The sequence below is a fragment of the Hemicordylus capensis genome, chromosome 4 (assembly GCF_027244095.1).
Source record: "Hemicordylus capensis ecotype Gifberg chromosome 4, rHemCap1.1.pri, whole genome shotgun sequence".
Classification (NCBI taxonomy): domain Eukaryota; kingdom Metazoa; phylum Chordata; class Lepidosauria; order Squamata; family Cordylidae; genus Hemicordylus; species Hemicordylus capensis.
This window is the reverse complement of record NC_069660.1, coordinates 69408001-69984716: the sequence shown is the minus strand read 5'-3', so window position 1 is coordinate 69984716 and position 576716 is coordinate 69408001. Positions and strand designations below refer to the sequence as shown.

The following is a 576716-nucleotide window of genomic DNA, read 5'->3' as shown; positions in this document are numbered from 1 at the left end:
TGGGTACAAAATGAAGTTGCCAGAATGTTGTTGGGAACCTAGCCCAGTGTCTAGATGGGATTTGAACGGGTATTTAGTATGTAATGCTGCTCTTGTTTTTGTTGTGTTAAGCTGCCTTAGTTTTCATACTGCTGCTTTTAGTTATGATTGGATAATGGTGTGTTTTTTTAAATTTTACAGATTAAAATTATCTGTATTTTTGTAAATAGTTTTTTAAATTTATATTTGCTTATTTTGATGGTTTGATTGAGTGCAATTGTAGAAAAACAGGATATAAATCAAGTAATAATACACATCACACAATTCCATTGAGGTCTGTAATTCTCCAAATATCTAAGCAGGATATGTTTTCTGCTTGGAAATGTATAATGTTTTTCCCTTTTCTCTCCCCTACCCCCCGCCCATCTTTTTTTATGAAGTTCTGAGCTGCGTATGGATAGCCAAGTAGCCACCACAATGCAGGCAGAGATAACAAACCCAACCTCTTCCAATGCAGCAGTGAAGTCACGGAGACTGAGCTCAACGGGAGCTGGGAAAACACCCTCATCAGTTGAAGATGATTTTGAGAAGCTGATCTGGGAGATCTCAGGAGGCAAACTGGAAGCTGAGATTGATCTAGATCCAGGCAAAGATGAGGATGATCTCCTGCTTGAACTTTCTGAAATGATTGACAGCTGATTCTTGCATATAGTTATTCTTTTGAAAATAAAATTAAAGTTGTAAATTTGATTAGATAACCAAGATTACCCCTTCCTCACTAAGGAGTTATGACAAGTCTTAAAGCACACGTGAATTGGTTGAAAAAATTGGCTGCATTAGATCATCCTGAACTACCCTGCTGGTCAGAGATACATCCCCATGTGACCATCCTGTTATCATGCCCACCTTACTTTGAGAACAAAACTGCAAATTTCAACATGGGAAGGCCATTTATAATCTCTCCTAAAGTCTACTTGCTCTGCCAACTTGGTGATCTTCATGAAGATATTTACTGAACTGTCAGTGAAATCATGAACCTCTTAATATGGCTTGTTTTCCAGCCATGCATGGAAAGATTCATGTTCATGAGTTTCAGAGCTTCCTCTTGCTTTGTGACTTTGAGGATAATTTCTATATTAATTCTGGAGTTACTATGTCAACTCTTAATTATGCAATTATTTTTTATTTGATTCTAGGTCAACAGTACCTTTTAAAATATAAGGAAGTAAATAATCCTGGACCAAACATGCTGCCACAGTGTAGGTCGGGCTTTAATCCCTCTTTATTGAAGATGCAGCATATTCAAAGAAGATACTGAACGGCATGTTTTTGTCCTCCCTCCACCCCTATCATTCTGTACCAACCTGAGTGGTTTCACTAGCATAAATAAATTTATGAGGCAAATGATAAACATTCTTCATTTAGCAAACTTTTTTTTAAACTTCCCATAAAGGGTATGCAAAGTTATTCTCAGGTTCTCTTCCCTTTTGCCTACTTTAAAAACATGGTGACCCACTCTGCTGGCATTGCATGGGTCAACTTAAGCAAAGCTTTGGAATGCTGTCCTCTTGCAGGTAAGGCTGCTGGAGGGCTTGTTTCTGCGTATGCAACCACTTCTGCCAAATCTGTACAGTTCTCAGTTGCCCATCTGTGAACATTTCTTGGCATCCATCTTCAGCACTCAAGAACTGCACTTCTAATTTGCATTTGAGGGTTGTTTTTATTGTCTGCAGTGCACCTTGGGCAATGTGGGTGTATTGTGTACCCTACCATTCTTGTTAATTGTTACCTCCATATTTTGTATAATCACATTTTTCATTATTGCTACTGCTACTTTTTAAATTCAATCCTGCTTAAACCTATGTATAGGAATGGTGCAGGATATGTTTCTGATTGTGTTCCTAGCCAGGAAAAATTGATTCTATTGTAAATATGTTCCATTGGAGGGGGGGGCAGAGTATACCTCTGCAAATTCACCGTTAAGCTTTGGCTGTAGAGGGAAAGTTGAAAAGAGACTTGGTTTTAAAATGTATTTAAGATGTCTGCCCTGAAGGAATTACTTCGTCTAGATATTACTCCAAAGAAGTTAGAAACAATGATCCTTGACTAAGGACTTCTCACAATAGAACTTCTGGATGATTGTGTATGAAAGTAAATGACAAACATTTGAGACTGTGAAAGACTTTTTCTATGTCATTTGCAGTAGTTCCTGTTTGCTTAAGAAGAATGTTCTGTTTCTGTTGGTTTTTTCACTTCTCTCTAAATGAGATTCCTCTTACTTTATGTATTCTCATTATTTCTGTACATTTTAATATTTTTGTTTTCTATTTAAAGCACTGTATCTGAATCAGACATGTTTACCATTACTTTAAACAGTTCTTCAAGACAGAAGTATTTGTGTGTTAAATAAAAATACTGTAAGAAATGTGCTTTTTATTTTATCCTATTCCTCTCACACCCACCCACTCATGTGGTGAAGGGAAATATAGAACTTCACAATATGTCAGGGTTCCTCAGCCTCTTCTGAACCCAAAATTGTATATCAGTGTGTAGGATAGAGGCCAAAGAACGAGTGAGTGTGTGTGTGTGTGTCACTGATAAAGAGTATACCTATTACTGTGCTCCCTAGTTCCTCCATATTGTATGTGCTAATGTTGGCAATTGTGTGTTATAAGACTTCTCATTACTGTGCTGCTGAGAAATGTGTGCACCCAGTTGTATCATACTTGTGTTACACAATTAAGAATGCATCATCGTGTTACACAAGGATGATACATTTTTGGTCTCTGAGCAATAAAGATTACTCAGGAGGAGAATAGTGGTTTCATTATGACAGGAATCCTAAAGTAAATAAATGTTCCTTACTGCTTTTAGTGGCACTTCTGTTGGACTTGCCTGCATACGAGGGAATGTTTTCACACATATCCATGCAGAAGTAGAATGTATTCTTTGTGTATGGAGGTGTTTGCAACATCAATATATGGCTCCTGAGTATCCTGAACAAAGATAACCTCTTGTTGTGAGCCACCTTTAGCAGTAGTGTACTCGGGGTGGTGGTGGTGGTGGTTATAAATGTTTTAAATAAATCAGGATCTGACATGCAAAATGATATACAGCAGGTTCCTATGAACTAAGTCAGACCATTGGTCCGTCTAGCTCAGTATTGTCTACCCAGACTGGCAGCAGCCTCTCCAAGGTTACAAGCAGGAATCTCTCTCAGCCCTATCTTAGAGATGCCAGGGAGGCAAGTGCTCTTCCTAGAGTGGCCCCAACCCCTAAGGCAGGGATCCTCAACGTTGGGACCCCAGATGTTATTGGACTTCAACTCCCATAATCCCCAGGCCCAGTGGCTTTTGGCTGGGGATTATGGGAGCTGAAGTCCAAGAATGTCTGGGGGCCCAATGTTGAGGATCCCTGCCCTAAGGGGAATATCTTGTGCTCACACGTGTAGTCTCCCATCCAAATATAAAACCAACCAGGTCCATGAAAGCTTTGTGCAATACCTCAACAGTGGTATAAAATTAAGGCAGAGTGCATGCCCTCACTCACATTCTGCATAAAGTAAGCTGAAACTATTTACAGGTATTATCTTCTAGTACATTCATTAATTTCTAGGTGTCCTGGCAACAATTCCTGAGTTTCTAAAAGGAAAAAAACCTATTACCACATTATTGATATGGACTATATTAAGATATGCAGGCATAAACCTTGTGCAAAATGGACCAAAGCTGGTATACTCAGAAGTAAGTCCTACCGAGTTCAGTGGGGTTTATTCCCTGGTAAATGTGTGTAGGATTGCTTCTGGGCACTGCAGCTCTCTGTGTGTTTATGCAAAATAAGTTCCAGTGTGTTCAATAAGATTTATTCCCAAATGTGTATAGGATTGCATTCCTAATATAATACTGATTCAGATCACCTCTGTTCTATGTGCTTTTTACATTCTTGTTGATCACTATCTACCAGAGGCATAGCAAGGTTGGAGTGGGCCCTGGGACCAAGAGTGAAGATGGCCTCTGCCATCCCACACCTCCCCACCTTCAGAGGGACAAGGAAAGTAAAGAGCAAGTTGCTGTTCAGATGGCAGGTCCCCCCACCCCTGCTGTGAGGGCCCAGGGGCATCTGCCCCCCACTCCCTGTTCAATTATAGCTGTGCCCTTGACCTGGGTCAACAGCCTTTTGGAAGTGCTGTGCCAGGTCTTTGTTTAGTCACACTAATTTAAGGTTTTGCGTGCCAGTAATACGTTTTATTTAACACAGAGATCTCTGCATATAATGAAACTATTGTTGTATGTCAAGTAAATAATTCTCTATAATAAAGAGCCACGGTGTAATCCCGTGTCTCCCTGCCCGTGTCTTTATCGGCCGTCCTGGGCATGCGCAGAGCGCATGCCCAGAACGTCCGAGAAAGATATGGCCGCAGAGACACGGCGGCCATGTTGGGAGCGTTGGAAGCGGCAATGAAGCAGCAGACTCAACCCACCTCCCCCCGCCCTCCGCTCCCTTTCCCGAGTCCAAAAAGGGCGCCAGAGAGTCAATGGCCGGATGAGTCGCGGCGGGCACTCCATCCCTTGGCGTTGCTTTGTCCCCGCCACACCACACACAGCCCGCTTGCAGGGGGTGGGGGACGCGCCACTGCCGCCGCTTCTCCCTCCTCCCTCCCCGCCCTGACCAAAGCAGTGCCTGAGGAGAGCCGCTCTCCTTCCTTGGGGCTAGGCAGGCATTACGCTGCTGCTGCTGCGCAAAGCGGGAGTGGGGGTGGGTGGGGTGCGAAGCCGTCGCCCCGGACACAGAGCACCTTCTCCTCCTTACCCGCGGCTCTCTGTGGCTACAGGCGGCGGCGCGGCTTCCTTCCTTCCTTCCCTCCCTCAGGAAGGATCCTGCGGCTGGCGGCCCCTCTCAGGCTGGCCCTTGAAGCCCGCCGCCGCCTCTTGCGCCGCTGCTCCTTCGGGGTGTGAAGGGTTGTCTCCTCCTCCCTCCTGCCACCCTCGCTGGAGGTGGTGTGCAGGCAGCTGCCGTGGTGGAGGGTAATGAAGAGGGAGCCTCGCGCGCCAGCAAAGGAGCATGTGAAACCAGTCTACTAGCACCCGTTAATCTAATGGGCTTAAAATCACTAGTGTTTTTTAAAATGCTTAATAAGCTTAATTCTAAAATAAATTAAAATGCAGATCTTACTGGTTTTGTTGTTTCTGGACTATCAGAGTTTCTGAGAAATTCCCCACTAGTAATGCCCGCCTCTGGATATAGGTGTGGATAGATTTTTAGTTTCTCTTTCTGGATATGGGGGAAAGGATGATCTAGCACAGAAGAACTGGCTCCTCCTCAATTCAGTGGCGGGGCAGAGCTACAAGAAGATGGATGGGCCCCAAGAACCCGTGCCGCCCTGCCTCCAGAAGCCACCTTGCCCTGCCAGGGGCTGCCTTGCTCCCTTCCCCACCACGGGTCAGCTTGTGGCGGTGTGCAGCAGCGGAGGAGGCGCTGCCCATCTGCAGCGGTGAGTGGTGCTCCTGTTGCTTCCCAGCCACTGGCATGGCTGGAGTGTGGGAGCTGGAGCTGGCTACAGCACTGGCATGCCTCTGCCACTGCTGTGGGGTAGGAGGCCAGCCTGTCACACCTTTGCCATCACCACCACCAGGGTAGTGAGCCCACTGGTGCCACCAGCAGCAGCACGGGAGGGCTGCCCGTGAGAACACACCACCCATGCCCTCCCTACGCGTCCTCCTCGTTCAGTGGTGCAGTCTCTTCTCAGGAGTCAGTGTGAGTGCCACTCAAAATAATTTTGTGTGCCACTTTGGGCACACATGCCAGGGGTTGCTGACCCCTGGATTAAGGGAGTGGGAGCTGTGCTAACTCCATGATTTGTGAACTCTAAACTATTGTACTATCTGCTGGTATTCACACACAAAAGAGGGTTCAGAGAATATTCTGCTCCTCCTGCTGGCCATGCTATCAGGAGTCTTGTAAGGTATGCTGTTCTGTTATGCAAAGGGGAAAGGGCTCTTTCCGTAGCCCTGGTCCTTGATGGAGGCTCAGGACAATGGTCAGCTGGGCGTATGTCCAAATATCTGGCATGCAAGTAACACCCATCTGCCAGGGTGGGAACTGAAACCTTGTACCCTGGTCATGCGCACATGAAACACCATTCTAAAAAGAAGGCGAGTATTTGTAATAGCAGACTGCTGATGCTGCTTTGGACCTAGCCCTGCCTGCCTGCCTGATTTTGTGCTCCTCTAATTCCTACTCAACCTGCATAAAAGGACTATTACAGGGATACACGGGCCGGGTTAACACATAGCAGAGAATGTGAGGTTCCCCCAGCCCAGGAATTGGAGGGAAGCTACCCATTCTTTATGAAATATGGGAGGACATTGAGTGAAGCAGGGATTAAACACCTTTGAGTCCACTCTTGAGGATCACAGTACTACCGCAGCAGCAGCGGCAGATATTTATATACTGCCCTTCAACCAAAGTTCTCAAAGCAGTTTACACAGAAAAATAAATAATACATAAATAAGATGCTCCCCTGACCCCAAAAGGCATACAATCTAAAAAGAAACATAAGGTTGACACCAGCAACAGCCACTGGAGGGATGCTGTGCTGGGGTTGGATAGGGCCATATGTAAATTTCTATTTTATTTATTATTTTATTTTACATATTTTATACCACCCAATACTTACGTCTCTGGGTGGTTAAATATAATAAACAAAGAATAAATCTATATATATTCCATCCATATGGATATATCATACAGTCTGCGTGACTCAAGCAAGAATTTGATCCATCGTAATTATATTACAGGCAGATTCTGTGCTTGAATCTCACTGTCTGAAATGATGGTGTAAAAGCCAGAACAGAAGGCCATCAAGAAACTGGCTTTCAAAAGAGGTGAGGAATAGATATTTTAATTGGGCAGTTGGAGGAACAGCTAACTGGAGAGGAGAGCTGGTCTTGTGGTAGCAAGCATGACTCGTCCCCCTAAGCAGGGTCTGTCCTGGTTGTATTTGAATGGGAGAGTACATGTGAGCACTGTAAGATATTCCCCTCAGGGGATGGAGCCACTCTGGAAAGAGCAGGTTTTAAGTTCCCTCTGGCTTCTCCAAGACAGGGCTGAGAGAGATTCCTGCCTGCAACCTTGGAGAAGTGGCTGCCAGTCTGTGTAGACAACACTGATCTGGAGGGACCAATGGGCTGACTCCATATATGGCAGCTTCCTATGTTCCTAAAAAGAGAGAAGTGCATACTTGGTCAGAATTTGAAAGGAGAGTGTTAAGAGCACAATTCTGATTTTACCTTCTATCCTGTTTTACTTAATGTTTTGATCAGTGTTGCTCTATTTATATTGATATATTGTTACACTTCACTGTGATTGATTGATTAAGTGCCATCAAATCATTGTCAACTCTTAGCAACCACATAGATTCTCTCCAGGATGATCTGTCTTCACTTTGGCCTTTAAGGTCTCTCAGTGGTGCATTCATTGCTGTCGTAAATCCACCTTGCTGCTGGTCGTCCTCCTCTTCTCTTTCCTTCAACTTTTCCCAGCATTATGGACTTCTCAAGGGAGCTCGGTTTTCACATAATGTGTCTGAAGTATGATAGTTTGAGCCTGTTCATTTGTGCTTCCGGTGAAAATTCTGGATTGATTTGTTCTATGATCCATTTGTTTGTTTTCCTGGCTGTCAAAAGTCTTCTCCAGAACCAAAGTCCAAATGTGCCAATCCTTTTTCTATCTTGCTTCTTCAAGGTCCAGTTTTCTCATCGAGAGAGTGTCACAGGGAAAACCATTGTCCGAATGATTCTAATCTTTGTAGGTATAGACACATCACAGCATCTAAATATCCTTTCCAAGGCCTTCATTGCAACCTTACCAAGTGCTAGTCTGCAGCGTATTTCTTGACTGCTGGATCCTTTACTGTTGATGGTCGATCCTAAAAGGCAGAAGCTATCCACCACTTCAATGTCTTCATTATCGATTCTGAGGCTGGTTGCTGTACCCATTGTCATTAGTTTAGTCTTCTTTACAATCTGTAACCAGTCTGTTTCACCATTTTCCATCTGGACTGTGGCTTCCTGTCCTGTGTGTACGTTTCTCATGAGAACAAGTTGAGATTAACACTGCATACTCCACTTATTTATAATGGAAAGCAGGATACAAATATATCCATACATAAACCCTACAAACGTTTACTGAGAAATGAATTCCGCTGAGTTCAAAGGGATTTATTCTCAATAAGTGTGCACAGGATTTGAGCCTAAGCTCTATGTTTAATATCCAGTTGGTCGGAATTTAAGTAGAAATAGTGGGGTGAAAGAGAGTCCAGTCCACAGAGTTTATTAGAGTATACATTTGGTATAACAAATTGTACACTCTTAGGCTTTGACTGGGGAAGCCGCCTGTGCCTTCAAAGGGCTGCAAAACAGGCAGAAACTCAAAAGGTGATTCATTCCCCACCAGGGCATCTCACTGTGTTGCATTTATTACTATTTATTGAATTTTTATACCGCCCCTCCCAATTTGGCCCAGGGCGGGTTACATTTCTGCCTGTCCCGAGGCTATGATATAGGAGCCCTGCCGGCGTGAGAGAAGGGGATGAGCCCTGTCCGGGGGCGCGGGATCCATTCTAGTTTATTGGGAAGCGGAGTTGATGAATTCAAAAGAAGGGGACCCTCTGAGCCAGTCAGAGGTGGACGGTTTGAGGAGGAACTGCTCACTAAATCTTTGCGGGAGGTGGAGGAGGAGAGGAAAGATACGGAGGAGAGAGAAAAACATGTTTTGGAGACTACAGGTTATTCGGCGTGGTGGAGGACTTAAATGAAATAGGGTGGTGGTGGTCTGCACTGCAGCCCTGAAACCGGTTATTTGACTTTTGCTTCCGGTCCCATCACGTGCGAGCACCGCTTTTGCCCTGCCCATGGAGGATTCTGCTAGCTTACTCCAACCAAGAACCCGAAGTTGCAATAAGGAGTTATTAAGTCTGCAGCCCATTGGTAGCCGACCGTCGCTATCACAAAAGACAACCCTTTTTTCTCACTCTATGATCCTGCGTCCGACATCTCTATGATCATAACGGACCTTTGTTTCCTGTCTGTGCCGGAAGAACTTGAGGTACGACGAGGGATCGTAGGTTTGCGCGTGCGAGTTGGTGGCGAGAGGAGATCCGTGCCAGCCTTGCGGTGTGGTGTCCCAGCTCAATCTTCGGCCATGGCGTACCGCGGGCAGGGTCAGAAAGTGCAGAAGGTGATGGTGCAGCCCATCGTATCCTTCCATTGGCGCGTGAAAAGCAGAAGCGGGATGGACCTGGGGCGTGAAAACGGGCGCAAGAGAGGGGTGGGGGCGGGGCGGGGCGGGGGCTGATTGTGGAGGAGGGAAAGCCGCGGGGATCTTAGTGATAATAAGCGGGAAACTTGAGGGGCAGTGAAGGGGGGGGTTCCCGGCGGGGGCGAGTCACTGCCAACTTCCGCCTTCCTCATTCAGCGCTGCTTTTAGATCCAGCAAGCTCCCCAAGGCAGCTTAGATAGAATAAGCAAAAGGGTACCTTTTAAAATTATCATGCTACCCTTCCATTTGTGGGGTGGGGAGCAACTGTCTCTATTCAGCACAGTATAGCGTCCCTCCACTGACTGTTGCTGACGTCTCCCTTGTGGCGTCATACTAAGAGGACAGGGGACCACTCTTCCCCATAACGGGGATTTCCAGATGTTGTTAACCACAACTCCCATCATCCCCAGTCTAAGGTCTTTGCAGCTGGGGATGATGGGAGTTCTAATTGGCATCACCTGGGAATCGCTGTTACAGGAAACACTGCTGTGTCCACATTGCTGTGCTCACTCTTTTTGTTGAAAAGCAGTATATAAATATTCTGAATAGTGATGATTGGCATATTATAGTATTGCTCTGAAGTACGATATTCTTGTCTTCTTCCTACTCTCCAAACCCTGGTTCTTCCTTGAGCCATTGCAGCTAATTTTAGTGTACAAGTGATGGAAATAAGCTGATCTGTTTGGAGTGTGGGCGAGGGTAGGTGAGCTGAGCATAGCTGAAACTGAACTGGGGAAGCAACTGCAAGTGGCCCCATTACCTAAAGTTGAAAGGCATCTTCTGAAGTAGGAATGGATGCTCCAGCTGCGATTGCTATCCTGTGTGGGAACTCTGGGTCCTTATGTGTAGAGGTATAAATCTTCCAGAAATTTTGCAACCATAGAGTGTGTGTGTCTGTGTGCACACACACATACTCCCAACCCCTTAGCCCCCTGGAAAATAGGGAAAACCTGGGGGAAATTCTGTAGCATATTTAAACTTCATTGTTTCAGAGACCCAAAATGAACTATGTAAAGTGTATTATATAAGGCAGGCGTCCCCAAACTGCAGCCCTCCAGATGTTGCTGAACTACAACCCCCAGCATACCCAGCCACAATAAATTGTGGCTCAGGATGCTGAGAGTTGTAGTTCAGCAACATCTGGAGGGCCGCAGTTTGGGGAAGCCTGATATAAGGCTTTCCCTTTTAAAAATAAAACAGGGTTTTCAATGTCAATCAAGTATATTAAATTTTCAGTGTCCTAATATGCTAAACAATAGTTACAAACACACATGTAGTGCTAGAGACTAACCTGCAAGCTGAGGGATCTGACCTGTTGAAAATAAGTAAAATAAGAACACTGAACAAGCTACTTGAAGCTTCTGCCCCCTTTGACTTTCACCACACAAGCAGTCAGGACAATAGGTTGCTTGTATCCTATAGGAGGGTGAAATATGGTGTTGCAGTTCTTTGAGGTAAGAGAATATCTCCAAGATGGCCAAATCAGGAATATATTATATCTACCGTTCTCCAGATCAGATGTAAGCAGACTATTGGAAAGCAGGTAACAACTCACAAATAAAGGGCTGAGGTCCCAGTGTTCCTCTAGTAAAGATAATACAGCATCCTGAGGGACAAAGGCCAAAATGCATCTGTGATCTGAGTTATATATAACTTGATGTCCTAGGATAGGATTTGGTTGTGGACATGGTACAAATGTTTAGCAGTTGTTCAAGTTGTGCTAAAGTTGCTTCTAAAATACTGCCTAGGTATAGTGTTGGGAGATGGAGTTTATGCCAATGTTTCTGTCAAAATCTGGTTGCTAGGTGTGTGCCTTTCCTCAAATTGCATATTATAGAACCTCATCTTCAGATATCTACAAAATGTAAGTAAACACAACTTTTATTAATTATTGATATTCTAGATATTATATATATAATGTTATATAAAATGTGAAGATAGTCTTTATATGCTTTATACTTTGTATTACTAGTACTTGAGGTTGGATTTAAAGTGGAAAGTGGCAATAGGAACATGATCAGGTTGGAGAGTTTTGGTTTTTTATAATTACATTTATTATTATTATTATTTATTAAATTTATACCCCGGCCAAACTTATGTCTCTGGGCAGCTAACAACAATTAAAACACATATAAAAATTAAAACAGTTCAACATATAAAAGTTAAAATAATACAATAATTTTAAAACCATACAATTAAACAAACAGTATTTTTAAATTAAAAACCTGAGAAAGCTTGGGTTAAAAAAAAGGGGTTCAAATGTGTTTTTTTTTTAAAAAATAGCCAAAGATGGGGAGGATAATAGCTCAGCAAGGAGCCCATTCCACCATCTTGGGGCAGCAGCTGAGAAGGCCCATCTCTGTGTGACCACCAAACGAGTTGGCGGTAACTGGAGACGGACCTCCTTAGATGACCTCAATGGGCTGTGGGGTTTGTAGCAAAGAAGATGCTCTCTTAAATACCCAGGACCTAAGCCGTTTATATCCTGCCTTGATTATGACCCAGCTCCAAAATTGATTCTTGTGGCCACAAGTGCTGATCTGATCTGACAGGATTTCTAGGCACTGTTGCTTACAATGGTGTTTTAATATTAAAACATATTGTAAACTTCTAATACATTTTTATTAGTCCTGTTACTTTTTGTCATTATCTCTCATTTTTACAGAAAACACTTCACACCTGTCCTATTTAAATGTAGGTCTCCTGAGTCCAAATCCAATTCTTGAGTAATTTCACCACAGAGTATGACTGATTTAGATTTTTTTTTTTTAAGCAGTACCACCTTGCTTCTAAAATGGGTATGCAGAAAGTTTAGCTGGAGCTTTAGTATGTTTATGCCACTGTATAAAATGTCTGGGAAATGGATTTCTAACCTGAACTAAGCATGAGTATTTTGAAATACAGTAGTTGTGACTTCAGTACTTAACTAAAATGGTTTGAAGTTGAGGGTCATAAAACTTTGGCTTGGTTTGGTACTAAGCCATTATTTCTGCTTGCTACCAATCCTAATTTCTTTGTGTATGTTGGGGGTCGCACTGCACTGGGTTTTGGAGCAATGACAAGTCTCTCTTGCTACTTCTACCCACTCCAGACCTCAGCATGACAGAGAACCACACTCTCCTAAGTACTGAAGAGAGGAGGGCCATGTATCTCTAAGCTTTTGTCTTCTTGCTCAGCATGATAGAGAGAACTGCCCCCATTCTGTCCTTTTTGCAGGAGAGGAAAGCATGCTTAGCTTTGGAGCAGGCAGAAACTCCGTCTGCTCCAAAGCTTAATGTGACAAAGAAGACCTCCCAAAGTTCTCTGCAATTTACAGAAAACAAGTGGGAGGAGACTTGCATGCTTTTGGGTGTCCCACCTTGCCAGAATATTTAGTAAATAGATTTGTGGACATTTGTCTAGAACAGTGATGTAACTTCTTTTATTTCTTCTGTTCTGTAAACTGCTTTGAAAAGCAATATTCTTAATATTTCCTTCATGATTCACTTTGCAGAGGTCCAGGATCCAGGTGTGGTTGTATGAACAGGTGAACATGCGGATAGAAGGCTGTATTATTGTGAGTATTACAGATGTTCTGCCCATCCCCCAAATGACAATAATATCGCTAAAAGCGTACTTGAAAATTGGTCCCATTTATTTTGTAAATTTAGTTTTCTGTCCTAGATTAATGGCCAGTTCAGAATGTGGTGCACTCCCTCCTCTGATCACATTCTCAGCTGCAAGGAAGGAATTGTGATTGGTAAATAATCCACAGCTGAGAGTTGTGGTTTAAAAATCAGGATCTGATCCTGGTTTCATCTTGTTTGTAAACCTTATCTTAACAACTCCTGAGCAATGAATGACATGCAAAACTCTAGTTTAGCTAACCAGAACCCTTGTACCACAGTTCTGTACTGAGGAAATGGGAGTGTGGGGGCTCAGCACTCATTCTAACCACACTTAAGATTTAACAAACTACCACTTTATTGGATCAGACTTTAAATGTGTATTTCTGCTCAAAAGTTTGAAGCATGTGCGGCAATAAATAAGCATGTATGTCTTGATTCATATCCATATTGGACAGATTCAGCCATATTATGTGATCAGTTAGTTTCAAGTGTCAACTCAGTACAGGAGAATCTCATTATCCACAGGGTTCCCTTCCCGCTGATTACCGCAGGTAACAAAACCGTGTATTATGAATCATGGAGTCTGTGAGAACTCAGGGGTTAGGTTCCCAGACTAAAAAATCCCGAAAACACCCCCAAAATGTAAAAATGGGCCAAATAAAGTGCCCTACCATGCTGTATGGGCCATAGGTGTCCAAGGCCTTTTTTCACTTGAGAAAGACTTAAAGCCAAACAGAGGTCACCATCATGGATATATGGACTCATTTATATTATATCACATCACTCTCCATACTATGGACTCTACCAGCCCTCCAATGTTGTATTTATTTATTTATTTATTTTTATTCAGTTTTTATAGCACCTTTTGCAGTTGCCTTGAGATGCATTATAAAAGTTAAAATACAATAAAATTCCATAAAAGTTATATTTAAAACCTTAAAATCAATTAAACATTAAAAACAAAACCCACACAAAATTATTTTTAAAAATAAACAGAAGCAAGAAAGCTGAGAAACCTGGCAGCCTCTAAGGGGTAAAAACCTGAAAAAATCTTTAGTAGTTCTTTCAGAATGTCAAGGAGCAGACAGTAACAGAGAGCATTCCAGAGCCTGGGGGCAACAACAGAGAAGGCCGTGTCCCATGTGCATGACAATTTAGCCTCTGTGAACACCAGCACATGGAGCAAAAGCCCCTCCAACAATCCTGTTGGGTCAGCAGAAACCCTTGGGAAAAGGTGGTCCTTCAGCTATCCAGGGCCCAAACCATTAAGAGCTTTAAAGGTAATAACCAGCACCTTGAATTGGATCTGGAAACAAGTTGGCAACCAGTGCAGCTCTTTCAAAATAGGTGTAATATACTCCAAGTGAGCAGTTCCAGAGCGAACCGTGGCATTCGGCACCAACTGAAGTTTCCAAATATTCTTCAAGGGCAGCCCTATGTAGAGTGCATTGCAGTAAACCAGCCGCAACGTAACTAAGGCATGAGTATCCGTGGCCAGATCTGCCTTCTTGAGATAATATTAACATATTTAATTACATATTAGACTGCAGATATATTTTATTATAGAACTACACTGGATCAAGTTGTGGCTAACTTATCATTACATGGATATTGTATCGTTTGCTGGGGATCTTATTGTTTCTTGTTGAAATTAGCAGATTACCAGAGTCCACCATTGGTGCAGCTGTCACTTTTCCTGTCACCTTGCTTCCCTTTGAACCATGGGAATTCACTGAACTGTATTTGGCTTACTACAGGGCTTTGATGAATATATGAACCTGGTACTGGATGATGCTGAAGAGATTCACTCCAAGACAAAATCAAGGAAACAGCTGGGTGAGTGTTGCTGTTGTATAGGGGGCATTTAGCTGCCTCTTTCTTTCTGGTCATTAACAAGAAGTCAGCGGTTATCTTCCTTTTTTCAGTGCAAAACCACTGGAAGTTTCAACCCAGTTCCATGAGCTTAAATTGTAGCTTGAAAGATTACTGGCACAAGAAGGCTGTGTGGGAGTTCTTGTGTTCTGGCATAGCTATCTTAACTTAAAAACAGTTAAGCTGTTCTGTTAGGACAGGGGTAGGCAACCAACGGTTGTTGAATTGTGGCTGCGAATGATAGGAGTTGTACATACAAAAGGGTTAAAACCCACATATCCTAGAGGGCCAGAAATTATTTATTTATTTAACTTTTATACCGCCCAAACTTTCGTCTCTGGGCGGTTAAAAGTGATATGAAACAATTAAAACAAAGATAAAAGGTTAAAACAGTTTAACAATTTCAAAACAGCATAAAATTAAAACCTACAAATTTAAAAGCTGAAAAAGCTTGGGTGAAGAGATGGGTCCTCAAATGCTTTTAAAAAATAGAGATGGGGAGGATCGTATCTCAGCAGGGAGCGCATTCCACAATCTCGGGGCAGCAGTCGAGAAGGCCTGTCTCTGTGTGGCCACCAGACGAGCTGGCAGTAACTGGAGACAGACCGACCGAAGTGGGCGGTGGGGCAAATAACGAAGAAGACGTTCTCTTAAATACCCAGGGCCTAAGCCATTTAGGGCTTTATAAGTTATAACTGTATTTTGCCCGGAAACCTGCTGGCAGCCAGTGTAACTCCATCAACAAGGGAGTAATGTGGTCTCTCCGAGATGACCCAGAGACCAACCTGGCTGCCACATTCTGAACCAACTGAAGCTTCTGGACTACGTACAAAGGCAGCCCCACGTAGAGCTCATTACAGAAGTCCCGTCTGGAAGTTACCAACAAATGTACCACAGTTTTGAGGTCATTGTTCTCGAGAAACGGACGCAGCTGACGTATAAGCTGAAGCTGATAGAAAGCACCCCGGCCACCACCTCAACCTGAGAAACCAGGGAGAGGTGTGGATTCAGAAGTACTCCCAGACTGCGAACCTGTTCATTTTGGGGAAGTGTGACCCCTTCCAGAACTGACTGCATAGGTAATTTCCTATCACCATTTTGTGTTCAGGAGTCATTTTGTGGCTCATTTGTTTTTTAAAAAATGGGAAATGTCATGATTCCCAACTACCCCATATGGGACTTTAAGGGGGCATTTGGGGAGCATGGCTGGACACCTACAGATCCACAGAGCATGGTAAGGCACTTCATTTGGTTCCTTTTTACTTCCCCCCCACCCTTGATTTTTACCATGATTTTATAAGTTTAGGAACCTAACTTCCACAAACTCATTGACTCCATTACTCGGTATCCATGGTTTGGCTCTCCCCATGAATAACAGGGTTCTCCTATAATTCAACAACAACTCTGGCTATTTTTGAAAAACATTTGAAAACCCTCTTTTTTTTATCCAAGCTTTCTCAGGTTTTTAATTTTAAAAAATACTGTTTGTTTAATTTTATGGTTTTTAAATTATTGTGTTTTAACTTTTATAAGTGTTGTTATATGTTGAATTGTTTTAACTTTTATATGTGTTTTAATTGTTGGCCGCCCAGAGATGTAAGTTTGGGCGGGGTATAAATTTGATAAATAAATAAAATAAGCAGCTGTAGAGCCACGGTTGCCTACCCCTGTATTAGGAGGTGGGGGAGAGACTGTCCGCTCACTTAGCTTCCTTTGAACTTTTGTGGCTCAGTGCTATGCTTACAGTGTTCATATTAAGCCTGGGAGTCTTCTAGCAAGTGAAGCAAAGCTAGCAAACTCTATCTTGTTTGCCAGAAAGTAGAATTGGTATCTGCGCTGTTTCAGCTAAAGCCAGTCCAAAGATGTGAAATGTTGGTCCTGCCATCTGATGCAGGATGCAACTCATAAATAGGTAGGTTGAAAAATCTCTATCTCCTAAGGATCTAAGAATCTGGTAAATCAGATACTGATTAGTGGCATCTTCTTAAGCTCGTGGGTGGGTGGGTAGGTGTGTGTCTGTGTGTTTTCTTGGTATTGGAGTAAAAGCTGTATACCAGTTATTGGACTAAGATGCTAGTATAAAGGGGAAATTAGTGTGGCACATAAAAATATGTGCATATTGACTGACTTAAGACTTAATTATATTTACATATATAATCTGTAGGGTTGTGCACAGAACAGGATTTGCATTCCGTTTCGAGCTCGGAATGCGATTCCCTGGGTGAGCCAGTTGTTCTGATGGTTTGGAACATTTTGAGTGTTTTATCCTCCCAAGTATCACTGGCATATAGTTTAATTAGGCAAGCAAGCTAATTGCAGATGTTGGAGAGAAAGATGGTAAGGAAAAAGGAAGGAGGCTTAATGAAAGTTCTGTATACTTCATTACAGTTGATGAATATTACAGTTGTCAGTTAGTATGTCTGAAATGAGTCAGCTGCAACAGGAAACCATGGTTTCCATCTATGAGAATCAGCCTCGGAGAGTAAGGGGCTCTAGTGCTCCCAAACTCCTCCCCTCTGCATACAGGAGAAGAAGAGTGAAGATTTCCACTTTCTAATCCTAACCCGTTTGAACAGTATCAAGTCACAGTTTGATCCTAGTTCAATATCCCACTCTAGCTAACATAAAGTTCCCTGTATTCATATGCAACATGGAACTACAGTTTGTTCTTAAAGTGGAAGCAAGTGCTTTCATACAAAGTTTCATACAAAGTCTGCCACTCTTTAAGGTTTGCCATTGTAGTGGGAAACAATGATTTCCTGTAAAATATGAAGTCAGCTATGGTCTGTTCACTGTACAGCTGCAAACGGATTTATTAGGAAGTTCTGTGCTGCATTTCACTATTGCTATGGATCATTCATGTTACTGAAATCTGATTAAAAATGTTAATAGAAAAAGGATGCAATGGTCTTGTTCATGTAGGTCTAACAGCGCTCCTTTCTGTTGCAGGTCGAATCATGTTAAAGGGGGACAATATTACTCTTCTACAAAGTGTTTCTAACTAGAAATCGCCATCCATTGTGCTCTGATGATTATTTTAATCCTTAAACCAGTGGAAGAAAGTGTGTAGTTAACATTGTCAATTCCCACTTCTGACTTGATGTTTGAGAAGAATGACCCAGTTATTTCATTTGTGCTTACATAGTTTTGAATAACTTTTATACATTGGAGTGGTATTGTAGTTCTTGATAAATAAACTTTTTTATGTTAACAGATAAAGCTGTGTTTATTATCCAAATCATCTTGTGCCGAAATCTTTACAAGTTGTGCAATGTCATAGAAAAAAAGAAATTGTTCAGCACAAATTACAAAGGAGTGCTAGCAATAAGATGTTAATTTTTTTAAATTCCAAATCATTCAAGATAAAGAATACAGAGGTCCAAAATGCCTATATTTTCTAATGTAAAAAGTGCTAACTAAGAGAATTACTTGTATCTAAAAGGAGTAAATCCCAGTTGGTGCAATGTACTGAATAAAATGCAAGAAGCCTTATTTAGAAGACTTAATCAGAGTTTCATCCTATCTGCAATAGGGTTAACATATCGAAAATATTTAATGGTCTATATATACTTCTATTGATGTCCATCTTCCTCAGTGATATTATTTACTGATGAATTAATCTTTTTCCTGATCATGATTATTTGATTTCTCAATAACAATGTATTATTAGCACCTATGAGTTCTAGTATGATACCAGGCACTTAAAACAGGGTTTCTGAAGCAGTCTGAAATAGCCAAAATATTTGTTGTTTCACTATTTTATGACCATTCTGTAACCTTTTGGTAGTTGTGGTTTTCGTTTGGCACATGTAACATTAATTATATTGTGTCCACTTTATGTTGGCTTAGTGGTTATTGTCTGTGTGCTAAAATTGTGAGTAATGAAAATTTGCAAATGTTGCCTCTTTGTTCCTGCTAGTTACTGGAAGACTTAATGAGCAGTGCAGGGCACAAGCCCAGTGACGGGAAATTTTGATCAGCATTCATTCACGGGTGGGTCAAACAGCAGGGATCAGGAAGGTGGTGATTTAGATAAGGAAAACAGCATGGGGAAAAGGGTTAAAAACCCTCTCTGTCATTGGTACTGCTCTGATCCATGCTTCTCCACTGCATGCGCCCTTCTGCCCTGTGAGTTATTTTAAAGTGAAAATATTGGAGATCCAGTCTTTGACCTGCACAATGTGTGGTTTGGTCCTCTGTCTATTAAATTGTGCTGTCCATAATTTAGCATGTTTTTTCACATGCAGATAATTTCTAGCTGATTACTACAGTGTCCAATACTGAGAAATCACTGGATATTGTACTGTATCCAAAATAGTCCTGTTCACTGGCTTCATGAGACCCAGTAGCTGAAAGGCAAAAGTACACAACTAAAAGTTGTTGTCTTACTGGTAGGAGGGCAAAAATCCACAAACCAGTTTCTCGATGTTGTTCCTTGGCATAATATGTGCAATCAATCTCAGAAAATGTATTGAATGCTGAGCAATAAAAGGAACAGCATGCTTGTCTCCACATTCATCTCTCATGGCTTCTTGCCTGTTGGTTCCTCCGTTGGTCTGACGTGGTATCTGAATAAATCCTTTATCTTCATGTATAAGCAAGGAAGTATAAGCTAATCAACTGTGAAGCCCCTTTTGTGTTGACACTTAGCTGTATATTTTACAATCTTCTAGAAAGCTGGTGCTGACTGACTGGCAGTAAAGTTTTGGAAAGTTGGAGGAGGAGGAGGGGCGGAATCTTGCTTAGTCTTCTCTCCAGACATTAGTCTGTCCACATAAGAATTTCTGCACCGACCTCTTACTGTATATGGAGGAAGACTTTTTCTTATTGCAAATAGTTGATCTCTTCATCTTGCAAGTGATCAGGTTCTTCAGATAGATTGGGGAGGGCCACGTGCCATTCTTTATAAAGGAGACCTGCAGCAGCAAACTTGCACTGAATTAGTACTGCATGACCGTGCGTTTTCTTTATGCAAGAACAAATGGTACAACACTTTTAAAATCGATTTTTGTTCACTTCTCTGATGTAAAGAAAGTATTGTATCAAAGGTGGTGAAGGTAAAGCACAGAGGTGGTTAACTTTTGGTGGTTTCTTATTGTGTCAGGAAAGGACTTAAAATCATCCATAGTACATTCATAAATGTGCACTCATTTGTTTCATAAATGGGATCCAGATATCTTCCCTTCAGAGGACACTTCTGTTTGTGGGAATGTTCTGTTTTCTCAGCACTCTCATATTGTTGCTGCAAAAATGATTCACCACACATATAAACCAGGTACCATGTAAGTTGTGACTGTTATTTCTGTATGCAATACAGTTGTGCAGGTGTTGAATAGTGCCTGTAATCTCTCTAGTGATGATTGACACAACTCTTATGCTCCTTTTCCACCCCCACCATTTTGTAAAATGTGCTAAAATTTGTTCTACCTCCCACCCCACTATTAAACTGAAATGCAAGAGTACTGATATAGCCCTTAAAAACTTTTTTAAAATAGACAAACACGAGTAAGACTACCTCCTCCACTTTCTTGGTGCCTCTTCTCATTGCCTGGAGTTTTCATTGTATCTGCTCTGTATTACCTTCATCTTCTGCACATTGCCTCTAGTATCATGGCATTCACTCAGTCTTTATCCTTCAACATTGTCCACTTTCTCAGTGACCTACTGAAGCAGTGGTCTTTTTGGAAAAGTCTCTGGACTCCATGGTTTTGACTTGCAACTTACTCTTTTTGAATACCTGACTTGCCCTTCTCATTCAAGAAAACATTCACCTCTCTCTAATCCCCCGCCTTGGCTCATTCCCTCCATGGGATACATTTGTTCTGTTGTTGTTCCATGCTCTCATGCAGTTGGGAGTCCAACTCCAAAATAATTCATTTTTTCCTTCTCTCCTACCACCTTGGCTAAGCAAAACTACTGTACCACACTGATCAACCAGTACTGTAGTGTCGGCATATATATTCTGCCTTTGATACTTTACAAAAAGTGTCACCTCTTTATTTTCCTGCTTTCCTCACTCCCTCTCCTAAATCTCTCTCAATCCTTTTCTCGCTTCCAGTAAATCTCCGTGGATGTCATCTTTCTCCTCCCCCTTCTAATCCTTCTTCCAAGCTCACCTGTTCCATGGAGCCTTTGATTTAACCCTTTAGTCCTCAATCCCTAGTGAAACTAAGTCCATGTCACTGTACATTTTCCTTGCCTGTTTCATCTTATGATAAGGCACCTAAAAAAAAAAAAGGCATTGTACACACATAAAATTAAGAATAATGGAATCTTTGTCCCTTCACTCTGTTGTCCCCCAATGTGTTAAGCAGAATTTAGGTTTCTGGAATTATGTGCATTGTCCTTCAGGGCATGAATACTACTTTTTTTTTTTTTTAAGTAACAAGCAAGTGGGGTTATCTCTTCCTGCACTGCTAAAGATAAGTGCCTTGGTGTGTCTAACTTCCCTGAATCTCTTGCATAGTAGTAGCTCTGAGTGAGATGCATTTTCTTCTGTCCTTTTGTTTATTTAAAGATGGATCAGGTACTGACCATCCTTGAAAGAATGGAAGTTGGTTTGTGTGCTCTGAAGAAATGCACTGTAGATGCAAAGCTAATGGGGAAAGTGTCGACTGCTGTGAACAGCAGAGGGCATAGCAGCACCTGGCAAGAACGGCCAGCCGTTGTTGCAAAGTGCCAGAAGTCTCTGCCTGGAACATAGTTCCTCTAGTATTCATTCTTGTGTTGTTAGTTCCACAGCAACCTGGAAGGAAGATGAATGTGAGGTGCAGAGTGCAGAGCTGTTTTCAACCACTGCAATAGCAAAAGAACCTGCCTGTCTCTCTTTCTGATAACTGCTCTGAAGTTTCTGTGTCCTAAGGGATTTTGTTCCTGAATGGGAGAAGGAAAAGGTTCTCTAAAGTGACAGCAAGAGCAAATAAGGTAGAGTGAATTCCAGCATGTTTTTGAAGCTCGTATTTGCTTAACTTTCTGGTTCACTGAAGCCTGCTGTGTCTGCTTTGAAAGTTGTACTTTTCCATGATATGCCGATCTATTTTTCTGTTCTGTTGAACAGAAGCTAAAGATGCCCGCGGATGCTTGAGGTCAGCAGCCTTCTCCAGATTTGCAAGGCTACTGGAGTGCAGTGCCCACATATAGGGACCTCCTATACAATATGTAACTACCTTAAATGGCGCAGTGGGGAAATGCTTGACTAATAAGCAGAAGGTTGCTGGTTTGAATCCCTGCTGCTACTATATCTGGCAGCAGCCATATAGGAAGATGCTGAAAGGCATCATCTCACTGTGCGGGAGGAGGCAATGGTAAACCCCTCCTGTATTCTACCAAAAAAAAACCACAGGGCTCTGTGGGCGCCAGGAGTCGAAATCAACTTGATGGCACACTTCACCTTTATACAATGTGTAAGAAATCCTTTCATAAGAAACCATGTTAAAAAGCTTTCAGGAATTGTCCAGTCACAATTCTGATGTTGATAATCTAACTCATAGTACTATCGGTGCTATCCAATGCCTTGACACTTCTGAAATACACTTGTAACTTTGTATGGTGTCTAACAGTAGAAGTCTTAGTCTAAGCATGCCATGGTGGTGAACATCCCAGGAACATGTGAAACCCACCCTTGTGAGTCAGTCCATTGGTCCATTTATCTTTGAAATGAGATACAATCATCAAGTAAGATATGGAATGGGTGCGTGAGATGCAAATATGAGATGGGAGTTTGTGGCAGGAACTGTTTTTATCAAAGAGGATGCTTTGCACCCAAGTGGGAGGAACAGTGGCATATTTGCATGTATTTCCTTGACCTGAGAGGGGTTGTTTCTGAAGTGTTCTGAGTCTAGATTCTTTGGTAGCATATAAGATTTTCAATGACAAACCATGAATCCACTCTCATTGCTAAACTTAAAGACACACAAACTTCAAAAATCACTTAAAAATCAGCCTTTTGCCCAGTTCCTTTCAAATAATTCTGATAGCTTCCTGGCCCCCCTTGGGCACTACCACCCACCACATTCTGCTCTAGGACACCCCTTTCCCCCCCGACGTGAAGCTATACATTTGCTGCAATCCTCATTATTCCCTTTGAGGAATTCAAAAATACTTTTATAATCAGAGGAGTGTCTGATTGCCTTGGGGGTTTGTGGGTGGTAGGCACCCCTGGGTGCCTACCACCCATCTCACTTTTGTGCCCCTAGGTGCTCCACAATAGGGGATAATGGGCTGGTTCGGGTCCCATTATACCCTATGAGAAAAGTAATTAAAATATTTCAAATATTCATAAAAAATCATAGGAATGTCCAATTGCTTCGGGGTTTGGGTGGTTGTTGGCAGCCATGGGTGCTCCACAATCGAGAATAATGGGCTGGTTTGAGTCCCATTATACCCTATGAGAGAAAAATAAAAATAAATTTCAAAAATTCATAAAAAATTGTGCGAGTGTCCGATTGCTTTGTGGTTTGGGTGGTAGGTACCCATGGGTGCCAGCTACCACCCCACCCATGTTTGGAGGTTCAAATCAAACCACCCCCAGTTTGGTTTGAATTCAAACCTGCAGCTCAAACCTGATGGCTGGTTTGGTTTGAATTTGAACCATCGAACCACCCTGGTTCGAATTCGAACCAGTTCGCACATCCCTACGCACAGATCAGTCCTCTATCATCCCCAATTAGCATTGCTAAGTTAACTTCTTATGTACAGGCTAACTTATCCATTCCATGTCCCATGGAAACTGGCATCCAAATATCTGATCTGTCACACACCTCCTGTTTAGTTTTGTATTGATGTAAGGACTGAAGAGAACTTTAGCATCCAATGTACTGTATCAGGTGCACACAATATGCAGCCTCCTAGTAGGCCGTACATTGTGGCCCACCATACATTTGACAATATGCCCATTTTTGTGGCCCAGCAGCTAGACTGCTGCTGGGAACAGTGCAGAGCTGCACTGCTACAAATAGTGTCCGCATAAGGTAAATATTGGAATGCCCAGTGATGAGGATGGCTAGTCAACCACCATTGCAATGTGCAGTGACTCCCCAAAGTTGTATGTGGTGGAATTTTGTGTAACTCAGGCACGTGTCTTGAGTGGACATTTTTATTTTATAGCTTGCACTGTAAAGTTCTAATCAAAGTAGCTAACAAAATATAGCAAAACTTCAAATGTAACCAATAAAACTGTTCCATTTGATATTGAATTTGAATGGTTCTGTGCGTAACTGTTTTGGAAGAAAAATTGAGTCTCCTAAATAAGGTGATGGCTCCTGAATATCTGAGTGACTCCCTATCACCCTCGTGCAGAAGGATATTAGTTTGTAAATTTAGCTTTTGAAAGTCCCCAAAATGCCCCAACAAGAGTCTGTGGCTCAGTGACTGCCGTGGAATGTTGAGGGCAGCTGAGTCGCAGAATGTTGAAGCTGTTGGTTGAAGAAAGGGGGTGGGATTAAGATGGGGAATTTGACTGTGCCCCTACCCACTTACAAAAAGTGATGGGTAAGAGCGTCCTACTCAGCTTCAGGAGCTGTGCATGCTCCCTGGTTTTTGATGGTGTGAGCAAACAACTAGGTAGGAGGAGTGGAGAGTGACTGTGTGTGAGAAAGGCACTGGGTAAGACAGCTTTTCCTCCTACCTTGTTAAAATGCTGGGTATGAATGCTGGGGAGGAGGGTGCCATCCTACCCAGCTCCTCTCTCACACAATCCCTCCCCACTCCACCTACCTAGTTATTTGTTCACACATTATCAAAAATCGGGAGCACACACAACTCCCGAAACCAGGTAGGACACTTATCCTACCCTTTTTTTTTTTTTTGTATGAACTGCTTTGTAGTATCTTAGAGAAGGTTTTAGTGTGAGGGAGATGCATGGTATGAGGCTGAACTTCTCATACAAAAGGGGAGGTTTCAGGAGGGGAAAATTACACCACTTCCCACTCACTAGAAGCCTTCCACTCTCTTGGTATATAATAGTAAAGTGCTTTGGCCCTGAATTTGAGCCTTTTCGCCTATATCGCAAAGCAGTGGAAAGTCTCAGGAAGCTGTGGAAACGACATCTTTTCACTCCCTTGCCCCTGCTTTGCAAATTCTGATCAGTGCTACAAGGTTCCTGTTCCAGACAGACTGGAGCCCTGAACAGAAGAGCTGCTCTTAGAGGCTGGAGGTACACCACAACTTTTTGTTGTAGATCCCCATTTGTAATTACTAACCATCAATATCTATTGAGTTTAGGGTGACTCACAGCAGGGAAGCAGCTTGCCTAGGGAGCAAGAGACTGTTAGTTCGCATCCCCACCGGTGTGCTTTCCAGACTGTGCCTAGTAAATATATATTTGTAGTCACCTATTTCAGGCAGCAGCAATATAGGAAGGTGCTGGAGGCGGATGCTCATCTCATACTGTGCTGGAGGAAGACAATGGTAAACCACTCCTGTATTCTACCAAGAAAACCACATGGTTCTGGTCTCCAGGAGTCGACACTGACTTGATGGCACAATCTTTCCTTTCCTTTCCTTTCCAGAAGGAAAGGGGAGGGTAAGATTCTTGTTGCATTTAGCAGATCTTTTGAAGAGGAAAATTCATATCAGGGTGAGAAGTTGTATGTACTGAAATTCTCTTTTTTTACACAACTGTTAAGCTGCAGTATCCTGTCTGCTAGTGTAGAGCATGACCTTAATCACAATGCAGCAAACCTGATCTGTCTATCTGGAGTGAAAGGGCCTGTGTCTCTGTCTACATAATCCACATTACCACCCCCACTTCCTAATCCCTGAAGTTGAATTATCTGGATCCTATTGAGAGTTACATTGTAAAGTGCATATAAAAAGGGAGCTCATGGGAGAAGATGAATTGCTTCAGGCTGTGTGTTTTCCATAATTTACATAGGACCTAGGTTTTTACATAGGAAAGAGCAATTCAAATAGTTTTGGCTGAGGAGTGTTGTACAGATAGGATGAAAGTAAATTGGAGTTGGTTGGCTCCTGATGGGCTTTGCAGCAGAATAAAGGAGCTTGTAGGTGTGTTGGCTAGCTCCAGAAAAAGAACTTCTGATTTCCCATTGGATTAGGCATTGCACTGGCTAGAGATGTGGGGAGCTGCAAGTGCTCATAGTGGCTAGGAGAAAATGGAAATATGCTCAGGGAAAGAGCCTTAGCTGGCATAAAGACAAAGCTATTCGCCACCAAAGGTTATGGTCTATACTAAGATGGCTAAGGACCATTCACTCATGTGTTCATCACCCTGACTATCATGTGAATAAGCCCTCAGACTCATTGCCACTGATGAAACATTCATCTCTTGCTGTCAGCTCAAACATGGTACTTCTTCATGCATATGCTTCACACATTTGACTGAGTCCATCAGTGATCATCTCAGTTGGCCCCATAATAATCTCAATAAATACCTTCTCCATTGGGCACTCGGATATGTACGTATAGGATTAGGTAAAAAAATATACACAGTATATTTTACTGTATTTGATGTAGCACGTTTGGGCAGAATGCATGATGAATCTGGCACTCATGAGGCTTTGGGGACGAAACAGACCTGCAGTGCTAAACAATATAATAGCATGCTTCCCTTTCCATCTGAACATGTGCAGAGCAGTGATGAATGGTGCCAGTTTCAGACAGGCCTGTGAATGAACATGTTCCTGTTTAAAGCCATGAGCTGAAGTGTCACAGCTGGTTCAGTGGCTAACTGTGCCACAATTATCTGTGCAACTTAGTCTCCTGGTGCCTTAACTGTGCACCTGATAAGTGGAAATAACGGCGTCTTCTCCCAGCCAGTCGTGTCCATGTTCATGCTTTAGACTTGTCTTGGGGCTGGGAAGATGTGTTCTCGGACAAAATTTGTTGAGGTGGCACAAATGCAGGAGTAGGAGTGCAAGGGTGTGACCTGTAGCGGGAAAGCAGCAGGTAGGAGAGGGAGTGTATAACCCTTCCTCTGACCATTGGCTCTCCTGCAAATATTTCCCTGGCCACTTCTTCCCATAGTTGGTCTATTTCTGGTCTTGTATGTTGGTGAAAGGTGGATTCAAAAGGCCTGGGGGTCAGAACTGGGAGACAGTAAAGGGTTAAGCATATCCTATCAATACTTCCCTCCCTCCCCTTTTTGGTGTTATAAGGCAAGCACAAGGTTGGGAATTACATACTTGTTTGGTAATGTGTAGCTCTTGCCTCATACCCTGTGACTAGAGGTGCACCTAGGTAGTTTTGGAGCCTGGACCTAAAGGCCTTTTGCACACACACCACCACAAGATAAGCTGCAATGCTCTTTTACTCCAGAACATTCTGCCATGAAACTCACTGGGCGACTCTGGGACAGTAACTTATCTTACAGGCTTGTTTTATTATTTATTTATTACATTTATATCCCGCTTTTCCTCTGAGGAGCTCAGAGCAGTGTACATGGTTATTTTCATCCTCACAACAACCCTGTGAGGTAGGTTAGGCTGAGACATACATGACTGGCCCAGAGTCACCCAGTGAGTTTCATGGTTTGAATGGGCAGTCAAACTTGGGTCTTAGTCCCGGTCCTAGTCCAACACTCTAACCACTACGCTATGCTGGCTCTTCCTCTGTCTACGCTATGCTGGCTCTATCCTCCTCTTGTTGTGAGGATAAACATAACCATGTACAGTGCTCTGGGCTCCTTGGAGGAAGAGCAGGACAGAAATGTAGCAGTTATGAATAAAGCCACAAAAAGGCATCTCTTCCCCCAGTGCAACAATCCATGAATGAGTCCCAAATCTCACTGATTTTGGTGGAGCCATTTCCCAAGTAAATCCATTTAGTCCACAGTTTCTCAACCACCGGTCCCTGGACCGCTGCCGGTCCCCGAAGGGTTGCGTGCCGGTCCCTGACTGGGAGTCAACCCCCCAAAAACAACTGCAATCAAGGCACTCACTTCCTCAATTTTGCACATGGCACGGAAGAGGAGGCGCAGGACCCTGCTTCTGCCTTGCCTCCACATGCTGCTGAGATCTTCCTACAGCTATCTTATTCCCTATCTTTACAACTTCAAACTGTATGCAGCGCAGGGCATTGAGGAAAAGGTATGGCAATGGGCGCCACTTGAAGGGCTGCTGGTTCTTGCATGCTCATTATTTGCAGCCAAAGGTTGATTGATTGAAAGCCAGCAGCCTGTTGCGGCTGAGGCACCTTGAGAGGGAACGCTGTTCCCCTCATGCATCGGTGGGGCGTTGTGGTCCCTCGGCGCCCTGTAACCACTTGGTCTGCACTGCCGGTGGAAGATGGCGGTCCCCTTTGTGACCTTGCCAGGAGGTGGAACCTCTGGCCGGGATCATGTCGTGGTGAGGGCTAAGTGGCGGAGGGAAGGAGGAGGGTGCCTTGGCTTGGACTTTGCAGAAAGGGAGTGCAGGTGGACCTTCCTCGGGGGAGGGGGAGCAAGCACGCGTACCAAGGAGGGCTAAGTGGCAGAGGGAGGCAGCATGCTGCAGGGGAGAGGCAAGATACCATTTTGTGCATTCATGCAAAAGGGTCATTGGATGAATGGCACTGGAATGAAGTGATCCTGGGGATTTGATGCCCAGCGCGGTTCGTGTCCGATCCCAACTGATTTAAAACCAGCTGCCTGTTGCGGCCAAGGCACCTTGAGAGGAAACGCCGTTTCCCTCTTGCATTGGTAGGGCGTTGTAGTCCCTCGGCCCCCTATAATCTCCTGGTCTGCACTGCCGGTGGAAAATGGCGGTCCCCTTTATGACCTCGCTGGGCGGGGGAGGACAACCTCTGGCCGAGATCATGCCGCGGTGAGGGCTAAGCGGTGGAAGAAGGGAGGAGGGCTGCCTTGGCTCGCCTCGCAGTGACGCACGGGCAGCATGTGGGACCACATGAGCTGCGTGGCCCCAGGAGCAGGCTGGTGTGATTGGTTCACGCAGGGGAGTTGGGAGGGGGGGTACAGAAGCGCACGCTGCGAGAGAGGATGGGGGAACACCTGCTACACTCTGGTGCGCAAGCACAGCAGCGGCAGCTCTTGGACCCAGGCGACTTTCCGAGCCTGGTCCGGTGCACCATTGCCTCGCCCACCCTGAACAGTGCTTCATCTCCCCAGTGAGGAAGATGAGGCATCCACCACTACAACGTCCCCGCCCCGCGCCATCTCAGAATTGCCCCCTTCCCTTTAACACCAGGTCCCCACCACTCTTCTTCATGTTTTCTTTCACCATTTTGAAAACCATTTCCAGCACCTGCCATGTAACTGTTTTTAAGGAGTTTTGGAAGAGCTGTATGGGTTTCATTAGGTCCGCCTCACAAAGTGTACATCTAAGAGCAGGACCCAGATCAAGCCAGGTGATCATGACCAAGCAGCATTGACAGAAATGAGAGATGACTAAATTAATTTCAGTGGGTGATCCTGACTAACATGGTCTGGATCCGGCCCTGCGACTATACAACTCCTGCTAAAACTCCACCTCCATCAAGAGAGGGTTAAACTGTAGACTTTGGGCTCTACTGACAACCTGCCCAGCTCTCCTCTCCTCACCTCCTTTTTGCTTTGCTTGACATCCAGCCTGATGAAGAGTTTGGGGGAATTCAAAAGCTTGCTTGTGTGTTGTTTTCATTGGCCCCATGTAGCTTTTGAATTTTTCTAATGGCCCAACATCCCCTCTCCATTGAATAATCACAAGCACCCCCACCCCACACATACTGAAGACATACTGGAGACATATTTGTTCACCCAAGCTTTTAGATTCAGGGGTTCTCAACCTTGGGTCCCCAGATGTTGGTGGACTTTAACTCCCATAATCCCCAGCCATAATGGCCAAATGCCATTGTGGTTGGGGGTTATGGGAGTTTAAGTCCACCAACATCTGAGGACCCAAGGTTGAGAACCTTTAATATTCCATGTTTGCTAAAGAGTCCAAATTTAATTATTTTAATGCTTATATTATTTTAATTGTAAACTGCCCAGAGATGCAAGTTTGGGGCAGTATAAGAGTCTGGTAAGTAAGTAAATAGAAAAACTTAAACTTGAAACCCCTTTACTAACTGCTGGTCTGGGAAACTGCGCATGAAGAATGTAGCGGTCCTTGAAACTCTGCACGAAGAATTTAGTGGTCCTTGACTCCAAAAAGGTTGAGAAACACTGATTTAGTCCCACTGCTTTCATGTGTGCATACTCCCTAGCAGCAGCTTTCTTAAATAAATAATAAAATAAAGGCCCTGCCCTGAGTGACAAGATGTTGTGCAATTGCGTTGAAAACTAAAAAGTTCACTGCAACAGTTAAAGCCATGCAATTGCCCAATATTGATAGAAGATAACAATTTTGGTTTTATAGATGTGCTGGGGATATGATGCATGTTTTCCAGGCCAGTCTTTCATTCTTAGCCACTCCTGCCAAACCAAGGGGGCTTTCTACAGAAGAGGAAATGGGGCTTGACTGTTGAGTTGAACCCGTTGCCCATCCCATGTGCACTCCAATGCGCCCAAGAACAGCAGTGGACACTTTTTGCCCTCCCTGCTGGTTTCCACCTCTGCGTCCTGTTCTCATTCCAGGTGAAGCCAGTGGTGAGACAACTTGCCTCTTGTCAGTCCCAGCCTTTGCTCAGAATAACAGCCAGCAAGGCCTGTCCCTTCCTAGTTTATAACCTCTTGCTTCCTGAGAACAGAGCCAGCCAAGGACTTCCTTCCGCAGCTGTCCCCTGTAGTCTGCGGGCAGAGGGCACGGCAAAAAGGAGAGCTGCGCTGAACTGGTCCTCAAACATTTTCTCCCAAATGCTTCTTTATAAATGTTGATGGCACGTATTCTGACTGTTCTCTCAATGTATGCACATTTAACAAATATCAGAAGATTTTCCAACAGCCGTCAGCATTTGCTAACATCTGATAGGTAGCAATAAAACCATAAGATATCGAGGAGGGGAGTTTTCACCCCTCTTCTCTTCTCTACATGTTTGAGCAGTCCCTTTCTCCCTGCCTTGACATGTTGTCCTTTTCTTGTCAAGGTATTTGCTAGAGATGAGCAGCTTTCAAGGTATGTTGAACTAGTTGTTAAGCGCTTCAGAGGCACTGGCTAGCACTTGACCTCATGGGCTGGTTGGTTTGACAGTTCATGATGTCTGCTTCTCTGCCATCTTATTCTTTGATGTTCCCAAATACACACTGCATGCCATGTCCTGAAAAAGATACCTTGCTAATATGGTACCCCCTGCACAGAAGCTTGTCTGGTTCTCCAATAAGTTGTAAGAACATAAGAACAGCCCTGCTGGATCTTATCCAGCATCCTGTTTCACACAGTGGCCCTCCAGATGCCTCTGGGAAGCTCACAGGCAAGAATTGAGGGCATGTCCAATCTCCTGCTGTGCTCCCCTCAACTGATATTTAGAGGCATCTTGCCTCTGAGGCTGGAGGTGGCCCATAGCCCTCAGACTAGGAGCCACTGATAGCTGTCCTCCATGAATTTTTCTTAAAACCATCGAGGCTGGTGGCTGTTACCATATCCTGTGGCAGATAATTTCATAGGTTAATTATGTGTTGTGTGAAAAAGTCGGTCGTAAATTTCTTGGCAATCAGTTTCATGGGATGACCCTTGATTCTAGTGTTATGTGCGGGAGAAAAAATTCTCTCTCTCTCCACACCATACATAATTTTATAGACCTCTGTCTTGTCGCCCCTCAGTCACCTTGTTTCTAAACTAAAAAGCCCCAAGTGTTATAACCTTACCTCGAAAGGAAGGTGCTCTAAGCCCCTGATCATATTGGTTGCCCTCTTCTGGGGTATGGTGGCCAGGGCATTATTTTATTATTATTTAATTATAATAATAAATAAAATAATTAGTTTATATACCACCCTTCCTAAAGTGGCTCAGGACAGTTCACATAAAAGCACATAATAAAATAATTTTAAAAAACAAACATTTTAAAACCAGATTTAAAAGGCTAAAAAGATAGGTCTTTAAGGCTCTCTTGAAGGCTTCCAAGGAAGATAATCCTCTTATATCCTCGGGGAGCACGTTCCACAACCCAGGGGCAACAACTGAGAAGGCCCAATCCCAGTTCGCCACCAGATGAACTGGTGGCACCCAAAGACAGACCCCTCCTGATGATCTTAGTGAACAGTGGGGATCTTGTAGGGAAAGGCACTCTCTCAGGCAGCCCGGACCTAAGCCAATCTGGGCTTTAAAGGTAGTATCCAGCACTTTGTACTTTGCCCAAAAACATATTGGCAGCCAGTGCAGCTGTTTAAGAACAGGCATAGTATGGTCTCTCCAGGATACCCTAGAGACCAATCTGGCTGCCACACTTAGAACTAACTGAAGTTTCTGAACTACGTACAAAGGCAGCCCTACATAGAGCACATTGCAGTAGTCCAACCTGGAGGTTACCAGCTGGTGCCCCACTGTTTTCAGGTCATTCTCATGGAACAAGTGGAGTCAATTGCAGCTGGTAAAAAAAGATCCTGGTCGCAGCCTCAACCTGAGGCACCGCGTGAGACCTGGATCCAAGAGCACTGCCAAGCTATAAACCTGTTATTTCCTGGGGGAGTGTAACCTTGTCCAAAACACAAAGTTCTATCCCAACTTGCAGATTACAACCCCCATCAATGAGCACCTCCATCTAGCTTGACTTCAGTTTCAGTTTATTATCCCTCATCAAGTCCTTTACTGCCTGTAGGCAGGCATTTAAGTGGCTAAGCCTAAACAGCTTAGGCCCTGGGTATCTAAGAAAATATCTTCTTCACCATGTGCCCCACCGCCTGTTAAGGTCATCTGGAGAGGTTCGTCTGCGGTTGCCACCAACCTGTTTGGTGGCTACTCAGGGACAGGCCTCCTCCGTTGCTGCCCTTGGACTTTGGAATGCGCTCCCTGTTGAAATAAGAGCTTCCCCATCTCTGGCAACTTTTAAAAAGGCACTGAAGACACATTTATTCACCTCGGTTTTTAATTAGATTTATGGTTTTAATTTTAATGTTGGTTTAAAATTATTTTAATGTTTAATTAATTATAATTAAACTGGTTTAATGTTTTAAATGATTTAGATTATAAACCGCCCAGAGATGCAAGTTTGGGGTGGTATAAAAATAAGTTAAATAAATAAAACAATGCCAGTGTAATGTATTATCTTAGCAGTTTTAATTTCAGCCCCCTTCCTAATGCTTCCAAGCATGGGATGGGCCTTTTTCACAGTTGCCACACATTGTGTCAGTATTTCCAACAATTTGTCTCCCATGACCCCAAGATCTCTCTCCTGGTTAGTCACCAATAGCTCAGACCTCATCAGCATATATGTAAAGGTGGGGTTTTTTTTACCCCCGTATGCATCACTTTACACTTGCTAACACTGAACTGCATCTGCCATTTTGTTGCCTGCTCCCCTTGTGCTGCTTTCTGCCACAAATGCAAAGAGGATCTCCAGAGACGACAATGCCTTCTTGTTCTCTGAAGCCATAACAATGCAAACTCTGGCTGCAGCCCACTTCATCCATTTCGAAGCACAGCTATTGCATCCCAAGGGCTTTCCCCTCAATTCGCTGAATTTCCAAATCCCATTATGAGACCAAGATGCCTTTGCAGGTCTGCCCTCTCAGCCAAGAAGGATGTGCCCTGCAGCAGAAGCAGGAGGAGGAGGAAGTGGCTTCTAGCTGCTGCTTTGTTAATTGTGGCTTCTTGGGCATTAGAATGGAAAAGGCCGTGCAAGACAATGGAGCATTGTTGTCTCTGGGGATGGTCATTGTTTGGTTTTGTTCGGGTTACAGTCTATGGAGTTTTCCTGTTGCCTCCTGCTTTCCGAGGGTGGGAATGCCAATAAATTAGTCTTTTCTCCATAGGAATGGGTGGTATGAAAAGGGCAAAATGTGGACAGGGGGAAGAGTGCATAGCCTATAGATTCTATAGCATTCCAAGTACACCTAAAGCAAAGAATCCCTGTGCAGCAAACTTTGCAGCAAGCATGCACATCTGTGCTCATACACACACAGACAGGCTTTGCTCAAGCCCAGTACTACACCAGCTACTTGCCTGCATTGTCCTAAGCAGCATGCTATTACAAGTAGTGACTGCCCTCTCATGCAGAACCTTTCTATGCAAGCAATCTCAATAGAAGCGCAACACGTAAATTGGTGGATTAATCCAGGGGTTTGCATGGTTTATCTGCCCAATTTCAGGCATGCAGGTGGGCACAAATGGGCTGAAATTGCCGGTGTCCCTAGGTGTACTAGCTTGTTTTCTTCAGTGACAGAGTTCATCCTGGAACTTGTTAGGTACCAACAGAGAAGAGGCTGTTTCTCAGCAATGTGCAGAGTGTCTTTTCTTCACCACTGAGTAACAACCTCCCTGTGGGTGAGATACAGAGAAAGGACACAGACTTGCAAGTGGGTTTGTGCCCCAGAACATCTCCCTTAAGAAATCAAAGGTTCCTTTTTCTTTCCTCACGTGTACATATATGATGCCTGCGTGCTGGAATAAGCCCTTCTCTCTGCCCCTGGCCAGGCCCCACACAGCATTGCTTTGTTCACCACATCAGGCCTGCCAAGCACACCAGGTTGACTAGGTAACATGGCAGGAGGAATTTGCATGTGCAAATACCCAGATGAAGCTGGTATTGTGTTGGTCCCTATGGAAATGCCAAGCAAGCCAAAGGGGAGTGTGTGGATAAACAAAATTGAATAACACAGATTTCTCTGGTGACCTTATATAGCTAGCCGTGTGTGAGAGCAAATGTGCTTGCTAAGTGTATCACATCTCTGCAACCCCACAGTAGCTCTGGGCCACCACCGCATTGGTTTCCCAACCTTCTGCTTGGTAGAAGGGATCTGCACTGCAGCAGAGCCAGCTTGGAATGAACTCCTTTGGGCTGAAGGTACAGTATCAGCATGGGGTTCTCCCAGAGGTGGTTTATCAATAAGGGCAGGAAGGGCTGTCCCATTCCACCCAAGCAAGCTACTAGAGAAACTCAAACTTACTACTACAGACAGCCAACCAGCAAATCCTCCAAAGCATGGAACTTTCTCCAGTCCCTCCTACTTGCCTGTTATTTCCTTCTTTGGTTTTATTGGCTGGAACAACCAGCTAATCAAGCTGTTCCAGCCAGTCTGATTCCTAGGGGGTGCCAACCTGGCATTGACCACTCCAGGAACTAAAAAAAAGGGGGGGTAAAAATACACTTCCTGGTGGCTTCAAGGTCTGTATTTTCTGCCTATTTTTGTCCTGCTGCAGTAGGCATATGCGATTACCCAACGTTTTGTGTGTCTGTGTCCTCCTCTATCACTTTGCTACACCTGGACCAATATGAACCAAATCAGGTACAGTTTTATGGACACATAGTGACACCTAAACAGTGATGTTTGTGATCATGTAATCCACCCCAATTCAAGATGGTAGATGCGTGAATGTTTGAGGTGCAAGTGGACTAACTTGTGGAATGTCTAACTGATTTGAACCAAATTAGGTACAGTTGTAGTGAGTGACACACAGGGACACCTCAGTGGCATAGTTTGTGATGATGTCATCCACCCCAGTTCAAGATGGTGGATGCGTAAACATTTTATTTATTATTTATTATTACTATTATTTATTTAACATATTTGTATCCCGCCCAAAACACAAGTGTCTGGGAGGTTTACAGCAATATAATAAAAACAAAGAAAAAGGTTAAAACATTACAACAATTTAAAATTTAAAACAACATCAAAACTATTAAAAACCATCAAACTATTAAAACAGTATCTAATTAAAAGCCTGGGTAAACAAATGTGTCTTAACTGCCTTTTAAAAAGTTGTAAGAGATGGGGAGGCTCTTATTTCAGCAAGGAGCGTGCTCCAAAGCCTTGGGGCAGCATTGGAGAAGGCCCATCCCTGATTAGCCACCAGATGAGCCAGTGGCAACTGCAGATGAACTTCTCCTGATGTGGAGGAGAGGAACCACACACAATGGGCGGTGTGGTTCATAGTGAAGAAGATGTTCTCTTAAATACCCAGGGCCCAAGCTGTTTAGGGCTTTATAGGTTATAACCAAGACCTTGTATTTTGCCCAGACCCTTATCAGCAAACAGTGTCGATCTTTTAAGATAGGAGTAATATGATCTCTCCGAGATGACCCAGAGACCAACCTGGCTGCCGCATTCTGGACCAACTGCAGTTTCTGGACTACGTACAAAGGCAGCCCCACATAGAGCGCATTGCAATAGTCGGGTCTGGAGGTGACCAGCAGATGTACTACTTTTGTGAGATCATTTATCTCAAGAAATGGACACAGCTGGCATATCAGCAAATATTAGACCAAGGAAGTAAGCAACAGGCAAGGAGGAGGGGCTGGAGGAAGCTCCATGCTTTGGAGGATTTGCTGGCTGCTTGTACTAGTCAGTTTGAGTTTCTCTGGTAGCTTGTTTGTTTAGTGGGATGCAAGTCCTGTCTTTCTCCCTCTTGAGTTCTCTTTTCTGCCCTTGTATCTCTTGTTCTGCTCCCCCTTTCTGCCTTTTGGGCCCTGCCTTCTGCTTCTGCTTTCCCTCCCTTTTTGCCCTCTGCCTTTTGGCTTCTGCTCAACCCACCCCGCTCAACTTTCTGGTTTCTGCTGCCTCCCCTCTTTCTGGTTTCTTTCTTTTGCCCTGCTTTCTGCTTCCCCCTGTTTCTGATTTATTGTTTTTGCCCCTGTTTCCCCACCTCCCTCCCTGCTTTCGTCCGTGTTGGTGGGCTTCCCCCTCCCACACCACCGTGGAGGAAATCATGGTGGGGGGAGGGGAAGCTCCTGCCTGGTGAGTGGGCTCCCCTCTAAGAGGAGAGCTGGTCTTGTGGTAGCAAGCATGACTTGTCCCCTTAGCTAAGCTGGGTCCACCATGGTCATGGTTAGAGAGATCAGGAAATGCAGCATGGTGGTAGTCTATTGTGTGTGTTGCAACAGAGACTTAATAATTTGTTATCAACAAGCCTTTGTTTTTGTCCATGTAAAAATATAACATAAGACTGTAGCCAGAAAAGAAACAGTTCTAAGTAGAACTAATGGAATCTGCTTTCGGCATCATTTATTATCGTAACTCTTATCTAGGACCCCCTTCCATGTGCTGTGAATTTGGTTTGTGCCCAATTGACAGCACCTAGGCTACAAAGGGGCAGAGTTGCCAGAACCTAAGGGGTATACTTGTGGGTCAAATAGGCCGTAAGCCAGAATTTGGCTTTTTAAAAGCCAAATCTGGCCAACTAGCAAAGGGGTACTGTCTATACTTTGAACTGCCGCCATCTTCAGGGCTGGCCCACCTGATAAGTGAACTAGGCAGCCATCTAGGGTGCCAAGCAGGGAAGGGCACCAGTGGCCTGGGTCACATGCACACACTGTCTCAGCCAGCCAGCTAGATGACAGGGATCATCCCCATCACCACAGCCAGCCAGCTGGGTGACAGGTGACTACAGATGGATGTGTGCAGCATCAGAGACAGCCAGGGTAGGCAACGGGGGTTGCCTGCTTGACAGGAGGTGTCTGCCATGCAGGCAAAGGGAGTAGGGGAGCACCTAAGCCAGGCTTTACCTGTGGTGCCCCCAATACTTGGGCTGCCCCTGCCCATCTTGTATCAACATGGAAGATTTGCCAAAACCAAAAACCATTAAGATCTCCTAACACCCCCTCCCATGTGCTGTGAATTCTGTTTGTACTGGACTGTAAGCACAAACCTTGGTGGAGGCAGGCAAACCACATGGGCATGCTGATCTCATAAGCCTTTCTCCCTTCAGAAAGCAGGCTAAAAATTGAAGTGTAGACAAGATGGACAGAGATGGAGTGGGGGAAAGAGTAATGTTGTATTGCAGTTTTTATAGAAATACTGAAACTAGCTGACCTGGTGCAGAACATCTGTGCCCCCAGTTCTCCCTGTCTCCCTGCCCCAAAGCAACTGAGCCAGCTCCCTGTCCCGTCTTCATTTCGTCTCCATTCCTTCAGCCACTTTGTTCTCCCCCCACCGCCATTCCTTCAGCCATTTCGTTCTCTCCCCTCCACATCCCTTCAGCTAGTTCTGCTGCTGCATTAAGGTCAACTGCTTTGGTCTCACAGGACAGCTGTGGCAGAACGAGGCACATATATCAGATATGTGGAATCCCAGTTCATGACTACAGCTCTGTTCTCAACTTTGCCACTGAAATTGCCGTTTCACCCTGCAGCAACTATGCCTTAGTTTCCCCATTTGTAAAACAGGAACTGGGATACTTATCCAGTTGTAGCTGCTGCAGAATGGAGTACTGTATGAACACTAAACTCAATGAGGTGGATTTGCCAGTGAATTCAGTTTCTATCAAAAGGTAAAGTCTGACTCTTGGTGACCACAGAGCCCTGTCTTTTGAGGCATTAAAATAAAAATCAGTTTTTAAAAAGGATCAAACTTCCCACGGGCACTGTCTGGAGACACAAGTTATTCGGAAATCCCACTTCTAATTTTTCACTGACCAAGAGGGGAAAGGATGTTAGGCTGGAAAGGTTTGGAACTCATTTTTCAGTCACGATGAGCTGGTTCTTAAATAGTGTTTAAGAACCTTTTCTCCCAGTTTTGTAAGTCTTCCAGTCCCTGAGCCCCAGAACTTCCGCTCCCTCCTCCCGAGCCACCCTACCTGAATAGGTAAGGGATGGAGAATGAGAGAAAGGAGCCCCTGGGTGCATTGTTTTTCCACTGGGCCTGGAACAATTGCAAAATACAAATCCCTCAGAGAAAGGAAAGAGAGAGAGAGAGCGGGAGACAAAAGAGAGAACCTGAGCACAAAGGAGAGGAATGAAATGGTAAGTAAAGTCAAACAAAAAGGAGCTGGGCTGAGACAAAAGACACGAACAATATCCCTGAGGCAATAGGCTCCTGAACAATAGGGATAGTGACAGCAACACAAAGGCCCCAGTGTTTGCAAGTAGACGTTATCTCACACAGCCACTGGCAGGCCCCGGTGCTTCTATTTTCAGGGATGCTTTTTGTGCAATGTTGAACAATATTCCTTGCATGGTTGCAGACAGTAAAGATGGAAGGTGGTGGGGAGGGGAGGGACCCTGGCTTCTCTCCCCTTTCTCTAGGTCCAGCTCTTAGTGTAAACACACACAGCCCTTTTGACAATGGATGGGCAGGCGAGGTAGGCTTGGTTTCTTTTCAGAGGCTTTGTTTTTCTAACAGACAGGACCTTTGGAACATAGGGAGCTGCCTTCTACTGAGTCAGGCCATTGTTCCATCTATCTCTGTATTGTCTACTCTGACTGGCAGTGGCTCCAAGGTTTCAGGCAAGAGTGTCTCAGCCCTACCTGGAAATGCCGGGGAGTGAACTTGGGACCCTTCTGCATGCAAAGCAGATGCTCTACCACTGAACTATGAACCCATCCCCTAAGGGGAATGTCTTACAGCCAAGCATGCTCACATGTAGTTGCCCATCTAAGTGCAAGCCAAGGTGAACCCTGCTTAGCAAAGGGGACAAATCATGTGCTACTGCAAGACTAGATCTCCATCTCATTCAAAGTGTAACAGGAAGGCCCTATAGCAGGTTTCACCTCTCAAGTCTTTGGGGGTTTGTGGGCTTTACTTGTCCATGGAAAGCTAGGGATATGGACAAACTCTGCATGTGGCTATCAGTTTTCTTTGATACTTGGCTTCATTCCTTAGCGATGTAGCTATGCTATTACTGGTGCCGCTACCAGGGGTTGAGAACCCGGGCCGTCCAGCTCCTGAGGGCCCCCCAGCTCCACTCTTTCCTATTTTCTCCATTCTCTCCCTCACTCCGAGGGACTGCTGGGGAGAGGGGTGAACACAGGACTCCTCTCCCCTAGCTACGCGCCTGGCCTCAACACAATGCTGGGGAAGACTCAAGTGTTGGGAGTGATCATCATAGTAATGAACTTATGAATCAGTTCTTATCAAACCATTAAGGGCCTTGTCTGGGTTCTGCAGACAGTGCAGTCATGCCTTGAGCCTGCTGAGTTGCTTCCCACATCAGCATACAAGGTTTAAATGTGATGATCAGGCAGGAACTCCAATTGCACCTAAGGAGCCATTTCCATGCTGTTCATTTTGGAAGATCACAGCCCTCCCGCCTCGACCAGGAGTTAATCCAAAAGTTCCCATTTCACACCTGATGGTGGTGTATCAGATCCAGCAGAACTTAGTTGGGACTGAATGTGATGAAGGCACACCTTAGTCATAACAAACCTCTTCTGATGGTTTCAGTAGAATTTAGTCAAAACTAAATGTAGCTGGAGTGGTGGCACCAAAAGTAATGTGTAAAGCCGGAACGTATGGATTTCCCTTAAAATTATCCTTTGTATCATGTCTTTCATCCAGGGACATCAAAGCAGCATACATGGAGTTATCCCATTTTAACCTCACAACAATCCTGTAAAATAGGTTGAGGGACAGTCACAGGTTGAGGTCCACTCCATGCACTTCACAGCAGTTCAGGAAAGAATTTGATTCCAAGTCTCCCTGGTCCAGCACTTTGGCTATGTTGTGCCTGAAGCAGGAGCAACTCCCACACTGCTTTGGCTTCCTTCTCCCTCCCATGGAACAAAGGAGCCCAGCACCAGTCAAAATGCAGTTGCACATGACTGAATATGCGTGATCTCATCCTGACATAGACTAGAGCAGTAAAAGCTTTCCCCAGTGACAGCTGCACCAGCATTGTTGGAGGAATGCGGGCAGTGTGTGCACCATGAAGCCTGGGAATAAAAATAAAGATCAGCGACTCAGATGTACTCCAACCAGCAGGAAGAATATACACAATAGTTTTGTGGGTGTGGATGGTTTGGCTTGTTCACATCAAATTGTTTCATAACTGATTGCACCTGGGCATGGCCTCCACACTTAGAATCTACTTCTCTCTCCAGCCCATCCTAGTCAGCCAGTGCCAGCTCATCTGGGTGTGGTGGGAAATGACCCGCAGGTGCGGCTTGTTCACACTCTTCTTTCTCTACCCTGCCTCGCTCTTCCTTGCTGGGCTGGGGAACCAATTGGATGGCCAGGCCACACACCTTGAGTTCACACTGCAGCTGGGTAAGGTGAAGGACAGCAAGGCAGGTGGGGTCAGGTGACAAGAGTGGGAACAAGCCAGACTTGTGACTTGTTTTCTGCCCCACCCAGATGGACAACCACTTTAATAAGAAAACTTAAAAGAGAACCCCAAGTTTAAATGGTTTGAAAAACATTGCTGTAAACCACCCAGATATGGAAGTTTGGGATGGTGTACAAACTAATATGAAATCATTAAAAGGCAGCCATCAAATAAAAATGGGGGGGGGGGCATGGAGACATGAATTCTTGGTGGCTGCTCTTCAGTCCTGGAAGAATCTCTTCCTAGAGATCCACCAAAGTTTGACACTAAATATTTTCTAGAATAATTGTGAGATCTTTTCACATAAGGAGCTTTGGGGGTAAACCTACAGCAGACATTCTATGCAATGGACTGGCAGCATTAGGGACCACCAGGGCTCTGTATAATGTGAAAGGCAGCCCCAACAGTATTGTGTGACAGGGCAATAGTGCAATGACTTAAAACAATGTCCAGGCAATTGTGCAGTGCAGTTTTCACTGGACACTGCCCTGTCGTTGCACAGCACTGGGGTTGCCTTTCACATTGCACAGCAGCCCCAGAGTGAGTCCCTCTTACCGATGTTCTGCTACGTGGAATGTTGGCCACTATGGGGACCATTTAATTGGGTTTGCTTAATCTGCCACTCATTTGGTATGGCTCTATATTATCTCATCACCTCCAGTGCCCCCTCGCGCTGGCCAGTCTCCTGTTCTGGGGTGAGCTGATTGATAGTCTTTTGCATAGACTACTTCTAGTTTTCTTTAGAACCCCTGCAACCCTCTGATGTGCATTACATACACAAAGCAGAAGGGAATAAACAGGCTATCTTAAAAGTTAAAGCATACGTAATCTTATAAACTGGTCCAGAATATGCTGTGTTGCTGAAGAATGTATAGAAAGTGCCTTGGAAAGGCACTTAGAAAGTTGCAGGAATTCCCACACTCACTAGTTGATCCACCAGTGGGCCATAATAGCAAACCAAACGGTATATAGGAAGCTGCCATATACTGAGTCAGACCATAGGTCCATCTAGCTCAGTATTGTCTACACAGACTGGGAGCAGCTTTTCCAAGGTTGCAGGCAGGAGTCTCTCTCAGCCCTATCTTGGAGCTGCCAGGGAGGGAACCTGGAACCTTCTGCTCTTCTCAGAGCAGCTCCATCCCCTAAGAGGAATATCTTACAGTGCTCAGTGCTCAGATGTGGTTTCCCAGTCATATGCAACCAGGGTGGACCCTGCTTGGCTGACAGGGAACAAGTCATGCTTGCTACCACAAGACCAGATCTCCTCTCCTCTCCTTGTATACTTGGGAATCCACAAGCAGTGAACTGCTGCCCATTCAGTGTAGACATTTCTGAGCTAGATGGACCAATGGCCTGACTCTGTGTGAGGCAGCTTCATGATAAGGCAGATTCATATGATTTTTTTGATATTTATTGTCCCTGTATGACGTGATTTAATTAAGTGCATCCAATTCACAGTATTATCAGCTTTCTGCCTCTTCCACATCCCTAATAATAACTGGGCTCTTCCCCCCACCCCTACCACCATTTTGTTTTCAGAAATATTTAGCAAAATTTTTCTATGCAGCCCAATCCCATTTACATATACTTAGATTTAAGGCACTGTGATTTCAGGTAAGAGCACACAGAACATCAGCCTTTGTGTTTTATATGTCATACAGGTAAATATGCACCACTTTGATTAGGGTCAATATATTGCCAGTTTTATTAATGCCCAGACCTTTGGAACTGTTAACATCCCGCTGCTTAGATCTGTCACTTAAAAAAGGAAAGAAAGCCAAAAGATGGTAACTTTATTTCTTTATACACTGCAATATTTGCAGGGATGTGCACACACACACAAAATTTTTTAAAGGAGGGAGGGTCATTGAAGAGGCATGTCTAAAATAAACTGAAAAAAGGTGTGTGCCAAATCAAAGAAAAAGAAAGCAATGCTGAAAAGAGGTGTCAGTTAAGGAAGACTGCTGAATAGGCAGATGGGGAGCTCCATCAGATTAGAAACTGTCTCAAGAAAGATAAATAAAACACTCTGATAAAAATGGGGGGATAGAAGTTGTGAAACTCTTTATCCAAACAGCAATTGCTAGCTTTAACGGAAATTGTGGTCAAGTTTTTGCCCATTTGGTAAGGTTTTCATTATCATGTTAAACATCCTGGAAATAAAATTGCAACAGGATACAGTACTAGGCATAAGATAATAGAAGCAGATATTAGAGCCCATTACAAGGTAATTAGCTACTACCTGTGTGTGTGTGTGTGTATACGTATTTGCGTGTGCACACACGTATGCACGCGCATGTACATGTGTGTGTAACAAAAAAAAATTCAAAAAAATACAAATAAAACCCAACACACACAACTACAAACCCACCTAAAAGGTAGTCAAGGGATAACTACTCAGTGGCCAAAGGCCTGAATGAAAAGGACAGTCACCTCCAGAAGACTGGGAGTCAGGGAGCCATACACCTTATCTTTGCTATTTATAGACAGTGATTTCTCAAAAATGTGCAGCCGTCCACAGTAAAATTCATATATGGTGCATGTAGAATCAATGGTATTTGATTGAATTCATCTTGGTTTATTGAGCATGGGTCTGCAGTTCCCAATTAATCCCCCCTTCTTTAAGCAGTGAGATGACAGACCTCCACCTCAGTTCTTCTTTTCAGTCAATTCAGCAAACTAAGCCTGGAAGAATGACCTTTCATAAGCTGCATAATATATACCAAAGCAATCTCTCAACTGAAGAACCCCTTGTTGTCAAATGCATGGAGCATTTTCACTCTTCTTTCTGGACTTGAAGGGTCTGTCAAGTAATTTGTACCTTGTACTCAAAGAAAATGTAGGGAAGGAGAATTGAGGCTGCTAAACGAGAAAGCTGTAGATGTTCCTATCAATGTCGATTTCCTCAGACAACCCAGCTTGTGCAGATGAGTTTCAGCTTTCAAGTTGAAATGCCTCTTTTCTGATCTTGATTGTCTTATCAAGAAGATATATCCTGTTGCTAGAACTAGTTGTTTCTTCAGCTTAATAGCAATAGTTGAAATAACTTGATGGGGGAACCAATGTGTTGGTTTTGCCTGCAAGCAAAACTATTATTTAGTATTATTTTTAAATATGCTTAACATTTAATGGGGCTAATTGCACACCAGGCACTGTACAAGAAATAAAAAGGTATGAAAGATGTCTGCTGAATTTACAAGCAGGTTAAATTTTTATAAGCAAATGTTTCATGCTACAATTCAAGAAAGCACACAGTAGCAGCAAACACAGAATTCCTCAAAAAATTGGTTGCATTGGTAAGAAAGTTGTGGGAGGTTACAATCACAAAGTACATTGTGTGCTATCTGAGTTGTTTCTGATGTGAAGTACTGGCAGGTTTACAGAGGCAGTTAGCTAGCTAAGTGTCCAAAGTTCAGAGTGCAGATTGAAACTGGTCTCATCTTATTGCATTGGAGAACATGGGGACACACACACACAAGTTGCCAATCAATATTTGTGTGTGACTGCATATTTAGCTGGTGGCACTTTAGAATATCTAATGCTGATGTGATTTGGTTAATAAAAGCCATGAAAACTAGTTTCCTCAGAAATTGAGAACATTACAAGAATTTTACATAGGTGGCACAAGAACCCTCAAAATCTGCAAGGGTATAAGGCCATTATACTGGTGGAGTTATTGAGTCTAAGGTCTCTGCTTAGTGGACTCCACTCTGTGGTGGAGTCGTGTGAGAGTGGCAAACTTTCAGTGTGTGAGTTCAATGTGGAAACTTCCAGAATTGTAGGACAAGGGATCCAGCTTTATCCAAAGCTCCCTCTTCTCAGGATGTTTGAGGGCCCTTCCTGGTATTTTGTACATAGGAACATAGGAAGCTGTCATATACTGAGTCAGACCTTAGGTCCATCTAGCTTAGTACTGTCTACACAGAATGGCAGCGGCTTCTCCAAGGTTGCAGGTAGGCATTTCACACAGATGAGACAGTAAATCTCTTCTGGAAAAGTTTGTATGGTTATGTGCAAAAAGACAAGAGTATCTCTTCTAAACAGCAATGGGACAAATTGTGGAAATAGACGTCGGACGTAACCCCCCCAGATTACCTGATGTGCCTTGTAATCCCCCACCCCCAAGTTACAGTACTACCTGCATATACTTCATAACTTGTGTGTTTCCAAATCCTTGTGTGTAAATCTTTGTAGATATATCATGTACAAACAACCACTTTGTATATAATTGTGCTTTGGCAACGTACTGTATGCTTTGGTAGTTTGTTGGTTCAATAAAAAAATCTTGTCCTATAAAAAAAATAAAATCTTGTCCTATCTTGGAGATGCTGCCAGGGAGGGAACTTGAAACCTTTTGCTCTTCCCAGAGCAGCTCTGTCCCCTGAGGGGAATATCTTACACTGCTCACACTTCTAGTCTCCAATTCATATGCAACCAGGGCAGACCCTGCTTAGCTAAGGGGACAAGTTATGCTTGCTACCACAAGACCAGCTCTCCTCTCTTAAAGACATTTATTACCTTGTTGCTTGTGACTGCTAGAGGGTAGAGTTAGCCCTCCCCTGGAAGTCTTCTACAAGCTGTTTCTTCAGCACAGCTCATGACAGATATGACTGTGGTGCACTGCTTTGTCTGAAAAGCTTATGTACAATAATCGGCTCTTCAAAAGACTAGTCAAACCAGTTTGTTTCTATTCAACATAGTACCCATTTATTATACTTGCTAATGCACATCTGGGGATACCCCACCTAGTGAAAACCCATCAGTTATTTTAGAAGGATTTGTTGGACTTATTTCAGACATGGGATTGACTCTGGATATGCACAGCTAGCTTCCCACGCTTAGTTTTCCATGGGACTGAACCTCTGAGTAGAGCCACCTAATGGTGCAGTGGAGAAGTAACTTGCCTAGGGAGCAAGAGGTTGCCAGTTCAAATTCTCGCTGGTGTGTTTCCCACCTATATCAGGCAGCACACCCCTCCGTATTCTACCAAAGAAAACCACATGGTTCTGTGGTTGCCAGGAGTCGACACCGACTTGATGGCACAACTTTATCTTTAACCTTTGAGCATTACAAAACAGCATCCAACTGTGACACCAGGAAGCTTCCATCTGTACTTTAAGAACATAAGAACAGCCCTGCTGGATCAGGCCCAAGGCCCATCTAGTCCAGCATCCTGTTTCACACAGTTGCCCACCAGATGCCCCTGGAAGCCACAGGCAGGAGTTGAGGGCATGCCCTCTCTCCTGCTGTTACTCTCCTGCAACTGGTACTCAGAGGCCTTCTGCCTTTGAGGCAGGAGGTGGCCAACAGCCTTCCAACTAGTAGCTGATGATAGACCTCTCCTCTATGAAGTTATCCACACCCTCTTAAAGCCATCCAGGTTGTTGGCTGTCACCACATCTTGTGGCAGAGAATTCCACAAATGAATTATGCATTATAGGAATATAGGAAACTGCCATATACTGAGTCAGACCATTGGTCTATCTAGCTCAGTATTGTCTTCACAGACTGGCATTGGCTTCTCCAAGGTTGCAGGCAGGAATCTCTCTCAGCCGCTATCTTGGAGAAGATGGAGAGAACTTGAAACCTTCTGCTCTTCCCAGTGTGAAAAAGTACTTTCGTTTGTTGGTCCTAGATTTCCTGGCAATCAATTTCATGGGATGACCCCTGTTTCTAGTGTTATGTGAGAGGGAGAAGAATTTCTCTCTCTCCACTTTTTCCACACCATGCATGATTTTATAGACCTCTATCATGTCTCCCCACAGACGTCTTTTTTCTAAACTAAATAGCCCCAGGTGTTGTAGTCTTGTCTCATAAAAAAGGTGCTCTAGGCCCCTGATCATCTTGGTTGTCCTCTTCTGCACCTTTTCCAGTTCTACAATGTCCCTTTTTAGATGTGGTGACCAGAATTGTATGCAGTACTCCAGGTGTGGCCGCACCATAGTTTTGTATAAGGGTGTTATAATATTAGCCGTCTTATTTTCAGTCCACTTCCTAATGATCCCTAGCATGGAATTGGCCTTTTTTCATGGCTGCCACACATTGAGTTGACACTTTCAACGAACTGTCCACCATGACCTCAAGATCCCTCTCCTGGTCAGTCACCAACAGCTCAGATCCCATCAACGTATACTTGAAGTTGGGGTTCTTCGTCCCAATGTGCATCACTTTACACTAGCCAACACTGAACCGCATTTGCCAATTTGTCGCCCACTCGCCCAGTTTGGAGAGATCCCTTTGGAGCTCCTCACAATCTGTTTTGGATTTCACTACCCAAAAGAATTTGGTATCATCTGCAAATTTGGCCACCTCGCTGCTTACCACTACTTCTAGATCATTTATGAATAAAATAAAAAGCACCAGTCCCAGTACAGATCCCGAGGGGAGCCCACTTCTTACTTCCCTCTATTGTGAAAACTCTCCATTTATATCTACCCTCTGTTTCCTGTCTTTCAACCAGTTAGCAATCCACACATGTACTTGTCCCCTTATCCCATGACTGTTAAGTTTCCTCAGGAGTCTTTGATGAGGAACTTTGTCAAAAGTTTTTTGGAAGTCCAGGTATACTGTACTATGTCAACTGGATCACCTTGATCCACACTTGTTGACATTCTCAAAGAACTCCAAAAGGTTTGTGAGACAAGATTTCCCTTTGCAGAAGCCATGTTGGTTCTCTCCCAGCAGGGCTTGTTCTTCTATGTGCATTCCCCATGTTGTAAGTCAGGGCTGCACAACTTTGACCCTACAAAGTTTGGACTACAACTCCCATCATCCCCAGGCACAGTGGCCAGTAGTCAGATATGATGGGAATTGTAGTCCAGCATCTGCAGGAGGGCCAAAGTGGTGCAGCCCTGTTATAAAGATTGTTGCTGCTGTACACTGAACTGTGAGCTAAACATTGCCTGTGTCAAGTGTCAAGTATCCTGTCTTTGGCTGGTAAACCAGACCTTATAATTTAGGCAGCATGTACAAAGTGAGATGTTGTGTAACAAAATGCCTCACACTTACAGTTTGACAAGGTGATTTCTGGACTGCAGAGGAGGAGATGTTTTGTCATGAATATTGGCGGGGGTGGGGGGAATCCATAACACAGCCAAACCACATTTAAGTTGCTGCCAAATGTCTGCCAAATCTGCAGCTTTTAATCTGATCCAGATGCCTCCATCTTGCAGAAGCTAATAAGGGCCTGGACGTTGCCTAGATAGGAAAGAGGGCCAGCTCCAGGTTTGAGTGGGCCCTCACCAAAGTGACCTCTAGTGGCCCCTCTTCTCCCTTGATGGGCCACCCTCCCCTTACCATGGCAGTGGACATGAGTTTCTATTATTCTCAGTGTGCCAGCACCACCACCAGCTTGCAGTCTTTGTGCTTGCTATGTCTTTTTTTTGTTTTTTTTTGTTTTTGCCATCAGTGCCCTGCATAGTGTGACACTACACGGGGCATTGTGGGAGGAAAAAACCATGGTATGCAGCAACTACCACCTAGAATGCTGCTGTTGGCTACCTGCTGGACCACTGATAATGAAATAAAATTGTATCCACAGCCATGGTAAGGGGAGGGGGGCTACCCAGTTGATGGTTGGCTGGGCTGAATCCTCCCCAAGGTGCTAGGAGAGGCATCAGGCCCTCAGCAGTTGCCCCACAGTGTCTATGCACTTCCTTGAGTTCCTGAGAGGAAAGGTGAGATATAAATGTAATAAAATGCATACATCTGTTAAACACTGTAGGGCATGTGGGGCTAGACTAGTTCAAGAGAATGAGAGGTCATGATCTAAAACCCACACAGGGAGATGTATCCTGCTGTGCTCTACTTGATACATAGAGCCCTTTTTTCACGATCATGTGAGAGGGCTACCAGGCAGGCAGCAGGGAAGGTTGCTCAAACTTATCTTCTCTGCAGATGATCAGTTAGTCTTTGCTGGGCATGTGGATCGCATACCCAAGTGGTCACCGGCTTTCCACAGCAGCGTGGTGGGTTGTGGGCCAGGACGCATTGTCCCAGCTGCTAGAAATCCCATAATGCACTGCAAGAGTGCATTATGCCCCCGGCACTGGCCTGGAGCCTGCTCCTGTGTTGGTGTTGCATGGCGCCAATACATGATCATTTAGCCCGGGTTAAGGGCAAGCTTGCGCCCTTATCTTCGGTTAACGGGTGGGCCTCTTCGGTGGGTTTGCTGCCGAGGTTCTTACAAGCAGCCCAAACCAGGCTTGGCTTCCTTAGCCCGGTCTTGGCTGCGCATGAGAACAGCCTCATATTCTGCTTAGTACAGGGAAAGAATGTAAGCCTAACCCTAACTAGCTGTTGAAAAGTGGTATATAAATATTTGCATTTGTATAAGTGGTGGTAGTAGAGTGAAGCGGAAGCACAGTTCTGCCATGATACCAGCTTCAAAGCCTCTGAAGGGCCAAGAGATTGGTTACTGCTGTTATTCCCACCTTCTCCTGCCAAAGTTTTTGGTATGGCTTCAAGACAATTGTGCTCAGATGCTGGTACAAAAGCATGGACAGAGGGTGCTGCATCAATCATGAAGGTAGATCTCTACCTTGGCACTATTCATGTGCTAGGATGGAGATTCCAGTGTTTGATCTTCTGAGCTGTTTATGCTCACTGGGCTAGAAGACTGAGAGAGCTGCACAGTTGTGGTTTTAAATCTAGATTCTCCCCTCCCCAGCTGCCCACAAACTTATCTCTCCATAGATCCTCATGCGTGAATGGAGACAAAGTCCAATGACTGCTACAGCAAGCACCCACACGTCCTGCCAGTACCTCCAAATCTCTCTTGCTTCCTGCCCACCCAGGGTACCACAAACTCTTACAACACAACAAGAAGAACAGAATCAACCGATTTATCCTACCCTTGTCACCTACACATCCTTGGACCTCTTATTTAAAAACCTACTCAGCCCCCTGGAGGCGGTTAGTAGGTGGAGCTTGTCCTATCTCAATGTTTTCCAAGTAGAACTTTTGTTCTACATTCTCTGTTTGCGCTCTCTCTCTCTTTTGTTCCACTTCAATCTTTGTTGAGCCTTTTTAGCTATTTCTCTCTTTGATGCTTTGTTGGGCTCTTCATCACTATGCTTTTCTTTCCTGAGTTTTTCAAGCTTGCAATTGTTTGATTGCTTCTCCTGGGTTTTATCTTTCCTTTTGTATTGTCCACTCATTGGTGCCAAATGACATGTTCTTCTTGGGCCTGCTTGTCTTTCATTCGTCGTTTGTCCTGGTTTGGAGGCTGGGTTTGCTCTCCCTCTGTGTCCTTTCTTTAGGCTCTTCTTTGCAATTATTTCCTTTCCTCCTAAAGTTCTTAGCAATGATTGTTTGCAAGGGGAGGGGAGAATTGAAGGGTTCTTGCTAAGAATAATAATTGGTACAAAGGCTAGCAATGCCAGCTTTTATGTTCCTAAGGAGACACTATGATATCAGAAAGACCCAGGTGTTAATTCGTTCTTTCACCATGCTAAGAAGACAAACCCAACTTTCTGAATTCAGAGACTTGGCCTACTACTATGAATAAGCCTAGCTTAGCTATTAAGCATTCATAAGCAGATTCCAAGATTAAGGCAGTTCCCCTAAACTGTGTGTGTGAAAAACATTTTTATTTATTAACATTTCCAAGTTCTACCTATGTGACAAGTAAAGATAGGATTTCTATGATACGAATTATGAATACTTACAAGGAAACAGAGTTAAAATTATGTTGCCTTATGGTAAAAGTATGTAACCCAATAATATATCAGTACTGTGGTTCAGGTTTTGACTTTCTGAGAATGTATTCTGTTTACTTTTTTAAAAAGTTGTAACTTTCATGGTTGCAGAGAAAATGTGTGTGTGTGTGTGTGTGTGTGTGTGATGTGTTTCGAAAGTTAAGGCAGGCTCCATAGGGATCTTTGGGTGTGATTTTGAATGATGAGGAAAGTGTAGTTGGGTTAGTGTGGAGCTCTGTTAAGACACAAAGATCAGCCAATGACAAGGCTGGGGCCTCGTAGACATACCTCCTCATCTCCCGTTGTCCTCTGGCACATGCAGACTCTATCTCCCTTTGTGGCAGGCTTTGGGGAAGGGGGAAACAGAAGCCTCATGCAAAATGAGAGAAAAGATCCCTCCCACTAATTCCTGTGAATTCCAGCAGACATGGAGGAGAGATATCACTGCATGCTCTTCTTCCCTCCTCCTCTCTTGGGCTTTCCATCTCTCTTTCCATTTCAGAGTTAAGTATGTTTAGTGTTACGCCTGCACTGATGTTTTTGCTAATCATAGTTTAGTGCCAAATCACAGTTCACAACCTTGACTAGAAGCAGGTTTCTCCAGCTATAGGGAGGTCATCCTCACGATGGGTTAATAGCCATCACATGCTCAGAGACAGGGCCAGTGAAACTTTGTCAGGCTAGTCACACGTCATACAGCTATCCCTTAAGCCCCAGTTCTGGTCCTGTCTGCTCCGCAGACAGATCGCTTCACAGAGTTCTCAGTTTTGTAGAACCTCCGGCTATTTTTTTCCGGGAACACTTTCTTCCTCTTCCTTTCCTTTCCTCCTGTGTGCCAGGGTGGGAAGGGAGTCTGTTTATATTTATTTAAAGAAAAATACCTTTTTGAGTTTATTCAGCTATTTAAAACGTTTATTTTCCTTTAACTGCCTTTGTGTTAGTTTCTGTTTGAGTTGATCTCTCCCCGCTTTTGGCTCCGATATGGAAGCTTCTCAGTTGGGGGATATTTTGGTTGGTTCCCTCTCTGAAGGACCACCATCTGAAGCCGGGGCCCAGACCCTGTTAAAAGACCGCCCCCCCTGCCCCGGGGTCCGTATTATCCCGCGTGAATCTGCCATGGTGCCAGGATCCCGCTGCTCCGCTCTCTCTGCAGCTGGGACTCCCAATCTCTCCTTCTCTCTTGGGGTCCATCCCTGCAACTTCCGACAAGCCACATAAAAAGCTGGCAAAGAAATCAAAGCACCTTAAGGGAGAAGAACCTTCAAAAAAGAAAAGGCGGGCAAAACTGGTCCCTTCAGGGGGGCACCTTAGTGAGCACCTTCTTATTCAAGCTGTCTGCAGATAGCATGAACCATGCCGCTTCCTGTCTGAAGATCCCCCCATTTCCCTGGTCCCTCAGAGGACAGCAGCCATTTTAAATGCCTTTACAAGCCCAATTATACAGGGCTCTATATTGAGGGCTATTATACCGGATCTAACTTGCTAGCTCCTGACGTGGTAATAATGGCAGCAATGACCTCTTCTATGGGCCCAATCCTCCCACCTACAGTGGGCCCAATTCTGCAAGAAATACAGCCTGAGGGCCCAATTCTGCCACCATCTCAGGACCCGATCCTGCCATTTATTCCTGAATATAATTCTGGTGCAGTTCCAGCAGTACTAGCAATGCCACCATGTGCGCCAACCCTGCTGGGTGGGCCACCTAAAATTACACAGAGAGTCAGAGAGGAAGAGGCATTCACAGAGGCCAACAGGGACAACAGTTTTCTATGGATTCCCAACCAAACTGTAAGCAATGATGCCTCCCCGACCCTGTACTCCCGAGTCTGGTACAGCACCACCTCAGACAGGTGGGTGAGGGAGATTGTACAGGGAGGGTACGTGATAGACTTCATTTCCACTCCTCAAGATTTTTCCCTAAATACACCCATTTTCAGAGATCCCTCAAAGAGCACACTGATGGAACAAGCCATCTCACAACTAGTGGATATCCACGCAATAGAACCAGTGCCGTTGACATGCTTATGTCAAGGCATCTATTCCTTTATATTTTTAGTTCCCAAAAAGGACAGGTCTTGAAGAGCCATTCTGGACTTGAAGTGGCTCAGTCATCATGTAAGCAAAAAGTCATTCAGGATGGAATCCTTGAAATCTACCAAGGAGGCAGTCAGGCCCAGGGAGTTCCTGGCTTCCATCGACTTAGCAGAGGCTAATTCCATATGCCCATACATCCAAATTCATGGAAGTTCCTCAGATTCAGTTACAATCAGTGCCACTAACAATACAGAGCACTGCCCTTTGGTTTCTCATCAGCAATAAGAATATTCACAAAGTTGATAGTGGCCCTGAGAGATCGCCCACATTCGGCTTTAGGGCATTCATGCCCATTCTTATTTAGACGATCTCCTTCTCTGTTCATCTTCACGAGAGCAGGCTGTCAGAGATGTCAACAAGGCAATGAGAATTATTCAGGAACACGGCTTCGTAATCAACCAACAGCAAAGCCACCTGTGCCCTTCACAAGAGCTCCAACACCTGGGTGCCCTTTTCAGTACTCGGGAGGCTTCTGTATCTCTCCCCCTGGAGCGCAACCAGAAGATACACCTACTATTTACGCCCCTTCTTTGCAGATGGATGGCAGACCTGATGCTGCTTGCTCAAGTTCTAGGCTCAATGATAGCCAGCATGTCAGTCGTTCCTTGGGCTTGCTGGCACTTGAGAGTTCTTCAGTGGCATATTCTTCCCTTCCAGGAGAACATCACGGAAAAGAGACATGTTCAGGTGCCCCTACCACTCAAGGTTCTTCGCTCATTCCTTTGGTGGCTGTCCCCAGCCCTGACAGAGGGCATTCTACTCGAGATTCCAGACAAGGTGGTAGTGACCACAGATGCGAGTCTGACAGGTTGGGGAGCCCACTGCCAAAGACAATATGCACAGGGCAGATGGGAGGAGGAAGACCTCCAACACAACATCAATTGGCTCGAGATGAAGGCAGTCAGGCTCACCCTTTTGCAGTTCTAGACTCTCTTGCAAGGATCTCACATCCTGATCCACACTGACAATGTCACCACCAAGGCGCATATCAACAACTAGGGGGGCACGAAGTTGCGTGTGCTAATGAAGGAATCAGACCTATTTATTTTGGGTGGAGAATCGTCTTCTGTCAATTCAGGTGGAGCATCTCAGCAGATTGGCAAATTTGCTATCACACCATCGATCCGGCGGACTGGTTACTACATCCAGATGTGTTTGAGGAAATATCTTGGGTCTGGGAGACTCCTATTCTGGATTTGTTCTCATCGACTGTCAACAAGAAGCTACCATGCTATTGTGCCAGGTTCCTGTGTTCCCAAGCAGAGCAGATAGATGCTCTTGTGTCTCTGTGGCTGCGTGGTCTTCTATTCAACTTGGGGTTGTTTTTAATGAAAGGTGGTATATAAATGTTACAATAAAATAAAATATATGCCTTCCCTCCAGTCCCGATCATCCACAAGGTGATAAGGAAGTTCATCTTAGAAAGGGCGGAACCCATTCTAGTCACGCCATTCTGGCCACATCAGCCTTGGTTCTTGGACCTGATGATGTTCTCCGTTCAACCTCCTTGGCAGCGTCTGCTTTGCAAATACCTCTTGTCAGGGCCCACTCTTACATCTGGACCCAGCATGGCTTCAGTTACATGCCTTGTGACTGAGCTCAAACGGCTAGCGAGGAGCAGCTATTCGTGCACGGTCCAAAACACTATCTTGGCATCTAGAAGACCATCAACTATAAGGATCTACCAGACGACATGGGTTGTTGCCTTCTCACATTGGGGTCACAAAAAACACATCAGGCCTTCATCGGCAGGAGTTCCAGAGGTCTTGGCATTCCTTCAGTTGGGTCTGGAGTTAGACCTGTGGCCTAGCACACTGAGACGTCAGACTTCAGCCCTTGCTTCGGTGCTAGACATTTCTGTTCCTGGTACTTCCAACTTGCATCCTCATATTCGGCGATTCCTGAGAGGAGCATCTAATCTGGCTCCACTTTTGGCTCATAGATTTCCTTCCTGGAACCGTAATAAAGTTTTGAATGCCCTTACACATTTCGCCTTTGAACCACTCAAAGAGGTGCCCCTAAAATTACTTTCCTTTAAAGTTCTGTTTTTGGTGGCCATAACTTCAGCTAGACGAGCGTCAGAGCTGGCCGCTCTGTTGGTCTGTAAAGAATTATGCTTGGTTCAGCTGGACTCAGTTATTTTAAAGTTAGACCCTACCTTTGTCCCTAAAGTGAATTCCATTATTCAAAGAGTTCAGGAAGTGGTTCTTCCCTCTTTTTGTCCATCCCCTGTTCACCCAAGGGAAAAGCTTTGGCATACCTTGGATGTTCACGGGCCGTATTCATTTACCTTAAACATATCAAGTCATTTAGAAAGTCTGATTCCTTTTTCGTTTCCTTTCAGCCCTCATCCTTAGGAGCCAAGACTAATAAGACAACCCTGGCCAGGTGGATCCAAGTGTCCACTGCCCTGGCATATGACTCTTTGCACCTTATTCCTCCTGGGGGAGTTACTGCACACTCTACATGTAGTGCTTCTACAACAGCAGCCTTTTTAGCTCAAGCCCCTCTTGCTGAAATCTGTAAGGTGGCTACCTGGCGTTCTGTCTCTCCCTTCATAAAGCACTACAAGATTCCTTCTTTCCATTCAGACAAGGCGGCCGTGGCCTGAACTATCCTACAGCAGGTGATCTAGAGCATCCGCTCCCACCCCTTTTTTCATTAATTCTGCTTGAGCGGGAACAGAAATATCTAGCACCGAAGCAAGGGCTGAAGTCTGACACCTCAGGATGACCTCCCTATAGCTGGAAAAAGAAAGGTTGGAGTTACCATGAATGGTTCTTTTCCAGCTATAGGGAAGTCATCTGGCCCACCCGTGGATGGTAAAGGGTTTTGCCAGTTTGAGTGGAAGTTTTTGGTCAGACTCCCAGGGTACCTAGTTGGGTTTTGACCATTGTCTGTTATCTATTACCTTTGTTTCTTCTTGTTCATGACTGTTTACTTCTCTAGTCTTATCTTCTCGACAGTCCCAGAACGGGGGCTTAAGGGATAGCTGTATGACGTGTGACTAGCCTGACAAAGTTTTTTGTTTTTTTTTTACACTGATATCCCGCTCTTCCTCCAAGGAGCCCAGAGTGGTGTACTACATACTTAGGTTTCTCCTCACAACAACCCTGTGAAGTAGATTAGGCTGAGAGAGATGACTGGCCCAGAGTCACCCAGCTAGTATCATGGCTGAATGGGGATTTGAACTCAGGTCTCCCCAGTCCTAGTATTAATCTATCATGAGGATGACCTCCCTTTGGCTGAAAAAGAACTGTTCACGGTAAGTCCAGCCTTTCTTTTCCAACTCTGGTCTGGGTTGTCTACAGTTAGTATTTACATTGCTACCGATGTAACCTTAATTCCAGTTAGCTCCCATATGGAAAGGCAGCGGGAAACCCCTGCCTATGTGGAGGGAGGAGCTTGTGAGCCTGTGGAATCCTCCTGATTGCTGAACCAAGGTTATGTGATTGTGCACTTTCACCAGCACAGCCCTGCTGGACTAAACCCAGAGTCTAGAGTACTATTTCCAAAAATGGAAACCATTCTAGTCTCCTATACAGTACCCTTTCCAACAATGGCCAGTGGCCACATGCCTCTAGAAAGTCCACAAGCAGGACACAAAAGTAAGTGACCCTCATGTTTGTCGCCATCATTTGGTATCCAGAACAATGCTGTCTCTTGGATATGGAGTCTCTCTTATTGCTCCTGCTTCTTTATAGCCCAGCACAAAATGAGAAATGGAGCCCTTCCCTCCCTTGAGTGTTCAGGCAGACGGGAAAAGGTCTCGTCCCTCATGCCTGGCATAATCTTGCCTCTCATGCCTGGCATAATGAAAGCTCCCTTTCTGTCCCTTGTTCTGTGCAAATTTCAAAATTTAAAAAGTCATGGGGGGGACCTTTGTAGTAGATGTCCAAGAGAGGCTATTGGCAGAGATGTCTGTAACTATGGATGTCTGCTGGGATGGAGAGGGGAACCTGAGAGTGGACACCTTATATCCCTATATCCACCCTATACAATGTGGATCTGTTTTGTTTTTTTTAAAGTCCCCTTCTCAAACAGTTTGGTCCTAAACTTTGGGGGAAGGGCTGTAGCTCGGTGAAAGAGTAAATGCTTTACATCAAAAAATTTTGGGTTCAGTCCCTGGTCTTTCCAGGTAGGGCTGGAAATAGAAAATATCCTTCCCCTTAAACAGTCTCTCGAAAAACAGTCAAGATAAAAATTGTTTGTGGGCCTCCCCCCCCCCCCGATATTTAATTACAAAACCATGCTGGGCATAGCAGCTAGGCCTGGGGAACATCTGTCCCTGCAGCCAGGCTGAGGTAAGGCTGGTGTTGGCAGATGCCTACTGGGCAAGATGAGCCCAGGAAAGCCGGTGTTTCCCTGGTCTTTCCAGGTAGGGCTGGGGAAATAACTGTTTGAAATCTTCTAGAGCTGCTGCTAGTCAGGGTAGACAGTTCTGAGCTAAACAAACCCATGGTCTTACTCAGGACAAGGCAACTGATTGGCACTGATTCAAAATTGCTTACTTCTCGTCTATACTTGCTTCTCCAGCCAGGTCTAAGCATGCAGTGGAAGAGACAGAACCAAGTCAAAGTGTAGGTGGAGGATCACATTTCTGAAAGGCTCCCCGCAAAAAGAAAACCAGCACAGAAAGCAAAGGACTGCGCTAGAGCCTTGCTCTCTGTTTTTCTCATTTTCTATTAACAAGGATTATTTTACATGGGAAAATGGTCAAAATGTTGTTCCCTAGTGGAATGGTCCATTTGATCACTTCCTTGTGCTCTGTGTGCAGATCTCCAGCCTTGGTGTTCCTTCAGAAGTGACTATGAAACTAAACCCACCCACTTCAAGAAAATGTTTTCTGGGCCTTTCACAGCACATCCAACTCTGTTATCATATGCCATCTTCAGCCAAGGCAACTGAGGATGTGGATGGGTCCATAGCTCAGTGGAAGAGAATCTGATGCAAGGAAGTCCCAGGTTCAATGCGTGGCATCTCCAGGTAGAACTGGGAAAGATTCCTGCCTGTAAACATTGGAGAGTCGCTGCCTGCCAGTAGAATACATGGAGCTAGATAGACCAGTGGTGCCTGACTCACTATAAGGCAGCTTCCTAAGGCCAGCAAAAGCAACTGAAGCCATACCCTCTTTTACTCCCTCTTACTCTTCATCTTACTGGTTTTTCAGAATTAAAACATATATGCATGTACTGCCCTTCACAGCAGTTATTTAGGCAACAGACAGGTTCCAACATTGGCTGGCAAGGAACAAGGCCCATGCCCACTTCTAAACAATGGTTTGTTTCCTGACAGGAAGTAAAAGCTGGCTTGTTCCCCGTCGATTGTTCCCGCCAATCACCCATAAAAGGAACAAGTCATTGTCTGGTTCATTCTCAGAACACAGCTGTATGTAACCTGTGATTGGGTTGCTGGAGTATTGCAGGCAGCCTAGCATAAAAGGAGAGAGCTGGTATTGTGATGCTTCCAGCTCTTACAAGGATGAAAGGCATAGACAAAACAGACACGCCCAGCTCTTTGGAAGAGAAAAGGAGTAGCTAGCATTCTCTGTCTTTTATCTTCCATGATGGAAACAGCATTGTCTTTCTGCATACCTTGGTCTTCTGCCTCTACAGTCCTTCAAAACTGGATTTATTTTGATGCTCTGGATTGCCCCCAGCTGATATTTGCCCCATGGGAGAAAACTTAATCTCTATATAAATAACAGAACCTTGTGGCACAACTAATTTTGCCCTGCAAGTCTAATGCAGGCCTGCACATCTTTGGCTCTCCAGCTACTGTTGGACTACAACTCTTATCATCCCCAGCCACAATTTAGTTGTTGTCCAACGGCTGGAGAGTCAATGTTGCCTAGCCCCCAGCACAACATAAGGTTGCCAACTCTGACTGAAGCTATTTCTAGCAAGCCCACCCCACCACCCTCAATGTTTTCCATGATATCCAGCCACTGAAGAGTCTTCAGGATTGCTTTCTACAGCCACCTGGAGACTGATGTCAATTCTAGATATTTACAGCCAGTCCTAGAAGGCTGGTGAGCCTAACCTAAAGTAGGAAACAATAGGCTGTCCTGGTTCAGAAAATTCAGATTCAAATTTGGATTTGACCTGATCTGGATTTGATCATATTGGATTCAGATTCTATGGGCTCTGGCAATATCAAATGTAAGATCAGATTTGGAATCCGAATTCGTACTTAAAGTCAGATTTCCCCCCATAGTGGTCAATGGGGGAAAATTTAAAAAATACCAAAAGTCACTGGTTGGTCCTAGAATCTTGAAACATGTTACATATGTGGTGAAGGAGGTCAGGGCCCACTGTTGTGAATTTGAAGGTAATTGTTCAATCCCCTGATTTTTGGTGAATTTTTGAATATTTTTCTTTTAAAATGGCTAAAAATTGTGAAATATGGCTTGTTTCAAGCCAGAACTGTACAAAATGTTCTAGATCTGAAACCCATCCTTGGGAAATAATTCCACCCCCTATATGGAGGGAAAAGGACATTCTTTGATTTTATATTAATTCCCCTCTCCTTCCCCATTGCAAGAACAGGCACACCTTTTAAAAGGGATGAAAACAACTTCACACCTTTTAATCCCTTCATGGCTAGAAGGGAAAGTGATAAATTCTTTCTAACCACAAACCAGAAACATTCAAAGTACTTTCACTTTTACTGACTGTTTGCTTCTGTAATGCGGAAGGCAAAAATTAATATAAAATCATAAGAACAGCCCTGCTAGATCAGGCCCAAGGCCCATCTAGTCCAGCATCCTGTTTCATACAGTGGTCCACCAGATACCAATGGAAGCCTACAGGCAGGAGTTGAGGGCAGTCCTTATTCCTCATATGAGGGTGGAATGATGGTCCTAGGGAGGAGTTTCAGCCCTTTTTTCTATTTTCAATTTTCTCAAAATAATAATAATAAAAAAAATTCCCCCCAAAATCAGAGGACGTACCCATAGCCTTTTGGGGGGGGGGCACACACACAGAGTCCTGCCAATGTGGACTTCGTGTGTGCCAGATTTCATAACTGTATGCCCATCCATCCCAGAAATATAGAAGGGGGAAGCTTGCTGTTGCCCCTTTTCATGAAGAAAAAGGGCAGATTCCTCCACATGCTGCTGGAATTATGGTCCAAGGGTTTCAGAGTTTTTTGTAAAGCTGTGTCTTGAAACAAGCCATCTTTCACCATTTTTAGCTAATTTAAAACAAAAATTTAAAAAATCAAAAATCAGGAGATTGACCAGATTCACTACAGGGAGCCCTGGCCTCCTTCTCCACGTGTGGCAAGTTTCAAGGCTCTAGGACCAACCGGTGATTTATAGGGGTTTTTTGTTTTTAATTTCCCATTTATCTGTATGGTGAAAATCCTTTACCATTTTTCTAATTCTGAAATTCCGAAGTATTTCCAATGTTAATTTTGATGTTTTGGAATTAATTCTGACTTTAGCAATCTGATTTTCAGGGGGGGAAATCTGATTTGGATCAGGGGGGGAAATCTGATTTGGATTTTACCAATTTTTACTGATTTGGGGCAATTTTTGATAAAATCTGAATTTTCAGATCTGAATTTGCACAAGCCTAGAAAACAAAGCTTGGTACCTTTTAAAAAAATTAATTGTTAACCTCTGGATGTTTTCTCCCTTTCTTTTCTTGCTGGGCATCTGTTCTTTTAGAACAGGCATCCCCAAACTGCGGCCCTCCAGATGTTGCTGAACTACAACTCCCAGCATCCCTAGACACAATTTTTTGTGGCTGGGTATGCTGGAAGTTGTAGTTCAGCAACATCTGGAGGGCCGCAGTTTGGGGATGCTTGTTTTAGAAGCTACAGAAATGGAACCCGTTTATAGGGTTGTAAAGCTGCTGAAAGCTCCTTGGCTGGTGAGAGGCCTGCAGCAGAATGATGCTGTACTAACCTGCTGCGATCTGGCTTGGCTCCCTACTCAGTGCAACAGCTATGCACAGCCCTGAAATGAGAAGAAAAGGCAACTGTTTACCTTCTTACCAAATATTGTTCGTTGGCTTTTGCTTCCAATAAAGAACATTCATAATCAATGCCCAGCCTTCTGCTAGGAACCATCTTTAATTACATGAAAGGCTTTTTCCCAACTGCCTTTTAAATCTCCTGCAGAGCAGGAAAGTAACCCTTTCAAGCAATCAGCTCTAATAGTGTTTGATCCAATTAATAAAGTCAATGTTTGGGCTAGCTTCCTTCTCCTCTCCTCTCTTATGTGGGCATTCCCCTCTCCTTTTCAGTTGTGGAACTAAATATGGTTAGCTTTACATTCATCCAATGTATGGTTTGACAACACACTTCTTCTAAGCATGGTTGCAAACTGTGATTTGATGCCAAGTATTGCAAGCAAAAATGCCTTCTGGAGCATTACATCTGCACCAAGCTATAGCCAGGGCCTTTTTAAGATCAAACTCAGGATTTGCAAGGTGTGATATGTGCAAGAGCAAGTTGTGGTGAAGTAATCAGGTACTAGGACTGAGGAGACCCAGGTCCCAATGCATCTGCAGCTGCGAAGCTCACTGGCAGAGGTGCACCTAGGTAATTTTGGAGCCTGGACTTAAAGGCCTTTGGAGGCGCACCCCCCCCCCCCGCAAATTCAGCATCATCATGCTCAGCCAAGGGACCACACCACCTGGGACAGACTAAAGAAAATTTGAGGGTCCCCTGGGGCTGTGGAGGCCCTGGACTTTGGCCCCAAATTCCAGGGGTAAGAGTGCCTCTGCTCACTGGACAACATTGGTTCAATCATGGACACACGCTCTTACTAACCTACCTCACAAAGTTAGAGCCATTTTGGAAGGGCGATATCGAAATTGAATAAAACAAACAAATAGATAGATAGATAGATAGATAGAGTTGTTAAGATGGAGAGGGGAAAGAACCATGTATCCTGGTGATATATACATATACATGTTATTTTTATTCCATTTATATACTGCCCTTCCTAAAGTAGCTCAGGGTGGTTTTCATTAAAAATCAAAAGCACATAATAAAACAATTAAAACAAAACATTTAAAGCAGATTAAAATTAAAACTAGCTATCATTAAAAGCCAGGCTAAAAAGGTCTTTAAGGTTCTCCTGAAGGCCTCCAAGAAAGGTAATCCTCTTACAGGAGTGGCCGGTGAGGGCAGCACCAGAGGGGTGGGGAGGGGCAGCAAGAGGCACCTTTAAGGAATAATAAGCAGGTGCTTACCAGTGTGTAAGCAGCAACTACAAGCTGCTGCGCTCCACCTGCAATCCTGTGCAGAACAGCGGCACTTGGCCTTAGCATTCCCCTGGTCTCTGCGCATGTGTGGAGGCTCCACGTATGTACATGGGCTGGGGCCACGCCAGGATGTTGGGTGGAGCGCTACCTCCCCGCACAGGATTGTGGGCGGAGCGTGGCAGCTTGCAGGTGCTGCTTACATGCTGGCCAGCACCTGCTTATTCCGTAAAGGTGCCTCTTGCTGCCCTCACCTCGTGCTGCCCTCACTGGCCACTCCTCTCCTCTTATATCCGCAACCCGGGGGGTGATAACCGAGAAAGCCCCATCCCAGGGTGCCACCAGATGAATGCAAATAGAACAAGTAAGCAGTGTCCTCTTCTTCATGAGGACCATAGCCACAGAAGGCCTGGTCTCTTCATGTATATTCAAGTTTTCCTTGAATGTTCAATTTCCTTTTTTCCTAACTTTTTTTTTTTAAAAAATAAAAATTTAAAGGTATATTGGTGATGAGGCCATAGCTCAGCAGTAGAGCATCTGCTCAGTCTGGGGCCTCTCCAGGTAGGCCTGGGAAGGATTCCTACCTGCAAGCTGGATGAGCTGCTGCAAATCAGTTTAGACAATACAGAGCTAAGATGGACCAATGGCTTGGCTTAGTGTAAGGCAGGTCCCTATGCTCTGAGCCCTTTTTTTAGTGCTGGAGGTAGGAAAACCATGCAGGCAGTAGCCTACCCAATTTGTTCACTAAAAAGCAATATGAAGTAACCTGAAACGTGTTTGGTTACTTATATTGATGTTCTGGCTGTTCCGCAATGATTAAGAGGCGCCTCTTACCATAAATTCCTGGCTGCGGTCTTGATGTATGTTAATCATATTTGTCAATATGCTAGCCATAGCTAAGGCTATAATGTACACTAGCATATTTGCCAAGATTCAGCAGCACCTGAAGTATATGAATGCAGCTAGGAGATTGGATGGCCCAGATAGCACATCTCTGCTTTTACTCTCTATCCCTACGGAAATGCAAGCTGCCGCCACCTCTGTCAATACTAAGGCAAAGAATGGGATGGCTGAAAGGAAAGTGAAAGTGCTCAATGGGGATGTTAACTCCTCCCTTCTCTTCTGGCCCCAGCGGTTGCTATAGCGACCAGAACAAAGCCTTTTCTCTTCCCTCCTTTGGGATTGTTAATTGTTTTTGTTCTCCCCTCAGGCTCCCCTTTTTTAATTGTCCAGTTGTTTCTGGATGGGTGTGCTCTTCTGCCCACCCCCAGCGCTTGCTTTTTATTACATGCAACCAGGATAAAAATCAATTGAGTAGTTTTTAAAGGTCTGCAACATGGTGGAGTAATTAACAGTGTTCTCAAGGGTTAAAAATAAAAAGCCTCAAAAGAATGCTTAGGAAAGGAAGACCCTCCAGATAAATGACTTTGATGGGCGATCTCACAACAAAGCAATCAGCCGCCTTTGACCTCCTGGGGCTTGTCTCCCACGGCTAAGCCTGGCCAGTTGTACTGGCATCTCTCAGGAAATCTCCCACACTTGCGCTCTCACTGGGGCTGCTCTGCAGAAAGTAAGAATAGCATTGATCAAAGCCATCTTTGGCACTGCATCTAAGGCCTATTGCCTCAAAATGCCAGGCTATGTTCAGTCCAGGAGACATGCATTAAAAACACCAGTGTGCCGTTTCCTCTCAGAAGCAGATGGAAACTTTTCCAGTGGCTAAAGCAGATTAATTTATTCACTACCTCTTAGGTTTTGGAGTTAAAAAAAAATTTTTTTTAAACACAATTAAAAGTAAGCAGTTGGAAACAGAAAACACTGTATCATGTTACGTTTTTATATGACAAAATAATTATGCAATGCACAGAATAAACTGATGTTTTATATATGTATATTATTATACACACACATTTATACATACCCACACATATGCACAAACATATGGCGTATGTGTCTCCATGTATAATACTGTCTCTGTTTTATTAGGAACAGTTTAAGACAAAAGTCAAACAGCTATGCATTATCCTATACTTTGTCATTCTAGTAACTTATAAAAAGAACAATTATGAATACATTTATTCTCTAGTTGTCTTCCTTTCCTTGTTCTAATACAGTTAGTTATTTTAACTAGGCAAACTGTTTCTCACAGCTTGACTAATTTATTCATTACTTGTTTATCTCCCATTTTCCCAAGCAGCACACATCATCCCTCCCTCGTTTTATTCTTGCAATCCTGTGAAATAGATTAGGCTGAAAGAGAAGCCCTATTCACACATTGAGGTTGTTCACATGTCCAACACGGGGTGGGGGCAAGGAGGGTGGTCAGTGGGGAAGGCAGAGTTCAGCCTACCTTCCCCCAGACAATCAATCATCGTGTCTTCAGTGCATGAGTCGCGTGCCCACACAATCTGCGCTGCCAGGAGCAGCGTGGATCAACAGAGGTTGGGACTCGTTTTCCCGGCCTCCGGATTTCCCACAATCAGATGGGTGTGGGATTCCCCAATCAGATGGGTGCTCTAGACACCCATCTCTGTGTCTCCTTGGGCTGTGTGTAGTCCAAAAAGACACACAACGCCAGCAGCCTGGTTAAGCGAATACTCACTCCCTTCACCTCATCTAAGACCCAGGCTAGGAAGTGGGGTTAGGCTGGGTGGGAGTTCCGGGATCTGCACGGACCCTGGTGGTCCACATGTTGCTCGTAAGAACAGCCTCAATATGTTCAACACATGTACAGTAGGACATTTCCTATTTGTACCTGCATCTGAAGCCACCTAATGGCGCAGTGGGGAACTGACTTGACTAACAAGCCAGTGGTTGCCGGTTTGAATCCCCGCTGGTACCTGAATTGGGCAGCAGCGATATAGGAAGGTGCTGAAAGGCATCATCTCATACTGTGCAGGAGATGGCAATGGTAAACCCCTCCTGTACTCTACCAAAGACAACCACAGGGCTCTGTGGGTGCCAGCACCCAGGGCTCTGTGGACTCGACTGGGGGAAGGGGAGGGGGGAGTTCAGTGGCTCCTCCTGGAGGCTTAGTGGCCTGGGGGAAGGGGAGGGGGAAGTTCAGTGGCTCCTCCTGGAGGCTTAGTGGCTCCTAGATGCAGGGCACTCTTTGAATCCATCAGCTCTATTACAGCCCTTAATCTGGTCCGGTTGCTAAAATGCCCCCAGGAGTAGAGGTTGATACACTATGCCAGAGCTGAACTCCAGCACAAGAGGCAAAAGGCTTTCCTAACTACTGAGGACCTCCCTCCCAGTGGAGGGAGGCTCAGGCACCTGCTTTGGATCAGGGCCAGCCTGAGCTTCAGGAAGGAGCAGGGCTCCTGGCTTCTACCTTACCCCTATGCTTGCAAACAGCCTTTGCTTGTGCAACTGCTCTTTCCTTGAGCTCTTGTCTCCAGCTGCTGCCTTGCTAGACCTAGGTAGGGACAGATTGCCTGAGCTATGGGGATGCATTATCTCTCTCTAAGGGCAATGGGGGGGCCTTTTTTATCCTCAATGGCACCACGACTATGTTGCACCACAATGTATTCAGGCTCACATGTATTCATCCCTGAATGATTGTAATCATACAGTAAAGATGTGCTTTCAAAACTTCAGTCTATGATTTCAATCAGAAATGGTACCAAACCAGCAACAGTTCAAGGAATCAATAGTTACAGTGTGCAAAAGAGTAGAAGTTAGGGTGCTTTAGGGTTTTTTGGGATTCTGTTTTTGTTGTTTTTGCAAACTCTCCATGCATGATAACTTTCACATTTACTTGAATTTCATTAAAATTCAGAACAGGGTTAGAATTCTGGGACATCCAGATGGCTCTGGTTTAATGGATCATGACCATTGCTTTGGTGCTTTTGATCCCTGCATTTCAGATGCTTGCTCTGGGATGGTGCAAGCTGTCCTGCAAATGGCTGACCAAGACCTGCATACTCCATATGACTTGCCATCTACTGTAAATATGGAAACAAGTTGTTCTAGTAAGAACTAATTTGCCTACTTTCTTTTCACTATCATCTTAATTGATAATTACCATCCTCACAAGTTAGCTCACTTCAGCCTCAAATATTCACATGTCCGCCATCTTGAATTGGGGTGGATGACATCATGACACATTAAGTCATTGAGGTGTCCCTATATGTCACACACAACAACTGTACCAAATTTGGTTCAAATCAGTTAGGCACTGGCAGTCCACAAGTTAGCCCACTAGTGCCTCAACTGTTCATGTGTCTGCCATCTTGAATCAGGATGGAGGACATCATGACAAACTATGCCCTTGAGCTGTCCCTATTTGGTTCTCCCTACAGCAATAACAAATTGGGCTCAAATTGGTTAGACAGTTCACAAGTTAGCCCACTTGTGCCTCAAACACTCACTTGTCTGCCATCTTGAATCAGGGTGGATGACATCATCACAGTGATCTTCCCATCTACTGTAAATATGGAAACAAGTTGTTCTAGTAAGAACTAATCTGCCTACTTTCCTTTCACTATCATCTTAACTGATAATTACGTCCTCAGAAGTTAACCCACTTCAGCCTCAAATGCTCACAAGTCTGCCATCTTGAATTGGGATGGATGACATCATGACAAATTATGTCATTGAGATGTCCCTATGTGTCCCTACAACTGTACCCAACTTCGTTTCATATTGGTCCAGGCATTGTGAAGCTGATAAGTGCACGCACACACACACACACACACAAACACACAGAGCCAGATGATCTCATAAGTTTGCTTTCCTTAAGGAAAGTAGGATAAAAAGGATTACTGTGTTTCTAGGATGCTTGTGGTTGAGTTCTCCATAAGAAACAGACTCCGTTCCCCAAATGTAACTTTAGCAAAGGGAAGTGGGACTCCTCCTGTCCTCTCCTTTTGTCAGTCTAAAGATATGGCAGTTCTCATTTCTACACTTCCAAGAAGAACATTTTGATCTTGTACTTTAAAAGTACAAGCAAAAGGACAAGAGAAAGGCAGTGCACTACTTGAAAGCCAAGTAAGGAAGGAGCATCTTTCCTCTTTGACTTGCACAGAAGAAGAAGAACTGTATAGCTCAGAGCCATTTTCTCAGGATTCAAACAGCAACAAGGTCTAACTCATAGCACCGAGGGGGGAAAGCCCAAGAGTTTTATATAGCTCTGAACTTCTAGTACCAAACAGAAAGCTGCCATATGGATGGCTTGACCACGACACAAATGGAGGAATCAACCTATCCCTGCATCTCTATGGTGCAAGGTGTATTTGCCTGGCACTAGTTGCCCTTTGTCCTATTTCCCTGCCATGGCCCAGGGGCAAGGACCACTCACGGCTGGTTCAGCTTCTGGATAACTGCCTGGCATAGGGAACCTGGAGGGTTGCCACAAGGCAGAGTCCGAGGAATTGCCAAGAGTGGAACAAGGAGTTATACCAGGACCACAAAGAGAGGCCAGTCTGTAAGCAATAGGGCTGCTAGCTGGAAACAGTCCTACTGACTCCCTTCACATTTTACAAAAGGCAAAAGGACCCAGCAAACTTTTAGCGTAAGCCATCTTCCCACCCCAATGATTTGTGCCTACTTTTTCAGTGTGTCCATAAAGTAAAAAGTAAAGTGTGCTGTCAAGTCAATTTCGACTCCTGGTGCCCACAGAGCCCTGTGGTTTTCTTTGGTAGAATACAGGAGGGGTTTACCATTGTGAGTAACAGAATACAGGAGGCATTTATCAGTATGAGATGATGCCTTTCAGCATCTTCCTATATTGCTGCTGCCCAATATAGTACCAGCAGGGATTCAAACTGGCAACCCTCTGCCTGTTAGTCAAGCATTTCCCTGCTGTGCCACTTAAGGTGACAGCCTCTGCTTCATTCCACCAAGGATTAAATTGAAAAAATGTCAGCGAGCAAGTATAGCATTGTGGCTGGGAATCAAGAAGTCCCTGCTTTCACATCTGCTGCAAACTCTCTTGGTGCGCTCAGGTCAGCCACACCCTCGCAGCTCCCCATTTGCGGTATAGGGATAATAATGCGTCCCTTACATGGCTGGTTTGGTTATTTATTTATTTATTACATTTATATGATGCTCTTCCTCCAAGGAGCCCAGAGCAGAGTGCATGGTTATTTTTATCCACACAACAACTCTGTGAGGTAGGCTAAATGGCTGGCCCCAGGGTTGTTGTAGTAAGGATTATTTGTACTCTACTACACTGTACGACACTTTCAAGAAGCCACCTAATGGCACAGTGGGGAAGTGACTCAACTAGCAAGCCAGAGGTTCCCAGTTCGAATCCCCACTGGTATGTTTCCCAGTCTATGGGAAACACCTATATCGGGCAGCAGCGATATAGGAAGATGCTGAAAGGCATCATCTCATACTGCATGGGAGGAGGCAATGGCAGACCCCTCCTGTATTCTACCAAAGACAACCACAGGGCTCTGTGGTTGCCAGGAGTCGACACCGACTCGCTGGCACACTTTATCTTTACCTTACACTTCATGTGAATACCTTTGTTGTGAGGAACATAATAGAGGAATTCATACAAACCACTTTGAAGATGTGAAAGTGCTATACAAATAATATAGAAGCATTTTTATTATTAACATTCATTATCTTGGGAGCTTTTTTGCCCATGTCACAGCATGTGTTCCTGGGGGAGCTCCTAAGAACTATTGGCCTAGCAATATGGATTCTGGAAGGCACATAATTCAAGCATTGTATCTGCATACCTGTTAGAAATGTGCACATTTCACACCTTTAGTTTAAAGCCTTACCTCTTCCAAGAAAGTGTGCAAAGCCTTACCAGGGTGTGTAAGTTTGGAAGTGCATTTGAAATAGGTGACCCACAGCCCAATCCTATGCATGTTAGTTTACTCAGAAATAAGTCCCATTGTGTTCAGTGGAGCTTACTCCCAGGTGTATTATGCATAGGCTTGGAGTCCATCCATGCCCAATTTAACTGTACTGGGAGTTGGTTGCCTTTCTCACATCTTGAGACACTTAAAACAGCATATATTCATGGGAGCTTATGGGATCTATTTTTCCTGTGCAAATTCTATCTATCTATCTATCTATCTATCTATCTATCTATCTATCTAATCCCAAAGCAGTTTACAATATAATTAAAACAATGCACAATTAAAATACAAATTATAAGTATGAATATTAAATATAAAAATACTATGTCTCTATTTAAAAGTTTAAAAACCTATATAAAACAGAGACATACAAAAAGCAGCAGCAGCAGCAGCAGCTGTACTCTCATATAAAAGCCTGAGTGAAGAAAGACCACATTCTTACTTGTTTTCTAAAAACTGTGATGAAGTCTGAGGAGCAGATGCCAGCCAGGAGAGCATTCCAAAGTCTGGAGGCAATGACTGAGAAGGCCCTGTCCTGAGTGCTCAACAGCCGAGTCTCTCTCACCATCGGCATGTAGAGCAGAGCCCCCTCCGATGATCTCGTTAAAGAAGCAGAAACCCTTGGGAGCAGGCAGTCCTTCAGATATCCAGGGCCTAAACTGTTAAGGGCACTAAAGGTCAAAACTAGCACCTTATTCATTCATTCATTCATTCATTCTTGAATTGGATCCAGATGCAATTGAACTGCATCTTGAATTGGATCCGGAAACAAATTGGTAGCCAGTGCAGTTCTTTCAGAATAGGTGCGATATGATCCCACCAGACAGCTCCAGATAAAATCCTAGCTGTCACATTTTGCACTGACTGCAATTTCTGAATATTCTTCAATGGCAGCCCCACATAGAGCACGTTACAGTAATCCAGCTGTGACGTGACTAAGATGTGGGTAACTGTGGCCAGATCTAGCTTCTCAAGAAAGGGACACAGTTGGTGCACTAGCTGAGATAGATAGACAGATAGATAGATAGATAGATAGGAAGGAAGGATTGGGACTGCAAGGGAGTGGGGTTAAACAGAAAAGGAAACTGGAAAATGCAATTCCACCACTTTCTTTTCCTAAGGACACATCCTGGAGGAAGATTAAGTTTCCTTCTCCTATGGAACACTTTCGCCGTCACAGTCCCAATCCAGACCACGCCTCTCCATGCTATTTATACCAGAAGAAGCAAGCCCACTAGGGCTAATGACATGACTAATGCCGTGTAGATTGGCCATCATTATGTTTAAACAAAATGTGTGCTACGGAGAGATACTCGATCACAAAAAGGTGCTGTGGCTAATGAGCAGGAAGCAGTTCCTCTTGAACAGCTTGATCTTTGGCACCTCTGCCACAGCAAAAGCCCTATTGACTAGTTACAGTTTCCTTAGAAAAACCTAGGAGCCCCATATTATTTATTATTTATTTATTTAAAAGATTTATACCCTGCCCCTCCAGTACATTACTGTTCGGGGTGTTTCATAACATGTATAAAACAGTTACAATGTAAAACCAGACTAATAAAATTAACCAAATTAAACAAGTTAAAAATCCAAGCTAAAACCACAATCAAATTAGCTTTTAAAATTTCAAAGTAAAATCTTAAAGCTATAAATTCAGAATTATAAAAACTAAAAACTAAAGAACCTACCAGATATACACAAAAGGTGAAACATTAAAAAGCCTCTTTAAAAAGTGTTTTTAGTTGTTTTTTAAAAACACTGAGAGAGGGAGCATGGTGAAGCTCTTCAGGGAAGGCATTCCAAAGCTGAGGGGCCACAACCCAAAAGGCCCTGTCTCTAGTCCTCGCCAATCAGATCTCTGTTAGTGGTGGGGCCATATTAGGGCCTGAGATGAAGAGCGGAGGACCCTGGCAGGTTCATATGGGTGAATGCGGTCCAACAGGTACCCTGGCCCCAAGCCATGTAGGGCTTTAAAGGTCAATACCAGCACCTTGAATCTAGCCCAGAAGCGGACTGGTAGCCAATGAAGCTGATGCAGGATGGGTGTAATACTCGTGAAGCGACTTGCACCCACGAGCATCCTTGTGGCAGCATTCTGAACCAGCTGAAGCTTCTGAACAGTCTTCAAGGGCAGTCCCACATAGAGTGCATTGCAGTAGTCCAATCTGGACATTACCAAAGCATGAGTGACTGAGGTCAGGTCCGACTTCTCCAAGTAGGGTCGCAGCTGGCACACCAGCCATAGCTGGTAACAGGCACTTCTGCACACTGCTGCCACCTGTTCCTCATATTAGTTTAGTGTGCTAGTGTAGGGCATTGATACCCTAGGAGAAAAGTAAGCATAGCTGAAACCATTTCCTATCCTGCCTCCTGCCTCCATTCCCCTTCCTGTCCACTGCTGTCTCTCTTGTGTCAATATCTAGATTGAAACCCCCCTGGGGCAGGAGTCTATTCTCTTGTTCCTCAAAAAGCACCATGTATGTGGATATAACAACAACAACAACAACAACAACAACACTTGGACAGGTTAGCATTAGAAGAGGTATTTTCCAAGGGGACTCACTATCCCCTCTGTTGTTTGTAATCGCCATGACTCCACTTTCACAAATGCTAAACAAAACAGGCCTCGGATACCAAACATCTAAAACATCAAGTCAAATCAACCATCTGCTGTACATGGACGATCTGAAGTTGTATGGAAAGTCCCAGTCAGAAATCGAATCACTGCTAAACACTGTCCATATATTCAGTAGCGATATAGCAATGGAGTTTGGACTAGACAAGTGTGCTGCATTAATAATGAACAGAGGAAAAATAACAAAAACAGAAGGAATAGAACTGCCCAATGGAAGCAAGATCAAGAACCTGGAAGAGAAAGAACATTACAAATACTTGGGCATTCTCCAGGCTGATAACATTGCACACGCTGAAGTTAAAATAAAAATTGGAAGTGAATACATCAGGAGAGTTAGAAAAATCCTAAAGTCCAAACTCAATGGTGGGAACACTATGCACGCCATAAACACCTGGGTTATACCTGTTATCAGATACACTGCAGGAATAATAGACTGGACCCAGGCAGAGCTTGAGATGCTAGATCGTAAGACCAGGAAAATCATGACCATCAATCATGCTCTGCACCCCCGCAGTGATGTAGATAGGCTACATCTCCCTCGCAGCTCAGGTGGAAGAGGAATGCTGCAAGTCCATTAAACAGCAAAGGAGGAGAAAAGAAGCTTTGCAGAATATATAAAGGACAGTAAAGAAGATGCACTTCAAATGGTCAATAATGAGAAACTATTCAACACCAATGAAACAAAGCAGGCCTACAAGAAAGAACAAGTCAAGAACCGAGCAGAAAGATGGAAAAATAAGCCACTGCATGGTCAATATTTTCACAATATAAGTAGAAAATCAGACATCACCAAGACCTGGCAATGGCTTAAGAATGGCAACTTGAAGAAAGAAACAGAGGGTTTAATACTGGCTGCACAAGAACAGGCACTAAGAACAAATGCAATAAGAGCAAAAGTCGAAAAATCCACAACAAACAGCAAGTGCCACCTTTGTAAAGAAGCAGATGAAACAGTGGACCACCTAATCAGCTGTTGTAAAAAGATCTCACAGAGTGACTACAAACAAAGGCATGACAAGGTAGCAGGAATGATACACTGGAACATCTGCAAAAAATACAAGCTACCTGTAGCCAAAAATTGGTGGGACCATCAAATTGAAAAAGTGGTAGAAAATGAAGATGCAAAAATATTATGGGACTTCTGACTACAAACAGACAAACATCTGCCACACAATACACCAGATATAACTGTAGTTGAGAAGAAAGAAAAACAAGTTAAAATAATTGACATAGCAATACCAGGGGATAGCAGAATAGAAGAAAAAGAAATAGAAAAAATAACCAAATATAAAGATCTACCAACTGAAATTGAAAGGCTGTGGCAGAAAAAGACCAAAATAATCCCAGTGGTAATTGGCACCCTAGGTGCAATTCCAAAACAACTTGAAGAGCACCTCAACACCATAGGGGATACAGAAATCACCATCAGCCAATTACAAAAAGCAACTTTACTAGGAACAGCCTATATTTTGCGATGATATCTATAATAACCAACAGTATTGATGATGAAATTCAGCCATTCCAGGTCCTTGGGAAGGACTCGATGTCTGGATAAAACAAACCAGTCAATAACACCTGTCTGACTGTGTAAACAAGAACTAATAATAATAATAAATGCAAGCCCTACAGCAGTGTTGCTGTAGAGAACTGCAGTTGCACTATCAGCATTACCACATTTCCCCCATTTGCAGCCATGGGAAGAAATGCAGTCATGCTTGTAGTGCAACCACGGTTCGCTATGGGGCGCCACCATTTCCAGGTGCACCACAGCACTGCCTCAAGTCCCTCCCATCTCCGTAAGACTTGTGCATCATGCCAGACAACAACCACAGGAATAACAGTTCTGGCTTACATGCCCCACAGTATAATATGGGCATTTGTTGGACCCTCTGCAGGGCTCAAAAACATGCAGCCACACTGCTGCATAAGAAGGCAATACTTATGCCCAAGAGGGCACTGCTGCTTCTTGTGTGATTGCAGATCATGGGACTTCTACTTTCCCATGCGTTCGTGCAAGAGGCAGCAATCTTGGTTGCTCTCTTGCGCAGCAGCACAGCTGCGTGTTTTATAGTTCCAGAGTGGTATGGGCAGGTCTGGCATTGCCCATGTTATGCTGTGGGGCATCTAAGCCAAAACCAAAAATAGAGCTGCCCCCAAAGAGCATCAGTATGGGATTCAAGGTCCCGACAGACAGTTTCCAGCATTTGTGTTGGCCCACAGCAGCACAAAGACAACAGGCTCTGTGGCACTTCAACTGGTTCACGATTTTGCATGAGCTTTCATAAGCAGTAGCCTATTGCATCAGGTGCATGAAGTGGACTGAGAAAGTGGTGATCTGGACACAAGGATTTGAGGTACGCTGGAGAGTAAATCAACGTGACAACAAGGTATAGACCAGGCCTGCTCAACTTAGGCCCCCCAGCTGTTTTTGGATTACAATTCCCAAAGTCCCCAGCCACAGTGGCCAATAGCCAGGGATTATGGGAGTTGTAGGCCAACATCTGCAGGAGGGCCGAAGTTGAGCAGGCCTGGTATAGAATAAAGGCAGTAGGAGCACGATATTATGCTGATTGCTGGGGTGCTCATGCTGAATACAATGGAAAGACCTGCTCCTGCACTCGAGCAGGGATTCCAAACAATTGCTCCAGCCACAGCACCAAAGGGGAGGCCATTGCCAGACCTGCACCAAGATAATCTTATGTTTCTTTTTAGACTGTGAGGACAGGGATCCATCTTATTTATTTATTATTTCTCTGTGTAAACCTCCTTGAGCCATTTTTGGAAGGGCTGTATAGAAATTGAATGAATGAATGAATGAATAAATAAATAAATAATGTTGGAGCCTGGACCTAAAGGCCTTTGGAGCCCCCCCCCATCTCTGCAAATGGAGCTTTGCTGATGGAGCTTCACTGGCTGCCAATTGGTTTCTGGGCAAAATACAAACTGCTAGTAGTTATTATAACTTATAAAGCCCTAAACGGCTTAGGCCCTGGGTATCTAAGAGAGTGTCTTCTTCACTATGAGCCACACCACCCACTGAGGTCATCTGAGGAGGACCTGTCTCCAGTTACCGCCAGCTTGTCTGGTGGCTACACAGAGACAGGACTTCTCAGTTACTGCCCCGAGATTGTGGAATGCGCGCTCCTGTTGAAAGACGATCCTCCCCATCTCTGGCAGTTTTTTTAAAACATCTGAAAACCCATCTCTTCACCCAAGCTTTCCCAGCTTTTTAAAATTGTCTGTTTTAATTTTATGGTTGATTTTAAATTGCTGAATTGTTTTAACTTTTTATATGTGTTTTAATTGCTTTATGTTAACCACCCAGAGATGAAGGTTTGGGTGGTATAGAAGTTTGATAAATAAAGAAAAAGATAGATAAACAAACAAACAAATAATAAAATTAAGCATCATCATGCTCTGCCAGGTGACCACACACCCCGGGAAAGACTAAAGAGGATTTGTGGGTAAGAGCACCTCTGACCTTTGCCTCCGTAAGGAGAGGCGAGTTCCATAATTACTCATAATATCTGTAACTTCTCCTTTTATTCTAATTCCAAGCAAGCAGGGCTGATTTGCCAATGAATTTCGGTTTCCAAGTCTCTCATTCCAACTGCACCATGAGTTAGGAACATAAGAGGCTGCCTTATACCAAGTCAGACCATTGCTCCATCTAGCTCAGTATTGACACAGACTGGCAACAGCTGCTCCAGGGTTGCAGGCAGGAGCCCTATCTTGGAGATGCCATGGAGCAAACCTGGAACCTTCTTAGCAAAAGGGACAATTCATGCTTGCGACCACAAGACCAGTTTTATATTTAAAATATAGTAGCCCTAAAGTCAAAGAGGCAGAATGCTCAGAAAGACTGCAATGCTACCAACTGTTTACTGTAGTTTCTCATTTTTAATGTGTAGTTTGCATCCAAGCCACCTAATGGCACAGCAGGAAATGACTTGCCTAGCAAGGATGAGGTTGCTGGTTCGAATCCCTGCTAGTATGTTTCCCAGACTATGAGAATATAGTTCGAATCCTGCTAGTATGTTTCCCAGACTATGGGAAACACCTATATTGGGCAGCAGCAATATAGGAAGATGCTGAAAGGCATCATCTCAACTGTGTGGGAGGAGATGGCAATGGTAAACCCCTCCTGTATGCTACCAAAGAAAAACCACAGGACTCTGTGGTCACCAGGAGTCAACACCGACTCAATGGCACACTTTACCTTTAGTTTACATCCATTAGTTTATTTTCTTACCTAAGGATTGTCCTGTTTGACTGAAGGGCATTTGCATTGTCACCATGATAGACAGTAGTTTGAGCATTCAATGTGCCCAAAGTTTAACGGATTTGTTGAAAGCATTCAGGACAGGTGGAGAGGTTTTTAAGAATGATAAGAGAGAGAACAATACAGTGACTAGCAGAGGGTTCATTACTTATTTAGATTTCAGATCCATCCCATCTTTAGGGCTTGATGGCAGACACAAATGCTTTAAAGGGTTACAATCTTTTTTTCATTACAAACTTCTGGATTTGAAAAGGAAAATTCTTTCCTGATTTGAAAAAATATTCTCAAGTTCTTTGGAGGCATTCTCCTCCTCCTCTCTATGGTTAAAAATGGAGGGCTGCTATCAACCCAAACCATGAGCAGGAGCATAAAGTGGCTTAATTTGTTTGTGCATTGTTGCTCAATCTAGTTATTGGAGGGAGTGGAGAGACGCTAGAGGAGTTCGTTCATTCGTTTGCAATAGGCAAGCATAACAAAGACTTCTGTGTAACTCGAAAGCTTGCACCCTCTTTCCCCATTGCTTGGTCCTGCTAAAACGAAAGATGTTGCTTTATCCGTTATGCCTTTTCTGGACCAACAAGGCAGAAAGAACGCTCTAATCCACCGTTCGAAAAACAGAAACATTTTTGCACACGGTGACGCTGTCGGAAACTTTGGGAGAGGGGGTGGTTGTTGTGGGAGGGAAACACCATCACCTCTGACAGAAGGGAGGCTCAGCAACAACCAGATTGGCACCCCTGCCCTGTCTCTCTTTGCAAAGGAGGAGGACAGGGTGAGGGGCGGGGGCCAAGGGGATGCTCCTTGCACGGATGGATGGCCAGAGAAGCGTCCCTCCCACTTCCCCTCCCCTCCCCTCCCCTCGGAGCCTGCAACGCCAGCCGCGTGCGATCGGACAGCCCAGCCGCCTCTTGTATACAGAGAGAAAAAGGGAGGGAGCGACGGGTCCGGCCTGCCCCTGGGGCGGGGCGGCTTGGAAGACAACAGCTTAGCCCGACAGAGGAGCAGCTCGCAGCCGGAGGGAGCAGCGCGGAGTGCAGCGCAGCAGCGTAGTAAGTGCCTCCTGCCGCCGGGTCTCCCGAAACCTCCGGCACGCTTTAATCCTCCCTCCCAGCTAGCCACCCTCGCCCGGCCCGTGCCTCTTTCCCGCTTCTTCTCCCTTTTGGACCCCCCCCCCCAGCGGAATGACACTTCTTCCCGTCCCGATCGAGGCCACTGGGTGATGTCAGCCTCTTGATCGCCCTACGGATTTGAAGGTCTTGGGGTGCCTCTAATAACTTGTAGCTCGTGGGGTGTTTTTGTTTTCGGATCGAAAGAGCGCATTACCCCTTTCCCGGTTCGGTACTTTCTTTCAGAGATATGATATAATATACAATACAATAGATATTCCTTCCTTCTAAGCAATGTGCACTTCATTCATCTCTCTCCCTCTTCATTTGGAGTGAAGCGTCTCAGCTGGGGATTTATTTTAGGACACTATTTTATTTTTAAAGCGCCTTTAACGCTTCGTTGCAAACTCCACAAAGGGGGCTCTGTTCACTGGCTATTTGCACTGTGGCTCTCCTGAAATTAGCAGGACAACACAAGTGTAAGGAATCAGTGAATTACTTCTGGGAGCAGTCTGTAAATCCCCCTACACAAGGGATGCCCCGTTAAAATCCACAGAGGCTGTAAAAGGGGCCGTCGAATCTCTCCTCACAGTAATCCACAAGACCGGTCACTTAATCCAAAGAGATCTCAAAGGGACGTCAGCGAGGGCTACTCTGGAGTAAGTGGTGTGTGGGTGCAGTACCCCGAAGTGGTGCTCCAAGACATGAAGGAAGTAGGAAGATTGGGTCCTGTCATTTCTTAATATGTCCCAGAAGGGAAAGGGTTAAAGTCTTTCTTCTCTCCCCTGCCAACCCCCCCCCACGAAATAAAACCAGACCATCAGGTTTTCTGCACCATCTCCCATGTTTTCTATTGAGCACGACAGGAACCGTATCAGATCTTGCTATTTGCCAGACATTCATTTAGGTAGAGACTTGTGGCTAAACTTAATCATATAGGTCAGGGTTGGGAGGCAATGATGGGGGATCCTTTCAAGGAGAATCAGAGCTACTTTCTCCTCTTCCCATTTCCTGCCCCCGCCTCCCCCCCCCCATCTCCTGGCCAAAACAAAACAGCATATTTATAACTGACTAGAGGCACTGTCTCGCCAGTCAGTCTGTGGGGTTCTGTAATACAATGATTTCATAGTCAATGGGTGATAGGCAGGGTGACGCTCTTACAGTTGTAGGCACCAGCAGAGGTCACCAAGGATGTTGTAAAATATACAGCCAGACACCAACCAGCTAAGAGGTTAATTCTCATTTACAAAAGGCAAACTGTCAGGACTATAACCTTAACCTGGGTTTTCCTCCCTATATCTATATCTATATCTATATCTATATCTATATCTATATCTATATCTATATCTATATCTATATCTATATCTATTTATTTACAGGCAAATTCTATTTGCTTTCTTTCAAAAAAATATTTTATGCAGATATCTGTTAGCATTGATCTCTTTTTGCGGTCCTTTGTAGCATGTGAATAATTGCTGACCCCCTATAAATAACATGTGAGAAAGATTTCCCCCGCCTACATTTTGGAGATAATGCAGTCCCTTTCTGGATCTTGTCTTTTACTGCCCTTTGTGCAGGACTTTTATTCTCCAGAAAAGTGTAATTCCTTTGTGGGGAGGGTTTTTTTGTGGGGGGCGGGGAATATGTATTATTATTTTATTATAATAACTGTGTTTTGTTTCTGATTTGAATGGGGCTGCAGGGCGGGACATGAAACCCATCTGACAAAGTTGATAACTGTATGATGTGCATTTAAAAAGAGGCGGGCAGAGGACTGGCTGTCTCTATAGTATGGAGCATAAATGCTTCCATACATAATCCAGTTATTTTCAGCCTTTGCCTCCTGCAGAGGGAGGAGTAGGGCAGAATTGTCTGTCAGTCAGTGTTTAGAACCAGCTTCAGAATCATCTCAGCAGTTGAGCATGTGCCTCTTATGCAGGAGGTCCCAGATTCATTCAATCCCTGACATTGCCAGGTAGGGCTAGAAAGACCCCTGTCTGAAACCCTGGAGACCCACTGCCAGCCAGTGCAGACAATACAGAGTGAGATGGACCAAGAGTCTGACTCTTTTCTGAATGAGTAAAATGTGTCCCAAAACACACATCTCAGTATCCACTGAAGTCATAGAAACTGATGTGATTGATTTCAGCATGGCTCAATGTTTCCTTCCCCTGGCCCTTGCCTAGATATCCGCTCCATCATTCTTAGGGCTGGTTCTATGAAGATGACTAGGGGGCTGATAGTCTGATTCTATAGAATGAGTTGAAACGACCACTTGCACAACTGCAGCTAAATCCAGGTCCAAGGCAGGCAGAGCCCCCCTAGTTTATTATTAGGTGTGTCTGGCACGGTGGTGTTGTGGCTCAGATGAATTGGAAAGGCCAATAAGATAAGAATAGAAGGCAGATAGAGAGAATCCATCCGGCTCTGCCTCTCCCTGTGAGTGCAAGAGGCAAAGTTGTGCGACAGCATCCCTGAAGGCAAGTGTTCTCAGGTCAGATCCAGTCTAGTCCAGAGACCACCCATGTGTCGGAGTGCGGTTTAATCAAAGCATAAATCTATCACTTGAAGTAGCATATTGTAAAGGCTATTTTGCAAAGTTGTTTGTAGGCGTGCGTCTCTGAGATCCAAAGGATCCATACATGGGTTAGGGCTTATCAGTCTTCACTTCCCAGTGGCAGCCTGCCCCCTGCAAAGCTGCTCCAAAGATCAGGAGTGGAGGGAGGGGAAACCCAACAGAGTTGTATTCCATCAGGCATGAAGGGCTGCCACTGGAATCAGGTAAACCTGCCATCTGTGTGCTTACACAGGCTTCTTTGAATCCTGACCGTGATCTTTTACATGTGCACATAAATATGTAAAGTGTGAATGCAACCAACATGTGTTTTCAAGCATGTACTTTTGAGCAGCACTTATCAGGGAGCCGTGACTGGCAGCTGCCTGCTGGGCTATATACTTGATGGAAAACTCAGTGTTGCCTTTGCATAAAGTGTAAATTGGCCCTTTGTCCTAGTCTGCTAGTTTCGAGTGTCTCAGGCCAGGGTTGTTTGCTGATTCGGTATGCCTTTTGAAAAACTTGGCACTCCAATTTTTTGCTTGCTACCTCAATTTTTGGTGATATACTTGCTACCCCATTTCCCCCCCAAAGTCCCTCCCTGTTACATGAATACAGGAAAAAAAAATTAGCTCAAGGTTCCATTTGTCTATATATTCCTACATTTATTTGAACATTTCCATCTGTACAGAATTCACGGTTTTGACTGCTACCAGATTTTAAAAGTTGGATTCAAAACATCAACAAGGTCTGGAGATGTACGTGCAAGAAAAAGATGGAAATGTTGCAATATCCTCTTGGCGTTTTAAAACACACAGATTTCTATAAAAACACAGTTTGCCAGTAGATAGTTGGGGAAGCAAGGAGGCATGCAAGGAGCTGTAATATGTGTTTGTTGCTGAGATGCAGTTAGTGCCCATTGAGAGGGGAGGCCAACCTGTTGCTCTCCAACCATTGTACTACAGCTCCCATAATCCCCAGCTGCAATAAATGGCAGCTGGAAATGTTATAGTCCAACAATTGGAGAACCTCAGGTAACAGCCCCTGAGGTATATTATAAAGTACTGCAAACTGTACTACTTGGTGCAGTGAGAGTATAAATATGTTTGCTGAGAATTCAGTCTGCCTTATTTAGGATTTAGCCATTGCAAGTAACTTGCCCCTTAGCACTGCAGCTATGTTTGTGACTAGTGCTCCATCCAAATTAGTGCGGTTATCTAAGATTGCAGAGCAATCTTTCGAGGACAGGCTTTGCTTTCTGAAACAAATAATATAACCTAGTTTACCCCTCCCCATGGAACAATATCACCTTTGGGGATGCTAGCTCCTTTGTATGTTTGCCAGGTCTGAGCATCCAAAGTCAAATAATACACTTCTGACAGCAAAGGTTGCTCCAATCAGGATGGAGAAAAATCGCTTTACTCGTCAGTCGGTCAGACTCAGGGCTGATGCATGTTTTTAGCAGTAGTTATTCAGTGGTAATAAACAGTGATACGTGCAGGGCTCAGGAATCGGATTAGGAACATTTAAATACTGTGGACAAAATCTTGTTTTCTGTGTTCTTGCATCTTGCTTTGACTACACCTAATGGAGCTTTTTTTTGCTTTTTGCTTTTTTTTTGGCACTATGGAATTTCACAGTGATTATCAAAGTCCCATAATGTTCACAAGTGCATACTGGAAGTATGAATTTCCAGGGAATGCATCTTTCTCATAGAAGCAGATTTTACAGCCAGTGAAAACAGCAACTCTGAATTTTCCTTTTTTCTTCTCCGTTATATTTAGGGATATTCAGTGTGTGACATGACATCTTCAAGTTTTGGACTTACCCTTGTATCATCCGTAACATCTAGTTCTAACTTGAATGAGTAGAATGGAGCCTTTTCGGTTGTGATGCCACAGCTATGGAACGCCCTCCCAAGGGAGGTCTGCCCAGCTCAGTCACTGCTTGATGTGCAGTGGGCATTGACTATATGTTTTTTTGTGAATGCCCATGAGGGAAGTTAATAGTATGCCATTGCTAGATTTAGATTAATACAGTGTTTTAGTGTTTTGCACATTCTTATAACTGTTTTAAATGGTTTCATATTGTTCTAAAATCTACTTTTATGTTGCCTTTTGATACCAAAAAGTGAAGTATGAAATATTCTGCACTGGAATATTGTCAGTTCAGGTATTCTTTGGCCTTTTACCTCTGTCACTTTTGCAGTGCATCCTTCCCTGTAATCCCATTTTTTTCACCTCTTCAGCCCACCAGAAGCGTTTTTTTGTAGTTGCTTTTTAGAAGATATTGTTCTAAAGTTCAAGTCAGAAGTTTTCACGACCCCTGCTTACCAGATTGGAATGTTGTGATTCTTGTAGGCTGTTTGCCATCAGAACAGAATGTTGGTTCTGGAGGGAACACACTTAAGGGATGGAGTCCCTATTAATTGCCTCAGGAAAGCAAGTAGAAATGTTTGCATGGCTGCTATTGAAAACCGTGAGGAAAATGTCTATGGGAGCTCCCTGTCATAGCCATAACATGGTTATGGAGAACTGGTTTAGGGGAGGAGAGTTGGTCTTCTGGTAGCAAGCATGATTTGTCCCCTTTGCTAAACAGGGTCTGCCCTGATTTGAATGAGAGACTACATGTGTGAGCTGAGCCAAAGATAAGATATTCCCCTCAGGGGATGGGGCCACTCTGGGAAGAGCATCTGCATGCTTGCAGAAGGTTCCAAGTTCCATCCCTGGCATCTCCAAGATAGGACAAGATTTTTTTTATTGAACCAACAAACCAACAAAGCATACAGTACGTTGCCAAAGCAAAATTAAATACAAAGTGGTTGTTTGTACATGATATATCTACAAAGATTTACACACAAGGATTTGGAAACCCACTTGGTTATGAAGTATATGTAGGTAGTACTGTAACTCGGGGGTGGGGGATTTCAAGGCACATCAAGTAATCGGGGGGGTTACGTCTGACGTCCATTTCCACAATTTGTCCCATTGCTGTTTAGAAGAGATACTCTTGTCTTTTTGCACATCACCATACAAACTTTTCCAGAAGAGATTTACTGTCTCATCTGCGTGAACCTCTTGGTCGCGTCTTCCCTCCCTATTCCTATGCAGGAGCATTGCATAAATGACATACAGGTTTACTAACCTGATTAGGAGGAGGGGAACATTCCAATTCCCTAGTATGAGGGCACCCGTTCCGTCCCGTTTCCTTGAAGGTTTCTTTCTGGGACCTCGAAAGGAGGTTCTATTGCTCAAACCCGAGGTTAGTTCTTCCCAAGTCTGTTTTTCCAAATCAGGCCGCTCTAACAGCTTGCTTACTCCCTGCCACACTCTTTTGGCTACCACACACTCTTTAAAGAAATGTGAGTGGGTTTCCCTGAATGTTTTACCTAGCTCACTAGCTTTCTGTTTGCAGGTGATTTTAGGGCACTCTTGCTGGTCCTTTGGGAGCCATGGCTTAGCCGCATTAAGTGGTAGTACTTGATGGTATAAGCACCACCTTGTTTCCCATAAATGGAAAGGGACTTTTTTCTCCTTAAAGAGAGCGATAGGGTGATCGGGTTGCAACAAGTACTGTGAAGTGCGGTGTTTGTAGCGTTTACGTTCTAAATCAGGTTTTAAGAAACCCACTTCTAGAATCTCTCCATAAATTGTTTTCCTTAGCTGCTTAAATGAGGAGGATCCTTTAAATAGATCCGGTTCAACCTACCATTTTTAAAGTGTGAATAACAAATCTCTCAAGTAGTCCAGGTGTTCTCTTTTTAATACTTGTGTGATATTACCATTGAAAGATCCTTTCCCCCACCATGCTATGCCCCATGCTGTCTTGCGCCAATGCAGAGTGAAAAGCGAGACCCAGGTTTTTTGCAGGAGGTTGGACATATTATGGACATTCACGAAAATCCAGTTTCCAAAATTGTAGGACATGAATTCAGTTACAAAATAGGGTTGCAGGGCAGGTAGAGCTAGGTCTCCCCGCTCAACCTCCTTAAATGCTACCACATGGGCCAAAGGGAAGGACGCTGTGTGACATACTAGATGGAAGATCTGGCTTTCAACTCTCCGAAGGAGATTGAGCGGGGGAGGATAGACTTCTGCCAGGTTATGCACCGGGGCTCCATTTTTTCCACATGGTGATTTTAAGCATTACTTTTTCTTCCCAATCTGTCCCCCCCTCCCCGATTTTTTCCTTAATCCCATATTCAATCCCCAAAATGTTTACTGTATCTACCCACTTCAGTTTGGACTCTGAGGCCCCTTCGCTTTTACATTCAGAGATGGGTAGGCACGAGAGTTGCTGGCGTCCGGGGTCCATTTTAACAAATACACTTTTGTCAGCATTTAATTCTGAGCCCGAGATCTTGATATATTCCCAGAAGAGGTCTAGTATTACAGAGATTTCATTTTCATTCGATAATAGTAATGTAACATCATCGGCATGAGCTACGAATTTTACCCTAAACTCAGAGTGCGGTTCTGAGTGGACAGGTGGTTCGGCTATCCCCACACTCTCCGTCCTCCTCCCTCCTGGGAAGATCTCGCAGGGTAGAGGGATAGAGACCGAGAGTCCTTGCAGATGGGGTTCTCTCTGAATAGGAACATAGGAACATAGGAAACTGCCATATACTGAGTCAGACCATTGGTCTATCTAGCTCAGTATTGTCTTCACAGACTGGCAGTGGCTTCTCCAAGGTTGCAGACAGGAATCTCTCTTAGCCCTATCTTGGAGAAGCCAGGGAGGGAACTTGGAGCCTTCTGCTCTTCCCGGAGCGGCTTCATCCCCTGAGGGGAATATCTTGCAGTGCTCACATATCAAGTCTCCCATTCAGATGCAACCAGGACAGACCCTGCTTAGCTATGGGGACAAGTCATGCTTGCTACCAAAAGACCAGCTCTCCTCTCCCTGATCTCTGATCAGGATCGGATCCAGGGCAAAAACATAAAGTAATGGGCTCAGTGGGCATCCTTGGCGGACACCCGAATGCAAAATGAGCGGGTCGCCCCGCCATCCATTAATCTGTGGTGTCACCTTTGCATTCGTATAGAGCAGCTGTATCCAAGTAACAAATAGGGGTGGTATACCTTTAGCTTTCAACAATGTCCACAGATAATTGTGGTTCACTTTGTCAAAGGCCTTAACTTGATCTAATAAGAGGAGGTGACCTTTCCAACTTTTATTCTGTATAGAGTAAAAAAGTTCTCTCAGCAGACACAATGTGTCTGTCATCTTTCTTCCCGAGATAGCACTTGTCTGCAAGCTGTGGACCAATTTAGGAGCCACTTTCGCCAATCTATTGTAGGATTTTGGCAAAGATTCTGTAATCGATATTTGTGAGGGTTATCGGCCTCCAGTTTTGTGGTAAAGTGGTGTCACCTTTCTTAGGGAAAAAAATTAAGAGGCCGTCCCCAAAGGACCTATTTAAACGCCCATTGTCTAGGACAAAATTAAATAATTTTACTAAAACTGGTAGTAGCTGGTCTGCATAAATCTTATAGAAAGGCCATGTCAGACCATCAGGCCCCGGGGCTGATGTGTTCTTTCCCGCTGAGATAACTGCTCTGACCTCTTCTATCGTTATAGGATGGGTCAAAGAGCTTTCCCCCCCTCAGTGAGGGAATAGCCGAGACCATATTCATTCAGACTGCAGAACCTATCTAGATAGGATTGAATGTCCTTTACAGAAATATCCTTCAATGCATACAAGTTTGTATAAAACTGGGCCATGATCTTTAACATATCGTGGGGGTCGGCCATTAGTGGGCTACTTCCATCCGATCGCAGGCCTTGGAATGTCAAACTAGATGCATTCATCTTGTCCTTTGCCCACTCCCCTTTTTCAACTACAGACCCCTTGAAGCGATACAGCTTATTTTCTAAACGCCTGTGCCGCAGCTCATTTTGAAATGTCCTGATTGTCTCTTTGTAGTGGCGGCATGATTCCACGTCGAAGGCTTCTCTCCTGTTCATCTTATCAGCAATCCTCAGATGTTAGGTGATCGCTTTCTGATAATTTTTGACCCCTCTCCTATATGTCTGGCTGGTCACTGCCCTAGTACGGCAGCCCACCCTCTTTTTAAGTGTCTCCCAGGCTCCCAAAAGATCATCTTCTGCCTCTAATAGCTGAGGGATCTGTTGCCTCAGTTCTGATAAAAGGACACCTTTGAGATATTCATCACTTAACATTTTTGGGTATAATTGCCACAAGGGCTTACCATGTGGAATTACCTCAGAGAGATTACAAATAAATCCCACAGCCGCATGGTCTGACCATGGGGTAAGTACTAGTTTACACCTGTAGATTTCAAAAGAAGGGGGAGTCCAGAGTCTATCTAGCCGGCTAGCTGATCTCGGGTGGTAATATGTAAATTTGACTCCGGTTTTAAATTTATGTCTATACTGCGATTTAAAGTTCTCTTCGTGACGGATTGGGAAAAAATCCAAATCATTATATACCCCCAAGGCCTTATCATCTAAACCCAGAGTCTCACTCAGAAAACGTTGGAGAGCTTTTTCCTCATTCGTTAGAGAGGGACTCGAGGAGGAGACTGAGAGGCCTCCCGAAAAGGCTTTCCTGTCGCTCAGTTGGGCTCTGTTATTAAAATCCCCCGCGATCAGGAGGTGGTGCTTGGTGTCACATATATCTTTTAGTTTAGCCCAAAGAGCCTTCCTAAGGTGTGATTGTACCAGGGCATATATGGCGCAGAGTCTAAAGGCTTGGTCGAGCCTTAGAGTGGCTCTGAGAGACTCCTGCCCGCAACTTTGGAGAGCCACTGCCAATTTGTGTAGACAGTACTGAGCTAGATGGACCAATGATCTGACTCTGTATAAGGCAGCTTCCTATGTTCCCATGTCCCAGCTGATGAATATTTATATGCCGCTTTTCAAAAAAAGTTCCCAAAGCGGTTTATATAGATATAAAAATATAATATATAGATATAAATAAATGAATTAAATAAAATGGCTCCCTGTCCCCAAAGGGCTCACACTCTAAAAGAAACATAAGATAGACACCAGCAACAGTCACTGGAGGGACGCTGTGCTGGGGATGGATAGGGCCAGTTTCTCTCCACCTGCTAAATAAAGAGTATCACCACTTTAAATAGGTGCCTCTTTGCTCAGTTAGCAGGGCCGAACTGCCCTAACTTTCCATATTCCTGAAGGTGCCTGGTATTGGTTTGGAGGCTTACCATAGGTGGATGGCTCTTGCATGTTACAGTTACTGCCTGGAGCCACTGCAATCTGGAAGTGCTTCCAACAGCTACCATATTGGGCTACAATTTATTGTGACTGGGGATGATGGGAGTTGTAGTTCATCAATATCTGGAGGACCACAGGTTGAGAACCCTTGACATAGGGTATATAATGCAAGAACTGGCCCTTTGAAATAAGTTGTCAGGGTATATGCTGGAAAGCATAATGAAATATAAACGGCTTCCACTTAAATTTGGAATCATGAAAGAAAATCTAGCAAAAGTGGCAATTACATTTCTGTCTCCTGTTGTATCTTGTTTAGACTATTGGCTGATCATTCAAATACACACCCACCCACAGCAATCGGTACAAACAACTGACCATAACTGTTGTTCACCTGTTGAACATGTATGATAAATATGACTCTTGCACAATAGTTTGTTTATAGTTTGTTTATAATTGGCCCAATCAACCCCCAGCACAGTACCTCCAGTGACTGTTGTTGGTGTCTAGCTTATGTTTCTTTTTAGATTGTGAGCCCTTTGGGGATAGGGATCCATCTTATTTATTTATTATTTCTCTGAGTAAACCGCCCTGAGTCATTTTTGGAAGAGTGGTATAGAAATTGAATAGATAGATAAATAAATAAATATAATATAATATATGAAATGGCTATCACAGACAAAGCTTTGTTATTTAGAGGAAGCAGTTCTTGTCATTGGAAGCCAGCTTATTAAGTGGTTATAAGGTTAACATTTGTTTTAGTATTTATTAATTTAGCATCATATTGCCAAAGCAGCAGAATCACCTATAGTATGCAAGTTTGCATGTACAGCTTTGGGTAACCTGGAATTAGGGTAAGCTAATTGAGATGAGACCGATACTAGAAGTTGTATCATTCAGTTGTGGGAATGCTGAAAAGGGCTTTGCTGCGTATTTGTGGTTGGCCATAGTAAATCTGTTGTTGCATTTAGTTTAATGTTATGTTGTTGCCGAAGTTCAGCAGTCTCCCGTCTGAAGTTTGGCTTCTGCACGTCTTTGGGCTCTGCAATAGACTTGTTAGTATGAGTGAGTGACTTTCGTACAGCAACAGGTTATGCGGGAAAGAAAGATTGTGCGGCTTAGGAATTGGTAATTAGATATGTGGATTTTCACCTCCTAGGTAACTGGTTTGAATCCAATGGAGAGACTCAGGGCTGCTGCAATCCTGTGACTGCTGGGTCAGTATAGAGAAAGTGGTAAGGCCAACTGCCAGTTTATTAAAGAGGCAAACAGTCCAGGGGTTCAGTGTGTGCGCCACTCTTCCCACCAAGACATAGTTATCTCCTTTTTCATTTCTGCATATGGGGCTTTAGTGTTATTCATTCTGTGGCCAGGATCCAAAGAACTGTGCAGATAGTTCTGCAGTTGCCCAAGGGGGATTTTGGGTTTGTGCTTCTCAAATAGCAGGCCTCTCTCCCCACCATCGTGCCACATGGTAAATCATGTTTGGAATCTGAAGGGTGTTTTAAAAGCAGCTTATGATATGGCATGGGTGTGTGTGGGGTGTGTGTCTGCTTTTGTGGTGGTGGGTCAAAAATCCCCCAGGTGGGGTGGACAAGCCTGAAGTAGCTCTTTGGATCCCCATCCAACTGGCTGGCGGAGGTGACTTGTATAGCACAATGACCTGTGTATTTATGAGCTTCCCCCTTGCTAAGACTGTTTTCACCTAAGGGACTCTCAGTGAGGCAGAAAGGAAGATGTGTGTGCTCTGCTTTGCAGACATAAAGCAAATACTAGAAATCTTGCTTGGTTGCTTGCTTAGCTGCCACCTGACTTACTGGTTTTGAGCCTTGGCAGATCAGAAATTCAGGACTTTGTCTTGAGTTAAGGCCTTATGAGGGCCAAATTATGCATTACATTAAATCAGGGCTGCATAACCTTAGCCGAATGTTACTCAGCCGCATGTTACTGGGAGCATGGACCAGACCCCCAGACAATCCGTGCTGCACCACGTGCGCAGTGCATTGAGGGATCCCCCCAGGAGATGGTTGCTATCTCTGTGTCCGCTTGGACTGAATGCAGCCCAAGCAAACACCTGATCCCAGAGGTGTTCAGTTTTTAAAAACCCCATTCACCTATACTGCAGTCATGGTTCTGCATCAGCCTCTCACCCCTGTGGCTGCTATCAAAAGTTTTTGTTTTTTGTTTTAAATGCAAGGCCAAATCATTCAATTAATGCAGGGTGGCACAACTTCAGCCCTCCAGCTGCTGTTGGACTACAACTCCCACTATCCCCAGCCACAGCGGCCAGTAGTCGGGGACGATGGGAGTTGTAGTCAACAATAGCTGGAGGGCTGAAGTTGTGCCACCCTGCATTAAATGAATGATTTGGCCTTGCATTTTTTTTTTAAACTTTTGATAGCAGCCACAGGGGTGAGAAGCTGATGCAGAACCATGACTGAAGTATAGGTGAATGGGGTTTAAAAAAAATTGAGCACCTCTGAGATCGGGTGTTTGCTTGGGCTGCATTCAGTCCAAGCGGACACAGAGATGGCAACCATCTCCTGGGGGGATTCCCCAATGTACTGTGCATGTGGCTCAGCACAGATTGTCTGGGGTTCTGGTCCATGCTCCCAGTAACATTCGGTTGCTTGTCCGAGCAACCCTCACTCAACCCTGAGTGAGTTGGCCCAGCTTTCCACCTGCGCGGTCATGTGAATAGCCCCACTGTGTTCTACCCAGGTTTGGGCGCTGTGTGCTCTCCCAATTTTCGGTTGTGTGGAAGCAAGGTAGGAGGAAAACCTGGATAGAAGTGATTGTGTGGAAGCAAGGTAGGAGGAAAAGCTACCCAGATTTCCCTCCTACCTTGTGTCCACACAATCTAAAATTGGGAGCACACATGGTTCCCAAACCTGGGTAGAACACAGTTTTAGTTAGTTAGTTAGTTAATTAATTAATTAAAAGATTTAATATACTGCTCAATCCACAGACTCAGGGCGGTGTACAAAACAAGAATAGCATCTGAGATTTTTAAAGGGGAGGGGTAAATGCCTGGTGGAAAAGAAATGTCTTCAGTAAGGTTTTAAAAGCTGAAAGGGAGGAGACAGACTGAATCTGGGGCGGGGGGGGGGGGGAGAGTTCCAAAGTAGTGGGGCAGCAACAGAGAAAGCCCTTCCACAGGCCCTAGTACTATGGACCTCTCTAAGGCCAGGGCTCGAAAGAAGGGCAACCTGAGAAGATCTCACAGGACGGAACAGGACTGGCTGGGATTTGATTGTGTGAATGACCTCAAAGTATCTAATATGGTACCAATTCTGATATGCAGTGCTTGCCAGTTAACCTTTCTGTTTATCACATCTGCCTCTTATCGTTAGACTCTGATGTGAAACTTATTTGCATGGAAAAAAGGCATATTAATTTCAGTAGAAAATTAGTGTACAGTGTACAGGATAGATTTGCTCTGAAGGATCTTTCACTAAGTACAGCGGGATTTGCTGGAAGCATGTTTAGTACTGAAGCCTTATGTGTGTCTTTGTAGGAACTGAAAACCACTTTTTCCTTAGAAGTTTGTAACACTGATAAGGAAAGGCAGAACAAAATAGGTATGCGGAATCCAGAGGATTAAAGGGGGACTTGCTAATGGCTATTGTAAAGATGTTAGAGAACTCATGTCCTCCATTGGCCAGTTTGTGTAGGACAACAATCGCTGACAGAGGGTGTTTACGGTATTCAGCTTTGGATGATACAAAATGCTTGTTGTTGTGTGAGATGTATGGAGAGAGGGCCTGTACTTTGCAAAGACATGTTAGTGAGGCAGGGCACTTCTGTGCACTTTGTCAGTGGGGGCTTCTGGAGGGCAGGTATGACCCATAATGCAACAGTGTCCTGAAGTGTAATGCTTTATTTTTTTCCCCATGGGAGGAAATGCAACCACGTAATTTTATCTTTAATAATTTAAAAGTGTATTTATTTTTTAAATCACACTCTTTCTTGAAAGAGCTCAGAGCAGTGTACATGGATACTTTTATATTTACAATGACGCTGTGAGGTACATTAGGCTAAGAGATAAGTGGCTGGCCCAAAGTCACCCAGTAAGCTTCATGGCTGAATGGGGACTCAAACCCAGCTCTCCTTAGTCTTAGAGTGTTGGACTAAGACTAGGGAAACCTGGGTTAAAGTCCCTAACTACAACATGAGGTTCACTCAGTGACACCAATAGTGGGGGAGGTCAACTACTTCCTGCCTCTGGTGATCCCAATGTCTGAATTACAGATTTAGTCTCCTACCCCAACTGTGTCTACTACTGAATTTCTTGGTTACATTAGATAGAATGATAGAAAGTGCCTTGCATATATTATATTCCCACCGTGCCATAGAGGTTTATAGAGGTTACTCATATTCACAATACAGGAGAATCTTGCTATCTGTGGATTCACCATCTGTGGATTCGAGTATCTGCAGTTGGGTAATTGACACCCAATCTCTGCATATGGCGGTGGGGGGGGATGGTAAAAAAAAGGGGGCTTGATTTTGCATATCCGCAGGTCAGGGGTAGCTAGAAATTACCTCAGAGGTCATTTCCGGTCACCATTTTATGACAAGGAGCTATTTTGTGGCTCATTTTGATTAAAAATAGCATTTCCCCCTCTATTTTTTGCTGGAAAATGGGGCTTTGGGCCCATCATTGGACTGCTGAAGGCCTGCAGAGCACCGTAAAGCACTTTATTTCACTGTTTTTTGTGGCAGGAAGGAATTGCCGGTTTATGCTGCCTCTGGGAACCTAACCTCCCCCAATCCCATTGACTTTACTGCCTCATTATCCATGGTTTCATCATCCGCGGATAACACAGAGAACAGAACCCCTGCAGATACGGATTCCCTGTATTTGGATTTAAGGAAGCAAAAACAATCCTTGTAGCACTCTCAGCCTAAATTATCTTTGTGATTGAAGTAGGTAAGTATAGTGTTGGAAATGAATCTGTAGCAATAAGGTTTAAAACTGGTCCCCTAATCTCACACCAGCTCTATCTCTTCCTGCCTACCTGTATCCAGAGTAGCTTGCTTTCTGACATAAAATCCACCTCTTTGTATGTGCACTGAGAGGCCTATGGCCTGGGTCAACCCTACCCTAACCATTTTTATTGCTATATATGGTCACCCTTTTGTTCAGATTCATCTACAATGAACAGCATTTGGCAAATGTAACATACTATCTCTCAGCCCACACACATTCTTAAATGCTTAGAGATGGGACTTTGATTCTTAACCTCTTGATCTTTGCAGGTATTTATAGAGGCAAAAGGTGGAGGTGTTTTGTTTACCTTGCTCCCTGCGTGACAGATTGTTTGAGAGGTCTGTGCTGCTCTAACCACCTCACAACCGGAATTGAGGTTCTTTCCTTTAGCAGGAAATCAATAGTCTCTCTTGACCAACCTCTTCCCCCTGAAGGGTATCCCACTATCCCCATTGGGCGAAAGATGCTTCCTGCTATGCCTAGAGAAACTGCACTACTTTGGGCTTTGCTACAAGCTGTGTCCACCTCCAACCAGCTTGTTTCCTTTGCGCGAATGAGTGTTAAATCATTGGATTCTTGCCTGAGAAGCTGTTGGGTTCAAAGAGCTCCTTTTGTTTCATACAGGAGGAAAGCTGGCTTTGCTGGAGGCTGCTGCTTTTGGAAACCTGGTTTGAAAACATCTCCTCTCCCTATCCCCACCAATGCACAAGCTCTCCACACTTTATCCACCTGCTTCAGCCCCATTTGTTCAAACCTGGAACAGCTCTAGTCCTGAAAAATGGCCTTTGGTCTGAATCAGGTCCACTCATAACAGTGATCAGTTTGGAATAAAGAGAAGAATGAAATGACTGGATTGAATTTTCTCACACATTGCCTGGACTTTGGCCCAACTGGTGCTAAAGTACCAAGGGAAATTCTAGGGGAGATTTTGAAGGATGGGTCATGTTTAGGGGGCAAGAAATGTTGGCTGAGTTCACCAGCTAGACAAAACATTTTACCCACCAGATGGCTCTTCAAGCTATGTTGGTACATTACTTGTCAGGATTTCCGCCCCCCCCCCTGCTCATCTGGCGTCATTTTTCACTTGTCATGGACTAGTAGACTAGTGGATTTCCTGAACCCTGGGCACATTTGTCCTGATCCACATGTGTGGATGAGGATGTTTGTTTTTCTTTAATGTTTGACTTGTCTTGCTTGCTTGAGTGATCGGCTTAAGATCACTCAAGGTAGGTGTGAGATAGGACTGCCATAGGGAAAAGAGGTCAGGTCTTCTGTACCTTTAAGAGATGCCTAGAAGAGGGAATTTCAGCAAGTGCAGCTTTTCTTTCCCCTGCATGACAAGCTGCACCTGCTGACATTCCCTCTTCTGTGCATCTCTTAAAGGTACAGAAGCCCTGTCCTCTTTCCCATACAGCAGCCCTGGCAAGAGATCCATGATTGATGCTGCTGCTTTTACAACAAGCCACAATGAAATACTTTTTTAAGCTGGAGACTAGTCCGGTTCTTAATTGTTTTTTAATCAAGAAGTGGGATCCATCTTTCCATCTCTCTGCTTTCCCCCGCCACTACCATATGATCAGTTTGGACCCTGACTTTGCAGCCCCATCTAAAAAATACAGATTTGGATGTGGGTCTCTGAAATCCTGCCTTTCCACAACTAAATGCTTCCCTACCACCCATGCTCACTTTTGACATATGCTACAGTTTAGTACCTTTTCAAACTCCCCTCTGTCTGCCTTTATATTCCAGGGTCTCACTTTGAAATGAAATAGCGTTTTGAATTGCCGTGGGTGGGGGAAATGTATAGAATGTTTACTAGTCCCTTTGTGTAATCTACTGGCCTATAACCTTTTATAATGATCAGCAGTGCTTCACTTGCACAGTTGGAGGGGGATAAAAGCAATTGACTGGAATTTTGCATGCATGGCTGAATGAGGATGATAGCAGTACTTTAGAATCTGAAATTAGTGTCTGTTTTCATTGAAGAAGATTCTCACCAGGCTGTATTTGGGAGGAAAATATCAAAATAAAAAGCCAGTCCACACCTTTCTTCCACCCAGACACAAAGGATTCTGCTATCTCTATGATGTTTTCCCCCAACTGCCTCCCCTTCCCAAATCGTCCTAATATTCCAACACCAATGGCCAAACAAGGATGCTTCAAATATGTATCCATTGTAGTCCGTGGTGTTAGTGTCTTTTCACTCTCAGTGAATTCATGGCAATAAAAACACTTTTCCAGTATGAAAAATCCTATGTTTGAGAGGACCGTAGATTTCTGTGTGTATGTGTGTTTGTCCATGTTCTAACAATGATCTTGTGCAATATAGGTCGGAACTATTACTGCTTTCTTGCAACTAGGAACTAAGATCAATTTCTATTCTTTATTTTTTTAAAAAACGTTTAAACCCACAGTATTGTTGACTAACTATATCAACATTCAGGAGCCTGTTCTGCTGAAAGAGACCCAGCACCTTCCTTTTTATATTTTAAAATGCATTACACAAATAAACACATCGAAACATTATAAAACATTATTTTATTTGGAAATTCATCCCTGTTGGTAAATGTTGATAAAGATAGACTTATTCCTCTCTTCTCCTCTCCTACTAGCCAAAAAGGCAACAAGATCTTGTTCCCTAAATGTCATATGCGAACATGGCTTGCTTACAGTGCCTTATGAAGCCTATGAACAGCGGCTCCTGTTCTCTGGGAGAAATGCCATACATCCCATTCTGGAGATTTGTCCCTTATTTCTGAATATCCTATGGATCCGTAGAATAATCCCATTGATAAACAATTCCATAGCCCTTTTTGGTTTTCCTGTGCTCCAGGCGAGTTCCCAGAAATCAGGACTGTATCTTCTTTTTTTCTATCCTTAAAAATAATCACTGTCCTTCATGATTAACCTATTTGCAAGGCTTTAGAAATGCAAGGAAGATGCTATACCTTGAATTAGATCTTTAAATGTGTATTGATAAATTCATATAAGGTTCCACAGAAAAGCATGAAAAAAAAAGAGAGGCGCTATCCATACATCACATAATACATGTGTACAGATATCTATATACATGTACATTTTTTTGTGTAAATGACTCTACTGTTAATGGAACTGGCAACAGTGCACGCATTCACTTCAAAAGTGAAAGTGGGTAAAGGCACTTTCAAATGCAGAGATAGGAAGTATATTACTGTATGTGGGTTGACTGCAATGTGTGAGTAACTGCTCTTACAGATCTGTATGTGTGTACACAGCACACAGATTGTACAGGTAGCCCTTGTCACCTGCGGTACGAGCAACTGTGGACGGGTTGTGAGACCCGATTTCTTTATCTGTGGCTCAAAAATAGGCTAAAATTAACCTATTCGTGGTTGCGGAGTGGCCTGAAATAACTTCCAGTCTAACTTTTGGCCACCTTAGTGCACAAAGCCATTTTGAGACTCTTTTAGAATGAACAAACTTTTTAAAACTGAAAATTTGGCTGATTTGGAGGGTTTCGGGGGCCTTTCTGGAGCCCTGGAGCCCTGGAGAGCAAGGTACTGTCCATTTCTATTCTTATTTCTCCTCCATTTCCCACCTTTTAGGCATTTTTTTCTATTCGGAACCTAACCCCCCAATTTCCATAGAGTTAAGATTTTGTTATTCGCTGTTTCCGTTTTCGTGCCTATAGATGAGAATGGAACCCCCGCAAATAATAAGGGACACCTGTACATATACTGAACATAATGTTTAATTGCAAACAGGCTTAAGAAACCAAAGAAGTAAACAGTTCTCAAATTAGTACATTTCTATGCCTTCTTCTTCATCTTTAGACTGGTATCATCACTTTAGCGCATGGATACTGTATAAACTTTAATGGCTAGAGGCCCAATTGCTGTAATCTGGCTTTATATTGATTTAAGAGCACCCACAAACAAGATTTCCCTTGAATAACAGCAGGTGTGAAGTACAGGCAAATTGCTCATCACAGTGCAGGTTGTGGAAGCCAAGGGTGAAACTGATTTCAAACCTACTCAGACTCGTTTGCATTAATTAAAAAAAAAATTCTGAAGGAGAACAATATTAAGTCTAGTGTTGCTTACAGTAAAAATCCTAATGCAGAGGACATTCGTGCTGATATTTACTACTTCACCATTGCGTGGTTCTCACTTTCTTATATGCCACTTGCTTAATTCATTCTGCTACAATTTAAACTTGTTAGACTTCCATCTTTGTACTTCAGCTGAGTTAGTAATTCAGTGTTAAATCACATATTACATTTTCCACTAGAAAATGCAGCAAAAGCTCTAATCATGCCAAGGAGACCAGTGCTAAATGATCTCTGTACAGACAGTTTCTGAATAGGAATAGTGGCTAACATAACTACTCAACATTCCGTCTGTCTTCTAATGGGATGTGCATGCCGTTGCGCAAGAGTGCTCTTGTGCAAGATGCAAGAATTGCACAAGTGCAATTTCACAGTGAATGGCCATTGGGGTGGGGAGGAAAGCTGGCTATCACACAACGGTGCTTGCAGTATGTCAGTTTCATATTTCTTTATTCCTTGAAGGGCAATGTGGGATAGGTAGAATAGTTATCATGGAAGTTATGGCAGGAGTAGAAGTCTATGATGTTTTTCTGGACAGGGGGAAGAAATATGTGAATATACTTACAGATTAGCTGGGGCTGTAGCTCAATAGCTACATGAAAGGTATTATAAGAGTTCAGCTAGAGTCCTATACAGGCATGTTGTGTGTGTGCACAGGTGTCTCTGTACACATGTACATATTTTTTGTGTGTGAATGATTGTAGATGCTTTCATTTTAAAAGTGAATCTGAGTACAAGCCCCCTCAAATGCAATTGTGTACTGTGGTACACATTGGCCATAATGTGGAATAACTGTATGTGTGTACAAATCTGTACAGGCATACATTGTACATAGACTGTACTTGTGTTGAACAAAATATCTGAATAGGGCCTAGGACTCAGGATATTCCAGAATCTGAGAGATTCTAAGAGAGGCTTCAGATCCTGTGGCAATCGGTGTGAGACAGCACTTCCTCTTAGTTGAATATCATCAGTGATGTTAATTCTTGTCAGCTTTGTATATGTATCAAGTGAAGCAGTAGGAGCTACTGTGGTACATGAGGAAGAACATCATACCACCTGTGGTATGGGAAGAGCACTATCTACACTACCCATTAGCATCTGTGGAACTTACTCCTGTGCAAGACACTGTTCACAACTCGTGCCTCTGATTGCAACCTGAGGAATCTTACTGTCATTTCAGTTGCATCTCCTCAGAAACACTTCTGTTTGTAGCTAATGATTAAAAAAAGTACAACTTGGTGAAACAAAGGCCTGGATAAACAAATCCAACATACCAGTGACTGGGAACACATGCCTAAATTGCTCCAAGCCCACAGGCTCCCCTCCCCCCCCCCCCCGCCGCTTCATGCACCTGGCTGTGAGGGAAGAATCCTTGCTAGTTAAATCATAGAGCTCCGCGTTTCATCCGAACCTGGGAGGAGTGGTTTAACTGCGATTTACAAACTGATAGCACTTTTGAGTGTTCAAAGCGCTTCCCATTCATTATCTTCTTGTAATCCTTACAGCAGCCCTGTAAAGCTGAGTGGCTGACATCCAGACTAACAAAGCATGAGTGCTAGCTGAGATACGCCAGTGCTGCTGATGGGTTTGACTAGCACAGACAGCACCAGCAGTCGTACAGGAGGGGGTGAATTTCAATGAGCTCCCTTTTCCTTGGAAGCTCTTTGCCACACAAAAATGTGTCCCTGAGGGTTGCATGGCCCTCAGGACATTCAGCCATTGCTCGCCAACTGTGAGGGTTCCATTCCAGGAAAACCTCATGATTGGTGAATTCATGGTTGAAATCTATGGCAACCAGGGTTAGAGGAAACGTGGTCACAAAAGGACTGCAAAATACAGTTAAAAATACAAAAAATCTGCCCAAATCACCAGAGTAAGAGGAGTGAAGGGGACCCCCCCAAATGACCCCCTGACCCCCCAAAATTATGAAACCCCATTTGAAAAAAAATCGTGCCAAACTGGATACTCAGGTCTCAGTTGGCAAGACCAGTCACAATTTTCCGGTCGCGGATACTCAGATCTGCTATTGGGAAACCTGCAGTTGGCAAGGGATGACTGTATTTTCAGATGGCATAGAGTGCTTCCAGGGGAAGGGGAGATAGTTGAAATTCACCCCTTCACGTGAGTGCCAGTGCAGCTTTCATTATACGACAGCAATGTTACACAGGTGTAACAACAACAGCTACTGCTTCAGCTCCTAATTCCACCACTGGTGCAACTGAGCTGTCACAGACTAAAAATGGACAGAGATGGGGGCGTGTCATAAGCGAGATAGGAAACAGCAGGCTTATGCCAAATCCTACAACCTCTCCAGATCCTGATCACGCCCTCGACCTAAAATTGCACTGACTTCAGAGGTGGAGTAAATCAAGAAGCACCTATTGTGCCCCCCCACACACACTTCTGCCTCATCCATCTCACCCACTCTGCAGTGAAGAAGTGTGGGATTCAGAGTAACTGCACCCAGTCACAGCACACCTATGTAGGCCAATATGTAGACCTCTGACAAGAGACCATAACAGATGACAGGGCATGCAGCTGTATCTTTCATGTTGTGCCCACTTAGTTGGTGATGGGAACTATGGAGAAATGGCACTTTGCGCAAACAGCCTGCTGCCCTCAGAACATAACCATATTTATCCAAATTGAAGATGACTCTGAATTTAAGATGACCTGCTTGAAAAGTGGAGCAGAGTTAAAAAAATGGGACTATGACTAAACGTAAAGAAGACTAAACTTATGACAGCGGGTACAGCAACCAGCCTAAGAACTGACAATGAAGACATTGAAGTGGTGGATAGCTTCTGCCTTTTAGGATCGACCATCAACAGTAAAGGATCCAGCAGTCAGGAAATATGCTGCAGACTAGCACTTGGTAGGGTTGCAATGAAGGTCTTGGAAGGATATTTAGATGCTGTGACATGTCTGTGCCCACAAAGATTAGAATCGTTCGGACAGTGGTTTTTCCCATGACACTTATGGATGGAAAAGCTGGACTTTGAAGAAGCAAGATAGAAAAAGGATTGACGCTTTTGAACTTTGGTGCTGGAGAAAACTTTTAAGGATACCATGGACAGCCAGGAAAACAAACAAATGAATCATAGAATAAATTAATCCAGAATTTTCGCTCGAGGCACAAATGACCAGGCTCAAACTATCATACTTCGGACACATTATGCGAAAACCCAGCTCCCTTGAGAAGTCCATAATGCTGGGAAAAGTTGAAGGAAAGAAAAGAAGAGGAAGATTAGCAGCAAGGTGGATGGACTCAATTATGACAGCAATGAGTGCACCACTGAGAGACCTTAAAGGCCAAACTGAAGACAGATCATCCTGGAGAGAATCTACGTGGTTGCCAAGAGTCAACACCGACTTGACAGCACTTAATCAATCAATCAAGACCTGTATCGCTGTGTGTTGTTCTTTGTGTCCCTTCATGATCAGAAGGTGTCCAATTCTACCTTAGCCATGTGGATCTGTCATTGCATTAATTTAGCTTACTCTTCCCAAGCTCTTATTCTCCCTAAGCGTGTGATGGCGCATTCCACCAGAAATGCCACCACCTCTGCAGCCCTATCTACTTTGGCCCCTCTGGTCAACATCTGTAGGGTCTCTACTGGGTTTTCATTGTCCACTTTCATTAGGCACTATAAAATCTAGAAGCTGGCATCTGCTGATGCCTCCTTTGGGTGACGGGTGCTCCAACAGGTAGTCCCAAGCTGCAGACCAGCCTCCTCATCCCACCTAATAAAGGTCAGGGGCTTTGGCATGTCCCAAGATGGGATACTCTTCCCCACTGAGGGAGAATGATATGTTGGCACTTACCTGAAAGGTCATTCTGCTCAGTGGTAGGGAGTGTATCCTCCTCATCCCTGCATCATCTGATCCTTCCTAATACTGAATTCTTTCCTGTAGGGCAGTTGCTTTTCCAGGGTGTCTGTTCTTCCTCCAGTATTGCGATAGTAGTAAGTCATGTTCTTTGGGGCTTTTTTATTGTTAGTCTGTTGGAATTCATTCTAGTTTTTGCGCCGGAGTGTATTGTTTGAGGAGCTCTAAGCTGGAGACCAAGGAGGGTAGCTCTGAAAGCACATGCATTCAGAATGGGGTCTTCCTGATTCAACCTGAGCGGGATCTAAAATTAACTGAGCAGACAGCAAAAAGCTTGTGAGCACACGCACGTGCGCACGCCCTAGAGGGAACACTGCCTACCATTGAGGAGAATGACCTTTCAGGTAAGTGCCAACGTCTCATTTCTTTTTCTTTCTTTCTTGTAACTTTTAGTCGGTATTTTTTTCTTACAGTTCTGAAAATAAAATGTCCAAGTCTCGACCCAGGTCACACAAATGGCCAGTGTGGATGTGTGGTGGCCCCCAAAATGGCCTCTGCACCTGCACAGAGGGCAAAAATGTAGGGATGTGCATGGAACCGGTTCTGCCGGTGGCAGGGTCTATCTTTAAGAGTGGGGGAGGGTGCACTTACCCCTCCCGCTGCTTCCCTCCTGCTGGCATCCGTGTTTATCAGAGCCCATTGGGGTGGCAGCATACCTCCCTGCCGCCCCGTTGCCCTCATCTTCCAGATATAACTGGAAGTTGCTGATGCGCCTGAACCGGACCTGATTCGACTTGAGATTTGAGCCGAACTGGGTTTCCCAGTTTTGTGCACATCTCTACAGGAGACACATGCTCTCTCTTGGTGAATGCTGGGTAAGTGCAGGCCAAACACTTACGAGTTCTCCTGTTTTTTCAGGATTATGGGCAGACCACATGGAGCAGAACAATCAGTTACTGCACACAGAGTTCCACTCAACTTCCTCTAGAAGAGGGATTGCCTTGGTCACTGCACTCCCTACCTGTGAGGGCAGGGTAACCAGGACTGGAACAAGGGCGCTGCATGAGCACTCAAGTGGCATTGTTGTCACTCAGTCCCTTGCTTACAAATGCTGACTGAAGATCCAGAGACTGTGTGTTGCAGCTGCTGACCATTGCTTGTTACTCTTTCTGTTCTCCACAGGCAGCCCTCCAACAGGTACAGAGGACAGGACCTTCCACATGCCCCATGCTCTGCAGGCTACTAGCATAACTCACAGTGACCAATGTGATTCTTGTTTCTCCACGGGGCTGCCAACCTATTTGTTACAGCTGGGCTGCTGTAGTTTTGCTAGCTCCATGGCAGATGATTGCATAACAGATGATGACAAACCCAACCAACACCTGCTGCTCTGTGGTTCGTTGCACAATCTGCAAAGGCATAGAAGCCCTACTAGCATGAGATGGTTGGCAACTCCTATGTCCTCCTTTTAGATGCTGTCTAATAAAAATGTTCACTTTTTCAGTTTCCCCCCCGCTTTATTACTAGGGATTAAACATATAGGTTCCATTCCCTCTGCCCTAGTCATTTTATACTGCAGCTCGCCTCAGGATGGAACTCAGGAAGGGAGGGAGGAAGGACCTCTCCTGCTAGGGCTTAAGGCCTGCAGCTTCTTTATTTCTTGACTCTATGGGCTCCAAGAAGCTAAGGCTCCTCTGGGCTCGCAACCAACCGGATCGCTGCTGCCATGATGAATGGGGCAGTCAGCTGGGGAGTGGGATGGAAAGATAATAAGGGTTGCTCCATGCCCAGGCAGTCAAGAAGACCAGTTGCAGGGAAGCAACATCAGGGGAGAAGGCATGCCTTCATCTCTGGTGTGTTGGCTGCCCAGAGGCATCTGATGGGCCACTGTGGGAGAAAGGATGCTGGATTAGATAGGCCTTGGGGGCCTGATCCAGCAATACTCTTCTTACATTCTAAGTAAACAAGCATGTGGCTAGTTGGGATACCTGATATAAAAAGCAGCACCTGTCATATGAACCAGGGAATTGGCCCATGCAGTGCTGCTTTCTGATCCTCAGATAGGATGCCTTTTTGTGTAGATTCCTCCTAGCCCTTTCCAATGGGAGAGCACATCTGGGGTCTGAACCTGTGTTGCTTGGGGGTGAGTGGCTGGGGGATGACAAACACCCTGTGATGTCTGTGTGACTGTGTGGCTAGAGAACTAGGGGGCAGTATGGGTTTGAGATCTACCTGCTCTCTCTCTCTCTTGCTTCTGATGTGGATATTTCTGGATAGGATTGCTGAGTTTGGCTTTAAGACTAGCATTCTCCTGGCAGGATCTGAACCCAGCTTGCCTCGCTTCCCATTTGGAGCGCTGTGCAGTGAGCCACCAGCATTTTCTCTTGCCTACGTGTGTCCAAGGCATCTCTTGTTGCTTGTCCCAGTTCCTCCCCAGAAAAGGGATTCTTTCCTGTAGATTAGTCTTGCCCCCTCAGGGATACTATAACCCTTGCCCTAGGGAGTAATTTCCACTCAAGGGGAGCTATCTTGCCTTCCAAGGGAGCTATCTCCCTTACCTCTGTGCTGTGCATTCGAACAGTGCATGGTGTGTGTGTGTGTGTGTGTGTGTGTGTGTGTGTGTGTGTGTGTGTGAGATAGAAAGAGAGAGAAAGAGTTGCCTCTTGCTGCCTGTACCACAATAGTTCATACAGTAGAAGTTGCTGTTGTAGCATCCTTATGTCAGGCAGGTTGTTTGTTTGGTGTGTCTATGATATGAGTGCTATTCAGACATAAGGTTGTATTTGTGTACAGGTGTCTGCACACGTAACCTGTTTTTGTATGAATGACTGTACATGCATTCATTTTGGAAGTGAACATCAAAATGCAAGGTACAGAAAGGAAGTGTACTACTGAGCATATGTTGAACATAATGTGTGGGGAAACTACGTGAGGACAGATCTGTACATAAATGCACAGATTGTGCATATCTTGAATGTAACATGTGAATAAGGTGGTGGTGTGGTAGTGTCATGGGGTGTCTCCTCTTTGTCATGAGTGGATTGCCTCCTCCTATGCCTGGTCCATGTGGGGTTATTATTGGCATGCCATCCCATAATCAGTACATACTGACAGTGTTGCCATAGACACTAGGTGTGTGGCTTGCAGAGCTGTACCTTTCTAGTTATTTTTAAAACTGCCCTGTGTGGTTAGAGAACTAGTGGTCAGTACAGGTGTTTCCATTTTGCTTTGGGGTGCATAGGATCCTAACTTACACTGAAACTATATCCATGTAAGTGCTGGTCACCGCTGCAACTGGGACTTAGGATTGCTCAGTTAGTTTAAGAGGGAGGGGTCATGGCTCAGTGGTAGAGCACAGAAGGTTTCGGGTTCAGGTTGGCAGGTTTGGCCTTTTTAAAGCCAAACTTTGGGTTACGGCCCATTTGACCCACGTGTATACCCCTTAGGTTCTGGCAACCTTTTTTTTTTTTTAAAAGGTCCATTGAGTTGGACTCAGTAGAAGGCATAAGATCATAAGAACAGCCCTGCTGGATCAGGCCCAAGGCCCATCTAGTCCAGCATCCTGTTTTATACAGTGGCCCACCAGATGCCACTGGAAGCCACAGGCAGGAGTTGAGGGCATGCCCTCTCTCACCCCTGCAACTGGTACTTGGAGGCCTCCTGCCTTTGAGGTTGGAGGTGGCCTTTAGCTCTCCAACTAGTAGCTGATGATAGACCTCTCTTCCATGAAGTTATGATAGACCTCTCCTCCATGAAGATAGTAGCAGGTTCATGTGCTCATAATGTGGACATAATGAGCACATGACTCTTTGGAGATATTTGGCCTACCACTTGTCCTTTGGATCCTTGCCCAACAATGGCTTATAATATCTAGCAGGGAGGTTGTTGGAGATGGCCTAGTTGACATCATAAATGCTTCACTGAGGGAGGGCAGGATGCCTCCAGGTTTGAAGGAGGCGATTGTGAGACCTTTGCTTAAGAAGTCTGTCCTAGAGCCCTTGGTGATTGATCATAGGCCAGTCTCCAACCTCCCTTGGGTGGGCAAAGTAATTGAGAGGGTGGTGGCTGAACAACTCCAGGCAGTTTTGGATGATACTGATTATCTAGATCCATTTCAAACTGGCTTTAGAGCAGGCTATCAGGTGGAGACATCCTTGGTCGGCCTGATGGATGATCTCTACCAAGGAATGGAGTGCGACTCTGTTGGTTCTTTTGGACCTTTCTACAGCTTTCGATACTATCGACCATGGTGTCCTTCTGGATTGCTTGGGGGATTTGGGAATAGGTGGCCCTGCTTTGCAGTGATTCTGTTCCTATCTCTCCAGTAGATTCCAGATGGTGGCACTGGGAGATAGTTGCTCTCTGTAACGAGAGCTATTGAAAGGTGTCCCTCAGGGCTCCATCCTACCTCCGATGCTTTTTAACATCTACATGGAACTGCTGGGTGAGATCATCAGAAGATTTGGAGTGGGGTGTTATCAATATGCCGATGACATCCAAATTTATTTCTCTATGACATCATCATCAGGAAGTGGCATAGCCTCCCTAAATGCTTGCCTACAGGCAATAATGGACTGTATAATACATGGATAATACATTGAAGTTGAATCCAAGCAAGATGGAGGTACTCATGGTAAGGGGACATACTTCGTGGGACGTGATAGATCTTCCTGTTCTGGATGGGGTTACACTCCCCCTGAAGGAACAGGTACGTAGCTTGGGAGTGCTTCTGGACCCAGGCCTCACTCTGGTTTCTCAGGTTGAGGCCATGGCCAGGAGTGCTTTCTATCAACTTGGGTTGATATGACAGTTATGTCAATTCCTTGAAGATAATGAACTCAGAACTGTGGTGCACTTTGTGGTAGCCTCTAGACTTGACTACTGCAACGTGCTCTATGTGGAGCTGTCTTTGTATATAGTTCGGAAACTTCAGTTGGTTCGAAATGCAGTGGCTAGATTGGTCTCCAGGGTTTCTCAGAGAGACCATATTATACCTGTTTTGGTTTCCAATAGGTTTCTGGGCAAAATACGAAGTGCTGGCAATTACCTCGAAAGCCCTAAATGGCTTAGGACCTGGGAGAGTACCTTCACCACAAATTAAAATCATCAAGAGAGGTCCATCTCTGTAGACCACCAGCTTGTCTGGTGGTGACTTGGGAGTGGGCCTTCTCTATAGTTGCTCCTGGGCTGTGGAATGTGCTTCCTACAGACATTTGTGGCTTAACATCTTTAAAGGTAAAGTGTGCCACCAAGTCGATTTCAACTCCTGGTGCCCACAGAGCCCTGTGGTTTTCTTTTGGTAGTATACAGGAGGGGTTTACCATTGCCTCCTCCCGCACAGTATGAGATGATATCTTTCAGCATCTTCCTATATTGCTGCTGCCTGATATAGGTGTTTCATGGGAAATATACCAGTGGGGATTCGAACCGGCAACCTTCTGCTTGTTAGTCAAGCATTTCCCTGCTGCGCCACTTAAGGCCTTTACCATCTTTACCAGCCTTTAAGAGCCCCTAGGACACTTTTTCAGCCAGGCTTTTAATAATCTCTGAATGATTTAAATTTTTAATTGCTGTTTAATTTTTTAAATTGTGGTAATCTTTGAATGTGTTAAATTTTAAGTGTTTAATAATTGGTTTTATTCTGTTTTCTTTCTTTCTTTCTCTTTTTGTAAATCGCCTAGGGCCTTTGGAGTCAGACAGTAAATAAATAAAATAAAATAAAAATAAATTAAATTAAATTATGGGGTGAGGAATAAGGGATTGTGCCAAAGTGTTCATTGAAAAGAGGAGAGAATATGAAGGTATTCTGGGAAGCAGTTGTAAGCATAAAGGCAAGAAAGGGAGGAGAGGTTTGAACAGAAGGCCTTTGGATGGTCTTCTGCTTCTGAACTGTCTTCTGACTCTTGTGCATGAGATTCCAGTTGACACACATGTGTGGCTTTTAGCCTTGAAGAATCCTGGCATTTGCTCTTGGAAAACAATTGCCTGCAAGTCTTTTTGGAGTCAGAGAGGAGAACTGTCTTAGAAGATGATATTGAAAAATCTTTGGCAGGGGCTGGGAGAACACAGCACGGCAGGGTGCAAGTCCTATAGCTACTTTTAACCACTGTTCACACTTGTGAATATAAGGCAGTGGAGGAGACACTGAAATTGCCATGTGTTTTAAAAAGACACAGCATGACCCTGAGCTCAGCAGGGCTTCAGGCAGTAAAAGAGACACTGGTCCACAGAAGAGAGCAATCCCAGCTGAGCACACTTAAAGTAAGTGTCACCTTTAAGGAATACCACTGTTTTTCATGCTGTGCCAGAAAGGGCCGTGTTTTCTCCGAATTGGTGGGGAGAGGAGGAGAGATTGATTAGTGGGGACATGGACAATATGGTGCCTGGTCGTGTAAAGTCATTAAAGCTTTACGACTCTGTTTGCTAGCTGTCCTTGCTTATAACTGAGAAATCCTTCCAGCTAACAGATGGGAGGGGGGAGAGCAGGAATTCTGTTCTGCTTTTGATCTCCAGCACCATGGGTGCCTGAACCTTGCCCCTAAAATGCAGGAATATTCAGTGGCTACCTATGCCTGGCAACTCACAGCAGTGAAGCAAAGAGGCTCTACCTTTCCATAGGCAGAGCCATACATTTTTAGCACTGGGTTCTATGGCCAAACCTGCCTTCTTGAGGACTCCTGCTTTTAAAAAAAAAGTTAATATCACTCATGGTAGCAAGAAAAGTTTTGAACAATTGTGTTTATATCTTCTTCACTCCTTGATCTTAAAGGTACATGTTGGTGCAGCAGAGTAGAATGCTGACATAATTGGATGGAAAGCAAGTGAGCTAGGGAGACTATAATCAGAATGGAATTTTTAAAAGTGAAACATTTGTGTAGTAGCGTTGGACATAAAGCACTGCCTGGAGATCTCGATATCAGGCTAGATAGATAGACAGAACTAAGTAAGTAAGTAAATGTTTTATGGAAGCAAGATAAAATCTTCAGTGGGACTCTGGTGTTCTGAAATAAGCAGTGCCATCTGCCAACTGTGCAGCCCAATCAAATGCATATTCAGTCAGAAGGGAGTCCCACTGGGTTCAATGGAGTTTGCTACTGGGTGAGTGTGATAGGATTGCAGTGTTAGACAAGTCTGTTGTTCTGTGCCAGGGCTGGACTGGGGGCATTGAGAGGGCGGTGGAATGTATGTATGTGGGGAGGGTGCCAGGTTTTGAGCAGAATGGGTAATTAAGGGTGGGAGTTGGGGCATAGGGGCGCCCTGCGGGTCGGGCACACCAGGAATATCCCCTGTGGGCCAGTCTGAGCCTGTTCTGTGCTTAGTACCAGTTGCAATTCTATATCATACCCAGCCAGGGCTCAAGAAACCCACTAGTCTACTTGTCCGTGATGAGTGAGAAATGATGCCTGATGAGTGAAAAAATTCCTGATGACTAATGTACCAATACAGCTTGATGAGCGAAATCTTTGGCTGATGAACAGAGCCAGGATTTCTTGACCCTAATCAATATAGGATTATATAGCATTAGGTATGTCTGATAGCAAAATGTCTATGGAGTGGTATATAGATGGGTTGTCCTCAGTATCTGTTCATTTTCTGTGTTTTAAGGGGTAAAAGTGACTTTTCCTGGCAATGTGGTGATGTGGCACTCTGATGCATAGTTGACATATCTTGGGTTGACTCACGGTGCCATCAGACACCTGAAAGATTAAATATGAACCACCCTTGCTGCTTTGGGCATTTAATACAATGTCCACAGTGTTACACAAGAGTGCTCTTGTTTTTAAAACTGTGCCATCGCACTTTCATGGCCTTACATACATTATTTCCAATGATGTAGCTTCACAGAAGTGCAAATGCACAATTTTAAGTATTGGCACAGGAGTGCTGTTGCGTAATGTTGCAGGCATTTTTTTTTAGATGCTTACTGGATCGTGAGCAGTTCAGGAACACCTGCATTACTCTGCACAGAATGCCAGATCGACTGTTATCTCGTCCTATCCTGTATATATTATTTATAATTTTGGTGCATTAGATTATGGGATTGAGACTAAGACACTAAAACTAAATGGGGTTTTAGATGGTACCTTGCAAAATCATTTATTCTGGGGATTGAAGACACTGACTCAACCTGAGAGTTAGCAAACCCTGGCAAGATGAGGAGTTCCTAATTCTTCTAGTCCTGGGATAAGTGGTCGTGTAATAATGTCTGGTAGGGATGTGTACAAAACAGATTTTGTGTTTTGTTTGCAGATGGCCTAGATGTTTCATCAAAACGGTAGTCAAACCGGTTGTTTTGATGGAACAAATCTCAAAACATTTTGAGTATTTCAGCCATAGGGAACAATGGGGAAATTTGAAACACCCCATTGTTCCCCATATGGTAGCTCTAGGGACACCAAAATGGATTGGGTGGTAGGGCATGATGGTTGCTACCCACCACTCAACCTACAAAAGAAATGGGTAAGTGGGCAATTTTAAACAAAATTTTAACCTTTCCCCCAAACCTTGAGAGGATTCTATGGAGGTTTTGGGGAAAGTTTAAAAATTTAACTGGAACAAGCTGACAGGTTTTGCATTGCAATTTGCAATGCATTTTGCAGCCCTGGCTTGAAAAACACTGCAGAAGCACACAGTGAAAGGGAATCTGTTGCTCCCAATACAGAACACACATTTCAAGCACAGCCCAAAAATGGCCAAAAAAGATTCACTGACCCAGAATCCACTGCCAGCCGCAGTGCCTCTGCGGCAGTAACATCACTGGCACAAGTTGCTCTCTCACACAATTATAACTCCTTATTTCCTAGCATTGCAACAGCTGCCACAGCAGCATCCTTAGCAGCAAGCATAACCATAACTAGAGCAACTTCTCCTTTTGAGTTCCCCCCTCTCTCCCCCGCAGCCAGTGGAGGCACAGTTGTCCATGACAACACTTGATTTGTATGATCGCAAGCCAATCGGGAGCCAGTGCCAAAAAACCAATCAGCAAGGGAAAAACAGGCCTTCAGAATGGTGCTTGAAACTTTAAAATGTTTTGACTCAAAAGTGGTTTGTTTTGTTCTGAGCTTGAAACAGGCCCTTTATTTAAAGGGCATTTTGTTTCGAGCTTGAGACTCTCAAAACGGTTTGTTCTGAGTCGAAATGTTTTGACCTCAAAACATTTTGCACATCCCTAATGCCTGGGCTCTTAATCCTTCGTAGTTAAACAGAGTTCATGGATAGATATATAAAGGTCTGATTGATTCAAGGTGGCCAGCGAGCAAAGGGCTGTGCCTGGAAGTCCTTGCCGATCTATTAGTGTAGAGCATCCAGTGCACTTTTCACATGCATTGTCATGGTAATCCTTATAACAATTATGGGAGGTAGGTCAGAATTATTTGGCAGATGAAGGGCTAAGACTGAGAGGGAATGGCTTGCTTAAGGCCACCTAGTGAATTAACGGCAGTGGCAGGATTATACCTGTCATACCAAGTCAGACCATTGGTCTATCTTGCTTGACATTAGTTGCTAGCAGCATCCCAAGGTTTCAGACAGGAGTCTTCCCCAGCCCTATCTGGAGGTAGCAGTGGCGGTACACTGAGCTGCAGCCCCATCCCTGGGCAACCTCCTGCTTAATGGCTCCATCTCTTAACCCCTACGTTGATGTAGTGCAGTGCCTCTTATCTCAGGATAACAGCCTCTGGATCTCAAGTGTGTTGTCAAGCTATATGGCTTCGGCATGTGTCCTCTCAGTCCCCATGCTGTTCTTGACTGTGGCAGCTGCGTATCTGTAGAGGTTTGTCCGCACCTTCACTGGCTTTCACACCTCCCTCTCTCTTCCGTGCCCTGGTGCCATGCACTCCCCACAGCAAATTCCTGACATAAGCAGAGCTCTGTGCATGTGGAGCAACTGTGCCTTGCCCACAGCCTCTGCTTGGAACAGGGTGCCAGATTGAGGCAGGTGTAGGCAGGGGCTGCCAAAGCAGCTTGCTGGAGAGAACAGACAGCAGAGCATGCAGGGATAAATAAGGGTGCACTGTGTGGAATGGAGTGGTGCAGGAACAGGTGCCTCCCGAGTCCGAGAGACACAAAGAGTCTCTTGTCTGTTGTCCAGAGCTGGAGAAAGAAACAAATGCCATTCTTCCTAAACTTTAGGGTGGGTCGTGTGCAATTGAAGTATCGCAACAAACAATGCAGAGAGAATGTTTCCTCCCTTGAAACGCTCCTTTTTTATTGCTCTGCAGTAAAAGAAACTTCTATTCCACCAGAATCTTAGTTCAGGCCCTTGTTTTTAGCAGTCTGCAAGGCACAAAAATAAAGGAAGGGTCCTCAGCATGAACAAGTAGGAAAGATGAGCTACACAAGCAGGGGGAAAGGATATCCCACTCTGTGTATTGATTGCCCAACTCTGTGGGACGTATACCCCAATGAAGAGCAACAGTTTAAAAGACACTGGGTTTTATTATTGTTTTGAATAATAAATGCATGCTCCAGTGAATTGCAAGGGTTGACTTTGGGTTTTTTTTTTTTGTTTTTTGTTTTGCTTTTGGTTTTATTTTATTTATTTATATCAATGTTTTTTGGGAACATTTGTTGAAAAGCGGTATATAAATATTCGCCGTCATCACTGAACATGTGAAAATGCTCTTAGATTAGCACTTGACTAATCTGAGTGACACTAGTGTGCTAGCAAAGATAGTCCTGTTTTCCCCCACCCTCTCCATACATACCTGTCCTGTGTGGATGCAGTGTGAAACGGCATAAACCTTGCCAGGTCCAAAGCTTGACCGTGCTGGACCCGAAGGGATAGAAGTTGCTTTCTGACAAAATGAATCTATTTCTGTGCAAAATGCATCTATTTCTGTGCAAATGAAGGGAGGATGTTTAATTAGAGAACTCAAGAAACTGCCATGTATGTTTCTTTTCTTTCTCATATATTCAAGCTTGATGGCTAGTCAATTGGTTGCTTTGAGAACAAAGGAGGACTTTACTTAGCTCTGTTAAATGGGTAGAGCTTTATATCTTCACACATTACATTTTTAGGTGCACATCTAAGACCTATTTTTAAGTGCAAACCAAAAAGGTAAAGAATGAATGCAATTAACAGGTAGATGAAAATTTTCATTTTTGAAAATGAAAAAACATACAAATACAGTCCTCAACAAAACCAGGATTGGTAGCAGGTCCCTGTCAAGTGTATATTCAGTGATAATCCCCAAGTTTGCTGCTGCTTAATGTGTGAAATGGCTCTCACTTTAGCCAAAAGACAGCCTAGATGCCCAGGACTGTCTTTTGCCTGAAGGAAGGATTGCAAGTATTTTTGGAACAGTGTGGCAAAGAGAATAGATTTACATTAGGCATTTTTCTGTTTTCATTCCAAGAATATCAAATAAATGGAACTCCAACATTGCAGAATATCTTTTAGCAAGTCAGCTTATTTGAATAATGACCAGTTTTCATTTTGATTTGTATATTGAGGCTGTTCTCATGTGCAGCCTAACCCATGTGTAGGCTAGGGAAGGCCAGCCTGGGTTAGGCTGCACATGAGAACCACTGGATTGGGCCCGATCCCGGTGGAGCAGCGCCGCTAGCCCAGCTTTTAGCCAGGGTTAAAGGTGCCAGCGTGTCAGTAAACCTGGCTCGCTGATCGTGTGCAAGCTTGCGCTGCTTCCAGCTGGGCCGCACACAGAGACAGGCACCTCGAGTTCCTGTCTCCGGGGAGAATCGCCCAATGCACTACACTCGGCACGTGGTGCATTGTGGGATACCCTGAGGCCGGGACACGACGTCCCAGCCTCCGGAGCTGCGCACTGTGCAGCACAGTGCTGCTTGTCTGGAGTGTGGTCTGCGCTCCCAGCAATATGTGTGTGAGTGTCTGGTGTGAAGGTAAGATTTGTGCAGCCTTCCCTCTCCCCCTCCCGTCTGGTTGTGTGAATAGCCCTATTGTGTTTATGGGTTTTTGTTTTTTTAAAAAAATTATGTTTATGTTTGGCTTGATAATATTTCAGTGGGAAAAATGCAATAACAGTATTGTTTGAAAAATAGCTCATCTTAAGGGTTCTTGTGTCATGGAACTAACAACTTCAACTTGCAACCAGACCCTGCCATCTACATCTCAGTCAACTACGCCCCAGCAACTGCTGGTACACCTCAGCCTAGTTGAAGAGCAGCCTATACAACTTGTCACCCACCAAGCCAATTGTAGCTCAGCAGTCTTGCATGATGGCCTTTTGGTACTTGACAGCCCCTCGTTTTGCAGTTGAAGGCAGGCAGCAAAATTAAGATGTACTGAGCTCCTAGTGGGTTACTGTATATCAGGGATTCTCAACGTTGGGTCTCCAAATGTTATTGGACTTCAACTCCCATAATCCCCAGCCCTGGTGGCCTTTGGTTGGGGATTATGGGAGTTGAAGTCCAGTGACATCTGGGGACCCAATGTTGAGAATCCCTGCTGTATATGACAAGTGGGCTGCATTTGACTTGGTGGGTCGGATGTTGCAGTGGCCTGTCAAGTATCCTTGATCATTTTATCTCAATATTTCATTTATCAAGAATGCCTTGTACTAATTACATTAGGAGATATTGAGGCTCTTCACACGATCAGTGTGAAGAGCCATAAGGGGGGTTGCGGGGGGAGATGGCTTAGCCCACTCTCCCCCGCAGATGATCAGCTGCCCACACAACTGCCGGCTCCGTCACGGAGCCGGCGGGGGCTGTTGGGATCGGGGACTGCGCAGCCTCTAGAAGTTGCAGGGTGCCCTGCATGAGTGCACAGGGCATCCTGGAGAGAACCCTGAGCCCAGGAGGCTGCTTGCAGCCTCCCGATCAGGGGTCTACTTGTGTGTCACCGCGTGCCGCAGCAACACACATGCCAAAAGATTAGGTTAATGGAGTGCTCGCTGCATTAACTTTGTCTAAGGGGAGGGGTATTTTGAGAGGTTTGCTGCCTGGAGCTGCGTGGCTCCTGTTGCATCACACAATCGCTCAAAAGCGGGCTAGGCTCCCTTAGCCCGCTTTTGGCCGATCATGAGAATAGCCTCATTGTATGGAACTGAGATTTAACCTTGGTCCTACATGACTTCAGAATCCACCCATTGAAAAGCCTCATTCCCGTTCTAAATTGATGCTGGTCCATGGACTGGTCCATTACATTAGCACAGTCCTTTTATCTCAGTTGTACTGAAATGGTTCACTGGGCAGAGAAGTGAACTTGGATTCAAGTCTCAGTTTTATCATTGCATAGCCCTCTCTGTCTGTTAACCTCATATCTGTACTATGTGGACAATGATGAACTCTTATGTATTTAATTCAGGTAGTTATATAATGCTTTTGAACAGGTGTCTCAAAGTGGTTTACAGGTAAAGGTACAAAACCTTCACAACAATGTTAAAACAACTGATAAAAACAGGAGCACAGTTGAAAGCTGTAACAAGTCTAAAAGAATTAAAGGGTCTTTGCTTGGCCCCCAAAAGATAGCAGTGTAGGCACCAGGCAGGCCTCTCTGGGAAGGGAGTTCCACAAACCCAGAATTATCTCTGATTGTCACCCATCTCACCTCAGATAATAATTGCCTCTGAAGACAATTCAGTGGTAAAAACCCTGCTGGTTTAAGAACAGAGTTAAGTCTATTCCAATCTGTCTCAAGCTCCACAAAGCTGGGAAATTGGAACCTAATGCTGATGCCTTCTTAACAGACATGCCACATGATAGGTAATGAGGTTCTACATACGGATTGTAATCGGGCTCTGTGGGGAGTTTGCTCTGGATGGCTGGATTGGCTGCCCGCATAACTACCGACTCCGTCATAGAGCCGGTAGGGGCGGCGGGGGAAGTCCCAGGATAATTGCGTGGGGCATTCTGGGGAGAGTAAAACTGGAACTGGTCAAGAATACTGATAACTTAGAATTATTTAGGGGAATTAATATATCAAGCACATTGCTGTGATGCTTGAGCATTGATTTAGTACAGATATGAAGGAGGCAAGATTGTCATGTCCTCGGCACAAGGAACTACAATGCATTTTAATGAAGAGCAGATTAAAAAGTTAACTGGGAAATGGGAGGGGAAAGTACGATTCAGTGAGATTCTCCCTTGATACTTTCCCATCTATATATAGTAAGGTGGTGTGGTGTAGTAGATAGAGTGTTGGACTTCGGCCAGGGAGACCTATGCTTAAACAATTCTCTGGATAGCCTCGGCTAAGTCACTAGAACTCTATTCAGACTTTAAATTGTATGGTGTCTGTGCACATGTGCATGTTTTTGTGTGAATAAACTGTATGTGTGATCATTTTAGAAGTGAACCTGGGTATAGGTCCCTCAAATGAGTTGTGCAGACAGGACATATACTGCTGTATGCACATTCAACATAACTTGTGAATAACTGTACCTGTGTACAAATCTGTGCATGGGTTGTACGTGCATTATAATAGGGCTTTGTTTCCTGCCTAATCTATATCACAGGGACACTGGGAGGATAAAGTGGGATTGCTTTCCTTGGGGATGAATGAACAAATGAATATGAATAAATAATACTTGAGATACATGTTCTACATAAGAACAGCCCTGCTGGATCAGGCCCAAGGCCTATCTAGTCCAGCATCCTGTTTCACACAGTGGCCCACCAGATGCCTCTGAGAAGCCCACTGGCAAAAGGTGAGGGAACTCCCTCTCTCCTACTGTTGCCCCCCTGCAACTGGTATCCAGGGGCATCTTGACTCTGAGGCTGGATGTGGCCGATAGCCACCAAACTACTAGTGTTGACTACTTCTTCTAGAGGAGACTCAGTTTAAAGCTTGTCTTTCATTTTGGCTGAAGAGATGACAGGAACCATATTTCTCTTTGAGTCCGTCCTTGCTTGTCTTAGAATGTGTGTATGCATGTATGTGCATACGTTTGTTGCCATCTTTGACTTATTAAATAACAATGTGGAGCTGCTCCTGTCATTGCCGCTAAAATCTGTTGTGAGATTGTCAAACAGGCACAGCAGCTGGGAACAGCATTTGTATCAATGGCAAATTTATATCAAGTCAATTGAGGGTGGTGGCATGTCCTAATGATTGCAGCTGTTGAGGATGAGCTTGGCTTTAGGTTGTGTTTATACTTCTGTGCACCCAGCTGAGCAAACTATTATGGAAATATCCCTATAGATTATTGCAAAGTTTAAAGCTCATAGAATAAGCACAAAGAGGGATATTGCAGAGAGCTGCAAAAATTGAGATAAGCATGTGCTTAAACATTTACAGAAATCCTTCTTAGACCACAGGGAAGCATTCTGGTAACCTCTAGCTTGTGGGGTGCACTACTGAGGCAGTGTATCTTTGTCTTTATGCCATGTGTTCAAAAATGATGCATGAAAGCCCACATTAAGATCGGTTGTTGAGTGGCTTTTGGAAAATCAAAAGCATAGTACATTAAAAAGGTGAAATGCACATCAATCTTGCAATTTTTGGACGTGAACATAAGAACAGCCCTGCTGGATCAGGCCCAAGGCCCATTTCATCCAGCATCCTGTTTCTCATATTGGCCCACCAGATGCCTCTTGGCTAGTGGAGGAGAAGTGATGTGTTGATTTAAAGCAAAATATTTTGTATCTGGGGGAAATAAATGTTGGGCCGCTTTTGATTGCTTTTGTAATGTCTAAACCCCTGTCTGTCTTTATAGCTGTATTTTCCCATTTGGAACCTCTCAACTTCTAAGCTTTTTAAATACCTGCCAAGGTTTCTGACATAAAAGGACAGATCTGATTTGCACATGCAGCCAGTGAAAGACTGGTTTACACATGCATATTCCTCTCTTGATGACAGCAGCAACAGGCAGTGATTTGCATGTGTGAATGAGCCATCATAGATCAAACACCAAAGACAGACCTTTCATATTACCTTATGTGTCAGTTCACACATTCAGCTGTGAATCATCAAGTTTTGCAGAAGAGAAGCTGCTCATAAATTGCCTGAATCAGTGTAGCTCATCTGACCCCTCTGTGTCTGTACACATTTTATTTATTTGTTTGTAGTATGTAATATAATATAGACAACTAGGGAGCAAACCCAGTCACAGCAAGTGGCAACTACCAGCTGAACAGAAGAGAGGACAGTGGGTGGTTGTGACTGAAATGATCTGTTTAATTTCATTCAGCCATGAAACTAGCTGGGTGACTCTGGGCCAGTCACTTCTCTCTCAGCCTAACCTACTTCACAGGGTTGTTGTGAAAGAGAAACTCAAGTATGTAGTACACCGCTCTGGGCTCCTTGGAGGAAGAGCGGGATATAAATGTAAATAATAATAATAATAATAATAATAATAAATAAAATTGGGGCAAGCACTGGAGCTTTCAAGACTCAGGGTTCATCTCCTTTGAACTTATGTTTTAGAATCCCCAGTTCTCCAAATAATATCCCGCTGTAATTGGACATTGGTACTAAGAACGAATGTGTGTGTACTGTGTGATTCCATGATCTCACAAGTAGCGAGTTTGGAATTGGCTATAACAGGTGTTTTCAACCTTGGGTCTCCAGATGTGAGTCTCCAGATGTTGTTCCCATCATCTGCAGCCCCAATGGCCTGCCACTGAGGGCTATAGAATATGCCACCCTGAAAAAGCAGCCCATCTTTCTTCCTTAAAAACACATTTCTAGCCCTTCATTCATTACATAGACTTAAAAGTATGTGGTAATGCCTTTATAAAATGGACTAAACGGAAATGGGGCTCAGTGTGCTCTATAGCCCTTTGCCATGACTAGCAACAGCAGAAGAAATTATACAAAATGGGTGAACATGAGCAAAGCTGTTTATATTCAACTAACAGAATTTCAGCTTTCAGTGTACCAAATTTATCTTCTTCAGCACATTTTTTGGGGTTTTTTTTTTAAACTAAAATTTGTACACAGACCTGTTCTTCTAAGAATTCACCCTGCACAGGCCTCTGGGAATGAACCAAATAAACTAGTATTGTCAGTCTTCACTGTTATCCTCTTTGCTATCTCCAGGTCGCCTTGGAGTTGGACCAGAAGAGTAGCAGTGCTTTGTTAGTAGATGCGTAGTAAGAATTTCACCTGATGTGTAGCTTCGGGCAGCCAAATTTCTTAGAGTCTTGATGAAAAACATGCTTGCCTGCCTTGGCACCTGTGTATTAAGGGAATGGCAATCAAGCTTAACTTAATTACTTTCTTGTGCTGTGAGAAAGCCGTAAGGGTCAAATATTCTCAGCCCCTATATAAGCAATAGATGCTCCTACGTTTTTAAAAAAGTACTTGAATCAGAGGCAGCTTTGCAAAAGCATAAATAAAAATCTGTTACTGAGTTATCAGGAATACTGACTTGTAGTGCAAGGATGCTGGAAGCATTTTTTTTTTTTAAACTACCACATCAATAAGATGGATTATCTCCCCAGTGGTATTTTTCCTGTGGCACTAGTTGACAGTCTGCACCGGGGAATTGCAAATATGTCCATTTATACCAGTTGATTATTTGGTCTGTTCATGCATTGAGTGTATGCAGATCCCACCTCCTGCTCCCCCACAAAATCCACCCTTCTGGTTTGGTCTGCTTTCTCTTCTGTATAGCAAAATGCTCTTATAGTGTATATATTCTTGTCAAGGCAAACCTTTATAAACTATTATACTATGTAGATATTATAAGCAGTCTGCTTTTATTCTACATTTGGTATATTACATTTTGGTGTATCTAGTGTATTAAAAACCTCACTTTAGTTCAGGATAACTTACATGCACAATGTATATATAAATGAGCATCTACTTTGCATTAGAGGCTGATATTTTGTTCATTATAGTGTTCCATGGGTGGGGACTCCTGTGACTTCCCCATTGTCATGTACAGACTACCATCTGGTTAAAGTTAGACTCACGTTCACATCCCACCTCCGCAGGGATGAAGGGCCTATTAGGATGGTCCGCCCAAGAAGATTCTTGGATCCAATAAGATTCCAAGAAGCTTTGGAAGGATTTAGTGTTGGCTCTGCTGATGATCCTGTTGATGCCCTGGTGGAGGATTGGAACAGTCAGCTCACCAGAACGATCGCTCCTAAGCGTCCTCTGACCCACTTCAAAACTGGGCGCTTGGTATATGGAAGATCTGTGGGAGCTGAACCAGGAAGGTAGACAACTGGAACACATGGAGGAAGACTCTAATAGAATCTGACAGTTTACAAGATAGTGCTTTTGAAGACCTATGCTCAGGCAATACCTGCAGCAAAGTGATTCTTTTCTCCCTGTATTGCATCCACAAGCTCATTTCCAGCGGAGTTGTTCAGGATTGTGAGGGGGTTAGTATATGCCCCTCCTTCTCTGAATCAGAATTTGGAATCATCAGTTACCCACTGTGATGTTTTTAATGAGTTCTTTGTGGATAAAATCTCTGGTATTCGGGCCGACTTAGACTCGGATCCCACAATAACTGCATGTCTGATGTAGAGGTGTCCTGCAACTCATCTTATGTGGTTAGGCTGGACCAGATTCAGTTTGTGACTCTTGAGGAGGTGGACAAGCTGCTTTGAGCTCTACGGCCTACCACCTGTTCTCTTGACCCTTGTCCAACATGGCTTATATGATATGGCAGTGGGGTTATTGTAGAAGGCCTGGTAGATATTATAAATGCTTCTCTGAGGGAGGGCAGAACGCCTCCTTGTTTTAAGGAGGCAATCATTAGAACTCTTCTGAAGCAGCCTGCATTGGATCCCTCAGAGTTAAGCAACTATAGGCTTGTCTCCAACCTTCTGTGGCTGGGCAAGGTAATAGAGTGTGGTGGCCTCACAGCTCCAGACAGTCTTGGAAGAAACTGATTATCTTGCCCCATTTCAATCTGGCTTTAGGGTGGGCTGTGGGGTGGAGACTGCTTTGGTCAGCCTGATGAATGATGTCCAATGGGGAATTTACAGAGGGAGTGTGACTTTGTTGGTCCTTTTGGATCTCTCGGTGGCTTTCGATAGTATCGAACATAGTACCCTTCTGGAGTGTCTGAGAGGGTTGGGGTTGGAGGCAGTTCTTTGCAGTGGTTCCACTCCTATCTTTCAGTCAGATTCTAGATGGTGTCTTTTGGACACTGTCGCTCTTCAAAATGTGAACTTTTGTATGGCGTCCCCCAGGGCTCCATACTCTCTCCGGTGCTTTTTAATGTCTACATGAAACCGCTGGGAGAGATCATTAGGAGATTCAGCATGGGGTGTTATCAGTATGCTGACGACACCCAAATCTATTTCCCCATCATTGGGTGAAGCCATAACCTCCTGAAATGTCTGCCTGGAGGTGGTAATGGGTTGAACAAACTGAGACTATATCCAGCTAAGATGGAAGTACTTATTGTTCGGGGTCAGAATTTGGGGGGCTATTTTGATCTGTCCATTCTGGATGGGGGTCACACTTCCCCAGAAGGAACAGGTACACAGTCTGGGAGTGCTTCTGAATCCGCACCTCTCCCTGGTATCCCAGGTTGGGGTGGTGGCCTGAGGTGCTTTCCATTGGCTTTGGCTGATACAACAGCTGCGTCTGTTTCTGGAGATGAATGACCTCAGAACAGTGGTACATATGCTTATAACCTCCAGACTTACCTTCTGCAATGCACTCTATGTGGGGCTGCTTTCGTATGTAGTCTGGAAACTGTAGTTGGTACAGAATGTGGCAGCCAGGTTGGTCTCCAGGTCATTTCAAAGAGACCATATTACTTGCATACTAAAAGAGCTGCAATGGCTACCGACATGTTTCTGGACAAAATACAAGGTGCAGGTTATAACCTATAAAGCCCTAGACAGCTTAGGCCCTGGGTATTCAAGAGAACATCTTCTTCTCATGAGCCCCACCTCCCATTGAGATCACCTATAGATCTTGGTCTGCAGCTGCCCCCTGCCTGTCTGGTGGGCACACAGGGATGGGCCTTCTCTTTTGCTGCCCCGAGACTTTGGAATGCACTCCCTGTGCAGGTAAGAGCCTCCCGATCTCTGACAACTTTAAAAAAGTCCTTAAAGACCTGCCTTTTCACACAAGCTTTTTAATTTAACTGTGGTTTTAAATTGTTTCAAGGTTTTTACTTTTGTGTTTTGACTTGTTTTATGTTGTTGTAAACCACCCAAAGATGGAAGTTTGGGGCGGTATACAAATTTGAAAAATAAATATCCTGACTGTTTCACTTTCTCCTTCCTTTTGTAACCAGATTGGCTGGTATTGGTACTATAATAAGATTGTGCTGTCGAATCAGTGTTGACTCCTGGCGACCACAGAGCAATCTGGTTTTCTTAGTAGAATATAGGAGTGGTTTACCATTGCCTTTTCCCATGCAGTATGAGATGATGCCAGCATCTTTTTATATTGCTGCTGCCCAGTATAGGAGTTTCCCATATTCTGGAAAACACACCAGCAGGGATTGGAACCAACAACCTCCTGCTCTCTAGGCAGGTTGCTTCCCCACTGTGCCATTAGGTGGCTTCATTGGTACCATAGTAGGATTGGCTATTTGCTCTCAGTTTGCTGAGTCATGATCCTTAGCTATTGTATTTAATTTAAGAGCATGCTTCAACCACTAGTGTATAGCAATGACGCTGATTTGATACATTGAAACGTTTGCTAACTCTGGGCATAAGTTTTATGTTATATGTTTTTACACATTAAAAGAGGTCTTTGGGGGAACTTGTGGATTTTGGAATATGTGTATTGTGGTATTGTCATACCATCTTAAATGAATAAATTTATCTTCAAACCACTTAATCCAAAGTAGCCCAATTAAAATTAATGTGGCTGGACTGGAGTAATTAAGACTGGAGGATTGCCCCACATCTTGTTTTCCTGTGCTCTTTATTGAGGCTGTTCACATAAGCATGCAAAACTGGGCTAAGGGAGCCCAGTCTGGTTTTGTACGCTTGTGTGAAGCACCAGGATTGCGCCTGATTCCGGTGGCTACACGGCAGCAAATCTGCCTATGCAGCCTCCTAGTTAAATGAGGTTAAAGGAGCGAGTGTTCCCTTAACCAGATTCTATTGAATATGTGTCTGCTATGGCTGCTTGCAGCCATGGCGGGCACACTCGGTGCGGTGGGGAATGGGGGTATTCCTGTAATGCACTGTGTACTTGCATGGTGCATTATTTGCACTCGGGGGGGGGGCACCATGCGGCGGTGCTTCCCTGCTGCTCGTCTGGGTGGGCGATCTGCCCGCCCAGCAAAAGGTGAGTGATCGTCTGTGGGAAGGGTCAGGTAAACCTGCTCTCCCCACAGACCTCAGAGGAGCTCTTCTCACTGATCATGAGAAGAGCTCCTATATATATATATATATATATATATATATATATATATATATATATATATCTGACTAAATAGGTATGTTTTTCGTTCCTTCTTAAAAACATTCAAAGAAGGGGAAACTCTAATTTCATTAGGAGGTGGATTCCAGAGTCCTGGGGCAACTCTTGAAAAAGCCAGGTTTCGAGCCACCACCAACCGAGCTACTGATACTGATAACATCTTGCAACAAATCCCCTGATGATCTCTCCCAGCAGTTTCATATAGATGTTAAAAAGCATTGTAGACAGTATGTAGCTTGTGGGACTCCATACCTGAGCTCTTGAAGAGCAACAGTCTCCAAGCGATACCATTTGGAACCTACCTGAGAGGTAGGAGCAGAACCACTGCAGAACTGTGCCTCCCCCTCCCAACCCCTTCAGATGTCCCAGAAGGATACCATGGTTGATCGTATCGAAGGTTGCCAAGAGATCCACAAGGATCAATGGAGTCACATTCCCCCTGTCAATTTCTAATTGAAGATCATCCAACAGGCTGATCAATGCCATCTCAACTCCATAGCCTGCCCAAAAGTCAGTTTGAAATGGGTCCAGATAATCTGCTTCCTCAAAGACAGCCTGGATCTGAGACACCACCTTCCTCTCAATCACCTTGCCCAACCATGGGAGGCTGGAGACAGGCCTCTAATTGCCTGCAATGCAGGCCTCTTCAAGAGTAGTCTAATAACTGCATCCTTAAGACAAGGAGTCATCCTGCCCTCAGAGAAGCATTAATGATCTTAACAAGACCCTCTCCAATAATCTCATTGCTAGATCTTATAAGCCATGTTGGGCAAGGGACAAGAGGACAGGTGGTAAGGCGCAGTGCCCCATGTATCTTGTCCACATCCTTGGGGGTCACAAACTGAAATTGATCCAATTTAACCACACAAGAGGAACTGCTGGACGCCTCCACAGTAGATTCTGCAGGAACTGTAGAGTCTACTTCAGCTATGAGAATCTATGAGAGATTTTATCTGTGAAAAACTCATTTAAAATGTCAGGACGGGTAACTGATGGATCCAAATACTCATGTAGGGGAGGAGGGGCATGTACTAGCCCTCTCACAACCCTAGAAAACTCAGCTGGATGTGAGCTTGCAGGAGCAATGAGAGCAGAAAAGAACTGCTTCTTTGCTGCACGCATTGCCAGAGTATAGATAGATCTCCAGATATGCTCTGTGTTGTAATCTATTGGATTTGAGCTGAGTCTTTCTCCACTTGCACTCGAGCCGTCTACCTTGCTGCTTCAGCCCCTGTAGTTCTTCTGTATACCCAGGGGCTAATTTAGAAGCAGGTTGGCGAGGGCACTTAGGAGCAATCACGTCTACTGCCCTAGTAAGTTCATTATTCATTAGTCTGAACCAGAGCATCAGTAGGATCACTGACAGAACCAACCTTAAACCTTCCAAAGCTGAGTTGGAAGATTCCTCCGTTTGGAATCTTATGGGATCCAATAGCCTTTTTGGTTGGACCATCATAATTAAAAACAACAACAACAACACCTCACAGATCTTGAAAAACAGAAAAATATTTTAATTTAAACACATTGATGGCTAAATTTTCAGCATTTCTGAGAGGTCATTTTTGTTTTTAGTTCATGTTTAGTCTTCAGATCAAGTATTTGAACACTTTCCATTTTGCATGCTTAAAAATTATCTGGATGTTTTTGTTTTACCTTTAAAGGCTGTGCTAGATATTTTGTCTTCTTTAGATATTTATTTTCAAATTTGCTTCCTCCTCTTTCTTTAATTGTTTTAAGGAGGAATGAGATGCACCTTCAGTTAGAAATTCTGTAGGTGTCCAATGAATAAGAAACAACAACAATAAATGGTCAAGGAAGATTTCAGATGCATTTTGGGAGATGTTTTGACCTGTATTTGTGTCTTTCCATTTTAGGAGTGTATTTTGCTGAATATTGAGCAGTGCACATTTGTTGTATTTTTTAGAAATGGTATCTATATAATAAATTCCTTTGGAGGGGAATTCCTGTAGAGGGGATGCGTGGGGAAGTGGCAAGCTACACCCCCGCTGCAGCTGCAACTAATGGTGGGCCCAGAGGGGGCCACACATGCAAAGGCGAGAGGGAGGAGTACACACCAGGAGCCGGTTGGGGCGGTGCGCACCAGGAGGCAGTTGGGGCGGTGGGCAAGAGGAGGACAGGTGGCGGGAGGAGGATGGGAGGCGGGCAAAGCCTCACCGCCATGAGGAGGAGGACGGCGAGGCAGAGGGAGGCGGTGGTACCCTGAGGAGAAGGGCGAGGGGCGGTGGGAGGAGGACAGGCGGTGGGCGAAAACCCTACCGCCCCGAGGAGGAGGAGGACAGCGAGGCGGAGGGAGGCGGCGGTGGGACAGCCTGGCCCTGGTCCCCCAGGGTGAGAAGGCGGCGGCATAGTGGGGGGGAACGGCTGGGCCCAACTAGAGGCGCAGATGCTCTGTGCCTGGGCCCACTAGTCTTTTATATATGGAATGATTGCTGTCTTTGCCTCTTGATTAGAGGGGGAGGAAACTGGTCTTGCAGTAGCAAGCATGAATTGGCCCCTTTACTAAGCAAGGTTTGCCCTGGATTGTAACTGGATGAGTGACTACACGTGAGCACTATCTGCTGTAAGATATTCCCCTTAGGGGACAGGGCCATAGCTCAGTGTTAGAGCATGTGCTTGCATACAGAAGGTCCCAGTTCCTCTCTCAGGGCTGGGAGAGACTCCTGCCTGAAATCTTGGAGAACCACTGCCGGCCAGTCTAGACAATGCTGAGTAGATGGGACAATGGTCAGACTGGTATAAGGCAGCTTCCTAGATTCCTGAAGTGTCTTTTTCATTGACCCAGGGCCACTGTCAGGGGTTGGCATTGTTGGACCGGTTTTGAGGGCTCACTACTCATCCCTGAGGCCACCTTTGTGCGGTGGTGGCGGCGGCAAAGTGACTCTCTCAGGGCCCACTGAGGGGGCCCATGGAAGGCAATTTGAAGGCCCCCTAAAACCTGGACTGGTCCTGCATAGGTCATTGATAACATACCAAGTACCAGTGTTACTGTCACCACTTGGAAAAGTAGCAAATGATACATCCATTTAGCCAGACAGCAAATGTAATTCCATGGTAGTTTTGATGACACAATAGTATTTGAACTCTTGTTGAGTTTGTCACATTCTGTTGTATTATAATTTCAGTGGGGTCAAACTGAAAACAGATATTTTAAATTGTGAGCAGCGCTCATGCTTACAGTGAGGAAAAGGGAGAGGAAGTCCCGCCCCCTGTCATTTACCCCCTTACCTTGACGAACATGCCTTATGACCCTGTTTGAAGGGGGTGGCCTTGTAAGTGTATTTATGGGAGAATCCGCGAGCTGCAACCTTGATTGATCGAGACTGCAGCTCATGGAATTGCCAACAAAAACTTAGGTTGGATCGGTTCCAGTTTGTGACTCCTGAGGATGTGGACACGCTGATTGGAATGGTGCGGCCTACCACCTGTTCTCTTGACCCTTGTCCGACATGGCTTATATTATCTGGTGGGGGGGGGGGTTGTTGTAGAAGGCCTGGTAGAGATTATAAATGCGTCTCTGAGGGAAGTTAGGATGCCTCCTTGTCTTAAGGAGGCAATTATTAGACCACTTCTGAAGAAGCCTACCTTGGATCTCTCAGAGTTGAGCAACTACAGGCCTGTCTCCAACCTTCCGTGGCTAGGCAAGGTAATTGAGAGGGTGGTGGCCTCCCAGCTCCAGACAGTCTTGGATGAAACTGATTATCTTGTCCCATTTCAAACTGGCTTTCGGGCTGGCTATGGGGTGGAGACTGCCTTGGTCGGCCTGATGGATGATCTCCAATTGGCAATGGACAGAGGAAGTGTGACTCTGTTGGTCCTTCTGGACCTCTCGGCGGCTTTCGATACTATCGACCATAGTATCCTTCTGGAGCGTCCAAGGGGGTTGGGAGTTGGAGGCACTGCTTTGCGGTGGTTCCGCTCCTACCTCTCGTGCAGGTTCCAGATGGTGTCCCTTGGAGACTGCTGTTCTTCAAAATCTGAACATTTGTATGGTGTTCCCCAGGGCTCCATATTGGTGTCCTGGTGTCCCAGGCCAGAAGTGTCTTCTATCAGCTTTGGCTGATACGCCGGCTGCGTCCGTTTCTTGAGGTGAATGACCTCAAAACAGTGGTACATCTGCTGGTAACCTCCAGACTGGATTACTGTAATGCGCTCTACGTGGGGCTGCCCTTGTACGTAGTCCGGAAACTACAGTTGGTCCAGAATGCGGCAGCCAGGCTGGCCTCTGGGTCATCTCGGAGAGACAATGTAACTCCTGTATTGAAGGAGCTACACTGGCTGCCGATATGTTTCCGGGCAAAATACAAGGTGCTGATTATAACCTATAAAGCCCTAAACAGTTTGGGCCCTGGGTATTTAAGGGAACGCCTTCTTCGGCATGAACCCCACCGCCCACTGAGATCTGCTGGACAGGTCCATCTGCAGCTACCACTGGCTCGTCTGGTGGCTACTCAGGGACGTGCCTTCTCTGCTGCTTCCCCGGGCTTTGGAATGCGCTCCCTAGTGAAATAAGAGCCTCCCCATCTCTGACAGCTTTTAAAAAGTCTTTAAAAACACATTTCTTCACCCAGGCTTTTAATTAATGTTGTTTTAATTGTTTTAAAGCTGTTTTAATATATTATTTAAAAATTTCTAAATTATTGTAATGTGTCTGTCCCCCCCCCCCTTTTGTCTTAACGAATGTTTTACTTTGTTTGTATTCTGTTGTAAACCGCCCAGAGACGTAAGTTTTGGGTGGTAAAAAAATGTTTTAATAAATAAATTAAATAAAAATAAATAAAAAACGCTTATGCCGCTTCACCCTTCAGACAAACAGTTCTGTAAGAGGGAGTGAGTGACAGGGAGAGGCGGGATACCCACCACCTCTGTGGTGCCAATCTCAAAAATGCCATAATTTATGCATAATAATATCTGTCGTGCTAGGCAGCCCTGTTTTGTTTTGTTTTTAAAGTGTATTTACACTTATTTGCCATACTGCTCTTCAAGGAGACACCCTTGGTTCAGGAGAATGTCACAAATCTTATACCTTGCTCAGAATCACATCAGTGCGTTTACTACAATTCATTCTTTTTGTTACATTTGCTGTGGACTAAATTTTCACTCAATATTTGTTAATGACCAACATTCCCAAGGAGAAAAGGGTGGGGGGATGAAATGTAGTCAGGGGTATTGGAGACCTGACATTTGCCACCACCATTTGAAGCACAGCATATGGCAACATGAGACAGTTTCATTTGCAGTGCTACCAAAGTGTGAAACTCCCTCTTTAGGGAAGTTAATCTTGCTCTTCTTTGTTGCCAATCTTTAGATGCCGGTCAAGTGGCCCTTTTCTAGAGGATTTTTGGGTTGCCATCACTACCTTATTGCTTCCCCCTTCCAATTTCTGTTTTGTTTTTGGTTGGTTGGCTAGCTAGCTAGCTTGTTCGTTTGTTTACTTGATTTATATACCGCCCTTGCAAAAATGGTTGTTGTGATTAATGTGGCTGCTCATTAGTTTCTGTTGGGTATTTTAAAAACATGGTATGTTTTAGTATGTTTTTCTATTGTGATAATGTGTTTTGTTAGCTGCCTTAAGGTACTGTAAATGAAAATGGGGTTATAAATATTTTAATAGAGAAATGTAACAGGATGCATCAGAGTGTAAGAAAAATGTCAATTGCTCCCACCTGTAAATGGTTCTTATGAGGTTACTGAAGAAATGACCTCTGGAGATGGTAGGAATGTACCTTCTTTAGTATGTCATGTGACTCATAATATCAAGGATTTCTGTTTTAGTTGGGGCTGGTTGTAGGTCGGCAGGGAATCGGAGTAGGACAGGTTTTAAAGAGATTTTTTTAATTGTGTTGAGGTGATCCTATTGCCTTTTGGGACTGAAGCCAGAGGAGCAGTTCAGGGCCAAAATATGTAGACACTCTGGAACCACAGGTTTTGATTCTAGCAAGGGCAACATAATCAGCTTGGCTCTGTGCTCATGGAGGCCAAAATTAATATGCATGATTTGGCTCAAACTAATACTCTGATCATGATCAAATGCTAGAATACCTCAAAGGCTGAAGGGAGAAAGTTGTCCTGGCTCAGCTAAGAACTGGACATGGAGTTGACACTCCCCAGTACCTACTTATACAAGAGGACCCCCCAGTGTGGATTCCTTGCTATGTTCCCCTCGCTAGCATTACACAGTCATAGGAACATAGGCAGCTGCCATATAACGAATCAGACCATTGGTCCATCTAGCTCAGTATTGTCTACACAGACTGGCAGCGGCTTCTCCAAAGTTGCAGGCAGGAGTCTCAGCCCTATCTTGGAGACGCCAGGAACCTTCTGCATGCAAAACTTGGAACCTTCTGCATGCAAGAAGGTTCTCTTCCTCTCCCATGTGTATGTGTATGGCCAGACATCTACAAATCCTATTGCCCGTTCACCAGTAGCAAGTGCCTCCAGCCCTCTGGGGAGCAGGACACCAAGTACCACACAGATCTCCTCCCCAGAGGTCACATTTCCACTGCCGTTGTTGAGAAGGTAAGAAACAGCAGGAATCCTTTCTGAACTGAAGGAGAGGGCTCCCATTGTTTCTTACCATCTCCATATTCCAGTTCAAATGACAGAAGACCTGCTTCTCTCCTAAATCCTCTGTCTGCATGCTATTAAAAAAGATTTGAGGAAAGAGAGGGGACTGGTGATGAACCGCAAATAATGGCTGGCTAGCGAGCTAAGCCTAAATTTGTGGGTTTCTCTGTGTGCCAAATGCATGGAGGGGGAAGCAGGACCATGCTCCCTGGCTCTGCCCTGTCCCTTTACTGCTTGTGCATTTGGCATAGCATCTGAAAGAAAAGGGATGCACACACAACTATATGGATGTAGTTTCTCCATGGCGTGCAATTAGGCTTCTGGATGGTGTGGATCACCTGCTGTTTTAAGTGCATAGGTACATACAGTTGTTTGTATACAGGCATCCTGTCTGAAGTCCCACCCACGCATGGAGGTTGGCAGCAGGGCCACTGGCAGACCAGTGCTTAGGGCAGAACTTGAAGGGCAGTTCCACTTCCCATTCATTGGGTATACATGTGGGGAGGGGGACTTGTCAATAGTTCTATGCATTAAACACCTATTGCTTGTCCAATTTTTTTCAATGCTTGCTGAGCTTTTCTGCAAACCCATCTATCTGATTACCATGTGGGCCTAGCTTAGTTTCTGGGTGGACATTAATCTACACGTTTATTTCACATTTTGAAAAACCATTGGTTGGCAGTCCTCTTCCTAAGACCTTGGAAACTAATGGGACTTGATTGCTTGGGTGGGAAATATTTTATGCATGAACTGAATGGAAATACAGAGACACCTGTTTGAAGTGTCATCTAGAATATAGCACAGTGTTCCTAAATGCTACTATTCCATCAGCTCTCTATTCTGCCTAAATACCTATTCACCTATGGACAATTGAGTCATGTGGTAGAATAGAAACTTTCCTTATCATTGTTCCGTCTACCTTTAGACAGTACAGAAGATTGTGAATAAGCTAGTCTCTCCAGTTATTCCTGGGGCCATAAACTGTCACTAGTATTAAACTGTACATAAGATTGTATTTGTAATTTTGTCTTGCTCAGCAGTCTTCTAGGTTTTTTAAAAACAATACTTAAAAATCCACATTGAACATTGCCTCATTTCTACACAAGACTAGTATGATATTTGGTTAAGCTAATATGATTTCATAGTGAAAATACACATTTGGGAGGAGGAAATGTACATTTTTCTAAAATATATTTCTATAGGTATAATGTTAAGTCCCCTCTGATGTTTACTTCAGTTTTTAATATCTCCATGAAGCAAGTCCTCCGTGGACTAATTAGGTTAGAACTATGCCTGCTGCAGAAAATCTCAAGTTACATGATGGCAGGCTGGGGCACAGAACCCATGGAGGCTCTCCATTTGGAAATACAAAAAACTGCAGTTAGCCAACCCCATTTAGTCCCAGGCACTATCAGAATTACTGCTGCTATGAATATTTAATTCATGAGCAGAGAACATAAAATCATGGCAGTCCTCGTATTATCAAAATGGGAGATTCAATTCACACGCTAGATGTCGAATCACTAGAGGTCAAATTGGGTAGTTGACTTATTGGTAGTGATGAGGGTGCCATCATTCAGTGGTAGAGCATGTGCATTGCATGCAAGCTCAACCCCCAGCATCTCCAAGCAAAAGAAGGGGTAGCAGGTGATAGGAACAACCTCTGCCTGAGTCCTTAGCGAACCACTTCCAGTCAGAATAGACAAGAGTAGGCAAAATGGACCAATGGGCTGACTCAGTATAAGGGTGTTTCATGGGCTGGAGGCCATGTTACTCTGTCATAGATAAAGCCCCATCTGTAGAACTAACAGAAGGTCTGGATCACACATTCTTTCAGTTCTAGAACCCTCTGTTTGGATAGCCAAATTCCTAAAGTAGACACAAAACAGATAGCCATGTCTGTTCAATACAACTCTTTCTAATGGGTGTGTGTGAGAGAGAGGGAGAGGGAGGGAATGAATGAATTTAGGTAACTGGAAACAAAATTCTCAGATAAATCACTTAATGACATTACTTAAAAATATTTTACAGTCAATGGATTTAAAGTTCACTGCATGTTATACTTTAAAAGAAAATTATTATAAGATGATGTTTAGGTGGTACTTGACACCCAAAAAATTAGTATTAATGTATAAAAATGTTCCAAACAAATGTTGGAAATGTGGACATTGTGAAGGAACTTTTTTTTCATATGTGGTGGTCTTGCGGGAAGGCAAAGGCCTTTTGGGATATGATATATAATGAGTTGAAGAAAATTTTTTAAATGACATTTCCTAAGAGGCCAGAATACTTCCTGCTGGGAATAACGCAAGGAGAGTTTTCCAGAAGAAACTTAACATTTTTTATGTATGCAACCACAGCGGCCAGAATAGTATATGCGCAGAAATGGAAGGACAATGAAATGCCCTCAAAAGAAGATTGGTTGATAAAAATTTTGGAATATGCTGAGATGGCAAAACTTACAGTACTGATAAGGGATGAAAACTTGGAATCTTTTAAAGAAGATTGGAAACCATTCTTACTATACTTAAAGAACTATTTTTCTAATATGGACCTTTCAGCAGGGTTTGAAATTTAGTAATAATAGCAGGTTGGGTAGAGCAAAATCGAGTTTGCAATGTGTAAGATATATGTTTTGAACTACTATAGCAATGGTTGACTTGTATAGTTAATGAATTGCGCAGATTGATGAGCGGGAAGTCTATATTTACTTAATTAGATGTAACGGGATTGTTAAGATATTGTAAAAACCAATAAAAATTTTAAAAATCAATAAAAATATTTTACAGTCAGTGGCTGACATCATGAGTTATTAAGCACTTCAAGTACTGCAGGAACATGTGCAGGGGTACTGGGAGAGTAGTGTGAGGATTCCCAGCGCCAGCATGTCCCTGCAATCCTTCAAAGCAAGCATCCTTGGTTACTCAGAATGTCAGCCAGTCTCTTTATTTATACAAAGTGAAGAATATATCAGTATAAAGAATATGCAAAGAATATACTTTTCTAAAGGTAATCACAGGGCACCCTAACGTCAAGAATACATTTTCTTCAGGGGATCAAGGAGGATAGTCATCACATTCTCCTTACTGGGCAAATGTTTTCTGACTCTTGGATCTTGTTCCATCCAAATTTGTATCAGGCCCCATCCACTACTTTGAAGCCATTGGAATTGGAGAGCTTGCTTTAATTGATATCATTGGTCATGACTGCAACTGTGTTTTGTTGGTTTGTTTAGAAACTATATATGGTTAAGATGTTGACTGGTTGAAGCAAATTTTTTCCTACTCAAGAAGGTGCCATTCCCTGCTCTCAGATCTGTAAATGTTCATATAATGCCAGTCCCTGGGCAGCTATTTTTAAAGTGTCTGTTGCTGGCACTGGAGTCACTCCCCTGTAGAACAAACAAGAGAGACAGAGCCAGGTTTTAGCCAGGAAGGGTGGCAGTGCAGAGAGGGAGAATAGCAGGATGTGTGCCACAAAGGAATAACAATGGAATGGGGGGAAAGTTGTATGGTCACTGTTGAGAGAGTCTGGCGCCATTATAAGATTTTACATTTTGGGCTTTCGGATAAATTGACCCAGCTTTGATTATTCACTTGTATATCCACCTGTAAGGATGAGATTCTCTGAGATAAAGACCTTACTAACAGTGGACCAGTTTGGAGAATACCTTCCCCAGCCCAAGCAAAGGGGACATGCTGAGAGCACCCCTGTTATAATGTTTTCTGTGGTCGTCACAGCACCCTCTCAGCATGTTCATCAATGGAGAGGGCTGATCATCTGAATGGCAGCTCTGCACAGTACAGGGACTTGCCAGGAGGACACTGGGATGTCCACAGAAGACGTTGTGACAGGCAGTGTTCTCTCTAATTTTTTTCATCTATGTGTGGAATGAGTTTTGTTCTGGGTGGCAGTATCAAAGCAGTGTATGTGCACATGCATCCAGAATGGGGCCTTCCTGATGCACCTTGAGCGGGATCTAAAATTAACTGAGCACACATTAAAAAATGTGTGACCGTGCGCACACATGCACACCTTAGAGGGAACACTGGTGACAGGGACACTCTCAGTGTGTCACCTTTCTAATTGTGAAAGCAGTAAGGTATTGTCTGAACCAGCCCAGAGATGTATTAATAAAACATAATGTTGGGTATAGGGATGTACACGAACCAGTTTGGAGGTCCTTTTCCAGACCTCTGAACTTGGTCCAGCATTCAGCTGGTCCATTGGCAGTGTGTGGTGGGTGGTGGTTACCTTTTAAGGAGCAGGGAGGGTGTCCTTACCGCCACCGCGTTTCCCTCACGCACGCATGTTGGGCACTTCCAGTTTGACACTAACCAAGGTGGCAAGGAGGTACGCTGCCATGCCGCACCATCCATTTTGGTGAGAGCGCCGGCGGGAGACAGCCCTCCCTGCTCCTTAAAAGTACCCCCCCACACACTGCCGAACGCCAATGCTTGCACATCCCTAGTTGGGTATAGGGGTAGTGGTGGCATTCTACTTTCAGTGAGGCATACTGGGAAGTCTACTTTGTGACCCGACTTTTGCCAAGCAGAAGTGATTCATCTCTCATCCTGGTTCAGCTCAGCATCCTGACTAAAGAAGTGGCTAGCACTGTACTTTCAGAGTAGGTGCCTGGTCAGGACTGCTTCTGCTGGGTCAATTTATCAAACTGCATCCCATCAATATTACTTCAGAATGGTTAGATCTCTGACAGTTTCACATACAACCACAAACTGGAAGTTAAATTGATACAGACTAATAATGGAAAGTGGTTTTTAAAAAATCAATATTGATAAGAGGCAAGTTCAGAATACAGGTCTGAGGGAACTGGTGTAATATAATCTTATCATTCTGAAGGTATCATCTGAATTGCTCATAGTTAGGAAATGTATCTTTCTTTCCCAAACCAGTGTCATTCAGTGAAAAGAAAAGTTGGACATGGGATACAGTAGTACTTGGATTTAAATCTGTGCTTAGCTGTGGAAGAGATTATGTCTTAGTGACAGAGCACACATACTTTACATGCTGAAGGTCCCAAATTCAAATTGGGCTTCTCGGGTTGCAGAACTGGGAGAGACCTCTGTCAGAGAGAGTAGTTACCAGTTGGACTGGACATCACAGTATTGGGCCAGGTGTGATTTAGCATAGAATAGTTTCATGTGTTCAATTGGGCAAGTCACTGATTCTTGTCTCTTGTGGAAATAATAATGGGCTGATTCAGATGTCACACAGAACCAGTTAAAGCTGGGTCCTGTGTGACGTCCCTGAAACTTGGGAGTGCACACATACACCCGGCCCCCCCTACCCTGTTCACATGAGCCCCAGGAATTCTGCTGCCAATTTAGATTAGAAAAAACCCAAGATCCGTTGTAATGTCCAAACTGACCCATTTTGGTTTATTCTAACCAACTTGTTTCAAATAAGCCTAGATATGAATCCAATGGTGTAAGTGGGTTACAATGACTGACATGTTACCCAAACTTATGCTGGTTTTTCTGATTGGCTCAAGCTGCTGCAGGCATCTAAGGAAATGTTGGTGGTCTTGGGCAAAAGTAAAAGTAAAGTGTGCCGTTGAGTCGGTTTCAACTCCTGGTGACCACAGAGCCCTGTAGTTGTCTTTTGTAGAATACAGGAGGGGTTTACCATTGCCTCCTCCCACACAGTATGAGATGATGCCTTTCAGCATCTTCTTATATCGCTGCTGCCTGATATAGGTGCTTCCCATAGTCTGGGATACATACCAGCAGGGATTTGAACCGTCAACCTCTGGCTTGATAATCAAGTTATTTCCCTGCTGCTCCATTAGGTGGCTTAGGCAAAAGTACTCTTGTGGAAATACTTAAATCAGTAAGCACATGGTTTGGAAATGTGTGTCGAAGTGTGTCTGCACTGGTTTAATTTTGCATAACTGTTCTATATAAATGCTAAATAATTATTTAGTAATTTATGAACAGCAGTGCTTTGTAGTATTTTTCCATTGGGGTTGTTTCAGTAGGCAAATAAATACCAACCCCTTTTTTGAATTGTGCCAAAATTCTTGGCCACTGCCACATCACCTCTCTTTGTCTTGTATATTAGAAGATTTCAAGCTTTGCTCAGCCCTCCCACCCAGTGTAAGAAAAGGAAACATTAAAAGAAAAGCCCTATTACAGGAAGACATTTTCCATCTATCAGGCCAATTGTACCTGTTTTCCATTGTTTGCTTTTGAGCAAACACCTTAAGGTGCACCCCCTGAGACTATTAAAATGGGGAACCAGCCCTTCACTGAAACGAGCCTCATAACGAGATAACCGGCTGTATTTTTGTTCAGCAAACCATGTAATAAAAATACAATGAGTCCCCTTTCAAACAGACACCTATTAAAGTAAGGGACCCATTTGGAGAGTAAACTTCCAGTGGTACCAAAAGGTTAAGTACAATAGGAATCTGACCCACCGGAGGATTGGAACTTTCCCTTTGTGCGCTCTTTGAAAATGAATACATTTTCAGCTTGCCACCAACTGATTGTTCTTGATTCCTCCATTGTCTGGATGACAATGCAGCCCTCTTACGTGGCTACATAGCAGCGAGCAAGCAAACGAGTGAGAGAGACCTGCAACAAGAATATGGCTTTCTTTCCCCTTCGGCATAATGGGGTTATGCATTCAGCAGGCTTTCTGAAGTAATAAGGACTGGAACGAAAGCATGGGTTTCCTTTTTGCTCAGCTCATTTTCATTTCTGCCCATTGTATCTGCAGGACAGGGTGCCCTGAAGATGCTTTTTACATTTCTCTAACTCTGACCTTCGGCAGATCCTTTGAGCTCTTCTGTAAAATGAATCTTATGATACCTTGTGAGAGATGGCCTCAGGTCCTCTGCACAGGATTTGCTGCAGTCTGAGCTAGTTCCCTAACCAACGTCCCTTAATATCTAAAGTGGGGGTGAGACGCTGACCCCTAAAGATGATCTTTGTTTTGAGGTCTTTGTTTTGCAATAAGCATTGACAAGCATGGTTCATTTGCAAATATAGCCAAATGACAATTTCAGGAACTCTTAATTTTCTTCATGACAAAAAATGAAAGAAATAACAGGTAGAGATAGAGAAAAGAACAATTATCGGTGGTGGTGCTGGAATATGGATATCAGCAGGAATTTTTCTGCGGGAGAAGGAAGTTTGCAGCATCGCCAGATAGAGCTGAGAGAGACTCCTTACTGAAACCTTGGAGAGCTACTGCCAGTCAGTATAGACAATATTGAGCAAGGTGGACCTCACTATATGCGTTTCTGCTGTTTGAGGTTTCGTGGTCCACCAATTGTTACCCGACCTCATAGGAACATAGGAAGCTGCCGTATACTGAGTCAGACTATTGGTCTGTCTAGCTCAGTATTGTCTACAGACTGGCAGCGGCTTATCCAAGGCTGCAGCAAGCAGGAATCTCTCTCAGCCCTATCTTGGAGATGCCAGGGAGAGAACTTGTAACCTTCTGCTCTTCACAGGCTCCATCACCTGAGGGGAATATCTTACAGTGCTCACATGTGGTCTCCCATTCAAATGCAACCAGGGCAGACTCTGCTTAGCTAGGGGGGCAAGTCATGCTTGCTACCACAAGACCAGCTCTCCTCTCCATTATCCGTGGATATGAAAGGGTCAAAACCCACATATCTATGGCTTCGGGACTGCAAAAAAAATGACCTCAGAGGTCATTTCCGGTTGCCATACTAAAAACAGCATTTCCACCCCCCCACGGATTTTTAATAGAAAAACTGGGACTTTGGGATGAGTGGGGGCATCATTAGACTGCTGAAGGCCTGAGGAGCATGGTAGGGCACCTTATTTTGCCCTTAAAAAAAACATTTTTTTTTGCAGTTTTTAATGTGGTTTTTTAGCCTCCGGGAACCTACCCCCCCCCCCATCCTACTGACTGAATGCCTCAGTATCTGTAGTTTCAGTATCTGCAGTAATAGAGGAGAAAGGAACCCCCGCAGATACCAAGGTTCACCTATATTCCTATATTCCAATGTAAACTGTGCTGGTTGACATGTATGATTGTTATGTTTCTGAAGCAGTAATGTGTGCCTAAGAGGCAGCCAATCTGTAATGTTCACATTTATCACTCTTTTGAGTGCGGGGTGGGGAAGAATTCATGAGATGTTAGCAGGGAAATGGCCTACATTGCAATAAACCATGTGTGGAGGATCTGAGTCCATTTTAGTTCTCATGCAATGGGTCAATTAGGCTCATAAGGGATTAACACACTTCAGCAGAAAGAATGTGATGGTAGCCAGCAACATATTCAGAGCTTTTACATGCTCACCGAGAACACAAAATACGTTGCCCCAGGATTTCCTTCTAAGGCCAATTGTGCTGCTTTTTGTAAGGAATGCTCAATCTTTCACCCCGTGCAGTCTGTCAGGGGACATGCCTAGATGGCAGTTTCTCGCACTGCTGGTCATTTTGCAGTTTAGCACTACGTTGGAAGCATGGCATGCATTGTCTCTAATCAAGAGGTACAGAGTTGTGCAGTACGTTGCATAACAGTACCTCAGGAATTCCTGCACCCAACAGAGAACTACTTGTCATGTCATGGCTAAGTGACTGAGGTGTGAACCAGGAAATCCTGGTTCGGTCTTGTCTCTGCTGTGAACTTGCCATATGTCCTTAGGTAAACCACTATACTTTGCTCTCATTTCCCCCCTCCCCGCCATATAGGGAGAATAATACTGGCCTACCTTACAGGGCTGTGGTAAGTCTTACTGATATAAAGTATGTCATGTGCTTTGAACACTTGGTATAAAAGCGGAGTTTCGTTATTCAGTTGTGCCACATATACCGAACCGGCTTAATTCCTTAGTCTGCTGTTTGGGCTGGGAGAGATCAGTACAGTTCTTGCTGGTGCTGAGTGCTCTGAATCAGCCTCCTTGACACATGAAAAATACCCTGTCAGGAAGTGCCCTTACCATAATGTATTATCAGCCTCTTGCTTGATGTAAGTAGATAAAGATCTAACAATATAGGGCTCTGCAACTACAGGAATTTTAAAATTGCCCCACAATGGACATCTTAGTCAAGCTTTTAAGCAGCCAGGGCAAATAAAGACCAAAGAAATCTTTCCTTTGACAGTGTCATGCCAGTGGCAGAGAGAACTGCTTTGTTGCCATCAGATGGGTGAGCCAAAGACTACATAATGCAGTTGGCATCGGGGTGGGGTGAGATGGGTTGCTGTCACTTATCAGCGTTCCTCCCCAACACATGGATGGCTTTTGTCTCTGGAAGATGAATCTATTTGGTCTCTGGTGAGCCTCATGGACAGGACTGTACCAGGGATGAAAATGGAAGGACACGAGTTTCTGACTGGAATGGCTGTAGGAGCCAAAAAGCAAGCGGCAAAGGAAACCCAATAGCCTGAAAAGCACAATGATTTGTTCAGAGAAGGGCAGGGAACCGAGATAAAAAAGCCCTGCTAAGATCAGAAACTCTGGCGTGCACAGTGCCCCATTGTTCAGCTGTCACACTTCCCTTTACTTTATTGCTTTTGTCCAACACCCTATTGTTCCACTTCCTTTTGTCCCCTATTCAGTGTGCTGGCTTTTCATTACCCAGCCAGCCTTGTTGTTTTCATTTCTTTTGTCTGAAGTTCCTGAGAGGAAGGTTTTATTTTCAGCAGTTTGATTAATTCACAGCTTGAGACAGGCTTTGTTTGTTATGTAATTACTGCCCTGCGCTTTTCCAGAGCTCCGAGTGGCAGTGATGGTGGCACTTGGCCAGTCGCAATGACTGCTCCTGCCCCAACCCCTTTGTGCTTCTGCTCCTCTTTGGTCTCACTATGACCAGAAAATGGCTGTGTGGCTACAGCGCTCTTGTTTCGGTCCTGAGAGTTCTTAGAGGTCCCAGGCAAGTCGCCTCTGAGGACCAGCTCACCTATACATTTCCCCTATGTGGTTGTTGCTTCTGCACATGAAAAAGCATGAACAGCACGTCTATGCTGAAATGCACAAAGAACACAGAGATCTTTCACTTTGTAACTCTGTCCTGCACCTGCTTGAAGGATTTGCTCTTACCCCATTGCTCTTAGCCATGCCTATGCATACTTTCATTGCTGCTGTTGTTCGGCAGGTCCATCAGTATCACATTCTTCTGGGGTGGCCTATTGAAGATGACTTGGATATTTGTCTGAATCCAGATTAGGCGAGGTGGCAAAGCACAGCAGCCAGGCAAGGTTGCAAGGCAGGGCTATAAGACAAGCAGCTGGAGCCACAAGCTCACAGAGGAGCTGCTGGACCAGGAAAGGTACAGATAATAACTGAAGGCTTATTTGGCTGGCAGGTGCCCCACCGCTTCCTGGACTTCTACAGCAGCCCTCCTCCCAAAGAGACATTCTGGCTGGGTTTTCCCCTCCCCAGGTAGCCTAGGTTGTTTGCAGCAGAAGCTTCATCCAGACCCAGCATCACCTCTTCTTCTGGGGAGGCGCAGGGCGATGGAGGGGACTCGAGGAAGCGGACAGGGCCCAACAGATCTCCAGGACTCCCCTGTGGTTGTGGCCAGTTCTGGCTGCCCTGGCACTGTAGTTCCAGAGGCAGGGATCTGGGCTGGGGCAGACTCCTCTTCTTCCCCAGGCTTACTCTCCTCAGAGTCTCTGTGAGGATCAACCTTGACAACACTGTGGCTGGTGCAGAATGCTGTCACTTGCCTCCTAACAAATAGTGGGAGGAGGGAGCATATTCAGCCACTTATCTGGAAATTGCCCTGACAGTTGGTTAATCTCCTGGCCCAATTCAAGGTGCTGATGCTTACATTTAAAACCGTGCATGGCCTGGAATTTGAATATTTTGGAGAGCAACTCTCCTCATATGAGCATTGCCCACACACACTTAAGCAGAGCTAGAGAAAGGACCCTGCTACTTCTTTGTTAAAAGAGTAAGGGAATTATTTGTGGCAGCTCTTAAATTTCAAAATCAGAACACCTCCCTTTCAAGTTTTAGCAAGATAATATAAAGCACATCTTCTTAATTTAGCTTTTGAGGACTATTATGCTGCTTTTTAACTTTGGGGTGCGGTTTGTTGAGGTCTTTGATGACCAACAGCAAGGTGGATGGCCTTGATTACAACAACAGCGAATGCACCACTGAGAGACCTTAAAGGCCAAGTTGAAGACAGATCATCCTGGAGAGAACCGATCTATGTGGTCGTTAAGAGTCGGCACAGACTTGATGGCACTTAATCAATATATTTTGTAAAATGTTGTTGTTTTAGTGGTTAGTTACTTGGGCATAGGATAAGGTGTGTTATTAGTTTTTAAATAAATACATTCTCTTTCGGAGGCAAGCCTTCATATTGAATTTAAATCATGTGGGAATGTGGCCCTAAAAGTTTCAGTGAGAAGAATGCCATCTAATTATCTATGCAACCTATCCACTGGTGGTCCCCATGTTATGCTTTGTTCAGCATCTGGAAGAAGTCTAGAGTGAGCAACTGGCCCACCCATTTTTATCATCGTAACCATTTTCCGTTCTCTCCCCCCCACCCTTTCCTCACAGGATGTCCATGAGGAGCCCTGCCTCTCCTCAGCTGGAGCTCAATGGAGCTGGGAACATGGTGAACTGCACCATTAAAACAGAAGAGAAGAGTGAGACCTGCTACAAGTCTATACAGCAGGAGGCAACCAGCACTATCTCTGGTTCTGACAAACCATACAAATCACCATTGCCACTGAGTGAAGTCATAGATCCGCAGACCCTCCCAGAGGTGAGGCAAATTCTCTTGGGTTCGTTTCTGTATTTGTTCACACAAAAAACATAAACCAATGCCTTGTGTATAAAAATATAACTGACTTGTTCAATTCTAAATCTGTGAGGTGGATGTTCTTAATAAACATCTAGATGTTTTTCTTTTTCTTTTCTTTTCATCCAAAAGGTCAGAGTCGCATCACAAAGAAGCACAAAGCTACTGAGTTTCCAGCGTTGCAAACTACCTGTTCTTCTCCCTTTGCTTTGGTTTTCATGTAAAAGAAGCCTGGCAGCTCCAAGTCTGCATTTGAACAGCAGCACTGGGGAGAGAGTTTTTAAGATCTTGCTGTTTTCAACCATGCTAGTTTCCCAATCTAAATCTCCCCACCAAAGCTGCTACTTGCCCCATTGGGGCAATATGTGCTCCCTAGTGGCACTTTAGATCAGGAAAATGGCATGGGGGAAAGCCCCCCTTTTCTATGGTATAGGGAGGTCATCCTAACATGACAGGTTTGTCAGCCTCTGCATGCTCCAGACAGGACCAATCAAAATTCAGGCGCTGTTTATATAGTCAGGCATCTGTCACTCAATCCCCAGTTCCAGTCCTGTCTTGCTCTTAGACTGTGCTTGGTTTGAGTTTTGTTAACTCTTCTGAAATTCTGATATTTTCAGGCTTTTCAGGCTAGTTTCTCCCTTTCTTTTTCTTCTGTGTGCAAGGAGGGGAAGGGAGTTCGCTTTTCTGGTTATATAAATTGTTTGTTGTTTTCTTTAATTTTTCAATTTGACTCCTTTTACAGTTTGTGTCATGGAAGCATCCCAAGTTGGGGACCACTTGAAAGGTTTTCTCTCGGAGGGACCTCTTTCACAGTCTCGAGGCAAGGAACCCGGACGGGTGCTGCTTCCCGCCTCAAAGGCACTTGAGTTGACTGCTCCTCAGTCAGGCGGCTTGTCTTTGCCGACCGGGGCTCCGTTGTTGGCTGGGGATCTCGCTGCGTCTGTGACTCCGCTTTAAAAAGCGGTTAAAAAGACAAAGCACCTGAAAGACTCAGAGGGTGCAAAAGAGAGAGAGAAGCACAAGCGCGCTCCGGGAGTTCTCCTCACTGAGCGGCTGCAGTTGCAAGCAGTACAAGGGCAGCAGCCCGATCTTTTCCCTCCCGTTTCTTTGCCGTTGGCCATTTTGGGCACAGCTTCGGCTGCCGGGGAAACCGTGCCTGGGGTCCTGAAGGTTTCTACTGGTCAGGGGTCTGGTTTGCTAGTCCAGGCCGATGTTGGCTTTTTGCAAGGTGGGCAGAGCACTATTAATGATGAGACTGAGTGTTCCATTGACCCCCCACCCTCGGAGTCCGTTTCTACTGCATGATTCCCCACTGGGTCCGTTGTTGCCTGCAGTGCCAACTCTTACCACCTCCGGGTTCGAGTGTTCCTGGAGACCTTCCATGCCTCCCTCAAGACCCTCCTCAGGGTCCGTTGCCTGTGGATCCTGTCACCCCTATATGCCCGGTTCTACCTGTTGGGAGTAGTTCTCAAGGGCTGAATGTTTCTCTTGATATTGCACAATGGCTGGGTGATTTTATTGCAAGGCAGTGCCTGTCTCTTGTCGCTCCCTTGTTGGGCACTACTTCTGCCCCAGGAGGGCCTGGTCCTTCTATTCCGCATACAAGACAAGGACATATGAGACTCCCTTCATTTTCATCTTCTCCTGACTCCAGCCCTGCAAGGCGGGCCATTCCTCATGGTGAGAAAGAGAGATTCTTGGGAAAGTGGAACAGATATTTTCGTAAGAGGAGACAGCCCAGGTCTGTCTTCTCTTCAGAGGGGGCTCCCACAAAGGTCCTTAGGCGTACTGTGCCAACACCAACTCCGATACTTGAAGGAGCAGGTGTACTGCCTCCTTCTTCGACACTAGCTATACCTGCGGTTTCTCAGCTGCCTATACCCCAACAGCTTCCCCCTAAGGGTGTACAGCCGTCTTCTGTACCTGTTTATTCAGACACACATTCATCTGAGTCTGAGAAGGAAGAGGGAGAATTGTCTGACGAACAGATGCCTGCAGAAAAGCCTAGTACTACATGTCTTTTTTCTTTAACGGAGTATGAGGTTCTCTTGGCCAAGGCCAAAAGGGTCATTAAGGATGTAGCTCCAGAGACAGGGTCTGTTGCTGCTTCCGGCCTAGATCAGGAAGTTTTTCCCTCAGCCACAGCTTCAGCTGCTACGGTAGCTTTTCCTACATAATTTAAAGATATCATGATGGCTGAATGGGGCATTCCCGTATCTTCCAAGCCTACCTTGTCTATTCCTAAAAAATTGTATAACCTGCCTAATGACATTATGTCTGTTTTAGTGGTTCCTGTGGTGGATGCACTGGTGGCACAACTCGTTTCAGGGGCCTTGATGAATAAGGAAGGTGAGGAACACTTGAAATTCCCTGAGGACAAGAAAGTGGACCACTTGCTGTGCAAAGGTCACGAGGCTTCTGCCACCATTATCAGGGCAGCAGCAACAAATTCAATTTTTGCCAGGGCATCTGTCCTTTGGAGTTGATTAAGCTCATTCCTCCAGAAAATGTGGTACTTCATCAGAGTGTGAACAAGCTTGCTAAAGCTGCCACGCTTATGGCGGATTCATCCCTGGACTGCATTCAGCATGCCTCCTAGGCTATGGCTGCGGATATAGCAGTTCGGAGGAGCTTATGGCTCAAAAATTGGCATGTTGATTCAAAGTCTAAGGTTACCTTGGTGGCTACTTCCTTCTTGGGTGCTAAATTGTTTGGGGAGTCCCTGGAGCCCCTTTTGGTCAAAACCAGGGATAAGAAAAAGGCTATGCCCGGGGGGCATAGGGAGTTTCGCAGGCCTTTTCGAGGGAACTCCTTCTATCAATTTTCCTTTCATCCCAACAGGGCTTTTGTTCGACCACTGGGAGGTCAATTCAGAGACAATACCAGACACAACCGAAGTCAGTCTTTTAGACCTGCCTGGCGTCAGCCCTGGAACAATCGTGGCAGAGGAACCACCAGATTCCAGTCCAGAACCTTTCCCAACACCACTAGTCAACAAAATCGTAAGCAATGACACAATTCAGGTAGGGGGCAGGCTTCTCAAATTCTCCGAGGCCTGGGCGGCAACCTCTTCCTATCAGTGGGCTCTCCAGACTGTTCATCGGGGGTACGCCATAGATTTTTTGACACATCCACCCGATTTTCACTTGGTAACACCAACGTCCAAGGTTATTGGTTATATCAAAGTTTATATCAAAACGGTTATTGATGTATCAAGCCATCCAACATCTGTTGGATATTGGGGCTATAGAGCCCATACCGTTGACAGAGTCATGTGTAGGCGTCTTTTTCTTGATCTTTTTAGTTCCCCAAAAGGACAGGTCATGGTGGGTGATCCTGGATCAAAAATGGCTGAACTGTTATGTCAGAAAAAGGTCTTTTCTCATGGAGTCCCTGAAGTCGATCGATGCCACGGTTTGATCAGGGGATTTTTTGGCGTCCATTGACCTCTTCGAGGCATACTTACATGTGCCAACATCAGGACTATCGACGCTTCCTGAGGTTCTCATACAATCAGAGACAGGATCAATACAGGGCCCTTCCATTCGGGCTCTCCTCAGCACCTCGGGTGTTTACCAAACTGATGGTGGCAGTAATTGCACACATCTGTCTCCAGGGGATCCATATCCATCCGTATCCGAACAATCTGCTGCTTCATTCCTCGTCTTGGGAGCTAGCTACCCAGGATGTGCAGCAGACGGTCTAGATATTGGAGGGGAACAGTTTTGTCATCAACCGTCAGAAAAGTCATTTACAACAGTCTCAGTATCTTCAACACCTGGGGGCCTATTCAATACTCAGCCGGCCATGGTGTCTCTAACACCAGAACGTCAGGAAAAGATCACTTCTGTCATCACGCTGTTACTACACAAGCGCAGCTGTTCTCTCATGATTCTTACTCAGATCATGGGGATGATGATAGCATCTCTAGAATGCACGCCTTGGGCGAGGTGGCATTCCAGGACTCTTCAGTGGGCCATCCTTCCTTTCCAAATGGTTATTATAGAAAAGAAACATTTGAAGGTCCCTTTGCATCACAGGGTCAAGGCCTCCTTCGAATGGTGGTTATCTGGTGGGCTTCCCTTGGAGACACCAGACAAACTGATTGTCATGATAGACGCAGGTCTCTCCAGATGGGGAGCTCATTGTCACATGCACCACGCACAAGGATTGTGGTCCCAAGCGGATCTGCAGAACAACATAAACTGGCTTGAGTTGAAAGCAGTCCGTCTGGCACTTCTCCACTTTCAGAATCTGGTGGAGGGAAAGCACGTCCTCATAAGAACCGACAATGTGACCACAAAGGCCCACATCAGTCATCGGGGGCACCAGGTCCAGGGCCCTCATGAGGGAATCGAATCAGCTGTTTGCTTGGGTAGAGCATCATCTGAGGCCTGTCGCAGTGGAACACCTGAGCGGAGTTGCAAACTTGCATGTGGACTGGCTGAGTCGCCAGTGTTTGGATCCTGCAGAGTGGGCTCTGCATCCAGCTGTCTTCAATCAGATAGTGGACATGTTGGGGCTTCCAGAGTTGGATCTGTTCACGTCTTGCAACAATGCCAAACTGGCCAGGTTTTACACACACTACATGTGTCATCAGGCGGAAGGAGCGGATGCCCTCACTTCACCATGGCCTTGGGGTCTGCTGTATGCTTTTTTGCCAGTTCCGATCATCTCCTTGGTTGTAGCCAAGTTCCTTGCGGAGAGAGCCGAACTTATTCTGATAGCTCCTTACTGGCCTCACAGGCCGTGGTTTTTGGACCTACTAACCCTGTCAATACTTCCACCATGGTCCATTCCTCTGAGATCGGACCTCCTTTCTCAGGGGCCCCTGTTTCATCCAGACCCAGCATGGCTACAGCTCCATGCATGGAGATTGAGCAAAGGCACTAGCAGCCAAGGGATACTCTAAACAGGTGCAGGACACTATTCTGGCCACCAGAAGACCATCTACTTCTCGTGTTTATCAATTCACGTGGTCAGCTTTTTGTGCCTGGGGAGTTAAGCACTGGCTTCACCCTCCTTCAGCAGGGGTGTCAGAGGTCCTGGGTTTCCTACAAGCTGGTCTTGATATGGGTCTTCGCCCAAACACCTTACATCGTCAGTCCTCAGCCTTGTCCTCGGTGTTGAATTTGTCTGTTCCTGGGTCTTCGGTTCTGCATCCTCATATTAGCAGATTTTTGCATGGGGCTAACAACTCTTCTGGAGCTCTTCCTCCAGTGCATAGGTTTCCCTCCTGTGACCTTAACAATGTCTTGAATGCCCGGACGAGACCTCCCTTCGAGCCTCTCAGGGAAGTATCTCTAAAATTGTTATCTTTTAAGGTCATTTTTCTCGTGGCTATTACATCGGCCAGGAGAGTTTCTTAGCTAGCTGCCTTGTCTAGATGGAAGGAGTTATGTGTTTTTCAGAAAAACTCTGTGGTTTTAAAATTGGACCCGACCTTTTTACCTAAGGTGAATTCACCATATCATAGGAGTCAGGAGGTGGTCCTGCCTTCCTTCTGTCCTAAGCCATCTCATCCTCAAGAAAAATCCTGTCACACTTTGGATGTGCGTAGGGCCCTTAGGTTATACATTGGCCGTACCAGTCCCTTTAGGAAGACTGATTCCTTATTTGTGTCTTTTCACCCTTCTTCCATGGGATCTAGGGTCACTAAAGCTACCTTGAGCTGGTGGATTAGGGCCGTGATCATTCTAGCCTATGAATCTCTGCACTTGTCAGTGCCTCTGGGAATCACTGCTCATTCTACAAGGAGTGCCAGTACCTCGGCTGTGTTCTCAGCTTGGGCGCCCTTGGAAGAGATTTGCAAGGTGTTGACATGGTCTTCTGTGTCACCTTTCATTAAGCATTATAAAATTCCGTCTTTCCATGCAGCGCAGGCTGCAGTGGGGAGAACAGTGTTGCAGCAGGTGGTTTAACCATCTGCTTCCCTCCCTGTTCTTTTGCTTGGGTACATCCCGTCATGTTAGGATGACCCCTATACCATAGAAAAAGAAACATTGGTAGACTTACCATGAAGGGTTCTTTTTCAGGGTATAGGGAGGTCATCTGGCCCTCCCGCGGATGGGGTGTGTGTCTGTTTTTTCATTATTCTCAGGGAGGTGGGGCAACTCCCAGGATTGAGTTTACCTATTCTATTTCCTTTGTGGTTGTTATGGTTGCCTTCTTGGCATCAGTTGCTTTTTCCCTCCTCAGACTCTTCTCTATACTACAGTCCTGGAACTGGGGACTGAGTGATAGATGCCTGACTATATAAACAGCGCCTGAATTTTGATTGGTCCTGACTGGAGTATGCAGAGGCTGACAAACCCATCATGTTAGGATGACCTCCTTATACCCTGAAAAAGAACCCTTCACGGTAAGTCTACCAATGCTTCTTTCAGTGTTCTTCTAACAGGGAATCCCAGATGTTTTTGACTATAACTCCCATAATTCCTAGCCAAAGGCCATGGTAGTGGGGGATGCTGGGAGTTGTAGTCAACAACATCTGGGATTCCCTGTTAGAGAGAAGGCTGTCCGCCTTCCTTTGTGCTACTGCTTCAATAAAAACTGAAACCGCTCATGGCTACTTTTAAGAAAAAATAGAAATTTCAGGAGAACCAGTCACAGCTTTCCTGCATCTCAAATAGGCCCTTAGCCTTGTGTCTGTAAAAAGTAACTTCTAGATGAGATGGTTAGGTGTTCACTTGTCTCAATGCTGTGTTGAGACACTAAGTTCCTATATTAAAGGTAAAGTTGTGCCATCGAGTCGGTGTTGACTCTTAGCGCCCACAGAGCACGGTGGTTTTCTTTGATAGAATACAGGAGGGGTTTACCGTTGCCGCCTCCTGTGCAGTATGAAATAATGCCTTTCAGCATCTTCCTATATCACTGCTGCCCGATATAGCTGGGATTTGAACCAGCAGCCTCTTGCTCCCTAGGCAAGTTACTTCCCTGCTGTGCCATTAGGTGTCTTTTTGTTATGTTATGCTGTTGATAAACAGAAATAGGTTGGCTGGATCCTAACTTTGCAATGTACTCTATAGACAGAAGATGCCTCCATTCACAGGAAGAGAGTCATGTTCAAGGAAGGGGTCCTCTCGTTTACACACTTTTCATTTAAGGAGCTTATATATGCTCCCTATATTATTAATAAGGAGCACAACATTATGATCCCACCCATTGTAAGTAAAAAGAAATGACTTGGAAAAAGCAGTGATTTCGAGATTTTAGTTAAACCATAGATGAAGCACCACAGATCATGGACAGAACACATGCTTCGCAAGCATATTGTCTGAGGTCCAAGCGCTATTCAGACATTATGTTGTATGAGTGTACAGATGTCTGTACAACTGAATATATTTTTGTGTGGATGACTGTACATTCACATTGTGTGAATTACTTGTTTTAAAAGTGAACCTGCGTACAGGCCCCTCAAAGGTGCAAATAGGAAGTGTACTGCGGCTGTACCTGCATTCAACATAACATGTGAATAACTGCACCTGTATACAGATCTATACCTGTGTACACTGTACACTCATATGAGTGTTGATTATAACTTGTGAATAGAGCTCCAGTCTTTCTTCTTTCCAATTAAAGAATCTCAGGTACCAGGGTGGGAAATGCCTCTGCCTGAGCTTTTGAAGAGCCAATAGAATGACAAATCCTGGCTTGTTCTAAATTATGTGGAAGTTAAAAACCTCCTCTCTTTATGGGCAAAAGGAAGAGGAAGCATACAAGCCTAAAGCTTGCAGTTGTCACACAAAACAATATTTAGCAATATTAAACAATATATACCTTTCCTTAAAAAAATCAATGATTTTGAAATAATTGGATCTGACTCATAAAGATTCCCTTTACACCCACCCTGTGTTGTTTAGGAGCTGACTTGCAATCCCTTGCAGTAATTTAATTATTTCTATATTTTCTGAGTTCAAAAGTGTTACTTTTGAGAGGAAAATTGGAATCCTCCCATTGCTTTCCTCATTTGTTAAATGAGCACATGGACTCATCAAGCAGGTTTAAAGTATGCTCACTAGAGGATGCTTGGAAAAGTCCTGCACAGAAGGCTGACTTTGTGAAGACCAGCTGTCTTTTGTCATTCCCATTTTAATTTCCTGAAAGCTGCTGATGATTGACAATAGCTCTCTATCTTTCAGGAATCTGGATCTCCAGGGGGAAAAGCATTAGATTCCAAGAACCCTGTGTTTGAGCCTGCAGTTAGCAACCGGGAAAAATTGGATTTTAATAAAAACTTAAAAGAAGGTAGGAAGGATATTTTGCAGCCATTGTCTTTAGCATAGTCCTCTGGCCTCAGTCATTTTCTTTCCATTCTTTCTGGGAAGAGATTAATAATTCTGTATTTATTCTCCATGAGTTGATATAATCTTTGTATTATACCCTACTGTTGGTGTGCTGTTTGAAATGATTTCTCAAACCTTCTCTTTCCAAACCATAAACTCACCTGATGGATCTATAAACTAACATCCTTATTGCAACAGTGATGCCGACTATTGAGAAGTTATTGTCCAGTGACTGGAAAGAGAGACTTCTGGGGAAAAATTCTGTGGAATCCAAAGAGGTCAAAGGTGAGCAATTTGTCCAGTTTGACTGTAGTTTGGCCATGGTTGCTTTAGGGCACAGACCAGACCAGACCTAAATAGATCTGATGTGGTAGAAAGAAAGGGCAAGTCTTGAAGCTACTGCCTCTTTCTTCTCAGTTAAATTAAGTGAGAAACCCTACTGTCTTCATGCCAGTACATTCATGTCATTAGAGCTTGAATTGTCGTATAGTGAGGGTTGGCCAACCTGAGACTCTCGAGCTGTTGACAAACTACAATTCCCAATAAATTGTGGCTAGGGATGATGGGAGTTATAGTCCAACAGCAGCTGGAAAGCCACAGGTCGGTTATCCCTGGTGTAGCATTATCACAAGAATATAAAAGCAATGGAATAGAGAACATGGCTTCCCACCATCAACTAAGGTACCTTGTGAATGTGTGGCCTTTGGTGAGAACTAATCCTTCCACTATTGCTGGGCTAGAATTTATGGAATTGGTCATTTGGGATTTCATTAGGGATGTGATTAAAATTGCAGTTGGCTAATACTTTAGAGTCTTTCACACAGTCATATGGGTGTGGTTGGTGTTTGGGTGGGGGTGGTAAAGAGCTCCTTTCCTGTTTCTCACAGATGAGTTAGACCCTCTGTCTTGGTCTGCAAACTCATCACCCAGACAGTCATGGCAGCCATGATCTCCACTGTTGCAAACAAGAGTGGGGGGTGGGGAAGGTCCTCTGAGGATCAGAAAAACTTTCCCATCATACTTTGCACTGCTAGGGGATTGGCAACCCTCACTGCATCATCAGCTGTCCTCTGGCCACGAAGGGAACTGAAGCCAAGTGAGCGCAGCCCTATTTAAGCATTGCTAGCAAAGGACCATCGTGTGTGCTGTGTAAAGTGGCACATTCACAGGTCACAGGCCCTGTAGCCATAGCTTTCTATTACAAACATGGCTGCTTGCTCCCAGAGACTCCTAAAAATGGAAAATGCGCCCACACGATCAATGCATGGAGATAGGACGGCTCCTATTTTTGTCCTACCTTAGTATAGAACACGGTTACCCACATTTGAGTGAGCTGGGTTGGAGGGATTTGTGTGGGTTCTCATAAGCCTGTTAACCTTGGCAGCATGCCTCCTACCTTCATTTTGATAATTGTGTGAATAGCCCTTTTGTGCTTTAATGAGCTACTTGATTAAGCAGTTAAATTTAAATCTGCATCTACAGTAAAACAGTGGTTTTATAAAATGATATAGCAATAGGTCTGAATTAAGAAGCATTCCTTGTTTTTCCATGAGGCATGTCTCAGCAGACTCCATCTTAAAAGAGGCATTCCATCCTGTGTGTAAGAGCTGGATGTGGAATACCTCTTCTAAGATGTCACCTGCCATTGGTGGCTTTGTAAGTGCCTGCATTACAAACAATTCATCATTTATTTTAAAAGAACGACTGCCTGATTCATCAAGAGAACGTTTTTGATTAATCAAAACATTTTAAATAATAAGCTATTATTTCACCAACTCTCTCTTTCCCTCTCCTTGCTCCTTGGGCTCTTGCCTTTCCCCAGGAACCCAAGAAAGCCTGGCAGAGAAGGAGCTGCAGCTCCTGGTCATGATTAACCAGCTGTCCACCTTGCGGGACCAGCTGCTGACAGCCCATTCGGAGCAGAAGAACATGGCCGCTATGCTGTTTGAGAAACAGCAACAACAGATGGAACTGGCCAGGCAGCAGCAAGAGCAGGTAGGGAACAGAACATGACCCTGAGATTGCATTTTCTCTTCTCACCCTTTGGAATGTGTCTTCGGAAGGTGGCTGGAATAGCAGGTCGGAACTTTGGAGATACCACGTGCCCTTGAAAAAGGGGTCTTGTCAGTTCTGTCTTTGATCTCATACAGGGCTTCCCAACATTTATTTTTTTTTAACAAGTGCACCAATTTCTATTACAAACCTTCAGCTCAAGTACCCCCATAGAGATTGAGCCCTTTCTCACAATCGTGTGAGAGAGCTTGAGGGCGGGTGGTAGGGAAGGCGGCAGAAGCTTGCCTTCCCCACAGACGATCTGGATGCTGAGTCTGGGCCGACCAGGGTGTGTGGATTGTGCACCCAGATGGTCTGCTGCTGCCCCAGGCAGTGCGGAGGTGCTGGGGTCAGGATGGGTGCTCGCTGCCCCCGGAAATCCCACAGTACACCACACGAGTGGAAATCCCACAATGCACCACACTCACACAAACACAAGTGTGTGGTGCATTGTAGGAATCCCCTGGGCGATGGCCGAGAGCCTGCTCCTGTGCCAGCACCAGCTGGGAACAACTGGCGCTCTTACACAAACACTTGTGCCCTTAACCTCGGCTAACTGGCAGGCTCTGTAGGTGGGGTTGCCTCTGTGGCACTGGCAGGAGCCACTCAGCTCCCGCCAGTTCTCATGGGCAGCCAAGTCCAGGCTTAGCTGCCCTAGCCCCGTCTTGTTCTCATGAACAGCCTCACTTTGTGTGTGTGCGCATGCGGTTTTCACAAGTTCACTTGTCCTATTTATTTCAGTGGCCATACTCATGAGTAACTTATTCCTTATTTTTATTATTTTTCAATATGTTTCTGTGAGCCTTCTCAAAGGCTTAGGTAGTAGGATGAGATTAAGCAGGCGCGGCTCGTGAACGTGCCTCCAGGGGGGCGGCGGGCGGCTTCTTTAAGGTAAACGGAGCTGGTGCTCCATGCCACCCAGCAGCCCCCACGGCGGGGAATCCCCTCCGCCACTCACCTGGCTCCCACGGAGGTGAGCCCCCGCCAGCGGCCAGGTGAGTGGTGGAGGCGATTCCCCGCCGCGGGGGCTGCTGCGCGGCACAGAGCACCGGCTCTGTTTACCTTAAAGAAGCCGCCTGCTGCTCCCCCCCCCCGGAGGAAAGTTCACGAGCCGCGCCTGAGATTAAGTATTACCAGTCTGGCCTGAGATCTCACACCTTCTCAGACATCATCAAGTGCTTGCATGTCTCAGTCCCAGTTCTGATGCCGCATCGTACACATGATATTCCTCTTTTCACCCTTGAATGCTTATCTGAGCTGATCACACCAGGTTAATTGAAGTATGTGCTCATTCATAGCGGTAAGGTGGCACTCCAGTGAAGTGAGAGCGTAGTTAGTAAGTAGCCTGTCTCTTCATCACGTTTCCCTCTTGCAGATTGCCAAGCAACAGCAACAGCTTATCCAGCAGCAACACAAGATCAACCTGTTGCAGCAGCAGATCCAGGTAAGAGGAAGTCCTTTTTCTCTCTGGGTATAATATGAAACATAGCAAAGAAGACTGGCTCTCTTAGGAGTGAAAACCTAAAAACTGGGAGACAGGGCACTGGTGCTTTCTTCTGCTGTACCATTCCCTGGGCTAGCTGTATTGCATTAAGGCCTTTTCTGGGCATGGAGACATTAGCATAGCACCAGTTCAGGCTTTTAAAAATGATTAATTGTGTGTATGTGTACATATACATATAGTTGGAAGCCTGAGCCCCTTATTTGGAAAAGTCCAAATGGGTCTTATTTCCATTTGAGATATATTTTGAGATATATATCATATACTCTGAGCCTTAACATGCCATGAAAGCAAAGCCTTATTGAAAAGAGGAGGTTTAGATCAACAAAGCAGATCAAGATTGCATGTTTAGGAAACATCCAACTATATTTAAATTCGTTTGGAGTGCAATATCAATTATATTGCATAGGTTATATTGAGATTTGGGTTGGCCACCTGAACAGTATTGCACTGGAGGGGTGTGCTATAAGTAGTTTAAACTATGATGGCTTTTCTTCTAAGAATTTGAGGGGACCACAGTCTTGTGTATATGCTCAGAATTTTTGTTAGAGCTCTCCAGTCCTTTCGCAGAAGACTTCTGAGCTGCCCTTGGTTGAGAGCTATGACCGTTGTATACATTTGTAGATGTACCATTTTGTGTACATGCAGAGCTGTACACATACAAGGCCAATTCCATGCTAGGGATCATTAGGAAGGGGATTGAAAATAAAATGCCTATTATTATAATGCCATACAAATCTAAGGTGCGACCACACTTGGAGTACTGCGTTCAATTCTGGTCACCACATCTAAAAAAGGACATTGTTGAACTGGAAAAGGTGCAGAAGAGGGCAACCAAGATGATCAGGGGCCTAGAGCACCTTTCTTATGAGGCAAGACTACAACACCTGGGGCTTTTTAGTTTAGAAAAAAGACAACTGCGGGGAGACATGATAGAGGTCTATAAAATCACACGTGGTGTCGAGAAAGTGGATAAAGAGAAATTCTTCTCCTTCTCCCATAACACTAAAGGAAGTACTTTTTCACACAATGCATAATCCACTTGTAGAATTCTCTGCCACAAGATGTGGTGACAGCCAACAACCTGGATGGCTTTAAGAAGGGTTTGGATAACTTCATGGAGGAGAGGTCTATCAATGGCTACTAGCTGGAGGGCTGTGGGCCACCTCCAGCCTCAAAGGCAGGATGCCTCTGAGTACCAGTTGCAGGGGAGTAACAGCAGGATAGAGGGCATGCACTCAACTCCTGCCTGTGGCTTCCAGCGGCATCTGGTGGGCCACTGTGCGAAACAGGATGCTGGACTAGATGGGCCTTGGGCCTGATCCAGCAGGCCTGTTCTTACGTTCTTAGCTACATCCAGAGGAAGCAAATGTGATCAGTTCTGTATCTCTAGCTAAAGTTAAATATACTTCACCTTCATGCATACGCATTTGGATGTTCTAAGCTTCAGGTTTCCCTCCTATTGGATTGTGGATAGCAATGCTTCTGAACCTCCATATCAGAAGGATATCGGAATGAACTGCCTATCCTTTGATTCTGTGCTAATGTGGTAGAAAGTGGGAAGACCACAAACATGTATCCCTACAGTTCTCTCCAGATGTGCTCTGATAGGTCTGTCTGGATAGGTTGTATTGTTCCCTTAAGGTGACTTTGTATTTGGCTGTCTCTTTCTCCTACTTCTGTCTCCCCTTCTCTTTTCTTTTCAGCAGGTCAACATGCCCTATGTAATGATTCCAGCCTTTCCTCCCAGCCACCAGCCTCTTCCTGTCACCTCAGATCCTCAAATGGCACTTCCCATTCAGCCAATTCCCTGTAAACCAGGTATGAAGAGGCCAAGAAAAGTGTGGAATTGTGAGTAATGAGATATAGTCTTCCTGTGCAGTTGTCTTTTGAGGGCTCATTCAGTCGCAACTGCAACCATTAAAGACCGTGGGGCTGCACCAGTCCCTGTGGTCAGTGAGCAGATTCCTTAGATTCCCAATTGGGCGGTGGGGGGAGGGGAGGGGAAACAAATAAATTGAAGCACTTCCATTTAATGGGCTTAAGAGGCACTTCACAGCCAAGTGAGTGGGAAAATATGTAAAGGGGAAAACACGGGCATAGATGTCCCCCAACACTCAGGGATACCCTTGGGGAACTGTGACTGGCTGCTGAACACATTAATTTTGTGCAAAACTGTTTGAGCTGCATAATTCTGAGAGCATGATTTGAGTTTACTAGTTTTTGCCGCGGAAATCTTGACTCCTTGAAAATTGTTGTTGAGAGAAAGATCTGGGCTCATGTTTGACTCTGCACATCATCACCAATCCTTTTGTTTCTATAATGTCTGTAGTGGAGTACCCCATGCAGCTGCTGCACAGCCCACCTCCTTCGTCACTGAAGAGACCTGCAAGCTCAGGCCACCTACAGATCCAGGTGCAACCCCTCAACTGTTTACCTTGCTGGCTCCCAAAGCCCCAGAGAGATGTGCTTCTACCCTCCTTTTCCTTTCTTCCTTTTTTCAGGAATCTTCGCAACCGCTGAACTTAACAGCCAAGCCCAAAGGCTCTGAGCTCCCCAATGCCTCCAGCTCTCCTAGTCTAAAGATCAGTAGCTGTCAGTCCCTCACTCCCAACCATGGAGTTTCTCGAGAGCTCCAGACCAGCCCTCCCAGCCTTCCTTTGGGTAAGTACATGGAGATTTCCCCCTGCTCTGAGCTGGCACAGAAATGATTCCTCCTCTGGATCACCTGTAGCTGCAAGCTCATTGCAAATTATGATTAGTTATCTTGGTGCAGATTATTGGGGAAATAATTTTACTTATTCCTGTATTTGAGAAGGACCTGGGTGTAGTATTCCTCAGGGTTCTGTCTGTAGCCCAGTACTGGTATTTTTGCACTGGACATAGAAGTCGGCAAGTTTAGTTTTAATGTGTTAATATGCCTTCCAGGATCCATTATAGTTGTACATAGATGATTGTTCCCAATCCTACCTGCTTATAGCAGTTTGGGTTCTGATACTGGAATGGAAGATGCTATGGGGAAGCTATTCTTGCGCTATAGGCATATATTCCAGATCACTAAATGTGAATTTGTTACATGCTTAACCACCTGGCTAGACTAAAAATTAGAATGGCAAAAAGTAGGTTTTTCATTTCAAATGGATTCTTGCATATAGTATGGATTCTAATCTGCATTCATTTATTGTAAATGCAGAACCAGGGGGTGTTAGTATTTGCAAATAAATTGATGCAGAGTACAAGGACTTGATCTAAATATTTTGCATTGGAGGGGCACTATTTACTGTTTCATGATAACTGCAGGCACAAAAATAACTGAATCTTCCATTCTATGATGAGCTGAAAACTTTATATTTCTAAAGGGAAGATTTAGAAAGCCATAGATATAGGATTGCGGGAGCTGGGAGGCATTCCTGTGCAGAGATTAACTCCCTGAGAGCTGGAGATCTTTGCATTGGCTGACATACCATGCAGCATTATGTCTATGTTGCAATGTAATGTTTGTGCAGTTGTGCAGGAGTTGTGCCGCACAAAATGCAAAGATGGCACATATGCCATTGGAAATAATGGCTGTCAATTGCACAATTGCATTTGTGCAATTCTTGCGTTTAGCACAACAGTGCTCTTGTGCAACTGCACAGATGTTACATTGCAATGCGAACATAACATTGTGGTGTATGTCAGCCTGTGGCAGTAGATCAGACCTGCTCAATTTAGCACTCCCGCCGCCAGCTATTTTTGGACTACAATTCCTATAATCCCTAGTCACAGTGGCCAATAGCCAGGGATTATGGGAATTGTAGGCCAACATCTGCAGGAGGCCGAAATTGAGCAGCCTTGCACTAGATGTTACCATGTGTACACATGACACCATTTTATTTTAAAATTGTCAGGGTTCCTTGGAGAGGGAGATGCTATAACCAAAGCAATCCAGGATGCACGGCAGCTTCTGCACAACCAAAGCAGGGCAATAGATGGTTCTCCAAATCACCCCTACAGGAAGGTAAGTGTTATTGCTAGGACAGAGAGCACTTCAGACCTAGTCTTAAAGGGGGAGGCATCTTAGAGATGTCGCCTTTTTTTTTTTTGGCAAAAGAGCATGAATGAAAATTAAGATTTTGAGGAGGTAGATGTAATGAGGAATGTGGTAGAATTGCCCTGACATCTGAAAAGAAATCAAGTGGCATACTGGTTTTTCGAAGTCAACTTCTAGTACACAATTAGTAATTGTAATACACAATTAGTGAGCTTTCCCAGCCTCCTTTCAGAATGGGCTTGCCTAAAACAAGTAAATTGGGCTTGATTTGGATTGGGCCCAAATTAGTTCATTTTATGCTTGGGCCCATTCTGTGCTATCCCAATGAGGTCATCAGGCACACAGTGAACTGTCTTGGAGCTCTCCCAGTGAAGTCACCCAGCATACAATGAAGCCCGGGGGCCTCTCAAACAGTGTTCCCTGTAACGAGGATTCTCAGATGTTGTTGACTACAACTCCCATAATCCTCATCCAAAGGCCATCACAGCTGAGGATGATGGGAGTTGCAGTCAACAACATCTGAGAATCCCTATTACAGGGAATACTGCTCCCAACCCTTTCTCTCTGTTCTGGGGAACACCACAAGGCCTGAAGCAGGTTTATTTAAGTCCTTTCCTGATGCCCCTTCCCTTTTTATCAAAACCTACCTGGTAGTGGTGACACAAAGGACTACTGCTACAGCCTTGCTACCATAACAGTATCCCAGACACTAGTATTGTTGGGAACTGACATTTCCCAAGGCTTCTGAGTCCTTATTAAGGATTCATAAGCCCTGGAACTGCATTTCCCAGTGGTCTTGGTGCCCTCAACAGGACCTTAGCAGCCCTCTCATTGCCATCACTGCTCTCAGGTAAATTGTGATCTTCTTGGACATACTTATCCTGAATTGAATGCTGGTCTCTGAATCATCATTGGTTTTGGCTGCATAGCTTGGGACTTGTTAAGTATTATTTGAAGTTGGGGCTATTTTCTTTTGACCGCTTTGCTAATGTAAGGTTAAAGAATCCAGTCTTCATCAAGCACAAAGTTAATCCCATTAAATGCTTCTGTGGCAGTTTCCACTGCTGGTCACTTTTGTCACTTACTTCCCCTGGCCACGTGCAGTAACCCACCTTCCCATGTGCTTTCAGGACCATGTCAGCTTGGATTCTTCACCAGCAAAAGAACAGATGGAGGAAACATCTTTGCAGAGGCTGGATGAATCCATGTTAACCTGTGATGGGGATGGTAATTACAGTTGTCCTCTTTAAGAATTTCTCCAAGGTGAAGGAGGAACAGGAAAATATATGTGGCTAGGAAAAGGTGGGGACAGAGATGAAAAAGAAGTGAGGAGGGCAATGAGTGCAAGGATGTATGAGAGGATGAGGCCTATCACAGAAATCTGCTGGGGCTGCTTGTCTGGTGGTATAAGAAAGTTTGTGGAGAACTAGTCGTCCGTGTTTTGCTGTGCTTTGCAGTGTCTCTTCACTGGCTATTCTTTGGTGCTTTCCTTACAGGCTCACAGCATTTCCCTGAATCCAGGAACAACAACCACATAAAACGCCCCATGAATGCCTTCATGGTATGGGCCAAGGATGAGAGACGCAAGATCTTGCAGGCCTTCCCAGACATGCACAACTCAAGCATCAGCAAGATTCTAGGTAAGCAGGTGTGCACAGACAGCTCTCGTTTGCCTTCTGTTCTCCAGTGGCTTTTGGGATTTGTGTGAAGTCTCGTTTATCTTAGAATGTGGAATTATTTTGTGAATAATTCCATACAGGTTACCAGCAGGGAGAAAAACTATCTCTAGGAGCCAGTTTTGGTGCTAGCGCAACTGTCCTTCTTAATTCCAGCACAGCATCTTTCTCAGTGGTTATTTCTTGCATCTGTGGGGATGGGGCTGTAGCTCAGTGGTAGAGCATCTTCTGAGCATGCAGAAGGCTCCCGGTTCAATCCCTGGCATCTTCAGGTAGGACTTGCAAAGACACTTACCTGAAACCTTGAGAGCCACTGCCAGACAATGTAGACAGTACTGAGCTAGATGGACCAGTGGTCTGACTCTGTATATGGCAGCTTTCTTATGTCTTTAAAAGATAAATTGTGAGTCCTTTCTGAAACAGGGAAATATCCCCTCCCCACTTCGCGTGCATTTCTATGCTATGTAAACTGCTTTGTGAACTTTCTGTTGAAAAGTGGAATATAAATATTATAAATATAATAAACTAGAAGCATTAAAGAAAATCCTCACCTCTTTCTGGTGATGCAAGTCTGCCCCAAGTGAATCAGACAGTTGTGACATCAACGGTCATCACCAGGGAGAGGTGAGGATTTGCTTTTGCAGTTTTATTTTATTTAAAATATTTATATGACACTTCTCAACAAAACATTTTATGAAGTGGTTGATACCTCCAGAGATCTTAATACCTCATTACAGTTGTGAAAGTAGTCTTTTTGAAAATAATAATAAAAACCACACGAGCAGAGGAAACCAAGTGTAACCCTTTTTCAAGGAGCTGTATATATAGCTGTGGTTGCAACATCTTCTCAAGTTTGTGACCTGAAACTTAGCCTTAGTACTGACTAGGGATGTGCACAGAATGATATTTGTGTTCCGTTCTGAGCTTGGAACCCCGGAACTTTCCGTCAGAACAGTGTTCCGACAGAACGAGTTTGGAATACTCGCAACATTCCAAGCGCCATTTAAAACTCCAAAATGGCACTTTTCTGGCCTCTGCACATGCTCAGCAGCCATTTGCATGGTGGTGCTGATCCCACAAATAGGTGCCGTGCATGCGCAGAGGCCGTGCGCGCACAGTGCATTCTAAAATGGTGCTCGGAACACTCAAAACATTCCAACTCAGAACAGGATCATCCCGTTCCGAGATCAGAATAAGACATCCTGCCTAGATGCTGCAGGCTGTTGAGCTTAGATCCTTCTTGTGAGCTGGTAGGAAGCAGTCTGTGGACTGGGATCAGTCCAAGGAACCAGTGCTTGAAAATCTTGAACCTGGAAGAGCGTCCTCTCATAGGGGGAGCTCTCCCTGCTAATGACTATGCAGGTCTAAACATGCCTAGTATGTGAGCTCTGAAATTCACAATTTGGTCATAATGGCTGTTCCTAGGAATCAAGAAGAGATCTCATTCATAAAGTGCTAATAGGTGGTGCTCTGCAGAAGGCTTATCAAACTTCAGAATTATCTGTGGAACCTACAGTGACTTGGCAAAAGGGATTGCTGATTATCAAACCAACCAATTGGATAAGATAGCAAAGACATTTAGGGCCATGAGCAGATGGAAGCGATGGGGGTTTTAATGAACCAGTGTAGGAGCTTTTGAAGTAGAGAGAATTGTCTCGTTGGAGAGATGCAGCTTGTAGAAATGATGGTAGGCAAACTACTTTGCATTCTCTAGAGTTTGTGTTGGAATCGGAGTGGTAGGCATTTGAGTATCTAAATGTGTCTCCCTTCAACCCCATCCCTGGCAGGCGATATCTCACTTACCAGCTGTGCTGTATAAAACTCATTCCAAGGAACACAGGGACATAGGAAGCTGCCTCATACTGAGTCGGACCATTGGTCCATCTTGCTCAGTATTGTCTGCTCCAGTGGTCCCCAACCTGGGGACCTCCTGATGTTGCTGAACTACAACTCCTCTCATCCCCAGCCACAATATATTGTAGTTGGGGCTGATGGGAGTTGTAGTTCAGCAACATCGGGAGGCCTCTAGGTTGGGGACCACTGGAGTAGACAATACTGAGCGAGATGGACCAATGGTCTGACTCAGTATGAGGCAGCTTCCACTGGCTACTACCCAAGCAGTAGCTTCTCCTAAGTTTTAGGCAGGAGTCATTCCCAGCCCTACCTGGAGATACCAGGAATGGAACCTGCGGTCTTCTGCCTGTAAAGCAGATGCTCTATCATGGAACTAGGGCTCCACTCTACTCCTACTCCTGCATAAACTCTAACCTCAGCAACACACGTGAAAAGCTTGCTTAAAACTAAGCTTGCTTTAAAAACTAACTTAAAACAACTTGGGTGTCAGATGAAAACAGCGCAAAGGTTTGTTGGGAGAACAGCAGGGGAGCTGTCACCTTGATGGGACAGGGTGAGTTCTAAAATTTGAAGCCGGGTTCACTTGGGACTAAGTCCAGTGAACTTAGCAGTTGTTTCCAAGTATGTGTATTGAGGGTTGAAGCATGAATCAATGCAGGGGTTCTCAAACTTGAGTCCCCAGCCAGGGATGATGGAACTATAATTCCCATCATCCCCAGCCATAAAGTCATTCTGACTGGGGATGATGGGAGTAGTAGTCCAACAACAGCTGGGGACCCAAGTTTGAGAACACTTGCATTAATGGATTATAATCTCTGGAGCATCCTGTACTAATGTCAGTTTGGAAGGGTTTAATCAGGCCCTTCAGCTATGCCTTGATACCTCTTAGTTTCACCAATTTTACAAGACAAGCAAATTAGATAGTCCTGCATTTCAGATACAGGACAAATTGCTTCCCCCTGCTGCATAGCTGAAAGTGCTGTGGTCTTATTTTTCCTGATTTTACTTCTATGCTTTTGTCTTATCTCTATATACCCCATAGGTAGATAATGATAAACAGTTTAAAGGCAATAACAACCAGTCAATCAGTCCATCCATTTTATTGTTTCAGCCAAAGGCCATAACAACCATCTTTGTGTGAAAAGCAAATGCAATAATCCACAAAGTGTGTCCAGCGCTGAGACACATGACATGCCTATATACAATAAAATGGATTATCCAGCCTAAAAATGATCTTCCAAAAGAAAAGGCAATGTCCAATGTTCTTGCAAAGCATCACCATGACAACACACAACATTTGGATTGACAAAATAGCATTGGATTTTTGCAGTGGTCATAGCAAGCTGCGCCACTTTATGAGTTATTGCTTTGTACTTAGCGTTCAACAGAAAATTTAGTTTAGGACAATTATCTCTGTTAGCAAGCTTCTCAATCACAGGGGCTAGAAAGCCCTTTCTGGGGCTTGCCTATAAAGAACCATATAAAATAAAATAAGAATTCCACCATGTTTGTTCCACGATTATTAAATCATTTTTGCAAGCAATTCAGATATACCATTCTCGAGTAACCATTGTTTACATGGTCTGAAAGCAGAAGGCAGTATAATCATTCTGCTACTGCTATTGCGAACTACCCCTGCTAACTGAGCAAAGAAGCACCTTTCATACTGTTGATTTTCTTTCTATTAAGCGGTGGCAGAAAGTCCCTGATCAGTCCCGGCACAGCATCCCTCCAGTGTCGGTTGCTAGTGTCTATCTTGTTTTCTTTGTAGACTGCCCTTTGGGGACAGGGAACCATCTTCTCCTTATTATTCTTTCTTTATGTAAACTGCTTTGAGAACTTTTTCTTGTTGAAAAACAGTATATTAATCATAGTTGTTATTGTAGCACTGCTGCTGCTACTACATCAATGTGCATGGTGCTTTACAGAGTATTTAAGCAAACAAGTCAGATTCCTGCCTGAGAAGCTTACTGTGTAAATGTTGGCAGTGGGAAAACTGAGAGAGGCTGAGAGTTGGAGAGAGGAATGCCCTCCTTAATTTCATGAAGGGAGCTTTGCTAAATAATCTTCCCATCAGAGGGACTTTCACAAGTCTGAACATGGAGTAATATTTGGCAAATGTCCTGTAGCTAAATCAGACGCAGTAGTAGTAGTTTGTACACTGTCCTTGATCAGAGATACAGCAAACAAAGAAGCCAGTTGTAACAAACACTGGCCTGCAAGCCCAGATTTTGAGAGCAATCTAGAATCACAAGCCCCCTGTGTCAGGTATACTTTGAAGACTGTTCCAGTAAGTGTATTTTGAGAGGTCAAATGTTCTTCCATCACCTGAAACATAGCCCTAAATTAAGTAGAAGGTTGTGACTTCTGGGAAAAGGATGCACCTTCTCTCAACTCAGAGCTGTGAGGAGGAAAGCACAATATGTGCTTTCAAAAATGTATTTTGCTCTTTAAAAAACCCATATTTTATGTGATCTCCAGTGCTTTTTGTCTCATTACAGCCTGGCTGGTTATTTAAAGAGACTGGTGTGGTTTTCTGAAGATCTCATCCATTCTGCTGCAAACAAACATGCAATGCTTCAACATCAGGCGTTTGTGGGTTATACTCTCAGCATATTTAATTTGGGCTCATGCATTGTTGCTAAAATAGCTCAGGGCTCCCTCTTTCAGGGACTGCAGCCTTTGTATCTGATCTTCTGCTCACTGTAGCCCACATTGACCAAGAGCATTGGGAGGCCATTTGGTACCTATTTCTCGCTGCTCGTTTCTATAACCAACAAACAGGACAGATTTATTTGTATTTTGGGGCTCATAATTTTGTTCTTTCATGAGACTGGATCTAAAAGTATTGCGGAACATAGCAGATAGCTTTGTCCCGTGTGATTTTTCCAGTGGAATCAGAAGGTGCATGGATTTGTGTTATACTTGCCTGACCTACAGTAGCCAAATACCTCAGAGACACACTGATGCAAGTAACTAGCTTGATCAAAATTTTATTTATTTATTTATTTATTTATTTATACATACATACATACATACATACATACATACACACACGCACACACACACACACACACACACACAGTCAGACAGGTGTTATTGACTGGTTTGTTTTATCCAGACAGCGAGTCCTTCCCAAGGACCTGGGATGGCTGAATTTTATTGTCAATGTTGTTGCTGTTATTATAGATATCGTCACAAAATATAGGCTGTTCCCAGTAAAGCTGCTTTTTGTAATTGGCTGATGGTGATTTCTGTGGCCCCCATGGTGTTGAGGTGCTCTTCAAGGTCTTTTGGAACTGCACCCAGGGCGCCAATTACCACTGGGATTATTTTGGTCTTTTTCTGCCACAGCCTTTCAATTTCAATTTGTAGATCTTTGTATTTTTTTTCTATTTCTTTTTCTTCTATTCTGCTATCCCCTGGTATCGCTGTGTCAATTATTTTCACTTGTTTTTCTTTCTTCTCGACTACAGTTATATCTGGTGTATTGTGTGGCAGATGTCTGTTTGTAGTCGGAAGTCCCATAATATTTTTGCATCTTCATTTTCTAAAAAAATTTCAACTTTATGGTCCCACCAATTTTTGGCTACAGGTAGTTTGTATTTTTTTTGCAGATGTTCCTGTGTATCATCCCTGCTATCTTGTGATGCCTTTGTTTGTAGTCAGTCTGTGCGATCTTTTTACAACAGCTGATGAGGTGGCCCACAGTTTCATCTGCTTCTTTACAAAGGCGGCACTTGCTGTTTGTTGTTGATTTGTCTACTTTTGCTCTTGTTGCATTTTTCTTAGTGCTTGTTCTTGTACAGCCAGTATTAAACCTTCTGTTTCTTTCTTCAAATTGCCATTCTTAAGCCACTGCCAGGTCTTGCTGATGTCTGATTTTCCATTTATATTGTGCAAATATTGACCATGCAGTGGCTTATTTTTCCATTTTTCTGCTCAGTTCTTGACTTGTACTTTCTTGTAGGCCTGCTTTGTTTCATTGGTGTTGAATAGTTTCTCATTATTGACCATTTGAAGTGCATCTTCTTCACTGTCCTTGATATATTCTTCAAGGCCTCTTTTCTCCTCCTCTACTGTTTGATGGACTTGCAGCATTCCTCTTCCACCTGAGCTGCGAGGGAGGTATAGCCTATCGACATCACTGCGGGGGTGCAGAGCATGATTGATGGTCATTATTTTCCTGGTCTTACGATCCAGCGTCTCTAGCTCTGCCTGAGTCCAGTCTATTATTCCTGCAGTGTATCTGATAACAGGTATAGCCCAGGTGTTTATGGTGTGTATGGTGTTCCCGCCATTGAGTCTGGACTTTATTATAATAATATTTAATAATAATATTAATAATAATATTTAATATTTATAATAATATTATTATAATATTATAATATTATTTAATATTATAATATTAAATTAATATAATAATAATATTTTTATACCACCCTTCCAAAAGGCTCAAGGCGGTTTACATTAAAACACCATTAAAATCAATTAATTAAAACAGAAATTAATTAATTAAAACAGAAATATGCAGCAGAATGAGGTGGCGGAGGCGTAAAGTGGCACAGTAGACTGTACCACTTCTGACTGCAGATGAGGATTGCCATTTTTTACTGCTCCTTTAAGTTAAAACAAACAAGCAACTCTCCGCAAATAGAAATGTAGCATAGCAGGGAGCAGACTAAGCTAAAGCCTTTCTCCCTGACATGATGGTTTTCTATCTGCAGGGACCTTTTTATGTGGAAGAGCTTTCAAAACTGGCATTCTGTCACCCCTTGGCAGTGGTACTGTCCATTCTACCACCTCAGAATTCATGTCAACTTATGTGCTGCACAGCAGATACAGCCTGTATGAGGGGGGAAACCGAGAACCCGGGATTGTTTTGCTTTTGAGTGTAGGGTTTAATGGTTGGAGTGGTATATGTGCTCTGCCACAGTTGCTTTTTCTGGGAGCTCTTGTTTACTGTCCTGGTTTTGTTTTTCCTTGATTCTTGCTATGTTTTTGAGCTCAATCAGCCAACATAATCTTAGACTGCTTCTCTCCCCATGAACTTCACTGCTGCTTTCTCTGATCCACTGCCTGGGTGAAACCTTCCACATCTCTTCAGCCTGCATTCCTTGCACTCTCTCTGGTGGGAATGACGGTAAAGGTCACACGGCCCAGAGAATTCAAGTCACACAGCAGGGCAGCCTATTTTAGCTGTTGCACCTGCTCACGATACCTTGTGCTTGGAAGAATTCAAAGAGTAGCATAGGAAGGTGACGGAGAAGGTCAGCAGGAGGGAGAGGTTCTAATTAGCAATAGGTGGGGCTGCCAGTGAACCGCAGTGAAGGATCCTCCCCTTTACATGGAAAGAGGAGCCAAGGAAAAGTTCTATATTCCTCTGACCTCTCATTTTCTCATGTCTTTGCTTTGTGTTTTATACACCTCATGACTGAGAATCTAGTGCATTGTCATTTAAAATGGACATTGAATTCTTGGAAGTTTAGCACTCGTTGGCAGCAATGGGGAGACCTGAAATGTTGGGATTTCAGGTTTTCCATCCAGGAAGCAAAACTGACCCCAGTGTGCTGTTTACCCTGTAGTATGAATGCTGTGGAAGAGAGATCCTGCCTGACTTTTGGCCTTCTCTCCAGCTCAGTTTATAAACCTATACCCAATTTGTCACCTGCAGTTTGTTATATTAATGGTCAGCTCATGATTGATTTGATTTTTTGTCTTCCTTTAAAAAAATCATGTTCCCCTTCCTTCGTAGGTTAGTCCTCTCACTTCCAAAATAAGGACCAACATTTTCAGCTGGCATAGGGTAGAGGAGTCCTATGTGGCTGGAGGCTGCTTATAGGCTTTTGCAAGAGCCAATGCAGGCCGGCTATATTTTACTGCCTGAAATGGGAGCACCAAGTGATTCCCCCCCCCTTCCCCTTTCTCTTTGCTTCTGTTAAAATCGTGCCTCCAGTTCCTTCCCTTCAGCTCTATCTGTCTTCTTTTTTGGCTGGGAGGTGAAGCGGAAATGCCACGTGGTGCTATTTTGCCTTCCCTCCTGGGCAGGCGATGCATGGGGTGGAAAGAGCTGGGCTTCTGTGATGCCCCTGAGAACTAACCCACAATCTGCCACCTGAAATGGTCCTTTTCACCCTTTGGCTGGCCTTGGCAAGAGCAAAGGAAGCCACGGTTAAGCATCTCCCTCACCTCTTGTGTCCTCTTGACAGGCTCCCGGTGGAAGTCCATGTCGAACCAGGAGAAGCAGCCCTACTATGAGGAGCAGGCGCGACTCAGCCGGCAGCACCTGGAGAAGTATCCCAATTACAAGTACAAGCCCCGCCCCAAGCGCACCTGCATCGTGGAAGGGAAGCGGCTCCGTGTAGGCGAATACAAGGCATTGATGAGGAACCGGCGCCAGGACGCCAGGCAGGGCTACCTGATTGCGTGAGGCTCCCTGTCCCTTTCCCCCATTAGCTCCCAAGTTGCGGTAATGCAGCTCATTTGGGGATCAGAATACATTGTATGGAACCGCTTTGGAAGGGCTTCTTTAGCTTAGTCAGATGTGGGTGCCTTATTCATCTAGTGAATCATAGCCATAAGTGTGATCTGCAAAAGTAGCCCAGTAGTCATCACTGAGGCATGCATAGCACACCAGAATTCTGACAAAGAATTCATCCTGGTGGCAAGGCCACAACTGGCTTTTGCGCACCTAGACAAATAACTAAATCAGGGTCTTTACTTTGAGCCTAGCCATAAGCCTCATTCAGACATTATAAAACTGCCCTGCTGTAACTGTGTTCAGCAGGGTGAAGGGAGAGGGAGTTCCGCCCCCGCTGTGTCAATCACCTTACATTCCTCCACTCATGCTTACAACAGGGCTTGTCTAAGGAGGGCAGAGTCCTACTCGTAATGGTGAGTGCTCCCATGATTACGAGACTAGCTCATTCCAGTCTCACAAGCACAGGAGCACCTACCATTATGACTAGGGCTCTGCCCTCCTTAAACAAGCCCTGTTGTGAGCATGAGTGGTGGAGCGCAAGGGTGATTGACATGGCGGGGGCAGAACTTCCTCCCCCTTCACCCTGCTGCACACGGCGATTATAGCAGGGTGATTTTATAACTTCTGAATCAGGCTATAGTCTCATGAATTTTGAAGGGATCACACATGGGATTAAATGCTTTGCTGGATCGTATCAGTATAGTTGGCACTTCTCAGGGAACGTGGAGCCTTGAAAGCCTTTCTGAAGCTGGAAGTGGGTTTCCAGTAATGTCTGGCTGTCAAGTTGTGTCAGATTGTCCTCCACTAGAGGACAGCATTGCACAAACTCTCTGGCCAGTGCGATGGTGTATCTCTTTCCATGTGGTGATGTAGTGTATGTTTTGGTGGGGCCAGGGGGCAACTTTGTGAACGGTCTTGAAAGAGCAGAAGGGAAGAGGCAGTGCTTCTGATGGAATAAGAAGCTTGTTGTACACCACCCAGAGCCTCTGGATGGGGCAGTTAATAAATGTATTAATTAATTAATTAATTAATTAATTAATTAATTAATGTGGTTTTTCTAGGCCTCAGGGCAGCCAGATGCCACCTTCCTCTACGGATCTCGTGTATCAGCGATCGGTCGGGATGCAACTGCCTCCACCCCTGATGGATCACTACTTGCCCCGCAGCATGGAATCAAACATGCCGGTCATAGTCAACACACGTAGCCTGAAGCCGGAAGAAGGGGACGGGGCTGAGGACAGTCACTCAGTACCTGATGGGGAGATGTACCACTACAGTGAAGATGAGGATTCGGAGGGCGAGGATAAGAGTGATGGAGAGCTGGTGGTTCTGACAGATTAATCACCCCCGCAAGATTAAGACAGATTAAGGGAGAGGGGAGCATGTGTGGAGAGGTGGCTCCATCAGCCTCCATCTTTCCGACATCATCAAAGCTCCATCAGCCTTTGCCTTCTTTCCAACATCAAATAATTGGTTGGAATGGAAGGTGGTAAGGGGAAGGTATCATTCAAGCTGTCTAATGAGGGTGGGGGGGGAGGTGAGGGGCACTCTAGGGTCATTTGCAAGGTGGATGCAGGTTATTGGGAAGGGCAGCCACCAGGCCTGGGGGGCTCTACCAAGCTTATTTAGAAATGGGCATGGAACAGAGGGAGAGAGGAACTAGCATGTGTGTGAATACCTAGAGTGTTGCTAGAGCTTCATGCTCATTTGTATGCTTGCTTGAAAGGAAGAGATTTTGGCTTTGCCCCTTCTGAACATTCATCAGGGTCTGGCTAGAAGAGGCACACAACTGAATGAGAGTCTTGTTATGCAGTTGTTGTTGGAACAGTTTTGGGGTCCGTCCTCCCACTAAAGGGCAGGGGTTCTGCCTTCAAGATGAAAGTGCAGAGTAGTCCCCCAAAAGCCTGGAAGTTAAAAAAGAAGGAGCCGATCTGGGGGCTTACAAAAGTGTATGAACGGGAGTGTAGAGCAGTAGACGCAGAAATAACCGTCTCGGAATCTACCTTCCTGTCTTCTGTGCAGTTTAATGCTGGCCTTGGTGCTTTCAGGAGCGGAAGTGTGACTGGGAAAAAGTTCACCACTTCCCACCCCAACTGCATTTGTCTTCCATGCAGCAGTCTGTTGTGCTGGAATGAAGCAGCTAGTGTTCCACGGCTGGGCAAACGTTGTGCCCATTGCTCGCTCTCTCTCTCTCTCTTTCCTGAAAACTGATGTGCAGCCAGCTGAACAGAGGCCTCACCTGTTTGTGGCCTGGCCAGCTGCCCCCTTCTATAGTAGCCACACAGTTGCCACCATTCAGCTGACCTCTCTGGGGCCTTTTCAGTTTGCGAACACCAAACGTCTGGGTGGAACACTTGTTCCCTATTCGTTCCGGATGTCAGGCAGTTCTGCCTTCTCCCGCGCCCCCCCCCCCCCCGCCCTCTGCTTCACTTTGTCCTGTGTTTGTTTCTTTCTACTCCCACTGGCCCTGCCAGTAAATTCCCATGGAGCCATTTTTAGCTCTGGACTTGAATGAATAACAACGGAGGTCTCTCGGGGGCCCTCTCTGTACCCTTGGCAGCCCTGGCCCAGTTTGTAAATCAGGACGCTGCCCGTTTCCCTCCTGCTCTTGTTCACTTGCCAGTTCTCAGTAGACAGCACAGGAGGGGACGCCCTGCAGCAGCAGCAGCAGCAGCAGCAGCAAGAAAGCTGACTGAATTCTTGTGGGGTGGGAAATGCCACTCCTGAGGCAGCAGTATGAGAAGATGAGGATTCCCTCGGATGGAGACGCTTGCTGTGTTCTTCTAATTACGCTGCACGAGCTATGTGAGCAATGAACTGGGACGGCTTCTGCTGTGCCACTCTGCTATCTCACCCGTTTCTGCCGCTGCCTTCACTCCCCATTCGCCCTGTTTGGCATTTGTCAAAAGCCCTCTTCACATGTTATGAGCACCTTATAAGTGTTCATGGTTACAATGGGGAGGAAGTCCCTCTGCCCTGCTGTCAGTCACCCGCTCACGCTGATGATCATGGTTACGGGGCCATTGGTCTGAAGGGGCAGTGCCATCAGTGTGATCGCGACGATTCTGTGAGCTGCAACCTGGATCCAACCAGCTTATTGTGATGATGAATGGTACTGTAACTGTGATCGTCTGCATGAGGGGTGATTGTCCCGGTGGGGGTGGCGGGACTTTTGTACTGCTTTGACCACTGCAACTGTGAGTGTCTGGGGCTGTCATAACGTCTGAAGAGGGCTAAAGTACCAGCTGATTCAAATCAGCTGAACTGCCCTTGATGGGTGAGTGGAGAATGCTTAAGATCAGTGGCTGGCATGATGCACAGAGCTATGGAGATGTAACATTGTGTCGTGGGGCTGCTGCAGGGTCATAAGGCAGCCCCCCAACGCTGTTCAGGAGCAGTGATTGTGCAACCAGCGGCACCGCAGTTTCGCCCACTCACCGTCATGGAGAAAACTGCAGTAGGCGCTGCTTGTGCAACCACCCCTTCTTAACAGCGTCAAGACTGCCTTCTGAGTTCAAAGGAGCCCCATGATGCAGCATTGAGCTAGGGATATGCCCCAACTGGCGCAGGCAGCCGCAGGCAGGGCAGGGATCGGTTCCTTTAAAAACCAGGTAAGCAGGTCCTTTCCTGCTCCTCCTCCCACCTTTTTCCGAGCATGGCACTCACTTTCCAAAGGGCCACGCGTGACTGCAGTGCTGCTCCGAGCAGCCTGCGTGTGGTGTCGGCACGCACATGGCCATCACGGGTGGCCTTTTGGATAGCGAGTGCCACGCCCGGAAAAGTGGTGGGGTGGTGGAGCATCAGGTAAGAACCTGTGTAAAGGTAAAGTTGTGCTGTCAAGTTGGTGTCGATTCCTGGCGACCACATTGCCATGTGGTTGTCTTTGGTAGAATACAGGAGGGGTTTACCATTGCCTCCTCCTGCACAAGATGAGATTGTGCATTTCAGCATCTTCCTATATCGCTGCTGCCTGATATAGGTGTTTCCCATAGTCTGGGAAACATACCAGTGGGGATTCAAACTGACAACCTCTTGCTCCCTAGGCAGGTTACTTCCCTGGTGTGCCTGGTTTTTAAAGGAACCGATCCACGCCCCACCAAACTGGTTCAAGTGTGGGCGCTCGAGTCAGTTCAGCGCTCTCCTGATGAGCCTCCGTAACAGCCCATGTGTAACAATTCCTTCCTTCCTCACATCTATATCTTACCTTTCCTGCAAGTCAGTCAGGGTGGTGCACATAGATGGGATTACCCTCTCTTTATCCTTGCAGCAACCTTGCAAGTTAGGTTAGGGTGAGAGAGCGTGATTGGCCCAAGGTCTGCCAGTGAACTTCATGGTTCATTAGAGATTTGAACCCAGGTCTTCTCAATTCAAGGCCAATACTCTAACCACTATACCACAGCGGTGTGAGTGGGCTTGTATACAACCCTTTCCCCATATTTTGACTCCAACAGTACAATTCATTACACTTTGTGACCCTCTTAAACGTCTCCTGCATTTCAGTTGGTCTTTGACAATGTCCTAAATACCAATGCAGTATATAATAGCAAACTAGAAATCTCAGTGTGGAAAGGTTGCACTCTGCTGGCAGAAGTTGGAATGGCACCAAAAAGGCTAAATTGGTACTCTCCCCTAGCACCTTTCTGAACATTTTATTTATTTTCTAATGATTGAATCCAGGGGACCAAGAATTTGTAGTTTTTCCTGTTTAAGGGCGAAATGCTATTTGCAAGAAGAAAAGTGTGGTGATGTGCTCCTCTCCTTTTTTTGGAAAAATGTATAAGGAAGGCAAAACATCTCCCTTTGTGTCTGACAAAAGGGGCTGATGTCTCAACAGCTTATTCCACGATCGATGTTGGTCTAAGATACCACGTTGGACTCTTTACTGTGTTTACCACAACAGACTACCCTTCTCGGATTTGACTATCCTATTAGACCAATTCACAAATTACGTTCCAACACTTGTAGGGCAAATGTACACAAGTACAGTTACACACACACGATGTTGGACACAGCTACATTTCCTGTCTGTGCCATGCATTTGAGGGCCTGTACCCAGGTTCACTCTTAAAATGAATGCAGGTACAGTGAGTTACACAAAAACATGTACAAGTGTACAGATACCTGTACACGCATGCAGCCTAACGTCTGAAGAGGGTGACTGTCTTGTCATCCATGTGACCTGAGCTGGCTGCTTCAGTTCCCATAATTGCCTTAGATAAGCTACAGTCCCCTGCACCCCTCCAATTATTTATTACTCCCCAACTCTGTTTAATGCTACAGTAGCCCCACAAGCAGAAAGTGGGGCAGATAGCATCAAGGAGGTTGTGGCAGGCTCATGGAGGGGAAGTGAGTTATTGGATTGCTTGGACAGAAGCATCTTGGGAATGGATTAGGCTTTTGACCCTTCCAGTTTTTACAGACTCGTTCATTCCCCCACCCCTAGTGTGCTTTGGCAACTGGCTGCTCTGTGTGTGTGTGTGTGTGTGTGTGTGTGTGTGTGTTTAAAAAACAAATGTCTGTACATATAGATAGAGCTTTATTTTGTTAACAAGACTAGTAACTTAACCTGTATATTTCAACATACTTGTCTATAATGGGTTTTCTTTTTCTTGGTACAATAAAGAGGATGTTTTGGATCAGAGATCTGGAAGGTTCTTAGTTTTTTTGAAATTCATCCACCCACCATCCCCGTGTCCCTATGCCTTTTATCTTCCTCCTGTACTTGGAGACTGGGAATGTCTCCAGACTATACTTGAAATATAGGAGGTATTCTGGGGAAGGCACAGCTGCCCTGAGGACATTGGCGCGGATTACAAAACTCATGGTAAGCCCCTCAGAGCACTTCTACAGGAGATGCAAATAAGTCCCCCCTGCCAATTTCCTTCATCTGTGTGGCATCACACTGGCCTTGTCCATATACCACTGGCTCAAGCATACATTCAGTATGTGGAGGGGAAAAGAGACTGCACACACTAGCCACAAGCCTAAGGCCTCCTACTGTCTGTCTGAAAAGCTCTGTGCATGGAACTGTATGCACATCAGCATCACTTTCAGATGTTACAGAATGCATTGATCTTGGGTGTGTGTGTGTGTATACACACATGTAGAGCTTTACTGACTCTAGTTATTTGTTTTATTGTTAAATTTATATACCGCCTTTCATTAAAGCAATCCCAAGGCGGTTTACAGTAAAAATTTAAACACAAGATGGTTAAAAAAGTTATATGTTATAGTTCTATGTTCTCAGAGTGTTTGAAATATCAAGCTACCCCTGTTTTACTTTGCATATATATGTGCCTATATGCCAACTTTTTAATTATTATTATTATTTAGTTCTAGGGATATTTTTTTAAAAAAATCAAGACTGCTTTTCAGATGATACGTACTCCATTCACAGGCTAAAGAAAAAAGGCATTGGCTGATATTCTCTGTAGCCTTCCACTGCTGGAAGGAGGGCTATGATTGCACAAGGAGCCTTCACTGTCCCTGCACTGAAAGCTTTCTTGCACAACAGACCAGGTGCAGAGAGGGAGAGGGGGGTGATTTTGCTCTAAAAGCCCTTTCCACTAGTATAAATATGTCCCTGAGGAGTGCATGCCCCTGGAGGAACAGATTTATTTATTGATGTAGCATATGTTTACACTGCCCACAACCTGTGTCTCTGGGCAGTTTACAGTGGAAAGGGCTTTTGGAGGGAAGAGATTCACTCCCCCCTCCCGCTCTGTGCCTGGTCTGTTGGGCAAGAAAGCTTTCAGTGCAGAGACAGTGAAGGCTCCTTGCGCAATCGCAGCCCTCTTATTGGTGGCAGCACAACCACTAGAAGAGCACCTTAGGCTAGAGCCAGACAATCGTTTTCAAGGGAGTTGAAAGTGGTTTGAGAGAGACATCCTCGCCCATGGGATATATACAAATCTCTTGTGTCCCAGTGTTGTCTCTGGACAAACAAGTTTTACAGGTTTTTTGAAACCATACAATCCCCTGCAAAAACTTTAATAGAGGCAAATGGGGATTGTGCATGTGTGTGTACACATAAGCAGAAATCTCTTTCAAACTCTTTCCAATGCTCTGAAAGGAATCTGTTACCTGTAGTCAACCCATGTGAGGGTGGATGGCTTTGACTTCTGGTTCTGATGTAACTGACATGCGCATTTCCAACCCAATCCTTTAAACACACACCCTAAAATACACAATCTTGCAGTGGATTGTTAAATGAGAGTTTAAAACAATGGGTCAGTTCTTTCAGTTTGGGTTTCAGGATTCCAAAAAGAAAACCTACCTGGATGCTAGGAAGGTTGTGCCCATCTCATATCATACTGCTTTCTATCCGGTGTTATTTTGGGGAAGCAGGGAGGCACATCCAGCAATATTTACAATGGCCGATGTGCTGCACAGTTCCAACAGAGCTAGCATGACTTGTGATGCTGCTGCAGATACAGAAGCAGCAGCTGCACTGCTGTAGAGAACCAGCGGTTGCACTACCAGCATTGCCACATCTATTTCCATTGCAGCAAATGGGGAAAACTGTGATAACACCTCTTGAGCTACCACTCTACAGTGGCACTGCTGCTTCCAGGTCTGCAGCAGCAGTGCCACAGGACGTACCATCTCTGCTGGAACTGCATGTCATGTCAGCCAATGGATTTTGGGAGGGGCTGCAACATCCAAAGCCAGGAGCAGATTTCCTTTTGCGCCCAGTAAAGTAACAGTTGCTGTTAACTTTAAGCTTCTGTGGTCCAAAGGTAGATTAATACGTTGGCTATTCAAAATACAAATGTACCAGAAAGTTTGCTTTGCTCTCCTGAATCATTTGTGTGTTGGTTTGTATACTGTAGAGTGAAGACACACTACAGTGTGTTGTTAGGAGCATCCATGTACTGCTGAGTGCTGTGAAGCCATTACATCTGCATGCCTTGTGGGTGCATGGCTGGCTGCATAGAATGTAAGCCACTTACGTTAGCAATATTACTACTAATATGAAGGAAAATTACTCAGAGTAGTCCCATTAAAATTAAGAGGACTTGTTACTCAACTACTCTGGTCATTTTCCTCACCATTGGAAAATTTCCTGTACCTTGAAACCATGATTTGGTACAGGACTCCAGTTTTCACTTGGTTTGTGTTCCAATGTCTGTTCAGGCAGTGGTATCTGTTTTTCCATTATTCTTTATAACTGACTTGCAAAACAAAAGCCAAAATATCAAGAAGCTATCAATCCTTCATTCTGGGATTCTGCTAACCCCTGCTAACTTGGCAAAGAGGCACCTTTTAATGTGGTGATTCTCTTTATTTAGCAGAGGGAGAGTAACTGGCCCTATCCACCCCCAGCATAGTACTTCCAGAGACTGTTGCCGGTGTCTGTCTTATGTTTCTTTTTAGATTGAGCCCTTTGGGGACAGGGAGCCATCTTATTTATTTATTATTTCTCTAGGTAAACTGCCCTGAGCCATTTTTGGAAGGGTGGTATATTTTATTTATTTATTCAATTTTTTATGCCGCCCATCCGAAATGGCTCAGGGTGGTTTACAATAGAACTCCTATAGAAATCGAATTAATAACAACTAGCTGAGCCGGTATGCCTCGGTTGCCCGGCTGGCCCACTTCTCCCTCCACCACCCGGCCTGCTTCTCCCCCACCGCCTGCAGCTTCTGGTTGGTGGGCCGGCCAGCCCACTTCTTCTCGCCTGCACCCCCAGCACTTTCTGGCTGGCAGTCTGGCTGGAAAGCTGGCTCACCACCTCCTTCCACCCACTCAAGTCCCGTGTTCTTTCCTCTGCCTTCCATTTTCAAATGACACATACACCTGTCTCAAAAGGCTTCCTCATGGGTTTGCTTTCCTTCCTGCTTTCCCTCTCCCCCTTGCTTGAGGTAGGCTGTTCATCTTTTTGGTTTTGATTTAAAGTATTGTTTGCACTACTATATTTTTAAACAATCATAAGACATCTGATTTTAAAAAAAAATCTAAAATACCCAAACTGTGTTTACACTGCGGGAGGTGGAGGGATGTTCTGGGGAAAGAGTGATTTGTAATGTTACAAGCAACCCATGCACACCCTATTCCACTGCAAATGGGCAGGACTTGATCTCATTTAGCTCAGTTCTCAGTGGTACATATGACAAGAGGGCAAGTGCACTCCACAGGGCGCAGCCGCTGTTTTGATGCAGTCCAGGCTCTCCCTAAAGAGATGTCATTTCACACTGCCCCTGCACACTCTGACCTAGTGAGGCAAACACTGAGAAGGTCACACAAATACAGCATGATCGCTATGGCCCTTTAACACACCTGGGTTGTAGCCTACTATTTCCTTCCACCAGAGGAAGAAGTTGTCCTCCCAAGCAAGGACCCTTTACTCTAGAGTCCTCCCTTCCAGAGTAGGGCTGCACAACTTCAGCCACCACTACCACCACCACCCCTGCCTATTTTGGGCAATAACACCTATCATCCCTAACTATTGGCCACTGTGGCCAAGAATGATGGGAATTCTAGTCCAAAAACAGCTGGAGGCCCAAAGCTGTGCAGCCCTGTTCAAGAGGAAGAAAACCTTAGGCTACAAGTTGAAATATTTTGAATAAGAGTCCAGTCTTATAAAAAAAATTAAAAAATGCTAATGCTGCTTGAAACCTCCAGGCACCTCAAGGTCTTGCCTCTGTATCACACTTTCAACAAATCAGAGAGCCATTATCTTCATAAATCTTTCCATGTTTGTGCTTTTGCTTGCTTTGTAGGACGTGGAGCTTGTTCTTGTGAAGCAATCCTGTCTAAAATGCATTGAGCGGGCTAAGTTTTTAAGAGACCACTGACATTTAGGTTTTTACTGGATAGGTGTGCTATGGGTGCAGCAGCCTGGGGAAGTTTTGCCCCCACTCCTGAAATTACTGCATTTCGCTTGTGCATGGAAGGCAGAGCTTGCCTCTTCAGAATCTGCATAGCCACTTCATTGCCAGAAGAATTATTTTTTTCTAGGGCCATGATTGCAAAAAAAAAAGCTTCCAAACAAACATTGAAATCATTCCTGCATGGAGATAGTAGTGTATATGAAGTGGAAACTTACAATTCTCACAAGATTTGTGACAACTATCATTGATGACTGTGGATATGGTCATAGCCAAGATCTTGGAGTTTCCTTTTCACCCACTGTATTGCATTCACAGATAAGCAATTGCCACTTCTGTGTAAACCTTCCACAATGTGAGGTGTGAGCTGACCCTTATTAGTGTGTTTTCTGGTGAGCAAAAAACATTGTTGATCTGCTTTGCAAGATCAGGTTCCCCATATGGGGGCAGGGAGAACACCCACCCTCCAAACACCACAAGACCCAAATCATATGAATTAGCCCAAGGACTGTATTTCTAAAAAAGAAACTCTGAAGGGAGCATATGAAGGTTCCGAGGAGGCTAAATTCCTTCCACCAGTCAAAGTACAATGGCCGACTTTCTCTTCAGCACTATGAAAACAGAAGTAGCCCTGCGGAGATGCAAGAAGACACAAGCTTAACTTGGTTAGTCTTTCCCAGCAGGTCCACTGCTCCCTTCTCCCTCTGGATGGAGTTTTTAAAATTCTAAGAATCTGAATTTTTTTTAGACTGTGAGCCCTTTGGGGACTTAGAGCCATTTTATTTATTTGTATATAAAAACTGCTTTAAGAACTTTTGTTGAAAAGCGGTATATAAACATCCATCATTTGTATTGCCTGAGCTCATGCAGGCCTCAGAGACAGATTCTTGGAATTAAGAACTCCTTCTGGAAGGACAGAGCAGCAGATACCACACCTTCTCTGCTCTGTGTCCATTGGGGTTGTGGGGAAAGACTATAGTGCAGTCAAGCTCAAGTCTCTGTGTGTCTCCTCAGGCCTAGTTCTGTTTTTGTAGCCCTGCAGATAAAGTCAGTCAATTACGTTTTTCTTTGCACTAAGAACAGACTTTAAAATCCCTGTATGGATTGGAGCACATCTGTTCACATCACCTATGGACAGTGCTAGAACACGAACACCTAGACCTCAAGTCACTGCCCTGTTTCCCATCTTTCTGCTTTTGCGACTAATGGATGCTGCACCCTACCTGGGCGAAGCAATGCCTAGGAGGGATTTAATGGCCTCTCTCGACAGCTGCTCGACACCAGTTATACCCAGTGCTGAGAAGCCACAGGGAATCAGATCCTGAGAGCTGTAGCCTGTAGGTAAGGAAATTAATTATAGCACCACAGTAATTAGAAGACTGCAGGAGGCTTACTGTTGCTATCCTTGCTCCAAAATACATATTCAGTGAACATCTTATCATTTCGTATATTAAAATCCCTAACAAAGCAGTACGAGACAGCATGGGGGTGCAAGGGATCGTGTGCTCTTCAGTCTATTCATAAGCAAAATAAAAGCTCATGGGGGAAAAATATATATACACAGGTAGTAAAATGGTATTTAGTAAATTCTTGCTGCATGATCTCAGCCATATATGGACTCAAAGGCTGGGCACTCCAGTTCCCTCTCCCATCCCATTTTCCTCCATCTGTAAGGAAAGTAAGAGCTGAAGGCTGGCTCAGATTTGTGAGAAGTCAAGTGCTTTCCTTATTCTGACTAAGGAACCTGTAGGTAGTATGCATAGGCTGGTCCTCTTTCCAGAGAAACCCAATGGTCTCCTTATGAGGCAAAGCACTGCACGAGCTGTTCATGGTTCCTAAGGAATGATTCAAGTTGGTTCCAGCTTTTTCATAGTCTAAGGACAGAAAGGTACATGTGCGTACAAGGTAAGGGTAGATGCTGAGGGGTTTAGAGGAGGGACAGGAGAAGGGTGTGCGTGTGTGTGTGTGTGGTTCTCTCTGAACATGTCTACGCTGCCGTTTACCGCTCTGCTGGGCTTGCTCTGCCATTGTGGCCATCTCCCCTTCTAGTCACTGCTAGATGTGAAATGTTGATTGGCCCCTAAGCTTTACTGGCTATCCTTATAAATTGCCTTTTCGAAATGTGCTCTAGTTTCAGGGACGAATGTATTATTTTTCATGCTCAAAATACTGAAGCAGCACAAGAGCACAGACTTGTGCAGCAGATTTGGGGCAATCTGAGCAATTGTACTTCAGGAAAATATAGGCTAACTGGTAATATAACCCAGCGGTGTGCCAAGTGAAACAGGCACCTGCACAAGGCAAGGGACATGTGAACTTGTCCCACAAGTGGTAACCAGTACTGGGTAAACGTGAAACACCCATTTTGCTAATGAACACCTCTCTTTGTATGGGTTTATTCCCTCATTAGGCTTTGGCCAGCAACACCTGCTCTTCTCAAAATGATGCAGCTTGAACTGTATGCACACATATGGTCCCTGCATGGATTCTCAGGCATTTACTGTATACATGCGGAAGTACCACTACGCTATAGTAAATATGCAGTACAGACAACCCTTCACCATTTAATGGGGCAGGAAACTGTTTCAGTGGTTCGCAACTTGACCAAATTCCAAATATCTCTTTAAGATTTGGGGCTTTCCTGCTGCCTATCTCTCTGCACCTTTAAAAGAACCATTGATGGGCCTTGCAGGATTTGTTCCAAAATCTCTTGTCTGGCTATATCATAAGAAAGAAGAAAAATCCTTCGTGTGTGTGTGTGGGCAATGGAGTAAGTCAGAAAGGGATGCAAGGTTCCTATCAGTTCTGTTTAGCCCAGGTCCAAAAGAGCAGAATGCTATGGCTACTAAAACCTATATTGATCCATTTTCCCCACAACCAGGGAACAGAGAAGATTCCATTCAGCTCGACCCTTAAGGCCACACAAAACTTTAAGCCAGCCTCCCCTTGTCACCCACCCTTTAAGCCTACAAGCACTTGAAGCATTCCTTAATACCCCACAGTCTGTGAATGAAATCTCTGGGCAGCAGCCGTGTCCTAACATCACCTTCTGAAAGCAACAACATTTGGCAGGTAATCCATGGGTGGCATAGCCAGGTTCCAGGGACTCGGTTTAATTTTTGGCTTCATAGAAGGTATGCTTTCCTTTTCCATTCTTGTTTCACGGTGTCTGACCTCTCACCTTTCAAGCAACTGCAAGAGAGATTGATCTCAGAGGTCAGGGAAGCAGGTGCTTTAGACCAGAGAAAATAAGTATGGAATATTGTGAACCAGAAGACTCTTTGGACTTGAACTTCACTTTGACGTTTTGAGGGCTGTCACCACAGGTTTTGCTTTAAAGTACTGTTTAAATCTTATGTCTGCGTACCTGCAGAGAAACAGAAAGAAAGAGAGGAAGGGAGATAGACCTCCGTTATATCTAGTTACACTGAACATCTCCACATTTGTAGTTTTGTGTCTTCTGATCATTAGTGTACACAACTGGGGACCTGCAAAAATTCACAGGCATTTTTTATTTGCAGTATCTTTCTTATAGACTCTGCCGCCCCCGCCCCCCCCCCCCCGTTCTCATGTGCAGCCTAACCCAGGCTAGGGAACTGCTGGGATCCATGTGGATCCTATTCCTGACAGCATCAAAGAAGCCCACCGATCAGCTGAGGTTAAGGGTGTGCTTGTGCCCTTAATTGCATCTAACTGGCTCTGAGAAGTGTGGAGCTCCTGGCCAGTGCTGGAGAGATCCCCACAATGCACCATGCACTCGTGTGGTGAATTGTGGGATTTCTGGGGGATGGGACAATGCATCCTTACCCCCACACTGCCAGAGGCAGCAGCAGAACATCTGGGCATGCGATTCGTGTGCCCAGAGGCAGCAGCAGGATCATCTGTGGGGAAGGTAAGCTCCTGAAGCCTTCCCCGTTGCTCACCCTCAAGCCCTATTATGGGATTGTCAGAAAGGGCTCAATATCAGATTCCCATCCACACACACTTCACATCCACCATTCACACACTCATACATTAATCATTCACAGCACAATGGCCAACATAGGAAGCTGCCTTATACTGAGTCAGATCGATTGGTCTCTCTAGCTCAGTATTGTCTGCACAGACTGGCAGCGGCTTCTCCAAGGTCACAGGCTGGAGTCTCTCAGCCCTATCTGGAGATGCCAGGGCGGGAACTTGGAACCATCTGCATGCAAGCAAGCAGATGCTCTTCCCACATTCTCACTACGTGTGTGAGACACTAGGCAAAGCACCTTTGCTGCGTTTAGTAATTGAAAGTTCCACTGCATGAATGAGAGGGCAATTTTTGCAACACAGACAGACTCACCTGGCAAAATTAAAGTCTATCGTAGAGAACTGGGCTTGGATCAGGCCCCAGCAAGCCCACAGGAAATGGGAGGCCTGGAATAGAAGATAAATATCAAGGACATACATTTGGGAAGTGTGAGAGTGAAAAAATTAGTTAACACTGACACAACATTTTAAAAGCAGGGTTAACACAATCTTCTGGCTCTTGATACAAACATGCTTTTTTTTTGTCCTGGGCCAAGTCTGAGAAACCACTTCTGCACATAGTTCATAGTGAACCAGGAAATTGATGTTTCTTTGTTTTTATAAAGTTTTTCATTGTGTCTGAAAAATTTAAAAATTGTAAGAAAAATACTTTTCAGTGGTTAACACATGTTCAGTGAACATAAAATCTGAGTAGTGTATGCACATACGGACATTATGTCCTCTCTCTCTCTCTCTCTCTCTCTCTCTAGATATGTGTGTATAGATAGATAGATAGATAGATAGATAGATAGATAGATAGATAGTACACTTTCTATCTGTACCTTGCATTTGAGGGAGTCTGTACCCAGGTTCATTTTTAAAATGAACAGCCATTCACACAAAACATGTACATGTGTACAGACATCAGCATGCATGTACAACATAATATCTGAATAGGTATACAGTGATAAGCACTTAAATAGGCCCCCCACAGGGATGCAAGTGGTGCACCCTTCTATGATCTACAGTGACCTGGTTCACATCATCATCAAAATTTGCATGATCGTGAGAACTCTAAAAAATCCTCCAGCCTAGCTCGCTCAAAGAAGGGTAACCTTGCTTTCCAACCCTGCTCTTAACCAAGGGAGGAGAGAGTTTTCCTATCTTGATTCTCTGGTTGTGTGAACCCACTCGCCTCTTCTATCTAGCCACCAGGACCCAGCAGGCATGGAAACACAGAACTGTGGCACATCTATGGATGCACCACTCTGCAAAGCACACTCTATGATCATGTAGCTGGAGTAGCTTCAGCAGGGCTGGGTCTACCTCCTGCTCCTTTGTGGCTAGAAAGCAGCTGTTGACATAATAAAACTTTCTAGTCTGCTGGCAGCACAAAGTATGCTAGGAAGGCTTTGTGAAAGTTCAGAGGACTTTCAGCTCCCAGTTTCAACAATGGACACTGTGCCTGGCTTAATCATGTGTTTCCTGGGTTTGCTGACCCAAACAGAGGTTCTGGTAGTGTTCTGCTAATGCGGTAGAAGCTCTCCAACCAACCCCCAGATGGTCATGGGGCCTGTGTTCAAATGACCATTCTTTTCCTTTACACCTGCCCTTTAAGGATGTACACACTCACTAAAGCAAACTGGTTCACTTGCACATAGAGGGTCTCCAGTTCTTCTTCAGAGACATGTCCACTTTCTCCTCTGCTTTTGCTTCCACCACACTGGTCCTGCTGACTTAGTTTCTTGTAGGCCTGCAGGTAGTAACTCAGCCACTGCAACTGGGTCTCTCTGCAGGGATACAGGTTGTAATCCACCTCATTCAGTCCTAGGACCAGAAACAGGTAATTGATAGAGCATGAGATGAGATAGGCAATGAGGACAGCTGGTGGCTACAGTGTTACTCCCGTGAACTGGGCAAAGAGGCACCTTTTAAGGTGGCAGCTCTCATATTTAGCAGTGGTCACCAGAGCAAATGTCTCTATTAGCTCCAGCATAGCATCTCTCCAGTGGCTGTTGCTGATGTCTCCCTTTTTAGACTGGGAGGCCCTCCGGAACAGGCAAATATCTTCTCCTTCCTTTTGCTATGTAAACTGCTTTGTGAATGTTTTGTTGTTGAAAGTGGTATAGAAAATTCCCTAGCATAACAATGTTTGGGGGAAGGAATTCCACATATCTAGCCATTATGGCTGTTGTGCATTAATCCCTTTTTCATGTCTGCTTGACACAAACAGGTGTCAAAAATAAGCTAGTTTTCCACCTGACACACTGCTTTAGTTTTGGAGAAAGACCACAGACTGAACCCTCTGCATCCATTCTTGCAGATCCCTTCTGAAAGCCTTCCAATTTGACCCTGCTTGGCTTTTTTATGATACAAATGGAACAGAGCACAAGCTAGAATGATAGCAGGGATAATTAGTCATACAATGATTTCCTGTATTATAAAAGCTCTGTTAGTAGAGACTTAATATAGAGATCTAGGTAATTACAAGCAGGCCCTTTCTAAAGGAGCTTGCATCTGGTCTGACCTTTGAGCCAGAAATAGAGAGAGGGGAAGGAAATAAATAATCTTGCAACAACCGAAAATTACTGCTTGCTCTAAAAGGACCCACTTGGCTGTATAGTAGTATGAATATTTTTGTTTCAGAGATTTGTGATTTTAAAAACAATTATATGTCCAGATTATGTGAGAGCTCTATTTAGGATCTACCTTCTATTTTCCCCAGAACGTGTTGTCAAGAAAGAAAACAGCAGTGGGTTCAGTGAGGTGGAGTGGTGGGTTGTAAACAGCCACTGAAGAGCGACCATAGGAGAGGGGGTCTCTATGCAGCCATCATATGGCAGAATGGGAGCAAGGGGTCAGCAAAGTCCATGCTGGGCAGGTTCATGGCTACTGACTGGCCAACAGTGTCCTATGTGGGCATGGGCCAACAAATCATAATTTTATCTGGGATCAAAATAAGATCATAGGAACCTGTAAGTTTGCCTGAATGATACATCTACTTTGGGAACATTGGGGACCTAAGTTGATGTCTCTTCAGACAGATTAGAAGGGTTTGGAGGGGTATTTCCTGCTTCCAGTGAGAAAAGGGGGGGAGTTTAACTCACCTGCAAATTCATTAAAATGATTCCCAATGTCAAACGCTTGATAGTTGTAACCAGTGTATTCATAATCTATGAACCGGACATGACCTAAGGAAAAGCAAATGTGGAAATAGTTGGAGTGGATTCTTGGATGGAGTGGTGGCTTCTTAAAAAGGGGACAAGAGGGTTCCTCATGTGTATTTTGAATGCTCTTATCAGGATACAAATCCATACATTTTGGAAAACTCCATGTATTTTAGAAAGCTCTGTATAAAGTAACAAACCTTCTGCCTCATTGTAGATGATGTTCTTGCTCAAAAGGTCATTGTGGCAGAAGACTGTTGGAGATCCAAGATGGGAGAGGTGTTCCTTCATCCAGCAAATCTCTTCTTCTAGTACCTCTAGGCTGGGAATGTGCACTTCGGGACAGAGGCTTGGAAAGAAACAGGAAGTGATGTCATTTCCACTTGCTGACAGTAAACCTTTTTATTTTTTGAAACTGGTAAGATTTCTAAAACAGGGACCACTTATTCTGGAGAAAGACTGTTCATCCCAATTATCAAATGAGACTAATACTTCACCCAGTTTCAGTGAAGCAGTTCCATAAAAATACATGGCTGGGAGATCTGCTTGGAGTCATAATTCTGTATCTAGCCCATGCTCACTAGCAGTAAACATTAACCCACCCATCTGACCACAAACGGAAGCCACATAAGAGAGTGATCCAGTGGGTCTCATCCTCATGTAGATGGTCAGAATTGAAAGATTAAGAAGTACATCCCTTAATTTCTAAGCTGACTTCACTAGCACACCAAGATCCATCTTAAGGATAAGACCATGTCCTAAAGAATGCTTTAATGCCTCAACAGCCTTTGCATGAAACCTAAAGGCTCAATATACAAGTGGTCAGGGGGCCATACTTTGGGTCCTGCACCCAAAGTATGGCCCCCTGACCACTATGCATAAGATTTCTACACCATACTCAACCAAGCTGCTGAGTGCCATCACTGAGATTAGCCTTTGCTTTCTTTACCTGGACTGTGATGCCTTTCTGACAAACTCCGTTTTCACAACGTTAAAGTACTTGCGCAGTCTATGCCACAGGCACGGCTTAGGAAGACTCCCATTGGTGTGAATTATGTGCATTTTTGCCATTTCCTGGGCTACTAACCTAAAATCAATCACAAAGATACAGTTGTTCAGTGGCCCCATTTAAACAAAATCCTCTGCTCCCAACAGGAGCCACAACAGCCTCTAGAAAACAGCAAATACTGGTTCAAAGATTATAGTCAGATACCCACTCCAAAACTCCAGCCTGATAGGAGAGAATTCAATCCCACATATTTAGGTGACTTTAAAGTGCTACGTGGTTTTACTATTTTTTAAAAATCTAAATGTCAGTTATTTTCTCTGTATGAAGGAGCAGCTTCAGAGATTTCAGTGATGCTAGCTTTACTCCCTCTATCCTTCCCCCATACATTTCACAGAAAACACCATGTTACACTGCCATCCTAAGCATATCTACTCAGAGAGAAGTTGCACTATTTAATGGGAATTACTTCCAGGTAAGTATTATAGGTCTGAAGCCACAGTGATTATTTTGGAAAGCAGAACACCATACAGAGGGCTGGACAATAGAAATAGGGAGTTCACATTTTCCAAAAGAAAACCCTGCTAACTGGGCAAAGAGGCACCTTTTACTGTGGTGATTCTCTTTATTTAGCAGGGGGAGAGTAACTGGCCTTATCCACCTCCAGCACAGTACCTCCAGTGACTGTTGCTGGTGTCTATCGTGTTTTTGTTTGTTTGTTTGTTTTTTAGAATGTGAGCCCTTTGGGGACAGGGAGCCATCTTATTTATTTATTACCTCTCTGTTTAAACCACCCTGATTCATTTTTGGAAGGGCGGTATAGAAATCGAATTAACAATAACAATAATAAATAAATAAATAAATAAATAAATAAATAAAAGCAGCTCCTAAGTTTAGCATGAGTGATTGAACTATACATTCTTGATGATCTGTAGTTCCATTCTGAAAGGACAAGTAAATGAAAGTTGCCTTTCAAATATAACAATCCTGCTTTGGTCAAGGTTATCACAGAAATTCCACTGACTACTTATGCTTTATATAAAGGATGCTGCCACTTCTGGGCTTGGACTGTAGTCTACCAAGGCACTTGGATATTGGTTCATTAGCAACCTAGAGGAGAAATCATTATAGAGTGAATTGCTAAACCAGTAACTCTTTCACTTGCCTACCTATAAGCAATATGTACAGCAAAACTCAAGAGTCACACCAATTGTGGTGTGGTTTCTCCTGTAAATAATGCAGAATTGCCGTTAACATTGCCCAGATCCTTCACTCTTTTTTTCCTGATTCTGGAATTGTATTTCATATTGAATGGGAGGTGAGGTGAGAGAATCATCACTGCCCCCCAAAGTCTATTTCTATCCATTCTAAATCTAAAGAATTTTGATTATCTGCTAAATACAAGTCTGTGGACTATGAAGAGTGGTGAAAGTTCAGTGCTCTACTGGCTCTGGTTTTTTTATCACTACAATATGTCAGCTCAGCAGAATATGAAAGTTCTCTGTTGCTACATGATGTTGAGAATCCACACTGTATCTGCTAAGTGAAATCAATCAGAATGCTTGTACAGCCAAGGGTTAAGTTTTCTCTTTCCTCTTTCATTGAGGTCAGTCACAGAGCCATTGATTCCTTTCTGGTCAAGGTCAGTCAGTGCCAGACCGTGTGTTGACCAACAAGAGCACTGTTGATCAGAGATAGACAGGTCAGTGTCCCTAAAATGCCCATTGGAGAGTTCATTTAGAAGAATACAAGCATGTCTTGAACATTGATCAGGCAGAAGGAAGTGATGCTATTCTCTCTGAAGCAGTAATTTCCTGTCACCTGATTTCCTTCCACCTATTCTGATGATAACTCTTTGCTGTACAAGACATGCAGGAAGAACCAAGAAGCTCAGTGCTTAGGACCACAGTCTCCAAAATGCTCAGCTTCCATTTAAACCAACCCTCCTCAAGGCCAGGGCTGACATGAGAAGTTGAAATTTGAGTAATCATGAACTAGGTTACAATACAAGTAAAGAGGACACCACCCCCCCCCCGCTGCCAAAGCATCATTCATTGGCCTAAAAAGTGTCTTAAATACAAAATTAATCTGAAACAGAGATATACAAAAGCATGCATAGATTCAAACACTATTTGTGGTCAAGTATTTATGAGCAAAGAACAGAAGCAAACAACACATGTCTGACATACACACTGAATGGTATCAACATCTACAGGGCCCTTAGTGTATTACTCGGAAGCTTGTCTGTTCAAAAATAAGAGGTCAGACACCCTTGAGAATCTGATTCTTAGAATTCAGGAAGCAGAGGTTTAATCCTCACCGGCTGATATGATGTGCAATGTTACAGCTTTGGAAAGCTGAGCCCCAGGGCTGCTGCAGCCCCCTAAGGCACCCCCAACGCTGTCAAGAACAGGCGGCAACACAAGCAGCGCTTCCACAGTTTCCCCCATTCACAACAGGGAGACTGAAAAAGCACTGCTTGTGCTACTGCCCATTCTTGACAGTGTTGGGGCTGACTTAGGGGTCTGCAGCAGCCCAGGGGTGCAGCATTACAGAGGCACAAGGCTATGCATGTCAGCCATGGTGCATAACATTACTCTAGGTCAGGGTTTCTTAACCTTGGGCCCCCAGATGTTGTTGGACTACAACTCCCAGAATCCCCAGCCACAAAGCCCATGTCTGGGGATTCTGGGAGTTGTAGTCCAACAACATCTGGGGGCCCAATGTTAAGAAACCCTGCTCTAGGTTATTCATTTAAGGGTAGTCCTTAATTCATTTAAGGGTATTATGGAATGCTGATTTGGGTGAAAACATTCAATTTTCAATTCAAAAAGGTATTTATTATTTTATTTATATACCACCTGACTCCAAAGGCCCTAGGCAGTTCACAAACAAAAAACCCAACACAAGACAAACTGTTAAAACAGTTTAACACAATTTAAAAACATTCAAAGATTACTAAAGACCTGGCTAAAAAAAGAAAAAAAAAAGAGGTCTTAAGATCTCTTTTAAAGGCTGGTAAAGATGTGAAATCATTTGGAAACAAGATGGATTTATATTTTAAAAGGCAGTGTCCCAAGCTGTGTGTCACTGGCTGATATTCTGATGACGGCAGCATGGGCGCTCCTAACATCAGTGTTGGGACTGCATTAGCCCCCGCACTTCCAAAGCATGTGTGCCCTTGTCCAAGAGTGCAAATATTGTATTTTCTCAAATATAACCCATGAGTTATACCTTTTCTTCTTCTTCTTTTTGCATCCTGCAAGGTGGGGTGGAGGGAACTAAATGGGTGTGGGGTATCTAAAATTTATTCTTCCAGTGCTACTCCCGGCCTTGCCATTCCCTGCTGCCATTCCCCAGCTAGCTTGCACAGCGCAAGCTGGCTGGCTGGCTTCTTTCCTCTCTCGGAGTGAACAAGCATGGGAAGAGCCTATCCAGCTGCTAAGCCCCATAAGAGTTGGTTGGGAAATGGCAATAGGTGGTGGCAAGGCCACTAGCCAACTGAGATCTGGCTGGGGCAACAGGGAGCACTGAGCAGCAAGGTAGAGCAGACTGGTCTCGAATGGTGAGTGGCCAGTGCGGGAAATGCAGGGCAATTAAAAAAAACACCACCACAGTAGGGTCAGTCTTCTATGGATGTGCTTGAATCGATTCACATTTGAATCAAATCTGAATTGATTCGATTTGGAACTATTGAACAGAGTGAAGATTCATTTCAATCAATTTGAATTTGCTCGAATTGGAATAAAAATCCAGCGAATTCACCCAAATTTGATTCAAATTCAGGCAAATTCAAACCAATCTACACTGTTCAATGGTTCCAAATCAATTCGAATTCAAATCAATTCGTGCAAATTTCATGCACATCCCTACAATCTTCCACAGGATATACTCAGGTGCAGATTATGCTTGTTTGCAGGATATATCTGCAAAAAGACAACACATAGTTTTGGAGTTTACCTACACTTGGGAATCACTCTGTTAGAACAGAAACACATCATTGACCTTGGGCAAGCTTCAAATTTATTTTTGCTCTTGTAGAAGGACACTCGCACTTCGGAAGCATGGAGACTAACACGGGGCCTAGCACAGCATTGATGCTACTGTTAGGAGCGCCAATACTGCATTAATCAGAATGTCAGTCAATGGTACTCAATTCTTGGAAGGTTTTTTATTTATTTATTTTAAGTATTTTTAAATCAGAAGAGGGCCTACTTTTAAGAAGGACCTAAAACATACCTGTTTAGTCAGGCTTTTATTTTATAGTTTTAAAGCTTTGGTCTTAGGGTTTTTATTGTATTTTAAATTATTTTAATTGGTTTTATATAGTGAACCGCCCAGGGACTTTTTTGTATATAAATGTACTAAATAAATAAATACTTGGAAGAGGTATGGCCAAAAAGGGACTTATTCACAAGTCTGGTGGAGCTACCCAAACTTTTAAACCTTTTGAAAGAGTGTATGTGACATCTTTGAACACAGACCAAATTAGTCAGGTCTCCAACAGTCCAACATTCTTACTGATAAAATTTATCTTTGACCATACTATATTCTCAAAGATAGAAGGATTTATCATTATTCCTTCTAATGGCAGCAGAAACTGAGAAAGAAACCTAATGAAATTCCATCAGTGAACCAATGGTGTTGCAAAGTGTGGGAGACCCTTCTTATGGAGAAGCTCTCACATAAGATCAAAGGAGTCTTGTTAATGTGGAAGCATTTCCTTCCAAGGGGGCAGCATTTTCCAGCTTTCAGAGAAGGCACTTGGTATTATGCCTCAAAATTTTATTCCTATTTACTTATTGGGCTTTTATTTATAATCTCATGTAAAGACATTTCATGGTTTATCCTAAATTAGCTGCCTAGTGATAATCGTGCAGGAAGAATTAGGATTAAGAATGTTATTTATCTATCATATTTATTCACCATCTGATGTGTGTATCTCTAGGGTACCCACACAATTTAAAACAAATATAAAACAGAATAAAAACAATTTCACAGAATAAAAAAGTTAATTTCATAGGATAAAAATAATTAAACAGTTTAAAATCATTTTCACTTAAAAGCCTGAGAGAACAGATGTGTCTTGAGGGTCTTGCTAAAAGCAAACAGAGATAGAGATGCTCATATTTTGACAGGGAACATATTCCAAAATCCCAGGGCAGCCATGGAGAAGGCCTGGTCCCGATTCTCCTAACAAGCTGGTGGCAACCATAACCAGACCTCTCCAGATGATCTCAACAGGTGACAAAACTGATGACAAAGAAGGCTCTCTTAAGTACCCTGGACCCAAGCTGTTAAGGGCTTTATAGGTAATAACTAGAATGTTATTACCTATACATTAAGTTACACATTAAATTGATGTTTCAGATCAATTTAAAATATCACTTTAATTTTTGTTCCGTTACGTTTCATTATTAATTTAAATAACCCTAAAATAGTTTTAAAGCAGAAACTAATAGTTCTAAAATAGTTTTAAAGCAGATACAGTTATATTTATAAAAGGTCTGTTTATAAGATTGAAGATTTCTGATTTATCTTAACATACCTCATCCTCTAGTCTACTATGCTGTCTGCATCTTAGTATTACAGTATAAACATGGTGATTAGCTGCTTTGCTGGGCAGGTAGGATATAACTACTTTAGCTGAATAAATCCTGCTATTCCTACACCCTTTTTGCTAGAACTGGAATTAGTTCCCACAAGGATACATCTCTGTGGGGATAAATATCTAAGACTGGATGCACTCACAAAAAGCATCCAGGTGCTTGCAATATATGGACGCAATATATGCCTTGAACTCATGCCACAGAGCCAGAGAAGGATAGACACAAACTTGAGAGAGGGGAAAATTGTACACAGATCGATCTTAACCAAATACATTTTCACAATCTGATTGAGGGAGAAAATACACAAGCCCCTCCCATTGCACACACACCTGAATATCTGTGGCTGTCGCACATGTTCTGGTCCCAGAGCCTTCCCCTGCATGAACTCATAGCAATAGCCATTCTCGAAGGTAAAGTAGAGATTAGGGGCACAACCGTGGTCTTGGAGCACTTGGAAATTCCTCAGCTCATTTGCTCGGTCCACAATCAGTTCCGTTTTCCTGCCATAGACCCGCACCAGGACTGCATCCCTCATGTTCTCATCCGTGAAGCAAGCCATGAGTTTGTTGGTGATGCCATCAGTGAAGAGCTTAGGGAGGAATGAAGACACTCTTAGTCTTAGGTGCTGATTCAATCATGGTTGCAATAATTGAAAAATGTATTGCCAGGGACTAGATGTGTATGCTGCTTTTCTAAGTACTGAGGGAGAGGGTGGGCGAAGAAGCAATTATGTATTTTCATCTCTGAAAATAAGAGCCTCTTCCTCCTAGGTCCAACTTGGCTGCTTGCGTGAGAAGTACTATATTCTCATTCACTTTTGGCTCTTTTTACCATTCACTTTTGTGTCCAAAGTCTGGGGGGTGGGGCAACACAAGCTCTCAGTCTGCAAGGCCCAACTAGGGAGGTGCATGAAATGGATTTTATGTTTTGTTTTGAGCTTGAAACAAAACGTGGACAGCTGAAACATTTCGGCGAAACAGTGGTTGACCCGATCCTTTCAACGAAACAGACCTCGAAACATTTCAAGAGTTTCAGTCATAGGGAACAATGGGGAAACTTGGAACACTCAATTGTTCCCCATGGGTTGCTCCAAGGGACACCAAAGTGGGTTGGGGTAGGGCATGATGGGTGCTACCTGCCACCCAATGCACAAAAGAAATGGGCAAACAGGAGATTTTGAACAGGTTTTTAACCTTTTCCCCAAACCCCCATAGGAGCCTACATTTTTAACAGCCTATCATAGGATAGGATCCCTACATTTTGAAACTCCCTCCTTTCAGCTCCCCCCTCCCCCCAGCCAATGAGAGCACAGTTGCACATGACAACACTTGATTTGTATGCAGGTGTGGAACCAGACGAACGGTGGCTTGTGTCTGGCCCCGCCTGGCAGGCCCTCTAGTGATGTCATGCACATGCGGGCGTGGCTTGGGCTCCAGAGAGCCCGAGCGAGCTTCCCCCCCGCTCCCCCACATCCATTTCAGGCAGCATTTGCTGCCTGACAGCCTTTATTTCCCTTTCTCTCCTTCCAGCAATGGAGGAGCTCTCTGGAGCCTGGGCGTGGGAGAGTTCGCTCTGGGCTCTTCCGGAGCCCGAGCCATGTCCCCCTGTGGGCTTCAGCAGCCTTTTTCATTGGTGGCCCAGGTTCTTTGAAACCATTCACACAATGATGGCTCTGCCCCCATTTGTATGATAACAAGCTAACCAAGAAGCATGGAGATTGCAAGCCAGTCAGAAGTCAGTGCCAGAAAACCAATTAGTAAGGAAAAACAGGCCTCCAAAATGGTGCCCAAAACATTTTGAATCAAAACCGGGTTGTTCCGAGCTTGAAACAGGCCCTTTATTTAAAGGGCTTTTTGTTTCAAGTTTGAGACACTCAAAATGACCTGTTTTGAGTCGAAACGTTTCGATGTCAAAACATTTTGCACACCCCTAGGAAGAACACACTAAGCTCAGAATCTTCTGTGGCTCTGACGGGAGAATGAAACTGTATTCCAAGGAACCAAGCTGTGTCTACAAGAGAGCGGGGCTTCTCTGGCTTCTTGCTGGCCGAACCTGCCTGCATGTAAGTCACAATGCATGTGTGCTATTGTGACCTGCACCTTTAACACTAGGGCCACTGCTAGAGCCTTAAGAAACCAAAGTAAACCCCATGGGCACCAGACCAAGAGGATATGCTTTGGATGTTGAATCAACAATGGAAGTGCTGCCTCTCAGGACTGTTTCAAGCAAAATGCTTTTGCTCCACAGATAATCTGTTCTCCCCAGTTCATGGATACTACTACCATACAGGGTTGTTGTGATTACAGAGAAAATGGCTGACATCCTGGCTAACAAACCATGAGTGCTATGCGAGAAGCACCGCTGCTGCCGCCAAGGTTGACTAATAGCAGCACTGGTCGGCGGGCAGGCACTGTTGCAGAATTATGTTTCTTTGGAAGCATCAAAAGCCATGTGAATCAACCTTGGAGGATCTCTTGAAAGCAATACATACACCTTCCCTAATTCAGAGAAGCATCACCCCAGCTTGCTGGACAAGACACACCTTTCTAAAGGGGTGGCTAAAGCCAGGAAAGAGCAACTTTCCCTATCCAATGTCAGCATCAAGTCTCTCTGTGTTGACATTGTGCCTACACCGCTCATTTACTCAGTTAAGTAAATGTCATCTTAAGTGTCATCTTCCTACTACAGACCCACACCAGCAGGGATGTAGCTATAATTGAGCGGATGGGTTCAAAGAATCCAGGCCCCCAGCTCCTGAGGGACCTCCACCCCTCCCCATTTTCTTCATTATCTCCCTCATCCCAAGGGGCCGCCGGGAGAGGGGTGAACATGGGGCCCCTCTCCCCTAGCTATGCCCCTGCACACCAGGACTGCTTCTTTTTACACTGCAAGTCCTTTCTGGACAGGGAACCATTTTCTCATACCTTTTGCTAAGCAAACCACTTCAGGAACTATTTTTTGTTCTTGTTGTTGAAAAGTGGCATCCAAGTATTTTAAAAATAATTAATCCCTTAATTGGGGGGGGGGGGGAGTTCGGTGTTGAGCAAAAAACAGCCAACTCATCCCAACCTAGGTTCCAGAGACATAAACAAGCAACAGGATGAGCAGCACTGGATGGAGATGTCTCTGCTGAGGACGCCTGTGCTGCTGCTTTGACAGATCTTCACAGAGGGTTTTGTTCTGTCCTCTCCCAAACTTGGCTGGCTGCCTCCACATGTGGAATTCTTCTTTTTCCCCATTCTGGAGAAACAAACTATTGAATGCCATGATCGCTCTCTTTCTCTGTGTGTGTCATGTTCTATTAGATCCTCAGGCACTTTTCTAGGCAGACTGCACTATAAAAAACTGTCCAACTGGCAAGACCTGGAGAAAGGATTTCGCATTGCTAACTCTCAAAGCACATTATAGTAATATTACACCGAAATATCTGTAGGATGAGGAGTGTGGGACAGATAGTACCTTCCTTTGGCACACCTACTTCTGGGCTGAAAATCAGGACCCAACACCACCCAGATACTTTAGGGTTGGGGAAAGTTCATCTGGATGGGGTAATCAAGACTATGGACTCCAAGGGCCCTTACAAAGATATTTTAGACTTTATGGTCTGATCTGCTTTGGCCCCAGTGAAGGCTGCCAAGTTTTGGAAACAACCTGGAAGTAAAAAAGAATTCTCAAATCAGGCTTTAAATCTGAGCAAGGTTGCCAAGGTTTAACCCCTGTCGTGGGGTTAAACCTGCTTGGACTCAGTGCTGAACCCTATGTTACTTTAAAAACATGTGTTAAACAGAGGCTGGTCAGACCCGATGGATCTGGATCAAGGTGTGGAGGAGAGGGACTTCAACCCTAGCCCCAACCGGCGCCAATTAGAGGTCTTTTTCATGGCAAACAACAATCATGGGTGTTGGAGGAAACTGAATCAGGGCTTCAGGAGGGACCAGAGTGGTAGCCCCACCTTAATCCATGGGGAGGGGACAGTCCTGCTGCTTTCCAACACTAAAAAAAAGAGAGCATGCTCTTGCAAAGCACTTGCTTAAAGGAACTGAGGGGTTTAACCCTCAGTCCTGGGACATACAATACATACAAGCATTGTGTGTGTCTTTGCAACATGATAATACAGCAGGAATGTGGCAGTTTAGAGACACATCCTTAGAAGGGACATAGGAGGATGGTGTTTACAGAGGAACCCTGCTGGTTAAGAGGGGGCAGAGCCAGGGAGCAGACAAAAAGGAGCTTCAACAGAAGCTGGGGAATATTGTCTGTCTTTGGCAAAATCATTACTCCTTCTTTGGTGCGATCTTTGTGTGACAGAACCCCTAACACAGGGCTGCTCAACTTCGGCCCTCCTACAGATGATGGCCTACAGATCCCATAATTCCTGGCTATTGGCCACTGTGGCTAGGGATTATGGGAGCTGTAGTTAAAAAACAGTTGGGGGACCTAAGTTGAGCAGACCTGCCCTAACATATCACACCAGCTTTCTCAATTGAGGTTCCCTGTTTGCGGAAAGCTCTCTCCAGAGAGGCTCACTTGGTGCCCATTCCTATGTCTTTTCTGTGCCAAAGACATATTTGCTCAGCTTTTCCAGTATGTTTAACAAGTCCATGGAAGCAAAAGTTCCATTGGCACTGCTGGATGTTTATCCCTCTTATGCCCTGTAACTTCTGTAATACTGTATTTCTATTGCTGTATTGTATGTTGTCATTTTTCAGTTTTGTTAACCACACTGAGTTTTTAGTTTAGTGAAGAGCAGTTTTAAAATTTTTTAATAAATAAGAGATAGACAAGGCCACAGGCAGGACGAAATAAAGAGAATAATGAAGGCCAAGTTGGGAAAAACTCAGCTGTAGAAGCACCTAGGTAATTATTATTATTATTTTTTAACATTTATATCCCCCTCTTCCTCCAAGGAGCCCAGAACGGTGTACTATATACTTGAGTTTCTCTTTCACAACAACCCTGTGAAGTAGGTTAGGCTGAGAGAGAAGTGACTGGCCCAGAGGTACCCAGCCAGTTTCATGGCTGAATGGGGATTTGAACTCGGGTCTTCCCGGTCCTAGTCCAGCACTCTAACCACTACACCACGCTGGCTCTCCTGGACAAAAATTGGAAATTTTGAGCCTGGACCTCAAGGCCTTTTGCCCCCGCTCCCCCTCCTCTGCTGCTACTGCAGGATAAGCTGCAATGCACTAATCTTTGCACCAGAACATGCTCAGGGAAAGCTGGAAACTTTCCCCCCACTAAGAATAAATTCTGAATCAGATACTTCCCACTGACACATTTTGTCACATTATGCATGGACAGTTCTGCTATGCACTACCTTTTCACATCACACTAGGAAAGGTCGAAGCATTTGGGGGGGGGGATATTTTTAGAAGAAAATCTGAATCAGACACTTCCCACTAACCTGAAGATGATTGTGAATGGACAGTCTATTTGCTCTCCCCTCTGTTTGGAGCCCAAAAGGAAGTGGGCCAGTCCTCTTTGCCTAGCCCAAGCCATCTGGCTGCCTCCCCGGAGAGGGTGTTGAGGACAGGGACTAGCTGCTAGCCATGATCTGGGCCTGTCTCATACCCTGCCACCTCCCACCGCAGAGCAGCAACTGTGCTCCTCATGGCTGACCCCCGTGTACGGGCACTGATTCCCCAGCACATGAGCATTCAAAGGTCACTCTCGCGAGAGCTCTTTCTGCCTCCTGGTCCCAGAAGGAATTAAGCTCTAGCATGTGTGACTGGGGCTGGCTGCGTGGCACATGGCTTACCAGCAGCCACCACGCTGGCGCCACTACCGAAAGCCAGGCAGAAGGCCCCGAAGCAGCAGCAGCAGCCCTGGGCTCACACTCTGAGCCTCCTACTCCTCTGCATCCCCAGCAAGTTCCTTCAGTTGCTCTGTCTCTTGGCACAGTCGTGCTTGGCCATCCTGTGCTGTGTGGCCACCCATGACATTTAAGGGAGGATTGGGGGGCCCCAGGAGGTGTGGGGGACCGGACTTCCACCTAGAGGTCCGGTCCAAAGGGTGCCTCTTATTACTCCTAATAAACATATTGGAAAGCAATGCCCATTTAGCCTCAAGAGTGGAGGTGAGGAAAGGAAGCTATTCTTCTGCTACAGAATTGCCTCAGATTGCTCCCTTGGCATGCCTTCCTGCCATGTCCCACTTTGATAACTTGAACTCTGGCTTAGTTTTAAACTCTAGTTTGCAATGAAGCTTACCAAGGGTTTACCCCCACCTTGGTTCTTAATAGGATTATTGACATTTATCCTCCTTGCATTCCATGACATGAATTTAGCAGCTTAGCTATCAATCCTCAGCTGCCCTATGCAAATAGTATTGTCTTTATTGTGTAACTCACACCCTTTCCATCCTGGGGGGGTGGGGGAAGTTCAGGCTCTCAGCAGCTCCCCTGGTGACATCAGTCTTTCAGTTAATATTTCATTTCTACCTCCTGCCCCTTCATGTTGCAATATTCTACCAGCAAACATGCTGCTGCTTATTCAACAACCCTATGGTAGAACAGATCAAAGTAGCTGAATGGCTACCCATTAGGAGTTCAAAACTAGTGATTTCGGTTAGTTAAAATCTCGGTTTGCCATTTAAAAAAACAAAAACATTTGCTTAGCACTTGTGAGTATAGAGAAAGTACATACTTTCTAAAAACATTGCAGAAACTAACAAGGCACTTCGAAATTCCAGGAGTTAAGAGAGTGTACTTCATTATTAACCAATGCCCTTAACCTCAGTCCCTCTCTTGCAGTTTCAATATGCCGATCTTTGCTTGCTGTAACTGTTTACATCTTGCCTGCCCTCTGCCTGGTAGTATCTCCGCAACAGGCTCAAGCCTACTATAGGGACGATATCAGAGCCTTAAAGCCATATCCATACATTATGTTCAATGCAGTACAATCTGTGTACAATGTGTGCCATAGAGTCAATGTTGACTCCTGGCAACCACAGAGCCCTGTGGTTTTCTCTGGTAAAACACAGGAGGGTTTTACCATTGCCATCTCCTGCGCAGTATGAGATGATGCCTTTCAGCATCTTCCTATATTACTGCTGCCCAATATTGGTGTTTCCCGTAGTCTGGGAAACATACCAGAAGGGCTTCGAACCGGCAACTTCTGGCTTGCTAATTAAGCCATTTCCCTGCTGTGCCATTAGGTAGCTCATGTACAATGTACCCACATACAAGTCCATATGCATGTTCAGTCAATTCACACATTATGTTCAACACACGTCCAGCAGTACAACCTGCATTTGAAGAGCCCTGTACCCAGGCTCATTTTTTAAATGAATGAATGTACAGTTATTCATACAACACATGTACAAATACATGTACAACAATGCCTGAACAGGGCTATAGTTATGATGGTATCTGGCAAGTAGGACTGCTAATCCTCAGTGGGATTCTGTTTCTCTAGTACACCCATGGGACTGAAAATCTGGATTCCCAGTCTAATGCTTGTAAATTCAAGTGTCTAATTTTGTCTAATCCCAATGAAGCCCTAACTGCAATTCACCAAGCAAAGTGTGGAAGGCTGAGAACACATTGCTTCCCCACAGTTTCTGGATGGTGGGGGCATCACATCAGAAAAGCATAACTTCCTCCATTCCAAAAGCTAAGTCCCAGGCTGGTAGTGGAGGGTGGGAATTGAAGCAAGCAAGGTGACACATCTTTGGTTTCTTTGACATACTCCAAGACGGACAAAGAGACATCATGCTGGGAACTTTTTACCTGCACAAAATTATGCATGCATACAATATACAGAGGGCCAAACTACATATTATATCAAGCACCATATTAGCCCTTCAATGCTTGCTCCCCCCCCCCCGCTCAATAGCAGCTACAAACAGCATGGAGGGAGTCCATGGATCAAAACTGAGGCAGGGGAGAATAGAGGAGTTGATCCTTGGTACCACCATAATTTTTGCTGTTTTAGAGACCAAGTTGCTGAAGCAAGGTAATCTGCTAACTGAGCAAAGAGACACCTTTTAAAATTGGTGATTCTCTTATTTAGCAGAGGGAGAGAAACTGTCCCTATCCATCCCCAGCACAGCATCCCTCCAGTGGCTGTTCCTGGTGTCTATCCTACATTTCCTTTTTAGATTGTGAGCCATTTGGGGACAGGGAGCCACTTTATTTCGAGGTAAACTGCTTTGGGAACTTTGTGTTGGAAAGGGGTATATAAATATGCGTCGTCGTAATGTGTAGTTTGGCCTAAAATCTCTTCCCCCAAAAGATTACATTAAGTGTTGATTTTAGCATCTTCTTTCCTGGCTCTCTGATGATGACCTTTCCCATTCATTTTCACTTTGCTCTCAGTGTTTAATTATACTTGACAATTTATAAATTTGTAATGATCCTTCTGCCACTGATTCCCCACACTTGCTGGGAATCTGCTTGTTGAGGGCACCCAGCCAAATTGGGCATGCACACAAATTCAACCAAGCCAGCAATCAGCCTTCCAAACCACACTATTTCTGACATGCAGGTTTTGTGGTCCCTCTACGCAGGGGCTGAGGCTTCCATCTCCTTTTTAAAAGGGCAAACATAGGGAAGGAGAGCGTCTCCACAGATGCTTTCCTTACTGGTGGTTAACAGCTGGAACTAGGGTTCAGGTTGCCCCAGTATCACAATGGATTCGTAGCATAACCATGTTTAGTTTGAGCAAGAATGTTCACTCCCTTGGATGTTGCCAGCTTGTAATTACCTGGATCAGAATCAGGGCCAGATTATGACATGCTGAGGCCAGTGGCAGCTGCTGCCATCTAGGACTTGGTGGGGCGGGAGCGCGGGCAAGGATCCTAGTTGGAAAATCCATGCAGTGGGTGTTACACAGGAGTAAGGCCATTATTTCCAATGGACCTACACACAGAGTGATTTGAGCCACTCAAATCTAGCAGTATCCAGCACCCCTTCCACACACACCCACCCAAAGAAAAGAAGACAGCCCATGGCTGGTAAAAGATAACTTTTTAAAAAGAAAAGAGGCAGCCAATCTGTGTGAAGGCAGGGAACTTCCTGCTCCGGCTTCCTCCACACACGTCTCTTTTGCCCTTTTATGTCTGACCTGGGGAGGCAGTGATGCAGGGCACCCAAAGCAACGAGGTGAGGGAACAGCCTTGATTAGCAGGCTATTCCCTCCAGTAGCAGAGCGGGGTGGGGGGAGTTGCTGCAGCTGGAGTTTCCATCCTTTGTTTTGGTGGTGGTCACGGGGCACATACACACACATCCTTAATGACCGGTCATCACAAAATGGGTCAGAAGTTCCACCCCAGTGTGTCACTCACCACCACCTCTTCACCACACTGGTCATTGTTACAGCAACAGGAGAGGAGAGCTGGTGTTTGGTATTTATTTATTTATTATTTATTAATACATTTTTATACCACCCAAGACTTACATCTCTGGGCGGTTTACAACAGAACAAAAACAAAGTAAAACATTCATTAAGACAAAAATTGGGTGGGGGTGAGTGGGGACGGGACACAAACATTACAACAATTTAAAAAGTTTAAAATAATATATATTAAAACAGCATTAAAACCATTAAAACAACATTAATTAAAAACCTGCGTGAAGAAATGTGTTTTAAAAGACTTTTTAAAAGCTGTCAGAGATGGGGAGGCTCTTATTTCACTAGGGAGCGCATTCCAAAGCCTCGGGGCAGCAGCGGAGAAGGCCCGTCCCTGAGTGGCCACCAGACGAGCTGGTGGCAGCTGCAGACGGACCTCTCCAGCAGATCTCAGTGGGCGGTGGGGTTCATGCTGAAGAAGGCGTTCCCTTAAATACTCAGGGCCCAAACTGTTTAGGGCTTTATAGGTTATAATCAGCACCTTGTATTTTGCCTGGAAACATATCGGCAGCCAGTGTAGCTCCTTCAGTGCAGGAGTTACATGGTCTCTCCGAGATGACCCAGAAACCAGCCTGGCTGCCGCATTCTGGACCAGCTGTAGTTTCTGGACTACGTACAAGGGCAGCCCCACATAGAGCGCATTACAATAATCCAGTCTGGAGGTTACCAGCAGATGTACCACTGTTTTGAGGTCCTTCACCTCAAGAAACAGACGCAGCCGAAGCTGATAGAAGGCACTTCTGGCCAGTGCCTCAACCTGGGACACCAGGGAAAGGCTCGAATCCAGAAGCACCCCCAGACTGCATACCTCTTCCTTCTGGGGAAGTGTGACCCCATCCAGAACAGGCAGATCAAAATCATCTCTCAAGTTCCGACCCCGCACAATGAGTACCTCCGTCTTAGCCAGATTCAGTCTCAGTTTGTTATCCCTCATCCAGCCGATCACCGACTCCAGGCAGGCATTTAGGGAGGTTATGCCCTCTCCCGATGATGCTGACATGGAGAAATAGATTTGGGTGTCATCAGCATACTGATAGCACCCTGCACCAACTCTCCTGATGATCTCTCCCAGCGGTTTCATGCAGATATTAAACAACATTGGAGACAATATGGAGCCCTGGGGAACACCATACAAAAGTTCAGATTTTGAAGAACAGCAGTCTCCAAGGGACACCATCTGGAACCTGCCCAAGAGGTAGGAGCGGAACCACTGCAGTGCAGTGCCTGCCACTCCCAACCCCCTCAGACACTCCAGAAGGCTACTATGGTCGATAATATCGAAAGCCGCCGAGAGGTCCAGAAGGACCAACAGAGTCACACTTCCTCTGTCAGTTGCCAGTTGGAGATCATCCATCCGACCAACCAAGGCAGTCTCCACCCCATAGCCAGCCCAGAAGCCAGTTTGAAATGGGTCTAGATAATCCGTTTCCTCCAAGACTGTCTGGAGCTGGGAGGCCACCAACTTCTCAATTACCTTGCCCAGCCACGGAAGGTTGGAGACAGGCCTGTAGTTGTTCAAGTCCGAGGGATCCAAGGTAGGCTTCTTCAGAAGCAGTCTAATAATTGCCTCCTTAAGACAAGTTTTGTAGTAGCAAGCATGACTTGTCCCCTTAGCTAAGCAGGGTCTGTCCTGGTTGCATTTGAATGGGAGACTACATGTGAGCACTGTAAGATACTCCCCTTAGGGGATGGAGCCGCTCTGGAAAGAGCAAAATGTTCCAAGTACCCTCCCTGGCATCTTCAAGATAGGGCTGAGAGAGATTCCTGCCTGCAACCTTGGAGAAGCTGCTGCTAGTTTGTGTAGACAATACTGAGCTAGATGGACCTATGGTCTGACTCAGTATGACAGCTTCCTATGTTCCTATTATTCATTTGAAGAGGTGAATGCTGCCTGTAACTGTTATGGCAGGTGTTAGTCTAAACCAGACACAGGACTAATAAAATTTCAATGTAACTTACAATTATTTCTGCATAGCTTTATAAACTCAATATGATAAATAATTATACAGGTGGCCCTCATTATTCATGGGGCCCCTTAATATGTATGGTTATGTTTATGTATGTATTTTAAAAACTTTTAATTAGATCCGTTTTTATATTTTAGCATAATATTTTAATTGTGTAATTTTTATAGTCCTGTTTTAATTTTTTCTATGTGAACCGCCTTGTGATTGTTTTTAATGAAAGGCGGTATATACATTTAGTAAAAATAAAAATGAGGGCTGCGTTCTCGCCTATAGGTGCGAATACGAAAACCACAAATAATGAAACCCTGGGAATCTAAGGGTTAGGTTACTACACACACACAAACACACACCCAAAGGTTAAAAATCAGGGGGGAGCATATTTTACCTTGCTCTCCAGGTCTCCAACAGTGCACCCCCACAAACTCCCCAATCCTCCAATTTTAGCAACAAATTGCCAGAGTTTTACTTTTCTGAAAGCCACAAAATGGCTCCATGCTGCCTCCAGACTGGAAATGACTCCAGAAGTAATTTCCAGTGGCTCTGAAATGGCAGATAGGTGGGAATTGACTATTTTTGCAGCCATAGATTTGGAAACCAGGTCTCTAAAACCTCACTGCGGATATGTGAAACCACAGTTGCTGGAATATAAATATATATTTGTCTTGTCTTATCGGAACAATAATGTGTAAAACAGAGTCTTTTTTCCCTTTCCCCCACAACCAACTATGTAAAACTTGGAATGTAGTTATTCTTTGGTATTCAGAGGCCCCTTAATTTGACGCCCTAAGATATAGTTTATTTAGATTGCATCTAAATCCAGCACTGATCAGAATATGAATTTATCCAACTCAGCACACCTCCATTATAAAGAAGGGTCAATTTCCTACCAAAGTTTTTCTTCAGCTCAGATTACAATCCCTTCCGGGAGCCTTCAGCATGCTTCATAGCAAAGACAATATCCCAGGTGTTAGAAACGCGGGGAAATAGAGGCCTCCACTAGATGCCTGCATTGACACCTCTCTGTCATCACTGCTGCTAGGCCAAGTATAAGGGAAGAGGGCACAATGGCAGGATATGAGGCACTTGGGGGTGTTAAGGGGAGGCATTCTTGTTTACCCCTTCATGTTCCCAATGACAGTATTGGGTGTTGAATGGGATTCAAGTTTGGAATTGGGCTCCACACAGACAGAGTTATTTTTCAATCTGGGGGTGGGAGGGGGAGGAAATAGCTCAGTTTCCCCAAGGCCAGTTTCAGATCCAGTTGAGAAGAGTTCACCTATCATTGCTTGAAGGACAATGAAGGCAGCTGAGGAGTACTATGCAAGAGCTTTTGCCCAGGAGTAAAAGCAGCACTTTCACTGTACTCCAGAGCTGCCTTCATTGCCTATCAAGCAGCAATAGGTGAACAACACTCAGTTTGGCAGAGAGGATGTCTTTCAAGGGCAGCATCTTCCATACACCTTTTCTCCAAGCAAAGGAATACAGAATAGGGGCTAATTTTTCAGGGCATGGGAGCAAAGCAAAGAGGAAGAACAATTTTTCATCCTTGAAATCAGTGATCTTCACCATTTTCAAATGGGGGCCATGTTGGCAAAACAGCAACAACACACCCTTCACTGCCATTGCCCACTGTGCTAACCTCCGCACAGTACTGTGCTTTTCTCAGTACTGGGAGGGCCCTTTAAGAGATGGAGCCCTCTCTTAAGAGCTCTAAGAGGAAAGCACTGGGAAGGGCTACACTTCCTAGTACTCTGTGCACGCCTTCCAAGATGACACAGGGGCTCAAGAGAGTTCTATTTTCCTTAAAGGAGCCCCCTTTGATACCATAAGGGGGTGGTTGACTGGTGCTGGGCAAAGTGAAGCATTGCTTGGTGCAAATGGTTGCCTCCGCCGGGTGCCAGGGGCACTGTGCAGCAGATTCAGCTTTAGCCAAAGCTTCACACAGGACCAACAAACAGTTAGGGAGCCGCACTTAGGGTTGATGGGGGTTGCCACTGGCCCCCGGGCATTACGGTGATGAACACGGCCTTCACTGGTGGCATGGACATTAACCAATAGCAAATTGCTTGACTTATATGGAAACAGATGACTGCTGTGCGAATGTAGGTGTGAATACACCTTGAAGTCCATAGGAAAAGGAAAGATTGTGCTGTAGAGTCAGTGTCAATTCCTAGTGATCACACTCTATATTATTTTCTTGGTAGAATACAGGAGTGGTTTACCAGTGCCTCCTCCTGCGCAGTATGAGATGGTGCCTTTCAGCACCTCCCTATATCACGGCTGCCCAATATAGGTGACTACAGATGTTTTTACTAGACGCAGTCTGGGGATTCGAACTAACAGCCTCTTGCACTCTAGGCAATCTGCTTCCCCGCTGTGCCACCACAGCTGATGAAGTCCATAGGGGCCAAGCATTTTAGGGATTTAGAAGTTTAAAGTCAACATCATAAAAGCCACCAAAAGTCTACCTGATGTTCCAGAGCAGGATCCAAGTGAGACATGCCCCCTCCTGGTCTCTTTAGCACATGTTTCAAGCAAACTGAGCACAGTTCTTCCATCTTAGAGCAGATTGTTTAGTATCCCAGTTTTATTAAGGAATCCAGCATCTACAGTGATTGAAGTTTTGTATGCTCATGTGAACAAAGTTGTACTCTTTTGACTCGGTGCAAGAATGTGCCATTAAATCCTTTGAGCCAGGGACTGTGTGTTCTGCATCTAACAACAAGGGGCTTTTATTTCAAGAAGCTGCCGTAGAATGAGCAACAACAGTAAAGAAATACAACTTTCCAGATCTGCACTGACTGTACAATGGAAAAGGTAACTTTATGGAACCATGGCTTCATAAGCAACATTCATAGCAAGCGCTCTCCTTTTTTGTTGCAAGGCCAATGTGGACTAAAATGGGATTCTTCCAAGAATACACCCCTACAGAATTCCTCTTTCTAAGCTTTTGAAGAGTATGGTTGGATGGCAGCATCCTGCACACTTGGTTTGACATGTTAGTGCTTTGGGAAGTACAGGAAACAGTGCCTGAGAAAAGATGGTTAGATAAGGAGTTTCCTGTACCAGCACTGCTCCTGGTTCGGGGGGGGGGAGGGTATGTGGACTGCTCTGGCCAAAGGCAGCTTGTTATTTCCCATTACTGTCATGCAGACAGGTAGGCAGGTCTGCATAGATGCATGTGTGCCTTGCAGGGATCATAAATCCCATAGTGGAAAACAGTGTATACTTCATTCTTGGAAAACCTATACAGGCATGCCCTAAGATCGATACAAAGAAGAGCCATGCTAATGCAATTTCTGGTTTACAGATGTGAAAACTGAGGCAAAGAGAACAGAAATGTCTTGAACTGCCTACAGACAGACAGCAATTGCCAGATCTGCCTGCTTTAAAGACTGGATCATGCTGCCTTCTGCACAACTCCCCTACTAATCAGTCTCCATACTTAAACTGGAGTAAAATGACCAGGATACGGTCTATTCACTTCTGGATCAACTATTTATCACCACTCAAGAGCCATGCAGAGGGAAAACACAGTGGAGTGGATTTACACGTGCGTGGAAACCATGCAGGGTAGAATGCATGTGGCATACACGCGACATGCAGGATTGTACCCTTACTCAACTCATTCTGTATTCCCAGCCACTGACAAAGGTACAAATCCTTGAGGGGCTGGATAAGAACAACCCTTTGACTATCCTAATTTTGAATATTACAAAGGGATTAAAGGGGTGTTGAGCAATCACCATTAAAAGAATATAGAGCCTAAATACATCTGTTGCCAGAGCATCAGGCTTTTAATCTGAAGGTCTAAGGTTCAAGTCCCTGTTCAGGGAGGTTCCCTTGTTACAATAGGCCATAGCTCAGGAGTACATTGGAGTTACCCAGCTCCAATCTCTGGTAACTCCAATTAGAGCTGAGAAAGACCCTTTATAGGAGATCCTGGAGAGCCACTGCCAGTCAGTGCACTGTAGACAATACTGGCCCTCAGTATAAGGCAGTTTCATATGTTCTTGTGTGCATGATTCACCCATACAGAGAAAGAGAAGGCATGAATAGCGTCAGGTCCATTTTGAACGGAAATATGCTCGTTCTAGCATCACATCCAGCCTAGACTTGTTGCATGTTCTAAAGAGACTAAGCGACTGACCGCACATCCTACCAGACCTCCCACGCCCCCCACCCACCCCCACACGCCCTTTCCTGATGCATTTCCTTTGATGCCATACAAACCCAGGCTTCTTCTCGCCCAGCTAGGGACAGAAGAGTGTTTGCAAGCGCCTGCAAGAAAAACTGTGCTTTGTATCGGTTCGTACCTTGGTTTTAACTCGCTCGGTCTCCCATTGTGGTCTCAGCTTTCGGATGAGCTGCAGAGCCCCCGGCAGGACGTTAGTCTCATCCACCGCAATGCTGACACGCTGGATGGCAGGGTAGCTCGTGGAGATGCGCTGCTGTTGCTGCTGCTTCTCCTCCTCTTCTTCCTCCATACCCCATATGCAGTCTGGACACAATTCTGCTCTAACCAGGTGCAGTACAGAGCCAGGGGGAAGGAAGGCAGGGAGGAACAGCCCTGGCCAGCAACTCCACCCCCTCAGCAACGGGAGCCTGGAGAGGTAGCCCATGTGGAGGGGCTGGGCAGGGGCTGGAGGGGGAGGAGCCAGCCCCGGGAGGAATCCATGAGTCACTCTTCCATTCCCTCCTTCTCCAGAGCAGGCAGATCTTATTGGAACGTCCCCCGCTGCCCAGATTGTGACGTCACGGGGAGGAATCAATCGCAAGGCCAGAACTGCCCAGGGCCCTCCTAGCTTTGGAAGGGAGGTTTGCTAAAGCCAGCGAGGGATGGATGCTATTGTCGTCGTCCGGCCAGGTAAAGTGTCAGGTATCGCCCCGGCTCTACTGATAGTAGAAGCTAGCCGGCAGCAACAGCCCATGTGGGAGTTTGGGATGCCAGCCCTGCTTCATACAGAGGAGCCTCAAAATCTAATAATCCAAAGTGGCTACCCAGACAGGTAAGAACAAAGTACCAAGTCCACAGGAGCTCTGTGCCTTTTATGCTACAGTCTTCTAAGCGAGCTTACTTGGATGCAAACCTCGCTGAACAAAATGGGACCCACTTTCAAGTCTTTATTTCGACTTTCCAGGGTTACATGTATGTTTTATTCCACCCTTCCTCCAAGGAGCTCGGAGTGGTATGCAATCTTTCCCCCTCCTTATTGTTCTCACAACAACCCTTTGAGGTGGGCTAGACTGAGTGTGACTGGCCCAAGGTTGCTCTGTGAACCTCATGGCTGAGCGGAGATTTACAATTAGTCCTCCTAGTTCAACACACTAAATATTGTGCCACATTGGCTGTCAGGTAAACTGTCTGGGATCAGGCAGCTGAGCAACTGCATGACAGACAAGAATGCAACAGATACAGCACGTCACCCCATCATGGAGATGAAGTAATAGGAAAAACTGTACCTGTTTAATTTCTAGCAGTCGTGCAGCTTTTAAAGGCAAGGAGTCTCTGTCAAGGGGAAAAAAGAGTGCCAGCCCTATGAATAACTGTCCCCGATTAAAGTCGATTTGAATATAACCACCAAGATTTCCTGCCAAATGTTCTGTTTGTTGAGCTAAAACATCAAAATTATTCTCTCAGCCATTTCTTTCTTTGAACAATTCCTAAGCTTACTAGTTTGTTCCTGAGAGGCTTTTTTCCTTTCCAAAAGTAGTCACCATGGGCCCTTACAGGAAGTCCTTGATTTAAAACACTCTTGAATTCAGACAAATGGAACTTGAAGTCTGTAAATTGCCACTTTTTTTCAACTTTACAATACTTACTGCGGGAGGGGAGGCTCCAATAGACGTCTGTTGGTGCATGGGACTAGTGGAGGAGGAGACAACAATGGCAGCTCAAGCACACATTGTCATCGAGACTGGTAGTCCCAGTGGCAGCATCTTAGACTGTGGAGGAAGTAGCTAACTTGCCCATCCAAGCTGCTCCCCCTGCTACAGGGGTGGGAAAACGTGGCCCTCCAACTGTTGTTGAACTACAACTCCCATCATCCCCAGACACAATTAGGCTGTGGGTGATGGGAGTTATAGTTCAACAGCAGCTGGAGCAAGTTTATCCACCCATGCCCTTCTGCCACCATTGCTGCTGTTTCAGGCCCTCCTCCAGACTCAGCTACTGTGCTGTGATGGTGAGAGGGAAAGAGTCTGGCCTGTTCCCAGCCCACATGCTGCTTCCTACCCAGCCTCCTTCCTTCCCTATCTAACTGTTGCAGGAGGAGGAGGAGATAAAGGTAAGTTATCCAACTGCTTCCACAGAAAAGTGAGAGAGCCAGGAAGGGAGTGGGGAGTGAGTGGCAAGGGTAAGCAACTTCTGATTTTCCACCATGCGCTTTTCTGTCATGTCTGCATGTCTGTGACTGACACACCATCAGCTTTGACAGCAGCAGAAAAGAATAGGGTATCTAGCCTTAGTTCAGGAACCAAACCCCCATTTATGACACTATTTTCTATGGAAAATATGCAGTGAGTTAAGATGTTTCAACTTCAGACACAGTTTTCAGAAAACAATTGTGTTGTAAGTCTGAGGAATTCCTGTGTTCAGACTGGGACCACGGTGGGGGTGGGGGGTGGGTAAGATTCAAGACCCCGTCGTGGCACAGTCCCAAGTCCATGAGGGGACAAGATCAGACAATCCAGCTGCTACTTTTAAAGGAAACGTTAAGCCTGCTACAGCTAATATCAGGCTGCCACTTAACATGGCAGTTAAGTTGGGCTTTGTGGCTCCATGTCTTTAGCGGCTTCATGACAGGCAAAGATAATGAGAGATGAAGATTTTTCTGGCATGGAGATGCTGTGATGGAAAAACTGCACACTTGAGGTCCTGCCTGATGTGTAGCCATTAGAGTCACAGAAGCCCCATTCAGACATTATATTATACATGTGTACAGGTGTCTGTGCCACCTAATGGCACAGTGGAGAAATGACTTGACTAGCAAGCCAGAGGTTGCCAGTTCAAAACCCCGCTGGTATGTTTCCCAGACTATGGGAAACTCCTATATCAGGCAGCAGCGATATAGGAAGATGCTGAAAGGCCATCATCTCATACTGCGTGGGAAATGGCAATGGTAAACCCCTCCTGTATTCTGCCAAAGACAACCACAGGGCTCTGTGGTCTCCAGGAGTCGACATCAACTCGACAGCACACTTACCTTTACCGGTGTCTGTACACATATACTTTTTGGGTGTGTGAATGACTATACATGTGTTCATTTTAAAAGCAAAATTGGGTACAAGCCCCCACAAATGCAGAGGAAAGATAAGAAGTGTATTACTGTATTATTCACGGAACATAATCTGTGAATAACTGTGCATGCATACAGATCAATATGTGCATATGCTATACACAGATTGTACATGCATTGAGCATAATGTGTGAACAGGTCCAGAGTAGCAATGAAAAAGTACCTGTTAGCACAGTGAATTTGTGTAATATGGTTGGTCTTCCTCACACTGCCAATTGTTGCTCACCTACACTGATAACTGTAATTTGCTGCAATCAATATATGCATCACTACTTTCCTAGAAGGTACATGCTGATTCAGTGCACTTGACATCCACAAATTCTATACCTGGCAACACCCCCAGTGAAATTTTCCATCTTATGTCATTCTTAAGATGTTTGGAACCATCTCCTTTTATTTAACAGGTACAGATGTAAAACGTTATATAAATATAACAGAACAGAAAAGAAAAGAAAGTCAATTTCACTGCCAAGTTAGGTCAGTGATCATTCAATCTGCCAAACTACGATCTACAAACAAACAAACAAACAAACAGGGCATACTTTAAATTATGAAGCACAAACCTGCATGTATTTTAAAGGCCTTCTCATTTTCATCGAACTCAGGTCTTGTTCTTGCAGTCTATGATGCGTTAACAGTGGTGTAAGGAGGACATCGGTGGGCAGTGACCCTCTTTGGCAGCCATAGCTGCAGTGGGGTGTTCCCTACCCTGTTGCTTTTGCTGGCAGCAGCAACAACCCCCCTCCCAGCAACAGTATGCCCCATGCAGTGCACCGCTGGAGTTGGGCAGTACACAGGGAGAGAAGGGGAATTGTGTGGCACTGCTGGAGCCTTCCATGGTCCCGTGGCTTCCCTTAGGCACCCCCGCCCCCCCTTCCCTGTGCCACACACACGCATGATTGGGATGTGCACAAACCAGATCGGCAGTCCTTTTGCAGATCGCCAAACTGGTTCGAAGGTCCGTCAGTTTGGCCGGTTCAGCGCGGAGGTTTACCTTTAAGGATCGGGGAGGGTGCTTTTACCCCCCCCCCCCATCCTCAAATATCTAGCTAACTAAATGGGTAACTGAATAACCAACATAGAGCTACAGGGAGTGATTTCCCCCTTTCTGAAGTAAGATAATTCTCATTATTTTAATCCGAATAGCTATAATTATCCTGGCTTCATTGCAGGACTCGATTTCGCCTAATTGCCTTGTTGGTTACCGCCTGAAGTGTTAATATCAGTGGCTTTCATCCAGAACCCTCTTCTTGTCCTACTCATTGGCAGGCAGGAAATTGTCCTGCCATTTACTGACAGAGGTGTTAATGGACTTAGGGATAGTCAGATGCTTTAACTGAAGAGACCAAGTGGCCGAAATATGTGGTTGCAATTTAATTTTGGAGAAGAAATAAATCCTGTGTTGCTTGAGGTAGTGAAAAGCACCATTTGTACTTTGAGCCATGTGTGGTTTCTGCCAGGATGAATTTGATCAGTAGTTAGCTGGGATTATCAGTGCTTCATGGCAAGTATGTGTAGACTGCCACCTTGTCTTAAGAGGTGTATGTGTGATGACACCCCTGCTTACAACCACCTGTAAAACAGGCATGATTCTATAAACTATAGACCAATATCTAACTTCCTCTTTTTGGGGAATATTATTGAGCATGTTCTGGAAGAGCAACTCCATTTCCCTCCTGGGTACAATACCCAGTTTCAGTGTGGCAGGGATGGATTTTATCTATGGGCAAAGTGGGCGGTGCTCACCTTAAATTTCTCAGTCAGCCATGTTGTCTCTGCCTCCATTTTGTGTGCCTATTGCCTCCCTTTCTTGTTCTCTACTGCTGTTGCCTGCAGCTGTTTTAAGAATTGTGAGGTGGACAACAGTAGCACCAACATAGGAACATAGGAAACTGCCATATACTGAGTCAGACCATTGGTCTATCTAGCTCAGTATTGTCTTCACAGACTGGCAGCGGCTTCTCCAAGGTTGCAGGCAGGAATATCTCTCAGCCCTGGGTCTCACTTTTTGCTCTGCGTTGGCGCAAGTCAGCATGGGGCATAGCATGGTGGGGGAAAGGATCTTTCAATGGTAATATCACACAAGTATTAAAAAGAGAACACCCGGATTACTTGAGAGATTTGTTATTCACACTTAAAAAATGGAAGGTTGAACCGGATCTATTTAAAGGATCCTCCTCAGTTAAGCAGCTAAGGAAAACAATTTATGGAGAGATTCTAGAAGTGGGTTTCTTAAAACCTGATTTAGAACGTAAACGCTACAAACACCACACTTCACAGTACTTGTTGCAACCCGATCACCCTATCGCTCTCTTTAAGGAGAAAAAAGTCCCTTTCCATTCATGGGAAACAAGGTGGTGCTTATACCATCATGTACTACCACTTAATGCGGCAAAGCCATGGCTCCCAGAGGACCAGCAAGAGTGCCCTAAAATCACCTGCAAACAGAAAGCTAGTGAGCTAGGTAAAACATTCAGGGAAACCCACCCACATTTCTTAAAAGAGTGTGTGGTAGCCAAAAGAGTGTGGCAGGGAGTAAGCAAGCTGTTAGAGTGGCCTGATTTGGAAAAACAGACTTGGGAAGAACTAACCTCGGGTTTGAGCGATAGAATCTCCTTTCGAGGTCCCAGAAAGAAATCTTCAAGGAAACGGGACGGAACGGGTGCCCTCATACTAGGGAATTGGAACGTTCCCCTTCTCGTAATCAGGTTAGTAAACCTGTATGTCATTTATGCAATGCTCCTGCATAGGAATAGGGCGGGAAGACGCGACCAAGATGTTCATGCAGATGAGACAGTAAATCTCTTCTGGAAAAGTTTGTATGGTTATGTGCAAAAAGACAAGAGTATCTCTTCTAAACAGCAATGGGACAAATTGTGGAAATGGACGTCGGACGTAACCCCCCCGATTACCTGATGTGCCTTGAAATCCCCCACCCCCGAGTTAGAGTACTACCTGCATATACTTCATAACCTTGTGGGTTTCCAAATCCTTGTGTGTAAATCTTTGCAGATATATCATGTACAAACAACCACTTTGTATATAATTGTGCTTTGGCAACGTACTGTATGCTTTGGTAATTTGTTGGTTCAATAAAAATTTTTTGTCCTATTTAAAAAAAAATAAAAATCTTTTCCTATCTTGGAGAAGCCAGGGAGGGAACTTGAAACCTTCTGCTCTTCCCAGAGCACCTTCATCCCCTGAGGGAAATTTCTTGCAGTGCTCACACATCAAGTCTCCCATTCTTATGCAACCAGGGCAGACCCTGCTTAGCTATGGGGACAAGTCATGCTTGCTACCACAAGACCAGCTCTCCTCCTCAACAGTAGCACCAACCGACAGTAGCACCAAAAGAACAAATGAAAAGCCCCGAAACTTTTAAAATATTGATATGAATAAGGCAGGGGCCAATAAGCATGCTCACTTTCATTTTTGCAAAGTGGGCATCCTAGGACTGCCCTATAACCCAATCAGAGAGAGACTAGGCTGACTGACTCCTCAGATAGCCAATCAGAGTGCCCAGAGAGTGGGGAAGTCTTTATTTTAGATGCTCAGAAGAATCCAATCACTGTTTCGGTTAGAGAGCAGGTAGGCAGGCTGGCTATTGGTAAGTCTGATCTTTTGCTGGTTTCTTTTTGTGTGTGTTTGGAGGGGAAGAATGCAACCTCTGCTTTCTCTTCCTTGCTCTCTGATCTGCATACAAAATATTATGGCTCTTTCCCAAAATGACATGCCATAAAACATTGGAAGGAACAGCAAACTGCATGACTGGACTAATTGGATTAGAAACTGGCATATGAAGCCAGAAAGTTCTTTTAGGGCATAGGCATGAATTTCTGAGTCCAAACTGCTTTTCAAATAATCGTAGAAGTGGCTTTCCATGTGGGTGTGGTGTAAAGAAGGAATAGATTCTGTTGGAAGGGAAATAATTTTTAAAACCCATTTACTATGCAGAGAGCTAACCAGGTTTTTCTTTGGACCCTTGGTCCGTCTTCACAGACTGGCAGAGGCTTCTCCAAGGTTGCAGGCAGGAATCTCTCTCAGCCCTATCTTGAAGAAGCCAGGGTGGGAACTTGGAACCTTCTGCTCTTCCCAGAGCGGCTCCATCCCATAAGGGAAATATCTTACAGTGCTCACACTTCTAGACTTCCTTTCATATGCAACCAGGTCAGACCCTGCTTAGCTAAGGGGACAAGTCATGCTTGCTACCACAAGACCAGCTCTCCTCTGGTGGGTATGTGTGCTTGTGATTTGATCCTGCTGTGTTAGATACAAATCTATACACTACTGTAGACCTGTTAAGTACTATAAAGCAACTGATGTTTTCCACATTTCTCTGTATCTGTGCTGATGAGCAATTGAGATTTGCATGCCTTGTGTGTTTGTATTTTGATCCCACTTGTTAGCTACAAATCTACATTTTGCCAGTTATTACTAAGGCACCCACCTAAGCTAGATTCCACTTCCGCAACTTCCCACAATTGGCTCCATCTTTCATTACTTGTGGTTCCAGCCATCACCTTACCTGCCTAGCACAACCACCCCATCCAAGGAACAACTAGCCGCCACTGCAATGTGGGGAATAGTACAGAGACAGTTTTAGTTGTCCTGGTGGATAATCTCCATCTGGAGATTAACAACGGGAATTCCTCTCAGTGATCCTTCTGTACCTGTAGGCTAGGCTGTGAGATTTTATGGTACCTGGAAGCTTTTCACACAGGGCTTTTGAAGCCCTTTAGCTCGTATCTCCTCCGGAATTTTATTATTTATTATTTATTTAAAACATTTATATACCACCCAAAACGCAAGTCTCTTGGCGGTTTACAACAAAACAATAAAAACAGATAAAAAGATTAAAACATTACAACAATTAAAATTTAAAATATTAAAACTATTAAAAACACAATTAAAACAATATCTAATTAAAAGCCTGGGTGAACAAATGCTTCTTGACTGCCTTTTTAAAAGTTGTATGCCTCTGCTAACTGGGCAAAGAGGCACCTTTTTAGCATGGTGGTTCTCTTTATTTAGCAGGGGGAGAATAACTGGCCCTATCCACCCACAGCACAGTACCTCCAGTGACTGTTGCTGGTGTCTTATGTTTCTTTTTAGATTGTGAGTCCTTTGGGGACAGGGAGCCTTCTTATTTGTTTATTATTTCTCTAGGTAAACCGCTTTGGAACTTTTGTTGAAAAGCGGTATAAATTGTTGTTGTTGTAAGAGATGGAGAGAGTCTTATTTATTTATTATTATTATTTATTTATTTAAAATATTTATACCACGCCCCTCCAGTGCACTACTGCTCGGGGCTGCTCACAACAATAAGATAAATACAAGATATAATAAAAGTAAAATTAACTAAATTAAACAAAAAAGTTGTCAGATTAAAAACCACAATCACTATTATTTCAGTAGGAAGTGGGTTCCAAAGCCTTGGGGCAGCAACAGAGAAGGCCCTTCCCTGAGTAGCCACCAGATTAGCGAAGAAGGCATTCTCTTAAATACCCAGGGCCCAAGCTGTTTAGGGCTTTATAGGTTATAACCAAAACCTTGTATTTTGCCTGGAAACTTATTGGCAGCCAGTGTAGATCTTTTAAGACAGGAGTGATATGGTGTCTCCGAGATGGAGCGGGTGCATTCACATTTTGGCTAGATTTAACCCAAAGTCCCTGTGAGTTATCGAGGAGCAGTTCACACACAGTTCGGGTTTTTCACTGTGCATTAGAGTGTAACCCAATTTATATCCGGAGTAAAAAAAATCCACTATTTGTGTCGGATTTTTGGGACAACTTCGAGTTCGTAGTAAAGCCTCCTCGTAAACTCGCAGTAAAACCTGCTGTGCGTAAAAGCCCCAGCTGGAACATTGTGTAGATGTGACAAAGCTGACTTGAGCAGTTTTTCATGTTTCTTTTTGGCTGAGCTCAGAAGGTCACTCGATAATAATTTTTTAAGGCTGATTGAGGGTTCTACAGGGATTTTGGTTTTCCCCCCTTTTCTTTTCTTCCCCTGGTTCTGAGCTGCAAGGTGACACTTTTCATTAATATTTCCAGCAGAATTGAAAACTGTCCCTCACCCTTTGGAAATGTTGTGGTCTTTGCATTAAAAGGGAACAAAAGTGTCTACCTATTCAGACTAAGGGCAATGTTTCCTGAATTGGCTTCATTTTACCTCAGTGACCTTAGAACATAGCCAAATCTAACTGGTTATCTAATGTTTTGATGGTATTCAATTCATTATATGATCCCAGATTGACTAACCAAGGAAGAAGATGCAGTAATAAGAGAACATCCACAAGAGAGGGGATGCTGTGACAGTGAACTAGTTTGGTGGGGGGGAGTAGGAGGGAAGGTACATATTTTCATAATTTAGGATTTGCACAGGAAATACATTGACCCCCAGCCTGAGAGTGCTACTTTTGCCCTGAAAATTGAAATGGGAAAAGTTGCATCACAGCTTTATCACCAGTGATGTTTAATTCTATGTAAGCCTGCTGGGTGAGATCATCATCTATAGCTTAGGAGTGCAATGTCACCAATATGCTGATGACAGCTGTCTATTCTGAAACAATGTCTGGAGGTGATGGTCAAGTGGATGAGGATCAATAAACTGAAGATGGAGGTGATGTTAGTGGGGCATCTAAGTGCTGCTCTCAAGATGCAAGGTTGCCTGTGATCAGGGGAGTAATAGCTGGACTCGTAGTATCAAGCATGAATTGTCTTGTTTGATAAGCAGGGTCCACTCTGGTTGCATTTGAATTGGAGTCTACATGTGAGCATTTAGTGCAAGATATTCCCCTTAGGGGTTGGGGCCACTCTGGGAAGAGCACCTGCATACAGAAGGTTCCAAGTTCCATCTCCAAGATAGGGCTGAGAGTCCTGCCTGCAACCTTGGAGGAGCTGCTGTCAGTCTGTCTAGACAATACTGAGCTAGATGCACCAATGGTCTGACTCAGTATATGGCAGCTGCCTATAACCTATAACCTCTATGTTCCTGTGTACTCTGTTAGAGCAGGTTTGCAGCCTAAAGTGTTCATGTCCCTTGACTCCGCTTTGCTATTTGAGAAACCGGTGGGAGCAGTAGTGGCAGGCATGTTTTATCAGTTACATTTGATACATCAGCTGCATTCCCTCTTAAGACATCCATGTCCTTGTAACTTCCACGATTGCCTACTATAATGTGTGTTGTATGGGACTGCCCTTGAAGACCATTCAAAAGCTTCAGCTGATGCAGAGTACCACTTTTCACCACCTGAAAGTGTGGAGTGAGCGGGGCACAGCTGTTTATTTAGATTAGCAGGAAGGGTCCTGCACTAAGGCCAATCTATAAAAGAAGCTAGATGAGCCTGAAGGTGAAGTTAAGCCTTTTACATTGATTGTAACCCTAAAATTGTGGAGAAAGCTTCTCAAAGTGGTATGTCCGTGCATTTCCCTTTTAGGGTTTAGCGGGGGGAATGTGAAGTCCAATGCTGTAGACTGGTTTTGGAGGAATAATACTGCTTTACTTGTTTTTAATGCAGCTGTTATTAATTGATTTTAATATGTTATAGTGATTTTATCAGTAAGTCACCTTGAGCTTCAGATGACTAACTTTAAAAGAGAATAATTTATAGGGTTGCCAGTGCCCCTTTCTTCCTGTTTAAAAGGTTCTGTGAATTAAAATAGTAGTCAAGTTGCCCTTCTCTTCTACATGGTGCCCCTACCTTTATCATCACCTCTGGTGTCATTCCCATCACGGTGTACAGCTGCGAACTCAGTTCTCTACAACAGGGATTCTCAATGTTGGGTCCCCAGATGTTATTGGACTTCAACTCCCATAATCCCCAGCCAAAGACCACTGGGGCTGGGGATTATGGGAGTTGAAGTCCAATAACATATGGGGACCCAACATTGAGAATCCCTGCTCTACAACACTGGCTGATGTGATGGGGGGGAAATCACTCAAAGTAGTCCCATTAGGCACTTTTAACTTCAATGGGAATACTTTTGAGTAATTTTCCTTATGTCCACCCCTACTTCTATTGAACGTGGGTGGTAAGATGTCATTTTGCTGCAGTTCTTATTTATGTCATCTATGTTTTTTGAAAACACGAGTTGGAAGACCTGGAATAATGTTTTTAAAGCCAGTTTATATGCATATTTGGTATTTTGTGATGTTCAGTTTGTGGTCAGTTTTGTGTCTTATGTTGTTGTTCTTCTGCTTTGTTGCTAAAGCAATAAAAAACCGAAGCATTGAGTCCTCATTTTGAAATGCCAACCACAGAGTTGTGTATCCTAATTGAGTCTGCCCTACTTCCTCCTAGAATAATGACAGGTGCAAATTCAACTATTTTTTTGGATTATAGATTCTTTGTTTTTTAATTCACAGCTAAGACAAACTAGGAAGAACACTTAAATATTTATGATTTTTTCCTACTACACAAAAAATGGAGATTGATCATCTAACAAAGAAAGTGGGTACAACTTGATAGTATTGTCAGAACTGCACCAACTTTTGACTCGGCAAGCCACATGGTCAAGCTAATTCTACCAGGAATAATTGCTTGTGAATAACATCTTCATTTTCATTGCAGCAAGTAGAAGAAGCTATTGGAGTAAATGGAGTGGACATTTCTCTAAGGTGAGTTTTGCATACCAGGCCACTTTAAGCTAGTCAGTCCCATGGAAATTATGGAATCCATGGTAAAAATGCACTAATGTGCCTATTTCCCACCACTTGGGGGCATTTCTCACTTTAAAAGGGTCAGACTCACATGATGCTCACACAGTTTCCCCCAGATCATTTTTGTTTACAAAAAATATGGAAAACCGCATATTTCCCTCCCTCAAGGGAGGGAAAGCAGTAGTATGTCTGCGTGCAAAGGAGCGAGGGTGATTTTCAGCAGAAAACCTGCCAGGAGAAAAGGGTTGAAAAGTCCCTCAGCATGAGTTTCTTCTTCAGAGTGCTGCATCTATGGCTATATGATTAAAACATTTAAAAACATTTTCCTGGGGTGAAACCACACATTACTTATTTTTACAGTTTTCTCAGCTTCTGAGTCAAATATCAGTTTCTGAAAAGGTAGCTATGTTTTCCTACTGCAGAAAAAAGCAACAAAGTGTTTTGTGGCACTTTAAAGATGAACTATGAAATACGTTTTGCGGCTTAAACTTTTGGGCACAGGAGCCCATTTGTTGGCTCTGTATAGAGCTATTTCACACATTATACTGTTTCCTTACACCAAAATAATCACATTTTGGTTGTGAAAATAATAAACACATTTTCATGCCCAGGTCATGTTATGACAGCATGAAAAGCAATTATGTCATACTTCACATGTTCTAGTAAACTATTTTCCCATCCCGATATTATCTCCATGTAGGAAAAGAACAGTATGCAAAAAGAGCAAGTGCCAGTTTGCACCTAATTAAGTTTAGACTGGGTGTTTCAGTCCTTTGAATAGAAACAGATGCATACCGATTTGCCCTTTGCATTGTCCATCACCTTCTTCTGAGTTGTACAGGTGGAATAACTGAAGGAGGAAGTTATAAAGATGGATATGCTCCATGACTATTAAAATCAGTGGGAGGTACAGCCACAGGTACAGCTCATCCATGCTCATCTTGCCTTGTTCCGGCTGTGTCTCATCTCACCGGCTGTGTTAATCCCAGATGCATGGGTTGGTAGTTGCTGCGTTGGGGATAACCCGGCAAATACCAGCCTGTACATCTGGGGTTAACAGCATGGTGGCGTGAAAGACAGAGAGGTGGCCAGGATGGGATGAGAGCAGTGCAAGGAGCTGAATGTGGGACTCATTTTTCACTGCCCCCCAGCCTCTCCCATACCAGCCACCACTGATCCTGGGAACTGTATTGCTGTAAAGGGGCACAGCAACCTCACCACTGTCAGCACCCTCATAAGATTCTAATTCCCAAGCAACTCTGATAGATTAGGTTAAACAAGTTTTAGTACTGTTTGTAGTGTGGATGTGACCCTGTCTTTATCCTTGAATACTTTCCCCCTCACTTTCATGTGGTTTTTTTATTTCAATATCTAGCCCGATCATACTTAGCTGAAAATCATGGGACTTAGCCAAAGGTGGAGTGCTCTTTGGAGTAAGCGTTTTGCACCGATGTCAATACACACAGATTGCAAGGAAACACGTAATCCTGACCACAAACGATGGTCACTTTCTTGTCACTCTCCCTGTTGAGTAGAAAGTGGAAGTCTCCAGTGGGAATGCTACTTTCTAAACATAATTTAAGATGGAAATATTACAGTTAACCAGGTAGGAAGCACACACGTCCAACTATCTGACTTATGGGAAGAGTTTTCTGTGCTCCAAGATGCTACCACTGGCATATTGCCTTTGGTTGTGCAGCAGAAGATTTTGCATACATATTGACACAAGCTCTGTGTGACTTTGAAAATAATATATTAGTAAGCTGTTCTCTTCCACAGTTTGAAGTGTCTCTTCAAAAGTTAGTATCCTCCAAAACAGGACGCTCTCGGTGTCAGAGGGATGTGGCAAAGCCAATTCGGTTGTTTCTCCGGTCAAATTCCGTATAGTACTGCCCAATGAAACTGGCACCCAGAATCCAAAGGGGACCCAGTGGAGGAGGAATGTCGAAAGCAGAGAATGCCACAGCACAGAAATCCTTCCCGTAGTCGGAATGCTGCAAAGAGAATGGCCCAGCCAAGCAGGGTGTTAAGTCAATGAGACAGCTTGATGCCCTGGGTAATAGTAATAACTTTATTTGTTGGCTGTTGAGCTTTGCTCTAAGAACCAGCTCTCTGTGTCTCAAAAGCCCAGTTCAGACATTATGTTAACATTCAGGGGTCTAATGCCAGTTCACAGACACATATGTGTGTATGCATTCCTTGTAAAACTGAACCTGTGTACAGGCTCCCTCAAATGCAGGGTACAAATCAGAAGTGTACTACTCGATGTGCATTGACCATAATGAATACTACACTATATAAATAACTATATGTGCTTACAGATTGGTATTTACATAAGTACACTGTGCACATATTGTACATTTATTGAACATAACGAGGGATTTAGTCTCTGACAGAATGTGTTCCCTTGGGGACCACACCTCTTGGTTTTCTTGAGACATCTTTTCAGTTCCTGCTCATTTTCCAAAGATTATCCAAATATGGCTTTCTGGTGACCCATTTCCTCTCAATAGCCTGCACACTCAGCTTTTGTTTTGGGGAGTACATATTTAAAAAATAAAAAGGTGGAATTATACATTTTTAAGATTTAAGTCTAGAAATCATTAACATAAAATTAATTGCCTACTAGCTTAGGTTGCTTTAAAAAAGAGATTCTATTTAGTGAAAAGACTAAATGGAACCTCCATATTCAGACAGCCTCTATTTTTTAGGTTCCACATAATCTGTCCCATCTAATGCAAATTGTTGTCAAGCATCTCACCTGTAGGACATAAGCAGAGCCGCTGAGTGGGTAGGTTTTCTCTCCGAGGTGAAAGGAAATATCTGGCAGCAAGTGGATTTTGTTGCATTCAATGACATACTGTGAAAGAAAAAGAAAAGGAAGGCTTTTAGGTCCTACTCTACATTGCCCTATGGCAAGTCCTCAAGTACAGTAGCTACAGTTTTGCACCACTGACCAAAGGACTGGAAAACCCCATAGAAACCCTGTCACAAGTACTAAATTGGAGACAAGAGAATGAAGTAATACAGGGAAATTTCCATGGAAAACGAAACCAGCTGAAGCTAATTCTTTAAACATCATATATTGGTATGATATAGCTTTAAAATAACTATATAGAGATATAAAGGTCATTCTCATGACCAATACTGCGGGGCGGAGAGGAGGCAGGGTTCAACCTACCTTACCCCCGATGGCCGCTCAGTTTGCCTTCAGAGTGTGAGCCACATGCTCACACGTTCCATGCTGATGTAAGCAGCGTGGATCTACGGAGGCCAGGATGATGCGCCCCGACCTCTGGATATCCCACAATGCACCACATGACAAGCACGGTGTATTAGGGGATACCCCTGTGAGACGGTTGCTCTAGGCACCCATTTCTGTGTGTGCTCAGACTGTAGGCAGCCTGAGCACACACATGATCTCAGCGCCAGGGTTAAGGGCGAGCTTGCGCCCTTAACATCAGCTAAAGGCCAGGCTCCAAAGTGGGGTTGGGTGGGGACACAGAGCTGGGATCTGCGCAGATCCCAAAACTGCATACAAGCAGCCTTACCCAGGCTGGGCTGCCCTAGCCTGAGTTAGTCTGTTTTTGAGAACAGTCTTATAGTATTTGCTTTTAAGTATATTATAGTATATTGTATGTAGAAGCAAGCTGGTGACACAGTTTAAATGGAGAAACTGTTTTTAAGGCCATATGTACGATCCCCACCGCACATTAAGGTAATCTGAGGAGGTCCATCTTCAGTTACCACCAGCACGTCTGGTGGCGACTCAGAGGCGGGCCTTCTCTGTAGCTGCTCTTGGGCTGTGGAATGCACTCCCAGCAGAAATCCGTAACCTGAGTTCCTTATTGGCCTTCAGGAGAGCCCTTCAAACCTATGTGTTTGGCCTGGCCTTCCAGGGCTTTAAAATTGTTTTTAAACTGTAAATGTTCGGCCTGGTTTTCCAGGGTTTTTAAAACGCTGTTTTAAATGTTTTAATTGTTAATGGTTTTATGTTGTCTTTTATTTCCTGATTTTAACTGTTAATTGATTTTAGTTGTTTTTATTTTAATGTAAACTGCCCTGAACCACTTTTGGAAGGGCGGTATAGAAAATAAATAAATAAATAAAATATGTATGTTGAGGATAAATAAGGAACATGAGAATTTGGGTGGACTGGATGTTTAGAAAAACATCCAACAGACAGGAGGACTGAATTGATTAAGCTAGGAAACCATGTCTTGGCATGGCCTGAACCCTTTAACTGAAATAGGGGAAAAGAAGAAAAGAGAGAAGTAACTTTGGGCCAGATATGCATCCAACAGATAAGAAACCAGGGTGGGAATGTCATGTAAACATGTTCTTTTCATGAAAACAACTTTTGGACTTGAAAACATTTTTTTGGACACTTGTTCTAGGAGGAGATGAAATGATACAATTCTGGATACAATCAGAAGAGCACACCTATATGTTATTTGGACAGTTTTGGCTATCAAAAGGAGACTTATCTATGTTCAAGGTTAAGTTAGTGGAGAACATACCCAGGTTTTTAATGAAATATTGTTTTAATAGTTTTAATACTGTTTTAAAATATTATTTTTTAAAATTTAAATTGTTGTAATGTTTTAACTTTTTGTTTTTTGTTTTAAACTAATGTTTTACTTTTTCTGTTTTTACTTTGTTGTAAACCACCCAGAGACGTAAGTTTTGGGTAGTATAAAAATAGTTAGTTAGTTAGTTAGTTAGTTAGATAAATAAATAAATAAATAAAACATCTTCCCTCCTCAAGATGTTCATGCTGCTCAGGAAAACACAACTTTTTGTGCTTAACCAACTTTTTGATGAGTAACGACCCTGACTTTCACTCAGTGCTTGGCCAGCACTGTTGTGGGAAGCAGAGACGTGAGGCAGAGACGTAGTCAGGCAAACCCCGTTCTCCATGGGGGTTCTGTTCTTCGCTATGACCACGGATAATGGAACCGCGGATTAATCATTAAGACAGTGGAAATGAGGGGGGAGGTAGATTCCTGAGGGCTGCAAAAAACAAAGTAGCGGGAAAGGGCAGAAATAAAATGCCCTACTGTGTGCTTCACAGGTCTGCATCTGGCCCACAGTGGCCCCCCAAAGTCAAAAATCTGCCATTTCCCCACAATTGTTGCGGGGGGGGGGAAATTAAGAAACAAATGAACCACAAAATGGTTCCTTACCTTAAAATGGTGGCTGGAAATTACCTCGGAGGTGATTCTCCCCCCTGCCCCCAAATTATTATTATTTCTTGTTTATACAGTCAGACAGGTGTTATTGACTGGTTTGTTTTATCCAAACATCGAGTCCTTCCCAAGGACTTGGGATGGCTCAATTTTATTATCAATGTTGCTCAATTTCTATATGGATATATTGCGGATATATTGAAATTAACCCTTTTCAACCCCTTTCCCCCCGCATATGCTGAGGTCGGGTGTCAGTTACCCTACCATGGATACATGGTACCATGGGTGTTGGGTCCGCAAATAGCAAGGTTTGCTTGTAATGGGTAAGATTAGCTTGGTAACTTAAGGGAAAAGGTAGGGGTGTGTGTGTGTGTGTGTGTGTGTGTGAGCGCTAGATGTTGAAACTCTAGATTACAGTTTTTGAATTTATGTAAATCAAAGGGGGAAAGGAAAACCCTGTGATGTACTTTTGTTCACATAAGTAACCTTCCACTAAAAGCTGACCAGCTCCTTCCACTTTTGAGTAAGCCAACAAATTACGTAACAGAGTGAAAAGGTAGTGCTAGTGTTGTCAGCAACTGCACCTGCACCTTTAAAACTTTCAGGGCAGAAAGGAGGTGCTTGAATCACAGGAAGCAGCCCATTTCAAACCTCCCCATTAATTTTCTTTTGCATGACTTCTTGGACTGTCACTTCTTTGCCTATCACTAGAGGAGAGGACAAGCAATTAGAGGCAAGTGATTAATTTGCTTACATCTTTTTCTTCCATCAAAGTAGCTCCAATGGCTTTCATCAGAATAGACACAGAACTAGCTGGGCCTGTAATAAATGAAGTCCCAGTATCTATCGACACCGTGCAACCTTCTTGACAGAACAACATTTCGGTCCCTACAGATACCCTGTGAAGAAAGCAAAACAGCTGATCATTCTCTTTTCAGGTTTCAGACATGCCTTCCTTTCGTCTGTGCAGCCACACTTCTAAATCCTGGAGAGAATAAATAACAATTATTCCGTGGTTAAAACAGAATCTAGTGGCAAGAAATGACCTTGAAGGTCATTTCCGGCAACCCCAAAATCACGGATACGTGGAAATCAATTTTAACCCCTTTTTTCTGTGTATGCTAAGGTCAGGTGTCAATTACCCAACTGCAGATCTACAGAAAAGTCAAACACCTCATGTCCAAACATGAATTCTCTAAGTTTGCGAGCTATGCAAATGTTTGTAAGCACTTCCTGCACAAGATAGAATCTATTAAACAGATGCCGATCAGTATTAAATATTGAATCTCAGGAAAACAATGAGACTATTCACACGCACAGAGGAAACCGGGCTAAGGGAGCCCAGCCTGGTTTTCCCTGTGCATGTGAACCATCAGGAGCCATGCGGCTCCCAGTGGCTAGCCCGCCTAATTGCCCCCCGTTAAACGAGGTTAGCGGAACAAGCTAACACAGCTGTTTTTCAGATCATGAGTCATCACGGTGCAGCTCTGCGCGAGGAGCCCCCGACCAGGAAGCTATAGCAAGCCTCCCAGTGTCAGGGGGGCTCTCCAGAATGCCCTGTGCACTCACACGGGGCATTTTGGGACTTCCGGGGGCCAGGTGGGCCCCAATCCCCACAGCCCCAACCAGCTCCGTGATGGAGCAGGTTATCTTGTGGGCAGCCGATCCAGTTGCCCAGAGAGGGCTGTAAGATCAACTGCAGGGAGAGTGGGCCAAGCCCATTCTCCCCACCAAACCCCATCCGGCTCTCCACACTGCTTGTGTGGAGAGCCTCAATGAAACAAGATCATCCCCCTCCCCCAAATGTGGAGATTATAAACTTGATGAGGCTATTTACGTGAGTGAGCAAAACCAGGCTAAGGGAGCACAACCTGTTTTGCTTACTCGTGTTAACCACTGGGATCGCGCCCAATCCCAGCGGCTACACAGTGGCAAACCCACCTGTGTAGCCTCCTTGTTAAATGAGGTTAAGGGAGCGAGCACTCCCATACCCTCATTTTTAAATTGTGTGTCTGCCGTGGCTGCTCACAGCCACAGTGGGCACACTTGGGAGGAGGGCTCCATGTAATTCACCGTGCACTTGCACAGTGCCTTATTGTGCATGGTGGTGCTTCCCTGCACCCAACCCCCGGAGCACCCGAGCGAGGTGCGGGAGGGGCCCAAGAGACCAATGGACCCACCCAGAGACTAATGGATGATCCTCTGCGGGGAAGGTGAGGTTAACCGTCCTTCCCCACAGTTAGCCCCAAAGGTCTTCTCACTGATTGTGAGAAGAGCTTCAGTGTATGTTAATTAGTATATTTAGCATATCTTATACATGTTCTTGAAGTAGGTATGTGTCTTTGAAGTTACGAGGTTAATACAAATACACTGACCACACATCTTTGATCAAAGAGAATGAAACAATAAATAAAATACGGATTGTGATGTAGTTGTACTATTGCATAATTCCTTCCACATTAGCCTTTTTCTTTGGAGTTGCCATCCTTTGTTTCTTCTTTTTTTAACAGAGAATCAAGATGACACCATAGCCAAATAATTGCCTTCCAGGGTTGTCCCCCCATTTTTTCCTTCTTCAGAGGATTGTGTGTGTGATGTTGTTGTTGTTTTTGGCTGTAATAAAATACAATTGGAGCACTAGCCTGTACTGGCAAAGTGCTATTGAAGTGATTCAGGGCTACTGTGCCTTTAATTAAAATCCTACTGTCTTATTTGTGGGAATGTGGAAGTTAGTGATAAACTGAGCTTTTAATTAGTCTCACTTCTCTTATGGGCTTTTATTATTACTGACTTATTCTTATAATTTCTTTCTTTTGCAGCAGAATAGAGCTATTTTGCTAGAAAACAAAGCAAAGCAAGAAAACTAATTGGAGCCCCCTTCTGGGGGGAACACAAGCCAACCAAATTAAGGGGCAAATAAGGAGCAATTTGCCAGTAATTCCTCCCGCTGCCGAACAGGAAACATTAACAAGCAGAATTTTCAAGGAAGAAACTTTTAATTAGAATTGCAGGGGACCTTTACTGAACAGTACTTACTCTGAAATAAACATGACAGAAGGATATTGGCCAAAGGGAAGGGCATTGTTGGATAATATAGCACTATATTAAATACTGTGTGGAAAAACATTACCTCAGGAGCATTATTGTGGGAGGCTCTATTGTGGAGGCAGCCAGATAAGGACCAATGATATTGCACTGCAATTCATAATTTAATTTATTACATTTTCTATCCCGCTCTTCCTCTAAGGAGCCCAAAGCGGTATACTACATACTTAAGTTTCTCCTCACAACAATCCTGTGAAGTAGGTTAGGCTGAGAGAGAAGTGACTGGCCCAGAGTCACCCAGCAAGTCTCATGGCTGAATGGGGATTTGAACTTGGGTCTCCCTGGTCCTAGTCCAGCATTCTAACCACTACACCATGCTGGCTTTCCATAGGCAAAATAAGTACTGAAATTAACCAAGAATGCTAAATGAAAGTTCAAAGAGCTACTGGCTTGAAATTTCTAAAATATCCAATATGTGAAAAAAGGTTTTTCAACGTGTGGTTCTACTAGTAGAGTTCAATCAAATGTTTGTAGTCAAAATAGGTTTTACTTTGGCTTTGTGTTCAGATTAAAGGAATTGTTGGGTTAAGCTTCATGTGTGAAAACACCCTTTGCCTCAGCCTCCCCCACCCATCTTTAATGCTGTAATTATAATAATGATGTCTTGCTTTTGGCTGTTTTAAAGGCTACACTTTCTGATATGGTTAATATTTAAAGTGCAATAAAAGTTGGGTAGGGGGTTGTTTTATAAAACGAAAGCTCAAATTGTTCAACGGATAGGGTTTCACAGAACCGTAACAATCCAGTTGTTGGACTTTCCAGACTGATGGAACAGGAAGGTTTTGCATGTGTGTGGAGAATGAGGAATGAAAAGACAAAAGGGTTAGTGTTACTGACCCTTTAAGATCAATGTGCCAGTAGCCGTTCCTGGTGATGCTCACATAGTGGAAGTCCCCAGTGTAGTAAGATGGATCACTGCCTCCCAAGATGATTTCTCCCCCAGTGTTCAGCTCAGAGTTTCTAGGGGGGGAATCACAAACAGAGTAACGTCAATTTCCTTGTTTCTGTAGTCTCTTCTGTTTCTAAAACAAAGGGAAATCCTGTACAGAAGGCATGATACACCCTGGGTTCTGTCAGATTCTTGGTGGCAGGGAGCACAACATACAGCATACCCGGTAACTCAAGACCTAAGTAATTACTCATAGTTGAGGGAGCTTTCTCTCTCACATGTGCATGTACACAGACACACGTACGTATCCTGCCCTTCATAGCATATACAGTATTTTATCCTTACAGCAACCTTGTGAGGTGTATCAGGCTGAGAAAGAGTGACTGGCTGAGGCTCACCCAGTGAGCTTAGTGGCTGAGCAGAAATTTGAACCCTTGCTCCAAATTCAACACTATCTCACTATACCAGCTATGAAATGGGGTTGGAGGGTGAAGGGAGTCTTTTCGTAATTCAACAAAATGGCTCTTGCAGGGGCATATCACACTGACTGCTTTGTCGCCTGCTTCTAACATTCCTCATTCCCTCTGGCAACAGCTCCAGTGTTTATTTTATTGTTCATATGCTTTTCGTGTATGAGAGTTTACCACAAAACCATACAATGATTTAACTTTCAGTTTGGTTAAACACAAGAAATCTTGCTTACAAATACACTCTGCACATGGTCAGAGATTGTTATGTATATACACATGCATTCTGGAAATGAATATTGGCATTCAAGACAGGGGCTGAGCTGTAATGAGCCCTGGTTCAAATTAACTGATCCTTTTATTCCAAATCCTATGTTTTTTAAAAAAGAAAATTAGACTGAACTAGGAGATGTGAATAAATCAGCCTCTTTCACACTGCATTTGAAGCATACATATGAACAACATTCAAGCTTGGGGAAGTTATACACTGTTCCCCATTATATTTGGTATGGGCTTTATGCGCCGTCCGAACACCACCCACCTGCTGTAGTAGACAGAGAACACTTTATCCTTCAGAACATCCTCGGAGATTATTTGATCAAACACAGGAGTGATACCATAGATAGCTTGGCTGGGATATCCCATGCCAAGCACTCCGTCAAACCTGGCATAGATGAAAGGGTTGCTAGTTAATGCTGTGGCCTCTGCAAACACCTGAATGATGGGGATATCAGCCACCTGGAGAGAATAACAGAAGAAGAAAAGGTTTTGGCAGGGGAACAAATAAGTCATGTGCATTTGTCACATTGAATTACTAGATGCAGACTATTATCAAGTGAACAGGAATAAAAGATCTCCTTTGTGCTCTTCCTCTCTCTCCCCGCACAAACACACATGCTAATCAGGTTAGAAAAGGGTCTGCCCCAGGGCCTCTCTGCACATAGCATGGGCTTGTACCAAATAATACTTTTCAGCAGTAAGTGATTTCCCCCACCTTTAGGATTGCTACTCTAGCCCCAATCTTGCATTAGCCTGACAAACATACTAATACAATGGATATTTGTAAAAGTTTGCTTCAGTAGTTACAGTACAGGTGAAACTCGGAAAATTAGAATATCGTGCAAAAGTCCATTAATTTCAGTAATGCAAATTAAAAGGTGAAACTGATATATGAGACAGACGCATGACATGCAAAGTGAGATAAGTCAAGCCTTAATTTGTTATAATTGTGATGATCATGGCGTACAGCTCATGAAAACCCCAAATCCACAATCCCAGAAAATTAGAATATTACATGGAACCAAGAAGACAAGGATTGTAGAATAGAACAATATCGGACCTCTGAAAAGTATACAGTGTACTGTGCTTGATTGGCCAGCAAACTCGCCTGACCTGACCCCATAGAGAATCTATGGGGCATTGCCAAGAGAAGGATGAGAGACATGAGACCAAACAATGCAGAAGAGCTGAAGGCCGCTAATGAAGCATCCTGGTCTTCCATAACACCTCATCAGTGCCACAGGCTGATAGCATCCATGCCACGCCGCATTGAGGCAGTAATTGCTGCAAAAGGGGCCCACACCAAGTACTGAATACATATGCATGCTTATACTTTTCAGAGGTCCGATATTGTTCTATTCTACAATCCTTGTCTTCTTGGTTCCATGTAATATTCTAATTTTCTGGGATTGTGGATTTGGGGTTTTCATGAGCTGTACGCCATGGTCATCACAATTATAACAAATTAAGGCTTGACTTATCTCACTTTGCATGTAATGCGTCTGTCTCATATATCAGTTTCACCTTTTAATTTGCATTACTGAAATTAATGGACTTTTGCACGATATTCTAATTTTCCGAGTTTCACCTGTAATTCCTTACTTAGAGAAGGGTGTGTGTGTCAGTCTCAGACTTTGTGTTGTACCTTGGAGGTTCCAGGTCTCTCTGAAACAGACCTATAGTTGTGGGGGCTGGAGCAGGACTGCCTCCCCCACATTTTTCTTTGCCTCCCCTAAATATGTCCCCAAACAAATAATTTATAAATAACTGAATGTTGCTTCTAACTTAGGACTGATGGGGGCCAATAAACAACCCCTCACTTTTTTTGACAACCACCTGCTGGCTACTGGCCAGCTCTGAAATGACACTTGAAGTTAGAGCTGAAGAGAGGGGGTACTTGCTAGAGGGGAAAAGGATGGTTGCTACAAAGATAATTAGTGCATTTGTGATCTCTTGGGAGGGTGGCTAGGATGTGTTGCTTATCATCAGCGATATTAGTGGCACTGTCCAAGAGGGACATAGCAAGGCACACACTTCAGTTCAGCGAGACTTTAAGCAGGCTAACATCTGGCGCAATACCAAAAAAACCTGGGGAAAGGTTGTGAACAATGGACAAAAGAAGGTGGGTTACTATATGCCACAAAAAGAAAAAGAAAGGAGTACTTCCATATACCCCCCCCCCAAAAAAAATATGGTATGTACAAGTCCGAAGGCTCTGAATTATTGTCATGGTGAGCCTTTTATTTGATCCCTTGGCAAAATAGGATGCATTTCAAGCTTGAAATGACACAAGACAGTCCAGACTATTTGAATTCTTGTTTGGGCTAAAAAAACAACCACCCATGGTGGTTCTGTGTGACATAATGCAAGTCCATGAACAGGCTTGTGCCTGAGGAAAGCATCACACCTGTTCTCTTCCTTCATATACAAGAAAGTGCATGAGTTGAAGGAATGGAGAATGTCTTGTCCCCTTGTAGCACTTACTATGACAACATCCTTGCTAAGGAAACCCTTCATGTTGCCTTGCCCATATTGGATTGCAATTTTGGTTCCATTTGGCATGTATGTACTTGATCTGGAGGAGTCATAGCGGTTGTGGGAAACTAAAAGAAGAAGCAGGGTATTACCTCTTAATCAGAATTATAGAAACAGCTCACAATCCATGATGAATTATGCTTTATTTTATTTATTTTATTTTATTTAACATATTTATATACCACCCAAAACCTGCGTCCCTGGACAGTGAACAGAAAAAACAATAAAAAAATTAAACAAAATTAAAATAATTAACACATTAAAATAATTTAAAACCCAATATTTAAAACATTAAAACTATAAATCTAATTAAAAGCCTGGGTAAACACGCATGTCTTCAGTGCCTTTTAAAAAGTTGCCAGAGATGGGGAGCAGTGTTCCCTCTAACAGGGATTCCCAGATTTCTTCACTACAACTCCCGGAATCCCCAGCTGCAACGGCCTTTGCCTGGGGATTATGGGAGCCATAGTCAACAACATCTGGGAATCCCTGTTAGAGGGAATGCTGATGGGGAGGCTCTTATTTTAACAGGGAGTGCATTCCAAAGCCCAGGGGCAACAACGGAGAAGGCTTGTCTCCAAGTAGCCCCCAGACGAGCTGGTGATAACCGTAGACAAACCTCTCCAGATGATCTCAACAGGCGATGGTGCCCATGACAAAGAAGTCGTTTTCTTAAATACCCAGGGCCTAAGCTGTTTAGGGCTTTATAGGTTATAACCAGCACCTTGTATTTTGCCCGGAAACGTATTGGCAGCCAGTGTTGCTCCTTCAACAGTAATATGGTCTCAGTGATATGGTCTCTTCGAGATGACCCATAGACCAACCTGGCTGCTGCATTCTGTTCCAACTGCAGTTTCCGGACTACATACAAAGTCAGCCTCATATAGAGCGCATTGCAGAAGTCCAGTCTGGAGGTTACCAGCATAAGTACCACCGTTCTGAGGTTGTTCATCTCGAGAAATGGACACAGCTGGTGTATCAGCCAAAGCTGATAGAAAGCACCTCTGGCCACCACCTCTACCTGCGATACCAGGGAGAGGTCCAGAAGCACCCGCAGACTGCATACTTGTTCCTTCCGGAGGAGTGTGACCTCATTCAGAACTAGCAGATCAAAATAGTCTCCCGAGTTCCAACCCCACACAATAAGTACCTCCATCTTATCTGGATTCAGCCTGTTATCCCTCATCTAGCCCATCACTGCCTCTAGGCAGGCATTTAGGGAGGTTATGCCTTCTCCGGATGATGTTGACATGGAGAAATAGATTTGGGTGTCATCAGCATATTGAAAACACCCTGCACCCAATCTCCTGATGATCTCTCCAGCGGCGTCATGTAAACGTTAAACAACATCAGAGACAATATGGAGACTACTCCATCGGAGACTACTTTAATGAGTGTGGAAGCAAATATCGAACACAAAAGATATTAGTACCCAATATATTAGTACCCAAATTCCCTTTAAATCTGAAAAGAGCAAACAGAAAATATTCAGACATTAATATATTCAATTTCAAAGCCAGTGTGGAAGGCAGTTAAATATTTTTTAAATTTTGATTGTCTTAAAAACTTTAATTATTTTCATAAGTAGACAAACATGTTGGCATTCATTTTAGGGCACTTTTTATTTTTTAGAGTATCTTAGTCTTCTCTGTTACTACAATAGAGAATTAAAACAACAACAACTATTGATGATGACCTATCTAACAATGAGTGGTAACTTTTGTGGATTAAACTGTAAATTCTCTTTAGTTCATCGAAAAGGCATGCTTTATATTTGTATGTTAGTAATATGAACATTTTTAAAAATCTGATCAATAAATCAGTAAGTAGATGATTAATCCACTAATTTATTTTACTAATTGATAATTGTTCTAATTTTGATTAATCATTAATGGTTGTTTGGGAAATTTTTTAATTGATTAGGTAGTCTAAGTGAGTGATACGATAAAAAATGAAGCACAAAGTGCTAGATGACTTGCATTGCATTGCATTCCCAGGAATTTATATATTTCCTAGATAATATTAATACAAATATCACACAGAAAAGGCAAAAGCAGCCAATGTGTTTGTCCAATGGACATGTTTGTTTACTCGTATATCAGGCATTCTGGTGCATCCTACCACTAAAGTTACAGCTTGCTGGATAATTGTCCACATTCTACAGGCACAAATAACATGAAGAAATAGGCTGGCATTCTAGCACTGTACTTTGCAGAAAGACATTGAGCCAGTGCAAGGCTGCTGCATCACCGAGTGGTGGTGTGTCCAGCCTGTGGCATGCCTCTTACGTTTTGCACCAAACTTCTCCACCACAGTGCACGAGTGTAAGAGCACCATTATGAAAATCCTTGTGGTTTGGTGCAGCGACATGGTCTTGCATTAGCACAACTTCATATGTTGCTCAAGAGCAGCATTAGTCGGGTTATTGGTCACCGATTTCTGCATGTGTCAATCTTTTCTGTTATCATTTTTGCTTTAATTAATGTTTTAACATTAATAGGGGATGGAGCCGCTCTGGGAAGAGCAGAAGGTTTCAAGTTCCCTCCCTGGCTTCTCCAAGATAGGGCTGAGAGAGATTCCTGCCTGCAACCTTGGAGAAGCTGCTGTCAGTCTGTGAAGACAATACTGAGCTAGATAGACCAATGGTTTGACTCAGTATATTCCTATGTTTCCTATGTTCCTAACTTTTCTGTCATTTATTCCATTTGAACTAATGTTTTAACCTTTCTGTTGTAAACCGCCCAGAGACGTGAGTTTGGACAGTATAGAAATATGTTAAATAAATAAAATAAAATAAAATAAAATAAAATTTAATTTAATTTAATTTAATTTAATTTAATTTAATTTACATCTGCAGTTCCAGGAGCAAAAGGAGCAACAGAAATGCACCCAGTAATGCAGGTAGAATTATATTTACTTATTTATTGCATTTCTATCCTGCCCTTCTAAGGAGCCCAGAACAGTGGTCATGGTTCTTCCCTCCCACCCCACCTTCTGGTTATCCTTCCAACAACCTGTGTGGTAGGTTAGGGTGAGAGACAATGAGGCTATTCTCATGATCAGACGAAATCGGGCTATGGGAGCCTAGCCCAATTTCACCTGACCGTGAGAATATTTATTTATTTGTTGTATTGTTTTATGCCTGTTTTTATATGTTTTTATACTTTTAGCATGATGTTTTTATTGTGTTTTTATTGTATGTTTTTAACTTTTGTAAACCGCCTTGGGGCTATCTTTTAACGAAAGGCGGTATAAAAATGCAAAAATAAATAAATAAATAAATAAATAAAACCACCGGGCTCGCCTGCAGTTAACCCGGCCTCCAAGCAGTTAATCCGCTTAAATAACCCTCCCCTACGCCTAGATTAGCAGAGCGAGTGCTCCACTAACCCAGGCTCTATGATCGTGAGATGCCACAGTGTGGCTCTGCACTGCAGCAACTCAGCAACTCACAAGTAGACCCCCGACCAGGAGGCTTAAAAGCAGCCTCCCTGCTCAGGAGTCTCTCCAGCATGCCCTGCGCACTCGCACAGGGCATGTTGGAGCTTCCGGGGGCCATGCGCCTCCCGATCCCCCCAGCCCCGCCGGCTCCGTAACGGAGCTGGCAGTTGTGTGGGTGGCTGGTTCAGCCACCCGAAGCAGACTGCTTGGTCGTCTGCAGGGAGAGCGGGCTAATCCCGCTCTCCCCACTAACCCTCTCCAGGCAGCTCCCACTGATTGTGGGAACTGCCTCAATGACTGGCCTAAGGTTACCCACTGAACTTCATGTCTGAGTGGGGATTGGAACCTGGTTCTTTCTGGTCCTAGTTTGATGTGCTAACCATGACACCAAACATATCCCCCCCCCATACATATCTCTATGCAGGGGAGTAGCTACAACTGAAAACCCCTAGGCCCCTGAGAGAGGGGGCCCACTGTGGTTGTGGCAGCTTGTTCTTTGCTCTTCCCCTTGCACATCTCTGAAAAGAGCAGCAAGGGGCAGCAGGGCCCAACTTCACGTTTTGACCCAGGGCTCACTTCAGCCTTGCTTCATCCCTGTCCCTATGCATGGGCAGCTTGAGCACAAGCCCATGCACTATGCACCACATCTATCTATCTATCTGTTTGTTTTGTTTGTTTGAAATATTTTGATGCTGCCCCAAATTTGTGTCTCTGGGTGGCTTACAATTAAAGTCATTTGAAACAGTAAATCAATTAACAATTAAAATCATTTAAAAGAGTAAAAACATTTCTTAAAAGAGTAAAAACATTTTCTGTAATCACACAGCCTTCTGCTGCTTTTGCAGTTCTCTAGAAGAAGACTCCTATTTACTCCTTATGTGTTAATATTTGTATTTGGAAACAACTAATGAGCAGTGCTGGGTAATGAATGAACCTGGAGCTTTCCCCGACAGCAGGCTTTACTGATTTTCTGCGAGGCTTTCCTGCAGGTTCGAAGTTGCCCCCCTAAACCAATGCAAAAAGTATATTTTTGTACCCCAGATATAAATCAGGCTACACCTTAATGCATGATGAAAAACCTGAACTGTGTGTGAAGGGCTCTCTGATAGCTTGCAGGGACTGTGGGACTTCAGGGTAAATTTGGCCAATATGTGAACACCCCCCCCTCCATTCCGGAGGAGAGGAAAACTAAAAGCCGGGTGTGAAAAAATTCCTGGGATCATCTAACGGTGGCATCCACTGATGTATCAAGGCCTCTGATAAACGGTATGATTAAAAGTTGTAAAAATGTATGATGAATCCAAGAATATCCATGCAGCTAGTTTGGTACCTCTTTCCAGGAGTATGTGTATATTATTTCCCATGACTTACCACAGGCACTGAACAGCGGGGAGCATTGATGAGAAGGCACCCAAAGATTGGCTGACCCTGTGTCGAAGATGACTTTGAAGATCTGGGCTGGTGTGCCAATGCTTATTTCACCATAATACTGCACCTGAAAGAGAGATTTGGTGGGACTTATAGCCCTATCCAGACATTAGGTTGTCCCTGCATTCAGATGTCTATACACATGTACATGTTTTTGTGTTGATGACTGTACGTGCATTCATTTAAAAAGTGAACCTGGGTACAGACCCCTTGAAATGCAAGATACAGATAGGAAGTGGACTATTGTATCTGTGTTCAACATAACATGGATAACTGTGCCTGCATAAGGATCTGTACCTGTGCACATAGAATAGATTGTACAAGTGTTCAACATAATGAGGCTGTTCTCATGCGCAGCCAAACCCAGGCTAGGTAAACCTGGTTTGCGCATGAGAACTGCTGGGATCAGGCCCAATCCTGGCAGGACAGTGCCACCTAGCCTGGCTTTTTAGCCTGGCTCCTAGTTGAGGTTAAGGGAGCAAGCATTCCCTTAACCCAGGCTTCCGGCTTGTGTGTCTCCTTGGGCTGTGTTCAGCTCGTGGAGACACAGAGATGAGTGCTTAGAGGTCCTGGCCCCCGGGTGAATCCCCCAATGCACCATGCTCGGCTTGCAGTGCATTGTGGGATACCCAAAGGCTGGGATGCGTCATCCCAGCTCTCAGAAAAGGGATTGTGTGGTGAGCATGGATGGTGCTCCCAGAACATTTTGCCAATCATCTGGCGGGGGGGAGATGAGTGAAGTGAAGCCCTCCCCCTGCCCAGTCATGTTAACACCCTCAGTGTGTGAAAGTGTTCACACATGCTTTAATTAGTGTGAAGGGTGGGACTCCTAACACTTCATCAGAGCACATTCCGTAAACATCTTTATAGAGCTGCTAGGTCCTCCCTGATTTGCTGACTACTTCACTCAAGAACGTATCAAACACTCACATCCAGGTAATTTGTAAGGGTAGTCGGTGCTGTCCCATTATGAGGCCCTGCTCCAAGAAAGTATTTACTGTACTTCAATGACGGGAAGACATCTGACACTTTTATGCCCATCTCTCGCAGGGTCTCTCGGATTGAGTGCATTTTCTTGAGTGGAATCCTGAAAGGCATAAAGGAGAGAATGATGATAGGTGGCTGTTTATCAGATGCTGCACGCATGCAGCCAAAGGATGTCTACATGCAACCACTACATTCCCACTTCAGCAGCATAGGCAGTCAAGCATGGGGGAGTGTGCTTTTTGCTGAGCTTCCCTTCCCCCAGAAGCCCTCTGTACAAACCATAGATTTAGCTCTGAGGACTGTGCAACGCTTGGGGACATATCTGTGGGTTGCACAGAGTATTTCTGGGGAAAGGGAAGATCAGTGAAAATTGCCCCTCTGCATGCGACTGCCCATGCTGTTAACCACTATCTGGGTGGTTCACCCAAATTTGTAAATTGTTGCTCCATCCCTAGAGCCATCAGTCACCAATTAGCTTTATATTAGATATCCCCCATACCCTTTTTCCCCAAATACTCTTTCACCCACTCATCAGTGTCCAGTAATTGACAGGGGTTTAGTATGCTAAATTGTTTTAAAATATTCTAAGTGCTGCTGCTATATAGATACTCGGGAGTGCTTTTATGGGGAAGCAAGGAATTAAGCTCAAAAAAATAAAAGGCTGCAAGTAAGCCACGATGGACCACAACCAGATACCTTGTGAGTACCACTTTCTAGTGGGGGGAAATGGAAGCTCTTTGAGAACACTTCCTGACTGTGTTGATGACCTTTTCATTGATCCTGCCATCCTCAGATAGGCTTTGTTGACACCTTTGTTGTTACAGTGTCTGATAAACCAGTACTCTGATTCAAATGGGGAATAAAATGGAAAATGGCAATTTCCTAGGAACCTGCCTTGATTTCTCGGTGGAACTGAGCTATCTTTCCATATGCAGCACTGACTAAATACCATCTCCTCACAGAAAGGAAATGCTTATTATAGGCTTGTCTTCAAAATTCCACTGCTCACATTTCTGGCTGGATGACATTTGCCCCTCTATACCCTCTTCCTCGTCTTTCTTGCTCTCCTTTTTTGGTTAAATCTTTTTTTGTGCCATCCAATCTGTCTCCTAGTCTTGATTTTATGCTGGATCCTTCTCATTCTTTCCTTCACACAGAGTCAAACTGTTAACAGTTCTTTTTGTTTCTGTGTTCACTACCATAGTCTTGCCAAGACCTCCATTTCCCTCTTGATTCTTGCTGCCAAAATTTTGTTCCATGCTAATATCTCATGACTCCAACCTTCTTCTCTCTGGCTTTCCTCTCTTACCTCTATCCTTGATTGAGTTATGTAAAAATCTCTATCCCTGTGTTTTTACCTTTCTGTAAAATTGTGCTAGATTCACTATTATTTATTTATACAGTGCCATCTGTGTGCATGACACCTTACAAAGAATTAGAAGACAGGTCTCTGCCCTAAGGAAATCACAATCTAAAAAGAGATAGAAGGGAGGCATTAGAGGAAGGGGAGGTAAGTGATAAACTGGAGAAGAATATGTGATTATTTCATGTTCACATACTTAGACTTGGTAACAGTATGCTGTGAGGACTAAGGGGAGTTCATCTGACTTGCCTGCCACACTAGCCAAATTACACACTCCCTTGATTCTTGCCACTAGTTTCCCTTCTCGTTTTGCACCTAAGATATTTGGAGTGGGGAGGATGTGGGGGGACGATGACGAATGAATTGCAATTCCATTTTTTTTAAAGGACAAAAATTTGGTTGGATAAAATATAAAACCTCAAATAAAACAGGTTAAAATAGTTATCAACCGAAACTTTGCGGTCTGTCACTTTCTTTTTAACAAAATAATGAATTCAAAGTTATCTGCTTCTTATACATGCAATATAATGGTGATGATATATTGAATGAGGAACAATGACCTTCTCTACCTCAAACAAACAAAAGGTGCTTCCAGTTCCAGACAATCATCTCCAAGATGATTCTGCTAAGCTGAAGCTCTCATATCTTGCTTGGAAACATACCCTGTCTTCAGCCCTTGAAACAGACCCTATATGCTCATTTGAATGACAAGAGAAACAGCAGGTAGGCTTACTTCGGAAGCCAAGAATCATACTGCAGACAATCCAGCGGCTGCAACCCCCCTCCCTCTTCCACTGAGCATGTCACTTGCCCAGCAACCATTGGCTCTGATATGAGAGGGGACATGCTTGCGGGAGGAGCTTCTGTCAAACCCCAGGTTACTGCATTTGGACAACACAATGGGGTCAACAGAGCTTTGATTCCAGCAATGTACCAAACTTCAAAGTGAGGGTTCAATCTACAGCTTGAAAGTGGCAATGGAACCATGGTTGCAGCATTTTTCTGCGTTCGGACAATGATAAACGCCAACCTCAGGTAAGTGTAACTAAGGGCTGGCGTGTCATTCAAACTGGGCCTTTCTGAAACATACCCTATCCGGACTGTTTTTTGTTGTTGTTGTTGTTATATCCCCACTTGCAACCCCTGCATCTCCAGTTCTGCCATCCTCAGCCAACCAAAGGTCGACTGTTCCCTTAAATGATTCTTCCTGTTCTCTCTTGCCTCTGTGTATAGGCATGTTGTTGCATGTACTTAAAGGTTGATTACAGTTGGGAATGGGAACTGTCTGAACCATCCGCACCTCTTTCGGGGGGCCAGGCTGGTTCGAATCGAGCCAAGTTTGATTTGAACTGGTTCCTCGCACCCCTACATTTTGTACCCCATGAAAAGTGATCCTAAATAAATGCTTGCTACTTTTAATAGCATCACACTGGTGCTAGAATTGTTACTCCTAACCAGTCATGACATGACTAGCTATGTATTTTAAAAAATTAAACCCAAGCATGCCCAAGCTGTAAGGAATGTGCTAAAGAAGAAGCCAGGCCACGTTAACAGACGAGGCCCCAGTTCTGAACAATTGTCTGGTCTTCACAATATCTTATACATAAGGTCTCACCTGCTCAGAAAAGAGTACACACAGACAATCTCCTTCACTCCTGTTTGCCATTGCAGGAGCTCTGATTTGCTTGGAGCCCTACTCTGTAGAATCTTTAATATACACATGAAGCCTGTCCCAGAAAAGAGGGAAGTCCATCTCCAGCACACCACCCACTGGCTCTTGACTATTGTGTAAAAAAACCAATGGCCTTACCTTTGGGAAGCATCACTGGAAAAGCACAAGAAGCTGATAATCACTGCAAAGGCCCAACGCTGCTGCATTGTGCAACTCCTTTGGATGTGGGAACTTTTGCTCTGGAGCTGTTTCCCCCTTGTTTGGAAAAAAGAAGCAAACTTATCTAGCTTTTATAGAGAAACTTTCGGTGCCTGAGTTTGACTTATGCTAGATTTTGATTGGTGGGAAGGAAGAAATCAATCTGACTCATGGCAGTGCAGGGCGGGGGAGGGGGGGGACACCTTTGAGGTACTAACATTGACCTAGCTTCCTGGCAAAGGGCAGCTTGGCTGAAGCACACAAATGTGTGTGTATGCCCACACTCACTCCCTATGTGTATGCTATTAGCTCAATTTACGTAACTCGATGAGGCAAATTGAAGTTTTGTGGACTATGTTGAAAAATACCCATAAAGAGGTCAGTCTTGCTCTTTCCATTTAATAGCATTTCCTAGTAAATAACTCTATGCCTGAATTTGGACCCAGCTGGCCTCATCTCCAGCAAAGGCATTTAATGATAATGGTACTGTGCTGCTTCTCAGTATTGAAGCAAGAAAATTGTTGTCTTCATAATCAGAAGGCATGGGTGTCAAGGGAGGGGTAAAGTCACTCCCCTGGATTTACAGCTTTGTATGCATTTAGATTTCTGTTTTATGTAAATGTATGTACTGTATACTTTACACACACACACCCATCCCTGGAAAAATTCCTGTGGATGCCTAGGGAACAAGGTAAAACAATATGGTTGTATGTTTCTTTTCTCACCTGCCAGGACCTGAGGCAACTGTGGGCAGTAGATGTGCATCACAGGAATGTATATCTCCATGCTTAAGCCTCCAGCAGACTTCTGAAAATGTTTCTACATCCAGTCTTTGATAATTTGCTTTCCTGACAGATAGACAGAATACAATTGTAGAATAATTGTCTGCACCTGTGGAACTACAGGATATGCATTGGAAATCAAACCTGCTGGGTTGCTGTGACATCCTTACTTTTTTAGCCTACTTTCCAGTAGGCTTTTGAGATCACCCAGCATTCCGAGTGTCCGTGTGTGTGTGTACCAAATTTGCTACAGATGTAGGAACACATAGGGATGGCTCCATGGTGTAGTTTGTAATGATGTAATCCACCGCGATTCAAGATGCTGGATGCATGAAAGTTCAAGGCGCAAGAGGGCTAACTTGTGGACCATCTAACTGCTTTGAACCAAATTTGGCATAGTTGAAGTGCCTGACACATAGGGACACCTTAGTGGTATGATTTGTAATGATGTCATCCACCCTGATCCAAGATGGCAGATGTGTGAACATTTGAGGCGCAATTGGGCTAACTTGTGAACCGCCTAACAAATTTGAACCAAATTTGCTACAGCTATAGGGACACATAGGGAAACTTCAATGGCATAGTTTGTGATGATGTCATCCACCCCTGTTCAACATGGTAGACATGTAAACTTCTGAGACGTAAGTGAGAATCAGTTTGGACCAAATTTTGTACAGTTATACAGACACATCAAATGCATAGTGTGTGATGATGTCATCCACCCCAATTCAAGATGGTGGACACATGAATGTTTGAGGTGCAGGTGAGCTAACTTGTGAACAACCTAACCAATTTGAACCAAATTTAGTCCAGATGTAGGGATAGTGAAAGGAAATTAGGCAGATTAGTTCTTACTAGAATATCTACCATAAAATGGCATGTATTTATTTTATTTATATACCACCTCTCCAAAGGCTTTAGGTGGTTTACAAAAATAAACACAATAAAAACATAATAAAGCCATCTATTAAACAATTAAAATTTAAAACATTCAAAGATTACCATAATTAAAAACATTTAAACAGCAATTAAAATTTTAAAACATTCAGAGATTATTAAAAGCCTGTCTTAAAAAGTGTGTCTTAAGGGCTTTTTTAAAGGTTGGTAAAGATGATAAGCCACAAATGTCTATAGGGAGCACATTCCACAGTCCAGGAGTGATTACAAAGAAGGCCCGCTCCTGAGTCACTGCCAGATGAGCTGGCAGTCTAAGGAGACGGAGCTCTCTTGATTATCTTAATGTGTGGTGGGAGTCATGCAGAAGAAGGCGCTCTCCCAGGTAACCCAGTCCTAAGCCATTTAGGGCTTTAACAGTAGTCACCAGCACTTTGCATTTTGCCTGGAAACCTATTGGTAGCCAATGCAGTTGCTTTAAAACAGGCATAATATGATATCTCTGAGAAACCCCGGAGAACAATCTAGCTGCTGCATTTTGAACCAACTGAAGTTTCTGAACTACATACAAAGGCAGCCCACATATAACGCATTGCGGGAGTCAAGCCTAGAGGTTACCAAAGAGCGCACCACAGTTCTGAGATCATTATCTTCAAGGAACGGACATAACTGTCATATCAACCAAAGTTGATAGAAAGCACTCCTGGCCATGGCCTCAACCTGAGAAGCCAGAGTGAGGCCTGGGTCCAGAAGCACTCCCAAGCTACGTACCTGTTCCTTCAGGGGTGGAGGGAGTGCAACTCCATCCAGAAAAGGAAGATCTATCATGTTCCTCAAAGTATGGCCCCCCTTACCATGAGTACGTCCATCTTGCTTGAATTCATCTTCAATCCCTCATCCAGTCCATTACCGCCTGTAGACAGGCATTTAGAGGGGCTATGCCATTTCCGGATGATTATGTCATGGAGAAATCGATTTGGGTGTCATCGGCATATTGATAACACCCCGCTCCAAATCTCCTGATGATCTCACCTAGTGGTTTCATGTAGATGTTTAAAACACATCAGAAATAGGATGGAGCCCTGAGAGACACCATGTCACACCCTCGCTCTCAGATAGCGAGGAGGAAGGGGAAGCTGATGCTGAAGGGGAAGCTGATGCTGAAGCTGACCTTTCAGCCGATGCAGGGGTGACTGAGGGGCAGAGCCTAGCTGTCAGTTCCCAAGCGATGGCTGAGGCAGGTCTGGCTGATGTTTCAGAGCAAGCACAGCAGTCTGAGGCAACAGAGACAGCAACGGACAAATCAGAAGATGAGCTGTGCAGGCAACCCCCACTGACTCCACAACAGAGGCATGTCACAAGACGAAGAACACAGCTGGAAACTATCAGGAGAAGTAAACGCCTCTTGCAGAGGGCAGATAAGCCTTGAATCCTTGCCAGCTGAGAGTTATCTGCTTGGACTATAAAGCACGTCAACAGCTTTTGGTTAGCCACTGGAAGACAACGTTTGTCAACCCTCGTGTTGACAGCTTTCAGCCCAAGCCAGATAGAGAGAACTATTCCCGAGCCGTGTTTCGCTTCTGCAGCCCAGTTGTATTGTGGACTATCTTCCTGGACTTCCCTTCCAGGTGGCCAGATTGCTGACACACCATACAATAGCTCTCATTTCAGAGAGCAACTATCTTTGAGCGACACCATCTGGAATCTACCAGAGAGATAGGAATGGATCCACTGCAAAGCAGTGCCACCTATTCCCAGATCCCCCAAGCAATCCAGAAGGATACCATGGTCAATAGTATGGAAAGCTGCAAAAAGATCCAAAAGAACCAACAGTGTCACACTCCCTCTGTCCATTCCTGATCATCCATCAGGCCGACCAAGGCTGTCTGCACCACATAGCCTGCTCGAAAGCCAGTTTGAAATGGATGGATCTATTCCCCCCCCCCATCCCCTACACACATCCCTCATCTAGTGATTCATTTCTACAAAGATGGGGGGGGGCAGGGCTTAAATTGGCATGGAAACCACATCTTTTGATCTTAAAGCTCTTCCCCGGTTCTAGGTAAATGGAGGCATAATATGCTTACTTTGTGACCACTGAAAGGCCGTTTGCACATGATCAGAAGCACTCTTCTCTAGTACTATTTCATACCCTTGTATGAAACTTGAGTACTTTTAAAAGAGGCTGTTTGCCAATGAGTGGCCCCCAGTTCTCTTTTTAACATAGCTAGATTTTTGTTTTATTTTAGTAGTTTGTTTTTATTGAAGTTTTATTACTGTTTTTATCTTGTAGTTAACTGATCTGGGGTCTTCAGACAAAGGGCAGTATAAAAATATAAATAAATAAATAAATAAATAAACAAACAGACAAACAAACAAATAAATAAACAAATAAAATTTTAATTTGACAGACAGACAGACAGACAAATAGTACTCTAGTACTACTTCAGAGCCAAGCTCCAGATGAGATTCAGACGATGCCCTAATCCCATCATGTGCATATTAATCTCATGAATGGTTCAGTAGGTCACTTTGCGACAGAAAAAGAAAAGCATACAAATCCACTATGAGTTTGGGTGCCAGTAATGCCTGAGAAGCCCTAGGCTATTCTGTTCCAGTTTCCATTCAGGGCCAAATGACAGATTATATTAAGTGCATCAATAGAGCGTATGTGCTTTGGTTATTTCCCCCCATTAGGAGCTGTGGGGGAAGTGGATTGAGACCACACCACGGGAAGAGATGTTTTAACCCTTTGTCTTGCGAGGTTCCAACCTGGACTGGTCTCTTCCATGCTGCTTTTTGTCCTGGAGGAAAAGCTCCAATTGGTGCCAGTGGGATTGTTTCTTCTGGAATAGCCATTGGGAAGGGGTACTGTAGCAGATTAAAACCTTTGTCTCAGAGCAAGATCACATGAGGGAAAGAAATGCTGAATCATTCCTGATGAGCTGCCTGGCTAGACTTCTCCTAAAACTATTCTGTTTGATTGGTAGGTTCAAAATGCTGCCATCACCACCACTCTTATCGACAGAGCTTGAACCTCCCTGGGCTTGGGGTGGAATCCCAGGGGAAACTCTCTTTATTTTGCTATTGGATAAGTACAAAAGTCTTCCACATGCAAGCCTACAAGTGGTGAGAAAACTAATAGCTACGGAACATTTGAGGTCATGTTTGCACCACAGAAATCCCCCTTTGCCCACCCCCCTTTTCCTGAGTTAAAAACCAACTCAGAGAAGCTTGTAGAAAGAAAAGAACTAAAAACACCAGTTTTATTCAATTACTACAGTCTGCTTTTGTCTGAGGCTCTCTCAGCTTTTAGATACAGTTAAGAATACTTACTAGGATTATAAAAATAGTTTGTCTTAATGCATGCTTAAATGTTTAGAGAGTCTTTTGCAATGCCCTAGGTAGGATGGGCGTAGGCTAGTGTTTCTTATTTTAATTATATTACAGATAAACTATAATAGCAGAGTATGAGGAATATGCAAAACACCTCCTCCCAAGAAATATAACATTCCTAACACAAAGTCTGACTAAACAAACTTTCTCCTCGACTAAACCTCCCTTTCCCTTGAACTCACCAAATTCCTGATAAGACTTCAAGCCTCCTGTAATCCTGTCTTCCCAGGCTTTACAGTTATCCTCCTGCAGGCAACCTCCATGGCCACATGACTTCCTGTGCACCGCCAGTCAGCTTCTCTTAACAAAAAACTCCCTTCTTCCTGGCAACAGCTCTCTAGGTCCCACCCACCTTGTGTGCTGATTGGCACCTCCCTGTCAGTCAAGACAAGAGTTCACTTCCAGTTAACTCTTTAGAGCAGGGCTGCTCAACTTCAGTCCTCCTGCAGATGTTGTCCTACAATTCCCATAATCCCTGGCTATTGGCCACTGTGGCTGGGGATTATGGGAGTTGTAGTTCAAAAACAGCAGGGGGGTCTAAGTTGAGCAGGCCTGCTTTAGGGGGAGGGGATGCTGATCATTACAGCCCCACAATCTGGATTGGGGCTATAACAGGACAAAGGGCAAAATCCTGCCCAAACCTATCACAGTCCTGATCCAGATCACTGTGCATCATGTGTACATATTTTAGTTTGTTTATTTATTTATTTATTTATTTATTTATTTTTAAAACTTTTATACCGCCCTTCCAAAAAGGCTCAGGGCGGTTTACATTAAATCAGGGCGGTTTACATTAAAAGGTTGGCTGCAGGAGAATTATCAGGAATTATTGGTAAGCATCTGATCATCCAAGGCATACATTCTGTGGCTTCTACAGAGAAACTGGGACCTAATGGAAAAATCAAAATATATCGCTCGAGGCGTTGCATTCCAATTTGTATTATAGAAACTAAACACTGGCCAGGTAGCCTGCCTTATAGACCGCCTGCCATATAGACTGTGCATGAAATCATAGTAAATCCTTTTATGGCTGTATTGAAAGGAAACAACAAATTGTCCCTCCCTCCTTTTAGTCAAAGCAACCTTCCACCTCTGTAGGCAATTACCAGAGTTTAATAGTAGCTCATTTGAACTCACCCTTATTTATTTTCCCACAGGCTGTCTTGGGCATAATGCTTGGAAACAGAGATTTTCCCAAACCTGTTTTTAGGGGGTCAGGTTAAAGGCCAAAAGGCTGGCACAAAGGTCCTTCAACGTAAGAGTATTGCGCGGGGGGAGGGGCAGGCCATGATGGGAGGGGGAAACTATGTACGCAACAACATGCAGAATTCCTCCAAACATCAGCCAAGTAACTTGTTTCATGACGGCCTCAGTAACCTTTGGGTGAGAATTTTCTAATAGGACACAAACAAGCTTGGGAAGCATTTAACCTGTTTTCACACGCAAGACTTAGGCTGGCTTCTCCTTTTATCAGGCTGTAATGTGAAAACCCACACTGGCGACAATATACATTTGCATGAACATTCATTGGAATGTAGGAAGGAACACGGGAAGCTGCCTTATACTGAGTCAGACCATTGGTCCATCTAGCTCATTTATGTCTATCTACAATGACGCAGGGGCTTTCCTGGGTTTCAGACAAGAGTCTTTCTTAGCCCTACCTGGAGATGGCAGGGATTGAATCTGGGACCTTCTTCATGTAATGCAGCAGATGCTCTACACTGGATTATGATCCTTCCCATGTGGCAAACTAGCATACCAGAGGCTCCAAGGTGGTTTTAGGGCCAAACTATAGAGGATGGGGGCAGATTCACCTCCTTAGCCTGTATTTTTTGCAGTCACATAGAAGGTGAGAGGGTGGGAGATCCTGTTCAGGAAGTATTTCCTTACCCATGAGTTGCTTCCCTGCAGTCCCTCCCCCAAGAATTTCTCTCACCTGCCCCAGACCATTTTCAGACCTCAGGCTTTACCATGGGTTTTCTGTGAGGCTTTACTGTAAGTTCACATTTGCCCCCAAAAACCAACGCAAAAAGTGGATTTTTTAAAACCCCGGACATAAATCAGGCTACATTCCAAGGCCTAATGAAAAACCCGAATTGTGTGTATTCATATATTGGAATAACTCCCCAGTATGTGAACTCATACCCTCTCATACCCTGGATCAAAAGTGAGCTAAAAGCCCCGCCTGGCAGTTATTCACACATAGCTTTATGCTTCGGGGTAAATGTTGAGTGAAGCCACTTCAAACTACACTCGCAGCATTGAGGGAAGCAGCCCCTCCCCTCTGCTCTCAGATTTTGTTTTGAAACAAGTTCACAGGGCATACTCCGTGTTTTCCTTCTAGCTAATGGGGGTGGGGGAGAGTGAGAGGTTGCATAAGAGTGATATCTGCATTTCTAAAGAGAACATCCCTCTTATCATGCTAATGCTTTTACGCCATTGCCTCTCCCTATTTGCTCTGGCATTTTCAGAAAAAGTAGCTCAAAATCAGCATTTTAAAAATCCGGATATATCAAGAGAAGATAGAATTTGCATCACAAAGCCCGGTTTGTGTGTGGAGTGGGCCCAAGAATCTTGAAGGGACTTCGGGGTAAATTTGTCTGGTGTGTGAATGCACACACTCTCTTCTGAAGTAGATTCGGGGTAGAAGCCCTGTGTGTAAAGCCTCCTGGAAATGCTCCTGGGCTCACCCCTAGTATCAAAATCCCAAATGGGAGAGAAGTGCCAGGGGAACTGGCTGCACACACAGCTTTTGACTTTGAAACTGACTTTTACACACAGCAGGCTTTACTGTGAGTTTACTGGGAGGCTTTACTACAAACTCAAAGTTGTCCCAAAAAACCAAGGCAAAAAGTAGATTTGGGGGGGCTACACTCTAATTGGGCTACACTCTAACGCACAGTGATAAACCTGAATTGTGTGTGAACTTCTCGATAAATTGCTGGGACTTTGCGGTAAGTCTGGCAGATATGTGAACACACACACCCCATTTGGGAGGAGATGCAAGTTCAAGGGCTTTAAAAGTCCAGTGTGAAAAACTTCCAGGTGTGCGTGTGTGTGTAGAAATTCTGCACTCCTCATCCCTTTTGCTCCTTAAATCAGATCCTCCTCTTGCTTTCTACATAATTGTGGCATATCTGGGTTTGAACACAATAATCTGACACTGGTCTAGCTTGGTACTTTGGATCACGAGAAAGCAGTTCCAGTGCTTGCAGGGCTTCAATTCATGCCAGTGCTGCAGCTGTATATCTGACTGAGAAGGATAGGTGCAGCAGGACCAGATCAGGCATTGCAGTGTGCATTACTGGTTTCCTGCTTTCGGAACAAGGATATTACAGGGGAATAAAGAGCTGCCATTTCCAGAGACACCTCAAGTGCAAAGCTTTAAACAAGACTTGCAGCAGCATTTTCTCCCACAATGTGACTTCCTTCTGCCTTCACAACACATTGGGCTGTATGAACACACTGCTTCATGAACGTTAATTCATTTAACCCCCCCCCCCCCCCCGCAAGTAAAATCAATTTTAAAAGAGTTGCAAACTGCTTTAGGGAATGTGTGGAGAGCAGGGTGTGTGTATGTGTGGGCGGGGAAGGTGGGTTTGAGACAGCAGAGGCATCAGCCAATCAGTACTGTTCACAGTTGAGTTCTACTACACGCTGGGAGGATTGGTTTTCCCTGAGTTTGATGCTGGAGAAGAAATGGTCTGTTCACAACAGAATGAACATGCTTCCACAGTGGCTTGACAGCTCAGATGAAGTACATTTGCATGCACTTTTCCTGAACAGCTCAATATGTACTCACTGAACCAAGAGAGAAGAGGCTGTGGAGCAGATATGGCTACACATTTTTAGGATCCCCAGGAAAGAGGCATGAAGTGCTCCCTCTAGCAAAGGACATGCAGTGCCCCCCCCCCGATTATAAGAGAACTATTCCTCCTTCCCCAACAAGAGAGCACTGCTTGCTCACTTCTGCCTTAATACGTGTTTCCCATTGGTGTCATGAACATACTTAACATGATACAGCAAAGTTATCAAATGGGGATTTCTGGTAGCATAGCAAATGAAGACTGGATTGTTAGTTGGGTGCATGATGAAGCAATATCGAGTTTCTCCACGCTGAACTCTTCACAGATCCACATAACATCATTCAAACATACATATTTGGCTATATGACTTGTATGAGTTAGGAAACTGTGCAGATTTCTGGGTGAGAATTTTTCTCTGCATAGTCTTTGAAGGTTTCACTATATGTCTATACCAGTGCAGACCTTTCCATTGAAACCTATTGTCTCACATCAATTCCATTCTGTTTCCTTTCCTGGCTTCCCAGTCTGTGGCCCAGATCTGTTGCAGAACCAGGGCTGCCTACTGGCTTTTCCCACACAGGGAGAGGAGACTCCCACCCTCTACAGCTCTGGGCTGCGTCACACTGGCCAGCCTGTTGCCCATCAGGCAAACTGTTCCAGCCAGAGGGTCACAGATCACCAACTCTTGCTTGCATTTCCTAGCTGTAGTGGGGACATGAGAAAGCCAGGAGAGGAAATGGCAGATATAAATCCACTTCCAGGCCTTGTTTACACTACAGAGCTTAATCTCACCAAGAGAAGGGTAATCTTTCACAGAACTTCAGGATACAGGGACCACTTTAAATTAAGACCCTTGGAAGAGAAGAACATTTCATCGTTTGAGGCAGAGGTGACAAATGTATTATAGGCCACAATTCAGTCACATCAATTAAAAGTGTGATTCATATTTGTGGAAGCATCATAGACACAGGTTCTGCTTCTCCTTAGTGTTTTGTGTCTTTGAAATAGCTTTAAAGCATTTCTCAGAGCATATGCCCTCATGGCAGATAAGTAAATGGATACATTCCATCTTCATAAGTCTACAAAAGGCCAGTGGGACAGCATACCAGGTGGGTGGAAAGGGCAAGTTTATTACTCTCTTTCTCCCAATGGGCTGGATGAAAGTGTTGTTGATTTTGGTCCCATATGTAAAACAGTGGGCAGGATCCAGTCTAAGTTAGTCATGATGAAGCACCATTGAAATAAATGAGACAAGTGAGTCATGGCTAACTAATTTAAATAGGATTTAGTCATGACTAACTCAGTGTGAATCCTGCTCAGTGCTTTTTAAAAAATGCAGTGTTTCCCTCCAAAGGCAGGCCAGTGAAAGTACTTTCCCCCAGTGGTCTTTTTGAGACTTCCCCTCCCCAAACAAATGTCCAGTTGCTAGAGTCATTTGCACTCAGGTTTATTTAAAGCATGGCAGGAGCGATCAGCTGTACAACGAGGTGTAAAAATACCCCACATCTCCAGATGACATTCTGTTTTATTTACTGCTGTGAAACTCATCCCGGGCTATTTTGACAATTATTTGATGAGTCTCTTGAGTTGTCATTGTGAATCACACCTGTCTGCCTCACCTAGTCCTGGGGCATTACGTGACTTACACCTTAGAGCTTGTCCTCCATACACATGGGGTGTGGGGAAGACAACTGGTCTCTCAGCTGCCCAAAACCCTGGGAAGAATTTTTCGATTACATCTTCCAATGGCCAAACCTACTTTGTGGAAATTAACATCTGTGGCTCAAAGGAAGACTTTGGGGTTGGTATTGTGCTTGCAGCTATGCAAACATAGTAGCTTTCATTCGCTAATTAATGAGCAAGGAAATGGTATTGAAGGGGCACAGTGTTGAGATAGAAGGAAGAGAAAACCTTGAAAGGTAAGAGAGTCTGTATTGAGCCTCTCAGAGATACAACCAAAATACACTTGGATACAATCAGGGGTCTAGTGGAGGGGGGTTGCGCAGGGACAGAACACCTGTACTTCTCGGCTTCTCTGGCTGTTGGGGTGTGCATGGCGATGTGTGCTGTTGTGGAGAGGGCCTGCTGAATTTGCAACTACATCACTGGATACAATGATTAATGAATTTGCAAAGCTCTCTTTGTGCTTCATGATTCTGGGAGCAACTTACCACTTGACCAGGTAATTTTAGTTTTATGAAAGTTCAGAACAGTCTAACAATAATAGCAAAGGTCTAATCCAGACTAAGGTTGCAAGGAATTGAATGTCCTGACCAGGGTGTAGGAAAAGTACATAGCTCTGAAGACAACTGGATCATAACTATTTATTGTGCCTAGTCAAGAAGCTCCTGCTGCAGTTAAGGGACAGAACACAACTACATGTCCTAAAGGGAGGTTACTATAATTTCAGTATGTCTCATCATTTCCTCTTTGTGGGGCTGCACTGGACAATTATTTTGTGCTCTCCAAGGGAAGTAGCTAAAATTCAAAAGTCAAAAAAATCTATCGTTGTTGAAAAAAGTTCACACTGTGACATGTACAGTTTGTTTCTGGTTTACTTGAATGGATACAATACTCAAATTAGTGGAAACAAAGTGTTAGGAGTCAGATGATGATGATGATGATGGTCATTTGGGAAAAGAAGAAACAATGCCAGCTATCTACAAATCTGTACTTTAAAATCAAATGTTTGTTTCTTCCATATACTGAAATTCTAGCATGAGGTATGGTATTTTGACCGTCAAAGAATTAAGTTTCCTAAGCTGTGTGGTATAGTCTTCTATTCCCATGGAGGAGTTAAGGAAGTACCCAACACGTTACGGTGCCACTTGGCACTTTCCTCTCCCTTGCTTCCTCTTCCCGCCCCCTGCAGCGCCCCACCCTCAGCCCCATTGTGGCTGTTCTATGCTTTCATCATTGCAGCTTGGCTTTCGTTGCTTGCCTCTTGCCATATCTTAAGCCGAATGAGTTCCAGTTGTAAGTGGAGAGGTTCTTCTCCCTTTTTTCCAGCAGTGCCCCCTGTGGGACAGAGATCACTTTGCTTCTCACTGGATGCATTCCTTGCCATAACTGCAGTTGGTGCTCCTGCCGCTTACGCAGAACGGGTGGCATGGATTTCAGACCTGCTTTTCCAGAGCTGGATCTCCTTTCTGGACATAGGATGGCATTAGGCCAATAGGTCTGCTTGAGAAAGTTTTTTGAAGACTCACCTGGGGTGGGGGGGTGGAGAGAGAGAGAAAGAGAGAGAGAGAGACTTTTAAGGCCATTTGGAGGCTCATTATGTGGGGAAAGGAAAGGAGCTGGTTATGAAATCAGTTCCTAAGGATTTGCACTATCTTTCCATCAGGAGCTCTTGAAAATAGTGAAGAGCCTGGGAAATACCTTGTTAAAGAGACAAGTACCCCTGCAACACCCCTAAGAAATAGCTATGTGAATGGCAGAATCCACAATGATCTCTGTCACCCAATATATCAGGACAGCATCATCTTCTACTGCACTGGAGAAGGCAATGGTAAATCCCTTCTGTATACTACCAAAAGAAAATCACAGGGCTCTGGGGGTGCCAGGAGTCGAAATGGACTTGATGGCACACTGTACCCTTATCAAAATACTGAAATGACACTCCTGATCCTGGAGAAACTCAGCAGAAGAGTATAAGGAAAGACCCAGTCTAAAGCCCTGGAGAGCTGTAGCCAGTCAATTCTCATTGTTGAGCTGGGTGGACCAATGGCTGGACTCATTAGAAGGCTACTTGCTAGTTTCACCTATATCCAACTTAGAACAATTTCTGGATGTGTGCACTGGGTGTCTGTGAAGCATTTATCATGATTGCCCTTCTCTTGTACGGCCAATTCATGTGGTTACTGATGAATAAAAGTAACCACATGATGAATACAAATTATTAAATTTTTAATAATTGTAAAAACTTGTTTAAATAGTTATTTTATTCTATTGTTTTTATTGTCCTATATTTTAATTTGTGACTTTTAAATATTTTAAAGTTTGTACCCTGCCTAGAGATTTCTATATCAGGCGGTATAAAAACATAATTGATAAATAAATAATTAGATAAATAAATGATAGCTTTCACCTTAAGACAAGCACTATCAGAATTGACCCTACTTAGTACCTTCATGCCAGGGGCCTGTCAGAGGGAAATAGCTGTCTGCAGGTTCTCCAAACTGAGCTCTGAAGAAGAACAGGAGCAGCACCATGGCATCGAACAGATTCATCCTGGGCTGGAATGGACCTGAAATAACAGATAAAAGAGAGGAAATAATGCTGGAGGAAAAGCCATTCACTTGGACCCTTTTTACACATGACACTGAAACGTGCCTTAGACTCCTACTGCTGCTCCTGATGCCCCCTGTGATGCCCCCTGTGATGAAGGTTGTGGCATCAGGGGCAGCAAAGGGAAAGGGGGTTGATGAAAATCATTCCCCTGGAGGCTTTACAGACAGGGCTTCTGCCCCAAATCTCCTTCATAAGAGAGTGTGTGCATTCACTAACCAGCCAAACTTACTCCAAAGTCCCTTCAAGACCCTTAGACCCACTCCACACACAAGTTGGGCTTTGTCTTGCAAATTCTAGCTTATCTCGAGGTATTTCTGGGTCTTTAAAATGCTGGTTTTAAGCTAATTTTTCTGAAAATGCCAGAGCAAATAGGGAGAGGCACTGATGTAGAATCATTAGCATGATGAGAGGGATACTCTCTTTAGAAATGTAGATATAGCTCTTTAGTAATCCCCCCCCCTTGGCTAGAAGGAAAACACAGAGGCATGCCATGTGAACGTGTAAAAACCAAAACCAAGGGGAGGGGCCGGGATGTCGATGTGTCTTCGCTCAACATGCATGAAGCCATGTGCAAATAACTCTCTGCTAACTGAGCAAAAGAGGCACCTTTTAGAAGTGGTGGTTCTCTTTATTTAGCAGGGGGAGAGCAACTGGCCCTATCCATCCCCAGCACAGCACATTCGTATTGTACTCATATTCCTTTGGGTGTGGAAACATTCTTATTCAAACACAATATTAGCATGTGAGGAGTCGTTATCATCATCTATTAATCACAGAACTATAGGTTTCTGTACAGCTGGGGACAATTGCCCTAAACTTCCGCAGAGGAAATTCTGAGGGTCAGAGATCGGTTGTTGAGCATCTAAATTAACAAAGCCAGGATGAGTAATTAGACTGATGATGATTACATTGTTGGAAGAATCCTCTCCACCACTGGGTTGCATCAATCTCAAGGAGCAATGTAAATCCATCTTCAGGATAATTACATCAGGCTTTCAAAGTTCTTTGCCATTGCAAATGATCCCCCCCCCCTTTTGGTATCCATAACTACTTTTTAGGTTTGTGTTAATTGGGGTATTATTGTATTTATTCCATTATTTTAATAGAAAAGAGATTGTGGGCTGCTTGCTGATATCAACTGTGGCCTTTTCATTTTGTTTCCTGCCCATTCGAGCCATCAAATGCGTTTTCTAAGAATAAGCCCCAGGAAAATGATTCAAGTCACTAAAGAAGTTGATGCATTAGACTGTTCTCCCTAATAACATTGGTCTGATCAGAACCAATTCATGTCTGACTGCAAAAGAAACAGGCATATGGGCAGCAGGGCCGTCCATAGGGTGGGCGGCCAGGGCAATTGCCCCGATCCCTGCGCTGGCACAGGCCCCACTCTTGGCACACTGCAGTGCAGCCTGCCCACCTCTCTCCCCCAGTCCCAGCCACTTATCTTTCCCTGCAGCCACTCTTTTGTATCTCTGTGCAGCTTGAAAGATTCCCAGGCAAGCTCTCTCCCCACCTCTCAGCTGTTCAGCTGGTGGGCAGGGCTTCCAGAGAGGCCTTCATGAAGGCCTCACAGAAGCCTGAAGCTGAGGAAGGAAGCAGGCAGGAGGTAGGAAGGCAGGCAGGGAGTGTCCAGCACCAGAGCTCTCTGCAGACCCTCTGCCCTGCCCAGCAGGGGCGTAACTATAATAGGGCAAGGGAAGACAATTGTCTGGGGGCCCACTGCCTTGGGCCCCCCCAGAGGCAAGTCACATGACTGACTTCCCCAGCTGCGCACCCGCTCAGGCTTCCTTCAGTTGTATTCATCCTCCAAATTGATGTGAGTGTTAAGACCCGGAGCTACCAGAACAGCTTGTCTTTCTCTAGTACCATTAAATGACTTGTATCATCCACAATTTACAAAACTTTAAAAAAAATAATCTAGGATGATGTTCTATTGTGGCACATAGGAGATATATAGATAGATAGAGATAGAGATAGATATTTTACTATGCTTTTTGTTACCACTATTAGCCTCATTTAAGATTTCTTTACTTCATGAGCTGAGCTTTAGTGAAGGGGGGGCCTTTTATAATCTTGTCTCTGGGCCCACTTCAACCACTGGCGGAGCGGGACCGTCAGCAGCCTGTGTGCAGCCGCTGCCGCAGCCCCACTGACCCCGCCCCCACTTCTGATGTCAGATGCTGGGGCTAGCCACACCCCCAAGTCTGACATCAGATGCGGGGGCGTGGTCTGGCTGAATGGAACTTTGAGGCTCCGTTCGGCTGACTCAGTTGCACTTTAACTGCCACGCAGCCCCTTTGGCAGTTAAACAAAGGCTGGCGCTGTGTTCACAGCGCAGCCCAGGAGCGGCTCTTCCAGGGAAGAGCCACTCCTGGGCTGCATTGCGAAGGCAGCACCAGTCTTTTAGCTCATGAAGGGGCCTTTGCAGGGAAGAGCTGCTCCTGGCTGGCAGCCTTAATTGAGCTCCAGAAGGGGCTGCGCGGCCCCCGCTCGGGAGCTAAACTACCGCCCCCGCGTCTGACATCAGATGTCGAGGGCGTGGAGGGACCACTCTCGCAGCCCCTGATTGGTCAGTGGCCCGGGTTCTTTGAACTCGTTGGCCCAATAGTGGCTCTGCCCCTGATTCCAACCTTGCTATCCCTCTGCTGCCCAGCCTTAGTAATGGAGGTATGATGTGGTTTCCTTTTTGTGGTTATCCCCCCACCGCTTGAATATTTAGGGATTGGCTTACCATAGGGTTTTCGTATTGAGCAGAGATGTAGTGCAGGGTGGGAGGAATATGCATATTTAAATTGAAGTGGATTGGACAAATTGTTGGTGTGTTTTTTTTTAATTTAAAAAACCCCATCCCAAATATCCTATACATGGCTTGTTTCGTGGCAGAAAATTACAGAAATGTCTGGAACTGAAGCCCGCCCCTTAGACCATTATTCCACCCCCATATGGAAGAATCTGCCCTTTGCCTTCATAAAAAAGGGTAAAACACCCCCTTTCCATCTCGGTGCTCCTCACCAGGGTAGACTGGGTTTTGTACCCAGGCTTATAGTGAGGTAGAAGGACATGAGTGCGCCCTTCTACCCCACAACCTAGTCGTATGAAAGCATTCATAGAGCTGGGAGCAAAGCGCACCCAGCAGCATGGAAATCTCCCCAATGCACTGCACTCCCCATGTGGTGCATTGTGGGATGTGGGAGGCTGCAGCCTGCTTTCCCCCCACCCCCTCACTACTTGTGAATCGCTCGCATATCGATTGTGTGGACATGTGGCAGGAACAATCTCAGAATAGCAAGTTTCATGTGCGGGAAGGTAGGTTGTGTATTGCCTTCCACCCCACTTCCCCCTCCTTACCAGGAACAGTCATGTGAACAACATTATGGTCTGCTTAGGACTTTCCCCCACAATTAGCTTGTGATTGCCTTGAGCACTTGATTGGAGAATGCTTAGGGGTGTGCATGAACCAGAACTTGTGGTTCAGTTCGAATTTGAATTGAATTACAATAGCAATGCAAATGGCCTCTGGGCATTTGTGGAGGCTGCAACCATGCCACTGCTGCATGGGCAGATTGGTAAATTCAGATTACCACATGCTTGGGCAGTGCCCATGTCGGGGGCTGGCACCAACAGCCTCGCCAGCCAGTGAGGACTTTACATAACTTTTCTCACCACCAACCTGGCTCCCTTCAATGTCGAACTGGTCTGCTTGAACCAGGCTTGTTTCAGTTTGATCACGGACCCAACCAGCCCTAGTTCAGTCTGCAATCAAGCCACTGAACCAGCCCAGTTTGATGTGAACTGATTCGACATTGAATGGTTCATGCACACCCCTAATAGTGCTTGTGGCATAAGGGATCATAACAAAGGGACATATCCTTGACTTCCAAAGTGATTATCTGCTTTTGACATTTTAAATAATTCATACCAGGGTGGACATTTTAATAGGGTGCTACTAACCCCCCAAGTATTTCTCCCTTTTCCTGTAGCAATGCCCTGCCATAAGGAACCTTTCATTTGTTTTAATTGCAGATTGTGTGCCTGAGCAAAGAACACCACCACCACCATGTTATTTGCATTTATACAGTACTTTACAATATTCTAAAAACACATCAGATACACTATTTCATTAATCCTTACAACAGCCCTGTAAGAAAGATTGCTATCATTATCCCTCACATAGCAGATGGGGATCTGAGAGATAGAGATGTGCCTAATGTCCTATCAAGTTCAAGGTTGGAGTTAGATTTGAACCTGGAATGTTCTGTTTTGCACTTTGAGCCACTACATGCACCAGCTCCCATGGCATCTAGCCACTTTTAATGAGAATGAACAGACTTCTTCCCCCAGCTCCACCCCATAGCACACTTCTCACCCATCCAGTAAGGCGCCTAGCCATTCAATTCACTTGCGGCACCAGTGAAAGGTTTCAACTTGAGCGCCTGGCATGCCAAGGAGAGAAGTGCTTCTACTTCTCCAGCAAAATTAGCGATCCAGGCTAACTCCTCTCCACCTCTGTCCTGTTACTTTGCTGCAATGTTGCAACCACAGAACATTAATATTAGCCAAAAAAAGTGTGAATCTACATTAAACCCCATAGGTCCTTGTAGACTTTGAGACACAAAAGCAACAACAACAACAACAACAACAACAACAATACCTGTCTGACTGTATAAACAAGAAATAATAATAAATAAAAACAAGTCAAAATAATCAACATAGCAATACCAGGGGATAGCAGAATAGAAGAAAAAGAAATAGAAAAAAATCACAAAATACAAAGCTCTACAAATTGAAATTGAAAGGCTGTGGCAGAAAAAGACCAAAATAATCCCAGTGGTAATTGGCGCCCTGGGTGCAGTTCCAAAAGACCTTGAAGAGCACCTCAACAGGGGCCACAGAAATCACCATCAGCCAATTACAAAAAGCAACTTTACTGGGAACAGCCTATATCTTGCGACGATATCTATAATAACCAACAGTATTGATGATAAAATTCAGCCATCCCAGGTCCTTGGGAAGGACTCGATGTCTGGATAAAAACAAACCAGTCAATAACACCTGTCTGACTGTGTAAACAAGAAATAATAATAATGTATACTGGCCACCATACAATGCATTGAAAAGTCAGGCATTGCCACAGCTCCTACTGCAGTAATCTTTGAATGTCTATGGATCACAAAGGGAGAGAGCAGAAGGAGAATAAATTGTGGGAGTTCCCAGTCTCTGCCCATTTGGCATTAACTGGTGGGAAGAGAGGGTTTGGTTCAGAGGGCATGACTTCCAAAACAGATGTCTGGTTTGGCACTTTGCTGTGATCAGTCATCCTCCATGCCTGCAGAGTTTGATGAACTGATTATGCTTGCTGTCAGCCCCTACTACACTGAACAAGCTTGAGAGTAGAGAGGATAGATCCTGTTCAGTTACATTTACTTTCAGGTGATTAGGTTGGAAACAGGCAGTAGATTTATTTTATTTTATTTTATTTTATTTTATTTATTTATTTTGCGAGGGGCAGGGGCAGAGAATTGAAGGTGGTTTGAAAGCAGGATTGCTGGCTGCTCATGGTGTAGAGCCTCACCCCATTTTCACCTGGGCACTTTCCAGATTAGACCCTGCAATGGGGTCATGTCATATCTCAGAAGTGTACTTCAACATTTCCTGCGTTGTGACACCGCAGTCCCCACGTGGACTGCAGGGTACCGTTCATATTTTCAATGCCTTGTTTAGAATTTAATCACTGCGATATAGAGCTAGGACATCATATATCTGGCATAAGAAAGTTGTTGGTTTTTCGAGTTGTTAGTTTCTGCGAGACTGCTCCCCCAGCTATTTACATTTTGAATGCAACTTGCCTGAATGGAGGCATTTTGCTGTTGTTGAGCAGCTAGTCTGGAAAGTGCCCTGGAGCTTTCCCAGACAGCATGGCTTTACTGTGGGTTTACTGTAAGGCTTTTATGCGAGTTTGAAGCTGCCAAAAAAAATGGGGGGAAACCTGACACAAAAAGTGGACTTTTCTTTACCCCAGATATAAATCGGGCTACATTCTAACCCCCTTTGGTATGTTTCCCAGACTATGGGAAACACCTATATTGGGCAGCAGCAATATAGGAAGATGCTGAAAGGCATCATCTCAAACTGTGCAGGAGGAGATGGCAGTGGTATTCTACCAAAGACAACTGCAGGGCTCTGTGGGCACCAGGAGTTGAAATCAACTTGATGGCACACTTTACCTTTACATTCTAACACACAGTGAAAAACCCGAATTGTGTGTGAAGTGCTCCCTGGTAGCTCACAGGGACTTTGGGGGTAAATCTGGACAAAATGTGGACGCACCCTCTCCATTCCGGAGATGTGGGCTAAAAGCCGGGTGTGGAAAACTCCCTGGTAAATAGGTTTTGCAGGTTTTTATATTGTTTCAAAGTCCTGCAAAACCTCTTTGACCAGAGGCAAGAATGGGACCAAAAAAAATTGAGTATATAACTGTGTATAACATGTATATAACATTGTATATAACATGGGAAGTGATGTGTCTCTCAAACTAGTTCAACTCTCAGAACAACTGGCTCATATATTGTGCAGAGAAATGTGAGTGGTTGGAGCACCTCTCGTGCTGCTACATGTGTGTAAATACTCAGGGCTGTCCTTAGGGCATGGCAAGCAGGGCGACTGCCCCGGGCCCCACTCTTTTAACCCCCATTAGAATTAACTTCAAGGGAGCCCCGCACTGGCTGATTTGCCCCGGGCCCCGCACCACGCTAGGGCTCTCTAAGGACAGTCCTGTAAATACTATTGGGACTGGTGAAGAGCAGACCCATTCTGACTAAAGTTGTGCAAATGCAGTTGTGTAATGCAGCAGCCTTTATTTCCAATGGGTGTCATGCAACTGCATTTGCACAACTTTAAGCTGGAATTGAACTGCTGTGTTCCACAACAGCTCTGATGATGGTTACACCCATGCAGCAGTTTAGGAGGTGTTCCAACCACCTATGCTTCACTGCACAGTATGTCAGTGACTATAATTGTTTTCAGCTTTAAGCTGACCATTTGGTAGTCCTGTCTGTACACTAGTTACTTCTAGGCGGAGTTTTCTATCAGGAATACTCATTGGTACAGGCAGTTTTGGAGAGCGCTCACCTGATGTTCTCTACTCCTGTGAAACACCAGCTTCTTTTGAGAGATTTTTTTCTCTGACCTGAAATCTTTTGGAGGGAAACCTGAGCAACAAGGAATGCCGTAGATGGGGCACTATGTAGAATATTATCATACAGTTTAAATGCAGATAGGCAAAACGATGTCATTTAAAAAGCAACACACTTCTTTCAGAATGAAAACAATAGAGAGCGATGCAGCACAAGCCTTTGCATGTTTCGTCAAAAGAGCTGCAGTCTTAGGCTGCAGTCCTATCCACACTTACCTGGAACTCAGTGGGGCTTGTCTCTGAGTAGACACGCGTAGGACTGCAATCAGTCTTGCCCTCTACAGACCTTGATCCTTTCCCAGATGTGGTTGTCAAGTTACTGCAGGCACCTCACCTTTTCTGCTGCTTCCGTTTGGTCTTTTGCAAAGCAATGGCACAGCTCCTCTTCAGAGTTCAGGTCTCTCTCAAGTACAGAATTCCCCTCTGTTTTATTGTATGCTCTGCTGGTGACATCAGCAAAGCTGGACCCACCTCCATCTTTCATCTTTTAATCCCTGTCCCTAGATGTGTCTACTTCAGGAAGAGCAGCAGAACTCTTTCTCTTGATCACTGAATGGGGCAAATGTGCTTTATTGCTCTCTTAACCGGGCAAAAAAAAAAAAAAAATCTCTTTCCTTTCCAGCTTGAACCAAATTGGTGTAAATTGGCAAGCTTTCTATCAGCTCCAGTAGATTACCAAAAGCAGGAGTGTAGCAAGGTTGGAGAGGGCCTTGAGACAGGGAACCAAGATGAGCCCCTAGCCCTGTCCCACCTTCTTTCCCTCCCTGAAAAGATATGAAAAAAACCAACACTCTTGGAATGCTCTTTCTCTCGCTCCTATGCAAATAATATCACACATTCCCCACATATGCAGTTTCACACACATGCTTGCACACACACATTATCCTGGCTCAGAAGCATTTCAAACACCTCTCTCTCTCTCTATTTCTCTTAGACGTATCTGTTGCTAACCCCATGTGTGGCAGCTCTCATGAGAGTTTGCGCGCAGCTGCCTGGATAGCAACAGGGATGGGGAGAGGAAACAGCTATGGCAGCCGGCAGCGGGCCAGTGGGTGGGTGGCGGCGGCGGCGGGGAGCTAGTGGGCCAGCCAGAGGGTGGGAGTGAGGAGGTGGCCTGGAAGTGGAGGTGGGAGGAGGCAGTCAGCTGGTGGGGCAGCTGGTGGGAGGGCAAGTGGCCAGGTGGCTGGCTGGCCGGTGGGGAAAGTAAGCACCGGTAGGTGAGCGGGCAGGAAACGGCCGTGGTGGCCAGCGGGTGTCAGGGGGGAGAAAATGGCTGCAGCAAACTAGAGGCGCAGATGCTCTGTGCCTGGCCCAGCTAGTATATACTTCTTACAGTTACCTCATATATTCATACAATATCAGCAGTGAAGAACAAAGAGCGAGCTGTCAACCTGCCGGTGGTGGACCCCCTCTCTCCGGAGCCCAGGGACATTTGTCCCCCCACCGCCACTTGTTCCATTTTAGCGACACCCCTGAAGCAGAAACTGTGCCACCTCCTTCTTGTGCTGATGTTCAAACTTTTTTCCCTTCATACTTTCCTTGTGTATAAGCATTCCTTCTGCACTGTTCTCTCTCCCTTCTCTTGTTTAGGTAGATTTTGCCTAGCTTTCCTTAAGGAAGGTTGATGTTGGCATCTCCTGATCTGAATTAACCTGACCGAAAATGGACTTATATTGGGGTGAGACTTGTGCTCGCTTTGGTAGCACATATAGTAACATTGGCATGATACAGAGAAGAGTAGCACGGCCCCTGCACACACACAAAAGGGGAAAAATATTGGGGCAAGACTTCAGTCTCCTCACAGCAAATCTCTTGCATTGGAATGAAAGAAGCCATAGATTCACAGGGCCAAAAGAGGCATTGCCCATTTCGTTTATTTATTTATTGTTCAATTTGTATGATGCCTTTCATAAGGCAACCCAAGGCAGTTTACAAAAGTTAAAATACAATCAAATTCCATAAAAAAATCGCATTTAAAACCTTAAAATCAGTTAAACAGTAAAAACCATAAAGAACACACACACACACACACACACACACACACACACCGCTATTGACCTTATGACACCCTTTCCCCAGAAGCCTCCAGGGTGATTGCTAGGTACTTAAAAGATTTAGGACCCAGACCCATAGCCCTCCTTTCAATAATTAAATTCACCCAAGAATAATTACATTTTTGTTAAAGTCTCTAATATTACAATACAGCACCTATGAAGATGGAAGCAGCAGAGAGCTTGGCAGTGTAGGGGAAGAATGGCAGTTCAGTCTCCAAACAGCAGAGCAAAACCAGTTTGGTGAGAAAGCAGCAAAGTAAGAGGTCTTAGATAGTTCTTTAGTATTGAAGAACTACAACAATTTATTTAAAGAAAAGGTTACAAATGGATGTGAAAAAGCCTGCAGCTTAATTTCAGTTGTAGCTCATGGCTGAAGAGAGAGACAAAAACAAACAGTCATTATAGGGCAGGAAAGTCCCTCTTGCAGATGGGAAGCCTGAGGCACTGGGGTTTGCCTGATAAAGGCAGGATCCAAATAGGGACAGTCAGCCTCTTGGCCTCTGCACTACTCCATTCTCCAAGTTATAAAATAAGAAGTTGAGTTCTTTAGCCTGCCTACTTTCCTTTTACTATAATCTTAATTGATCATTATCATCTTCACAAAAATTGAGGAACCTCAAACGTTTGCACGCCTGCCATCTTGAACTGGGATGGGTGACATCATCACAAACTACACCATTAAGGTGTCTCTACGACTGTACCAAATTTGGTTCAAATCAGGCGGTTCACAAATTAGCCCATTGCTGCCTCCAATATGTCCACCATATTGAATTGAGCTGGATGACATTATCACAAACCACACCACTGAGATGTCCCCCTGTGCCCCTGCAACTGTACTAAGTTTGATTCAAATACATTCAGGCATTACTAAGTTGATAGGAGATGATGGACTCTCTCTCTTTCTCTCCTTACTTTCCAAGCTTTTGAGGTGATGTGAGAGATTCTTCCTGTTACATAAGAACAGCCCTGCTGGATCAGGCCCAAGGCCTATCCAGTCCAGCATCATGTTTCAAACAGTGGCCCACCAGATGCCCCTGAGGAGACCATAGGCAAGAGGTATGTGCTTGCCCTCTCTCCTGCTGCTGCTCCCCTGCAACTGGCACAGAGAGGCATCATGCCTCTGAGGCTGGAGGTGGCCCACAGCCACCAGACTAGTAGCCATTGATAGACCTGTCCTCCATGAATTTTTCTAATTCCCCTTTAAAGCCATCCAGGCTGGTGGCCATTACCACATCCCATGGCAAAGAATTCTCCACTTATTAATTATGTGCTGTGTGAAAAAGTACTTCCTCTTGTTGGATCTAAATTTTCCAACCTTCAGTTTCACTGGGTGACCCCTGGTTCTAGTGTTGTGACAGAGGGAGAAAAATTTCTCTCTGTCCACCCTCTCCACTCCATGCATAATTATATACACCACGATCATGTCTCCCCTTAGCCTAGCCACATAAGGAAGGTGCTTCAGGCCCCTGATCATCTTGGCCCTCTTCTGTACCTTTTCCAGTTCTACAATATTCTTCCTAAGATATGGTGACCAAAGCTGTACTCAGTACTCCAGATGTGGCCACACCATAGATTTATGCATTATAATATTAGCATTTTTATTTTCAATCACCTTCCTAATGATTCCTAGCATGGAATTAGCCTTTTTCACCGCTGCTGCTTACTGAGTCGACACTTTCAATGAGCTGTCCACCATGTCCTCAAGATCTCTCTCCTGGTCAGTCACTGACAGCTCAAATCCCATCATCATATGGCATGGAAGTTAAGATGGGCACCTTATCAAAGCTCTAAGTTGCAGAACTGTGAACTAAAATGTTAATATGATCAAGGAGCCCTGCTGTTGTTTCTTCATTCATGGCATCCTTTAACCTGGCCAGATACGCCCTTTGGACCAGATTTCCGGGCAGAAGTAGGGATGTGCAGAACCGGTCCGCGGTCCGATGGTTTGGTCCGGGGGTTCGTGGGTTTGTGATTGAACCGAAAACACACACACACACGGTTCTGTCCGGACTGGATCCAGACCGCCGCGGTCCAGTCTGGCAGGTCCGCAAAACTTTTTTTAAAAAAATTTTAAAATAGAAAAAGTAACTACCTGTAGCCCCTTCAGGAGGCTTGCTGTAGCCATGGTGGTGGTGGTGGAGGGTCCGCGTGGGTTCCCTCTCCCCCCACCGGCCTCATCACTGCTGCGGCCAGGTAAACATAGTCTTTTTGGCCCTTTCGGGCCTCCGTAAAAGTGAGCGGCCACCATTTTGGCCATCGTGCACATGCACAAATGCCCTCTGCCTAAGGCCTCACAGAGGGCATTTGCACATGTGCACAGCGGCCAAAATGGTGGCCGCTCACTTTTATGGAGGCCCAAAGGGCCCAAAAGACTATGTTTACCTGGCTGCGGCAGTGATGAGGGAGGCTGGCGGGGGGTGGGTGGAGGGAGAGAGAAACTGTGCGGATCCCCCTGCAGCTACAGCAAGCCCCCTGAAGGGGCTACAGATAGTTACTTTTTTACTTTAATTTTTTTTAAAAAGTTCACAGACCGGTCCGGAACCAGACAGGACCGGGGGGGGGGGGGAGGTTCGATGGCGGCCGTACCGAATTCGCCTGGTTCCATTTGCGGCCGGTCCGGCCACAAACCGAACCAGGCCAGATGATTCCATGCACACCACTAGGCAGAAGTCCAGCCCTCCACACCACCTGGGGCCCTCAAAATTCTCATTAAATGTCAAGGGGGTCATTTGCATGCAAGTCCTAGGGCATGGATGCAGAAGGTTCCAAGTTCCCTCCCTGGCTTCTCCAAGAGAGGGCTGAGAGAGATTCCTGCCTGCAACCTTGGAAAAGCCACTGCCAGTCTGTGAAGACAATACTGAGCTAGATGAAGCAATGGTCTGATTCAGTATATGGCAGCTTCCTATGTTCCTCGAACATCAAGATAGTGGCAAGACCTTTTAATAAAAATCATTTATTTTATATAATTAAACATCTCTATGTTGGGTTAAATACAAAATAGAAAAATAGTTTCATGGTGGATCAACTGGTATTCTTCTCTTAAAAATACACTATTTCAAATGACAAACTAAAAAAATGGTATTTTGAAAAATTCACACACCCTCAACAATCTTGTTAGGCAGAAATTTTAGAAATAGATATCCAAATTAACAGCTCTCATTTATATTATTTTCTCTTCCAGCCAAATTGCAAGCAATTCTGTGGTTGAATTTGCCTGAAAAGGCAAGACAAGTTGCACAAGAATCCCAACAAAGTATTTCTTTGAACTGGAGCTTTAAAAAATCATTTCAGTGACAGTTAAACTCTGTTCAGGTGTGATTCAACTCATGGACACTGTAGCCCAGCACAGCATCCATAACAGCATGCCTCTAAGTCCGACAAACTGTACCTGTATGCGGTGTCTGCCTGTATTCAGACAAACTGGTGTTCCTGATCTGGTTGGAATCTTTTTCCGAGTACATTTGTTTCCTCAGACAAACACTGCACTTGGGTACAATGTGGGGGTGGGGTTTCAATACCGGGGAGGGGCTTACAAGCACGCTTTCATGTCCATGAAGCATGGCTAAACAGGGCTTTAGTCTCTGCAGTTTCAAATTTTCAAGATGTGATTGCTTCATAGGTAGGGTCTAGACATTCCAGAGTTGGAATGAGGTGATGGAATGATGAGATGGTAACACTTCTTACTACAGATGGGGGGATACCACTTTCAGTGCTCCCTGATTAAAAAAAAATAAAAATCCCTGCCAATAGAAAACAGTACATAAGGGATAAAAGCAGAGCCTGCTGTTCCAGGTTTTCTATTAACACGGAGTCTTTTTGCAGATTGTGTAGCGCTTCAAAGACCCACAGAACATGTTTGACCAGAGGTGTCAAGAGGCAACAGAAATAAGTGTGTGCACCATGTCAGTATGTTGGGGGAAAAAAGACTGGGGTACTTTGCTTACCGAAGTTTGGAAGGTAAAGATCCCATCTGATGTTTCTTGTTGGGAACAATCTAACAATTAAGTCCCTAAATGTGTGTTTGTCTCCAGGAAGCTCTGGTGATATGTGAAGCCAAGTTCATTTACTGATGTTTCCTATTCATACCTTGATGTAAAAGCTCCGGTGTGGTCACCTGTGGAAGTGCATGATAGGGATGTGCTCGGCGTCCGAATCGTAGCACAATCCCTTTAAAACTGAGGGCTTCCACAGCCCCTTTAACATGGAGGAGAGCAGGTCCATCCCTGCTCTTCCTCCACTTGCCACCATTAGTCCCCCCAGCTGTCAGTGTGCGCCAGCAGCGCTCTCCCAAAACTGCCCCCATGTGGTGCTGGCACACACATGGCCTCCGTGCATGCGTAGTGGTCATTTGCATGGCCAGCATGGTTGCTGTGGAATCCCTCAGTTTTAAAGGGATTGTGCTGCGATTCGGATGCTGAATCGCATTTCGAGCACATCTCTAATGTACGAGGCTACTGGTGTAAGGACTGGCAACATGTGAAACCTGTAGGTGGGCCCTCAGCCTTTGTGTAATTGTAACTGTTCATGCAGTCAATATCCCTCTGCAAGTCCTCCTGGGCCACGAGCCTGATACGCCCTCTGCATGCTCTGACCGGCAATCACACGTGGGTTTTTTAACAAATGACTCAAGGCTCAGTGAAGACTATGGGCTGTTCATTTCAAAGGTCTGTTTGCTTGTAGGAAGTGAAGCTGTCTCTGGCTGCAGGGCACTCATCCAAGCTACACTATGGAGGTGGTTTCTCCAAGTTTCTGGAACAGCTGAAACAAGAAGTCATTCTTACGACTAACTCTTTAAGGAACGACGCTGTGGTTCAAAACAATGACCCGGGCAAGAACAATGTAAACCAAATCAGGTAAATAGTAAAATTTGTAAGATGCCGTCAATAACAGCTATACTTTTACAGCTAAAGTTGCAGCAGAAGCCCTGTTCACACATTATGTTCAATACTTGTCCTATAAGTGTACAGTGTACACAGTTATAGATCTGTAAGCAGGTACAGTTATTCACACAATATGTTGAACACAGGTAGAGCTGTCCACTTCCTGTCTGTAGCCTACACAGAAGGGCCTGTACCCAGTTTCACTTTTAAAATGAACTCAGGTACAGCCATGAACACAAAAAACATGTATGAATGTGCACACATCTGTACACTCGTACAACATACTGTCTGATTAGGGCTAGAGTGTTCAAACCAATATGAAAACTTCCATCCATTTGAATTGACCTGGGCAACATGCTTTGTTTAATGAAGAGGATTATTTGGTGAGCCTGGCTCTGTATCCATTAGAAAAGGCTTTCAACTGTAATTAGACAGTATCTTTGTCTCCACTAGCATGATCACCATCTGGGTGCTTTCCAGATTAGACCCTGCAGTGAGGTCACGGCGAATCTCTGAAGTGTGCTTCCACACTTCCTGTGTTGTGACACCACAGTCCCTATGCTGACAGCAGGGTGCTGTTCACATTTCTGATGCCTTATTTCAGATTTAATCACTGCAATTTATTGATAAAACATTGTCTGTTCAGAATAAAAAGGTTGCTGTTTGGGGGGGTTGTTAGTTTTCACAAGACTGCTCCCCCTGCTGGGCACTTTGCTATTTATGTTTTGAATGCGATTTGCCTGAATGGAAGCATTTTGCCATTGTTGAGCAGCTAATCTGGAAAGCACCCAGGAAAGGAAACTAGGTTTAAGCTGAGAGGAAACAGCTCAAGGGACAGGCATATTAAGGGCTGTGGAAGTGTGTCAACAGGGCTAGTTGGTGCCTTTCCAGAACAGGAGTTTCTTGTGCTGGGAGTACTGTACTCATGCAATGGATGTGCAGGATTCAGATGACATGCACTGAACGTTAGACGACTTTCCCTTGTGAAGAAATCTCATTATCTTGATACTCCTACTACAAGTTGCTGAGCAAATTGCACATGTACACAACTAGTGCATACGGCGTAAATATGCATGCTGAACTGAGGATGATGAGTGAGTGAGATGATAGGCACCTATTGGTTATGATCACTGGTGACCAACAACACACTCCACCAATGTCCAAACTATTCTGAAACTAGTTTTTCTAGTTGAAGATTACTTCTAATCTCCAACTGAATGGTTGGAGATTAGAAGTAGGGCCAGCCCTCACAGTCCTATTCCACGGAAATATGCCACACAAATAGGGCTCTGATCTAACTTTTTACAAAAGCTCTTCCATATGCTACCAGAACCAAACATGCCCCCCTCCTCTCCCAAGGCATTGCCTTACATCTTTCATAAACATTTTTCATCCATTCATTAAAAAAACACACAACCTTTTATCTGCTGTACACTCATGGGCTTCGGTTCTGGAATGCACGTAATGTTCTGCATTGTATGTGTATTGTACAATTTGGTTTTCATTGGATTTTTAAATTATTTCTTTGCTATGGTCTATGACTAATGCAAATAAAATTCCACCCATCATTCTAAAATCTACATAGCATTATATTTAAGCCAGAAAAGAATTATATTAATTAATTACATTATTATATTATATTTATGCTAGAACGGAAGCTGGAAAGGATTCTACGGTCAAACTACATGTTGTGATAAATGCCCTGTATGGGTGTTTTGTTTTTGATTTTTAAAACTAAATACCAAGTGGTGGCTGATCAGGATCTGGACTATGGCATGGGGGGGGGGGTGTTTCACTCTTTTTTTACTCTGCTCTGCAGCCCAAACAGATATATTCCCCAAAACCTCTATTAGCCCTGAGAAGGAGGTGTCCTTTGGCACCAATGGAAACTTCCTTCCTGGGCTAATAGTAGTTTTAGGGGTGTGATTCTCATTGAGAGCAGATTGGGAGAGGGTGAAATTAAATATACCATCTCCATGTGCTGCAGTACTGGATTGTTCTCTAGTCCCCTATTCCTGTGGCTAGTTGTTTTTTAAAAGCCACATGCACAGGACCAAACTAGGCATTTAACATAACATGTAATTTGACCTTTAGTTTACAAAAACTGAATATCTAAAACTTTATACCTTTACTGGAAGGCTATTTCACTGATACCTTCCTAAGTTCAAACCACCTAGCTAGGGTCTTCCTTTTTCCCTTGGAAAATATGAGATACCAAAGCGTGCTTTACCTTGCTCAAAAATGGGATATTCACCAAAGATCCCAGGAACCCAAAGGCAATTGGGAAAAAATTCCTGCAGATAAAGAAAGGCTTTGTTAGTCACTGCTGAAAATTATCATCTGGAAAGGAAGTGGCCCACCAGATGCTGCTGGAAGCCTACAGGCAGGAGTTGAGGGCATGCCCTCTCCTGCTTTTACTCACCTGCTACTGGTACTCAGAGGCATCCTGCCTTTGAGGCTGGAGGTGACCCACAGCCCTCCGACTAGTAGCTGATGATAGACCTCTCCTCCACGAAGTTATCCAAACCCCTCTTAAAGCCATCCAGGTTGTTGGCTGTCACCACATCTTGTGGCAGAGAATTCCACAAGTTGATTATGTGTTGGGTGAAAAAGTACTTCCGTTTGTTGGTCCTAGATTTCCCAGCAATCAATTTCATGGGATGACCCCTGGTTCTAGTGTTATGTGAGAGGGAGAAGAATTTATCTCTATCTACTTTCTCCACACCATGCATGATTTTATAGACCTCTATCATGTCTTCCTGTAGTCGTCTTCTTTCTAAACTAAATAGCTCCAGGTGTTGTAGCCTTGCCTCATAAGAAAGGTGCTCTAGGCCCCTGATAATCTTGGTTGCCCTCTTCTGCACCATTTCCAATTATCTAGTTATCATCTGGAACTAGATGTGATGACATTTATTCTATGTGTTTAAACATAGAACCTCCCCAGTCCAGGGATGCAGCTCTCTCCCAATAAGCGTTTAATTTTGAGGAGTTCCCCCCTCAGTTACTGAACTCCATCTGCCAAACCTAATGACCCATATTGTCATTCCTTCCCACCAAAAGTGTCTTTCCTCACCCCACAATTTAAGTGAGGAGCTGCTCCTCAAGCTTAGCCTCTGTCTGCACCCCTTCCCCAGTCACATAGATGATATGGTGACTCAATCTTAAAGCAAATGGGTGGGTGAGGAGAGTTGGACCCTCTCCGTTCACCCCTGATTGCCTGAACAGGTTTTTTTCTCCAGCTGCTTTCCCAGAGAGCAGGCTTTACCCACAGGTTTACTGTGAGTTCAAAGTTGCTCCCCAAAAACTGATATAAAGATGATATTCCCATGATCAGTAGAAAGCGGGCTAAGAGAACCTAGCTCGCTTTCTACTGATGGTCGAAATCACCAGGCTTGCGGGCGGTGTTAGATCCAGGCCAGCGGGAGTTAGATCCAGGCCAGTGCTGCATTAAAGGCAGGGAGAGCCACTTCTGGCCACACTGCGAATGCAGCGCTGGCCATCCAACTCCCAAACAGGGCCACACAGCCCCATTTGGGAGCTAGATCGGGGCCAGCGTTGAGTTTGCAATGCAGCCAGAAGCGGCTCTCCCTGCCTTTAAGGCAGGGAAGAGCTGCTCCTGGCCGCTCTGCAAATGCAGCACCGGCCATTTAACTCCTAGAATCTACTTGAGCTACATGGCCCTGCTCGGGAGCGAAACCAGCACCCCCTGCATCTGATGTCAGACACGGGGGATGTGTCAGGGCCACGAGGCGCGGCGGCCTGGGTTCTTTTAACCTGTTTGCCCAATGGTGGCTATGCCCCTGGTTCACTATCCAAGTCTGGATTCAGGAGTGGGTAGCCCCAGCGTTGGCCTGGCCCTGATGTTTCTGTTTAAACCATTTCTCATAGAAGCCGTGAAGCTTTAGTTAATTCATCACCTGAAGAGGTTAATGAAACCGTAGGTCTCCAGAAGCATGCCCAGGATGGGCCACTTAAGCAGGACAATGAGTATCCCTCCCAGAAAGAAACTGGTTCCCATAAGCTTCTGCTTCTGGAAAAAGAAACCAACAGTTCTTCGCAGTCCAATGATAATGGCCAGGCCAGACAAGAACAGGATCTGAAGAGGATAAGAAGAACCCTTAAGGTGATATCACAGGCAGTCTATACAATATATTCTCTCAGGGGTGTTTGGTATAAAGGCCAATCGTCTATGCAGAGAGTTGGATTAGATTAACTTTATATCCTCCTCAATAATACTGCAACTTTTTCATTGCAGCGGGGGGAAATAATAAAGGTTCTCCTGTTTCTTTGCCTAGCAAGAATTCGTCCTCCTCTCTGTTGACATAGGAAGCTCCTGAGCATGTGTTATCCTTGCACATCACCTTTAGCTAATTTAATATTCCATATTCCTCCTCTTGCTTCATGCACTGTTTATTGGATAGTCTCCACAGTGTATACACTTGAATTCTGCAATGATCTATGACTACTACTAAAGAATATTTATATGCCTCTTTCCAACAAAAGTTCCCAAGTGGTTTACATAGAGATTACATAGAGTCCTCAAAAGGGCTCAGAATTTTCTCATGTGATCACTTTAGGGGGGATATGGCAGTTCAGTCCCCAAATAGCAGAGCAAAACCAGTTTGGTGAGAAAGCAGCCAAGCAAGAGGTCTTGAGACAGTTCTTTAGTATTGAAGAATTACAAGAGCCCCTGGTGGCGCAGTGGTAAAAAACTGCCACCCTGTAACCAGAAGGTTACAAGTTCGATCCTGACCAGGGGCTCAAGGTTGACTCAGCCTTCCATCCTTCCGAGGTCGGTAAAATGAGTACCCAGAATGTTGGGGGCAATATGCTAAATCATTGTAAACCGCTTAGAGAGCTCAGGCTACAGAGCGTATATAAATGTAAGTGCTATTGCTATTGCTATTGCTAAGGGTTTATTTAAAGAAAAGGTTACAAACAAATGTGAAACAGCCTGTAGCTTAATTTCAGCTGTAGCTGATTGCTGAAGAAAGAGACCAAAACAAACAGCCATCTCTGGAGACACAAAATGGAGACTAACACTGGAAGAACAAAGGGGGGGGAGGCGTCCAGCACTTTTATCCATGACCCTAACCCGCCCCCCAGTGTTCACTATGGGACATTGCAGCTGGGAGCTGATGCTTCCAGGCGCTTAGCTCCAACTATCACAACATACAAGCTCATAACCTGTCCTGGGAAGAAACATCTGGTGCTTTAGAGGAACTTACATTTCCAAAGGCCAGAAGCACTGCGTCCATGTACAAGAGCACTCCAAAAAGGAGGAAAAACATCCCAAAGCCCACGAGACCCACACCAATCTCTGTAACAGATGAAATGGATATAATTAGAATCACAATAATCTGAAGGGTTACCCTAGTCAGGGAAACAAGGACCACTTGGGACGAGTTCAACTGCTAAACACGGCGGCGGCAGAGAAAGAGAAGGCTTCTGCTTTGTATGTCATAAGCTGCATTCCCCATAAAGTCTTTAGAGCAGTCGTTCTTAGCATGGGGTTCATCAGATGTTTCTGAACTACAACTTCCCAGCATCCCCAGCCACAATTGTGCTGCTAAGAACTACTGCTTTAGACTGTAGGCTGGCTTGTCTACTCATTTGTTAGCCAGATCAATGGCTAATTGTTCTGGGGAGCTAGTTGTTGTTTCTAAAACAGATCTAATGGCTGATAGATCACCCTGGAAGGGGAAATCATAGGAGTCTCATAACTAGGCATGCATCTTTCACTTTCTGGGAGGAATTGATATGAGAGTGTGAGATGGCCCTTCCTTCCCCTACCAGCCAGGTGCAGTGCATGAATGCTCAGTTAAAAGAAACAGCACTTTTAGGCTAGATGTGTAAGAGAGAGAGAGACTTAAGTTTTGGAGAGTCTGGAACAGAGAAGATGATCAGGAACTGAATCACTTTAGGGAGCAGGATTTGCTCTCTGGAGAACTGTTGTAACCTGTTCCTGCTTGGAGGAGTGCTGCACAGGATAACATGAATGATTGCAGCACCCTCTGTGTACCATCTATGCCCCTGTAAGCACTGCCAACAGCATTGCAAACCAGGGCAGTTCCACTCATTGTAAAGTTGTGCAAATGCAGTTGTGTGACATGGTGCCCATTGGAAACGGGTGTTGCACAACTTTACGATTGAACAGAACTACAATGACTATGTCAATGAATTTTCCAGACAAAATCCTCAAAATGGTTCAGATAGATAGATAGATAGTTTCCTGTTCTCCAAAAGGCTCACAGTCTAAAAGAGGCAAAGACACCAGCAACAGTCACTGGAGAAATGCTGGGCTGGATAGGGCCAGGTGCTTCCCCCACTGCTAAATATAAGAGAATAACAACTTTAAAAGGTGCCTCTTTTAAACTGCCCTGTTCCACAACACTGTCAGCCATGTTTACATATACACAGGGATAAGGGGTGGTGCTGTAATCACACGTATCAACCTGCATGGTATATGAACTGCTATTTTTATCCCCCCCCCTTTACAAAGTGGGATCTGTCCATCCATTTCTCAAGTTCAGGTATGACTCCATTATTCAGAACCAGCTGAATGTTTTTCTCAGTGGGCATTAGGTGACTTCCAAAATTGCTAACCTAATTTATAGCCAGGGATGAGACCAGTAAGTAACTGAGAGGACTAAGTGTGCTTAACAGAAAGGCTAGGAAGCTGCCTCAAGTGTCTAAAAGGTGCCTCTGATGATCAGTACAGGATGGCTGTTTTGATGGCACTTGTCTCTCCCTCCTCAGCCTGTGGCACGTACTTTTGCATTAGAATTGTTGCATTCCTGTACGAGAATTAATGGACAAATGTGAGTGGATCTAAAATAAGAAGTGAAAGCTAGTTAGGCTTTGGGGGCTCTTCTACGTTGCCTGGCTATAATACAAAATAATAGAAGTTGTGTCACAAAATGAAGATTTTTTTTTTTTAATCCTGGTGTTGTCACCCTTGAGTAGGAACAACAGAGACATTACAGTAATTATTGGCACTCATGGGAGGATTCCTCTGGGTAAGGCAGGGCTAGATAGTGAGCAGGTGTCCAACACAAAGCTATGCCGGTGTTATACAAGCCCTGCTCCCATTACAGCTCTAGCTTCAGCCCCTGTTGTTTGAAGTGTAGAGGCTGCTGATGCCTCACAGGTGTGACCATGCAGCACCCCCTGATGGCCTTTCCTAGGGACACACTACCTGTTGGGTTGATGCACACTACCAGGTGCTGGTGGTGTATGACTGTCAGAAATTATACTGGAAACATCTGGCTCTTGTCCTCTGGGCACAGAAGCAAAGATGTTAGTTTAGTTCTCTGCCCAAGGGCACATTCTGTAATCTGCAGGGTTTTTTTTTTTTTTTTTAATGACAGCAATGGTGCCAGAACCTAAAAAAGTAGATGAGTTGGCAAAGAGAAATCCTGTTTAGACCTAATTACTCTTTCTTAGTTAACCTGACACTGCTGCTATATAAATAAGTAACCCCTGCCTCTAGGCTAGGGGACATGTTCATACTCACTCTGGAGTTCTGTGATCTCCATCATCTTCGTTGCTGTATGGGGGGGTTCTAGATATTCACGTGTATGTCAGGATAGGGAGGGGTGAGAAGGATGCTGACGCTTCCACATAATCCCCAGCCAGTGAACCTTGGAAAGGCCTTTAGCCCTTTCTACGTCACCCTGCAAATCATTAACCTCTCACAGGAGTGAAGATTTCCCTTCAAGTTACCAGCCTGTCATGATGGAGTCTCTCCAGATGAGGGTGTTCCACTGTAGTGGCTGGCGTACTGTGTTCTCCTGGATCTGAAACATGAAGCTCACACATTTGGTAAGCAGTGCATCATATGTGTCTATCAGGAGGAAAAGGGTCACATTGGGCCATACTGCAAGGGATGTCTTCACAGAAGAGACTTTACTGATGGTAGTTCATGCACTTCCCAAAAGTGCTGATATACAACTTCTGATGCTGGCTAATATTCTGTCTTTCTTTAGTCTGAGGACTGTTTCCAATCATGCTTTCCTGCTTGTAAAGGGACCCATGTGAAGGGAAGTATCTGGCAAATGGCTACGCATGCACATTTTATAGAAAACTAGGAATGTGCTTAGAGGACAGGGTGGAAACCTGTGCATGCTGGAATCTGGGAGTTTGTACCAGATGCGTGACTCAGGTATGCACATCTGCTCATTGTCATATTACATAGCACCTTACCGACCACCACTCTAGTTTCATACAAGCATTCTCTGTTTGCCTCAGAAAAACGTTTCCCTCTGGTGCAATTTTTTCAGAATGTGCTTCTGTAGTGCACAAGACTATTCCTGTCCACAGAATGCATGGGCCAGTTCTCATGTAAACTGGCAGCAGAGAAATCCCATCATAATAGGAGGCTAATTAAGTGGCTGGGGCATGATGCATGTCTGAGTCACAGGATTTATTTCCGTAAGGCACAAGGAGATACCTATGTTGCCTATTGGTGCCTGGCTGATAGCTAAGGACACTCAGGCAGGGGGACCATTGGCAGCAAGTGAATCATCCCGTACACTTGAAATATGAAGAAGTGTTATTTCATACTCCATTTCTGATGTAAACATCTATTTCTTTTCAAGTGTTTGTGGGCATGTTATATATTCATCTTTCGTATGTTCTTGTGGATATTGAACAATAAAATACAGAAGTATCATGAGGAACCAGAATTGCACATTAATTTAACATCTGAGCCTCACTTCCCTGGGCATAGAAAAAAAGTGTGGTCGCACTCACAAATACTTATGAAAGAGAGACATGTTTGTTTCATTTGGGGAAGTAGATGAAACAGGAATCTCAGTTCAGGTGGTTTCATTCTACCTCAGTTTGGAATGAGTTTGTGCTCAGTTTGGCCTCAGCTGAGTACTGGCTTCATTAGGTTGGGAGGCTCAAAGTTGCTTGTGGTTCTGGAGTTGCTTGTGGTTCTGGAGCTATCACTCCTTGTACTTTACAGTTTTAGTTTGTACAACTACAACAGTACTTTGCAGTTGTAGGATGGACAAGGACTTGGCGGGCTCAAACCTTTACTAAGAATTTATTCACATAGTATATCAGGGCTACATTATTTTGAGGAAATAAATGACACAAATGTTGAATGCATGCACCATTTTTACCTGCTCTGCATACAGTAGGTCACCTCATGGATGGTCCTCTCTACATGCATGCTGCTTTTACACATTTGACCAGCCTGAATTAGCCTGAATACTAAGAATGCAGGTCCCCTAGTGCTCTGACATATGAGAGATTATTATGGTGGCACCAGATGCCTGATGCTGTTGTACAACAATGTGGCAGGTATGTTGCCTGGGTCAGCAACTAAATTATCAACAGACCAGTTGATTATCCCCTCACTGAGTGACCTGCTGGAAAGACTTGCCCATTGCACCATATGTGTCCCTGCATGTAATGGGAGGGAGGAGGAGAGGAGAGGAGAGAGAGAGGAGTACTCTAGGAAGAATGCTATGTGCACTGCTCTGCCACTCCTAGGGACAGCTTGTCCATGGTGAGATGACACCTTCAGATGATGCCTCCACAATGGGGTGGGCATCCTAACTTGCTCCCACCTCCTGGGTGCTGCCTCACCTGTCTGCTGCTTCCCTGGCTCCTGGCCGCCTCCCTTCCTTCTTGTCTCTCTCTTCGGTTATATTTGGACCAATATGGCAGCATCAGTGGGCAGGGCCAGCATTGCCTCCCTCACATGCCTGCTCCACCCTTCCCTGCTGCAATGATGGATTTTGAACTGCAAGTTCAGCAGTGAGGGAGCAGAGGGAGGAGCTCCCAGCAGCAATGGGGAAAAGCAGAGTGGGTGTGAAAGGAAGGCAATTCTGGCCCCACCCTCTGAGGCTGCCCCCAGCATCAGGGGGTGTGACCTGTGGCATATAGGCCTCACCTTGGACAGTGCCAGCACTCAAACTAGCACTGCCCACTCCTCTTTCTGCTTTCCCCACATTTTATGTATACATACCAAGAAGAATGAGAGGAGCAGCAATCTATTTACAAACCATCAATTTTTATTTATTTGCTTTATACAAACTTGCAAGGTACAAATGCATTTTTTTCCTTGTGTGAGATTTTGACCTCTTAAAGTAGCTACATCTAGAACAAATGCTTCAGGGAGGGAATATTAAGCAAGCCACTGCGGATTTAATTACTGGAAAGATTAACCACTGGTTTGGTGTGAAGAACCCCAAACCACTGACATATGGTTTTGAAGCACAGATTCTGCTAATTTTTAAATTGTTGTCATCTAAGGTCACTTTTATACAAAAGAAAGACATCAACATCACATTGCTTCTTTGATAATTTTAAAATCTGTCTAACACTAGCAAAATTTTGCTCCAAATAATGTGCATAAATAATGCAGTTTTCCTTGGTTACAGGTGCTGCTGGCATATGAAAGTGTACTTCTTAGAAGGAAAAAAAACCCCTCTTAAAATAAAAGTTTAAAAACATGTTCCACAATACTGCAAAATTGTGATCCTAAATGCATTCTGTTGAGCGCCCACAACTTGTAACCTCAAAATGCTTAAAGTGACATTAGCAATAATTGGTCACAGATTCTACCTAGCTTTAATTGACAGAGGGCTAGTGAGAGGTGGAGAAAATTCCTTCACATTCTTCATGCCATTTATTTTACCCTTCCTCAATGGCAGAGAGAAGTACTCAAGTTGCTGGGGAGAGTGTAGCAGGGACTAGGCTCCAGCACTTTCTTGACAGAAAAAAAAGAGGCCCCGAAAGTGGTACAGTCCTTGCTGCACCCCCTGTAACTTCAATGCTGGTAGAATGGCTCCACTAATCCTTTCAAAGTGACTTCCACATCTTGCCCACAAGTAGGAGCTCGACTTCAGGGTCCCCCCAAAGAGAGAGAATGAGGAGCCCTCTCAATGATGTGTGGGCAGGGAGGGTGAAGTCTAAACAGACAATCCTTTAGGTGGCAAAATTAGGCCTTTCCTCAGTTCCTACTTTCCCTTGCTACTGAGCTACCGCCATTTAGAATCTTCCAAGGATACCTTCACAACAAGGAAAAATGCAAGTACCATCAGAAGGGTTCACTTATCCCCAACACCACAGAATGTGTGAAGGGAAGGTTAGCAGCTGGGAGAGTGATCATGACTGAGAGAGAGAGAGAGAGAGAGAGAGAGAGAGAGAGAGAGAGAGAGAGAGAGAGACCAGCTGCTTTGCAGGGGAACCTCTCTGCTAGCCATATTAAAACACATTCACGTGAACACAAGGGAGGTAAACACAAAAAGAAAAAGTGGCATTGACATTAAAAAGCCACCTCTATTGCAAGGATCCCAGTGGGATTGCTGTGTACCAGCAAGACAATCTTTATGGTCCCTGATATGCTAAAGTCCTACATTGTACCTTCCAGGCCAGAGACCCAACAGGCTGCAGTTAACTTAGCTTCACATGTTTCAACTGAGCTATGCCAGTGGTATCCATTGAGGACTGGGCCCCTGACATACAAAGCACCATCGTGCCGAACACCAGGGAAATAAATGCATCATTCCTTTACATGGACACTTTTTATTTATTTTAAATAAATGTGCTTTTAATAAAAGCAGAAAATATATTTATTTATTTAAATATTCTTCTTCTTTTAATTATTCTGATAAACTGCCCAAAGTGACTCAATTTCAGTAACTCAAAGACAGGGCTGACTTCAGTGGCCCTGTACACAGAGAAAGAAAAAGTTAGCACAAAACGAAACAGTATGATGAGAAAAGAAAAACAAATATATAGATATATATGTAAGCACATATCACTGTATAATTTCCATAAAACATATATTAAGGCATGTAGAGGATTATGAAGGGACAGCTTTTATGAGCTAATAGGTGCTGCTACAGGAGTAGAGCCAATAATAACAATTATTAATATTATTATTGTGGAATGTCACGTGTATTGCTAAAGGAGAAACTAAACTACGAACTAAAACACTGATTCCTGGAGTGTTCTATCTATTGCACAAAGGGTTATTTTTTTGTTTTAAGAATTCAGAGTTTCTATTAAACAGGAAGGTGGAAAAATTACTGATTAAAAAGCCGCCTGCCAACAATTCTCCACTGTGTTATGTGACAGATGAGGAGAACCTAAAATTCTGGTCGATATCTATTGATGTGGGTTCTTGGAAGAGACCAGGTGAAAACTTCACCAGTTGCTACTTTGGTGTTAAAATGAATGTGCAGGAAACAGAACCTGACAAAAGAGACCGTATTGTACAATAATTTGTACAAGAGGCTTTCCAATAGACTGTGCCATTGTTGCTCTTTCCCCAGTTCCCCAGTCTCCCCTATGAGGACCAGCAGGGATAAACACTGGGATTGGAAAAGAATCTGCTCATCTTGCAGATTACTGTGCTGAGTCAGCCCCATCCCATTGACACATCCTTAAATTACAAGAGCTATATAAAGGGAAAACCAAGTCTTGGTGAAGACTGGTTTTGCATGCTTATCTTTGGAAGATATCACACGGAGATTCTGTAGTTGTTCCTTTTCATTTTGTAGACAGAGCTCCTGCAATTACTCATACACTGTAGCCCTAGTCACACATCATGCTCAATGCATGTACAATCTAGCTACAGCGGTCAACATATAGTGCAGTGACATGTGGATGGTTCAGCTGCCCACACAGCTGTGTGATCTAAATCACTGCCCAGTTCCACTCCTATTTAAAATTGTGCAACAGTGTGGGCAGTGGCTTAGACACATACAGTACTGTGGACAGTGCTGAATTGTTTACATTTTGCAGAGCTGTATGTGGCCCACCGTACCTAGATTGTACATGCATTGACACATGGACAGCTATCCCACACATTATGTTCAGTGCATGTACAGTAGTACATTTCCTAATTCTACCATGCATTTGAGGGGGCTTGTACCCAGGTTCACTTTTTAAATGAAGACATCTACAGTCATTCACACAACAAAAACATGCACATGTGTCTAGAGAATGTATGTACTTATGCTATAATGTTGGAATAGAGCTAATGTGTGTGCATGTGCATCTGATTTAAAGAGATAAAGGGTGCATGAGGTGATGACTGTCCTTCCCACACAGTTTACTGCTCTACTCTACAAACTGACTGATAACATAACTGTTTTCTCAGCTGGGCCCTGAGAAGTGAGCCTCCCTGGGACAAAAGCACCTGTAGGGTGCTGGGGGCAATAAGCATTGAGCATGGAGAAGGTTCATCTCTTGCACACCACTTTTGCTCTTAAATCAGACTCTTCAGTCTTCACCCATCTCCGCTACATATGAGACTAGAATGAACCTGCACTTAAAGCAATGGGTCTGCCATCATCATCTCCTGTTTAGCCCTTACTTTCATTGGCTTGTCATCTGCTGATATATAACCATGTACCCTGGATAACTTTGCCCAACTTTAGCCAAATCACACTCCCACTGTAGCTTTCTAAAAACATTACCCAAGGGGACATCACAAACAATAGGGGCCAGCCCCCTTTGCCCTGATAATTTGAGCACTGATTTGGAAGTAGGGAAACAAAACTTATACTCAGTCTAAATTAGACTTGAATATTTCATTTTCAAACTGCAGATTTTAGACATTGAAGCAGTGCTATTTCATATATTTCTGTATGGAAACAGAATTTCCAGAATTGATATATCTTTGAATAAAACCAGCAAACACATTTATGGGAATGAATGTGTCAAAATCAAGCCCTGAATGAAGTTACTAACCTCTTTTGTGACTGTATCAACATTTCAAAAGAACTAAATTGCCACTTAGAAGTCAAATTACAATCTGAAGTGTCAATTCCGTAGAAGCCCAGAATGTTGGCTGGGTGAGAATCCAGTTCTGAAAATCTAGCTTTATGGAATTTAAGAGGTAAGCTCTTTGGAAAAGCCAGCTGCATCTCTGTTTTCTGATCTATAGTCAACACAGTTTGGTTATTTCCACCAAAATATAATTTGAGGCAGAATGAAGCAACTACTTTGGGAAGACTTTGTCCAGCTGAACCCAACATTGGGTATGTCCAGTTGGTGGCCTGCAGGTTGCATGTGGTCTGTGAAGCAATAGTATCTGCCCTGCAGTGACCTTACTAAACTTTAATAGGAAAACACCTGGTCTACAGGTCTACTTATAAGGAAAAGAAAATTTCTGTGTATGAGAGAGAGATTCTACATTATACAGTTATATCTCTTTCTGGGTCTGTGTAATGCCCTGTCCATGCCTGAGTGCTGTGTTACAGACCTGCAAAGCCCTTACTGTGAGGTTGTGCCAACTTTAGTACAGAACCAAACCACTTGCAAAGGGGTCAGAATGTGTGACAAGATATATTTCCAGCTCTTGGAACACTGTCTGGACAACAGAGTAGCTCCCAAGAATCCAGAAGCTGATTATCTCTGTCCCAGTCGAGTCAGAAAGGCCTTACTATGTATGTTTCCTTACAGATGGAAAAGAAGGTCTGAATTAGACCCGTGATCTAAATAAGACTCCTGGGTCCAAATAGTGTTGGACAACTGGATTAGAACTATTGGAATAAACTACAGAGGCGGGGGGGGGGGATCTTGGTACCTTAACTGAAGATAAGTAAATCTCCTGAGTCCTTTATCTGTGCCTGAATTAATCTATCTCCCTTTTGCATTCATTCTTGTGCTGACATTGAGAGAGTTTAAACTGTTGTACATGCAGGACAGGGCCTTCTCTGTTGTTGTCCCCAGGCTCTGGAATGCTCTCCCAGTGAATCTCTACTCTTTGACATCTGTAGCTGCTTCTAAAAAACAACTACAGGCCTTTTTATTTCTTCAGGCTTTTACCCCTTAGGGGATGTCAGGTCTCTCAGCTCTCCTATTTCTGTGGTCTTTTTTGTGGTGGGTGCTTTTTGGTGTGTTATGGTTTTTATTGAGCCCTTTCTCACGATCCAAGGGCTTCAAGGGGTGAGGGGAGGAAGGCTTTAAAAGCTTACCTCCCCCACAAATGATCCATTCCTCTTTGCTGGGTGTGCAGATCACACAACCAGATGATCCTTCGCCACTTCTGGCAGCAGGGAGATTTGGGGGCTGGGAGGCCCTCAGAACTCCCATAATGCACGGCATGAGTATTATGGGGATCCCCTGACACTAGCAGGGAGCCCTGCAAGCTCCCAGCCCTGGCTGCAAGCAGCTGGGGCTGGCAGACAATAGAAAAAAACAAGGTTAAGGGAGCGCTTACATAGGAACATAGGAAGCTGCCATCTAGCTCAGTACTGTCTACCCAGACTGGCAGGCAGGAATATCTCTCAGCCCTGTCTTGGAGAAGCCAGAGAGGGAACCTGAAACCTTCTGCTCTTCCCAGAGTGGCTCCATCCCCTAAGGGGAATATCTTACAGTGCTCACACTTCTAGTCTCCCATTCATATGCAACCAGGGCAGACCCTGCTTAGCTAAGGTGACAAGTCATGCTTGCTACCACAAGATCAGCTCTCCTCTCCTACCAGCTTGCTCCCTTAACCTCATTTTGAAGGCGGGCTCCAGAGGCGGGTTTGATGCCACACCACTGCTGAGAGCTGCAGGGTTCCTGGTGGTTCTCATGTGCCTGCAAAGCTGGGCTAGGCTTCCTTAGTCCAGTTTTGTCTGTGCATGAGAACAGCCCCGTTGTTTAACTGATTTTAAGGTTTTCTATGTGATTTTAAGGGAATTTTATTGTTTTTTAACTTCTGTAAACCGCCTCGAGATGCTTTAGGAAAGGTGGCATAAAAACTGAATGAATGAATGAATGAATAAATAAATTGTTCTTTCCAACTATTGAGGAAACAATGGAACCTCATTTGGGAGAGCAGGTTCATTTGAGATGGGATGAGACTGGAGCAGGTGGAGCAATGCTCTGTCCTCTCGGTACAGAAGACCAGTTCCTCTGAAAGGTCCCAGCAATGATTACCATGCAGCTGTAGTCTTCACAGAGAAGGTGGTTAAAGATGTGTGTGAGAACTACTTCCAAATCACCTACAGCCTGCTCCGCTGGAGAACAGAGACATTATGAATGGCAGAGATCCATCATGACCGTTGCCATTCAGAATAGAGAGGACTCACTGAGGAGAGCAGCCAGGAGAAGATTATTTCATCTATCCCATGGGGACCGACTCGTGACCCATCTCATTTTGTCTTCAGCAGCAGAATCCATTGATTCAAGGGATGGTACATAAGATGCTGAAGCTGTAGCAATCTGTCCAGCACATAGTTCCCTACTTGGCCCTTTGTCTTCGAAATTTATTTATGACCTGGAGCACTTAGGAGGCAGCTACATAGTACACAGGAAATTGCCATATACAGAAACAGTCTATTGGTCCATCTAGCTCAGTGCTGTCTATCCAGGGTTTCAGACAGGTATTTCCCAGCCCTCCCTGGAGATGCCAGGGATTGAAACTGGAACCTTCTGCATGCAAAGCATGTGACCTTCTACTGAGCTACAACCCCATCTTCAGTGGGTATGCATTGATAGCTTGATTCTGAACTGGCTCTGATGCAAGAAGAAAGAAACATCACCCACCCAATCCCAGTTTTGCTTTGTGTCTACAGGCAAATAGGTCTCACTGAGTCACAGAAGGCATTAAAGCTCACCTAGAGGCTAATTCCGGCCATCTAAGTTTTCAATTCTCAGTCCCCCACCATCTCTTTCATCCACACCCTCACTACATGTCCACATACATTGCACACACCTTCTGTTCCACCCCACTCTCAGCTTTGGAAAGAAGAGAACCTCAGCATATCTCCGCTGTAGCAATATTCCTGCAAGCTAGCAGACTCCAAAGCTTCTTCTGCTTTCCCCCCTCAGACACTGGCAGCCTTCTGTTTCAGTAGTGTTTTTCCACCTTCCACATACATTAAGTTCTGTTTGTCGATTCATGCCTCTCCCTTTTTCCTTTCCTGTGAATGGTTGTGAGCATAAGCAGAGAAGCGTGGCCGTGCAAGATTTCACAGGTTGCTTAGCTCCAGAGACTAAGGACGCTAAAGCCATTCTGGTTGGCTGAGGAGACACCAAAGGTGTGAGAGGAAGAAAATCTGGTGCTTACTTGAGTGGAGAGTTACAAACTCCCTGGAAAGACAAGTAATTCTTCACACAGTTCTGCCTTCCCTGCCCTAGTAGAAGAGGATGTATCCCACAAGACAGCCACACTAGTGTGGGAAGCTTTGCTTCCCCCTGCTTTCACCAGCACCCTGTTCCAGTCCAGGGCTGTCTCTTTACCAAGATAACTCCAGGCACCAGGTGACCTTAAGCTGCTAGTCCTTTGGCATGGAGTCTGTCCCACTGATGGAGAGGACCTGTCTTGTGGAATGGAAACCACTCCTTGGTGCTGCATCCACTACTGGTTTCAAAGGGCTTGTCTGGGCAGCTGGTATGGGCCATGGTGGTGGCAGGGGTGGGGGAAACTTGGGCCAAGGTGAGACACCCCTGTTTTCCTCAGAGGCAGCTTTTCCTTTCTGAATGTTCTCACAGCTCAACGAAGGAGGGGCTCCGAGAGAACTGTAACAATGACCGAGTGCATTGTTTAGGGGTTGTGTCGGGGTGCAGACTCGTGTATTAAAATGTGGCTCCGTGGAATTTCACAGCGTTCACAGCAGCCAGGGCCTGTGCTGGAAGGAAGAGAGGAGGAGAGAAGAGAAGAATTAGTAATAGTAATTGGAGCCTAAGGCTACGGCCTGCTGAGAGGACCTCTTGGATTTTTCTTATGGCAGGCCTGCAAAACTTGCAGAGGCTGTGAATTTGACTGGCCTGCCTTATAGGAATACTACAGAGGAAGGTTACTCAGACATTAAAAAGCTTTTCTTAGAGCCTTAAATATCTTCACCAGAAGAGGCTGTGCCAACTGCATGTTAAGGTGCTATCAATTCCAGGCTTTGGCATGTAGGCTGCTCTGAGTTTTAGTAAAGAGCAGGATATAGATTTATTACATGAGTAAATGAATAAACCTAGCAGTACGACGAATCTATATCGTAATTTGCTACTTTTACTAGCAAATACATGAAGGGAATTATAACTGGCTCTTTGAAGGTAACTGGAAAGCATTAGCACTCACCGATCATCGGTGGAATAGGAGCAGGGGTGTAACTATCATAGGGCAAGGGGAGACCGTTGTCTGGGGGCCCACTGCCTGGGGGGCCCCCCAGAGGCAAGTCACAAGACTGACTTTCCCAGCCACGCACCCGCCAGGGCTTCTTTCAGTTGTATTCATCCTCCAAAATTGATGTGAATGTTAAGACCTGGAGCTACCAGAACAGCATGTCTTTCTCTAGTACCATTAAATGACTTGCATCATCCACAATTTACAAAACCTTCAAAAAAATAATTTAGGATGATGTTCTATAGTGGTGTGTGTGTGTGTGTGTGTGTGTGTGTGTGTGTGCTTTTTTGTTACCACTATTCAGCCTCATTTAAGATTTCTTTACTTCATGAGCTGAGCTTCAGTGAGGGGAGCCCATTTTAAAATCTTGTCTTTGGGCCCACGCCAACCTTGCTACACCCCTGAATAGGAGCCGCAAGGGGCAGCAGCACCCTGTCCACGGTATAGCCATATCAGCACAAACACCTGTCCTCACCCCATCTTGCTTCATTCCCCAATGTTTTAATTTATGAGCAAGAAAACCCAGTGGCTCACATTCTCAGCAGTGTAATGGGAATTGTTACAGAGCTGCCAGGATTGCTGTGGAGGTTGGCTGTTCTGCTCCTGCTAACCACTGCACGACTGTATACTGCGACACTATTTCCGTCATTCCCAATGGAAACAATGTCACAAGGTACAATGGTGCAACAGTTAGTAGTAGTGGAACAATCCACCTCCACACCAGTGCAGGCATATTTTTTAGAGCCTTGCAGCCGCATGGGCAGCTCTGCAAGCGTCCCCATTATGCTGCACAGCATGTGAACCACCATTATATCAATTCTTGGCCTTTCTTCTGTGCTATCCAACCATGGAAGATAGAGAGAGCAAAACATGTACACATCTCCACCCTCTAATTCAGTTAACAAAGGCATCCCAATGGTCCATAGAGAGTAATACCTATCAGGTCCAGAGTGGATTTAAACAACCCAAACCCTAAATGTGCACAGAAACAGGTAGCCTTTTTTGTTGCTGAGGTTACCATGTCCCAATGGTGGGTTTTCATTCATATCAATTTGTGTATATTTTATAGAGTTGGTATACATAAAATAAAATGTTTCGGTGTACACGCCATCATCAGTTAAACAAACAAACAAACAAACAAACAAACAAACACACAAACAAACACAGATAAGAGGCCTCTTCAGTTTCCCAGCTGTTACCTTCTTTAGATAATTAGGTGACTCCTCTCCTCTCCACCCCCCACCCATTATCCCATTATCTCTCCACGATTCACAGAACAGAGTGTTATCTGCTCTAAATGTAACAGCTGGGGAACAGAAGAGGCCTCTTACCTGTGTTTGTTTAACTGATGATGGTGTGCATGCCAAAACGTTTTTATTTTATGCATACTAACTTTATTTTTGCACAATAAAGGGTCTTTTTGAAGACCGTTGAGGTGTTAATGTATGCACATTGCATATTGGGGATAGTCACAGAGTTACATATCAACTTATATTTTATTGAATCCGGTCTTTAGCAATAAGTTATTTGGAAACATATTAATGGAGTAAACAAAATTCTGGAAAGATCTATCTTGTATTGTGTTCAAACAAGGCATTGCTTAATCTCTCTCTCCCTCCCCACCTCCCCCCACCCCTTGACAGCCTAATCTTTTCATAAATATGAAACTCAAGGGAAATTATAGCACAAGTTTTTGGTGATCCATAGGAATAATACTTCACACTATAAAGCAGCTTCACATTAACGTGGCAAGTACGAACAGGAGAGCTGCTGGGCATTCTCCCACTACCAGATGTCAGTTCAGTGACATCTGAAGCTGCTATTGTTGGGCAAATATCAGCAGAGAATGTTAACTACTGAACTCAGCCCATCTGAAACCAGCATTTGAAGTTGGCTTGGTGAAGTCAGGCTGAGGTGGGTCAGCAGCCAACATTCTCCGCCTGACACTGGCAGCTTCAGACATCGTGAAAATGGCGGTGGCAGTGAGAATGCATGCCTACCAGCAACCGGTGGTTTTCCCATACTTACTTGCTGCCGTTATATGTGAAACTTTGAATCTTCAAAGATCTTTGCATACATTATTTCAGTAAATCCTACAATGATCCTATGTGATAAGCCAATATTATCGTTGTCATCATTCCCGGATTGCAGATGCAAAACATAGGCTGAGAGCTTAGCTGCTTTCCTGAGGCCCAAACTAGACATGCCACATATATCTTTTCCTTCATGAACCCTGCTGCCTACTAAGATAATCTGCGGAGGTCCACCTACAGCAGGGTTAAGGGTTAAGTAGCTCCCTCCATCACCATTCTGCCATTTAAACTCATAGCCTCCCTCAGTTGCCTTTGGTTTAAAACAACACCACCACTGAGAGAAAGAAATGCATGACTGCATTTGGGCCCAGGCCATTGAGTAAGTTCGTGGCAGAGGTGAAATATGAACCAGAGACTTCTCAGCACACGACTAAGAAACAAGACACACTCTATACAAGGCCTGTTCCTCTGTTGGTATAAATGTACCTAACCATTGCTGGTGATTGGACTAAGTCATTCTGGCCAGAAGAGAATTTTCTTAAGGGACTCCAGGAAAATCTGTGGCAACTCCTCAATTCACTGCTGAAGCATATTGCACTGACTCCATGGAAGGAGACTGGGCTTTGTGGCAAAGAAGAAAGTGTTAGCTTAATGGATATCCGTGAATGGATGGGTTGATGAGAAGAGAAGACACTCTTGAAAAAGAAGCTTACTACTTCTTTGCTCCAAGAGACAGAGGTTCACAGAGAATGAGATGAAGTATAATAGAAAATGTGCTTACTTTATGGCTCAGACACGCATAAAATGGCTGTCGGCACCCTGGGATGAGTCAGACGAGAGGGACTTGGTCGGTGGAGTCGGGGAGGCTGGGGAGGTGGGAGGGCTCGGGGTGGCACATTGAGCTGGAAACAAGAAATGGAGATAGGGCCTGAGGAATACAATGCTTCAGCCAGAAAGGAAAGCAAGGAAAAAGGAAACAAAGGCAAGGAAACACATTTCATAGAGCAACAGGGGTTAGAAGAATAGGAAAAGAATGATCAGAAAATCACAGGGCAGTACAAAATGGCTCCTCCATGATATATGTACATGACACCACAAGCCATATCATGTCATATTACTAAAGAAAGTCAATTATCTTTTGCTCAACGTCTCTCCAACAAATAATGGAAGCATTAATATTCATGAGAACTGGAGCATCCTCCATGTAAGCCAAATATGTGAGGCTATTATTCATTGATTCAAAGGTCCAATATGGTGATTAACAAGAACAAAGACAAGAATAAATCATCATCATCTCCACTGGGCTCATGCACAGTACTAGCTACAAGGCAAAGACGATCATCACATAAGCTTCTCACCAAACTTTAGCATGAGCAAAAGATCTTTCAAAAACAAAGATTTCTCTTTTCTAAGAAAGGAGAGCTGGTCTTGTGGTAGCAAGCATGACTTGTCTCCTTAGCTAAGCAGGGTCTGCTCTGGTCGCATTTGAATGGGAGACCACATGTGAGCATTGTAAGATATTCTCCTCAGGGGATGGAGCCGCTCTGGGAAGAGCAGAAGGTTCCAAGTTCCCTCTCTGGCTTCTCCAAGATAGGGCTGAGAGAGATTCCTGTCTGCAACCCTGGAGAAGCCACTGACAGTCTGTGTAGACAATACTGAGCTAGACAGACCAATGGTCTGACTCAGTATACGGCAGCTTCCTATGTTTCTATGTTGTTCCTAAATGTTATTCAGTCAATTATAGATGATGAGGAAGCCACCATAACCTCTAGAGCAGGTGGTGTAGGTAACCTTGGCTCTCCAGTTGTTGCTGAAGTACAACTCCCATCATCTCCAGCCTTAATAAATTGTGACTGGGGATGATGGGAGTTGTACTTCAGCAACAACTGGAGAGCTAAGGTTGCCTACCCTTGCTCTAGGGCAATACTCAAATGCAATGTCCCCAAGTGTACAGCTAGCAGGTTCCTGAGACATTTTTGGCATCCCAAAAATGGCAGTTCTCGTTTTGGTAGTTCCTGTTTGCCACACAGTGTGGCTTGCTTGCCCAATGGCTTTTACGTAAAGTTGCATATAGCTTATCATATTTTTGGCATGGGAATGCATTCAAAACATGCATGCACATGGCAGATCAAAAAAGGGTTTGGAAGTGCATTTAGTCCAGAGACCAGATGTGTGGAGGCTTTATCTGGCGCTCAGCTTTGTCCATCCACACAGCAGACAAACCATTACTGGCTTTCAAGGTCAACACAACAGCATCCTGGTAAAAGGAACCTGTTTCCTCAATACTGAACTAAGAGGAGGAATCTGCCATGTAAAGGCCTATAAAGAGAACAGCTGTTTGTAACCAGATGGTATTTTCACAATCCACTAACATTATCCCTCCTATAGAAAATAATGGCAATAGCTGGTAATAACTTCATCTGCAGCAGAAACCCTTCATACCCATATCCTTAAGATACCACCACTAGTGTAGGAAAAGCCCAAGGTCTTTCCCCTTGCTTAAGCAGCCCAGGGAGAAAAATGTGTGAGCAAAGTCTCTTTGCTCTTGATTATGATGCTGCCCAAGCCAATCGCACCTGCAGCCAGCATAAGGACCTCTGCCATTTTATAAGAAAGATTTGAAGTTGAACCCATCATGAACAGCAGAGGCAGCTAAGGGTAGCAACAGCAGCTACCAGGCATAAGAACTCAAGGACAATGTTGGAGAATTAGATCTCCCTGCACTAGGCTCAATGGGCATGGACACTCCCAGGCTATAAGCACAGGCAACCAATTCTGGCATTTTCTGGGAGTCCAGTGCCAGACAGAAGGGTCATGAACAACCCCAGAGGCCCTGCCCAGGTCACTGCCCACCTTCATGTGGTGGCAGCAGCAACATGACTCTCTTGATTGAGGGAGTCTTGATGTTACTGCCTTCTTCTGGCACCCTCCCATCTGCACATGGGAGTGTCTCACAGAAGCCCCTGTGTTATTGCACGGGCCCCTGGGGAATGTTCTCATTTGCAGATTAGAGGTGTTGAGAGGAGACAGTGATTCTTTCAGCAGAGAAAGTCATTGTTTTGCTACCTTCTCTGACCCTCCCCATCAGTCTGTAGGATTCCTGCAGTTCTGTAATGATGTAAGGGTCTCTGGGGGAGGTCCTTTTGTGGATGGGTGGGTGTGGAAGGAGACTATGACACAGCAACTCACTCAGCCATCATTTCCTCCTATCCTCCCCATCCAAGAATGGGCTTCCTCCAGAGGCCCCTTACATCATCACAGTGCCATCACCATAAATCTCTCCCATGCTAAGCTAACTCTCTGAGATTAAGCTGGCCCTGCAGTAGTGTGCAGGAAGTGTGCCCTTTGTCAATCAGGGTTTGCCTTGGTTTGCATTTGGATGGGTAACTACATGTGAGTGCTGTCTACTGTAATTATTCCCCATGAGGGATGGGGCCGTAGCTCAGTGGTAGAGCATCTGCTTTGCATGCAGAAGGTCTCAGGTTCACTCCCTGGCATCTCCAGGTAGAAAGACTCCTGCCTGAAACCTTGGGGGGTTCTGCTGCCAGACAGTAGAAAATGCTGAGCTAGATGAACCAGTGATGTCTGGCTTGATACAAGGCAGCTCCTGATGTTCCCTCCTAGAGGAGGAGGCTCACACTGCTTACATGCTGAGGACCCCCTCAGCCCTGGAATCAGCCCTGCGAATAGGCTTTCTCCCTTCAAGGTGCTAAATAACAAGTCAGTCTTTGCAGGGTGGGGTGGGAGTGGGGGAATAGGGCCACAGCTCAGTTGCAGAACCTGGGACCTTTGCATGCAGATGGTCCCTGGTCCAATCCTTGGCATCTCCAGGTAGGGCCGGGAAAGACCCTTGTCTGAGACCCTGGAGAGCTAATACTAATCAGTGTAGACTGAGCTAGATGGACCAATGGTCTGACTCAGTAGAAGGCAACTTCATTTGCTGCATATATTATGCACTATATATTTAATTCACTAGAAAGGATGTTGCCCATACATCACTGACATAGCTCCATATGGGCTACATGTTAAGGAAGAGGACAACATTATATATAATGCCTGTGACTGCAAAGCAAATTGATGGCCTGGACCAATTATTAACCTCTTGGGCACTTGGCAGCAGCAATGCAAAGATGACCTTTTTGATGCATTGGCAACTAGAGTAGTGCAACAGCACATTTAGCTTTGTAGGACAACCTTCTGGCCATTATAAATCACTGTGACTAATTTAAAGCAGTGACACTAATTTGCACTAGCTGGCATGCCAGCAATCAAGTCTATCTTGTTTCTAAGTACTATTCTTGCCTGTACAAGGGAATGAGTATTTCTAACTCATTTATTTTACCTAAGGGTTATACAGCCACACTAAGACATTGAACAAATGATGGCTAGGATAACTTACAGATCAGAATAGAAGCCTTTGTCTCTTTAAGGAGATCATGCCTTGTCTAACCTTTCTTGCAAGACTGCAGGGGGTTATATCTTACCAGAGAGCATGCGGCCCCGTCGGGAGGCTTCTGCAGCCAAGGCACAGGAGATCTCTATCCGCTTCTCCTGCTCCTGTAGCTGGGTCTCTGAGTCTTGGGGCATGTCCACTTCTCCCTCATTGAGAGGGACCACATTCTGCATGCTGCGAGAGAGAAAGCTTGGGGTTAGCTCCAGCAGCTGACTACCCAGAGCATGTCTGAACCACAAGGCAGGCACAACATTCTGGGCTTTTCCAGATGGAGAAACACTCCACTTGCAAACAAAGTTCTTACCACTTCTTCAGGAGGTGATCAGATGATGTCTAGCCACCATGAAACTTCCAGCACCTCTTGTTGGCCATTTGCTACCCATTCGTGATAAGACGCGAGTATTTTGAGACTGCCTTAAAAGTAGTGTCAAAAAACTTCATTTTCATCACAGACAGGAAGCAAATGGCCATCAGATGGTACTGTAAAGTTACACAGTGGCCAGCCACATCATCTGACTGACCAGTGGAGAGGCAATAAGAACTTCTCTTTTCAAACAGAGTATTTCGCTGTCTGGAAACACCTGAGTGGCAGATCAATGAGACTGAAGAAACATAGATAGGAGGGACAATGAAGTAGCACACTTTCTATTGAACAATTACTTAGCACTCAGAAAGGATGAGGCCCAGTGTAAAGCTAGGCAAAAAAGGAAATTGTTTTAAAAGTCCTCCACATTTCTCTACTCTTTACACTAGGTATACTTAAGTTTTCTATTCTCTGCTTCTCAGTGTTTAAGTGTAGTACAGTATATAGTTAAGCCAAATATTTAGGCACAGAAATGCAGCTGAATTATTTTGATTATTGTTCTTTAGAGCAGGAAAAGTAACTTTCAAATAAACTTCAAAATTCAAACTCAACAAATTTAAATCAAAACCAATGCAAAGGAAGCCCATTTTAAAATAAGAAAACTCATTATTTTAATGGGCAAATGAAACATTTTTCAGAGAACTATTTTTATCCAGATTTAAAATACAGTTTGATTTCTCTCTCTCTGCTATAAACTGCTTTACAAGTGATCCTTCCCATCTAGGATGGGATTGATGTATGATAGCTCAGGCTAATCAGGTCAGTGCTACAGGTATCAGAACAAATCTGATTTCATGTTTCAAAGGGTAAATATCCCTTTAAAAATGGAGAAAAATAGTATGAAGACAGTGCTGAAAATCAGCAGCAGAAGTAGACACATAGCCTGGCAGTCAAGTGTATGAAGTCCCAAAGGCTAAAGCTGAAGATGGATTGATGACCATTTGGTCCTTGGTGACCATATGGTAGAATGGGAAAGCAAACATGTGTGGAGTAAGAAGGTTCCAGAGACTGCATTGCACCTGGATTTGGCAATGAGCGTCTTTATCCTTTCCACCTTCTTTTGCTTCTCCTTCATCTCCTCAGGGCTCAGTGGCGTATCAGGCTCCAGTTCGATGTATCTTTCCGGGATGAGGACTTTATCTGGGGTGGAAAGCTGAAGAGCAGAAAGAGGTAAGGTGCAAGTTAAAATGGTGACAATGAAAGTGGATGTCTCATAAATAACATTCACTCAGGTAATCATTTCTAACCTTTCCATAGCGTCTAACCCTTGGCCTTCATTTTAACCATTCCTAATCAATGTTCTGGATCAGATCCAACACAAAACACCCAACAAATACAGCTTGTCATGTAAATCTCTCCAGGTTGTCCAATGCGTTGGCACCTTGTCATGAAGACAGAGTTCATGGACTGGACCATGGTTCAGCACTACATCTAAACCAAACCAAAGTGGCTGGCCATCTTGCATGTGTTTCTGCTACTTTCAGAACCAGAACAGGCAACTAAACCCCACTGTAAATTCCAGGGAAGGAAGACCCTGTTCTAAATAGGCTGTAGTACAGATAACTGGACCTCACCTCCTTACTGATGTCTACATCATAATGCTCAGGTTCCAGCTCCATTTTGCGCAGGCGAGCAATTTCCTCCCGGGGGGTCTCATACATCTTGCCAGAGTCTTCGGAGCGTAATGCTGCCTCCAGGTCAGATATGTCCACCTCATGGATGCTACGATGTCTACGCACCTGGAACATATCGTAATCATACCACTTTGAAGTAAGGATATAACTCTAAATCTGGATCAGTGCCCAGATTATCTTGCTAGTACTTCTATCTTGCATCCAACACATTGCCTCCATCCCTTCCTCATCTGCCACACTATATGGTCCGTTTCTCACAAACAGCAGATAAGGCAACAAACCTGTTCTGGACTGCAGGTTCACACCAGAGTTTGGGTGGGCATTCATGTGATGGAATACTCCTCCATATTAAAATAAAAATCACTACATATAGAAAACTGAGTGTCAGGGAGAAAGGTTCTAGCCTGACATGTCAATTTTCTCTGTGGAGCAAGCTCTTTTCATGGGGAACTATTCCACCATGTGAGTCTTCACCTTCAGTCTGAAGTGGTACTACTGAGGCACAGGTTACCACCTCAATTGCTGCTTGTGAAAACTAGAACTAAATTAACTTCTCCCCTCCATGTTCCTAGATAAAGAAAACTGCTGAGTTGTACCCAATCCAAATCTTGCCCATCAAGACAAGACAACCTTAGCCTTCATGTTGGCATATTCAGCAGCCTTGAGACCTGCAAAACCCCTTTCTGAAAAGACATTTGGTCACTCTATGCACAGGTCAACCCTAAGAAGCATCTAGAATGACAGTAGGCATCTGAGTAGGCCTGGGAAATAAATGCCAAGTCCTAAAAAAACCCATTGACTGATACAGGAACACAGTACCACTTTGTAAGAGGCTGGTGCTTTAGAGAGAGGGCTATCTGCCTGTTGCTGATTGGCTGGAAGCTGCAAGCTCCGCCTCTTCTCCTTCATAGAACCGCTTTGGTGGCGCTTCATGCGATCAATCTGCTCCTCTACACTCATCTTCGCCTTCATCTCATTGGAAAACACTGCACTCTTTGGCCTGTCCTGTGAGGGGAAACACATTATGTTCATGGGTACAAACAGCATTGGGATCTCCACTGCATCTGGACTGGAAACCTGGCTTACCCTGAGGGCCAAGGACAGTTCCAGAGGGTGGACATGCATATCCTCAGTCGAGTAGTTTGCCCCACACCAGCCCACCGTGTCTGTATCAGAAATTTAACATGTGGGATACAGTTCACCCACCCCAAAATGAACTTTGCCTCTTATGTACCCCCCTCCCCCAGTTTTTTTCCTGGTGTCACCATTGCTGGCAGCAGATTCAGGAAGAAAAAATGTCCTCCTAACTGCAAGAAGTTTGGTTTTCTCAATGTAATTCTTAGGAAAAACTGCTTAATGGAAAAGAGTTGGTTTCTGTTAGGAGAAGGGCCCTAAAGTGGAATAGCAAGAGAGCCAAGAGATGGATGGCCCATTAGCAAAACCGTATGTGGGGACATTGGACTGGCAATGCATGTGGTTATGCACGGGTGATACAGAATGGAAGGAGGGGGTTTGGAAACAGTAGAAGAAGCTGGAGCAGCAGGGGGCACTGCTCTCTGATGAAAACGCATTGTCAGCACTGTACAGCTTTGGGTTTATGACCGCCTGTGGGCTCTTAGGAGCAAAACTGCATTTGGGCGAATGAAACTAGAAAGCATACATGAGGAGAAGAGGCAGATGATTCTCTGAGCTCAGTTTTTCAGTATCCCAGAGGAGCTTTTCAAAGCATTACAAGAGAAAGTTAAATGCTAATCCAATCAAGTCCCAGCACTCTATTCTGGCAGCACCTCATTCAGTGAGAAAAAGCGGCGAGTAATTTAGTATCTAAAGTGGGAACCAGACATTATGGGAAGCAGTGGATGGCCAGTTGCCCCCAAAAGCAGGCCTCTTTCTCCACCAGCTCCCTCGCTAGTAGCACCCATCTTTTTTGTTTTTCAAGTGTAATGTGATGTCAGTTGTCAGACCTGGCATCATTGACAGGCCTTTGGCAAAGTGTCCTCCAGTGAGCCACCTCCCACATAGGTACACGCCTCTAAGGTCTGTGCGGTGGCAGTGGCAGCTGTCTGCTACTCCCCGTTCCCACTTTTAACTTTCCGATGCAAAGGGATGGCAAAAGCAAAGGTTTCCCCACAATGTGCCCAATGCAGTGTAATTCCAGGGTATTGTGAGAAACAATGACTATACTGAATGTTGGTCAGCTTTACCACCACCACCCCACAATGCTTCATAAGGACACTGCCTCAAGAGCATTGTGGTAAACCAAGATGGTGGCCCCAGTTGTCCAGCACTGAGAGGAGCACTAGAAAAAAGAGGACTCATCAGCAATGGGTCCTGCTGAAGTCGTAGTCCCTGGTAGCTGCCTGAAGAGGCTGCATGCTGACACCTGGTCTGGATAATGTTTCTGCATTTTGAACCCTTCCCTCCACACACACAGAAACAGCAGGCCATAAAGTGGAGCAAGAAGTGTGATAATTTCATATCATATATTTTATTTTACTGGATGTTTTGCCAGGGAGAGGATAAGAGGAGAGGAGGAGATAGTATGGGTTTTCAGCAGTAGCCATGCGTTTCCCATAACATCTAATTTTGCCCTAAGAGTATGAGATGGAATATAAGTAACTATTATGAATTAGTTCAGAACCACTTTAGGGTATCTCCTTCCCCTCTGTTCACAGAGCTTAACAATATGTGAAGTAGTGCCGTCGGGTCAGTGCCAACTCCTGGCGACCACAGAGCCATGTGGTTTTCTTTGGTAGAATACAGGAGGGGTTTACCATTGCCTCCTCCCGTGCAGTGTGAGATGATGCCTTTCAGCATCTTCCTATATCGCTGCTGCCCGATATAGGTGTTTCCCATAGTCTGGGAAACATACCAGCAGGGATTCGAACCTGCAACCTCTTGCTCCCTAGGCAAGTTACTTCCCCGATGCACCACTAAGTGGCTGAACCTAACAGACTGCAACACAAAACCCAGGTCCTGATCTTTCCCCCCTACCTTATTGCTGTCTATTCCAGTTGTTTGCAATATTCCCTAAGGGCCAAGTCAGACATGAGGCCAGATGTTGAAGATGGGGATGTGGTGCTCTGGGAGAGGGCATTTAAACCCTTTCCTTCGGTGTCCTTTCTTCAGTGCAAACCCCACCTCTCCAAAGCTGCTATTAGTTCTATAGGAGAAAAGTCAGGCAGAGCATCCGCACCTGACTTTACCCACCCAGCAGAACGAAATGCAACTTTGGAAATTCACCTGGAGAGACAGGGATAAATACACTTTCTCCGAGTGTCACATCCCCATCTTCAAAGCAGCCCCACATGGCTGCTAGTTGGCAAAACAGAAATGGTGGGAGACCAAAGCACAGTTCTTATTTGTCATGACTGCCGTGGCTCCATGTCCCCCTCCCATCCTCCTAACTATTGTTTCTCCCCCATCTTAGGCCATGTGCAAAAGACCATCTATGGCCTCCAGGTACTGCCCATGCTGACAAATTGTTATTAAAATGATGAGGATCTGGCCTTACCCGGGAGTTAAGCCCATTGGCTAGGTTGCTGGCACTCCTCCTCACCACGCCCGATATGGGTGTTGTGTCCTCATCCATGGGTGACTTGGTTCTTGGGGGAACAATGCCAACTGGGAGAACACACAAGGCAATTAAGTAAGACTCATCAGAAAGAGGCCAGTTTTTTGGGTGGAGGGAAGTGTGTGCTCCCAGGGCGGCAGCAACCACAGATGCTGCCATTATGTCTGAACCCACCCATTAAAAAGGTTACAGAGTTTTAAAACTAAAATAAATAACATTAGGTGCCCTCCTTGCATTCTCATTGCCAACAGTTACCTTTGTTGAGAGCCACTTGCTTATCAGCATCTTGCTCTTGTCTCATTTGCAAGAGCCCGGCCTCCACTGTAGGGTTTGAAGCGGATATCCGGTGATGGTCCTTCTTGCTCTGCTCAAAACTGGACTTGGACTGTGGGAGTAAATGCATTGCCTGTGAGGAGCTGAAGGGGTGGCTGAGGAGAGATCCTGCCTCAAGACAGCTGTCACTTTCCTTACCCACACAGATTTCAGACACGGACAGACATGCCAAAAACAAACAGAAATGGCCAAGCAACATGGGGAAAGGAAAGAGTGACTCAAAGAAGCACCTGTGCAGGTTTTTTCTTCATTCAAGAATCATGGGACAAATTTGTGCTTGATTCAAATTTGTAGAACAAGAAGTCTTGCAAACTGAGGTGTGGTGGAGCAGAACAATTATATCCAAAGCACTGGGGTTAGGACTAGTGGAGCTTTCTTATTCCTTTCTTAAAGCAACATCAGATTGTAAAGGAACTGTTGCTTAACACCGTCTTAGCCCCCAGAGTCCTCCTTACTAGTTGAAGATCAAGCCTCATTAAACTGTGTGGAAAGCTTTCAATTTGTTTTTGTTCAAACGAGAGCACTGGGGATGACAGAGCGCATGCTTTGCATGCAGAAAGTCCCAGCTGCAGTTCCTGGTAGGTCAAGATAGGGCTGGAGCAGACCACTGCCTGAAACCCTAGAGAGGTGGTGTCAGATAGTACTGAGCTAGATGAACCAATGGTGTGATTCAGTATAAGGCAACTTCATATGTTCGTTAAGATTAAATCTCCACCACTCCACTCCGGCAAATGGAGACTAGAAGCTGTACAAAAAGCTTTGGGAAATCATTGTACCCTTGATCCAACATATACAGAAGCAACAGCTTGGAGAAGAGATGTTTTCCACAGAGAAGGTTCTTCTCTGGGAAGGATGAGCATGCCCACATCTGCAACAAAACCTGCCCAAGTCCCTCTCCTTCTGCTTCATCTCACATAGCATCTTCAAGGGCAATCTCTGCTAGGAACATAGATGACGATTGCAGGGGGTGAATGAAGGAATGGAAAAGCACAATAGAACTAAAGTCACAAGGCAGGATGGCATAGAATTGGCAAAGGCAACTGAGCTGCAACCATTACATTGGCCACTTGCATCAAACAACCACTCAAATGTTTTACTTATTGTTAACCATGTCTGCCTGCCTAGGTTCATGCACCAGTAAGAACATTAACTTCATCATAAAGACATGAGAGTCTGTACAGCTTAAGCCTATCTGGGTTATAAATGACTGGGAGCCTCTCTGTGGATCAGGTCCTGAGCAAGTATTTCACTCACATGTCCCTTATCTTGTAATAGCATCTTATTCTTGTTCACTTGATAGAAATGGCTTAATCCTCACAGCCTTCTTATAGGGATGTACATGAACTGAGGTCCGGGCACAGGTTCAGCACCACAGGGAGGGAAGTGAGGAGCGGGATCTTTTTTAAAATGGAGAGCAGGTCCTTTCCTGCTCTCTGCTGCCGCAAACACCTTCCTGCTGCGGAGGTGCATGTCCCAAGTACCTACATGTGGCACTAGCACACACATGGTGTCTGCACATGCACTGGTGCCATTTGCATGGTCAGCAAATGGTGTCCGCGCACGTGCAGACATCATGCATGTGCTTGCGCCATGCATGGGTACTTGGGACAAGTGCCACCACGGCAGGAAGCTACTTGTGGTGGTGGAGAGCAGGTAAAGACCTGCTCTCCTTTTAAAAAAAGATCCCACTCCCCTCCCTGCGGCGCTGAACCTTTGCACAAACCCCGGTTCATGCACATCCCTGCCTTCTTATGGAAGGTCAGAATCATCAGCATTATTCAAAAACATTTTCTTAACTTGATTGAAAAAAATTACTTTGGGTTTGAAAAATCAATTTCAGATATTTTCCCTGCCACCATAGCTAAAGTTAACTGCCTTAATTCCTCATGTATCATCCCCATGATGACTTTCCTTACTTTATGTTTTGCTGGGCTTGCCTAAATTTCCTAAGGTTGGTTGCTGTCTTGTGTTTCTGATATGCATAGCCTGTGAAATTCCACTGGGGTAAGCAAGGGCATATTTAAAGTGAGAGCTGCAGAAGGGTCCAGAGCTTTCCTCTCCCACCCACCCCACAAGTGGCCAATAATGGTTACATCCCTCAAACCAGCTCTAATGAGATCCCAAAGATGCAATATCCCCTCTCAACATTGACATGAAAAGCCAGCTCAGCAGTTTTAAAATATTTCATCTACCTTCATGGGATTAATAAATTCACCCTGGTAAAGCTGAATGCCCATAAATATTAATCCAAGGTGATTGAATTACCGTCCATTATATTCTTGTTAAAGACACTTGCACACCATGGACATGTTTTGTATATTCCACTGAGCAGAGGGGCCAATGGATGCACAGATAATTGGACCACCAATATAAATAGTAGCCTAAATCTGGATGAGGCAGATAATAATTTTTAGGAGAGTTTAAACTGACTTGAGAAAAGCACTGCTTCTCATGTACACACATCCCGTGTCCACCTGTTTAAAAAAAGGGGGGGGGCGGTTCAGGAGGTTTTTGTACTGTTTCAAAAACCTGCAAAGTCTTTTAACTTGAGGCAAAAGTTGAATACATATTCACATCATGAGCAGCAGTCCCTCTTTTATACTGACTTCAACTGAACAAAAACTATTGTGTGCCTCCAGCCCAGGTCTCTGGTTAGAAATCTGAGCTCCATTCTTGCCTTCTGTTCCCACCCATGACTATGTGATCTGCAGCCAGCCATTAAGAGAATATAGCTCATTGAATTCTCCAAATGGCAAATTGTCCTAGAAGCCTCAGGGCTGTTTTGAAGATGAAAATTTTCATACTTGTATATAATCTACATATTGGGAAAATATGTACGCGCATGCTTGCCATTTTTGACAATGGGCTTAGGAGAGCACAGATTGGCTGGGAGAGATAATTGTTAGCCAACTGGCTCTTCCCAATTCCTGCTGAGTGTGATGGAGGATATAGCAGGCCTCCAGTTTTCAAGCTCCATGTTGATACCTGTCCCCTCTTCGCCTCGCTGCTTTGCTGCCAGGAAGGGGAGCTAGGATACGGCCAGAGGCGGCTTTCAGTAGGGAGCGGAGGGACAGTCGGAGGAGATTCCAAGGGCACATATGATTTAGGGAGGGGAGGTCGAGGTGGACCAGGCTCCTGAAGTGGAGAGGAAGCCAAGAAGTGTTAGGAGTAAGAGCAGAGAAACTGTGAGAATGGGAAGGAAAAGAGAATTAGTGAGACACAGACTCAAACAGAGACAGGTGTTAAACCCAGGATAGGACAGCTGCAACTGAGCACCCCAATAGACCAGGCATCACACAGCCAGCCTTTGCCTTGCTGGACAAACCTATTCCAAAAGAAGGCCATTCAAGCCTTCTTTTAGGCTGATGTTACTCAACCATGTACACAATATAAAAAGGGATTTGACTTTCAACCGCTCCAAAAAATATGTTATTTCAAAATAAAAATGCATCTGTTTCAAGGCACATTATCCAAAATACAGATATTTTATGATGTTAGCAGCCTGCTGCCAGCCACACAATATAAACTGATATCTATGACACAACTGTTCAGAAAGCCCAATGGTAATTCCATAATGCCGGGGTTCTCAAACTTTCTGATACTGTGACCTTCTAAAATAATATTTAAAGTTATGCCCCCCTCCCCGCCCACATGATTAAAGCTAGGTTCAAAAATCAGGATTAGTGTTCAAAAATCAGGATTAGATTCCAATCCTATTTTTGAACGCTAGCCCTAATTTTTGAATATTTAGCATTTTTAAAAATGATATGTTAAAATTATTCATCTGAATTTTGAAATTTGATCAGAAATAGAAAAGCTTTTCGACCGTATTTTCTGATTTTGTATCACCAAAATCTACACAAAGCTTTTGGTTTTCTGTCACCAAAATCCACACAAAGCTGAGAGTGGGCACAGCAACTTCTTTTGGCCCATTGGCTTCTTTGGCCAAGACAGTTCCTTCTCAGGAGATGAGGAATTGTGAGTAATCTCCTGAGAGAGAACTCTCTTCCGGCCCATTGGTCAAAGAAGCACAGCTTCTGTGCCTGCCCTGGGATATGTTCATAGTGTAGGAGTTGAATGGTTGTTGACTCCTGTCTTCCTCTCTCCCTTCAGTCACCCTGACCACTGCCATGCCTTGGGGGCACTGGATATGGCCCCTGCTTCCCAACAGCTCCCTCCTGACTCCCAATCCCCTTTTAAATTCTTTGCAAGCTGCCAGAGGGCTGTGACCTGCACTTTGAGAACCCCTGCCATCATGCACTGATATCACAAGATTTTAGCCACATAGGAAGTTATGCATAGGATGAAAAGTGAATGGGGCGGAGGTTAGTGTTTGTTTGGGGACAGGAGTCTGGACTGCATGAGAGATACAGCACAGAGCAACTTAAAAGGTCTAGAAACGTCTGTCCAACTAGTATGGACAAGAGACATCAATCTCTTCAACTTAAAAAAAAAGGGGGGGGGGTGGCGTAGAGGAAAAATAACATGGACAGCAGCACCGTATGGACCACCTTTGTCTTTTAGTTCAGTCCAGTGGCTCAGGCTTCCATTTGTGATGGGTGAACAAGAGGCTACTGTGGGGTGTAACAAGAAGCAGAGCAGGCCTCAAAAACCCACATGACAGAACTACATCTGAATCATCCTGAGGTTTTAGGGTGCTTGGAGTATTCCTGCCTACAGTCCTTAGAGCCACATGCCTATTGCTGCAATAGATGAGCATCCCATCCCTCTTTATGTCCATCATGTGGAGGCCATTTTAAATCACACCATGGAGCAGCTGTCATGATGTGGTGAACTGCTTGTGCAGCAGCTTTTCTTAGTGCCACAGCTGAAGGAAAACCACCTGGCTCGTGGCTCCCTAAGGCTCTGTCCTGATCATTTCTGAAAAGCCACAGAAGCAATTTCCCTGTTAACGCTACCAAGGCACAAGCTCTGATCCGACACTGGTTGCTTGGCAACAGCACAAACACAATGGAGGAAAGGCGGGAGACCTGCCATAGGGTAAGAAGCCCATTCATTCATTACCTAATTTCTAAAGGCACAGCCTTTCCCTAGCAGAATAAAAGTCAATAATGAAACTGACTATTACTATATAGTGATCATTTTCTCAGTGAGCACTTCAAAGCCAAAAGTGGAAATACAAATTTTGTTATATTCTAAAGTGGTTTGAGAGAGGTATTACTTATCATGCACAGACATATTTTCCCCACTGCCACCTCTGGTCAAATTTAGCATTTGTATTGTACCAAAAATGTGCAAAACCTGTTAACTACAGTCCAATGTGGGAGAAGTATCTACATCATGAGAAGCTCTCTGAAAAACAAGTGAACAATTGTGTGTCTCCAGTCAAGATGTTCCCAGGTGCAGTATTTTCAGGTGACTGGTGCTATGAATGATTGTGCTGGCTACCTGTAATCTGTACTTTAAACTGTCAATCCCTGTGCTGATTATTGGTAGTCTTGCTGCCCTGATAGAACAGCATGGTGGAACTGCTCCTGCAACACCAAATGAGCAGATCCCAGAATAGAAAGTATCTCTTCTTTAAGGTTCTTTCTATTGTACTTTTTGGTTCAGCATACTGTTGCCACTGGGAACAATATCTTGAAGCACCCAACGTCACAAGAGTATAAACCAGAGGTTCTTAAACCTGGGTCCCCAGATGACATTGGACTACAACTCCCACCATCCCCAGCCACAGTGGCCTTTGGCTGGAGATGATGGGAATTGTAGTCAGTCCAACATCATCTGGGGATACAAGTTTGAGAGTAAAGTAAAGTGTGCCATCAAGTCGATTTCGACTCCTGGTGACCACAGAGCCCTTTGGTTTTCTTTGAATACAGGAGGGGTTTACCATTGCCTCCTCCTGTACAGTATGAGATGATACCTTTCAGCATCTTCCTATTTCGCTGCTGCCCGATATAATACCAGTGGGGATTCGAACCGGCAACCTTCTACTCGTTAGTCAAGCATTTCCCCACTGAGTCACTTAAGTTTGAGAACCTCTGGTTTAAACGTGAGTCTTTGCAGTTCAGTTGAAAAACCTACTGCAGGCTCTGCCACCCTTGTCAGAACAAGGTCTGGGCCGCCATCTACTGGTGGAATGATAATCATGAAAAGAGAAGTGCAACAGAGAGCATCTTGTGCAATGACTGCAAACCCTCCTTTTTGTTCATTTTGCTGCATCTCCTCCTCCTCCTCCTCCTCAGCAATGAAAGATTCACTCACCTCATTGCTGCCTTGCTTGGTAGGGGAGCTCTGGGATCCTGACACAAGAGAGAAAGGGCTCAGGGGGCTTGTGAGGCTGGCTGAGCTCAAAGGGCTGGCTGGGCTGTTGGAGCTGTAGGTTCCTGATGGGCCAAGGGTCACTGCAGAAAAGTAACAGGAGAAGGAAGGGACAAATGAGCCAAGCATTTGCATTGGTGGATGGATTAGCAGGGGAACGAGCCACTGAGCTGTACGCTAGAGAGACAGAAAGTTATCTGCGGCGGGAGGGGAAAAAGAAAACCTACTCTCCCTTGAAAGGGCTGGAAGCTACAGCCTTGGCTGAATGCCACTGAATGCCATTGACACTGAATGCCACTTCATGCACAACATTTTTCCGATACATGTGTGGCGGTGGGGGGGAGGGCATACCCCCATGTATACTGCCATGTGACAAAATAAAATGAGTTTCATCTTTTAGTGGAGTGTCATATGTTTTATGAGAAAGGAGTCACCAGAGGGCGTTAAAGCCGCATATGCTGATACAGAAGGGCACACACATATGGGGAAATGTAGGCTGCTTTAGTATCACGCTGAATAGCTCTAGTAGCTCCTTCTTAGAAGGGCAGTGCTGGCAAAGGCACAGGGGGGAAAGCAAGCAAAATGATCAGGGCCTTTTCGATAAGGCAAGAGTATGATTTGGGGCTTTTTCATTTAGAAAAAAGGTTATTACCATGTGTGGGGACAGGGGATGATACAGGTTTATAAAGTGAAGCATGCCGGGGAGGATATGGATAGAGAGAATTTTTCTTCCTTTCATAATTCTAGGACTCAGATTTGCCCAGTGAAATTGGTTGTCAGGAAATTCAGGACAGACAAGGATAATTAATTCATTGCCGCAAGAGAAGTCTATCAAGGTCTATGAGCCACAATAGCTAAATGAGCCTTATGTAGACATTTACATTTCTTTCCTCTCTAAAATAACCAAAGCCTTTGCAAAGTACAGCAATATATTTTATTGGGCAGGGGGAGGATCACAGAGGCTATTTTCATGACTCGTGTTGTCTGGAGCACCAGGAACCCTGTAGCTTCCAGGCTGCTCCATACCTGTCGAGCTCGACTTCTCTACCTGGCTATTTACCAAGGTAGAACGAACTGATAGTTCATTTACTGATGGTTCATTCTAACTCGGTAGGCAGTCGTGTGTGCGATCGCTGCCAGGTAGCTGGGCTTCCCACTGGCCTGCCGCCATTTTAAGCAGCGAGCCAGGGGGACAGAATGGATGCACAGAGTGGTGTAGCTGCTCTACTGAGATCAACCACTCCACTGCTTGTGCAGTGCACTCTGGGATGCAGGAGGACTTCCTCCTCTTGATCCCACCTTGGAACCCTGCCACAGTGCCGCTCAGATGGGCACGTGGTACAGCAGAGTCTGAGGGGGCCACTGCTCGTGTGGGGGGTAGGCAGGTAAGCTTCTGCCTCCCCCCCCCATTCTTGCAGCTAAGGTCATGTGCATGGCCTTATAATCTTAAGACATGCATAAAATAAAAAGCAGCAAGTAGCAACCTTGGAAGGAGTATCAGCAGATCAAACTCCATGCAGAGCAGTCAGCCAAAAAACCAGCTGCCCGCTGAAATAAATAGGTCTTGACTGCCTTGTGAAAGACAGCAAATATGCCTCTGAATAATACAAGTTGCTGTGGGGCAAACAAGATGCTCACTGATTTCAGTAGCCAAGTCCATAGTTAAAACATTCCATCATGTACTAAGATGAGAGAATCTGCAGCATCATTACAATGGAAGTTACAATTCTCTGTGCCAGTTTTCATTCATATATATATATATATATATATTCAGAAAACATCATGTCCATTGGACTCAAGGGGAATTTTTCTTGACTTGCATGGTTATTCTGCTGTGCAGCATGGAAAGGAATCATTCACAGACAGAAATATATGAGGCTGAGTCGCTTTTCTGAAAAGGCACTTTCTGAAATTACATTTGAGAACTGAAATGAACCACAAAAACACTCACTATTCCTTCTCTCAGGGCTTGAAAGGTTTTATGCACTTACAACCTCTTTCTCCCACCTCCCCTCCTCCTTCTTCAAAATCCAGACCAGTTTCTCCACAGTCCAGAAGCCACAGCCCTAAGCAGAAGTTATACAAAAGGCCCTCTACACGAGTATAGGTGCCGTCGAGTTGGTATCGACTCCTGGCGCCCACAGAGTCCTGTGGTTGTCTTTGGTAGAATACAGGAGGAGTTTACCATTGCCTCCTCCCATGCAGTATGAGATGATGATGATGCCTTTCATCATCTTCCTATATCGCTGCTGCCCAATATAGGTGTTTCCCATAGTCTGAGAAACATACCAGCGGGGATTTGAACCTACAACCTCTGGCTTGCTAGTCAAGTCATTTCCCCACTGCACCATTAGGTGATAGAGTGTCTGAAATGGAGCTGGAAGTCCTGCCTTTGCCGTGTCAGTCATCCTTGTCAGCGCCCCACTCACAGTTAAAGCGGCGTTTGTCTGAAGAGACAAATGCCACATCCGTGATGGCGGGTGCCGCTCTTACCGTGAGCAGGGCACTGACAGGGATGACTGATGGGACAGGGGCAGAACTTCTGGACCCATTTTAGACAATCTGCTCATGTACAGTGCCTTTTACATAATGTCTAAAATAACCTCAAGTTTGGGTAATTTCTGGATAATGTGGCAACTCTGACACTGACGTTTCAGCGCCAAATTGTAATAACGTAACTCCTACACCAGCAAAAGAAAGAAAACATCTCCAGATGGCAGATAATGAAGTATGGGCGTGCATGCTGTGGAAGGAGTGGCAGATATTCAGATAAGTCGAGCCTTCTGTCTGCTTCTCCAAGTATCTAACCCAGAGGCTAGAACTAAGAGGAGTGGTGCTTACCTCTGTGCTTTGCAGTGTCTGTGCCCCGAGAGGGGTTGTTCTTCCTTAGTCCCTCCATCACGTCCTGGATCCGCCAGATCTCCTTCTGGATTTGCCGATTGAGCATTTCATTCTGAAAGGGCCAAGGCACTGGGAATTATGGCAACTCCACACTGAAGTAAATCAGCTGCCCCCTGCTCTTGATCCTCTCTCTCTTCAGGACAAACCACATTTCCTTTACACACAAGAACTCTGCAATGGGAAAAGTAGCTGGCAGGGGTGTTGCAATAATGGTGGGCAAAGAAGAGGTTAAGCGCCCTCTGCCCCTCCACTTTTTCATGCTAAAAATGTCTCACAACAAAGAGGCTTCTGCTCACTAACGCTGGCCATTGGGGCTAGATTCTGTGCATCTGTGTAATGTGAAATTTGCCTGTCAGGGAGCAGAAAGAGAAACGGAGTTTGTGAGGGGACAGAAACAGAGCAAGAAGGGAGCCCTGACAGAAGAAAGGAGGGTGAAAGAGAGATGGGGTGCCAAGAAAGTTGTGGCTCAGAAAGCAGAAAAAGAAAGTATGTAGACCTGTTGTGGTGGTGGGGGGGGGAGAGAGACACAGAGAGGGTGCAGAATGGAGTGGGCAGAGAAAAGGAAGAAGTGTTTTACAAGAGAAAGAGGTTCAGAGGGATCAGAGGTGGTGCAGAGAAAGAAGAGGTGGGGCAAAGCAAAAAGGAGGGTTTGTAGAGAATGGGTTAAAATGAAAACAACAAGTTAATTGTGACCAAAATATTATTTTCTGCAATAAATGTAATAATGTGGCCTACCCAGATGACTAAAAAATATAAAAGCAGCCATCTTCAAAGTGACTGGAGTTGTGCACCCCTGACTTGCAAGCTCCAGATTTAACCCAGATCTGCAGAGAATTATTTGCCATGCTAACTCTGGGCAATTACTCCTCTCTTCGGGGAAGGTGACAAACAGCCTTCTATGAAGTCATTTGTGAAGTTTGAAACAGAAGTACAGAAACAGAAGTAAACGCCAAGTGAACCTTTCAGGAAATGAGTCATTACTAGATCACAACCATCCACTGCATTGTGGAAGCTTGTGTTGAAGTTGGGAGGCCTGTCTGAAGGGGGAAGTGGGAGCTGCTCAGGATGTCCTGGAGCTGCTTAAGGGACCCCTGCACTGCAGCACAGCCACAGAGATTCTTCTGGCTCTGGTGGGGCTGGAACAGACTGATTCATCATAAGACACACACCCCCCACCAATGTTCTTGTTTCTGGGCCCCATCAAAGCTAAAGACAGCCCTGGAAGTTGGTGGTGCTCAGGGGCGTAACAAGGCTGGAGTGGGCCCAGAGACAAAATATTAAAATGGGCCCCTCGCTGATACACACACACTCACTTCACATGTGACTTGCCTCTGGGGGGCCCCCTTGAGGCGTGGGGGCCCCCAGGCAGCCACCTCCCCTTGCCTAATGGTAGCTATGCCCCTGGTGGTGCTCCAAGAACTGCCCCTCACCCCTGACTATTCCTGGGTATAGGACTGCACAGAGAAAGGTAATGCATGAATCAGCATTAAGACATGTACATGTTCGACTGTGGTTTCTACAACTGCAGCAACACTCTTCAGAGCAGCTGCAATCCCAGCACGTAGCTTCGGTTCACTGCCTGCTCACACATTACATTTCTCCAGGCAAAATCTTGTACCCAGGAACAGTTGGGATGGAGAAAAAAGCAGCCAGCTGTCACACTTGAATAAGCCCAGAGAGCTTTAGAAATCAGAGTGGTTCCATGAAAACAATGCAGTTAGGCATCTTTTTCCCCCTTAAAAATGAGGATGGTGCCTAGCATCCAAGGAATAGAAATTACATCATCAAAGGCTGTTATCTCTGTGATTCCTTCAACACAAAAACTAGTATGAGGCCCACAAGATGGATTCTTGATCATCCATGAATTTCTTCTTTGGAAAACAAAACATGTTTCTAGTTTAGGATGTGGAGATGCCTTGAACTTGTGCAGGCACCAAGTACAAGAGGCACCAGTACTCAGAAGAAAGTGCTTTTATGCCCCACAAGGCTACCTTATCCTTTCCCCATGATTTCCAGTCATATCCCTCTACCCTCTACTATTCTCTTTTACTGCCCTCATTTGCCTAGCTCTGCCTTTGTGTCACATCATCATGTCTGCCTCAGAATGCCAAATTCCACAAAAAGTCACATCGAGAAGAGCATGCAAAATGGCAACTTTATGCAAAATTTGATTTGCATACATTGCTACTCATTTGCATTGCTACATTTTAGCACAGAACTTGATTTTCCCTCTTTTTAGTACAAAATAGAAACAATACCGTATATAACCCATACCATACAGAAATATATGCAGGCAATTTTATATATATACTTTATATATATAAATAAATATTGCATGCCACATTTCATGAGCATCTCTGCAGATGTAGCTTTTCACTTCTGTTGTGTCTCAGTACACCTGGGAGATGTTTTCCACATCAAACTCTCAGGCATAAACATTTTGTTCTTCGTGTTCCATTCAGGCGTGGAGACACCAGTGCATATCAAGATGAACTGAATCAGATTGGAAACGTGCATGCAAGCAAACCAGAAGTGAAATAGTTACCAGGGGAGTTAAAATCTACTGTAATTACTCGGTGAACAAGGGTGCATACAAGCACAGCCTTATCATCAGTTAAAAACATGAGAACAGGCTGGGCACATCATCCTTCCAGCTAAAGCATAGACACAGCCTGCTCTTTCTACCGTTACAATCAATTTGTTCCATCAGGAGCTAGAAAAGCTCCTGTCCTCTGTTTGAAAGAGACACTCAGACAGCCTGGACTGGATGTTTATACCACTTTGGAACAGACACTGGATGCGTTCCAGCTGGGGAAGATTTCAGACTTCCGAAGCAGCAGGTGTGTAAGCAGAGCATACCATACCTTGAGATCCACCCCCATGCTTGCCTCTATGGCAAGATCCCTCTCTGGAGCTGTGCCAGAATTACTTAACCTTAAGCAGAACACAAACAGCCATGAGATTGCCAGCCAAACAATGGACCATCCTCAATGAAGGGGAATCTCTTCTGCCTGGAGTACAAACTTCTGGTACTAATGAACTGAACCAAGTTCTGTGTCCAATCAGGCTGTTAGTGCAGCACATATGTGGTTTCATGGTTTTATACTATGATTGCGTGTTATTGCTTTATGGTGATTGAAAATGACTTGTTACAACCTGCCTTGTGGGGTGTGTGTGTAGGGGTGGAATACATGATATACATTTGGAGATATATAGATATAGATATATAGATAGATATAGATATAGATATATAAATGCAGGAGATCCAATCATGGATTTCCAAATACAGATCTGCACTGAGCAGGGGACTGTACTAGGAAACCTCTAAGGTTCCTTCTAACTCCAAAGTTCTGTGGCTGACATCCACAGTCACAAAGTGCTGGTGCAATTTCAGTCAATCTCCCATTCCTTTTGAAGCCGACCATGAATCCTGTAAATATGTTCCTGAGGGTAGCACAGTCCTTGGGGACATATTTTCAGGAGTTACGATCAGCTTCAGAGGGACTGGAAGAAAGATGAAGATTGCCCCCCTCCTACAGCTCCAGCGCAGCATTAGGAGCACCAGAGCTTCATTAGAATCATAGGCCAATATCCAAACTATCTATCACCTTCTAGTCTAGTTTGGCTTTAAAGCTGCAATCTTAGCATACTAAGAATAGGTCTCAGTGGACAACACACTGTGCAGCAGAATACCAGCATTAGGAATCTGCCAGGGCTGCTGTGCAATGTAAAAGGCAGTATGGTGTTGTGGAGGCAGAAAGTTGCACAATGATCTAAAACAGTGCACAGGGACTTTAGCAGTGCTACTTCCTCAGAAGCAATAGAAGTAGTATGATGCAGGTGCCCACATGCTGTTTTTATATTAATATATTGTTCTTATTTTATTGTCTTTGTGAGCCGCCCTGAGCAGTATTGTGCTGGAAGGGTAGAATACAATTATTTTAAATACAGTAAATAAATAACTGCACGAAATGCCAGCCACTGAAATTTTGTTTACTTACTTACTACATTTATTTCCCATTTTTCCTCCAAGGAGCCCAGAGTGGTGGACATGGTTATGCTAATCATCACAACAACCCTGTGAGGTAGGCTAGCCTGAGAGATAAACAACTAGCCCAGAGTCATCCAGTGAGTTCTGTGGCTGAGTAGGGGTTTGAACTTGGGTCTCCCCAGCCCTAGTCCAAAACTAGGACTTCACCACAATGGATCTCTGTGTAAGTTCTGAAATAGCACTTACTTCAGGGTAAGCAGTAAGCTTAAGTTTGGGTCATAAGACAATTCAAACAGTGAACAGGGCATGTGCTACAGTGCTTATGTGACTGTCAGTGTTCCATCTTGGATATGTACCTAATTGATTGAAGCCATGTTTTTTCATAGTTTTCCAGGGCCTAAAGCATGGTCTCTGGGCACATAATGCAGCCACCTTGCTGAAACTAAGCAGGCTTAGGGATGACCAGTGCTTGGATGACCACCAGGGAACCCCCATATAATTTGCCTTGAGTTCTGTGATGGAAGAAAGATGGGACATAACTCTCTGCATGCATGGGGGATTTTTATGTAAGAACACTTTCAGACAAGCAGTTTCCTTTGCATACCTGCAATGACAGACTGTATCATGTTCCCTGCTCTATGTTCGACAGCTATAAGAGTTCATCCGGGCGCTTTCCAGATTAGACCCTGCAATGGGGTCACAGTGGATCTCTGAAGTGTGCTTCCACACTTCCTGTGTTGTGACACCGCAGTCCCTATGCAGACAGCAGGGTGCCGTTCACATTTCCAATGCCTTGTCTCGAATTTAATCGCTGCGATATAGTGCTATGACGTTGTATATCTGGTGTAAAAAAGTTGCTGGTTTTTTGGGGTTGTTAGTTTCCACGAGACTGCTCCCCCTGCTGTTTACGTTTCAAATGTGATTTGCCTGAACGGAAGCATTTTGCTGCCGTTGAGCAGCTAATCTGGAAAGCATCCCGGAGCAACTCGCTGCACTCCTGATTCAACACTCAGCTGGCAACATGGAAAGTGTTGCAGACCAAAGCCGGAACTTTTCCCCTGGGCACAAAAAGCCAGCTGTGCGGGCTGCCCACTCCAGAAGAGGCCAGGGCCATAACCAGTCAGCTGGCTGGACTGGCAGGGAAACATGCATACTGAAGCAGTTTGAATCTTAGACTCCGCAGCTCAGGAGCACTGAAAAACCAGGGAGCTGACTGGACAAGCCCTGAGGACCCAAGAGGCCCTGGGAGTTCTCCACACAGCAGGTTTTACAACAGGTTTTCTGGGAGGTTTTACTGCGAACTCAGTTTTCCCCAAAACCCAACACAAAAAGCAGATTTTTTTAAACCTCAGATAGAAATCAGGCAGCACTCTTAATGTGCAGTGAAAACCCCAAATTGTGTGTGAAGTGCTCCCTGATAGCTTGCAGGGACTTTGGGGTAAATCTCTCCGATATGTGAACACACCACCTCCATTTTGGAGGAGATGGTCTGAAACGGCACTCATTCCATTTGAGAGGTGGTGGCAGGGAACAACATGAGAGAAGGAGACGGGTGGTTCTGCCTAATTTATGCTTGCAAATCAATACTAAGAACAGAAGTTCTCTTTTCACACTAAATGCACACAGACAGGCAGGCAGAAAGGCAGACACACACACACAGAGGTCATTCACACAATCACACAATCAAAAACTGTGTTCTAACCGGGCTTGGGAGCTGTGCATGCTCCCAACTTTTGGCTGTGTGGAAGCAAGGTGGGAGGAAACCTTGCTTCCACACAAACACAATCATTTCCATCCAGATTTTCCTTTTACTTTGCATCCACACAACCAGAAATTGGGAGCACAGCTCCCAAACCCAGAACACAGTTTTTGATTGTGTGAATGACCTCACAGAGTTTCAAAGAAACTCAGGAGTGGCTTAAATGTGCAGCATTTGGAGCTGAAGCTGACCTCAGAGCAGCTAAAGAAGACAATGGCTTCATTCACAGAGACAGTGAGAAGGTCAAGTGTCATTTACATAGGAAGGAAAGCAAGGATTAGACCGTGTTACTCTATCTGGTGTCAATGACACATGCCAACGCCTGGATTTTTTGTCTCAGAATTCAGGTCACCTATCCATAATAAGGTGCCTTTAAAAAAAAATGTTTAAACTTCCACTCTGTCTTTGCAACAGAGCCACTCGCTTGGCAAGAGAGGTGGGGAATTTATTACATTTTCATCTTGCCTGTCCTCCAAGGAGTTCAAGGTGGTGTACTTGATTCCACTCCCCATTTTATCCTTACAAAAACCCAGTACAGTAAGGTAGGTTGAGTGTTTGGTCCAAGTGAGCGGGGCCATTCACATGACCTACCGGGCAAGGAGGTGCAAGGAAGGCTTCTCAAATCTTGCCTTCCCCCACAGATGATGATTGTTTTGTTGGTGGGAGCGCACTCCCACAAGATCAGCCCTGCTCCATGCAGCACAGAGCAGCGCAGATTGGTCTGAGGCCAGGACCCGTCCATGAATCCCACAATGCACCGCACGATGTGTGCAGTGCATTGGAGGATTCCCCCAAGAGATGGGCACTCGAGGTGCCCGTCTCTATGTGCGGCTGGGCTGGAGGAAGCCCATGCTCACACATGAGCAAGTAGCCGGGGTAAGGCTACTTATTACTACTTCAGGAAGACCCTCAAGACTCTCCTGTTCTCACAAGCTTTTAATTAGAATTAATTTTAATAATTTGTTTTAAGAACTATTTTATACTGTTGTTTTTATTGTGTCTTGTGTATTTTAATCTGTGTTGACTTTTAAATATTTTTAATCTTGTACACCACCTAGTGATGTACATATTAGGTGGTATAAAAATGTGATAAATAAAATAAATAATAAAATAATAAAATAAGGGCATGCTTGCTCCCTTAACCTTGGCTAACAGCCAGGCAAAGGGTGGGGTTAATCTGTGCGTAAGAACAGCCTCAGTGAGTGGGGATATGAATCAAGGTCTTCCTGGTCCTAGTCCAACACTTTAACCATTATACCAGAGCTGCTCAACTTTGGCCAACTTTTGCAGATGTTGGACTACAACTCCCATCATACCTAACTTAACTGAGGCTGGTATACTCCAATAAAAGCTGGAGGGCCAAAGTTATGCAGCCCAGTATTACACCATGCTGGCCTTCTAAACTGGATCGGTTGATTGTAAGCAACTGCTTGACTGTACAGAGGGGTGACTTAATTTATTACAGATGGGTTTCTCTTTGTTTACAAAATTACAAGAGTAGAAATCAGGATAAAATCTCTCCACTTACTTGCCCAACAAATGACCTAGCACCCCAAAATATTTGGACCCCACCGCCATAATTGTGTGCTCAGATCTGCTCTGAATCATCTCATATTTCTCTTAAACTCTGCTGGTCTGGAGGTTCCATTCTCTCACCTGGATGTCCAAGTTCAGCTGTTCCCACAGGTCATCATGCAAGGCTGACACCTCACCCTCCAGGTTCTCATATTCTATGGTGCTGTTGGCCAATGCCTGTGGGGATTTGCAAACAGTCCCATCAAGATACCAGCGCACTCACAATCTCCTCTCTGTGTCCCGAGGTTGCAGATAAACTCACTGGTGTAAAAATGCTATGGAACCATCTGTTTGGCTATTAGCCCAACCAGTGTGCACCATGGCACTGGGTAAAACCTTGAATCAGAGGTAAGGCCTGCATGGGTAAAAAGCTGTTGTCTCCTATTGCCCCCCAATAATGGCTGAAATAAGGATAGTCCTTGTATGCTCTCCTTGCAAAAATGTACTTGCAGCATACTGGAAAAACCAGACTTAGTTCAAATTGGCCTGAAATTTGTGTGTCAGGGAGGCTAATGGACAAACAATGGGAATAGAAAGGGGATTTCATTAAAGTGAAAGAAGATATTTTTTGCCAGTCCCCTGGATGTGTTTTGCACACAGCAAATTCATGGCATGCACTCATGTGCCAGAGGAGTTCTTTTTGGGTGCTGCTTCTGCAATTTTCCTTTGAGTTGAAAGGCATTTTTTTCTCATTCACTTTCTTTTCCTTTCTTTTTTATAGGAGAAAAGAAAAGAGAGAAGAAAAGAAAAGAAAAGAAAAGAAAAAGAAAAGAAACACAGGGACAAAGAAAAGAGGAGATTTGTTTTACAATGCCAATGGAGCACACATTCAGCACCAGGTCTCCCCTGGCACACACAGTGCCAGCACTGGAAAAGCATCAAGAGCAGGCAGCCCATGCAGGCTTGGCTGGAGGCACAACGCTCCATCCATGCAGCTCATGCTGCTGCAGAGCACTGAAGACTGCTGAGCAAGGCCAATGCACAGTCAGGAGGGAGACCCATGCTTGTCGTATTTTGCCGTGCAGGAAGCACACAGATCTCAAAGATTAAGCTGTGCTCTCTGCTCTATTGATAAACAAGCTTATGGGGCATAGCTGAATGGGGCAGTGCATGGTTGATTGGGTCAAAAGGACGTGATCAATAAGGGCCAATTAGACCTTTGTGTTCCCCCCTCCTCCTTCTCACAATTGTCCTTGATTCCTGAATGCCTGGGTCTCTGTAAGAGAAAGCAGGAGGAAAGTCCTCCAGGACAAGGGGCTTCAATAGTTCCTTGAGGGGAAGGGCTGTAGGTTAGTGGTAGAACAGATGCTTAACATGCAAAAAGTCCTAAATTCAATCCCTGGCATCTCCAGGTAGGGTGAGGAAACCCAGAGATCTGAAACCCAGAGATCTGAAACCCAGAGATCTGCTTTCAGTCACTGTAGCAGGAAGGACCCAGGGAAGGTCTGACTCAGTAGAAGGCAACTTCCTATGGTCCCATGATTACCGTGCTGGCTTGGGATAGCTCCACCCGGATATTGATTAGCTGGTTCTGGAGGGATTCCTTCTTGTGCAGCAGCTTTTCAGGGTAGGCTGGCTGACTCCCAAACATCTCTAGTTCCTGGTGTGTCCCCATAAGTGCACTCTCTAGGCTCTCCTAGTGGTGAGAATAAGAAGAGATTAAAAAACAACATGGTGGTTAGGAAGCAAATCCAGGGGTTGTCCCAGACAGCAGGCTTTACCACGGGATTACTGCGAGGCTTTACTGTGAGTTCATGTTTGCCCCAACAAAATGATGCAAAAAGTGGATTTTTAAAAAAAAGATTGTGCCATCAAGTCAGTGTCAACTCCTGGTGACCACAGAGCCATGTGGTTTTCTCTAGTAGAGGTACAGGAGAGGTTTACCATTGCCTTCTCCCACGCAGTATAAAATGGTGCCTTTCAGCACCTTCCTATATCACTGCTCCCCAATATAGGAATTTCCTATATTCTGGGAAACACACCAGCAGGGATTTGAACCAACAGCCTCCTGCTCTCTAGCCAGGTTGCTTCCCCGCTGCGCCAATGGTGGTTTGGATTTTTTTTACCCACGGATATAAATTGGGCTACACTCTAACGTGCAATGAAAAACCTGAATTGTGTGCAAAGTGCTTTCTGATAGGGACTTTCCGCAGGGACTTCAGGGTAAATTTGGCCGCTATGTGAATGCACATCTTCCATTCCGGAGCAGATGAGAACTGAAAGCTGGGTGTGAAAAGCTCCCAGGACTTAAAAGACTTGGATTCCAATCCCTGCTCTAATTCATAATCCCCTTCTTTCCTTGAACATTTAGGCTCTCGGGGCCTCATTTCCTCATCTCTAAAATGTGAGGAATTGTTGTTGTTGTGCTTATTAGCTGATGTCCTAAGGAAGCATGAGCACATCTAGGGGCTGTGGGGGTGTGCAACAGGAGGGGCCCTTGCATAATTCCCCCATTCCCTTGTGGGAAGGCAGTTGCACAAGAGCCTTTGGACCCTGGAGGCCTCCCTGTGCTCTGGAAGAGCTCTGCAAGAATGGAATGGATACGTGTCACATTGAGGGCCAGTGACATGTTTCTGCACTTGCAGAGCCCTGCCGGAGTGCAGAGGATACTCTGGGGTCTAAAGGCTCTTGCACAACTGGGCTTGTGTGCGCGCAGGCGGAGTTGTATAAGGGCTCCCGTCACAATCCCCACAGCCCCTAGAAGTGTGAGTGCTTCGTTAATCAGGATGTCAGTGATTATTATTGTTTATATACGGTTGAGTTTTAAAAAAAATGGTTCTCAGAGCAGTTTACATAGAAAAAGGATAATAAGATGAAGATGGTTCCCTGTCCCCGAAGAGCTCACAGTCTAAAAACAAACACAAACAAACAAACACAATGTTATGCTGGGGCTAAATAGGGACAGCTGCTCACTCCCGCTAAATGGAAGAGAATAATCACTTTGAAAAGTGCTTCTTTGCCCAGTTAGCAAGGTTTTTTGTGTGCCCCCACCCCCAGAGCGCGCTTTGCTAGTCCTACTTAGGGTAAAGTTATTAGTGCAACTGAACATTTATTGCCATGCTACAGAGCTGAAGGCCAATAAGGCCATTCAGGAGATTAGAGCTGGCCTTGCTCATCCATTTTCTGTATAATAGTATGTTTATGTGTACACACATGTGTATACACACTGTATATACACATGTACACACACACACACACACACACAGAAAGCAGGAGAGAGAGAGAGAGAGTGTGTGTCAGACTCTCCCAAGGGCTCTGGCCCAATACCTCTGCTACAAAGTTCATTTTAGCACATCTACCTCCTCCAAGATGACAACCTCATTATGAAGGCCTAGCACTGCCGAGTACAATCATTTTTCAGTCATGCAATGAACTTCTAGCCTCAGGGAAGCTGGGACCACTCAGAGCAGCAACATGGCTGCAGCTTATCTAAACCATTAGCCTGTTCAGTGATTCCAGGCCCTTACCTTTTCTGCACGAAGTTGCTGCACCAGCCTCTCCTGTTCCCTCATTACTTTGTTTTGCTCACAGAGCTTGCCCAGGAGCTTCTGAAATAAAATGTGAAGTATTGAATCCATAGCAGATAGGTTCAGAACAACATGGCACAAAGCATTAATCGGGTTTGATGTTTATCAAGCAGGCCCTGGGGCGAGGAGGCCAGCCTCAGCTGCTGGCATTCTACTGTCTGAGTAGGGGAGACTCACACACAATTACACCAGCACGAAACACACACATGGAGCACGAGGGAAGGATGCAGCGGGGAAAGACAGCACAGGACTGGTGATGGATGGTGACCACGAGTGCTCGGGACCGTGCAGCTCCACTAGCAGAAAAGATGCTCATCTAATGATATTAAGAGAAATGGAAAAAAGAAGTAACCTCCAAGAGGTGGAGGATGGAGAGGTGGAAGCAGGAGGGGAGATGAAGTGGGCAGACAGGTGACAGCGAGGGAGAGGTGCTCTTACATCGGTGTCTTGCTCGCTTAGCTTGTAGGTGTGCAGTGTCTCTCGGTAAGCTTCAGGGAAGTGAGACACCTGCAAAAAACAGGGACAAGTCATTGCTGCTCTCTCCGCTTTGATATTAACATTTCACGAAGAGTCCCTGGGAGAATCTGAGGTGACTTCTGCATGATTAAAAAAACAAAACCCACCAATGTCTGCAGGACCTACACTGTAAGCCCCTAAGTTCTTCCAGCAAGTATTTCTCTCAAGCAACATTAATAGGACATAATAACTGAAGGGGAAAGAGGACACATTTTCTTGTATTTGTATCACAATGATAAGGGTTCCTCCTCCAGACTTCCCAAGGATCTATTCAGCAGAGGCAGACTTCTGGCTGCCTGTTAACATCAGCTATCTCTGATCTCATCAAAAGAGGCAGTTCTTCCATACACGCAGGGGGGGAAATTGCCCGTTTACTCTCTGCATAAAAGGGAGTCGTCACGTGTATAACCAATCAGGATTGCTAAAAAGATGGCCACCCAGATTTATGAGCAAATCGGCTGCTCTGTTTTTTTGTACATGCATGCGTGTTCGACGTGCAACTGCCATTACAGCTCATCAGGCAATTACACACATCCAGTCATACCATAAATAGCAGCTTACATTCACAATCACTGCAGCAGTAATTGTGAGTAGGTTTGAAGACATGACCTCATCCCCCCCCCATCACCACCAAATTAAGGTTCATGGGGGGAGGGGGGCTCCTTAAAATGCAATTGTCGCTACAGTGCAAAAGGGCTGCTCCGTGTATAATCTACTAACACACACTTAGTTAATAGATATACAAAGCTAGTATGTGTAGCACGCAAGGCCAAAAGGTAGTTTTGCTAAGGTCTGTAGGTTTAAGAATAGTGGCTGTTATGCATGTGCAGTGCATTGAGCTTCCCGTGTGCAGCTCTTTACATGCAAAACAGGAGCTAATGCCTAGGATGTTGCTATAAGAGGGTGGCTGATGATCAGGTAGCCAGGGTCTTGTCCCCAAGAAAGGGAGAGGCCAGGACAGGTTAACCTTCAGTGGAAGGCTGGGCCAACGAGAAACCTCCACAAGAGAAGAGTAGGATCAGATATTGTTTTTAGCAGGGGACCTTGCACTGAACCATACTGGTAATAAAGACAGGATGTATACAGACCCTCTGGGTTCTATCCATTGATCTGGATTCCAGAGTTTCACAAACACAAGCCAATACTTCACAAGATTCAGCCATGTAGTGGCTTAGTTTCAGTTTATTTACAGTGTCCAGCTCCCCAGCTTATCAGCAAAGACTATTTTACACACAGAAAAAATAATGCAGAGAGAAAGCCTGGCCCAAAGTGACTCATGTCCAGTGGCTTTTGGTGTGAACTTTTCGCATCAAAACTGAATGCTGTACCATTTGCCTCTGGAACAATTATGCAGCAGTACTTACCCAAAAGGGGCGCATGAGTATCACAGGAGAGCACTGTGATGCAATATAGCACAGAAGAAAGGCACCACATCAGAACTAGCATACATTGTCACAAAGAAAACCACTACCTTGTGATATCACAGTAAGAGCAAATAAGTTCTTAACAACTACTGTACTTGTCAGGAACTAATCAATGGCTATTTCTCCAAAGCAAAGAGTGCTGATATGGGAGAAGCCTCATCCATGAACTTGCGGTGCTACAGATACCACTCTCCATTTGTTTTATCATCTTGTGGACATTACAAGAAACAACAGTTGGTTCTGAATACTTATGTTGATGTTCATAACTCTCGACCAAATAGTCCAAAGCCAAGGGTTAGGCTTTCAGACCAAGTCAATTTTTGTTCTGCGTTACATTTTGGAGCCGTACCCAATAATTTGGTAATGATTTTATTCAGTTTTGTATTTCTTGGCAGAAAGAATCCTTTGAGAATCCTGTTGATTTCCCACCCACCTCCTCGCCTAGCTTCTAGCTGATTCGAATCTAAAACATCAAATGAAATCTTTGTCCAATGAGAAATGTAATGGTAAGTCTTTTGGATGAAATCATGAAATCTATTATGATCCGCCCAGGGACTTTTTTAATGGGGTGGTATATAAATGTAATACAATACAATACAATACAATAATAATCAATCATCATAATCTCTAGTTGTATCTGAATATTTTCTTCCTAGTTAAAGGAGGATGTGTGTTTTCTTTGCGGCAAACAGCAATGGGGAGTTGCCTATTCAGAATCCAGTTTGCCCACGGATTCTCAAGCTTAGGTCCCCTGATATTGGACTATAACTCCCATCATCCCCAGCAACAGTAGGCAAAAGCCATTTATTTATTTAAAATATTTTTACCCTGCCCCTTCAGTACACTACTGCCTGGGCAGCTCACATAACTAGTAAAACAGATACAATATATAATACAATAAATAGAAATTGTAGCTCTTCTTATGATCACTGAGAAGCGCTCTGGGGTGGTCTGTGGGGAGAGTGGGTTACACTTACCCTTCCCACAGACAATCATCCATGTTTCCCTGGGTGGGTGGATCAACCCCCCCCCCCCGCAGATAACCAGCAGCTGATCCTACAGCTCCGGGGGTCGGGGTGCAGGAAAGCACTGTCATGCGTCGCCCCACCCCCTGGAGTGCCAGTAATGGACCGTGCGAGTGCGCAGTGCATTATTTGGATCCCTGCCCCCCACCGAGTGTGCCAGCCACGGCTGCAAGCAGCCACGGCTGACACACAATCAAATAAATGAGGTTAAGGGAGCACTCACTCCCTTAACCTCATTTAGAAGGGAAGCTACTTAGGCAGGTTTGCCACAGTGTAGCCGCTGGGATTAGGCCCGATCCCAGAGCTTCACACTTGTGTGCAAAACCAGGCTGGGCTCCTGTAGCCTGGTTTCGCATGCGTGTGTGAATAGCCTCATTAACTGAGAAGATGACTCATTAAAAACCAAATTTAAAATTACAAGTTAAAAAGTTAAAACCCACCAGATAGAAAATGCAATGCAGATAGGAACATAGGAAGCTGCCATATACTGAGAGGGACCATAGGTCCATCTGGGCATTTTCCAGATTACAGATTACAACAGTTTCGTAAAATGTCCAATAAGCGCCCCTCCGCATTGTTCATATTTTGACATCCCGTTCGTTGCGCTGTCACTAGGGTACCGTCCATATTTCCCATGCCTTGTTTGGGGTTTCTTTGATGCATTATTCCCCTATAACTTGGTAAAAGCACTACAGGAAAGTAGCTGTATTTTTCCATTGTAGGGAGCCTTGCCCTGCATTTTATGCGTTGTAGCATGTGGTGGTGTGGATGGTTTCCCCCCACCCCATGCATGAAATAATGCTTATTTGACTTCTTCTCCCCCTGTGTGGTGAGGTAGGAAGGCAGGGGGACATGGGCACTGAATCATTTACTTCCATGCAATCCCTATTTGCTTACTATGGTTCAATAGCATGGTGACGATTGGTTGATTTTACAGCCCCTCTCTAACCTGTCCATGAAATACCCCACTTCACTAGCCAAGGTGGCGTGGTGGAGAGAGCCAGCGTGGTGTAGTGGTTAGAGTGCTGGACTAGGACTGGGGAGACCCGAGTTCAACTCCCTAGTCAGCCATGATACTAGCTGGGTGACTCTGGGCCAGTCACTTCTCTCTCAGCCAAACTTACTTCACAGGGTTGTTGTGAGGAGAAACTCAAGTATGTAGCACACCGCTCTGGGCTCCTTGGAGGAAGAGCGGAATAGAAAATGTAAAATAAATAAATAAATAAATAAATAAAAGAAATGGCTCATTCCTGCAAGATAGCTGGGCGGGGAGAGCAAATGGGAGTGACTCAGATGCTGGCTGGGCTTCTCCAATAAACAAGCTCCCCATCGGAGATGCCTCCTAGTTTGCTCTGGCATTTTCAGCAAACCAGGCTCCCCTGGTTACAGGCAGGAGTCTCTCCCAGCCCTATCTGGGAGATGCCAGGGAGAGAACTTGGAACCTAGATGCTCTTCCCAGAGTGGTTCCATCTCCTAAGGGAGATATCTTACAGTGCTCAGATATCTAGCCTCCCATTCATATGCAATCCGGGTGGACCCTGCTGAGCTAAGAGAACAAGTAATGCTTGCTACCACAAGACCAGCTCTCCTCCAGATAAAAATATTAAAACACCATTGTGGCAGGGGATGCTGGGAGTTGTAGTCCAACAGTATCTGGAGAGTGAGACTCACATTTGTGAATCCCTGAGATTGCCAGATTGGGAATGTGTGTCTATATGTGTGTTGGTGAGTGAAAGAGAGCCCGAGGACACACAGCTGGCCTGCAAATGGACCAGTGGTTTTCTAAAGAACAGTTCCAAATCTGAGTTTCATTTCTTATTTGCTGACTTTTACAGTCTGTTCTTTAATAATGAAGTTTTAACAATAAAGACTAACTGTTTGCTGAGGGAATGCTAAAGCTCTGGTGAGTAAATGACTGTTTTGCTCTCCTTCGTACTATGCTACACATGGACATCATTTTCCCAAGGAGAGGAATGGTGTGACTGGAAAGACCTTGCCAAATAGATGTCGAGGAAAGCATAGATGTCGTGTCCCAGGTGCTCTTTGTCATGGGATGGGGAGTCCCAGCCTCAGAGCGATCCACCCTGCTCCACACTGCATGGAGCAGGGCTGATCGTTTGGGAGCGCAGAACATAGTCCCTCCAGGAAAATAGCAATCATCTAAGGGGAAGGCAAGGCTTGCAAAACCTCCCCCCCCCGCCCCCAGTAGGTCGTGTGAATGGCCCCACGGTGTGTTTTTTATATGTGAAAGCTTTAGGTGCTAGACTAGGCCTTTATTTTATTCATGAAGAGAACAAGGAGAGCGAGAAAAGGTGGCACAGAGTTCCTGATGCAGATGAGACTACATTTGGCTCATTTTCTGAGTTGTCCCTTTCTCCAGCCTGTTGGACGAGGTCTGGACTTTCAGCTACTTAGAACGTTTCCAGGAATCCTGCAGTGGAATACACTGGGGCATGGACTTGTTATGAGCCCTCTGTATAAGCACTACTATAGGATGAAATGTTTGATGGGCATCTCACGGATGAATGCAGATGTGAGGTAGTGGGTGCATGGGAATTGACACTGGGAATGGTTCTGCCATGCAAAAGCAGCTGGAATGGCATGGTTGATGGCAAAGCTGCTGTGATGTCTTACTTGCATGTACAGCTGAGCCCTAGGGGAAGAGCTCTCCACCATTCTGTTCACCATACTGATCAAAGTCTCACTCTCGCTCATCTGCGGCAGACAAGGAAGGAAAAGTCAAGATGCTAGTGGAGGCACAGCCCCCTCGGTCCAGTTCTGAATATGTGGGACCACTGACACAAACTGGGTAACATCAGCATCAGTGCCTTGGCTCAGATGCTACAAGATGAAGACACACCAAAGGGAAACCCCCAGGACTGACAAGCACATAGATTGCTTAGTACAGGGGAGGATGATGGGAGTTGCAGTCCAACAACAGCTGGGGAGACTCGGTTTGCCCATATGTGGCTTAGTGCCTCCTCAAGTTGCTCCATTTCCATACAAATGGGCATTCCATTGACACTCTAAAGAGAATGGATTGGGGCAGTTCACCATCCCAGAGCTCACAAAGAGGCAAATCCCATTGGAGAATGTTAGGAAGGATTTTTCTTCTATCTCTAGAGCTAATTTGTACCACCTCTCTCTTGGACATAATGGACGATTAGGGCTGATCCATGTGCAGATAACCTAACTTTATTTTTCATTTTAGAATAGCCATTGAGGGGCTACTAATTTGATCACAGCAATGGGGGGGAGGGAGTGTTTAGCCTTTCCACCCATGCTGTGTCACCAATCTAAATCACGCCCCACCCCCACCCCTCAAGCTGCTCTTAGGCCTATAGCAGAATAAAGGCAGACATGATTTCCAACTTTTTTGTGTGTTTGGGGGTTCTAGTAAGGTGTAAGGGTGGTGGGAGGTTAAACACCAAGCACCACATCTCTGATTAAAAAACCAGAGTCCCCGCCCCCACCGCACAGTTGCATTAAATTATTATTATTATTATTATTTCTTGTTTACACAGTCAGACAGGTGTTATTGACTGGTTTGTTTTATCCAGACATCGAGTCCTTCCCTAGGACCTGGGATGGCTGAATTTTATTGTCAGTTGTTATAGATATTGTCGCAGAATATAGGCTGTTCCCAGTAAAGCTGCTTTTTGTAATTGGCTGATGGTGATTTCTGTGGCCCCTATGGTGTTGAGGTGCTCTTCAAGGTCTTTTGGAACTGCACCCAGGGCGCCAATTACCACTGGGATTATTTGGGTCTTTTTCTGCCACAGCCTTTCAATTTCAATTTGTAGATCTTTGTATTTGGTGATTTTTTCTATTTCTTTTTCTTCTATTCTGCTATCCCCTGGTATTGCTGTGTCTATTATTTTAACTTGTTTTTCTTTCTTCTCGACTAGAGTTATATCTGGTGTATTGTGTGGCAGATGTTTGTCTGTTTGTAGTCGGAAGTCCCATTAATAATAATAATAATAATAATAATAATAATAATAATAATAATAATTATTATTATTATTATTATTATTATTAATAATAATTCAATTTCATTTAAAATGAAAAGACGTTTGATATATCTGGCAATGGATCTCCCACATCATGTCTATTTTGACATTTAGAGACAGGGTGGTGCACTCAGGTTCTAACCTGAAGAAATAAAAAGTTCATTTTATAGAAGTCACACCTCTGTCTTGCTTTGGAATCCTAGTGTGTGTGAGCAGGGGAGAGAGAGAGACTCCTTTCCACCAGTGGCCAGAAGAGAGGAGAAGCTAGAAGCTTTTTCCAGAAAAGGGCTTACCTTCCATTAGCTTGCTAGGAGGACGAAAGGCCCCAGCCAGCAAACATCAACCCAGCTTCAGCACAGGCAGCGGCCTTTATTTTATTTTTTAAGCTGTGGCAACTCAGTTACTCAGGCAGCAGCCCTCTTTGTTTAATAACAAGGACCAGCTGTTTCCATAGTGAGCAAGGTAGTATAGAGTTGCCATGCCCCCTGAAATGCTGGGTTCACCTGGATTTTAAGCATCTCACCCAGATTGCTTAGCCCACCCAGATTCACCCAGATTTCAGCTTTCATTTAATTAAATAAATAAATAATAATTTTAAAAGCTAAGCTCTAGCCCTTGTAGAAGTGGAGTTATGGAGCAAAACATGCAGTCACTATTCTACTCAAAAATGATTTTCAAGCCAATTTACAAAATATGCAAATTAGGCACCCGGATTTGGAGCGCCAGAATAGGGCAACGCTAGGGTAGTACTTCTGCTTTGAAAAAGCAAGGAGCAGCTGCTGCGGCAGACTGGTCAGAGTGGGGTGATTCCTCCTCCTCCTTCCTCCCACAAAGCACATGGCAAAGCAAAGCTAACCAGCCTCCACAGGCCTAGCTGCTCTGTTCTCTTCAAGACTCTAAAACGGGCAGAGGTGGGCTCAGAACACAGGTGTTTTCTAATTAAGATGTGCAAATCAGCTCAGAGGAGGCAGATGGGTTTTGTTTATGGACAGGTTTGACTGATCACTATATCTGGGCACAGGAATGAATCTTCCTCCAGGTCGGATGAGCTGGTGATCCAGAGGTTTTATTTATGTCTTGGTTGGTTGGTTGGCTGGCTTGCATTATCTGGATCCGTTCACTTTAAAGAGACCTTTCTACTGTGCACCTGCTCCGTGCTTATTGCATGCTGTAGCCTTGGTTACATTTATTGATTCTGGAAGAAGTGGGCTGGGGCAGGGGGAGAAGTGAAGTGGGCATTGTCTTGACTTGCTGGGGACAGGGTGTGCTGTGCCATCTTTTGTTTCTATGGGTTTTATGCAACAGAGCAGTTAAAAATGTGTAATAAATCAACAACTATTTAAATAAAACTCTGCAAAGTAAGATGATCTTCTGCTGGTATAAATCTCCATTACTCAGCTGAAGTGAGTGAAGCTACAATATGCAAATCAGCAGGGCACAGCAAACAAGTAGGACTGGGAAGGCTGTATTTTATTGCATTGCTTTAAATATGTTCCTCTCCATGGGTCTGAATGGGGAAGAGAAGGAAACCGAAAGCCTTAAATAAATTTGGTTTAAAAGAAGGAGAGAAGAAGAAAATCCTGCCGCCAATGACAGCACTGCAGTCTGGAGAGCCTCCTTTTCTTCCTCCTCCTCCTCCTCCTCTTTGGCTTTGCTCCAAGGACACACGCATCTCTGTTACTATTCTACTGATGGGGATTTACTGATTCGGAAGCTCTAATGAGATTGTTGCCGGAGCAAGCTTACTTATTGAAATGCAGACTTCTGCAGGCCAGCCTCAGCCATCAGCACTTGCAATGGGATTTTGTTTTTCTTTCTAGCTTAATCTTGTCTGCTGATGTTTCCCCGCAAGGCGTTTCCTTCTATGTTTCTCTGAGGGCCAGCAGCTGACCACTGACACATTCTAATGTGTAAGGAAGATTCCGCTCAAGTTAGTGATTGTGGGAAGGTTGGGGGTGGGGATGGCATATTACTTTTCAGAGGCCTTTGAACCTAATTGTTGTGGCAAGTCTGGGCTTTATACTACTGAATATCTAGGCATTCATCTGAAACCCCTCCCCCATCTGGAATCCCAAGAGGTAAAACATGCTTTATATTTAGCACACACACATTTGTGTGTGCGCGCACACACACACACACACACACACACACACACACACACACACACACACTCATTTCCATTCTGGGTATCTGATGCCTAATTATGCAAGGTCTCAGTTTAGCCATCTATTTTGCCCCTATTTTTAAACGCACATCATCTGAATGATAAATATTGTCTACACTTAGCAATTCTTTCCTCACAGCCCAGATTCAAAAGCCAGGCCAACAACCTGGTTGTCTGAACAGGTTGGATCATATATGATCCAGAACTACTCAGATAAATGGGCTTGTACACAATGGCATGTACAAACATTTATCACATTCCCACATGCATACAAATGACTTCACATTCAAACATGTGAAATGTCAATAACGATGTTTTCTCTCTCTTTAATGCACTCATTCATGGACAGACTGCTTTCTCAGTCTCTCACATGGTTTCATACAAGAACATTTTCTTATGGATAATCACTCTGTGAGGAATGTATTTCATCAGCATTGACCTCAATGTGTCAGGGTCTTGTTCCTGCCATCTGTATATTTGCAGCTGATTAATCAGGTTCTTTTGGGGAACAGACCCCACGAGATCAAACAATACGGCCACTTCCCCTTCCCTGCTTATCTAATCAGATGGTCATTGGCCTGGCTAGTGAGATTTCCTCACAGAGAAGGTGAGTATTGACAGCTCTTCTGCTCCTGAGGTCAAGCTGAGAACGGCATCCAAGGACACAAATAAACTTTGTGCCCTATCGACACAAGATACATGAACCTGTTGCAGCTTAGTCACATGCCTGGTTCTTTAGCTTGAGCAGAAGAAAGTTAGTATTGCTCACTCAGCTGTGTTGGACAAAGGTAACAGATGTAACTCTAGCTTTGGGGCATTCTTTGCACGTAGCACTGTGGTAGTGTAACAAGCTGTTTTGTGAACTGCTTTGTTGATAAACACAATAATAAAAACAAACAAACAAATAAATAATTTCTCACTGAATTTCATCTGGAATGGCTGGAATCTCTAGACCTGTTCTAGTCTTCTGAATGGCGGTACCTCAGTACAGTGCCCATGACAGTCCCATCCTCATACTGAGGTGCTCTTTAATCCTAAACCACCTCCCCGCTCTATAATTACAGCATTTGTTTGAAGAGAGATGCACTCCTGTGATTTAAATACACTCCCAGCATGGTAATCAGGAAGAATCTCCATGAGTACAGTGCATGTCTCTTCAAGCAACTGCTATAATCAGAGCCGCTCAGCCCTGAAGTCCAGGGCCTTCACACCCCCGGGGGCCCCCAAATCCTCTCTAGTCCTGGGTGGTGTGGTCACCATGCTGTGCCGCTGGCCAGCACTGTGCCAGGCAGCCAAGTGTAGTGACCTGCACCAGGTGTTTTAGAGACAGAGGGGGAAGTGGGGAAAGAAATATGTGGGATGGGAATATGTTAAGTTGCATGGTGAAATTATTTGTGCCCGATCGACACAAGATACATGAACCTGTTGCAGCTTAGTCACATGCCTGGTTCTTTAGCTTGAGCAGAAGAAAGTCAGTACTGCTCACTCAGCTGTGTTGGACAAAGGTAACAGATGTAACTCTGTTTCTGCTAATGCATATTTGCATAAATATACCTGTTTTATATTCTTACATTCTTTTGAGTTCAGTTGCTGTTTGTGCCCTCAAAAACCCACATGTTAAAAATACTGTGTGTGTCTGTCTGTGTGTGTGCGTGCGGGGGGGGGGATGATGCTTAACTTGCATTAAGGCGGTGGGAGAGGGCCTCCAAAGGCCTTTAGGTCCAGGACCCAAAATTACCAGAGTGGGGGGTAGGCTTAAATAATGCCTCCATACGGGAAGGAACAAGGTCTGCTATTGCACTCTTGAGGACACTGTACTCAGGTCCTGTATCCAGGGGTAGAAGAAAACCTGAACAGCAAAATTTAACTCCTGTCAAAAATAAGTTGCCACCTTAAGTTCCAGGGTCACTGTTATTCTCTTATCCAAGTAAGTACTGCCTGATGAGTCCTACCCTAAATGCTACTAATGTCCTGCAGGTCAAGGCTGAATTTTGTGCAAGAATTCTGCAACAGTCACTAAAATTGAAAAGCTCTGCAATCACATAGATTTCCACACAAGCAATGCATTCCTTCCCACCCCACCAAACATACAAGTGTCATTGTCAACAAGAAGGATGAAACAAACCAAAAACCATTGGTGCTGCTGCAATGCCAAGAAATATAGCAGAACAGATATTGGGGAGAGGGAGGGAGGGAGGGGAAAGGGGATGACGACACTAGCCTGACAGCAAAGGCTAGGATAGGGAGTTGCAGGACAAGAGACAGGATGTGGTGGTGGCAGTAGTTGGAGCAGTGAAAGGAACACAGCCAGCTCAGCCTACCTGCTGGTCCAAATACTCTAGGTTTCTTTGCAACTGAAGGTCTAAAAGTTCATCCTACCAGGAGCCAATAGGCATGCGGCAAAATGGAAACACAAAAAAACACAAACACAAAGAAGAAGCAAAAGCAGTTAGGTGCAACTTAGCTAGAGACAGGTAAAGAGCTCCCCAAACAGGAAAGGGAACATTCAGTCTCACAAGCATTTTGTAAAGAAAGGGGGAGGTGAATGGTATTTGCTCAGCAGTCCTTTCCAACCAAGAGAGATCTTTTACATTCCACACAGGGACTCTGAGTGGGAGATCCTGGTAGCTCCCCGTACAGCCAGTGCTCTGTCCCCAAACCACACATCCCTTCCAGCTGGCCAGCTGTAGACCAACAAGATGGTCATCTTGTCCTCCTCCAGATCACTCCTTATTGAATGGTGCTGGGGGAGGGTGGACTACCTAATTGCTTTAATGGGCTAGTAAAAAAATGTTAATGCTCCCCCCCCCAATGTAGTGAACATAAGTCTTATGAGTCACCTGTGAATATTTTTCACACAGCACTATCAGAGTACTTGAAATATTGCCTGTGAAGCCATTATGATCATTAAATGGTGTGTGGGATAGGGCCTCAAGAATGGCTAATGTATTCTTGCTACTGAGGATAAGCAATGCATCCCCATAGCTAGCACTGCTATATTCTTTATGCCAGATTATACATGGTGTGGAGCGAGTGGAGAGAGAGAGGTTTCTCTCTCTCATGCACAACACTAGAACCAGGGGTCATCCCATGAAACTGATTGCCATGAAATTCAGGACCAACAAAGGGAAGTATTTTTTCACCTAATGCACCTAGAATTCCATATCCTATGGAATTCCTGCCACAGGAGGTGATGATGGCCACCAGCTTGGATGGCTCTAAAAAAGAGTTTAGACAAATTCATGGAGAACAGATCCATCAATGGTGAATAATCTTGATGACTACAGGCAACCTTCAAGTCCAGAGGCTGAAGGCCTCTAAATACCACTTGCAGGGAAACAACAACAGGAGCAGGGGGTATGCCTTCATCTCCTGGTTGTGGTCTTCCTAGAGGCATCTGGTGAGCCTCTTTGAGAAACAGGGAGCTGGGCTAGATAGGCCATGGGCCTGATCCAGCAGGGGTGTTCTTATGTTCTTATTCTTTTGGGCAAGACATCTTTTTTTAAAAAAGAGAGAGATTAGGTAGCAGTGCTTCCTTTGCTAACTACTGCTGTCCTCCAGTGAGCCAATCCTGAGCACTAGACTGGCATGTCCAGAACTCTGCCTCAGTGGACCTGGGCAGAGTTCAGCAAGCAGAGAAGTGATTGTGCAGCTGATTTGGCCCACATTTTCCATAGTATTCCTCTGTCCACTTTCAACAGCTTCACTGATGTGAAGTAAAAACAGACTGAATTTAAAGCTGGCAGTTTGCTGAAGCAGTCACACAGTTGCTTCAGTCCACAATGAACTCTGCTCAGTCCCACACTCAATCCACATTCTCAGTACACCACACTGGTCACTGAATTGGCCCTTACCTATTCTCCACACAGCCTGTAAAACTGGATGCCCACTGGGAAAGCTGGGAACTCCCCAGAGGCACTATGTCATGCAAGCCTGACATAGTAAGGCAGTCCACAGAATCATTAATTGGGTAGGACAAGCATCCTATCCAGCTTTGGGAGCTGCACACAGATTCAGTTTTCAATGGTGTGCTAGAATAAGCAGATAAGCACCCACCCCTCCTCCTATCAAGGTTTTTGCTAGCAAACAATCAAAAACTGGGACTGTGCGCAGTTCCCAAAGCTGGACAGGACACTTCTCCTACCCAATAAACTATCGTGGGAATGACTTTAGTTTCTTGCCTACAGCATTACTTATGAGAAAGGAGTGGAGTAGGATGGAAGAACTGAAAGATCAAGGAGGTCTTATAAACCTAGAGCTCCTGCATTATTTCCCTACCTCTTGGTAGGTTGGCTAGAACAGGCCTGCTCAACATTGCCCCCCCCAGCTCTTTTTGGACTACAGCTCCCATAATTCCCAGCCACAGTAGCCAATAGTCAGGGATTATAGGAGTTGTGGGCCAACAACTGCAGGAGGACCGAAGTTGAGCAGCCCTAGGCTAGAAGCACTATATAATCTCCAATAGGATATTTTTGACCTAGGTAAGCTGTTTCTCAAGTAAGTACAAAACTGACTTTGATCAGCTTGGGCAAAAAAATAATTTTTTTAATTAAAAAATGCCCAGTTTCTAAAAACTCAGCAGCTTTAAAACAGATTTAAAACCCAGTCTAGGTTCTGTGTTTATGTGATGGTAGGCAACATGAACTGCCAGTGACTACTCTTTAAGGGATGTTTCCTGCTCCTTCTCTCCATATGTGTTGCCATCATCTATAGCTGGGGGGAATGGGGACAGAGCATCTGTTAAGGGAGACTGCTCCTGATCAGCTCAGTGATACCAGGATCTTATCATTGCATTTCTAGTTCAGCCACATGCATCTGCTTTTGTGCATAGCTGGTGAGAAGGCAGGGGAGTGAGGGAAGAAGCTGCATGCAACAGGTGTGCAACTAGAGTCTGTTCCACAGGGCACCTTCATCCAGTCCAGGATTTAATGGCTGCTCTCACAGGTGAAAGGTGTCAGGCAGGGTCAAGAGCCTTGGCATGGAGCAAATGAAGTTGGCAGTTTCACTTGGCAGAATCCCACTCACAGTGGTTTCTGCCCCCACCACATGGATCCTCCCCCGCAGTGAAATAACCAAACAAAGAGAGAAGTAAAAGTAGTGAGGAAAAGCAGCAAGGAAAGAAACTACAGCCAACAACAGGAAACAGGGGCTTCTACAGGTGAAACTCGGAAAATTAGAATATCGTGCAAAAGTCCATTAATTTCAGTAATGCAAATTAAAAGGTGAAACTGATATATGAGACAGACACATTACATGCAAAGTGAGATAAGTCAAGCCTTAATTTGTTATAATTGTGATTAGAATATTACATGGAACCAAGAAGACAAGGATTGAAGAATAGAACAATATCGGACCTCTGAAAAGTATAAGCATGCATATGTATTCAGTACTTGGTTTGGGCCCCTTTTGCAGCAATTACTGCCTCAATGCAGCGTGTCATGGATGCTATCAGCCTGTGGCACTGATGAGGTGTTATGGAAGACCAGGATGCTTCATTAGCGGCCTCCAGCTCTTCTGCATTGTTTGGTCTCATGTCTCTCATCCTTCTCTTGGCAATGCCCCATAGATTCTCTATGGGGTCTGGTCAGGCGAGTTTGCTGGCCAATCAAGAACAGTACACTGTATACTTTTCAGAGGTCCGATATTGTTCTATTCTACAATCCTTGTTTTCTTGGTTCCACGTAATATTCTAATTTTCTGGGATTGTGGATTTGGGGTTTTCATGAGCTGTACGCCATGATCATCACAATTATAACAAATTAAGGCTTGACTTATCTCGCTTTGCATGTAATGCATCTGTCTCATATATCAGTTTCACCTTTTAATTTGCATTACTGAAATTAATGGACTTTTGCACGATATTCTAATTTTCCGAGTTTCACCTGTACATGTCCTTTGCAACTTCCCCCCTCCTTCTCCCCCATTCTTTGTCTAATCTGCTGTCCCAGCACTATTACAAGGAGGCAGCAGTGGAAGCTGTCCCTCCAACTTTGGCTTAATTTGTTTATTTTGTATTGACTGCCAAATGATGCATCTTTAAGTTAGGAAAGGTAGGCAATCCCAGAGGCGAAATATGTTCTCTTCCTAGCAAGCCAGTTCCTTGAATAAGATCACCATAATCTCAATGGGTAAGGTGCTGTTCATTTAGGGCCACAAAATGGTACCACCAATCTATCTATCTAGGGTTCAGACCACATGCCAGGTCAACATCTGAACAGCAACCCCAGCCACTGAAGGAGGATCTCTGGGTTGAATCTGCAACAGCAAGGCACAGTGTGCTTTGCATGAATGCCTGATTGTGCAGAGGCTTGATTCACTTGCTCGTCCCCCGTTTTTCTGAGGAACAAAGATCACATGAAGTATGCCCTCATACTTAGGCTGGTGCTATCTATGTGGGGAAGGAGTTCACACAGCTCCTACACCATGCCCACCCACAGTTGAATATACTGTATAAAAGGGGGCTGGCCATGTTAGCCAGAGCGGCGTGGCTTTCACATTCATAAACCAGCTGCTTAAATCCCAACTTGCCCTTTCAGAAATGGACACTTACTTAATCTCCTCATCTTTAACAGATCAGGAAAATCATTAACGTTTCTGCCAGGTGGCATAATCCATGCCTTGTGTATCCAGGACAGAAGGTTCCCAGCTGGCCTCACACAGCCAGTGTCTACCTCTTTGCTGAACGCACTAGAACACTGTGTTGTTCCAGGACAGTGGTAAACAATCAACTGTCCTATAATCACCTTCATCCCATCTCTTAATTCATCCCAACCTTGGGAAGGAAACATCATAAAAGGAATGCTGGGATGCCAATGGCACCTACCATTTTGTCGTGGACTGTGGGGGATGCTGGATAGTTGAAGGGGAACATTCCTGCTGGGACAGGCCTCCTGTCACCCAAATAATCATACTGAGGAAAGAGAAGAAACCAGAGATATGTCATATGTTCCAATAAAACTGGGATCTGTAGGGTTACTGTATTCCCCATACATTTCCCCCACAGAACAGTTTTCATGAATCACAATACAGAAATGAAGAAAACAGACAGGGAGAAGGAACAGCCATTCAGTAGCCTGGTTCACACAGTCATTCGAATCCAGGTTTAATGTGGGTTATTGTCATTAGCATGGTTGTGTGAAGCCATTCCGAGGCAGAAATCTATCTTGGGCCATAAACCACCATGGCATGGGTTCACACAATCATGCCAATGTTGGTTACCCACATTAAACTTAGATTTGAAAGAGTGTGCGAACCAAGCCACTGAGTGGTGATGGGGAGGCCAATTAGGAACGTCAAAGATTTGTGCCTTGCACACAAGACAAAGATCTTGGGAAAGGGGGATTGATTCTACAGGCTGGAACTAAATGTAGTTCTGTTGGGAGAGAAGGAAAAGGAAGGGGATGTTTGCTCTGGGCTCCTGCCCTTAAAACCTCTATTGCCACTGAATTCCTGTGTTGCCCCCATCTTCCATTCTGCCAGTATTCTTTAATATTGCTGTGCAAGCAGGAGGACATGCTCAGCAAGGCCACAGGGCTGCCTAGTGATGATGTTTTCAGGTCTCACTAGCAACCCTTTTTATGTTCCACACTCTGCTCTCCACATAGCTAACATGTCGGTTCCCTTCAGCCTTAACATGCTGTTATTCCCCACCAATTCAGCTGCTGGGAATTCTGAATCCCTTACACTTCATGTTGAATTTGAATGAAGGTTTACTACAGCTCAGCCCAAATCCTTTGTTTTCAATTCTGAGGACATGTGAAGCAAACAATAAACTGTATTTAAGCATGTGCAGACTGCCACTCTCTTACTACTGAGTGACCAGAACAAGCCCCAATTTGTCTGGGATTTTTAAAAAAGGACTGCTTGATCAGAGTGTAATTTTCAGGCAGCCTTACATCCCAGCAACTCTTATTCACTATAGGAAATCAGCACTGCTTATGCTTAGTGCCCCCCTGAACCTAAGCTGCGCCTCTCCCTGTAGTTCTAGCTCACAATTAGTCAACCCATCTCAGTCATGGCCTCGTGTATCTTCCTCAGTAAATGCCAAAGGCCCAATGTCACAGAAGGGCCCACTTGTGATGCCTGGAACCCCTTTCCCTCCTCCCCTTCAAATCCCCCCATTGGCACTGAGCACTAGAGGGCTGGAACGCACATGCCTTTTTCGTTCTCCCACAATGCTCTCCTCCTCAACTTATGTCACTCTGGAGCAACAGTGTGTTGGGGCTGGGCATTGGGAGGAATTAAAACGAAGCTCCGGCTTCCCTACACATTCAGTGCTGTTGCTTCTGCTGCCTCTTTCACAACCACTGTTTTCACCACTGTGACACGTGGAGGAGGCAGGGCAGTAGGTGGCAAAAGTGACAGTGAAAGTGCTGAGGAAAGAGATTGGAGGATGTGCACCATTTTGATGCCCCCAATGCCCAGCCTTGACACAAGTTTGTTCCAGGGCATTGCTGCAGACTGTCAGGGCAGGGAGCCCCATGAGAGAACCAAAGCTCCAGCACTCTGCACTGTTGCTGATGCTTTCACCCTCCTCCTCCTCTTTACTGCTGTTCCCACTAGCATGCAGTAGGCCTGTGGGGCCCACTCACATTGGGGGGCACCAATTTAGAAGTGGGCTTACTCGGGCACTTTGCCCAAAGCCTCTCAAGCCTGGAACAAGTTTGTTCTTCCCTCATCTGCAATGGCACTGTTACTTATCCATTTCAATATCCTTCAGTCTCAGTTTACGGCACACGCAAACCCAAAGACACAGGCAACGATTAGGTCACCAGGACTGTGCTCACGATCTTTCGGTTTGCATCTACAGTACCCTCATATTGTTGGATGACTGGCTTTCTCCTGGAGAGTGGCAGTCTGGCAGGAAGTACCAAAGGAAGGAGATGAGTCATGAGGAGGGGGAGTTACCTTGGGGGAACTGACCGATCGCCTCATCATGTAGGTAGTTGGCTCAGCATAAATCTCCTCACTCCGGGGAGGCATTCTTTCAAAGCGGGCACTGGGTGATCTGACCGGGGAGTATACCCTGGCTCTGTTGTAGGAACCTTGGCTTGGTGAGCGGGGGACTGACCGGGAGCGAGGTTGGAGTGACATTCTGCGTAGGGAGCCTGAGGCGGCATCCATTTCATCGTAGTACACTGGCTGCCGTGCAGGGCCTGGGAGCCAGACAGGAACATCCTGTCTGCCGTAACCAGGCTGTTCCTTCCACTCATGCAGCTGATACGAGCCACTGTTGCGGAAAGAGTGCCGCTTGTCTTCCACAGTCCACTGAGGGCTCACGCGCTCATAGGCAGGCATAGAGCAGATGCTGTCAGGGCGGACACCAGGAGGGTAGTACTGATAATCCTCAGAGTACTGGGGTGAGTATGGGGGATAGTAGTCAGGAACTCTTTGGGACATCGGGTAGAACCTAGTGGGGCTAGGAACCCCAAAAGAAGGAATGAGAAGAAAATAAATACAAGATCTACTCTGCAAAGAACCCAGAATGCTCTGTCCAGCACTTTGACCTCACCCTATCCTACCACTTGGGCATTGCTGGAATGTGTTACACATGTATCCACCTTTGTACCAAAATCCAAAGAAAGCATCAGTCAAATACAGAATTTAGCTTCAACTCAAGCTCTAGAGGCTCTCACCAACTTTATTTTATTTTTAACGTATTTTTATACCACCCAAAACTTGCATCTTTCAAATGTACTTATGAAAAGTACTGATAAAACTAGAGATACACCATTTTCTTACCCTATATACTGTTTCCTGGTGTGTCCTGAATTGTTATCCTTATAAATAATTAGGGTTGCAAGCCTTTTCATGTTCTTGCTCTTACATATCAGCTGCTTGCTTAATTAACATAATGTGAAAGCTTGATTTATCTATGGAAGACTGAGGATTATGTGGTTCAGTTTTGCTGAAGACCATGATGATAGCAGTGCTAAAACTCTGGCATATTGCTTTAGAATCTGCCTCTAGTCTGTGAGCCCTAACTCTAACACTAAACTGCACCGGCTCACCGATGCTCAGGACTTTGGCTCGTCTTTCAGGAGCTCTATTAGCATATTATTCTACTACTACTACTACTACTACTACTACTACTACTACTACTACATCATCTACATGGTTGGCATCCAAACTAATGTGTGCAATGAATAATGTTGCATGTATGCAATGGAGAAGAGTGATCCTCGCTAATTATCCTGTAGCCATCTGTGCCTTTCAAAAATATGGCCCCGAGGGTCCTGCAGCCCTCAGGGATATATTTTTGGAAGGCACAAGGGCTGCAGAAGGATTGGCCCTTCTACACTGTGTGGACAAAACATTATTTGGCATGTGCAACATTAGTCTGAATGTCAGCTAACAACAACAACAACAATGGCATTATTACTTTTAAAGGCATATATTTATTTACCACTTTTTCTAATTAATTTCCAAAGTGGGTCACAAATATGTTTTCGAAAAACCAATAAAACACCCAATATGCAGAGAGATCAAAATGATCTCCCCTTGTGATTAGTAGTGCTTCTTTGCTGGTAGCCTTTCAGAAGGGATGCAAAGGCACCTCTTCCGGTTAGCATTTGGATCTGCTGGGCAGATACATTATATTTACTGCACTCTTTTTGTGTTTGTATTTTGCTTTGCTTTTATTTTCTGTTGACATTTTGAGTCTATGTTTCTTTTATTGTGTTATTACATGACGTAAGCCACCCTGAATGCAGGGAGAGTTAGGTGATAACTGAAGTAAATGTGTACATGAAGTCCTGCTTCACCTCTGCAACGTGCATATGCACGGGGCTTCCCCCCTCCATGACCTTGAAAAAGCAGGGTTATTGATTGCATGCAAGAGGTGGGAAAAACACTTCTTTCCCATGGTTCCCAACCCTGGGGGAGAGAGCCCTGCATGTGTACAGTTGCATGCATGCATGTATGCATGTTGGAACAGGTTTGTTACACAACCCTCTTCCCCCCTACTTTTAAAAAGGCTTAGGGTGCATCCCATAGTGCTTGTATGTATGATTCTCCCCCGCCCCCCGCAATCTCCTTACATTCATTGTAACCTGTGAAAAAGGGCTTTAGTGCTCATCCTCACATAGTGGGAAGAGGCCTTAAACCCCCCCCCCCATTCAGGTGGGTGGGCATTAATAATAGGGTAACATAGATTCATTGGGTCACTCTCAGCTTAGCAATGGGAGACTTGGGAATTGCTACACATACCAAATACTGAGGCAATTTGTTTAGGCTGAGGAGCAGGGCTACCCAGACCAAGAAGGAGAAGGAGTTTTGTGGAACCCAGCCAAATATTTAAAGGAGAAAAGAGTTTTCCTCAGCTAAGTTTACTTTGTTGAAGTTAGGGAAGGAAAGTAGTTGATGGTGCTGGGGTCTCTCAAGATGGAAGAAAAAAACCCTAACATCTATTATTCATTTACATATATAATTCATACAATGTATATAATTTGTAAACTATGCATTAAGCTGAATATGGACCTGAAACCAGCCAGCCTAGTGATAAATTAGACAGCAATTCAAAATGGGGCTGTTGTTTTTACCTCAGTCAGTGAACTGCTCATCAAGGAAGTCCCCCCCCCAACTCTGGCCCCACATACTTTAGGGCAGATTCATTCATTCAATCAATCAATTTCTATACCGTCCTTCCAAAATTGGCTCAGGGCAGTTAGATGTGATGTGATGGTCTCATGTGGAAGTTGTTAAAAAAAACCTTCTTCATGAAAGCAGTTGAACGCAGGGGCTGTAGCTTTATGAGCCTCTAACCACATGGGTCAGACCTGATCCTGTGGACAATCTTAACGCTAGCACAGCAGATTCACACCACCGGGGCAATTCATTTAGTAAGTGGTTTGCAAATGCCACAGCCCTTTTATGCAACCCCTATCCTATGGGAGCAATTTTCAGCAGCCACTATATGGGAGCCATAAAGATCTGGACTGGTCCTCAGAAATTATATTTTCCAGAAATGACTGGTTCTTTGGTGTGGGTGAGGAGCCATAACCAGCTATCCTGGCACTTCTTTCTGTGTTCTGTGGGTGGGTCCCTTCTGTTCTCCCTTATTCTCCCAGAGAAGCCATACCCAATGTGTTGAACCTTCTCACCTGTGGAGATCCTCAGGAGCTGGAGCTCCACGGCGCAGGTTCACCCACTGCTGCAGCTGTGTCATGGAGCTCTTCCTCTGGGCAATCTTCTCAGGATTGGTGCGAGGCGCAAAGCTCCGGCGAGGCACAGCAGTCTCACCATCGTGCTGTGGGTAGGCCATGCTGCCAGGCCTGCTAGGAGAGGAGTACTGCCAGCCATTTGGCTGCGAGGGCCTTTCCACCCCAGCAGGCACACGGGAGGCTTCAGGGTAAGGGCTTCCAGGCTCAGAGGGCATTTCTTGACTCACAATGCCATTGGCTTTCACCAGTGGCTCCTTCTTGCTCTCAGCTCGCTCCCGTTCTGGTTTCCTTTCAATCCTCTCAGAGCCACGCCCATCACCTTCCCCTCTGGTCTTGGCTTCTGGTTCAGCCTTGACAGGCTCCCTGGTTGGAATGCTGCGATGGTGGAGATGCTGGTGGTTTTTGCTGGGGGGGATGTTCTCAGAATCGGTCTTCTCGTGCCTGATAAGCATGGGTAAGTTAAAAAGGTCACAAATGGCCAAGGTTCCACTTCAGGCCATCTCAGGGAATAGGCTGCAGCTTATGGGCTCTCCCAAAACCACATCTGATGACCTTGAACTCTGGTATGACCCCTTACATTTGAGTCTCTGTACCCTCTCAAGAAGCCTTCATATTCAAGTTGATAAAAGGCCTCCAGTCTATGATGCTTCATATGCTGTCCCTCAAAGCTTCTGGAATGTTATCTAAAAACTTTAGGCAATTTCAAACCTTTCCTGCAGACTCTATGAACCTTCTTTACAATGGGCAAGATAAGACAATATGTCTCCCCTGATCCAGCCCATCACGTGGAGAGAAGCAAATCTGCACAGCTCCTCTCTCTGCCCACTTGTCTCAACACATGTGCTTTCAGGAATGGAATGTCAAAATGCCACCTAATCATGTGGTTGATTTACCACTTTGTCTGGGGGTAGGGGTGGTACACTGTGGGAGGAGAGGAGCTGTATGCACTCACTGTTCTCCATGCAATGGGCCATTTTGGAGGAGATTCATCATCTGATCCAGCCCAATAATGGCTTGGTCTCACAACTTTTAAGGAGTTCAGGGGGGGAAACAACAACATTATCTTAATGGAGAAGTCATGTGACTTGGTCTGAGCATCATTAATAGAGGATGAAAGCCAATTACCTGGAATTTCCAAAATTCCAGGTAAGTGCCCTAATGGCTGTTTATTTCTGTCAGTGCTCACTGATTTTACAATAAGACAAAAGTTCCACTTTGTTCCCATTAATGGCCAGAGTAGCCACATGTTCCAAAGAGACAGCTAATGTGCTGGCATCTCCTAGGAGAGAACATACTACAGTAGTGGGCTACATCCTATCATGTAAAATTTGCCCTGGACAGCTGACCTCTGAGCAGGTGGGATTTGCACCCGGGCAGCCTCGCCCATGGCTTGGATCCAGGACTCTTGCTCCTCGTTGTTCTCAGCACTGAAGAAGTAAGTCCGGATGCCAGCGTGCTCGGCCTGGGGAGAGAGGGACTTCTTATTATTCCCTGCTGTCTCTTCTATCCAGCACACAGTCACCTATAGGGAAGGCAGAAATGCAGAGAGAAGAGGGGAGATCAATGATTAGTCTCTAGAGCATCAGCTTGTGGTTACCAGGAGAAATTGTATCCTTTATCATCATTTCTATCACAAACAACCAGAGGCTGCCTTCTACAGTTTCATCCCATTTTTATTTTTAGTTTTTCAGCCAAAAAAAATATTGAAATGAAAACATTTCTTTTCAGGTCATACATCAAAATGACTAGTGATCTCTTATGTTCAAAACATTTCTGAAAAAATGGAAGTTGTTTTTTAAACTTTTTCAGATTACAAAAATTGGGGGATTTTGTCCCCCCCTTATATTTTAAGCTTCTGTTCCAACATAAATCCTTTGAAATCCCACAGTTTAAGGAGATGAACACAGGTCTTTGAGCAGCTTCATTACCTGAGAGACACTGCAGACCAAAGACCTGATCCAGAGAGACCCCTGCCCCACTGGCACATACACACCAGCAGCATGCAAGAACCCCTGGTGCAGCGCTAGATGAGGATTTTCCCTCCCTCTGCAGCAAACTTCTACATGCATGGGTTCACACACAGAAGGGAAATAACATGCAAAAATCTGTCTCAGAACATGGATGGCCCTTACTGCAGTGGGTTTCAGGGGTGCATTGCAGATATATTCTGCAAAAATGCATTGTTGAAGAATATATCTGTGTTGCAGAATATTATCTGGAGTAGTGGTTAAATAAATGTTAGTAGTCTTGATTATGATCAGAAACCAGGGATGGAGTATCTCCTCCCCTTTAGTCTCAGAAATGCTTTATAATGTGAGAAAGGAAGATGCATTTAAATAAACTTTAATGTAGATTTCAGGGACTTGTGGCAGCTCCCTGCACTTAAGTTATTTTTTTTTTAAAAGCAAGATTTCCTCTTGCACAATATAAATCTCCTGATCTGCAGTATGTGAACAGTGTTCCTTCTAACAGCGATTCCCAGATGTTGTTGACTACAACTCCCAGAATCCCCAGCTGCAATGGCTTTTGCTTGGGAGTTATGGGAGTTGTAGTCAACAACATCTGGTAATCTGTTATAGGGAACACTGTATGTGAAGTGGTTCTTAAGTAATCTTAAGTAAAATTAAGTAAATTAAGTAAAAGAATTTATTACGCTCTTAAGTAAAACTCCTCCCCCTGCCCCTGACAAAAACTATGGGGGATGGAAAGAACATTGACCATTCCTATTTTTTTCCAAATGTTTTATCTTTGTTTTGTGCATGTCCAATAGTTCTCTTGACTGCAGACCAACCCACATTTATGTGAATCACTATGATAGGCAGAGATGAGAAGAAGCCCTGTGCTGCAAGGATTTCTGGGAGGGTGCAGTTCATCTCAGTGCTCCCTATACATTGCATCTCTTTGCAGAATCTCTATGCTTTCAGCATAACAGTATACAATCTCTGACTGCAGCCCTAAAGAGGAGTGCATTCAGAGGCACCATTGGGACTGGAACTTCTCCCCTACGTTTGATGACCCTGGTGTCTGAGGCAATGGGCAGGTGTTGACCCCTCTCAACTACATATTGCCCTATATAACTCAGTGGAAACCAATGAGAGTTGAGCCTGCCCCTTCTTCTACACAGATACTTTCTTGGTCATGCTAGAGCAAGGCTGCACAACTCTGGCCCTCCTGCTGTTGTTGCACTACAACTCCCATCATCCCTGACCATTGATCACTGGGGGCGATGGGAGTTGTAGTCCAACAACAGCTGAAGGCCAAAAGCTGTGCAGTTCTATAGTAGAGTGTGACAGAACCTAGGAAATAGCTATCTAGATACAGAATGACAAGCATGGCTCTTTTCTAGTCTCCTAGGTTTAGAAGTGTAAAAGTTGAAGCCTTCAGTTTGGAAAATTACATATAGACTTTTTGTCTGAAGAGAAATGTCTTATATGGCATCCAGTTAGTGGTACCTAACATCAGCCTTCAGTGAAAAATGTATTTCATGGCTGAACTTTAATATGGCCCCAAACCATATTACCTGGCTTTCCTAAGTATTACCTGGCTTTCCTAAGACCAAGCCCTTGATCTGAATTTGACCAGCATATTGATCCCTCCATGATTTATAGCATGCCCATTGCATTGGTACTGGCCCTTTCCCAGCTTTTAAAAAGTTATTTTCATTATAAGGAAAATTGCTCACAGTTTGCTCACATGTTGTCTTCTTCAGTTTGTTTTCATTGGGTAAAGAAAATCTCCATTTTTTAAAAAAAAATTATCCAAACATTTTGTGGAAATGTATGGCATACCTCTCCCCCCATTAGCTTTGGTTCATGACTAATTGCCATTCATCAGTCCAGTAAGTGCTGGAGGTCATCTGCCATCTTGATTAACAAATTTTGGAGCGAAATCAGTATCATCTTCAACTCCAGAGTACACCCTTTAGAGTAGGGATGTGCCAAAACATGATTCAGCTTCCGAATCGCTGCACAATCCCTTTAAAACTGAGGGCTTCCACAGCCCCTTTAACAAGGAGGAGAGCAGGTCCATCCCTGCTCCTCCTCTGCTCACTACTATTGCTATACTCGTGGTGCTCCCACCAGCTGCCAGTGCATGCCATTGGCGCTCACCCTCAGCTGCCCCCACGCAGTGCCGGCATGCATATGGCCTCCACGATGCTGACCACACAAATGACCACTGTGTATGAGTGGAGGCCATGTGTGTGCCGGCACCACATGGGGGCAGCTGGGGGAGAGTGCCACTGGCTCGCACTAATAGCTGGGGAGAGTGCCACGAGTACAGCAGTGGCAGTGAGCAGAGGAGGAGCAGGGAGGGAAGGAGTTCTCCTCCGTGTTAAAGTGGCTGTGGAAGCCCTCAGTTTTAAAGAGATAGTGCTGTGATTCGGAAGCCGAATCACATTCTGAACACTACTTAGAGCCAAGGATTAGGACCCATAATTTGGCTGTAATCAATACAAATGTGGTAGGTGCAAAAAGCATGTGAGGCAGACATGTTCAGGTAGCTACTTCACCTCTGGGTTGCACATACATACCTCTGTATTCCCACCAGTGTCCATCGTTTAGGAATTTTCAGTTTGATCAGCCAGACAAAGAAATCTAGGATTTTCCCACCCAACATTTCTTTGGGAATGACTCGAGGTGAATAAAGCATGCAGGGCAATTAGCACCCATCTGAACCTGATCTTTCCTTTGTGGCATGCATGCATTTGGAAATGGAAGGAAAATACTACCTATTTGATGCCTGGGTGATGGCATTGCAGACGGGTTATCAGAAGAGATCTCCTGTCCCGGGGATCCTCACGCGGAAAAAGAGGGAAGACAGAACAGGTCAGCCACACCCAACAAGCAGTCCAATGGGAAGGAGTATCAAGCAGGCTAAGCGTAGCAGGAGCAGAGTCGATTACCAGGGAACGGTAGCTGAAGCAGAACTAAGGGACATCTTAGCCCATACTGGCCTAAAATAAACTATGAAAAACTTGGGAAGACCATTCCTTTGCATCTCATCCCATGGAATAGCCCTGAGCCAGTATTCCCAGAAGCAAAAGGAAATGTGGGTATACAAGCTAGGGTTGCAGAAGCAGGGCATGCCATAAATAATATTGCTCTACGAAAGCAGGATGAAGGCAAGGAACAAGACTTTGCATGGCCACCTAAGGCTATCCATTCATATCCACCAATATCCATCCACCATTCCAAAAGTGAGTTGGCCAATTCCCCTTTTGAATAAATGAAAGAACAAAACATAGAGGTAACCAGAGATGATTCTCTGCTATCTTGCCACCCAGTCTAGAGAAAGCTACTGCCACTACCCATCCCCTCTTGATTCAAGGAGGGCTCTGTGCCTCTCTATCCATAATCAAAATCTTGGTAGTAAGTCCCATTGAATTTAGTGGAATATATGTCTGAAAAAAACAAGCTTATTTGTTTGATTTCTATCCCTCTCCATCTCTTAGACTCAGAATCACTTACAGCATTTTTTAAATAGTCCTGTCCCCAAGGGTCTCACATGTAGGTATAAGGTTACCTTCCCTAATGTGTTCTACAGATCTATGGTGTGTCACTAGAAACAGCATCTCCAGTCCCCTGCTGAAAGTATACATTGTGTCCTTAAAGGTATCTTCATGCTGAAGTAAGAATGCTAATTCGACCCAAACTCCTTATTCTCTGGAACAGTCCAATATTACCTTTTGTCAAATCCCAATTCAGTAAGGCCCTCATGGAGATGCTTAAATACATACACGCTTGTAGTCTAATCCAATCCTTGCTTTGTCAGACTGGGATCTGACAAGCCATCCAATATCCCTGGCGCCAGGGAAGCTGTCCAGAGGGCAAGCACAGGCTTCTTGTCAAGGCAACACCATGGAGAGGAAGAGAACCCCAGAGAAATGTCTGAGCCACGGATGGGCAGGCACAATGCCCAGAGAAGCAGGCTTCAAAGCTCATGTGTTTTCCTTGGAGCCACCATGCTTTAAACCAAACATACTTTTCTCTCCCGCTCCCCGCTACCATGGGGAGAGGCAGAAACATGAGTAAAGAAAACTGAGGTACCAATAGTTTCCAACAGTTTCCAATCCTTAAAACACTCCCCTCCTTTTTCAGTCTCATTTTATCATCAGTAAATAGTGCACAAATACCATAGCACACCTTGAGACTTCTGAATAGAGCCTTTTGATGCAATTTCAAAGGTAGCAATCTGTTTTCGTGCAATATAATCACGGGCGTGGCTAGGGGAGAGGAGTGATGGAGATTAAAGAAAATAGGGAGGGGTGGAGCTGGGGGACCCTCAGGAGCTGGGGGGCCCGGGTTCTTTGAACCCATCCGCTCAATTATAGATACACCCCTGAATATAATGGAAGGGCACACTTGAAAGAGAAGCCTACAGACAAAATAATGTAGGAACGTAACTTGTGCATGACATGTATGAACAACATCATGAACCTTCTTGAGTGTGCTAGGAGTTGTTTTGCATATGAAAGAAGACCTCTCAAGAGTCCCTCGGGTCTGAATACAAGTTATTCTAAATTGTAATTCTACTTTTTCTAAATTGTCACAAACGCTGTACCTGTGGACTGTGGAGTGTATGTATGTGTAGCTTTTGAGCATGTCAGCATGGAGGGACGACTTCAGAGTGCACTCTTGAGGATGCTCTATGCAAGTACAGTATCTCCACTTTTTATAATGCCTGAACAGAGGTAGTGAAAACAATATAGACTGCTCTGATGTTTCTTTTAAGGATATAGATGAGACAAGCCTCTTTGAATTCATTCTGGAAAATCGGACAGGATATCAATCATCTAATAAACATTTTTAAAGGGGTGTTTGAGGAATACATATGCATAGCTGTGTATACCTACACATATTTGTGTATAATAATGAGTATTGTTCTATAGGTAGTCTGATCCTTCATTTTAGCTCCTACTGCAAAGGAAGAATCTTGAGCTGTAGCAGCAAAAGCAATGTTCTTTCCCAAGCTCTGCCCAACTTCTCTCTCAAAAATAACTTGTAACCCCCATGAATCATCTTTTCACCAGCAGAGGTGCTCTTACCCCTGAACTTCAGAGCTGAAGTCCAGGGCCTCCACACCCCCTGGGGCCCCCAAATCTTCTTTAGTCTGTCCTGGGTGGTGTGGTTTGTGCCCTCAAGAAAGTGTTAAAAAATATGCTTAACTTGCAGCAGGGGGCCTCCAAAGACCTTTAGGTCCAGGCTCCAAAATTACCTAGGTGCACCTCTGGCTGGCACTAGAGAGATAGTGCAATGCCCATAGCCTTTGGGATGTGATGCCAGGGTTTTGAATGGCCTTGACTCTTTTTCTGTGATCAGGAGTTTAGAACATCTTCCTTACAAGGGCAGCCTAAAGCATTCAGAGTTTGTTCACCTAGAAAAAAGATGATTAACCAGGAAGGGAGGGGGCACAATAGAGGTTAATAAGATGATGTGTGGTGTGGAGAAAGGGGACAGAGAAAGGTTTTTCTTCCTTTATATGACACCAGAGCTTGAGGTCATTTAAAGCTGACTGGCAGAACATTCAAGACGGACAAGAGAAAACAGTTCTTCACACAAAGGATAGTTAATGTAGAGAACTCAACGCTGCAAGGTGTAGTGATCCTTACTTGGCATTAAAAAGGGATTAGACAGATTCCTGAAGGAGAGGTCTAGCAATGGTCAGGAGGGCTGAATGGAACCTCCATGTTCAGAGGCAGCATGTCTCTTGGAGCCATTCATACGCCTGGGTGGGTGGGGAGGAAGGCTGAATGAAGCTTACCTTTCCCCTATACGAGCCAGGTGATGTTGCTGAGAGCACAAACCACGCTCCCAGACGACCTACTACTGCACCAGGCAGCACAGAGCTCTGGAGGCCGGAATGACTTCTCCCAGCCTCCAAGTATCCCTCAATGCACTGTGCGCTGAGCACAGTGCATTGGGGGATCCCCCCAGGATCTGTCTCTCCTTGGGCTAAATGTAGCCTGAGGAGTCACACAATCCCAGAGCCGTTAACGCAGGCTAACAGCCAGGCTAAAAAGTGGTTCTCACACACAGCCTAATCCAGGCTGGGCTTCCCTAGCCTGGGTTAGGCTGCGCGTGAGAACAGCCTCTATGATTATTAGAACAACCAGTGCAAAAAAACTGTTGCCTTCATGTGATCCTTGTGAGATTCCTGGAAGCATTTGGCTGGTAACAATGGGAAGCAAGGTGATGGACTAGATGGACCTTTGGTTTGATTCAGCAGGGCTCTTCTGTTTTTATGCTACCCCTTCCTAGCAAAGTGCCTTGCATAGAACGTGAGGATCACCATTGGGTTTCCCCACCTGGATTTGGTACAGCAGGACACAGAGCGGCTGCTGTTGCTGCCTTGTTTCAGGAGACAGCATCAATGACCAGCACAGAAATAAAGAGCCACTATGCCTGGAAGCTCAACACTCAGTCCTGTACTATGTTGCTCCCATACAAAAAAAGCACATGCTTGGGCTGCAACGTGCAATCAAATAACCCTGGGTGGGTGTGAACACATTAGCAGGTACTCGGGGTGTGGTAGTGCCTGTGCCAAATTGCAGACAAAGATAAAGAGATCTGGATGAATTAGGCAAGTATGCTGCTACACGCACATTTGTAGCCCTGCTCTTCCTCAAGATGGAAGGAAAGGTTGTCTGTTCTTGCAAGGGAACATTTATCTCTGCAGGCGCCCCAGGAAGTGTTTCACATGGGGCTTCAAAACCTTTTAACTCGCATCTCCTCCAGAATGGAGGGGGTGCGTTCACATATCAGCCAGATTTACCCCGAAGTCCCTGTGAGTTATCGGCGAGCAGTTCACACACAATTCGAGATTTTCACAGTGTGTAGCCCGATTAATGTCTGGGGTAAAAAAATCCACTTTTGGGGGACAACTTTGAGTTTGCAGTAAAACCTCCCAATAAGCCCGTGGTAAAGCCTGCTGTGTGTAAAAGTTCCAGGTGTTTGCATTTCACAGTTTTGTTCACTGCTCCTTTACAGTCACACTCCTCACACCACAGAAATTTGACAAGTAGAAACTAATTATGTGCTAAGCAAATTGCAAATGATTGCCTTTCTTTAACACTCTAGTTGAAACTAGTCAAAGAGGCAGATATAAAGGGAAGCCTCTTGCACATCTAAGACTCAATGCAGTCTAATTATAGCTCTGCCAAAGGGGACGTTCTTTCGAAACAGACAAGGAATAATCCCCAATAAGGAGGAACAGGCTGCTTCGTATTAGCTTCCCCCCACCATGCTTTTATTACTTCCATTGCTGATATAATCCACCTATTGGATAATATCCATGACGTTGAGCGTGTGTGGTGCAGTGGTTAAAGTGTTACACTTGGATACTTGGGTTCAAATCCTTGTGCAGCCATGCTAGCAATCTGGCTGGCTTTGGGCAAATCACTCTCTCTCAGACTAAGCTACTTAATAGGAGATAAAATGGGATAAGCTCATGAATGTAACTGTGAGCTCACTAGAAGATGAGTGCCACACAAATGTGATATAGATAAATAAATCACTAACAATAAGAGACACATACTCTTCATGGAGATTTCTGGACTACGGGTTGTTTTTTTTTAAAAAATGCATGCTTTCCAAGGCCAGCATTTCCCACTCCATGAGGAAGCTAGCAAAGACTAGCAGAGAGATACCAGCCTTTCTTCACTGCTGCCCAGCAATAACCTGCCACATTATTCCTCTTTGCATGATATATACAACGCTCAGTATAAGCGGCTGTCGCTCAGTGGTGGAGCGTCTGCTTTGCATGCCGAAGACCCCCAGCATATCCAAGAAGGGCTGTCTGAAGCCCTGGATAGCTGCTGCCCGTCACTGCAGACCATGCCAAGCTGGATGGACCAATGGTCTGACTCAGTATAAGGCAGGGTCCTATGGAAAACAGGCCCACACGCGTTCGTTCTTCAATTTTTTGAAGCTCCCCCCACCACTCTACACCAAGGCTCCCTACTGCGCAGGGACCTCCTTTTTCTGTCCTTTTGTCTGACCAAATAGTGACAACCATTGTCAGGTCAGGATTTGATCAAGAGGAACAACAACTAGTCCCATCGCTCTGGCCGCAGCATGGTTTGTACACAGCCTTCTGCAGCAAATACGTCAGTTAACAAGACATGCTTTCCCTCAGAGGCCTAGGCTCAGAAACAGCCTCAGAGTCCCTACAGCAAGCTTAAGGGACTGTAGTCAAGCATCCAGAAATAATGCACTTTAGCTGCCACAGCCACACTCTTCCCTTTTGGCCAGCCCTCCCTTTTCAGCAAGTCTTCAATGCCATTATTCAGAGGGTGTGAATAGCTCTCCCAGGCAGCTCTGTAGGGACCCCATAGAAGTACACAAGGAAACAGAAAGAGAGCAGTCGCGGCTCACTTCCCTGTCTAAAGGCCACTGTGGATCTGCCTCCCAGCATCACACAAGACTTTGGTGACAGATCAGATGCAGTGCCCTCAAATCCCTGGGCACTTCCAGACATGCTCCTTGTAGCGCCATCCAGAGGTTGCGTTTCCAATTTGAGTTGGAAGTCGAATTGCATCATACTAGTGTGTTTTTCTGTGCATTTTTAGCACTGTCCCCAAAGCCTGTTGCCTATGTAAAAAGATGGGACAGTAGCACTAAAAACAGTCTACACAATACAGGCTGACAACACATGGACAATGACGTTGTGAGAAGCCCCTGTAAAGAGTGAGTGAACAAGACATGACAGTCCTGAACTAAAGACCCCATCTGGAAGTGCCCCATGGTAGCTTATGCTACAATAAACTGGTTAGTCTTTATGGTGCCACAAAACTCTTTGTTGTTTTATGACAGTTTCCAGGGAGAGGTAAGAAATGGGTGGTGGTCTCTCCTATGTATCCCTGAATTTGTGTTAGGAAGAACTTCAGAACTATGTCAGACTTGAAGCTGTTTTACTATTTCCTGGAGGAATGCTTTAAGACCAATCACCTCCCCTCCTTACACCCCACCCCTCCTCTATCATACATCCAAGAGTTCAATGCACCACAGCCCTGTCAGGTAGGTCAGTATTGTTCTCTCCTTATGGCCGAGAGGGTTGAGGCTGAAAGAACAGTGGCTTGCCTAAGGCTGCCTGGGGAGTTCATGGCAGAGGTGAGATCTGAACATGGTATCTGCAGATTCACAGCTCAGTCTCTTACCAACTTTGCTGCAGGGGAGAATTATTAGCAATTTATAACAGTGCTGGAACTAAAATGCTCAAGTGGCTGACAACATTTGGGGATAACATAGCCATTACCAAAAGTGGAGGAAAGGTCTTTCTATATGAGTTCCTACTAGAGAAGGAACATTAATTGTTGATTAGTTTACGGTGGTTGGTGTTCTTAAATCACAAGGATAACAACAATAATGGAATCTCAGTTGCCTTCTCTGCATTTCGTGATAATGGCCATATGGAATCCCTTGCCTATCCCTGTCCAAGCTTGATTATTCCAGTTGCTTGGGGCTCAGCCTGGAGCTGTGTTGACTGTGCTAACCTTTAGCAAATCCAAGCAGCCAGGCTTTGAATTAGGTGTTTATGGAAGCCTCTAGGAGTCTGCACTGTGGACATGTTGGACTGCTGGCTTTATGTTGCAGCCTGGATGTGTCTGTTTCTTGTTACCTATCCACTGCAACCCCTGTTTCCCATATTTTCCTGGTAGTTTGTAAAACTACCAGAATCTTAAAGCTTTTCCTGAGCTGTACGACTTCATCTGTGAAAACTCTTTCATGACTTCCTCCACATAGAAAACCGGTGCAACAGTGAGAAGGCTAGGCTCAGCTATTCACCCTGACATGCCAGCTTCCTATGCTCAGAGAGAACTCATCAGTCAGGAACATATACCTCCACCTGTTGCCTGAAGTGGTATTATCCAGGGGGGAAATATTATTGCTTGATCCTGCGGATCAAGCTGGCCCTTAGAATTTTGCTTCCCTGCATCCTGGATTGCTGCCCATCCGAATCTTGGAAACCCGTCTATCTGGAATCTGTCCCTGAAATGTGGTCCATTCATAACTAATCATGCTTCCCACCCCCCAGCCCCTCCACCCGCCATTCTATCCTGGTTGGAGTCCATCTGTTAGTCCATTCAAAAAGTCCCCAAAACTCTGGACCAATGTTGTATGAACTAGTGAATTTTTGCGGACATGGGGGTTTTCCTGTCAAGAAAGGACAGGAGCCATGCCAAGAAAAAGCTGGCAACTGAAACCAGAGCTGTTCTTTGTATATTGCTTAGATAGTGACTCAGACATTTCCTTTCTAAGGTTAAAGAGGCTCACTTATGTAGGAGTGGAGAAAAATCCTGAAATAGAACATTTACAAATGAAGGAACCCAGGCTTCCTTTTGCCTAATATTGGCCTAAATGCTTACTTTAGACCTCCAGGATGGTCTTATGCCTTGGCACTCAGAGCACTTTGTGGTCTCCAGACACCTGCCCACTTCTATGACCAAATTCACAGGAAGCGAAGAGCATAAGCAGCAGCACAGTGCTATCACTGATCCTACCACATCACTAGAGCAGAGTAGCTTCCAATATTCAGCCATGCCTCTACTTGCACTTCCCCAGAACTCAGCTACTGGCTCAGATGGAACACCTCAGTGAGCACTTTAGCCATTTACTGACCTTAAAGGTGTATTTCCTGCTGATGTTATCTGATGGCTGGACAGCTGCAACCCGAAAGCTGAGAAGTGGGATGCTGCCCAAAATGCTGTCCTCTTTCTCATCTGCAAGAAGGAAGGTGGAAGAATTAAACATGCAAGGGCATGCTCTCAAGGAACACTCTAGAGATGTTGCGGTGGAGAATCTCACACAGACGAGCCTCTTTCATCCCCATCACAGAGCAAGAAACCGCCAAGGAGCACCTATCGCTGGAGTCTTGAGAGCAACAATTTCCCAGCAAGGTAGAAATGCTGTGCCTACCTGTGGAAGATGGCTCCCCTCCCTGACGCATCTGTGCCTGCCTCTGTCTCAGACTGGCAAACACTCTCACACACATATCGGTTACATTTACAGCTCACAATACTGTCTAGTTAATTATTCATGCCCACCTTCTAGACACACTGCTAGAGAGGAGGCCCAGACAGCAGGTCTCTCAGAACCCAAAAGGTTGTGACTGGGCAGCCATTCTCTCTCTCTCTCTCTCTCTCTCTCTCTCTCTCTCTCTCTCTCTCTCTCTCTCTCTCTCTCTCTCTCTCTCACACACACACACACACACACACACACACACACACACACACACACACGTAATGTTGCGGCCAAGTCTGGCATCAGGGATGCATCCATAGAAAAGAAGTCAGATTTGTACTGGCTGGCTGATGTGAAGTGGACTAAAGTTCTGAATTCTTGTGCCTTCTTTTCAGGCACCTGAAGATTGAAATATGTCACATGCCTGTGATTGGAAGCTACCATCTTATACGGGTTTCCTTCACATGTCGGGTAAACACTTTTTGTACCATAATCACCAGCTCATCTCATGAAACTTGGGCCTGAAGGATTAGTGTTAATCCTTGACATTAGCAAACAGGATTCTCAGGGGAGTGTGTGTGTGTGTGTGTGTGTGTGTGTGTGTTGGAGAGTGAGAGTGTAAGAGAGTGCACATTTGTACACTCATGTCAATGAGCCTATTCAGTGGGATTGTTGGAGAAAACATAAAAGATTCAACACTTCTGTGGCTGAAAAATAAGGGAACAGCTGTACCAAGTCTGGCCATCAGAGACATCATGTCATGTGCCATGCATATTTCCTTGTACAGTTTATAATGGCAAGGATTGCCTTCGATATTTTAGAAATTTAGAGAGGAAGGATGGTGGATGGTTACTAGCATCCAAACCTAAGTCACTGTTATGTTTTCTGGCTCTTATTTTTCCTTCTCTTTGAACCCAGTGTTGCAAAATGCCATATTGATGCCCAGTGATATCAAAGCTTGTGTGCCCGGTGTAAGAAACTCTCAGTGCATTATAAAATGGAGACAACTATCATAAAGGATCAATTTTAAGCATCACCCAGTGACTGTCACCTATTTGTCCACAGACACCTCTTAAAAGGCTCAGTAGAAATAATCAGCTCCCAGATCCCATAGAAAATTATCTCTATCTGTTTGCTGAATTTTGTTTTATGCTGAGGTTGTCTGAACAACAGCTGGAAATAGGCAGTCTGCAGAACGGTCACAAGAGAAAAGACACAGAACGATGGTCGTACATGTGGATGGGAGGAAGACGAATCCTCCCAAATGCTGGAGATGACCAATCGGGATGATTGTGCAGCTGTCTCTGAAACATCTGAATATGTCACTCCAGGAAGTGTTTCTGTTGTGGTGGAAGTGCTATTTACCAGCATTCAAACCATTAGTCCAACTTGCTGGTAAGCTTCATTTTCAGGTCCAGCAAGCATAGCTTTTGTAGTGATCGTGTTTGTGTTACAGGACCTTCTTGTTGGTTTCCATGACATTACTATGAAGTATGTCACAAGTGCTTTTCGTGTCTATCCATTTTAGAACTCCAAGACAACCTTAAGCCTTGTCACTCAGACCTTTCTATGGTCTCTGCCCACCTTTAATGATAAAATTCACAGGAAGCTAAGAGCACCAGCACTCACTGTGAACATCTTGCCATTCTACATATTTTTCTACGTTCTCTCTTTTTGAATTTGCTTACCATCTTCACTGCATGAGGACCTTCCTACTTATTTTTTTAATAGGACTTCTTTCCCTGACAGCAGTTCTATTTCCCAACAGCAAGTCTAGCTGTGCCTCCTTCTGTTCTATGTGGATGAAGATATTGCTTGAGAGGCTTGTGGCAGAAAAAAGCTATGAGAATGAATCTTGACTCCCATGCAAAAGGCCCAGAAATAGACAAGACATGAAGATGAACACACTTGACAAGATTAAAGGTATACATGCTGCATTTCACAAGAACCAAGGTATACATTCCTGGCTTTGATTTTCAACTTTTTGGCATCTAAAATTTCTCTTTGCATAGCGTTTTCAGATGCTGGTTCTGCCACATACCTTTGTAGTAGAATAGGCAGCGATCCACTAGCACAAACCAGCGCTTGTTCCATTGTTTCACCCCAGAGCTGGCCTGCAGAGAGACAATGAAAGAAAATAAATGTTACAATATGCACAACATTATGAACCATATAGAATCATAAAAGTTCTAACAGCTTCTCATGAAGAAATGATGAAGCCTTCTCTGATGAAGCCTTTCTGCGAAACAGCTATTATCCCGGGCCGGCTGTCGTTTGGCCATTCTCCTGGCACTACTCGGCTCCTATTGTCCGCTGTTATCAGCCACCTCAGCGCATGTTGTCCGTTCCGTTTGAAAGTCTGCATCAACAGCTGAGCTTCAGGCATTCATCATGATATCTTCCTGAGCACATCGGTCCCTTCCTCTGGATTTGAGCATTCACCATTTGCTCTGCATGTACTTTTTATATTTCCATATTCAAAGACATTTTGGACTCCATTTGGACATCTGCACATATGGTTTTGCGTATTTTGTTATTGCATTTTGTAACTTTATATGGCCTTATGTTTATCCATGTTCACATGTGTGTTAACGATGTGGCTGTCTGCTATAATGTTTGTTGTTAGCTGGTTTTTCATTTTTTCATAATATATTTATATATTATTCCTTACTGCATTTATTATTTCTTTTGTCCATGTGTTTCTTGCCATTGTTTTTGCTTCTCATGAAGAAATAGCATGGGTGGTACAGAACCCAGCAGAAGCAATGGAATTCTTTATGGGACCTTCAGGGAGGATATGATAGAAAACAATGCAGAGGACCCTGGAAGTCCCATGGAGAGCCAGACTAAGTGCCAGGTGGTTTGGCAGTGGCCAGTTCTTTCGGGTATATGTTTGCATGATATGTTAGACAAAATGCCACATGGGTTCCAGGCACCATCTGGCCTGTGCCAAATGGAGTGGATATAAAATAGCTCAGGGTTAGGATCTTACATGGCGAGACCTTGCTAGGGAAAAGGCAGTTATTAAATACCCAGCAGCTCACTCCATAATGTCACAAGGAAATGGCTTTATCCTGCACTTCCTTGTCTATCCTGAAATATACAGACTGGATTGTGATCTTGGAAGGAAAGAGGGGGTGGGAAATGGCATCATATTATGGAACATGACAGGGACAAATGGGAGTTTTACCTGCTTGAAGAGCCAGCCACTCTTGGTCACCGCAGCATTGGGGTTCCTCTTCATGGAATTGGAGCGCTTACCAAAAGCAATCCCCTTCCTGGAAGAGCGTGAGGCCTTCAGGAAATGAAAGATAGAGCTTTTGGGAGACAAGCTACTGCACCTGCCTCCCAAAACAAACAGCAGCTTATGGAGTACACAGATTTCCTTTCACAAATCTCTTTTAAAAAAACAGCCAATTACAGAAGGGATGGTACAAATCAAATAAGTCTTGGGCACAATGCTGAGAAGTGTTGGATGGATGATTGTTCACTAAGCACATAAAGGAAGGTTGCACCATCACAGGGTGTTCACTTGGCTTGGCCATTAGAAAACCTTATCCCTGTATTGTTTTTGCTATTGCATTTAAACCATCTTCCCCACCCTACTGGGACATAATCTCTCTTACACGGAGGAAAATTCCTTTGCTTTTGTAATTATTATTGTTAGCTACAATCTGTTATTTTTGTCCTGCATCTTACAGAGTTTCAAAATGAGAGGTCAGTACCACTATTACAGATGGAGAAACTTGAAGTCTTAACACAGGCCGGTACAACATAAGGCCTGGGGGCCAGATCTGGCCTGCAGGGACTTTTTTTTGCTGGCTCCCAGGAAGGAATATCCTGTAGCAACAACAAGCTCCATGAAGAGCTCTTGGTCTGTCCTGCTGATGAGTAGCCGTGGTTCAATGCAGTAGGCCACTTGAGTGATTTCCCCCACCCCTGGGCCAGAGCTGACTGATGCCAGAGTGGACTGACCTCATCCCTCTTTTCCTTTCCCCTGATTTCAACCCTCTGCTCCCTCACTTTCATTAATATGCTTTTAAAATTTTTTGAATGTAGTAATTAATGTGCTGAAAATTGATCTTGGCCCCCCACACCAGTTCATGGTTGGTTTGGGCCCACTGGGCCGTTCGAGAAGCAGCCTTGCCTTAACATCTTGGGCAACATTTCATCGCAACTTTGCCTCAGAGAAGAGGAGAATCAAACAGTGATGAGAACAACTAGTTTGGGGAGCCTAGGAATGGCAAAAAATGTTATTAGGGTAGTGAGGATTTTGCTACCTATGAAATACTTACAGAGGCAAGGTAATTAATGTTGCTAGTTTATTTACTTTATTAATGAAGCAAATCTGTCCATAAAGTTCTTAAGACCAAGAGACTCTGGCAACTTTTCCCCCCATTGCCTATGATAGTCAAGCCCCTTAATCAATCATTTGTCCTTGATTCAAGCTACAGGACCATAGCTTTGACTGTATCATCTGACACTTTGCTGTAAAGTTCCCATCTGGTGGATGGGGAAGCAAAAGAGGAAGCAGGAAATATTGGGGGGGAAGCACCCGCTACCCCTTGGAGTTCATGCCTGGAATCAAGACCTCTGTGAGTGGCCCTACTGCTATATTATACATACCCTGCCATTTGGTCGTTCCTGAGGCACCTCTGAAACCATAGTATGGTTGGATGATTCACCACTAGTAACTGCTGCCGGCCGCTTGTTGCCTGCTTTGCTTGACATGTCCAAGGCAGAGCTGAGATGGAGAGACAAGGTGGGAAGCATATTAGAGATCATGAGGCACTATTCTGTTCCAACACTTTTACCTCTTAAATATAATATTATGATCAATCTTTAAAATATTTCTGCAAGCCACTCTGATTATTTTGGATAGGGTGGGGATACAGGAGTGTAGCAAGGTTGGAGTGGGCCCAGAGACAAGATTTTAAAATGGCTCCCCCACTCACTGAAGCTCAGCTCAGGTTTTGTAAATTGTGGACAATGCAAGTCATTTAATGGTACTAGAGATAGACATGCTGTTCTGGTAGCTCCAGATCTCAACACTCACATCAGTTTTGGAGGATGAATACAACTGAAGGAAGCCCGGGCGGGTGCATGGCTGGGGGAGTCAGTCATGTGACTTGACTCTGGGGGGGCCCTCAAGGCAGTGGACCCCCAGACAACTGTCTCCCCTTGCCCTATTATAGTTACGCCCCTGGCGGGATACAAATGCCTCTAAAAAAATTGTTTTGTGTGGGGTTGTGTGTGTGTGTGTGTGTGTGTTGTGCACTGCCCATTTGCTCTCAGTTAACCCATTTAACCCTTCTGTGTCATTCACAAACTGCCACCCTATGGTCCTAATGACTGAGCACTAAAGCTAACTTACTTTTGCAAGTCAAATTGACTGTTCTCTTCTGGAATCTGGCCAGTCACTGGGTGAAGAAAAGTGTTCCGTCTTTCATTATGGCTAGGAAAACAAACAGAGAGATTGGGCATGCATTAATTAGATGGCTCAGGCTGAAGTATACTTTGCTCATTGGCTGAGCATTCATGAAATGCCACAGAGGCAGCTATTAAAGCTCGCTCAAACAATTAGTTTTTCAGAATAATCACCCAGAACATGTATTTGGTGGCAGTGAATATTTATGTCAGTGTCGGCGAAGACCATGAACTCTGCTACGCTCCATCTTTCCAAGCATCTGCAATTTGAAAGCTTTGAATGATCAGTTATTAGTTGTTTAATGGGAGAGCACTTCGCCACCGCATCATGAGTGTGCACATGGCCCTTTAAAAGAAAAAGACAGAGCCACCATATATTGAATCAGACCAACTGTCCACTTTTCCTGGCAGAGACTCTTCAGGATCTCAAAGAGTCTACTGGAGACCCTTTTAGTGGAAAAGGCTGCAGATTAAACCTCCAACCTTTTACATAAAAAGCATGCACTCCATTACTGAACTTTGGGTCTTTCCCGGAGCAAGAGCAAGAGCAAGAGCAAGAGCAAGAGCAAGAGCAAGAGCAAGAGCAAGAGCAAGAGCAAGAGCAAGAGCAAGAGCAAGAGCAAGAGCAAGAGCAAGAGCAAGGCAACTCACGAATCTAAACAGAATCTCCTTCAAATTAATCCACCTCCCCTTATTAAACATATGAACCTGCTTTATGCTGAATGTGTACTAGTCCAGTGCTATTTACTTGGAATGACAGTGGCACCCAAGGTCCAATGGCTCCCAATGGATTCCAGTGGCACCCAAGTTCTGTTCAACTGGAATTGCCTGGGACTGAATCTGGGGCCTTCTGCATGCAAAAAAAAAAAAAAAAAAAATGTGTTATACCACTGGACCACAGTCCCCCACCCCACCCCACCCCACCCATGTTTGCTTTGATGGATATATATTTCTCCTCCCTAGCACTGAAACACGACTCCCCTTATAAAGGGGAAGGGGAGAGCAGGCTTTTCTGTGGTAGCAAACTTCACACAAATACATATCATATTTGACATATTATTGCTTCAGGGTTGGAAGTAGCAATAATATTATAGATTGTTTTCCAAAAAGAAAGTTCTTAAAGCAGTTTACATTTTTAAAAAAAAATATATAAGATGGTTCCAAAAAGGCTCAAAATCTAAAAAGAAACACAAAGGACAGATCAGCACCAGCCACTGGAGGGGTGCTTTGCTGGGGTTGGATAGGGATGTTAGCATGAAACTTGCTTCTATGGCTAAACAAAGAGAGAGGAAAAAGTAGTGCAAGTCCTTTAATTTAGTGATGCTGGCTAAGTCCTCCAGATCCCAGCTTGGAAACAATCTTACAAGCTCATTAAAACCCAACTCAAAGGAGAGGCAAACTTGACAAGCCCCTAATTTCTTCTATGGCTTGAATTAAAGTCTGAGCTAGAGAATAAGTGCAGGCTTTCCCTAAAGGTAATGTGTGCTGTCAAGTCGATGTTGACTCCTGGTGACCATTACCACCTATTTAATGCAATAGAGTCATGGAGGTCCATTAAATTAATTAGGGAGAAATTCAGACACCGCAGGGGCAAAATCTGATAGTGGAGAGGGAAAGCCCACTTCCTGTGAAGGACTGGTGGGGATTCGCTCCCCCCACCTTGGTTTTTTCCCTTGCAGCGTCTTAAATTCTCCCCATTCAATGTAAAGGAACTCCTTGGCTCTATTACATTGGAAAGAAGTGAGTTCTTCTTTGAAGAGCTGGCCCTGGGAAAACTAAGGGGGAGGAACAAAAGCCAACCCCCCGGGGAACCTTCCTATCCCAGGTTCCCTTTCATGGTTCTATTTTTCCCTCCCAATTTTTCCAGGGGCAGCTCTTCAAATGAGCCCTGAGCAAAGCTTTTAGATTGTGAGCCCTTTGGGGACAGGGATCCATCTTATCTATCTATCTATCTATCTATCTATCTATCTATCTATCTATCTATCTATCTATCATTCCTCTGTGTAAACCTCCCTGAGCCATTTTTGGAAGGGCGGTATAGAAATCAATCAATCAATCAATCAATCAATCAATCAAATCAATCAATCAATCAAAGCAGCAGAAACATTTTGCCATATTTAAGCTGGAAGATGGGGGGCGGGCAGGGGAGCCAACTACAATGAGGAATCCATGTTGTAAGCAGGTTTATTTTGTTTGTTTATTTAACATATCTGCATTCCACCCACTTCCGAAGTCTCTAGGCAGTTTACAGCAAAACAAAAAACAAAAACAAAACCCCCCAGAAATTTTAACAATTAAAACATATTAAAAGATCAAATTAAAATACCCATAAAAGGTTCCCCATAGGGGGCTAGTTTTTGCCCCCACCTCCAGTTTTCCAGGGGGCAACTCTTCTAAAATGTTTCCTGGTTCAGAACTGAAGATATTTCTCTACTACTTTGCCAGAAGGCTGGCAAAGTAGTAGAGCCTTGGGTTGACTCACATAAATTACGAATTATGATATGATATGATATGATATGATATGATATGATATGATATGATATGATAGTACACTGCCTAAACTTCTGTCTCTGGGCAGTTTACAACAACATAAGAAAACTAAAACAGAAATTAAAACCTTAAAATAATTTAAAACCACAAGTCTATCTAAAAAGCTTGAGTGAATAAATGTGTCTTTGGAGACTTTTTAAAAGCTGCCAGAGATAGGGAGGTTCTTATTTCAGCAGGGAGAGCATTCTAGAGTCTCGGGGCAGCAACAGAGAAGACCCACCAGACTGTGTAGCCACCAGAAAAGCCGGTGGCAACTGCAGACAATTTTCTCTGGATAATCTCAATGGACAATGGGGCTCATCGTGAAGAAGACATTATCTTAAATACCCTGGGCCTAAGCTGTTTAGGGCTTTATAGGTTATAACCAGCACCAGAAACTTATTGGGAGCCAGTGTAGTTCTTATAGGAATAATATTGTCTCTTCGAGATGACTCAGAGACGAAGATGAAGCCGACAACAAATATTTATACACCGCTTTTCAACCAAAGTTACCAAAGTGGTTTACATATAAACAAACAAACAAACAAACAAACAAACAAATAAATAAAATGGCTCCCTGTCCCCAAAGGGCTCACAATCTAAAAAAGAAACATAAGATAGACACCAGTAACCACTGTGCAGGGGATGGATAGGGCCACTTGCTCTCCCCCTGCTAAATAAAGAGAATCGCCACTTTTTAAGAGGCCTTTTTGCTCAGTTAGCAGGGGACTGCTCAGGTCGGTCTGCTCAGTTAGCAGACAAACCTGGCTGTCACATTCTGTACCAACTGCCATTTCTGGACTACATACAAAGGCAGCCTCATATAGAGCACATTGCAGTAGTCAAGTCTGGAGATTACTAGCGTTTACTTTGTACCACTGTTCTGAGGTTGTTTATCTCAAGAAATGGACACAGCTCGCATATCAGCCAAAGTTGATAGAAAGCAGCTCTAGCCACCACCTCAACCTGGATCACCATGGATAGGTTTGGATCCAGAAGTGCCCAGACTGTGTACCTCTTCCTTCTGGGGAAGTGTGACCCCATCAAGAACTGGCAGACCAAATTGTCTCCTGGGTTCCAAGCCCGCAAATAAGTACCTCCATCTTATTTGGATTCAGTCTCAGTTTGTTATCCCTCGTCCAGCCTATCACTGCCTCCAGGCAGACATTTAGGGAGTTTATGCCTTCTCTTGATTATGCTGACCTGGAGAAATAGATTTGGGTGTCATCAGCATACTGATAACACCCTGCACCAAATCTCCTGCTGATCTCTCCCAGCGGTTTGGAGACAGGCCTATAGTTTCTTAACTCTGAGGCATCCAATGCAGACGAGTTCTAATGATTGCCTCCTTAAGACAGGAAGGCATCCTGCCCTCCCTCAGAGAAGCATTAATAGCATCTGCCAGACCCTCTACAACAACCCCCCGCCAGATGGTATAAGCCATGTTGGACAGGGGTATAGAGAACAGGTGGTGGGCCACATCACTCCAAGAAGCTTGTCCACATCATCAGGAGTTACAAACTGATTTAGCCTAACCACTTAGCCTAACCAGTTGCCGGACACCTCCACATCAGACACTGCAGTAATTGTGGGGTTTAAGTCGGCCCGAATACGAGATATTTTATCCACAAGGAAATCATTAAAAATGTCACAGTGGGTAAGTGATGGTTCCAAATTCTGATTCAAAGGAGGAGGGGCAAGTACTAGTCCTCTCACAACTCTAAACAACTCTGCTGGAAGTGAGCTTATGGTTGCAATACGGGCAGAAAAGAATCACTTCTTTGCTGCATGCATTGCCTGAGCATAGGTCTTCAAATGCACTCTATGTTATCTGTTGGATTCGCAGAGGCGTAACTTTAGGGGGGGCAGGGGGGGCACGTGCCCCGGGCGCCATCTTTTCTGGTCACATGGGGGGCGCCACCATGACAAAATTTTTTATTTATTTATTTTTTTAAAATTTGTTAATACAAATGTTTCCTGCTCAGTGCAGCAGCGCTGCAGCAGTCAAGGGAGCACGTCAGCGCCCCCTCCCCCATGAGCGGTCCCTTCTGCGCCGCCCGCGCCCCCCCCCACATTGCTTTGCTGGCGCCTGGCGACCAGTCAGTGGCCTCGCTTGGCGGCGGCGGCGGGCGCTTGTGAGGAAAAACCTAAGTATAATGTAGTATGTGGGGGGGGGCGCGGGGGCGCCATTTCAGTGCTTGCCCCGGGCACCATTTTCCCTAGTTACGCCTCTGTGGATTCGAGTTGACTCTTTCTCCACTTGTGCTCTAGTTTTCTACCTTGCTGCTTTAGCTCTCGTAGTTCTTCCATATACTAAGGAGCCAATTATGAAGTAGGTCGGAGAGGACTATTAGGAGTGATCATGTCTACTGCTATGGTGAATTTGCTGTTCCAATTCTCCACCAGAGCATCAACAGGATCATCAGCAGAGCCAACACATAGTCATCATGGCCGCTAGGAACTCCTGAACCACCCCAAATAAATCGGTCTTGAAGTGAACATTATTATTTATTATTTTTACATTTATATCCCGCTCTTCCTCCAAGGAGCCCAGAGCGGTGTACTATATACTTGAGTTTCTCTTTCACAACAACCCTGTGAAGTAGGTTAGGCTGAGAGAGAAGTGACTGACCCAGAGTCACCCAGCTAGTTTCATGGCTGAATGGGGATTTGAACTCGGGTCTACCCGGTCCTAGTCCAGCACTCTAACTACTACACCACGCTGGCTCCCATCATCATAACCCTGGGAGACTCCAACGCCAAGCCTGAGACCAAGTCAGTCAGCTCAGTTAGGGACTGTGTTGGGTAGCAGGATGATCGGTACACCAACAAAAGTCCCAGTCTATCTCTAGTCCCTAAACTTAAGTACACACATAGGAACATAGGAAACTGCCATATACTGAGTCAGAACGTTAGTCTATCTTGCTCAGTGTTGACTTCACAGACTGGCAGCGGCTTCTCCAAGGTTGCAGGCAGGAATCTCTCTCAGCCCTATTTTGGAGATGCCAGGGAAGGAACTTGGAACCTAGATGCTCTTCCCAGAGCAGCTCCATCCCCTGAAGGGAATATCTTGCAGTGCTCACACATCAAGTCTCCCATTCAGATGCAACCAGGGCAGACCCTGCTTAGCTATGGGGACAAGTCATGCTTGCTACCACAAGACCAGCTCACACATTTGATATAGTCAGACACTTTGACAGGAATCCTGTTAAGGGAGACATGATTCTTATACACCACAGCCACTCCACCTCCCCACCCATGTCCTCTCACCTGCTCCTCAACAGAGTAGCCTGGAGGGAGAAGCTAGGACCAAACTGGGCCACCAGCATCCCCCAGCCAAGTCTCTGTGATACATACCCCTTCATCCATAATCAGATCATAGATTATTACTGATTTATTCTGGGCTGGCCTGACATTACAAAGGTTATACTGGTTATTTCTCTTTTGGGGGGAAAATAATTCAGTTCATTTCCAAGTATATTTGAAGTGAGTATGGGGAAACTCACTCCTCTCCACTTTAATGCAGCACTTTAAACTACCACCTATAGTTTGTCAGAAACACAGAGATTTTAAGACACTTCTCATAACTCTTTTGCAAAGCATGGCAAGATTTTTATCTATTTCACACATAAAGGTTGTTCTTACAATCTCTTCCCTGGGCGGTGGGGAGGGTGGGCAGGGAGGAAGGCTTCTCCCTGCCTCCCTGCAGACAATCAGAGGCTTCTGAAACCTCCACCGCTTGTGTACCCATACGTGTATGAGAAGGCAAGTGGCAGAGCGCCAGTGGCAGAGCTAGAAGACAAGCTGGGTCTTCCATGGGTCCAGAAGGCAGTGTGTGCGCAGTGGAGCAGTTGCTCTTAGTATAGCAGCTGTCCCGCCCTGCACGGTCGTTCCTTCCAGCCAGCTCACTGCCTAAAATAGGGTGGGCCCTATCCACCCCCAGCACAGTACCTCCAGTGACTGTTGCTGGTGTCTGTCTTGTTTCTTTTTAGATTGTGAGCCCTTTGGGGACAGGGATCCATCTTACTTATTTGTTGTTTCTCTGTGTAAACCGCCCTGAGCTATTTTTGGAAGGCCGGTATAGAAATTGAATAAAATAAAATAAAATAAAATAAAATAATAAATTGGCCGAGGGCTGCTCTGGAGCCCTGCCACCAGCGGCAAACGTCCACCCAATCACCTACTAGGGTAGAATGAACCATCAGTTCATTCTCCCTTGGTAAAGAGCCAGATAGCAAAGTCAGGCTCTGATGGTCTGGAGCAGCCAGGTCTGGAGAGTAGGAATGTGCATGGAACCGGCAGGGGCCAGTTCGAAGGTGGGGGTGGGACAACTTTAAAGGTGGGGGAGGGTGCACTTACCCCTCCCTCCACTCCCCCCCCCCATTGGGATCTTTGAGGTATGCGGCAGCAGACCTCCCTGTTGCCCCATCCCCTCCTTGGCCAGAAGTGCTGGGCATGCATGCGCACATTGTGCTCACTTGTGTGTGCATGTCATGCTCGCTTTTGCGTGCGCCCGGCATGCACATGAGCGAGCACAGCATGCGCATGTGCACACAGCACTTCCTTCCAAGGAGGGGATGAGGCAGCAGGGAGGTATGCTGCCGCCCCGATGGGGTCTTTACAAATGGAGCACCAGTGGGGGGAAAGCAGATAAGCTTTAACAGATAAGTCATCACAGCAGCTACCCGTCTTAAGCCTGTGCATTCTCTGCCTCCGTGGAGTTTTCTCCAATTTCAAATAGATCTGGCATGACCTGATAAAAGAGCATCTACGTTGATGGAGATAATGAAAAGGGAAGTGTTGGGATTTATGTGTATATACATTGTCTTTGTTCTTGCCCCTGATGTATTGTATGTATATCTGTGAATAAGCTTATGGTAGAGTTCAGAATGTTATTTTTCTGTTAGGATGGTCTTTCACTCAGAGAAGGACTGTTTATAATTTGGTAATAGTTAAGTAATAAATCTTAGTAACTTTGTTCAATAAACTTAACAAGCCTCAGTTTCCGCTCTGTTATGCTCTGCTACAGGAAGCTATATACATAGTAATACATCAATGAAGGACTTATGCAGGCACCAGGAAACAAACTATTAATTCAGCAACCTTTGGATTTTGCTCTCCCAATCAGATCAAAACTTGCTCACAGTTGCAGCTTTGTCACACACACACACACACACACACACACACACACACACACACACACACACGGAAGTCCTCATAAATATCAGCTATGATTCTCTTGGAGACATCACTAGTCCACACATGGAGGCCAAAAGTATATCAGTGTTGAGTGAATACAGTATTAGTACCGAGCTTTTAATATACATGCATCAATGCAGCTTCAGGAACTATACAGCCTATTTTTGACAGCTGCTGAATGGCTGTAATGGCCACATTTTGTTGGCAGCGATCTGGAAATCGCATTTCAGGAACTTCAACAAGTCTTGTGCCAATGAAACACTTGGGAGGGTTAGGACTAGGAGTGGGACTGTTAAGAACATTAACTTCAGTGGGATGTCACTGGGTTTGAGCAGAAGCTCCCATTATCCGCAGCTACAACGGCCATTGTGGCTGGGGATGAGCAGATTGTAGTCTGGGAGACCCAAGGATGGGAACCCCTGGTTTAGAGCACATGCAAAAGAAGACAGGAGCTACCAGAAAGCATGCAGAAATCATTTTATAGTTTCACGTATATCCCAGTGACCTCACAAGCAGGCAGCTGCAATGTTAACATTAACACCTTAGGGCTTCATGTTCTTAATTGCTCATTATAACCCATTCACAAGCAGGTGTGTTGTTGTTTTTAATGGCACCTCTGTGCCAGTTCTGAAAGCACCAACGGACTGCACTTTACAGCTCAAAAGACATTGGTGCAGAAGGTTGCTGCTTCACTGACCCCAAAGAAAAGAGCTACTACTGACTGAGTAAGAGAATTGTACCTTTTAGGAGCATATCATGCTAAAGATAGGATCCAATCTACCCATTATGCAGAATGAGGTGGAAGAATTCTACGAAGTACCACTTGAGATGGCCAAGGGGTCATAATTTTATAATACTGCCCCTCAAGGAAAACACTACGTCCATGCAGTCAATTTGTGCACCAGAGAAAGAAGGGTTTAACAGAGTACTTTTCCTGATATGCTAGTTCACTACATGCTGGGTGGTACCATTGGTAATAACTTTATGGAGGTACTTCCAGCCAACCCTCTACACTGCCCTCACTGGCTGCCACTATCCCCAGCACAGAGTGAACTAGCATATCAGGAAAAGTACGCTGTTAAACTCTTCCCTCTCTGCTGCGTGCACAAATTGACTGCATGGACATACCTGTAGTGTTTTCCTTGAGGGGGAATATTAAAAAAACGCCCCCCGCCGACCATCTCAAGTGGTACTCCCCAGAATTCTTCCACTTCATTCAGCATAATGTGGAGATTGGCTCCTATCTTTAGCATGTTATGCTCCTAACAGATATAATTCTCTTACTCAGTAATAGCAACCAGTGAGGGTGGCGTGGTGGTGGTGGGGCAGAGAGAGGTACCTTTTAAAAGTTATTACTGGTGGTACCACCGGCACCTGCAGGGTCCACATGGCATTCCACGCAGTAGCGGCTGCAGCTCTGGTACTCATCTGGCCTCCACACAGGCGCAGAGGCCAGGTGAGTGCCGGAACTATGGCAACTGCCACACAGTATGCCAGGTGGGGTGCTGGGAGGGGTGCCACTACTCGCGGTGGTTTGCAGGTGTCGGCGGTACCGCCGGTAATCATTTTTTAAGGGTAGGTACCTCTTGCTGCAGCCCCAACACCACCCTCACCAGCTGCCACTGGCTGGGAATTTTTTTACATGAGCCAGAATTCTGCCACCTCATTCTGCATAAGATGTACAACAGTTCTAACCTGAAACAATAAGGATCAACAACAGAACCTCCCACACAAGCTCTTGGTAATTGTATAAATGCTATTGCAGCATATGGGCTAAAACAGAAAATATTAAATTACAAAAGCCAAAATAAATCAAGGCAGCAGTGTTCTATGATATGCTTTTCCGGACTTGGATTTTAATTAGAACAAATGTTATTATCTCAGCCTGCTGGGCTTTATTACTTCTGTGCCTGTTTATAAAGTGCAAGCTTTCATCCCCCACCCCCACCAAGGGAGGGTAAGTAAAGCTCTCCCTTTATGTGTTTTCTTCAATCTCTGCAGCTGTTTTTGCCCCGTCGTGAATTTATGTGCACATGGTGAACCTGTTGTGTCAACTGCACAAGTAAAATTCACCAGTTTGCTTGTTAGGATATGATGAGAATTCAACTCAATTTGTTGAATGAATGAAGAAAACTTCTGACTCACATGTTGCTGAGTGAATCGGCCCAGCTTAAAGATACAAACCACCAGGGGTTTACCTCACAAAAACCCTATTCACTTGTTATATGCGGCAGCCATATGAGTGTACACAAGTACAGCTCCGTACCCAGGTACAGTTATTCACATGTTATGTTGAATGCAGGTATAGCAGTACACTTTGTATCTGTACCAGCATTTGAGGGGCCTGTACCCAGTTCACTTTTAAAATGAATGCATGCACCAGCATTCACACAAAAGCATCCACAAGTATACAGAGATCTGTGCACTCATGCCACATACTAGGCTCATTCACATGATCCCCATCCGGGTAGGAGGAGCACTCACCAGGGCATAAGAGCTGTGAGCACTCCCAATCGGCAGTCATGTAAACCCAAACAACAAGGTGGGAGGAGGGGAGAGTGACTGTGAGGGAGGTGGTAGATAAGTAGGATGGGGACCCCCTACCCAGATTCTCTCCCCAGCATTTTACCGAGAGTGGACGAAAAGCCATTCTATCCAGCTCTGTCCTCCCACACAATCACTCTTCCCTCCACCTACCTTGTTGTTTGGGTTCATACAACCAACCATCAGCAGTGTGCCCAGCGGTCATGGGCATGCTGGAAGACTCCAAGGAGGAGTTGGAGGTGGAGACAGAGCTGACAGCAGAGGAGGGTGGGCAAGGACCAGAAGTTGCAAAGGAGAGTGGGTCTGACGCACAGGGAGTCGAAGATGAGTTGGAGCCGGGTGAGGCAGCTCTTATGGAGGAGGCGCGACCAGTCTCAGCTGTGGAGAGGCGCTGCTCCAAGAGACAGCAACGAGCCGCATGCACAGAACAACAGGCAAAGCTGCTGACTCAGCAACTCTTAATTAACAGCACTGGGGGTCAGCCTATTTAAGATGCCTGTAACAGAGCTACCCTGCTGATAGCAACAACAGTTTCCTGCGAGCTAATTGGCTGTGTTTGTGTATTACCTTGACCGTGTTTGGACTCTGGACTGTGTTGACCTTGCCTGTGGATTTTGCTTTGCACTCTGTTGGATTTATTGGATTGACTCGGACTGGACCTGGTTTGGAGAATTTATTCCAGTTAGATTTTGCTGTTTTGCTTCTGCCTCCGTTACACTTCGTCTGGCTAGCCCGACAGATTTACGACACCAGCTCTCCAACCCTTGCCGGCCACTGCTCCTACCCAGATAAGGATTGTGTGAATGAGCCTCATGTTTGAATAGGGGTAAAGTCTTACTGAGATCACAGAACTGGAAATGACTAAAGGTAATCTAGTCCAATTTTTACCCAATAGTAGGGACAACGCTCAACCTATACTATCTATACTATTGTGCCACAAGCAGAGCAGGGTTGCCTACTCTTTCCCCATATATGATACCTGCCCCTTCCAGTGCTCTGACCCCCACTACTTTTAAAATCCATTCCTCCATCACTTGTCATAGCAAGCATGGCTTCAGTTTTGCACGCTGGAGTGACAGAAGGGTGGACTAAGTGACCCATGGAGCAAGAAGCAGGTGCAATATCTCTCAGTCTCTCCTCTGAGATGGTGTCTACTCATTAAATGGGAGCCCATCCATTTAAGAACTCAAATAAAAGTCCTAGAAGCATAAAAAACAGAATACACTGGAGAAAGATTCCTGCAAATCAAGAAGCTAGTCTAGTTAAGGAAGCGGAGCTGAACCACACCAGAAACCGCTGGGTTAATAATATACTGTAAGGCAATTTTCTTGCTGTGCTATAAACAAGTGGTGATATTGAACAACCAGGATGTAATATAACTCCAGGCTCACATCAAAACTGATGGCAGGTGGATTCAGAGCACTGATAATCAATTTCTTTACTAGGCTGCCAGCTTCTCTCTAATGAAGGAACTTGGGAGCTGCAACTCTAGGACTGCATTCGGACATAACGCCAAACCATAGGTAAACGTGCCAGAGGTTTGAGTATATGGTGTCTGAATGCATAAAACCATGGTTTCATCACCCAACTGCAGCTCCGTTTTCACTCCCAAACCTGAATCTGAACCTTCAGTTTGTAGTGAGTTTCACTGCTGAAACCTGAGGTTAGAAGGCGGCATTGTATCATCCAAATTCTGCCACTGCTGTAACCTGGGTTTTGTGCTCTAGCTCCTCTCAAAACCACAGAGAGGGCGGCACAGAGCAGCCCAGAAAAGGGTCAGTTCTTACTAGCTGCATTTCTCACTGGCCACCTCTTGGAGCTGGTGCCTGCCCTCCACTGTCTCTGTACTCCTCCTGCCGGTGCTTGGCAGCAGAGATACCACGTCCCTACATTCATTCATTTAAAGGGAAGGAACCACATTGGAGAAAGCTCACTTCCCCCTGAGTCTTATGGGCCCCCCTTGTCCATCCACAATAAAAGGATGGGATGACAAGTCGGGGACAGCAAGAGAGGTCTCAGCAATTCAGGACTGCAGTGATCTGTGCACAAACACATGAAGTCCCGGTAACACAAGAAACTGAACAACTAGGTTGTTTTCCAACAAAGGACACATATGCTAGGCTGATGGGGGAGTGATACCATGGCGCTAATCAGAAATACCAATGTGCCAACCCAGTGTACACTAGGGTTCCCCATCAATGCTACATCAGGAATACACCTTTGGAAACCCTAGCCGTGGCAACCATCCTGTGGTCCAGGCAATTAAAGAGATAACATGTTGCCCCACAAATCTGGTGGCTGTCTCTGTCCATTGCACCTACTCATCAACAGTGGGACGTGTGCTGGGAGGTGGTGGGAGACTATCAAGTCAGGCTTTCTGTGGCACTTCTCCTGTGCTGAAATATGAAAGGCAAGGGTACCAAAGGGTTTGATGAGCAAAGTCTGACTTGCCCTGAGGAAGGGGTGGTTAGTTTATTGCACACTAGGCACCAAGAGAGATTGAGGACTGGATTTTGTGAGCAACCTGCACACCTTGGCACATTGGATCTTAGAATTACCATAGAAAACATTTTGACAGCTTCCATCAGGGAAGGAGACGTGGCACACGCAAGGAACCCTTTCATTCACAACACACCTGATCTAGCATGGCTGCTCAGCAAAGCATCCTTTTAAAGGTGTTGCATGTGTGGTCTGGTTGGGCAGCAGGAAGACATTGGTTGCCTTGCATCCCTGAACATTGTCTGTATTTTTAAAGTTCCCAGGGACAGTACTGCTCCCTCCAACTGTTTAGAGTGATATCTGCAAATCTGTAGGTAGATAGATAGATAGATAGATAGATAGATAGATAGATAGATAGATAGATAGATAGATATCCAGCCTCCCCCCGCCCCCCGCAGTTTGGCGGTATCCCAGACTGTTGTGGTATTATGCATTTCGACAAAGGAATATATACCAGGAATGAGATAACCCTAAGTTTGAGTTAAAAGAAACCCCTTGGTTTTTTTCAATGATCTTGTTCTATTTTTTGTACCAGTGTGTAGGGGAAGTGGGGCCCAGCCCCTACTCCTGGGGTGAAAGCATGGAGTCTCAGCCATACCTCATGAGCGGAGCTGTCCAAGGAACAAAGGGATCAGGCTCAAAGGTTCTGTGTGATGCCAGAACATGTAATAGATGCTTATTCCCTTCTCCCAAGGATCGCTCTCTCATGAGACTGCCTGGCCATGGACACACTAATGCAGACCGGAGGGCTAGTTTCACGCAAGCCCCGGAGAAGGGTCCCTCAGCAATTCCTTTCCCAGTCCTACCATGGACCAAGAGTGCAAGTGCTCCCTCTGACAGTCTGGTTCCCCCCCTAAGATTTATCCAGGGACACCAGAAGCAATATACCCAATTCAAAACAATACAAAGAATCATTACCAAGCCCCTAGAGGCAAATTACCAGACTGGCCCCCAGCAAGGAGAATGAAGCAAATCCCAAGAATGCTGCAAAAGTAACTAAAAGTCCAAACCACTGTTGTCAACTTCCAAAAGGCGTAGATTTTAAGAGTCGTAGAAAACCAGGGATCAACCAAAATCAAAAGTGATACGATCAATCACATTATCTCTCACCTTCTCAATGGCAACTTTGGTTACATATGTAAACGCAAAGTCAATGGAAAACTGAGTGATTTCAGCAAAGCCACCAAAGCACCTGCAACCTACCAAATTGCTTTGCTTCATATCTCACACTTCTTGGAGCAACAGAAAGGGTCGTCTTGTGCTAAGTGAGCACTGATGTTTATGAGTATACACCTTGAGTGTGGGTGGGAGAAGCAAGCAATGAGACAGCAGCAGCTCTTGTCCTTAAATCAGTATCAGTTCCCCCGCAAAGTAAAGAACATACCTTTGGAGCCCCTAAAAGGCTCCTTGTTCCCAGCTGCAAAACTCAAGACTCCATCTGATTATAGCAAAAAAAAACCCTGCAAGATCAGTTAATTCTTTGGAAGTAGCAGAAGAGTGGCTTTGAGGGGAAGCATTCGTCAAAGTGGGTGAGGACAAAGACCAATGCAACGAAGGGGATAGTGCTGACTTTGACAAATTCTGGACTGAGACTGTGAATAGTGGCCTGGAGCAGATTAAAGCACCTGTTGAGTAACAAGCTGTAACTAGCTCACCTCAGTCGAGGCAAATGATAACATCTAATGTAGGGAATGATGGCAAGACTATGAACAGCATGATGTAACAAGAGCAGGAATAGCATGAGACAAAAAGTACAGGGGATTCTGCTACTCATACAATGACTCTAATAGAAGAAACAGGAGAGAACCCATGCAGGGTGTGGTGGGTGGGAGGAAGGTAAGAAGGAGAAAGTCCTTTCCATGCCTTCTCCTGCCCACTCTAATCCTACTGTTCCTTCCCCTTCTCCTCCTTTGCTGTCTCCTGCTTCTCTTCTTACCTCAGCCTCCTACTTTCTCCTGCCTCTCATACTCCCCTCTTCCCCAGTTTATCTCCCCCCACAAAGCCTCTCCCCCTCACACACACACTACTCCTGTTGCCTCCACCTCCCTGCCTATCAATTCTCTCCCCGCTATACCTTACTTCCTCTGGCACTGCAGGGAAGGAAAGTTAACGCAAAACATTGGCAACTGGAAGAGACTCTCTCCCACCTTGCTTGATAGTCCCACCCCAGTTTGCATCCTCAGTATCCACACAGAGACAATGAGGAGTATAAATAGAGAGGCAGCTTAACAAGGAGCCAGATTAAAACAATGCAAAGTGAGCATGGAACACATTGCCGTGGGATGGTATGAAAATTAATGGTATACACATTTGCTAACGGATTAGACCACTTTTGTCTAATGGTGATAGGAAGAGGATTCCTGAGCCATTTTTGGAAGGGCGGTATAGAAATCGAATTATTATTATTATTATTATTCCAGTGGATGATTATTCCACTGGCAAGATACTGAAAGGGTTATTATTATTATTCCAGTGGATAATTATTCCACTGGCAAGATACTGAAAGGGTTCAATCTCATCTGCAGTCTGGTGTCTCTAATAGTCAAAATGTATTAATGAATCTCTGGTGTGTTTGTTGTTGTTGTTGTTAGCCATGGTCCTCCCCAGTTTGGACTGGGGCCATAGCATGGATTGCTCCCCCAGAACTGCTATTAGCCACAAAGGGGAAAACACGGAGGCATAGGTACTTGTATATTTTCCTCTCTGTGGCTCATAATAGTTCCAGGGTGGAGACTAATTTTGATCATGGCTGAAGCAAGGGTAAAAGAGTGAAGCCCCCATCCCTGATCCAACCATTTCTGATTGAGGCCCCTGCAACAGCTTTTAGCAAAAACAAAAATAAAATCAGAGATGCAGTCGTGCATCTCCAGTGTCACATTTAGTTTGGCCCTAAGCTTCCGATTGACAAAACCCTGAGACTGAATGAGAGAATATGGATACTTATCACTTCACATTTGCAGAGATGCCTTTTAAGTAGGGCAGAGGAGAGCAGTTTCCATGTTTCAGATTAATGGCAGAGTCCTGGGACGTTGGAGATGCCTACTAGTGAGGTCTTCTCCATGGACCACCTCAGGAAGACACCACTGGGGAACCATCACCTGTACAAACTTCACAGATGACAAGCTAGAACAACTGGCAGCCACTGTTCTTGCTCCTTGCCCATTTCCCCACCAATTTCCTTGAATACCAGTGACCCTGCCCCAAAAATGTCCTCATCTCCTGGTGTCCTGTCTTAACCATCACACTAGTTCTCAAGCAGTATCCTGTATATCAGAAGCCTTATCAGCAGCAACTGAGTATGTGCCTCTCAAAACCAGACAGCTATCTTTTTGACTGGCTGATCTGCTATAGAAAGGTGGGGCCAAGGCCATTTACCTTCCTGCAGTATTTCAGTTCTCTATACACTTCTGACCAGTGCTGGAACAACATTCTTGTTGACCTTAAACTTGCTTCCAGCTCCAGTGGGTTCTGTCCAAGGTCCTGATGCCTGACTTGTTATCCTAGACTCCTCACTTATACTTTGTGCTCACTGCTGCTTCTTGTTGGCTGATCCCTAAGATCACCTATTATTTAAAGTACTCTCCAAATCCTTTCCAACATCTCTGTAGACCTCAGTCTTGAACAAGAGAGATACTTTAGGAGATCATATATCTTGACCTACACACTGGTTCTACACACAGTGTTATTGTACCTCCTTCCAAATCTGAAATGATGCCCCTGCACAATGTGGTACAATGTATTTAAAAACACAGTATGCCCAGCCTGTTTCAGAATATCACAAACTTCAGCAGCAAAAAGATCTTGTTCTACTTATTGTAGGAGTTCATTCAGAGCATATTGTATCAAAAAGCATCATTTTGAGGCTTTCCCTTCTGTTTTGATTTTCAGTCCCCTAAGTCCTGACCTTCCATTTTTCTGTCTCTGCACAACCACACTATCATGCAAAGATCTTAAACATGAAGGATGTTTTACCACCATTACAATAACAGTGAGGAATTCTTGGCAAAATTCAATATCATACTCATTTTGTGTGTTTTTGCCTTAAATTTATGTTCGAACTGAAGCATAGTCAAGCCTCATGGAGGACCATATCTCCTTTTTTTAACCCTGAGGAACTGAAGCCTAGGGAAAAATAAGCAGCTTTTCCACAAAGGCAGTCGGAGGCCTTCCATTATCCAGATCAGGCTAACTTATTCATTACATTTATTTCCCACTTTCTTCCATCATGGAGCTCAAAATGGTGTATGCAGAGTTCCCAGGTAGCCACCTATCCAAGCACTGCTCAGACATAGCGCTGCTTAACCCCTGCTAACTGGGCAAAGAGGCACCTTTTACCGTGGTGATTCTCTTTATTTAGCAGGGGGAGAGTAACTGGCCCTATCCACCCCCAGCACAGTACTTCCAGTGACTGTTGCTGGTGTGTGTCTTATGTTTCTTTTTAGAATGTGAGCCCTTTGGGGACAGGGAGCCATCTTATTTGTTATTTCTCTTTGTAAACCGCCCTGAGCCATTTTTGGAAGGGCGGTATAGAAATCGAATTATTATTATCATTATCATTATTATTATTATTATTATTATTATTATTATTAACTTCAGCAAGGTAGCTGGATCAAGCACAGACTATGCCCCCCTTACCAGTAATGTGACCCTCTCACTATAGCTTCCAATATCCTGTACCTAATAGAGTTAGGGTAAAGTGGTCCAAATGGGCCGCCCTTTTGCATGATGTCAACACACATACAGTCAACATCCTGCCACTGTATAGTTTCAGCAAAGCAACAAAGGTCTGAGCAAGAGAGTTCCTGTGACTAAGCCCTAGCTCCCAAACTATGTCAGAGTTTCAGCTGAAAGTATGAAATAGCATCAGTAGCATTTGTGAAATATCTCCCCTGAAAGATTAGCCAATACAGCCTACCATGTCAACTTTCACCCCCACCAAATCTTCAGTAGCTCACATCTCAAATGAAAGGGGACTCAACTCTATATCCAACATAATCAAACTTGAAATGTATTCAAACCAGGGAAACAAAGGTTTAGAAACAGACTTTTAAAACAGAATAAATTAGGGACAGTAGTGATTCTGCAGATGTATTTCAACAAAGAATGACAGCATCACCAAGGACTAGGTAAGGGTGACAATGAAACATTGGACAGGCAGGTAGTCATTTCCTAAAGGTGGAGTCAAGCCAGGGTGATGTGACTATTTCACACAGAAAGACTGGCTCAAACTTTTGATAGTGTTAGTGTTGCTACCCAGAAGAAGAATCAGACAGAGGATGAGCATTTATACCCATGGCATGAGCAATGCATGTATTCCACAAGAATACTGTTAGCACAGAAGCCCTTACTTAACCTCTAGTCTTCTTTCCTAATCACAACAATGCCCGAGTATCTGTATTTGCATCTGCTTACATTCATCACATGTTCTCTTTACTTCTACCATCCTGCCTCTCTTCGCTCAGCTGCCAAACTTTAGAGAGTTAAGGTCCTTTGGGCAGGGGCCTATCTTTGGTGTTATGCTATGAAGAGCTGGATATATTTATAAAACAACAACAATAACAATAGTAATGACTATCACATGCAACTAACATTCCTTGCGAGAGTATTATGCACACTTGAAACACGCTCCTGATTGCTATTATTTTGACAAGGAAAGCACTTCACATTAAAATACATTCAACCTGCATTTTGTTTCTAAACTGGGGCAAGATGGGGAGAGACCAAATCTGTTTGTTGAGCCTTACAAAGCCTTGAGGCAACTAACTTTCCTCCAGCTGCTGGAAGTGTTCTTCACAGACAGGTATTGCCTCTGGGACTCTTCTTAGCCCCTGCACTGCTTTGCTTGTAGCCTGTATTTGGGAGGATCAATTCAGCCAGAAGCAGGTTTCCCTTTATTCTCAGGCTCAGTTCTCCTCCTTCCAGCATCCTTTGTAGTTGTGTGTGGCTTCTGCAGCTCCCGCTGGCACTCATCCAAGTGCCTCCTTCTCCCCCATCCCAGCTTTCCGGGTTCAGCAAGAAGAGGGCAGCCAACTTCCCCAGAACCTCCTTAAATATTTCCTCACAAGCAGCTGCCTTGTCTGGTCCTGTTCCACAAACTCCTGAGTTAAGCATCTGCTACCCCAAGCACTGCAATGCAGCAGTCACCAAAATGAAGTTCTCTGAGCCGTTATTCAAAATATATGAGCCCCCAAAGCAGGCAGAGCAAGGCCGTGACCCACTGCCTCCCACTAGAGCTCGGCATCGTCACCTGGCAAAGCCTACCTGACTCGTCGGTCTGCTCGGAACTTTAGCATGATGGCAGGTCTCAGCTGCAGCCTCCACTTACAACCATGCCCCTGGGAGGTGGGTGAGAGGTAAGGACCCAGAACGCTGCCAGTCCCTCGGTGGCATTAGGAAATCTGCCCCAGTGGACAATCTTACATTGGGGAGACTACAGATGCGGTGGTCCCATGTGCCTCCCCCATCTTCAACTTCTCTGCTGCTCCCCTTGAGTTCAGTGAAGAGAACAGCTGCTTTCTGCTTTCCTGTTCTGATTTCTGGGCAGGCAATAGAGAAATGGGAGAGGCAGCAGCTCGCTCCCTCTCTCGAAGCACCAGGGTCTATCTAACCTAGTCCAGCCTCATCATTCAAACAATGCTCTCAGCCTCACAGGCAGCAATAGCAGCAGCCGGCAGGCATGGCAAAGACGAGGGGAGGGATTTTGAGCTCCGTTCCCCCAAGGAGAGAAAGGTGAAGGGTATATGGACACCGGCAAGCATCCAAGTGCTCAGACACACACACACACACACACACACACACACACACACACACACACACACACACACATGCACAGCAGGTGCAGCAGGAGACAAATTATGCTTTAACCTGACCACAATGTTTCAGGAACAAGGGCTTTTTGCAAAGGCTGAAGGTGAAGAGCATATAACACTGGCATTTTCCTTAGCTATAGATCCTGGAGTAGCTCCTTCATTCTGAGGAACTCTGCCTAACTGATCACTTATCTTAAGGATTCTAAGACGGGATTATCGAATAGATACTCTGGTGAGCAATGCCTTTATTTGGATTTCTATCCCACTTTCTCCCTAGGACTCAGCGTGGGCTGCATATTTTGAAAAGCATGTATATACCATGTAAAACAAACAGACCATCTAAAGATACATTTAGTAGGTGTTTGGTTATCTTAGCCAGATTTCTTCCTGTCCTGCGTCACTAATGATTTTTTGAATATCAAATGGTCCTAGTATTCTCCTTAAATCACTCCACATGCCAATTTATCAGGCAATATTGGTTTTCATTAGGATACAGTAATTTAATCCCATGTGAACCTGAAAAGTTCAATACCTATATTATTTGGGCACTTCTTCAGCCCTTCTGCTAATTTCTACCTTCTTTATCTTTTATTTTATTAAAATTTTGTGCTCCTTTTTAACTCACAGTGGTTCCCAAGCTACTCCAGTAAACAACAAAATAAAAGTAACTGAATGCATAAAAATAATAAACCAAACAGTACCATTAAAATAGCAGGTATCAAACTCTCAACAAATATAGCAGAGATCCATGGGCAGAGATCAGCACCCCTTGACCACCCAGTCTTAACAGTTTTGAATATAGGAAGGTTTCAGCTTATTTCTAAATGTGCTCTATAGACTGGGAATAGAACAGAGGAAACTTAACTTCTAGACTTTCTGCCATTAAATCATTATATTCCTAATCATGGGCGTCCTATCAGGCTACAGTCCAATGCATATTTACTTGGAAGTAAATCTCATTAAATTCAGTGAGACATACTTCTGAATAAAAATGCATTCTGAAGAGACAGCACTGCACATCACCTAAATTCTATAAAACACAAAAGGAAGATTATAGTTGCAGTGCAATCTTGTGGTCTTTATTCAGATATATGTCCCACTGAATTCAATGGGATTGAATGCTAAGACTGACTCAGAAGGAACTCTAAGGCTCACTGTCCACTTGTATTCCAATAACCCAAGCTGAGAATTCCTGAATATCCTGTTCTTCAATTGACACTGGGCAAGACCCAGACTATGTTAGTCATGACTAAGCACCATTGAAATAAATGAGACGAATTAATCATGACTGACTTGTCCCATTAATTTTAATGGAACTAGTCATGATTAACATAGTCTGGATCCTGCCCATGGTTTTCCTCTTACCAAGGCTGCATAGTAACCTTTGCCTTTTGACATCACTGTGCTATATAACAGGCAAAAAACAATATCCTAGAAATCCATAATGAGACCTCATAAACAGGTCTTCTTGGAGGCAGCTTATCTTGCACTTAACCCAATTTGGACCAGTTCAGATGATGCATTCATCGGCCTGTCCTAAGCATGTGGGTGAGGAGCATGAGTGAGCATGTCATCCCCTCATCTAGTGGTATGAAATCCCACTGTCTCCTATTCACATGGATGGGGAGAGGGTGGTTCATCCAAACCACCCCCAAACGTGTAAGTTAAATATGACATTAATGTCTTATTTAGCTCTGACATTCGTGGTGGTTTGGGTGAAACCTCCCCACCTGATTAGGAGGTAGCAGGATAATGTGCCAATGCAGGGAGATGGGTGCTCCCCCATGCATTTAGGATGGTCCAGCAGACACACCATCTGAACCAGCCCTTTGACCCTGTGAAACCATTTATTTATTTGTCATATTTCTATGCCGCCCAAAACACAAGTTGTCTGGGCGGTTTACAGGACCATAAAAACAACCAATAAAAAGATTAACATATTTCAACAATTAAAAGTTAAAAAGTTAAAACTATTAACCACTATTAATAAGCAAATTGATTGAACTCAACCTTTGCCTTCATAAAAATCAAACAAGTCATATCTAAGGAAAGTAAAGTGAATTACAAAGCTATTCAGTGAGATCTGGAAGAGAAATTCATTCATGGAAATAAATCTCAAAGTTATTCCAGATACTACGCCCCCCCCCCCCACTTTTCCCCTTGGTATTAAACTGTCACTGTCCCTAAACAAGAACCAATAGCACATTATGCTGTCACAGTATACTGTGAGCTGGTGGGATGAACATATGAAACAGCTTCCTACTGTGTCAGACCATTATCCTGCAACCTCTCCGCAATGCTAAGTATCCAGTCTCATAAGAAGGTCGGGCAGTGGCTTCCCAGGGTTAAAACACAGTCTTTCCCAGCCCTGCCTAGAGAAAGTGGGGACTGAAACTGGGACCTTCTTCTTATAAAGCACTGGCTCTACCACTGAGCTATAGCCCATTGTATGAGGTTAGTTACTTAGCACTGCTGAGAGGCTGCAGGCCAGCAATGCTCTGGCTCATTGCTTTAAGGAGGGAGAGGGAGATGTCCATTCCCAGGGGTGCAGCTATAATTGATCAGATGGGTTCAAAGAACCCGGGGCCCTCAGGTCCAGAGGGCCCCCGAGTGCCACCTCTCCCTATTTTCTCCATTATCTCCCTCACTCTGCGGGGCCACCAAGGGAAGGGGTGAACATGGGCCCGCCTCTCCCCTAGCTACACACCTGTCCATTCCAATGAAATGGATGCACAGCTCTCAAAGGCATAGACACACCAGAAGGCTTTCCACATGACCAGTGTGGAGAGCCTACAGGGGGGTTGAGGGGAGAGCGGGCTTGACCCGCTCTCCCCACACACAAGCAGGCAGCTTGCCCTGGGCGGCTGGATCAGCTGCCCACATGATTACCGCCTCCATCACGGAGCTGGTTGGGGCAGCGGGGATCAGGGGCCTCCTGGCCCCTGGAAGGACGAGAATGCCCCGCACAAGTGTGCGGGTCATTTTGGGGAGCCCCCCCAATGCCGGGAAGCTTGTTGCAGCTGCCCTATTGGGGGGTCTCCTTGTGAATCACAGCAGCAACACAAGATCTCTTAACCCGGTTTGGGGGGCACTCTTGTGCCCAAAACCCAGGTTAAACAGCGGGCTTGCTGCCGAGCTGCCGCCTGGAGCCACACGGCTCTCATTGCTGCACACGAACCGAAAGAGAGCTCGGCTCCCTTACCCTGGTTCCTTAGCCTCTCTGTCTCCCACACCACGTTCTGATCACAAGAGGAACACACAAACTAGCTGGGGGAAGTATTATTTTCCCAGCAACCAGATGCTGAGGCTGTTTCCACAAGCACCAGGAACCAGGCTAAGGGAGCCCATGTGCAGCAATGGGAGCTGGGCGGCTCCCACTGGCAGAACAGTGGAAAGCCCGCTTATGAAGCCCGCCGCTTAACCCGGGTGTCGGGAGTGAGAGCACCGCAAAAATGGGTTGACAGATCATGTGTGGTGGCAGTGCGGCTCCGCACTGCAGTGACTCACAAGTAGCTTCCCAACTGGGAGGCTACAACAAGCCTCCTGGCATTGGGAGTCTCCCCAAAAGGCATGGCAGACTCGTGTGGTGCCTAATGGGACTCCTGGGGGCCAGGAGGACCCCAAATCCCACTGCCCTGACCAGCTCCGTGACGGAGCCGATAATTTTGTAGGTGGTTTATCCGGCCACCCAGGGAGAACGTCAAGCCTGCTCTCCCCCAAACCCCCTTCTGGCTCTACACGCGGATCGTGTGTAGATCTCTTACTTGGAGAGAATAAGACTGCATCCCCTGCAACTAATGAGTAACAACTGTGCATTTATGGTATTGCGGGGGGGGGGGGAATCATCTGGAGATAAGGTCTTCCAATAAGCCTGATTAGTTCCAGTCTGCAAACCAATAAGGAGGTTGCTCATATTGACCCTATTATTGGTTGTGAGCTTTCCAACGGCAACATTTTCTGGCTCACCTCCTTAAAAGCTCTGTAGTTTCTGATTTAAAGGAGTTGGTATGGAATTTTGCTTGCATACCCTCCGCTTCAGTTAAAAACTCTACTAAAAATGAATATAAATCATGAAATTCACTGAAATAAATTTAAACAAATCCATACTATAAATCCAAACAAGCAGTTACCAAAGAAAATTAGACACATTAAAAATAAGCACATTTCTATTACTTATTCTTTACCCCTTGTGTAAATTTCCAGACTATGGCAGTGACTGACTTTATTATTGGACTTAATTGGGCCTAGTGCCCTGGTTCTGTTTTCAAGGCATGTGAAATGTGTCCCGGGGAATGTGAAATAGTACAGAATAAGTATTACTGAACATGCGCAGAGTACAATTCTATTCCAGACAAGATTTTAAGACCTCTTTAATGCATAGATAAAACAAATAAAAACAAAGATCTTACAAACTTGAGCAAACACATATCAATGTTAAAACATCATTGTCAATGCTCTGTTTCAAACAGCTGGAAACTCTTGAAGAGTTTACTGTTTTACTCTTGCCAGTTTACTCTCTGGCAAATGTACTATAAATAAATGTGTTTGTAGCATTCATATACTACATTTTTAGGGGTACCTGTAAAACATCTTATACATGCACTTTCCAAGTTGCCCGCAGAATCAGAGCTCAGTGGGCCACAGAGTTCAGCCTCATTCATTATCTACATAAGTTCAGGCAGATGCACATAGATGTGTGCTCTTTCATTCCTTGAATGCCCCAAGAAAGGAGATTCTGCACTGTCTCTAGGGCAGCAACTGATTAGGATAAGGATTTTTAAACTTGGGTCCCCAGATGTCTTCAGCCATGATGGTCAAAGGCCATTGTGGCAGGGGATGATGAGAACTGTAATCCAACAACATCTGGGGACCCAATATGTTGGACAATACCAGATAGCAGTTTCCTACAGTCCCAGGTGAGCGCTGAAACACACAGAGGCTGTTCTCACGAGCAGCCAAGAGTGGGCTAAGGCAGCCAAGCTCACTCTTGGCTCCTCATGAGAGGCAGCAGGAGGCAAGTGGCTGCTGTCGCAGCTGCAGCAACAAACCCGCCTGCAGAACCCACCTGCAAAATGAAGATACAAGAACAAATGCTCTCTTTACCTCATTTGTTAGGTCGTCTGCCAGTCCTGGCTGCTTGCAGACTGCAGGGTCCCTGGCTGGGAGACTACAGGGTCCTCAGCTGGCATCAGGGAATTCATGGTGTGCATTTGGGGAGTTTCGGGGCAGGGCAACACTTCCCATCCCCTGACCCTTCATGCTGCCAGCAGCTACCTGCAACCATGTGGGTGGACAATCCACCCACCCAGGAAGACAAGACGGATTGTCTGCAGGGAGGTAAGTGCTAGCAGCCTGCCTCCCTGCTTTCCCTTGATCGGTGAGAAAGGGCTCCCTGTCGTCCCCAAATGTCCCGCAAACAAGAGATTTGTAGAGATTTGACCACCAACTGGATCAGCAGCTTCAGGGCCAGGCCTTCTACCAACTAACTTATAAGAGTTGAAGGAGGAGTTGTACCTCTCATTCCCTGATATCCTTTGTAACAGGGGCAACAAATTAAATTATCTGTAAAGTTGACAAATGATGCCTCCAAACACATGTCTGTTATAAAGATGTCTGGGCGAACAGAGAAGCAGTGTAGTGTAGTGTTTAGAGTGCTGGACTAGCACCAGGAAGACCCAGGTATAAATCTCTATGCAGCCATGATGCTTGCGTAGGCCCTGGCTCTATCATTTTCTCTCTTGGTCTAACCTACTTTACAAGGTTGTTGGGAGGATAAAAGGAGGAAAGACCCTGTGCACTGTCCCCGGCTCTTTGGAGAAAGGGCAGAATTAATAAATTACACTTTACTGGAGCTGAGATATGGCATATTCTTTTTGAAAGGAGGGAATTTAGAGAAGCATAGGTGACCCTCTTGCCTCTACCCGAGTAGAGAATAAGTTTCAGCCTAAGGAAATAGGGATGACAGGTAGAAGAAGGTCACCTTCACACAGAATGTATTACCTCTGCAGCTGCTTTGCTTTTCCAAGGAGTATCAGGGGGATAAGAGGGACAGCTCCTCTTTCTAGCCTCCATAAGCTAGGAACCAGCAGTGAGTGGTAATATGCCAGCCACAAGACTGCTGCTTCATTCAGTAGAGTTATTAACCTACAGATCTCCTTGCATGTGTGATCTATCCTGTCAGCCACAAATGCAAGCACATAAGTGCACATCCATTTTTCCTCCATGGAAAAGAAGACCCATCTCCCCATCAAACAGCTTCCAAAACAGCATTGGAGGCAATATCTGAAATATTGAGGTCCAAATTTGCGCAAACCTTATGGTAACACATTGCACTATCACAGGAGTGATAGGGATACATAGCAGAAGATACATAGTTAGAACCTCCTTGTTTCTAACTGAGCAAAGAGGCACCTTTTAAAAGTGGCGATTCTCTTTACTGAGCAGGGGGAGAATGACTGGTCCTATCCATCCCCAGCACAGCATCCCTCCAGTGGCTGTTGCTGATGTCTATCTTGAAACATAAGATAGACATCAGCAACAGCCATTTTTAGATTGTGAGCCTTTGGGGACAGGTAGCCATTTATTTATATCTATGTAAACTGCTTTGGGAATTTTCGTTGAAAAGCTGTATATAAATATTAGCTGTATTCGTGCAGCATGCAGAAGGTTCCAAGTTCCCTCCCTGGCTTCTCCAAGATAGGGCTGAGAGAGATTCCTGCCTGCAACCTTGGAGAAGCCGCTGCCAGTCTGGGTAGACGATACTGAGCTAGATGGACCCATGGTCTCACCCAGTATGTGGCAGCTTCCTATGTTCCTGTGAGTATATACTCCTGGCTCCAACCTGTTTTTAAAACAGTAAGAGTGTTCTAACCATTCGATACCCATGAGAGGCCAGCTGTTAGGGTTATTAACCACAGTGTCCTTATCTCTGTCTGGCCCGAGCTGGGAACACATGGTTCCTGCACACTGGCTGATGCAACAAGTAATGCTAAAAACAAACCCATGGGCATGCACACATGACCCCAAGCTGATAGCAGTCCTTCATTGCTGCCAGAAGTACCAAATGATAAAATTAGCAAAGAGGAATATATAGATGCATAGCTAACCCTGTCATTTGGGACTCTGCATTTTTCCATTTCCCCTCACAAAATGCCCAGAACAGATGCATTTCAAAACACAATCAAACAGAAACAAGAGCCCTGTTCCAGTTGCATATATCTCAGCCTAACCTACCTCACAGGGTTGTTGTGAGGACAAACATAACCATGTACACTGCTCTGGGGTCCTTGGAGGAAGAGCAGGATATAAATGTAAGAAAAAAACATTCATATGGGTGTACAGTGTACACAGGTACAGTTATTCACACATTAGGTCATTCACACAATCAAAAACTGTGTTCTATCCGGGTTTGGGAACTGTGTGTGCTCCAAATTTTTGATTGTTTGGAAGCAAGGTAGGAGGGAAACCTGGGTAGAAGTGATTGTGTGGAGGCAAAGTAGTAGGAAAACCTGGATAGCTTTTCCTCCTCCATTGCTTCCACAGAACCCAAAACTGGGAACAAACACAGCTCCCAAAGCTGGGTAGAATACAGTTGTTTTTTTTTAATTTATTTCTTGGTGTGTGAATGACTTCATTATGTTGAAGGCAGATACAGCAGTAGACTTCCTATCTATACCATGCATTTGAGGGACCTGGACCCAGGTTCACTTTTTACCTGAATGCAGGCACAGTCATTCACACACCCCAAATGTAGAAATGTACAAACAGACATCTGTACACCCATACAATGCAATGTCTGAATAGGGCTATGGTATTTTGCTAATTACCACATCAAGACAATCAACTTGGCTGTCTACATTTGGTGCCATCTGTTCTTATGCTCTGCTTGACACTGCAAAGACTGAGATGAGGGAGGGAAAATCCCTATAGTACGAGGTCTCAGGTGGTAGCACTATCTGAGGCATACATCATAATTTCCCAAGGTGGAGATTTATGTACTATGCTTCAAACTGCTTTATTTCATGGGAGCTCATCTTCATCTTGACTCAATTTACCTGGGTAAACCACAGCATCTAGCTTCAAGGCTCCTTCCATATTGACATGCCAGTATCCCTTCATCTAAAAATCACCTACTGCCTGCATAAATATAATCTCTGTGCTCATAAATACCAGCCTTGTGTACAACCTATCATAAATACAGCCATTTTACACAGGCAAGGTCCTATAGCTCCCATGACTATTTCCATCTACATTTCCAGACAAGAGATAAGAAGTCAAACAGTCTGGTGCCGTGTTCTTGACAATGTATTCCTCACTCCGGGTGTTCCATTGCCAGGAGCAGCACACTACCCCCAAAAGCGTCGCAAATTCAGATGCTGAGCTGGGACTACTTTTCATTATACCACGCTAAAGTTGCCTCCATTGGGAGTAACCGACCACGCAGAGAAGACTAGGGTTGTTCACCCAGATATGATCAGTTGCAGTGGTATCATGAAAATTGGTTTCTGATGTACAAAATATATGCTGCTACTGCAGATCTACATCTTTAACCCCTGCTAACTGAGCAAAGAGGCACCATTTAAAGCGATGATTCTCTTAATTTAGCTGGGGGAGAACAATTCTCCCTATCCAGCTCCAGCACAGCATCCCTCCAGGAGCTATTGCTGGTATCTATCATATATTTCGTTTTTGATTGTGAGCCCTTTGGGGACAGAGCCGTCTGAATTATGTATTCATTTTTCTATGTAAACCCCTTTGGAAACTTTTGTTGAAAAGTGGTATATAAGTAGTAGTAGTAGCAGTAGTAGTTTAAATATGGTCTGCCCCAGGGTGCTTCCAGATGATGTGCTTAGTCCAGGATGGTCACACCTTGATCACTCACTCTTTATGGGGGTTGACATGTCATAACTGATCTGTTGTCAGTCTGGACTTTCTCCACATCACACTGACAAATGGAGTTTCTTGGATTTTTTTTTTAGAACCGTAAAGCTGTGCAATGACAGTGCATGTGGACTGTTGTTACGGATATGACAAGTATTTATATACCACTTTTCAACAAAAGTTCCCAAAGCAGTTTACATAGATACATACAAACAAACAAACAACAAACAAACAAGCAAACAAGCAAACAAACAAACAAACAAACAAACAAACAAACAAACAAACAGGCTCCCTGTCTCCAAAGAGCTCACAATCTAAACGTTAGTGCTAATGCTACTGTTCCTGTTACTTTTTGAATAGGCATGGCTCCGATGGAATTACAGATGTTTGCAGGGCTGGCCGCATCTCTGCATTTCCTTTCCAGAAAAAGAGTTCTGAGACCGCTCAATCAATCTGTGTAGGCAAACTGCAGTTTAAAAGCTTATGACGTACTACTTTTGCAGTTTGTGCACATACAGATTTCACACAGGATAGGAACATAGGAAGCTGTCTTATACTGAGACAGACCATTGGTCTATCTAGCTCAGCACCATCTACTTTGGCCCTGCAGTTTTTATTGGACTGCAACTCCCATCATTCCCAGCTACAGTGGCCAGTATACAGAGATGATGGGAGCTGTGGGCCAACATCTGCAAGAGGGCTGAAGTTGTGCAGCTCTTCTCTACACTGACTGGCAGCAGCACCCCAAGGTTTCGGGAAGAAATCTCTCCCAGCCCTACCTGGAAGTTTTTCATACCTGGCTTTTAGTCCACATCTCCTCTGGAATGGAGGTGTGTGTTCGCATATTGGCCAAATTTACCTTGAAGTCCCTGCGAGCTATTGGGGAGCACTTGACACACAATTCGGGATTTTCATTGCACATGAGAATGTAGCCCGATTTACATCTGGGGTCTTAAAAAACCACTTTTTGCGTCAGGTTCCCCCCCCCCAACTCTGAACTTGCAGTAACGCCTTGCAGAAAAGCCGCATTAAAGCCTTCTGTCGGGAAAGTTTTTGGAGATACCAGGGAGTGAACCTGGGACCTTCTGCATGCAAGTATGCAGATGCTCTAGCACTGAAATATGGCCCCATCCCCTAGGGGGAATATCTTACAGCATTTATATGTAGTCACCCATCCAAATGCAAACCAAGGCAGACCCTGCTTAGCAAATGGGACAATTCATGCTCGCTACACCAGACCAGCTCTCCTCCCCAAATATTCTTGAACCTTTGAATTCAGATTTGGAGACCCTCCAGTAGCCACGTATGCACTGGCTGCCAAAAAGCAAGGCTGGCCAGCTCTGCTGTGACATTGGAAAAGCTAAGCCAATGCCATTAACAGAGGCAGGGCAACCAGGGAGGATAGGCAGAGGAGAACAAAACAAAGCGAGGAGAGCAGAGGTGAATGCAGCACCATTGGGAAAGAAGTTCGTCAGCACTCACAGCTCATTATAATGACAGTCTCTTTACAAGTGTGTGTGTGTGTAAGTATGTAAGAATGTCTGAAGACTGTATTAGGAATGAGCAGCTAATCCAGGTAGCAGAACAGGCAGAGTCCTGCTGCCAGAGCAGAAGCCAAATAACCCCCCAGCAATGGAGATTATTTATCTCTCCTACCTTTATACAGTATTAATGGATTCAGCAACCAACATGTTAAGATTTACACATGCCCCAGCAGCTATCTTCCTATTCCGACTCATCACTCCGGTTTTCTGTTCTTGTGGACATTTTTTCAGTTCCGTATTTTCCAGCCCACCATGGTCACCAGGAATGAAGAAAACAGCACAGTATGAAAACAGAGAGTCCTTGGCAGAAGCCCTGGCTGCTACTTCCTTCACCTCCATGAATGATGCCGTGAAACTTCTCAGACATAAAGCTAGCCCCAGTGCCAGCCAATGCAGCACTGATGGGCCGGCTCTTAGAATACAGCTGGACTGGCTCCCAGTTGGGCCACCTGCTTGCCTCAACTTCCTCCCTGACTCACAGGCACTGAGCTGTGAGCCTCCTAACATGCCCCACAGCTATACCTGCCCCTGCTAATTGCTCCAGCTGTTGGCAGCTTGCGGGTGATTCAGGCTCATTGTCCAATTGCACTGGAAGCACAGGGAGCTGTGCCAGGTCCTCAGCTCACCACCTGCAGTCCTGTCCCCCTTTGAAACAATGCTAACGTTATTACCAACCTCCTGAGACAGATCAAATGGCATAGACCCACAGCTACACTGATGGGAAGGCATCATTATACAGCTACCGCCAACATTGCAACATGGTCTAAACGTTTGTTCACACATCTGTATCACAGACACAGAGAGAGGACTGTGTGCCCTGTGTTTAAAAACAAATTGTTCATAACTGGCCCCAGCACAGTACCTCCAGTGACTGTTGCTGGTGTCTATCTTATGTTTATTTTTAGATTGTGAGCCCTTTGGGGACAGGAATCCATCTTATTTGTTTGTTATTTCTCTGTGTATCCTGAGCCATATACCCTGAGCCATTTTTGGAAGGGCGGTATAGAAATCTAATAAATAATAATTGTAGTAAGAACTAATCTACCTACTTCCTTTCACTATCCCTACAACTGGACTAAATCTGGTCAAAACCGGTTAAGCAGTTCACAAGTTAGACCACTTGCACCTCAAACATTCACACATCCGCCATCTTGAATTGGGCTGGATGACATCATCACAAACTATGCCATTCAGGTGTCTGTGTGTGTTACTCAGTACAACTGTACCAAATTTGGTTCAAATCAATTAGGCGGTCCACAAGTTAGCCCTCTTGCACCTCAAATGTTTATGCATCTGCCATCTTGAATCAGAGTGGATGACAAAATCACAAACTACATCTTTGAAGTCCCTATGTGTCCCTATAGCTGTAACTAATTTGGTTCATATTAGTTAGGCAGTTCACAAGTTAGCCCACTTATGCCTCAAACATTCACACATCCGCCATCTTGAATTGGGGTGGATGACAACATCACAAAAAATGCCATTGAGTTGTCCCTGTGTGTCACTCACTACAACTGTACCAAATTTGGTTCAAATCAGTTAAATAGACTACAAGTTAGCCACTTGTGCCTTAAATATTCACGCACCTGCCATCTTGAATTGGACATCATCGCAAACTATACCATTGAGGTGTCCCTATGTATCCCTACAGCTGTAGCAAATTTGGTTCAAAACAGATAGGCGATCCACAAGTTAGCCCACTTGCACCTCAAAAATCTTTAATTGGGTGGATAACATCACACAGACTACGCTGTTCAGGTGTCCCTATGTGTCCTACAACTGTACCCAATTTGGTTCATATTGGTCCACGCACTGCAAAGTTGAAAGTGGGGGGAGCACACACACACGGAATGCTGGATGATCTTACTGGAAAGCAGGCTAAAAAAAATCCGACAGAGAAGCAGCTAATTTTGCAAGCCAAGCACATTTGCATATAATTTGACTATTTCACACAATGTAGGGCTCATTTATATATTCTGCAAAAAGCTTTTCCTTGACTCCATTTCCAGGATATCATATCTGAAGCATTCCAATCCTGTGAGGTGCAGTTGTAGAATCACAGAAATACACACAGACTAGTATATATCCTGCAAACAATCTCACAGAGATTAGCCAAAGAGTAAAGGAAGCTTATGCTATTCAGTATACTACCTAGTGACAAGAATGAGTACAGACATATTATTGCTGCATGATTCACACACAATATTCCACAATCACATGACACTCTCATCTTTGAGTTATGGTGCTCTCATTTTATGCTTAGAGAACAGAGGCTGAGAGTCATTTGCTGAAAGTCAACCCAAGAAAATCATGGGTGAGCAGGTTCCTGTAGTTCTCTTGCCATATACTAATCACTGCACTGGCTCAGTTAACCATACAATCTCACCAAAGTTAATTCCTTTAAAGTTGCATTGATTAAAATGGGATTCATTTAAATCAATGATATCAACCAATCACTCTGGTTGGACTGACAGAAAGTCCCTTTGCAGTAACACCTTTTATCTCTACGTATAAGTAACAAATTCTACACATCATGTAAATGTCCCCCATACCACTATTGACTTCCATTGGTGATTTAATCCTTCATGGGCAAGCCTTCTTGCAGAGCAAAATTAATTTTACACTTTTTAACCAAATTTGAATGATAACACCACAGATTAATGGCCAATGGTTAAGAAAAGAATGCAGTCCATCAAACTGTCCAACCTTCAAAGTCCAATCCTTTTAACATATAATGTTAGAAGAAGCTCTCAAGTTATTCTTTTTTGAGGAAGGTATTATTCATCTTATTTAACTTTTTAAAAATGCCACTGATAAAGGCCAAAAATTTAAATACAGAGCCAGCATGGTGTAGTGGTTAGAGTGCTGGACTAGGACCAGGGAGACCTGAGTTCAAATCCCTATTCAGCCATGAAACTAGCTGGGTGACTCTGGACCAGTCACTTCTCTCTTAGCCTAGCCTACTTCACAGGGTTGTGAAAGAGAAACTCAAGTATGTAGTACACCGCTCTGGGCTACTTGGAGGAAGAGCGGGATATAAATGTAATAATAATAATAATAATAATAAATTGTAAATTTCAAGACTCTTCCAGCTGGAAAAAAAATCCCATTTATGTTTTGAAAAAGATGCAGATCCCTTCTCTACAAACTGTAAAACTTTTCAATGAAAATATTCTCTTTTTGACATTTTCCTTGCTAACATTCTTCCAACACTTTACAGGCTCTGCTCCAGCTTCTGTCTCTACTTGGACATACAAGAATCAACAGCTGCTTTTGCCAGAATGATCAAGATTTTGCTCTTCACTACAATGCAGACACCTCTGGGGTGGGGCACAACAGCTGTCTACTACCCACCATTGCCCAAGGATATTGTAGCATTGATTAGTCCAATGCTTGCACTTGAAAGAACACCAAAGAAATATTGCATCTTTCTGCTCTCTGTGCACAATATGCAATCACCTCGGGAAAACGCTCTGTGCTGTTAAAACCACCACTATGGAGATTTAATACAGCCTATTAAATATCAACCTCCGAATGTCAAAAGCAATTTCATGCTTGTGTTATAACCTGAGACAGCTGTAGTGAAAAGAAGCAATTTGTAATAAATGGGAATGGAACACCAGGATGAGAAGGTGTTAACCCCCAGGAACAACATGGCTACATCCCAGTCTTTTTTCATACCATCTTTTCCTCCATCTTCATATTTTTTCAGCTTGTTCTTGCAAAGGGAACTTTCTCAACAGTCTTTCCCTTCAGTATTGGATAGCATTTGCTCACCCATTGACTCCTGAGGACCCAAACAAAGTTCACTGCAGAGCTTGTATTCCCACGGTTTTCCAGTTGTCGTGCTGTTTTTAAAGTGCTGGTGTACCCCAGTTTTTAAAAATTCCCTGCACAATTTCAGTATGAAAATTTAAGGTGTGAACTGACTAGCACTATTGGCTCACCTGGGATGAAGGGGGACTTGGTGGGCTGAGGGAGTGGCTGGAGGATGTGAACAAGGTGAGGGTCGTTCCTGCCTTTGACAGAAGTGTGGGTGCTCTTTGCCTTTGTAGGTCCTTTCCCTCCTCCAGACTGGAACATAGGAAGCTGCCGTATACTGAGTCGGACCACTGGTTTATCTAGCTCAGTATTGTCTTCACAGACTGGCAGCGGATTCTCCAGGGTTGCAGGCAGGAATCTCTCTCAGCCCTATCTTGGAGAAGCCAGGGAGGGAACTTGAAACCTTCTGCTCTTCCCAGAGCGGTTCCACCACCTGAGGGGAATATCTTACAGTGCTCACACTTCTAGTCTCCCATTCATATGCAACCAGGGTGGACCCTGCTTAGCTAAAGGGACAAGTCATGTTTGCTACCACAAGACCAGTTCTCCTCTCTGCTGGGGAGGAGGACTCCCATTTAGTTATTTCATGAAGCTTCTCACCTGGCCTTTCCATAAGACTGCAATATGAGGCGAGGGATTTGGAAATCAAATCCCATGAGGCTAAACTGGGGATGTTTAACTGGGAGAAGAGAAGACTAAGTGTATGACAGCCATCTTCAAATATATGAAGGGCTGTCACACAGAAGAAGAAGAGACTTGTTCTCTGTTGCTCCTGAGAGCAGGGAATAGAACCAGTTTAAGTTTCAATGGACTGAAATAAGTTTCAATGGACTGAAACTTATAGGAAAAAAGATTTAAGCTAGATATTTGGAGGAATGTCTTCTTGACTGTAAGAGCTGTTCAACACTGGAGCAGACCTGGGGTGTGCAGATTGCAGAACCGGTTCGAATCGAACCTGGTTCAAGCTCAAACCAGCCCGGCCACCCAGAAAGGAGGGCCAGTCTGAGTTTGAAATGAACCGGGCACAGTTCAGATCAAATTGGTTTGGCCTGGTTTGACCTGGATGCTTGTAAAGGGGAATGAGGAAAGGGATTCCCAGATGTTGTTGACTACAACTCCCAGCATCCTCAGCTGAAGTGGCCTTTGGCTGAGGCTTATGGGAGTTGTATTATTATTATTATTATTTTACATTTTATATCTCGCTTTTCTTCCAAGGAGCCCACAGTGATGTACTACATACTTAAGTTTCTCCTCACAACAACATTGAAGTAGGTTAGGCTGAGAGAGAAGTGACTGGCCAAGAGTCACCCAGCAAGTATCATGGCTGAATGTGGATTTGAACTCGGGTCTCCCCAGTCCTAATACAGCACTCTAACCACTACACCATGCTGGCTTTAGCTGAGCCTTTGGCTGAGGCTTATGGGAGTTGTAGTCAGCAACATCGGTAAATGCTTGTTACAGGGAATACTGGAGGTCACCTTACCCGCAGCGGTTCCACTGCAGTGGCAGCTTGGCATTGGCTCTTCTAGGCCCTGCAGGCACTCCCACCCCCACCCCCCCACTGCAGTGTGGGCTAACCGGGGTCCTGTTCAACCCCCCTCACATGCATGGAGGCCATTTGCAAATCATGCAAATGGATTCCATACATGTGCAGGAGGTTGAACTGGACCCCAAACTGGGCCTGACTGGCCTGCACTGCTGGGGGGGGGGAGCGCCTCATGGCTGGCCCACACTATTGGGGGGAAGAACCTGCAGGGCCTAGAGGAGCCACCACTGGCCTGCCACCACAGTGGAGATGCCACAGGTAAGGTGACCTCCCACCCACCATCAGCCACTCTTTTCAACCCTAATTCAGTCACTAGAGAATCCCCTGATGCTTGTAAAGGGGAATCCTTACCGGATTCCCCTTTACAAACATCCCAAACCGGGTCAAACCTGTTCGACCCAGTTTGACCTGGTTCATGTGCATGAACTGCCCTGCCCTGCCAGTTCTCACAAACCAGTTTGCGGACCGGCAGTTCAATTCAAATTGAACCGCCACTGCTTTCAAACAGAGGCTGAATGGCCATCTCTCAGGGTTGCTGTAGCAGTTCCCTTCACTGAGCAGGGATTGGACTAGAAGATCTCCCAGACTCTAAAATGTTATAATTCTATGAGGTAATAGATTTTTTTTTGGTAACACATGGGAATTCATCCAGGTAAAGACCATTTTGTTCACACAGGCCTTTTAAATTTGGGTTTTTAAATTCGGATTTTCAGATTTGTTCTGATTTTTAACTAATTTTAAAATGAGTTTTTAAGCTGTTTTGTATTGTATTTTGTATTTTATTTTTACTTTTTAATATGTTGTGTGTTTTTATTGTATGTTTTAATACTCTGTTGTGAGCTGCCCAGAGAACAATTTGTTATGGGGCGGCTAAAAAAAATAAAATTATATTGATTGATGATGATGATGATGCACAATTGTCACAAAACTAGTATAGCGTTACCCTAACATTAACATTAAAATCTATCTCTCTGTATCATTTGTTGTTGTCTGGAAACACCCTTGAGCACAGCACCCACTCAGGCTGCTGAAGCTACAGCTAAAAATATGCAGCAACTCAGGTTGGACAGGCCTGGTCCAGTGGCGGGTGCTTTCCTCCTGTTACACAATCATCATTTCCGTGAAGAGGGCTGGTTGGCAGACACAAACCATGTTTCTGTTCAAGGCAAGGGACAGATTGCTTTCCGCAGCCATGCGCTGCCCTAGGGCAAAACTGGTTCCGAGCCACCGAGGGCCACAGCAAAGAGGCGCGTGACTCTTGAATAGAATCTTCAGGGCATCAGGGGGGAGTGTGAAGAACAGAGACTTGCAAAAAGCAGTGCGGTGAAGCGGATGGAGTGTGGCGGTCTAGGAGCAAAGGATGCTGGCGAGTGAAGAAAGGAGATTATCGACATAGCTACACTTGAGCAAGGGACTCTTGGCTTGCGAATGATCAAAGAGAGAGAATAAGGCAGGAACAACAGGGAGTTGATGAGCTCTGAGACAGACAAGCTGCAGCGCCAATGTTGCATACAGAGAGTCAGAAGGATGAAGCAGGCAAGCACTAGCACAGCAGAGCATAGGTTTCAACTAGCCATCTAGATAATCCGATTAGGTAGAAGGAGATTGTTCCCTTTCCTCTTGCTCTTATGTCTAGGCAGGTTTGCAGCAGAAGATTAGGACCAAAATCAAAGATCATTTAAACCCAGGAAAACCTTTTTTAATTTTTTTTAAAAAGAAATTTGTCAAAATGCAGACAGCAAGAGTATCTCATCCAGTCTGGATTGTTGACTGCAATTCTTTTCAGGGCACGGTGTGTCATTAAGTGGCTGGAATTGAAAGGGTTACAAAAGCAAACATCTGGCTGCAGAGGCTTATCTGTGTTTGCAGTTGTGACCCATTTCAGAAGACCCTGTTTTATACAAGCAGATAAATCCCAATTAGCACCTGGGTGGCAAGTTATGCCTTGCTTTCAGTTGCTGGTAGAAATCACTGTACTGCTGTATCACAGAGTACCCTATGATTAAAGTAAAGTGTGCCGTCTTGGACTCCTGGTGACCACAGAGCCCTGTGGTTGTCTTTGGTAGAATACAGGAGGGGCTTACCATTGCCTCCTCCCACACAATATGAGATTATGCCTTTCAGCATCTTCCTGTATTGCTGCTGCCTGATATATACCAGCAGGGATTCAAACCGGCAACCTCTGGCTTGATAATCAAGTCATTTCTCCACTGCACCTTTAGGTGGCTCTATGATTAGCAAAAGGATAACTACTCTGGGGATAAGGAATAGCTGATAATGAAATAAAATAAACATCCATTCAATGCACAAGGACTGGGCACTTCTGAGTAAGTATAGCCAGTGCCACAAGAGATACATTTGGAAAGACACGTTCAGTTGTACCTTTGTTTCATTTAAATTGTCAGGTAGCCAAGCTACAATCCTATCCACACATACTTGGATGTAAACTCCACTGGACTCACTTACTTCTGATTAAACACAGATAGGATTGTGCTGTAAGTCATATAAAGAAACATATCTTCCACATCTATGAACATAGAAAATTGTGGCTTTCAGCCATAAATCACGGAAAAATCAGTTTTGAGCTTGACAAGATGGTCTTTCACTTATTTGGCACAATTTAATGAATGGTGTTGTTTTGCTGATCTTTCTTACATAGTGAATGTATTAAGGGATCTTGTAAAATGAAACACAATTTTGTCTTGGGTAGAAAACATTTGCTTCTTTGTGTGAATCTGAGCTTTCGCCCCCTTGTTAAATTGCAGTCATGTGGGCCCCAAAATTTGGACCAGAAACATGGTGAGGTGAAAGGTTAAAGGCCATACTATCCATAATAATTCTGATCGGGGGCGGGGGGCGATCCTAGTTACTCCGTTAAGAACAATTCTGTCAATCCTAATAACAGACTTAACATCACATATGGTTTGGCCATTAATGCTAAAATGCTTTTAAGGTTAATCAATCATTTATTACTCGAAATTAAAGCTGGTCATAACTTTAACATTCATCCAGCCTCAGAATCTTTCTTTACAGAGTTTGAGTTATGAGTGTTAAAAAGTTTCACCATACAGATTCTCCTGAGCCCTACAGAGGGCAGTGTAGAGCAAATACATGTTCTGTTGACAGCTAGGATTGATGCTGTTAACTGACCCTGGCCAGCACCCCTATGTATGGTGTATATACACACACTAATGGGAACCATCCCTCAGAGCCTCTTCTGTTGCCGAAACGTTGAGATTTTTGCATGCTCAAGATAAGTCTGTCTGGAAGAAAGAGAAATATCAGCCTAGCTGGGCCTCCCCTCTCAAAAATGAAAAGCCTCTGGAAGAATGGAGCCTGGTGTGTGTTAAATAAAAAATATGTTGGCAAGGAAACTGGTGTGCAAACCCTTCTCCATTCCCACTTTGCTCCTGACCAGGCTTGCCTGTTAGTTTCCTGCCAGGTCCACATTATGGAGATTTTCAGCATCCCAAGAACATAGACATTCTTTCCCTTTGTTCTGGACAGGAGCCCAGGCCAAGATAAAATTCCAGCAGTTCCCGCAGTAGGGTTATATTAAAACAAGAACATTGTACATTTCCTTCAGCGCAACTCCAGCTTCAGTTCAAGCACTCGCATTCACCTGTCACAAAGCAATGCAAAGGCTTGTCACAGCCACTTCTGGGTGAGTATACCATGCCCTCGTCTGCAAAACCCCTTGGGATTCCTTTTGGGATAGCAAGGGATTTAAAAAACGCCATTGCAGGGGTCTCTGCTCACTAAGCACCAGGAGACAGTAGAGAACTTTTAGCCTATGATTTTCTGCAGCCTTTGCAAAACCAAAAGCTGAAATCCGGAGGGTTTGCCTGTGTTTTGAGACAGAGTCTACAGATCAGGACTACCAGAAACCTAAGGGGCCTGGATGGCTGGAATCCAAACCAAACTTGTGTGTTGGCTTCCTCCGTTGTTTTCCTATCCTTTTTTTCACCTCTCCTCCTCCTCCCTTTACAATCCATATCAGTATTCCAATTAGAGCACAGCTAGTCTATTTGACTGCATTTCACTCACTTACTGCAGTGCGTTTGGCACTAGAAAGCTGATGGCATTAATCAGACTAAGTACTCGGAGGATCATGGGTCAAACCTTTCCTGTCTCTTATCAAAACCTGACCTGTATCCTGGAAGCATGCTGGAACCTTGTGCCTTAAGTGGTAAAACACAGTGATATCAATCTCCATGTTTCTTCTTCTTCTGTTTAATGTTCCTCACTGTGTTAAAAATAAGAAAATAGCCACCCACGAAGATTTGTGCCATAAGATTGGAATCTAGAGGAGAGACATTTGATGATTCAATGACATCTTGGTCAACAGCTTGAGCAGATAACACAGGATCCATTGCTTAACAAGGATGTGTTTTTAAAATTTCAGCCAGCAAGCCAGATTGAAACTGCCTCAGGCAGAGGAGGCACAAAATGTAAACCCAAACCTCTGTTGGCTTTTTCATTTGTTTGAAGGGTAGCCTGGAAGTCATTAACACATTATAGCAAGAGGTACTGCAAACTATTCACTTGCTGAGATACTGCAGGATACATGGATGTTTCTATCTTCAGCTGGTGGATCATTTTTTTAATTATTATTACACCTCCATGCTTATAAGCTGAAGTAATTCAGCAGACAGAAAATTTTGCAGTAGCCAACCACACCCCATACTTCCACAGATTCACCAGTAACCCAGGATAGAGTCCTGTGTACTGTGATATCACTTGCAACAACGTGTAAACAACTTCGTTGCTGGCTCAGGTCTGTGCACAGGAGTGCAGCTATAACTGAGCAAAAGAGCTCAAAGAACACGGGGGCCCCCAGCTCCACCCCTCCCTATTTTCTTATAATCTCTCTCACTCTGAGAGGCCGCCAGAGAAAGGGGTGAACATAGACCCCTCTCCCCTAGCTACGTTCCGCTTGCGTTCCGCACTTATCCAAGCTATTTGGTTTTCCTAAATACCAGTTCTCCACCTCTAATTCAAGGGATTGTGCAGATGAAAGTGGGGTGAGTGTGTGGGTGGGATAAAAAGAAACACAATTGTGGGGTTAAGGAACACATATAATCCCTAATAATTGCTATTGCAACCTGCCATTGTATTTATCTCATGCATTTTGCTTCACATCAGAGTCATCACCCACTGTAGCTCTCTCATCCCATGGCCTTTTCATCCAGAATTCACAAGCCTGGGTCCACCCACTGAACCAATCCTGGGTCTAACAGGATTTAGTTAATGAAATTTAGCACAGCTAGGAAAACTGCTTTATCTTCGTATTATTGCTGTTGTGAATTGTCACTGTAGGAGTTCTTACATTTTCACACACATAACAATGGTCAGCAGTACACTCTTTCTTCCCACAATTTTAAACCACACCTTTACATTTCCCCCCTCCTTTTCTATCTGCATATGGACATATATAACACCAAATGAGAAATGACACTTTATGCATTCGATGATGTGGACTGTAGTGTTGAGGGGTCTGAAAGCTTATGCTGAAATAAATGCCTTCACTCTTTGTAGTTTTAGGAACACTGGAAGCTGCCTTATACAATCATCCCTTGCCTACCACGGTTTTACCAACTGTGGTTTTGAGTATATGTGAACAGGAAATTGTGACAGATCTTGCAACCGCAACCCAAATATCTGTAGTTGGTGAGGTTTTTTAGTGATTTGGGGAGGATTTTAGCAATTTGGGGGGCAGGTTCAGAGTTCCAATCCACTCATTTCTCTTGCTGACCTTGCTGTCCCTTGCCAATTTAAAATGCCTTTGAGTGATTGGGGGGGGTTCAAATTTTTTTGATCTGCTCATTCTTCTCGGTGACTCTTGGTGATTTTACAGGATTTTTTTGTGATTAATTTTTTTTTAGCCATGTTTGTGAATCTTTTCCTTTATTTTTAGGTCTTTTCATGGTCATGGATCCCTGTTTCCCATAGACTAATGCCTTGCCAACCACAAATTTGCCAATGGCGAGGTTTTGCCAGAATGGAGCCCTAGTGGTTGGCGAGGAATGACTAGCTTAGTATAGTCTATACTAGGGCAACACAACTTTGGCCATCCTGTAGATGTTGGACTACAACTCCCATCACCCCTGACTATTGGTCACTGTGGCTGGGGATGATAGAGTTGTAGTCAAAAAGCAGCTGGAGAACCAAAGCTCTGCAGCCCTGGTCTACAAGGAGGCCATTCATTCGACCATAAGGGGGCGGGCTGGGGGAAAGGCAGGAGCCTACCTGCCTTCCCCCAGATGACCATTTGCCCATCAGAGCTTCACCATCCTCATGAGCAGCCCAGCAGAGAGCCCAGCAGCAACTGGGGGGAGGGACAAGCTGGGGCTGCCAGGCATACCACAATGCATTGCAGGAGCAGCAGGGTGCACTGGGGAAGCTCCAAACTGCCTGGCTACTCCTTCCCCCCAGCTCTATCATAAAGATGGCTGCCAGCAGCCCAGGAGCAGCTGCCGGCAGTATGGAGCCCCAGATGACAAGAGAGTGAGGTAGGAGGTGCACACTTATCCCCCCACCTCACCTTAAACCTGGGTAGATGATCAGGACTAGAGCTTCAAACTTGCATTAAATCCTTACAATAAACCCGTGGTAAAGCCTGCTGTCTGGGAAAGTTCCAGGCTCTCCCAGCAATGCTCATGAATTTGCTCCCCTTCTATAGATGCCCATGCAGCTTTGCTTCTGTTCTAGTTCTGGGATTTGCTTCTGTACTAGTTCTGGGATCACTGAAGCCTCACAGGCCTTCTTCCCCCTCAAAGTCTTTTCTCCTATCCTGTCCCCCCCCCCCAGCTTTCTTACTATAAGAGGGAAATTAGGCAGGGAAAGCTCTGCCCTGGTTGTTTTTCCCCTCCCTTGCTCACTGATGACACTCAAGAGACAGTGAGCCACCAAACTCAGCTCAGCGCCCCCTTCAGGTAGGCAACCCACCTGGGCAACTGTCTGGCTCTCCCACCCCATGGATGCTCCTGGGGCCCCCTCTAGACATCTTAGCATAAGACAGTGTTATTGCTGGAATATCACTGAGATCTCACATCTTCCCAGAATTCAAGTTGCAGCATCTCGTTGTTCTCCCCAAGAAAGAATTATTTACTGGATAAACATTTCCAACTATTACAGCACCAACAAGGGAGCACTCATCCAGCTGTTTTGCTCAGGCACATAGCTCCATGATTCTTCAGAGTCGACACAGCAGTCATTCCCTAAGCTTCCTCAAAGGCTATGCACTGTTGCTTCTCACTAGGATTGCCAACTCTGATGCTATTACTGGAGTGTTTTTCCCAATCTTTTTCACAATATCACACAATTAAAATATCTAAGATTACTTTCAGAAGCCACCTGGAAATTGATGCTGATTCCTGGAGACTCCAGGTCAGTCCTGAAGCATTGGCAACCCTATCTCCTAATTATTTCTGCAGCAATGCCAGTCCTCCTCCCAATCTGAAGGGCATGAGGACTGCTTATTCTGGTGTTTTTGGTTAATCCATTCCTTGATCCAGGCCAGCTTTTGAATGGTACTTTAATTACTTTTAGTCCAGTCCTGGAGTAGATGGAAGAGAGCTGGTCTTGTGATAGCAAGCATGACTTGTCCCCTTAAGCTAAGCAGGGTCCACCCTGGTTGCATATAAAAGTGAAACTAGAAGTGTGAGCACTGTAAGATATTCCCCTCAGGGGATGGAGACAATCTGGGAAGAGCATCTAGGCTCCAGGTTCCTTCCCTGGCATCTCCAAGATAGGGCTGAGAGAGTTTCCTGCCTGCAACCTTGGAGAAGCCGCTGCCCATCTGTGTAGACAATATTGAGCAAGATGGACCTATGGTCTGACTCAGTATATGGCAGCTTCCTATGTTCCTAGAGACGGGGCTAACAAACAACCAGCAGCAAGAGCACTGAAAGCAGTCTGCACTTGCCTCTCTGTAAATAATACATATTTTCATTAAACCATGAATATTCATGATTCTGCTCCACTGCCTTATTGTTGCATGCCACAACTCTTTAATAGGAACAAAGGAAACTTTCACAGGAACATAGGAACCTTCGAGTGAAGCCATTGGTCCATCTAGCTCAGTATTGTCTACACAGAGACTGGCAGCAGCTTCTCCAAGGTTGCAGGCAAGAGTCTCCCTCAGCCCTATCTTGGAGATGCCAAGGAGGGAACTTAGAATCTCATGCATTTAAGCATGCAGGTACTCTTCCCAGAGTGGTCCCCTCTGGGTTCTACATTTATTAGCAACTTGTGCTATGGGGAAAATGCAGCAATGTCATCATTTGATCATTCTACAGCTGAGGAAACAAATTTGTTTGCTTTATTATAAAATGTTATACCCTGCCTTTCTCATAGTTAATTTTTGTTTACAAAAGTTAAAAATACAATATCTAGTATAACCAACCACACACAACATATAAATCCAAAACCAGATTTGTCTCATATGAAAACTGGAAAGATAAACTCATTAAAGTCCAAGCCCAACCTATTTTTCAGAAGCACTGTCAGACCTATTTATTTAGAGTTTAGGGACAAACCATCAGAGAGGTGGGTCACACTGAAATATGACATTTTATTCCACATAATTCAATGTTTATGCTTTGAGTTGCTGCCCCCCTTAAGCATTCATGATGGGGCAGGCTATAAATTTAAACAAACTAAAGCTATAAAGATTGTGACACTCTAGATAATTGTCCTAATCATTTCAATAATGCAACATGCTCCTTTTAAATTCTGCATGCAGGCATTATCACACACCATATTTTACAGGCAGAAGACAAAAGCACCAGAGAATGCTTGCAACTTGACCAAAGTCTAATATCATATCAAGTTCAAAGTCAGGAATAGTTCTTACTTTGCTAGATGTCGTGTCAGGAAACCACATAATATGGTTGCATCAGTAGATTTAACTTAAAGCTACTGATGGGTCAGAGCAAAGTATTGAAGGAGTGGGGAAACTTCAAGCTTGCAGGATCAACTTTGTTTTTTACTAGAAAAAATGGTACATAAATATGCGTAGTAGTAGAAATACTGTATGTGTATGCACAGTAGTAGAACCAACTGGAGCAAGATGAAAACGTATGGTTCAGAGGGTGAAGCCCTCTGAACCTAAGTCATCAAACATTGGGATGACTTACACATGCAAATGCAAATCCACATCTGAGTTACTATAGATCAGGGAGTCCAACAAAGTAATGTTTTGTTAAAGCCTTTTGTATGTGTGTGTGGTAGCTGTTGTTAAACAATTAGGAATCAGAAATTCTTGCCAATATGCTGCAAATCACATTAGGAGATTCTTCCACGCACCTCTAACATATTGGATGTCTGGTACTGTACATTTATCACTGTAGAATGTACCCCAAACTTCCTATCTCCACTTATTACACTCATACCACTTCCTACAGACTACTCAGCATCTGCTTCCATATTTCTGTGGTTCTGTTTGACAGACTGAGAGAACACTAGTTTTACCAATATCTTGCAGGTAGGGAAACTGAGGTATGAAAAGGTCTGTGCACAGATATCCTGGAGCTCTTCCAGACAGCAGGCTTTACTTGTCTGCTTTACTTTACATTTTTACTGTCTGCTTTACTTTACATTTTTGGTTTACTACAAGGCTTTACTGTGAGATCAAATTTACCCCAAAACTCAGATGCCAAAATTTGATTTCCCCCCCCCACCGCGGATATAAATGGGGCTTGGCTCTAATGCACAATGAAAAACCTGAATCATGTGTGAAGTGCTCCCCAATATCTCACATGGACTTTGGTGTGAATCTGGCCTGTGTGTGAATGCACACTTTCCATTCCAGTGGAGAAGTAAGCTAAAAGCCCCATCAGGGAATGCTCCTGGTGAGCAGGAGCTTATATCCAGATAAGAACCAGTACAGCTGATGCTTTGCTCCTGATGTGGTTGTGCAAACCAGCTCAACTTGAGCTGGTTCGCCATCGAACTGGTCAGGCCCTCGAGTTGAACCCTCTCTGGGCCAGCTCAGGGCTGGTTCGGGGGTTCTACAGTTTAAAATAAATGTTTTTAAACATCTCACCACCTCCAGGGGGTGCTGCCATGGCCATGGGGAATTTCTCCAGAGGTTCCCCCTCCCCCGGTCTGCCCTGGGCTGTTTTAGGCCATTCTGGGGCCTTTCGGGCCTTTTCTGACGTGGTGGCAGCCATTTTGGAGGCAGCCACACATACGCCCTGGCCATTTGCGTGGCCGGCGGAGGCTGGTGGAGGGAGGGGGAACCACCAGAAACCCCCTGTGGCCATGAACTGAACTGGGCAAAACTGATCTGGTTTTATGCACACCCCTAGCTCCAGAATTTCAGGCTTACAACCTTATTAACAAATTTGTCAGTCTCATTTTGGTGAAAAGAATTAGGGAGAAAGAATTGGTTTAAATGCCTAACCTGCCTTATCCCAAGAGGTCAATACAGGTTACAGTTTAAAACTAGCCCATCGAAGAAAGGAAAGATAAAACCATATACTATACAGCCAAATCCCAAAGCTTAACCTTGACCAGTTCCAATCAAAACATTTTGAGAAACATAAGCTTGGGCTTTGATCTACCTCCATAACTTCAGAACAGTCACCAAGAATGGGGCTATTCTCACGATCAGCAAAAATCGGGCTAAGAGAGCCTACCCCGATTTTTGCTGATCATGTAAACCACCGGGCTCACAGGCGAGCCTGGTGGCTTACAAGCAGCTAGCCCGCTTTTCTAGCCCTCCCCAAAGCCCGGGTTTGTGGAGCGAGCCCTCCGCAAACCCGGGCTTCCCGATCATGAGTAGCCACGGCTACTCATGAGTAGACCCCCGGGGGAGGCGAAAAGCCACCTCCCGGCTCCAGGGGTCTCCCTAGTATGCCCCGCGCACTCGCGCAGGGCATACTGGAGCTTCCGGGGGCCATGCGGCCCCCGAGCTCCCCAGCCCCCACCGGCTCCATCACGGAGCCAGCAATCATGTGGGCGGCGATCTGGCCACCCAGGGCTCCCTCCCTGCTCGTGTGCGGGGACAGCGGACTTAGCCCACTCTCCCTGCTCACCCTGCTAAACCAGGCCTCACTGATTGTGAGACCCGGCTCAGTGTCTCTTTAGAGACTCTTGCTATAGTCAAGGCAGCATTCTTGACCAACTGGATGAGACAGAGAGGAAGAGTACTACAGACAACTAAAGTATGTAATAGGATCCAGACGGTGGAGGGCTTAACGGAGATACCAAGTGCACCCAAGCAGGTGTTCACTGCTGCTATTTCATTGCATAAAATCTGGTAGGAAAAATATATCCCTTTCTCCGGAGAGGATCATGAAGCCTCGGCATCCTGCCTCCACCTGGTACCAACCTGAAGGCATCTGCAAAGCAGCTGCCTCTGGCTCCTTGAACAAAGGGGCACAGCCTGGGACAGCAGCAGGTTTAAGGCAGATAAACATAGCAAGAAAAAGAAACAGTCTCTTTTCCCCAGAATATCTGTAGTCTGATAAACTGGCCAGAAGCACAAAGGGGAGGCTTTGTCTGGGCCAGGGAGAGGGATCAGTCAACGGAGAGCTGGGAGGGCGATAGAGGATTTATTATATTCCATGAGCATACAATAATAAACAGACATCTGATTGCTTGCTGCTTTGTCCTCCACCCCTCCAAGAGGCATTTATTACTCCCTGCCTGAAGTGTTATTTTGCAGGCAGTGGCAGCTTCTTATCTGCGGACATGACTCAAGCTACCCCTTCCCCACCCAGTACCATGGCTTGTGTCTTATTCATTGCTTTTTCACAAGATGGATTGATTGACAGAGAACATGTAGCAGCAAGACCTTCCATCCCTCTGATCAGTGCATTATGATACAGGGGGCTGTTGTGGAAGGGCTGCCATACTTTGTCTTCTGTCTCCTGCTGGACCAGGCACTTACAGCGGTGTCAGCTTTTCAAAAAGCACAAATCTCAGAGCCAAATCCAGATGGTGTAAACTGCATTGCTGCTGAATTCTGCAGAGCAGTACCTAATTGGCAGCAGCTGGGAGGCCAGAATAGTAGCCCCGTTCAGGCATTCAGAGCAGTACCTAATTCAAACAAAGCTGGTGAATTTGGGACTGCAAATCCTACACGTCATATGTCACTGGTGCATCAGTCGTCCTGGGTTCTTCATATTCAGGACATTTGTCCGAAGAGGCGAACGTCCTAAGCATATTAGTGTCTATTTCCATTATCATTCCATGGGGTGCCCCAGCCTGCTGATAATGGAAATAGGTGCAGACACACTTAGGGTGTTCACCTCTTCAGACGAATGTTCTGAACGTGAAGAGCCCAGGTGGAAGGATGATTGGCATGCCAGTGACATGCTAGCGGCAGTGTTTCGGAACCCACTTTGGGTGCTCTACTCATGTTCACCAGCTTTATGTTTGAACACCTGAAAATCCTTCACTTCAAGGTCTGGGTGCTTTAAACCTGTGCACTAATCCTAAGGAGGTGACTTTTCAGAGATGCACAATCTCCATTTACCACGGTTTCTGATAATCTAGGCTGACAGTGGTCAGAGAGAACCAGGACTTCAGTTCCTCTCTTAAACATTTGAGGAGACCCCCCACCATTTTACTGAACTCCCCACCACCAAGCCTAACAATCCATGAAGCGATTCCCATGATCACTAGAAACTGGACTAAGGGAGCCCAGCCTGGTTTCTAGTGATCCACCGGGCTCGCGGCTAGCCTGCCTAAGTAACCCACCAGCTAAACGAATTTAATGGAGCAAGCGCTCTGTTAACCTTGTTATTGTGATTGTGTGTTAGCCGGGACTGCTTGCAACCGTGGCTGACACACTCAGGGTGGGGGGGAGAAGTGAGGGGGGACCCCAGGAAGGCACCGCACACTCGACTGGTGCCTTCCTGGGGCTCGGGGGCCGGGTTGCCTTGCAACGGCACTCCGCTTCCCCCGACCCCCAGAGTTCCCCAGCGAGCCACGGCTTGGCACAGGAGCGTCCGACTGAAGCTACCGCTTGTCTGGGCAGCTGATCCAGCTACCCAGCAATGAGCGACTACTCATGTGCAGGGAGAGCAGGCTAAGCCCGCTCTCCCCGCCAGACCCCTTGAGGCTCTATACCCTGATCGTGTGTAGAGCCTCCATATCTTTCAATCCCCCAAATGTGTCTTTCCTTTCCCCGCAAAAAATGTGAGTGACGAATTGCTCCTCAAGCTTTCTCTCTGTCTGCACCCTTGGAGAGAACACAAAGGATGCTTTGGGAATGGTTTAAAGGCAGGATCCTAACTTTAGTATTTGCATGAGAAGGGGGAGCCCTTGTACTAACCTGGAGAGCAAAGAAATCTTGCGGTTTATTCCATGTTTGGGGTTATTTGAAATATCTGTCATGTGTATACAATTTGATGGGTCTATATAGGAACGCTATGAGGCTGTTCTCATGAGCAGCCAAGACCGGGCTAGGGCAGCTAAGCCCTCCCTGTGGGAACCCACGGGATTCGACTGGCTCCCAGCGGAACCTCGGTGGCAAACTCACCTAGGGAGCCTGCTTCCTAAACAGAGCTAAGGGAGAGAGCACTCCCTTCACCCCATTTCACTGGCCGTGTGCAGTGCCGGCTGCTTTTAGCTGGTGCTGCAACACTGACGGGCACCCACTCATTACTGTGGGATTCCCAACAATGTACCACATGCTTGTGCGATGCATTGTGTGATTTCCAGGGGCCGAAACAATGCACCCTGGCCCCCAAACCTCCATGCTGTCTAAGGCAGCTGGTGACTGGGCGCACAGTCAGTGCACCTAGCAAGGACTCTGCAATTGTCGGTGGCAAAGGTAAATTTAAGCAGCCTTCCCCGCCACCCACCCACCCAGCCGTGAGAACGACCTCTATGAATATGACTTTCAAAACTTAAATTCAAGCAGAGAGTGAGGCTCTATACACGATCGGTGAATAGAGCCTTACTGCTGGGCTCTGCAGGGAGCTCGCCCTGGGCCGCTGAATCATCCGTCCACACAACTGCTGGCTCCGTCACAGAGCTATGTAACAGTCACAGAGCTGGATGTCGGTCACGGACGCTATGCAGTTTTGCATTCAGAATCTTGTGTGGTATTCAGTTCTTTACATGTCACATGGGGACCGAATGCAAATATGGTCAGTTATCAACAATGTAGAAGCCCAGATGGCTGAGCAACTGCCTCTTAAATGAAAATGACTGATAATGGGAAGCCAGGACATGTAACCCAATCCAATGCATGTTGACTCAGATGACTGAATTTAAGAGGGCTTGCACAAAAGTAAGTGTGCATAGGGACTTCCTTCTAAGCACATGGAGTTTACTTCCAAATAATTGTGCCTTAGGGTACAATCCTATGCACTCTTATTTGGGAACACTGTCAAAGATAAACTAATGGGACTTACTTCTGAGTCAATATGCGTAGGATTTTGCTGTTAGGCTATTTTCACAAGAGATGCTTGCAAAGTTTCCTGCAACTGCATTTGATGATATTACCCCCACCTGCATCATATGTGCTTACGTGTTCACTTAAAGATATCACCCCCAACACAGAGAGACCATGGCTGAAGAAGAGAATTAAAAACAAAATCAAGAAGCTGCAAATAACAACATGCATCTTTAAGACAGCCTGTTCATAGGAACAGGAAAACGCATGTGTTTCAGACTATTCAGATTACATAGTCATGTTTCTATGGACTATCAGTTGAAATGAAAATGACTTAATGTTGAGCCAATGTGATACCTCAGGCAGGAGCTTGGTTCCTGCAACCTTTAAGTTGCCCTAACAATCTGGCCAAGAATATCAGGGCTGCCTATTAAGTTTCCTGAAGGCTTAGACCTCTGATACAATTCACACAAGAAGATGCTTCTTGCCAAAAAATTCGCTCAAGCAGCTGATAGTGCTCTGCCTTCATGCAAGTTTCATACGGCTCCCAGGCATACAACAAGGAGGGAGCCTGGGCCAGGTATTGGCAGATTTCAGGGGAATTTTAAACATCTCCATCTGCTGGGACTAAACATAATAAACGAGCATATGGAGCTGAGTCAGACTATTGGTCCGTCTTGCTCTACATTGACTTTAGTGGCTCTCCAGGGTTTCAGATGGCGGTATTTCCCAGCCGCAATCTGAAGATGCCAGGAGCTGAACCGGAGATCTTCTGTATGCAAAGCATGAGCTCTACCACTGAGAAGAGAACCACTACATTCATGAAATCGCGCTGCATATTCTGAAGGAGAAACCATGTAAAATGAGTGTGATAAAATGACTTCCATTGATCAGAGTGAGGTTTTTGCCTTGTTCCTATTACTGCATGATCCAGGGGTTTTCAAACTCAGGTCACCAGATGTTGGAATTCAAATCCCATCACCTGGGGCTGCAAGTTTGAGGAGCCCTGAATAATCCTGCCATTATATGGGCACAGTCTTTTGGATTTACCTTCTATTCAAAGCCTATCCTGTCAAAAGCCCTGCCAGAATGGGGCTATTGTCCCTCTGACAGATGAAGAAATTAAGCTCAGGAAGACTGATTTACTCACAATAACAAAGTGAATCAATAGCATGAAAGGGCACTGAATTCCCCCACATCTTGAATCCACTGAGAATGGGCACAATTTCAGAATGTTTCCATACTAATGATTTCCCCCCCTTTCCCCAGATGTGAGAAATTGAGTAAACTATAGAGATCTGGTATTTAAAGGCCTCCCTTATTTTAAGGGAGAATCTCTTCTGTATTCTGTAACAACATAACTCCACAAAACTCATGGCTTCCCTTTAGTTCACCTCTCAAGAAAGCAGAGTTAAAAGCACTTCATAGAATCTCTCCGCCCCTCAAACTTCAACACATAAAAATCCCACACAATTTCTCACCACAGCCAAAAGAGCTGTAGGCAGGCAACATTCTGCATAATAAGCCATCAATTCCTGATGACTCACAGCTAAATTTCTTACTGGAGCAGTTGTCTCTACTCCAGTAAGCTGAAATCACCATCCTGTGCCAAGTTCAAGGCAATTCTGGAGGGACCCAACCTCTCCAAGTTCTCCCTCTAAAGCAAGACCTGGGCAGGGCCATTCACTGAGAGATTCTTTGTTTCAATCATAAAATAAATTGGTGATGTGACTTCAAACCTCTTCCTCTTGCCTCCACCTGTTCTCCTAAGCCCTGGCCAACCTGAGGCTTTCCAGCCACTGTTAGATCACAACCCCCATCACCCCCATCATAAGGATGATGGGGGTTGTAGTCCAATAGCAATAGGAAAGCCTCAGGTTGGCCACCACTGTCATATGTCCTATTTCAATTGCTCCAACCAAAACCATCTCTTAACTTTGGGTGGGGGGAGAATGAATGTGCAAAAGGAGAGAGTTTTATGCTTCATGTGTTTCTATAACTGACTCAGTCTTTTACATTTATTTTCATGGAAGAAAGAAAAGGAAGGAAGGAAGGAGAGGCAGAGAGGAAGAGCGAGTGGAGGAGAGAGAAAGAAGGGGGGGGAAGAGAAATAAGAAAGGGTGAGGGATGGGCCCGAGCCTGTCAGCAGCCTGAGGGGAACAGGCGACCATGGTGGTGCCTATTGGCAGCAAGGAACAGCCCAGTCAACCACTGCTGCTGTTTGGGGCTACCGAGGCCATTGGTGGAGGGAGGCAGGGAGGCAAGGGACGGACCCAGGCCTATCAGTGGCCTGAGGGGAACGAGAGGCCATGGTGGCGGCGGCAGTAAGGAAGGGCCCGTTCAGCTGCTGCTACTGCTGCTTCTCCTGTGGGGATAATCAGGGCTGGGGTGAGGAGGTCTCTGGGGATAGGGGATGCAACTTGGCCAATAGGCACCAGCAGCACTGAGGGCCGCGACCAAGAGGGGTGAGCGGGATGGAGTAAAGGGATGGGGGAGTGACCAAGAGGGGTGAGGGAGATGGCAGCAATGGAATAGAGGAGGAGCAGGAGTGCAGCTCAAGTGAGGGTGGAGAGATCTCTTGAGGTGAGGGGGCTGTGGCAGGAGGTGAGTGGGGGAGCAATCAAGTACTAGCGTGCAGATGCTCTGCGTGGGCTAAGCTAGTTTTATTTATTTATCAATATCTATGAAAACTGCTTTGGGAACTTTTCTTGAAAAGCAGTATATAAATATCCATTGTATTTGTATACTATGAAGGGAATCACCACTAAGGAAAGTCCCTCTTTGCTTATGCAGCAGGGGTAATGGCTTGCTCCTATGTCCAGTAGTGGAAGACCAGGCCAACTCTGCTTTCTTTGGGAATGTGTTGGGCAGGGCCTCTCAAACCTGGGTCCCAGATGTTGTTGGACTACAAGACCCATCTTCCCAAGCCACAATGGCACGAGTTTGAGAAGATCCAGTGTTGGGGTTTGCAAAGAACAATGTGTTCTTGAAAAACAAACAGCAAACCAATGGCCTTCCTGTATGCTCCCAAACGGAAAGTAAGTTCCAGGGAAGTCGCCAAGTGTACTTTACCTTGATCATATTGGCAGGCCTGGCTTCAAGCATGGTTTGAACATTCAGGGACACAAGAAGGAAGGAACAAGGGGGTAACTGATTTACCAGAGGTGCTTAGCCAGTTGCATTCCTCAAGATCTGCTATGGTTTTTTTGGCCTGGCAATTTTTATATTCTTACCAGTTTGTTTTGTGAATCACTCATTTTTGCTTTTAGCTCAGCCTCAGTATAAGGCAAAATGATCTAACAATTGCAAATTATAATGTCAAATGTCTGTTTTTACAGGGCTGTCACCTGAGTAAAGAAATCTTAGTTAAATAATCATACAAGTTTTAATCCATTGATTAAATCTGTATATGAATAAATAGTTCTGAAGGAAAAAAAATTCTTCCTTCATTTGTAGATGATGAATGCCTGTATCACAGGAAGCATAATCTTAAAAGAGGAATTCCCTTCTGTGTGTAATAGTAGAAGGAATGCCTCTTCTAAGATGGCATCCATTATATAGTTTTATTTTAAGCATTACAAATGTAATATAAATAATTTAAATAAATAAATTTGTATTAAAAGTTATTATTTCTTGTTTACACAGCCAGGCAGGTGTTATTGACTGGTTTGTTTTATCCAGACATCGAGTCCTTTCCAAGGACCTGGGATGTCAGAATTTTGTTGTTGTTGTTGTTTATTTATTTATTTATTTTGAATGACCCAATTAACATATTTTGACTGATCAAAAGCTGTTTAATTCATTAATTTAACTGGCTAATCAGCCAAATGCTACAGCCCTAATTTCCTCCCCTCTGAAAAAAACAGCCCTACAAACTTGTGATGATCACAGATCACATCAGAGGAGAGGTAATAGAGTTCCTGAACAGTTTTGACTAAGACTCTCAGGAACATTTTCTCGATCTCTCAAATACCTGCTTCTCCCAAGCTGTGCTGTGCCTCAAACTATCTGTGCAGTGAAGCTGAAAAACTGCAGGTTCCCTGTGGAACAGAGCTATATCACACCAGCAGTGGAACAAAAAGGCATTATGGTAAATGCATTGTGCCCAGATTTGCTCAGCATCCCCAAGATGATGACTTTAAGAAGTGAATAAAAGGTGAATGAATAAAAGATTATTTACCGAGGAGGGCATACAGTTAAGTGTGGATACAGTCATCTGTAGTGTTCACCTATGCGGCAAGGAAATGTATAGGTGATCAACTCCCTACAGAGTTATTGGGGGCGTGCACGAATGGTATGCAGTGAACTGGTCTGCATCTTCCATGAACTAGGCTGGTTCCAGGGGCTCGACTGTGAACTGGACTGGCTTTCAGGAATTCTGGCTGGTCCGTGATTGAGCCAAATCGAGCCTGATCCAGTTCAGCAGTTTGAGGTGCTAAGTAAAGTGGCTTGTAAAGGGGAATCCGGTGAGGATTCCCCTTTACAGGCATGGGGAATCTTTTAGAAAAAGCTTCTAAAGGGTGACCGGGGAGGCAGCAATTGCCGAGGCACCTTTAACAGTAAGTGATAAGGTGTTTATTGGTACCAGTGACACCAGGGGCCATGGTCCCACTCTTTGAAGCTGCCTCGGCCCAGTGTGGAGCAGCCGTGCACCCCACCGGCTGCCCATGCGGCTCCGGCACTGGCCTGGCCTCTGTACATGACCATGTTGTGCATGACCCGTGTTGCTGACCACACCAATGGCCTCTGCGCATGTGCAGAGGCCAGGTCAGTGCTGGAGCTGCGTCACCACGCACGGGCTGCTGGTGGGAGAGCCACTGTTCTGTATGGGACCCAGGTAGCTTCAAGGAGGGGTACTGACAGTGGCAGAGGTGTTGGTAAGCACCTTATCACTTACATTTAAAAAGTGCCTCCGCTCCACACACACACCTTGCCGGCCACCCTTTAGCACCCTTCGTCTTGTGAAGGATTCCCCTTTACCAGCCACTTTACACAGCCCCTCAAACTGCTGAACTGGTTCAAGCTGGTTCAGTCGAACAGAACAGAACAGACCGGCTGGTCGGTACTACTGAATCCATTTGCAGGCCCACAGTTTGGTCTGAACCATGAAAAATGGTCCGCACACACCCCTAATAGTCATGTATCATGTAAAACAACTTGGTAAATGTTTGCCTGTATTCACCTTTTGCTGTCAGATTTGGACATAGATTAAAATAAGGAGCTGGGTCCCAGTTCCTATTGTTCCTAGCTTGCCTTGATCAAGTCACTGAGGACTTCTCCGAACAATAGTTTCATTGCAGAAGGCATGCAAAACTATTGTGTCTCAGTAATGGACTGGATGAGGGTCAAGAAGCTCAGTTCAGAGGTACAGACTATGGAAAACACCTATATTGGGCAGCAGTGATATAGGAAGATGCTGAAAGGCATCTCATACTGCACGGGAGATGGCAGTGGTACCCTTACTGTATTCTGCCAAAGAAAAACCACAGGGCTCTCTGGTCGCCAGGAGTTGACATCGACTCGGCAGCAAACTTTACCTTTACTGTTGGTAGGTGGCTTGTCAGACTAAGATGTGGTGTTCAGTCTGTTCTGAATGGGGTTGCACTTCCCCTAAAATAACAAGTTTGCAGTTTTGGGGTGCTGCAAGACTGACTTCAGGGGAGTGTCAGCCAAATGTCTTTGTGAAGAGTGAATGACCTTGGGTTTTGCAGCATGTGTAGAGGAACCAGAAAATTACAACTTCCAAAAGATCTTCATGAGAACTGTGAAGCAAAGTGCATATGTTGTGGTTTTATTTTCCTTAGAATGCACTGTATGTCCAAGCTGGATTTGTGTTTGAACTGTGGAGCAAGAGACGTGTTGTGTCCCAGTCCATTTGTGAATGGTCATGAAGCTCTGTGAATCTACTGGGGCTTGCATAGCCTTTCCCCCCTGCTTTTCTTTCCCAAATGCACTCTGGCTCAGACCTGTGGGTTTGTGATGAAATGTACATATACAGAGAGGATGCTTACTTTGCAGACGGGGTGGTGGCGGCGACGTAATCTCATTAGGTCCAAGATCCAAAATTATCTAGTTGCAGCCCTGAATGTAAAGATGGGTCTACTGCACTGTTTTTTGGTTAGCCAGGCCATTGTCATCCATCCTCTGCTAACATCCAGGTTAGGACTGCCTTTGAAAACTACTCAGAAACTGCAGCTGGTCCAAAATAGAGCTGCTGATGCTGCTAGATAGTTGACCAGGGCCAGTCAAGTGGAATATATATTGCCAATTTTAAAACAAATACTCTGGCTTCTAGTCTATTTCTGAGCATAATTCAAAGCCCTGGTCTTGTCGTAGCAAGCATGACTTGTTTCCTTAGCTAAGCAGGGTCTGCCCTGGTTGCATATGAATGGGAGACTAGAAGTGTGAGCTCTAGACTGTAAGATATTCCCCTCAGGGGATGGAGCCGCTCTGGGAAGAGCAGAAGGTTTCAAGTTCCCTCCCTGGCTTCTCCAAGATAGGGCTGAGAGAGATTCCTGCCTGTAACCTTGGAGAAGCTGCTGCCAGTCTGTGAAGACAATACTGAGCTATATAGACCAATGGTCTGACTCAGTATACAGCAACTTCCTATGTTCCTATGCTGGTTTTAACCTTCAAAGCCCTACATGGCCTGGGACCTTGGTATCTCCTCCCACATGAACATGTCAGATCTCTAAGATCCTCCACAGAGGCTGTTCCCTGAGTGCTCACACAGACAAAGATTAGGCAAGACAGTGACCAAGGAAAGGGCCTTTTCAGTGGTGGACCCCTGTCTGTCTAATTTCCTTTTCGGAGAGGCTCACTGGCATCAAACCTAATGGCTTTAGATACCACAGAAAGGCCTCTTATTTAGCCAGGCCTTTACAAACATTTAACTGTGTATAGTTATTCTGTTTTAGCTGTTATTCTTATTGCTGTTTTAATGGTTTTTTCCCATTGCAGTTTTTTTGTATTATTATAGATTTTTATTTTAAACACTGCAAAATGCCTGAGGAGTGTTTTAAACTTGAAAGGCAGGATGCATGCTTAAATAATATATATATATTGCTCAATTGCTGCACTGGGTCTGTCTCATGCTATTTAGTACAAAACTGAGCACCAACAATAAAATCTGGGATTTCCCCTCATTGCCCCAATAAGCCTTCACGGTTGTATTGGGTCTCTATTCTAGGGTTGCCATATCCTGCCTTTCCAAATCTGGGTGCCTAATTTGCATATTGTGTAAACTGGCTTCGAAATAATTTCTGAGCAGAATAGTGACTGCACATTTTGCTCCATAACTCCATTTCTACAAAGGCTAGAGCTTAGCTTTTTACAAAAGGGTAAAGCTGGAATCCAGGCAAATCCAGGTGGGCTAAGCAATCTGGGTGAGATGCTTAAAATCCAGGTGAACCCCAGAATTCCAGGGGGCATGACAACTCTACTCTGTTCCCCATCTGCTAAATATGGCTGCTACCACTGCTGATACCACAGGGAAAGTTGTATAGGTCTGTGTTAGGTGTATACAGTCATAGGAATATAGGAAGATGCCTTATACTAAATCAGACTATTGGTCCATCTAGCTCAGTATTATCTACACAGAATAACAGCGGCTTCTCCAAGGTTACAAGCAGGAGACTCTCTCAGACCTATCTGGAGATATCAGGGAGGGAAACTGGAACCTTCTGCATACAAGCATGCAGGTGCTCTTCCCAGAGTGGCCCCATCCCCTAAGGGATATCTTACAGTGCTCACATGTAGTCTCCCATTCAAATGCAAATCAGGCTGGACCCTGCTTAGCAAAGGGGACAATTCATGCTTGCTACCACAAGACCTGCTCTCCTCCGGGTTTTTTTGCCCCTCACCACACTACTGAGGCATGATGGCAGCATCAGACAATATGGTGGCTGACATCAGTGCAGATTTTTTCTCTTGAGGGACTGAGAAAATTTGAGATAGTTGACCTATCCACCCAGCCCCCTCTGAAGGGATCTTGCCTTCTAGGTGGTCTCCAAGGCAGGTCATTTTTCTTTTCACGAGCAGAATAAAAACCACATAAGTACAGAAAATTCCTGCTCTCTGTTTTCAATTGTCCAATGCAAACAACTCCAAGCCCCAGCCCCTGGGGCAGCAGAGGAACCTCACCCCACATTGCAACCACTCCCAGAAGGAGATTGCAGACACGCAGTGAAGCTGGCCTTTGTCCTTCCCCAGGAGAGACAGGAGTCTCTACTCAGCCTTCCTGAATTTCAGTTTGCGCATTCCAGGGACCACTTGCCAATACGAAGAGGGAGAAATCATCAGAATGTTAGTGAGAAAGTTAACAACAAAGTGAACAGGGACTGCCTCTGAAATAACTTTCAGTATAGTGACATTCTTGCATCAGAGGGGCAGGGGAAAGTAGGTTAAAACATGAATCTTATGCCCCCTTGGTCAAAGTCCAGAAATGTAGGCTGAGGCACACATATTCTGGCTAAATCCATTGCAGCTGCATCAAGTCCTCTCACTCACTCTTTGCATGGTTTATGCACCCACGAGGGTGGCCCCTTCCTGGACTCATGGACTGTGTACATTCCTTTACGCAGCTTCCCATTTCTCCACCATGGACAGACGGAGGAAAGGATTTAGGCAAGAATGGACCCCACTCTACAAATCAGTGCTCCCCAAACGTCCAATAGCTGCTAAGGCACACTCTTTTTCTGAATTAAAATTGGAGGGACATTCCACTCTTAGACTTTAAAAGGTATTGGGGGAGTGCATACTAGACTTGCACTTACTTAGCAATAGCAATAGCAATAGCACTTACATTTATATACCGCTTTATAGCCGGAGCTCTCTAAGCGGTTTACAATGATTTAGCATATTGCCCCCAACATTCTGGGTACTCATTTTACCGACCTCGGAAGGATGGAAGGCTGAGTCAACCTTGAGCCCCTGGTCAGGATCGATCTTGCAACCTTCTGGTTACAGGGCGGCAGTTTTACCACTGCGCCACCAGGGGCATTTTTATTTTTATTATTGCATTTTTATTTATTAGCTTTTATTTTCCATATTTTTATACCACCCCATATAGGGATCTCTGGGCAGTTTTAAAAGGCATACATAAACCTGGAAGTGCATCTTCCCAGAGAGAGAGAGAGAGAGAGAGAGAGAACATCTCTCTTCCTCTTGCCGCATGCTCTGCAGTTCAGATCAGAATCAGGCCCTCCACAGCTGTGTTGCATGAAATAAGAGGCGCGTCCAGGTTTAAGGACATCTCTTAAACAAGTAAGTGCATGTCTACTTTGATCCTGAGAGTAAGAATTACCCATTCTCTGGGGAGCCCACCCCCTCTGTTTCCCTCTTTACATGTGGTTCCTTCCTGAAAGAAGATCAGTCCAGAGCACTGAATCCTAAAGAGACACAACTGACAACTTCCTTTGAGTTTGAGTAGCTGTGGTCCATCCCTGCTAGAGTTGCCGTGCCCCCGAAATTCCGGGTTTCACCTGGATTTTGAGCATCTCACCCAGATTGCTTAGCCCACCCAGAATCGCCTGGGTAGAAAAAGCTAAGCTCTAGCCCTTGTAGAAACTGAGCTATGGAGCAAAATGTGCAGTCACTATTCTACTCAAAATTTATTTTCAAGCCAATTTACATAATATGCAAATTAGATTTGGAAAGCCAGAATATTGGCAACCCTAATCCCTGCCACGGGCAAGGCTGGAGCACACACACACACACACACACACACACACACACAGAGTGACTGAAGAGATGTGACGGAATTATCTAGAGGCTAATTAGGAGGAGGTAAGGCCAGGCACCCTACTCTGTGAATGGATACTTTGGGCTCAGAGAAGCCTCCAGTTATTTATCTGCTTTTTGTAGCACACTCTAGTCCTCTCACAGTAGGAGGGTGCCCTAGCACACAGCTTGGGAATTACTGCTGCAGCTGTTACAATAGAATAGGAAGTGCTTCCCCACACTCTCATTAAAAAGTCTGCATTGCTTTGAAATGTCCTATTCCGGGCTAGTTTAAGAAGATCCTGATGATGCCCCCACTAAAATATTAGAACTGGGATGGTGAGTTGGATCCATTTTTAAAAAATGTACTGGAGCTTTTACCCACTTCATTTGTCTCCCTATTGCCCCACCCCAAATAATTTTGCCCACACATTTGCAAACTGATCTCCAAAGATCTGAAATGTTCAAATAAAAGCTGGGGCTTGAGAGATTCAAGATCTCAAAACCTCCAAATTTTCCAGGAAAAGAGAGGGCATAAATGCACACTAATTTTTTTTTAAAGGTCTCCTCAGCATTTTTAGTGGATCCTTCTTCGTATGCATTGTTCATGGAGGTAACAGCTTCTCTATGAATCGAGAGTTGGAGCAGGGGGCTGCTTTCATATGCTTAATCATTGAACTAATCTACTATGGAATAACTGAGAAGAGAACAAATCAGACTAGGATGTTGGTTTTATGTCTTGATTGTTGATTTCCTCTCAGGAAGAATGTTCATGTTCAGTATGTGTTGGGAAATAGCTTGGCATTAAATATTGTTGCATCTGGTGGTTTCCCCTCCTACATCCTTTTGCTGTGTGCTGCAGCCCTCTTTCAGTATCTTAAACATAAAATACCGCTGTGGAATTAACAGGACAAGATGTAAGGGAACACCCCTTGAGACTATTCTCACAACCTCCCAAAAGTGGGCAAAGGGAGCCCAGCCCGTTTTGGGCGGTTGTGTGCTGCAACAGGAGCCACACGGCTCCCGGCAGCAAACCTCCCAAAGTACCCCTCCCCTTAAACTAGGTTAGTGGAGTGAGTGCTCCACTAACCCCATTTTGACAATTGTGAGTTGCCACGGTGCAGCTCCGTGCCAACTCACAAGGAGATCCCTGACCGGGAGGCTCTAACAAGCCTCTCACGGGACGTTCTGGGACTTCTGAGGGCCAGGCAGCCCCTGATCCCCGCCGCCCCTACCAGCTCAGTGACGGAGCCAGTAGTCGTGTGGGCGGCCAATCCAGCCGCCCAAGACAAGCTCCCTGCTCATACTGCGCAGGAGGAGGCAATGGCAAACCCCTCCTGTATTCTACCAAAGAAAACAACAGGGCTCTGTGGGCGCCAGGAGTCGAAATCGACTCGAAGGCACACTTTACCTTTTACCTTACTTTAAGGGCTGCCAGTGCCACCTTCTGTATGAGTCTGCCTGCCTATTAAGATCTTCTAGGAAATCCCTTCTTCACATCCCACCAATATTGGAGGTTCAGTTGGTTGGGCCTTTTAATATAGAATAGAATAGAATAGAATAGAATAGAATTTATTTAGTGCCTACACTCTAGCTTTGAACTCCTTGGAGATTTGTGTCCCCCTTATAGACAGCCTTGTGCAGCACATTGAAAACCTTCAGAATGTAATTTATCTTCTACTCTGGTGTGGTTTTACTGTGTCTGTCTTGCTCCCTGGATTGGATATGAGCTGGTTTTATAATGGGCTGGTATTGTGTTTAATTTGCTGCTTCTCTCCTGTTTTATTTAGTTGATTATATATTAGGAAACATAGGAACATAGGAAACTGCCATATACTGAGTCAGACCACTGGTCTATCTAGCTCAGTATTGTCTTCACAGACTGGCAGCGGCTTCTCCAAGGTTGCAGGTAGGAATCTCTCTCAGCCCTATCTTGGAAAAGCCAGGAAGAGAACTTGAAACCTTCTGCTCTTCCCAGAGTGGCTTCATCCCCTGAGGAGAATATCTTGCAGGGGATATTAATGAGGGGAATTAACTTGCATTGTTAACCACCTTTGCATATCATGTATGGAAAGGTGAGATATAAATATTTTGGGAAGGACGGACGGACTGGAGCATCCTTTCAAGCATGGCTGCTCACAAATACCATTCTGCTTCTCTAGATGTATACTTCAGACCAATACCTTTCAGAAGGGTTTCAAAACATCTGGATTTTTTTCTTTTACACCAAATAGAAAATGAGGCACAGCTGTTAATATGTGGGCACCAGCCCTGTTCAATATTGAACCAAGATGGAGAACAGATTTCACAGAGGCTTGTCTGTGTGTCACACTAAGGCTGCAATTTTGTATGCACGAAGGTTGTCACCAGATTAATTAGTCAATTAATCACATAATCTGTTGATTCTATGCCTGTGTGTAAAAACAATAGTTGTGAAGCAAGAAGTTGTTGTGGTGGTTTGGTTTTAGATTACGCATGATTGTATTGAAGTGGGCATCATTTTCAAAGAGGCATTCCAAACATGAAGGGGGAATGCCTCTTTTTTATATGACACTTACCATCTGCAAGTACTTGTATTATTTATTACTGTTATTAATAAGTAGTATTGAAGTACTTGTATTATATATATAAATATATAAAAGATCCACTACCCAGTAAATTCGGGGCTATATTTTAGTTGATTAAATTTTTTTTAAACCTAATTGATTAGTTCAGCTATGCACATTTGCTAGGTAAAAAGTCCTGTTGAAATCAGTGGGCTTCTTTTGGAATAAACATGCACTGGATTGTGTTATAAAGCCCTGTTCCCAGAACAGATTTCTTGGCCACAGGAGCAACCCTGATTTTCCCCGGACATGCACTCACACATGGACAAACACAATGTGTAATTTCTACAAAACGATGTCTGGCAAACACTGGATTTTTTTCCAGCTGCCTTGATCATGAACGGTCCTGCCAGCCACAAGCATGGTTACCAGGATCACACAGTTACACCCGCAAAGGGAATGGTGTGAACCAGCCCTACGTTCAAGCACAACTACCACAACCCACACATTTGCTCACCTCCCTCTCTGAATTTCAATCCAAATCTGGAAGCCAAGCGTTGGTGGTTTTCAGGTGGCTGCTGCTGCTAGAAAATGTTTTCTTTCAAAACCCACTGAGAGCATCATTGTTATCAATCATTAACAACTACCTATGTTGCCAGAAGGCTTTAACCTCTTGGTTGCAGGGCTGCTGTAGAAAGCAAAGCTGTCAGGCATCTTGAGCCATGTGTACAGTGTACCTTTAAAGGAAAGCTGGGCCCTTGCAATTTCATATAAACCCTCTCTCTTCTAGTTCTTTCCAAATCATCACACGAAAAAGATACTGGTTCAAATGGCAGTGCAACCCCAGATGAGAAAGCTGTCCTCCAGATCACACACAGAGCTGGCTGAGCTCCCCAAATATTTCATTTACATCCTGCTCATCCTCCAAGAAGCTCAGGGTAGAGTTACAGCCTCACAACAACTGTAAGGTGAGGTAGGTTGAGAAATTACGTCTTTCCTAAAGCTGCCTAGTTGGACAAGATTTTAATACGGTGTTCCCACACCCAAGTCCAACCCTCCAGCTGTTGTCTGCAGCATACTGGTTCTCGTCAATGGTGTTGCCACAAACACAAAATGGAATTTTGCACATCGCCAGTCATCAGACATTGGGAAGATGACAACTGGTGTACAAAATCTATGTTTGTGCTTGTGACAAACAGTCCAGATGACATGTGCATTGTGCAATCTGGGCAGGAAAAAAACCAACACCACCACATCTAGAGATTGTCTGAATGAGCTCTTAAATCACATCTGGGAATATCTCAGATTGTAGACTGGTCTGTCTTCTCCTAGCTCCCAAGATAAGAATGTTCCATGAACCCTATTCAAAGTCAATGGTGTGTGTGTGTGTGTGTGTGTGTGTGCACACGCGCTCAGGCATCAGTACACATGTACATAGTTTTGTGTGAATGTATATCTATTAATTTTTAAAGTGAACCCTATCTGTGGCCTATCTGGGTACATACAGGAAGTGTACTACTGAATGTGAGTTGAACATAACATGTGGATACATGTGCAGGTATACAGATCTATGCATGTGTACACTGAACATATGTTGAACCTAAGATGTGAAATAAGGCTGCAGTATAACTCTCATTGACATATTTGCCATCTTGTGCTCCCTGCGAGTCCTCTTCTGTTCAAAGACAGCTGCTACTTTCTTCCACCGTTATACAGAGCCAAAGAAGACCCATTCTCCTGTTTTCAACAATCAAAACTACAGCTGCTGGCAAATTCTCAAAATGCAGAATTCTGGTGTCAGGAAGGTCATAGTTCTTATTATCGACATGGAAGCATTTCTCCATGGAAAATGTGACCCTCCCCCTTAAAAAAAAAAGGAAAATGATTTTAGACTGAAAATGACTTTTAGACGGTTGCCTAAGAGACTCTACTAAGTAAGCTAGGACTGTACTGTATAGCTGGGAAGGGGAGAATGCAACAGCAAACACCATTGGCACACCACGTAATGTTTGGATTGTTATATCCTTCATTTCATTAACAAACCTTATATGGAAGAATAAAATTTCACAGCCTCTTAGGAAAAGTTACAGGATAAGCAGAGCCTTAGAAAAGCTTCTAGCTTGAACCCTGCATATCAACTGGAGTCTAATAGAGGAGACGTGGGTTATCTACATTAAACTGATGAGCAACAATGAAAAGGAGGATCCTTTATATTGCACAATAAACATTTTAGCGGATCCAATAACAACTTTCTCCTAAATACTTTTGTTTTGTTTTGGGGCAGAAAATTTCCCCAGTGCACAAACCACAATATTTTATCACTGGGAAATGTGATTTAATTTCATACTCACCAGAGTATCCATTGCCATTTGGAGTACTATGGGATGTTGAGCTAGTGTTGCCTTGATCTTATTGACTAATGTCCATAACATCACTAATCATAAGTGATAAACTCTTACTTGCCTATGCTGTGTGCTTCTGCTGCAGTATATATGAACCACTTTAAAAACAGTAAGAGTGAGCAGTCTATCCCCTCATGCATAAGTGAGGACAGGTTATTGAGCCACATACACCTGATCAGGGCTAATGCTATAAAATACTAAAAATTAAACCTGTTTTTTTTTCCCCCATCATCTGGAAAGATCCATAGGGAGCCAGCGTGGTGTAGTGGCTAGAGTGCTGGACTAGGGCCGGGGAGACCCGAGTTCAAATCCCCATTCAGCCATGAAACTAGCTGGGTGACTCTGGGCCAGTCACTCTCTCTCAGCCTAACCTACTTCACAGGGTTGTTTTTTGTGAGGAGAAACATAAGTATGTAGTACACTGCTCTGGGCTCCTTGGAGGAAGAGCGGGATATAAAATGTAAAAATAAAAAATAAAATAAAGATTACTACAGCTTGAAATGAACAACCTCACTCCACAACAAAGAACCGGATTATCCTCTTACCAGAGTCTTGTCCTACACATCTCAGGCGCAATCTCTACAATCCAGAACACAGAGTACTGCAATTCAAGCAGTCAATAGACACATTGCAGAAAGGTGGCAACTGATCAAAATAAGTGAGACCCCCTGGGATTCTGAGTCTGGTGAGTATGACCACCACACAGCTATTAGGGTCACCACATTTCCAAAAGGAAAAAGCACCGATCCTCTGTGTATTCTAGTATCTTTAACTAAATGCCACTGAAAACAACCAAATATTGGCGACCATACATTAATGTAGAGCTGCTTCACACATAACACAACAGTATTTGCCACTCCACTGAGCCTGCACTACTTTTAAAACAGGAGAAGAGAAGCTTTTCCTCCAGGACATTGTCAAAGTAATGTGGACATTGTTTGCTAGAAAATAAATAATAGTTGGGCTGCCAAGGTACCAGGGCATGGGGGTGGGAACGGGGGTGGAAGCAAGGCAGGACCTTGTTGATTCAGTGTGTGCTGGCATACATTTTATATTTGCAGTTCTGCTGGACAGGTTATTTGTGCTGTGTCTGTTGTTGATTTGTTGGCGATTTGAAATAGATGGCGGGGTGGGGTGGGGGAGGTAATGGTTTTAACTGCTGTTTTATCACATGCAGTTAGCCACCCTAAAGGCTCTTTATAGTCATGTTTTGTAAGTTAGCCATCTTCAAACAAATAAACAACACATCTATATCTCTCTATCTCTCTCTCATCCCAATGGTAGTCTGATTTCAATTGACACTAGTCTGTTCTGATTTCTACAGTTCCTGTTCTCTGACTGGAAGAAGAGGAGAAGAAACCCAAACTCTACCATTGCTCATTTGCAAATTCTAATGAATACAAACACATGTATATGCAAAACATGTCTATTGACCAGTAGTTAGCACTTGATTACCCAAATGTGTCAAACTGCTATCACACATCCGTCTGTCAAAAGACTGATCAAGTCAGGCAGTTACTGAAGAATGAGAGGGCCTGAGTTTATTTATTTATTTATTATTTATTGTTAGATTTATATACCACCTTTCATTAAAAACAATCTCAAGGCGGTTTACAAAAGTTAAAACGCATAATAAAAATCAATTAAAAGTATTTAGCTAAAAATATAAAAACAATCTGATATTAAAATATATAATATACAAATACAGAAAACTATACATGGATTAAAAACACACAGAAGCAGCAATAAAACAATCATGTAAAGGCCTGGATAAAAAGCCAAGATTTAACCAGCTTTCTAAAAACTGTGATAGAGTCTGAGGAGTGAATGGCCACTGGGAGAGCATTCCAAAGCCTGGGGGCAGCAACAGAGAAGGCCCTGTCCCGAGTGCACGACAACCTAGCCTCCCTCATTGTCGGTACCCGGAGCAGAGCCCCCTCAGATGATCTCGTCAAGCGGGCAGAAACCCTTGGGAGCAGGCGGTCACTCAGGTATCCTGGGCCCAAATCGTTAAGGGCTTTAAAGGTCAAAACGAGCACCTTGAATTGGACCCGGAAACACACTGGTAACCAGTGCAGCTCTTTCAAAATAGGTGTGATGTGATCACACCGGGCAGCTCCAGATAGAACCCTAGCTGCCGCATTTTGTACAAGCTGAAGTGCTACATTCGTTAACTTATAGAAATTAGCACATCCACTGGGTAAAAGTATTTGTTTCTGTTCAGCTTCAACTTCTTCCATAGATTCCCAGATAAGTCTCAGTCACCTATCTACAGAATGGGGTGAATCAATTCTTGGCATTATCCAGTCTGCTATGCAAAAGTAATTTTTGGCATGTCTTGCTGATTTAACAATAAGCTTGCTCTAAAAAGCTATGGTGCAGCTGAATCCAGATTAAAAAGTGAGGGAAGGGAAGGGAGTGGGGGAGGGGAAGCACACAACCCATCATCTTATCTCCATTATTGGCTCAGCTGCCAAGTCAATTTCTCCCCCAAAGGGCCAACTTGGTTACTTTTAAAGAAGAGTCTGTCAGTGTGCCACAATGTTGATTTTCTAACTAACAGTTTTGAAGTTTTTATACTGCACAAGGGGAAGTGGATCCCAGTGGAAAGACTATTCAGTTGAAACATGGGAGGCCTACATTCCAGCCTCATTTCTGCCACAGAATGCCCATCTGACCCTGGCAAATCACTGCCTCCGGTCCCAACTAAACCTGATGTGGAAGATTTTGACCACGCTCTCCTGCATTTGTTTAAAAAGTTAATTAACAGCTGCTTGCCCCTCCAACTAGAACAGGCCCAAGCACTGGGGGAAAGAGTAAACCCTCACTCCTATTATTAATTTTTTATTATTATCATTGCTGCTGCTGCATTGAAAATTGCTCCCAAACAGTTATTTGCCCCACAGTGGATACTTGGTTTTTTGTTTTTATTTTTAAACTGTGGGCTGGTTCACATGCAGAACCGGGCTAACTCACCACTTATCCAGGATAACTCACCCCATGTGCTCCCGATTTTCACTCATCTGTGAGCAGAAATGCCAGTTAACTTACCCAGTAATGACTGTGTGTTGCAGTGACTGGGCGGGCTAGCCAGGATTATTCAGATCAGGGCTAAATCAACCCTCCTGAGTGGCACACAATTGTTTTCAAAGGATTTAACCAGCATTTCCACTCACAGACAAGTAAAATTGGGAGCATACTGGGAGCATTTCAAGATGGGGCTTTTAGTTTGCAATGGAGGGTATGTGTTTGCACATTGGCCAGATTTACGTTGAAGCCCGTGAGATATTAGGTTTTGAACATTAAAATTTTGCACATACATTTTGGATTTTGCACATTAAAGACTAGCCCAATTTATGTCTGGGGTTAAAAAAATCCACTTTTTGTGCTGGCTTTTGGGGACACACATGAACTTGCAGTAAATCCGCGGGAAAGTCTGCTGTCTGAGAAAGCTCTGGGTGAGTTATCCTGGATAAGCAGCAAGTTAGCCTGGTTTTCAATTGTGTGCACACCAGGGGCAGAGCTATAATAGGGTGCACATGTCTGAAGAACCCATGCCCTTCTGCCTTCAGGGCTGCCTCACTCCTTTCTGGGGTCACCTCGCTGGCCAATCCTCACTCACTGGTCAGTCACTCCTGGGGCTGCTGTACTGGGCGTGTGAGTGGTGCGGGGAGGCTGCGAATGTGTGTGAGAGAGAGCGCCCAGAGGGAAGCAACAGGGGAGTGGATGGCCTTCTCCCCGAGCGCACTGCCCATCCCGAGCGGCTCACCACGTGGAGCATACTGTCACTGGGGAGTGCCACCACCACCAGGAGAAAGAACCCACAACAGGGTAGGGAGCGCACTGCCGCCATGGAGGGGGGTCTCCCCATGAGGACATGGGCCACCTCTCTATACCACTTGGTGAAAGTCTCTGTATGGGCAAATAGCAACTTCAGGGGTGATTTAATCAGGGAAATGGAACAGGTAGAATGTGTTAATGATCTTCCTATCATCAAGATCTCAATCTGATTTGGGGAGAGGGGTGAGGTTGCTGAAGCTGCTATAAACTTTAAAAACAAAACACAGAAAAACCTAATCCTGGTCTCACATCGAGTTTGGCCCTAAGACTGGAAACCTATGTGCCTAACAGTAAGTTCCATTGAATGCAGCAGGATGGACAGTCCAATTCTAAGCATATGTACTCATATGCATCTATCAAATGCAAATATGAAGCATTTTGCCAATTTAAAAAAGCATCTTTATAAATGACAAATAGTTGGGTTTTTTTAAAGTCATAGTATTAGAACACCTACCTTGTCCAGGTCAAGCCATAATATTTCTTCCTTCTGTACAAGTTTATAGCCAAGGTTACCCAGCAAGGCTAAGTCAGAACAGACAAAAACCCAAGGCCTGCATAGACTACAAATATGGAGCATGACTCTGAAATAGAATTGTCGAGTACAGCCCTTTCACAGAAAGAGCTGCATGGCTTGTCAGTAAACACATTTTATAGGCCTCCCTGGTGACTGAGGAGAGGAAAGCCAACTAATAAAATTACTTATTTGGCCCTGTTACTATAGCATCTTCCCACTCACTCTTAAAAACATTTAATCCCACCACACCCCTTTGAGGCAGGGTATGGTTGGGAAAATGAGCAGGGGAAATGAAGTGACTTGCTGAAGATCACTCAAGGCTCTTATAGATGTTCCATTTTCTTGAGATATTATGACACATTTGTAGTTCCTTAGTTGTGAGGGATACAATAATACAAATCTCTTCCCTCCAGATTGCACTACAAACATTCACATTGCAACTGGAGATTGCTGGTGAAATGCAATACACACACAGTGCACCACTATTGATATAGAGTTCTTGTGTGTTTATTTAATTTATTTGTCTAATTGTAATATAACATGGTTGTGCAGTTGTCACTAGCTACAGGCATATTTTTTTTATTTATTAAATACATTTATTTATTTATTTTTACATTTATATCCCGCTCTTCCTCCAAGGAGCCCAGAGCGGTGTACTACATACTTGAGTTTCTCTTTCACAACAACCCTGTGAAGTCGGTTAGGCTGAGAGAGAAGTGACTGGCCCAGAGTCACCCAGCTAGTATCATGGCTGAATGGGGATTTGAACTCGGGTCTCCCCGGTCCTAGTCCAGCACTCTAACCACTACACCACGCTGGCTCTCATTTATATACCACTTATAAGTAGTCTGAAGGCGGTTTACATTTTAATTGTCATTTACGTGTATCCCCTGAAGAAGAGAACCTTTGTCTCCAAAGCAAGAAGATATCGCACAAGGGTTCTTAATCTTGGGTCCCTAGATGTTGTTGGACTACAGCTCCCACCATCCCCAACCACAATGGCCAAAGGACAACATCTAGAGACCCACGTTTGAGAGATATGTGACATTTTCAATATCACATATAATTAAAGTGCCTTTGTGGTCTGCCACTTTTGTTTCTTTGTCTTTCAACTTGCAGCCATCCAAAAAGCAAGCAACATTGCCATACACCTCAGTGGCCCTTCCCCAGAATTCACAATACCAGTGCCTTCAGATTGCACGACTCTTGGAGCACAATGTGTGATCATAATTTCTCTTGCATATCTAGCTCTAAGTTGCACATCTCAGGGCAATGCTAGGTCATGAACTAAAAGTGTTTGGAGGCCAGCTGCCTGGTTTTGTTAGACATTGCAACATCCTGGTCCTGACCACTACTGCTGGGCCCCTGGCCATGATTTTTTACCAACTGGAAATTCCTGGAGCTGAACTAGGAGTGGTGGCGAAGGGCTGCCATGCAAGAAGGGAAATACATCTACAGAGCTGTAAAGTGAGGGGAGTCACAAGACTCAGCTCAAAAGGGCTCCAGGTCTATTGAGAGCCAGCGTGGTGTAGTGGTTAGAGTGCTGGACTAGGACCGGGGAGACCCGAGTTCAAATCCCCATTCAGCCATGAATCTAGCTGGGTGACTCTGGGCCAGTCACTTCTCTCTCAACCTAACCTACTTCACAGGGTTGTTGTGAAAGAGAAACTCAAGTATGTAGTACACCGCTCTGGGCTCCTTGGAGGAAGAGTGGGATATAAATGTAATAATAATAATAATAACAACAATAATATACTCAGGAAGGCAATAGACTAGTTCTGTATGATAGCACGATAAGGCAAAGGGCAGAGTTAAAATGATTGCATCACAGGAACATAGGAAGCTGCCTTATACTGAATCGAACCATTGGTCCATTTAGCTCAGTATTGTCTGCACTGACTGGCAGCAATTTCCCCAGATTTCAGGCAGGAGTCTCTCCCAGCCCTACCTGCAGATACTCTTCCTCTGAGCTATGGCCCCATCCCCTTACAGTGCTCACATGTACTCACCCATCCAAATGCAAACCAGGTAAAGGAAACAATTCATGCTCACTACCACAAGACCAGCTCTCCTCTACTTTGAGGGTCACTGGGGTTTAAAAAACAATGGCGGCCCTACACACAATCTTACAGCAGGCGGGAGGCAAGATTGATCTTACCTTCCCACCAGACCCCTCTGCTGCCCTACCCCTGGTCATGCGGCTACCACCCTGATGGGGGGGGGGAAGGGTGCACCCTCTTACCTCAGTAAAAGCCCAGGGTTTTCCCCAGCAAGGCAGCCGCAGGATCGGCTTTGATCCCGGCATTCACACAAGTAGCCCTATCCAGGTATGGCTGCACAGGCCTGGTTAGGGCTGCTCGGGTGAACAACCTTAATGTCTCAAAGTATACATATTACATTGTGTAGATCATGCTTTTGTGGCATTCTAGATGGCCCAAGGACTGGGAGACACATATGAGACTGTTTTTAATGGGACTGTTGGTCCCTCTAGCTAGCCCAATACGGCTCTAACTGGCAATGACAATCCAAAGTCTCAGTAGGGGTGTTGTTATCAACTTCTACTTTTTAAAAAAGTTGAAAATGCCAAAGGTTGGACCTTGGGCCACCTGCATGCAAAGCACATGCTTTATCACTGCACTATGTCCCTTTCACATATAAGACAGGGTCTGTGGGGTCTGCAGTAAGAAGCCTTTTACGGGATGACTCTAGGTCAAGCTAGCTGTGATGTCAAATCCATCATAAACAGACAGGCTCAAACTAGGAAGTGAACAAGAATATAGGTCCAAATACAAGCCATGATGCAGATCAGGATCATGGCATCTGGCAAGTGGGCGGGGGGGGGGGTTAATACTTTCCTTCTGAACCATTTTCTCATCAAAAATCCCCTCTGAATGCCCCCAAATAGCCCCAGGTCCAGGCTATTTGCTGCCATGGCTGCTGTGGAGAAGATTTTGTGAGGAGCCAGTGTAGTGTAGTGGTTAGAATGCTGGACTAGGACCAGGGAGATCTGAGTTCAAACCCCCATTCAGCCATGAAACTCACTGGGTGTCTCTTGACCGGTCATTGATCTCTCAGACTAATCTTCCTCACAGGGTTGTTGTGAAAATAAACATAACCATGTACACTGCTCTGGGCGTCTTGCAGGAAGAGTGGGATATAAATGAAGTACTTACAAGTCATAGGGAAGTGTTTAACCCCAACCCCCCACCACTCAGTATAACAAGCTGGATCAGGGCCCTCCTGATCCAGATCTATTTGGACATAAAGAAGCCACTTCCTGATTTAACCCTGTCTGTTCACGATGGGTTTAATGTCACAGGTAGTTTGGTCCAACAGCAGAAGTCACACTCAAGATGCATCTTCATCAGCAGAGTAAGGAATACGGGAGGAGCCCAGGGTTGAAATAACGGAGGAAGCTGCCACAACAGAATCCAACCAAAGTGCGTGGGCGAGCCTTGCAAGCAGTTCAGCCAGCCTGCTGGTCCTCATTTGGACAAGCAAACTTACAAAAGCTTTCAAAAGGCATCAAAGGGGAGTCTGGCAGAAGCAGCAGCAGCAGCTGGATGTTCTCATCCTCCTCCTTGCCCCAGACTCAAACCCTGCGCCTCTCATTTTCAGCCCCACATGCTCCTCTTGCAGGAATCAAAGCAGCAACCCATAAATCCCACTTTCATGTGTCAGATCGGCTCCTGGCTTGCAGCCCAGCCACAAGCCCCACCGCTGCAGAAGCCAGAAGGCAAATAATGGCTGCATGTAAACATTGCTGGAAGGGCGGGGAAAGTTACCCCAAATCTCCGGACAGAGGAAGGCTGTACCAGAACAGCCTGAAACAGGAACAGAAACACCATTTGCATTAACAGTCATTACATGGCAGATCTACAACACACTTCAGCAGTATTTGGTGCATTTAAGTGTGCAGAGTGCTTCACACGCATTATCTCAGTAAGCCTTCAAAGAACTCTGTAAAGTAGGTCAATATTATTATTTCCATCTGTGAGCTGAGGCTAAAAGGCTAGTGGCTGGCCTACGGCCACCCAGTCCGTTTCTAGGATTGTAACTGGATACTTCCAGATCAGAGGTAGGGATGTGCAGAACATTCCGAGCCCAGACTGGGCTATTTTGAATTTTCTGAGCTTGGAATGGAACGACCTCGTTCTGAGTAGGAGCTTTCCGAAAGCCATGTTGGGCTCCAAAATGGTGCTCTTCTGGCCTCTGCGCACAGGCAGCAACAATTTGTGTGGTGTTCTGTGCACATCCCTACTCATAGGCCGTGCTCTTAACCACTATGCTATATCAACTCTAAGTCTATAGGACACTGTAGAGAGAAAGAACATCCTGATTACATATGAGAAATTGAGTTGCACAGGAGCCCTAGCCTAGTCTCCTTTGGCAGAAGTTCATAGGGAAAGTGACTGGAGTATTATCAACAGGACTTAAATCCATTGATGTTAAACTGGTTGGAAATCCAAGAATAAATCAGAAGAAATTGTGCTGCTAATCATATTTCAGAGCTCAGATGATATCAGGGTCCAATTTTTCTAGGCACTTTTGCTGCCAGTGTCCCTCAAGCTTCATAGTCTTAGGTATGCATCCATATGGTGCAAAGTAAAACCCTGTGTTTAATGGGGTTGTTGTAAGCCACCTTGAGCTATCTTTGGCAAGAAAGGCGGGGTATATATGTTTTCATTTATATAAAATAACTTCTCCCTATTTTGCCGGCAGTAAAATAGACACTGAAAGCACTTCTATATTGAGGGAGGATTGTTTTCAAGGTGTGCAGCAGTTCAATGTACCCAAGATCAGCAAGTCACAGGATGCACAATCCTCTGCTGGCCACACTGCAAACTGACAACTCTGCACACACGAAGGTGCAATTGTGCAGTGAGAAATCCTACAACGTGTCATGCCCTCTTTTCCCAGAAATTGCTTCCTGCACCTTTAGATGTACACTGAAGCATGAAGTTGGATTGTGAAAAGCTTCCTGCTGAGACCCACCTGAACTCACCTGACCAAGATCACACACTGAGTTTGTAACAGGGCAGAGAAATAAGCCCAGGTCTCCCAACTCCACGGTAAGGCCTAGCTTGTTCAAACCAGAACCATCTTTCATCTCAAGAGACATTTGGTCAGTTTCTTAGACAGAAAAAACCATGACAGAGAAAAGCCAATTAGAGCGAGAAAATAATGTGCACTTATTGCTTACTGCCATGTGGTGCTGCGGTCTCTTTGGGGCTGCAGCTCCTTGAAAAACTAGTCTAGCCTTTCATCCAGGGTAGAAGAAACCAAGGCCTCTTTGAGACGGTTCTTCAGCTCTATGATCAATGTTGTGAGCAGGGTGGAAATATAAAATCCCTCCCACACTGACCACCCCCCACCCCCAGACTGCCAGCTTAGCCCTGAAGCACGAGCTAATTATGCCTATCATTACAGGCTTAGATTGTCCAGGAAGGAAAAGACCTATTAGATCACAGAGCTTCTGCAGTTCTCCACTCTCATTAGCTGTCATTGTTCTCCATGGGTGTAACACAAACCCAACTCAGTTTAAAATTCAGCTACCAGTTTTGGTTTGGGATTATCCATGATTTGTTTGCAAGTCAGGCCAATCTTCGAATTCCCACTACTTTGTCAGACAAGGGCAGCTTTCCCAGCTAATGAGTTGTCCAAGAGTCCAACTAAAGATGACCATTAGAATTTGCCCTGGCTTGTGCTTTTGAAGGAACGGCACGTACAATGCATGGTCCTCAAGGCAAGGTAAATGCCATCGTTTTTATCTTTCCATACATGAGCAGAGACATGACATAATGTGACTTACCCAAGGCTGTAGCAGCAGCTCACTGGCAGGGGACAGAATCATGAAATATCCAAAACCAGACTGTATTACTACTACTATGGAAATTTATATACCTCTCTTCAACCAAAGTTCTCAAAGCAGTTGACACAGAAAAAAATAAATACATAAATAAGATGGTCCCCTGTCCCCAAAGGTTTACCACCAAACCATACTAATGCCCAGAACTATCTGCCTCAGTGACTAACACGCATGTCCCTGTCATGACCATCTTTCTTTGAGTGTTCTCTGCACAATTCTTCCTATCCTGCCCTGATTACTCACAGCACTCCTTTTTTCTTTTAGGGCCTGAGACTTTAAAAAAAGATAACAGTGCTCTCCTAACATGGTTACTAGGAAGTAAGGAAAGCTGGTCTTGTGGTAGCAAGCATGACTTGTCCCTTTTGCTAAGCATAGTCCACCCTGGTTGCATATGAATGGGAGACTACATGTGTGAGCTCTGTAAGATATTCCCCTTAGGGATGGGGCCAATCTGGGAAGAGCATCTGGTTCCAGGTTCCCTCCCTGGCATCTCCGATAGGGCTGAGGGAGGGAGACTTCTGCCTGCAACCTTAGAAAAGCCGCTGCCAGTCTGTGTAGACAAAACCGAGCTAGATGGACCAAAGGTCTGACTTGGTATATGGCAGCTTCCTATGTTCCTAAGCCCCCGGATGATCTGGGAATTTACTCACTAGTAAGTGAGCTTAGAACTGCATCCTAAAGCTTATTTTGTTTTTTTTTAATCTATTTTATGATATTTTCATCCTGCTTTTCAGACAATGGATGGGGAGTGGGGGAGGTTCACATGACTGATCTAATGTCAGCTCCACAGGAGTCTAGGGAGATGCCTGCAGTGTATGCACTCCCATAGAGCAATCACGAGAACTCAGAAATGTTCCCCAGTTGGCCACTTGCCAAACCGACATGAAGCGGAGGTCTGTAATCTCAGATTTGAACTCTGCTTGACAATGTTGGGTTGGCATGTTGCCAACTAGAGATTGGGGGGGTGGGTGGGATTCTGAGTTCACAAGCTCTCTATAGAAGTGCTTTCACCACAGGGATCTATAGATGCCCACAGCAACAACATTAGATCTATTGTGCGAAACACCCCGCCCCTGCATTGACTCTCAACACACACACACACATATACAGGCTCAAGCTTACAATTTATTTATTTGTAAGTTAATTGACTTTAATAAAACCAAGCTGTGTTTTATGGGAAGGGAGAAGAAATCCACTTTTGGCTATAGGATTGGAAGATCTGCAATGGGATATTTGATCCAGTTTGGAAAACACTGAGGCCTCGTTGTTAATAGTCCCATTATCAAGAAGACACACATGATCCTGTGTATTTCTCCTGCCTCCTTAAATCCTATGTCCCTCCAGGGAATAGCTGACAAGCACTGGTCTGTGAGATATTAAGGCTATTCCCATGACCAGCTGAAACTGGGCTAAGGGAGCCCAGCCTGGTTCTGACTGGTTGTGTGCTGCAACGGAAGCCATGTGTCTCCCGGCAGCAAGCCCACCTAAGTGCCCCCCTTAAATGAGGTTAGCAGAGCATGCTCTTTGCTAACCCAATTTTTCCAATCAGGTGTTGCTACGGTGCGGCTCTGCACCACACCGACTCATGAGTAGCCCCCACCCGACTGGGAGGCTACAAGAAGCCTCTTGGCATTGGGGGGCTCCCCAGAATGCCCCGTGCTCTCATGCAGGGCATTCTGGGACTTCTGGGGGCCAGGAGGCACCCAAACCCCACCACCACAACCAGCTCCATGATGGAGCCAGTAATCATCTGGGTGGCCAATCCAGCCACCTAGGGAGGGCTCCCTGCTCATCTGCGGGGAGGGCTCCCTGGGAGGGCTCCTGCTCGTCTGTGGGGAGGGCTCCCAGGTAGGCCTCCCTGCTCCTCTCCTCACAAACCCCGTTTTGGCACTTCGCACTGCTCGTGTGAAGCGCCTCAAAGTACCACTTCATACTTTCTTTCTAGCATGTACCTGTACTGTCCATGCTAAATCCTTACCATGCAGTGCTTAAAAACACTAGTTTAACAAATTGGTTTGATACACGCTTGCTGGGAGTTTTCAGTTGGCTGCAACTTCCGGAGTTCTAGGACCTGACTGTGGTTTATTTATTTATTGAACACATTTGTATACCACCCAAAACACAAGTCTCTGGGCAGTTTACAACAAAACAATAACAACAAATAAAAAGGTTAAAACATTGCAACAATTTAAAATTTAAAGCGTTAAAACAATTAAAAACACAATTTAAACAATGTCTAATTAAAAGCCTGGGTGAACAAATGTGTCTCGACTGCCTTTTTAAAAGTTGTAAGAGATGGTTGGTGATGAGACTGGGAGTTAAATAAGAGCTTGATGGGAAAGGTGAGTTTTGAAGGAAGAGAGAGGGCTGGCTCCAGGTAGGTGTTCCGTTAGGGAGTTCCAAGTGTAATTGGAGATTCCTGTCCATAGATAAAAGACGATGATGTAACACATACTCAAAAGAAATACTTCCAGATCTTTGAGCACAAATGAGTTACCGCTCACCTTCTAACATAACTGCAATCAGCGTGGAAAGGAGTGCATTTGTTCCACTCTTTCAAAGCATATTTACGGACAAAATTGAATTCTCATTCATGCTAGTAGTTGTGAACATGGGGTTGGATTGTTATTCTGAACTGGGACAGCCCATGGAATTACAGTGCCTGAGGTGAGGCCCCAAATGCTATATTCCCCATGCCCTCATGAGGGCCAGCCTCCTTTCAAAATCATCCTTTGCAAGCTTTGACATGGTGGGGGGCAAGGAGGAGGGAAGGTTTCTGGCAGCCTCCTCTTCTCTCTTCATGCTTCTTGCACGTTTTGCAAGGAGTGTGTGGAGAGATGCACCTTGCAAAGTTTACAAGGGTCCGATTGGTCCCAAAGAGCTGCTTTTATGGTGGTGCCCCAATAATCTGCCGCCTGAAGTGACTGCCTCACCTGGCCTCATGAGAGAGACGCTCCTGTTCTGAATTAACTCAGAATTGTGTGCAAAATACTCAGTACACGATCTCCATCTTGTGCTCATGGAGCAAGGTAGCTGCCACGAGTGGGAATATAGTGAAGGAACTCCACCACTGCATTTCATCTTGGCTGGGAGTAGCAAATGAAAACAGCACCAGAATATCTCTGAGGAGGCAACAGGATTAGGAACATAGGAACATATGAAGCTGCCATATACTGAGTCAGACCATTGGTCTGTCTAGACCAGTATTGTCTACACAGACTGGCACTGGCTTCTCCAAGGTTACAGGCAGGAATCTCTCTCAGCCCTATCTTGGAGATGCCAGAGAAGGAACCTGGAACCTTCTGCTGTCTTCCCAGAGTGGCTCCATCCCCTGAGGGGAATATCTTTCAGTGCTCACACTACTAGTCTCCCATTCATATGCAACCAGGGTGGACCCTGCTTAACTAAGGGGATAAGTCATGCTTGCTACCACAAGACCAGCTCTCTCCCTCTCCCCACAAGCTGCTTGTTTTCGTGTGAGAAGCAAAAGACCAGAAGCATCTGCTCAACTACAAGAAATACCCCACATTCAGAAAATGTGGCCGATTCTCCTGGGCTGCTTAGTTTTTAACTACGAGGAATCAAAGTTCTCCTGCTCCCTCCCACTCCATGGCCTAGCCCTTGCATTCCATCGCTTGCTGCGAGCTGTGTCCAGACGCTGACCTCGGCAACCGTGAGTGCTGTATGCATTGCTGAACTATCCTGGCTTCTATTTTCCCCTCCCTCTTCCTTCACTCCCTCAAATCCAGCTACCCTGCTGCCAAAGAGAATGCCCTAAGCGTGCCTGGTTTGCTTACTGTACATCCGAGAATTTGCTAACAAGTCCCTCTGCAAATGGAATCTGACTTTACAATTACAAGCAGGCCCACTTTGCTCCCAAATGAAAGGCAGGCGAGTGTGTGTGGGTGTTTGTGTTTCTCCTCCCTCTAGGATTCCTAGGTTTCCTCAGACTGGCTGGCCCATGGACAAAGGAGAACTACTGAAGGAATGGTAGAAAAGGTCCCAGAGGAAAGGCCCAGAGCCTTGCTTAGTTTGACAGCAAGCCCACTATAATGAGCTTTGAACTGGTTATGACCCTCAGGCTGTTTCACACATTACATGTTTACAGTGTACATGTAAAACAGGTAATGTTTGGATTTCTCACTGCCCTGGGATTAGTCATGACTCCTGCTCTGGGTAAACCACAGGTTTGCTGCCACTAAGGCTCTTCCAGACTGCAAGAAATTGTAGGCTTTCCCGCAAGTTATCAGCATCACCTGACTGGTGGCTGTACACACAAGCCATTTTCAGACATTCATCTCCAAAGCCTCCCAACATCGTTGTCTACACAGGGGAACCATCATAACTGTGAGCAAATGAGACACCAGGGCGGGACTTCCAACCTGCTTTAGTGCTGTAATGGTGTGGGGAGGCTTTGGAGGCAAATGTCTGAATAGGGCTGCAGTCCTTCCTTCCACATTCTTATTCTCCAGCCACAAGTCAAGCAGGGAGCTTGTGCAATTTTGGCAGCGCCACCTGCTGGCCAGCTCTTGCATTCATTCATTAACTCACGCTTTTCCACACAGCTTTTGTGACAACTGTGGGTTAATCAGTGAATACAAGAGCTGGCTGGCAGGTGATGCTTCCAAAATCACACAAGCTCCCTGCTTGACAGGTAGCCAGGAAAGGAGACTGCAGAAGGAAGGAGAGTAAAAGCCTACAAAACTCTAGCCAGATGTTATAAAAATGCCCCACTGTAGCATGTACAGAGGACCAAAGGGGGATGAAGTCTCACCCCTGCTGCATCACTCATCTGCATGCCCACCACTCATGCTTACAGTAGAGCTTGTCTGAAGAAGGTAGAGCCCTACCTGTGATGGCGGGAGCTCCCATGATTGTGAGGTGCCCTCAAAGTTAAAGCAACAGATCCACATTTTAAGGACTTTTTCATAAAGGATGCTAAAAACAGACTGTGCATGTTATTAATGCAAGATTGTAAAAGTGTAAGAACCATTTTCAGATTGAATGTATATGCTAACCAATGTTCACTTTTACAATTGCATTACAGATACAGGAAATACAAAGCTTATTTAAGTGTGACACAAGAATGAGTGCTAATAACTTACAAATGCTCTGAAAGAGCCGCCGGTTAAATAACACACTCCTGATGTGGACTACAACAGCACTCACTCAGCAGACTCGCTGGGGCCATAGATCCTTTAAACAGAGAGGTCTCATTAACTCCATTTCACAGATCAGATAATAGAGGCAACAGCTGCCAGCTGCTTCGTTAGGATTGCAAGACAAAAGATGCCACATCCATAGCTCCGATGGTATCTCAGCTACTAGGCTTCTCTGCCTTTGGGCACATTCTGACTGGGGAGGGTGTGGGGCAGGTTGCAAATTGCCTCACGTGTATGCCCTGGGGCTGAATGGCTCCAGGTCATTCATTCATTCATTCATGAGATTTACTCTTGAGTTTTTATGTACTTCCCCCATCTGCTCAGGGAACTAAATGGCTTGGCTGACATTTTAATTGATTCTGTGGCAATTGCATGCTTCCTGGAGGCTGTTACAGTGCAAGAGAATTCCCTGGTGCCTAGCCCACTTCACAGCAAGAACAAGGCATACCTTTTGGAAGCTAGTCAGAGTGCTTTGGATATATGTTCATCATAGGTGCCCAACTATAGGACAATATACCTGAATGATAAATATCTTTGTACTCTGACCCAGACGGTCCACTCCACTGCAAAATTTAGCTCTTTCTTGCCATGAGTTGCTTTCCTTCAAGGTCTGTGGCTCTAGTGACACTGTTCTATGCCATCTGCTACCTTTCCTTGGTGCTAATCAAGTGCTTCCTGTTCCTAAGGCAACCGACCCTCAACCTGGGTTACCTCCCAGGAACATTTTTTGTTAATTTCATCATCTGTTGTATATAAGTCTGTTGGCACATAGAGTTTGCCACCCTTTCATAGACACTGCCAAACATCGGAGGCATTTGTTTATTAGGAGATTTCAGAGTCTAGGGATATAAAAAATCACAAATCTACATTTTGGATTGTAAACCTTATCCGACAGCTTTCACCATACCTCATGCTGCAGAGAATTGTGAATCCCCCAATGTAATCTATCTGCATGGAACTGGATGCAAAAGGCTCGCCTGTTGTCACTGTGGTGGGCAAAACTAATCTTAGACCTGAATGCTCAGGATACAATAAAACTCATGGGCTCAGGTCTTCTGTTGAAGGTTCCCTGTACAACCTTGAAACAATTACACTAAGGCCCAGTGGTGCAAAGATATATAAATATTCCTAAGAGGGTGCAAGTGTAGCCTCATTAAAATTAAGTAGATCACTGATCATCCATCAACATTTCTGGAATATCTCATCTCTAGGTCTGATCTTCAGGGAGCTCCACCATTGCAAGTCCTGTGAAAGATGGGAGGGGTTTGCTCTTCAAAGTGCCATGAGCATTGACCTGTCAGTCTCTGTTCAGCAGACATGAGAACTCCTTCCCAATGTCACAGGAGCTCTGCAAGGACAAGTACTTTGCAGAATCTGAGGTATAAAGAAATTACCAGAATAGATTCCACATAAGAGTACTAGAGATAGCTAGAACTATTTTCTCCCCTGTCTTGGACAAAATGGGAAGTGTCAACCCTGGAGATTTAAGCAGAGTTAATACAGCAGATTTTAAATTTCCCAGGAGAGCTGTTTCTTATGGCAACTGGCAGGATTCTACTGCTGTTTGTCAGCTCCTTTATTAGCATCTTGTAAGTTCTCTGTGTCTAAATGCCTCTGAGCATTTTGTGATCTGTGCGTATGCATGCATCCCAGTGAACACATAGGGTCCTTTACCTTCACCTAATGGGGGATTCTGAGATAATGGGAGGGAAAGCTGTTCTGCAATGGTTAGAGCTAAGATGCTGATCTCAGCCTTTTGCAGAGCAGTCACACTTTAACCAGCTGCTGGACATTTCACCGTCGTTGCTTTTACTTATTTTTGTCCTTGGCAAAGCTAAGTCTTTTGCACAGTCCAAGAGGAAGATAAAGCAGTTTCTCTGAAAACCAGTGCCGGAAGCACAGAACTGTAGCATCATTTATTTCAGTGCAGCTGGGATTATTATAAAGTCTTGTAGCCATTTTATGCCAAGTATTGAATCTTGTCTCTCGGCACAGCTTTCTATGTTCAGAAGGAACAAGGATGAACCATATAAAGAAGCTAGCCGGATGCCCAGAATAGGAGTTCTAAGTAGTTTTGCTTGGCTTTTCAAATCTGTGCAAAGGATGCCTGCTGAATCCTTTTTTGAGAAGCATCATCAGGTGACCTGCTCAAAGTGACAGAGGGAGTCTGAACAGAGGGAAGCACTGAATCAAGTTGATCTGGTCAAGGTTAGCAACTGTACCACCTTTATCTTCCTTGCCTCTAATGTTATTTTCTCTTTCCTACATATTAAACCATAAAGTGTGCCATCGAGTCGGTGTCGACTCCTGGCGACCACAGAGCCCTGTGGTTGTCTTTGGTAAAATACAAGAGGGGTTTACCATTGCCTCCTTCCGCGCAGTATGACATAATGCCTTTCAGCATCTTCCTATATCACTGCTGCCCGAAATAGGTGTTTCCCATAGTCTGGGAAACATACCAGCAAGGATTCAAACCGGCAACCTCTGGCTGCTAGTCAAGACATTTTATATAAAATACAGAAAACCCCTTACCTCTGCTACTTAATACTCCATGTTATCTCCTATAATAAAGGGCTACATTGTTCTGTGATGTTCCAACTCTGCCTGTATGGGAACAAATGAAATTGCATGCCAAAGGTATTTGGGGTCCAATGGACCCCAACATGCCAAACAGTCTATGAGGTGGGTCTCACGATCCAAGACACCCACCTGGGGAAGGTGAGCGGGGAGAGTGGGCTTAGCCCACTCTCTCTGCACATGAGCAGGGCGGCAGCCCTGGGCGGCTGGATTGGCCGCCCACACGACTGCCGGCTCTGTGACAGGATCGTGACAGAAGCTCTTCTGCCGGATCCGTGGGAGGATCAGGGGCCGTGTGGCCCCCAAAAGCTCCAGTATGCCCTGCCTGCGCAGGTGCGCAGGGCATACTGGAGAGACCCCAGAGCTGGGAGGCTGCTTTTAAGCCTCCCGGCCGAGGGTCTGCTCATGAGTAGCCACGGCTACGCACAATTTTAAAAACTGGGTTTGCAGAGCGCTTGCTTAATCCTGGTTTAAGGGGAGGGCTAGTTTGCCGGGTTAACTGCCAGGAAGCCACTGGGCTTGCCTGCGAGCCCGGGGGCTCCCACAATCAGGCAAAATTGGGCTAGGCTCCCCTAGCCGGATTTTGCCTGATCATGGGAATAGCCCCATTGTCTAATATATCTCTGGTATGCTTTTAAAGAATAATTTAATTGCTATCAAATTATCCAAGTGTTTTTTAGACAAGCATAGGTGAATTAAACAGCTTTACAAAATAACCCACTATTTTAAAAACAAAATAGTGGGTTATTTTGTAAAGCTGTTTAACTCCTTTGACTGCCGCATCCTTCAGCTGATTTTAGCCACTTTCTGCACTGGCACACCAGTAAATGCCTATCAGTTTGATCACAAGTGGTTGTACCTGTATTTTTGTTTTGCTTAGATAAACTCTGTTGGGCATCCTAGATGACTCTTCAGCTGTTTCCCTACAGAACACAGGTAACAACATGTCTTGCAGATTCCAGGCATACTGAACACATCTATCATACTATTGCACAGAGCTTCCTACCTGTCAACAGCAACATCAAGTAGATATCAACAATGAGAAAGCACTAAAACACTGACCTATGAATGCCCTAGTGCACTCTTGCCTGGGGAGAGTCACAAAAACTTGGCAATATGGCCTCCACATTGCTAAGGTGATCTCTCCTTTGGATGTAGGGTTGAATTATACAACCATTTCAGAGTCTGATATCATCATTGAAGCTATTTTGAGTAGCCATTACTTTTTGGTCTACCAGTTAGTCTTGGGGACTCCATCTGATTGTTGTTATATCACAGCACATTGATGGATAATATTGCCAACATGGCAATGCACATTGACTTGACTCCATCACCATCAAGTCAAAATGTTCGTGTGGACCAGCAAAGCAAAGTGAGAAAATTTGAATTCTCTGCTTGCTGCTGCTATTTGCGAGCCACATTACTATAGTCTGCATCTGCATAAACTATCACAGAGCGGTTTATGGATGCAGCAGTTATATGCAGAGCTGCACAAAAACCCCTTTTAGTTTGGATTAATAGCACAGATATATCAATTAGATTCACAATGACTGAGTCCTATAGGTTGTGGAGTCTGGCTTCAGCTACCAAAGTCCCTAGCTTTGGGTCTCGAAGCAGAAGATCCCAGTCCTATATAATTCAAGATTCAGAATATACTAGGGATGTGCGAATTGATTCGGGTACAAAACTATTTGTACCTGAATCTAGCTGTTTCGGGCAATTTGTAGACAGAACAAATTGCCCCTGTGCTCAATTGCCCCAATTCAGATCCAAAACAAATCACCCCAAAAAATCTGAAAAAAATCAGAGATTCGGACCTCCATTTTGTGGCAATCTGCCTTGCTCTCCATTTTGTTTCCCTGCAAAGATTTTTGAAAATCCCACCCTCCAAGCTTCAGATTGCTGACTTACAAGTGTGAATGATTGGCTGGCAAATCCCCCTTGGTTCCAGATTGGCTTGTTTCCATTCAGATCTTATGTTGCCAGGGGTAACTGTGCCAGCATTGGCTAGGGGGAAGGGACAAGGGTGGGGGGGAGGCATATGGAGGGATTTTCAAATAAGTGGTGGACTGATGCCACCATGGCCCAGCAGCAGCACCCATCCATCTTGGGGTTTTGTTTTTTGTTTTGTTTTGTTTTTGCTGGGAAGTACTTGCATGCGGATATGAATTTATTACACATACACATGTTACAGTTATGAGACAGGCTTCTGTAGTCACTGGTTTACATTCAGACTAAGTTACTCATGAATACTCTCACTGAAATTATAAGACTGCTTATGACTAACTTAATTTGGATGTAAGCCCATAACTGGAGTAGCCCATCTCATAGCCATGGAGCAGCCGTGTGTGTCATACATACATAAAAACACACATTTAAGTGTTACGATTAGGGAGGCAGGGGCTACTACAGGCACTGACTCACATCCAGATCAAGTTACTCATAAGCAGTCTTATTGAAATAAATGGGGCAAGTTTACTTGTCCCATTGATTTCAATGAGAGTACTCAGTGCTAACCTTTTGAAACTTGTCAGTCAGGCTGATAGGATGGGTATGCTGAGCTTCTGCAGTGGACACATTGCTGAGGATGCATCAGCTTCAAACTAGCAATCCTCGGATGGGGAACTAATAGTGTGGCTGCAGTGTGGGCAGGCACGAATGCCCTAAATACTCCTTGGGAGCCTTTCAAGTACCACCTGTTGGGAGCCCCTGGTCTAAGGCATACTTTTAAAAGCTGTACAGAAGACTTATGGAATAATGGAACCACACCTCTCAAGATTCCAACACAATTTGGGCTATAAGGTTCTTCACTTAGCAAATGTAGCTAAAAGGAAGATAGTCAATTTAGCATCACTGCCTTAGGCTGGAGTTCAAAGAGCTACAAAGTTGTGCCCTGTGGAACACTGCTTTCACTTTGAATGGTACACACACATCCCTTTTATCTTACGACAAAATGCATATGGAGCAATACCATTTACCTGACAAATCCAAGTAATAGTTCCAAGTAGTTTTGGTAGTTTCAAAAGAAATTTGCCATGTTGCATAGGACCCTGCTATTCAAGAAATACAAGTCCAGACCTTCCTTGGATGCACAGAATGAGTTGTACAGTTCTTTGGATCTGGCTTAGTTAAAAATAGTGACTTCGTTCCCAATACTTGATATCTCCATAAAAACTGGGACGGCTGTTTTTACAAAGACTACAAAAGAATGAGGAGCATGACTGCTGAGTAAGCAGGTTTTCCCGCAAAGAAACAAGTGCCAGAAAAATACTCCCACTGCCAGGTTGTTAAAGGGCACCCTGTTATTTGCTTGGCCTTACCCTCCAGGTACAATGCAGCACCAAGCTCACCTACTACTTGGCTTTTTTCTGTCTACACGCCATCCAGTCATCTCTCTAATATGCTCTCCTAAGCATCCTATAATTAAAATACACACTGGCCCGGTTCATACGTAACACGAAACCACAGGTCAACGCCCCCCTCCCCCCGCTCTCCCATCTGCATTTGGACATTGGGGAAAGCGTCTCTCTGCACTCAGCTAGACTGCAGAGAGGCGGGGGAGCTGACTGTGTTGGCTTCCTTCTTCACAGAAGGGCAGCCCGCACAGCCAATCAGGTTGGAGTGAAGGAGGAGCTTCTCCCTCAGCTCCGGTTCTGTGGGGCCCAAACCACAGTGCCAGTGTTTGTATGTAACACTGGAACCATAGAATTTGAGCTTGCCTTGGCAAAACACCACTATGACCGAAGGTTCTGAGTGGAGTTTGGCCAGGGAAACCTTGGGCTACTTTCCCCCACAAACTCCATTTCCTCCAATTCAGATGTTCAGGTTTGGAAACCAGAGGTAACCTCAGGACCTCTGGTTTCCTGTTATGTATGAACCGGGCCACCATATCAGGGCTCAGAAACCAGGCAAGATCTATTAAAAAAAACCTCCATGCATTTTTCATTTCTTAATTTTCCAGGGAATGTGACATTTAGGAAGCTACATTGCTCATTTTGTTTAGCGCTCAAGATTTTCTAAATCATTCGTGGAAAAGGCAAATTCATGGAAAAGGCAAATGAATGAGAACAAATGGGCATGAAGATTATGGAGTTCAAAGTTAATATACTGACAAGTTCAAATTCATTTGCAGATGTACATAAACATAAATGAGCATAGAAATATTGCTCATAAGCCAAACACCTACTTATCAAGACCTCTCATTTGCATAAATATAGCTACTTCTTTGCAGTAGCACCAGAGATGCCAATTTCTGCAGTGAAGATGAGGATGGAACCTCCCAACAGACTGCAGTCAGAATGTCTCCATCCCAAATACTGGCTTAATTTGGCCAGTTCTCTTTAATTTCTGTAAGCAGCAGAAAAACAGGTGCAGTAACCATGTTAAGAACCATCATCATCATCATTTCACAAGCCTAGGATGATCCTGAGATAATGAGCCACACATTCTCCCAACTGGTCATTAGACACCCTTTTATGCCCCCAAGGGCTTTTGAAGTGCTGGGGCTCAAGCCTGTCATTTAGATGCAGCTCAGCAATTTTCTCCACACCTTGGCAAGAAGAAGTCATCCCAAGATTACAAGGACTGTTTGCAAGCTTAGCTTCTTGCTGTCACCAACTAGAGACTCCTTGCGATTGCACAAACTGAGGCCATATAGAGTTTATCCAACAAGATCATAATGCCACCTTCATAATGCCACCAGTCAAGAAGTCCACACCTTCATTGGGACAGAGAGGGGCCTAGAATTGTTGGCCAATCAACTTTTCATGCACAACTTAATAGGATTTTAAATGGAGAGAGGTATGCTGAATGAATACAGATTTTGTTTCTCCTTTGGGTGCATAGTGGGTTTGTTGTGGGATTTCCCACTGTGAAGAAGGGTCAAGGCATAGATTAGTATAGTATAGTGGGCCCTTCAAGATGGCACCAAATCAAGATGGTGCCTTGGCAAATTACTCATCGTAAATGCAAAGTAGATCTAGACCACATGCCTGGTGCCTGGACCACTTGCTGGGAGTATAAAGAAATTACCCATCCAGCCATTTTTCAAAAGACAGTAAAGTCATTCACATAACCGTTTTTGCCAAGCAGGGAGGGCTGGCGGGGTGAATCAGGAGCATTCTTACCTCCCCCCCAGGCGATCTTCTTTTTTTTGTGGGCCACATGGCTCACACGCCCACGCGATCTGCACTGCTCCTGGCAGTGTGGTGTTCTGGAGGCTGGGGAAATGCAGCCCAGCCTCCAGATATCCCTTAATGCATCACACAAGGAGGGCAGTGTATTGAGGGATTCCCCCTCAGCCGGGCAGTCTAGGCGCCAGGTGCTGTGTCTGCTTGGGCTGCCTGTAGCATGAGCAGATACACTACTGGGGTACTAGGTGGAAGGGCAGGCTTGTGCCCTTTTACCCAGGTAAAGGCCCAAGTACAATCCCTGGGCTACCCAGTGAAGCAGGCTGCACAAGCCCAGGTAGGGCTGCTCATGTGAACAGCCTCACTGGCTTTCATGTGCTCTTGGAAGTGGCCATGATCCCATCTGCAACCACCACAGGGAACTAGTAAGGAGCTATTATTGTCCTAGCTGAACATGTCTTAAGTGCCCTGTTCAAGGTCACAAAAGAGGTTTGTGGCTGGGTGCTGATTTCAGATTTCCAGCATCCTTTACCCTGATGCTACTATCCAGGCAGCCCTGTTCCCATGCAATTAGCAATGTGAGCATACATGTCCTGCCATCCTCCCATCATGCTAGGTGTTGCCACCGAATTCTTTAATTCATCCAAACTACCCCTCCATGAGTACTATTTCATAATAGAATTTAAATCACGTTATAAGGGATGGTTCAAATAACAATGCCCCTCTCCCTTCATTATGAGAGCCAGCGTGGTGTAGTGGTTAGAGTGCTGGACTAGGACCGGGGAGACCCGAGTTCAAATCCCCATTCAGCCATGATACTAGCTGGGTGACTCTGGGCCAGTCACTTCTCTCTCAGCCTAACCTACTTCACAGGGGTGTTGTTGTGAGGAGAAACCTAAGCATATAGTACACCGCTCTGGGCTCCTTGGAGGAAGAGCGGGATATAACATGTAAAAAAACAAAAACAAGCCTACTACTAATACTACTAATAATAATTTATATAGGACTCTCGTAAGCATTCAAAATGATTCACATACATAACCCCAATAATATTTATAATAAACCATCTAAGATATACTATTATTACTGGCAAATTACTTGTGTGAGGCCAGGCTAACTTGCCCAAGGCCATGCAGTGAGTCCATGGCTGAAGATAGGCTTGAATTGGGGCCTTCCCAGCTTTCTTTTAACTGCTCTACTAGGTTCGCTCAGTTCTTGCCCTGTATTGAGATTAGAGCTCATCAGAAGATTTTTCCACTCAACACTGAGATGGTTAATTACCCAGTAGTGAATAACACATATGCCCAGAGGCACTCTTACCCCTGGACTTCGGGGCCAAAGTCCAGGGCCTCCACAGCCCCTTGAGGCCCCCAAATCCTCTTTAGTCTGTTCTGGGTGGTGTGGTCGCCCAGCCAAGCACGAGGATGCTTAATTTTCAGGGGAGGGGGGCCTCCAAAGGCCTTTAGGTTCAGACTCCATTAGTACCTAGGTGCACCTCTGCATATGACATATCAATACTGCTAGCTGAGATACAAATGTAACACGGTTTGGAATTACCACATGTTCTGTGACATTCTGTGAAACAGTGATATGTGCATAAGCCCTAAGGAAGCCAGTGTGGTATAGTGGTTAAAATGCCTACCTGACTAGAAAGACCCAGTCACTATGCTACTCAGCTATGAAGCCCACTAGGTGACCTTGCACCTGCAAGGGTGACCTTGGCAGCCCCTCTCCCTCAACCTAACCCACCTCCCAGGTTTGTTGTAAGGATGAAGTGGCGGGGGGGGGATGTATTATATGCTACCTTGTGCTCCTTGGAGGAAGGGTGGAAAGAAACATTGCAACATAATTTTTTTGTTAGTGTAATCATTATTGGGCAGGATGCAGACTAAGATAGTCATGATAAACCCCAATGAAATAAACGAGACAAGTGAGACATGACTAATTGAAGTCCCATTCACTGCAGTGGGACTTAGTCACTGCCAATATAGTCTAGATCTGCCTACTGATATTTCATCATGCTCCAATATTATGATGTTGAAAGCTACCTTGGTTGACAATTCAAGAAAGGCGGGGTATAATGTTTTTAAAAATTAGAATATAACATAACTTATATAATAAGGGATAACACATTCATGAGTAGTGCTGGGGATCATTATGAATTACCTCTCATCAAGAGATGGGATAGTTACTGAAGTGAATAGAGGTACATTGGCCCATGTTGCCGATGACGATTAATGTTTATATATCACTTTTCAACAAAAGTTCCCAAAGTGGTTTAGGTAAAGTGTGCCATTAAGTCGATTTTGACTCCTGGCGCCCACAGAGCCCTGGGGTTTTCTTTAGTAGAATACAGGAGGGGTTTACCATTGCCTCCTCCTGTGCAGTATGAGATGATGCCTTTCAGCATCTCCCTATATCTCTGCTGCCCAATATAGTACCAGTGGGGATTCAAACTGGCAACCTTCTGCTTGTTAGTCAAGCATTTCCCCATTGCACCACTTAAGGTGACTCCCAAATACTGTATTTGCACTCTTGTACAAAAAGTGCAAGACCACTAGCACTTCACGACGAGCCCGCAGCAGTGTGGGTGGATCAGCACCGTGTCCGTCCCGCTGCTCAAAGTGTGGGCCACTGACCCTTGGTCTAACATTTGAATGGGTAGCAAGCCTAAAGACAGGAGTGTATCTAACCTCGTAAGATCAGTTGCTTAAAACATGGGACAGTGGGTGGCTTTCCTCGATTAACTGGCTCCTGCACTCTTGAACAACAAGGCTCCAAAATGTCACTGTGACACACAAGAAGAAATGAGTGGCAAGAGATGCCTGCTTGTATTCAAACCAAATGGGCATTGCAAGCACAATCTGGCAGTTCTTTCAGGCTTGCTTTGAAGACTTAATAATAACAGTAATCATCAGCTTTAATTAGTGGCCCTTCTGATATCCCTGGGGCACTGTCCCTTTAAACAAATGCTCACCGGTCAGACGTGCCAACAACAAAGAAAAAAGCTGCCTTCAACTCCAACTTGGAGCTGCATTCCTTACCTGATTATCATTATCAGAAACAACGTGAAAGAGGGAAGGAGGCCAAGTGGCCGGTGCCAGAAATAGACAGAGAGGCTAACAACCAGCCACCTGTGCTGTGCAAGGACAGCACAGTGTTGGTAAACAAACCTACAAGCGCTAGGCCTGAGACAGCAGCAGAGCAGGACGCGGAAGGAGGGGAAGGCAGCAGCAACGTTGCTTGCCCCTGAAAACCCCTTGTGGTGTCTGCATGTCTTTATGGAGGATGTGATGATGCAAAATGAACCAGTCACACACCTTGCTTGCTGCCAAGGGGTGGGCTCACCGAAAACCCACACAACTGGGCGAGGCAAGTGACGGTTGCTACGCTTTCTTATCTTGACAGCAACTCAAGATAACAGCCTGATGTACTGTTTGCTCTGGCTCAGTCTGTACACCACCTCCCAACAGGCGGTTTTACTGCTCTCCTCAAAGAGAGAGAGAGGAGATCAGGCTGCTTCAGGAACAAAGTGGGCTTCCTGCAAGAAGGGTTTTCATTCTTCTCCACACCAGAGCACTCTCCACCCCATGATTTGCTTTGGCATAGTTTCCACCAACGTGAATCACTGCTAATATTAGAACGCTGCAATTGGAACAGGGCCAGCCCTACCATTTGGCAGGGTGAAAGAGTCAAGCTCAGTCAGGGGAAAGTACTTGGGGATGGAGTTGTAGCTCAGTGGCAGAACACCTGCCTTGCATACAGAAGGTCCCAGGTTCAATCCTTGGCATCTCCAGGTAGGGATGGAAAAGACTCCTCTCTGAAACCTCGGAGAAGCTGCTGCCAGTCAGTGTAGACAGTATTGAGCCAGATGGACCAATGATCTGACTCGGTATAAGACTGATTCCTTATGTTCCTAGGGTACCAGGAAGACCTGAGTTCAAATCCCCATTCAGCCATGGAACTCACTGGGTGACTCTGGGCCAGCCACTTAAAACTCAGCCTAACCTACCTCACAGGGTAGTTGTGAGGACAAAAATAACCTGGGCTCGGTAGAGGAAGAGTGGGATATAAGTGTAAAAACAAATGAATTATCAATTATTTAGTTGGCTATATTTTTATCACCACAGGGAATGCGATTTGGATTTTCTGCCTCAGGCACCAAAATTTTTGGCTTTTCTGATTAGAACGATATGCCAGAAACCCAGGGTTGGCTCAAAGTGTTTTGACTCACAGGGAATTCTAGAGCATATTCTCAGATTGTGCAGGGAGCCATTCATGACACAAGCAGCACAAGAACCCAGATATGAATGCTGCTTCTGGCATCCACATGATTTAGGCAGAACCACGCAGCAGGGAAATGCTTGACTAAAAAGCAGAAGGTTGCTGGTTCAAATCCCCGCTAGTACTATATTGGGCAGCAGCGATATAGGAAGATGCTGAAATACATCATCTTATACTCTGCAGGAGGAGGCAATGGTAAACCCCTCCTGTCTTCTACCAAAGAAAACCACAGGGCTCTGTGGGCGCCAGGAGTCGAAATCGACTTGACGGCACACTTTACTTTACTTTCATAGATGAGAAGCAGGACGATCTATCAAAGGGGGAAAGTCAGGTAGAAGCCATATGGCATCTTGAGTTCTACCACCATATGCACTTTATTTAACTACCAGAAGAGCGCTCAGTAATAAAGGATATGAACCAACTTTGTTACATTAACCTGTGAGATGATATATAGGGTGAGGAAGCAGGTTATAGGTGGCCACAAAGGATTAGTCAGATATTATGAATAAGAATATCACATCCGGTCCATGTACCTGGTGGCAACCATTACAGGAAGATCCAGAGAGAGAAGCCAATCCTTATCTACATAGGTACTGGCCAAGAGTGCCTGCCCACTGAGGCAAGTGATATGGAAATCCTACCCAGCATTTGGAACTGTGGGAACACTCTGTCAATAACTATACTGATAAATTTGGAGCCAAGACTGGCAGGTAGCCATCAAGAAATTAACGAGACCTGCTAAAACACATTTCCCCCTCCAACTCTCAGTGAATAGTTAAAACTGGTTTAGTTTTAACCTAGCCTGCAAAATAAGTAACTTTGTTTAAAAAAAAAATCTCAGAAAGGAAATTAGGTTTAATTGCAAGCTCAATTAAAACAAAGGAAGTGAACTGGACCAGACTCATAAAAAGCGGAGAGTTTGCTTGTTTGCATACACTAATGTGGATCAAAGTCCGAACTGACTCACCATTGGGAGAGGCCAGATTGTCAAAGGCCACCATGATTCCAGTATTTATAATAGAAATGAAATCAGGCCTTGAAAAATAATGCTTTAAATTATGAGGGTGAATAAATATCCTTTCTTCTTCTTAGTCTGCTACATTTGCAAAGGAAAGGTCCCACCCAAATTTGCTCTTCTAGCTGTCTGCACTCATTGGTTCCTGAAGCCAAGGGGCGAAGCACTGTGGATCTTCTTCCTACACAAGTTATCTTAGCCTTTGCTTCACTTTGGAAACATGGCCACTCCTGCAGAGCTCACATATCTAGTTCTAAATACAAACAGCAGACTAAAAGCTTAGGCTGCTTACAGACAGCCGCTTTCCCCATGAACAAAATTGTTAAATAGCTAGAAGATCAGGCCTTGCTGGAGGAGAAACAGCATCACTTCTGCAAGGACAAGTCTTGCCTCACTAAACTTTTGGAGTTCTTTGAGAGTGTCAGCAGGCATGTGGATAAAGATTATCCGATTGACATACTATACTTGGGCTTCCAAAAAGCCTTCGACAAAGTTCCTCAGTAAAGGCTCTTGAGTAAACGTAACAATCATAGGACATGGGGACAACTCTCACAACACTAGAACCTCTCTCACAACACTAGCACCAGGAATCATCCCATGAAACTGAAGGCCAGGAAATTTAGGACCAACAAAAGGAAGAACTTTTTCACACAGTGCATAATCAATCTATTGAATTCTCTGCCACGTGATGTGGTGATGGCCACTAGGTTAGATGGCTTTAAAAGGGGCTTAGGCAATTCCATGGAGGACAGGTCTATCAATGGCTACTAGTCTGGTGGCTATAGGCCATCTCCAGCCTCAGAGGCAAGATGCTTCTAAATATCAGTTGCAGGGGAGCAACAGTGAGGGCATGCCCTTACCTCTTGCCTGTGGGCTCCCTAGAGGAATCTGGTGGGTCACTGTGTGAAACAAGATGCTGGGGTAGATAGGCCTTGGGCCTGATCCAGCAGGGCTGTTCTTATCTAATATTAAGCCAGAAGAAGGGTAAGGTACTCCTAGGACATGACTCTACCAAGAAGCATGGGCTTGTTTTCTACAAAAATATTTTGGATTGTGCCACAGTACTAATCTTGCTAGATGGTGGACAGATAACATTAGCACAGTTACTAGTGCTGGCTTGAGTTGCGGGCTCCAAGCACACAGAATCAGGATGCCTCACATTCCATACTTTCCACCCTGTACTCTCCCTTAGTGTCAGTGCTGCCGAGAGTTGTAACCGGATTAAAGCATCTCACAACTCAGATGCAGCTTTCATTTCAAAGTGATAAGAGTAATAATAAGAACAATTATTTCTTATTGCAACCAAGTGCTTAGAGAGGACAAGGGGTGGCAGCCACACATGCATATCCCGCCCCCCCAAAGCATATTCCAAATTACATGTGATTATTCCTCAGAAATACACCTATACCTCTGCCCAACACTCTGGTTCTATGCAGTGGAAGAAATGTTTTTGTGTATTAGATATGCATACTGCAGGGATAAACCTCTCTGTTTGAGAAAAGGAAAAGCGGGGGCTGTCTAACCTGTGTTAACTTTGCTATCATGTGGTACAACAAAAAGTACCTACAGCATTCTCTTAAGATTATCTGCTTTTTTAAAAAAGCAAATGAATCTTGTTAAAAGAGTGGGCCTTTGAAGCATGCTGTGAATGATCTATCTCATTAAACCCTTAATAGTCCTGATTCAACTCTACTGTCTTGTCCTTGCATACCACCACTCTTTCTTCTGGATTCTACAGCCACCAATCTGAAAAGGCACTTCTGCACACTGGATATCCACCCGCAGTCAAGCCAACTTTACATGGAGACCAGATCCGAGAGGCTGAAAGCTGGACCCCTTCTACTGTAGAACGGATTATAAAAATTACCTTAAGCGCATCAGGTTGCATGGCTACCTAAACTACTACATTTTCTAGGTGGTTATGTTTGAAAGGGGTCCAGTTCAGGCCACATTGTGAGACGTTTGTCAGTAAGAGAAATATTAGCATGGTGGACATTTTTGATATTTTAATCTGCAACTCCTCTTCTAATTCCTCTCCATACCCTCCTTCAGACTGAGATGCCACTTGCTCTTTAGTGTCTCTCTTCACAAGAGTGAGGAGCTACCCAAGTGATCCTTGCTTTGAGATATTATTCTACCTCCACCCCTTCCCACAGTATCAGATCCTGCAGACAGAGGGACTTCACTTCTCCTGCACTCTCACATGGCCTCAGGCTGTGTGTGTGTGTGTGTGTGTGTGTGTGTGTGTGCGTGCACGCGTGTGCGCCCCCGGTTCCTAATACTGGTGATCCTAATACTGGTGATCCAGGTCACTGATGCCTGATAGGTTTTGTAAGGGATGGGTTCTCACCCACCACTCAGCTGCAGTCCTCCCAGACTGCAAACTTATTATTATGTTCCACAGAATTCAGAGGCAGCTAAGAGAACAAAGTCTGCCTCTATCTGCATAGAACTGCTCCTTTTGTCTGCATAGCATGTCTGGGTTCCATTTCTTTATCATGCTTAAATATGACAGAGAAAGAACACAGGAACTGCCTATATATACATATGAGATAAGAGTGTCAGCATCTAGCAACCTCCTAGCTTGCTGTAGCACATAAAGAATATAAAGGAAGCACTCTGTACGACAATCAATGCTCCTGGTCCTAATGAGGTACAGACAGACAAATCTGGATGTTCAGAACAAATCCTTTGGCATTTCATAGATCTTAAATACTGAACAGAAAAGACCACAGTTTATGAAACTTCACTTCTGCAACAGCATCCACTTGGCCTCCAGTATCAAATATTCTCCAACAAGCAGCAGGGAAAAACAGATATTCTAGTTTTATGTTGAAGTGACTAAGAGGCCTTTGGTGTGATGGTGAACAAACCAGCCACTTTCATGCCCTACTAAGGTTTTGGAATCTGATTTGTAACAACCCCCCAAATGTATTTTCATATTTAGATGCAACAAAACAGAGTACTTTAAATTACCAGAAAGCATCCTTCTTTCAAAATACAATTTCAAACATATTCTAACAGAATTGTAGCACAGATCTCAAGTTAGGCATCCAACACTATGACACCCAAGGGCGTATCTAGGGTAGGGCAGGCAGGGCATGTGCCCCGGGCGCCTCTTGAAGGGGGGCTCCATTTTCTAAAATTAAAAAATATTTAAATGGCTGCTGAAAACAAAATGGCCACCATGCATGCTCAAATGGCCTGCCTAGGCCATGCCAGGACACGCAGAGGCCATTTGAGCATGCACGGTGGCCATTTTGTTTTCAGTGGCCATTTTTTAAAACAAAATTTTAAAATGGCCACCGCACATGCTCAAATGGTCCCTGTGAGGCCCTAGAGGCCAGTAGGGGGACCTTTGCAGATACCCCCCCCCAAATGGCCTTTAGAAAGCCCCCTGCAGGGGCTACAGGTAAAAAAAATTAATTTAATATAATATAAATCACTGTACACATATTTAGTTTGGCACTATGTATAGAGAATCAGGGCTTGTGAATACTGAGCTGAAACATATGAGCTAGGATTGTATCTAGGAGCTAGGATTTGCTCTTACTTTGCTTCTTGTGATCAGTGAGTTAAATGTGATGTCTTAATAATATGGCTATTAATGGTGAGTTTGTCTTTGAATCAGTGTGATATCCTTAGTGTTAAGGCCCACTGGGAGTTTCTTGCTCTCTTTCTCTCATTTTAACTGTCTTTCTGAAATACTAGAATATATTCCAAGCAGTGACACAGTTTACTCTGCATATCCTTTAATTATTTTCAGAGTATCTGGGAAAAGTCAAATTCTCCATTTATTTTAAAAACTTATGTAACAGTGATGCTACAATGCATAGTAGAGAATTAGACAGACACTTCTGTTCAGTTTTCCAAGTATACCTCCACATAGTATTTGGGTATTTCATGAGCCCCAGCATACAGAAATTTGTAGTTTCCCAGCATTTTTTGGTCTGGCTATGTCCACAGATAAATAGTTTTTGAAATATTAAAAGATTAATGAGCTTGACTTGTATTTTTCAGCTGTTATTATGGTAAAGTTATCTGAAAGATGGGTGTCAGATGTTTGGCCAGGGGGCGCAATTTCAGTGCTTGCCCTAGGCACTATTTTCCCTAGATACGCCTCTGATGACACCTAACAAATTCATTTGGTAGGTAAGACAGAGGATTCATTTGTTAAACTGTAGTACACAGCAGCAACTGTAAGCCCCTGAATAGGTACTGTAGCTATTCACTAGGCATGGCTGGGTGTATGTCTTCTGTCATAACCATCAATTGACACAGGCCAGTGAATTTCCATTAAGGTAAGTTTTGGCATATGGCTGTACATGTATATTTGTGTATGAATGTGGACAAATTTGTTTCTTGTTTCCTATGAAGCATGTATTTCAAAACCACATTTGAGTTTTGAAAGTTTAAAAGCTTTCAGTTTAAAAGCTTTTCTTTTTTCTTTTTAAGGAAAAGCAGTCACATATATAAGGGGGCTATATTTTTCCATTCTGTAAGTGATCTATGTTTTAAAAAGCTCTTCAAAGAAAGACCTCTGCCTTTTATCTCAGAATTTACTGGCTGACTTTGTTCACTAGGGTAGGATGGCAGAAATATCCTTAAGCTTAGAATTTTTCTTCTGTGGAGGACCACAAAAATAAATATAATATCTTACTTATTATTTATATTTATAAATTATTAGTTGCCCTTCAGTTGAGTATGGGAGACAACTTAAAGCAAACTTAATATCACTATTAAAACCCGTTTAACTAAATTTTAAACAACAGAAAAACAGCAATATAACATACACATAGAGCACAATCCAGTCAGTAAGCACTCAAGGTGCAGCAGCAGCTGTGAAAAAGGCCAATTCCATGCTAGGGATCATTAGGAAGGGGATTGAAAATAAAATTACTAATATTATAATGCCCTTATACAAAACTATGGTGTGGCCATACCTGGAGTACTGCGTACAATTCTGGTCACCACATCTAAAAAAGGACATTGTAGAACTGGAAAAGGTGCAGAAGAGGGCAACCAAGATGATCGGGGGCCTAGAGCACCTTTCTTATGAGGCAAGGATACAACACCTGGGTCTTTTTAGTTTAGAAAAAAGACGACTGCAGGGAGACATGATAGAGGTCTATAAAGTCATGCATGGTGTGGAGAAAATGGATAGAGAGAAATTCTTCTCCCTCTCACATAAGACTAGAACCAGGGGTCATCCCATGAAATTGGTTGCCAAGAAATTTAGGACCAACAAATGGAAGTACTTCTTCACACAACACATAATTAATCTATGGAATTCTCTGCCACAAGATGTCATGACAGCCAACAACCTGGATGGCTTTAAGCAGGGTTTGGGTAACTTCATGGAGGAGAGGTCTATCAAGAGCTACTAGTCGGAGGGCCAAAGGCCACCTCCAACCTCAAAGTCTGGATGCCTCTGAGTACCAGTTGCAGGGGAGTAACAGCAGGAGATATGGCATGCCCTCAACTCCTGCCTGTGGCTTCCAACAGCATCTGGTGGGCCACTGTGCGAAACAGGATGCTGGACTAGGTGGGCCTTGGGCCTGATTCAGCGGGGCTGTTCTTATGTTCTTATAATCAATCAAGTGCTTAAATCTCTCCCACTGAAATCAACAGGACTTCACTGTGCTTAACTTTGATTGGATTGTTCCCATCATATATAACAAATAAAACATAAACGAAACATAAAGCTGAGGAGGGCAAAAAGTATAATGAGCTGAACAATTTGTATACAGTATAGTGTATGCACATATTTATTTATTTATTTATTGCATTTATATCCCGCTCTTCCTCCAAGGAGCCCAGGGCAGTATACTGAGCAGTGTTTCTCCTCACAACAACCCTGTGAAGAAGGTTAGGATGAGAAAGAAGTGACTGGCCCAGAGTCACCCAGCTAGTTTCATGGCTGAATGGGGATTTGAACTCGGGTCTCCCCGGTCCTAGTCCAGCACTCTAACCACTACACCACACTGGCTCTATATATATGTACAATCATTCTCACATTTTGTTCAAAACATGTACACTTCCTATCTGTACCCTGTAGCCAAGTTTACTTTTAAAATGAATGCATCTACTACAATCATTCACACAAAAACATGTACATGTGTATAGGCACCTGCACACACCTACAACTAGGATTAGCTTGGAGATCAGCATCAATCTCCAGGACAGTATTTAATGCACCTCTGAAGATTTTAGTGACTGTTGAGAAAAATATTCAGAAAAATATATCCAGGAATACCTTCAATCAGAGCTGGCAATCATATATACAAGGTAATACCTGAACAGGGTTAGAATCACGATAGAATCCATAACCAGAGTCTGTGTGCTCATAACTGCACATACAGGGTTAACCCAACAAATTTGATAAATGGAAAATAAGCGGTGAAGAAACAATTCAATAGTATAACATTTCATATGTTATTTATTTTATTTATATACCACTCTAGGCCCCTTTGCCCAAAGAGTGAGCTATTTCCATAAGGGTCTGGTGGCATGTATCATCAAACAATCCATTCATGAATATGCATTTCCCTCAAACTCCAGGAAGTACATCGTCACATTTAGATGTACATATGTACATGTTTATATCTGCAAACATTAAAATTATTATTATTATTAATTCAATTTCTATATCGCCCTTCCAAAAATGGCTCAGGGCGGTTTACACAGAGAAATAATAAATAAATAAGATGGCTCCCTGTCCCCAAAGGGCTCACATTCTAAAAAAAACAAACACAAGATAGACACCAGCAACAGTCACTGGAGGTACTCTGCTGGGGTGGATAGAGCCAGTTACTCTCCCCCTGCTAAATAAATAGAATCACCACGGCAAAAGGTGCCTCTTTGCCCAGTTAGCAGGGGGAAATGCTCTGAATGTACACAATCAGCTCATTAGCAAATCCCCAAGAACCACATCCTGGTTCTGACAGTGTTGTACCAGCCAGATAGGTACAGTTGCAGATAAGCTCCCATATTAGGTATAATTCCATGCATACCAGTACGGGGGTGGGGGGGGGGCTGATGTCTTGTTGGAGGGTCTGACCTCCACTTCAAGACACCCATCACCCTGTTACAGCAAGGTCAGTTCAGCTCAGCTGTCAGTAGCAATGGACCAACCCTATCATGCCAAAAGTAATTTCACACTTGGAGTAGAAGCTGGGGGTTTTTCATCCTTTCAACAAGCATCTGTTACACGTGAACCAGACAAACGCGCTCATATCAAACCAACAGCTCAATAGCCTATGTGACGATATCTTCTTAAAGAAAACCATATTTGTATAAGTTACCTTTAATTTCCCAGATATTTTAGCCAATACTTTTGGCTCCCCCACACCCACACACACACTCTAAAATGTGTTTCAAACTGCACACACAAATGCCATGGTTATGTGAAGCAACATACATAGCTAGAGCAACTAAAAGAACAACATGTGGACTCAGGGGCGTAGCTAGGAGAGGGGGCCCCATGTTCATCCCTCTCCCTGGTGGCCCCTTGGAGTGAGGGAGATAATGAAGAAAATTGGGAGGAGTGGAGCTGGGGGGGCCTCAGGAGCTGGGGCCCCCGGGTCCTTTGAACCCACCCACAGAATTATAACTATACTCCTTCATGGACTTCAGTGCCAGATGGTGCAAAAAACAAGGCAATAGACTTGTAACTCACACCAACCTGGCATTTACTAATGCACAAAGTGAAGATTATTCTAATGGTGAAGAAGCACAAACAACCTGTAAAAATATAATGCCTTTCAAAGTCAGATTTTTAACTCCTTGCTTGGGTATAAATCTCAGTTTCAAACCACCCCAGACTTGGATGGGTTGAAAAGCCACTGTTCTATTGCCAAAGCTTGAGCCCACCTCTAGGTAATACTGAAGGTTCTGCATCTGTTTTGGGATGGGTAACTCACTGAAGCTAAATCAGGTTCAAGCCCTAAGGCTGAACCTTACCTGACGCTCCCCGTCTTCAAAGACTGCATCACAACACAGTTTAACAAGCCTACTGTTCACCACCACCTTTAACATCCTTTAAGGTCGCCTCTGAAATTTTTCAAGATACTCACTGACAGACTCTGAAGGCTCCCCCTATCAATCCAGGAAACTTCAACAAAGGTATTCCCTTGAAGAAGCCAGGTTAGAATAGCATCAAGACCAAACACCTGGTTGGATTTACCTTCAAGCTAGAGGTGGACGCATCCCTCAATGCTGAGACACGAACAGGATATTTTAAAAGCCTTCTTGCAGAGCGGGCTCCAACGTGGAGGGCTGGAAAACAGCTGAGGGTAGGAGCTCTCACTGAAGAAATAAGGAAGAAAAGAAGGGGGGAAAGAAGCATAACAGTTTCTCCCTTCCTCCTGGCAGATCCGTCAGCGAGAAGGCAGAGTAACATCCACAGGCTGAAAGGACTGGGAGAGTGATAAGCTAGATCTGAAACCTGAAACTGCAGGTTGGGCCAGTCATATATAAACACACACACACCCATTCACTTTTCTCTCTCACACCACCTCTCTGTGCTTCCTTAGTAATAGCAGGCAGCCCTCTAGCTGCACCATTGAAAACTAGAGACTCTCCAAAACATTTGCAGTAAGGAAGAGCGAGACAGAGAACTGTCAAAAACAAACCCACACTTGGCACTCATCAATATAAAGTCTGTAATGAACACCGATTAAATGCTCAGGCAAAGGACATAAATCTGACATTTAAATTACCTTAACGCTTTGGAGGTATTTTTGAAGTATCTTTACAAGCAAAGCGAGAAGTGTGATTCCAGAGTCAGTAAAGATAAAAGGAACCTGCACAGAAGCTTTTCATTCATCATTCTTAACACAATTTACTGAAGATGGCCATCGGGACGGGTGCAGAGGGGGAGAGAAATTAGGTGGTGCATCTAATTTATGAATCAAATATTATAATTTAAATATTAAATCTCTGAAAACAATGGCAATGCTCAAAAATATTTAGAACAGCCTCAGCTTAATTCAGGGTGTGCATGCTCAGGTGTTTTTAAGGTTTTAAGGTTTGATTACTTCAATATGCTACTTATTTGATATACAGCCATTTGGTAGACCTGACCCCAATTTTTGTACAGATAAGTATAAGTGCTCCATGTTGCAAGCTGTCTGCTGCCCCTTACTTTCTTTGGTGCCCCCACACCCAGAACTTTTGCTGGCTACTGGCCTGCATACAAGCCAAACAAACTGGCTTTCTTACCCAACCAATCATACATTAAAAAAAAAAAAATCAGTTACCATGGAGGAAGAGTGGGATATAAATGTACAAATTAAAAAACAAATCCCGTTAAATGCAGTAGATTCCTCTTGATGATGATGATGCCAGTTCACTTCTTCGAGTATAATGGTAGAAATAGTGGCATCCAACATTGATAGCAAATGGTTGCCCGTTCTTAACTAGGGCGCTTTCCAGACTAACTGCTCATTAGCAGCAAAATGCCTCAGTTCGAGCAAGTCGCATTTGGGCCGTAAACAGCAGGGGGAGCAGTCTCACAGCAACTAACAACCCCCCAAAACAGCAACTTTTTCACGCTGGATATATGACATCCTTGCTCTGCATCGCAGTGATTAAATTCGCAACAAGGAATTGGAAATGTGAATGGCACCCTGATGTCTGCGTAGGGACTGTGGTGTCATGACACAGGAAATGTGGAAGTACACTTCTGAGATTTTCCTGACCCTGTTGTAGTGTCTAGTCTGGAAAGCGCCCAGGACAAAGAGCTGTCTCTAGCAAATAATGAAGGCATGAGGTTTCTGGTTACCAATTTTCCCTACAAGCCATTCCTTGAAAGTCCCCCACTGCTTGTCTTATGGCAGGCACCCTTTCAGGGCATGTGTAGATGACTTTAATTTCAGAGATCATGAGCTTTCCCAGATGGGCAGCTTTACTGCGGTAAGAAATGCCTAAAGTTAAGCCATTTTGAGCAATGCACCAAAATGCTACTTTTAAAGGACGCATGTATATAATGTGCAGTAACTGTGAATCATCAGGAGCAAAATTGAATATAATTGGCAGTGTGAACTGCACTTTCTATTGCCATCCTGACGTCACTGTAAATGGCTGTTCTCTGCAGCCCAGTTGTGTAGAATGTTTCAGCCTATGCTGCACCATGTCATTGACAGGGACCAATGCCGCCTGTGTAACTGACTACAATGAACTCCTTGCAATGAATGCAGAGATGTCCTGGGGGGAAAGTAACATAATTTGTTACTTTTGTTACATAATCACAAGTTGGTCCCGGTATGCTGCAGTACCAAAGCAAGAGCATGGGTGTTTGGCTGCTATCTTGGAGATGCATCCTGCAAGCACTCCACTTGCAAAACTCTACATTGTTTATTTCTATTTGTATCCTGTCCTCCTTTAAGAAGCTCAAGGAAGCATACAGACCCCCCCACCCCCACCCCAGCTTTCATCCTCAAAACAGAGAAGATAGCTTAGCCTGAGCTTAATAGCTGAGAAAGGCTTTGAATGCAGGTCTCTCTGTGGTCCAGTGTATTATACACTGTATCACACCAGATCTCTGTATTACTCTGTACAGAAGTCAGACATCATACCATGCTCTGCACACAAAGGAAGTGCACACCAGAGCCCTCAATTCTTACATGATAAAGCTCATAGTTAATATCCTTCATGTACTCCTTACTGAGGATACTTGTATATCATGGGATATTCAACTTGAGAAATTCTGAGCCAGCTGGCTTAAATACTGTATACTGCACTGTGTCATTTTAAATGGGTCTTGCTTTCAAAGTGCTGCTAAAATTATTTGACATTTATTTTCAGCCAAACAGCAAGAACGCCTCCTCCATGGGTTTGCATTCAGAATTTGAAGGAGTTTACCCACAATCTGGCCATTGTAAAAGGCAAACACATTCATTTGAGTGCTTTTAAGAAAGCGTCCTTGCTGGAGGGAACAATTCTTTCATGGCAGCAGGGGAAAGAAACTAGATGACCTGGAAAGACATCTCCAGAGTTTATTTTTACCCTGCGGAATCTTGCTTCTTTCTCTGTCAGGTGCACTGGGAGCAGATTTGTCCACAGTCCTGTTGATCTCCACTGATTACGTGGAGGCATCCTTGGAATACCAGACAGAGGCTTTATCCAAGATTTGGTGTGCGCATATTCTGTGTACCTGTGAACTGCAAACCTGAACTGTGATCTCTAATCTGTTTGTATGGAAAACCCAGGACAATATTGTTAATTGTAAAGTCCAGGGATCACTGACAACCCCAGCCCCCATTAGCCTTAAGTGTGGGTCCCTGACTGTTTATCGGGCCTGTGTGAAGCTTCAGTCAAAGCTGAATACTCTGCACAATCCCCCAGACCCATTAGAATGGAGACTACCATTCTCACCATGCAGTATCACACTTTGCCTAGTGCCTTTAAGGGAAACAGAGCCCTCTTGAGCCCCTGCACCATCTTGGAAGGCATGCACAGAGTGCTGGGAAGTATAACCCTTACCAGTGTTTACCTCATAGAGCTCTTAAGAGAGGGCTTTGGCTCTTAAAGGGTCCTCCCAGCATGGAGAAAAGCTCAGTACTATGCTCAGTGGGAAATGGCTCTTGCATTTAAGGGTGGGGGGGTTTTTTGGTTGTTGTTTTTTTTGCCCAACTGCTTGAAAAATAGTCAAAATCATTGGGTATCACAGACTACGCAGAGATACAGCAGGCCATCCACAGGAAAGTGTGACCTTGGCTGGCATAAGGAACCACAAGCCACATCAGATCTCCTTTTCTCTGGGACCACTTCCCATACTTCCAGTTCTACATGGGATAATCCTTGGTGAAAGTATTCTTAAGCATGAGCTCTGAATGTAGACATTCCCCAAGAGTACTTCCAAAGGCACTAGCAAGTCTTCAGAGGACTACAAAGCAGGAACTGCATCTCCATGAAGACCATCACAGGCACAGAAGTTATTAAAACCAGAAGTGGTTTGTGAATTTCATTCCTTGCTGTATTGTTTTGAAACTTTACATGGGTACATGCCCCTCTCACTTATTATGAAAAACTTATGCACAGCCTTAAAAATCAGCAGGGCTCTTGGGGTTTGGTCAAGGGCAGTTTGGAGCTTTGCCTCCACTCAGGATTTATGGCGCATAAGAAGAATACAAATTATGGTGTCCCAATCTTTAAAACGATTTTAAAGATTATTATGGTCTGAGAAAAATCTGCAGTAAGACCTCATCTTTTTCAAGTAAGAAGTTCCAAGCCAAAAGGTTAGTAAGACTAGAGTTTCCAGCTTTATATAGCGACTGAAGGAGCTCTGAATAAATTCTAAAGGGTGGCCAGTACTATTAAACTCATCTTGAAACCATCATGGTAGGGATGTATCTCTAATATAAAGTTGCTTGGGCCTCACTGACTGAGTGGAAGGCTGTTCTCACATGCAGGCACAACCAGGCTAACAAAGCCAAGTCCGGTCTTGCCTGTGCGTGAGAACTGGCAGGATCGCACTCAACCCCGCCGGCACCTCGGCAACAAACCCACCAAGCCAGCCACCCTCTTAAATGGGGTGAAGAGTGTGAGCATTCTCTTAACCCAATTTTTCTGATCATCCACCAGCCCGAGGTGCTTGCAGCCAGAGCAGAGAGACAACAGGCTCCTGGCCAGCATTGGGGGAATCACCATAATGTACTGCACACTTGTGTGGTGCATTATGGGAGTTCCAGGGGGGGGGGCAACGCCTCCTGGCACGCAGACCCTCCATGCTGCCAGAGAAGGCAGCTGCATGTCTGGGTGCATGCTATCCACACCCCAACCAACAGAGAGCATCATCTGCAGGGAGGTATTACAAAGATTAATATTTATGTACCGCTTTTCAACCAAAATTCCCAAAGTGGTTTACATAGATATACATGAATGAATAAATTAAATTAAATTAAATTAAATTAAATTAAATTAAATTAAATTAAAATGTCTGCTTGTCCCCAAGGGCTCTTAATCTAAGAAAAGAAAGAAAAGAAACATAAGATAGACACCAGCAACAGCCACTGAAGGAACCTTGTGCTGGGGATGGACAGGGTCAGTTGCTCTCCCCCTGCTCAATAAAGAGACTCGCCACTTTTAAAAGGTGCCTCTTTGCTTATAAGGCAGGGGTAAGCTTTTTGAGGCTTCCTCCCTTGCCCCTTCAAGCCCTTCCTTACAGATCATGAGTGACTGACTGACTGACATGAAACTTCCATATAAAACCATAGAGACATGCCGTTTATGCAGGAAGGTTCCAGACCTTGCCCATACTATGGGAGGGGGAAAATCCAACCCCCCAGAAAAATGAATTAATGCCCCAGAAAATGCAGGAATACTCTCCCATTGGACAGCATGGGCCGATAGACTGCAAAGACCTAGGAAAAGACTAGAGTCACAGCAACATAAGGCATTAATATGCTTGCAAACTGCAAGTCATTTTACTAGTATATTGTGCAGCTATTTGTGCTATATTTGGTTGGTAAGATACTGGATCTCGCAACTTTGTTATTGTGCATATTAAATGCATATTGTGCGCTTAATACTGATACAATGCCATTAATATGTGGATATACAACAAAAATGCAGGTTAATGCATTCAAAATAGGATTACAGTACAAATGGTTTTAAATTTTTCAGGTTAAACCGTTTCGCACCCACCCAAAAATATTTTAAGACATTAAGAAGGAGTTGTTGTAGCATGCCTATGATTGTTGTTGTTGGTTGGTTGTAGAGCTCCCATTATTGACCACATAATGTTATAATTGGATTTTACACAACTATATAGTGGTTTTTTTTCATGAGAGCAGGATGTATTAATTCAGCTTAGCCAAACAAGGAAGTTGGAAAGAGAGGTAGATTCCCACTTGGTTAAGAAGACCCAGTTGGCTATTCTACAAATTCTACAACCCACTTCTGTGCATTGCCTAAGCACTATGAGCCCTTTCTCACGAGCACTGAGAAGGGGCTACTTGGTTTTCGGGGAGGAAGCCTGAAAGCGCATACCTCCCCGCAGACAATTGACCCGATGACCCTGGGTGGGGTGGGCAGATCTCCCGCCCACATGAGCATCAGCTGCTGGGGGTAGCTCTGAGGCCTGTGGTGCCAAAGTGCATCACCATGCATTGCCCCCCCCCAGACTTCCAATAATGCACCACGTGAGTGTGCTGTGTATTATGGGGATCCCCTCCCCTCTCCTGCCTGAGTCTGCCACGATCAATAAACTGGGTTTAGAAGAACTGCTGGTTTGCTGCCGTATTGCCGCTGGGATTGGGCTCGATCCCGGTGGTCGGCATGTGTGTGGAAAACCAGGCTGGGCTCCCTTAGCCCAGTTCTGCATGCATGTGTGAATAGCCTCAATGAACCACAATCTTTCCACACTCCCAAGATACAGAGGCTTGGCATAGGAGAGAGGCCTTTCCGGTCAGGTCACTGCAAGCTTCTTTCCAAAACCTAGGTATTTCTTGTGGGCACTGAATGTTTAAATTCTGAAAATGTTAGTACTTGGGGAATGTGTCTAAATATACACATTAACAATGACTCTAAATGTGAAAATGTGTTTTCTGGGTCCTTCATGACTGAGTCAAGCCATGACCTTTGACATCACATTGGCAGAAGATGAACCTTCTTGGCCTTGTAGTAAACTGTACATTTTGATATTTGTCTTTCAAAAAATTTCTTAGTGGGACACCCTATGAATGAAATTCTGAGATGAAAACAAGTAGTTTTTCAAGGTTTATCACAGTCTATGACCAGCACAACAAGGAAATAGAATAGAACATATAACACAGTTATAAAAACATAATATCACTTATATCACAATACCCTAGTAGTTGAAACCAACTTTCCATTCTATTCACATGAGTGTGCAAAACTGGGCTAAGTGAGCCCAGCCCAGTTTTGCATGCACGTGTGAACTGCCAGGATCGAGCCTGATCCTAGCGGCACTACGGCAGCAAACCTGCGTATGGAGCCACCCTTTAAAATGAGGTTAAGGGAGTGAGAGCAATAATGCATTTGCGCAATGCATTATTGGAAGTCCGGGCCAGGGTAGGGAATCCCAGCACCCTGACCCTCAGAGCTGCCAGCAGCAGCCAGTGCTCATCTGGGCAAGTGATCCACCCGCCCAGGTACGGCGCAATGATCGTCTGTGGGGAGATAAGCACTCTGGGGCTTCCTCCCTGCAAACCAGGGGAGGTTTGTTTTGTTTAACATGGTGATTCTTACAAAGGACCCCTTCCCATGTGCTGTGAATTTGGTTATTTTATATTTTTGTAACTTTTCTAATGAATTATAGGTCAGCATATAGGTTACAAAGGGGGTGTTTATGCTTTGAGTGACCACCATCTTTAATCAACATGGCAGATCGGCAAAATAAATGAACTCCCTCCCACGTGATCTGAATTTGGTTTGTATTCAGCTGTCAGCATAAGATTTACAAAGAGATGTTGCTTCTACTTTGAGGGGCCACCATTTTGAAACAATATGGCAAATTGGCCAAAAATACCCATCAGGGTCCCCTAGGGCCACTTCTCATGTGCTGTGAATGTGGTTTCTGTTGGACTGTAATTGCAAATATTATTTATTTATTTATTTATTTATTTATTTAGCACATTTTAATACTGCCCTAACCCAAGGTCTCAGGGCAGTTCACAACAAAGGGGACACATGGACACACACACCCAGCCCTTTTTCACAATCATGAGAAAGGGCTCAAAGTGGCAAGGGGACAAAGCCTTTAAAAGCTGAACTCTCCCGCAGACGAGCTGTTCCTCTATGCTGGGTGCACGAATTGTGCACCCAGACAATCTTCCGCCACTGCCAGCAGCAGGGAAGTTGGGTGGCCGGGAAGCCCTCAGAGCTCCCATAATGCACCACACAAATGTGCCGTGCGTTATCGGGATTACCCCAGCGCTGGCCGGGTGCCCTGCAGTCTCCCAGCCCCAGCTGTAAGCAGCTGGGGCTGGCAGATGATGGAAGAAAGCAGATCAAGGAGCGCTTGCTCCCTTAACCTTGTTTGGCTGGTGGGCTCCCTAAGCAGTTTCGCTGCTGTGCCACCACCAAGAGCTGAGCGGCTCCCTACAGTTCTCATGCACAGGTGAAACCGGGCTGGCCTTCCTTAGCTCCATTTTGCCTGTGCATGAGAAAAGCCTTACAGAGTGATCTCATAAGCCTTCTTCCCAACAGAAAGTAGGCTAAAAAGGCTTGCCTATATTTGCATACCAGATGTGATGATAAGAACCATGCAGTTGTGTAGATAGTTGGCCGCCCGACTTGTGTAGATAGTCGGGCGCTAAGCAAAATGATTGAAATGCCGAAAGGACATTGATTTCTAATTGTCCATGATTACTTTGTCTCACAGGCCTAGTCTGTGACCTGAAGCAAAACGCATTTCAAAAGGCATTAGCAGTACTTTGGGGCACATGAGCAATATAATGCGCTGGCTTCAGTTTTATGGCCACAATAATATTTGCTTGCATCATTTAGAAGCAAGCAAAATAACAGTAGCTATCAAGGATGTAGCCAGATATGTTGTGATGCGTAGGGGTATCATGTGACCATGCCAAGCAGCAAAAAATTAACATATTTGAAGTTTTAATCTATTAAAACTTTAAGTTTTAAACTTCTACTTTAAGTTTTAATCTATTAAAAATCTAATAAAATAAAATGTAATTGTAATGACATTTTTAAAAGTGCATGCAGCAGCCCCACTAATTTAGAACAGGTTTACTTCTAAGTGACAAACTGCCTGCACATTTTCTTCTCATATTTCCACAAGTAAAATGGGCTTTAAAAAACACACCTGAAAACTGAAAATGCATTTAAGGAATTTGGAATATCTCTAAGGAGGCTTGACCACTGCTGCACCCTCACCAAGAGATGCAGCAAGGTTGGAGTAGGCCATGCATGGGATATGAAGTGAAGATGGGCCCCTGCCCCCACCCCAGGTCCCGCTGCTGTCACCTCCTTCTTCTCACCCTCCATGTCTTTGCTGCAGAAGAACTGGAAGGATACAGTGAAAAACAAAATATCTCTGGCATGTCCTTCCTCTCACTCCTTTGCAAATAATATCATACACTCCCCACACAAGGATGCTTTCACATATACATTTGTGTCCGTGTGTTCCCCTGGCTCAGAAACATTTTGTCAACGTTTATGCCTACTTCAATCACCTCAAACAGCTGTGCAACACTAACAACACCTCTGTCTTTCTTATTCACATTTTCATACACACACACACACACCCCTACTTCACTCAAATCTGATGCTTTCCCCTGCTAACTGAACAAAGAGACGCCTTTTTAAAGTGGTGATTCTCTTTACTGAGCAGGGGGAGAGCAACTGCCCCCATCAAGACGCAGCACAACATCCTCCAGTGGTTGTTGCTGGTATCTATATTATGTTTATTGTTAGATTGTGACCCCTTTGGGAACAGGGATCCATCTTTATTTCTTTCTCTTTCTCTATATGTATTCCACTTTGGGAATTTTTGTTGAAAATAGATATGTTTACCCCCGCTAACTTGGCAAAGAGGCACCTTTTAATGTGGTGATTCTCTTTATTTAGCGGGGGCGGGGGAGGAACTGGCCCTATCCACCCCTAGCACAGTACCTCCAGTGACTGTTGCTGGTGTCTATCTTATGTTTCATTTTAGGTTGTGAGCCCTTTGGGGACAAGGATCCATTTATTTATTTATTATGTCTCTATGTAAACTGCCCTGAGCCATGTTTTGGAAGGGCGGTATAGAAATCAAAATCAAATGAATAAATATGTAAATATTTGTGGTGGTGGTGCTTGCACCAATCCCCCCGCCCTGACATGCACACCACCTCCTCTTAACTGGCAGCTACTGCTAGCATTACCTTGGCTCCGCCTCCTCTGCTTCCCACTCACACTGCTCTTTGCCTTTTCAAAAGGCAAAGAGTGGGAAACAGAGTGGAAGGTACTGTAGAGGTGAGCTACCTCACATCCACTCTACCTGATGCTGCTGCCACTGCCCCTCTCCACACTTCCTTCATAGGATGGCAGCTGCCTTCTACTGAGTCAGACCATTGATCCATCTAGCTCAGTATTATCTACCCAGACTGGCAGCAGCTTCTCCAAGGTTGCAAGCAGGAGTCTCTCTCAGCATCTTGGAGATGCCAGGGAGGGAACCTAGAACCTTCTACATGCATACAGATGCTCTTCCCTTAAGGAGAATGTATTACAGTGCTCACATGTAGTCTCCCATCCAAATGCAAACCAGGGTGGATCCTGCTTAGCAAAAGGGACAATTCATGCTTGTTACCACAAGGCCAGCTCTCCTCTCTCCATCCCTGCTCTCTGCAGAAGGAAGGAAGTAGGCTGAGGAGGAACAGAGAGGCAGCAGCTTCACTGTAAGGTAGAGGCAGGTAAAGGGCTGGAGTGGTGAGATGGCAGGCAGAGGTGAGCCACAAGGGCCCCCTGCCACCATCTCTGCCAGTCTGCTGGCTGGCAGCACCTCACCATATCCCATGGGCATGTGGTGAAGTAGCTGGCCCCAGCTCTCTTATAATGTCTTGGTCCATCTAAGTCAGTACTGTCTGCAATGACTGGTAGAATTTCTCTCTAGGGCTTCAGACAGAGGCCTTTCCCAGCCCTACCTGGAGATACCAGGGATCTTGGTACTATTTGCATAGGCGCAGAGCCTGACCGCCAGCGGCCCGTGTCCAGCCGCAGTGGGGGCCCCGCTCACCCTGCCCCCGCATCTGATGTCAGACTCAGGGGCTAGCCACGTCCCCGTGTCTGATGCGAGGGGCGTAGTCTGGCTCCCGAACAGAGTAATGTGGCTCCATTTGGGAGTTGGAGTCTGGCTGCCGCTACCAGCCATTTAACTCCTGAAGGGGCTGTTTGCAGCACTGCCAGGAGTGACTCTTCCCTGCCATAAAAGCAGGGAAGAGCTGCTCCTGGCTGCGCCGTGGATGCAGCAGCCGTTTAACTCCTGAACGGGGGCCGCGCAGCCCCCGCTTGACAGCTAATCCAGCACCCCCGTGTCTGACGTCAGACACGGGGCGTGTCGGAGCCACAAGGCACAGCCCCTGATTGGCGGCGGCCGGGGTTCTTTGAACCCATTTGCCCAATGGTGGCTTTGCCCCTGTATTTGCATCTAAAGCATGGGCTCTACCATGGAGACATAGGGCCTCCTACAAATGTGCAAAAATGTGGGGTAATAGGAACACTGTACAAGCAGAGGTTACAAACTGATAATTGACTCTCCACATTGTTACAGCCACTCATAGCAAGTTCCTAAGCAGTTACAATCAGCTGAATGAACCCACCTCTGGTTGTACTACTATGGTGACATTTTAACAACCACACCTATTTAGTGATTGCTAAAAGAATCTGGGTTAAGTTAAGTACACAAAAGGTATTTCCAGCTTGGAATGTACATATGGCTAAGGATATTGATCAAGGTAGGTTGCAGCAGAATTTCCTTATGCCGGGGTTACAAGGAGCCCTATTTACTTCCTTGAGGGGAAACCAATTCAGCAAAAGAAAATGCTCCCATTGCAAAAGAAGTTTCAGTGCCTCACGGAGGGGGGGGGGGAATGCTTGACTCACTCTGCCTAACCTCTTGGCACAGTGCAGAGGCTTTAATGTCTTTGGCAGTACCTTCTCCTGTTGTTTTTGGAAAGGCTTCATTCACCTGCTCCTCAAATCTGGAATGATGGCACACCTGGGCTGCACTGCAGAAGGATTTACACTAGGCTGTGGGCTGGGCAAGCAATTAGGCTTGTTAAAGGTCTGTATAAAAGGTTGAAAGCCTCTGATGCCAGCAGAAGTTCTTGGCTGTCACAGCAGCAGCAAATTCATGTGCTGGTTTAAAGTAAACTGGCACTGCTATGTGTATAAATGCATATAGTGATCATGTGTCTCTCTAGAGATTCCTTTCTATCTATTAAAATAGCCATAGCAGTAGTACAGGTTGAGTGGTTTATTACAACATTTTCCAAATCCAGGCAGAAATAATCTTTTGTGCCTTAGCCCCAAACAGCATGGGGCCACTGCCCCATGGCAGCTGATGAATGAACACACATATTCAGAGAGAATTGATATGGAATTCCAAGCAATTTGCACCTAATTAAGGAGATGCACATCAACTCTCAGGATTTGCTTTTTTTGTACTCCATATACATTTGGATACCTGTAGACTACAGGCTGTAGTTACTTCTGAAGCTCGAAGGCTTCTTTGCTGCCTTGGTGCATGAACACTGAAAAGACATTCAGTGAATGAGGTGGGATGTCCCAGATCACAGAAATTCATCCCCACAAGTTGGCAGGGTTTTACAATAATTTACACAAGTATTTTTGACACTCAAGTGCATTATATTAGTTCACACAAGAGGATTTTGAAGGAGACTTCATAGCCAATTTGCTTTTTTCCCTATTCGCTCCAAAATTTCCTAACATCCTATCACCTGAACCATTTGGAGTGGAGAGCTGGTCTGGAGAGGAGAGCTGGTTTTGTGGTAGCAAGCTTGACTTGTCTCCTTAGCTAAGCAGGGTGAGGGTCTGCCCTGTCTGCATATGAATGGGAGACTAGAAGTGTAAGACTAGAAGTGTAAGCACTGTACGATATTCCCCTCAAGAGATGGAGACACTCTGGGAAGAGCAAAAGGTCTCTGGCTTCTCCAAGATAGGACAAGATAGATAGATAGATAGATAGATAGATATATTTAATAGGACAAGATTTTTTTATTGAACCAACAAACTACCAAAGCATACAGTACGTTGCCAGAAGGTTCCAAGTTCCCTCCTTGGCATCTCCAAGATAGGGCTAAGAGAGATTCCTGCCTGCAACCTTCGAGAAGCTGCTGCCAGTCTGTGAAGACAATACTGAGCTAGAAAGACCAATGATCTGACTCAGTAAATGGCAGCTTCCTATGTCCCAATACTGAAAAATGCTGGACTTGCTTCTGAAGTGTCAAGCCCAAACAAAACCCAAAATAAAATTAGAAAATACAATAACCTAACTGATCTGATTAACATAGCTGCAGAATCTATAACTCACTGGGCCCCTTCAGACAATCTTTCTCCGTGATTTCCACTGGTCATTGCAAAACTCCATTGTTGGGACAACCTGGTTATCTGAATATATCCTATGACTCCCTAAAATATAGATGCAAAATCTACCCCACTAGGATCATATAAACATCAAGATTTAAGTTCCTGCACCAGTTTACAGTTGTCTTCTAGATACAATTAGAATTTAGGTGCTGATCTGACCTGGAGACCAACCAAATCCCCAGACTAAGCATTTTTCTTTGGAAATGTAGCAATGTGTTTCTGTCTACGTTGGGTTTTAGTGGCTCAGATGAAGTGGGCTAAAGTGAGATAGTTGAATGCAAGGGCCCTCTAATTGCCAACAGAGCTAAGTGTGACAAATAAAATGACTTCTGAGCAATGCAGAACAGGTAAAGGTGAAGTGTGCCATCAAGTCGATTTCGTCTTCTGGCACCCACAGAGCCCTGTGGTTTTCTTTGGTAGAATACAGGAGGGGTTTACCATTGCCTCCTCTTGCGTAGTATGAGATGATGCCTTTCAGCATCTTCCTGTATCACTGCTGCCTGATATAGTAGCAGTGGGGATTCGACCCAGCAACCTCCTGCTTGTTAGTCAAGCATTTCCCCGCTACAGGTTGAGGGTAAATTATATTGCCTTAGACCACACACACACACACACATGCACACGGACGCACACACACACACGCACACGGATGCGCGCGCGCACACACACACACACACACACACACACACACACACACACACACCATTGTCTTGAACAACCTGGCAAATAATGAGGCTTCAGCAACACATCCACAGGTCTCTCTTAAGCCACCTGGGTGTTTACCTCTGTCTTATCTTACAGGGAGAATAATAAGTCAGAGCTGGAGAGACAGGATGTGCAGTCAGATCCTTAATTAACTGCATCAACTTGCTAAACTGCACTTCCTTGTTTTTACTTGATTGGCAGAAGGGGAATGCTGCTGTTTGGAAATATGTGGCAACTACATGATCCTTCCAGGCCCTTCTTTGGACTTGCCCATCTCTTAGGCATCCTTGCCAGTCCATCTAATTTGTTTTTGATTTTATGTTATTGCTTTTATTAGTGATGTTCCTTTTGACATGTTGAAAGGCTTTCTCCATTTGCAGCTTCTGCCATCTCCAAAGCCCAACAAATTTCAGGTATTTTCCAGTTCCATTGCTGAACATTGGCTCTAAGGATTCCACCGTGACTTGGCAGTTCCCCCAGTTTAACCGTAAGACCAGGGGCATAGCTATAATTGAGCGAAAGGGTTCAAAGAACACGGGCCCCCAGCTCCTGAGGGCCCTCCAGCTCCACCCCTCCCTATTTTCTTCAATATCTCCCTCATTCTGGGGGGCCGCCAGAGAGAGGGATGAACAAGGGCCCCCTCTCCCCTAGCTAAGCCCCTGGGTGAGACAGTCAATATTTAAGCCTTTCCCAACTACAGATAAAAACACAAGGCCCTGGGTTACACATGCTTGCTCAAAAGTTCCTCAGAACATTCTAAAAACAGAGTATCTGAAACTGGAGCTAGATGAGACAGCACACAACTGTGCTGCTGACAAAAGCAACCGCCCAACATTTCCTCCTCATATCCACTGGTCGGCACCAGGGGCCGCGTAGCTATAATTGAGCGAAAGGGTTCAAAGAACACGGGCCCCCAGCTCCTGAGGGCCCTCCAGCTCCACCCTCCTTATTTTCTTCATTATCTCCCTCACTCTAGGTGGCCGCCAGAGAGAGGGATGAACACGGGCCCCCCTCTCCCTTAGCTACACCCCTGGGTCTGCACCCTGCAAATTCTAGGAATGAAACTCCGTGATGTGACCTCATCACCCTGTATGTTTCTCCATCTCTGCAAGTGACAGTCAGTGATACTGGAAGAGAGCTGGTCTTGCAGTAGTAAGCATAAAGGCTCTACACATGATCAATGTGTAGTAGAGCCACGGCTTGCCGGGGAGCTCCAGGGGAAGGGGGAAGGGGAGTGCTGCTGCATGGCACCCCAGTCTCCGAGCCCTAGGAAGTCACCGCATGAGTGTGCAGTGCAGTTAGAGCAGGGAGAGCGGGCTTAGCCCACTCTAGTCATGTGCACCGGACCGCGGAGCTGCGGTTCGGTGCTGGGGTGGGGGGTTCCATTAAGGGCGGGGGGGGCTTTACTTACCCCTCCCGCCCTTTCTCGCGTTGGCGCCGTAAATATTGTAAGAAATCCGGGTGGCAGGATCCCTCGCCGCCCGCTTCTATTACCAATTATGGCTCTGCTCCTCTGAATTTTAAACATCGGGGGGCGGCAGGGTGCTTCCCTGCCGCCCCCTCGAAGCCCCCTGCTGCCGCTGAAGCCCCTTTAAATCTCGCCTGGACCGGAGATTCCGGTGGAGAAACGGCGCTCGGGCGGGCGGCAGCGAGACGTCCACCCGCCCGCCCGCTCCCTGCCTTATAAATGAAGAGAACAATTTGTGTGTGGCAGTTTCAAAAATAACGTGTAGACTTGCCTTAACCCCCATCACATCCATTTGAAACAGGATTGATCAAAGTTTTTTTCAAAATCATGAATGCATTAATTCCTTCCTTATTTCATCCATTGTTTAAATAAATGAAGCAGATTTTTTTAAATTATTGGATTCTTAGTATATTTTTAAAAATTATCTTAACTTCTTCTTTTGTTAGAATAGCCTGCTTAGAATTATACAATCACGAATGAACACAAGCCCATTAAACTTGTCAATTTATCCTCTCTTAAAATGAAATCAATGGCCAAATACATTTGAGTTAAAGGCTGCTCTTCTATGTAAACAAAGAACTATGGAAAAATAATCTTTCAAAGGTCAAGCAATAAAACTATCACACAATAGGTCACATACAGTGCTGTTCTTATGAAAAATCATCAGAGGCACTAGGATTTAGACTCAAGCTTCAGGAGATGCCATTCTGTACATTACTAGGAAGATCATCCATTGTGGCTGCCTGGCTGATCCTTTATATATACTCCTCTTTCAATGCTCTTTAATTACATGAGCCCTGCAATGTGCTTGATTCTCATATTATGAATATTAACTCTCCATAAACAAGCATCTTATGGAAAATGGCACTTGCTTCTGATGTACATCATGAGCAGACATACATATAATAAGCAGTGTACCATATATCATGCTCTAAAATTAGCACAAAATACCAATCTATATCTAATTGCATACCCTCCTAGGTGGTGTTAATTGAGTCATATCTTTTCTACTGTGCCTTCTGCCAGGATGCCTCAAGGTGGCTTACAATATAAAACACTGGAATACGATAAAAAACACATGAAATCGCAAATAAAAATAGCAGGTGAAACAATAGAGCCCACAATCAAAAGCCCAACATAAAGGCAGCATGAAAGGCCATTAAAAGGATCACCAATACCATTACAAGCCAATAAAGGCACAAGAGGACAGACTTTGCCTGGCGCCTAAAGATAGCAAACAAGGCGCCAGGAGAACATGATCTATTGAGCTGTAAATTAACATGTTCCATCGGGTCAATTATCTAAGTAGTATGCACTATTGTTAGGAAAGATATGAAGTTATATATTTCAATCAAATAGGAAATTGTATTGAAATCTATCATTTTATTTTATTTTATTTTATTTTATTGTGGTGGTGGTGGTTTATATTACTGATTTAAATCCCCTTGAGAGGTCCTTTGTCCCTCTATCATATCTTGCAATGTGAAATCCTTTTATATCCCTTTGACTTCTATTGAATTCATTAGCATGCATCTGTAAGGACTTTAGGACTTTGCAAGGCAAGCATAAGCACCAGTGCTTTGGGAAGGTACAACAGACACTCTTACACCATGCACCATCTTTGCTTCACAGCACACTATACAGAACAACTGATGATCAGCCGTGCATCACCCTGGCACCCAAATATGTCTTGTGGACTTCTCAGCCTCCACTACCTCAAGCAGTTCTGCCTTAGCCATATTCTCCAAGTCACCACTGGCTACCCTTAAGGCTCCAGCTGGCCCACCCACCCAGGACTGATGCCAAGTTGCAAGAGATTCTAGATCAGGGCTGCACAACTTTGACCCTCATGAAGATATCAGACTACATTCCCCATCATCCCTGACGATTGCCACTGGGACTGGGGATGATGGGAGTTGTACTCCAACAACAGCTGGAGGGCTGAAGTTGTTCTACCCTGGAGCAAAGTCCTGAGTTTACTCCCTGATGACGCACTGCCTGGGAAAGCTAGCTGGGCTGTAGTGGAAGCTCACCCTTCAGCAGTGGCACCATTTTAGATTCCCAATGTCCCACCCTTCTGATGCAGTGCAAGTCTGGATCCAATCATGGGCTTCAGGAATGGTCTGGGTGGGTCCTCTGATGGACACAGATGCTCAGGTCTGTGACCAATCCGGCCAGCCATTAATATCATGCCCTGTAAATCCTAAGGCCATCCTGGGGCCATAGCTTTTAAAAGGGATGTTTTTGTTTTGTTGTTGTTGTTTGCCCAACTTTAATTTCACATCATTCATTTTGAGTAACATGTCACTTAAAAAAAAAAAAGAACCTTCTGTTTATTTTGAGTAACATGTCACTTTAAAAAAAAATAAGAACCTTCTGTTTAAAAAACACGAACCATTATAGTGACAACTAAAAATGCGGACACAAAGAGCTGGGCAAATTCACACATCCCGCAGTGTCTAGCTCTCTGAACCTGAATGTGAATATCCAATCATTTTTTTCAGGAATCAAAGTAGGATGTGGGGGCACAACCTTGACAACTTTGAACATCTGTGTGTTCAAGACATTCCTAGAGGACAAACACAACGTGATGGCCTTAGAACGAACCCAAGGCTGTCCGTCTCCAACCAACCTCTAGCAAGATGACCAATGCTAATTAATATATTAGGAGGGATGAGATAAAGCATAGCCCAGCAGCCCTTATCTTTCCTTCCCTCCTGCAAACAAGGATCTGGGGAAGCGAACGTGCCTGCCAAAGATCCCGCAAGGCTGAAAGCTGGCATGCAAGGTCTTGCCCTCCTGACCTGAGATTTCAGGCATTATGAGAAAGAAGCTGTTGATCGCTGGCTCAGTTATTTTGTCCAAGTTTATTAAATCAGCGTCTGGGAGAGAAGAATTTATGGCCTTGTGGTCTGGAGACCTTTTGCCTCCAATTCCACTATATGGAAATTAACTCCTGCTCATTGCCAAATCATGACCTTCTGGCTGCCCTAATCCTTGGGCTAAATTCGAAGCTGCCGCTGGTCATATGCAGCACTGTCTCAGAAAGGAGCTATGCTCCCCCTGTGCTTCCTCACATGCACCTGACACTGGTTCCCAGTGCTGCACTGGCATCAGAGACAGAAGCGATTTACCTTTAATAGCTGGGTGTAGAATGCAGTGTTAAATTACGGGGAGGGGGAGACAGTCCCCCTGTAACTAACCTTTGCTCAGATTATCTCTTCGACAGAGTCATACAAGGCAAAGGGGCCCTGTCCTCCTTTGCATCTAGTCACCCTATCAACCACTGAATTTACAGCATGCCTGTGAGGGTACCTAGAAAGCATTCTTGGACATGGAACAGGTTGCAGAACTGCTTACCATCCCAAGCCTTAAATAACACTAGCTGACATACTGCGCAACGTTCTGTCTGCCTTGTAATGGAACATATGCCCAGTTGCACAAGAGCGCTCTTGCATGAACGCAGGAATGTGCGCAAATGCAGGTGCATGTCCAATGGCCACTTCTTGTGCCAGTGGATACAGATCACTTTACTGTCTGTGAGGGAGGATGGGAATGGGCTAAGCCCCTTTCTACACCTGCTGCATCCTAGAGTACAAAAATAAGACCTGAATACATTCATTAGGCCATTCAGATGCATCAGAGTCAGGTAAGGGACACTGATGTCCTAGCCAAACCTAAAGCAAGAACTCAGAGTCCCTGGAGTTAATCATGGAAGCTGAAACTGGAGACAAGCTGGGAACAATAGGCAGAAGGTACTGCTCTGTTGGCCAGAAAGTCTGGTTCCTAGAAACAGCCCCATCAATCTGGAGGCTTCATACTGCCTGCCAACTGTAAGAGTTCATACTGCACACTTCTGTTCCATTCGGCCCCTAACACACTCAGTCCCAGACAGCTCACTAGACTATGCGCCAGACTATATGCAATGTCAGATACATGTGAATTCCCATCTCCTGAATTTCTGTTTTATTTTGCTGAAAGCAGCCACAGGGCATGACATGTAGGGCTGGGGAGAAAGAGGAGGTTTAATTCTTTCCCTCACACCTCAGCCCCAAACAAAACTGCCCCCCGCCAAAGCCATGGAGGAGGAAACATGCATGCACAATGTGGATGCATGTATGGTTTCCTCTACATGGCTAATAACGACTCCAGTGGGGCGATTTGGGACTGTGACTGGGAGAAAGGGGTGAGCCAACTCTTCTCCTGAGCTGCTTATAGCGGGGGGGGGGGGGGCGGATGTTGGAGATGCATTAATGCATCTCCAACATAAGAGGCTCTACACATGATCAAACTAATGAGGCTAATGGAGCACTCACTCAATAAGGGGAGGGGTATTTAGGCGGGATAGCCACCGTTGAACCACCTCCCTTAGCCCGGTTTCCCTCCATCGCGAGAATAGCCTCAGTGTGTGATTTGTCCTCAAGTCCTTCGGCGAATGAGGTACCCAATTCAAACCCTGAAGTCCCTGCAGCATGTTCTCCTTTTTCCAATTTATTCCTTTTTGCATTAAACCCACATTTCAAGAGAAATCCCTTGAAAAAGTCAACATTGCTGGAGAATTCCATGCTGACAGTGCACCTTAGATTGTGTTGACCCTGGCCTAGATACATGCAGATAGCCTCCAGGTTCAATAGGGTCCATCGCTCAGTTTCAATTAAACAGTGAACACAGCTGCTAGGGTAATTGTCTCCGCAAAGCCCAGTGCTTCTAATCCCTAGTAATTCAGGCATTCTTTTTGCCTTTAAAGCCACCAATGGCCACAGTGAAACACAGGGCGGGAGGTCATACTTGACCACCACAGCTGAGCAGCAATCGAGAAGTATATGTAGGGTACACACCCTTACCAGCAGGTATCGAAAGGTGCTATCAGAGGTAAGGGAAGGTTGGGTCAACATGGTGCAGATGCCCAGTTTCTGACATGAATGGGCCACACAGAGCACTACTGGCTAATTAGCAGTTGTGCCCCTGCCTAGTGTGTTGACCCAGCTTCTCTTTGCTTCCAAAGCCTCCTGTCCATTTCTCTTGGTAAGGACATTGCACCATCTCTACTATGGTGACCACTCAGCACTCTGTCCTGTCACACACCTCAGCAGCTATGATCTAAGTATGTATGTGGGTTGCATGGACCCAAGCAGCATTGAGCACATGCTAAAATGATTTCTCCCAGCTCACAACAGTCCTGACATGCCAGCAGGGGGCAGATTTTCAGGTAGTAGTTGCACATACAATTGGTGCAGGGACTGTTGCAATTCCTATGCAGATCTCTGCTAGTCCAAATGTCAGATTATCAATTAGCAGGTTCAGCATAGTCCAACCCTGGGGAAAACAACAGCCCGGAGGTGGGGGGCAGGTCATAAAGGCAAAGTGTGCCATCGAGTTGGTGATGACTCCTGGCGCCCACAGAGCCCTGTGGTTGTCTCTGGTAGAATACAGAAGGGGTTAACCATTGCCTCCTCCTGCGCAGTATGAGACGATGCCTTTCAGCATCTTCCTATACCGCTGCTGCTCGATATAGGTGTTTCCCATAGTATGGGAAACATACCAGTGGGGATTTGAAGAGGCAGCCTCTGACTTGGTAGTCAAGCCATTTCCCCACTGCACCACTAGGTGGATAGATGTGGGGGGTCATTGGGTTGCCATATTCTGGCTTCCCAAATCCAGGTGCCTAATTTGAATATTATGTAAATTGGCTTGAAAATAATTATTGAGCACAATAGCGCTCAAGGAGAGAGCAACTGGCCCTGTTCAGACCCAGCATAGTGTCCCTCCAATGGCTGTTGTGAGGGGGGAGAGAGAGAGAGAGAGAGAGAGAGATTATAAGCCCTTTGGGGGACAGGGAACCATCTTCTTATGCTTTCCTATGTAAATTGCTTTGAGAACCTTTTGTGCTGAAAGGTGTTATATATTAATAGCAGCAGCAGCATTCACACACAACACAGCATTCTGGTTCTGTGAAATGCTCTGAGTTGAGGAGAGAAGTGAGGTTTGCTGATGATCCAGTCTTTGTGATGCTAATCTCTCATTCACACTAGAATATTCTTTAATTCAACAACAACAACAAGTATTTACATACCACTTTTCAACAAAAGTTTCCAAACCTTACATAGATAAATAATTAATTAAATGGCTCCCTGTCCCCAGAGGGCTCACAATCTAAAAGAAAACAGTCACTGGAGGTACTGTGCTGGGGGTGGAGAGGGCCAGTTACTCTCCCCCTGCTCAATAAAGAGAATCAACATATATAAAAGGTGCCTCTTTGCCCAGTTAGCAGGGAAGTGCCCACTAAGCCGCTCTCATGAAAGAGGGGGACAATTTAGGGCAACAAAAGGTGGAATCTGTTAGATGCGAGATACGTTGGCATGACTAGGCAAGAAGGGAAGCCTGCCGCTAGGCAGCAAGGGAACAGGAGTCATGAATGACTGGGTGAGGCTTCAAGTCAGGACTTCATGTCATTGACAGAGCTGCGTCACAGCTGGCTCCTGCCCACGTTCACAGTCCCTCATGCTGATGAGCTGTAAAAAATTCATTACGCTCCCGTCCCAACAGTTGCTTGTTGTTTCCAAATAAGACAATCTATTTGATTCAGAAAAACACCAAAGCAAACAATTTGTCTCGTAAAAAGCTGGCAGAGGATTCCTGTTGACAAGAAGAGGGGAAAGGAGGGGGAATGGAGCAGAAGAGGCGGCTGATCTAGGCTTACCAAATGGAATTGCTAATCATTGCTGTTCAGCCAACCTGAAAGAATACACAACGCTGCTCATAACAACACAAGCCAAACATGAGGAAGCTGAGCTGCAGCAGGGGTTATTTGTCTCTCCTTACTGCTCCCCTCTGTTTATTATGCAAGCAGTCTTCCAAGACCCAGCAACTTAGATGTCTCAACTCCCAACACCTGACACTTTAAAAGAAAAATTACCCTCCAAAAAAGCCACATTTTTATCAGAACCCAATTCGTTAGAAATTCGGCACAAGGTTTCTTTGGACATTTTGTGACTGGCCCAAAATTCAGCTTGGGCTTTGAAAGAGGTCTTGAAAATGAAAGCAGTATTTCATACCACAAAGACGAACAAACCCAAACATTAACCAGGAAAATTTGGATTCAGATCTCACAAGGCTGGCCCATTCATGAGGCATCGTAAAGCAGTCAGCTCAGTCAGCAGGCACAGTGGGTGCTCCCCCCTCCACTGTTGTGGGGGCCATCCCACTTTCTTTCCCCAAACTGGGGCACACTCCATGCAGGTACTACCTACCTGCCCACTGCAACTGCTATGATGGCTCCTCTGATTCCACTCTCTCTCTCCTCCTTCCTTCTGAAAGAACAGAGTCAACCACTGCAGCAGAAGCAATGGAGAGGACAGCATGGGGATCCTCCTCTTTTTGCCCCACACCCCTTTCAAAGACTGCAGGGGCCAGCTCTAACTCTTGCAGTCTTTGAAAGGGGCGCAGAGTAAGAAGAGCCTGACAGCAATCTTGGCCACCTTCTCCTTTGAAGCCTGCAAGGGTGGGGCACACTCTAATGAGGGGGCGGAGCAAGATGAGATTTGGCACCTTGCCTCAGAAACCCAAAGACTTTGGGTTGCCCCTGATACTCTCTGGTTCCAAGGATTTAAAATGTTTAGCTCATGAAACACAACACAAAGCCAAATATCTTTACCAGGCCTACAAATCTGTCACAATGTCACTGCAGTGCCAATATAAATGTTATGCTTTCTAATTCTGCATGAATGTAATACGTGGATACAACCATGAGCGGCCATTAGTTGGAGTTGTATAGAACCCAAAGGACTTGCTTCTAGGGAAAACTGCTCTGTGGCTGGAGAAAGACAATAGTTTTTTGAGACAAGGGCAATTATATCTTCTTTTGTCCTGTTTCTGTGTCTAGTCAGAGATTTTGTGGGTTTCTAAAGTACCTACTTGCTACACCCAAGTGTTTTGTTTCGTTTCTTTTCTTTTCTTTTCTCGTAATCTTGGTGGTGTGAAATGGCGCTGTTCTTCACAAGGTTTTCTGCCTCAAAACCATAATTTAATATTGGTTCAGTTACAGTCCAGCTCAAAGAAACCAAGTTCTATATTTTCCAAATATAGGCATTTTCTATTATATGGGTAAATATGGTGGTTTGTTTGTTTGTTTGTTTGGTAGATCCGCATTCAGTATTGTGAGCCTTCTCTTCTGTGCTGAAGTAGTACTGTTCAGATACAGGTTTATCACCACTTCTCCTGTTTCTGAGAACTATGATTTAGCATGGTCTGCATCTTTAGACACATTTTATTTATTCAGTTGCAGTATGCAGGGTCAGCCCTGCCATCACCGCCCTTAAAACATAAGAACAGCCCTGCTGGATCAGGCCCAAGGCCCATCTAGTCCAGCATCCTCTTTCACACAGTGGCCCACCAGATGCCGCTGGAAGCCACAGGCAGGAGTTGAGGGCATGCCCTCTCTCTTGCTGTTACTCCCCGGCAACTGGTACTCAGAGGCATCCTGCCTTTGAGGCTGGAGGTGGCCTAGAGCCCTCCAACTAGTAGCCAATGATAGACCTCTCCTCCATGAAGTTATCCAAACCCCTCTTAAGGCCATCCAGGTTGTTGGCTGTCACCACATCTTGTGGCAGAGAATTCCACAAGTTGATTATGCGTTGTGTGAACAAGTACTTCCGTTTGTTGCTCCTAGATATCCTGGCAATCAATTTCATGGGATGACCCCTGGTTCTAGTCTTATGTGAGAGGGAAAAGAATTTCTCCCTATCCACTTTCTCCACACCATGCATGATTTTATACACCTCTATCATGTCTCCCCACAGTTGTCTTTTTTCTAAACTCATTAGCCCCAGGTGTTGTATCCTTGCCTCATTAGAAAGATGTTCTATGCCCCTGATCATTTTGTTTGCCCTCTTCTGCACCTTTTCCTGTTCTACAATGTTCTTTTTTAGATGCGATGACCAGAATTGTACGCAGTACTCCAGGTGTGGCCACACCATCGTTTTGTATAAGGGCATTATAATATTAGTAATTGTATTTTCAATCCCCTTCCTAATGATCCCTATCATGGAATTGGCTTTTTTTCATAGCTGCTGCACATTGAGGCAACACTTTCAACAAGCTGTCCACCACGACCCCAAGATCCCTCTCCTGGTCAGTCACCGACAGCTCAGATCCCATCAGCGTATACTTGAAGTTGGGCTTAATCAAATATTTTGTAAAATGTAAAGATTAACTCGTCTATGACCGTAATAAACTTTATCTATCTATCTATCTTTCTACTTGAAGTTGGGGGTTTTCATCCCAATGTGCATCACTTTACACTTGCCAACATTGAACCGCATCTGCCACTTTGTCACCCACTCCCTCAGTTTGGAGAGATCCTTTTGGACCTCCTCACAATCCATTTTGGATTTCACTACCCGAAAGAGTTTGGTATCATCTACAAATCTGGCACCTCACTGCTTACCCCAACTTCTAGATCATTTATGAATAAATTAAAAAGCACCAGTCCCTCCTAATATGGACTTTTCAGTAGGGTTTGAAATATAGTAATAGCAGCAGGTTGGGTTGGGTAAAATCGAGTAGTATAGAATGCAGATTGTATATGTTGAACTATTATAGCAATGGCTTATATGTATCGTTATTGTGAACCGTGCAGATAGGTGAACTGGAAGTCAATATTTATTTATGTGTAGAGTTAGGAAATGAATTAATTGAATGTAAAAGTTATTGTAAAATCTAATAAAAATTTAAGAAGCAGCAACAACAACAAAAAAGCACCAGTCCCAGTACAGATCCCTGGGGGACCCCACTTCTTACTTCCCTCCATTGTGAACACTCTCAGTTTATACCTACCCTCTGTTTCCTGTGGCATTTCCTTACCAGTGGCATTCAAAATGTCACCTCCCTTAGCTGGCAGCAGATGACAGAAATGGACAATTATGGTGGCAGCTTTGCAATCCACTCCTGTCTGCCAAGCCACTGCCTTAGGTAGCCACCACAGTCTGTCTCATGCACAGGCATTGTGGTTAGCTAGGCTAAAAAACCAACACAGCCTTATCTCAGACCAGAATTTTTACCAATGGTACTTTGCACTAAGAGATTTATCAATAGTTTATCTCTAGAACTGCCCCTAAGTGTGTCCTGTTGTCCGTAGCCCAGAGAGAAATAAAAATGTGATTAATATATAACAGACCAGTTCAGGCGAACAGTGGGTGCTACACACGATAACACTGGGGTCATGGTGAAAAGGTTTAAACAGGGTTTTGTAGCACATACAGAGGGGCAATGCAGATAAACACCCCTCACATGTGATTAATGAATGTGCTGAGAGTGCATCAGCATGTCCGGTGACATCAGGGCGGGCTCATTCTTTCCATGGCCCTGACATCACTTCATGTAATGGCTACTGTTCATCTGAACCGGCAATATATAAGGTTTGCACTTGACCACGGGAAGTTTGCTGATAAATTATTATTTATATTTTATTCATTTTGAGATTTGAACTCTGCCAAATACAGCTCTAGAGAGCACTCAGGATAGTTATCACTGGAAGATGCAGCAGTTGTTTCAAAGGAACCAGGACAAGCAGCTGCAAAAGGATAGAGTGGACAGCTCTGGTGCAAAAAATATTTCTATTTTCCAGAACAGAGAGAGTTGTGCAGAGTGCCCTTTTCAAATCCAGCATCCTCCACACTGTATTTTGAGATAGGAATGTTGCTAGTTGTGCTTATTTTTCCTGGCTCCCAGGAGCCTCCCTGTTTGCTGTTGCATCTCCAGGCTTGGAGATTGCACTGTGGATATGCTCAGGAGCTTCACAGTAACATGAGCTCTCATTATGGTACACATGGGAGACAGGTCACTTAGCTGGTAATGGGCTAGTTGCCCCTAGATTTGGCTACAATCAAAGCAAATTAGAATGGGAATCAAGATGCATGCCCTCTCCCTATGTGGGAACCCCAGCTAAGCAGACTCCAGAAGTTAACTACAGCACGTTAACTGGCATCCAAGGCCACTCTAAACTCTAAACTCAGAGTGAACTGCCTTAACTCCCCTCATCCTCTCACAAGAGATAAGACAGTGAAGCAATTGTCTCCCCATCACAAAGAAGATGAGTCAGTGATGAGACCTAGAGGTGTATCTGGTAATGGGCTAGTTGCCCCTAGATTTGGCTACAAACAAAGCAAAATAGAATAGGAATCAAGATGCATGCCCTCTCCCTATGTGGGAGCCCCAGCTAAGCAGACTCCAGAAGTCAACTACAGCGAGTTAACTGGCATCCATTTTTAAAAAAATGTTTGATGTAATGAGATTCTTAAGATATTGTTAAAATCAATAAAAAATTTAAAGCAAAAAACTCCCCTCATCCTCTCGCAAGAGATAACGACAGGTTAACGAGCCAATTATGCCAAGCAGGAAGAAAAGTAGATAAGATAGTGAAGCAATAGTCTCCCCATCACAAAGAAGATGAGTCAGTGATGTAGACCTAGAGGTGTATCTATTGAAATTCATTGATAGGATTATTGGAAAGGCCATCCAGGCACAGATACTCTTTTGCACACCTGCATACTCTGATTGTCATCACAAACAGCCTTGCTTACAGAAGGCAAACCCCACATTGTTACACTCAGGAAGAGCGATCAGCAACAATACATTCCATGCAGGTCCATCTTGGCACTTCTAATCAGAAAGGTAGGGCAGTAGGAATTTGCCCCCAAGGCATGTTTTGGGATATAAGTATCCTCACTTCCATGAACCAGTGTGCTCCCTTGTGCCTCTCAGTTGGGACTCCATCAGACGCTCCCTATGATTTTCGTGCCCCCTCATATGCTATACTTGGGACTCCATTGAGCACTCCTTGTGCTCTCCTGCAATCTACAAAGAGCTTGCAATCTCTAACAGCTTGGGCAATCTGCTGCACACCTGCCATTACAACTGGTGGTGTCCAGTTTTTCGTGCCACTTTCCGGATCGGTCCTTCTGCTGATCCATTCAGCTTGCCTAGCCACCATAGGAAGCTGGCTCTATGGAGGTACCCTTCTCATGGGCACCTCTCCCTCTACTAATCCCTGCAGCCGTCTTGCTTCCATCCATGCTGCTTTGGAGCAGCAAGTCTCTGCAGCCCTCCCTGGAGTTCTGAAGTCCTGTCAGCCGGATCAGGTGAAGGTGGCTGTTTGCCTGGCAGCTAGGCTCAAACTATCACTTTCTCAAAATTAAACTACCCGTCTCACTCTCTCAAGCCTCTTTCTGTTGCCCACCTGGGATCTTACACAATTAGATTCTAAGCTAAAATGCCTTGTTGCAGTTGGTTTATTTAGAAATGTATTTTTATTAGACTTTAAGCTAAAATGCCTCATAGCAGTAGATTTATCTAGAAATGCATTTTTATTCACTTTTATCACAAAATTCTCTTTTCCGTATACCCCTTCCTCAAATAAATTCTTCTTTTAATTTTGAAACTATCACCTTGTCTCAACCCAGTCATTTATTGAGTCCAAACATTTGCACAAATTAAAACTGGTGGAGCCGACCCCCTTTAAGGGCTAATTCCCCCACAAAGCCCAAACTTTGGGGTGCTGACCAAACACTCCTGGGCAGTTCCATTAATGGGAGGTTAAGCAAAAAGGAACAGCAGTACTTTAATTCTCACTGAAATGGCAGTGCAAATCTGAAGTTAATGTGGGAGTCAATTTCTGGTTTTCTAAGAAAAGTACAGACTCACTTGTAGTGTAATTAATCTGAGTAAAAAACAAAGCTCCCATTCCAGACATAAATAAGCCCTGTGTTGGCATTTCCACCCCAGGTAGGAAAATGCCCAGGTCCCATAGCAAAATGAGAATACTTGTTGCAGCATTGATCCCACCTTGACCAACAACATACCTTGCTTATCAGGGTAAATATAACAACAACTTATCCCATAAAAGACAAAAAAAAAATCCTACTGCAAAAGATACATGGTGGTGGGAACATGTGGAGGGAGAAGGTGGTAATGTCAGGTTGGTTGTGATCTGAAGGCTGGTAGGCTCTAAATTTGCAAGATTCCCTTGGGCCCATCTGCAGCCCCAGGCAAGTCTTTTTCCAGCTGTTAGCATAACATGCCAATCCTTTAGCTTCTTAGCTCTAACCAGGCAACACATCATATTATGTAATGATGTTGTTGCAGCAATGTCCCTGTATGCAAAACGACATGAAAGGCTTACAGATTCATAGAATTCTCATGACCTGCACATATTTGCATGTTTGAGCTTGGCACTCCCTAGAACATAACTGCAGTACCACGAATCATGAATGCTTCCAAGTGCCTCTCCCAGCCTATAAATAAAACAGAGGGTTGTTACTGGATCCCTGGGACCCTCCTAACCTCTTCCCTAAATAGCAGCTAGTGAATGTGGGATTAAATGAAGAAACAGAAGAAAAACATTCTCAAAACGTACAGATGGGATAGACACAAAGAGTGTTTTGTGGTAGATGTATTGTGGCATATCCTGCAGTGGACCACTGATCTACCCAAACAGAATAATATTCAGGTTCAATTATGCTTTTTGTTTTGGCCATTTGACAATAGATGTGTCCTCCTTGTTGGAATCTACAGGAGCAAAAAGGGCTCAGACCATGAGTGGCCCACTAATGAAGCAGGGTGAGACAACCACCTCAAGCAACAGACTGGCACAGGTGGCAAATTGGCCACCTTCTCCACCAATCACAGCTACCTCCTCAGCCACTAGGCCAATGCCTTCCCAAAACTCTCCTAGTGGACATGGCGCCATCTTTATCCTGCTCCTCCCTCCCAGTCACATCCTCATCCCACTTTACCTGTTCAAAAGGCAGATGGAAAGAAAGGTGGAGTAGCAGGAAGTATCTGGAATCCGTTCCTGCTGCTCAGGGCAGGACCAGGAGAACTAGTGGTGGTGGAGGGCTCTAGATACTGAGAAAAAGGAAGAGGCTTCAACAGGACATGAGGTGAGAATGAGAGTTTGCCAGCAATCTCTGCTCCTTACCCATACCCTGCAGGGGTGGGTCCCAATCCCACAATCCCAGGAAGCTGACTGCAAGCAGTCTCCTCTGACCATCCTATTTAGCTTCCCCTTCAGTGAAAGCCTCTAAGGATAGGCTTGGGGAACTCTTGATACTAATTTTGCGGAATCTGGCTGAAGGGAAAGCCGAGTGACCTGAGGAGGCTGCCTGCAGCAGGTGGCTTTCTCTGGTCACTCTGTGACACCTTTCAAAGCCCACAGAGGGCAGGTCTGTCTGGGGGGCTGAAAGCCAAGTTGGGATTTGGCACCTCAATGCAGGTGCCCAAATATCTTGGCCTAGCCCAGTCCAGACTAACCATTCTGCTGAGCTCCTGCTGTCAACAAGGTGCTCAGCAGTAGCTATTGTGCATGCAAATGAATTTTTGGACCATCTGGGTCACATTGGTTAAGCTGAGACAGTCTGGCTACACTGGTCAGGGCTGGCATCTCCCATCCACATGGCAGTCAAGTGAAGTCAGTGGGCTGCCCCAGAAATGCTAGGTGCACACATATTGTGCCTTTCACCTTACATCAACTCCTAGGCATATTTAGAGCAGTAGGTTCCCACGGGAATGAAGCACAGCAAAGGCAGTTGCTTGTGGTTTGAGTGACAGCAAGTCCCTGGGCTCTGTGATTTTAGTTTCCTTTGACTGAGATCACACTGGAGATTTACAGTATCCTTGTAATATTTGCTTTATCTTTGAGGAGATCATAAGTGGAGGCAAAAAGGCACTCCAAAAAGCAATAGAACCCCCAGAAATCAACATGGGCAGCTTCCCAGCCACACAAAAACACACTGTTTCAGCTAGCACCAGTTAGAAACTCACAGCTCTGTTGTGCCTCTCTTCCAAATGGCCAACTTTCTCTCTCCCTCTCCATCACACACACACATCACTCCTTCCGCCAGCTGAAAGATGTCACCTTCTCAAAGCCCTGATTGATATCTCATTCAAAAATACAAAGAAGTCACTTCAAGTATCTGGGAATCATCTCCTGGCCTTAGCTTCTACTGATGAAACATTAGTCAGCTACCTGAATTATTAGCCAGCCCAGCTAATAAAAGAATGATCAGCCAGTAGTCATGACCTCTGCACATACATGTAAGCTGGTAAATATCTCACAGGTAACATTATTTTCTGTTACCCCATGTAGAAGAAACCTGGCGTATTTTCAAGAGCCAGTCTGAACTGACACCAGTTCAGCTGAGAAATAAAAATGAAAGGAACTGATGCATAAAGCTAGAGTACTTCCCAATAGTTGGACCTGAACTAATTTCATCCAGCATCCCATCAGGGCTGATTTCAGGTACTCAGGATGTGTATCTAGCCTGATGTGCTTACCCTGCAAATATCCATCCAGCCTATGTGTTACACTTGCACCAGCTTAGCATCATCCACTCCAACAATAAATGTTATCATGGTGCAGTCTCTTGTGGAATTGCAGAAAAAGGAATAAGCCTTCTTGCTTCTAATTTCCTTTTTGCAGCACATAAAGTATGGAAGCAGGGGAATTTGTCCCTCAGCAACACAATACCAGGCTCTCCATAACCAGAAGGTAACATAAAATTGCAACTGCATCTGCATTCATTTGCAACTCTGGTTGTCACCTGAAGTTAACTGCAAGTCTCAAATGCAGCAATTAGCTTGGGCAATTAAACAGAATTGAAGTAGGCTGTTGTTTATTAGGTTCAAGAGGAAGGGCAAGAAACAACAAAACTGTAATGGCTGCTGTGGGAGTGGAGGACAAGAAGGGTGTGAGTAACAGAGCCATGGACATTTCCTGTCTGGGCTGCCATGGACCTCCCAGACTGCCTCTGAAAACCAGAAAAAGGATGTGACTGTTGTTCTTGCATTCCTTCTCTTGGACAACAATATGCTTCAAGAAGATAAATATGGTGTATAACCACTGCAAGTTGTAAAAATACATAGTAGGGTGGCAAACCTTGGAGGAGGCTGGAAACCAAAAACAGTATGTTTGAGCAAAGAAATCCTACTGCATGCCGTATTAGGATGGGACCCCCGTTTTTAGGATGATTACCAAGTTCTGGTTTATCTCAGCATTGAGACATAGGGAATCCATGACACCATGAGACCAGAGAACTACATGTTACATTAAATGCATAGTAAATGCTAACCAGACACTAATGCTCCCCATACATCTTCCGAACATTTTGGATATCTATCTGGCTCCTGGTATTGTGTGTTTTTCTGCCTGCACCCCATATCATTGGCTGCCATATCTGGTGGGAGATTGGCACATACACAATGTCATAAGATCAGGATATGGGTAAGTTCGATTAGAAAATATGGATCAGGAGGGAGAACTGTTTTCAGCAGTTACCCCACATTTAATGTAATTCATAGTTTCAGCCAGAGAAAATGCAAGTATATTTGCAGATGTGCCCTCCAAGATTTTTCCTTGTCTCCATTAACATTCCATAAACATAATTAGCAAAGTGGCCTCTGTGACAGAGGAAAACACATGAATGTACATTCCACACATTTCACTGCCTTTCCAAATGCATGATTTTTAGAGTAATGAATGCTTAATGGTGACCCATTTGTTGTGGGGGATCCAGACCACTTTTGCTTCAAATTAGTGCTTCTGCAGCAGAGCTATCACGTTCCCAAAGCATTCACAGACTTTTCAGGCCTGCTCCTCCACTCCACATGTACATTCTGCGCATGAATGCATCACTGAACCTGCCCCGATCTAACATAAGAGTCGAAGCCTAAAATGGAACACCTACATATACATATCTATATGCATAATGCACCACACAACTGGGAACTCCCCATTGCTCATGGTTTCTGATCCTGAGGAGCACCTACATGTATACAGTTGCACACACATAAGTGTCCCTTGCAGACTTGCAGGTCCATGTGTGGAAGTTGCAGGTGGGGCCAGTAGGCCATGGCAACTTCAGGGCAGGGGCAGGGGCAGGAGTGCATTCCCATGATCTTCTTTCCACACATAGTGTACAAATGGAGAACTCTGAACAAATCTTCAGACAACAGTATAGCATATCCATTGCAGTTGTAAGAATTCCTGGGTGGCTGGAGAACTGTCTCAGAGGTGTGTTTTTTGAAAAGGTGGAGAGCTTCCCTTGGCATGCTTTAGACCAAATGTTATTATTCCTCCGGAAAGCTGATATGGTTGGCCAGCTCATGGTTCTACATGTGTCGTGACTACTATTATATTTATTTATTTATTTTTCAAATTTGTATAACACCCCAAACATCCATCTCTGGGCGGCTTACAACATAAAACAAAGTAAAAATAAAAACCTTAAAACAATTTAAAACCACAGTCCAGTTAAAAAGCTTGAGTGAAAAAAATGAGTCTTTAGGGACCTCTTAAAAGTTGTCAGAGATGGAGAAGCTCTTATCTTAGCAAGGAGTGCTTTCCAGAGTCTTTAGGGACTCCTTAAAAGTTGACAGAGATGGAGAAGCTCTTATCTCAGCAAGGAGTGATTTCCAGAGTCTTTAGGGACTAAAGTTGTCAGAGATGGGGAGGCTCGTATCTCAGCAAGCAGCACTTTCCAGGATCTTAGAGCAGCATCAGAGAAGACCTGCCCCTATGTAGCCATCAGATGAACTGGTGGCAACTATAGATGAACCTCTCCAGATGATCTCAATGGACAATGGGTCTCATAGTGAAGGAGACATTCTCTTAAATACCAGAGCCTAAGCTGTTTAGGGCTTTATAGGTTTTAACAAGCACCTTTGCCTGGAAACTTATTGGGAGCCAATGTCGCTCTTTTAGTATAGGAGCAATATGGTCTCTCCAAGATTACCCAGAGACCAACCTGGCTGCCACATTCTGTACCAAGTTACCAACTACAGTTTCCAGACTACGTACAAAGAGAGACCCACACAAAGTACATTGCAGTAGTCAAGTCTGGAGGTTAACAGAATGTGAACCACTTTTCTGAGGTTGGGCTCATTACTAGCTCCAAATAAACAAATCCATTTTGTGTCTTGCCAATGACACAAATCCATTTTGTGGCATGCCAAAGACATGGAATAATACCCGATGAAGTAATGCAACACTTACTAACTAACAAACAGCTTCCAACTGAACAGAAAGGAAATTGCCCGAACACCAGAGGCACAAAAGACCAGCTGCTGATTGACAAAATGATTTTAGAAAATTGCAGAAGAAAAACAAATCTAAGTGTTGCATGGATTGACTACAAGAAAGCCTTTGACTCATTGCCTCACACATGGATACTAAAATGTTTAGAAACAACTGGTGTCAGCAAAAACATTCAGATATTTATTTAAAAAGCAATGAGCATGTGGAGTACACAGTTAACAATCAATGGTGAGACACTTGGGACAGGTTAGCATTAGAAGAGGCATTTTCCAAGGGGACTCACTATCCCCTCTGTTGTTTGTAATCGCCATGACACCACTTTCACAAATACAAAACAAAACAGGCCTCGGATACCAAACATCTGAAACATCAAGTAAAATCAACCATCTGCTGTACATGGACGATCTGAAGTTGTATGGAAAGTCCTAGTCAGAAATTGAATCATTGCTAAACACTGTCCATATATTCAGTACGATATAGCAATGGAGTTTGGACTAGACAAGTGTGCTGCACTAAAAATGAACAGGGGGGAAATAACAAAAACAGAAGGAATAGAACAGCCCAATGGAAGCAACATCAAGAACGTGGAAGAGAAAGAACATTACAAATTCTTGGGTATTCTCCAGGCTGATAACATTGCACAGACTGAAGTTAAAAGAGAAATTGGAAGTGAATACATCAGGAGAGTTAGAAAAATCCTTAAGTCCAAACTCAATGGCGGGAACACCATACAAGCCATAAACACCTGGGCTATACCTGTTATCCGAATCACTGCAGGAATAATAGACTGGACCCAGGCAGAGCTAGAGACGCTAGATCGTAAGACCAGGAAAATCATGACCATCAATCATGTTCTGTACCCCCGTGATGGCTATACCTCCCTCACAGCTCAGGTGGAAGAGGAATGCTGCAAGTCCATCAAACAGTAGAGGAGGAGAAAAAGAGGCCTTGAAGAATATATCAAGGACAGTGAAGAAGATGCACTTAAAATGGTCAATAATGAGAAACTATTCAACACCAATGAAACAAAGCAGGCCTACAAGAAAGAACAAGTCAAGAACCAAGCAGAAAAATGGAAAAAGAAGCCACTGCATGGTCAATATTTGCACAATATAAGTGGAAAATCAGACATCACCAAGACCTGGCAATGGCTTAAGAATGGCAACTTGAAGAATGAAACAGGAGGGTTTAATACTGGCTGCACAAGAACAGGCACTAAGAACAAATGCAATAAGAGCAAAGTAGAAAAGTCAACAACAAACACCAAGTGCCACCTATGTAAAGAAACAGATGAAACAGTGGACCACCTAATCAGCTGTTGTAAAAAGATCACACAGCCTGACTACAAACAAAGGCATGACAAGGTAGCTGGGATGGTACACTGGAACATCTGCAAAAAATACAAGCTACCGGTAGCCAAAAATTGGTGGGACCATAAAATTGAAAAAGTGGTAGAAAATAAAGATGTAAAAATATTATGGGACTTCGACTACAAACAGACAAACACCTGCCACACAATACACCAGATATAACTGTAGTCGAGAAGAAAGAAAAACAAGTTAAAATAATCGGCATAGCAATACCAGGGGATAGCAGAACAGAAGAAAAAGAAATAGAAAAAATCACAAAATACAAAGATCTACAAATTGAAATTGAAAGGCTGTGGCAGAAGAAGACCCAAATCATCCCAGTGGTCATTGGAGCCCTAGGTGCAATTCCAAAACAACTTGAAGAGCACCTCAACACCATTGGGGCCACAGAAATCACTATCAGTCAATTACAAAAAGCGACTTTACTGTGAACAGCCTATATTCTGCGACGATATCTATAATAACAGCAACAACACTGATAATAAAATTCAGCCATCCCAGGTCCTTGGGAAGGACTTGATGTCTGGATAAAACAAACCAGTCAATAACACCTGTCTGACTGTGTAAACAAGAAATAATAATAAAAATTTTTAGAGGTTGCCTAGTTCCTTACTGGTGCTCTTTAAAAAGAAAACTGATAATCTCTAAGGTTAAACTGAAAGGAGGGTGCTATTCCTGAACATGTTTAGTAATATTTAAAAGCACCCTTCTTAGCAGACCCTCCCTTCAGTGATTTTGGGACATTGTGTTTTTTGGGGGTTTTAAAAAAATATTTATATCCCCACCCCCCCTTTCCATCAATGATGATCAAGGCAGCTAACATCAATACAAAACATCAGCTAAAATCACACCAATTAAACACACACAAACAATGCTTCCCCAAGGTCGATTAATTTGCCCTTAGTGATTCAGCCACACCAATTGGCTGTGTATCACTGTGATACATTTCCATTTACCCATGTCCTTATGCCCAGAAAAAATACCTAGGGTCTTTATAAAAGGAAGGGGGGGCGGGTACTGAAGCAGTAGCAGGTTGAGCAAGCAATGGCAGCACAAGGGCTGAGAAAAAAGTGAGGGATGATTGTCATCACAGAGGGTTATGACCCGCTTGGAGGCTCCAAGTGCAGTGCACAGCCATTCCAAGAGGAAGAGTCCTATGGCGATCAGCTGGCTCAGCACCTGTGTGTTCCAAGGTGAATCCAAAATGAGTGGGAGATATAGACAGAGTGGAAGATATAGGCAGAGTGGAAGGATGACCTGATAAAGCACCCACAGCTGTGGTGGATGGGGCCAAGGCAAGAGTCACCCTTCCACTGTAGCTGATAAGGCACACAGCCCAGCAAAAGAAGTTGGTGGAGAGAAAGTAGAGAGTTGAAGAGAAGGGAGATCCTGGTTCCAGCTTCAAAGGGAGATAGTCTGAAGCCTTAGAGGACTCACCACTGGGCAAAGGAAAGGCCAGAGGACAAGCAGAGAACCATGGAAGAGAGAACTGCCAAAGATCCCTGTGAAGGAACAGGCAGAGGGGATGCCTATGGAAAAACAAGGTACCCCAAAAGAGGTCCCAAAGAGACTGATTTGCAGACAGCCCTGTGAGGAAACAGGAGGGAAACATCACTCAGGCTGGTCAGAATTACTGAAAATCCTGAGCACACTGATAAAGAGGATAGTCAGGCTTGAGCTATCTTGTATCTTCAATAAAAGAGTTGAGACTGCATGCACTGGGTGTGGCACTTGGTCTGTTGTCCCAATGCTCCCAGGCAATGCACTGGGTCCTTTTGATGCAGAGCTCCCACAGTGGGGTGAGAAAACAGAATATTTTAGCCTTTCAAGCTCTACTCTTGGCTCCCTTCCAAAGATACAAGCAAAGATACAGCTCCAGTAAACACCCTAAATACTATCCCCTCCTGCTATACAAATGTTCTTCCATTTCTCTAATCTAATCTAATCTAATCTAATCTAATCTAATCTAATCTAATCTAATCTAATCTAATCTATCATATTTGTACACCAACCCAAACTTCCGTCTCTGGGCAGTTTACAACATAAAACAAGTTAAAACAGAATTGAAAACCTTAAAACACATTTTAAATCATAGTCTCGTTAACAAAATTTAAAGGATGTACACTCCCATAATGTTTTTCTTGTCAAAAGCATGATGAGCCCCCATTCTATTGGGTCAAGAGTCATCACACTACCCTACTCCAACTGGATTAGGGCTATCATAAATATAAATAACAGGAAACAACGGGAAACAAGTTTATTGTTATACTAGCTGACCTGACGCAGAGCATCTGCGCCCCTAGTTCTCCCTGTCTCCCCGCCCCATCCGGCTGGCCCTAGCCACTGCCTCCTCTCACTGAGCAGTGCTTTCTCTCGCTGCCCAGTGGCCACCGCTTCCTCTTGCTGGGCAGCGCTTTCCCCGGCAGCCGGCCTGGCTGCTGCTTCCTCTCGCCGCCTGGTGGTGGTTGACATGGCTGCCACTTCCTCTCGCCGGCTAGCAGCCGCTCGCCTTCTTCTCCTCCTCCCTTTGCTTACGAAATCTTGCGAGAACTGCCACGCATGGGATTAACCACGGGTATGTCTTAGCGAATTAAATATATAGATTATTGTCTTAATCAACCCTTTGGCAAGCTCTTTAATAATCACTGGGGCATCTCTGCTCTCTTAGATAAGTTCCAGGTGCCTGATTAAATGCACAAAAAACATCCACATAGGACAAAGAAAGCTGGGAAACAAATCTACAAGTTCACCCACTGGCTAAATGATGAATGACATTTAAAGAACTTGGATTCCATTAGTGCATCTTTGAGGCATTTGCATGTGGGGCGGAGTGCCTAAGTGGCCCATGACATTTGGGATATTTTGCTAGGAACTTCCTGCACAGCCACCCCCAAATGCCCTGCAACTCTGATTCCTCCCTGACCGGACATGGCCTTGGATGGTTAGACTCCCATATCTCCTAAACAGGATGGTGTTCCTGGCAGAAAGTAAAAGAGGCGAGAATGAGGAAACTGAACAGAGCTTGGAGGCAAGGCAGCCACTGCCAGCAGGGAGTGAAAGGAAGTATTGACAGAAGGGCTGGCACCTTGCCCAGCCTACATCAGTGTTTACAGCTAGAATGGGATGGACAAGTTGAATAATTCACCCGTTAGCCTACTAGAACCACTTCATACATTATATTTATCTTACTGGTGGTGCACACAAAAATTGAGCTGCACCTACTAAACGTGAGTGAGTGTGTGTGTGTGTGTGTGTGTGTGTGTGTAACAGCACTTGTCCAACCCTGTAATTCTTCCAGGTACATGCACCAAAGAGTTGTGATTGGTCATGGCTTCATATTATGCAAACATATAATGCCCCTTCTATGTCGTTAGAGAAGATGTGAAGTTACCGTCTACTGAGTCAAACCATTAGCCCATCTAGCTCAGCATTGTCATGGACTGGCAGCTTCTTCTCAAGGTTTCAGGCAGGGGCCTTTCCCTGGAGATATCCTGAACTGAACCTGAGACCTTCTGCATGCAACGCATGTGGGCTACCACTGACCCACAGCCATTCTCCACAAAGTGACTAACAATGCAGGAGAAATCTCAGGCCAGGACACACAAGCAACCAACAGAAACTAGAAGTACTGTGAACTCACTCTGAGCACTCTTTTGAATTCTGTATGTCTGTGGCATACCAGAGAATCCAACTCTGATATGCTTCAGAAACTATCAGGCTGCACTGTTGAGGCTGTCCAACCCCTTTAGGGAAAGAAATGCCGTGCAATCAATTCCCTGAGAAAATATATGATATACCAGTCAGATGAGGGTTGCCATGCCCTCGAGGCAGCGCACAAACAAGCAGCAGCTTCCCAAACAAAGGACTTACCGGGGCATGGTCAGGGGGAAAGGGGTGGTGGGGATGGGTTGGGAAAGTGAATGCTTTGCAAACTGGACCTGTTACATGTGAAATAAGGGAATAAAGAACAGGCAACTTCTATTCTATTCTATTCTATTCTATTCTATTCTATTCTATTCTATTCTATTCTATTCTATTCTATTCGTCCCTGTGGGCATCTTAAGTAGAGTGTGTGTGTGGGGGGGGAGTCAGAAAGGGCAAGGAGAAAAAAATGGAGTTATTTCTGAATAGAGTTTAGTTAAACAAACATAAGATTGCTTCGTGTTTACCACGGAAGCAGCTACGCATGTGCAATACATGTACACTGGGAGATGAGATTTTGAACCAGCTACACGTATGAGCCTGAAAAGCTTTTGAAGGTTCCTCCATCTTCCTTTCATTGCATTACTGGACCTACATTCCTGAATGCTACATTCTATGATTGCTGCTGCTGATTGTTTCTCCAACTTCCAGATCTGCGCAACCCCCTGAAGGTACTTTTTTCTTATCAATCAGTTGTTCACTGGATGCCCATTGCAGCATGGCTCAGATCCCACCACCACCTTTTTTCTTGTCCACCCCAGGAGAACCTACTCTTCCTTGGAAACAATGGAGGGCCTATTTCTGCAATTACCTCCTCACTATACAGATCCCTGATTTTCCTCTAGCAAAGCAGAGGCTATATTGCTTAACTGCCATGGCCCTGAAGGCCAAAGAATGTATAATCATTTGCCCTTTCCTACCAACTTGGAAGGGGGTGCTATGTGCTAGCCTTTTGAGGCTGCTCTTCAAGCCTTAGATGATCATTTCAACCTTACTTTGGATGTGATTGCTGAATATTACAAGTTCTATTCTAGATCCCAACTGCCCGGTGAATCTATCGATCAATATGTCACAGCATTGCATGCCTTAAGTGTAACCTGTGAGTTTGCCAACTTTACTGATCAGGGATCAGATTGTTATAAAAACAAACTGCTCCAAACTGCATGGAAAAACTACTATTGGAAGGGAAACATACCTTGGATAAAGTTAGAGATGGCTAGGAGGGCAGAAAATGCTCTCCACTGTGCCAAATCACTCTCTTTGGTACCTCAAAACCAACTTCCTAAAATCCAGGCTGTTCAGCCTAAATCCTCCCGAGCCCAATCTTCTCATATGGCACTGCCCCAGAAAGTGGCAGCACAGGAACGGAAAAGTTACCCATGCTACCAATGTGGAGACTCTGCCCACAAAGCTGATTTTGCTCACTGTTCTGCAGGGAGGGTCACTTGCAACAGGTGCAAGAAAAGGGGACACTTTGCTAAGGCTTGCAGGTCTACTGACCATTCCATTACTGATTCACTATATGATAAGGATAAGGCAGATGAACCACTTCCTGACAGCATTTTGACTGACTCAGAGCCTCCTTCTCCACATTGTCAAGTACAAGTTAATGGCCATGAAGTGCAGATGATGACTGTTTCTGGTTCTCTGTACACTGTCATTTCTCATTTCCCATCTGCTTTACTACATCAGAACTGCACTTGCAGCCTTTAGACATCCCCCCATGGGGATATGGAGGTTCACCTATTGTCATAAATGGATACTTCACTGCTGTCCTGGAATACAGAGGATATACTGCGGAAGAGAAAGTGTACATGTCACAAAAAGGAGTCTCAGTATTGGGCTGGAAACATCTGAAAGATCTATGGATAGTGTTAGTCCCAAATAGCACGGAACTGGTATTACAGATGATGGAGCATGATTGCTGATTTGTAGGGATGTGCGAACCGGTTCAAATTTGAACCAGGGTGGTTTGAAAGTTCAAATTCGACCCGAACCAGCCATCAGGTTCGAGCTGCAGATTCGAATTTGAATCGAACCAGGGGGTGGTTAGATTTGAACTGGTTTGAACTGGTTCAAACTGGTTTGGACATCAAAAAATTGGTAGGATGGTAGCTGACACCCAGGGGTACCTGCCATCCAAATCCGAAAGCAATCGGACACTCGTATGATTTTTTATGAATTTTTTGAAAATTATTTTTTTTTCTCATAGGGTATAATGGGACTCCAACCAGCCCATTATACCTTATTGTGGAGCACCCATGGGTGCCAACAACCACCCAAACCCTGAAGCAATCGGACAGTCCTACGATTTTTAATGAATATTTGAAATATTTTCAATTATTTTTCTCATAGAGTATAATGGGACCAGAACCAGCCCATATCCCCTATTTTGGAGCACCTAGGGGCACAAAAGCGGGGTGGGTAGTAGACAGACAGGGGTGCCTACCACCCACAAAACCCCAAGGCAATTAGACACTCCTCTGATTATTGGTGAATTTTTAAAGTATTTTTGAATTCCTCATAGAGAATAATTAGGATTGCAGCAAATGTATAGCTTCACGTCGGGGGGAAGGGGTGTTGTAGAGAGCCATGTGGTGGGTAGTAGTTCCTAGGATGGGCAAGGAAACTATCAGAATTATTTGAAAGGAATTGGGCAAAGGGCTGATTTTTAAGTGATTTTTGAAGTTTATGCGTCTTTAAGGTTTTTCTCCATAAAGAAGCATGGAGGTGTCAGCAAATGTATAGCTCCATATCAGGGGCAAAGGGGTGGCCTAGAGCAGAGTGTGGTGGGTGGTAGTGCCCAAGGGGGGCCAGGAAGCTATCAGAATTATTTGAAAGGAATTCATGGGGGTGGTTGGCACCCTCTTTGCACTAGACCACCACTTACTCTGGGCCACCCCAGCACCCCACAAGTGGCTTTAAGGTTTTTCTCCATAGGGAAGAATGGAGGTTTCAGCAGCCCCATAACTGCACTTGGGGGGTGCTGGAGTGGCCCAGAGCAAGGGTGCCAACCACCTCCATGGGTTGCTAACCCATGGGGTACTGGGTTTTGTTGTTTCTGAAGTGTTCTGAGTGTAGATTCTTTGGTAGCATATAAGATTTTCAATGACAAACCATGAATCCACTCTCATCTGCTAACCTTAAAGACACATAAATTTCAAAAATCACTTAAAAATCAGCCCTTTGCCCAATTCCTTTCAAATAATTCTGATAGCTACCTGGCCCCCCTTGGGCACTACCACCCACCACACTCTGCTCTTGGACACCCCTCCCCCCCCGACATGAAGCTAAACATTTGCTGACACCTCCATGCGCCACCACAGCAGGAAGCTGCCTGGAGCATCAGTCACACTGGTAAGGACCTGCGCTTTACTTTTAATGGTGCCGCTCACTGAGTCCCCACCCCCCGGCGCTGCCTCACTGCTGGTCCATTGTTATATCCAGAGCAAATTTCCCCAGGAAATCATTTGGTTGAACTGGTTCACCAGACCATAGACTGGTCCAAATTCGTACTACAGCTCGGATTGCGGTCCATGCACACCTCTACACCAGACTTATAGACATTAATTTCCAAGTGGAATATCTGCCACACATTCGAAATACAACTGCAGATTGTTTATCTCACCTTTTCCAGGCTAAGAGGAGATCACAGAAGAAGAGAATGAAGGATAATTGTGCGAATTGCTTCACCCACTCATGGAGTGATCACATCTTCTGAGTGGAAAATGTCCCTCAGTACCGATCAAGTGCTTACTGAACTTAAACCTTTCATAACTAATGGATGGCCATGCAAAAACAGGGTACCTACACATCTTCAACCATACATACACATAGCGAGTGAGCTGTTCCTTTTCGATGAGCTGGTGTTGAGGACTGATCATTTAGTGGTGCCAACCTCCTTACAAGCAAAAGTGATCAAAATTGCCCAGGTGAATCAGAGAAAGGTTTTGGTGGCCAGGTATGGACAAACACACTGAAAATGTAATCAGGCACTGTATGGCTTGTACAGTATCTGACAAATCTCAGAAGACTTTTACCACCCCGCTTGACTCGAGTAGAGTTTCCTGGGGGAAATTTGCTCTGGATATAAGAGGGCATTTTGATAATCAACCCACAAAACAAAGATTTGTTATAGTAATGGTGGATTACTATTCCAGGTGGCCAGAAGTTTCATTTGCTAACACTACTACAAACAGAGAGAGAAGGTCTTCCTGAAGAACTAATCTGACAATGGGATACGGCTTACCTCCTTTGAAATGGAGCAATATTTGCATAACCATGGGATAAAACACAAGACTATTTCCTTGAACCATCCTCGAGGGAATGCTTTAGTGGAAAGAATGAATAGATTGGCAAAAGAAAGTTTACAATTGGCTAATGGCGCAGAGGGAAAATGGCTTGCCTAGCAAGCAAGAGGTTGTTGGTTTGAATCCCCGCTGGTATGAAACGCCTATATCAGGCAGCAGAGATATAGGAAGTTGCTGAAAGGCATCATCTCACACTGTGCAGGAGGAAGGAATGGTAAACCCCTCCTGTATTCTACCAAAGAAAACCACCTGGCTCTGTGGTTGCCAGGAGTCGACACTGACTTGAGGGCACAACTTCATATTTACTACACAACAGCAACCCTGGAAGGAGGCGATCCATGAAACTCTATTTGCTTATCAAACTATTCCTCATTCTACTATGGAGAAATCACCTTTTGAACTTCTGAGAGGACACAAAGCTACCCCCAAACTTACCCAACGGCAACAACTGATAGGGCTTTCTGTGCCTGAGGATGCAGAGGTTCATGATCAGGTAAGGGAGAAACAACAAAAATATAAATTGTATGTGGATCAAAAACTGGGTGAGAAACAGTGAACATTTCAGGTGGGAGACTTTGTCCGTGTGCAGCTGCCTTATAAAGGGAGAAACAGATGTTCCCAATATTCTGGACCAAAACAAATAATTGACATCCGAGGAGATTCCATTATATTGGATGATGGAAATAAATGGAACAGTTTGAGACTTTCAAGTATATATGCTATGAGAAAAGAGGGAAGGGAGTTTGATCTCAGGAGAAGAACTAGAATGGAATTTGATCTTGCTTCCAGTTTTGACCTCACAGATGAGGCTAATGAAAGTAATGGACAATTATCTGTACACATTCAAAAAACATCACTAGCAGCTCCTGTGCCAGAGACCCCAAGAATTAGGAGAAGTTCAAATGAATTGAAATGAGTTCAAATTTCAAATGAATTCAATTCTGTTTGTTATAAAAGGGAGGATGTGTTGTATTCTGTCTAGCAATTGTTTATGTTTTGTTAATTAGAAGTGTGTACTTTGGGGATCCTGTAGAGACTGGATGGGGGAGGGGTGGAGTCAGAAAGGAAAAGGGTGGAAAAGGAGGAAAATGGCGTTGTTTCCGAATAATACTTAGTTAAACTTAAGACTGCTTTGTGTTTATGAGGGAAACAACTATAAAACAAAATTGAAAGAAAGGAAGCTCATATAGAGATAAAGAGAGAGAAAAGGTCAGGATCAAGAAGCCAGGGTGTAGTATATAAGAAAAGCAGAGTCAATGATAAGAGGCTGCTGTAAGCAGCCTCTGTGGTAAGCCTGGAATGGGAGGCAAACAGAGGCTGACGGCATGCAAGCAGCTTTGGGAGGTGAAGACTGAGGGTGCTGGCCGGAAACCTCTTCACTCCTGGTCCTGAGACTCAGCTAGGCCTGAAGCCAAATCAGTAAAAGCCTGCAGAGAGGCTTTGCATTACAAGTAATCGTCATGCCCCTCAAAAAAAAATTTGGGTTTTGCCCGGATTTTAAGCATCATCCAGATGGCTTAGCCCTCCCAGATTTGCCCCTGATTTCAGCTTTCATTTAAAAGAAAAAGAAAGAAGCTAAGCTCTAGTCCTTGTATAAGCAGAATTATGGAGCAAAACATGCAGTCACTATTCTGCTCAAAAAATTATTTTCAAGCCAATTTACATAATATGCAAATGAAGCACCCGGATTTGGAAAGCCAGAATAGGGCAACCCTCATTACAAGAGGCACTTTCTTATCCAGCCGTGGCACAAGGTAGGAGGAGGTGGCCACAACAGAAAAAGGGCAGAAAAGCAAGTTTCCCGCATGCAAGGGAAGGGGGGAACTTGCAGAGAGGTGGCTCACTCACCTGCCCCTCAATACCACTGATGCCAGTGAAGCCCCAACTTCTGATGCCTCCACTTGCTGGGAAATAAAGCACCCTGCAGCTGCAATCTCCTCCATCCCAACCGATGTAGTGCGGGGAGGAGGAAGTAGCAGCAGCAACAGAGCAGCCAGCCAGTGTCTGCAGCATACAGCTACCGAATTTACTGGAATGTTACTGATACAGGCACATTAGAAAGATACCCAAAACACATTTACAGTACTTTGGCCTGTCTGTGGATGTACATCTATTTTGGCCCCTGAATATGCGGAGACATTGGCTTCAATTATTTTCAAAAAGTCAAGTAAGTTAGGGATCATTATTATGCTAGAAGAGGAGTTGATATAAAGATGCCATGATGGAGAGCCCATTAAAAGCCTCTTACAGCTCAGTTGTATTGCTAATGGGACAGCCCATTAGAAACCTCCTACAATTTGGCTGCATTGTGGGCAGAGGAGGGAGATAAGGGGAACGTTGCACATTCATTGTCTCTGCACATTCAGATCAACAGTTCTACGACAAAATTGATGCCATGTTCAGGTCTACACTGCATATCATTGGCTATGGTCTCTAATGCAGAATGGAGAAGTACACTTGACTGAGAGTCAAACTACATATTACATTATATGCACGGTTTGGTCTTCCATGTTTCTATTTGTAAAGTGAAATAACAGTCACGGGGAGGCAGGGGGTGGAAATCAGAAAAGGATATTCAGGAAAGGGGTATTTTACTATGTTATTTAGATTTTTTTTAAGTTTTAAGATAGTGTAAGTTGCTTTGTGCTACAAATTGTGGGGAAAGCAAGATATAATTTTTAAAAATTATAGAGAGAGAGGAGGAGGGAGAGGGAGAAAGGGAGACAGCATGCATTTTATTTTTTAAAAAATTATCCCCTTTCCTTTCTGCCAGTAAAAAATAAATAAATCACATCTTGGAAACTGCAATTAGCCAATATTGTTGTCAATTAAAAGACTATTAGCAGCTTTAGGGGTGTGATTTTTGTCACAATGGCTTGGTGAGCAAGGGTTAAATACTGACATATTATAGTCCCAATCCTGAACGCTCCTTCCCATTGACAGCTATTAAATTTACAACAAACAAATATGAAGGGGCAAATTCCACATTTAATATAATCTGTAGTTTGGCCCCAAGAGTCGCAGTCAATCCTTGTTCCCTACTGAGGCTTATACATATGTCTGAAGCATAATTCCCCCCTACTTTTTGTTCACACCATATATTTATTATTATTATTATTATTATTATTTTACATTTTATATCATATTTTACATTTTACACCATATATTTCAAGTGTACACGTAAAACAACTTAGGTGTACATCTAAAACTATCATGCTTTAATCAGCTTTTAGAAAAGCAGGGGATTATTTGTGTATTTAGCATATTTGTATACTGCCCAAAATTCACACTCTGGGCAGTCTGCAATAAAACAACACAGATTAAAAACAAAGTCAAAATGTTAAAACCATTTTAAACAATGACAGATTCTATAAGTCTAATTAAAAGCCTGGGAGAATAAAAGAGGTCATGCTCATGACCTCTCTGGGGAGGCTGGCCAGGGAGGCGGGCTCCTGCACCGCTCTGCCCAAGGGTGTAACTGTAATAGGGCAAGGGGAGACAGTTGTCTGGGGGCCCACTGCCTTGAGCCCCCCCCCGAGGCAAGTCACATGACTGGCTCCCCCCAGCCACGCACCTGCCCGGGCTTCCTTCAGTTGTATCCTTCCTCCGAAACTGATGTGAGTGTTAAGACCTGGAGCTACCAGAACAGCATGTCTTTCTTCTCTTTCATTAAATGACTTAAAATTATTGTCCACAATTTACATTAAATTGTCGTCATTGTAAATTGTAAGTTGTAAATCGTTACATTAAATTGTCGTTACATTAAATTATCATCCACAATTTACAAAACCTTAAAAAAAACAATTTAGGATGATGTTCTATTGTGGCACATAGGCATATATGTGTGTGTGTGTATGTTATATATATATCTCCTATATAATAAGATGCTTGGTGTCTGCGTCCGTGTCTTTTTCGGGTGTTCTGTGCATGCGCAGAACACGGCGAAGGAGATACGGACGCAGGCGCCGGCCGCCATGTTGGCCAGGCGGCGGAGAAGCGGCGGGCCGAGGAGAAGCAGCCACCGCCGACGCCGGGCAGAGGGAGGAGCAGCGGCAGACCGAGGAGAAGTGGCCGCCGCGGGCAGCCACGCCGGGGACAAGCGGCCGACGCCGATGCTGGACGGCCGGGCAAAGCAAGGAAGCAGAGGGGGAAGCCGGGCGAGGCGGCAGTGGCCCCGGGTGGTGCTGGCCCCGCCCGGAGGAGGCCGTGGGCCCGGGTGGGAGGCGGCGGCGGGGGAGGGCGGAGAAGGCTACTAGCACCCGTTAATTTAACGGGCTGAAAGATATATATATATATATATATATATATATATATATATATATATATGCTTTTGGTTACCACTATTCAGCCTCATTTAAGATTTCTTTACTTCATGAGCTGAGCTTCAGTGAGGGGGGGCATTTTAAAATCTTGTCTCTGGGCCCACTCCAACCTTGCTATGCTCCTGGCTCTGCCAATTGCCCCACACACGAGCAGTGCCACGGCAAGTAGCAGAGCGAGGAGCCAGAGGAGGAAGTCCTCTGGCATCCCACAATGCTCTGCGCCAGGAGCATGGTGCATTGGAGGATTCCCCCGCTGCCAGGTGCACTTGTGGGGGAATCTATCCCACATGATGGATTGGAGTAGAAGGGTGCACTTATGCCTGTCTACCCCACTATTAGCTCAGGTAAAAAACCCAGGCTACCCTATTATACACCAGGATCAGGACCGATCCTGGCACTTCTCACAACCAGGCTGTATCCTGGAGAGCATGGTGTAGTGGTTTGAGTGCTGGACTAGGACTGGAGAGACCCGAGTTCAAATCCCCATTCAGCCATAATACTAGCTGGGTGATTCTGGGCCAGTCACTTCTCTCTCAGCCTAGCCTACTTCACAGGGTTGTTGTGAAATAGAAACTTAAGTATGTAGTACACCACTCTGGGCTCCTTGGTAGTGGTGTGCCCGAACCGGTCCGGCGGCCATTCCAAAGAATGGCCGAACTGCCGGACCGGTTCGGACTGGGCTGGTTCGGGTCCGGGTGGGGGGTATATCTTTAAGGGCGGGGAGGGCTTGCTTAGCCCTCCCGCCTCCTTGCCCCCGCCAGCGCCCGTATTTAACATTATAGGGGCGCTGGAAACCAGCCGCCCCCCCCCCCCCGCCGCCGCCACCGCCGCGGCGATCGCCGGAGGCCCGGTCTACACAGTCTGCCTCTCTTTGCCACACCAAGTGGGGTAATCATTTGGCATACAAATTAAAGGGGCAGGCACTAATTGCCTTCCTGCGTCACAAACATGCCTCTCTACCGACTGCTGTCTCCATTGCATAAGCAACACCTGCGTTTTAGATTCTACTTGGTTTGAAATAGGCCAGCTTTGGAAGTGCCCTACACTTAATTTCTATATATCTATATCTATATATAACACACAGCTTTCCCCACAATTTGTAGTACATAGCAACTACACAGTCTGAAACATAAAAAATAACATAGTAAAATACCTCCTTCCTGCACACTGGAGCCTACTGGACTATAATTGATAATTAAAAAAATAAGCATCTAACCAGTCTCTTCATTGATCAGGACTGATATCTTAGTCTTGCATTCCAAGTGTTTACTTTGAGCCCCTGGTGGCGCAGTGGTAAAACTGCCGCCCTGTAACCAGAAGGTTACAAGTTCGATCCTGACCAGGGGCTCAAGGTTGACTCAGCTTTCCATCCTTCCGAGGTCGGTAAAATGAGTACCCAGAATGTTGGGGGCAATATGCTAAATCATTGTAAACCGCTTAGAGAGCTCCAGCTATAAAGCGGTATATAAAATGTAAGTGCTAAGTGCTATTTGCAAAGAGCAAAAAATGTAGGTGTACACCCAGCGAATAAACAGTCAAATCAAATCTAGAGCACAGGGACATCTGAGACCAGAAAACAAAGTTTTTAATCCTCTGGTTAGTGTGTGTGTGTGTGTGTGTGTGTGTGTGTGTGTGTGTGTGTGTGTGAAGCTAGTACATGTTGTAGCTGTCCCCAATGGCAAAAGGCAGGACGCCAGACTAGCAGAAAGCACCCTCCTGCAGCACTGCCGTGGCCTTAATGCTTAGCTGAGTAGCTACAGCCAAGAGAAGCCAACGGGGTCTTTTTGTGACCTGAGTTCACATTAGCTGTGCCAAACTGTCAGGTCAGGTCCATCAGCTGATAATCGGCCTGCAGGCCTGCCACCTCCACAGGAAGAGTGTCCATCGTGCAATGTCATGCAGAGGAATTACACAGTTCTCTAATTAGGCTAAGCTTATGGCTCAGGAACTCAGAACTCCCTTAATGCCACCTGGGTGCAAAGTGGTGGGAAAGAGGAAGAGGGCCTCACACACAGGCGGAAGAAGCAAATGAACCATTGGCACCATTTGATTCTATTCTGCAGACAGGCAGGGGTATAATCATCACTGAGCAAGGTGGCCGGCTGCAGGGGGGGGGGAGTGTCCCTGAGGAAGGGGGTGCTGGCTGGACAGCAATTTGCTCTTTTCTCTCCCCCTCCTGCCTCTACCAAGATGTCCCATGGCCCTCTCTAACCTTGCTATGCCCCTGCAGATAGGACTGCTTTAGGCTTCTTTTGGAAGCACCCTGCACATCCAAGCAAATGTTTGCCCACACCTTCACTGCTGCAATTGGGCTGCAAAATTATTAACTGGGACTGGACGTTTTGATCATATCACACCAGTGCTTCATCAGCTTCACTGGCTCCCAGTCCATTTCCAGGCCCAGGTCAAAGTTATGGTTTTAACCTTTAAAGCCCTAAATGGCTTGGCCCTGGGTTACCTGAGAGAGCACTTTGCCCCATATGTCCCTATCTGAACCTTCCGATCTTCTTCACAGGCCCTCCTTTGGGTGCCCCTACCAAATGAGGTGAGGTGGAGAGGGCCTTTTCGGAGATTGTACTGACTGGGACTTTCCATACACCTTCAGATCGTCCATGTAGAGCAGACGTTTTATTTTACTTAATGTTTTGGATCTTTGGTATCCGAGGCCTGTTTTGTCAAGACAAGAAGCTGAAGAATGAAAACACCAAACAGTATCTGATCCAAAAATACCATCTAGATTCAAGGAAAATTAGAGAAGTCCTGGAAATAATAAAGCAGCAAATAACAGCAGTTTCAAAGAAGATTAGCAGGTATGAAGCCAGAATTACACAACACAGGCAGAATCTCAAATTCCAGTCGAATCAGAGACATTTCTACCAAAGCATAGAAGGAGAAACTGCAAGAAACGTAGAAACACCAAATAAAGAAGAAACAGTGCAATTCTGGGGGAAACTATGGGACAATCCAATAGATTATAATAAAAAAGCAGGCTGAGTGAAAGAGGTCAAAAAATGTAACCAACAAATGCAAGATCTAATAATAACACCAGAATTAATAAGTGAAAGAGCAAAGAAAATTAAAAATTGGACTGCACCAGGTGATGATGAACTGCATGGCTTTTGGCTTAAACACCTAACAAGACTCCATAAACAACTATCAAAACAGTTCAATCACATTTTGCAAGGAGGTGATATTGAAAAATGGCTAACAACTGGGGAAACTCATTTCATAATGAAAGACCCAGCAAAAGGTGCAGTTCTAAGGAATTATAGACCGATAACCTGCCTGCCAACCATGTTCAAATTATTAACTGGAATAATAGCAGATGAAGTAATGCAACACTTATTAACTAACAAACAGCTTCCAGCTGAACAGAAAGGAAATTGCCCGAACACCAGAGGCACAAAAGACCAGCTGCTGATTGACAAAATGATTTTAGAAAATTGCAAGAGAAGAAAAACCAATCTAAGTGTTGCATGGATTGACTACAAGAAAGCCTTCGACTAATTGCCTCACACATGGATACTAAAATGTTTAGAAACAACTGGTGTCAGCAAAAATATTCAGATATTTATTTAAAAAGCAATGAGCATGTGGTGTACACAGTTAACAATCAATGGCAAGACACTTGGACAGGTTAGCATTAGAAGAGATATTTTCCAAGGGGACTCACTATTCCCTCTGTGGTTTGTAATCATCATGACTCCACTTTCACAAATACAAAACAAAACAGGCCTCGGATACCAAAGATCTGAAACATCAAGTCAAATAAAACATCTGCTGTACATAGACAATATTAAGTTGTATGGAAAGTCCCAGTCAAGAAATCGAATCACTACTAAACACTGTCTGTATAATCAGTAGCGATATAGCAATGGAGTTTGGACTAGACAAGTATGCTGCATTAATAATGAACAGAGGGAAAATAACAAAAACAGAAGGAATAGAACTGCCCAATGGAAGCAACATCAAGAACCTGGAAGAGAAAGAACGTTACAAATACTTGGACATTCTCCAGGCTGATAACATCGCACACACTGAAGTTAAAAGAAAAATTGGAAGTGAATGCATCAGGAGAGTTAGAAAAATCCTCAAGTCCAAACTCAATGGCGGGAACATTATATAAGCCAAAAACACCTCGGCTACACCTGTTATCAGATACACTGCAGGAATAATAGACTGGACCCAAGCAGAGCTAGAGACGCTAGATCGTAAGACCAGGAAAATCATGACCATCAATCATGCTCTGCACCCCCGCAGTGATGTAGATAGGCTATACCTCCCTTGCAGCTCAGGTGGAAGAGGAATGCTGCAAGTCCATCAAACAGTAGGGGAGGAGAAAAGAGGCCTTGAAGAATATATCAAGGACAGTGAAGAAGATGCACTTAAAATGGTAAATAACGTGAAACTATTCAACACCAATGAAACAAAGCAGGCCTACAAGAAAGAACAAGTCAAGAACCAAGCAGAAAAATGGAAAAACAAGCCCCTGCATGGTCAATATTTGCACAATATAAGTGGAAAATCAGATATCACCAAGACCTGTCAATGGCTTAAGAATGGCAACTTGAAGAAATTAACAGAGGGTTTAATACTGGCTGCGCAAGAACAGGCACTAAGAACAAATGCAATAAGAGCAAAGTAGAAAAATCCACAACAAACAGCAAGTGTCGCCTTTGTAAAGAAGCAGATGAAACAGTGGACCACCTAATCAGCTGTTGTAAAAAGATCGCACAGACTGACTACAAACAAAGGCATGACAAGGTAGCAGGGATGGTACACTGGAACATCTGCAAAAAATGCAAGCTACCTGTAGCCAAAGATTGATGGGACCATAAAATTGAAAAAGTGGTAGAAAATGAAGATGTAAAAATATTATGGGACTTCCGACTACAAACAGACAAACATCTGCCACACAATACACCAGATATAACTGTAGTCAAGAAGAAGGAAAAACAAATTAAAATAATCGACATAGCGATACCAGGGGATAGTAGAATAGAAGAAAAAGAAATAGAAAAAAAGCATAAAATACAAAGATCTACCAATTGAAATTGAAAGGCTGTGGCAGAAAAAGACCCAAATCATCCCAGTGGTCATTGGCGCCCTGGGTGCAATTCCAAAACAACTTGAAGAGCACCTCAACACCATAGGGGCCACAGAAATCACCATCAGCCAATTACAAAAAGCAACTTTACTGGGAACAGCCTATATTTTGTGACGATATCTATAACAACAGCAACAACATTGACAATAATATCCAGCCATCCCAGGTCCTTGGGAAGGACTCGATGTCTGGATAAAACAAACCAGTCAATAACACCTGTCTGACTGTGTAAATAAATAATAAGTTGTTGTTGTTACTTATTGCGGCTCCATCTCCCTCCTCCTTTTCCTTCAACCTCAGTAGTCTCGATTTGGTGATAGATTCTTAGCCCTTCCCCTGATGAACCCACAGACAGGAAGAGCTGGTAGGGAAAGTACAGAGGAAGCCTGAACTTTAGAAGCAGAGCTATTCCTGGCTTAGACTGACCAGATACTTGATGGGCTGGGGAGGTAGCAGAGTGTACAGTTGTATCTAAATAAATTGTAGGAGAGCCAAGTCTTGAAGATGAGGAAAGTGAGAAAGAGCAATAAATGGTGGTGAAAAGGGATCGCAATATTATCCTCCTTTTAGAGGAGCTGCAGTCTGGAGAAGGATGAAGAATTAGAGATGGCAGAGAAAGGGTTTCGCCTTGTCTGATGGGAAATGCTTGGTCTCTCCCAGCAAGTTACCTTCTTCTGAATGATGAGTTCCTGCCTCTGGCACTCATCATTCAAACTGATCTGAAAACTGCCTGGATGTGGAGAATGATAAATATTTTCCTTGCAAACACTTATTGATTGATTATACATTGACCGCACCCTTCCTCCAAGGAGCTTGGGGTGGTGAACATAGCATATCATCATCCCACTTCGTTTTATATGCACAACAGCATTCAGGTGGAGAGAGTGAGACTCGTCTGAGTTCACCCAGTACACTTTGTGATTGCGTGGGGATTTGAATCTGATCTCTGCAGCACTTTAACCACTGTGCCAAACAGGTATTTGCAAACTAAGGCTGAGTGCAATGCCACTTTTGCTTTCAAAAATATTGGTCTCATTGGAAGGGCCATGGCACTGAGCTAAGGCAGGTGGACTCAGGGGTGGGGCAGTTAGGGAGAATCTATTGGTTTATGGGTAGAGTCCGAAAAGGACGTGGCAAGCCTGGCAGAATCCAGTTTCAAATCCCAATAGCAGAAACTTGATAGAATATGTTTTTACTGGTCAGATCAGTAAAATACTGCTTGCTAGATAATGGAAGAGGCCCAAGATTTTGTGGCACTTTAGGTGGAGTGCAGAATACCACCCATCCTCTTCTACCACAGTCTGGCTCAGTCCATGGGAACATCCACCCCACTTGCCTCCTGCTGCTGCTTCACTCACATTTGTAGTGCAGGAATGTTGGACAAAGGTCATGATGGTAGGGCAAGAAAGTGGGGCACAGAAAGATGAATATGAGAGTGGATTCAACTATGCATGCATCATAACTAAGCTGCTTTCCCCCATTTTATATTGGTTAACTGATACCACATGATATTCACACACTGCAGAACCTGTATTTGTGTCAAGGCACACATTGCAGACACCGTGCTTGTGTTTGGGCATTTATATTTGCAAATTCCATTTCATTTTTTGAGTTTTATATATTTTTTCAGCTTTATATATGCATAGCTTTCCCCCCCCCAGTTTTATATATGCATATAATATATATACATTTATTTATATATTTACATTTATGTCCTGCTCTTCCTCCAAGAAGCCCAGAGCAGTGTTCTACATACTTAAGTTTGTCGTCACAACAACCCTGTGAAGTAGGTTAGGCTGAGAGAGAAGTGACCGCCCAGAGTCACTCAACAAGTATCATGGCTCAACTGGGATTTGAACTTGGGTCTCCCTGATCCTAGTCCATCACTCTAACCACTACACCACGTACACACACACACACACACACACTTCATTTCTCATCTTTATATATGCAGCCATTAAGCAAAAAAAAAAAATTAGGAATGCTCTTAATTCAGCACCTGCATGATGCCCCTGCACAATGCACATGGCCATGTGTGTGCTGGTGTCACACAGGGAGAGCTGGGAGATGCCCTGCCAGCGCACAATCATAGCTGGGGGGAGCATCACAATTACCAAAGTGGCAGCGAGTGAGGGAGGAGCAGGTATGGACCTGCTCTCCTCCATGTTAAAGGGGCTGTGTAAGCCCTCGGCTTTAAAGGTATTGTGCTGCGATTCGGATGTGATTCGAGCACACCACTAGAAAAGTGGTATATAAATATTCATAGTAGTAATAGTCATCATCGTTTTGTTTCACATGAAGCAAAACAGCCAGAACAGGGCTTTGCTTTAGGTTTCCTCCCAGTGAAAAACAATCCTCTTTGCATTGAGTGAAGCAAGCCTGGCATGCAAAAACAATTTATAATCTTGTATCTCACCATCTTTCTCAGCACTGGACCCTGTGGCTTGTGAACTTTGAGGACCTCTATCACCCCCACCTATGCAGACCCCATGTCTCGGTATTGGTCAACAGGGTCCTTTCCTCAGCTGCCGGCCCACCACAAAGTTCTGAAGTTCTTTACCCTTCCTCCCCACCTTTTGATCACAGTGACTTCAGCCCCAGTGAACTACTAAAACCAGAAGATCCTGCTCACCCAGGGGAGAGAAACAGTAAGGATAGAATAGCAGCCTACCTGCTGCAAACCTGGGCAGTTGCCTTGCAGTGTCAGACTACCTCCTGAGTGTGGGAATTGAAAGACTAAGACCCTACAGTTTCTTTCTTATTTCTGCCTCCCATCTAACAAGCCATCCTGAGGCTGAATGGAAGAGGTAGCATGTTGCCTCATTGGCAAGCATACGGAGTTAACAAAACCTGCTGTGAACTGTTGACCTCTGAATCTAATATATTCACTGCTTGCTTAAAGTACTGTGAAATTAAAAGATTCCAGTAGAAATCTGAGCCTTGCCAACTTCGGCAACATCCCTAATTTGATTGGCAGCTGTTCTTCCACATTCCTTGGAGGAAGCATCCTGTAATCCATGCTGAGCTCAGCATGCATGCATGCATTTGAAAACAAGGCTCTCAAACACATCCAGGAAGTGGATAAACCAGCGCTAATTAAGTTATACCAATTATGTGCCAAGACATGGCTGACTCAGCTTCCACCCTTCTTGCATTAGCCAAGGCCAATGGAGGCTGGATGACTGACCTTGACCAAGAGAGAGTTCATTATTGCACAAGCTGAAGGGAGCCAGCCAGCTTTGCACTAAAGAAATGTGACAAATCTCTGTGAAGCCCAGAAGATCTAGCACATAGGTGGCATGAGATACCTTCATCTACTCTACTGAGAAGTATAGGTGTAAGCTAAGCCCTATCTGTACAGTACACACCTCTCTAATAATTTGACCTCATATTAAGAAACAAACTGGAATGAATCAGTTGCTTTTAAGCTAGACTCCTGTCCTAGTTTTAAAATAACACTATAGAAATACAAAAACAATGAATACTAACAATGTCAAGTTTTAATGCAGTGTAAGATTTGAGCCCCATTCACATGTTATGTTGAACACTCATATGAGTGTACAGTGTACACAGGTATAGTTATTAACATGTTATGCTGAACACAGTACAGCAGTACACTTCCTATCTGTCCCATGCATTTGAGAGGCCTTTACCTAGGTTCACTTTTAACATGAACGCAGGTACGGTCCTTCACACAAACACATGTACAAGATGTACAAATATCTGTACACTTGTACACCATAATGTCTGACTCAGAAATGTATGAAATAGATAACAAAGAGAACAGAAGACAACAAAAATAAAGATGAATTGCCATCTTTACTCCACGTTTTGATGGATTTGTACTTTTCGCTATATAAAAACATTTCATTGTTAGTACTCATTGTTTTTGTATTTTTATTATGTCTTTGTCTGGATCCTACTCTTTTGCACTTATTATATTTCTAGTTTTAAAATAAAACAGATAGGTATTTTTGTACTTCTGGAACTAACAATAAGCATGAGTGGAATAACAGTGTAAAGACAAGACATGAGCGCTCTGATACTCTTCTCCCTTTCACATAACACTAGGGATAATTCTTTCTCTCTCACATAACACTAGAACCAGGGGTCATCCCATGAAATTGATTGCCAGGAAATCTAGGAACAACAAACAGAAGTACTTTTTCACACAACGCATAATCAGCTTGTGGAATTCTCTGCCACAAGATGTGGTGACAGCCAATAACCTGGATGGCTTTAAGAGGGGTTTGGATAACTTCATGGAGGAGAAGTCTATCAGTGGCTACTAGTTGGAAGGCTATAGGCCATCTCCAGCCTCAAAGGCAGGATGCCTCTGAGTACCAGTTGCAGGGGAGTGACAGCAGGAGAAAGGGCATGCCCTCACCACTTGCCTATGGGCTTCTCAGAGGCATCTGGTGGGCCACTGTGTGAAAGAGGATGCTGGACTAGATGGGCCTTGGGCCTGACTCAGCAGGGCTGTTCTTATGTTCTTAGACTTCCTTCCTTTCCCTCTTCCAGCAACTTTGTCCGACCCACAGAGTACCACCAGCAGCTGCAAGGTATGTGGGACTGAAGGGACTGGGGGTATGTAGGTGGCTAGGGAATTAGAAGGAACGTCTTCTCTAACTCAGTGCAAGAAAATAAATCAGAGAAAGAAAAGAATTCAAATATGCCAATGCTTACCTCTACTTTACATGAGCATTTCACGTCCAACTCATATTCCAAGCCTGGAAATACAAGTTTTGGCAGTGTCTCTACAGGCATCTGGCTGCCTGGCACTTCATTCCCTAACAGAAAGAGCTGGTGGCAACAATGGAGCAGCCAGCTAGTGGCTATATAGCATATGCCAGCACTGATATGCAACAGTCACACACAGATTAAAAAGTTCAGTGCATATTCTAAAAGGTGCAGAGGCTCTTTTTGATGCCTGTTTGTATTTGCCTTCACGCTTCCTTCTGAATTTTACATAATGAAGCTATTCACACGATTGTAGAAAATCGGGCTAGCCTCCGCTAGCCCGATTTCCTACAATCCTTTGAACCACCGGGTTTGGCTGTGAGCCTGGTGGTTCTTGAACGGGTAACCCGCTCAAGTAGCCCACCCCCTTAAACCAGGTTTGTAGAGCGAGTGCTCCACAAACCTGGTTTCTGGGATCATGAGTAGACCCCCGGCGGGAGGCTGAAAACCAGCCTCCCGGCTCAGGGGTCTCACGCAGAGCATACTGGAGCTTCCAGGGGCCGCACGGCCCCCAAACTCCCCAGCCCCCACCGGCTCCGTCACGGAGCCAGCAGTCATGTGTGTGGCTGATCCGGCCGCCCAGGGCCCCCGCCCTGCTCGTCTGTGGGGAGAGAGGGCTTAGCCCGCTCTCCCTGCTTACCTTTACAAACTGGGTCTCACTGATTGTGAGACCCGGCTCATTATTTCAATACCCAATGTTATAAAAAGTGGTTTCTTTCTGGTCTTCTAGCAGTGTGCTACACTTTCAGTATACAATAACTGGAGTTGGTTTTTCTGCCCAACCAATCAATAGTGTTGTTCCAGATTTTCTATGAACTTTGCTCATAAATTTGTCTATTTCTGTCATGTCCAATGCTTTAATTAATAGGAGGAACACCAGGTCTTTTCCAATATCAAGCCTGTGCTCTCTTGGTTGCCAAAGAGTAAATTCTTGTTTGAGTCCTGCCCACCTCACTTTACCTTTGACCCAGGGGAAAGCCCAGGATGTTTGTTCACCTGAGCTGACAGACTGGTGCAACAGCATACTCTGCCACCTACTTGCTCTTCATTATGACAGTGCTTTAAAGTATTTTAGGGACATGATTTGTCTCCAGCTTTACAGCTGGGAGGAGGCCCATGAGCTGTCTATTCAACTTCATGCTTTGCACAAGTGTTGTAAAAAAAAAAAAACAGGTTTATTAACATAGTTGTATACATACAAGTCCCCAAAAGGACTCTAACACAAAGAAAACAGAGCAGGGTTTCTTAAGGGAACATAGTGAGGCTATTTCCACGATCACTGGAAAGTGGGCTAAGGGAGCTTAGCCCGCTTTCCAGTGATCATGGGAACCACCAGGCTCATGGGTGAGCCCAGTGCTCCCAAGGCTGCTAGCCCACCTAAAACACCCTCCCCTTAAACAAGGTTAATGGAGCGGGTGCTCCATTAACCTTGTCTTCCTGCTCGTGTGCCATCGTGGTGCACGGCAGCACACGAGTAGACCCCCAACTGGGAGGCTACAAGCAGCCTCCTGGTATCAGGGTCCTCCCCCAGAATGCCCCACACACTTGTATGGGGCATCCTGGGACTTCCGGGGTCCACGCGGCCCCTGATCCCCGCAGCCCCCACCAGCTCCGTGACAGAGCTGGCAGTCGTGTGGGCGGCCGATCTGGCTGCCCAGGGCTGCACATTCGGTTGTGTGCAGGGAGACCGGGTCCCACTCTCCCCACAGACCCACCAGAAGCTCTTCTCACTTAATCAGTCCCTCCTCACAGCTCCTGCAGGCTGCATGGAGGGGCTGAAGGGTTTAAGAATCTTCACCTGACCCTTCCTTCTAAAATAAATCAAGGAATGCATCACCAAGTAGCACAGAGGATGGATGAAGGGCATGTTGTTTTATAGCTGCTTCCCTCACAAACACATAGTAATCTTATATAGCTGATGCAATCTGAATAAACCAAGAGTTTATTCAGAAACAACTCCATTTTCTCCTTCTCCTTTCCCTCCCTTTCCCTTCCTGACCCCCCCCCCCAATACACTTTCTACAGGATCCCCACTGGGACAAAACTTCTAAAAAATAAAACATAAGAGAAACTGAGGTAATTCACACAATCAAAAAATGTGTTTTACCCAGGGTTCAGAGCTGTTTGTGCTCCCAATTTCTGGTTGTGAGGAAGCAAAGTAGGAGGAAAACCTCGGTAGAGGTGATTGTGTGGAAGCAGCCTTCTCTGTTGCTGCCCCAAGACTCTGGAATGCACTCCCTGCTGGAATAAGAGCTTCCTCGTCTCTGACAACTTTTATAAATGTTTTCACCCAAGCTTTTTAACTTGATTGTGGTTTGAAATCATTTTTAGGTTCTCATTTTTGTTTTCATCTGTTTTATGTTGTTGTAAACTGCCCAGAGATGGAAGTTTGGGGGTGGTCTTTAGATAAATAGGTAGGTAGATGGATAGAAAGATAACCATTGAAGCTATTCCCACAACCACTGAAAAGTGAGCTAAGGGAGCTTAGCCCGCTTTCCAGTGGTCGTGGGAACCACCAGGCTCACAGGCAAGCCCGATGCTCCCAAGGTGGCTAGCCCATCTAAACCACCCTCCCTTTAAATGAGGTTAACAGAGCTCCATTAACCACATTTCATTGCTCGTGTGTCACCACGGTGCTTGGCAACACACGCGTAGACCCCTGACCAGGAGGCTGCAAGCAGCCTCCCAGGTTCGGGGGTCTCTCAAGGATGCCCCACACACTCACACAGGGCACCCTGGAATTTCTGGGGGCTGCACGGCCCCCTATCCCCACAGTCCCTGCCGGCTCCATCAGTTGCTCTCTGTCAGTTGCTCTCCATCGTCTGGGTGGCCAATCCAGCTGCCCAGCTATGAGTGGATGCTTGTCTGCGGGGAAAGCGGGCTAAGCCCGCTCTCCCCATAGAACCCCCTCAGGATCTTCACACGTGTCGTGTGCTTTCTTTTCAGTTCTTGTTTAAAAACAGGTGGCACAATGTTGGTGGACATACAGCAAAATATACTTGAAAGAAAAAGGTATTTCCATCTCTGAACTTGAACAGTGTTTTCCCTTCAAACCAAACCACTGCATCTCATGACAATTGGGAAGCACTTTGTGAACATCAGTCTTTTATGACATAGTTGCTTGACAGGTTACTATTTGGAGCTGCCTCCTCTCTCATACGGATAAGAAAAGAGGGCCCAATTAGAGAAAGGTGTGTTGTAAACTCAACTCAAGCCAAGTACTTGTACCCTTCTTCGCCCAACTCTTACTCCACCCAACAGACTGAGACAGACCACAGAGAGAAAAGCTGAAACCCTTTAGAATTCTATATGGAATAAGCCAGAGTGCTGGCAATGAAGATTTTACAACAACTAAGAATATTCATATACCGCTTTTTTAAAAAAAGCAGCTAAATCTATTTGTACTGCACTTTTGAAAAACAGTGCTGTCAACTGTAAAGGAGACCTTTTAACCTGAGAACATTTTAGTTGATTTTATTTTGTTTTGGACTGTGTATGTTTAAATTGCTTTATAAAGGCTTATAGGCTTGGACTGGACTGGATTGGACAAAAGTTCTCAAAATGGTTTATACAGAGAAATAAATAAATAAAGATGGAGCCCTGTCCCCAAAGGGCTTGCAATCAAAAAAGAAACATAAGATAGACAGCAGCAACAGCCACTGGAGGGATGCTGTGCTCGGTCTGGATAGAGTTGCTCTCCCCCTGCTCAGTAAAAAGAATCACCATGCCTCTTTGCTCAGTTAGCAGGGCATAGGAGGAGAGGATTTCCTCTCATGGGCCATGAGTTAAAATCCCTGTGAGCCAGTAAAAAGCACTGACCAGTATGAATTATTGTGCAGATGAGATTTGGCAGCAGGTGTGTGTGTGTGTGTGTGTGTGTGTGTGTGTGTGTGTGTGTGTGTGTGTGTGTGTGTTTAGCATGCCATGCTTTGATGAGATTGGATGACAGGTCTCTTGCCACAGGCCAGACCCTACTGGAAGTCCATTGTTGCATGAAGGTAGCTCACCCCAGTCAAAAAAACCCAGAGACAGCTCACCTGCAGGGAGCACTGCTGATGATGGATCAAACAGGACAGGCTGTCAGCAGGAATAAAGACCAGCAGCCCCCACCTTACCACTGATGATGTTTGCAGCCCGCACTTACATTGGACTAATTGGTGGGTTGGGGCACAGCATCCCTCCCTCTCTCCTGCCACCTGTCTGCTAGCCGACAGTGTGGCCACAGGGGTTGAGAGGTGCCCACTTCAATCACTGTCAAGCAGATTCATGCTGAACTTAATCCAACTCCCTAGCTTGTTGCAATGTCAAAGCCACGCATCAGCTTTGACTGTATCTGGTCATCGGTACTTTCTAGGATGGACAGGCAGAGCGCTATTGAGACTTTTCAGGTTTCTTCTCCTAATTAAAAGCTTCCTGTTTGCAAGTCCTGCTTCATTTTATTGCTGCCTGATTCTCACAAGTGGGGGATTAACGATGAATCGCTTGTTAATTGCCTCTTGAATAACCTTTCTTAATTGTGCCAATGTCCGTTTCTGTTCCTGCAGGGTAGGGGAGGAGGTTTTAATTATTGATTTCCACTCATTTTATTTAATAGCAACATAGCACCATTTCACTATTAAACATGAATATAAAGAAATAAAGAAAAATGCAAGTGCACCAGATCTTCCTCCCCAGCCTCACAAGAACAGAAATGGACACTGGGGCATCTGGGAGGTTATTTTAGGGTATATGTTCAATTCATATAGCATGTTAACCGGCCGGTTGAATCTTACTGTCACTCCACATTACCTGAGAGGGTGCCCACTCTCAGATCATGTGGGGCAAGGTCCAAGAGAGTCTACCCATTCATTGCCCAACACTCTCCAGCAGCTACCCATTGCAGGGGAAGAATTGGAGTGGTGGGTAAGCTCACAGATGCAAGAGAGTCTTGCCTGTCATTATTGATCTTCTCACTGAAGAAACTCCATGGACCGGGTCTCACGATCCATGAGACTTGGTTTTGGGAAGTGAACGGGAAGAGAGCCCTGGGCGGCGGGATTGGCCGCCCACACGATGGCCGGCTCCAAGGGAGCTGGCGGGGGCTGGGGAGCTCGGGGGCTGCGCGGCCCCTGGAAGCCCCAGTATGCCCTGCACGAGCGCGCAGGGCATACTGGGGAGACCCCCGAGCCGGGAGGCTGCTTTTAAGCCTCCCGGCCGGGGGTCTACTCACAAGTAGCCGCGCCGCAGAGCCGCACCGTGGCTACTCACGAGCAGATAACCCGGGTTTGTGGAGCGCTCGCTCTGCAAACCCGGGCTAAGGGGTGGGCTATAGGAGTGGGGTAGCCGCTCCAGAACCACCGGGCTCGCTCCAGAACCACCGGGGGTTCTTACGATCACAAAAATCGGGCTAGGATTTTCCTAGCTCTTGCAATTCTCAGTGATGAGATGGAAAACAAGCTGAGAAATATGCCCAAGATAAATGCAACTGTTAGTCCTTAACAAAGCCTCTCTCTTAGAGCAAATGTGACAAGGTCATGCCTGATAACAGATCACAGCTACAGTGAGGGGCAAGGGACTTTGATGAAAACAGGATGAAAATGCCAGTGCTGACATCCATGGCAAAATAAATTCCTTCTCCCCCTGCAGGAGCTCATCACTCAGATTCTAACTGAGTGCTGCTGGGGCCCAGAGGTCCTTCAATTTGCATGCAGCTCTTGCAATTCTCAGTGATGAGATGGCAAACAAGCAGAGAGTGACCATAGCTGTAATTTCAATTACGTTCAATTAAAGGTTGGTGCATTAACTGATTTGGAAAATAAACATACCCCTCAATTTGCAATAATAATGTTGCTATTGCAATGACTAGCAACTTAGACCAGATATTAAGCTGAAGAGGAGAATGGCATTCAACAGGCACCCAGAAAGAAAGCTCAGGAGCTAAAGAAGCTATATTTAGCTTTCTCCTCTGCCACAGACTCACTGTTTCATTTTGGTCAAGTCTGCTGATCTTTGTATGCATCTCACCATTTCCAAAGCAAATCCTTATGCAGGCGTGTGTGTGTGTGTGTGTGTGTGTGTGTGTGTGTGTGTGTGTGTGTATAAACTGGACCTTTTCAGAAGATCGTAACAAGTGGTAGGGTTCATGACAAAGGAGGTGCTCTCTTAAATAGACTGGACCCAAGCTGTTTAGGGTTTTATAGGTAATAACCAGCATTTTGTATTTCACACAGAAACATATCGGCAGCCAGTGCAGTTCTTTCCAAACGGTGTGATATGGTCCTTTCATGTTGTCCCAGAGGCCAGTCTGGCTGCCGCATTTTGTACCAATTACAGTTTCTGGACTACATACAAAGGCAGCCCCACATAGATCACATTACGGTAGTCAAGTCTGGATAGGGTTGCCATGCCCCTGGAATTCCAGGTATCATGCGGGTTTTAAGCATCTCACCCGGATTGCTTAGCCAAGCCGCTTAATTCCCCTTCTCTCATTAAAAAAGCTCCCCCTCAGCTTTCAGTGGTTTTTTTTTTTAAGCTAAGCTCTAGCCCTTGTAGAAGTAGAGCTATGGAGCAAAATGTGCAGTCACTATTCTGCTCAACCGCTGGACTTGGATTAAGAGAGGAAGAGCACAGGAGGCTAGCTGGGAGGGTTTCACTTTCACAAATGCAGTAATCTCCTGAGGAATGTTGCCTTGTTTGTTATCAGCAGGGGATTTCTATCAGGCAGTTGAAAGGATAGCTTGCTTTTGATGTGAATCACTACCTACCTACCAGACTGTCTCGTAATTTTAAAAAGCTGTGCATTTTTTTTGTTCTATTGCTGCTGTTAATATGTCAAGGAAAATGGTCAGGCAAAGATATCTTCCCCAACTATTGTTGGTAAATGTCCAGAGGAAATACAAGTCAACTGGAAAGTGTAGCTGCTAATTTGCATATGCAAATTATTTTCAGGCCAATTTGCATAATATGCAAATTAGGCATATGGCTCTGGAGAACCAGAATACGGCAACCCTAAGTCTGGAGGTTACCAGTAAATGTACCACTGTTGACTTGGACCCCTGCTAACCTGGCAAAGAGGCACCTTTTAACGTGGTGATTCTCTTTACTTAGCAGGGGAAGAATAACTGGCCCTCTCCACCCCAGCACAGTACCTCCAGTGACTGTTGCTGGTTTTTATCTTATGTTTCTTTTAGATTGTGAGCCCTTTGGGGGCAGGGAGCCATCTTATTTATTTGCTATTTCTCTGTGTAAACCGCCCTGAGCCATTTTTGGAAGGGCATTCTAGAAATTGAATGAATGAATGAATGAATGTTTTAAGCTCATTTACCTCTAGAAATGGATGTAGCTGACATATCAGCCCCAAAACTGATAAAAACTGCTCCTGGCCACTGCCTCAACTTGAGAAACCAGGGAGAGCTTTGGGTCCAGAAGCACTCCCAAGCTATTCAGTGATGGTATAAGAGGGTAAAGCATGAGAAAGTAAACAGTGGCTACTCAAGGGCACAAGGAAGAAGCTACCCAAAGGAGTACTATGATAAGGTTAGGCCCGAGACTGGACCCCCAAAGAATGGTTGATATATAAGACTATAAAACCTTGCAAATACAGCAATTCCACTGTGTTCTGTAGTCAACGATCTCCTTTGAAAATATACTCAAACCTGATTCCACTGGCATTTCTCCATGCTTTAGAAAGATGTCCCATGAGCACATATTCATAATACAAATAATGGCTGACAACTGGACCAGCACTCTGCAGGTGCAGCAGTGCTGATTCTAGACTGTTGCTGTCTGTTGCTGTCACGTGAGCAAGAGAAGGGTCAATTTTCAGTGGTCTCCCCTTCCCTCTGAAGGCCACAGTGCAATCAGAAATATATTCCTGTGGGTCATGTGCTTCGAACTCGCAAAAAGCACTATGCAAATGCTAAATATTCATCCTTCGGAAAAGGCAAAGAAATGCATCCAGGAGTAACAGACTTGCTGGCCCTCTGTGTTGCTGAGAAGACAAAGAATAATAATAAAGGCAACTTATTATTATGAGGCAGTGACAGGCTATAGGACAGGAAGCCCTACAGTTCCTTTAGGCCATGTTCTCAGAGAGCTGGTGAAAGGCTTCGTTGGCACCAGAGAGAGCTACGGCAATTTACACTGTGCAAGGGAATGATTTATAAGCATGAAGGTTGCCAGATTGAGAAAACCATCTGTTAGCCAAGGTGAGGAGTGCCTGTCGTCTCATCCTCGTCCTATCATCTTTCATCTGGCTTTTGTAGCCAAGTTCAACTCTGGACTCACGGATTGCCTCCGGCCAATCATCTGCCTCATAGCCAGAGGCAACCTTGGCCATATGCCATCATGTTTGCACTCCTCCATCTTTAGGGAATTTCCCCCAGGATACTGTGTGCTGCCTTTGGAGATGTTTGTGTAAAATAAGTGGGCTGGCTAGGTCAATGAGTCAGATTCGTAAGCCTCACTATTAAAATCCAGAGGACCCATAAAGTAAAGAATCCTTGGAAGAGAAAGAACTTCATTCCTGTATGAGGAAATAAGCCATTGGGAACACACAACACAATCCCCTCCGGCAGCCTTGACTGGCTGGAAGATTGCGCAATAGGCTTCATTACCTAGAATACAGCAGGCGTGGTTGTTTCATGACCCACAAACTCACACATCTAATCAGGCGTATTCTCTTTTGAGAAACTAAGGCCAGGCCAATTTTCTTCAGATGGAAGAAGGTGACATACAGTAAGAGAAACGGCCCCTGCTAATAAAGATGCTGCAGCAAAACACATTGTTTTTATCTGTGTATGCTGTTGGGAGCCAGAAGGTGAGAGGCCAACCACCCATTAGCCTGCCACCTCCTTGAGGCAAAGCTGGATTCTGCTCCTGCTGCCACATATGTATCCGCGTGGGCTGCTCCTGTCCCATCTCTTCAGAAGAGAACATCAGCCTAATATGGCAGCTCAAACTGAGAACAAAAGGGCAGGTTGTCAGCCCAGAGCAAGACACCTCCTGCCAGCAGGAGCCAAACCAGTTTTGTGGATGTGAACAAGCCTCATTGCGAGGTTGCTTTCTGCCAGTTGTAAATCCCAGCCCCCAGGAAATACCCTGCTGAGGCCGGCTGTAATTTCTCTAATGTCTGGAAGAGACTAATGCCACAGAGCGACCTGAAGAAAGACACTCATCAAAAAACAAGCCAAGTGGGGAAAGGTGGGGTGAACCGGAGGCTTTGCTCCCTAGAGAGTATACTTTAAAAGCCTTGCAGTGATGCATGCCACTAACAAAATGGCTTTTAGATGGCTTTTTTAAAAAAAGAAGGATTGAAGAAATCTAGGGAGGAGAGGTCAATGGCTATTAGCCATGAGAGCTAAATGGAACCTTCAGTTTAGATGCTCCAAATACCAGATGATGCCAGGGTCTATCAAAGGAAAAGGTTGCGTGCTGTTAGAAAGTGAATGCATTGCTGGACTAGAGGGCCCTGTCATCAGATCTAGCAAGGACTTCCTCATGTTTTTAAAGAAGATTGCCATGCTGGATTCATTGCCACAGGAACAATGAGGATCCAAGGCCCTATTCAGACATTGAGGTGATTCTCATGAGCAGCAGAAAACAGGCTAAGGGAGCCCAGCCAAGTTTCTGCTGCTCATGTTTCTGCTGCTCATGTGCAGCAACGGGAGCCAGCTGTGTGGCTTCCGGAGGCAAGCCCGCCGTGTGTGTGTGTGTGTGTGTGTGTGTGTGGTGGGGCAGGGAGACGAGAGGGAGACAAACAGGATTGTGCTGGTTAGCCATGCCCCTGGCTCTTCGTCTAGGGATCTAAACTGCAGGGGGAAACTCTCCCTGTGTACAGAACTTGCCTCTACAGACAAGAGTCAAATGTTTGGAGAGTTGGGGTGTCGCCAGGGAACATGGTGCTCTGATATACTCCGATTCCACCCCCTGCTTACATGTCGGCCCTCTACGAGGCCAAGACTTACGAAGGACCACAACTGGAGTGCTGCCCCTGCCTCCATCTCCCTCCATATCCTCTGTCATTTGCCCTGTGCCAAAGTTTAGGTTGTAAACTAAACTTTGGCTTCCTTCCTCAGGGCAGAAAGCTGCCCTCTCATAGCATCATGCACACTGATGGCATTATAGAAATAATAAATATCTTCTTCAAAATTAGTAGGAATCAAAACATGTGGGACCATTAGCAAGGGCACAAGAGCATGCTAACGCCAACATTTATCTACCTAAATCAATTTCATTGCCTTTATGCGAGGCTTTGGAACACACTTCCTGCGGAAATAAGAGCCTCCCATTTTCTCTTACAACTTTTAAAAGGGCAGTCAAGACGCATTTGTTCACCCAGGCTTTTAATTAGATACTGTTTTAATTGTGTTTTAATTGTGTTTTAATTGTTTTAACTTTTTAATTTTAATTGTTGAAATGTTTTAATCTTGTATCGGCTGTTTTTATTGTTTTGTAAACCGCCCAGAGAACTTGCATTTCGGGCGGTATAGAGATGTATTAAATAAAATAGATAATAATAAATAAAATTTATATATCTGCATTTATAAATAGTACACTGCCTCTAAGAAACCTTTAATATTAGTAATATATCACATCTGTAAGTTCTTTAGTAATCATGCGTTGCATTTTCATTTGCTCTATGAATTGTGATACCTTAACCGTAGATATTAAAATCTACGTAGATTTTAAAATGGATTTTCATCCTTCCCCCCCACAGATCTCTATGTATGGCATATCACCGCAGTTTAAAAAAAAAGAAACAAGACCAAATTCTTGAAAGACCATACACTTCCCATTTCTATATTCCCATTAATTTGAATATGATAGAAAACAGATGTTAACGGAAAGACTGCTCACTTCACTTATATTTATTCAAGTGCTCATAGTTTGGTTTCTCTTCAGGGATCTAGACCGGTTCCTCTTGGGTATCCATAACAGTTTGAAATTGGACCTTTAGCCCGTCTCGTGCTAAATCAATACAAGACATAGGCCCAGCTCACACATGGGAATCCTTGGTTTTCCAATACATGATCAAGCCAGGAGATCCATGGTCTTGAGTGCTCCCTTCCTCCTCTCCCTTGCATGAGAGGAAGACCGTGTCCTCAGGCCCTCAAGGGGGGAGCCCCAGGACATAGGGGTTCATCTAGGGTACAAACAAAGGGATGATGGGGCACCAGGCTTTGCTGCTGCAATTCTTTTAATTTGTAACACCGCAGCTGCTTTAGTTGGGCTCAAGTATAGACTCCCCAAGGCCAGGACACAGGAAAAAACCAATTCCTCCTATCAACAGCATCCTTTCCTATAGTGAAGCCCTTTCGCCCAGGTTGTAAATGAAACACTGTTGCTCTTTCAGCTGCTCAGCTACCTCCACCTATGTTGCCTAGCCCTGATCCTCCTGTTCTTCTCCAGTTTGGTGGGGAATGCTGGACCCTAGACCTCTAGCACCCCTTCCCCCACTGGCCCCTTCCAAGGTGCTCTTGCTCAGTGGTCTAAGTGGCCACACAAAGGGCAACAACCTGGCTTGTCTAAGTTCTCACATTAATCCCTTCCTGAGGGCTGACTCAGGTGGAGAATGATTCTCCTCCAAAAGAATATCCTGGTTCATGCAAGAATCCAAAATAGGTTTAACATGGGTTACTGACACTGGCATGATTGTGTGAATCCACTCCAATGTGGTTTATGGCCAGAGAGATATCTGAGATTTCCTTTCCACCTGGGTGTGGGTTCACACAATCAGGCTAATGTCTGTAACCCACATTAAACCTCGATTTGAACAACTGTGTGAACTAGGCCAGTGAAACCATTTGATTTCACTTTAGAATAAGCCACAGTCCTCTGTCACATATGACCTCAATGCACTATGGTTTGCTTTAATTCTGGTTTACTAAGTCGCTGGGATATCAAGAAATGGTTTTATCTCCATTTGTTTATAATTAGAACAAGTTACAGTTCCCCAAGTTTGTACATAATGGTTTATTCAAAAGTGTCTGCAGATCAAGCTGCTAAGACATTGAGGCTCTTCACATGAGAAGTGTGAAGAGCCGTAGGGGGGTTTGTGGGGAGAGCAGGTTTGACCCTTTCTCCCTGAAGATGATCACTAACCCATTGCTGGGCAGGTGGATCGCCTGCCCAGACGAGCAGCAGCCTCGCTGGGCACTCCTGCGCCTGGCCACAGCTCGTCTGGCAGCTCCAGGGGTCAGGCAAAGGGGAGTGCTCTGCCCCCCAGAGCCCCAGCAATGCACTGTGTGAGTGTGCATTGCATTCCTGGGGTCCCCCTCCCCGGGTGCAAACAGCCATGGCAGACACACAGCCAAAAAATGGGGTTAACAGAGTGCACACTCCATTAACCTCATTTAAGGGGGAGGGCATTTAGACAGGCTTGCTGCTGGGAGCCGCACAACTCACGAGCAGTAGAAACCGTGTTGGGCTCCCTTAGCCCGGCTTCTGCTGCTCGTGTGAATTGCCTCATTGTGAGTTGTCTACCCTACCAGGATGTGGGTGGGAGCTGCCAACGAAAAGCAATATCTGTTGCACTCCCCAAATTGCACAGGCAGGATTACATCCACCGGAAGTCTCTTCCATGTAACCCTGACAGGGCAATATCCTTGGGGAGTGCTGGCAGGATTCCAGAGACTTTTTCTACGATATGACTGCTTATTGCATAAGTTTTCTCTAAAAGGATTGAGGCAGGCTAGTCCTATGTGCAAAGGGGAGGAATTGGGTGGTTCAGCAGCACCCAAGCAGCATGTTTGCTGACACGAGCAGGGGACGCCAGAACTAGTACAAAAGCCTTCTCATTATCTCTTAATTATTGCTTTTCCAGCGTCTGCAATTAACGCCTCTCTGAGTGGCTGCTGGTGGGGCAGGAGGCACATTAGAGTCAATCAGGCAATGGAGGAAGGGCCAGTTCAGGAGTCTCTCTGTGCTCCTCCCGCCAGAGGCCCCCAAGTCTAGTGGGGTGGAGAAAAAAGAGAGCCCTGCATCAAAGGGCCATCAAGCTTTTTGTGGAGCTTCTAGAGATGAAAGGAGACAACTGACTGATGACCCATTCACATGATCAAATGGATCTCCACTTACAGTCAAGTGCCAGCCAGAGGACCTTTGTTTTTTTAGAGGTTTTCAAAGGGTTATCAGTTTGAATATTCTGAAAAGTGAGGTATTTAAAGTTGTCATGCAAATCTGAAAAGCTCTTTTTCAGGTCCAAGGACAAACTAGGACTGCCTCACCAGTGCCTTTAAGATATACTGCAATTGTTCTGCTCACTGGAGGTATTTTATTTTTTAATTTATTCTTCTAGGTTGCTTTTTTCAGCCATATAAGGTATCTCTCAGTTCCTCCTTTTGGGTAAAGTGGGAGACTGTCATGGAGCCAGCTGGGGCTGGGGAGTTTGGGGGCCACACAGCCCCCGGAAACTCCAGCATGCCCTGCACGAGCACACAGGGCATGCTGGAGAGACCCCCGAGCTGGGGTCTCCTCATGAGTAGCCGCGGCGCAGAGCCACAGTGCGACGACTCACGATGTGAAAACCCGGGTTTGCGGAGCACTCACTCTGCAAACCCGGTTTAAGGGGAGAGGTAGTTTGGTGGGTTAACTGTCTAGAGGCCACCGGGCATGCCTGCAAGTCCGGTGGTTCTCACGGTCAGGAGAAATCGGGCTAGGCTCCCCTAGCCCAATTTTGCCTGATCATGGGAATAGCCTCAATAAATATTTGGTTGCAATTTAAAAGCCACAGATCAGAATAGTAAAATATTAGGTGGCAATCATGATGCATCAGGGCTGAGGATATATTGCTTCTCTCAAAGACTGTTTGGGTTGACCTGCTCTCCACAGAGCTTCAGGGGTGCAGAATCTTATCAAAGAGTTGCTCACCAAAGAGTTCACCTAACTAACTTGGCTAACTGAGCAAAGAGACACCTTTTAAAGTGGTGATTCTCTTCTGCTTAGCAGGGGGAGAGCAACTGGCCCTATCCAATGCCAGCACATCATCCCTCCAGTGGCTGTTGCTGGTATGTTTATTTTTAGATTGTGAGCCCTTTGGGGACAGGGGACCATCTTCTTTATATATTATTTATTTTTCTATGTAAACCACTTTGAGAACTTTGGTTGAAGGGTGGTACATAAATATTCATAGTAGTAGTAACAACAGTTGGGTCATCTCAAGGCATATGTCATCTTCTTGCTCTTCTCAGTCATCATTTCTGGTAAGGCTGCCTTAAACATCCCTACTCAGGTTCATCACAGTCCCATATAACTAATACTAATATAACCTAATACTAAATCAATGCATATTTATATACTGCTTTTTAACAACAACAACAACAACATCCCAAAGTGGTTTACAAAGATATAAACAAACAAATAAATAAATAAAATGGCTCCCTGTCCCCCACAGGGCTCACAATCTAAATATATAGTCATCCCTTGTCAACCACAGTTTTGCCAACCGTGGTTTTGAGTATATGCAAATAGGAAATTGTGACAGGTCTTGCCAACCGCGACCCGAGTATCCATGGTTGGCAAGGGGTGTGTTTTTTTTGTGATTGGGGGGATTTCAGCAATGGGGGGGGGTTAAGAGGTTCGATCTGCTCATTCTCCTTGTTGATTCTTGGCAAAATTACAGGATTTTTTTGTGATTTTTTTAGCCTTTTGGGGGGTATTTTTTCCTTTATTTTTAGGTCTTTGGAGGGGTCATGGTTCCACTAACCCCCTGTTTCCCATAGACTTTAATGCCTTGCCAACTGTAAATTTGCCAACGGTGAGGTTTTGCCAGTACGGAACCCTAGCGGTTGGTGAGAGATGACTGTATATAAGATAGGCACCAGCAACAGTCACTGGAGGAATGCTATGCTGGGGATGGATAGGGTCAGTTTCTCTCCCCCTGCAAAATAAAGAGAATCGCCACTTTAAAAAGCTACCTCTTTGCTGCTTATGAATATTCATTATTTGCAAGCTACATACTTCCATAGTACATAATGGGGGTCTTATTTCACTTTAAAATTCTGTTCTGGCACACCACCTACCAGTCACTAATATAATGGCAACAACTAGGAAGAGTGGGGGGGGGAGAATATTAAATGGCTTTCACCTTTATATATGAGTCTTCTTTATATATGGAGCCTTTCCCTTCCTTTCGCTCACTCTAGAACTCCTGCTTTGCGCATGGTGATGAACTCTGCTCGATAGACGCAGGCTCCATCCCAATAAGACTCTAACTGCAATGCCTGAGACTTGGGCTGCATACCAAACAGTTGTAAGCCAAAACCTTCCTGGAAGAATCCATTGTAGGTGAGAAAAAAAGAGATGCAGTTTTGTAAGAGAAGCTGCATGTCCAAGGCGAGCAGCAGCTAGATTTGCTGTGATGCAGCAACAGGGTTAGGAACAAGCCAGGTTACTCAAAGGCTTATGTTTGCATTTAGGCACCACAACACAGGCTTGATTTTCCAAAGGGCTCAACTAGCATATATTCCCATATGACCAGATTTTCATAGAAGGGATAAAATGGAGGACAAGCTCCTTTGGAAATCTAGCTCTCATGTATATATACTTGATTTCTTAGAATGTCTCTCTTCCTTAGTCCTATAATCCAAGGTGCACATGAATCTTCCCTGGTGGCATTAAACTGCAGGACATGCAAAGCTTTTACACACATTCCAAGCACAATCTTACTTCCTGTACACACACTCAGTGGTGGATTAACGGAGAGGCAGAGTAGACATTTGCCTACTGTGGCAAAATTTGAGGAGCAGCAAATTTTGTCCCTCCTCAAATTTTGCCACCCCTCTCTGTGGGCAGTGGCAGCTACAGCAAGGGTGGAATGGGTGAGGAGAAAGTACCCCTCCCTTACCTTCTTTTTTTTTAAGGCAAAAAGCTTAATCCGCCCCTGCACACACTGCAGCAAGCTCCCATGCTCCCATTCTATTTCCTACCACAATCTTATCCTCTGTACACATGCCAAGCAATGTATTTTCATAGTGCCAGCCAGCCCTCGCATTCTGAGAAGAACCCACCTTTCACACAGTTGCCACACAAGTAGTAATGAATAAAGGTGGGTTATACTATAATACATAAATATTAATAATATTTTTATGATGACACAAATCGCCCATGCCTATGTGCAGAGGTAAAGAAAACGGCCTCCATGCCTGGGCAGATGCTTGGTTCAGGCCCAAACCAGGCCAAGAGACCTTGGGGGAGGCCAGTGGGGGTTGGGGGAGCCTCCACCACCCTGTCCCCCTGCAGCAACTGCCCCCAGAGCCAGAGCTGCCGGCACGACTTGTGAGTACTTATTTTTATTGCCATAAACAAGGAAGCCCCCACCCTCCCCTTTACCAGTAAAGAGGAATCCTCATCGGATTCCCCTTTGCCAGTAGGGCTTTCAACCAGTTTCAAACTGGCTGGCCTGGTTCAGCTTCACCCTGAACCTAACTGGGTCCGGTTAAGTTTGAGGTTGAGCTTTTGACTGGTTCAAAAGGCAAACCAGTCTGATTTTGAGCCGGCTCGCACATCCCTATATCTGACCCCCAAAGTCAGAAGAAAAATCAGAAGTGACTCCATCCACCATGTGGAGAAAGCAGAAATGGGCAAAGTGAACAAGTTGGTTCTGGGAAGGGGATGAAGAAGAAAGAGCCAGATGATAATTCAGTCTAACTAATCACAAACTACAGAAAAGCAGCAAACAAGGAGCCAGTATAAGGTCTAAACCAGAGAGAAAGAATGAAGGATCATGCACACATAGTGAGTAAATTGATGGGAAACAAGAGACATAAGTTTTGGGCGGTATAGAAATATGTAAAATAAATAAATAAAATAAATAAAAAGGTCCTCCCAAATGAGACTGGATTAACTCTTCACCAGGTTATTCAGACAACCTGTTTATTGCCCCCAATATTACCTTTTTAATCACTGAGCAAATGTGAGGAATTTTCTGAAAGGGTCACAAGAAATGTGCACATGATTCTTTTGTATGCAGCAACAAAGGGTTGTTTTTGAAACCAAAGGGTTTTGCCACCAAAAAAAAAGTGGCCATAGCATCCATTGTGCACTGAACTAGTTCAGGCAACCTACTTCTGCTCAGTTCCCATCATTCAGCGATAGCAAAAGTAACGGTATGTTGCAGGGAAAACAACTGATCTAAATCCACCCATCTAAAAAGGAGGTTCCAAAGAAGTGAGATACATTCCTTTTTTTGTCTGACAGCCACATAATATGCACACACACACACACACAAATGCTTTCAGTAACACCAGAGGATTAAGTCCTTCACGCCAGTCACAAGGGAGGATTAAGCTATAATGCACATGTCTGGCTAGTGTTTGTATAGAATTATTTGCTGCCTGACATCAGGTCTGGGCTGAAGAATGAACAGGGTCTGGAGAGATAACCTTGCACACACTCCCTTGCAGCCAGACAGCTACATAACCTCACTCTGAACTTTTGTCAGTGATTAGAACAAGAATAGCCAACAACAAGAATCACTTTAGACTGTAGCCAACAGGAGGCAATAAAGAGCTTGGCAAGGTGTATACATTCAAAAGAGGAACAAGGACCACAGTCATTAGTGAAGTTCATTGAAGTCGGCAGGATAAAAAATGAAATGTGACATGGGCCATGGCCACAAAACTTGCCGGGGGGGGAGGGGACCTATCATTGTAAGCTAGACTTTGTAGATGTTAAAAGTGTGCTGTCTGGTCTGTGTTGACTCCTGGCGACCACAGAGCCCTGTGGTTGTCTTTGGTAGAATACAAGAGGCATTTACTATTGCCATCTCCCATGCAGTATGAGATGATGCCTTTCAGCATCTTCCTATATCGCTGCTGCCCAATATAGGTGTTTCCCATAGTCTGGGAAACATACCAGCAGGGATTTGAACCGGTAACCTCTGGCTTGCTAATCAAGTCATTTCCCCACTGCACCATTAGATGTCACACACACACAAAACCCTAGAAATCTGAATGTGCAAGATCAAGGCAAGCTCGCACCAAATACAGATAAGAGAGAGAGAGAGATTCATTAGGAATACCTGCAGGCAGGCAGGGTACATTTTACTCAGGTCCAGAGAGCAAGGGACGCTTGGGCTGGGCTGCAAGCCTACTGCCATATGGAAAAAGCTGAAGCTACATTGTAGATCGTGCTTGAGGATGTCTATGCAAACATCCCCCTCCTCCTTTATGAGGTGTCCAGATTTTGTGAGGTTAGCTGTCATTCATTCATAAACAGAGTTAGAACAGAACAAGCAACATTATGAACAGTGAACTACTGGTTTGGCCTGGCCCTCTTCTAATAGAGCAAGAGAGAGATTTGTACAGAACACTCTAGAACATGTAGTCTGAGAGGCAGGGAGATGTGTGCTTCCCTTTGTGACTTAATCTGTGAAAAACCTGAAGTCTCAGAATTTCTTTGCTCCTATTGGCATTTCCTAGGCAGAGGCTGGAGTGGCCAACAGGGTTAGCATCCAACTAGCAGCAGGAAGGACGGACAAGCACTATAACAATCACAGATTGACCAAGATTCCAGGAACAGTGGGAGTGTGTCAATGCGTAGATTTGCAGATCCCAAGATGCAGGTGAGTGAATGAGTTAGGCCTATGGTCTGCATAGAAGAACTGACACTAGACCTCGGGGACAGGGAAAATCTTTAAAGAGCACATGTATGGCACACATATCATACTTGATGTGTGAGCACTGTGAGATATTCCCCTTAGGGGATGGAGCCGCTCTGGGAAGAGCAGAAGGTTTCAAGTTCCCTCCCTGGCTTCTCCAAGATAGGGCTGAGGGAGACTCCTGCCTGCAACCTTGGAGAAGCCACTACCAGTCTGTGAAGACAATACTGAGCTAGATAGACCAATGGTCTGACTCAGTATATGGCAGCTTCCTATGTTTCCTATGTTACTGCTGTGTCTGGCTATATATTCAAATTAGGCAAATTAGGCAACCAGAAAGGGAATGGTCAAAGCTAAAGGAAACCAATCAATCCTTCTTCTTCTTTTTTCTTTTCAAAAGAGACAAGGCTTTTTGTGGGAGGAGCGGGGGCTGTGTCACTTTTTTTTTTTTTGGCTGGGTCCTGATAAATGATGCTTGGACGGTGCCTCTATGATGCACCTTGCTCTCTTCCCTTTGTTTATGTCACAGTATAATTTGAACTACATGGATGAATCTTTTTGGAATGTTTGGTAGTAAGGATTCTGACTAGATGATCTTCAAGGACATTTCAGTCCAAGTTAGCAGAGGCTTTCAGAAAACTTTTACTAGAGAGAGATTCTGTCAACATCAGCCTATTATTTTCCAGGATCATGGAAAAATGTGTCAGAGTTAATCTACCCTAGGAGAAAACAAAAGAGGCATCACGATAGCGACAGCATCTTAATACACAGCAGTGTGCTACAGATCTGTAATGACAAATTGATTCAAACCCCCCCCCCCAAACAGTGTACAGCTTGCTGTGGTAGCACCTGTGCTTGGCAGAGCTTGGAGGAGTTCTTTGATACTTACTTAATTATAAAACATTTGAATGGAAATTGTAGCATCTGAAAACAATGGAAAAGCCACTAAAGTGGTCCCAGCCAGCTTACTGTTGGAGCAGTACCATTTATGCCAGTCCTCTGAATGCAGGATTTATTTCCTCTTACTCTTCAGTCTGAGACTCACTGTTATCCTTTCCTTCTTTATTCCCTCGCTTTTTAAAAGCCAGTTACTGCTGCCCCTTAGTTAACATGGGAACTCAGAAGGCAAACATGGCTGCCATATTAGTTCTGGTTTATAGAGACCAATGACTGGAAAATGCAGGGCATCATTCCAGATCAAAATCTGGGTTTGCCATAGGCCTCAGCTGATTGTGTGCACAACTGGGTGTGGGCACTGAATTCACACCATAACACCAATTTACACCAGATCAAGACTAGATCATGCCAAACCATGGAACTGCCACCTTGACAAGGGTTTCTTAGTTTGTTTTCACACTGGTTGGGCCAGTTCTTTTTATGCCCAGATATTTATTTGAATGGTCTATCACACATGGTAGTTTTAAGGCAATGGCATGCAACAAAAAGATTTTGTTCAACAGTTACAACAAATGGCAGAGTAATCTCATTCTCCAAGATCCAGAATCTGATATGATTCAAGCATATGTATTTTCATAAAGGGAGACACAGATTTATCTAGGTGATACCCAACATCATCTGCTTTGGCTGGTCAAGCAGTCCCGATTCTAAGAAGGTGAAGATAATTCAAGGGCAGAAAAAGCTTACAGCAGGTTCTTATTACTTCCTTAATCAAAATCCAACCTCACTCCATGAGTCCACAAATCTGAACAGTCCACAATCACGATTAACAGATACAATTGCAATGTTATTCAGGAGAGCATGTTGTTGCTTGAACCATACCATGAACCTGCCTTTTCTCCCTTCAGCCCAATGATTCAGATATCTGTGTGCAGCTGAAGGAAACAAGAGGAAGGCATTTGCACCAGTAAAACACAATATTTTGGGGAAACAATCTGTTCAGTTACTTTGTTTACACAGCCCTTATGTTTATTAAAGAGTAAAAGGAAACACAATGTAATTGTGGCACATAGTGGTGAGGTATTTGTTTTACCCATAAAATATGAGTTACAGTTTTATAGTTGCCAAAATCAAAAAGAGGTTTCAGGGTGTGTGTGTGTCCCCCCCGCCCCCCCCCCCCACGTCTGAAATGATCAACTGCTGAAAAATAAAATGAAAATTGAAGTGTTTGGGAATAAACAAAAACAGTGCCTTGTCACTGAAAAATAGCCAATACCGTGCATACTGCAAAATATTCAATGGGAAATTTAAAACTGAAAGAAAATAAAGTCCTGTGGACAGTTAAGAATGCCCACCACTGCCCTCTACTGGAATTTGGAGGTTCACTCTGTACAGTCCAATAGACTCCATATTGTAACTATCTCAGGGAGATTCTCTTCAAGTTCAAGCACGAAGCGTTAAACATGTGTGCCTGTCAACAAGCTGAAAGCTGCTATTTTCTTAGGTGGCTTCAGATTAGTTGAACTATATTATTATTGGGCTTAAAGAGCTTGGCAGGCTGCCTGCTACCAGGACTGCAATTGCTTGAAAGCCATTTGTCACACAGCGTGCTCCGTCCTTGTTTCACTTTTCTCAAGGCAGTAGAAAGCCTTTCCAAGAGAGTTACAGAGCAAAAAGGACTGGGGGGAAAGAGGGTCAACCAAATATCTGTACCCTAATTCTCTTTAGTAACTTCCCTGCCCCCACAAAACAATATTTTTCCTCATCTAGGATGCTATGCATTGCAAGCCCCAGATGGGAAAATTAGTTCTGACAGTTCTAAGCCTACTTGGGGAAAACAGGAGGTAATTAATTCAGATTGAGATGTTTTTCATACAGATGCAAAAAAAAGGGGGAGGGGAACTTATCCTGTGGGGCTCAGTTTGCCTCCATTTCAACAAATTGCTAGACTAGAAAGCCAATGGGGGTTCATTAATACTAGGCTGCAGACCCCGCCATGCCCAATAACAAACTCAGTAGGGAAACCTTTTCTCCCGATAAAAAATAAATAAATCTCCCCTTCTCTCAGAAGGATGCTTCCTAAAAACCTTTTGTGTCCTTGCAATATTTCAGATAATAGGGCCTCTTTGGCTCTCTGCCCTGGACACCTCCAGGCTGGGTTTCAGAAAAACAAACCTTTCCAGCCAACATTACTACCAATTTCTCCAAATCTCAAGGAGAGCTTGGCCTTATTTCTCTCTCCTCCTTGCTTAAGAGTTTCAGCCAGAATCTGCCATTGCTCTGTTTCCCTTGACTTTCTGATCTCCCAGGTGGATTACTCAGTTTTTATAACTACCATCTGGCATAGAGTATGCCAAGCTCAGCAGCAGTGCTCTGAGAGATAAATAACAGGCTTGAGGATTTCTGGGCCAAGGGGCAGATGTCATTTTCAGAGATCACACAGCGTTGTGTACACACATACATGGATACATGCACATATGCACCTGCGCGCTCACACACACTCCAAAGTCGTCTGCAAACTCTTTTCTGAGGAAGCCTGCATGGGGTTCCTTGGAAATTCATCAGAGTTCCTCAACAAGAAGCTCAGGAATGGCTTCTTATCCATTACCATCCCCCATAATGTATAGTGGGGACACAAAAGGGACCCAAAGAGTGGCTGGTGTCATTGTGTAGAGTGATTCTTAGTGCACATGGGGAGATGGTGAAGCTGAGGATCAAGAATCTCAAAAAAGGCCCTCCTGAATGCCACTGCCAGCCATGCTTCAGGGGAACTCAAAAGCTGGCCTTGCAAGACTATTTCAGGGGATGAGTAGATTTATATGGCAGAAGATTTATATATATGGGGAAAGGGGTTGAAAGGAAAGGTCTGAAAATTAAAATGACTGGTATTGAAATATACAAAGCTGGTGTCGACTCCTGGCAATTACAGAGCCCTGTGGTTGTCTTTGGTAGAATACAGGAGGGGTTTGCCATTACCATCTCCTGCACAGTATGAGATGATGCCTTTTAGCATCTTCCTATTTCGCTGCTTCCCAATATAGGTGTTCCCCATAGCGGGGATTTGAACCAGCCAGCTCTGGGTTGCTAAACAAGTCATTTCCCCACTACATCATTAGGTGGCTACTGGTATTGTAACACCTTTGTACAAATCTATGGTGTGGCCACCTTTGGAGTAATGTGTGTACCTCCCCACCCCCACAAACTGAAAAAAGTATCAAAGAGCTGGAAAAGATGCTGAAATGAGCAACCAAAATGAAAGCACCTTCCCCTACAAGGCAAGGCTAACACACGTGGGACTCCTTATTTCAAAAGAAGATGAAGGAAGCATGCTATAGACGTTCATAAGAATATGGGTGGTATGCAGACAAAGCAGATAGGAACTTTTTTCTCCCTCTCCCATAACAACAGAACTCACCATCACTCAAATCAGCTTGCTTGACGATAGATTCAAGACAGACAAAAGGAAGTACTTCATCACACAACACTTAACAGAATTTGCTGCCACAGGATGTGGGGATGGCCACTGGCTTTGATGGCTTTAAAAAGGAATTGGACACATTCGTGGAGGAGGAAAGGTCTATCTGTGAATAGTAGAATTTGGTATCTCCAGGTTCAGAACCAATATGCCTCTGAATACCTACAAAAGAAGGCCATTGGCTTCAAGACCTAGTTTAGTTATGGGCTTCCCAGAGGCATCTGGTTGACCATTAAAGGAAGAGCAATGCCGAACTCTACATGAATCTTCAGTCTTCTGTAGCAGGGCTCTTCTGGTCTTTTTGGAAATCTGCTACTCAACAGTTAATAAGCCTTGTAAATAAGTCTGCAAAAAATACTAATCGACAAAAATTTTTACTAGCCTGCCTGCAGATACCTATATTCACAATTTTTGGCATCTTGAGGAGGGTAGGGAGAAGAGACCCATTCTCTTTCCATTTATAGATGGCCCCTACCTGGTCATCCTGGAAGCTATTTTGTGCTCACTGTAGACAACCAGGCAAGTGGCTGTAGCCCAGAATTAGTATGAGATAACTGGCACAGATGGAATATTTTGTTTCCAAACTCATGACTATTAATCTGGCCTCTCTGCATAACACTACAGTTGATTCTAACAACATAAAAACCCCAAACATCAGGATTTAATAGACCCAGTTATGTATGTCAGACAAACCACATGTGATGAATCAGAACATGTTTCTTGGAGTTGCACAGCTGCACAATAAAGATCTACTGAGCAATGGGCTGAGAAAAATGGTCTGGGGTTGACCTCCCTATCCTGCATACTGTAATAGCCAAGTGGCTTGGGCTGTATGAGCTGTGATCCACAAAGCAGGCAAGCAGTTACTTAGAGATAAGCATATTTATTCCTTCATCCTAAGTAAATACATTACAAGCTTCACTGAAATCAGCATTACTTCCAAGTAATGGTTTTAGGACTAGGACGTTAAAATGCACAATGGAGCTAAATCAGCTTATCAGTATCTCGGCTTAACTGGCTTCTGCATTAGGCTGCCATTAAGCTTTCTAAGGATCTCTAATAATAGCATATATGAATCTGAGGTATTTGCTGCTGCTCAGAGCAAAGGGATCAGGTGCATTTTCTGTCGATGATGCAAGGCAGAAGAGGGAGTAGACAGTCCCAGAGGTAGGCTTTGAGCCTCAAACTCCATTGATTATGATGTGGCTAGCCTGCAACCTGAGCAAAGCATGTCTCCATATTAAAGACTAGACCCAACAATGAGCAAGCAAAGAAGTAGGTTTGTGTGTCCTGGTACTAGGTAGGAAGTTGGATTTTGCCCAGGGACCCAAAGCTGGGCACTTAGACTTGATGGCAGAGCACGGTGACTGGGGATGGTGGGAATTGTAGTTCAATAACATATTTAGGGCCCAAGTTGTGCAGCCCTACTTTATAGCAATAAGAGGGGGGAAACCAGAATCCTACCCCAGAAGTAGTCTGTTACCACTGGAACTTAAGAAGCCTCTTAGCTTCAAGGCATCCCAGTCTTCAAAAGTACAATAGTTCTTATTGATCCAGGTGGCATGGGCAGCTATCAGTATGGTGTACAATTGGGTTTGGGATGGGAAATCAAGCTACACTTTAAAGCAAGCTCAACTCACATTTAGACACCAAAATTAGATCAAGTGCCTGCAGGAAGGAATAACCACCAGCTCCTGTTACATTGCCTTAAGTAGGAATGATGTGTGTCCCCTTCTGATCATACATAGATATGCAATATAAAATGCATCCAGGAGCAGACAGCTTTAATAGTCAAATCTGCTCTTACATTACATTAATATCACTACATCTCATTTGGAAGGATCATAACATGCTTTATAAAAACCATACATGCACAAGATCCATTATTTCCACACCATTCACACGCAGCCCAGAAACCACTGCTGATGATATGATTAAGACTGCTGCCAATTACAGAGCACAAACACACAGGATCAAGTTTAGAGCAGCAAGATATAGGCAAGGAGTCAATAAAGGTGTAAAGTTGTGCCCTCAAGTCGGTATCGACTACTGGCAACCACAGAGCCATGTGGTTTTTGTTGGTCGAATACAGGAGGGGTTTCTTTGGTAAAATACAGGAGGGGGTTACCATTGCCTCCTCCTGTACAGTGTGAGATGATGCCTTTCAGCACCTTCCTGTATCGTTGCTGCCCGATACAGCTGTACCATCGGGGATTCGAACCAGCAACCTCTTGCTCACTAGGCAAGCCATTTCCCTGCTGCACCATACAGTGGCCAAGGAGAAATAAGGGATGCAAAAAGAGAGTTTGAGGAGCATATAGCTAGAAGTGTAAAAGAGAATAACAAACATTTCTTTAAATATATTAGAAGCAGAAAATCTGCCAGGGAGGCAGAGGGTGTGAAAGGAATTATTAAGGAGGATAAGGAGATTGCAGAGAAGCTGAATGAGTTCTTTGGATCTGTCTTTACGGCAGAGGATACTGACCATATACCTGTTCCGGAACTGAGCTTCTCAGGCTTGGAGGAAAACTGGGCCAATTTTAGGTGACAAGGGAAGATGTTATAAAATGTCTTGAAAAGCTAAAAAAATAACACATCACCAGGGCCAGATGGCATCCATACAAGAGTTCTGAAGGAACTAATATGTGAAATTGCTAATCTACTAGGAAAAACATATAACTTGTCCCTACAATAAGGTTCTGTACCAGAGGACTGGAAAGTAGCTAATATAACTCCCATTTTCAAAAAGGGATCCAGGGGGATCCAGGAAACTATAGACTAATTAGCTTAACTTATGTGCCAGGTAAATTGATGGAAAGCATACTTAAGGACAAAATTATTATAGAAGAATAGGCCTTGCTGAAGGAGAACCAGCATGGCTTCTGCAAGGGCAAGTCTTGCCTCACTAACCTTTTGGAGTCATTTGAGAGCGTCAAAAGGCATGTGGATAAAGGTGGTCCGGTTGACATAGTATATTTGGATTTCCAAAAAGCTTTTGACAAAGTTCCCCACCAAAGGCTGTTGAGTAAACTTAGTAGTCATGGGATAAAGGGACACATTCATGTGTGGATTGGTAACTGGTTGAAGGACAGGGAACAGAGGGTAGGAATATATGGACAGTTTTCACAATGGAGGAAAATAAAAAGTGGAGTCCCCCAGGGATCAGTACTGGGACCAGTGCTCTTTAACTTATTCATAAATGATCTAGAAGTTGGTGTAAGGAGTGAAGTGGCCCAATTTGCAGATGACACTAAACTATTTAGGGTAATGAAATCCAAAACAGATTGTGAGGAGTCCCAAAAGGGTCTCCCTAAACTGCAACAAAATGGCAAATGTGGTTCAATGTAAGCAAGTGGAATTCTTTGCCACGGGATGTGGTGATAGCCACGAGCTTTAGGGACAAAGGACTTCGGCAGCTGCCATATACCAGGTCAGATCATTGGTCCATCTTGCTCAGTATTGTCTACACAGACTGGCAGAGGCTTCTCAAAGGTTGCAGGCAGGAATCTCTCTCGGCCCTATCTTGGAGATGCCAGGGAGGGAACCTGGAAGGCAGTGGAATCTAGATGCTCTTCCCAGAGCGGTTCCATCCCCTAAGGGGAATATCTTGCAGTGCTAACACATTTAGTCTCCCATCCATATGCAACCAGTGTGAGCCTTGCATAGCAAAGACGACAAGTCATGCTTTCTACAACAAGATCAGCTCTCCTCCTTAAAAGGGGCTTAGACAAATTCACAGAGGACAGATCTATCAATGGCTACTAGTTGGGTGGCTACAGGTCACCTCCAGCATCAGAGAGGCAAAATGCCTCTAAATACCAGTTGCAGGGGAGCAGCATGTCCTCTCCTCTTGCATGTGGGCATCTCTGAGGCATCTGGTGGGCCAGAGTGTGAAACAGGATGCTGGATTGGATGGGCTTTGAGCTTGATCCAGCAGGGCTATTCTTATCCTAACTCCATACCAATGAAATACAGGATTTCTGATCAACTTAACTGAAGGCACACTTATTGTATGTCCATAGGACTTCAGTTCTACATGCAAAACACTCCTTAGATCCCTGTTGAGACATGAGTTAAGCACCCCTGAAAAGGGAGAAGCACACCAGCTCCCACATCCCTAACTCGGTCCTCTGACACAGTCCCTGCATTAACAAGAATGAACTGCAGGCAGCTCGTCCAACAGATATCAGACAACTCATTTACGTATTGGCTACATGCATAGCAAAGGAGGACCATCTAGTGGTTACACAAGGCAGGCCTTAATCTTTTAGCAGCACAGTCCAACTTCACAGATTAATTGCCAGGGCCCTCAGCGAGCCGTTTGGCCCCTCCCTTCATTAGTTACCGCCACTTATAAGTGAAAAGTGCCTCCCCAGCAGCACACCCCGCACAGGGCATCCCAGCCTTCCCCACCCAACCGGATCTCTCCTCCTCGCAGCCCGCTAGCTGGCATCCTCCTCCCCTTAGAGGGCACACACTCCCAGAGCCTTTTCCTGCAAGGCAGATCTTGCTGGCATTGGCTACCGAGATCCCTCACTCGCTGAACGGAGTCAAATCCCCAGCACTGATGGGCTGTCAAAACCTATCGAGGGAGACAGAGAAGCCCATCGCAGGGGCAGGGCATTGCCTGCTAGGGACAATCACCTCTGCATTGCTCCCATGCATCTTTACAGATCCACGCCGCCTTGGGCAATGAGAGATGCTAAGCTCCCTGGCCAGCAGCAGTAGCAGCAGCAGCACACACTAGACTCCGGCACGTTCAGCTCCGGCTTTGCCAGCCAGGCTCAATAGCATTCATGGCACGCTACAGTAAGATGCCCATCCAAAGCAGGGGGGGGGTGCAATGCAAGCCCAGGGCCCCTGGATCGAGGTGCAGGCAGAAGTCTTTCAGCTTGAAAGGAATTCTCTCCCTGTCCGCTGGCTCTGATCGGCATCCTCCATGAAGCAGCTAAGCGATGCACCTGTCAGAGGCAGCAGCAGGAAGGCTGGCTGGCTGGCTGGCTGCCACCAAGAAAACAAGAGTCCGGCTATTCGACGCAGTAGAGACACACAGACACTTACTGTGCAATGGCTCCGGGTGGCTCGTCTCCGGGCGGGCAGATTCCAAGCCATGGCGAAGACCTCCCTGCTACCGCTCACTCCGCCAAGGAGCCTTTTCTTCTGCTTCGGCTGCCTCCTGGAGAACGGAAGAAGCCCCCCGCCCCTCCTCCCCTCCGGCTTCCTCACTTGCCAGCTCCCTCCCTCCCGCCCCGCTAGTCACTCATCACCATCTCCCCCCATTCATCAGAGCTCGGCAGGGCAAGAAGATGCTGCTACTGCTGCTGCTGCTGCTGAATCCGGCATCCTTCCCCAGGAGCCAGAGCTGGGCATGCTCCATGCTCTCTCAGGGGGATTTAAATGTCACGTGATGCCCGAGCTGTCATTTAGCGCAAGGAGTAAATAGTACCGGAGTGGAATTAACTCTTCCCGCTCCGAGATGAAAAGATGCTTCGTCAGCGGGGGAGCCCCCCCCCCGCCCCTGCACGGCTCAGGAGCTTTTCTGGATAGACATGTCTCATGTCTGGTGCTCTCAAGCACTGGAGCCTCATCTACTTGTCAGATGCTAACCAGATCGTGCCTTCACGCGCACACACACACACACACGCACGCACCTCTATGGACCAAACACGGTCTTTGAAGTGTGGGGCTACCAACATCTGGCAAACCAGGGGGAAAGGGGGGGGGAGGGAGGCTCCCTTTTTTGCTGAGTTCACCTGAAACTGTGAGCTTGAATTGTACATCACCAGAAAACAAAGAGTCTTGTGACCAAAGATTAACACATTTATTTGGGCATAAGCTTCCGTGGACTCAAACTCATTTCGTCAGATCCATTCTCAGTTGGCTGACAGGCAGCAGACACACTCACAAACACCCAACAGAGAAGAGGGAGGGGGGGAGAAGGGGCTGGGGCTGAAAGGGCTGTGGAATGGAAGAGGTGTAATGTGAGACCATTATGATGTAAGAGTTAAAAGGGCATTATTAATATAGTGATAATTCCCAACAGTCTTCCTGGCAATGCAAATAGCGAGAGAGGATCATTGTAGCAATGCAGCTTAGCCCTTATGTTGACTGCACATGTGCAAGTGGACAAGTCTTTCTGCCTACATATTCCCACCCAAACTACACATTGAATCCCTCTCCATCCACTCACCCATCTTCTCTTATGGCACTTTATGATTTGCACAAATTCTCTTTTGAACAGATCCTTTCTCTCTCTCCCTCTCCCTCTCTCCCTCCCTCCCTCCACATATCTGGGTGTTTTACAGCCTCTTTTCTTTCATTTTGCCCACTCTCCTCTTCTCCTCTCTGCTCTTTCAGTTACTGCCTAGTTATGATAGGGAGACAGCAGCAGAATCAGATGATTCATGGAGCTTTAGCAAAGCTTCCCCAAGGAGTGTGACAAGCTAACTGACTCTTTCTAGTGGGTGCTGCTGCTGCTGCAGTGAGATAGAAACACCCAGCTTTCCACTGCATTCCGTATCCCCATATGGGGTGGGGAGGAAGAAGGGGACCAGAAATCCAATTTGGAATTAGAACAGAAGAAGAGCCCTCCTGGATCAGATGAAAACATTCATGAAATCCAGCATCCTGTTTCCCACAGTGGCCAATCAGGTGCCTCTGGAAAGCCCAGAAGCAGAATATAGAGGCCAACTGTTTCTCAGCAACATCCAGAAGCATACTACCTCTGAATCTGGAAGTAGCCTTCAACCATCATGATCAGCAGCTATTGATACACTTGTACACTTCTAGGCTAGTAGCCATCACCACATCTTGCAGCAATGAATAATAATAATAATAATAATAATAATAATAATAATAATAATAATAATTCGATTTCTATATCGCCCTTCCAAAAATGGCTCAGGGCAGTTTACAAAGAGAAATAACAAATAAGATGGCTGCAGTGATCTTTATCTTTTATCTTTATTCCATAGATAAATCATGTGTGGTATGAAGAAGGACATTCTTTTATGTCTCCTGAATCCCCTGCCAATCAATTTCATTGGATGTCCCGAGTTCTTGAGCGGCGGGCGGGGGGGGGGGACCTCCCTCTATCCATTGTCTCCATCCCACAAACATAATTTTATTGTTAGTTACATTTCTCTCTTGCTTTTGCTCCAAGGAGCTCAGGGAGGCATATGTGGTTTGTGCCCCCATTTTATCTTCACAACAACCTTGTGTAGTAGTAGTAGTAGTAGTAAGAATATTTATATACCACTCTTCAACCAAAGTTCTCAAAGCGGTTTACATATAACATAAATAATACATAAATAAAATTGTCCCCTGTCCCTATAGGGCTCACAATCTAAAAAGAAACATAAGGTTGACACCAGCAACAGCCATTGGAGGGATGCTGTGCTGGGGTTGGATGGGACCAGTTGCCCTCCCCTTGCTAAATAAAGAGAATCACCAATTTTAAAAAAATGTCTTGCTCAGTTAGCAGGGGTTAGTAGTTAGTTAGTAGGTTAGGCTAAGAGAGAGTGACTACTCCAAGGTCACCCACAGTGAGCTTCCTGGCTGAACAGAGATTTAAACCTGGATCTCTCCAGCCCTAGGTCTCCAGACACCACATCACTATAAACCTATCATATCCCCCCTTTTCAAGTCAGACTGACTGACATTATATGCAGGGGTATGACATCACTGTTGGGACTGGTGCAGACTCATAAGGCAGCTCTGATGCTGCAGGGAACAATCAGCACTACCACAATCAGCTGTGAACAATCAGCACTACCACAATCAGCTGTGAACAATCAGCACTACCACAATCACTCTCACCCGTGACTATGGAAGTAACTTCAGTAACACTCATTGCACAACTGCAAATTCCCTGAAGCATCGGGACTGACTAGAGTTTGTAGCAGTCCCGATGCTGTGTGCAGTGTCACTGTATCCCTGTGCATCATATCAGCCATTGTTCTTAGCCACCTTTTATTATGACACCCATTTCTATGACTGTCCTTATATAGCCTTCACCCACTCTTGCAAGCATAGGGCTAAGAACTGTACGCTAAATCCTTGAGTTGAAATCAAACTATCCAGTCCAGAGAAACTAACCCTGATCCCAGGAAGAGATAGCAGTGGAACAGACAGTACTGCATTACCGAGAGTAACCTACTACTAGATCAGGAAACAGGCCAGGATGAACAACAAGCACTGGAACAAAAATGGCTATGGTTGCTCCTTCGAGACCATGTAATCAGGGCTTCCTTTTGATGCAAAGTTCACCAGGCTTCAGCCACAGAACCTGTTTACAATGTCCTCATGGCTCAGCTCCAACATATAGTATGTACTGCAATGATGAACAAAAATAACTCTAAGCACCAACAGAATGCACTGCCCTCACAAATGAGGGAGCCCAATAAGTTACTGAGGTTACAATAAGTTAATAAGTTACACAAGTGAAAACTGTGTTCTACCCAAGTCTGGGAGCTGTGTGTGCAGACTGTGGAAGCAAGGTAGTAGGGATGTGCAAACAGGTTTGACATCAAACCACTTCGGTTTGATGGTTTAGGGTCAAACAGAACCACCCCGTTTGGTCCGACCCCAGATCGAACCCTCCCGGCCCATTCGGGGGGTTCACGTTTTGTGTTTTTTTAAAAAGCTTTTCTTGGAGGCGGCGGGGTATGTGTCCCACAGAGGTTCCCACTCCCCCACCGGCCTCCCATCCATCTAAAGCCAGCCCATTCAGCCATTCTTTGGCCTGTTCTGGCCTTTCCCCCATTGGCACGGTGGCCATTTTGGAGGCCGCCACACTTGTGCAATGGGCTTCTGAGTGGCCTGGCATGACCTGAACTGGCCTGGTTCGGTTTGGTTCCAGCTCAGACTTGAACCAAACTGGACCAGCTGGTTCTGTGCACACCACTACAAGGTAGAAGGAAAACCTGGGTAGAAGTGATTGTGTGAAAGCAAGGCAGGAGGAAAACCTGGGCAGCTTTTCCTCTTACCTTGTTTCTACACAATCAATTTTACCCAGGTTTTCCTCCTACCTTGCACCCACACAACTGAAAATTGGGGAGTACACACAGCTCCCAAACTTTGGTTAGAACACAGTTTCGCCTGTGTGAACGACCTCCCTATATATCTGAAACTAGAGAGGAGAGCTTTTCAGGTTATAGGGTGTGGCCTTCATCAAGCTTGCACCTCAGCAGTTCATTCTGGAGAAACTAGCCATTGAATGCAGCCACTCTTTCTGGAAACTGGTGAAGTAGAGGCTAAAATCCCAAACATAGAGTTTGATTCCATGTTAGAAAGGTACCACCTGCTCTCTGACACACCCCTAGACCTACTTGTGCTCTTTTTACTATATGGAAAAGTCTGTAGACTAAATAAACCATCAACAACTTCATATCTGCCTAGCACTTAACCTGCCATAGAAGCGCTACAGAACTATGTCCATATATTCCCTTCCCAAAACGCCCGGTTTTGAGAAGTGAGCGGGAAGAGTGGGCTAAGCCCGCTCTCCCCGCTCACGAGTGGGGAGGGAGCCTGGGGGCCACGCGGCCCCCAGAAGCCCCAGTATGCCCTGCGTAAGCGTGCAGGGCATACTGGGGAGACCCCCGAGCCGGGAGGCTGCTTTTAAGCCTCCTGGCCAGGGGTCTACTCACAAGTAGCCGTGGCGTGGAGCCGCGCCGTGGCTACTCATGAGCAGATAGCCCAGGTTTGCGGAGCGCTCGCTCCACAAACCCGGGCTAAGGGGTGGGCTACAGGAGCGGGTTAGCCGCTCCAGAACCACCAGGCTCGGCTGCGAGCCCAGTGGTTCTTACGATCACAAAGATTGGGCTAGGATTTTCCTAGCCTGATTTTTGTGATCGTAAGAATAGCCCTCCAGTCTAATTTCCATTCACAGTTATTGTGATAGTGCCTGGAGGTCCAGCTGAAAGCGAGTGGCTTGCTGTAGCAATAGCAATAGCACTTACATTTATATACCGCTCTATAGCCGGAGCTCTCTAAGCGGTTTATAATGATTTTTAGCATATTGCCCCCAACATTCTGGGTACTCATTTTACCAACCTCGAAAGGATGGAAGGCTGAGTCAACCTTGAGCCCCTGGTCAGGATCGAACTTGTAACCTTCTGGTTACAGGGCGGCAGTTTTACCACTGCGCCACCAGGGGCTCTGCTGTAATACACAGGGTTCATGTTTGGACACTTGTACATGAAATCCAACTCAAATCTTTATGCATTCATAGCCTGTCTCTCATCCAGTTTGCTCAAGGTCCGTTATCCACTTAAATAATCAAGACAATGTTGGAGCTTAGTGGCTTCTCTAGTAATATTCTGCCTAGTTTTCTGGCTATGTCCTTTCTCCCTTTCCCAGAAAAAACCTGTTCCTAGGGGCAAAGTTGCATCTGGCAAAAAAGATACAGAATAACACACGGTCACAACAAGAAATTATCTTATATTGAGTCAGATCATTGGACCATCTATCTATTAACTTTCTACACTCGCGTTTCCCAACTGGTGTGCTTCACAACACTGGCTGGTGTGCCACACCATCTCACTCTGAGTCAGTTCCAAGAGCAGGGAGTTTAAACTCCCCTCTTTCACAGCCGACTTGCCCCATGATGCACTGAGAAGGACTCACTCATTAGTTCAATTTATATACTGCCCTTCCTAAAGTGACTCAGGGTGGTTTACGTTAAAATGAAAAAGACATAATAAACCATTTAAAAACAACAACAACATTTAAACCAGATTAAAAGCAAAACTAGGTATCATTAAAAGCCAGGGTAAAAAGATGGGTCTTTAAGGTTCTCCTGAAGGCCTCCAAGGAAGATAATCCTCTTATATCCACGTGGAGCATATTCCACAACCCAGGGGCAACAACTGAGAAGGCTCGGTCCCAAGTCACCACCAGATGAACTGGTGGCACCCAAGGATGGACTCCTCTTGATGATCTTAGTGAATGCTGTGATTCTTGTAGAGCAGGCCTGCTCAACTTAGGCCCCCCAGCTGTTTTTGGACTACAGCTCCCATAATTCTCAGCCACAGCAGCCAATAGCCAGGGATTATGGGAATTGTAGGCCAACATCTGCAGGAGGGCTGAAGTTGAGCAGGTCTGTTGTAGAGAAAGGCACTCTCAGGTAACCTGGACCAAAGCCATTCAGGGCTTTAAAGGTAATAACCAGCACTTTGTACCTTGCCTGGAAACATAGCAGCAGCCAGTGCAACTGTTTAAGATCAAGCATAATGTGGACTCTATGGGATACCCCAGAGACCAATCTGGCCACCACATTTTGAAATAACTGGAGTTTCTGTACAAAGGCAGCCCTCCATAGAGTGCATTGCAGTAGTCCAGCGACCTGGAGGTTACCAGCTGGTGTACCACTGTTTTCAAGCCATTCTCCACAAGGAACAGGCAGAATTGTTGAATAAATCACAACTGGTAAAAAGTGTTCCTGGCCGCAGCCTCAACCTGAGGCACGAGGGTGAGACCCGGGTCCAAGAGCACCGCCAGGCTATGAACCTGTTCTTTCCTGGGGCAGTGTAACCTCATCCAGAACAGGTTACACTCACAACTTCTCAAATAAGAGTCAGTGAGTGACACTCACTCTTCTTTGAGAGTGTCAACAGGCATGTGGATAAAGGTGATCTGGTTGACAAAGTATACCTGGACTTCCAAAAAGCTTTTGACAAAGTTCCCCACCAAAGGCTCTTGAGTAAACTTAGCAGTCATGGGATAAAGGGGCAAGATTCACATGTGGATTGGTAACTGGTTGAAGGACAGGAAACAGAGGGTAGGAATGAATGGACAGTTTTCACAATGGAGGTAAGTAAGAAGTGGGGTCCCCAGGGATCTGTACTGAGACCAGTGCTCTTTAACTTGTTCATAAATGAACTTTGGGGGCAACCAACTTTGGGATAACAAGTGGTCAAATTTGCAGATGACTATTTAGGGTAGTGAAATCCAAAACAGATTGTGAGGAGCTCCAAAAGGATCTCTCCAAACTAGGGGAGTAGATGACAAAATGGCAAATGCAGTTCAATATAAGCAAGTGTTAAGTGACAGACATTGGGGCAAAAAAAACCCCAACTACACATATACACTGATCTGAGCTGTCAGTGACTGACCAGGACTGACATCTTGGGGTCGTGGTGGACAGCTCATTGAAAGTTTCGACTCAGTGCATGGTAGCTATGGAAAAGGCGGATTCTATGCTAGTAATAATTAGGAAGGGGATTAAAAATAAAAATAAAAATACTATAATAACCTTATACAAATCTATCATGCAGCCACATTTAGAGTACTGCATGCAGTTTGGGTCACTGTATCTTAACAAGGACAATGTAGAACTGGAAAAGGTGCAGAAGAGGGCAATCAAAATGATCAGGGGCCTGGAACATCTTCCTTATGAGGCAAGGCTACAGCATCTTTGGGCTTTTTACTTTGGAAAAGAGGTGACTACGGGGAGACATGATAGAGGCATATGAAGTTATGTATGGAGTAGAGAGAGTGGACAGAGATAAACATTTCTCCCTCTCTCACAACACTAGAACCTGCAGTAGAGCAACAGCAGGAGAGAGGACATGCACTCACCTCTTGCCTGTAGGCTTCTCAGAGGCATCTGGTGGGCCACTGTGTGAAACAGAATGCTGGACTAGATGGGCCTTGTGCCTGATCCAGCAGGGCTGTTCTTATGTAAACATGGCTTCTGCTCTTTTTAGTGTTGCAGCATCTATGGAGAGCCAGTATGGTGTAATGGTTAGCATGCTGGACTAGGACCAGGGAGATGTGGGTTCAAATCCCCACTTAGTCATTAGGCTTACTCTGGTGATCTTTGGCAAGACCTTCTCTCTCAGCCTAAACTACCTCATAGGACTGTTGCAAGAATAAAAAAGGGGGAGAGGTTGTGTATGCTTCCCCGAGCTTTGTGAAGGAAGCATGAAATATAAAGTGAGTAGCAATAATATTGTCATTTGGCTATTTTGAGGTCAATTTTACCCATCGGTGGGAATATATATATATATATATATATATATATATATATATATATATATGGCATAAGAGCTCCTTACTTGCAATATGTTTAAGCACTTTCAAGCCCTGGACTTTGGGGATTACAGAACCATCCTGCTCCTTTGATATGACCAATCCAGAGATACAATCATGTTAGTTAAAAGTATGCATGTCCACAGCAATACCAGACTAATCAGCTCCATCAGACACTACAGGCATGCAGAGTGCTCCATCAGCAATGATGATGGAGGGAATACCTCCAAAAGCCTGGTGGAAAACGTTTATGACATTAGCTTTGGACATAGCCCCAGGGTTTTTCTCTCTGCTTCTGCCATGACACCCTCAGAGAAAAAGAATTTGTGATTTGCTTTATTTTGATCCTGCCCTTCCTCCAAGGAATTCAGGTACATAGCCTCTCCAACATTTTGTCCTCACAACAACCCTGTGAGGTAGGTTAGGATGAGAAATGGTGACTGGCCCAAGATAATCAGTGAGCCTTAAGGCTTTGGGGGAATGAGAATCCAGCTCTTGCCAGTCATGATCTGCCACCCTAACCACTGGCTCTCACCAATGGCTCTCTCTAGTCCCTGTCACATGTTCTTTGAGAACGTGGAAGAAGGGCAGATAGGACCACATGCGCTGTCCCTGCTTGTATTAATCTGAAGGTTGAAACAGAGTCTGTGTGTATAGGACTAACTCTGCATGACTGGGAACTTTGCTTTCCCATGGTTCCTGGTCACACGGGGCGTATCTAACACATGTGTAGGCCCTGTTCTGACTTTAAAATGAATGTGGAGACTGAGAGCAAGGTCGGTGCATGTGATCCCACTCCTCCTCCATGTGTTCAAAGAACATCTGAAAGGGGTTATTCTAAAAGCTAATTCTGAAGCTTAAGTTGCCCTATAGTGTGACCTAGACATTGACATTCATGCCAATCAACCATTCCAATCAGGAAAAGTAAAGTGGTGTTCTTGAGGGCACTGTTGCAGTGAGGGCAAAACCTGCCTCCTACCCTTGGCTGTGGGTGGCCTGGTGCATCCAGAAGGATCCCGCAGTGGGATGCAACTTGTTTCTGTGTGCACTGCAGTCCACAGGGGGCTTTGCAATGCCCATCTCCCTCCACATGACATGCCCTGCCTGCAATAGGCATTTTACTTGTAGATATTTAAACATTATCAAACAAATGTTGATGGAAAGAAGGCAGCTTCCCTGTGAGCGGGTCTGGGGCTTGTGTTCAGTTGCAAAACCTGGCCTGTAAAGGCATTTTCATACATGGTTATACAAATTACACTGGAACCATTCTCACAACATACTTTTTGATGTGTGAACATTATTGCTGGGCGATACAAAGTATAAGATAGCTATTTTTCAGTGAAATGTTTGAAATAGAGTGGGAAGTCAAACATTTGCCAGGGATTGGAAATGGCATAGACCCTGCCACTTAAACCACCTTGGGATACATTTTATGAAAGGCAGTATACAAATCGAAGCATAAATAAAATAAATCAAATCAAATCTCTTTATTTCAGTCAGCGACCAGCATGAGATTAAAACAAACACAGAAGAGAAGACAATCAAACTTCTACTACAAACAATAAAGCCAAATAAATTTTTAAAAGTCCTCCTCAACATAGATCAAGGTACTAAAAGTACTACTAAAAATACATAACTAAGAATAAAAGGAGGCAGCAGTATTTCATACTTATGAGACTATTACACAAAAATCAAAACTCAAACAGTTGCCTTCCCAACTCCTGAATCTGAGAGGGGTTAAACAATTCAGGAGCTTGGGAAATTTTTGTTGTTAGATTTACTGACGATATACAAGTGATCCCAATACCTACGCGCCCACCGGTAGTTAGCCACATTGTCGCTACAGAAGTTGCTCTGGCCTTAAATCCATCACCTATTTTCCCATTATTAAGCTCTTACGCAAACGGAATAAAACAAACAAACAGCACCAGCATTTCTCACTTTGCACAAAACTCCAAAGGAGGTCAAAGGCAGTGTGAGAACATTCTTGGTTTGTGAGCTTCAGCTTTTCCAGGTGGAGCAGGTTTAGTGTAGTCTGGCCTTGCCTCATGTGAAGCTGTGAGGAAAATACTTTTTGACAAGTTCAGATCGTGACCTAAGCTCATTGCTCATAATGGCAGCAGTTTGGAGTGTTTCTGCTGGACAATCCAATATAGACATGCTTTCCAAGTGTGCAGTCTTTTGTCTGAGGAATGTTGGGGCGGGGAGGCAGGCTCTGTCAGACAGTGGGGGACAAACTAGCTCTGACATAGGAGATTTGTGGGCAGGACTTCTCATGTTTTTCTAAACATCAATTGCAGGTACACCCCACCCCAAATCCGAATGTTAAATTTTGGCTTAAAATAAACTTTAATCCCACTGGATTGCTACTGCTTATGCTAGCAGATAAATTCACCTCTGACTGGGAAATTGAAGTTAAAAGGAAATTGTTCTCTTATGGGTTTGGCCCCAGTTATTGCTGACAATGAATCTGTCATTGTCAGCCTGGCTCTCACCCAAAGAATTTGTGATGCGTGGCAATCCAATAGAAGTTCTATATCAAGGAGATTAATGGTGGGTAACCAGCTTTTGAATCTGAAACCTGCTAATTATTTAGATGAGCTTACAATAGCAAAATACCATACTGTAGAGCTTTTCACTAGCACACATTGATGTTCTACCTTCTGCTGTGTTTGAGGGTAGGATTTTAAAAGTCCCTTATGTAGAGTGGTTTTGTCCTTGCAAGGCGAGAGCTATCAAGATACTATCCCACATGCTACTATACTGTAGCTTCTACAGGGACACACGCTATGAATTAATAGTGCCCCTTCTAGCAAATCACCCTGCCCGCCCAGAGGAAGTCTATGTTAGTTATCTATTATCTGACAGCGATAACAAAATCACTTATGCAGTCACCATTAGAATTTGTAGTAAGAGCAGGCGCGTAACAACGATAGGGCAAGGGGAGACAGTTGTCTGGGGGCCCCACTGCCTGGAGGGGCCCCCCAGAGGCACCTCACGTGACTCCCCATTGCCCCCTGCCCAGCCCCAAGGCTCCTCAGCCACTTGCCCTGTTCGCCGTCTCCCCAGCTTGTTCTCCTGGCCGGCAATCGAGCAGCAGACAAGCTGCAAAGAGCTCCTTTTCTCCCGCCTCTCAGCTGATCGGCGGGTGGGCGGGGCTTCCACGGAGATCTGGTGTAGGCTTCTGTGAAGCCTGAACTTCAGTAGGGCCCAAGCCAGCCAGGCAGGAGGAGGCAGCCAGAGAGGCCTCCACTGTTCTCTGCAGCAGAAGACCCCCTGCTGCCAGGTAGAGTGTGAACTCCTTTTTGTGGTTACCTTCCTCCCCCCCCCCATATATAGGCATCTGCTTGCCATAGGGCTTTGATATGGGGGGGAGGGACTGAGAAGTCTCTGAATATTTATTTTTAAACAGCTTGGAAAATTTGCTGGCTTAAAAAAAACTATCTAAAAAGTCCTATAAGTGGCTTGTTTCATGGCAGAAAATTACAAAAACTTCTGGAAGAAACAGTATTATATTTATTTTATTCATTCATTTATAAATGCACTTATGTTCAAGTTGTTTTGCAACCCAGAAGGTCTGAGCGAGAACTGTGAAGCATGCCTTCTGCTTTTATTTTATTTTATTTTTCTTGTGTGTGAACTGCTCCCCAATAACTTGCAGGGACTTCAGGGTCAATCTGGCCAACATGTGAATATGCAGCACCTCCATTCCAGAGGAGATGTGTGTTAAAGGGCTTTAAAAGCCTCCTGTGAAAAACCTCCTGCAATCAAACTTGACTGAATTTGTTCAGAATTCTGAGAAAACAAACATAGGCTCACCCTGCATGGTTGAAAGTCTCCTTGGCTAATCTGCAGCGAGGGGCCCATTTTAATCATTCATCTTTCTAGTGTGTTCTAGGCATTAAAAGTAAAACAAATGTATAGTACTCAATGTATATCACTATATATTGTGACGTGTGCGTGTGTGTATTCAGTGAAATGTATTTCCAGGCAGCATACTTATTTTGGAATATCAGACTTAAATCCTTGGGGGCCTGGGGTGTGCGGAGGCCCTGGACTTTGAGTGGGGGGGCCCCATTTTAAAATCTTGTCTCAGGGCCCACTCCAACCTTGTTACGCCCCTGAGTAAGAGAGTACCTGTATAGTTAGATTTCATGAGGTTTATGAATACCTGGGCTAGCTATTACTGTTTGGACTATATGCATATATTTTTCTGGTCAGCGACTGCAAATAAACTGAACTGAACTGAAATAGGGGAAGGGTGCTGTAGAGGGGAATTGACAGTTTCTCCTCCATGCCATTTCCCTGATTAAGATCATTCAAAGAACTGCTGTTTTGTTTGTCCAACAGAGCAACACTTATAGATACAAACTGCATCTGCTGTTAACATTTTTGAAACTGCAGGGGAGCCTGTTCACTGATTTCCTGCATCGAGTCTAGTTTGGCCCTGAGCTGAGGCTACTCACAGTGGAGATGTTTCTTGGTGGAAAAGCGCATGCTTTGCATGTAGAAGGCTCCAGGTTCTGTGTCCCTGGCACCTGCAGGTGAGACTAGGGAAAGACCCCTGTCTGAAACCTTGGAGAGCCAGTCAGTGTAGCCCAGTGTTTCCCAAGTTTTTTTAATGTTGAGGCAGACTTACATTTAAGGCAGGGGCACACTGCTTCCCCAACACAGACTATTTGGGATGGGGGTGGTGTGGTGTTTGGTGGTGTATTTTATTGCACTGCATTGGTTGTTTATGCACCAGAAGTGATGCGGTACTTTTTAACATCTACATGAAACCGCTGGGTGAGGTCATCAGGAGATTTGGGGCTGGGTGTTATCAATATGCTGATGACCCCCACATCTATTTCTCTTTGTCATCAATTTCAGGAAATGGCATTAGCACCTTAAATGCCTGCCTACAAACAGTAATGAGCTGGATGACGGATAATAAACTAAAGTTGAATCCAAGCAAGATAGAGGTGCTCATTGTTGAAGGATGTAATCTGCAAGATGGAGTAGAACTTAGATCAGGACAGCCCTGCTGGATCAGGCCCAAGGCCCATCCAGCATCCTGTTGCACACAGTGACCCACCTGATGCCTCTGGGAAGCCCACAGGCAAGAGGTGAGGGCATGCCCTCTCTCTTGCTGTTGCTCCCCTGCACTTGGTATTTAGAAGCAACTTGCCTCTGAGGCTGGAGGTGGCCCATAGCCACCAGACTAGTAGCCATTGATAGACATGCCCTCCGTGAATTTGTCTGAGCCCCTTTTAAAGCCATCCAAGCTAGTGGCTGCCACCACATCCATGGCAGATAATTCCATAGGTTAATTACCCGCTGTGTGAAAAAGTACTTCCTTTTGTTGGTCCTACATTTCCTGGCCTTCAGTTTAACGAGTTGACCCCTGGTTCTAGTGTTGTGTGTGTGAGAAAGAAATTTCTCTCCATCCACTCTCTGTATTCCATGCATAATTTTATACACCTCTATCATGTCTTCCCATAGTCACCTCTTTTCCAAAGTAAAAAGCCCCAGATGCTGTAGCCTTGCATCATAAGGAAATATCCCTGTTTGCAGAGGTACTCCAGAATGGGGCGTCTCTGTCTGCAGCTGGCATCAAGCTGCTCTTTCTGAATGGGCAGAACAGGCCTGCAGATGGTATAGAGTTGGGAGGGGTCACCAGAGAGAAAAATAACCACTCGAGCCTCTAATCCCCTCAAAGCTTTAGAGGCTGATGGGAGTGGATTGGCTTTCACTGAATTCTCTGCTCCATTGTGCCCTATATTGACAAACCCCTCCCACCCACCCAGCAGGCTGAATATTGGAATTAACTCCTTCTCTGTCAAGCTGGCTGTTAATGCAGCTGAAGTGAGTTTGGACCAACCAAATCTAAGCATAAGCAGGGATGCACAGGCAAGGCCCCGATTAGTGTACCACTTGGGGCTGCCCGCTGTCTCCTACAACTAGGGAAGTCTCTCACTTTAAAAAGCATCACAGTACCATAAAAGAGAATTGAGGTTTCTTATTGCAAGCATCTCCGCTCTAAAGTAAATCCAAGTTTTAGCAACTGCGTTTGTTGGGTGGTTCAAGGAACAGAGGAAGTGAGATTGTTTGGTATGCTCTCCCCGATGGCATCTGCTCCTCTGCTTCCATAACAGCTTTCTGAAGGCTTTCCGATGAGTTTTTACCCAGGCTTTTAGATGAGTGCTGTGTTCTGTGTTGCTGCTGCCCTGCATTACACATGTATGTTGCTGTATTCTGAGTTGCTGTATGCCCTCCATACACATATTTTGTATATGTTTTTAACTGTAATCGATATGTACAATTTTTAATGCTGACATTTAATATATGTATTGTTAAGTGTTTGATATATTTGAACTGTAAACAGCTTTGCGGCTATTTTAAGGAAAGCAGTCTACAAGTCTGACAATAAAATAAATAAATATTTTATCTGCTAATTTTAGCTTTGTATTGTCTTGCCAAATCGTGAGGGGAAAAAACTTTCTACACACCACGTGCAAGGAAGTGGTAAAATGGTCTGTAGCTAACAGCAGTTGCTGGATGGAATTATGGTGCAAAATCAATATGGAGGTTAAGTAATCCATCTGAAGTACATGATGAAGCCACCTGGCTGAATCCAAGCAGGTCTAGGTCCGTTCAGTTACTGAATGGGTGATAACCTGGGAGGGAGCCCCATATATGTCAATGTACTGTCTAGAGTCACCTTAAGTGGCCCAGTGGGAAAATGCTTGACTAACAAGCAGAAGATTGCCGGTTCGAATCCCCGCTGGTATGTTTCCCAGACTATAGGAAACACCTATATCGGGCAGCAGCAATATAGGAAGATACTGAAAGGTATCATCTCATACTGTGTGAGAGGGAGGCAATGGTAAACCTCTCCTGTATTCTACCAAAAGAAAACCACAGGACTCTGTGGGTGCCAGGAGTTGAAATTGACTTGACAACATACTTTATCTTTACCTTACCGTCTAGAGATACACATATCAAGTGGTTTATTTATTTAATGATAAACCAATAAATAATGTGAATATCATGATGGAAGAAAATTGTGATATAAATCTGATAAGCAAGGTCTATCGAATCATTTTGCATTTGTTGCTAGCTTTGGCACCACCTTGTGGGAAAGAACTGCACAAGCATGAACACATTACTCCAAACATGATATACATAAATGCACTGACATACACCCTAGTTCGGGAAGGAACAGACCAGTCAAAAAGACCACATAAAGACCTGCACTGGGAAGGCAGTGGAGACTAATCTGGACAAGCTACCTGGCCAAAACCTTGTTTTTATTTAGATGTGTCACCTGATCAATGTTTAAGCAGCACAAGTTTTTTTTTTTTTTTTAAACTTTTCTGTGGATCTGTTGGTTAATGGTGACACTCACTAGATAGTTGCTTGTTTATGGTCCAGACTTAGTTTTAGACAGACCACATTTAAAAAATTTGCAACATCCAAATAAGGCTCCTCCCCAGACACCCCACATTATTACTTCCACAGACACAAATAAGAATCTTGCTTTCATATTTCCATATATCCCTGTGCAGGTGTTATATAAAGTGGGGGTTCATACAGTGTTCCCAAGAGTTATGTCTAGAAGCCCTGTCCCTGCCGTGACACGTACCCACCCACCCCAGCTTTCTCCATGCTTACAAAGTTGTCTGCAGAGACCGTAGTTGTCTACAGAGACTCTGTACTTGTGGAGAGATTCTTCCCATGATTAGAATGTTGCGGCACCCCAGCATTCTGATCATGGAAATAATCTTTCCACAAATACGGCATTTGTTTCTGCAGTGCACTGCAGACAATTTCTGGAAGCGTCAAGAGTGAGGGGGTGGAGTTTTAACACACAGCTGGGTAGGCTTCTAAGCATGTTCTCTGGGACACTGTACAAGAGTAGAGGATCCCCAGTTTGGATAATGTCTGAACAGGGCTTATTACGACTGCATCTAAAATCTATAGTCAAGGAACAAAGTTTCTCCTGCCTTCTGTGAGCAAGGTGGCATTATTCCCTCCCAATGCAATTACTCCCCACCCCCATCATCTTTGATCTCTGGCCAACATCAGCTAGTAGACGTTCAAAGGCCATTTGGCTTGCAACTACCTCCCTGGCAAGGTTAACATAAGTTCACTGATGAAGAGAGGAACAGTGCAGAAATAATTATTAACATCTCCTTTAACTGTGGAGGGAAGACTTAAACAGCACAGTATTGTTGTGAACAGCTTTATCTGAAAGAGTGCCTTCAGGGCCTATTCACACAAGTGCCACACAGTGTCTCTAGGGCCTGATTCACACAAGTATTCCAACCTCCTTCAGAAACAACTCCAGGAACAAACCTAGGCCCAAATCACACATGCAACTACATGAAAAACAACCATGTAGCACAACTCCAGATGGGCAGTAGAGTTGCTGACCTGGAGTTGGTATTGATCTTCAGGGGCAACTACTGAAAACAATACAGGAGATTTTAATGGGTGGTGGAATCTCCAGGAATAGCTTCAATCAGAGTTGGCAGCCATAAAGGGTAGTTACATGTGTAAACTGGACCCACAGAGGCACATTGGATGGGTTTGAAGCAGAATAAGTTTGACACCAGCACAAGTTCGATCAGAAGTTTGTAACCTTCTGAGTCCTTCTGCACCACAGTTTCATATATTGCTCATCCTCAGCTTGTCCAGTGTGTACCATGGCCAATGGCAGCACTGGAAGGAAAATTGTGGGGGAAGCCAAAGTGCATTTCTGGGTGGGTGAACTGTGCCCCACATGTTAGATTTCTGACACAGAAATCGGGGAGAGATGAGGGCAAACTGCTTGTTTCAGTGGGTGCTTGCTCCCCCTTGCCAACCACCCCACCCCAGAGCCAGCCTTGAGCAGGCCGAGGCTACATATCAGATGGCAATGATTGTGAGACCAATGCATGCTATGCTAACTATAAAGCAAGAATCTTGCAATAGTTGATAGTGCCAATTGCTTGACACTTGGATTTTTAGAAGGAATTTTATTGTTCTAACATGTTATTTTCTTAATGTCTGTATGCTGCTTGGTTTCATCTGCAAAAAAGTGGGATAAAAAGTATTTGTAATACAAAATAAAAATGCTCTCTCTCGCGCACACACACACACAATTCATTTTGTGCAATAGATTTTCCACATTTATACATGCACCTGCGAGTCCAGCTTCTGATGTTTAAATACACCATAAACAGCAGAAGCAACCCTGCCTATGAAGCCTTTGCATTATAAACTCTTATATCTCTGCAGTTTTACAGCTGGGGGGAAAGTCAAAACCAAATCACCTTCAAGTGGTTATTACTGCCAAGGCTGTGAAGATTGCTATTCATTCAGAGTACATAGCTTCCAAGAGTTTCACAAGAAACAAAAAGAGAAAAGTGTTGTTTTTTACCCTAAAGAGTTTTAAGATAAAATGAAATATTGTCAACTGCCTTAATCTCTTGTTGGTGAGGTAGAATAGAAGCCAAATGCTTTTTAAAACAAGAGGCTTGCATATCTCCAGTTCCAAATAAAGATGAGTTTATTTAGGGAAAGTGATGGTTATTTAGGGAGATATTTAGGGAAAGTGATGCTCCTAAAAATTATGCATGAAGCCAGTGTTTTACAAGGGTGCTTTTGTTTTAGATGTTTGTGTAAACAAGAAATAATAATAATAGTCAGGCAGGTGTTATTGACTGGTTTGTTTTATCCAGACATCGAGCCCTTCCCCAGGACCTGGGATGGCTGAATTTTATTGTCAGTTGTTATAGATATCGTCGCAGACTATAGGCTGTTCCCAGTAAAGCTGCTTTTTGTAATTGGCTGATGGTGATTTCTGTGGCCCCTATGGTGCTGAGGTGCTCTTCAAGGTCTTTTGGAACTGCACCCAGGGCGCCAATTACCACTGGGATGATTTTGGTCTTCTTCTGCCACAGCCTTTCAATTTCAATTTGTAGATCTTTGTATTTGGTGATTTTTTTCTATTTCTTTTTCTTCTATTCTGCTATCCCCTGGTATTGCTATGTCGATTATTCTCACTTGGTTTTCTTTCTTCTCGACTACAGTGATATCTGGTGTATTGTGTGGCAGATGTTTGTCTGTTTGTAGTCGGAAGTCCCATAATATTTTTACATCTTCATTTTCTGCCACTTTTTCAATTTTATGGTCCCACCAATTTTTGGCTACAGGTAGCTTGTATTTTTTGCAGATGTTCCAGTGTATCATCCCTGCTACCTTGTCATGCCTTTGTTTGCAGTCAGTCTGTGCAATCTTTTTACAACAGCTGATTAGGTGGTCCACTGTTTCATCTGCTTCTTTACAAAGGCGGCACCTGCTGTTTGTTGTTGACTTTTCTACTTTTGTTCTTATTGCATTTGTTCTTACTGCTTGTTCTTGTGCAGCCAGTATTAAACCCTCTGTTTCTTTCTTCAAGTTGCCATTCTTAAGCCATTGACAGGTCTTGGTGATGTCTGATTTTCCACTTATATTGTGCAAATATTGACCATGCAGGGGCTTCTTTTTCCATTTTTCTGCTCGGTTCTTGACTTGTTCTTTCTTGTAGGCCTCCTTTGTTTCATTGGTGTTGAATAGTTTCTCGTTCTTGACCATTTGAAGTGCATCTTCTTCACTCTCCTTTATATATTCTTCAAGGCCTCTTTTCTCCTCCTCTACTGTTTGATGGACTTGCAGCATTCCTCTTCCACCTGAGCTGCGAGGGAGGTAGAGCCTATCTACATCACTGCGGGGGTGCAGAGCATGATTGATGGTCATGATTTTCCTGGTCTTACGATCCAGCGTCTCTAGCTTTGCCTGGGTCCAGTCTATTATTCCTGCAGTGTATCTGATAACAGGTATAGCCCAGGTGTTTATGGCTTGTATGGTGTTCCCGCCATTGAGTTTGTACTTGAGGATTTTTCTAACTCTCCTGATGTATTCACTTCCAATTTTTCTTTTAACTTCAGTGTGTGCGATGTTAGCCTGGAGAATGCCCAAGTATTTGTAATGTTCTCTCTCTTCCAGGTTCTTGATCTTGCTTCCATTGGGCAGTTCTATTCCTTCTGTTTTTCTTATTTTCCCTCTGTTCATTATTAATGCAGCACACTTTTCTAGTCCAAACTCCATTGCTATATCACTACTGAATATACGGACAGTGCTTAGCAGTGATTCAATTTCTGACTGGGACTTTCCATACAACTTCAGATCGTCCATGTACAGCAGATGGTTGATTTGACTTGATGTTTTAGATGTTTGGTATCCGAGGCCTGTTTTGTTTAGTATTTGTGAAAGTGGGGTCATGGCGATTACAAACAACAGAGGGGATAGTGAGTCCCCTTGGAAAATGCCTCTTCTAATGCTAACCTGTCCAAGTGTCTCACCATTGATTGTTAACTGTGTACTCCACATGCTCATTGCTTTTTAAATAAATATCTGAATGTTTTTGCTGACACCAGTTGTTTCTAAACATTTTAGTATCCATGTGTGAGGCAATGAATCGAAGGCTTTCTTGTAGTCAATCCATGCAACACTTAGATTTGTTTTTCTTCTCTTGCAATTTTCTACAATCATTTTGTCAATCAGCAGCTGGTCTTTTGTGCCTCTGGTGTTCGGGCAATTTCCTTTCTGTTCAACTGGAAGCTGTTTGTTAGTTAATAAGTGTTGCATCACTTCATCTGCTATTATTCCAGTTAATAATTTGAACATGGTTGGCAGGCAGGTTATCGGTCTATAATTACTGGGAACTGCACCTTTTGCTGGGTCTTTCATGATGAGATGAGTTTTCCCAGTTGTTAGCCATTGTTCAATATCACCTCCTTGCAAAATGTGATTGAACTGTTTTGATAGTTGTTTATGAAGGCTTGTTAGGTGTTTAAGCCAAAAGCCATGCAGTTCATCGTCGCCCGGCGCAGTCCAATTTTTAATTTTCTTTGCTCTTTCACTTATTAATTCTGGTGTTATTATTAGATCTTGCATTTGTTGGTTACATTTTTGACCTCTTTCATCCAGCCTGCTTTTTTATTATAATCTATTGGATTGTCCCATAATTTCCCCCAGAATTGCACTGTTTCTTCTTTGTTTGGTGTTTCTATGTTTCTTGCAGTTTCTCCTTCTATGCTTTGGTAGAAACGTCTCCGATTCGACTGGAATTTGAGATTCTGCCTGTGTTGTGTAACTCTGGCTTCATACCTGCTAATCTTCTTTGACACTGCTGTTATTTGCTGCTTTATTATTTCCAGGACTTCTCTAATTTTCCTTGAATCTAGGTGGTATTTTTGGATGAGATACTGTTTGGTGTTTTCATTCTTCAGCTTCTTGTCTTTCATATCTTTCAATTTACTTGCATCTGATCTAAGCCTGGAGATTTTATTTTCTAATCTAATCTTCCATTTAGGTGATGTACTGCTTTCTTTTCTTACAGGTCCACTGATCTTATATCCGAGCTCTTGTGTTGTTATTGTTGCTGCACTGTACATTAGTTGGTTTGTTTCTTGCAAATTCTTGGTTGTTATCTCTGCAAGTGCAGCATTGACATCTTTTAATGCCTGAGCAAGTTGTTTTTTGGCAACTGTTTTTAGAGCTGGAAGTTGAACCCTGGTGGTTGTTTGGTTCATGTGCTCAGTTATTTTTTGCTTTAGTTCTTGTTGCTTTTCTGTTAAACGGCATTTGGGTTTTTGAGGTGAAGGCAAAGGTTGCCTGGTTTTGATTTTGAAACAGTTCAGTAACAGTGGCATCCTCGATTTCCAACATCTCCTCCACCTACACCTGAGCAACTTCTTCAATTGGTGGTAATTCTTCTTCCATATCTTGAGCCTGTGTTGCTCTTTCCAGTTCTTCCAGCTCAACTCCTGTGAATACTTTATTTCTTATTATGTATCTTCTCTGGTCTGCTAGCCTTTGTTCTGTTATTTCTGTATCTGGATGCTTCTCTTTCCAAATTTGGTACATTCTTTTTAAATAACCTCTTCTAGTTGGACTAGACTTGTAATAGCAGATCATTATTTCCTTGTTGGCATTTTTTGTATATTTTTTCCGGTTAAGCGACGTTTCTTTCAGTAACTTTGCTGTCTCCAGCCCTGGTTGCTCAACTGAAGATCCTGAGTCCTGTTGCCCACTTGCCACCAGATGTCCAGGGACTATAGCATCTGGCGCGGTCCTTGTTGACCCAGGCGACGACTGATCCGGTATAGATTTATTAAAGTTACGTCTCACCATATTGTTGATGGGAGAGGCACTCTTTGTCTGGCTCCTCTGGTGAGACCTGTGCAGTATGGTTGGACCTCTGGCATAGCTCTCACCTTCCTCAGAGCACACAAGCCCCACAAACACGCCAAGGTAGTGCCTCACTGGGGGCTCACCATATTATTATTATTAATATTATTATTATTATTATTATTATTATTATTATTAATTCAATTTCTATACCGCCCTTCCAAAAATGGCTCAGGGTGGTTTACAAAGAGAAATAACAAACAATAAGATGGCTCCCTGTCCCCAAAGGGCTCACATTCTAAAAAGCAACAGTCACTAGAAGTACTGTGCTGGGGGTGGACAGGGCCAGAAGTATGAGAAGTATTCATCCCTATGTACATCTGTTCTGCTTGATTGCTGAACAAAGTGGAACTTTCATCAAAGGATTAAACCAAACTGAACCTAAAATGTATTACTTGTTGTTTATGGACTAAGGCCTAAACATACTTACGAAGGAGTAAGTCCCATTAGACACAATGGGATGGACAAACAAGTATAGATAGGATTTAATTGTAAGTATATGGGGGGAAACCTTCTTTTATAGCATTTGGAGTTTTTTTCCTGATGTTTTTTTAGAATTCAGAAACTTTACTATTTGTATTTTAGGAGCATTTCCTGCCAATTACTAAATTTGTTTATTAAAATGAACAACCCAGTACCTTGTGAAGTATGATATAACTCAGGGGTTTCCAACTTTGGGTCCCCAGATGTTGCTGGACTACATCTTGGTCTCCAGATGTTGTGGGACTATCCATCCCCAGCTCAGCATCCCTCCTGTGGCTGTTGCTGGTGTCTATCTTATGTTTCTTTTTTTTCTATTGTGAGCCCTTTGGGGCAGGAAGCACTTTATTTATACCTATGTAAACTGCTTTGGGAACTTTTGTTGAAAAACGGTATATAAATATTTGTCATATTTGGAATTATCATCTTCCCCAGCAACACCACCTGGGGACACATGGTTGGGACCCCCAATATAACTTATCCAAAAGGCATCAGTAAACTAATATCCAAATACTTGTCCAATTAGTTGAAACTAGCTGGGCCAGGCACAGAGCATCTGCACCTCCGCTGCCCACCTGGCCTGCTTCTCCCCCCCCCCACCTGGCCTGCTTCCCCCCCACCGCCTGCAGCCTCTGGCTGGTGGGCCCACTTCTTCTCACCACCACCACCCCCGGCACTTTCTGGCTGGTGGGCCGGCTGGAAAGCTGGCCTGTCACCTCCCCCTGCCTGTCAATTCCTGCCAGCCAGGCCAGCCCACCACCACCTGCTCCCACCAGCCGGGCTGGCCTGCCACCGCCTGCTCCCGGCATCCCTATTTTCTCCCCTGTCCCCATCACTAGTCTGGCAGCTGCTCGCGAACTTTCACGAGAGCTGCCACACATGGGATTAGTGACAGGTATGTTTAAGGGAATTAAATATATAGATGTGCAGTAATGTAAATACTCAGTTCTCATGTTTCAAGAATATTTTTTAGCATTTTTGATATCATACTGTGTTTTCACCATCATTAATTTGTCTTTGTATCCAGTTCTTGTCCAACTAATACCATTTGGTTAAAGCATGATTACCCTTTTGGTTAATCAAAAAAATTAGCAATTTTCTTACTTACCTGATAAAGAAGATAGCTCCCTTTGAGGTAGTGTCCATTTCCCAGCCTTTAGGCATCCCTGGAAAAGACAATTGCAAAAAGCAGACATCAGTTACCTATCAGCAAGCATTTTTTTCAAGTTGCTAGAGAAAAAACTACAATGCTAGTGTTTCAGAGGAACATCGTTGCAGTGGGAATAATCCTATATGGTCCTCTTTAATGGTAGACCATGCAGGATTATTTCTCAGGAGCATCTATTTCTCTGTCCAGCACATTGGTTCTGTACACCTTTTTTTAATTAAGTACCCATCCCTTTTCTTAACACAGAAACTGTCTTATACTGAGAATATTAAATGACCACAGAAGCTATTAAAACACACTGGTTAGGTGTTTTCTCATTTCTGTCGTTTCACCATAAATGCAGTCAAGGGCTGAAATTGGACTTTGTTGAATCTCTTCCTACTAACATTCTCTACTAAAGGATTTAACTACTCTACAAAAACAGTGTCCCTACACTTAGCACACATTTGTTTAAACTTTAGTTTAGACCTATCATGTAATTGCAGGCTACTTGCATTCAAGGAGTAGTCTCCGATCAGGAGGACTCTCCTTCTATAGAGTGAAAGATGCAAAATGTAGAATAGTTCCCCACCACCACCACCCTGTTTCTCTTCCAATACATTTCACAGACTACATTCAAAAGGACAGCCAGCGGTAAGCCCTGGGGAGTGACTGACAGAGTGGGATCGTTCATGAAAGAGGCCTGAAGCATCTCTTCCTGTCTGACAACTCTTCTGCTTCCCAATTACAAACCTGATTATCAGCTACATGGAATGTGGACTCTCAGGAAATATCACCCGAAACCAGCCCATTTGAGCACTCTCCCCTCCCATGTCACACTCTAGACCTGAATCTTAAAACGGTATAGCATAATATTTTTCCTCACTGTATTTTGCTTCCTTGGGGCACCACTGGAATAGGTACAACATGCTGTTCTGTGCAAAAGGCCATTCAGATAGAAATCAAATGTTGGTCTAACAGCAGCCTGGAGAGACAAAGGGTTTAGCCCAGGACTGCCCAATTCGGCTCTCTGGCTATTTTTGGACTACAACCCCCATCATCTCCAACCACAGTAGCCAATAGTCAGGGGTGGTCTTTATTTAACTATCTCGCTGTCATTCTATTTATTTATTTTATTTATTGTTAAATTTATATACCGCCTTTCATTAAAGCAAGCCCAAGGCGGTTTACAGCAAAAAATTTAAACACAAGATGGTAAAAAAGACACAATTAAAATATTAAGTGGGGAAAAAATTAAATCTGATTAAAAATTTAAAACAAAAGCATAAAAGCAATACAGACTATAAAGAGCAGCAGCAGAGAATCAAATAAATGCCTGGGCAAAAAGCCAAGATTTTACACTTTTTCTAAAAGTGGTGATGGAGACCGAGGAGCGAATAGCCACCAGGAGAGCATTCCAGAGTCTGGGGGCAGCAACAGAGAAGGCCCTGTCCCACGTGCACGGCAACCGAGCCTCCCTCATTGTTGGCACCCGGAGCAGAGCCCCCTCAGATGACCTTGTCAAGCGGGCAGCAACCCTTGGGAGCAGGCGGTCCCTCAGGTATCCCAGGCCCAAACCGTTAAGGACTTTAAAGGTCAAAACCAGCACCTTGAATTGGACCTGGAAACAAACTGGTAGCCAGTGCAGCTCTCTCAAAATGGGTGTGATGTGCTCCCACCGGGCAGCTCCAGATAAAACCCTAGCTACCACATTTTGCACTAGCTGCAGTTTCCAGATATTCTTCAAGGACAACCCCACATAGAGTGTGTTACAGTAATCCAGCTGTGATGTGACTAAGGCATGGGTAACTGTGGCCAGATCTACCTTCTCGAGAAAGGGACGCAGCTGGCGCACTAGCCGAAGCCATGCAAAGGTACATCTGGCCACTGCCTCCACCTGAGCTTCCAAAAGCAGAGCCGGGTCCAGTAATATCCCCAAGCTGCATACTTGCTCCTTCAAGGGGAGTGCAACCCCATCCAGAACCGGTAAAATCTCCTCATCCCCATTGGCTCTGTGTAAACCGCTTTGAGAACCCTTTGTTAAAAAGCAGTCTATAAACATTTGTAGTGGTGGTGGTGGTGGTGGGAGTTGTAGTCCAACACCTGGAGGGCCATAGTTGGGCAGCCCTGGTTTAGCCTGTGCTGGACTTCACCCACCTACATGGCAGGTGCTGGCCATTACGGGTCAGTGACAGCTCTGTAGATTGCATGGCCTTCTTCTGAACAGGGTTGTCCTGAAATTAGACATGCACTCCTTTTGTTTGGGGTGCTTCCTGCACTTCCAGTTTAGCACTTATTTATCGTATAGCATTGCACATCAGAAATAGCATCCCTGATCATCATAGGAATGATCAGACTGCGTTCATACAGCATCCTTGAACTACCGTTTCTCAAATGTGGCCATTTGCTACATGTGGCAATCAGGGGTTTTTGATGTGGCCACTGAGCCACAGAGGAGCAGAAGATACAGTGAGGGCACATTGGGCTCCCAAAATCCTCTCTGAAAGCTTGAACTTGTCTTTCTTTCAAATGGCTTATAAAGCTGATGGAAAGTGCCATTTGCTTTCACCACTCGTACTAGCAGTTTCTATATCTTGCGCCACCCGCCTGTGCACAGACAAGAAACAATCAGCTTCCCCTTCTAGTTCTCGGCTCTCATACATTGAGCCCAATATACTCCAGATACTGCAGGAGACTTTGAAATGTTTTTACTGAAGGGCAATTCAAAGGTCATGGAAACACTTTTAGACACTCGGGGATGGAATGTGCATTTAAACCATACTATCTTTGCTCAATACATTCAACTCTAAGAGCAAAGGTAATATTTCCCAACAGCAGTTTTTAAAATGGAAAAAAATATTTTGAAAAGCGAGAAACATTTAAAGTATACAGACAAATAAGCCTGGTGTAGCTATAATTGAGCAGATGGGTTCAAAGAACCTGGATCCCCCAGCTCTACCTTTCCCTATTTTCTTCATTATCTCCCTCACTCCTAGGGGCCACTGGGGAGAGGGGCAAACACAGGCCCCCTCTCCCCTAGCTACGCCCCTGTCTGTCCTGAAAAATACATTTAAAGATAAAAGGGTGGGCATTTCCTTTGCAATCAGCTTCCTTTGGGGCATGTTCACCTAGAGCAGGGGTCCTCAAACTGTGGTCCTCCAGATGTTGCGGAACTACAATTCCCATCACCCCCAACGACAACTTATTGTTGCTGGGATGATGGGAATTGTAGTTCAGCAACATCTGGAGGGCCGCAGTTTGAGGACCCCTGACCTAGAGGCTTATCACTTCTTGACTCAGCACTTTAGCCACAAATTAAAACACCAGAAGTGTAACATGCAGTGATGGAGAGAGGAAGGACAATGTGTGTCACATTCATGGCTCTTTTCCTCAAGAGCCAGTAGTGGTTAGAGTGTTGGACTAGGACCAGGAAGACCCGTGTTCGAATCCCCATTCAAGCATGAAAATCATGGGTGACTCTGGGCTAGTCATGTATCTCCCAGCCTAACCTACCTCACAGGGCTGTTGTGAGGATAAAAATAAGCATGTATACCACTCTGAGCTCCTCAGAGGAAGGGCGGGATAGAAATGTAATAAATAAATTAAATAAAATAAGTGTGGAGTGCTTTAAGACTAAGTTCCTAAAATGCCTGTTGAGGTTGCATGGATTGGCAAGGTCTGAGGAATAAGACACTGACAAAGGTTAAGGGAAATGAGGCACAGAGGTACATCTGTAGCAGGAAGCAGCAGCAATCTGGGTTCCCTTGTTTTCAAACCAAAAAAGTAAGCTTGACTCAGAATCTCCAAGGCTTACAAGAGGATTAGGTTTTGGCATATATTCTGCTGTGGCCTGTTCATGTTCAGGAGCTTTTTGCAGATCTAACTGGTTTTGTTACAAGTTCCTTTTTTGTTTAGAGCTTCGTAACACTGTGCAAGCTGAATCCATCCCTGAACTTTCAAGGCTTCAGGTTCAGAACCCAGTTGAGCTGTGGCAGTTGTAGAACCCATTGCTCCTTGGAACATGCCATGTGGCTTGTAGGGGTTAGGCACACAGGTCAAAGAGAATCTCACATAGAAGGGTGAGGAAGCCGGTTAGGGTTAGGGTTAGGGTTCCAGACATATTCCTCATCCAAAACAGAGACACATCTGAATAGTGAACATTCTTGTAGGACATTTCCTAAATGAGTGTTGTATACCCATTTCCTACTTCACCTCTAGGTACAGGTCAAAGATAAACCTTATTAACAAAACAGTAAGCTGGTGCCATTACAACAGTATTGATCAGTTCAGCCTTGGATTCCTGACATCCACACATATCTCTGAGGAAAGTGACAGATGCTGTTCTTACCCAGATCATATAGGTCAAAAGATGTCCATCAATAACACCAAGGGAGAAAAATTGCCAACAGCAGAAAAACAGTTATTGCAATGGACCCAGTGGCATTATGAATCCCCATTCTCCTCCTTACCTGGCTTGGTGAAGTGCCCACTCTGGATGGGACAGCCACTTCCTGGATGTGTCCAGCAGGTTGATTTTGTTTCATCACTGTGAAAGGTAAGGCATACATACAATACAATGCTTCTCAACATTTTTGGAGTCATGGACCAGTACATTATTCATTCGCTGTTTCCTGGACCAGCAGTTAGTAAGGGGGTCACCCACCTCACCCCCAGTCCCAGGCACCCTCCCAAAACACGATTTCAGGCAGCTCTCTGGAGCTCATTTCCAGGAAGCCCTCACTGCTAGATAATGTCCATTTTGAGGAAGTGAAATGAACATTATCCAGTAGCAAGGGCTGCCTGGAAATGAGCTCTGGAGAGCTCCCAATGGCCCCTGCTGGCCCAAAATTGTTTCTTTGGGGGGTGATTTTTTATTAGTGATGCCTCATGGACCAGTACCCAATGCCTCGTGGACTGGCACCGGTCCACAGACTGGTGGTTGAGAAACACTGCAATACACCACCTCAGGCCTATCATACTTAAGTATGACACATAAACACAGGTCAAGAACAGTAATCTACCTCCCCAATAGAGGGCAAAGCTTGGCATACATGGCAGCATTCATAGCAAGGTAGTCTTAAGGGCAACTTTGTTATGGCTACCAGTGAATTATGAATATGCAGTTTGAAAAACTGTAGACCACCTTACCCATGTCATCGGTGCTACTTCCAGGCTTTCTGACCTTAAGCTTCATCCCCATTGCCAAAGGTTATGCCATTAACTGGCAGCCTGCAGTATATTGGGGCTGATGAAGGAGCATCAGCTAAATTAACTTCAAACTAATCTGGGAGAAAAATGTTATAACATTTAATATCTTGTGTGTATCATGTAGTGGACTGTTCAAAGCACTTCATATGAGTTCTTTCAATCATCCTTACAACAAGCTTGCAAGGTCTGTCAATATAATTATATCCATAGTACAGATGTGAAGGCTGAAATGGTTGCTAGCATAATGCCACTTATTAGTGAGTCTGTGATGGAAGCAAAACGTGAACTGGGGGATTTCCTGGTCCACAGGCTGGTCTCTTTGCCTGTAAGCAGGACACTAGCTGGTGGATAAGAAATAATCAGCAGCATATGAAACCCTGCCCAAGAATGTTCAGCCAGATCTGGAAATAAGGGAGTTTTCATAAGTGATGCTAAGAATATAGTTTAGTGTGGAATGTCTATGAGCATTTTGCTACTATATGATGGGAGACGGTTTCCAGTCAAAAGCATTTTCTACCCAGTAGATGTTTTGTATTCAAATTATAAACAAAGAAAGGCATAACTGAGTTTTAAGCTACAATCCAAAGTATGCTCAGAAGTCAGTTCTTCAGATAGCAATAGCACTTAGCACTTACATTTATATACGCTTTATAGCCGGAGCTCTCTAAGCGGTTTACAATGATTTTAGCATATTGCCCCCAACCTTCTGGGTACTCATTTTACCGACCTCGGAAGGATGGAAGGCTGAGTCAACCTTGAGCCCCTGGTCAGGATCGAACTTGTAACCTTCTGGTTACAGGGCGGCAGTTTTACCACTGCGCCACCAGGGGCTCATCAATGGAATTTACTTCTAAGAAATTATGCTAAGGATCAGGCTGCATGTGTCACTTGCGAAAATGGCACTATCTAGTTCCACTTCTCTCTTGGAGGGTGGGGTCACTGTTCCTTCTGATTTTCTCAAAGCTCAAACATAACACACTTCATGCCCACCAAAAAACTAGGCCAGAAGCACAAAGACCATCTGCTACAAAACACAGAGGAAACTTTCAAGCTTTGCAATTGTCCCCTGCTCTAGACACTCCCAGCCTGGCAAACTAGGAAAAACACCTGCCCCCCAAACAAGACTTGAACATACTTGACAAAGAAGATTCTCCCGTCACTGCAAACTCCATAAGTCCACTTGCCAGGCAGGTCTAGCCAGTCAATGTCCTCAGTGGCCATCAGGACCTTTTCACGGCAGACTCCACCAGGATGTGGGATGGAAATCCAGAACAACCAAGAGACTCAGCTGCTTCCCTTTTCTTAGCCTGTTTACCTGCCGCTCCCTCTAAGCCAAAAGGAATAGTGGCTGGTGTCCACTACAACATAAGCACAGAATTAAGACTAAGCAGCGCACCTGAGTCAGTTCCTCCAAGACACAGGCAGCTCAGCCCTTCCACAGAGACTCTGTTTTGCTACAAATAATCCAGGAGGGAGGAGAAACACAGCATCAGTGTAACCCTTTCAAGGTCCAGTTGCTGCTCCTCCACCCAAAGCTGGAGCACCACAGGAATCCCTCCAGCAACCACACAGTGACAAACTGCACTGATTCCAAAAAGGCAGCATTCTTCCTCTGCTGCTTCCTCAGTCTAATTACCACAAATTAACTCCAAGTGAGGGAGTTCTGTCTCCTTTCTCCTTATTAACTGAGACCAGTGTCTGCTCTTCTCACCTGCAGAAGCAGGAGGCATTTTTCTGTCTCACTGTAGCCATCAATTAAAGTTTATTCACCAGGAAAGGTGGGGTTTGAGACACTCCCCCTTGGGGGCTGGTCATAAATGCCTCCACATCATCAGAGGCATGTTTTCAAGCTCCTTTATCACAAGCGGGGGAAGGGGTCAGGATGACAGATAATCCAGAAAGAGAGATAAATTCCACACAAACAAAGCATATTCATAATATGGACACACTCCTTCAATGAAGCATCATCACAAGAGATCCCTTGTTATTAAATGGGAAAACCAGTTTGCTCAGAGCTATAACATGCCCCCATCACTGGGTGTGGGGTGATATGTCCGATAAAATAGAAGAAAAAGATGAGATGAGGATTTATTATTGTTATTTTAGGAACAAAAATTCATCAGCCCTGCTGGATTCATAAGCCCAAGGCCTATCACATCCTGTTTCACATAGTGGCCCACCAGATGTCTCTGGGAAGCCCACAGGCAAGAGTGGAGGGGATGCCCTCTCTCCTAGTGCTACCCACCTGCAACTGGTATTTAGAGGCATCATGCCTCTGAGGCTGGACGTGGCCTATATCCCTCAGGCTAGTAGCCACTGATAGACCTGTCCTCCATGAATTTATCTAAACCCCTCTTAAAGCCAACTAGGCTGTTGGCTGCCACCACATCTTGTGGCAGATAATTCCATAGGTTGATTATACAATGTGTGAAAAAGTACTTCTATTTGTCGGTCCTAAATTTCTTCGCAGGTGCATGGCATGACCCCTGGATCTAATATTATGTGAGAGGAGAAAAATTTCTCTCTATCCACTTTCTCCACACCATGCATGATACACTTGCCTGGGATGCACTCACAGTGTCTCCAGGGCATCTGAATGAACTGCAATGAATGTTGTGTCTAAGGGAATGTTACACTTAAGCACACCCCCTCATTACTTCAACGAAATCCAAATGGAGTAAAATGAGCACAGAAGCTTACCAGTGTGGCATTGTTTCCAAACCTAGACACAGCTTGTGTTTAAAGGCAGCCTACATGGACCTTGCTTTTGTCTCTGGACTACAAGGCTGAAGATACGAGATCTTGTATAGATCCTGATGGGCAAAGGATTCATTTAGGGACTCGACTGTTTGGTTACTTGCCAGGCCTCCAGGCTACCACATGAGCATTGGATCTACAACAGTTTTGGGGGACTCAGGTTGTACAGTCAGGGAAACACTAGTAAAAATGATTTGTAAAAAGTGGCAGTAAAACACTTACAGAAAAGAAAGCCGTGTTCATGGTCCTTTCTAAAAGGCAACTTAAAATTGCTTCCCTACATATAGGCTTGGTGTACATTCATACAATCTGGGTTTTGTGACTTTCTTGCATACGGGAACAGCAAGGTGCCCTTCGCCCAGCCACAGTCTGTATTCAGATCTTATTTTGACATTTCAGGTTCAAAGCGTTGTACAAAATAGTACATTAAAATAGACATTAAAAAATAGACATTATAATAGACTTTACAAAATAGACATTACAAAATAGTAGCTGATTTTTTTTTAGTTTTGAGAAAGGTTTGCAGGCTTCCTAGGTTTACTCAGAAGTAATCAGTTTAGTTCAATAAGCTTCCTCCCAAGTAAGAGTGCATAGGATTGCAGCTGTAGAAGAGTGGCTTGAACAGAGATAGACTATCTATTTATTTAGCAAGAGCCCGGTGCTCTTGTGCAAATCACGGGATGGGGCCAGAGGAAGAACAGCCACCAATTTCAACTCACCACGTGTTATGCGGGTGGAAAGGCACTGCTAGCAGCTGCCATGCGCAAGGTTTGGTTGGAGAACATGCCAGCAAAAAATTCCTCCTGAGCCTCCTGGAAGCTGCTGCCTATGCACAAAGTCACCAGGGGGCAGGGGAGATCATTAGTCACCCACCCCCTCCTCCTATTCTGGTGTAAAATCCACCAGCAGATTCAAAATGTTAGGGTTGGCCAGGGGATGTTATGCCACTTCCTCCCGCACAGTATGGAAAACACTTGTGTGTGGGATCCCAGTGCCAGCAGAGAACCAGGCATTTGTTCCAGTCTCTTCGCAAGGGCAAAACTCATGGCACAGTGTAGTATGATGGAAGGATTACTTATGATCCAATGGTACAGTAAATGTGTGTGTATATGGCCCCACGTTCAGTAGCTGGCTATTCCCCTTCAAGGAATGACATAGCAGGGCTGGGGGAAAGAAAAGACTGCTGTCACTAGCAGATGGAAAATACTGACTTGGCTCCACTTAAGCATCACTTTTTAAAAATAAGATTCTGATTCAGCTTCCCCCTCAGATATGTCTGGCCCATTCTCCTCCCCGGCATGTGGGAAGTTGTGGAACCACCTTGTTATTATTCAAAGTGTTAGGCTGTGAGGGAAGCATGTGCAAGTTACATTTGAGAGCAAGTGGCAGGGGTGAAGTTTTCCTCTCACAGGAAGAGACCAGCAGTGTATCACTCAAAGCAGGGAAGAGATTGGGCTGTGTTTAACAAAAAGGCTGAAAGTAAAAAAGTAAAAGAAGAAGAAGAAGAAGACAGCAATGCTCTAACCAGCCTCTCTTTGTCAGCCATTGAAGAAATCCTTCCAGAGTTTGTTTTAAGGGTTCCCCCACCCCCTCCTCAGCAATCCCATGATTCAGTGCAGTGGATCACCATCTTCAGAAGGATAGCGATGTTGAGGAAAGTTCAATCAGCTCCCTCCTAAGCTTGAGTACCTCCTACAACAGCAGCAGCAGCTCCTCCTAGAACAAGGTGGCTAACCCAAGTGTCTCCAGCTGCTGTTGGACTACAACCCACATCATCCCCAACCACCACTGCAGCTGGAGAGACAGGTTATCCACCCCTGTTTAAATGGCTATCCCTTTTCCTGTCAAGTGCAGCTATTGTTCACATTGCCGCAGCTGCATGGAAGGAAAAAGTCACTGACCCTTTCAATGGAGTTCCTTCCTCTATCTGCTCCACTGCCATTTAAAATGTTTATGTCCTGCCTTTTCGAGAGCATAACCTGCCTTGTGCAATAATATAATTCAAATTAAAGCCAGTAGCATCATCAGAAACAACAAACTACATCTTGAACAGGTGGGTGAGGAAAATCCACTAAAATGACCCAGACCAGTTATAGATTGTCACCTTTTCTCTATGTTGGAGGAATTGTGGCAGGATGGGTACATATGGTATGTGGTAGTCTTGTCCACACACACCCATTTTTAAGAGAGGATCTTACAGTCTATAAAAGACATAACTGGAAGTGTTGTGCTATACAAACTGGAGATAGCTTTATTTAATGACTTAAGAGAAATCAAACCTTCAAATTTGCAGAAAGGATTCTGTTATTAATATCAGCAAAATTTAAAATTGTCACTAATTGGTTAAAAAAAAACCAAAAAACCCACCAGGAATAAGTCTGGGAGACCTTCACAAAGGATAAATTACCTTCACAAATTAAAGCATCTTTGACTGCAAGTTATAAGGGTTGGGTTTTTTTTAAGGAAAGATGGATTCCTTTTTGCAATTTTGAGAATTCTAGGCCTGCTTATACTAGTAGACGAGAGTGGTTAAAGATGATATTTATGTGAAATATGTAAGCATAAAAAGGTATGGATATTTTGTGTGCCCTTTTTGATATTAACAGTGTTGAATTTTGTTTGCACATGCTAGTTTTATATGATCCACTGTTTAAGTTATTGCTTTGTTATAAATCAAAAAATGAAAAATACTTTTTAAAAGTCACCTTGAAAAAATTAGTTTTCACTTGTCAGTGAAGGCAGGGACAAGATGAGCATCGTGAGGCAGGGAGTTCAATAACCTGGGCACCACAAAGGAAAAGGTCTGCTTGCATTTGCCAAGCAACCCTCAAGGCCTTCATTCTGGAACAGCTGAAGTTTCCAAAGGGTCTTCACATAATCTCTTTTCAACTGTTTTAATTTTGTTACCTTTTTATTGGTTGTGTGTTCATTATTTTCATTATTTTTAGTGTTTATAGCAACACTAATCTTTGTATACTGCTTTGTGCAAAAGTGGGATAAAAGTGAAACAAGTAAATAAATGGATTATGTGTTGCAAGTTTGGATAGTAGATAGGAACATAGGAAGCTGCCATATACTGAGTCAGGCCATTGGTCGTTCTAGCTCAGTATTGTCTTCACAGACTGGTAGTGGCTTCTCCAAGGTTGCAGGCAGGAATCTCTCTCAGCCCTATCTTGGAGATGCCAGGGAGGGAACTTGGAACCTTCTTCTCTTCCCAGAGCGGCTCCATCCCCTGAGGGGAATATCTTACAGTGCTCACACATCAAGTCTCCCATTCATATGCAACCAGGGCAGACCCTGCTTAGCTAAGGGGACAAGTCATGCTTGCTACCACCAGACCGGCTCTCCTCTCCTTTCAGCAGATGCTCTTTCCATCAGTACTTGATCTTTGGATCAGCAGCCAGCCACACTGCAGGAAAGGAAAATAGAGTGATGCCCCTTTTGTTGGCCTGCTTTGCCCAATAACAATAAAGGTGGAAATACAAACAAAGTAAGAAGGAACCAGCCACCACCTTTTCTAAAGCATCTCTTCACCCAAAGTTTGCTATTGCCACAGGGGGCAGGATCCAGACTAAGTCAGTCATGACCAAGTGCCTTTGAAATAAATGAGACATGACTAAATTAAATTCCTTAAATTTGAATGGGAGCCACCTAATGGCGCAGCAGGGAAATGACTTAACTAGCAAGCCAGAGGTTGTTGATCCAAATCCATGCTGGTATGTTTCCCAAACTATGGGAAACACCTATATTGGGCAGCAGCGATATAGGAAGATGCTGAAAGGCATCATCTCCTACTGTGTGGGAGATGACAATGGTAAAACCCTCCTCTATTCTTCTAAAGACAATCACAGGGCTCTGTGGTTGCCAGAAGTCGACATTGACTTGACAGCACACTTAAATTTACTTTAATTTCAATGGGACTTGGTCTGGATTCTGCCCAGTGACTTCCTTCCTTTGGATATTCAGTGGTGAACATCCTAATGATGTCACAGTGATGTCACAAAAATGATGTGCACATAAGGAGGGACTGCAGCGATGTGCCAAGAGTCCTCACACAACTTCCCCAAGACACTGGTATCAGCCTGCTAAGGGGAGAAGATATGGTTGTGTGGTAGCAAGCATGAATTGTCCCCTTTGCTAAGCAAGATCTTCCCTGGCTTGCATTTGAATGGGAGACTACATGTGAGCACTGTAAGCTATCCTCCCCCCGACTCAGGGGATGGGGTGGCCCTGGGAGGAGCATCTGCATGCAGAAGGTTCCAAGTTCCCTCCCTGGCAGCTCTAGATAGGGCTGAGAGGAAATCCTATTTGTAACCTTGGAGAAACCACTGCTCCGTGGACGGGCCTGCCACCGGGCTGAGTGCTGCCTCCACCGACGGGCCCGCTGCTTGCCTTTGTGGCCGGCCCGCCGGCAGGCCGAATGCTGTCTCCGTGGCTGGGCCTGCCAGCCCAGTGGGCTGGGCCCACTTCATTGAAGTGGTGGATAGCTTCTGCCTTTTACGATCGACCGTCAACAGTAAAGGATCCAGTAGTCAAGAAATACGCTGCAGACTTGCACTTCGTAAGGTTGCAATGAAGGCCTTGGAAAGGATATTAAGATGCCGTGATGTGTCTATATCTACAAAAATTAGAATCGTTCGGACCATGGTTTTTCCCATGACACTCTATGGATGTGAAAGCTGGACTTTGAAGAAGCAAAATAGAAAAAGCATTGATGCTTTTGAACTTTGGTGCTGGAGAAGACTTTTGAGGATACCATGGACAGCCAGGAAAACAAACAAATCAATCTAGAATTTTCACTCAAGGAACAAATGACCAGGCTCATACTATCTTACTTTGGACACATTATGTGAAGATCCAGCTTCCTTGAGAAGTCCACAATGCTGGAGAAAGTTGAAGGAAAGAGAAGAGGACGATCAGCAGCAAGCTGGATGGACTCTATTACAACAGCAATGAATGCACCACTGCGAGACCTTAAAGGCCAAATTGAAGACCGATCGTCCTGGAGAGAATCTATCTATGTGGTCGCTAAGAGTCGACACCGACTTGATGGCACTTAATCAATCAATCACACTAGCAGTTCAAGATGCATTAAGAATTTAAGTTTTGGTTTTGATTTGACCTGCATGGCCAGTTAGGTGAATTTTGAACATAATCCAGACCAAAATGTATGTGAATTTACGCTCCTAGTTACAAATCAACAAAACTATGTACTGCATTTTCACACACTTCTTAGGGATAATCACATGAAAAAACCACCATTTGAAGTTTCCAAATTTGCTTATATTATAATGGCTTCCATTCACTGTTACTAAATGAATTTTATGCAAACAATGGATTTTTAGAAATTGAATGTTTTCCACACAAAAAACCTTTCAGCTCCACATCTCTGACTGTGAGTTCATTTACTTTAAAATTTAGAGTGAGCAATTGGTAGATGCAGACAGATATTCTATTCTGTACCATACCAGTAAGTTTAGCTTACATTCCACAAG

At 44.6% G+C, this 576716-nt stretch overlaps 9 protein-coding genes, 3 long non-coding RNA genes and 1 pseudogene across 47 annotated transcripts in view; 6 read left to right on the top strand and 7 right to left on the bottom strand.

The window, feature by feature from the left end:
- ZC3H11A (zinc finger CCCH-type containing 11A) overlaps positions 1-2404 on the top strand; it is a 42652-nt gene extending 40248 nt beyond the window's left edge. For all 9 annotated transcript variants that reach the window (XM_053245417.1, XM_053245416.1, XM_053245411.1 and 6 more), the window contains one exon: positions 420-2404. In XM_053245417.1, the coding sequence (XP_053101392.1) occupies positions 420-678 (259 nt within the window). In that variant the 3' untranslated portion in view covers positions 679-2404. The remainder of the gene's footprint in view (positions 1-419) is intronic.
- A 6579-nt stretch (positions 2405-8983) lies between these two features.
- Positions 8984-17996, top strand: SNRPE (small nuclear ribonucleoprotein polypeptide E). Its single transcript, XM_053250617.1, has 5 exons — positions 8984-9234; positions 11135-11161; positions 12791-12853; positions 14663-14741; positions 17727-17996. The coding sequence occupies exons 1-5, from the start codon at positions 9037-9039 to the stop codon at positions 17780-17782; spliced, it is 423 nt and encodes a 140-aa protein (XP_053106592.1). The 5' UTR covers positions 8984-9036; the 3' UTR covers positions 17783-17996.
- A 3003-nt stretch (positions 17997-20999) lies between these two features.
- On the top strand, positions 21000-170440 carry SOX13 (SRY-box transcription factor 13). Of its 7 annotated transcripts, none has more exons than XM_053245367.1 (14): positions 21000-21701; positions 138674-138881; positions 147059-147164; positions 147401-147487; positions 149025-149197; positions 150630-150698; positions 152465-152576; positions 153088-153170; positions 153260-153419; positions 154646-154755; positions 155919-156015; positions 156285-156428; positions 164528-164744; positions 165861-170440. In XM_053245367.1, the coding sequence occupies exons 2-14, from the start codon at positions 138675-138677 to the stop codon at positions 166138-166140; spliced, it is 1845 nt and encodes a 614-aa protein (XP_053101342.1). In that variant the 5' UTR covers positions 21000-21701; position 138674; the 3' UTR covers positions 166141-170440. The 7 variants fall into 7 exon arrangements, with proteins under 7 accessions (XP_053101342.1, XP_053101340.1, XP_053101341.1 ...); XM_053245365.1 differs by having other exon boundaries at positions 152465-152606; XM_053245366.1 differs by having other exon boundaries at positions 152462-152576.
- LOC128322980 (uncharacterized) lies at positions 42554-62824 on the bottom strand. The gene is made up of 3 exons (XR_008306118.1): positions 62619-62824; positions 60482-60532; positions 42554-43854 (listed from the first exon to the last, which is right to left on the bottom strand). It is a non-coding gene; the product is annotated as an uncharacterized LOC128322980 (long non-coding RNA).
- Positions 170441-176112: 5672 nt separating the features above from the next.
- Positions 176113-204435, bottom strand: ETNK2 (ethanolamine kinase 2). Of its 2 annotated transcripts, XM_053245370.1 has the most exons (8): positions 204038-204434; positions 188734-188993; positions 182739-182876; positions 181990-182138; positions 181730-181813; positions 180256-180449; positions 178957-179030; positions 176113-177996 (listed from the first exon to the last, which is right to left on the bottom strand). In XM_053245370.1, the coding sequence occupies exons 1-8, from the start codon at positions 204341-204343 to the stop codon at positions 177924-177926; spliced, it is 1278 nt and encodes a 425-aa protein (XP_053101345.1). In that variant the 5' UTR covers positions 204344-204434; the 3' UTR covers positions 176113-177923. The 2 variants fall into 2 exon arrangements, with proteins under 2 accessions (XP_053101345.1, XP_053101346.1); XM_053245371.1 differs by lacking the exon at positions 182739-182876 and having other exon boundaries at positions 204038-204435.
- On the top strand, positions 204392-223928 carry LOC128322979 (uncharacterized). 3 transcript variants are annotated; one of them, XR_008306117.1, is made up of 5 exons: positions 204392-204730; positions 215589-215635; positions 218389-218468; positions 220075-220201; positions 223686-223928. It is a non-coding gene; the product is annotated as an uncharacterized LOC128322979 (long non-coding RNA). The 3 variants fall into 3 exon arrangements; XR_008306116.1 differs by lacking the exon at positions 218389-218468; XR_008306115.1 differs by lacking the exons at positions 218389-218468; positions 220075-220201 and having other exon boundaries at positions 204393-204730.
- REN (renin) lies at positions 216607-238032 on the bottom strand. The gene is made up of 10 exons (XM_053245372.1): positions 237956-238032; positions 237171-237287; positions 233941-234097; positions 232954-233077; positions 228091-228209; positions 225869-226065; positions 224809-224931; positions 221621-221765; positions 218439-218537; positions 216607-217671 (listed from the first exon to the last, which is right to left on the bottom strand). Exons 2-10 carry the CDS (start codon positions 237236-237238, stop codon positions 217510-217512), a joined length of 1194 nt encoding a protein of 397 aa, XP_053101347.1. The 5' UTR covers positions 237239-237287; positions 237956-238032; the 3' UTR covers positions 216607-217509.
- Positions 238033-249009: 10977 nt separating this feature from the next.
- Positions 249010-252421, bottom strand: KISS1 (KiSS-1 metastasis suppressor). The gene is made up of 3 exons (XM_053246379.1): positions 252403-252421; positions 250238-250357; positions 249010-249317 (listed from the first exon to the last, which is right to left on the bottom strand). The coding sequence occupies exons 2-3, from the start codon at positions 250338-250340 to the stop codon at positions 249022-249024; spliced, it is 399 nt and encodes a 132-aa protein (XP_053102354.1). The 5' UTR covers positions 250341-250357; positions 252403-252421; the 3' UTR covers positions 249010-249021.
- A 6859-nt stretch (positions 252422-259280) lies between these two features.
- LOC128325451 (uncharacterized) lies at positions 259281-259371 on the top strand (annotated as a pseudogene).
- A 3213-nt stretch (positions 259372-262584) lies between these two features.
- GOLT1A (golgi transport 1A) lies at positions 262585-272285 on the bottom strand. The gene is made up of 5 exons (XM_053246378.1): positions 272044-272285; positions 269756-269847; positions 268445-268623; positions 266758-266821; positions 262585-264405 (listed from the first exon to the last, which is right to left on the bottom strand). Exons 1-5 carry the CDS (start codon positions 272066-272068, stop codon positions 264367-264369), a joined length of 399 nt encoding a protein of 132 aa, XP_053102353.1. The 5' UTR covers positions 272069-272285; the 3' UTR covers positions 262585-264366.
- Positions 272268-313157, top strand: LOC128323378 (uncharacterized). Of its 2 annotated transcripts, XR_008306238.1 has the most exons (4): positions 299819-299998; positions 306643-307020; positions 308214-308265; positions 312227-313157. It is a non-coding gene; the product is annotated as an uncharacterized LOC128323378 (long non-coding RNA). The 2 variants fall into 2 exon arrangements; XR_008306237.1 differs by lacking the exons at positions 299819-299998; positions 306643-307020; positions 308214-308265 and adding exons at positions 272268-272351; positions 290540-290626.
- Positions 274534-540524, bottom strand: PLEKHA6 (pleckstrin homology domain containing A6). 16 transcript variants are annotated; one of them, XR_008306233.1, is made up of 28 exons: positions 373751-373781; positions 354666-354746; positions 353918-354035; positions 352482-352586; positions 351333-351405; positions 348950-349050; positions 337679-337854; positions 336273-336773; positions 333079-333589; positions 330995-331081; positions 326493-326546; positions 320632-320712; positions 315471-315539; positions 314973-315053; positions 312992-313141; positions 311587-311682; positions 304121-304232; positions 301223-301362; positions 297983-298132; positions 294920-295049; positions 294605-294714; positions 291910-292095; positions 291031-291195; positions 290476-290609; positions 289124-289266; positions 285421-285541; positions 281203-282118; positions 274534-276216 (listed from the first exon to the last, which is right to left on the bottom strand). XR_008306233.1 is itself a non-coding variant. In XM_053246370.1 (28 exons), the coding sequence occupies exons 4-27, from the start codon at positions 354020-354022 to the stop codon at positions 285429-285431; spliced, it is 3573 nt and encodes a 1190-aa protein (XP_053102345.1). In that variant the 5' UTR covers positions 354023-354035; positions 354666-354746; positions 455690-455811; positions 540399-540524; the 3' UTR covers positions 274534-282118; positions 285421-285428. The 16 variants fall into 16 exon arrangements, 15 of the variants coding, with proteins under 15 accessions (XP_053102345.1, XP_053102344.1, XP_053102346.1 ...); XM_053246370.1 differs by lacking the exon at positions 373751-373781 and adding exons at positions 455690-455811; positions 540399-540524 and having other exon boundaries at positions 274534-282118; XM_053246369.1 differs by lacking the exon at positions 373751-373781 and adding an exon at positions 540399-540522 and having other exon boundaries at positions 274534-282118.
- Positions 540525-556144: 15620 nt separating this feature from the next.
- On the bottom strand, positions 556145-570146 carry LOC128323376 (pleckstrin homology domain-containing family A member 7-like). 3 transcript variants are annotated; one of them, XR_008306236.1, is made up of 5 exons: positions 569600-570146; positions 568405-568540; positions 567726-567802; positions 563218-563275; positions 556145-557423 (listed from the first exon to the last, which is right to left on the bottom strand). XR_008306236.1 is itself a non-coding variant. In XM_053246380.1 (4 exons), exons 1-4 carry the CDS (start codon positions 569683-569685, stop codon positions 557420-557422), a joined length of 225 nt encoding a protein of 74 aa, XP_053102355.1. In that variant the 5' UTR covers positions 569686-570146; the 3' UTR covers positions 556145-557419. The 3 variants fall into 3 exon arrangements, 1 of the variants encoding a protein (XP_053102355.1); XR_008306235.1 differs by lacking the exon at positions 568405-568540 and having other exon boundaries at positions 569861-570146; XM_053246380.1 differs by lacking the exon at positions 568405-568540.
- Positions 570147-576716: the final 6570 nt, after the last annotated feature.

Excerpts from the sequence above, each read along its gene's own strand:
- SNRPE (XM_053250617.1), top strand. The coding sequence starts at position 9,037 with ATGATCATAACGGACCTTTGTTTCCTGTCTGTGCCGGAAGAACTTGAG. Across the intron at positions 9,235-11,134 it reads AGGTGATGGTGCAGCCCATC|AACCTCATCTTCAGATATCT; the intron begins GTATCCTTCCAT and ends TGCATATTATAG. Across the intron at positions 14,742-17,726 it reads AAAATCAAGGAAACAGCTGG|GTCGAATCATGTTAAAGGGG; the intron begins GTGAGTGTTGCT and ends TTTCTGTTGCAG.
- SOX13 (XM_053245362.1), top strand. The coding sequence starts at position 138,675 with ATGTCCATGAGGAGCCCTGCCTCTCCTCAGCTGGAGCTCAATGGAGCT. Across the intron at positions 152,607-153,087 it reads GCCAAGAAAAGTGTGGAATT|TGGAGTACCCCATGCAGCTG; the intron begins GTGAGTAATGAG and ends TAATGTCTGTAG. Across the intron at positions 164,745-165,860 it reads AGGCAGGGCTACCTGATTGC|GCCTCAGGGCAGCCAGATGC; the intron begins GTGAGGCTCCCT and ends TGGTTTTTCTAG.
- ETNK2 (XM_053245370.1), bottom strand. The coding sequence starts at position 204,343 with ATGGGCTACCTCTCCAGGCTCCCGTTGCTGAGGGGGTGGAGTTGCTGG. Across the intron at positions 188,994-204,037 it reads CCGAGCGAGTTAAAACCAAG|CTCTTCACTGATGGCATCAC; the intron begins GTACGAACCGAT and ends TTCCTCCCTAAG. Across the intron at positions 181,814-181,989 it reads CATCTACAATGAGGCAGAAG|GTCATGTCCGGTTCATAGAT; the intron begins GTTTGTTACTTT and ends GCTTTTCCTTAG.
- REN (XM_053245372.1), bottom strand. The coding sequence starts at position 237,238 with ATGCAGCAGCGTTGGGCCTTTGCAGTGATTATCAGCTTCTTGTGCTTT. Across the intron at positions 233,078-233,940 it reads CCCTTACAAATTACCTGGAT|GTGCAGTATTATGGTGAAAT; the intron begins GTGAGTGTTTGA and ends TCTCTCTTTCAG. Across the intron at positions 217,672-218,438 it reads GCTCTGCTTATGTCCTACAG|CATTCCGACTACGGGAAGGA; the intron begins GTGAGATGCTTG and ends TTCTCTTTGCAG.
- KISS1 (XM_053246379.1), bottom strand. The coding sequence starts at position 250,340 with ATGAATCTGTTCGATGCCATGGTGCTGCTCCTGTTCTTCTTCAGAGCT. Across the intron at positions 249,318-250,237 it reads GACAGGCCCCTGGCATGAAG|GTGAGTCTTCAAAAAACTTT; the intron begins GTACTAAGTAGG and ends CCCCCACCCCAG.
- GOLT1A (XM_053246378.1), bottom strand. The coding sequence starts at position 272,068 with ATGATGGAGATCACAGAACTCCAGA. Across the intron at positions 269,848-272,043 it reads GGAGATCACAGAACTCCAGA|AGATTGGTGTGGGTCTCGTG; the intron begins GTGAGTATGAAC and ends CATCTGTTACAG. Across the intron at positions 268,624-269,755 it reads TGCTTCTGGCCTTTGGAAAT|ATCCTGTTCTTGTCTGGCCT; the intron begins GTAAGTTCCTCT and ends TATCCTCTTCAG.
- PLEKHA6 (XM_053246366.1), bottom strand. The coding sequence starts at position 373,782 with ATGCTAAAGTTCCGAGCAGACCGACGAGTCAG. Across the intron at positions 313,142-314,972 it reads AGCAACTTCGTGCAGAAAAG|GAGAGCCTAGAGAGTGCACT; the intron begins GTAAGGGCCTGG and ends TCTCACCACTAG. Across the intron at positions 311,683-312,991 it reads AGCTATCCCAAGCCAGCACG|GCATTGGCCAACAGCACCAT; the intron begins GTAATCATGGGA and ends AAATCCCCACAG.
- LOC128323376 (XM_053246380.1), bottom strand. The coding sequence starts at position 569,685 with ATGGCCACTGAGGACATTGACTGGCTAGACCTGCCTGGCAAGTGGACT. Across the intron at positions 567,803-569,599 it reads GGGAGAATCTTCTTTGTCAA|TGATGAAACAAAATCAACCT; the intron begins GTATGTTCAAGT and ends TACCTTTCACAG. Across the intron at positions 563,276-567,725 it reads TGGGCACTTCACCAAGCCAG|GGATGCCTAAAGGCTGGGAA; the intron begins GTAAGGAGGAGA and ends TGTCTTTTCCAG.